This window comes from Biomphalaria glabrata, chromosome 9 (assembly GCF_947242115.1).
Source record: "Biomphalaria glabrata chromosome 9, xgBioGlab47.1, whole genome shotgun sequence".
NCBI classification, from domain to species: Eukaryota; Metazoa; Mollusca; class Gastropoda; family Planorbidae; genus Biomphalaria; species Biomphalaria glabrata.
The window spans coordinates 30680264-31256979 of NC_074719.1; the positions used below are offsets into that span (position 1 = coordinate 30680264).

The 576716-nt window shown below is 36.7% G+C and overlaps 8 protein-coding genes across 36 annotated transcripts; 4 read left to right on the forward strand and 4 right to left on the reverse strand.

Annotated features, from left to right (window-relative positions):
- The first annotated feature begins 955 nt into the window (after nucleotides 1-955).
- On the forward strand, nucleotides 956-50881 carry LOC106071085 (ADP-ribosylation factor-like protein 3). The gene is made up of 6 exons (XM_056040438.1): nucleotides 956-1128; nucleotides 33825-33968; nucleotides 38283-38399; nucleotides 44130-44180; nucleotides 44273-44458; nucleotides 49868-50881. The coding sequence occupies exons 1-6, from the start codon at nucleotides 1126-1128 to the stop codon at nucleotides 49913-49915; spliced, it is 549 nt and encodes a 182-aa protein (XP_055896413.1). The 5' UTR covers nucleotides 956-1125; the 3' UTR covers nucleotides 49916-50881.
- Nucleotides 50882-81082: 30201 nt separating this feature from the next.
- LOC106073466 (centriolin-like) lies at nucleotides 81083-357424 on the forward strand. 15 transcript variants are annotated; one of them, XM_056040843.1, is made up of 57 exons: nucleotides 81083-81194; nucleotides 85537-85668; nucleotides 87919-88048; nucleotides 99038-99168; nucleotides 99580-99852; nucleotides 99960-100146; nucleotides 115257-115342; nucleotides 118748-118855; nucleotides 123457-123588; nucleotides 125443-125671; nucleotides 125757-125926; nucleotides 128080-128217; nucleotides 128303-128456; nucleotides 157415-157635; nucleotides 162514-162678; nucleotides 167207-167341; nucleotides 177372-177503; nucleotides 182237-182365; nucleotides 182566-182643; nucleotides 188177-188350; nucleotides 197689-197799; nucleotides 202302-202449; nucleotides 204035-204148; nucleotides 206433-206614; nucleotides 207655-207855; nucleotides 212416-212737; nucleotides 213796-213957; nucleotides 214812-214878; nucleotides 229469-229770; nucleotides 238296-238454; nucleotides 239750-239862; nucleotides 239969-240034; nucleotides 241312-241380; nucleotides 241510-241664; nucleotides 243440-243617; nucleotides 243950-244156; nucleotides 246571-246635; nucleotides 246716-246842; nucleotides 247087-247119; nucleotides 247698-247862; nucleotides 251267-251542; nucleotides 255980-256197; nucleotides 257475-257632; nucleotides 260084-260157; nucleotides 260261-260449; nucleotides 263455-263553; nucleotides 264864-264917; nucleotides 265383-265484; nucleotides 267560-267629; nucleotides 279347-279447; nucleotides 279820-279903; nucleotides 292037-292174; nucleotides 322133-322273; nucleotides 333124-333234; nucleotides 343720-343785; nucleotides 354793-354877; nucleotides 354972-357424. In XM_056040843.1, exons 2-57 carry the CDS (start codon nucleotides 85636-85638, stop codon nucleotides 354986-354988), a joined length of 7734 nt encoding a protein of 2577 aa, XP_055896818.1. In that variant the 5' UTR covers nucleotides 81083-81194; nucleotides 85537-85635; the 3' UTR covers nucleotides 354989-357424. The 15 variants fall into 15 exon arrangements, with proteins under 15 accessions (XP_055896818.1, XP_055896817.1, XP_055896819.1 ...); XM_056040842.1 differs by lacking the exon at nucleotides 81083-81194 and adding an exon at nucleotides 83459-83528; XM_056040844.1 differs by lacking the exon at nucleotides 81083-81194 and adding an exon at nucleotides 83699-83818.
- A 9674-nt stretch (nucleotides 357425-367098) lies between these two features.
- On the forward strand, nucleotides 367099-389698 carry LOC106053323 (uncharacterized). Of its 4 annotated transcripts, none has more exons than XM_013208860.2 (3): nucleotides 367099-367264; nucleotides 375499-375730; nucleotides 387124-389698. In XM_013208860.2, the coding sequence occupies exons 2-3, from the start codon at nucleotides 375652-375654 to the stop codon at nucleotides 388833-388835; spliced, it is 1791 nt and encodes a 596-aa protein (XP_013064314.2). In that variant the 5' UTR covers nucleotides 367099-367264; nucleotides 375499-375651; the 3' UTR covers nucleotides 388836-389698. The 4 variants fall into 4 exon arrangements, with proteins under 4 accessions (XP_013064314.2, XP_055896120.1, XP_055896119.1 ...); XM_056040144.1 differs by lacking the exon at nucleotides 367099-367264 and adding an exon at nucleotides 367265-367397; XM_013208859.2 differs by lacking the exon at nucleotides 367099-367264 and adding an exon at nucleotides 372843-373075.
- Nucleotides 389699-394792: 5094 nt separating this feature from the next.
- Nucleotides 394793-422988, reverse strand: LOC106053322 (prostaglandin E2 receptor EP4 subtype-like). Of its 3 annotated transcripts, XM_056040148.1 has the most exons (7): nucleotides 422240-422338; nucleotides 419023-419217; nucleotides 415862-415988; nucleotides 413792-413974; nucleotides 403067-403929; nucleotides 395821-395913; nucleotides 394793-395451 (listed from the first exon to the last, which is right to left on the reverse strand). In XM_056040148.1, exons 3-7 carry the CDS (start codon nucleotides 415972-415974, stop codon nucleotides 395183-395185), a joined length of 1521 nt encoding a protein of 506 aa, XP_055896123.1. In that variant the 5' UTR covers nucleotides 415975-415988; nucleotides 419023-419217; nucleotides 422240-422338; the 3' UTR covers nucleotides 394793-395182. The 3 variants fall into 3 exon arrangements, with proteins under 3 accessions (XP_055896123.1, XP_055896122.1, XP_055896121.1); XM_056040147.1 differs by lacking the exons at nucleotides 419023-419217; nucleotides 422240-422338 and adding an exon at nucleotides 422500-422988; XM_056040146.1 differs by lacking the exon at nucleotides 419023-419217 and having other exon boundaries at nucleotides 422240-422988.
- Nucleotides 422989-424433: 1445 nt separating this feature from the next.
- Nucleotides 424434-464875, reverse strand: LOC106075099 (uncharacterized). Of its 2 annotated transcripts, none has more exons than XM_056040151.1 (9): nucleotides 464584-464875; nucleotides 452004-452188; nucleotides 450391-450559; nucleotides 449907-450072; nucleotides 448780-448971; nucleotides 443841-443973; nucleotides 430701-430861; nucleotides 430136-430258; nucleotides 424434-424875 (listed from the first exon to the last, which is right to left on the reverse strand). In XM_056040151.1, exons 2-9 carry the CDS (start codon nucleotides 452161-452163, stop codon nucleotides 424675-424677), a joined length of 1305 nt encoding a protein of 434 aa, XP_055896126.1. In that variant the 5' UTR covers nucleotides 452164-452188; nucleotides 464584-464875; the 3' UTR covers nucleotides 424434-424674. The 2 variants fall into 2 exon arrangements, with proteins under 2 accessions (XP_055896126.1, XP_055896125.1); XM_056040150.1 differs by having other exon boundaries at nucleotides 464694-464874.
- A 2819-nt stretch (nucleotides 464876-467694) lies between these two features.
- On the forward strand, nucleotides 467695-473534 carry LOC129928386 (uncharacterized). Its single transcript, XM_056042608.1, has 3 exons — nucleotides 467695-470001; nucleotides 470143-471324; nucleotides 472830-473534. Exons 1-3 carry the CDS (start codon nucleotides 467695-467697, stop codon nucleotides 473532-473534), a joined length of 4194 nt encoding a protein of 1397 aa, XP_055898583.1.
- Nucleotides 473535-476863: 3329 nt separating this feature from the next.
- On the reverse strand, nucleotides 476864-519697 carry LOC106056766 (ribonuclease 3-like). Of its 6 annotated transcripts, none has more exons than XM_056042564.1 (20): nucleotides 519597-519697; nucleotides 513568-513708; nucleotides 506433-508070; nucleotides 506115-506288; nucleotides 505323-505510; nucleotides 503877-504156; nucleotides 500435-500614; nucleotides 496014-496199; nucleotides 495577-495747; nucleotides 493921-494119; nucleotides 493067-493242; nucleotides 491998-492106; nucleotides 488877-489028; nucleotides 485253-485356; nucleotides 484656-484738; nucleotides 483913-484080; nucleotides 483429-483511; nucleotides 480101-480207; nucleotides 479863-480008; nucleotides 476864-477891 (listed from the first exon to the last, which is right to left on the reverse strand). In XM_056042564.1, the coding sequence occupies exons 2-20, from the start codon at nucleotides 513697-513699 to the stop codon at nucleotides 477755-477757; spliced, it is 4413 nt and encodes a 1470-aa protein (XP_055898539.1). In that variant the 5' UTR covers nucleotides 513700-513708; nucleotides 519597-519697; the 3' UTR covers nucleotides 476864-477754. The 6 variants fall into 6 exon arrangements, with proteins under 6 accessions (XP_055898539.1, XP_013069067.2, XP_055898540.1 ...); XM_013213613.2 differs by having other exon boundaries at nucleotides 519484-519667; XM_056042565.1 differs by lacking the exon at nucleotides 519597-519697 and adding an exon at nucleotides 516412-516566.
- A 6657-nt stretch (nucleotides 519698-526354) lies between these two features.
- LOC106078445 (rhomboid-related protein 2-like) lies at nucleotides 526355-561019 on the reverse strand. 4 transcript variants are annotated; one of them, XM_056042569.1, is made up of 11 exons: nucleotides 560876-561019; nucleotides 550602-550673; nucleotides 549536-549559; nucleotides 549233-549388; nucleotides 544145-544303; nucleotides 541364-541518; nucleotides 540415-540527; nucleotides 538627-538727; nucleotides 536726-536846; nucleotides 536484-536579; nucleotides 526355-528678 (listed from the first exon to the last, which is right to left on the reverse strand). In XM_056042569.1, the coding sequence occupies exons 1-11, from the start codon at nucleotides 560912-560914 to the stop codon at nucleotides 528512-528514; spliced, it is 1203 nt and encodes a 400-aa protein (XP_055898544.1). In that variant the 5' UTR covers nucleotides 560915-561019; the 3' UTR covers nucleotides 526355-528511. The 4 variants fall into 4 exon arrangements, with proteins under 4 accessions (XP_055898544.1, XP_055898545.1, XP_055898546.1 ...); XM_056042570.1 differs by lacking the exon at nucleotides 560876-561019 and adding an exon at nucleotides 560783-560824; XM_056042571.1 differs by lacking the exon at nucleotides 560876-561019 and adding an exon at nucleotides 560416-560632.
- Between the last annotated feature and the right edge of the window lie 15697 nt (nucleotides 561020-576716).

A 576716-nucleotide genomic window follows, 5' to 3' on the forward strand; every position in this document is an offset into this window, starting at 1 on the left:
TTACTATAATAGGCTCAAAGTTTTTATTTCTGGCTAGACTACTGTGGCATTCAAATTGTTTAGATTCTAAATCTAGAGCTACATAAAATTAAACTAACAATGTTGTATAAAAATTATATTCACGCGTTCGATTTGATTATAAAATACTAGATGAATTGATTTTTTTTTTTAATTTTCATCTTTTTGTTCACGCCGTTATTGATTATTCAAACGGAATAAATGCATGCTATTTGTAGAAAGAAAAACCCGAGCAAATCCTGGTAAAATTAAAGCTAGTATTTAAATATTATCAATATGTTTAGACCTATATTTATATGTTTGTCTTCTTTTTATTTTTTGTGGAGTTCGTAATTTATTTATTTATGGTGTAGGCCTACAATGTAACTAGCACAAGGCAAAATTCCAATAGTCAATAGGCCTAGATTTAACATTTAAATTAAGTTTAATAGAAAAATGAATATTAAAAAATACAAACATTGGTTTAAAACAACAAAGCTAACAACATTTAAATCTATACATATAATTATATGGATCTAGCTAGATCTAAATTTAAAGATCTAATAAATTTAGATATAATGGATCATTTCAAAAGACATAGATAAAGGAAGATAAAAACACAAAGAAATAACACATCAATCGTAAAGTAAAATAGTGGTTTAAAAAATTCAGAATAGACAATATTTAACAATTAAAAAAGAAGACAGAACAACAAGTCAAAATTAAAAGAAAATAGCATTGCTTTGAAATCACGGACGTAATGTTAATTTTCGGTATTTTTAAAGACACTATCTTGGGATTTCTTTGGAACATAAACAATAACAAAATAGTAACAAAGATGGCTGACCCGTGAAATCCTTCAGAATTACCCATAATTAGTATTTGGAGTTGAAGCACCAAACAGTAATATATAGGTTCGTGATATTAATATTTGACAACATCCTTCTTCAATTGATGACGTCACCCGTGGTTACAGAGAAGCGGAAGCCATATGTGATGTCTAGATTCTAGATCTAGGGCATAACGCTAAGTTTAAAGTAAATTAAACTTTAAAGTAATTACAATTAGTTAACCCTAAATAATTAATCTAGATCTATACCGATCTAGATTTTTAGATCTATAATAATAATGGTAAGTTATAGCATATCAGATATGTAGATCTATTATTAATATTTCCTTTGGCTTTTCTTTCTTTACTTTAGACTTTAGACAGACTCAGACACTTTTAGTACTTTTAACTTTAGTCACTGTAGTCTTTATCATCATTATGTTATGATTATGTTTTATGATTATCTTACAGCACTTAGTCTATGTGACTTACAACTAACAGTGACACTTACACAACTTAATTAGGACTTATCACTTAGACAACTACATTTTTCATCGAAATTCATTTTACTAAAACTTACTTACTTAATTTTAAGTTGACTTAATTTAAACTTGCCTTAAACTTAATAAATTAAATAACTAGAGTAGTTAACTGTTAATGCTAGTCTAGTAAATAAAGTAATGCTATTTGGACACCTATACTATAGGCTAGTATAGGCTAAAATTTAAAAGTTTGACTTTGACAGCCCCTTATATTTGGTTCGACAATGGTTCGACATAGAAAAGAAAATGAAGTATCAAAATCTTCTTTAGTTTAACTTAACTTTAAGGCTGTTTTCTAATTATGCATAAATACGAACAAAAAAAAAAAAAAAAAATGAACACGCTTATTCTATCAAAATTAGGTCACTGGGATAGTGACTTCTACACAGACGTTTAGACTTATTTTATGTTTGCATGATTAGATTTGTGTTGAATGTTTGTGTTTTTTGTTTATTAATTTAATACATTTCTTATACAGATGATGTTTTGTAGTATAATAAAGGTTAGGATAGCCATTCTTGCCTAAATAGCTGAATCCTCTATATTTCTCTCTATTCAATTCTAGATCTATCTAGTAGGTCTAGATCTAGGCATTTAACTTTATTCAATGTACCAAGCTCACTCGAAAGATTTGCCCATTTATTTTCTATAAAAAAACAACAACAAGCAAACAAATATAATATAAGATCATTAACATTGATGACCGAAACTGGCTGTTTGAAATAAATTTTGATTTAATTCAAACACCCTATTAATTTTTTTTTGTATGGAATCAAACATCTTGGCTTATGAATCAAATCAGCTCCAAAAACAGAATAAATATTGCCGGGCTCATTAGCATACACTTAGCCAATCAAAAAATATAGTCTTAATCCTAGGAAGAGGCAAAGTCATCCTGGTAACACGGGAAAAAACAACAACCTGACTTACCAATTTGAAATTCTTTTTTCTTACATAAAAAGATAGCTAAATGGAAGGAAATAGGGTTAGAATCATTGGAAAATGGACAAGCACATTATACAGTGTGCTAGTTTTATATTAAATATCAAAATAAAGATGTAATGACCGGATTAAATAAACTACTCTAATTCTTAAATCTAATGTTTCAATTAATGTTTGTTAAACTAACTTAAAGACATAAGTCACTTAATTTCTTAAGTCAAGTGCCTACTCCCTTATATTAAGTTTAAGGTTTAAGTTTAGGCAAGGTGACTAAGGCTAAGGACTAAGTTTTTAGTTTTTTTGTTTTTTTTTTTAAATAGATTTAAGTAATTTATTTATTCTGGACATTAAATGAATCTAAATAAAAAATTTATCTTTGAAAAAACAATTTTTCATTAGTACATCATTAAAATACGCAGAGTTGCCTACAAGTATGCATCTTGCGTATTTTGTACGCAAATGGACACAAAAATTATGTGAGTACGGCTTATCTTCTGAAAATACGCATTTCCTCATCTTAAGCAAAAATAAATTATAAAAAAAAGTAGTTCTTGCTAATCACAGTGATGGGAATTTTCCGAACATTTTTGGAATTCCAAAAATTTCATCTGATTTGATTTTCTAACAAAAAAATCCGAAATTTTTCCTCAACATTTTTTTTTGAGAAAAAAAAAAGTCAGAATTTTTTTTTATGAATAAAAAATCGTTTTTATTATTTTTCCGAATAATGCGAAATAAGATTTTGGTTTCTATTGAACATGTGCACATCCAGTCTTTTGACACATTTAACTCTTTTAGTGCGGCGTTACTCTCAGCGAGTAACTTTGCTAGCGCTGGTGAGTACGGTGTTAATCTCAGTGAGTAACTTGGTTTATAATATTTATTTCACTATTTTTTTTATGTTAAACTTTTTATTTCTCTTTTTTTTTTAACTTCCTGGATGTGGGAGTGATTGTTCTTTGTTTTGATAGTAAATTCAATGCAGTACCAACACTTAAAAAAAAACAAAAACGTTAATGGTTCCTCTTTTTTACTTTATTTCCCAAGACCTGAAAAATGTAAATAATACAATTTTTTAGTGCATTTGTTCATCTTTTATTAAATTTAAAGTGATCAAATGTGTTTAGTATTGTGATTTTTTAAATATTTATAGATTAAATGTTTAATTAAAAGGTTAAATCTTTCAGTATATTGATTTTTTTAATGAATTTTAAAAATATTTTCTTTTTCCGTATTCAGTTTAAAATTAATGAAAAACATTTTTGTTAGAAATTTTTTTTATTTTTTTTACTTTACTTTTGTAGCCCATTCATTTTCTTTTCAAATAAAATCAAATATGTTAGATTATTTAATAAAATAAAAAAGTTATAGTTTTAGTAACTCAACCCCCCTTGAAAATTTGTGTTATGTGCCGGAAAACTCCTTTTTTTTTCGATCAAAAAATTTCGCACTGAAAATTAAAGTTCTATTTTTAGAAAAATCTTGTGTTATCATATTGTCTTATAGACTAGACCTAAATCTAGACCTAGATCTAGTCCTTGAGTGAATAGAGTGGTTTGAATCAGTCAAGATAGATATATTCTAGTTATTTGAATACTTTTGATCTAGATTATCTAAAGCATAGAATCTAGACTTATATTTCAATGGGTGCTTGCCAGCTTTTGAAAAGTATCGGAGTTGAGAGAGTTGCCCTGCCGCTTACCAGGCTTATGTGCTTTGTCAGGCTTTGAATTTTTACTCTGTTGTTACGATGGCCCCTATCTAGATTTTTCTAATTTGAACCCTGCCTGCTGACTTCCATGAGTTCAAATAAATGACAAGTGGGCCTACTAGGTCTAGATCTTATAATAGTAGTTTAATTTTTATTTTTTTTAGTTACTAACTAAAAAGTTTAATTAAAATTTGTAAAACTTTTCAACATATGGTCAGGGTTGAAACGCACTCCTGTTTTCTGGTCATGTGATATCAATAACTTTTGATTATCAAAAAAAATGATGCAGTTAACAACTATTTAGACAGTCTGCATTTGAAGAGGGTAAAGTAAGATCCTGGTAGAAGTTATGGGAGTAAATATTTGCACTTGAAAGTAGCAGTATTATAAAATGTTAAACATTTTTTGCCAAAAGCCTCTATGCAGTATTATGAATGAGGTTGTTCCGAATTTTTTTGTGAGCCACGTGGAGGTGTTTAATTTCTGTTTCTAGTGGGAATCTGATTAGTGAGTTAGGTCAATATTTAGTGGTTTTAATCAATTCATTTGCGGCAAACAATATTTTTTTAACTGCAGGAACATCAAGTACACCCTTTTATTATTGAGATCTATTAAGTCTAAATCTACAGCTAGGCCTATATAGATCTAAAAGCATTAAGGTAACCAACTCTAGAAAAAAAATCTTAATCCACACCCTCTCTGACCATAAAGTAAATAGACTGTGTCCAACTGATTTTAAAAACCTGGTCAGCTAGACATACACATGACCACATGTAGGCCTAGTCAGGCCTAGTGTAATGTAGGCCTACGTGTACGTGTAGTCGATAATACTGTAAGACTACCCTGCATTAAGCGTTATGCAATAGTGTTTGCTTAATGTGGAGAGGTCAGACAAGAAAATAACACACTGGCGTGGCTAGTCAAGCATGTTCGTAGATACATCTTTATACTAAAATAGTTATACTCCCTCCTGCCCAGAAAGTAAATAGACAGTGTGTCCGACTGATTTTAACAACCTGGCCAGATAGACGTACACGTGTAGGCCTATATAGTGTACTGAGTGTGCAGTCCATAATGACAAGATCACCCAGTTTTTTTTTCCCTTGCGCGTTTAACGGTTATGCAATAGTGTTAGTTGTATTTTTAGTGGTCAGACAAGAAAATAGCACATCGGCATGGTTAGTCAAGCATGTATTTTACACTATAAAATAGTTACACAGGTCAAATGTTTTAAAAACTCCAACGATTTTGTTTCTATTTCTTTCGATACTAGATCTAAATTTGAAATTCTAAATATATGTTATTTAATGAGATTTAAACTTTACCAGTATATGTAAGATTTTCCGTTATATAATAAGTTAATATAATTTTTTTTAAAAAGAGTACCATTATTTTCTAAAGGTTTTAATTCAAGGCAAAAATACAATCACACATATATTATTTAGACATTTTATTTTATTGTGCATTAACATTTATGTAAGAAACATATTCTTTAATACTGATTTTATTATGGATAAATATTTCTACAATGTTAAAAGAATAAGATCGAATCGTAGGCATACAGTTGGATGATTATATCTATATAAGTCTGATGGAATATAAATTATAATAGATCTAGTAAATTAGTAATATATATTGGATCTAGAGTCAGTAGAGATCTAGATCCAAGCTATTAGATTTAAATTTAAGTAGATCTATATCTATAATGAGAAATATATACTAAAAGTTTTTTCTATATCTAACTAATAACTAATCATTACTAATGCTTTAAAAGCCCAGTGTAGTAAATCCACTTCTTGTAAACAACTTGTATCAGCATGAAAAAGAGTCACATTAGAAAGCCTCAATATGCCGTTTTATTGCTTGACATTCTCTTCCTCTAAGCATTGCTCCTCCTCTGGTTGTTCTCCCTTGTCTTGCTTAAGAACTCAGCAGAGATACAGCAGCTTTCTATCAATTGCTTTTCAAAGCATTTTTTTGGTGGACTTTATGTACAAAGTTTAATAAAAAAGTTTCTCCTGTACAAAATTGAATAATCAGTGAAGTGAACAGAAGTGTAGCTCATAATTTTGAAGTATTTCCAAAACTCAATCATGCTTTGATTTTCAAACTCTTTATAGTTATTTTGAGAGAAGTTGTTACAATAAAGCAGTTATCTATTATAGAATGCCCAGACTGTCTGGACCCAGATATAAAGCATCTGCAAAAAGCTTTCTCCTCTCATCTATATGTACAAACAATAGTGCCTTGCATGCATTTTGTGTGCATGTGTGCAGTCAAGCTTGTGCAGTGTAGTTATTATGTAATACAACATTATTAAAGAAATTTTAAATAAAATGATTCTACATAATTTTTTAAATTTCATCAACATCTTTTTTTTAAGTCGCGGCCACAGGCCAGTTCAAAAACTGGGGTGTGCAAAATTTCTTAAAATCTTTCCTAAGTCTGTTCCCATCACTGTAATCATATAAAGATCAATGCGTCAATGCCTGGAAATGGACTATTCTCATTAATCAACCACGGCCTAGATCCGTGGTCCCCAAACTTTTTTGTCTTGTAGACCCCTTGCCATGTTTTCTGGTTTTCGGTAGACCCCCTGCTAAACTTATATTCCATTTTGCAAATTCATAAATTCCATTATTTAAACTAATTTGTAACTGTATTGAGTCGAAGAGTGAAGATGTAATTTAAAGCTACAACATAAACTAGAGAGATATCTAAATTTTTATTGATAAAATTCGAATTTTAACCAATTAAAATAGTATTTAACACGCATTGTGGCATCAACAAACACATTAGAAATGGTGGTTTCTTTTTTTGCAGGTTTATGATCCATTGCTACGATATTATGTTTCGTATATGACTTTGTTTTTCTATGAAGTAGTCCTTCAAATATTAAATATTAATCAATTAATTAATTTGCCTTAAGTATCATCGTACACATTTTTGTCAAGAGTTGTTGCTCGTGCAGTTCTTGATCTTTCACGTCTGGCTTAAAGATTGGGTCCGCGGAACTGTTTTCATTAACAGGAGGGTTAGGCGAAGGCGAGTAACTGGATCCTAAACATGTAAGCTTCGAGCAGGTAGGATTCATTAGGCTTGGCTTGCAAATCACCTAGCAGGAAGGACTCATTAGCCTTGGCTTGCAAATCACCTAGCAGAAGGAAAACTGAATTCAAACCTCTGCTGCCTTGCAGCTATTGCCAAATATGAGAAAGGTTTCGTGGGTCAACCCTGAGGAAAAATAAGGAGCCCACGACCCTTAAGCAGTTTGCAGCACACAACGCTACACCCTGTCAGAGTCTGTGACGCCGCTGACCCGCTGTATTTGTTGTTTGCAAAGAATGACATAAGAAGCTTTTAATATTTTAACCACCGATGTGCCCTTGAATAATATTGTTGTTTAAAGAAATTCTTTAATAATATCAGATGTAGGGTTGTGTAAAACAGGTTTTTAAACTACAAGGGCTGGTAAAATCAATGTCTTATCATTAGTGTTTTCCGTATTAGGCTATAAGTAAAGAGATGTTATAAGACGTTCACAAACCACCCTCTTCTCTACATGATGTTGAAGAGAGATTTTTTTGGTCTATTCTGAAATTTATCTTTGAGTGTTCGAAAGTTTTTCAAATCTTTATCTATTTTGTCAGGGTGGCATTGTTTCAAATAAATCTCCAGCGTCATTACTTTCATATCGTCATAAAAAGGCACTTACACAACCGCTAGTTTGACAAGGAAGAAATGAATACCAATTTAAATAAATGTAAAATCTAAACATTGTTAAACATTAGTTAAATGTATACAAAATTAAGGTATTTAAAAAGTATTAAAATAAAATATTTTTTTTTATTTGAATAGCAGGATAAATTTGTATAACTAAGGTACAAATCATATATTAGTATTAGAAATAATTACATTAATGGGATGTGAAAATTAAAGTTACGACTTGCTTAAATAAAATCCACTGTCGTGGACCCCCGTGGACATCCCATAGACCCCTAATTTATTTTTTTACTTTCGTAGACCCCTTTGAAGTCTTCATAGACCCCTGGGGGTCTATATAGACCACTTTGGGAATCACTGGCCTAGATGTATCTAGATCTAGTTTTGCTTTATTTTTTCGCTCGCGCTGGCGCACAATTATTTAAAATGTTTACTAGATCTTACTAAATATAGCCTTTCAATGTGTCAGCTCATATGAAGTCTTCAAACTGATTGTTAATCCGATGATTCATTAGTTCTAATTCATCTATACTATACTGGATCTAGAATAAGTCTAGAATCTAGAACTAGAGATAATTTACAATGCCAGGCAGTGGCGTAGCTAGCAATGTGCAGGTGGTGCGGGCCGCACATGGCATCAAGTGTTGGGGGGCATCAAACTGAGGACAAACTTTCTCAGTAAAACTACATATTGTAATTACACTAATAAAAACAAATACATTCATTTGTTTTGGTAATTTGTTATGTCCTATATTCATTCTTAAATTAAATTAAATGTAATCTGTAGACCAGCTGGAATCAAATTTTACCAGATTTGTTTCTATCTCAGAAGGCAACTTTTAGACTTTTTTTTGAAGTCTTACATGACGTCACTTCATTGTTCACTGCACTGGTTATGGACAAGTTTGTAATGGTGTTTTTATTTTTCTAATCTACTAATTAGTAATTATCCAATCTTATTTGTGGACCAGTGGGGGAGGGGGTATCTGGGAGAAAGTTTTCCAACCGCTCATCAAACACAACCCTGCTAGAGTCGGGATTTGAACTCAAGCCCCCTTGTAAGGTGTCCAAGCCACGCGATTTTAGCCTCTCAGCCACACATCACTTTCTTGGAGGGAACTTAAAGTTTGTCTTTGACTAGGCAACAATATGAATTGGCTGTACAAAATCAAAGAATATCCTGGAGTGGAATTACTATCCAAGTACGATCCATTCCTGAGAGACTGAATACGTAAATGTCCCAACAAAATAAAAACAAGTGTATTGTAATATAAGTGCTCACGAAAACAAAAACAAAAAATCATACAGAAAGTTAAAAAGCAAATATTTCTCGATTATTTTCCACAGTACAACTAACATCTAAAATCTAGATTAAACTTTCTTGGTAGACGTATTGGTCACAAGAAGAAATTGCCTAGCGAAAAAGATGAAGATAGATTTTCTATCAACACACAAGAAAGAGCTACTGATGGAAATACCTTCCTTTGACTGTATTACTCTAGAAATAATAACCCCATAAGAACAATGTCATGTTAAATATGAATTTTAGTCGCCTTTATTGAATCCTCAAATGGCAATTAATCTCGATGGTTCTCCCAGCGACATAGACAAAAACGAATTTTGTCTGGGGTCTTCAGGTCATTATCACAGTTTCTCCAGAAGTCTCCAAACTTCCAAAACAAGAATCTATTGAGCTTTGGAGTTTTATAAAAAAAAAAATATGTCTGTCCCCGAATATTGCCATCTTGTTTCGCATTTTTTTTTCTACTGTTGTGGTAAGTGTGGCTACATGCAATCAAAGTTTTTCCAAACTTGCTTTGATGAACAATGACAATCAACAATGACGAATTTACGACTCACTAATATGGCAATTTCGTCAATTGAACGAATAGTGGGAAAAAAAACTGATTTCGATAAAATTATCGATAGTTTACCGGCGAGGAAAGCACGTGAGATTCACTTGTATTATCTTTTGTAAAATAATGAATACGCTTTATTTCGAAAAACACACTTTTCCCTGTTTGAAGGCTTTTTTTTGGAGGGCATCATGAGGGACTGCCGCACAGGGTATCTATAATAGAATTTACGTAAATCTAGATTTAGAGTTCAGATCAAGGTCTAGACCTTCTAGATGTGGATGTGTTTACTAGACTTAGATTTAGAACTAATCTGGATCAAAGTACATCTAGGCAAATTATAGATTTAGACTACTGACTAGGTCTAGATCTAGTAGCTCAAGGCTCTAGATATCTGTAACTAGATCTAGATCTACTCAAAAGCAGACATTTCTGACATCTTATAAAAGTAGGAGATTTGTCGATCTTCTTTCTTAACCTTTATGGAAACTAAAATAAAACAAGATTACAAAGAGAGTTTGTGTGATAAACAGAGGCGCCCCCGTCGGAGGTCTATTCGCAAGGAATAGTCAAGACGTGATTTAATTTTGATGGTCAAAAGTAATAATGTTTCAAAGATTCATTTTCCGTTGTAAAATTATTTTTAAAAAATGTTTTGCATGTTTCAGATGTTCTTCTAAGTTGATAATAATTAACTTATCGCTGGACGACGGACGATGGCACCGAGCAGTGTATGAACCCTGCCTGGTCGTGATGTTTGTGTGCTAGACAGTCGTTCGGATTTATCGATGGTCCCTGGTTTAAACCCTGCCCGTTCCCATCCCCCATCGTCCTGCGGGAGGTTTGGACTAGGAAGTAAACTATCTTCAACTCTGAAGGAACATCCGAAACATGTAAAACAAACAAACAAACAACCCGGGGCCGTCGAGATAATCAGTTCAGAACGTTAACCGCACGACCAGGCTTTGCTCTTAACTTAATAACAAACTGGTTACAAACTAATAGCCTGACGATTTTAGACCATCTTTCAGCATTGATTTGTAGGGCATAGATCTACATTTAAACGAAACTTCTGATTTAGCACTCTTAAGATATATATCTAAATTTTGAATAATTTGGATGTAATTTAGATAAGATTTATGTAAAATAAAAAAGCCTAGATAATCTATCAATAGACTGAATGCAACATTAAATTTAAAAATAGTAGATTAGTTTTAGTATATCATAAAATTGCAAAATAGATCTAGACTCTAGACATATGGAAATCAAAATCTACACTTTAAGTCTAGATCTAGATCTAGAAATTGAAATTCTAGATCTTGATCTAGTCTATATAATTCTTAACTAGACCTAGTCAAGTTATTATTGAATTGAGAAGTCATTTTATCTGAAAGTTGAAGAAGTATTATTAAAGAAGTTTTAAGGAAATACAGAGAGATGTTTCTTTCTTCACTTCATTGAGTTATCAAGTTTGATAATAATCCCCGGCAAGTGTGTTCGTCACTGTTCTGTTGTCACAGATTAATAATAAATTACTGTAGACGTTACTAATTAATAATGATAATAACGAGACTGTCTTGATCAAGGTAGACATATATAACTAACTTTTATTTCCGTCCGATTCTTTGCTTTCGCATCGTACCTCACTTTGCTTTTCCTCTGTCGTTCGTTGAGTAATGTCTCTGCATTTTCAGCTACCGATGGTTTCAATAGTTTGGGATCAGTTGGAATGATGTCCCTGAGTCTTCTACTCATCAGCAGTTGTGATGGCGAATAAAGCAGTCCGCTTATCGGAGTATTTCTATACTCGAGCATAGCGAGATATGGATCTTTCCCACTTTTGTATGCTTTGTTGAATATCTGCTTTACGATACCAACATACACCTCACTTTGTCCATTTGATTGAGGGTATCTGGGACTTGATGTTGTTATCTTGAAACCCCATTCAGAAGCAAACTCTCTATATTGATAGCTATTGAATGGCATATTGTCGCTCACTATTTCTTCTGGTATGCCATGTCTAGCAAAAATACCTTTCATTGCCCTGATAACACATTCTGCTGTTTTGTTCTCTAGTCGTTTTATTTCAGGATATTTGGAGAAATAGTCCACAACTAGCAAATAGTCATTGTTTCGCCATTCAAACAAATCTGTCGCAACCTTTTTCCATGGTCTGTCTGGTACAGCATGAGGTAGCATTTTTTCCTTCACATTATTTCTTTTGAACGTTGCACATGTTGCGCATTTCATTATTGTCGAAAAAATATCTTTAGACAATCCTGGCCAAAACACACTCTGTTTTGCCTTCGATCTGGTTTTCTCAAGACCAAAATGACCTATGTGCAACTTGTCGAGAATTTCATTTCTCATACTTGAAGGAATTATAATTCTGTTCTCATAAAACAATATTCCATTCTCTTCATGAATACTGTCTTTAAATGACCAATACACTTTCACTGTTTCATGAACTTGAGTTTTTATCTTTGGCCAACCTTCTCTGACATAATTCATTACAAGTTTTAATTTAGCATCAGATTCATTTTTCTTCTAATTTCAAGAATCTTCTGATCACTTCCCGGAAACTGTGCTGTTGCGCTATGAATTCTCATAACCATGTCATCATTTGAATTTGATTGTTCTTGACCATTGATGTACGCACGCGATAACGTATCAGCTATTTGCATTTTTGAACCTGGAGTGTAAGTTACTGTTAATTGATATCTCAACAGTCTTAACATCATCAACTGAAGTCTTGGTGAAATCTTATGTAAAGGCTTAGTCACAATAGTTTGCAAAGGTTTGTGATCTGATTGTACAGTCACAGTTCTTCCAAAAATATAATGGTGAAAATGTTCAGCTGCAAACACTATAGCTAACATTTCTTTTTCTATTTGTGCATATCTGCACTCTGTTTCTGTCAATGATCTTGACGTATACGCAACTGGTTTATCTTCTTGCATTAAACATGCTCCCAACCCTTTAGAAGAAGCGTCACACTGAATAGTAACTGGCTTTTCAGGGTTAAACAATTGCAGAACTGGAGCTTCACTAAGTGTTTTCTTTATTAGTTGAAAAGCATTTTCTTGCTCTGCATTCCACTGCCACAATACATCTTTCTTTAGCAATTCACGCAATGGACTGGTAATTGTTGACATGTTTGGAATGAAATTTGACAGAAAGTTCAACATCCCTAGCAGTCTTTGAATTCCTGTTCGATCTGTTGGTGCTGGCATCTCCATTATTGCTTTGATTTTAGCTGGATCTAGACGATTACCGTCTGCTCCAATTTGTCTTCCGAGATAATTAACACCAGAAAGTTTATATTGTATCTTGTTCTTGTTGAACTTTACATTGTTCTTTCTAGCTCTCTCCAGAACATTTTCAAAAATTTGATAATGTTCTTTTTCATCTTTTGCTGCAATCAGCATGTCATCTGACATGATATGTACACCTGGTATGTCTCCGAATACTTGATAAGCACGTTTCTGTAATACTTCACTAGCTGAGGATATACCAAAAGGCATTTTCAAGAATCTGTATCTTCCAAACGGAGTATTGAATGTACAAAAATAAGAGCTTGGTTCATCCAACTCAACTTGCCAATATGCATCCTTTTGATCAAGTATACTAAACACTTTTGCTGCTCCCAGTGAACTATTGATTTGATCAAATGTTGGTATAGTGAAATGTTCTCTCATTATATATTTGTTCAGTTCTCGGGGATCTAAACACAACCTCAAAGAGTTATCTTTCTTCTTTGCTATAACCAAGTTATGAACCCATTCTGTTGGTTCATCAACTTCTGTGATCACTCCATCTTGTTGCATTTGCGTGAGTTTTCTTTTTAATTCTTCATAGAGTGATGGTGCAACTCTGCGCGCACATTGAATAACTGGTTTTGCATCTGACTTCAGTTTAATGTGATACTTCATTCTGTATGTACCGAGTCCTTCGAATACTTGCTTATATTTTTTCATCAACACTTGTGGAACTTCATTTTCTTGCTTGACATCGTGTACTTCGACATTTCTCTTTGCCTCAATTAGTTTTAAAGCAATAGATGTCTTCAGTCCTAGTATAGGATTTATACTTTTCTTGATCACGTACAGATCATCTTTAACTTCTACATCGCCGACTTTAAATGTGACCGATGCAACTCCCTTCAGTTCTAATGCTTCATCCCCCAATGCTCGTAGGGTAGTATTTGAATTCTTTAACTGAGTATCAGTTTCGAAATTGTTCCACGTTGACTCTGATATCACATTAGCTTGTGCTCCTGTGTCAATCTTCATTTTGACTATTTTTCCCATAATATTGACATCAACCATCCAAACTTTGACATTGTTGTCAGTACCAATTGCCTCAAACCACAACTCATTTACTTGGCTTGACTGACTTTCATCTTCCAGTAAATCAACAGCCTTGAAGTGTTTCGACCGACATTTTACAGCGAAATGATTTCTTTTTTTACATTTTCGGCATGTCTGTCCGAATGCTGGGCAATTGTATTTTCTGTGAGATCCACCACAAGATCTGCAATCTCTAATGAAACTTGTGACATGATTCTTTGCCATATTTTCCTGTGAGGTTTTGACTGGCTTTCTATCTTCTGTCTTCTTTAATTTATTAGCAGCATCCACATGTAGTCCTTTCATATCTATCATTTGGTTCTGGGTATGCTCGTCAGCACGAATTATGCTTGCTGCCTTCTCTAAAGTTAAGTCTACATCTCTCAGAAGTCTCTCTCTCACTCGATCCGACTGTATGCCACATACCAATCGATCTCTGATGAGTTCATCTCGAAGGTTGTCAAACTTGCATTCTTTTGCCAAATTCTTTAATTCAGTGTAATACTGTTCAAACGTTTCTCCGTCTTTCTGCTTTCTTGAAAAGAATTTAAATCTGTCATACACAGTGTTGGACTTAGGCCAAAAATGATTCTGAAACCTTTCAATTACTTTGTCTACAGTCTCATCTTCACATACTTGAAAAGTATTGTACATGTCTCGAGCGGGTTCACCGATCAGGTGTAACAATAAAGCTTTCTTCACTGGCTCGGGCTTCGTATTTTTTTCAGTGGCAACCATAAACAGTTCAAAACTTTGTCTCCATTTTTTCCATCTTTCAGATAGATTACCGTCTAGTGACAACGGTTTAGGAGGATCGAATAATTCCATTATTCGTACAGATTCTAGATTCTATGTCTAGATTTAGATCTAACAACATGAACTAACGACGCCACAAATAAAATGTATTTAGCAATTTAGAAACCACTAGATCTAAATCTACCTGTTACCAGCACTTTAAAGCAATGTGACACTATATTTGACACCTAATCTAACACCAGATCTGACACAAGATCTGAAACCAAAACGGACACCATGTTCTGTAGTCACAGATTAATAATAAATTACTGTAGACGTTACTAATTAATAATGATAATAACGAGACTGTCTTGATTTTCAATAATCGTTTCTAGTAACTGACTTTCTTATTTTAAAATCCTGAACAACCTATTGTCGATACTTTTGAAAAAAAATCATTTGACATACATTTGTTTTAAGTTGAAAGTACGGAACGATTTGATATCGGTAATTAAACTATAGTAACGTATTGTCAAAGAATATAAGTGTAATGTAAGTCAATGATGTGATTTCAAACAATTATTTCACATAATTTTTTATATAACAATTTCAGGAACAACTTTATAGTTAATAAAATATAAGCCCGTGTGGAGATTTTTATTTAGTATTTATATTGCTATTTACATCAAAAAACTGGAACAACATTTGATTGATCAAGTGTTTTGCAACCTTTAAGCATGAAAATTAAATATAATATAAATTATAAGAGCAAACAGACATTCGTTGACATTTATTTGTTTTCACAAAACCATCCGGAACAATCTATTACAGATAGTTAAAACTTTAGAGATGTTTCTAAAGGAACATTAAAGGTTAAATCAGATTTTCAATGGGGTAGTTCCTGATCTCTTCTCAGTCACGTGGTTGCGTTGTTTACATTCATGACCTCATTGATTTCATTGTCATTGAAAAATGAAAATAGTCTAGATCTAGACATCTTTAAGTAATAAAAAATATGTTACAATAATTCACTAATTTTTATGATTATTTAGTAAGTCTACTAGATCTAGGCGGGCACTAAATCTAGATCTACATTTTATCATAGGAAGATATTGCCATGTATAAGACCACAGTCACGTGACTTTTTATAAAGTAGGTCAGAGATTCGGAACTACCTCATTACTTCTAGTATTGTTTTTTTTTAATCTAAACGTGACGGACAGACCGACCAACGGACAAAATGTACAAAAATAAGAGGTTTTTATCCTGATGGGGCACTAAACAAAAATAAATAAAATCTGTGTCACGATCATCAATGATGTGCTAGATGTCACGTTGAAAATTAACTTGATCTAAACTGCACAATCAATGATCGTGATTGCCGAGGATCTAGAAATCTTCAGTTGATAAGATGATCATTTAGAAGTTGCCAGTTGATAAGAGGATCATCTAGAAGTTGCTAGTCGATAAGACGATCTAAGTATATTATTATTATATTCAATGAAGAAACTTCTCGTCAAATGCAAATACTTTAATTCAAAACTTGGAAAAGCTATTCACAATAGTTACAATGATATACTGTGATTGAATAAAACATAAAATATATATTTCTACTAAATTAAATGATCTACACAATAATATGATCATGTCATCTTCCTTTGAGTTCCAACACGAGACTGGCGGTAATATCTAGAATCTTTCAGTCCTTTGGGCGTTTACCATGTGACTAATATCTCTTTGTCCTTCGTTAATCAATTGACCAATAAAATACAGATTATCGTACAATAATTAATATTTCTAACCAATCACATTTATTCCAAAACAGAAGGTTGCTGCATGCTTGGGCTTCCCTGAGCCAGCTGAAATCTTGCCGACAAGCCTTGACTAAATATAGACAAAGCGTGCGTGACAATCTGCTTATTTACATATTTCTAAGGAATTGGTTTTACATGTGGCATGATGCGACTTAACGCTACTGCACGAAAGTCGCTGCATAAAAGTCCATTTTAAAAAATATGCGTGATATTTACATACAAAGTGCATTATTAGCCTTTATAAACAAACATAAATGTTTTCTTTATATTTTAGCAATTAGTTGACCAGAAAAAAACACTGTTAACTATTATTTATATTTGTTGTTACCATTTCTTGTACATTTTATAAATATATTTGACTTAGTAATAATGAAAATACACAGAGACCGTTCATCTTTGTAGCATATTGTTACGTATTTCTGAATCTTCTGGCTAAATGTATTAGTAGGTACACAAATAAAAACACTGCAAAGAACTTGACGACTAAACTCTCAGCTTCATATAACTTTATTGACTATTAACTCTAACAATTTGTTACTGTAACATGTAGCGTAGAAGACTGTACAATATCCGTCAGTTTACAGTTAGCTATACTTCGTTGCAATTCATCTCTTCACTTCGTTGCAATTCATCTCTTCTCAACTTGCATCGAGCCGTATTCCACAGAACAGATCAACGACACACTTCCCAGTGTCGCTCCAGGTCTCCCAAAACTGAACCAAGTCGTACTCAAGTCTATCGAATCAGAGCCGCACACGTCTTACATCGACTGTACCGACTGTAACGGCTCAAGTCCACTGTAGTTCGCTGTATAGACTTTAACGACTGTAGTCCACTCCAGTTAACTCTACCCTAGTTAACTTGCATCGAGTCGTACACATCTCTCTTCTACTGTCTCGCACAGTAGAAAACAGTACCGACGACTCACTCACGACTGACTTTCACATTAACTCTCTGGCTTATATAGAGTCCCTAATCGCTTGTCCAAAGTTGCACAAACACGGCTAGTATCCAATGGAATAACACGTGAGGACACGTCACATCCTGTCTTTGTTTATACATGTAGATTCCAGAAAACATAGGCTGCAGTGTCATCTTGCTGGGGTCACAAGTTGTGACCTCTATCTGTCACTGGACGTTGCTAGTACCTTTTGGAATAACATGTAAGGACACGTCACATCCTGTCTCTGTTTATACATGTACATTCCAGGGAACACCCGCTGCTGTGTTATCTCGTCGGGGTCACACGTTAACCTCTTCCCGTCACTGGTCATTTGTAACAATATTATAACATTGCCTCCCTTACATTTACGTTATTGTTTTAGAATTGGTTTTGTTTTATTTTGAAAAGATCGCTTGTATAATGAATTTTATAAATTAAACGGTTTGCTTTTAGAAAACCAAAAGTAGCCGTTGCACCTAAACGTTTGAAGCCGCATCGCATGGTGAAATAATATTTTTCATATCTCTTCTAGTTTTCGAGATCTGAGTGTAACAGACATCTGTTTTTTTTTAAATAAAACAACTTCAAGCATCAAACCAAATTTAGTAGCTTTTTCTTACAACACCTATTCAGCAGACTCAATAGCCCAGTTTTTATGTTAGAAACAAGTTCAATGACTATCTGCCTGAATAAAATGTTTTAAATGTTTTTTATAAGTGATTGTAAAGGATGCCAATGCTTTCATTGCTAACTCTGCAAAGAATGGTCTGTTTGACAAGTCAAAAGCTTGCTGTCAGAGTCACTCAAACTTATCACAGCATTAATTATATTTTATCATTATTTATTTATTTTATTTTACTTATTTCCCCGTCCTATCCCCAATTTCTTCACCCGCCCCACCTTTCCCTCTTCGGGCTAGACTCGGTCCACCACCTTGGCGGCTTTTCGCTTATCATCCCTTGACCAGGGTAAAGATAAACACTCAGTCTCTTTGATCTTACCGGCTGGATGTCTGACAATCGCAGTTGACACCACCTTGGGTGGAATGCTAACCAATCTTCCCCCCCCCCCCTTTCCACATCTCTCTTTGATCAAAGAGATTACTCAAGTCAACACGCCTCTCGACGCTTTAAGGTGCGACTCCCATCTCAAGTCTAATTCACCCACCTGTAAGATAAATCTTAAGCCTAGGACATTTCCTGTTTCCGCCCACATTTTCCAGGCCTATATATAAGGTAGATTAAATCAAGCCAGACCCTCTCATTTCTCTATCGCTGTCAATCGAGTCTGGACTATATCATGTATTCTTACTCCTAGAGGAATACCGGTGGTAAGCCGAACTTAATCACAAGTTCCATCTTAATTACCTTGTGCATATTTCTCACTGGATTTTTATCATGTGTATTTTATTATTTCATTTACATTTAATTAGTGCATTGTGTATTTCTCACTGTCGTAAGTAGAAAACATAAATATGTCTTATGTATGTATTTAAGTATTGCATTAATCTATTAATGCTACGTTGCTCAATTGATCGTTGATGCAACCATGTATATATTTGTACATCTTATTTTATTTCCTTTATCTCAGCTGACCGCCTTGATAATTTTACTAGCGCACTAATACTGCGTCTAGAAAAGAGATACGAGTTATCTCCCCTGTAGTCATTTTACTTTAACGAGAGTTGCGCCCCTTGAACGGAAACCCTCTTCATTCAAGCGCGCTCCATTGTTCTCGGCCGACGGTCGTATGTAAACAAACCGTCATGGTCGCTGACCATCGACCATCCCCCCCCCCGTTTTTCTCTCTTGCAACTTGTGTTGTTTATTTGAGATTATTATTTCCCCTTTTATGTACATTTTTATATTGCTATTATCTGCCCTCTATTTTCCAAATCCCATTTGTCATCATCTCCCCATTGTGCTTTAAAGCAATTTTACCAATCTGACGAATGCACCTCAGTCGAGGGCATCGATAAGATGTATGAGAGACATGTCCTAACTTGTCTTTATTTATCCGCAGCCTCCCTCAGGTGTCTGCCTATTTGCTATTTGTTTGGATCATCTGCCTACTTATCTGCCTTTGTACTTAGTGCTATTCAGCACTGCACACTGGCCTATTTGCTATTGAGTATCATCTACTGCCTACGTGGATCTACTCAACTCTACTACTTGGCGCTATCGGATCTATTTGCCCGCCTATTCGACAGCCTACCTGTCAACTTATTAGGTGCGACGTCCCTTTAGACCCAGATCTGTGCGAGACGTCATAGCTACGCAAAACCCTCCGCAACTCACTGGACTTATCCTGTCAACTACGCTGCCCACGGTAGATCAGCTCTGCCCGCAGTACACTTGTGCCCACGGTAGCCGGCCACCCGCCCTACTGTGTCCACTACAGATATCAGAACTTTGGATTGAGACTCCACAAGGACTATATCACCGGCGTCCCTCCACCCGCTAGAGCGCCACCTCCAGTTGCAGAACCTCAAGCCAGGATCACAGCCAGCTGTGACATCAACAGGACAACCAGCTAAGTTCGGAATACAAAGTGACATACTCTCTTATTAAGTGCAAGAGTGATGATTAAACATAGTATTCACTAGAGATAGATTGAAACCCTCCCCCTTTTTATTCATTTATGTAAATGTTTATGTTAATAAATATTCTTCATTATTAACTTTGTATCTTTCTTTCATTGCTTGTTTCGTTGCGTGCCTGCTCCCGATTTATATGCTGACGTGTTGGTGTGTGATAGTTTCAAAAATAATCATCCCCTAGACATTAAACGCGCCCAACACACGTCACTTTCCCCAACCTGTCACAGTCTGAAAGAAGAAAATCTGACTTCTTTCAAATTGTAATAAAATATTTCCAGTATATGCATACCTCGTAAAGAAATTGTCCACACAAACCCAACTTGCGGCCGGCATTAAATGTAATTTAAATAATTAGGTAATACAGCAAACGAAAATTCTACAAGTTAGCAACACTGTTAATAAAACCAACACTCTCTACCATTCCCTGGCCATTACAAACACATACATGAATTAAACCACCACTTTTTACCATTCCCTGGCTACTTGGAACACAAGGTTGGTAAGGTCGCCAAATGTGATCTCTAAATTATTGGTCGTTTTTTACTTCTGCATTTCCGTTTTTTTTTTCGCCTAGATTTTGTGGTCATTACATCTTTATTTTGATATTTAATATGAAACAAGCATGCTGTACAATGTTCATGTCCATTTTGCAATCAGTCTGACCCAATTTCCTTCCATTTAGCTGTCTTTTATGTAAGAAAAAAGAATTTCAAATTTGTAAGTCGGGGTGTTGTTTTTTTCCCTATGTTACCCGGATGACTTGACCTCTTTCCAGGGTTAAGACTATATTTTTGGTTGTCTATACTAATGAGCCCACCAATATTTATCCTGTTTCTGGAGCTGATTTATTTGATTCATAAGACAAGCTGTTTGATTCCATGCAAAAAAAAAAAAAGGATGTTTGTATTAAATTACAATTTTCTTACCAAAATTTATTTTAAACAACCAGCTTTGGAAATCATGTTAATGATCTTATATTATATTATATTTGTTTGTTTGTTGTTGTTTTTTTAGATAATAAATGGGCAAATGTTTGGAGTGAGCTTAAACAGCACACTTTTTTTTCCTTGGCACAGTCTGCAAAAGAGCTTACAGCTCAGCAGCAATAAAGCTGGCTAGAAGAAGAAGAAGAGTGAAGTTAAATGCCTAGATCTAGACCTACTAGATAGATCGTCCATCGTGGTTCGATGATGACTACTTTGTCATCCAGGGGGCTGAGGGCTTTGCACTGGGGTTCTATGCCTCCTCGTGTGGCTGGTGAGACCTATGTGAGCCCGGAATGTTCGGCTGCACACTGGGCAAGTTATTCCAGCTGGAGCTAGTGTCGTGGGCCTTGCTTTTCTTCTGGCGTTTTTCTCCTGCCATTGTTGTTCTCCTGCCAGCGTTTTTCTCTTTTCCTCAGCAACCTGTGCTCAGCCAGTTTTTACAGCGCGACGCCATGATGCTCTGTCATGTGCCTTTGTCTCCGAGGTGGCTGGGTCTATGCTGAACGCCTTCAGAGAAGCTTTGATGGTTTCCCCGAAGCACTGTCTTTGACTACCTTGTGATCGCTTTCCTTCGCTTATTTGGCCATACATATATAGATAGGTATAGAATTATATAGAGAGTATATAGAGGATTCAGCTATTCAGGCGAAAATGGCCATCCTAGCCTGTACTAGACTACAAGTATTAGAAATTTATTAAATGAAGAAACAAAAAAAACACAAACATTTAACACACAATTAATCATGCAAACATAGAATCCTATACTCTTAAGCGAGCAATTCATGTATGTATGTATGTAGGCCTATATATATTTATAAATAATTTTTTTTTTCAAAAACGGCTCCAACCATTTTCTTTAAAATTTTAAGGTATGTGCATATTAGTGAGAAAAAAATTCTCAACTCATTGGCCACATCGGGATAACTCGAGGTCGACCGTTATATCGGTATGAAAATGCCTCATTATCGAAAAATTAATTTTGGCTAGAATGTTTTATGAATGAAAATTTTCCTTGACGTAAACGGGAAAAACACTGCTTACGTCACTAGGCTTACCGCAGTACACTAAAATATTTGTTTGCAAACAAGAGTTTTAAAGAATCAATAGACCTGATTAAACATTTTCGCACCATCTTATTGTAGATTGATATATTATAGAACTATGAAAGAAAAGTAATGAAATTAAATGTGCCTATGTATGATTAGTTATTGTGTTTTAAGTGCTTAATAAATTGTTTACACTTTAATTGCGTAGAGCGGTGTAGATACCTTTTACTTTGTTGTTTATTTTGCTGGTGACCTCCAGCTGTCTCGTTCTGAGGCCGCATGCAACCAGGTGCTCTTTTCTACGTCAGCTAAGGCAAGTTAGCGCCTAAGCTGGTCTTTTAAGCGTTTCGGTGTTACGTCGACCACTCTTTAGCTCACCAAAAAAAAAAGACTGCATTTGGCATACAGGATACTGCTCTGTCCAGCGTAACTGTCGGACTTAAAGAATTCCCTCTATACGAAGGCCGCGTAGAGATTTGCGTCACTTGATGTTTCGTACTAAAGCCATAATGAATATACTGTTACAAATGACGGTGATAGGTAGAGGTCAACGTATGACCCCGGCGAGATAACACAGCAGCGGGTGTTCTCTGGAATGTACATGTATCAACAAAGACATGATGTGACGTGTCCTTACGTGTTATTCCAGAAGGTACTAGCAATGTCCAGTGACAGATAGAGGTCACAACTTGTGACCCCGGCAAGATGACACTGCAGCCGATGTTTTCTGGAATCTACATGTATAAACAAAGATAGGATGTGACGTTTCCTCACGTGTTATTCCAGAGGATACTAGCCGTGTTTGTGCAACTTTGGACAAGCGATTAGGGACTCTTTATAAGCCAGAGAGTTAATGTGAAAGTCAGTCGTGAGTGAGTCGTCGGTACTGTTGTCTACTGTGCGAGACAGTAGAATAGAAATGTGTACGACTCGATGCAAGTTAACTAGGGTAGAGTTAACTGGAGTGGACTAGTGTCGTTAAAGTCTATACAGCGAACTACAGTGGACTTGAGCCGTTACAGTCGATACAGTCGATGTAAGACGTGTACGGCTCTGATGTGGTAGACTTGAGTACGACTTGGTTCAGCTTTGGGAGACCTGGAGCGACACTGGAAAGTGTGTCGTTGGTCTGTTCTGTGGAATACGGCTCGATGCAAGTTGAGAAGAGATGAATTGCAACGAAGTGAAGAGATGAATTGCAACGAAGTATAGCTAACTGTAAACTGACAGATATTGTACAGTCTTCTACGCTACATGTTACAGTAACGAATTGTTAGAGTTAATAGTCATTAAAGTTCTTTGCTGTGTTTTTTTAATTTGTGTGCTAACTAATACATCTAGCCAGAAGATTCAGAAATACGTAACAATACTAATTCCATAATTAAATGTCTGAACGTAACCATCTAAGAAGTTACACTGCAAAGACTTTCTTCCAAGCCAATAATAGTAGGCCTAAAATAATTTTACGCAAAAAAGGGATAATGGATTGCAAAACTATAAGTTGGACGTGAGCTGTGGTTTGTCTAGACTGTAAGAGGACTTAAGAGACTTTATATTTAATCGCCATGTACAATTACATTTAGAACTAACAGAACACTAAAGCAACTCTTCAGATTAGTAGTCTTTATCTGATCGTTCATTTTCGTAATTACAAAAATATTCCCAAAATGACTTCGGGCATATAACCTTTCTTAGGAAATTATTTAACCTAGCGAGGCTCGGCCACCTGATATTAAGTCTAAAAGTCAGTGTAGAAGTCACAATCCCATTGACCTAATTTAGGTAGAATAAGTGTATTCAAATTTTTATTTTTTGTGTTCGTATTTATGCATAGTTAGAAAACATCTTTATGATTTCATGTGAGGGGCACTACATGGCCTAAATTGTGCCGATGTGCCTAAACTCAAAATTCATCCATCCATCCCAGTGGCGCTACAGCCCATGTAGGGCTCTGGCCTGCTTCAACACATCCTTCCATTTAGATCTCTCCTGGGCCTTTCGTCTCCATGCCCTAACCCCAAGCTGTTGCAGATCTGCTTCCACATCATCAATCCATCGCATTCGGGGTCTGCCTTTGGGTCGCCTGCCTTTTGGTTATTAATATAGAATTAAAATATGAGTTTATTGATACCAAAATATAGAGACTGTTTGGAATTAATTTTGGTGTTTGGAATCAAATAAAGTGTGAAATTTTTTTTTGAATTAAATGAAGACACATGGCCTCTTTTACCTAAAATATAATAACAAAAAAAGGTTAGGGGTACAAATATAAGTAGTCATCCTTATTCTCCTTAAACTAAAGAAGATTTTGATACTTCATTTTCTTTTCTATGTCAAATCATTATCAATTAATGCGCTGTTAATGTCAAACTTTGAATTTTTAGCCTATTATATATATATATATATATATATATATATATATATATATATATATATATATATGTATGTTTGAATGTAGGTCTAGATCTAGTATTTTTTTTCGAGTGTATAAATATAAAATATATACATCTATATGTCTCTTTCTGTCTTGGGAGACAATGGATGCTCTAAAATGAGTCACTAGTTTTGGTTTCTTCTTGAGACTGGGCAGAATCTGGTGTCAATAATCAAGCCAAACTGGAGCAGCAGAGTTTGCCACAGTTCGCATGCACAGTCTGTCTCCCCCACAAAGAGCAATCTACAAACTTCCAACTAAGAACAGGACACACACCTTTGTTAAATTGCCATCTGAACAAAATATTTTCCACACAACTCCCCCTTTGTCGGCACTGCGCCCACCATTATGAAACCATAAACCATATCCTCTTTGAATGCCCCTTCCTAATCCACCTTAGACAGACCCTACTTCCACTACAGCCCAACATAACCAACAGCCTGTAAGACAGTGCTGAACAGCTGAAGAAAACAGCACACTATTTTCCCTTGGCACAGTCTGCAAAAGAGCTGACAGCTCAGCAGCAATAAAGCTGGCTAGAAGAAGAAGAAGTCTCCTTGCTGTCCAGTCTTGTCTGTCTCCTCCCACATTCTTCTTACTTTTGTTGATGCCTTTGGTTCTGATGTCTCGCTTGCAGACATCTCTACGGGTTAGTCTTGGGTGGCCCTTGGGTCTGACTCCCTCCATAAGCTCAGCAAATAGGATGTCTTTAGGGATTCTTTCATCTGGCATGCGGGTGACATGTCCCAGCTAGCTCTGTGTCAGAAGAGCATAGATGCTATGCATATTGGCCAGTTTCAAAATGTCCTGGTTGGAGACATGATCCCTCCAGGAGATGTACATTATGCTCGTGGGCAGGGTAAGTGAAAGTTATTTAATCTATGCCCTTGTCACATGTATGTATGTCAACCAGCTCTCACTACCTTAAAGAAGAGTGCTCACAACACAGGAATTGTAGACTAGGATTTTTGTTGACGTTGTCAATTTGGCATTTTCCCAGATGTGCTTGGAGAGTTTGCCATTGCTGGAGAAGCCTTTCCTATTCTTTTTGTCAGCTCTTTGTCTAAATCTAGGTTGCTGGCGATTGTTGATCTCAAGTAGGTGAAATCCTGCTCCACTGTCAGGGAGTGATTTCCAATATGCATCGCAGATATTTCTGCAACATCTTGTGACAGGATTTCTGTCTTGGAGAGGCTTATTGTAACTGTTGATAAGCAGCTGCCAAAACATTCACTAGCCTTTTTAATCCTTCTTGTGAATTACATGTAAGTGCAGCATCTTCTGCGAACAGCAGTTTCCTAATCAAAATATGCCATCTCTTTATTTTGGCTTTAAGAGGTTGGATCAAATGTTGATATATACTCCATCTTCTTGGAATTTTAAAGCGCTGGTGAGTACAGCTGAGAAAAAGATTATGAATTGTGTTGGAGCTAGAACAGATCCTTGTTTTATTTTCTCTGTGATGGTAAAATGTTTAAAGCTGTGACCCTAAAGGATGTTGAGGATTTTCTGAAGTTTATTTTTATATTCATATATGTCAAAATTTAAAATACTGCAATTGTTAGTGTGATGAGAGGTCTTAGTAGATTGTTTGATGAAACTCTAGGGGAAGTCTATTTTGTTTCACCTACTCACATAGGGAATAATGTAGAACTGGCAAACAGCAATTAACTATACGAACAGACTAATCAATTTTGTTGATTATAATTTAATTGATATACTATAGAAGAACGTTTGATAAATAAAATAATGGGATGAAATAATTGTACTAGTGTGCAAAGTAAAATTTCATCATAGATTACATTAGACTGAATGAGGATGTGTCATTATCGTCTTATCTACTTATATTTTTCGCTTTAAAATGATAAGCTTAATATTAGACTAAAGAACGCTGAACTCTATAATCAACACTAACACTAGATGCAGTACTCTTTAATCACACTAACGGTAGACATGTTACACACAATAATACAATTAGAGCTTTCTTACTAAGTGGAATAATTGTATAATATAACAACAAACGCATAAACAAAATGTCAGCAGAGTAGGTGCTGGCATGTTTTCTGGTGGAATTGGGTGTCTTTAACGCTGCAGGCACAAGAGCTTTGCTGTTGCTAGTTTAGCAGTAGAGTAGAGATAGATGGTGCTACTATGTTGATAGTATTTTTATCAACAACGGGGTGTGGAGAGGATAGACGATTAGAAACCTCCTAAAAGCATTGATTTGATGATACTAGTCATGATTCATTTTTAAATGGGATTGTTTTGATATGCAATGATTTATAGAGAAATGGAGAATGAGCATGGTACACTAAGGTTAAAGGGAAACTCTGAAGGTTTTTCAAATTTGAGTTATTGACATATTTATTTCTGCGCGAAAAGTTGTAATAGTAAACATTTTACCATTTTGTATTTAAATGCTTAGAAACATTTATATTTAATAAATTACTCAGTAAATTCTTGACATCTAAAAGAAAACGGGATTCTCTGAGATTTTGTTTTAAGGTATTTCAAACGTCACTAGTATATATATATATATATACTAGTATAAATAAATCTAAAAGCATTGGATAACCTACTCGAGAGAAAAAGTAACATTTATCTAAGTCTTTCCCTGTCCCAAGAAGTAAATAGATCGTGTGTCTGACTGATTCGAACAAACTGGTCAGTGTAAGGCTAGTCGAGACTACGTGAAGTCGGTCATGACAAGACAACCAAGCGATAGTGTTTGTTGTGTGTTGAGTAGTTTGGCGAGAAAATACACACTGCTGTGGTTAGTCGAGCATGGAAATCTACTTTTAATACGCATTTTTTTCTTTGCATACAAGATCCTAGATCTAACTGCATAGATGAAGATATATATACTAGGGATTAAGCTACAATGATTAAGGGTTGATACGATTAATCCAAACAATATTAATCCTATGAACCATAAGTTTACACTTGGGTATGAGGCATAATATAAATTATAATGAATAATAATAGGCATGCACATTAACTGTTTCACTTCCGCTCTTTGAGTTTAGAGTACATGGATTTAAGTTCTTAGATAGCATATAGATTCATGAAAAGTTATTAAGACTAAGACTTCTTTAATTGATCCTTATGGAAATTTGTTGTGATTACAAGGACTCTTTTCTCATAAAGACAACACAACAGAAACATACACATAAATACAACAGACACAACATAGAAAGTTCATTCAGCGACTACACACAGGCATCTTGGTCCTGATCATGTTTCCTGAACAACAAGTGGCGTTGATATAGTCTGACCGAATGAGGTACCAACGAGTTTTTCTATCGCTCTGTTCTTGTTTTGATTGACAGTAGTCGCCCACTTCGCGACGACCTGACATAGTTCTGATGGAGCGGGTGGCCGTTGTCTTCCAAGATTTATTCGATTTTTCTTAGACACTTTTGTTCAAAAAGTTCCTTTAAATATGGTAATGTTGTGAGTGTAATATTTGATGCCCTTTTTATGATGGTTTCTAGACGGCGCAACTAGTTAGATGAAGCGTTGCCTTGCCAACAAGTTATTCCGTATGTTAGTAGATTTTGTATAGTCGCGCCGTAAAAAGTATTTAGGATCTTCTTATTTAGTTTAAAGCTATTGAGTTTGTATAGAAAAAAAAGTCCCTGGGCTGTTTTCTTTTTCAGAGTTCCAAGATGGTCTTCCCATGAAAGATTGTTATTGTGACAAGGTGGATTAAGATTTGGCCGTTTTAGGAGTCTATGGGGTTTTATGATTTGAGAACCCACACTTGCACATATAATCTACAGGCACAGCGTTATAATGCAGGCAACAAATAATAAGATGTAAATTATGTACAGTTTATTTGCGGCCCCCGAAAGGGGAAAAGACGCTATTAGTTTTGTGTGAAATGTCTGTCCGTCCGTCCCGTTTAGTTCTCTTAAACTAGAAAAGATAGTGAAAATCCGACATCACAATATTTTAGACCATTCAAAGTTCTGATGCAACGGCTACTTTTTTTTTTCTGAAAGCGAAAAATCTAATTTTTTAAATCACTTATGCAAGCAGTTTTTTAAAGAGAAAATTTAATTAGTATGCATTATAAGTTAGACCTAATTTAAAACGAATAGTAATCTTGTAAATTGTATTTTCTTGGAACATTTTTCTTTTCGGAAATTTTTTCTTTTTTTTTGAGGATTCGAATAAGGGATTGAGCCTTTTCAAAACAATTACATCAATTATAAGACTTCAGTTAGGCCAGGAGAGGCGCGGTAGCTGAGCGGTAAAGCTCTTGGCTTCCGAACCGGGGGTCAACTTCGGAATCCTTGTGCGCCCCTCAGTTCACCCAGCTCTAATGGGTACCTGACATTAGTTGGGGAAAAGTAAAGGCGGTTGGTCGTTGTGCTGGCTACATGACACCCTCGTTAACCGTAGGCCACAAAAATAGATGAACTTTACATCATCTGCCCTATAGGCCACAAGGTCTGAAAGAGGAACTAGTTAGGCCAGGTTTACATCTAACTTTGCATTCACTTGCACCTATCCTTTGATCTGCTGGACCGTTGGGGCACTACATAAGATCTGTCAACCTTCTTTCTCCATTCTTATCTCTCATTAGTCTTTGATATAATTTCATTCGGATGTTCTTTCTGAAAATATTGAAGCCTGCCTGGGTGGACCACTTCGGGGGCCGATTTTGAGTTTGTGTTTCCACACAAACGGTCTTTGTAACCTTGTTATACAAAAGAAGATAATTAAGAGTTGAAATGCTGTACAGATGCTAGGATGGGATCTAGCGTATTTACATGTACAAGTCTATCGTCATTAGATTTGAGAACCAAGTGGTCTGAGTGTCATTAGGCTGCTTGCTTAGCTTTAGGTCCGATGCTGCGCTGATGAGACGAGTGTGGCAGGTGCTGACACTGTCTGCTGGTGGGCTGGCGTGGTGGATCCAGGCTCCGGGTGCAGCCCAACGATGTATAGCTCCATGGCTAAGCTGCGGCTACCATTCAGTCAAGCCAGTGACGAGTCTGTGGCTAGCGTTGTTGCTTGGACACTTATGACGATAAGTAAGACTGGTATCTGCAGATCTGGTGCAAATAAATCTGGTATCAGCGTTAGGTTGATGTTGCCTTTAAATGAAAGGACCAATCCAAAGTGAAATAAAGGGAACGAAAATAGTCTAGAGCTCAAACAAGAGATCGATGCGCTCCCTGTCAGCTCTTCAGCGTGAATGAGATCGGACGATGAAATCTTGTCCATATACACGTGGCGATTGGGAGCATAGTGCTGCAAAGGTGGTGTAGACTATCTGGCGTCTTTTGATAAAAGAATTCCCCGCTCGATCGAGACGAAAGTTTCCGGGAGATAGACATTGCGCGAAGGCGCGAGTTGAAAGTCCAGGTGGTCAGAGGATGTGAAGGGCCAGGTCAAGGGAGATTATACCTTGAGATTGGCTAGCGCTAGACGAACAGCGTTGCCCGAGGCGTTGAGTTGAATGGGCCCTTTGAAGTGACCAGCCGCTCCCGGAAAGGGGGGGGGGCTCAACGGATGTTTGCCAAAATAGATAGAGGGAGTGTACTTTTGTCTAGTCTAGTGTGGCACGTGGCACGGTGGGGATAATAAAAGGTGATGTCGGTGCCAAAGGGGGTGGGGTTGGATTGGAGGGGGTGGTGCCTGTGTTTTAAGCGCTTGATAGGCTAAATTAGTAAAATTGATGTTTATAGCGTGTAAATAAATTAATTAAATGCTTAGACCTGAGTGATACCTTGAGTGAGCTAAAACGGTTTATCACAGTTATTAATGATAACGCCTAGATATTGGCGAATTTCTCCTCATCATCCACTGAAAATCGTTCTCGTTTTGAGGAGCAGCCTGTTATTTTCTTTAATCCTTCCCAGCATGCTTTTGAGTTGTTAATTCCAAAGAAATTCTCAATTTTTTCTTTGTATGTTTTTTTTCCTTCAATTATTGCTTTTTTTAAGTGTATTTTTATCATTTTTAAACTCTTCGTTGCTTGTCTTATACTTTGTTTTCTTTTCAGTAATAAGGTGTTTGTTTTTTGTTTGGGTCATCCAGGGCTTATTGTTTCCATAGACTTGTATTGTTTTTGTTGGAATTGTTGACTCCTCGCAGAATAATAAATACGAGTTAACCGTTTCTGTTAGTTCATTTATGTCTTGACAGTTCTCAATGAAGATTTCCCAGTTAGTTTTCTCAATGCATCCTCGTAGTTTTTCTACAGCCTCTTTAGACCACATCTGGGCCGTTTTTATTATTCTCTTTGTAGTTTTAAGAGTAGGTTTGTAATTAGGTATAAGATGGATCAGCGTATGGTCAGATTCTCCAAGTGGGAACAAACTTTTACATTTGTAAGCCTGTTTAATGTTTACGTAGCATTAGTCGAGCGTTCTACCCTGTGTCAGCCGTCGGTGGTATGTACACAACAATAACACACACTTGTGTGAATTCTCTAGGCAAGTAGTAAGGCCTAAGTGGACACACAAGTTCAATGTTAGGGTCACAAATTTTATTCCGGATGTTCACATTCTTGGCATTGCAGTATTCCTTGTTTATATAGATTGCGAGTCCTCCTTTTGACTTCCCACTATTAATTGTTCTGTCTGCTCTATAAACGTAAAATTTATCGAGATCAACAGAAGAGTCGGGTATCGTGTCATTGAGCCAGGTTTCAGTGAAACACATTTAAGGAACACTCCCTAAATTGAAACAGATTATCACAGCAGCCTTTTAATTCTTCCATCTTATTTTGCAAAGACCTAACATTGCCTGTTACGATGGGTGGAAGCCTCTTTGTCCTCTTCTTCTACAATTAACTCGTATTCCTCCTCTACGTCCTCTCTTCTACGTTTTGCGCTAGGGATTTGTTCGGTTAAAGCCTTAGGCTCGTTATTAGGTTCCAAGATGGTAGGTGTGTTGTCCATACTGTCAAGCGTTTTACAAAAGAACTCCATTGAAATACACGTTTGTACACAAATATAAGTCCATATCAACATTATAATCCAAAAGACACAGTGCACATCCATTTAAACATTGGAGTAGTAACAAATTACATGAAATATTAACAGAAAAATTGAGAAAAAGAGTCCAGTATAATCAGGTCGCCTACCAGGGGGGTTCGAGTTTAAAAACCCCTACCAGGGGTTTTGAGTCTAAAACCCCCTACCAGGGGTTCTGAGTTTTAAACCCCCTACTTGGGTTTTTTGCAGTTAACTCCCCCTCTTCTATAAAACAAAACCAAAAAAAATGCAAACCAAAATCCCTAATTCCAAGAGCACAGTTAAGGGAGATTTTGATTTTAAACCCCCCTCCAAAATTTACGATAAACCCCCCTCTTCAATATAAAAAAAAAAGCTAATTACGCACTCAAAATGTTATGAGCGTAGCTAAATGGGGTTTGAAGGTAAAAAATACCTCTTTAATAATAAAAACAAAGCAAATTATACACTCAAAATGTTATGAGTGTAGTCAAAGGGGTTTTGAGTTTAAACTCCCCTCCAGAGGAGTTTGAAGCTAAAAAGTACCTCTTCAATATAAATAAAAGCAAATTACTCACTCTAAAATCTATAAGCGTAGCCAAAGGGGTTTTGAGTTTAAACCCCCGCCAGGGGGGTTTGAGGCTAAAAAATACATCTTCAGTTGAAGCAAAAAAGCAAACTACGCACTCAAAATGCTATGAGCGTTGCCAAAAGGGGTTTTGAGTTTAAACCCCCATTCAGATGGATTTGATGCTATAAAATACCTCTTCAATATAAAAAAAAAAAAAGCAAATTACACACTAAAATTATTTGAGCGTAGCCAATCCAATCGGGGGTTTTGAGTTTAAACCCCTCTTCTACAGATGGCGTTTTTTAAAAGTTAAAAACCCCTCCAGATGGTTTTGAGTTTAAGATCCCCCTTACAGAGCATTTTGAGGTGGAAAACTCCCAACAGATGATTTTGACGATAAAACTTCTCTTTTCGATATAAAATCCAAAGCAAACTACAGTCACTTAATTCCAAGAGCGTATTCAAGAGAGGTTACACATTTTTACCAGTGGCAGGGCTCCCTTAACAAACTGCAGTGAATAGTCATCTGTGGCTCATCAAAGATGGCTTAGACAGATTTTAGGAGTCAGTTATAGAGATCGGGTTTAAATCAAAGAAATCCTATGCCGAACTGGGAGTCGACCCTTTAGTAACATTGTGAGAGAGAGACGCTTGAGGTTTGCGGGACATGTTCTCCGACAAAATGAATTACGCAAAAGAAGAGTTGCAATGATATCCTGGTACAACTTGACGCCACTCATTCATTTAGGTCCTCATGGCAGGTGGGAAGAGGCTTCAGACATTACCAGTGACAGATTTTTATGGAAACAGCTTGACGTAAAAATGCTCCGAACGGCGTGGGAGGGTCTAAGTCAGTAAGAATAGCACATTAGGTTTTTGAAATAAAACTTTTTAATATCAGGAAAATGCACTGTAGATACCTCAGAATATGCATTTTGTTTGCTTTCAATACCAGAAATAGTGCTTGGCGGCGGGGCTTCGCCCCGCGCTGGGGGAGCTCCTAGCGCTCCCCCAGACCCCCTTGCTAGTAATGGCGGGGAATCTACAATTTTCCCACTAACTCCAGGAAGAACCTATTCTAGGGCACAATAAACGTCTTCTGAAGAATGAAGGGTCAGAATGCATTAAAGATTATGTACACACACACACATAAATACATTTTTTTTTTAATTTCGCGGAAACCCCCCCCCGAAAAAAAATCCTGGCTACGCCCATGAAAGGAATAGATAACTATTGTTTGAAATATTAGACAACTGTAGTTACATTAATAAAACAAGGTTACAAAGACAGTTTGTGTGGAAACACAAACTCAAAATCGGCCCCCTAAAGGGTCCATACAGGCAGGCTTCAATATTTTCAGAAAGAACATCCGAATGAAATTATATCAAAGACAAATGAGAGATAAGAATGGAGAAAGAAGGTTGACATATCTTACGTAGTGCCCCAACGGTCCAGCAGATCAAAGGATAGGTGCAAGTGAATGCAAAGTTAGATCTAAACCTGGCCTAACTAGTTCCCCTTTCAGACCTTGTGGTCTATAGGGCAGATGATGTAAAGTTCATCTGTTTTTGTGGTCTACGGTTAAAGAGGGTGTCATGTAGCCAGCACAACGACCAACCGCCTTTACTTTAAAACCCAACTAATGTCAGGAATGATTTATACGAGTTGACAAGTTATACATACACATGATTTATTTTACTGAAGTTAATTTTATTTTTCATCAATTACGATTTAAAAGATGAGTAGTCATTTGTTGTTTTTGTCTTTGTGATATAGGGTTTACTCTCATTGCTTCGAAAACTGAGATCAAATCCTGATTTGGAGCTTAGAATTCTGCTACTAGGACTTGACAATGCTGGGAAAACAACTTTACTAAAGGTTTTAGCTTCAGAAGATATAACACATATTACACCAACACAGGTATTTTATAATCCATTTATATTTACAAACTTATATTAAATCACTCTGTCTTTCTGTCTGGTAAAAAGTTTTAACACATTAGTTCTTTTATATCCATTCTTAGATCAAGTTGAAGTTTTGCACAATTATACATTGAATGTGAATAAAAAAAAAGTTAACCAATTAGGCGATTAATCACTTGCAATTTGATACAGACAGGGGAAATTAATTCTTAAGTATTCAGATATATGTTTAAATATTTGGGTTTTGTGCTCTTAGATAATTATACACATTATTTTCTCACACCCATTCTCAGATCAAGTTGGGACTTAAAACAATTATTTATTGTTACTAACAAAACATAAATCAATTACAAAATTAACCAATTATTGGTTATTAATTATTTTGTTTGATATCAAAAAGGGAAATAACATTTACAGTATTGAGATATATAGTTGTGAATGTGGAGTTCCTTTCCCTTTTATATAGGCTTGGTTTTATCAAAAGTATTGTCGTATTTTTCTTGTTATAATATTTTTTTTTCACTATATAACTAAGTGTGAGGATGCACAAAAAAAAAAAAGTAAAACTAATCAAAGGTGCTCTATACAGAATTAGAAAGTTGAAAAAAAGTGTGCTGAAGGGTCGATCAATGGGAAAATGCTTGAAAAGTTAAAGGTTGTCATTGCAATAAAAATATTTAAAAAAATGTGAAAGGGGTTGTGTGTGTGTGTGCAGCGGTTGAAATATAAACAATGGAAAGAAATTTGTACTTGACTGAAGTGGTGGTATAAGGTGATTAAATCTCCTTTATAGGTCATCGTCTGAGCCGTAGTGAACACAACATGAAAAAACTCTCCTCTAGCAGAGTGAAAAACATGTATATATGTAACCCGGACCAAGTAAAACAAAGGACAGGGTTACATACATACATGTTTTTCGTATTTTCTATACAGTCGTTTACCCCTGCAGCAGTAAATCTTTGTTTTTCTAGCAGAGTGATTATCATGTTGGCTTGAGAAGCCAGAGATGGCTAGAGCCATGAGTTCAATTTTGGGTCGTCCCCACCCCCTTTTTTTTTTTCTAAATGCTATTTTATTGTTAGTCTAGATATTTTCTTATTAATTATGTGTCTGCCACTAAGTTAATCTTTTCCTGCATTTGGTGTTGATTGTGGGAAAGAATTGCAATGTCATCTGTAAAGTCTAAATCCTCAAGATGATTCCACAATGTCCATTGTATTCCATTTCTGTGATTGTTGGTAAATGTTCTCATGATCCGATCATTAACAAGGAGGAAGAGAAATGGTGACAACAAACAGCTTTGTCTGACCCCTGTTTGCACTGGAAAACTTTTTGTTAGCTGTCCTTGGTGAACCACTCTACATGTCATACCCTCATACGGGTTTCTGACTATACTCACGATCTTTTCAGGGATACCATAATGCCGATGTAGCTTTCAGAGAGTAGCATGGTCTATGCTTTCTCGTAATCTACAAAACTAACAAGCAATAGGGAACTCCATTCCATCAAATGTTCTAATATGATTCATAGCGTAGCTATCTGGTCTGTGCACAATCTATTTTTTCTAAAAACCTGCCGTTCATCCCTCAGCTTAGGGTTTACTAGGTTCTTAATTCTTTCTAAAAGGACACGATTTTTTAAAAGACTTTTCCCCAGACTGAAAGAAACGTGATTCCACTGTAATTATTACAGTGCTGAGATTACCATTTTTGGGGAGTTTTCTTTCCATTCTGCCGGTATGTCCTCGTCTTCCATATCCTATCAAAAAGCTGGTAGAGCAGTTCTACTAAACATTCATGGTCTGCTTTCAAGGCTTCTGCTGGAATGTTATCAGTTATCAGGTTCTTTTTTTTTTACTTTTGTGATAGCCCTCTTAATTTCTTCTCTATTAGGCTTATCACAGTTTGTTGGAAGATCACAATGGTCTGGCTTATGTCAGGGTGATTCGGGGTGCTGGTCTATTCAATAAAATATTCCATCCATCTGTTCGACTGCTTTTGAAAGCTGTTTCAAGTTGCCTGAGTATGCTGAGTGTTCTGCATCCTTTGCAAGTTCCTCTATGTAATCCCTTTTTGTCCTTCTTTATACTGGATTTCACTGCTCTGTGTGCCTCTGCATAGTATTCTTGTGCCATTGCTTTAGTCGCTCTCTTTTTTGGCATTGTTGAGTATGGATTTCTTTTCTTTCCTGACGTTCATCCTTGAGATAGTTTCGGACGAGATTCACTCTTTGTGTGAATGTTTTACTTTTCTTAACTTCTCCTGGCACGATTTTAAACGGTTCTCTTTGACTTTCTCCCATCTATTTTGTACATTGTCTTTCTCTTCATTGATTTCTTGTAGTTCATATCTATTCCTTAGATCTAGTTTGAATTTCTCTCTTACCTTGGCATCCTTTAATAGTCTGACATTGTTTCTCATTCTCTTTGTTTGCTTGAAGTCTAGTAGTTCTTTAACTTGAGTTTAAGCTTAGCTATCACCAGGTTGTGGTCAGATGCGACATCTGCCCCCACCCACTAGTTTTCTAGCTAGGAGATATTCATCCAATCTTTTGTATTGTATGTTGATGACTTTTGTCATTTTTACCTTTGACAAAAACATGAATACTTAAGTAAAAAAAACTGTTAGCATGCAATTTTGTAATTTAAGGTGAATCCATCCAGACCCTGATTTATTTTTAGACAAAAACATCCCATATTATGGAACTAAAGAAGAAATGCCACAAGTCATTAAACATACTCAGAGTACTCAGCTATACGGACTGGGGAGCTGACAGAGATACATTGCTGCTGCTATATCGGAGTCTGATCCTATCCAAGTTAGACTATGGATCCATAATATATGGTGCAGCTAGGAAATCGTACCTAAAAATACTGGAGCTCATACAAAATGCCCTGCGGCTCTGTCTCGGCGCATTTCGAACATCACCAATCCCAGGTCTCCACATGGAGGCTGGAGAACTCCCCATGAACATAAGAATGAAAAAACTTGCAATGCAGTATATAGACAAGCTAAAATCCAACCCCACAAATCCTGCTTTCGACTCCATATTTAACCCTACAGTATAATCGAAGGCCTCGCGTCATACAGCCGTTGGGGCTTCGAATGAGAGAATCCATTCAAAATTTAACTCCACCCATTGACCAAGTCTCAAAATAGAAATCCCACAGAACCCTACTTGCTTGATGAATAAACCTTAATTAAAATGATCCCTTCTTAATTAAAAAAATAATTATACAGATCCAAACACACTACAAGTCCACTTTAGGGAACTGCAGGAGAGCTACGAGATTGTGGCACTATTTACGCTGCCGGATCCAAGATGGATCGAAATGTTGCATGTGCCTGCTCTTTTCAGAACAAATTATCTCTCGTAGACTCCCCGATGGATGCTCCATCTTTACGGCCGAGTTACATGCAAGCTTACTTGCACTGATGGCTGTAAAAGCATCAGAGGAGAAAATTCCTCATATGTCTGACTCAAAACTGCATTGCAAGATTCGGTGCTGATGAAGACTGACATTCCATTGGTACATAAAAGCCTAAAGCCTTTAGATCAAATAACATCTGGCCATAGGGATGTCACCTTCATCACTTCTCATGTGGGCATAGAGGGAAACAAAGCAGCAGACAGAGAAACAAATAGAGCCCTAAATCAAGCGGTGTCAGGAACCCAAATTCCCTGCTCAGACCCGAGACAGAGCATAGCCTTTGTGTTCCTACTCTTTAATAGTAATTAGGAGCAATAGCTTATTAACATGTATTACTAAGCTACAGAATTAAAATCAATGCTTTTAGAAACAGTTTATTTTTTTAAATTTTAAAAGTAATGTTAATAATAATAAATAGCATGAAATAAGTTTTTATTTTATGAATCATAATATGTATTCTTAGCTTTAAGTCTGATGGTTTAAAATTAGTTCAATTTATTAATAAGTGATCATTGTGATCATTTTCAATTATTACTATTTATATTTGTAATATACACTGATATACTGACCTAAGTAGTTTACCATTGCTGAACTTGACATTGCTGATTGGCAACATGATGTAAATAATTTTAGACATGAGGAAAGAGAGTAATACTGGAGTGTAAGGATCATTCTCAAGTGTCAAAAATGTGAAAAGTCTGGGATTTTTACTGTAATTACAATATTTGTTTTGATAATTATTTTAATTAATTTTAACTTAATGATTTTATTTTTACTCACACATGCAATATTTGTAATTTTTTTGTGTGTGATTATTGAAAGCAATGATTGCTTAATAAAAATATTACTTGTTTTATTTTTTATTGAAATATTTTTTTATAGGGATTTAATATCAAATCAGTGCAATCTAAAGGTTTCAAGTTGAACGTCTGGGATATTGGAGGACAACGAAAAATTAGGCCTTACTGGAAAAATTATTTTGAAAATACTGATCTCTTGGTAATTATAAAAAAGAAACTTTGATAATTGAATATTAGATTAACTCGATTTGTTTGATTAATACAAGTTTTTATAAAACTATGAAAATCTGATTGTTAAAATGCTTCAGCTACATTGTCATAAAAATGAGTTCAGATCTGTAAACAAAACTGTGGTGTCGTGACTTATAAGGCTTCTATCACATACACTATTAGTCATAGAAGGTTAAGTGAAGACATGTTTGGTTCACAACATTTTCCAGTGAATGACCCGGAAGTGATGTTATTTATTAGTAACGTGAATAAAGTATATACATTCGCATAATAAAATAATAATATACCACATCACCTTCCTCTTCTAAAAAAAAAAGATGGTAGCATTTAAATTGAACAACAAGAAGGTCGAGAAGAGAAGAAAAAAAAAAAGATCATATGACCGGACAGATAGTCAGGTCAGCATATATCTTAATAAAAAATAAGATACAAGTCAATTTATGTGATTGTTCTATTCGTTGTATCTATTTGGTTTTCGAACTTCTCTGCCACTTCTGGTAATGTAACCACATTGTGAAGTTGGGTTGTTGGGTTCAGGATATATGACTGTGGGTGTAGGGGAAGTATGTGTTGCCATTCTAGTAGGTGAGCATGGGTACTCAACTTGAGGTTGGGAGGATTCTTCATTGTTTCCTACTGGGTCCGGTAATGTAGCTTGGTCACTAAGACTGTCTTGAGAAGGTATTATAACAGTATCTGGTGTTGGAGTAGCACTAGCAAAATGTTCATTTCTTTCTGACACATTAGGAATCATTTTCTGGTAGATTTACCATTCTCTTGTCTTGGAGTGCTGACCAATTGATCGATATGTCTCCTCCATGTAATGCCTGGGTGTATTTCTACCGTATACATTAGAGGTCCTGTTTTTGACTTTATTACACCATATTGCCATTTTTCTTGATTCGTTCTGTAATCGGGTGCAAGAACACTGTCCCCAACTTGGAAGGAATTCTCTAAGCTTCACCTTGGAATAATTTTTCGTTAGTCTATTCTGAATGTCTATATTTGGCCTAAGTAAATCCAGACGAGATTGTAGTCTTCTTCCAAACATAAGGAATGCTGGACTCTCATTAGTTGTGGATTGTGGAGCATTTCTGTAAGCGAAAAGAAATCTAGAGATTTTCTGACTTAATGTGCCTGTATCATTTTTTGCAGCTTTCATAGCTATTTTGAATGATTTCACGAATCTTTCTGCAAGTCCATTGGTAGCCGGGTGAAAAGGTGCAGTTGGGATGTGCTTGATTCCATTTCTTTTGGTAAAGTCTTTAAATTCATTTGAAGTGAACGTAGAGCCATTGTCACTTGCAATGATGTTGGGTATTCCCAATCTTGAGAACGTTTCTGTGAGACAGTCGATTGTTGAAGATGATTTTGTAGAACTGACGGGTAATACTTCTGCCCATTTTGTATGAGCGTCTATCATTATTAAGAACATATTATTCATAAAAGGTCCAGCAAAGTCTATATGTATTCGTTCCCAGGGCCGCTATGGCCACTGCCATGGATGTAGTGGTGCTTTTGGAGGATCGTGCTGATGATAAGAACATCCTTCACATGATTTTGTGATAGATTATATGTCCTTATCTAATCCCGGCCACCACAAATACATTCGTGCGACATTTTTCATCTTGACAATGCCCAGATGGCCTATGTGTAGAGTGTCCAACAGTTGTGAGCGTAGCTTTTTGGGAATTATTATACGATAACCCCACAGTAAGCATCCTTGTTGGACCATTAGTTCATTACGCCTTGAGAAGAGTGGTTCGATGCCAGGTGATGTGAGTCTGGGCCAATTGCCTTGTGAGATGAAATTTAATACTTGTGCTATTTGTGGATTATGGCGAGATTCTTTAGCAATGATTGTTGCATTTAGCGGTATCGTTTCCATTAGTTCAGTGTAGAAGAGGTTATCTGCTATAAAGTTGTCTTCATTTACTGGGGTTGTAATGGGTAGTGGTAATCTGGAGAGTCCATCAGCATTTGCATGTGACTTGGACTTTCTAAATTCAATTGAGTTGTTAAATCCAGATAAGAATACAGCATACCTTTGTTGTCTAGCAGCTGACATAGCTGGAATACCTTTGGTTGGATTGAAAATGTGTTTCAGTGGCTCATGATCGGTAATGAGGGTGAAGTGTCTCCCACATAAGTAGATGAAGAATTTATTTACGGCCCAAACTATTGCTAGAGCTTCTTTATCCAGTTGAGAATAATTTTCTTCTGCTTTAGTGTTCTAGAGGCATACGCAATCGGTCTTTCGTCACCTGATTTGGTCACATGAGACAAAACTGCCCCTTTACCATATGGTGATGCATCACAAGCCAATCGAACTGGTAGATTTTGGTCATATCTTATGAGAACATAATCTGATGCGATCATTGTTTTTATTGTTTCGAAGGCCTTGGTGCAGCTTTCATCCCAAACGAATTTAACTTTGTCTTGTAGTAGATTGTAGAGTGGTTTAGCTATTTGTGCAATATTTTTGAGCCACTTATGGTAATAATTAACCATACCTTGAAAAGACCTCAGCTGTGACCTATTATTTGGAGTAGGTGCGTTCGTTACTGCTAATACTTTGTCATTGGTTTTCATTGTAATCCTTCTTTAGAAATTTTCATTCCACAGAAAATAATTTCATGTTTGAAGAAAGCACATTTTTCCAGATTTGACTTGAGACCATAATCCTTCAGTCTGCCGAGTAGACTTCTTAAATTTGCAAGATGTTATGTGTCATCTTTTCCTGTGATGATCATATCATCTTGATTGCATTGTACTCCTGGCAGTCCATTTAAGATAATATCCATTGTTCTTTGCCATATCTTAGGAGCTGATGTGATCTCAAAGACAAGTCTGTTGTACACATATAGGCCTTTGTGTGTATTGATGGTCGTTAAGGGTTTTGAAGCTTCATCTAGTTGAAGTGTAAGATATGCTTGTCGTATATCTATTTTTGAGAATTTGTCTCCTTTTTCTAAATTTGGAAGGATATCTTCTATTCTTGGTAGAGAATATTGTTCGACTTTTAAAACTGGGTTGATGGTTACCTTGAAGTCACCACATATCGAACATCTCTAGATGGTTTCATTATTGGTACTATTGGTGTTGCCCAACTGCTGTAATTCACTTTAGATAGAATTCCTTCATTCTCTAGTTTGTTCTATTCCTTTTCTACTTTTGCCTTGATAGCATAAGGGACGGGCCTTGTATTGCAGAATTCTGGTTTAGCATCATCTTTTATTGCTATGTTGGCATGCATGTTTCTGACGGTGCCTATTCCTTCTGAGAAGACCTCGAATTCTTTGATTAGACAATTTATATTTTTTTGTATACCAGATTCAGAGGATATTAACTGTTTGATGTCACTCCAGTTGATTTTCAGAGATCTTATCCATTCACGTCCTAGTATAGGATTGCTACCTTTACTCAATATGTTTCTTGGTTTCATGATGATTGTATACTATTTCGTTTGTTTTTCCCAGAGGGAGTATTTCTTCTCCTGTATAGGTTCTCAAGCGGACATTTGTGCATTCAAGTTTTGGGTTTCTTTTAAAGATTTTCTTATAATCTTCTATTGTTATTAATGATAGCCCAGAACCTGTGTCTCTTTCCATTTCTGTTTCAATTCTGTCAATATTAATTTTTATGCACATTTTGTTTGTTGACATGTTGAATATTTCTTCTTCTGTATCTTCTTGTACACTGTGTATCTTCCCTTCTCTTTTGCATGCTTTTTTTATATGACCTTGTTTGCCACACTTGAAACATGTGGCGCTGCGAAAGAAGCATCTTGCTCTTGTATGATTTGACTTGCCACAGGAGAGACACATAGTTCTGGTGTCCCCTTTATCTTCTTGTTTCGATGGAGATGAGTTGTAAGGTTCCTTTTGATCTCTTGTATAGAGATTATCGTTCATTCGTAGTTCAGCTTTTGCTGTGCTCTTTTTGGTTTGCATCCTGTGTAGAGATTGGGTTTGATTAGACTGAATCTGTTCCGCATCTCTCTTGGCAGTCTCCATGGCTGTAGCTATGTTGGTAGCTATCGATAAGGTTAGATTGGCTTGAGTCTTTTCTGAATGTTTACATCTTTTAGGCCACAAACAAATCTATTTCTAAGTGATTCTTGGAGAGCCGGGCCAAAATTACAATGTTCTGAAAGTGCCTTTATAGCAGTTATAAATTCATTGATTGTTTCGTTGTCTTCTTGAATTCTGTTGTGGAATTTTAATCTTTCCATAATCTCCAAATGGAGGAGTACTGTAATGATTGTTAAGCAACTTGCAAAGCTCTTCATATGATTTCGTGATGGGCAACTCTGGAGACGCCAATGACCTTAATGTAGCATAAGGTTTGGCCCCTTTGGAGGCTAGTAGTATGGCGGCCTTTTTCTCCGATGGAGTACTGTTTGCAATAAAGTAGGCATCTAGCCTTTCTTTATAATTTATAAAAGTTTCTGTACCTTCATTAAACGTGTCTGGCTTTCCCATCTTCGTCGTCAATTGTGGTGTCGTGACTTATAAGGCTTCTATCACATACGCTATTAGTCATAGAAGGTTAAGTGAAGACATGTTTGGTTCACAACATTTTCCAGTGAATGACCCGGAAGTGATGTTATTTATTAGCAACGTGAATAAACATAAGTATATACATTCGCATAATAAAATAATAATAATAATATACCACAAAAACATCATTCCTGTTAATATGATTCTGATAGTGTATCATTTTTTCTATAAACTACTTAGATTAGTCTCAAATAATTGGTTGAATGAGTTGACAGAAAATGAGATGGTAAAGATTTTGATGGAATAATTTTTTTTTTTGTTTACTATTTTTCAATTGAAAAAAGATATGCACTTTAGTAGTTAAGTTTAGTGGTTTTGAGGCTTTTTTTTTTACTCCATTAAAAATCTTCTTGGAAATAAGAATCTGGATGATTTAACAAATTCTTTTCATACATTGTTACAAAATAACTGTACATAAATTGTTATATCTGAAATGTATTACACAAGTTGAAACAAAATCAAATAAAATTAGTTAAAAAACACACTTTAAAAACTCAGGAAATATTATTATCTTTTATAATCTTTTATAAATTACTGGCATATATATTGTACAAATTCATGATCAAATTTTCATAATTAAGTTGATTGTGTATTTGTTATAAACAAAATCTACATGGGTTGTATAGAATCCTGTTAGGCATGGGTTGGATCTTAGCTGTTATTCCTATTACATGTTAACTATCTGGCTAAGATTTAATACACAAATAAGTTCCAATAGTAATTATAATTTCCCAATGTCACAAAACTATTCCCTTTTTAAAATTTGATCTGGGCTACAATTAACATCAACTCATCAACTTGTCTTAGACCATGACAATGTGCGAAAAACTATAACTTAAATTAATAGATTAGAGAATGATTTTTGCATTGATTCCTTTCCTTTTTAACATGTTATAAGGTTACAAGCTATGCTTTCAATAAAATTATTATAAAGTAAATTTTAAAAAGGTTTTAAAAGGTTACTTCACTAAATATGAAACCAAAATGAATTATAATAAAACCAAAGTGAAAATTGTATCTTCACTTTATATAAAGGTTAGCAAACGTTTTAAAATTTTTACTTCATATAAATGTTTCCTCTTTTTTTTTTTTTTTATTATTATTATTTTTTTTTTATTTATTTATTTTAATTTTAGATATATGTCATTGACAGTGCTGATCGCAAAAGATTTGAAGAAACAGGGGAGGTTAGTATGAGTAATATTCATAAAAACTCCATTTGTTTTGTTATAAAATGTTTTAACATATATTTCATAATGCCTTTATATCATGCCACCAGGAGTTAACAGAACTGTTAGAAGAAGAAAAATTAGCTGGAGTACCAGTTTTAATATTTGCTAATAAACAAGATTTACTTACATCAGCTAAGGCGAGTGAAATAGCTGAAGGATTGAACCTAAATTCAATAAGAGATAGAGAGTGGCAAATCCAAGCATGTTCTGCTGTGTCCGGTGAAGGAATAAAAGTATGTTTGATTTTTTTTGTCTTTTTTTTTTTGGTTTGCTTTAACATTGTTACTTCTTTGAATCATGCAAGCTTAAAATAATATTCTAGCATGATGCCTCTAAATTTAGATTTTTATAATAGTTTGTTTTTAATATTTATATAAAGATTACCATTTAATAATACTAGAACTGCATTATTAATTCTTACTATATGAAATTTGTTGTGAATACAATGCTTCTGTTATTCAATTAAAAATAAAAACATTCAACAAAAGAAAATGGACATCACACAAAGAGAAGCTCATTGAATGACTGCACACAGACCTCTTGATTTCTTGAGTAGCACTGATATAGTACAGCTGATTAAGGAATAAATGAGCTTTTGTGTTGTTTGGTTGTTATCTTAATAAAAACTGAAGTCTCCCTATTTTGTGACTTGACTGAACCAAAAAAAAAAACCCAAAAAAACAAGACTACTTATAGAGTTTGTGTTTTCACTCAAACTCAGGGCAGCCACATATGATATCACTAATCATTACAGTTTGTGGTTTCTTAATATACCTAATAGATTTTGTGTTTCCACTCAAACTCAAGGCAGACCCAAGCATACTACAAGAACTATGGAGATTGTGGCACCACTTACACTGACGGATCCAAAATGGATGGAAGGGTTGAATGTGCCTGCTCCTTTCAGAACAAAACAATCTCCCATAGACTCCCCAATGGATGCTCCATCTTTATGGCCGAATTACATGCAATCTCACTTGCACTGATGGCCGTAAAAGCATCAGACAGGAGGAAATTTCTTATATGCTCAGATTCCAAATCTGCATTGCAAGCTTTGGGTCTGATGAAGACAGACAATTCATTGATACACAAGAGCCTGAAGCTTTTAGACCAAATAACAGCTGACCATAGGGATGTCACCTTCATCTGGATCCCCTTCCATGCGGGCATAGAGGGAAACGAAAAGGAAGACAGAGAAGCACAGAGAGCCCTAAATCAAGCGGTGTCAGGAAACCAAATCCCCTGCTCAGACCTGAGACAGAGTATTGCCTCTGCCACCTATTGATAGTGGCAGGATCGGTGGGAGGCTGAGACCCACAACAAACTCAGACAGATTGTGGCGGATGTCAGGTGGCTGCCCACATCTTAGGGTCTGACAAGGCGGTGGAAGCACGACCTTGTCCATACTTAGGATTGGCCACACCTACATCACACACTCCTTTGTGCTGAAGAAAGAGGAGACCCCACTGCAATGGGTAAACTCTCGCCTACCCGTGGTCACCCCCACGGGAGTTTTGTTTTGCTATTCATTTAGCCTAACCACTTCCTCTAATGGTCGTTTCCATACGAGCGCCACATGAGGCAGAATAGCATGCTCGCGTAATGTCGACCCTGGGAAGGTACTGGGCTTTGTGCGGGAGGTGGGGTTGTTAGAGAAGGTTTGATTTGTCATACGGCAGGGAGATTGTGAACATGTAATATTTACAGCAGATTTTTATTGAATTAGTAAATTTTTACTTGCTTTTAATGATTTAACTGTGTGGAATTTAGCACTTATGATTTAAAGGGAGAGTAATCCTTGTATTATTAAAGTAAATATTTTGTAAGTCTTTTAAGTATTGTTTTAATTATTTTTTTTAAAAGAAAAAATTGATTATCTATTTCATTTTAAAAAGGGTTTGATTTCAGACGACAAAAATAACTGTTGCTCCTAAATGTAGCAATATACTAAATATCATGCAAAAAAATTTTCAATAGCTTTTCTAGTTTTTGAGATGTTAATGTAATAGATGGATAGACAGACTACACAAAACTGATAGCTACCCTACAGCAAAAAATGGAGAAAGAAAATAAAAGACCAAGTGAAGATTTTTATTACCAGCATCCATTATCGTCTTGTGTAGTTTAAAGCTTTTAATGTTTCCTCTCTAGCTCTGCAGTCATCGTCCAAAACTCACAGGCATATAAGAATGTGGCCATGATCAGGGAGCGCATCAGTATGATTTTGGTGCCGAGGGCTAAACCTTTGTCTTTCCATATTGTTTTAAGTTTTGAAAGGGCTGATGTGGACTGTAGTAATGTAGACTGTAATTCTGGCCAGTAGTTCAGGTTTCATTCCCTCATCTGAGACAATACAATAACTCCAAGCTGCTAACACTAGTCATCTTTTCACCTCCAATACTGATGCCCCTTTTAAAGCCCTGTTGGCTATTGTTCATAATTTCATTTTTTTGGGGCATTAATTTGCATACGATATGCTGCGAAAGTCTTGTCTATGCACATCACCAGGTCAACTAGTTCTTCTTCTGTCCCTGCTACTTAGTAATTCTTCTTCCTCCAATGCTTACAGTACCTTCATATATTTTGAGAGAGTCTTCCATTATCCTTTCAAGGAAGAAAAGAATTAGTGAGAGAAGCAGCCTTGTCTTACTCCAACAGTGGTTTTAAACTACTGTCACCACTATAAAATATAGTGTATTCCTTAGTTCTGAGAATGTCGGAGTTTTTCCACCTGATTTCCTGTAGTTCTACATGGGGTATCTTTAATTTTTTCAGCACGTCAGTGCACCTTTTTTTTCACCATCAAATCAATTAATTTCTATTTAGCAAATGAACAAGTAGTACTTCCAATGAATAACAGTTGTAAGGATAAGTTAATGTTGCAGTAGACTAGACCAGAATTATCAGGAAATTATGATTTCTAAAGAGCCGAATATTAGCCGATTTTTTACACCTTCAAATCAATTAACTTCTTCTAAGTAGCAACTTAAAAAATAGTGCTTCCACTCAAGTACAGTTGTAAGGATAAGCTATTATTTTAATAAACTAGAATAGGATAATCAGGAGTTAATGGCCGACCATGTACACTTAATTATAGGCTTGTAAGTCTTTGCATTGTAATCATAAAGAGGGGATAGTCTATTGCATGTTAGTCATAACTATTTGTTTTTATTTGCACAAAATTATTATTATATTCAGTTAAGGCCTAGAATATGTTAAATGTTTTTTTTTCCATCTGTCTTTCGATGGCGATATGATAAATGTAAACGTTTCTTTGAACAAGAGTAAAGAGAGGAGTCCTCTTGGTAAATGCATTTACGTTTTGCGAAGTTGCAGTCATTGTTAGCACTCTATAAAATAGGTTAAACACATCCACCAGTTTACGATGGCAGAGGATATAAGAAAGTTCTTCACACTGTAGTCCTCCGAGTCAAAATGTTGGTTCGGATCAACGGAGCACTGGCAGCAGCAAGAATATGAGCAGCAGCATCATGAATTAACTGCATCTGCAGTATTTTGGTAATGAAACTGCATATATCTCTGGCATTGAGCACATGTCTGGCGATCGTATCCGAGAAGACTTCAATGGTTTTGTCCCCGTTTTTTTTAGAGAGACGCACTGCATGTGTCTAAAGTCATTGTCAGCAAATACATTATGTACTGCGTATACATGGACAAACTACTTGACCCAGACTTCGATTTCTGCTCCATGATGGCAAGCATTCAAAGTGTGGCTCGTCTCACAAACTTAATTCTGTCATCAATGATATGAAGAACGTTTCAGATATAAGTAATGCTGTCAGAGTCATCAAGATGATTATCTGTTTTTTCAGTGACACACCCAAGCGAGAGCTTTGGTGTTAAATTTACCGAGACACGGTGGACTGAGAAGTACAAATCCATTCACGCCTTTTACTCACAACTTGGAGAAGATCTTTGATTGTTTGGCGGATTTTGAAATAAGGGATAAACATAACAAGCTGTACAGTAAACTCTGTTCACATGTTGTTGTTTTTATTTAATAAAACATTATTCACAGTCCACTTTATATCACATAGGGATTTGGGAGGGGGACCACGAATTATTATTTTTTTAATTCTGCGTAAAATGAAAGTTGAAACTTTGAACAATAGGTGGCAACTTGCACCCCACTGCAAAAAATTCTGAGGGCACCCCTGCTTCAGTGAGTGGGGCTATCACACCTGCTCTAAACAGGCTTACCACGTTACATGTTGCAATAAGTAATGTCCATTTCCAGGCATAGGTCGTTTTCCATTGTGATCTGACTGGTTTTTCATATGTGTTTTAGCTTTTGTAACAATATTTTTATATACCCCCTAACTGGGTTGTTAGCCCTGCCGCACAATCATCTGGGGGCCTGCCCTTTCAGATCTCTGGATAACTGCTTTTACTTTCGAAAAAAGTTTCCTAACCTTTGTGGATCCCTCAACTTCCTGCCCCTGGTATTTTATTTACCCTTTACCCGCCATATTTAGAGAGCATAACTAAAATTCTAGCATAAAGTGGAATAGACCTTGCTTTTAATGATTTAACTGTATGGAATTTAGCTCTTGTAAAGGAAAGTAATCCTTGAAGGATTACGGGCACAACATGGCCTAAATTGTTGACTTAATGTAATACTTTTATGTGATGCAGATTAGAATGAAAACATAAGAATTCAGGCTCTAAACTGATGAATTTAATTAGTCTGAATATATAAATAAAAACAAGATTACATAGAGAGTCCTGGTTATCACACAAACTCAGAGGCGACTCCTTAGGATCCATATTGGATTCGCATATTTGTAAGATATTCAAGACAATTTTATTTGATTGTCCAAAGTAATAAAATTTCAAAGATTCATTTGGGTTGTAAAAAATGTTTTTTTTGTAAAATGTTCCTTCAAATCTAATAAACCTACTGCTGGAGAGTCTTTACAATATCATAGCTGATGATGAACACAATGGAGGGCATCTCGGTGCCTCTTTAGGTGGCTGATTATCTAAGCCTGTAATGTTCAGTTAGTAAATTGGCATGCACTTTTCTTCGACCATAGGTATTATGGTGTTTTCAGTGATTCCTGCCTCACTGTGTTGTTTCATTGCTCTAGAATCCCAATGGCAGAGCCTATAATGAAAATTGTCAAGGATAAAGTGTCACTGAATGCTTTGCCCACCTAAGGCCTTCTTTCCATTTGTAAATTGTCTAAAAATGAGTCTTTTCTGGATGCAGGAGTCTTTCATGTCTTTTATGTGTAGCCTACATTTTGAAGACACCCTTTTTTAAGGACTTTTGTGTCTTGTTTCTGCCATTTTATATTTAGGATTTTTCAAAGGCAGGTTATGTAGAAACGAATCAGATTACTGGCAAGATAAATATAAACCAGGGCTAAATTATGGTATCTCACTATCAATGTCTGAAAGTCTGTTCCAATATAAAGTTTCAATTTATTAGACATCTGAGATAGATTTAAAAAAAAAGAAAATCTTAACAAAAAAAACTCAGTCTACACAGCCATTACCATTTATGTTGTTGATTTAAAATAGATATTTGTTGGAAATAGAATTATTTTCACCAAATACTTTAAATTAAATTTGACTTTTTTCCCTTAAGTAAGTATTAATGATTTTTTTTTCCTCAGGAAGGTGTAGAGTGGATGACCAAAACCTGCAATAACAGAAAAAAGTAAATATAACTTATAACACAATTCAACGTGATTGAGAAGTGCAAATAGTGTGCATTGAACTACAAGATTGTAAATACAAAAAAAAAATGTTCTTTTGAATGTGCTTCATTATACAATTCAACTATTGTTTATGTGATGCACGTTTTTTTACATGCAATATATGCATTTGTTAATAATGTTTTAAATAATTAGAGAAAAAAATAGGTTGCAGCTTAACTAGGTAAATTAAAATATAAATAAACAACCTTCATATTAATTTGGAAAGCCTGCGGTAAAACCTAATGCATTCATATGAACTTCAGAATCAGATTTAGTATTTTCCAAGCAAGAACAAATGACTTGCTGGGCAGGTAGTTGTATTTTTCGCAAATTATTTTTATTTATATTATTTTAAAAAATCTTCCTTGGCATTGGTATACATTCTCAATTGATAGTAAATCTCATTTCTCTGAAGACAAGTCTGAATCTACCCTGCAACTGGAAAATCATTTTGTTTCCGTCCACACATATAATTCATTTAGTCATTAAAGACATTTTTTTTTAGAGTTAGTCCTGACATTTTAAACCATATGTATTAGTCATTTGTTGAATCCAATGTCTATTTGTAAAATAAGTGTCTGCACATCACAAGCAGTTATTACAGTAAATTCTTCATATTAACTCAGTTTCACCAAAATATTTATTTAGGCCCTCACTGGGGGATTTGAAAAACAGTTTAAAAAAAGAACTAGAAGTATTAATATAGAAATGAATAACAACATCCTTCTAGGATCTTAATATGGAAAACATTCTAATGCTAAAACAAAATGTGATTATAATTTTTTTTATACATGAGAGAAAAAGAGAGATACAGATTAAGGTGAAAGTGCAACAGAATGTTAATTTCCTATGAAGCTGTAATAAATATATATTACATATCTCTTACAAATTTTGTGTAAGAATAATGCATTAAATTATACATTTTATTTATTGTTTTATTATGTTGTTATTTTATATATGAGGATGTGCTCCTGAAATACCGGTACTAGAACACTACTAAGTTTAGGTGCATTTTAAAAGAACATTCCAGATGCGAATATAATTGTGAATACATATTTATTTTGCTTTTAAAATGCGTTTAACTTATTATATGTAAAAAAAAACACATAACCAAGTTTTGCATAATAGAGACAATAAAAGTTAACCATTTTATGATGAAATTTACAATAACTTTTTTTTAAATGCACACTTTTAGTATGCCCTAATAGTTGGTTTCAATAAACATTGAAGGATTAAACAATAAATTTTCTGATGAGATGTCAATATCATTGTATTTTTAAAAGGAATCATGCCTACCATTATGTAATAGTGTATTAATTAATTAAAAAAGCACAATTAGTTTATAAATGTTGTTGAAAGTTCATATCAGGTGTGGAAAACGTTTACATTATTATTGTTTAAAGCTCAGCAATCATTTTGGTTATTAATATATATAAATTATATCGACTTTAAAAGCAGTATAAGACAAGTTAAACCCAGCTTTTGACTTCATTTTTACTATACCTTTATACAAGTCTCACATTCGGAGTGAGCAAAACCTGGAATCTCTGCCTGGTCGTGCGGATTGAGCGCTGGACTGTCGTTCGGATTTATCGACGGTCGAGGGTTCAAACCCTGCCCGCACCCATCCCCCGTCGTCCTGCGGGAGGTTTGGACTAGGAAGTAAACTATCTTCAACTCTGAAGGAACATCCGAAACATGTAAAACATTTTACAAACATCTCGTGTGTAGACACATTTCTTTATAACGCTTTTAACGATTTTCCCAGAAATTTTACAGTTGATAAATATCGTTGGTAAAAGAATTACTAGCTCGTTAGCCACTTGGAAAACTCTTTACTTTTACGCACGAATGGCAGCGTTGTGGGGTATACAAAAGTTATTTTACTCATAAACATAGCATAATGGAAACTAAGGACATACCGACGAGTCCTTACACGACTTTTAGGTAGCTGTGTGGTTGTGAAATATACATTGGAAAGCCTTATAAACCTATGCGGCAGAGAATCTTTATTATACCAGTAATCAATTTAGACAAGTAAATTAGCAACTAAGCTAATTTGCACTTGAGGAGGTATATAAGGGTACGGTTTGTACGATTTTGTTTTTACTTTTTTTTTGTAATCTGTGTGGGTTATACTCGCGAAAATACAGTTGGCTCCTTTTTTTTAAAGAAACATTCATTAGTAAAAGTAATATGTATGTTTTCTTGTTAAAACCTAGGCTTATCTCACCGTGGAACATATCCTCCTTGATTGCCCCAGATACCAGGATATTAGGTGGAAATATTCTAGAGCACACAACTTAAAAACCCTGTTTGATAATGTCGACCCTTGGAAGATACTGGGCTTTATCCAGGAGGTGGGGTTGTCTAGGAAGGTTTGATTTGTGATGGGGCGTAGAAATAGTGAATATATAATATTTAAAACAGTTTTTTTATAAAATTAATACATTTTTACTATTTTTATTATCTGAACTATGAATGGACCTTGTTTTTAATGTCTTGACTGTATAAAATTTAGCTCTCGAGATATGAAGGAGAATAACCCTTGAGCGATTATGGGCACGACATGGCCTAAATTGTGCCGATGTTCCCCAAAATATCTACAAGCGAAGGCCTAAAGTCATACATCCGTTATTTCTTTTAATGAGAGAATCCTTTCTAAAATGTTAACCTCACCCATTAACCAAATTTCAAAAACAGATATCCCACAAAACCCTCCTTGGCTTGTGAACACACCCAAAATACATCTCTATCCAACTTATTTAAAAAAAACACGGTTACAAAGACAGTTTGTGTGGAATGGAAACACTAACTCAAAATCTGCCCCCGAAGTGGTCCACCTAGGCAGGAAAAAAGGCAAGTTTCAATATTTTCAGAAGAATATCAGTATTAAATTATATCAGAAGTGGTCCACCCAGGCAGATAAAAAGGCAGATTTCAATATTTTCAGAAAGAATATCATAATTAAATTATATCAAAGGGAAATGACAGAGAAGAATGGAGAAAGATGGTTGACAGATCCTGTGTGGTGCCCCAAAGGTCCAGCAGACAAAGGGATAGGTGAAAGTGAATGCGAAGTTAGATGTGAACCTGGCCTAACTGATGTCTTATAGCGAGTATCTAATTGATCTAGTTGTTTTGTTAAGGGTCAATCTCTTATTCAAAGCCTCAAGACAAAAACATTTCCGTAAAAAAAATAAAAAATCCTTTAGTTTTGTGTTCCACGATGATGTAGAGTCCAGGTATGTCCAACATGGCGTTCGGGGGCATCATGCTGCCCGCGAACACTTTGCATGCGGCCCGCTTGGCCACCTAAAAAAAAATATCAAAGTAATTTTAAACTACTACTCTGGAAAATAAGAGATGACAAGCTACCGGTACTTGAAAAATAGTATTTGTTAAACTGAACAACGAGTGAGTCTGCAGTGAAAGCAAGCTAAAGCTACATTTTGTCAAACTTAATTGCAAGTTATAGCAAATCATTTAGTAAATGTGAAGGAGTGTGTAGTAATAGCTGCCGAAGTATTTGTCCAGAAAAGGTGAACGCATTTAAAGAAATAGCGTTAACTAGGAACACTGTGGCAGATAGAATAAATGACATGTCAGTCAGGTTGTGTGAACAAAATAAATGATTTTGAATTATTTTCATTGGCTCTCGATGAGTCAACGGATGTAGCATTTTTCATACTAGCAAGAATTTTCGTTGTTTGTATCTCCATTCTCATTTGATTCTGACAATGCTGCTGATAATGTGCAATTAGCAGTCAGATTCTTTGTTGAAATTGAAGTATATAGAATCGGCTGTGCCAAAATTGTACATTTTTTTACCCTGAACGTTACGTTGAATTGCGGCAATTTGCAGCCATAATTCTAGCTATGTTTGCAAGCACTGATCTTTTTTTCCATAATGAAAGCTACAAAAACACCTCATCGTTCGAGATTATCTGATCAAAATGTGTCATCAGTGATGAAAGTGTCATTGGGAAAAAAACTTCAACATGATATTAATAAACTTGTATCCCAGAAAAGATATCAAGCATCAGTGCTAAGAAAATAATTCATAGTAATTTTTAATTACCAAATGGCACTACAAATTTAGCTAACTAAGGGTCAGGTATGCCATTAATTATTGTATTCTATTATATTGTTTCTAATTTACATAAAACTAGTAGGCTGTTTTGTAACTGATTTTTTGCTGCGGCCCCGCAGGTCATAGTAAGATTTTTATGTGGCACATACACTGAGTTGAAATGCCCAACGTGTACGCTCTACAGTTCATGCGATAATATGAAAAACTACTTATAAATTGTTGTTTTAAATTATGTCCAACTTATTGACATAGTAAATAGATCTTTTAAAAAAAAGTTAACATTTTTTTTTTTTGTAAATGTAGTATTTAGTATGACAGAACTTACATAACTTAGCAGTACAATTGTAAAACAAAATATTTTATGACCAAAAAATCTAAAAACATTTGCATAAATGTGTTTAAAAATGGTAAATTGTAATCTCACTTACTAAAAAGCCTCCAGTGTCTGTTACTATTAATAGGGAATAGTTGTAAAAGTGGTGTATTTTTTAAATGAAAAAAAAAACTGCTTGCATAAGTGATTTAAAAAATTAGATTTTTCGCTTTCAGAAAATAAAAAAGTAGCCGTTGCATCAGAACTTTGAATGGTTTAAAATCTGAAATATTGTGATGTCGGACTTTCACTCTTTTCTAGTTTACGAGATCTAAACGGGACGGACAGACAGGCCACACATAACTAATAGCGTCTTTTCCCCTTTCGGGGGCCGCTAAAAAGGGTACTTTTATTTTTTTTTAAAACTTAACTACGTTTGGCGCCAGATATAATTTTAAGATAATTTAATAAGCACGTAGCTTTTATAACAATTTCACTCTGCTATAAATTGTGTGTATAGTGTGAATTCTAACACCGTCCAGCGAATTTTTTAATAAGGTGTTTGATTATTTCATGAATATATAATAAGTCAGATTCCTGAATGGTAATGACATGCTATCCCCTCCCCTTTAATTATATGTGAGTTCTGCTAAGAGCACTGGATGACATTTTTCAATTTCGTTCCAAAAAATATTTTAAAAAAATTGACATAAGTTTAATATCCGAACAAGCTAAGATACTCTTAAAAGATATAGTTTGAGAAATTGGGTTAGGGTTAGGTGTGATTTGGGTGACACATTTCCCCTTGACGCAGGTAAAGTCAAACAAAGACAAAACCAACACCGAGCACTGGTCGTTGGTGTCATGCATCTGACGTACATCTCATTCGGATTGGTCATCACCTATGACACCTATCCCGCCTTCTGGGCACAGTTCACACCTTGCATATACTTTTTCCTCCATCCCTTCCCTCTCTCGCGGGTAAGACGATAATCTGTTTCTAGCACTCCTCTGGACATCATTTCATTTTGATTTTGTTGGTAAATTAGTGCAATACCTTAAATAAAAATTTTAGAAAATAAAAATGTGCCTCTTAATAAACAGACATACACAAGCTAAAATGTTTATTAAAGAAAATGATGTGAAACACAAACACACATTTACACGCAGTAAAGTAAAGAAAAGTTTTGTTAGCGGATATAAAAAAATAATTACTCAAATTACTTATATATAATGTACACAAACTACTTTTTTTTTTCGCTTAAAAATGTGTTTAAAAATGTTTAATCAACAGATTTTTTCACTTTATCATACCAAGATAAACAAAGTAAAAATTCTAACCCCCCCCCCCTTTCCCGAAAAAAAGTCTTAATAACTTTGACTATTTCATGCACGCTTACTGTGAAGTATGAATGGCATCCTGGTCTTGTGTAATATTAGTGATTTAACAATAATTAAATAACAAACTTAAATACCAGAAAATACGGACAAAAATATATCTTGTTCTGTAAATGAAAAATACGTTCAACACAAACACACATAAAATATAGACATGTCTCATTCTTTTTAAAGAAATAATACAATAAACGTAAACAATGTGACCAAAACAATTGGCGCCAAAACGTCCCATGCGCCAAAACAACCTTCGCGCCAAAACGTCCTGCTTCGGGTCTCGTAGTATCATTGACTACACAGGTACAGTACACTAGGCCTATATGTGGACGTCTATCTGACCAGGTTGTTAAAATCATTTGGATACAGTTTATTTCCTTTTTGGCAGGGAGGGTGTGGGTTAAGATCCTAATGCTTTTAGATCTATATAGGCCTAACAGTGAGAAGTGTGTACTTGATGTTCTTGCAGTTAATACATTATTGTTTGCCGCACACTAACTGATTAATACCACTAAATATTGATTTTACACGCTTATCAGATTCCCACTATAAACAGAAGTTAAACACCACCACGTGACTCAGAAAAGATTCGGAACAACCCCATTCTTAAAATTGCATTGAAATTGCTTTTTGGTAAAAAAAATGTTTAACAACATTTTATAATACTGGTACTTTCAAGTGCAGATATTGACTCCCGTAACTGCTACCAGCATCTTACAGATGCATATTTTTTTGATAATCTAAGTTGTTGATATCACATGACCAGGGATGTGCGTTTCAACCGCTATCACGTGTTGAAAAGTTTAACAAAATTTAATTGAAATTTTTAGTTTGTAACTAAAAAAAAATTAATTAAACTACGATTTTAACTAAACTAGGCCTTTTTTTTAGTTAAACTAAAAGTTTCTAACTTTTTAGTTAACTTTTGCCCATCACTAGATCTAGTAATAAATGAATATTACGTCCGTTCATAGTCATGAGAACAACAACTACACGTTGCCTAAGCATAGACTCCGAGTCCGAAGATCAGTGAGGAATGCAGTATTTCCCGTGGCTGCGCAGTACCAGCTGTGACCTACATATTTTGCCCAACCAGGGCAAACATAACCATTGTCCGCAGGTGGTCAATTTAGATTTTCTTTTCGCTCTGCGTTTGTCCTCGGCAGCAGATTTTCTTTTGGTCTCAAATGTGTATCCCGCGGCCTTCGTGAGTGACCTCCAGCGGTCTCGTTCTGAGGCCGCATGCAACCAGGTGCTCTCTTCTATGTCAGCCAAGGAAAGTTGACGCCTAAGCTGGTCTTTGAAGTGTTTCCGTGGGGTGCGTCTGTTACGTCGACCACCTATTAGCTCACCAAAAAAAGACTCCCTTTGGCATACGTTCGTCTCCCATACGGGATACATACCCTGCCCAGCGCAACTGTCGGACCAAAAGATAACCCTAACCGTTCTTGTTTTAGTGTTAGTGTTAAGGGTTGGTTGTAGTAGTAGAATATTGTAGATCTAGACTAGTTTGATGTAGCGTGTTAGTGTAGATCTAGGTCTAGTGTAGTAGTTCAACTAGTTGTAGTGATTTAGTTAGATAGTTGGTTTGGTTAGTTTGTTGGTGTTTGGTAGTGGCGTAGATTTAGAGGGTTTTAGTTAGTTGCTGGGTTCAGTTGTAGTGGTTAGTGTATATATATATATATATATATATATATATATATATATATATATATATATATATATATATATATATATATATATATATATATATATATATATATATATATAATTATATTTTATTATTGATTTATTTTTATGTAAATAAAGTTTCACTTTGTCTTATTTAATTTCAAGTAAAGTTTCGTTTGTGCTTTCATTTAGTTTAAGTTAGTATAGTCTAGTTGTCTGGTTACTTAGGTGACTCTAGCCCCTTCGTCGTAGACTGAGGTGTCACAGATTGAGCTCACCCAGTAGCGCTAACATCTGCCTACTGTATAAAATTTAATGTTGAGCAGAGAAAAGGTCCTCTCTCGCGCCTCCTGACCTGCTCACATTTTTGGTGTCAAAAGTGGGATCTGTGCTTTTATTTTTTTTGATAGATTAGGTTTTCGTAGGAGTTAGGCATTGATAGGAAGTAGTGATAGTGAAAGTTTAGTTTTCCTTTGGCGTTTGCTAGAGTTTAGTAGGCTTTATTTTGTTGAGTAGTTACGTAGGATGGACAGCGAGGCAGCAGCAGCAGAAAGAATGCAGCCATCTCAGACAGTGATTGTGGTACCAAGGACAGAGATGAGTATCCGGCGCTTCCATGTCGATGGTCCTGCCAGGGAAGTTAAAGAGTTCCTTCAAACTGTTTAGAGAGCATGGAAGTCTCAACACATGGTACATCCAGAGGAAAAATGTGACTTCCTCTTTGCACATCTAGGTGAGGCAGTGAAGGCGGAACTTATGTGTCACCCTCAGGCGACAAGGGCATGTCCAGATGCCCTGGCACAAGTTCTACGCTCCACTTATGGAGAAAGGCGGAGCATCAACTGCCTTATTGGGCAGCTGTTCGGAATAAGCCAGCACCCGAATGAGTCTGTCTGCACCTACTCACACCGTCTCCTTCAAGCATTTGAGGCACTCACCGACAGGCAGAGAGCTCTATCTGAAACTCCCTTCAGCGAGTCTATACTGAGGGACCAGTTCGTAGAAAACCTCAGTGACAGGACCCTAAGAAGAGACCTGCGAGAGAGACTACACAATAGGCCAGAAACCGAATTTCTGGCGTTAAGAGACATGGCCATTAGGTGGGCACAGGATGAGGATGTCGCACCGCAAGTCAATCTCACATGCAGTGAGATAAAGATTGAAGGCCAGCTAGCTGCGCTTTCCAAACAAGTGGAGGAGCTGGCAGCCCAGATTGTACGTCTACAACTTTCAGGGCCAGAGAACTCTAGCTGTTCCCACTGCAACCACAATCAACCAGGTCAAGTTAGGGACATTCCGGTCCGACAGATTACATCACAACAGCGTGTGAAAACAAACCGTACTCTTAACCATAAGAGGCCAGCGACGAAGAACAGAAAATGTTACACGTGTGGCAAACCTGGCCATCTTGCTAGAAATTGCAGGCTGAAGAACAGGTTCCATCAAGGTCAGCAAGGGAAATCAGGGAACCGAGCTAATCATCACCACCAAGGTAACTGCTCTAAATGTGGTAGCCGGGACCACTTCACCCGGGCTTGCCCTAATATTACTGCAGCAGTGCGCAACATTCAGGCCGCCTCAGTGGAGCAACCACAGGCAGTACAACTGCAACTTGGCCCCAAGCCAACAGAATTGTCTATTGAGGTGCCACTGAATCCTAGGCGATCCAACACTGCAGTGGTCCACACAAGCCAACCCGCAGCGGTGTCAATGCATGCAGAAGTAGCCTCAGCTGACGCTACCCGAAACCATATGTCGAACAGAGAGTCAGAGGCCAGGGCAGAATGTTCATGCAGTATGAACCCTCATGTTATGTAATTACTGCGGTACCAAAGTATGCTTCTGGCTGATACATGGTAGAAGCAGAAGATGGCAGTACGAGAGGAGGAAATGAAGTTCGTTTCCTCGCCTTACTAGCATAATTCTTGCGTAATTTTTTTTTTGTTATGTTGATTGCATTTCTATTTATTAAGATGTATTAGTTTGTAGTAACTCTATGAGTAGGCCTACATGTTATCTACATGTGTTTTTTTTTTAAAGCTTAGTAGTTGCTGTACCTATTTGAGAATGTACAGAATCAAGAGTACTTTTTTGTCTTTTTAGCTGATGAAGTGTATTGTTTCTTTGCTTTTGTCTTTGGAAAGCAATGTAATTTAAGTAATGTCATGGAGCTGTAATATTTTTGTGTCAAATAGATTTTAGTGTGAATTGTCTTTGATGGTAGAATATGTCAGCAGTATGTATGTAATGCATTTTAAGTAATTTGTTATTATCTTGTTTTGCGGGAACGCAAAAGATTTAAGGCGGGATGAGTGTGAGCTTGCGCTCCCAGAGCTATTTTTATCTATCTCGCACTAACCTATATAAAAATATGCGGAAGTACAATTATAAAATCTGACACTAACCTATAAAAATAAAATATATAAAAATAACTCTAACCTTTACAACAAAAATACATATAAAAATAGCTCTGAGAGCGCAAGCTCACATTTAAATAACCAGAGCAGGATTTAAGGGAGGGCAGGCGGGGCTACATCCACGAGGAAATATATATATATCGGTATTTCGACGTCTCTGAAACTTTTAATTATCTTTTTTTTTTTCATTTTTAACGCTAACACTTTAAAACTTAGGTCGGCTGGCAACGCTGTCGTTAAGTGTCCGTGTTACGGTCGTAGCGCAGCACGGTGTGCATGAATAATGGTGCGAATTTGTGTAATGAATGGAAGGGATGTTAAAAAGGGGAAGCCGGGAGAAATGGACAGGAAGAGAAATGAAATGATCATGTTTACATAACTTGTTGTAATATTAAAGTATTTACATACTAAAACCTGAGGGTGTATTATTATTTCGAAGAGTCTTGTGTCGTAAGAAGCGGCGCCCAACGGAAAAGGCAAGACCTGCGTTATATCAGTATCTAATTCCTGTCTACTGAGGTATTACTATTACTACAAAGTGTAACAAAATCTATAGATCTCTAGAGATATTAAGATTGAGAGAGTGAGCGTCATCTAGACCTCTAAAACTACGTGCTAAACTCACTGGTAAACATAAACCTTTAGTTGAAACTTAACTAAAAACATTATTACTGAGGTAATAAATTGGCTTAACATTTAAATCTAGATTTATATCATTATAATTATTATGAAGGCCAATTCTCTACATTCACCAATGTGAAAACGTCAGGGATTACCCACTGTATTTGGATGTATTATGAATTTATTGTCAATAAAAAAAATCAGGTTAGTGGCTGCTGAAGTACATGTTCATTATTCTGGCTGGTCATAGTTCTCAACAATAACCTTTAACATTCAATCTTGATGGAAATTTGTACGATTATTAGCACTGCTGTGGGCAGCAATAGTGAACTTTGACTACGGTGGAGAACAGTGCCCATTTAGGACCAACGGATATACACTGACTACGGCATATAGACAAACAACGAAAGACACATATCACCGGCGGAGAATATACAAAAGTTTTGGAAGCTATACCAGCAGGAAGAAGAGTATTCCGGGATGTAGATAGCCTACATATTTGAATTCGAATGACAGTAAACGTTTGTTTCATTACATTACATTTAGATATGAACATTGTTGGGTCCAGGCATTAAGTATATGAGAATCAAATATATTTAATTGATATGGTCAGATAACTCTATAAAGAAAATTTACAAATGGCGGATAAAGCTGAGATAGTTGCTTTGAAAGAAGAAGGGAGACTATTGGAATTAGAAGGAGCAGAGCTGAGAAAATATGTACAAGAAAAATTAATAGAAAGGGAGAACCTAGCCATGGAAAAGGAAATAGAGAAAGAGAAGTTAGCCATGGAAAAAGAAAGAGAGAAAGAGAAGTTAGTCATGGAAAAAGAAAGAGAGAAAGAGAAGTTAGTCATGGAAAAAGAAAGAGAGAAAGAGAAGTTAGTCATGGAAAAGGAAATAGAGAAAGAGAAGTTAGTCATGGAAAAGGAAATAGAGAAAGAGAAGTTAGCCATGGAAAAAGAAAGAGAGAATGAGAAGTTAGTCATGGAAAAAGAAAGAGAATGAGAAGTTAACTATTGATAAAGAGAAATTAGCTATGGATAAAGAAATAGAGAAAGAGAAGTTGGCTATCAGTAAAGAGAAATTAGTTACGGATAAAGAAATTGAGAAAGAGAAGCTAGCTATGGAGAAAGAAAGGTTAGCCATAGAGAAAGAAAAGTTGGCAATAAAAAAAAGAAAAAGCTAAAGATGAAGGTACTGGAAAGAAAGATGACGTGTCTGGAAATAAATTGGCAAAATATAAAGGTATGTGATGTTGCTTGTTCAGGCTGTCTTGAGGTCAACTATGGATGACTGTTGAATTTCAACCAATTACTCTGCAAGCGTTTGGGTATTATTGTTCGGGTGTATTCCGTGTAGTTGATCAACAATCCAGACAAAACAAACACATCGGTTTTAACTAGTGAAGAGATGTAGTCAACGCTGATTAACAACTTCACATATATTTATTCTAATAAAAGGCCACAGTAAAAGTCTCTGTCACTAAACACGTCGTTACCCTATAGAATTATATCGCTAACTGATTTTCCGGTCTCTAACCCAACATATCCCAAACGTCACTAGTCCCGTTCAATATGCGTCTTCTATGGTGCGTCGCTAAATAACTAAACTATAAATAAGGTGTCTAACAGATTCCTCCCCCCCTTGAAAAAAAAATATGTCAATATTTTTCCACTACTGTCAAGTCTTACAAGGGCATTTTCAATTTAAGGGGAAGACAACAAACATAAAATCTTGACATCTTCATCTTGGCTTGACAGTTCCTCATGTTCATGTCAATGTTCATAACATTACACCGTTAATTCCAGAATCATCTTCATTAGTAAACAGTTCATCATGAAAGAAAATGTGGCATCTCATGGGCACGTCATACACATCTCACAAATGTTCTCCACTGGCAGTAATCTGACAAAATACAATATTTCAAAAACAATTATAGACTTTATTTCCACATTCAATAACCTTTTCCTTAATACCCTTTTATACGCTTTTGTCCATTTTTCTTTTATACTCACCCTTTTCCATCGAACTAACTTTCGTCAATGATATATGAAATGATTCACACAAAAAAAATATATATCCATACTTACTTTTAAATGCTTAACATCAAATTTACTTATCTCCCTTTTCCATAACATATAAATTGTGCCAATATATTAATATATATTACATAATCAATATAATCATAGTTTATTTACAAAATTATTTCATTTCAATGTCATTCTAGATAGTAGATCAGCTACAATATTCATAGATCCACTAATAGCTTTCACTTCAAATTTATATTCCTGTAGTGCCAAGAACCATCTATATACACGACTGTTTTTCATGCTCTTTTGCTGTATATACTGAATAGGTTTATGATCAGTTAATAATATGAATTTCCTTTCTATTAGATAACTCTCTAGCTTAGTAATTACCCATATTACAGCTAAGGCTTCTCATTCAATGACACTATATTTTTTTTCTGCCTCTGATAATTTTCTACTTACATATAATATAGGATGTAAGTTATCATAGTTCTGCATTAGACAACCACCAATAGCACTACCAGATGCATCAGTTGTGACATAAAATATTTTGTCTTTATCGGGTAGTCTTAATATTAATTCATGACTAAAAACATCTTTAATTCTGTCAATAGCTTTCACACATTCCTCATTACAGACTACTTTTTGAGGTTTTCCTTTTTTAAGTATTTCTGCTAAGTTCTTTATAAACTTTCTGTAATAATTTACTATTCCTAATATGCTTTTAATTTGTCTTTTTGTTGTAGGTATTACAATATTAAGTACTTTCTTTATGTTATCTTCAATAGGGCTAATCATGTTGTTATTTACTTTATGTCCTAAGAAAATTATTTCCTCCAATCCTATTTCTACTTTTTCTGCCTGAATTGTAAGTCCACTTTCTTTTATTATTTTGAACACTTCTTTTACTTCTACCAAATGTTCCTCCCAACTATTATTAAAAATACATATGTCATCCAAATAACAAATAACATTTTCTTTGTTTCCAATTATCATGTTCATCATTCTATTAAATGTGGCTGGTGCATTTATTAATCCAAAACTCATATAATTCCATTGAAAAATACCATATGGTGTTATAAATGCTGTGTAATGTTTTGCATTTTCTGTTAAAGGTATTTGCCAATAACCTTTAGTTAAATCCAATTTAGTAAAAAATTTTGCTCCATTTAATTTATGTAAAATATCCTCTATATTTGGCATTGGATATGGGTCAAATTCTGTGATGTTGTTAAGTTTTCTATAATCAATACATAACCGTATATCTCCATTATTCTTTTTGGCTATCACAATTGGTGAAGCATAAGGAGATGTTGATGGTTCAATTATACCTGATTCTAGTAAATTGTCTATTTCTTTTTTTACTTTGTCTTGTAAATGTAGCGGTATTCTATATGGCTTAAGCTTGATAGGTTTTGGGTCTGTTACTTTAATGTCATGTTTAATAATATTTGTTTTTCCTGGTATGCTGGTATTTCTTTGTATTCCTGTATTATTTTAGTTATATCTTTTGACTTTTCCTTAGTTAAATTATTAAGATTAATCTTTTGCCAAGTTTGATTCTCTTTTGTTTCTATTACAGGTATTTCCTTAATATCATTTTCATTGTGATTTTCATTTGTTATTATCATCAAGCATTCTTCTCTTTCTGAAAATGTATTTTCTATTTCCTCCTGAATGTTTTGTATCAACTCATCTTCTCTATCATGATACCGTTTCAAATTATTTATGTGATATGTTTTAATTTTCCCATTTATTTCAATTTGATAATTCACATCATTAATTTGTTTTATCACCTTAAATGGACCTTTCCATTGTTTACCAATTTTATTTTTTCAGGTCATTTATTAATATTAATACATTGTTTCCTACTTCTAGTGTTTTCAATTGTCTTTTCTTATTTATATTCTCATGAGCACTTTGTTTGTACTTCTTATTGTTGTTATATGCTTGAGTCCATATTTCTTTCAATTCTGTTGTGATTGTTGTTTCACTGTCATTATTTAATTTTTTCTCATTGTCTATTAGATTTTCTTTAAAAACATCTAATTCATCTCTGGGTTTTCTTCCATGTATTATTTCATATGGTGAAAATTGTGTTGCTTCATGGATGTTGTTTCTATGAGCAAATAGTACATAGTTAATGTAATGATCCCATTTGTTCTGATTATTCTGAATTATTTTTGTTAGTGATCTTTTTAGTGAACCACCATACCGTTCACATAAACCGTTACTCTCTGGGTGGTAAACTGAAGAGTATATGTGTTGTATATTATATTGTTTAGTCCATTTCTTAAATTGTTCTGACTTAAACTGAGATCCCTGATCACTCAATATAATTTTAGGTATACCATGTCTTGTAATTACTTTTTGAGTTATGGCATTAATGATATTTTCTGCACTTGTATTTGATAATGGGATTGCTTCTGGGTATCTACTAAACATGTCTATTACTGTTAGAATGTATTTATTATTATTTTCAGTTTGAATTAAAGGACCTATTAAATCAATAGATACTTTCTGAAATGGTTCTGTAGGTTCATCCATTTCTTGAATGGGTGCTTTATTCACTAAGCTTTTGTTAGATCTCTTTTGACATATGTCACATGAGTTTATGTATTTATTGATTGTTGCTTTCATTTTGGGCCAAAATACTTGTTTTGACAAATTCCTATAACATTTCTTTACTCCCCTATGTGCTGCTAAATTATTATCATGTGTCATGATTAAAACATCTTTCCAATATTTCTGTGGTAAGACAAGTTGTTTTATTTTTTTGTTATCATTACTTGTTTGTCTAAATAATATTTTATTCTCTATACAAAATTTCTCCATTGGATTATTATTGTTTTTATCTGATATTCTTGAATATATTTTCCCAATAATATTGTCATTCATTTGTTCTAATGCAAATGTGGGTGTTGTTTCTTTTTCACTTTGAGATATTTGTGTTTCAAGACTATTTTGTGTTTCATTTTCTATCTCTCTTTCCTTAACATCTGTATTTTCTATTTGTATTACATTACTGGTTTCTTTTTCTTCATCATTACTTATTACATTTATTGTATTTTCTTGTTTCTCATCTTGTTTATCCATTGATCTTGTTATTACCATACTTGTTATATTTTGTGTTTCTATGTATTCATGATTTTGTCTTATGTTTTTGTATTTGTTTTGCCAGTCTTCTAATTCTTTTCTTGAACATTCTTTAACTCCTTTTATGTTTCCTACTAACATATCATATCTCATTTCTGGTATTGCAATGCCATCACAATAACCAGTGAAAAATGGAGTTTCAATGTATACCCTTATAGCTTTAAATTCCATTATAGTGCCATCTGCTAATTCTACTTTCCTAGTAAACCCTTTATACCAATGAGGTTTGACAAATTTAGTTTTTACTGCCAAAGTGTTACAACCTGAATCCCTGATTAATTCCACCGGAATTCTATCTACAAACCCTGGGTACACTGCAAAATTGTTCCTATTTCCTTCCATGAAATATACCCTATCTGTACCTTTATTTTTGTATTCCCTATTGTAACTCCTATTTCTATAATTTCCCCTGTCATTCCTATCTCTACTCCTATATCTACTGTTATTTTGTTCATTGTATCTATTTCTACTTCCAGACCTACTATTCCCTCTTCTACAGTTAGCTGCTATATGACCTTTACCTTGACATTTAAAACAGGTTATTTCACTATATTTTCTATTTCCACTATTTGATCTGCTTCTATTTCTACTTCTATCAACATTTTCTTTGGTGTATCCTATTAAATCTACTTTGCTCTTATCCCTATCAGAAAATGGTTTATTTGGATAGGCATTTTTGTATACTCTCATTATCTCTGTTATTTCATCTATAGTTTTTGGGTTTCTTTCTCTAATAAAAGATTGTAATTGAGGATCACATTTATTTACAAAGTTGTCCACTAGAATAAAATTTTTTAATCCCTCATAAGAGTTTATCACTTTTTCTTATTTTACCCACTTATTGAAAAAATCCTTTTCCATATTAATAGTAGTTTGGGGTTCTATTCCTAATGATGGTATATTGTCAAAGTATTTCTTTCTGAAAGTTGTAGCATTATGACCATAGGCATTCGACAACTCTCTTTTCAAAACTTGATAGCTATCATCAATATGATGGTCATGATTTTGGCATATTGTTAGAGCTTGACCATGAACGAAGTCTATCAGTATTTCAGACCATTCTTCTTCTGGCATATTAAATGTAGACATTTTTGCCTCATATCTTTTCAGAAAATCACCAATGTCATCCTTCTGTTCATCAAAACTTTGTATCTTTCTCTTTAGCCATGTTTGTGAATTAGGGTTGTCTCTTTGTGTGGTAATATTATTTGAGTTATTTGTGTTATTTCCTTGTTCAGTTTGAGCTCTGGCTTGTGCTGCATCCAATCTCATCTTCTCCATTTTAGCTTCATGCTCTCTCTGCCTTTCTTGGTCCTCTTTTTGCTTCTCATATTCTTCCTTTCTGATCCTTTCTTGTCTCTCTATCTCTTGTCTTTTTTCTTCTTTCTGTCTGTCTATCTCTTGTCTTTGACGTTCTTCTTGTCTTTCTATCTCTTGTCTTTGACGTTCTTCTTGTCTTTCTATCTCTTGTCTTTGACGTTCCATTTCTTCCCTCACAACTTGCTGTACATAAGCTGCTAAATCCTTTCCTTTTAACTCCATGGCCTTTCCATCCTGCATAGCTGTTTCCTTAACCTCCTTAAGGTCCACATATGATGATGTAGCCATTGTATTTTATTTTCACCCAATTTTATATATTTTTACTTAGCCTATATTAGTTATGGCTATACTTTAAACCTATTTTATATTTAAGTTTTCACAAACTTTTATACAAGTTTTAAGTGTTATGTCTCTATAGATTCAGTAAATGTGTAAATCTAGTCTGAGTTATATTCAAATCTGTATATTAATATCACACAAATTTAAATCTAGTATATTATAGTATATATAATAGTACCATTTAGATCTACAGTTATCAAGAGCACTATGACTATTAGTATGAATAACTATGATCAATTTTAAAATTTGATGTGATTGAAGTGTCTATAGAGTACTCAGTAGACTCTAAGACTGTCTAGAGCAGTGGTTCCCAAACTTTTTTGTCCCGTAGACCCCTTGCCATGTTTTCTGGTTTTCGGTAGACCCCCTGCTCAACTTGCACATTTTTGCAAATTCATTAACATTTATTTTTTTTTCAAATTTCTAACTGTAGTGAGTTGAAAAGTGAAATGGTAATTTAAAACTACACAACTACGGATATTATGTTTCATATATGAATTAGTCGTTCTATGAAGTAGTCTTTCCTAACATTAAATATTAATTAATTAATTAATTAATTAATATGCCTAAAGTATCATTGTAAAAGGTTTCGCAAAGAGCAGTTGTTCGTGTATTTCTTGATCTTTCACGTGTGGCTCAAATAATGAATCTGCGGAACTGTTTTCATGAACAGGAGAAGGGTCGAAGGCGAGTAACTGGAGCCTAAACCAGTAAGCGTTGAGCAGGAAGGGCTCATTAACCTTGACTTGCTACCCACCGAACAGAAGGAAAACTTAACTCAAACCTCTGCTGCCTTGGTACTATACCCAAACATGGGAAAGGTCTCGTTGGTTAACCCAAGAAAATATTAGGAGACGGTGACTATTAGCGCCATGTATTCCTGGGCCGTCCCCTCTTTCTCTTTCCTTGGGGGTTTCAGGTTAGGGCTTGCCTTGTTATCTTGGATGCAGACTATCGAAGTGTGTGACCTATCCATCTCCAGCGTCTCTGAAAGATATCTACTTCAATGGGCTGCTGCTTTGTTCTTTGCCACAATTCCTCATTCGAGATCTTGTCTGGCCAGCGGATTATAAGAATCTTCTTCAGGCAGATATTGATGAATACCTGGATTTTTTTTCATGGTGGTGATGATGGTTCTTCAGGTCTCCGCAATTTGGAAGCAGATGCAAACCAGATGGGCAAGACGTGCGGACAGTTGGAGAGATTCGCCCAGAACCGAGATGCCTGGAGGAAGCTGGTTGGTGGCCTATGCCCAGAAGGGACTACAGGCATAGATGAGATGAGATGGTGACCATTAGACAGTTTGTAGCACACAGCGCTACACCTTGTCAGACCAAACTGTATTTATGTCTTTTGCAATGATTTACATAAGAAGCTTTTAATTTTATAACTCATGCCACCTTGAACTGTATTGTCGCTTAAAGAAATTCTTTTAATAATAACAGATGTAGGTTTATGTAAAACGGCTGGTAAAATCAATGTTGGACCTTTGCTGTTTTCTGTATTTTGCTTTAAGTAATGAAATCTTGTAATGAAATCTTGTAAGACTCTCACAAACCACCATCTTCTCTACATGATGTCGAACAGAGATTTTGTGGGTCTATTTTGAACTTTGAGTGTTCAAAAGTTTTTCACATCTTAATTTTTGTCAGGGTGGCATTGTCTCAAATGATCCTCCAGCGTAACTGGTTCATATCGTCATAAAAAAGTCACTTAGGCAACTGCTTGTTTGACAAGGAAGGAAGGAATCCCAATTTTAAATAATTAATGCTGTACTGTCTACATTTCTTTTCTTTTTTTTTTCTAAATATTAGTTACATGTAGACAAAATTAAGCTATTTAAATAAGTATTGAAATTGATTACAACAATTTTTGGTTTGAATAGCAGGATAAATATTGAAAGGATTAACGAAAGTACAAATCATATATTAGTGTATGAAATAATTACATTGATGGAATGTGAAAATTAAGTAACTCGACCTGCTTAAATGAAATCTGTTATCATAGACCCCCGTGGACATCTCATAGACCCCCAATTTATTTTTTCACTTTCGTAGACCCCTTGGAGGCCTTCGTAGACCCCTGGGGGTCTATATAGACCACTTTGGGAATCACTGGTCTAGTCTAGAGAGTAGAGTGTAGAGTAGATAGAAAGATCCAATCCAGAAATTATGGTTCTATTTAACCATATGAAATAAATATGTTTATACAATGTCAAATATATCTTTAACAAGATATATACACCTAGAATGTACTACCTTCATTCATCTTTCAATTCATATTAATATTCCAAATTAGAGTCTAAATGATTAAATGTACCAACGAGATGTACAAAAATTTGTGGATCTAAAATTAGCCAGACGACAATGTTTGACTACAATGCCAGTTTCGGCATTATTCTCATGGCAAAATCGTATTTGATTTTAACCGCTCAAACTAAAATGTATTTTAGTCTGATTCACAATAAAAGAATCCTACCTGTACTTTCTATCATTAAGTGAAAAAAAAATACAGATCTAATTAAATTAATAAAAATAAATAATATAAAATAATATATACAAATGAAATAATTAAATGAGACTATAGCTATGGGTTGGGATATGACAATATGGCACACATTGATAACGTCACGAAGTAACCAAGCAACAACGGATATGACGTTTACACAAACAAAACAATCACTATCCTAAACGTATAATATAGCTTTTCATCTAAATTACGTCTTCTACCCCGACGGGTTTTAAGGCGCACCACCTGATTTTACTACTCAGGCTAATTAACGTACCAAATTTAGACAAAATCTATTTCTAAAGGCAATCTAAACATATACTAATAAGAACAAGATTACAAAGAGAGTTTGTGTTACACAAACTCAGAGGCGGCCCCCGTCGAAGTCGGATCCCTGTCGGATCTGCATATTCGCAAATAATATTCAAGAGGTGATTTAATTTTGATGTAAAATGTTGTACACGTTTCGGATGTTCCTTCAGAGTTGAAGATAATTACTTCCTAGTCCAAACCTCCCGCAGGACGACGGGGGATGGGAGCGGGCAGGGTTTGAACCCTGGGCCATCCATAAATCTGAACGACAGTCCAGCGCGCAAACCGCACGACCAGGCAGCCATCCGATGGTCAAAAGTAATAATGTTTCAAAGATTCATTTGCCGTAAATTTAAATTTAAATTTAATAAAAAAAATAGTAGATTAGTTTTAGTATATTAAAACATTACAATATTGATCAAAACGTTTGGAAATGAAAATCTACACTTTTTTTTTACACTTTAAGTTTAGAAATTGAAATTCTACATCTTAATCTAGTCTATTTTAGTCTAAACTAGATCTAGAAATTCTAGATCTAGACTCTAAAATAATTTTAATTAGAATAGGCCTATAAATCCAGATCTAGATATACTGTAATAAAAATCTAGATCTAGTTTTAAAAATCTAGATTAGATCTAAATCAAGATATCATTCCTTTTTTAAACGCGAGTCACATAACGAGGCTTAATAAACATTACTATACCGAGTTCTTTTTTCATTTCATTTGAAGAATTAATTCCATATAACGTCAGAGGGAAAAAAAAAACACTACGTCACACGGCCTAGCTAGACTAAAAATCGCCTTCATCTATAAGAGCCATTTATCGAGTGTTCATAGACATTGGTGCACCGAGTGCGTTCTTTAAGCATTTCATTTAAAGAATTCATTCCATATGACGTCAAAGGAAAAAAAAAACACTACGTCACAAGGCCTAGCTAGACTAAAAATCACCTTTATCAACACGAGCCATTTCTCGAGTGTTCATAGACATTGGTGCACCGAGTGCGTTCTTTTAGCATTTCATTTAAAGAATTCATTCCATGTGACGTCAAAGGAAAAAAAAAACACTACGTCACACGGCTTAGTTAGACTAAAATATGTTTTCATTAATACAAGCAATTTTTTCGAGGGTTAATAGACATTGGTGCACCGAGTGCGTTCTTTTAACATTACATTTAAAGAGTCCATTCATATGACGTCAAAGAAAAAAAATTCCATTACCTCACAATAGGCTAGTACCGGTACCATAAAAACAAATGTCTTTATTTACACGAGATATTTAACGAGGGTTCATAGACATTGGTGCACTGAGTTCTAATAGATATTATTTAAAAAGGATCAAAGCCACATTGTTTTTGCGTTTTGTCTGTCAGTCGGTCTGTCCGTTATCTTGATATAAAAAAAAACAACTAAAAGTTATTAAAAATTGATTAACCTTTATTTTACGTTTCAAAACATCGCAATAATTTTTAGGTATGAACACAATTGAAAAGTTTATATAATAGATTGTTCCGGATGTTTGTATAAATAGTAAAAGAAAAAGAGAATTTCAGATAAATGTAATACCGTTAATTAAATTTTTTACATGGTCTCGTATAAAAATTAGATGTACTACAGCCACGTGGAGAGATTTTCATACCTTACTTTGGTGTTTGGATTCTGTTTTCCTTAAAAATCGGAACATAATATTAACGATAATTAGATTTTTTAATGTTTTAGGTAGAAAGTTAAATGTACTGTAAGAGAGTAGTGAGTTAAAATATTTTTCATAAAAATCCGTAAAAACATTATTTCGTAAATGAGAAGATTATTTGTTTCTTAATTAGAAGAGGGAGTTCAAACAATTATTTGGCGTTAGTAGATTTTTAAATAAATTCGGAAATTTCTGGCGACGATTTGTAAGAAACAAAATCCGGAACTTTCTTTATCGATTACAAAACTTCTATGTTATGTCTTACAAGAAAATTAAATGTCTAAAAAGTAATTTTCAGTAATCAATTCTAGTAAATTACTTTTTTTAAAAGCCTTATGCGATTTCAAACAATCATTAGGCATAATTCATGTTTTATAAAACAATATCCGGAACATTTTTACACTTAATGAAATATAAGTCAGTATAGAGATTATGATTTAGCATTAATATGCTATTTACATAAAAAACGGAACAACATATTATTGATAATGTGTTTTTGCAACGTTTAAGCATGGAAATTGAATGTAATATAAGTTAGAAGAGCAAACAAACATTTGTTGGCGTTGATTAGTTTTGCACAAAAAAAATCCGGAACAATCAATTTTAGATACTTAAAACTATTGAGATGTTATGGGAGGAACATTAAAGGGTAAATCAGATTTTCAATAGCTTTTAGAGTTCTAGTTTTTTAAATCTAATCGTGACGGACAGACCGACCAACAGACAAAACGCACAAAAATAAGCTTCTTTTATTCGGATGGGGGCACTAAACAAAAAATAAATAAAATCTGATTTTTAAAAAAAAGTTTAAGGAATTGGTTTAGCACCTGATCATGTTGCGACGTTACGCTACTGCACGAAAATCGCTGCATAAAAAGTCCATTTAAAAAAATGTGCGTGATATTTACATACAAAGTGCATTATTAGTCTTTATAAACAAACAGAAATGTTTTCTTTTAATTTTAGCAGCTAGTTGACCAGAAAAAACGTCTTTAACTATTATTTGTATTTGTTGTAAACATTTCCTGTACATTTTAAAAATATATTTGACTTAGTGATACTGAAAATACATAAAAATTGTCCATCTTTGTTAGCATATTGTAACATTGCCTCCCTTACATTTACGTAATTGTTTTAGAATTGGTGTATTTTTATGAAAAAATCGCTTGCATAATTAATTTTATAAATTAAACGGTTTGCTTTTAGAAAACCAAAAGTAGCCGTTGCACCTAAACTTTTCAAGCCGGATTTAATGATGAAATAATATTTTTCATATCTCTTCTAGTTTTTGAGATCTGAGTGTGACAGACGGACAGACGGACAGACGGACAGACGGACATTTTGCACAAACCTAATAGCGGCTTTTTCCCCTTACGGGGGCCGCTAAAAATGGCACTTAGCTTTTGATAAGAAAGATCCCCTTTGTTCGGATTCCCGAATATGAAAGATCACAACAAATTCCACTGCCTCTCTTCCAGTTCTGACTCTGTTCTCCGGTGCTACCAGTGGATACAATCCGTGTCGATTATCCCACGTAATGCCACAGATGTCTTGATATGCCACAGCAAAATGTTTCAGTTTCTTCGACGACTGTTGATGACCGTATGTGTAGTTCCGACGACTTTGTGTACACAGTTACTGACGAATAGGTTAACGGTTCTCCTGGCGACGACTTGATTTGCGTAGACGACTACTGACAAATAACAGTCTCTTGACGGCAACTTGATCTGGACGACTGATGAATAACGAATTTCTTGACGATGACTTGATCTGAGCTGACGATTAACGACCTTCTTGACGATGACTTGATCTGGGCTGACGATTAACGACTTTCTTGACGATGACTTGATCTGGGCTGACGAATAACGGTTCTCTAAAATAGTTCACTGCTTCTGCTGCTACTCTGGTAGTATGACGAAGTTTGCTGTTGTATGCTGCTTCACTAGACCAAAATGTCCAATGTAGACTAGGTGAGACCAAGGTCACCTCCGACGACGTTCCGTTATACGATTAACGGTTTTCAACAAAATTAAGTGGATGTAGCTGTTTCCACTACTTCAATATCAACAAGTCTAGATATGGTCTAGACCAACGTATAATAAATAGATCAATGTTCAGCAACGATAAATATGACTTCACTAACCTTCCAAAGGTTAAACGCAGTGACCGTTATAAAAGTGGCAAGCAACCGGTTCAATGAGCAAACTGCTCCACAAGAATCTCTCAAAGGGTAAGACGACAGAGCGATTTCTATTTAGTTAGCTACCAAACTTGTAGTACTCACAATACTTCTGACAGCGGGCAAACTGTCCTTCTCAAAACTGACGAGGTAAAACTTGATTCGACTATGTGGCTCCTACGACTGTTTTCTCAATCGAAGAAAAAATATGTCCAACAGGTTCACTGACAAACTCTCACCCGTTATGAATGAACGGTTCCTCTGGCTGTAGGCATACGAAGATCAGGCGTTGATAATATAAGTGTTGAGTAGACCAGACGTTGCGATAATTACTGTCCTGACGAAGGTCACCCTGAGTTAACGGCTCGTTGAACGTACGATCAAACAGGCGACGACTGCATGTAGATCTAGAACAAAGTCACTCTGCGATGATGCTGTGTTCAGCCGTACTCCAATGAAACTTTATATCTTCGAGTGCACGACCCTCACCCGAGTAAACGTTCAGCTTCGAGGTCCGGTTCAATGTTCGGCTTCGAGGTTCGGGTTCATCCGGGCTTCGGGCGTCGGGTTAATCCGGGGTCGCCACTGTGATGTTGCTTGTTCAGGCTGTCTTGAGGTCAACTATGGATGACTGTTGAATTTCAACCAATTACTCTGCAAGCGTTTGGGTATTATTGTTCGGGTGTATTCCGTGTAGTTGATCAACAATCCAGACAAAACAAACACATCGGTTTTAACTAGTGAAGAAATGTAGTCAACGCTGATGAACAACTTCACATATATTTATTCTAATAAAAGGCCACAGTAAAAGTCTCTGTCACTAAACACGTCGTTACCCTATAGAATTATATCGCTAACTGATTTTCCGGTCTCTAACCCAACATATCCCAAACGTCACTAGTCCCGTTCAATATGCGTCTTCTATGGTGCGTCGCTAAATAACTAAACTATAAATAAGGTGTCTAACAGGTACAATGTTTGATGAGAATAAAATAGACATAGATATTTTCTTAAAGAAGTTTGAAATTGAAATGAAAAAAATGGCTTTTCCTGAAGATAAATGGACATTTTTGTTATCGAAGTTATTTGCAGCAGAGGTACCGTCAAAGATTTTCATGAATCAGAATAATTATCGAATAGTAAAGGGGCTATTACTACGAACATTTGGAAAAACTGAGGCGTTTTATCGTCAACAATATGTTAATTGCACCATTGAAACCAACGAGGATCCCCAAACATTTTTAGACAAGATGAATAGCTACTTTGACAACTGGACAGAGTCATCGAAAATAGAGAAGACGTTTGATGGACTAAAAGTATTTCTTATGCTGGATAAAGTCATTTATGAGAGTCAGGACGAACTAAAAATATTCCTGTTGGAGAGAAAGCCAAAATCTGTAGATGAGATTGTAAAATTAATAAGGGCTTACAAAGTGGCACATCCTGAAAAAAAGTTAAACAGAGGTAGCGATATTGAAGAAATAGTAGCATTTAATAGAGCTAGAGAAACACAAGACAGTTATAGCAACAATAGAAGATTTAGATATGAAGGACAGAATAGGTTTAGAGGACAAGGAAGGAGCCAAATAGATAGTAGACAAGGCCAGTATAATAGCTATAGGGGGCTATATCAAGGAAACAGACAAGGAAGATATGACAGAGGAAGAAATAGAAGAGATCAAAGTTTGTCGTTGTTGTCGAGCTCAGGAAGTCTAGATTGTTTTCAAACATTTGTAGGAAATAAGGCTGCAAGAACGATAAGGGACACTGGAAGCACTATTGTTGGAATAAACCGGAAATTGGTCGAAGATCACGAATATACTGGAAAAAGCAAAGCATGTATTATGTTTGATGGTAAAACAGTTCGATTACCCGTGGCCCGAGTGAACATTAAAACACCGTATTATACAGGGATCGTAGAGGCATGTGTTATAGACCATGATCAAACTGATTTGATTATTGGCAATATACCAAACATAAAGAAGTGCACGGAAAATGAGATAGAAGATTGGAAAAATTGTTGTGGAATGGCCACTACTCGATATTGTAGTAAAGATGTGGATGAAGGAGATTTAGCAAAAATGTTCGAGTTATCAACTAAGGGAAAAGAGCAAGATGAAGAACAACATGAAAACACAGAAACAATTGAAATCAAAGACATAAGATTTAACAAAGAAAAATTTATCACAAAACAAAAAAATGATCCAGAGTTACGCCAACTAGCAAAGAAAGGAGGTAGAGGAGGAAGATTCTATGTAGAAAGAGGAACTCTTGTTAGAGAGATTGAATGGCATGGAAAAAAAAGTAATCCAGTTTGTGATACCCAGAGAATTCAGGCAGCTTGTAATGGAAAATGGACACGATATAGCACACACAGAACATCTGGGACTACTTCTTCTTCTTCTAGCCAGCTTTATTGCTGCTGAGCTGTGAGCTCTTTTGCAGACTGTGCCAAGGAAAAAAAGTGTGCTGTTTTATCTGGGACTACACAAAACGAAACAAAGAATATTTCAGAATTTTTATTGGCCATCAATTAATAAGGACATAAAAAGTTATGTGACTTCGTGCCAACTATGTTCTAGAAAAGGAGCAAGAAACATAAAAGCACCATTACAAAGGGTGGATGTACCAGATAGACAATTTAGTAAAATAGCGATTGATTTAATCGGTCCAATGCCAGTGGTATAAAAAGGGGTCACCGTTATATCCTGTGATAGACGTGTGCTCCAGATGGCCGGAAGCTATCCCACTCAAACGAATTGAAGCCAGAGACATAGTAGCCTACAAGCATTATATACGTTGTTTACAAGCTTTGGATTTCCTAAAGAAATATTGTCAGATAGGGGCACTCAATTCAACTGTCAATTGGCTACAACATTCTTGAACATGTTTGGGATCCAGCAAAGGTTTACAACCTCGTATTATCCACAGAGCACTTGTGAACGTTTTAATGTCAATCTAAAGAAAGCATTATATAAAGTAATGGATGATCACTGGCGGATCCAGAACTTTGGAGTGGAGGGGGCGATTTTTTTTCCAAACCCTAACCCTAACGCCCAGTAAACCCTAACCCTATGCATAAACGTGCGTAAAGCATATATATATAATATATAGCATATATATATAATATATATATATATATATATATATATATATATATATATATATATATATATATATCATGGGCGTAGCCAGGATTTTTTTTCGGGGGGGTTTGGGGGGGGGGATCTCCCCCCGCGAAAAAAAAATTATATGTATTTATGTGTGTGTGTGTACATAATCTTTATTACATTCTGACCCTTCATTCTTTCGGAAGACGTTTATTGTGCCCTAGAATAGGTTCTTCCATGAGTTAGTAGAAAAATTGTAGATTCCCCGACATTACTAGCAAAGGGATCTGGGGGAGCGCTAGGAGCTCCCCCCAGCGCGGGGCGAAGCCCCGCCGCCAAGCACTATTTATGGTATTGAAAGCCAACAAAATGCATATTCTGAGGTATCTACACTGCATTTTCCTGCTCTTAAAAAGTTTTATTTCAAAAACCTAATGTGCTATTCTTACTGACTTAGACCCTCCCACGCCGTTCGGAGCATTTGACGTCAAGCTGTTTCCATAAAAATCTGTCACTGGTAATGTCTGAAGCCTCTTCCCACCTACCATGAGGACCTCCATGAATGAGTGGCGTCAAGTTGTACTAGGATATCATTGCAACTCTTCTTATGCGTAATTCATTTTGTCGGAGAACATGTCCCGTAAACCTCATGCGTCGTTCTCTCACAATCTTACTAAGGGGTCGACTCCCAGTTCGGCATAGGATTTCCTTGATTTAGACCCGATTTCTATAACTGACTCCTAAAATCTGGCGGATCCAGAACTTTGGAGTGGAGGGGGCGATTTTTTTCCAAACCCTAACCCTAACGCCCAGTAACCCCTAACCCTATGCATAAACGTGCGTAAAGCATATATATATATACATGAATACGCTCTTGGAATTAAGTGACTGTAGTTTGCTTTAGATTTTATATCGAAAAGAGAAGTTTTATCGTCAAAATCTTCTGTTGGGGGTTTTCCACATCAAAATGCTCTGTAGGGGGATCTTAGACTCAAAACCATCTGGAGGGGTTTTAAACTTTAAAAAAAAGCCATCTGTAGAAGAAGGGTTTAAACTCAAAACCCCCGATTGGCTTGGCTACGCTCAAATAATTTTAGTGTGTTATTTACTTTTTTTTTTTTATATTGGAGATGTATTTTTAGCACCAAACCCCTCTGAATGGGGGTTTAAACTCAAAACCCATTTCGGCAACGCTCATAGCATTTTGAGTGCGTAATTTGCTTTTTTTCTTACACTGAAGATGTATTTTTTATCCTCAAACCCCCCTGGCGGGGGGTTTAAACTTAAAACCCCTTTGACTACGCTCATAGATTTTAGAGTGAGTAATTTTCTTTTATTTATATTGAAGAGGTACTTTTTAGCTTCAAACTCCACTGGAGGGGAGTTTAAACTCAAAACCCCTTAGACTACACTCATAACATTTTTAGTGTATAATTTGCTTTGTTTTTATTATTAAAGAGGTATTTTTTACCTTCAAACCCCGCTGAAGTGGGGTTTAAACTCAAAGCTGAGTCAAAACCCATTTAGCTACGCTCATAACATTTTGAGTGCGTAATTAGCTTTTTTTATATTAAAGAGGGGGTTTATCGTAAATTTTAGACGGGGTTTTAAAATCAAAATCTTCCTTAACTGTGCTCTTGGAATTTGGGGATTTTCGTTTGCATTTTTTTGTTTTGTTTTATAGAAGAGGGGGAGTTAACTGCAAAAACCCCAGGTAGGGGGTTTAAAACTCAAAACCCCTGGTAGGGGGTTTTAAACTCAAACCCCTAGTAGGGGTTTTTAAACTCGAACCCCTCTGGTAGGGGTTTTAAACTCGAACCCCCTGGTAGGGGTTTTTAAACTCGAACCCCCCTGGTAGGGGGTTTTAAACTCAAAACCCCTTTGGTTGTGCTGGGGCAAGTGATGGTTTAGTATTAAAATCTCACCTAAAATAAACAAAATCAAAGCAAAAAATCAATCACTAAATTCCGACTCCCCCCCCCCCCACTTCGGGGGGGATTTCATTTCGGGGGGGGGGGGTTCAAACCCCCCCCTGGCTACGCCCATGATATATATATATATATATATATATATATATATATATATATATATATATATATTCGATATATGAGAATAAAATAAGACTGTTTCTCAATCTTCGGCGAAAAAAAACAGAAAAAAAAAACAGTCATGTTGAGGCCTTTCTCTTGCAAGCTTGGGGGTCTGGGAGAGCGCTGTAAGCTTCCTCAGTGGGGTTCGACACCCAAAAGCGTTTTCTTGCATTTTTCACTGCAGAAACGCATTCTCCTGACATCTACAGCTATTTATTTATCATTGGGGTTCGGGGCGATGTCTCGACGCCAAAAGCGTTTTCTTGCACTTTTCACGGCTGAAACACATTCACCTGACATTACAGTTCATTACTTATTAGTGGGGTTCGGGGCGAAGCCCCGACTCCAAAAGCGTTTTCTTGCATTCTTCACTGCAGAAACGCATTCTCCTGACATCTACAGCTTATTATTCATCAGTGAGGTTCGGGGCGAAGCCTCGACGCTAAAAGCGTTTTCTGGCATTCTTCACTGCAGTAACGCATTCTCCTGACCTACAGCTCATTATTCATTCTATTATAAAGGACCTTTTGAATAATGTGGAAAAATATTCTAATATGAATTTATAGTCCTTTAAAACATTGCAAATACAACCGATTTGTTCTTTGAAAAGATAAGATACCCCACATATTTAGATTAAGGCTTTGAGGATCGCCGCCGAAAAAAAATAATTCGATTAATAATATTCAATAAAATTCAAGCATAAATTGTGAGTTATAGTACAAAATTTATTTAAAGAAAAATATGAGAGTAAAGGTTGGAAAAAGTCGACTAGGAAGAGATTATTTGGCTTTTGAACTCATCTCAACCGTGACTGTTATATTGAAAAGTTTCGTTTGAATTATAACTTTTCCAAAGCAAAGTCTTTCTTAAAATAGTTATGATAAATTCATGTGAAATAACATAAACTCTGTCTGAAAAGGGGGAAGATCGATAATATAATTTCTGCTAATGATTGCATTTTGCATTAAAGAATAGGGGTTGGTCGACTCGATATAAGAATTTACTTTATAGCATATATAAATTATATTAGTTGCCGGTTTTTTATTTTATTTTGTAATTTCTTACTATAATACCAAAAGAAAAAGTATTTGTTTGTCCGATTGGGGGAAGGTGATTGCATGTATCGCACTTCCACCTATTTATATTATATAGATATTCGACTAATTTTGTTCACATACTATGATTTCTCCATAAAAGTATGACCGCCCCCCCCCCCCACACAAAGGGTTTAGATGGGAAGGGCAGTAGAGGTATTCACCCTTCCAATCGGCCAACAGGCGAACGACATAATATAAAGACCGGTTAAAATACCAATAACAAGTTTTAATCATATAGATATTTAATTGATTCAGTTAGCAAGTTGTGATTTCTACAAATAAATAGGACCCCCCCCCCCACGCGAAAGTTTATGGTGGGGGGGCGGGGGCGGATTGATGCCATCGCCCCCTCCCGACCCTACCAAATCGGCCAAAATACTAGAAAGGGGGGGGGCGAAATAATCTAAAAATAGGTTGAAATATAAATAATTAGAATATATTATTAACATAAGAAATAAATTCGTATACAAATTGTGTGAATTCTATACTAAAATTCGTCCGAACCCCCCCCCCCCCCCGAACGGTCGGCCGATTGAGGGGGGGGGGGGCGATTGCCCCTACCGCCCCCCCCTGGATCCGCCAGTGTGGATGATAAACCCAAAGAGTGGGATATGGCAATACCGTCAATACTATTTGCATACAGGGAGATTCGTAATAAAACAACAGGGTTTTCACCATTTCAAATGATTTATGGAGGAAATCCAGGAGGTCCAATGACAATATTGAAAGATTTGATAATCCCACATGATCATGTAGTAACTAATGACAGTTATGATATTGTGGCAGAAACTAGAAATCAGGTTATAAAGGCATGTGAAGAAGCGGATAGACAGGTGCTAGAGAGAAATGAATTAATACGTTCCAGAGTGAATGAACATAGAAAAATTACGGAATTAGAGGTAGGACAAGATGTTTTGGTCTTACATAAGGATAACAATAATGCTTTGGGCACAAATTGGCTGGGACCATACAAAATAGCAAGGAAAATTAGCGATATGGATTATGAAATGACATTGATTCGATGTTAAATATATTTCATGTGGATTTGTTAAAAGAGTTTAGACCAAGACAAAGAAGTGAAGAAAGGAGTAAAGATGCAATGAGTGCCTATGTGAAGGAAGAAACGGAGACAGAGGAAAAGTTTAGATCAATAGAGACAGTGGCAACAGAAAGTAGGCAAACATGGAAGGATGTCGCGGTGAATGGAGTTTCTCTTGAAAGAGCTAAAAAAATCAAGGCACTAATTGAGGATTATAAGAATATTTTTACAGATTTACCCGGTAAAACAAGAATTATAGAACATGACATCAAGTTAACTGGCAAAGTTCCAAATAAACTGCCACAATATACGATTCCATTACACCATAGAGAAGCATTACAGAAGGAAATTGATGAGCTACTAACACTTGGAGTGATAGAACCATCTAGTTCACCATGTGCTGCACCAGTCGTGCTAGTTAAAAATAAGTGTGGCAACTTAAGATTGTGTGTGGATTATCGACAGTTGAATAAAGTCACAGAATTTGATCCATTTCCAATGCCACAAGCAGAAGAAATGTTTACTAAGCTAAAAAATGCAAAGATTTTTAGCACGTTGGATCTGTCTAGAGTCTAGAGGATACTGGCAAGTACCTCTAAAACAAGAAGCTAAACCTTTATCGGCATTTAAGACACCTTCGGGCATATATCAATGGAATGTGATGAGCTTTGGCTTGGTAAATTAACAGAATGATGGCCAAATTATTCAGCCATAGAAGAGACACAATTTGTTATTTAGATGATATATGCATTTTTAGTGAGCAATGGGATGAGCATATACAAAGCCTTGGAAAGGTTTTTAAAATTATCAAAGAAAACAATTTAACATTGAAACCAACAAAGATAAAAATTGGCCTCAGTGAAATTTCATTTTTGGGGTATAAGATTAAAAATGAGTACATTACACCACTGGAAGAAACAGTATATTGGACATTAAGGTACCAAAGACAAAGAAGCAATTAGAAGCCTTTTGGGTCTATGCAACTTTTATAGAAAATTTATCTCAAATTTTTCAGAAATAATTGAACCACTAACAAATCTAACAAAGAAAGGAAAACCTAACAATATAGTGTGACGGAAGAATATCAAGAAGCACTGGACATAATTAAAACTTTCTTTTCTGGGGCACCGATTTTGAAATTACCTGACCATACTAAGGAATTTATTTTGGTTACAGATGCATCAGCCATTGGAATAGGAGGCTGTCTAATGCAAAAATGGAATGGTGTCCCACATCCTGTTTTATATGTGAGTAGAAAACTGACAGCAGCTGAGTTGAAATATGCCACCATTGAAAAGGAAGGACTAGCTATTGTATGGTGCATAACAATGTGACACCCACCCTAATGACGCCACTGATAACAACACCTGTCTTTAGCACAGTCTTTTCATATCGGCTCTAGACTTGGGTGAAAATCTTCCTGATGCTGACAACCTTTTCAGTCTAGTCTCTAACAGTGCGCACCTTCTGCACTAGCTTAGATGGCGGTACGCATGGCAGGGTTATAATAATATACATAGTCTATGGCCTAAGCACTAATGCTAACACGCAGCCAGGCTCTGGTTACGATGAGAAACAATGGTCGCTGATCTACTACGTCACGAACCAGTTGGGGTCAAGGAGGTCACGCCCTACCGTCCTTTGACTCCCAGTGCCCTCAAATTTCACGAAATATCCCCCGTTGAAGACCACTGTTTTTATTTTTAAAGTTTATTCTTGGTTTGATGCCTTTCACCACTTGATGCCCCGTGCGTCCCGCAACACTCGAACATGGCTAACTACGCCTCTAGTTAAAAAAGTAAAGTCCCCCTTTCAGACCTTGAGATCTATGGGGGCAGATGATGTAAAGGTCATCTGTTTCTGTGACCCACGGTTTACGAGGGTGTCATGTGGCCAGCATAACGATCAACCGCCTTTACTTTTCCACAACTAATGTCAGGTAGGCTACCCGTTAGAGCTGGGTGGACTCAGAGGCGCCCAAATATCCCGGGACCTCGGTTCGGAAGCAAAGCGCTTTACCACTCAGCCACCGCGCCTCCAAACTTATACGCCTCTGCATTGTAAAAAAAAAAAAGATGGTAAATTATAAACCCCACCCGCACCTGCCAAAAAAAAAAAAGCGAAATATATAAAATAAAATTCTACTTCCGTATCTTGGCACGCCACTCAAATGCTAGCAACCGTTCTTGTCAAGGTATTTTAACTAGATCTAGAATCTAGATCTAATTGTATGATAGGCTGTATTGTAGACAGTAGTGGCATAGTAGATTTTGTTGCATGTTTGATCAGTTCAATAAATTCTTTTTTTTTTGTTCCAGACTAGACTCTATATATTATTATATAGATCTAGATCTAATATATATATATATTAGACTTCTATATTATTATTATATATATTTATACTTTATAGTTTATAGATAGATATATTCTAGCTAGATCTAGATTTTAGATCATGTAGATATCTAAGTAAAAGTTAAAAAACATGTACGGACATAACCATATCATTTACTTTAAACTTTAGATATCATATGATCATATGTTATACTATAGTTATAGATCTATATTAAATCTATATATTATTAATGGTATGTTTATGTATATTATATTATAGGAATATAGATTAATTATAAAATATACTACTACTGGTAGGACTAGATTCTAGATCTAGTAAAAGTACTAGATTTAACTAGATCTAGATCTATCAATTAAGTTTAGACTTACACTGACTTACAGACTTAGATATCTAGACTAAATCTAGAGTAGTTTATTTAATTCGGACATTATATGAATTCAAACACTCGCTGTTTTTGTGGTCATTACATCTTTATTTTGATATTTAATTTTTAATATGAAACTAGCGCGCTGTATAATGTGCTTGTCCATTTTCCAATGATTCTAACCCAATTTCCTTTTGGGCATTAGCTATCTTTTTATGTAAGAAAAAAGAATTTCAAATTTGTAAGTCAGGTTTTTTTTTTTTTCTATTTTACCAGGATGACTTTACCTCCTCTTCCTAGGGTTAAGACTATATTTTTTGATTGGCTAAGTCCGGCAATATTTATTCTGTTTTTGGAGCAAATTTATTTGATTCATAAGCTAAGATTGTTTATTCCATAAAAAAAAAAATAATAGGGTGTTTGAATAAAATTATGATTTTCTTACCAAAATTTATTTCAAACAGCCAGTTTTGGACATCAATGTTAATGATCTTATATTATATTTGTTTTTTTGTTGTTTTTTTATAGAGAATAAATGGACAAATGTATGGAGTGAGCTTAAATTGGTACATTGAATGAAGTTAAATGCCTAGATCTAGACCTACTTACCTACTAGATAGATCTAGATTTATATAGAGAGTAGAGAGAATATAGAGGATTCAGCTATTTAGGCAAGAATGGCTATCCTAACCTGTATTATCATCTGTATTAGAAATTAATTAATTTAATAAACAAAAAACACAAACATTCAACACACATCTAATCATGCAAACATAAAATAAGTGTAAAAGTCTGTGTAGAAGTCACTATCCCAGTAACCTAATTCTGGTAGAATAAGTGTATTCATATTTTTATTTTTTGTGTTTGTATTTATGCATAATTTGAAAACATCTTAATGATTTCATGTGAGGGGCTATGCCTGGGGATCTTAAGATTTAGTTAATGTTAATATAGAATTAAAATCTGAGTTTATTGATTGATAGAGACTGAAATAAATTATATATGGTGTCCGGAATCAAACTGGGTCAAATTTGTCTGAATTAAAAAAGAATCATTAGGCCAGCAATTTTTTTTTTACTGAATAGTTCTCTAAGTTTTTTCAATGCATATTTCTTCCATTTTTTGCATGACGAAAACTATATTTGTTGGGAACATCTATAACCAAATTGGCTCTCTAATTGCACATCAACTGCTATAGGTTGCTGCAATGCAGTTGGGGTTCACAAGCAGAAACAGAATAATGTTGATTACTTTCTAATACATTTCTTGGATATCTGACTTGTTCTCATTGCAATATCACTTAGACCTTGCCTATCACCCCTTGGAGTTTTGCTTTTAGCTGATTTTAGTTTGTCATTTTGCTTAATTATCTGAGCATTTTAAACCCACAAATTAAAAGACTGATACTATTAAATGTGCATTTTATTACATTTTAAATGTGTTTATTTAATAATACTTAAATTATTAAATAATTCTTTTTCAAAGGTAAAATAAAATGGATACAAAGAGACTATAACAGAACAGTTGGATCATACTATTTGCTCTTGCTCTACTATTTCTAGTGGTGGAAACATTGGGTTAAAAATGACTCACTCTGCAGAGGATATACATAAACAAGTAAATTTTATATCTATTATTTCTTAAATATGTATCTGTTCACTTCATCCTTATCACTTAATTTCCTGGTTCTCTTATCTCTTTATCAAATAATTTTGAATAATAAAGACTATGATTATTTGTGTGTACATATGTCAAAGGATATATTCTCATGTTGACAGCTAATGTGAATACTAAGTAACTAAATACACATTAGCACACATATGTAGGAATATGAATAGAAATATATAAACACATACAGATGATGACCCTATGTTACTTCAGTGTATCAAGGAGGTTTAGAAAAACTTTTATAGGTGATATGAATTCACTTCAAATGATTAGTGAAGTCAGCTTTGATTGGAATAAATAGAAAGATATCTCAAGGTTAAAATTGAAGCACCCATATTCTAAATTATGATGAAAGAAAGAATGACTGAAGAATAAAGATGAAGTGAAAGATCAGTTGTCAGCAACAAGATTATGATTCTTTTTATGCTACTTCTGCCACACTTTGGCTTTTTGTGATAATGTATTCCTAATTTAGGATATATCCTAACCCACTCTGCCTCATGTATTAATTCAGAGATAAACCACTTTATCACATGAGATTTTCATATTTATTAGAGAAAAAAAAGCTTAAAATTGTTGCCATATGATTAATAAAATTTAAACCAGGTAATCTCTAAATTTTATGCAATAAAATTAAATATGTTTACTTTAAACATAATACATTAACTATTCTCTCATAATTAGTCACAAGTTTGCAATCTGTGGAACTAAAATGAACAGAAAGAAGGGCAACAACGATTTAAAATTTAATCAAAATGGCATACAAAACTGATATTTTTCATTTACTTACAAGATCATGGTGTCGGAAAATATTTCAGGAAAATCTTGCAAAATATCATACCAATAAATGCCATTATGTAAGAACTAATACTTCTGTTAAATATCAAGAAAAAAAAAGATATAATCTGTATCTATACCACTAAAGATTCATTCAACTACATATTTTTTCATTATCTTTCCTTTGAGTTCCTCATGGAACAAAGGGCCTTAGTAAAAACACGCCACTCTTCACGGTCTCTAGCTAGTTTTTTAATGGCTCTTTCCTGTCCTCTCGGCTTTATCTAGTATACTGTGTCACCACGTTCTTTTAAGTCTTCCTCTATGTCTTGTTCCCTGGAGGTTCCACTCTAAGGCTTGTCTAGCTCTGTTATTGGTATCTTTTCTAAGGGTGTGACCAATCCATCTCCACTTCCTCTCTAAGATCTGCACCTCTATATTTTTCTGTCCACTCATCCCCACAGGTTGGTGCTTTCTATTTTGTCGCATCAGTGTATTTTTAGGATATTTCTCAGGCTTCTGTTGTTGAAGGTCTGTACTTTTTTTGTTGTTGCTTTAGTTGTTCTTCATGTTTCAGAACCATACGGTAGGACTGCCTTGACATTAGAGTTAAAAATTCTTATTTTAGTCTTGTTAGAGATGTGAGGGGATTTCTAGATTCGTTTTAGTTGTGTAAAAGTCTGACGCGCTAGATTTATATGAGGTTTAATGTTTTCACCTGATACACTGACTACATTCCCAAGGTATATAAAATTATCTACTTGGTCTATGGTCTGAGAATCCAGTACTATGTCTCCAATTTGTTTGTTGTTTACTTTAAGTACTATTGTTTTTGGTGGTTTTTTTTGAGGCCTACTCTTTTTCCTACTTCACTTAAAGCTGTAACCTTTTCTTGCATATCCTGTAGTCTGTAGTAGTCTGTGTGATAATAAGGCTATGTCATCAGCAAATTCCAGATCTTTTAGCTTTTGTGTGAAAGTCCATTAGATTCCTTTCCCTGAATTAGAGTAGGCTACCCAATCCAATACTAGAAGGAATAGGAGTGATGAAAGAAGACATCTCTGTTTGACTCCTGTTGTGACTGGAAATTCTAATGTGGGCTACTTGACAGGTGAAACCATCATAAAGGTTTTTAATTATTGTTATTACTTTATTTGGGATCACATAATGTCTCGATTACTGTCCAGATATATTCTCTGTCTATACTAATAAAGGCCTTTTCAAAGTTGACAAATGTTGCATAAAGAGGAGATAGCCATTCAACACATTGTTCTACAATTATTCTGAGCAACTACACATTTAGAGAGTAATAAATTTAGCCCTTGAAATGATTTAATTGATCAAAATGGAAAATTAAAATATTAATTTAATTCTCATTTGATATGTTTTAAATAATATATATATATATATTTTAAATTCAAGTTTCAAAGGGAGTTTACAGTTGGTGCATCTAAAGGACAGTCATCGTCAGGCATAAGAAGAGCCATTTCTCCAGGAGAAGTAAAAAAAAACACATTGATTTCACCTGTTAGACCCCACTCTCAAACATCAAGTTAAGTATAGGGCACAGTGGGGGTCATATAGTGTTTGTGTGTTATAACGTTACACTTTTATTTTTCTCAATACGATTTTAATTAAAAATTTTTTTTTTAGGAATGGTATAGTTGTTGGCATTTTATAGGATATCTTGTTAACAGGGTCTAACTTAAGCACAACATTTTAAGAGAGTTTTCTTAAAATAGCCAGTTCCCTTTTTTTTAGCGGCCCCCTAAAGGGGAAAAGACACTATTAGTTTTGTGTGAAATGTCTGTCCGTCCGCCCGTCCCGTTTAGATCTCACAAATTAGAAAAGATAGTGAAAATCCAACATCGTAATATTTTAGTCCATTCAAAGTTCTGATGCAACGGGTACTTTTTTCTTTTCTAAAAGAGAAAAATCTAATTTTTTAAATCATTTATGCAAGCAGTTTTTTCATAAAAATACACCACTTTTATTAATATTCACTATTAACAGTAACAAACACTGGAGGCTCTTTAGTAGGAAATAAGACTATTTACCATATTTTTAACACATTCATGCTAACAGTTTTTTATTTTTTGTCCCAAAATTATTTTTTTTACATTTTTATTGCTAAGTTAAGTAAGTTTTGTCATATTAACTACTACATTTACACGAAAAAAAATGTTTACTTTTTTTTAAAGAGAAAAAATCTATTTAGTGTGCATGTAAGTTGGACATAATTTAAAACAACAATTAATAAGTAATTTTTCATATTATTGCGTGAACTGCAACACACAGATGTAGTTATAGAACACTTAACTAAAGGAAAATTATTATTTTTTCTTTCTACGAAATGTTTTTTTCTTTTTGAGGGATTAGAGATTGACCATCTACAAAGCAATTAGATCAATTAGATATTCATTATAAGACATCAGTTAGGCCAGGTTCACATTAATCTTCACATTCACTTTTACCTATCCTTTGGTTTGCTGAATCGCTGGGGTGCCACACAAGATCTGTCAACACCTTCTTTCTCCATTTTTCTCTGTTATTTGTCTTTGATCGAATTTAATTCTGATATTTTTTCCGAAAATATTGACACCTGCCTTTTTATCTGCCTGGGTGGACCACTTCGGGGACCAATCTGTAGTTTGTGTTTCCACACAAACTGTCTTTGTAACCTTGTTTTTAATTGTGTAACATTTTTAAAGTTTTAGGCGTTTTTCACCCTACCATATCTTAAAGTATATAGAGTAAAGTGTGAAGTTCGCAAAGCCCCAATTTGTATAGAGGTTCGAACGGTTCACTTTTTATTGCTAAAACTTTTTTATTTGAATGTTTACCAAATTATTACTATATTGCTACTGTGCATATGCACCTATTTTATTCACTTCCGACACATACTATTTCCTTTTCCTTATAAAGGCTAAGTTCATGGTGAGGTCAAACTCAGGAGGTGTGGAAATATACTTTTTTACTACCCGGTAGTGAAGGAAATGGGTAATGGGCTTATGGCTATTTTTAAGTCTGATGGCTCATCAGCTTAAAGAGACTATTTGAAGTTGTGGAGGGTGGGAAATGGTGCAATGGATGTTGTTCTTGCACTGGAGTGAAAAGAAAATGACTTTATAGTGAAAATTAAATGACTTTATAGTGAAAATTAAATATTAAAACTTGATTTTAGATATATTTTCTTTGATCTGTTCGAACCTTCCATCAACCCATTCGAGCTTACTAACTGGGGAAAAATCCGATCGAGGTAAAGTACGCTTGGCGATACCTACCCTACACCTCTTTGACCTCATATTTAATTTTAACTAAGCCTATTGATACATTAAATCCGATCAATTTTTATAGAAAAAAGGACGAGGAATTCAGAGATACCATCATTTTTTTCATAGGTCAGACTGTAACGGTGCTATAAAAATCCAAACATGAAAATTGCTGCCAGCGGGCTTAATGCTTTCAAACTTCGCACTTTACTCTATATATCCTATTACAATAAAAACAGTACCCTTAGTATGGTTATTCTGTTGGTTAACAAATAAGAGTAATAATCCTTTATGGCTAACATTACCACACTGAATAATAGTGCTAACAGCTGTGATCATTTTATATCTTGTTTGTTTATTAGTAAAATGCATGGGGCGTATGTCAACTGAAGAAAATTTTTAAAAAATGTTCTATTGTATAGAAAAATGAACGAGCTTTTCAATGGTACCAATAACTAATTGATTAACATTGTTTTAATATAGTTAAATTTTAAAAATCTGAAAAATGTTTGAATTGCTTTACAATAAAAACACCTACTTGTTTTGTTATTGTCACCATTGAAAAACTTATTAATTTTTCCTTATGAGTGATACAAATTAAAGTGGAGGATTTACGGTTCATAAAAATGTATGTTTCAATATCTTTAATAAATAATTGTAAGTGTAGTAAATGTATAGAAAGTCATCACATTTAAGCTTTATTCATTGCTAATATCAACAAAATATGGAAACAAGTGGACTAAATTATATCTATTTACATTATTAAATATAGATGAGGTCTATAAGTGTATATAGGTACTTTGATAAAAATTTCAAGTTCAATTTATTGTAATGAAACTAATATAGAAAGATAGAGCTTTTTGAAGCGAGTTTATTGATACCTCATTTATGTTAATATGTTATACTATATCAACTTAGGGTACTCTGTCTGGCCAAAAGTTAATAAATGTTATTTCTCCAATCTCTGATTAGGCTGAAATTTTGCACAATTATTTCTTTTACCTGACAACAAAAGAATCAATAAAAAAAAATTAACCAATTAATTAATTTACTAATGGTAAAAATTATTTTGTTTGGTATCTCAAATAAGGGAAAGAAATTATAGACTACTTGACTGAAGTGGTATAAGCTGAATCAGTCTCCTATTTATAGATCTAGAATGTTGTCTGAGGCTTAGTGAACACAAAGATGAAATAGAAACAATAGATAACTTTAAAATCTTTCATTTTCATAGACTCTTTGCTAGTAGAGTACATGGTTACAGTGTTGGCTTGAGAAGGCTTTAGTCTACAAGTTTGAATTCAAGTTATTCCCTTTTTTTAAAGTAATAGGATCATAGCATATTGAGAAAGCTAACAGCATGAAATTGTGCTAAACAAAAACAATAGGAAAAAAAAATATTTCTAATAATACAGATTTATATATTATTATTAGTCTAGATCCAAATTTAATTACATGACTGATCCAAACTAATTGATGCACTTAATATAAGCTTTATTTTTTTTAAAGTATTTTTTAAAAATTTGATTGTTTTACTTTGCTAGCTCAGACAGGTCTAATAAAAGAAATTTAAACAAGAATTTTAAATATCTAGAAAGATTTGGATCTACATTTGTAGGCTTTTCTAGCTGCAATAAAAGATCATATTTTCTTTGATCAGACTTCTGATCTTGCCCAGAGCCCTATACCCATCTAAATTAGGATGTGGATTAATAAATAGAAGTAAAACATTTCCTAAACAAAGGGCCCCCATAGTTTTGTTAAAATATTGAAAGATATATAGAAATAGCCTACTTGCCATGAGTATGAACTTTATAACAGCATTCTAATCCATTTTTAATTTTATAAGAATCAACATATAAGATAATATTATGTAATCTTTGGTGTGTTTAGAGAGGTTTTGACTGATGTTTAGAATTTTGAGTAAGTTTTATGTAAACTTGATATTTTTTTTAAAGACATTTAATAATTTATACTAATTATTAATACCTTACTTGATAGTATTTTCAAATAGTAAATACAACAATGATAATCTTGGGACCTAATTATTATATATTATTTTTCAAAAAGTAGTTAAAGTTACATTATTATTATTATAGCTTTTATATAGCGCTATTTCTTTTTGTTAAAAACTTTTGAAAATGCACATTTTTGTGCTCTTTTATACCTCCCTTTTTAAAATGTGCTTATAAGTAAATAAAATCAAAACATTACTTGACAACTTTGAAACAAAAATTGAGGGTGTTCTCTGTGTTTACATTTATGTTTTTAATTTATTTCTGAGAGTCGTATAGTTTGTCTTTAAATGTCCTTCAGAAACACGAGTTTTAAAGGACATGAAAAAATTAGAAAAAATTATTTTCAATATGTGTAATTTTAACTTCCTTAATATTTGAATTATAGGCATAGAATCACAAGTTCTATCCAAATAAATTAAAAAATAAGCTACATGACTATCTTCTTATCTTATATAATACACACGTTACTTCAAAAAAGAAGATGATTATGTCCTATGCGTCATGCATTTAGTCATGCATATTAACCAATGACTTAAACTCTGCCAAGTCACTGGTTTTCCTGGCTAGCTCAGGCAACCCATTCCATGCTCTAATAGCACTAGGGAAGAAGGAGTATTTGTATAAATTTGTCCTAGCAAATGGGACGAGGAATGTGCCTTTATCTTTGTGTCTTTCAGAGTATTTTATTCAATTCTGTTTTTGTATTTTAAGATTATGGTTCAGTGTTTTATGTATAATTGCTACTTTACTTTTGAGTCTTCTGTCCTGAAGGCTTTCTAAATTTAGTGATTTTACTAAAGGTGTTACTCTAGTCAAATGTGAGTATTCGTTTGTTATGAATCTCACTGCTCTATTTTGTGTCTGTATCCAGTTTCTTAATGTTTTCTCGAGTTGATGGGTCCCAAACGGAGGATGCATATTCTATTATTGGCCTAACCAAGGTTAAATAACATTTTAGTTTTATGTTCTTATTTGATTTATAGAAATTTCTTTTAATAAATCCTAATGCTTTGTTTGATTTTTTTTTATAGTTTCATCAATATGTGGATTCCATGACAGTTTTTTATTTATTATAACACCTAGGTATTTTGCGTTTTTAGTCTGTGTTACTGGTTTGCCATGAATAAGATAAGTGGAATTAATTTGTTTTATTTTTTTTGTTACTCTTAACAACTGACATTTTTCTGGGTGGAAAGACATGCTCCAATTTGATTCCCATTTCTGTAATTCATCTGATTCTCTTTGTAAAATATCTGTGTCTTGTGTTGTTTTTATTGTTCTATATATTATGCAATCGTCTGCAAATAATCTGACTTTTGTTCCTGAAGTAATGCAATTTGGTAAATCATTTATGTAAATTAAAAATAGTAGTGGACCCAAGACTGTTCCTTGAGGTACACCTGAGTTTACTGTTATCTGTGTTGATTTAGAGCCATTTATTATTACAGTTTGTTCTCTCCCTATCAGAAAATCTTTAATCCACTGATGCAGTGGACCATTAATGCCAAAATATTTTATTTTTGTTCACTATTATCTAAACCAGGGGTGGGCAACCTTTTTGTATCGAGGGCCGCATTTTTCTAAATTTGGGAATGGCGGGCCGCATATGTATATACAACTTAGAAAGATACTCTAGCTAACTGTGTTGAATGGCTTTTAATTCATGTTTACACTGTATTATATTCACGTTTCTTTTTTTTTCACACTCCACGTTAAGGAATTACAACAGCTAGCAATTTTTTTAATCCATTTAAGATTTTTTTTTTTAATTGCTGTTGTCTTTTTATATTACAATAGCCCCACAATTATACAATTGTACTTAATGTGCAGTATTTTACTTTTTACACTCGTGCATAATGTTCCAGAACTGTGAAACTATCTTACTAGTTGTTACCCTTGTGACTGCTGTCAAGTTACAGTCAGTCAAAATCGACCAGTAATTAAACTTGTTTAGTTTCACCCCACCCAAAATATATTGCTTGTTCACTGGATGAGACAATATATGTTCTGGAAGTTAAATGTCACCAGAGAATGCTAACCATTTCCTTCAATGGTGCATACTACATCAAGAGACCCGAACAGGACTCTGGCCCCAAAGCCCTCCTATAGAACCAAAACTATTCGGAGAACTGCCTGATCTGGAAACCACTGCGCGGTTCATCTCAGATATAGTATTACTGATCTGAACCCTCCAACATGTAAAATGAGAATGAAGAATAAGAAGAACAGATGTATGTGTACCCAAATAGTGTGAACAGCAGCAACGTTTTTTAAAGTGTGGAAATACAGCTTCTGGAACCCATGAGACTCATGTGGAAGTGCTGACTGGAACTTCTCTTTGCTTGGAGTTATGTCCTATGGAGTTGAATCAGCTTCTGTGCTAAATGGTGAACTGATGGTATTGAAAACTGTTGCTTGAGGTTTTAAAATTATTTGTATAAATTTCACAATTAAGAAATAGTTTCACCTTTCAGCAAAGGAAAATGACAAAACCTGTTTTCTTTTGCTTGCTTATAGAAATGGGAAGGCCTTGTTTGAAAAGATTTAACATCCATTTACATTTCATATGCAAAACTCATTGGGCTGGAGATTATGAAAAATGAAATCTGTCTTCCACTCTTCATTAGAAATATTAATAACAAAGTCACAGTCAATGTCCTTCAAGTAACAGAACAATTTATTCCTTGAGATTTTATGTTGTTCTCGTTTAACTTGCCCATGCTTAGATAGCGGATATATTGGATTATTTTGTTCATAATCGGAACTACCTGTGGTTATTACCCATAGCTCTAATATGATTAATGAATTTGAATATAAAAGTACGTTACAATTTTATGCAGCTTTGTGCAAACTTTCCTGTTTAAAGTTTATGTTTGGGGCATGTTGGGGTATTAAAAAAAACAACTACTATTTTACGCAAAGATCGAGCTCCACCAGTTGTCACCCTTGCCATCTTGTTCCAAGCATACTCAACATTCAACACAGTTCTTCATAGCATTGAAAAAAAAACTGATCAGAGATTGCGTCTTAAATTGTGTGTATTGATGTATAGCGAATAAGCATAATCTTCGTTTACTTGAAACTTTTCATAATGACAGTTTCAATCATTTTTATTTATATTGTTTTTAATATATTTGCATTTTTATAAGCATATACTGTGGGCCCACCTGATTTCTTTAGGTGTCGGCGGGCCGCATAAAACACTCCGGCGGGCCGCAATTTGCCCACCCCTGAATTCTAAACCTTTTGAAAAATCATCAATTAGTCCTATTAGCTGTGTTTCACAGGATCTATATTTCCTACAGCCATGTTGGTATGATGCGAGGACATTATGTTTGTCTAAGTGGTTTATGATGTTGCTACATATTATGTGTTCTAGGATTTAACATGTGATGCTGGTAAGTGATACTGGTCTGTAGTTTCCTGGGTCAGATTTTTCTCCTTTTTTAAATAGGGGGGTGACATTAGCTTCTTTCCAGTCCTTTGGTACTCTGCCCTGGATAAGCGAAGCCTGAAAGAGTATTTTGAACACTGGGGCTAGCTCATTGATTAGTTCTTTGAGTAATCTAGCTGGAATACCATCAGGTCCAGACGCTTTATTTGGTTTGGTGTTGGCTAATAGTTTTTGGATTCCATTTTCTTGTACTACTATATCTTCTATGTTGTCTACTTGGTTCAAATTCAGTAATATGTCTTTGTCTCCTGGGGCTGAGAATGCTGATGCAAAGTATTTGTTTAGGATGTTTGCTTTAGTTTCATTATCATTATGTATTATGTTATGTTCATCTTTTAATGGCGCTATGCCTGTTCTTTCCATTTTCTTAGACTTAATGTATGACCATAGGTTTTTGTTGTTATCTTTAGATATTACATTGTTTATGTATTCACTCTGCAGCTGTCTGCTTACTTTTTGGGTTAAGTGTTTAATTTTTATATACTTTTTGTAAACTCTTTCTGCCTTAGTTTCTTTAAATTTTCTATATAGGTTTTCCTTCTGTTTACAAAGCTTCTTTAGTCTATTATTAAACCAGCATTTATTTATTTTGTTTGATATGTATTTAGTTGGTATATAATGCTTTTAAAATGGGTTTTAATGAAATTCCAGAGGTCATCGACTGGTTGGTTAATGTCTTTTTCTAATAAGAATGTTTGTTGAAAGTTTAATGCAGCTTGGTGTAGTTGTGTTAGGTTACATTTATTCCAGAGTAAGAAAAATCGGTTTTGGGTCCCTATTGGGAGAAAAATAGACAGAATGTAATGTCTAAAAAAATATATAATTTAGTTAAAAAGCGACTCATAATGGATAAAAAGTAGCTGTTTTATTGTCCTTTACAGCGTTGTTAGTTTAAATCAAATTAGACTTACAAATCCTCAGTGCATTTCAATAGAAATCAATGTTTGCAGTCTCTTCCCAACTGGTGTCTACTGCCCCGAGATCCTCTTGCTAAATCATACAAGTATACAGCATTTAAAGCATCCAGAAAGTATAGTCTGATGAGAAATATGCTACAAGTTCCATTTTATGTATGTCTTAATAATACATGTTTCACGTGACTAGGCAAACCCAGCTCCAATATGCATATTTTTTCACATCATAACAAACGATGGGGATGCCTACCATGATGTAGTGTGTCTCTGTCTGTGGCATTTTACGTCTCGAGAGACGATCTTTTCCCTTTGCAACTTCTTATGTGGCTAAAGAGGCCAATCCTTAATACACAGCTGCGGTTGCAGATTGGGCATATGAAATCACCAGGCGCAGTTTCATTTTCAGCCTTCTTTCTGCTTCTGTTGTGTATGGCATCTGCAATCCGAGACCCTTCTCTTATGCTCTCTCTCCGTGTGGATCTATCCAGTGCTACTTTTCCCCAGCTGCTAGTGTCGATTTTAAATAGCTTCATGTTGCGTTTGCATACATCTGTATACCGTAAAAGTGGGAGACCAGCGGTCAAAATAGGAAAGGTAGGGAGCATTTTCCAATGGCTTCAGCATATTTGGACAAGCCAAGCCATTGGACTTGAGACAAAAATACACCTTCTTAACACAATTGTCATCCCAACAGCAACATATGCATGTGAAACATGTAAGTCATCTTTCAAAATTGAGAAAAGACTAGATGTGGCTCTACAAAAATGGCTGAAACGGATTTTAGGAGTCAGTTACAATGATCGGGTCTTAAACAAGGAAATCCTTTTCCGAACTGGGAGTCTAATACAGTGAGGTTGTGTCGCATGAGGTTTGCAGGACATGTTTTCCGACTAAATGAACTATGCATACCAAGAGTTGTGATGACATGGAGGCCAGTACGAGGAAAGCGCAAACAGTGATGTTTGTATAACATGGTTCCACACTTTCATGGAGGACCTCAGAACAGTGGACACCAGGTGGGAGGAGGCTTCAGAAATTGCCAGTGACAGATCATTGTGGAGACAGTTTGCCGCCCAATGCACCGAACAGTACGGGAGGACCTAAGTAAGTAAGTAATAGACAAAGCCCTTGAAAAAAACAAAATGATTGGAATGGGAATTTTACTAAGAAGTTACTTAATAAACAAGGTTACAAAGTCAGTTTGTGTGGAAACACAAACTCAAAATCGGCCCTCGAATCTGTCTGCTATGGCAGGTAAAAATAGGCAAGTTTCAATATTTACAGAAAGAATATCAGAAACTATGAACTATAAACTATCAACAACTTCAACCCTACCTACGTCGATACAAAAAGAAGAGATGTGCTTGTGTCGAAGGTGTTGGCGATTATGTTTTATGTTAGTTTGACCAACACATGATATAGTTAAATCCAGTTTGACCAACACATGATATAGTTAAATTCTAGGTGACACTGAAAATCACAAATGAAGAAAGTAGAAACAGGATTAATACAGCTATTGGACCTCATGATGACCTGCTAACCACTGTCAAAAAACATAAATTCAAACTTATGGCCACATCATAAGGTCCTCAGGGCTTGCAAAGACCTTCCTTCAGGGAATAGTTCCAGGAAGAATATGAATAGGAAGACAGAGAAAGCGATGGAAAGACAACATAAAAAAATGGTCAATCCTGTCAGTGAATAAAATTTTACCAAAGGCAAAGGAAAGAAAGCAATGGAGAAAGACGGTTGACGGTGCTCCAACTGACTAAGGGATTGGAGAAGGTGAAGTTGAATATGAATCTGATTTAACTAATGTTATTGAATTATTATCTAATTGATCTTGTTGTTTTGTAAAGGGCCCATCTCTCATTCAAAGCCTCAACAAATAAAACTTTTTCCTTTAGTTCAGTTTTTCGGCTCTCTTGTGGGGCCACTACAGTGTATGTTTATAATATGAAACACAGCTTATTATTATTTGTTGTTTTAAATTATGTTTCATTTATATGCATACTAAATATATTTTTTTCCTCTTTAAAAAAACAAGTAGGTAGGTAGTTAGTATGACAGAAATTACTTATTTTATTTATACAATTTAAAAAAAAAATTTTTTTTTTACAAAAAATCTGAAACCTTTATCATAAATGTGTTAAAAATATGGTAAAACGTGACAACCTTTACTAAATAGTCTCCAGTGTTTTTTTTACTATTAATAGTGAATAGTTGTAAAAATGGTGTATTTTTTAAATCAACTGCTTGTATAGTTGTTTTAAAAAAATTAAATTTTTCGCTATCAGAAAAAAAAAAAGTTGCATCAAAGCTTTAGCCTAAAATATCATGATGCCAGATTTTCACTCTCTTTTCTAGTTGACGAGATCTAAACGGGACAGAAGGACAGACAGACCACACAAAACTAATAGCGGCTATTCCTCTTTCGGGGGATGCTAAAAATGGACAAAATATTTAACTATGAGTCATTAATATTTTTCTCTTGATGCTCATCTTTTGTACTAATGTGCTAATCCATCAATGGAGCCAGAGTCATCAATGAAGTCTGTGACCTATCATTAAGACTTACCTCCCCTGAAGTCTTTTATTAAAAAGTTTTTTTTTTTTAAAAATTAAAACTTCTTGAATAATTAATTTAAAAAAACAAAACAAAACTGTACACTTTCAGAAGATAAAAAGTAGCTGTAACACCAGATTAAAATATCCTGATATCAGATTTTCAATATCTATTCTAGTTTTTTTTTTGATCTAGTGAGACAAACAGACAGACAGAAAGACCACACAAAAATAATAGAGACTTTTCCCTATTAGGGGGCTGCTAAAAAGGAGAAAAAGCAACATTCTGCTTTGTTAAACTATTTTAATTTTATTTAGATCCTCTTCAGCAAGCAGGTGTTAGATACATTACTGAAGATCTAATCAGGAAGATTTCTAAGGAATCCAACTTGGATCTTGTTACATCCCTCAACTTAACATTATCTAAAGAGGGAGGAAAGAAAATCAAGGCAAGCTAAGAATTTTTTTTTAGTTATTATATGCTTCAGTATTACACATTTTTGACACAAAATCCTCTTTTATTAAACTATCATACATTTGTAACAACATATCACTATTATAGTTAATACTATAGAAACAATATTATGTTACATTATCCATAGAAGTAATATCCTCACCTAAATAGCTCAGTATTTAACAATATGGATGGCTGCCTGGTCGTGAGGTTTGCGCGCTGGACTGTCGTTCGGATTCATCGATGGTCGAGGGTTCAAATCCTGCCCGCTCCCATCCCTCGTCGTCCTGCGGGAGGTTTGGACTAGGAAGTAAACTATCTTCAACTCTGAAGGAACATCCGAAACATGTAAAACATTTTACAAAACAAACAATAATTTCTAAGTGACTTAAATTTTCTTTTTCAGTACATAGAAAATTTGGATCGACTGAGAAAGCTACAGACATTGAACTTAAGTTACAACATCATAGAGAAGATGGAAAATCTGGATAAACTTTTACGTCTTCAAGATCTAAATCTTTCAAATAATATGATCACAAAAATTGAAGGGATAGAAAATATGTCTTCTCTTCAGATATTAAATTTGAATGATAACCTGATAGAACACATTCCACAGTGGTTTTGTAAAAAACTGAAGGCCCTCAGAACTTTTAAAATAGCAAGGAATAAAATCAAATCGGTATGTTTTTTAGTTGTGAGTCTTTTATTTCAAAAGGTAGATGAATAGTAGCAAAGTTGTATGATTTTTATGTTGTGAAAAAAAATGATCTTGTCTTTACTTTAAAGCTTTCAGAAATTGCTAAATTGAAGCCATTGCCTGATTTAATACAACTAGATGTCACTGGCAATCATCTAATCTCACTGCCATATTATAGATTGTACATAATATTTCACCTGCGTACTGTTGAAACTCTTGATAGCCAGCATGTTCATGATAAAGAAAGGAAACAAGCTCAGGAAAGATTTTCCAACGGTAAGAAAGTTGATAAGTATTTACTTTAACTAATACTTTAAAAAAAAAAGTAGGTCAAATTTATTAAAAAATATGTGTAAAGTAACAAGAAATCAAAGAGTATAAACAAAGTCTTAATAAAAAAAAAACCTGAGTTGACACCATACTCCAGTTATGTGAAAAAGTTGATGCAAAAAATAAAAGTAGTTATTGAAAAGATCTATAATTTTATCCTAGCTATTACTAGATGACTCATATAAAATATATACTACTTAACATCTAAAATTTGTCATTATTCATATATATATATATATATATATATATACATACACACACACACATATATATATATATATATATATATATATATCATTCATTCATTGGTCCCTTCAGTTGTAGAACGACTATGGTTCATCTCGAACACTTTTTCATGTGGCTGTGGAGTGGCACTCCCGTCCACATATATTGCAGGTCAAGGTAGCTATATGCATTTATACATAGAGTCAGGGTTAACTGGGCGCTAGGGTTACATATTGGAAAAAAATCACCCCTCCCCAGTCAAAAGTTCTGGGTCCACTAGTGCCTTTTTGTAACTTTGTTTTGTTACAGAACTATAATTCAAAGCTCTGAAAAAAAAAATCGGAAGAGGATAGATACATTAGATAGGCCTAAACCAATTAGATTCTGCTCAAAATTGATTGTATTTTTAGGATTCAATTATAAATTGGTTGTTATATCCCTATATTATATACATCAGAAAATCCCAGATTGAGTAAAGGTTGGGAAAAGGCAACTAGGAAAAAAATATTTGGGTTCAGAACTCTTCTCTTATACTTAAAAATAATTGTTCATGAATTCAAAATTTTCAAAAACAAGGTATTTCTTTTAATAATTATGACAAATTCATGCGCAATTACATATTTGACTATTCTGTTCTATATATACATATAATAATATAATAATAATAAGGCCTCTCATAACTTTCTGAGGGACATTTGCCATCGATTCCTCCGATACGTGCCATTTATCACCAAATAGCAGGCTGTAGTGTTCTGTCCAGCGATTTAGTACGTCTGCCTTGCTAGTTAATAGGGTGGAACCATCGGAGGATCTTAGCGGCGCTGTAGTTTGATAAGTTGGGCCATAGGCACATCGTAGCGACTCATAGAAAGAGCGTGTGTCACCAGTGTCAGTATGTCTCTGCATGTTTACAGAAAGCTCAAGCCAACAATTATTTTTTAGTTCCCTGACCTATGCAGAGTGTGACAAGAAGCTTTATAAAGGGTTCTGGCTGCGTTGTCATTAGGGTTCGCAAGAACAGAGCGATTGTATTTGTGCTTATTCTTTAACAGTTCTTGAATTGTTGTATTGTTCTCATCAAACTAGTCTCTATTGGGTTTACTGCAGTATCCCACGACTTTGGCTGTCACTTCCTGAAGTATCATTTTTAGCTGGCTCCAGTTACTCACTGGATCATCGTCCTGGGGCTTTCAAAGATCAGCCTCGAGTAGTACACTGAAGCGCTCTCGTACGTCAGCGAGCCTATCAATATTTAGCACCTTTGCCCTAGGCAGGCCATCTTTTTTTACCATCTTGATGGTGATATTCAGCTTCGTCCGGACAAGACGATGGTCCGTGTAACAGTTATCACTCGGCATTACTCTAGTATGCACCACATCCATGTCATCACACTGTCTCACTATAATGTAATCCAACAGGTGCCAGTGCTTTGAGCCTGGGTGCATCCATGTGGTCTTGAAACGGCTTTTTTGTTGAAAAAAATTGTTGGTTATCGCAAGCTTTGCTTCATAGCAGAGTTCCAACAGGAGCCTGCCGTTATCGTTGCAGTTGCCAATGCCATGTCTACCTAGGACACCTGGCCAAGCGCTGTAGTCGTTTCCCACTCGAGCGTTGAAATCTCCCATGATAATAATATTGTCAGTAGTGTCCACCTTGCACAGGACTCTCCTCAGGTCATCGTAGAATCTTTCTTTGGTTTCAGGCTCTTCCTGCAGCGTGGGAGCGTAAGCACTGATAATAGTGACGTATCTGGAGCCATCTAACGGTAGTCTGAGCGACATCAGTCGGTCTGAGTGACCACAGGGATATCTAGTAGTTTCTTAGCAAGAGATTGTTTTACCATAAAGGCCACCCCCGATTGCCTGTGCTCCTCAGGGCCTAATCCGGACCAGTATAGGGTGTAGCCAGCCCCTCTTTCAGTTAGCGACCCCTGGATCGCCAAGCGTACCTCACTGAGAGCAGCTATGTCTACATCTAGCCGAGCCAACTCTAATGCAACCAGTGCAGACCACCGTTGAGGGCATTCACTTTTGTTGCTGTCCTGCAGTGTGGGACATTCCAGCAGGCGACTTTGAGATGTATCCTTTTATCGACTCGTTTGGGACTAGTCATTAGTGGGTTAATTACTGCATTGCCTCCAGCCTGCGCAGAGTATTTTTAAAGTGATAATTGTCTTGCGCAGACCAATACCACTTTTTAAACTAAATGCATTTAACAGTAGTACAGAAGTCTGAGACGGCTGTGAACAACAGATAGCCATAGGTGTTATATAAGAGTTTCCGTCTCCAAGACTGGCTGACTGTTTTCAAGGGAAGTTGATAATCGTCTGGCCAGGGCCAGTAGTGCTTTTAGACGCCTCCAGGAGTGAGTTGGCGGAATAAATCGCTCCTCCAGCCTACAAAAATCAGTGAATACCAAGCAATGGTACTCTCAATATCTGAGACATGGGTAATATACAGAAATAAACCAAGACATCAAGAACTTTCACCAAACACGTTTACGCTCCATCATAGAAATACTACAAACAGCGATGATATTGCGATTGTCAGTATGGACAATATAGAGGGACTTCTTATGGTCCGACTGTTACGCTGGAGATAGCATTATCCCATATTGGGAACGAACGTTTGCAAAAGGCAGACCTTTTTGTGAGCTGAAAGGTGGTAGACGTAACAGAGATGTCCCACAGAAACACTTCTAAGACCAGCTTAGGCACCAAATTGCTTTAGCTGACATAGAAGAGGATATCTGACTGCAGGTGGCTTCATAACGAGATAGCTGGGGATATTTTTTATAAAGGCCGCGGGATACACAAAAGAAAATCTACTGCCACGGACAGACGTAGATGGCAAAAAAAAAAAGAATCTAAATCGACCACCGGCATATAATGGTTATCTTTACTTTGGATGTGGCTGTTATGATAATTATATGCTGTATCGGTTGTCTTTCTTATGTTTACATGTGCTTGTATCTCGCCCGTAAGAATGTATTCACGAAGAGATGTGTGTTGTGTAGTCATTCAGTGTATTAAAGCCATACTAAGCGGACATGGTTTTCGACTCTGTTATCATTATGTCCATAACAATTTAATAACAATTTAATACACTGAATCAAAACTGTGAAATTTCGAAATGGATAGGATATTTTGACCAAAGAAGTTTGACATGGAGCCCACAGCACCCCAAGCAGCAGAGCATTGGCAGCACTAGTATGAAACTTTAAAAAAAACTTTGTATCAGTAGTATCTTTAGATAATCTTGATAGTAGGAAACTACTGATAAACTATATCTCTCCTGTTGTATACCAAATGATAATTGATAAAGAGACATTCGATGAAGCCATCCAGACTCTAAACGGCATCTACATACAACCAAAGAATGAGGTGTTTGCTAGGCTAGGTGTTTGCAAACAAGAGCAAGGTCAAACGATAGACGCCTACATGCAGAAATTAAGAATTGTATCCAAAGATTGCAACTTCAGAGCGGTGACTGCTGAACAACACAGAGAAGAGGCTATTAGAGATTCGTTTATCAATGGACTTGTGTCCAACAAAATTCGAAAACGTCTACTTGAAAAGACTGTTTTGAGTTTAAAGGACGCCTTCGAGGAGGCTCGCTTACTAGAACATGCTTATCAGCACTCATTACAATATGAATCATCACAGCCGGAAACTAATTGCGCGGCAACTTCTCTCACCAGTTCTTTGGCTACACCCTCGCCAAATGTAACGATTCCTCAGAGTGCAAGCAATTCACACGCACTTGAAGTAAATGCGTTAGCTAGCAAGTGTTACTTATGCGCGCGGCAGGATTAAACACCCCCGCTCTCAATGCCCTGAAAGGGAAGCGACATGCAATCAGTGCTTCAAAAAGGGTCATTTTCAAAGAGTATGCAAATCGAAATCTTCAACGTAGATGTGCAGCCTTTGAGTTTAAACAAATCTACGATACCCATTTTCATCAACAACGTGCAACTGAAAGCCCTAGTATACACTGGGAGCTGTGAAAGCTATATTTCGACGCACATTGCTAAGAAGCACAAATAGCAGACATGTTCCTCAGGCAACAGAATCTTTATGGCTTCCACCCATCTATCTCGAATCACTCAAGTACACATCTACACTAACATACGACTCAAAAATGAATGATACTCTACTAGACAACTTGTGCTCCGACGTCATTCTTGGACTTGACTTTATAAGTTTGCACCAAAATCTGTCAGAAACCATCGTTGTGCCTGAGTACTCTCTAGCCAGCGAGGGTAGAGGCTCCTAGCCCAGGGGTGGGCAACCTTTTTGTATCGAGGGTCGCATTAACAAAATTTTGGGAATGGGGGGCCGCATATATGTATATATATGGGTGTGTGTGTGTGTGTATACTTACAACTTAGAAAATTACGCTAGTTAACTGTATAATGTCTTTTAATTCATATTTATACTGTATCATACATTCACTTTTCCTTTTTTTCACATTCCAAATTGAGGAATTACTAGAGTTAGCAATTTATGAAACCAATTTAACATTTTTTTTTATTTGCTATTGTCTTTTCATATTACATTTCACCACAAATGTACAGTTGTACTTAATGTGAGGAATTTAACTATTTACACTCGTGCGTAATGTTCCTGAATTGTGGAACTAGCTTTCTAGTTGTTATACTTGTGACTGCTGTCAAATTATAATCATTCACCATCGACCTGTGATTACACTTGTTTATTTTCCACAAGAAAAATACTTGTTCACATATGTATGTGTACCAAAATAATATTAAAACTTAGCTGCAAAGTTTTTTTAAAGTGTGGAAATACAGCTTCTGGCACCCATTAAGCTACCGTGGAAGTTCTGACTTGAACTTCTCTTACAGGTTATAATTTGCATGGCGTTATGTTCTCTGGAGCTGAATCAGCTTCTGCACTAAATGGTGAGCTGATGGTATTGAAAACTGGTTCTTGACGTCTTAAAATTTGCCTTCATAAATTTAATAATTAAGGAATCCAAATAAGTTTGGTAATATTAGCCATTTCACTAGAAATATTTTCACCTTTCAACAAAGGAAAATGACAAAACCTATTTTCCCCTGCTGGCCTGGAGAAATTGGAAAGCCTTGTTTGAAAAATTTAACATGCATTACATAAGCAAGCAGCCCATTGCAATAGCTACCATGAAAAACATAAAATGTCTTCCTCTCTTCATTAGAAATATTAGTTTGAAAGTCACAGTCAATATCCTTCTAAGAATATGGACATTTCTACTTTGAGAATTTATATTCTTCTCATTACCTTGCCTATGCTAAGCCATCGGATGCATCGGAATATTTAGTTTATATATCTACAAGTACTTTTCTATACTGCCTGTGGTTATGACCGTAAGTCTAATGTTTTTGTTAACGTTTTTTCTTTGGCATAATATAATGAGAATTCATGTAGCTTTGTGCAAACTTTTCTGTTTAGAGTTTATGGTTGGGATATTCTTTAAAAAAAAAGTTTTTCTCAGTCAAAGATCGAGCTCCATCAGTTGTTATACTTGCCATCTTGTTCCAATCATACCCAACATTCAACACAGTTCTTCAAAGCATTGAAGAAATACTGGCCTGAGATTGTGTCTTTGACTTTATATAATGAGAGAGTTTCGATAATTTGTAGGGAAATTTAGAATTATTTTTAATAGATTAGCATTTTTATATGTATATACTGTGGGTACACATGATTTCTGTAGGTATTCGCGGGCCGCATAAAACACTTCAGCAAGCCGCATGTGGCCCGCGGGCCGTAATTTGCCCACCCCTGTCCTAGCCTATTTAGTAATCTGTCACCAAACTGTGGCTACAAAGTCTCGCATATACTCAATTCCAAATAGAAAGTTTATAGAGAAGGAAATTCAACAACTGATGAAGGATGAAATTATTGAAACATCTAAGTCTCCCTGGCGTGCACAAGTCCTAGTCACAATTACACTGAGAACTGACAGAACGAAAAAGCAACTCTTCGGATTGATAGTCTTTACGTTCATTTTCGTAATTACAACAATATTCCCAAAATGACTTCGGGTATATATCCTTCCTTAACAAATTATTCATCCGAGCGAGGCTTGGTCACCTGATATTATATATAAATATATATACATTTATACATACATATTTATATATAAATTTTTATTATTATTATTTTTTTATTAATAAATTACTTTGTGACAAAGTAAAATGGCGCATTTTTTCTTAATAGACTTAAATCATTGCAATCAATTTTCCAAAGAAACGTTTCCGTGGGGCACCTCTGTCACGCCGAACAATATGTTCGTCCCCCATACGGGATACGTGCCCTGCTCAGCCTGATTGTCGGACTATAAGAAGTTCATACCGGCTTTTGTCATCCATCCATCCATCCCAGTGGTGCTACAGCCTGCTTTTACAGATCCCTCCATTCAGATCTCTCCTGTGCCTTCCGTCTCCACGCCCTAACTCCAAGCTTTTTACCGAGGTTTATAGTTAAATACTGTCCCGTACCAAAACAAAGGAAATGGTCATAACACAGCTTCTCCACGCCTTACTTGCTCACACTGAACATGATATCTAGCTAGCGGTCAACGAGTTCGCGTACGCAGCAGCCTCTTTTGATTTAACTTCAACGTTTGAAAACAATGCGTCATTTGATGCCATGCATCCTAGATGTGTGAAAAGGTCTACCACGTTAAGGGGATGTCCATTTACGGGGATCTTTTGGGCTGAGTTTTATTGGGTGATTTCTGGAATATGACTTCTGTTTTTTTTTTTTTTGAGTTTTATAGATAAAACCAAAAAAAGTGGCAGCGTATGCGAATTCATTGACTGCTCCGACTTTTTTTTTGTCCAAAAATGGTTTGATGAAACCTTCTTTAGAATAGACCTACTAACGCGTTTTTTAAGTCTGCCATTTCATTTTATTAAAAGTAAAAAAAAAGTCCATGTTTTAACCTAGAGATATTGCATCACTCAAAGTTTCGTTCTAAAGACTTAATGAATATACTGATTGCAATATTAATGCCCGAACATAACCATTTGAGAAGTTACAGTGCAAAGACTTTTTTCCAAGCCAATAATAGCCCAACACTTGGCTGCCTGGTCATGCGGTTTGCGCGCTGGGCTGAAGTTCGGACTTATCGATGGTCCCGGGTTAAAACCCTGCCCGCTCCCATCCCCCGTCGTCCTGCGTGAGATTTGGACTAGGAAGTAAAATATCTTCAACTCTGAAGGAACATGGAAAACATTTTACAACATTAACTTTTAGGCAAAATATGCAATGTAAACGACTCGACGTGAGCTGCGATTTTCTAGACTGTATCTTATCTTATGAAATACAGACGTTACTTCAAAAAAAGAAGATGATTACGTCCTACGCGTGTTCTGTATGGGGACTTTCAATTCTTATTGCCATGTAGATTGACATTTAGAACTAAAAGAACACGAAAGCACCTTTTGGATTGGGAGTCTTTACAAAAATGTTTCCAAAATAAGTAAATATATTTCCTCAAATTATTTGACCGAGCGAGGCTCGGTCACCTGGCACTACTAGTAAATCTAGTAATGAAAGATGACAAAGGTCTAGCCCTAGCTAGAATCAACTACTAGCTTTTAAAAAAAAAAAGTATTTTATTAGACTTAGACTTGACTAGATAGGACTATATAGTCTCCAGATCTAGATACAATCTACGTTGTTTACACAATCATCAGAGAGAAGGAAAACACTATAGCTTCCGGCGGCCATATATATATTTGTTTACATGGGAACATCACAAATACATAGGACAACGTCTGCCTTGATACAGTCTCTTCCTAGTCTAGTCTCTAATAGTGCGCACCTTCTGTACTAGCTTGAATGGCGGTGTGCATGGCAAGGTTATAACATTGCCCCTTTCATAGCACTTTTCGTCCCTAAAAGAAACCGTGCATTGGGGGTTAGACAGTGCAGGTGGAGGTCGATCGATGGGAGCCACAGACGGCAGGGAGCCTGTTGCCCACGAAGCCATCTACAGTTCCCTGCGGCCGTCGCTTTCTATTCCTCCAGTCTGCACTTGAGACGATATCGTGGTCGCTGCTTCGACCTCATGACGATTGTCTCTGATGCCAGCCAGCTAACACAGGGGGAGTTAGTGAAGATCGGGGTTGCCAGACACTTAACACAAATGGAGGTTGTGGCGATTCCTGTAGTTCCAAGGGCCGTTGTTCTAAGGCGCCAAGTCAGCGGATCTTTTCCATGGACGTCTCGTGGCACAGTTGTAGGCCCACAGGTAGCCATGGTTTCAAACACAGTCATTCTCAGTCTCATCTGTAAAATATGCCCATGAAGCACCCTTATAATGTTCCATAAGCCACTTCATCAGTTTGCGATGGAATCCCCCATCGTTCAAGTCACTCTCACTGATGTAGGCAGAAGTACAAATGTCTGTTAAGTTCACAGCTTTTTGCTGGGTTTATTGGCATGGGTACTGTCCCGCAGGGTTCCGCATATACAGTTCTTGTCAATCGCCTGGATGCAGTTGCCAAGCTTCAAGCTCTCTCTTATGCCTCACCGTGGAACATATCCTAATTTATTGCCTCAGATACCAGGATGTCAAGGAGAAATTGTTTAGAGCACACAACTTAAAAACACTATTCGACAATGTCGACCCTGGGAAGGTACTGGGCTTTGTCCGGGAGGTGGGATTGTCTACGAAGATCTGATTTATGAACTGTGAACATATAATATTTACATAAGATTTTTACCAAATTATTAAATTTTTACTACCTTTACTATTTTAACTGTGAATAGACCTTGTTTTTAATGATTTAACTGTATAGAATTTAGCCCTTGTTATGTAAGGGGGGAGTGATCGTTAAAGGATTACGGGCACGACATGGGCTAAATTGTGCCTAAACTCAAAACTCAAACTGTTTCCTACATAGCTCACGCTCTATAACAAGAATTACCAAATGTTTCAAGCTATCTTGAGAATTGTTGACCTCTAGTAATTCTTGATTAGTTTGAGGCACGAGAAGCTTCTTTCACCAGAATACACAGTTACGACTAATGCATAATGCCGTTTTAATTTATCGCGCGTAGGATTGGCGTTTTCCATATTGAATGACATCCCAAAATGACAATTTTTGTCTACATATTCCGTATATTTTTGTATCTTTTGCAATTTCGGGAGATTTCTTGGAGCTCCTGGTAAATCGACAGGAAGGCGCGGGAAATCTGTTTTAAGTTATATAATGGTTTAATTTAATAATTTAATTTAATAATTTATACACCTTGAATTAGCGCGGGTCCTATGAAAGTGCGGGGCCCACTGCGGTCGCATAGGTTGCAGTGGCCTAGTCCGGCCCTGCACTAGAGCGGCGTATGCTACGCCGCCAGTCGACTATTTATTTAAATTCCAAAAGTACACTTCAAAACACGCAAAGATACTTCCATACTTGTCAGATTTACACAACGTTTAAGAAAAGACAACTGCTGATTTTTGTCATGGAAAAGAATGTACATAACGAGAGGAAGGAGTGGTTTATATTCTTCTCTTGTGTTTGCTTGGTAGAGAGAAGAAGTCGCTTTAAGCCTACAATCCAAATTGACAGTCCTGAACTTTGATATCTAAGTGATGGTGTTACACAAAGATGAACAGGAAATAACAAAATTAATGATTGAATTGGTCAGTCACTGCCTGAGATGTAAAACATTTGGTGTTGTAAGAAATGTGATCGCCATCTTAGCTAATCCTGACACACCTAAGTTTGCACATGTTGGGTCAAGAGACGCACTGGTCTGATCAAAGCCGCAGATGAACAAAATTTCTGAGTATACTATAACACACATCATCATATACCTAACACTTCAAAGGAGTCACCACATTTCAAAAACATTTTTTTTAGAGAATGAGATAAAATGTTAAAGTACTGTCTTTCTCTGCAAATATTTCATATCTTTAGATCTATTAATATAGAAGAAGATGGATGTCAGGTGGGTTTGCTGCTTACTTGACTAGGGTTGGATTTACTTGCATTGAGTTCCCGGGTTTCCCCCACCTGAACATTGTAAACCTGAACAAAAGTACTAGTCTATAAAACTGTGACTTGCTAAACATCAAATACATGTCAACCAACTGAACAGTTAATAACAATTGTTCAACACGAACAATAGTTAATAATAACGATAAGTTAATAATAACGATAAGTGAACTTACATTAGTTAACAACAAGAGCGTAAGTTTAACAATTTAATGAACAATTGAAATGTTATGATATGAATGATGAAATCTCAATGGTATTCACAAAAGCAAGTACACATAATCAAAATATTTACAATAGATATAGCACACCTAAAGCTCAGTGCCATAATTCAATCACGAAGCGAAGCTCACAACCCAATGCCATGGATGCACGGGCCATACCAAACCAAACCACTTTTAATCAGGCATGACTACGACCGAGTCCCAAGCCTGCGTCCCTAAACAAGAAAAATACGCATTCCTTGAGACCGCCATTTACAATATTATATTAATAACGATTTCAAAACTACAGATAAACAGGTGCCTTTAAGGTCCACAGCAGCAAGCTGAGATCTTCGCAGCAATCGTTGTCACGTTTCTCGTCTTGAAAGTCACATCCGCAACAGTCACAGACGGCGCTCCAATCCCCAGCGCTTCTATCACCACTGTTTGTGCAGCCATAGTCCTGACCAGGTAACTGCTCCGTTTGCAGTGAACTGCGACGGGTAATGTGGGATAAAGCGATCCTGGTATTTGAGTAGGTGCCTATCCGAGGATAAGTTACTACAAAACAGTACTCTAAGTCCCTCTCTACCTGAGGCCCAGATGGCCCGCTCTTAGTCAACCGGCTGGTCACGCTGAGCTACCAGCATAGGTCATGGACTGGAGGGCAGTGGCTGTATCGGAGTATAGCACCTGTGTAGCCCTGGCGGGCTTATTCTGGACATTCGAATGGCTCGTTTCCTTGTTGGACTCGATGGGGTGGTGTGGAGTACAGGTGTCGAACAAGCACAAATGTCTACAGTTGTGTTTAAATAAAATTCAAAATTGGGCTAATGAAAATGGCTTTACATTTTCAGACTCCAAAACTGTTAGCATACATTTTTTTTGTAATCTAAGGGGAATCCATCCAGATCCTTATTTATTTTTAGACAAAAAGAAGATCCCTGTTGTTAAAACTACTAAATTTTTAGGCCTTCAAAATTTAAGTTTCTCCCCCATATTATAGAACTAAAGAAGAAATGCCACAATACGGCAATACGGACTGGGGAGCTGACAGAGATACCTTGCTGCTGCTAAAGCGGAGTCTCATTCGCTCCAAGTTAGACTATGGAATCGTAATATATGGTGCAGTTAGGAAATCATACCTAAAAATATTGGATCCCATACAAAATGCCCTGCGGCTCTGTCTTGGTACATTTCGAACATCACCAATTCCAAGTCTCCACGTGGAGGCTAGAGAACTCCCTATGGACATCAGAATGAAAAAGCTTCCAATGCAGTATATAGTCATGTTAAAATCCAACCCCACGAACCCTGCTTTCGACTCCAAATTTAACCCAACATATGTAGAACTATACAATCGAAGACCTAACGTCATACAGCCGTTGGGCCTTCGAATGAGAGTATCCATTAAAAATAGAAATCCCTTGGCTGATGAATAAAACTAAATTAAATTTATCTTTTCTTAATTTTTAAAAAAGAAATATACACTACAAGTCCACTTTAGGGAACTGCAGGAGAGCTACAAGATTATGGCATCATTTACACTGAAGGATCCAAGAAAGGTCGCGTGTGCCCGCTCTTTTAAGAACAAAACTATCTCCCGTATACTCCCTGATGGATGCTAGATCTTTACGCCGAGTTACATGCAATCTCACTTGACTTTATGGCTGTAAAAGCATCAGACAGGAAAAAATTCCTAATATGCTCTGACTGCAAATCAGCATTGCAAGCTTTGGGGTGGATGAAGACTGACATTCCATTGGAACAGAAAAGCCTAGGAATGTCACCTTCATCTGGATCCCCTTCCATGTAAGCATAGAGGGAAACGAAACGGCAGAAAGAGAAACAAAGAGGGCCCTAAATCAAACAGTGCCAGGAACCCAAATTCCCTGCTCGGACCTGAGACAGAGTATAGCCTCTGCCACCAACTGAGAGTGGCAGGATCGGTGGGAGGTTTAAATCCACAAGCTAAGACGGGTTGTGGTGGATGTCAGGCGGCGGTCAACATCTAAATGTCCAACTTAGGATTGGCCACACCCATGGGCGCCCGTAGGGAGGTGCAAGGTCGTGCACCTGCACCCCCCTGGATTCTTAGTAGCCGAAATCTAGTATATTTTTTGCACCTTCAAATCCATTAACTTCTTGTAATTAGCAAATGTAGTGCTTCCCATGAAGTAGAGTTGTAAAGATAAGCTATTGTATTAGACTAATAACAATAATAATAATAATCTTTTTTATCGATAAGGAAATTATCTTACAATTTGTGCATTACACCACACAAAACTAGCCTAGGACCTCTCCATTGCTGGGGAAAAGCCTTGAGTGGTAAATTTAGGAGAGTTGGGCTGCCCACGTATCAACAATCGCCTCTTTTCCATACTGACTGTGACAGGTTAGCGAAAGTGACGTGTGTTTGGCTGGTTTAATGACTAGGGGATGATTATTTTTGAAAAATATCACACACCAACCTGTCAGCATATAAATCGGGAGCAGACACGCAACGAGACAAGCAATGAAAGAGAGATACAAAGTTAAAATATGAAGAATATTTATTTACATAAATATTTACATAGAAGAATAAAAAGGGGGAGGGTTCGCATCTATCTCTAGTCGATACTATATTTAATCATCACTCTTGCACTTAATAAGAGAGTATGTCACTTTGTCTTCTGAACTTAGCTGGTTGTCCTGTTAATGTTGCAGCTGGCTGTGTCCTGGCTTGAGGTTCTGCAGCTGGAGGTGGCGCTCTAGCGGGTAGAGGGACGCCGGTGATACAGTTCTTGTGGAGTCTCAATCCAAAGTTCTGATATCTGTAGTGGGCACAGTAGGGCGGGTGGCCGGCTACCGTGGGCACACGTGTACTGCGGGCAGAGCTGATATGCCGTGGGCAGTATAGTTAGCAGGATAAGTCCAGTGAGTTGCGGAGGGTTTGGCGTAGCTATGACGTCTCGCACAGACTCTGGGTCTATAGGGACGTCGTACCTAATAAGTTGACAGGTGGGCTGTTGAATAGGCAGGCAAGTAGAGCCGACTAGATCCAAAGGGTTGGGGTCAGGTTGATTGAGAGTTGCCGGAGAGAACTGTCTTCCTGCCTAAGGGGCAGACCGGATTTTCTGTTAGGGTTCCTAAATCGATGCAAGAGCTGGAACTTAAAGAAGACTCTCAGTTCCTCGCACGATAAGCGTTCATCGCCAGCTTGTCCATCGCGATGAGAAGCAATTCTTCAGTAAAGTTTTTTATGTTGTCTGTTCTAAAATATTTCCCTCTAATATCCTGATATCTGGGACCTTTTCGATAGCCATAGTCTACGTTTGCATTTTCTTTTAACCGTAGGGAGGCACGGACCGCATAGATAAACTTAACAACGTGTACAGTAAATGGTTTGTTCGCTTGTTTTTTGTTTTTTTTTATATTTCATGAAACAAGCATTTACACTGTTCTTAATATCACATACGGCAAGAAAAAATAAAGGGGGGGGATGCACTAGTATTTTTCTTTAATAATCTGCGTAACTAGAAAGTAATTTTTAAAATGTTCAAACTACGACTAAAGCCATGGGCCGCAACTTCCACCCCTCCCCCTTGCAAAAAAATATGCGGGCGCCCCTAGCCAAACCTACATCGCACACTCCTTTGTACTAAAGAGAGAAGAGCCCACACCCACACTGATTGAGTATTTTGACTCTTATTTCACCGTGGAACATATCCTGCTTGATTGTCCCAGATATCAGGATATTAGAGGGAAATATTTTAGAACAGACAACATAAAAACACTAATTGCGAAAATATTGTGCTTTATCCGGGAGGTCGGGTTTATTACTAAAATATAAGTTTAGATCTGACAAAGTACTTATAAATATACACATATTTATTAAAGGTTTTTTTTTAGATTATTAAAATTTTGACTATTTGAGTTGTGAGTCGATCTTATTTTTAATACCTCAGTTGTGTAACTCTTAGCACTTGAACCTATTTAGGGGATAAGCCAAAAGAAAAGTCTAAGATTGTATATATGACGAACTTATTTATTGTGTGTGGGAGGGAGGGCATGGGTTGGGGGGGGGGGGGCTAGAATGTATTCAAAAAAGCAAAGTTTTATAACCTTAGATAAAATAGGCATTGTCTGCACCAACACTTTAGTTAACACTTTCTTACAGATGTTACACTTTAGTGTTTAGCTATCATTCACAATCATTCACACACACACACACAAAAAGAAACGAAAATGTCTTAGGTTTATACTATGGACTTGAATAAGCTTTTTTTTTTAACAAATTATTTTCATCTATTTATCTTGAAATGTCTACATTTAAAAATATTCTAATTCACATGGCCTGTATAATGAATGATGGAATCATGTAATTTGTCCCGTAGAGTCAATGACTTATTGATATGATGTATCTTGAATATGTTTTTATGTCTACTATCTCTCTGTGTGTGTAAGATTTAACTGATATAGATAACTAGAATTAATTGAAAGATTTTCTAACTTGCAAATGCATACATTTTTCTCATATATATAAAATTCTTTAAAAACATTCATCACAGAAAAGTATTATTTTGTAATAGATTTACTAATTATAAATACTTTTTCTTTGTTATCATTCGGCAGATGAAGTAATACTATTAGAGAAAAAACTGGAAGAAGAAGAATTCAAATATAGACAACTGCAAGATTCACACAGCAAATCGTTGCAAGTCAGCCTTTTTTTTTAAGCAGAATTAATAATATATTTAAAATAAAAATTAATTGTTCATAAACAAGAAAAACATTTTTAAAATGTATTTTAAAAAACAACACACAATACCTCTATTATTAAACTTCCATTATAATAAAATAATTGAAAAGGAATAATTGTTTTTTAGGTTCAATTCGTGTATCGAACCCGTGGCACCGTTAGCTGCTAAAAAATATGCATATTCGGTCAGCGATAAAGGTATATATTATAATATACTTATATATTTGCGCGATTGGTATGTTCATTATATTGACATCTAGATCTAACACTAGACCTAAAGTTCTGATTTTGAAATCTTAAGATGTAGTCTAGATCTACTTCTAGATCTAGATTTTAGAATCTAGATGTGTATAAACTTCAATAAAATTGAAGCTACTTTAAATTCACTCATTTACCACATTTACGGTAATACGGCTGACTATGCCATGTTGGCTCTAGACCTAGATATAGTCTCCAGTCAAATTTACATTTATTTACTTTTTACTTTGAAAAATTATAACGGTCAAACTAGAGTTTTCCCCGAGTGGCCAAAGAGCTAGTAATTCTTTTATCAGCGATATACATCAACTGTTAGAGCTGTTTTTGAGCTCAGCTGTCCGCCCACCCACCCAGGTCCCATGAAGGAGTGACTTGAATAGAGGTATTGTAAACAAAATAATTAAATATACTTTTTATTTTATAACTTCAATTGTTTAAAACCTGTCACTAATTCTCTCATTTGGCGAGGCGCCAAAATAAAGAAATAATTTAGCTCTGTACCTAACTACAAGTAAGCACTTAACTCATTTGAAACAATCAGCAGTCAATTCAATTCTCGTCAATATTTTCTCTAGTTATTCATACCAATACGTTTTGATAAATTAGTACAAGATAATACTTCGATTTGTTTTCTTTTAAAAAAACCCATTGAATCTTATAGGTATGTAAAAAAATTGTGACAGATCTGTATGTGTGTAAACAAATTATTTTCTTTAGAATTTTGATTTGGGGTAAATATGGTCAAAAACAACAACAAAAAGTAACACTTTATATAAACATTTGTGAGAGGTCAATGGTATTGCAGGCCATTGCATTGAAAGATAAACATTTGTTCAGGTAAATTGATCAATAAGATGTGAGTCATTTATCAGATTGTGCTATAATAAATTTACTATTTAATAATGTTACAAAGATAGTTTGTGTGGAAACACAAACTCAAAATTGTCCACCGAAGTGGTCCGCTCAGGCAGGTACAAAAGGCAGGTTTCAATATTTCCAGAAAGAATATTAGAAACTATGAACTACAAACTATCAACAACTACAACCCTATCTCCGTCAGAAACTATGAACTACAAACTATCAACAACTACAACCCTATCTCCGTCAGAAACTAAGAACTACAAACTATTAGCAACTACAACCCCATCTCCGTCAGAAACTATGAACTACAAACTGTCAACAACTAGAACCCTATCTCCGTCAGAAACTAAGAACTACAAACTATCAGCAACTACAACCCCATCTCCGTCAGAAACTATGAACTACAAACTATCAACAAACTATCAACAACTACAACCCTATCTTTATCAGAAACTATGAACTACAAACTATCAACAACTACAACCCTATCTCTGTCAGAAACTATGAACTACAAACTATCAACAAATACAACCTTATCTCCGTCAGAAACTATGAACAACAAACTATTAACAACTAAAACCTTATCTCTGTCGATACAAAAAGAAGAGATGTGCGCATGTCGATAGTAGTGCCAATACTGTTGTATTGTTAGATCGACTAACGACTTGATATCATAGGATACAAAGATTTATTAATGTTATTATTATTACATTGGTAATATTCATAATTATTCAGTGAATAGATAGTTATGGAGATTTAGTTTAATGTGAACCTGGCCTAACTGATGTTATTTAATGATTATCTTATTAATTTAATTGTTTTGTAAATGGCCAATGTCTCATTCAGTCTCAAGATTTCTGAATTTGTGAACATGCACTATTTACATTAGATTTTTACCAAATATTTAAATTTTTACTACCTTTACTATTTTAACTGTGAATAGACCTTAATTTTAATTATATTACTGTATAGAATCTGGCCCTTGTTGTTTAGAGAGAGAGAGTAGTCCTTAAGGGACTGCAGGCACGACATGGCCTAAATTGTGCCGATGTGCCTCAAATCAACAAATCAAATCAAATCAAAACTTATCCCTTTGGTTAAAGTTTGATCATTTTAACTGTGAAGTGTACTGCACGTGTATTATATGAAGCAATAAACTGGACGGACGAAAAGAACAAAAGTAACAGTTGAATCATAACTTTAAAAGATTTAAATATCATGATACTAGTCGACCTACGGCGTAGCATACGCCGCTATTTAGCAGGGCCGGCCCAAGGCCACTGCTATCTATGCGACCACAGTGGGCCCCGCTCTTTCATAGGACCCGCGCTAATTCTAGGTGTAAATATTTAAATTAAACCATTTTATAACTTATAACAGATTTTCCGCGGCCTCACGATTTACCAGGAGCTCCTGGAAATCTCCCGAAATTGCAAAATATCCGGAAATAATTACAATCTTTTGATACAGATCTCCTGAAATATATAGACAAAAATTGTCATTTTGGGGTGTCATTCAATATGGAAAACGCCAATCCTACGAGTGATAAAAAAACGACCATATGCAATACTCGTAATTGTGGAATTTGGTGAAAGAAGCTTCTGTTGAGGTCAACAATTCTCGTAGATAGATTGAAACATTTGGTAATTCTTGGTAATTCTTCTTATTGAGCGTGATCTATGTAGGAAATATAATTTTTATGATATACTGTATGACTTCGCTACACGCAAGGCTCGTAAAGTAACTGTACGTAGTAAGGATTGAATAATGAATTTATTTTCTAATACAAACTCTTAATTTTCACTTAGGGCCTATTATCCGTATCCCTACCCAAACTGGCCCCGCGAAATCCGTTTCGCATAAGGCCCCACTATGGCTAAGTTCGGCCCTTTATTTAGTGACGGGTGAATACAGAGTAGATTGCTTCCTTGAGTGATCTTTCCTTTACGTCTTTATGGTCCTTATATATAAACTGTTGAGCCGTGAAGAGAATTATATATATATATATATATATATATATATATATATATATATATATATATATATATATATATATATATATATATATATACATGTATTGTATTTTCAAGATCTTTTCTAGTTTATGTGATCTAAACGGGACGGACGGACAGACCACACAAAACTAATGGCGGCTATTCCCCTTTCTCGGGCCGCTAAAAATGTGACAACAAAATAAAAATAATATTAAATAAAAGCTGATATTTAAAACTACATCTGCATTCAGGAAAAGTCTTTGCAAGAAACATCGCAGCATCAGTTGGAATCCAAAGAAAGAAATTTGCGAGACAAATTAAAACAATTAGAAGAAGAACTTGCTGCTAAGGATGAACTTGTAAGCTATTTGTTGTTTTGTTTTTAAATGTACACAACAATCTTGGATGTTGCTGATTTTGTTTGTAGTTGGATGTGCATTCGTACATATGCTTTTTAAAACATTATCCTCATTGTGAAATGAGTGTTAAGTAAGTTCTTCACTTGAGGTTGTAGCCTACTCACGATTTTTACTTATCCTTTAAAGTTAAACGATGAAGTTATTGCCATAGAGCATTTAGTATATTAAAAAAATTATTAATAAATACTCAAAAGATAGCATTGTTAAGCTTATTATTTTTAAAAGAAATAGCACTCCCCTACATTTAAAAAATGACTTTAAAAATGTTTAGTCCTCAAGCGTAATATTAGTAATTTGAATTCTAATATCAGTTTCTTGTATTTTACTGGTTGACTTTAGCGTTGATTTGTCGATGTGTAGATAATTATTCACTTGCGGGTGTGTGGAGTGGAGCTTGGACTGTTATCAACTTCCATACATAAGTTTACGACAAAACAACAAAAACCGATTTGAGCAGACATGTAGTTTAATAAACATATAGAATCAGGAATAGTAAATAATATCCAGCCATGTGTCGCTGGCCATACAAATAGTTATCACAGAATATATCCATGTATGAACACAATCTCTAAAATATATAATATATAAGTCCCAAATGAAAAAAAAAATCTCTTTACGTCCGCACTCTGGCAGAGCTGGAATAATTAAGTTAATAAACGAATAATATCTGTTGTACGAGTCCACTCTCAACTGAGCTAAAGTAGTAACTGCCTATATTACATTTCATTTCCTCTCTCTAAAATCAGAGGTTTCCCGTACGGGTTCTGGACACGGTTTTAGTGACCATCTGTCACTGCCATAATGAAGTTGTGATATTTCTGCACTCTGAAGTCATTACTACATAAAATAATCCCAGCTTTATACAAATAGGTTGTAGAAAAATGGAAATCTTTTAGCATGCTATTTGTTTGTGTTGTAGACTTGCAATGTCAGGGGTTGATCAACGTTGAATTACAGTTGAAATGATATTATCATGGGACTAATGCAAGAAAAATGCAGTGTTGAACCTGGACCTATAAGCTGGAGGATTTTGTGTAAGCTTGAATGCCCTCCAATGTGCCTATTCATTCTCGATAAAACTTTATTAGGGACAAAAAGGCCAAATGAAATACAGTAGTGACCGATATGATCACTAGAGAAGCACATCAAGCTTGTGTGCTTGTTTCAACTCTGTTTAATTTTTTTTGTCGTAATAGCATTACGTCAAGGGCCGGTCAGACGACAGTGTGGTAAACCTTCGACGCCTACTTTCCCGTACTGAAACAAAAGAGATGATCGTCACAGAGCTTCTCTATACCCATGATTGTAACCTACTTGCTCACACTGAACATGAGCTCGACATTAGCGAATTAGCCTTCGCTGCCCATTCTTTTGGTTTGACAATAAACTGTAAATTAGAAGTCATGTTTCAGAAGTCTCCCGATGAAATCTACTCAGCCCCACATATCACAATAAATGGCCACCCTCTCATCGGGGTAGATCACTGTAGATATCTGGGAAGCATGGTATCCAATGGCTTACAAGAGAACTTTATAACCGTCTTAAGTGGCGTAGATAGGTTCAGTGCAGCTGCTCATAGTGATGCCCTCCAAACAAACAAACAAAAAAGTTGTTTCTATTTTCCAAAATAATGTGTAAAAAAGTAAAGCTCCCTTTTCAGACGTTGCTCTCTCTAGGGAGATGATGTACAGGTCACATGTTTCTGTTGCGCACTGTTCACGATGGTGTCCTGTGCCCAACACAACCACAAAACACCTTTACTTTTTTCCCCTACTAATATGAGGTACTTTTCTTTTGCCCAACTAATGTCAGGGACCTATTTAGAGGTGGGTAGATTTAAAGGCACCCTAAAGATCCGGACATTAAAAATCCCAGTTTTCAAAAAAATTTGAATCCAGCCTCCGTAATAAAGATAAACTACTAAATAAACAAACTCAGTTCCCTCGAAAGGTGTGACCTCTAGAGAGTGTCAATACGCTGACATGAAACCTACGTCCATCGCATTTAACTTGTTGTCACCTGCCTATAAAAAAACTCAATGTGATGGACTAAACAAATAAAAGGGGTGGGAGTTGTTCATCTCTACCTTTGGAGATATACCCGCACAGCTAGACAGACGTCTGGTCAGCATGACGTAGTCAAGAAATGTAGCATTTTAACATGTTAACTAACCTACTCAAAGGTCAAGACAAATTGAAAAAAGTGTCAGCCATTGCTGCTCTGTATGTAAAGCGCATTTATGATGTAAAGTTTCATTTCTATTTATATTAAGTTATTAACACGCCTTGTCTTTATAATAAACGATGTTAGGTGCATATTCTTAATGGCTCTATTTTTGAGCACTTTATTTTGTTTTAATATAAACATTAATACATTCTACAACAGACCCTAATGGAACGAGGTCCACTTTATGCATATTAAATAGGTGTATTTTTTACTATCCGGTTTACTATCCGGTAGTGATATCCGACCGGAGCCGAATAGTACCGGATAGTAAAAAATGCCGGATATTCGGCAGAAGCCGGAGCCGGAGCGACTATCCGGTGCACCCCTAATTGCATCATTTTTCTACTTTGTTGGTCTTGACCTTTGAGTGGGTCGGTTAACATGTTATATTCATTAACTATGTCACGCTGACCTGAAATGTGTCTAGCTGTGCGGGTATATCTCCAGAGGTAGAGATGAAAAACTCCAACCCCTTTTTTATTGTTTGGTCCATCACATTGACTTCATTGACCATAAGTCAAATACGATGGACATTGTGTCCGCATATTGACACTTCTAGAGGTCACACGAGGGAACTGAGTTTGTTTATAATTAGTTTACATTGTAGTAAATTTTTATCAAGGGGCTGGACTTCAAGTCACACCTTTAAACGGCTAACCGGGTAAGGTTTATTTACTTGAAGAAACATTTCAAATAAGGAGCTGGTCTAAAAGCCACACCTCTACACGGGTACCCAGTTTGCTAGCTTGGAGATAAATCGCTATTAGGAGGCTGGGCAGTAGAAAACTCACTACACTAGTTACCATTTGTTAAACGAACCGCGAGATTTCATAGACCAGTAAACCAGTAACTAATTTTGATGTAGATAATAGTACAAAGCTCACATTTGTATATAATAGCGCAGGGATGGCCCAGCTATTTATTGCAGTGATGAGGTTACTGCCAGAAAGCTTAGTGTTGAGAATTTTATTTTATTTACTCTTTGCTTTTAATTTTTTATAGTTTATCGTGGCATTCTGGTTTATTCCAAGATATTTATAAAGGGAGGCAGAGTTTAGTTGATGCCTTCAAATGCAATGTTAGTGTTGGATGCCTTGCCTTTTTCTATGCGTATGATAATGTGTCACACATTTTGGACATTTAGTGTCAACCCTAAAACCCTTTGTACTGCCATGAAGCAATTTAGGGAGTGGGTTAATTGCTAGGCAAAACCAGACCTGGTATATACCCCCTCTTATGTGCACAGAACCTAGTTTATCAGGATTAAGGTATAGACTTATCTTCCAATTATCCATACAGACTTTCAGTTGTTTTATTCTTCGGTTGATTCTATGAATTTCGAGGGTTTTCAATAGCCAATCATGCGGAACTGAATCGAAAGCTTTTTTTGTAGTCGATGTAGCACATGTGTAAATTTATTTTTCTTCTATTAGCTTCACCGTTTGACTTCTTACATGGTCACATCGCTAACTTCACTAACTGACTCGCTAACTTCACCACTAGACATCTTACATGGTCACATCGCTAAATTCACTAACTGACTCGCTAACTTCACCACTAGACTTTTTACATGCTCACATCGCTAACTTCACTAACTGACTCGCTAACTTCACCACTAGACTTCTTACATGCTCACATCGCTAACTTCACCACTAGACTCACATACTACATACTCACATCGCTATCTTCACTAACTGACTCGCTAACTTCACCACTAGACTTCTTACATGGTCACATCGCTAACTTCAGTATCTGACTCGCTTACTTCATTACTAGACTTCTGAAATGGTCACATCGCTAACTTCACCACTAGACATCTTACATGGTCACATCGCTAACTTCACCACTAGACTTCTTACATGGTTACATCGCTAACTTCACTAACTGACTCACTAACTTCACCACTAGACTTCATACATTGTCACATCGCTTATTTCACCACTTAACTTCTTACATGGTCACATCGCTATTTTCACAACTAGACGTCTTACATGGTCACATCGCTATTTTCACAACTAGACTTCTTACATGGTCACATCACTAATTTCACCAACTGACTCGCTAACTTCACCACTAGACTTTTCACATTTCTAACTTTACTGGCGCCCAAATTGATCTATCAAGCATTTCCAGGAAGCAGCTCTGTTATGCTTGCGCTCTGCCCATTTGAGTTGACCAACACTAAACAGTCCCTCTACTCCTCTACACTATACATATTGGCATTTCAAAACATTTCAGTTTATTTATGATAGATAAAATTCAATTCAGTTTCTTGACTTTGAATTTTAAAAATATTTTTACTTCTTTTATTTTAGCTAAAAAGGAAAACTTCTGATTTGAATAAAGCCAGTCAAAAGCATTATCAACTTGAACAAGAATTAGCTTTCTATAAAATTGACTCCAAATTTGATACTCTCAAAGAAGCTCCAAACCTACATCTAGAAAGTGTAAGTAGTGTTTATAGTGAAGAACATTTATTATTCAAATAATTTATAGCGTGGGAGTAGCCAGGATTTTTTTGAGAGGGGTGGGGTGAATAGGGGATTTTTTCTCCCCTCCCTGCCAAAATATATATATATATATATATATGTATATATATATACCTTCATTTTTCAGAAGGAGTTTATTGTACCCTAGAATAGGTTCTTCCTGGAATTAGTAGAAAAATTTTAGACTTCTCTCCCTTGCCAGCAAGGGGGGTCTGGGGAGCGCCCCGAGCTCCTCCAGTGGGGTTTGAGGCAGAGCCCCGTCGCCAAGCACTATTTCCGGTATTGAAAGCCGACAAAATATATATTCTGAGGTATCTACAGTGCATTATCGTGGTATTAAAAACTTTTATTTTAAAAACCTAATGTGCTATTCTTACTTACTTACTATGGACTTGAAGATGACTTAAGTCCAATCCTCGCTTTAAAAAGCCGGCCGTATGCGTGACATGGGTGAGTTAGGTCAGTTGCAGATAGGCCTGCTTCTTCTCTCAGCTTTTTGTTGGTTCGTCGCTCTTTCGCTTTGGCCAATCTTCTTGCATCAAATCTTGAGACTCCAAGTCTCACAGCTTTACGCCATGATGAGCGATCGAGAGCTAGTGCTTCCCAGCCGGGAATGTCGATATCCCATTCCTTGAAGGAGTTCTTGAGAGTGTCTTTGTAGCGCTTGTATTGGCCTCCTTGAGAACGCTTTCCTGCACACAACTCCCTGTACGGAAGTCGCTTGGGAAGGCGATTGTCTGGCATGCGGACTACATGTCCCGCCCATCGAAGTTGGGACCTTTTTACTGTCGCATTGATACTGTGCATATTCGACAGCTTTAAGATTTCTGTGTCTTGTATGTGGTCGGACCAACGTACTTTATGGATACTCCTTAGACAGCGTAGTTGGAAGGAGTTTAGCTTGTTGGTGTGGCAGGAGTATAGGGTCCAGGACTCTGATGCATATAGGAGTGACGGTAGAACTACAGCACTGTAGACTTTCAGTTTTGTGGATATGCTGAGTCCTCTCCGTTGCCACACTTGTTCTTGAAGTCTGCCAAAAGCAGCACTGGCACAAGCAACACGGAAGTCAACCTTATCATCTAGATTGGCATTTGCTGATATGGTGCTTCCCAGATAGACATGCGTTTTGACATTTGCTAATTACTGGCCATCTTTGAAAATGTCTGGTTCTATGATTTATTTGGAGGAGGTTGGTGCAGCACTTCTGTCTTTTTTTACATTTATGGTGAGGCCGAAATTTTTGCAGGCATTAGCGAAGAGGGACAGGCTCTTTGGAAGGTCTTATTGCTTGCGGCATTTAGGGCATAGTCATCTGCGAATAGCAGGTCTCTGATGCAGTCGTAGTTTACCTTGGTCCTTGCCTTGAGTCTCTGAGCATTGAATAAACTTGCATCAGTGCGATATCGTATGCTTTCTGTGCGAAAGGCATCTTTCAGCATGGCGGTGAACATTATGCTGAAAAACTTTGGAGCCAGCACACAGCCCTGCTTCACTCCATTTAAGACAGAAAAAGGCTTGGGGTAGTCTCCGTTGTCTTGGACTCTTGTTTGCATGTTCTTTCTATTTACAAAATTTCTGAAGCACAATGCTCAATAAAAAAAATGATTAAAAAACAAACAAATATTTTTTTAGATTTTTTTTTGTTTCAAGTTCCAGAAATGTTTAACTGCTTCTCGTGTATTTTTCACTAGGATATTCCTTCTTTAATAGCTGCGTAACATTTATTTGTTCATATTCTGGTATTGTATACAGAAATTTTTTTTGAATTACCTACAGTAGTGGTTTACTTAATTTTTTTTCTTTTTGTAGGCTGATGAAAGCTCTGATTTTCAAGAAAGCCCATATATAGGCCGTGCTCGCTTTAGGGTCAATAAGTATGCCCAAGAAACTGATATATCTGTAAGACCACAGAAAGCTCACATGATAAATATTGGTAAATCTTTTAGTGATAATCAAGCATTCCAACACTCACAAGAAGAGCATACCAAAACAGATGTTGAAAAAGAATTAAATAAAAAGCAAAAAGAACTACAGAAAAGTAAGATTTTTTAAATATTGTGTATAAAATCTGCTTACACTGTAATTATTTCTTGGTACATTGAAACTATATTTCATTTATGTAGCTGAAGAAAAGCTGAAAGCCTTGCAGTCTGACCAGTGGAAAACAGAGAGTATGTTAAGGAATGCCACAACAGCATTGAAAAAAATAGCAACTGACCGATTTACTCCAGAATCATTTCAAGTTGATAATAAATATAAACTACCTCAAATTTTGACTAAGAAGATGCAAAAGGTAAAATGTGCTATTGGTCTTTGAAATGTTATATAAGTTGGAAAACATGCACATTTGTTTTCTTAAGTGAATTCCTTTCAATATTAGATCTAAATGTTTAAAATTAGTATACATTTATAGAAGTTACTCCTTTTTATAAACATTAATAATAATTATTAAAAAACATTACATTTTATATAATTAAATAGGTTAAATCAAAGTATTTCTAAAATAAAAGGTTAGTTTTAGCCTAGTGAGTTGCTTACACTCTCTTTAGTGCAGTAATTCTCTAGCTCTGTGGTTTGTGACCCCTTTAAGGCAGGGGTCAGCAAACTAGTAATCCAAAAGAGTCATATTTTACAATTTACATATTACAACATTTAAGGCGATTTGCGTGGATTAAAAACACATACAGCATTACCCCCATCTGCATCACCATAGTGTTTATAATAATATATATATATATATATATAATAAGGCTTGTCTTCGAGTCAGAAGATTGGTGAAGAATTCAGTATTTCCCGTGGCTGAGTAGCCCCAGCTGTGACCTACATATTTTGCTACAACCAGAGCAAACATAATCATTGTCTGTAGGTGGTCGATTTAGATTTTCTTTCGCCGTCTGCGTCTGTCCTCGGCAGTGGATTTTCTTTTGGTCTCAAATGTGTATCCTGCCACCGTAAATCCATGCTGGAGCGCAAGCATCTTTGGTGAAAGTGCAGAATTAGTCTTAGTTGCTTTCTGTATATGAGAGAACCACTGCGTGGTAGACGTTCACGTTCGCCAAATTCTCGCCAAAAGCGCTACTGGCCCTGGCGTCATTTGATACTATGCTACTCAGATATGTGAAGTGGTCTACCACGTTAAGGGGCTGTCTGTTTACGGTGATCTTTGGGGCTGAGTAGGTTATATTGGGTGACTTCTGCAACATGACTTCTGTTTTCCTGAGGTTTATAGATAAAGTGTAAGAGGTGGCAGCGTTTGCAAATTCATTGACCGCGTTCTGGAGATCATGTTCATTGTGAGCTAGCAGGGCGCAATCATCGGCATAGTGAAGCTCTATTATGACTATCTCCTTTGTTTTTGTATGGGATAGTAGACGTCGAAGACTGAATACATTGCCATCTGAACGAAACCTGATGTAGACACCTTCGTGCAATCGCTGCCTCATTTGACCCAGCATTACGAGAAAGAAGATTGCGAATAGAGTAGGAGCAAGTACACAGCCCTGCTTCACGCCATTTTCTATTGGGAAGTGATCAGACAGGTCACCATTGTGTCTAATCTAGCCTTTTTGTCCCACGTGAAGCTGCTTGAGAATGGATAGGAACGTAGGTGGGCATCCTAGTCTGGCCAAAATCCTCCACAAACCATTGTGACTGACCGTGTCGAAAGCCTTGGCGAGGCCCATAAAGGCAGCGTACAACTTTAGGTTCGTCCACTAAAGAGTGGGTTAGCCGGTCGAGCAAGACTGGAGCAAAGATCTTTCCTGCTGCCTCGATAAAAACTGTCACTCTTTTTATATAGGGATAAGATTACGGAATCTTGAAGTTCAGATGAGACCACGCACTTCTCCCAGCATAGAGCGAACAAGTCTGTTAGCCTCAAGGTTAGGGCGACACCACCCAATTTAAATATTTAAACCGGAAGTCCACCAGAGCCAGGTTCTTTGTGTTTTTTGAATTGCTGTTTCAACTTTCCTCAAATGTCGGTGAGTCGTAGTGCTCCTCTCTCATAATTTTCTGAGGGACATTTGCCAGCAAGTCACCAAATAGCAGGCTGTAGTGTTCCGTCCAGCGATTGAGTACGTCTGCCTTGCTAGTTAATAGGGTGGAACCATCGGAGGATCTTAGCGGCGCTGTAGTTTGATAAGTTGGGCCATAGGCACATCGTAGCGACTCATAGAAAGAGCGTGTGTCACCAGTGTCAGCCACCAATTATTTTTTAGTTCCTTGATCTTTGTCTGTAGAGTGTGACAAGAAGCTTTACAGAGAGCTCAGGCCGCGTTGTCATTAGGCATATATATATATATATATATATATATATATATATATATATATATATATATATATATATATATATATATATATGGCATTAGCTAACTAGGCTAGCTTAGAGTAAATATAAATAGTCACATTTAATAGATTAAAAAAATAATTTTTGCATTTTAAAAGGTCAATGAACTGAGAGATACTGCTACTCAAATGGAGTCTGAAATTGACAGAACACAGGCAATCTTGGTCAAAAATACAAACGGACTACAGAAATTGAAATCTCAGCTGGCTGCAATGGATATTAACAGTCCTCTACATGTAAATATAAATGTTGATGAATGTAAAAAAAATCTAAATCAGAGGCATTGACTAGTCTTATAGAAAACTTTTTTTTTTTTTTCAGGCATCAAAAGAAAAAGATATTGTAGAAAAAGAATCACAAGTCAACAGGATGAAGGAAAAAATGAACAAACTTCAGCAAGAGCTTGAAAATTCAAAAAATGCACTTGCACAAGAAACAGCTGATATAAAGAATTTAGAAGAGGCATTGTCTACCGGTACATTTAAAATTTCATTCTGTCATTTCTTTGCATGCATCATCATTTGCTTGTAATCACTTTTTTTCATCTTGCTATCTTATTAGTTTCTTCTTGTACAGTATATCAATTGAACAATCATCCATCTTTTCTGCATATTTAATATGCATTCCATTTTTACATTGGTTTTGCAAATCCATCTATAAAATGTACCAAATTGTAACGAAAATTGTCTAATCATGATAAATTTATAAATATATATATTTACAAAGACCTTGATTCATCTCTAATTCTGATTTGCTAAAAACTTGCTTACATTGTCACTCAAGTTACTCACAGCATTAATTATAATTATTTATTTCACTTAAATTATTTCCCTTTCCTATATTTAAACACCAAATCCCACTCGTTGCTCTGTTTGCTTGACTGAATGCACCACATTGGCGAACAGGTTATCACGCTTCTTGGCTTTTCTCTCTTGGTGCAGGTAAAGACAAACACAGTCCTAGTACTGGCGCTGGTCATGGGTGCCAGGTGTCTGGTGGACATCGTTGACATAACCAAGCACACCCACCCCATCCGCACTTCCCACAATCTTTAATCTTTCAAATCCCCCCCCCCCCCCCCTGTCTATTCCTGCATCCTTATAAACCCGCCTGATTGAAAATCTCCTCATTTCGTCATTTCTCCAGCTAACAGACAGACGAGCAATACGTTCTTTCCATTTTTCTATTTCTAATTGGAATACCTGGTGTGGTAAGCTGAACTTGATCCCAGTTCCTTAAGTTTCTTATTCATTACTTTGTGTTATAAATATGTGTATGTTTATTTTTTGATGGACCTATGCAAGTTGGATTTACTTTATTTGATTCATTATTCAATCAGGCTTGTATTACATTATTGGTTAAACCATTATGTTCAAATCACATTTTGGCATAATGCACCTTGTATTTATTGATGTCAGTGTCATGTGACAAATAACCTAGTTCGTCTACCTAACGCGCTTCAGAGCCAATAACTCATGTCCTCCAATCTAGATCTGGGCCTCGGCTGCCTGACACGCGCTCCAGAGCCAATAACTCATGTCCTCCAATCTAGATCTGGGCCTCGGCTGCCTGACATGCGCTCCAGAGCAAATAACTCATGTCCTCCAATCTAGATCTGGGCCTCGGCTGCCTGACACGCGCTCCAGAGCCAATAACTTGTCCTCCAATCTAGATATGGGCGTAAGTTGTCTGTGTGACAGGTGGGAAAATGTGATGTGTGTTTGGCGCGTTTATTGTCTAGGGGATGATTATTTTTAAAGCTATCACACACCAACCTATCAGCATATGAATCGGGAGCAGACACGCAACGAGACAAGCAATGAAAGATAGATACAAAAGTTAAAAATAAAGAATATTTATTTACATAAATATACATATAAGAATGAAAAGGGGGAGGGTTTGCATCTATCTCTAAATAATATTAGACTCAATCATAACTCTTGCACCTAATAAGAGAGTATGTCACTTTGTCCTCTGACTTAGCTGGTTTTCCTGTTGATGTCGCAGCTGGCTGTGTCCTGGCTTGAGGTTCTGCAGCTGGAGGTGGCGCTCTAGCGGATAGAGGGACGCCGGTGATATAGTTCTTGTGGAGTTTCAATCCCAAAATCTAATATCTGTAGTGGGCACAGTAGGGCGGGTGGCCGGCTACCGTGGGCACAAGTGTACTGCGGGCAGAGCTGATCTGCCGTGGGCAGCGTAGTTGATAGGATAAGTCCAGTGAGTTGCAGAGGGTTGGCGTAGCTATGACGTCTCCCACAGATCTGAATCTATAGGGACGTCGCACCTAATAGCTTGACAGGTGGGCTGTCGAATAGGCGGGCAATGCCGATAGCGCCAAGTGGTAGAGTTGAGTAGATCTCAGTAGGCAAGTGCAGTGCCGAATAGCACTAAACACAGATGCAGGTAAATAGATCGTTGATCCAATGAATAAATAGGCAGACACCTGAGGGAGGCTGCGGATAAATAAAGACAAGTTAGGACATGTCTCTCATGCATCTTATCGATGCCCTCGACTGAGGTGCATTCGTCAGATTGGTAAAATTGCTTTAGAGCACAATAAGGAGATGATGACAAATGGTATGGGGGAAAAATAGATGGCTGATAGTAGCAATATAAAAATGTACATAAAAGGGAAAATAATAATATAAAAATGTGCGTAGAATGGGAGATAATAATCTCCAATAAACAACACAGGTGGATAGAGAAAGAGAGGGGGGGGGGAAATGGGCGGTGGCCAGCGACCCAGATGATTGTTTACATATGACCGTGGGTCGAGAACAATGGAGCGCGCTTGAATGGAGAGGGTGTCCGTTCAAGCGGCGCAACTCTCGTTAGAGTAAAATGAGTAAAGAGGAGCTAATTCATAACTCTTTTCTAGACGCAGTATTAGTGCGCTAGTAAAATTATCAAGGCGGTCAACCGAGATAAAGGAAATAAAATAAGGTGTACAAATATATACATGGTTGCATCAATGATCAATTGAGCAACGTAGCATTAATAGATTAATGCAATACAAAATAAATACATAGGACATGTTTATGTTCTCTACTTACGCCAGTGAGAAATACACAATGCACTAATTAAATATAAGTGAAATAATCAAATACACATGATAATATCCAATGGAAATAGCACAAAAGTAATTAAGATGGAACTTGTGATTAAGTTCGGCTTACCACCAGGCATTCCTTTAGGAGGGAGAATAAATGAAGTAGTCCAGACTCGATAGCTCAGCGATAGAATGAGAATGAAGGAGAGTCTGGCTGGATTTAATTTACCTTATATACAAAGGCCTGGAAATGCGAGCGGAAACAGGAAATGTCCTAGGCTAAGAATTATCTTACACGTGGGTGAATTAGACTTAAGATGGGAGCGTCGAGAGGCACTTTGACTCGAGTAATCTCCTAGATCAAAGAGAGACGTAGGAGAAAAGGGGGGGGGGAGGAGTGACTTGCATTCCACACAAGGTGGTGTCCACTGCGGCTGTCAGACATCCTGCCGATGAGATCAAAGAGTCTGGGTGTATCTTTGCCCCGGTCAAGGGAAGATAAATCGAAAGACGTGGCCTAACTATCTCCAATGTGGTCAACTAAGTCTAGCCTGGAGGGGAAAAGGTTGCGTGGGTGAAGAATTTGGGGGTAGGATGGGGAAATAATTAAAATAAAATAAATAAATAAGGAAAAATAATAATTAATGCTGTGATAAATTTGAGTGACTCTGACAGCGAGTTTTTGACTTGTCACAGTCTGACACGCGCTTCAGAGCCAATAACTCATGTCCTCCAATCTAGATCTGGGCCTCGGCTGCCTGACACGCGCTTCAGAGCCAATAACTCATGTCCTCCAATCTAGATCTGGGCCTAAGCTGTCTGACACGCGCTCCAGAGCCAATAACTTGTCCTCCAATCTAGATATGGACGTAAGTTGTCTGACATGCGCTTCAGAGCCAATAACTCATGTCCTCCAATCTAGATCTGGGCCTCGGCTGCCTGACACATGCTCCAGAGCCAATAACTCATGTCCGCCAATCTAGATCTGGGCCTAAGTTGCCTGACACGCACTCCAGAGCCAATAACTCATGTCCTCCAATCTAGATCTGGGCCTCGGCTGTCTGACACGCGCTTCAGAGCCAATAACTCATGTCCTCCAATCTAGATCTGGGCCTCGGCTGCCTGACACGCGCTTCAGAGCCAATAACTCATGTCCTCCAATCTAGATCTGGGCCTAAGCTGTCTGACACGCGCTCCAGAGTCAATAACTTGTCCTCCAATCTAGATATGGGCGTAAGTTGTCTGACATGCGCTTCAGAGCCAATAACTCATGTCCTCCAATCTAGATCTGGGCCTCGGCTGTCTGACACGCGCTTCAGAGCCAATAACTCATGTCCTCCAATCTAGATCTGGGCCTCGGCTGCCTGACACATGCTCCAGAGCCAATAACTCATGTCCTCCAATCTAGATCTGGGCCTAAGCTGTCTGACACGCGCTCCAGAGCCAATAACTCATGTCCGCCAATCTAGATCTGGACCTAAGTTGTCTGACACGCGCTCCAGAGCCAATAACTCATGTCCTCCAATCTAGATCTGGGACTAAGTTGTCTGACACGCGCTCCAGAGCCAATAACTCATGTCCTCCAATCTAGATCTGGGCCTAAGTTGTCTGACACGCGCTCCAGAGCCAATAACTTATGTCCTCCAATCTAGATCTGGGCCTAAGTTGCCTGACACGCACTCCAGAGCCAATAACTCATGTCCTCCAATCTAGATCTGGGCCTCGGCTGCCTGACACATGCTCCAGAGCCAATAACTCATGTCCGCCAATCTAGATCTGGGCCTAAGTTGCCTGACACGCACTCCAGAGCCAATAACTCATGTCCTCCAATCTAGATCTGGGCCTCGGCTGTCTGACACGCGCTTCAGAGCCAATAACTCATGTCCTCCAATCTAGATCTGGGCCTAAGCTGTCTGACACGCGCTCCAGAGTCAATAACTTGTCCTCCAATCTAGATATGGGCGTAAGTTGTCTGACATGCGCTTCAGAGCCAATAACTCATGTCCTCCAATCTAGATCTGGGCCTCGGCTGTCTGACACGCGCTTCAGAGCCAATAACTCATGTCCTCCAATCTAGATCTGGGCCTCGGCTGCCTGACACATGCTCCAGAGCCAATAACTCATGTCCTCCAATCTAGATCTGGGCCTAAGTTGCCTGACACGCACTCCAGAGCCAATAACTCATGTCCTCCAATCTAGATCTGGGCCTCGGCTGCCTGACACATGCTCCAGAGCCAATAACTCATGTCCGCCAATCTAGATCTGGGCCTAAGTTGCCTGACACGCACTCCAGAGCCAATAACTCATGTCCTCCAATCTAGATCTGGGCCTCGGCTGTCTGACACGCGCTTCAGAGCCAATAACTCATGTCCTCCAATCTAGATCTGGGCCTAAGCTGTCTGACACGCGCTCCAGAGTCAATAACTTGTCCTCCAATCTAGATATGGGCGTAAGTTGTCTGACATGCGCTTCAGAGCCAATAACTCATGTCCTCCAATCTAGATCTGGGCCTCGGCTGTCTGACACGCGCTTCAGAGCCAATAACTCATGTCCTCCAATCTAGATCTGGGCCTCGGCTGCCTGACACATGCTCCAGAGCCAATAACTCATGTCCTCCAATCTAGATCTGGGCCTAAGCTGTCTGACACGCGCTTCAGAGCCAATAACTCATGTCCTCCAATCTAGATCTGGGCCTAAGCTGTCTGACACGCGCTTCAGAGCCAATAACTTATCCTCCAATCTAGATATGGGCGTAAGTTGCCTGACACGCACTTCAGAGCAAATAACTCATGTCCTCCAATCTAGATCTGGGCGTCGGCTGCCTGACACATGCTCCAGAGCCAATAACTCATGTCCGCCAATCTAGATCTGGGCCTAAGTTGTCTGACACGCGCTCCAGAGCCAATAACTCATGTCCTCCAATCTAGATCTGGGACTAAGTTGTCTGACACGCGCTCCAGAGCCAATAACTCATGTCCTCCAATCTAGATCTGGGCCTAAGTTGTCTGACACGCGCTCCAGAGCCAATAACTTATGTCCTCCAATCTAGATCTGGGCCTAAGTTGCCTGACACGCACTCCAGAGCCAATAACTCATGTCCTCCAATCTAGATCTGGGCCTCGGCTGCCTGACACATGCTCCAGAGCCAATAACTCATGTCCGCCAATCTAGATCTGGGCCTAAGTTGCCTGACACGCACTCCAGAGCCAATAACTCATGTCCTCCAATCTAGATCTGGGCCTCGGCTGTCTGACACGCGCTTCAGAGCCAATAACTCATGTCCTCCAATCTAGATCTGGGCCTAAGCTGTCTGACACGCACTCCAGAGCCAATAACTCATGTCCTCCAATCTAGATCTGGGCCTCGGCTGCCTGACACATGCTTCAGAGCCAATAACTCATGTCCTCCAATCTAGATCTGGGCCTAAGTTGCCTGACACATGCTCCAGAGCCAATAACTCATGTCCGCCAATCTAGATCTGGGCCTAAGTTGTCTGACACGCGCTCCAGAGCCAATAACTTATGTCCTCCAATCTAGATCTGGCCCGAAAAAAAAAATTCGAAAAATAATATTAAAAAAAAGCTCGTTGTTTAATAGGCATGTTTGTAAATTTCGGAAGTGGGATGAGAAATTACTCTAATTTTTTTTTAATTTTTAGGATTCATGTATATATTGTGAGTTATAGTCTCAAAATTTTTTATACAATAGAAAATTATACAAAAAGAAAAAAGTATTGGTTTTGTCCGAAGGGCGAAAGGCGATTACATGTATCGCCCTTACCATCAGGTACAACCCTTTTTGATTTTATTTTAACTAATGATAAAATCTGAAATCAAAGTCTGTTCGCGACATAATATACAAATGGGTTAAAACATCAGTAATCAGTATGTACCTCATCTATACTATAAAGTAGAAAGTAAGGCGTATGTATGTATGTTACGAATAGAAATAAAAACAGCTTGACCAATCTTGATAAAACTTGGCAGAAATGTTCCTTGGGTACTAACTTAGACCGTAGTGTATGTATTGTAGCCCTAAAACAAACTTAAGACCCTCAAAACAAAAATTGACCAACTCTATTAAAGCTATAGTATTTTACAATGTTGACATGAGAAAAGATTGAAAGGATTTAGATCTAGATCTACTTTTAAGTACACTTTGCGCATATAGTTTTTTACTTTGACACATGAAAATACAAAATATAGTCTATTGATTTCATTATTAAATAACATTAACCTTTAAATTTGTGTTTCAAAAACATTTTTACATAAATTCGTTCGTTATATCTGCGAATTTAGATCTCCTGACGCACTTTCTTTCATTAGACATTACCGAAATGTTACGAAACTCTCTTTTCCTAGGTCTAAAACAATATTACAGCTATTAAACACATGAACATACTAATTATACTGCATTCATTTCATATTTTAATCAAATTAACATTTTTTTCATACATTCGTTTGCTAGAGCTGTGAAGCCGTGTTCTAATAGTTACATTCATTCGCGTAATCTAATAGAAAAGGTCACGCATGACCGAAATGTTACGAAACTTTTCCTAGGTCTAAAACACTATTTCAGCTCTTAGATGATAGAACTTCTCTTAGCAAAGATAGGTTTATAATTAAACAGATGAACATACTAATTACAGTTCATTCATTTCATATTTTAATCAAATTTACATTCAATTTTTTTTTTCTAAATGATATTTAAATACATTCGTTCGTCATTAGTGCAACTCTATTCTTGATATCGCATGCTTCTAAATATAGATCCAATGTTTTCATTAAAAAATTGGATTCATGTCAATTAGCTATTTTTAGCTCCCTAACCCTAACCCTAACCCCGCCCCCCCCCCCCTCAATGGGGCGTCCCGAGACATGACATTAAACTGCGCTCCTCTTTCCTCAGCACTTTTGGAGCTCAAAAGTGCCCTACTTCTTTTCTTTCATTGTGTCTGCCTCCTCTTTTCCTCAGTCTGCCTTCATTGATCATCACTCTGTCTCCTTATCTCTAAAATCTCACTACGTCCTAGACCAGTCCGTTTGCCGTGGACTGCGACGGGTAAGGGTGGATAAAGAGATCCTGGTGTTTGAGTGGTAGCTATCTGAGGATAAACCACCACAACACAATACTATGGCTCCAAGTTCCCCTAGACCTGAGGCCCAGATGGCCCGCTCTGGGTCAATCGGCTGGTCATGCCGAGCTACCAGCATAGGTCGAAGGAGGGCGGTGGCTGGAGGGTCAATCAGGGAGCTGCTGTATCGGACACATGACCGATGCAGCAGCTGACAGAGTATAGCACCTTTATAGCCCTGGCGGGCTCATTCTGGACTTCCGAATGGCCCGTCCCCTTTTTGGACTCGATGGCGGGTGGGGAGCACAGGTGCCGAATTACTACTTACGTACATGGACAAAAAAAACACAAAACTACTTGCCCCAGACCTATGTCTGGGCAAGAAACGTCGAATTGATGATAAAAAAGAGGAGGTCTCAAAAAGCTGTGCCACCTGGGCCCTGGCCATCATTTCTGGTGGTCAGGTGCACAGACGAGGGGAAAAGCCTGACAAAGTTGAGCCCTTTTATTATCTATAAGGGACTCAAGTCAGTAGTGGGAGAGCCCAAGAGTGTGTCTAAGCTACATAAGTCGATGGAACTTCTAGTAGAAGTAGATAACAAGATACACCGTGATCTCCAAGTGGAAGTCATGCCACACAAGAGTCTGAACACCAGCATAGGTGTAATCAGCTCTAGGGACCTACTGGAATGTTCCGAGAAGGAAATAGTGGAGGGCATTGAAGGAGTCACCCATGCCCGGCGCATTACCAGGCGCAGGGATGGTGAGGAGGTGAGGAGGTCAAAACCGCCACTATTATCCTCACATTCGGAACTAGGACATCGCCAGAGTATGTGAAGGCAGGATACCTACGAGTGAGGCCCTACATACCTAACCCCATGAGGTGCTTCAAGTGCCAGGGTTATGGACACGGCGCGACAGTCTGCAAGAGGAACACTGTGTGTGCCAGATGTGCTGGAGAGGGTCATGAGGACAAGGGCTGCACAGCCCAGTTCAAATGCCCAAACTGTCACGCTGGCCACTCAGCCTACTCCAAGGACTGACCTGTGTGGAAATAGGAGGTTGCCGTGCAGGAGTACAAGGCAAGAAATGGATGTACCTTCAGCCAGGCGAAATTGGCCCTACCCAAGGGCTTATTCGGCTTGACAAAGACTTACGCCCAGGCTGTTGCTAAGATAGGAAGATCCATAGCCACACAGACGGACACATTGACCCCACCACCCCCTCCTCCTCCTCCAACTCAGAAGAAAACACCGCCAAAGAACACACCTCCGAAGAGACAAGAAAGCCCTGATGTCATGCTAAAGAATAGGTTCTCTGTGCTCGCTGATGAGAGCATGGAGACTGAGCAGCAAGTCAAAACCAACACTCCGGGAGAACCCGGAGACATCATGTCTGACACAGGTTCTCCTCAGAGAACCCAGCCAGACACCCCAACCTCTACCGAATTAGAGGTTGACCAACTCCCTAAGGGGAGAAATCAAAGCGGAGAGGATGCCCGAGGTGAGAGAGGAGGAAATAACCTCCTCTCAAACCAGAAGAACCTCCCCTCTCCAGAGAGAAAGACTTCCCACAAAAGGGGGTTGTCCTCCTCTCCATCCAAACCCAAGAATAAAAATACCAAGGTCACTGGAATAAAGGGAAACTCCTCCGGGGGCCTCCCAAGGCCAAATAGCTCCAAGTAGGTAATTTAGAATAAGCCATGGATTCCAGAATTGTACAGTGTAATTGTAGAGGCCTCAATGCCAATTATGAGGAAATGCAGCTACTGACGGATTCTGAGACTCCTGTAGCTGTCTGCTTACAGGAAACATTTCTGAAAGATCGCATCAGTTTCCGAAGCTACATTGCTTACAGCAAGAATGTTGAGGATGCAGAGAGAGCATCAGGTGGAGTCTGTATCCTTGTGAAGGACATCATTCCCCATGAGAGGGTAGAACTACAGACCACACTACAGGCCGTAGCAGCTATGATAACTCTACACAGGTTATCACTTGCTGCAGCCTGTATCTACCACCAGTCGCTCCATTAAAACCAACAGACATGGAGGACCTATTGAAACAACTCCCTCGGCCTTGGAGATTTCCATGCCCATAACACTATGTGGGGCTCCAACAACACTGACACAAGAGGTCGTATGCTGGAGGATATCTTCCTCCAACATGATTTATGCATACTTAATGATGCATCACGGATCTACTTGCACCCAGGAACTGGATCTCTCACGTGCATTGACCTCACCGTATGCGTCTCCGGACTACTGGACGATTTTAAATGGTCACAGTGATCACTTCCCAATCATCATTACTAACAATCTCCCCTCATTGGGACGACCTCAGCGGTGGAAACTGAACAAGGCCGATTAGGAACAATTCCAAAAAAGATGCTCCGAGGATATCACAGAAAATATCCTCGATGAACAGAACCCAGCTGATATTTTTGCTACCAAGCTACTTGACATTGCCCGGAAATCCAAAACGGCCTAGCAAACCATGGTTTGATACAGCTTGCAAAAGTGCTATTGGCGATAGGAAAAAACGACTGGCTGCATTTATAAAGAATCCTTCCCAGGAAAACCTAAAGCTATCCAGGATAGCTAGAGCAAAGGCTAGACAAACCATACGGTCAGCCAAAAGGAATTCCTGGAGAAAGTTTGTCGGCAGTCTTGATGCCAAAACTTCTGCTAGGGCGGTTTGGAAGGCAGTAAGGCGAATCAAAGGGAAAGAATCAAATGCAATAGGGCATTTGAAAAACCAAGGACGAACTGTCACGTCCCCCAGAGAAATAGCTGACTGCCTTGCATCCTCAATAGCAGAAAAGTCATCCACTGCACACTACACGCCAGAATTCCAAAAAGTCAAAACCAGGGAGGAAAGACACCCCATTGATTTCAGGTCAGAGGACAATGAAGACTACAACAAACCGTTCTCGCTTGAGGAACTGAGGGACTCGCTGGACAAGTCACATGACACAGCGCCTGGAGAAGATGAAATCCATTACCAGTTCCTCAAGTACCTTCCCGAACCCTCATTGGCAGTCCTGCTAGGGGTCTATAATTGTGTGTGGCAAACAGGCGCTTTCCCAAACAGCTGGAGGAAAGCCACAGTTATACCGATACCTAAACCGGGAAGAGACGGCTCTGACCCAGCTATCTATCGACCAATAGCACTAACAAGCTGCATCTGCAAAACCATGGAAAGAATGATTAACAGTAGGCTGGTCTGGTACCTGGAGGGGAATAAAGTAATCTCCAACTACCAGTGCGGATTCCGGCATGGGCGGACAACAACTGACCACCTGGTAAGGCTGGAAGCTTATATTAGAAATGCATTACTCAGAAGAGAACATCTAGTAGCTGTATTCTTCGACATAGAAAAGACACAACCTGGAAACATGGTATTCTACGTGACCTGGAGCTTCTGACACTTATGACCAGGAAATGGGTTTTCCCCAGGGCAGCATTCTGTCAGTCACCCTGTTCAGCATTAAAATAAACAGCATCATAAATGCTCTGTCCCCTGGCATAGAGTGCTCTTTGTATGTTGATGACTTTGTCATTTTTACTTATGGGAAAAACATGAACACCTTAGAAAGAAAATTACAGTTATGTTTAAACAAAATTCAAAATTGGGCAAACGATAATGGTTTTAAATCAGTTAGTATGCATTTTTGTAATTTAAGGGGACTCCACCCAGACCCTGAACTATTTATACACAAAAAGAAGATCCCTTTCGTGAAAACTACAAAATTTTTAGGCCTCACCCTAGATTCCAAATTTAATTTTCTCCCCCACATTAAGGAACTTAAGAAGAAATGCCAAAAGTCATTAAACATACTAAGAGTACTCAGCCATACGGACTGGGGAGCTGACAGAGATACCTTGCTGCTGCTATATCGGAGTCTTATCCGATCCAAGCTAGACTACGGATCCATAATATATGGAGCAGCAAGGAAGTCTTATCTAAAAATACTGGAACCAATACAAAATGCTGCCCTGCGTCTCTGTCTCGGCGCGTTTCGTACATCACCTATTCCAAGTCTCCATGTGGAGGCTGGAGAACTCCCCATGGATATAAGAATGAAAAAGCTTGCAATGCAGTATACAGTCAAGCTAAAATCCAACCCCACGAACCCTGCTTTCGACTCAATATTTAACCCCACAGAGGTAGAATCATACAATCGAAGACCTAACGTCATACTATTTTAACTGTGAATAGACCTTGATTTTAATGATAGAACTGTATAGAATTTAGCCCTTGTTATGTAGAGAGAGAGTAGTATTTAAGGGACTGCAGGCACGACATGGCCTAAATTGTGCCGATGTGCCTAAAATCAAATCAAATCAAACCCCTCAAAGGGCTTAGATGGGAAGGACAGTAGATGTATTCGCCCCCCCCCCCCAACCAATTGGAAAACAGGGGAACGACATAATATAAAGATCGGTTAAAATAGTAACAAGTTTTAATTATATAGATATTTAATTGATTCTGTTAAGCTGTAATTTTTACAAATAAATTGGACCGCCCCCCCCCACACTAGAAAGTTTATTGTGGGGGGGGGGGCGGGATTGATACCATCGCCACCTCACCATCCCAACATACTTAAAAGGGGGTTGGGGCGAAATAATCTAAAAATAGTTTGGAATATAAATAAATTCGTATACAAATTGTGTGATTTCTTTAATAAAATTCGTCGGGGAGGGGGTCGGCCGAGTGGGGGGCGACCGCCCCTACCCCCCCCCCCCCCTTGGATCCGCCAGTGGGCCTAAGTTTCCTGACACGCGCTTCAAAGCCAATAACTCATGTCCTCCAATCTAGACTACCTTCTTACGTACCTATAGTTGTAATTGAAAACTCACCAGCTTGTATTTAAATAGTTCACTACTAGCCTGGACTTAATTGTCCAATATCTTCTTGACATGTTTACTACTGCTTATTGGCGGGTAAACAATGACATGTAACTACTTGTGTTCACCACTCTCGCCAGAGAGCATTTTATTATGTCTATCAAATATACTTTTGAATTGAACTCATTTGTAAACATGCTTCCTGTATCATCGACCATTTGAGTTTCTCCACTCTTAGTGTTGTTAACTATTTCTTACAATGTATTCTAGAAACAGTCTCTGTTATGGTTTGCTTGTATCATATGTTTACCCTTAGATCCCATGTAACTCATTGTACACTTTCCATAAAAACAACTTGTAACGTTGACTGAGAACCTCCCCCTCCCCCGCCCCTTCCGATCCTGTATTTGTTCTTCGCCCTTTTACATTTATCACCTTCTTCAACACGATGATTAATAGACTTGTAGATATGTTTCTTCTGCACCCTGTGTAGCAAACTGAAACACTAATTAATTGGATAACCCCTCTTGACTACACCTACATTTTATATATAATTCTTATTGCTTCCCTCGCTGATGTTAAATTGAGATTGTTTTCTCCACTGTTTATATTTAGTATGTTATTAGAAATCCCTTTAAACTATTTTATTTTGTCATCATCTCCCCTGTTTGTACTCAAAAGCAATGTTATCAATCTGACGAATGCACCTCAGTTGATGGTATTGATGCACTAGAGATGTGTCCTAACTTGTGTATGTTTTATTCGCAGCCTCTCTCAGCTTGTTATCCTACTCGCAACTACGTAAACGCTTATGTGCACACCTATGTGATACTACTTAGCACTACTGTTGATACAACTGCCCACGGTAGATCATTCCTGCCTGAATTATTTATTGTTTTCACGTTAGCCTGCCACCCGCACTACTGTGCCCACAACCGACCTCATTGACATTGGATTAACACTCCAACGCCAACACTGAGTTGACGGCAACCCTCTACCCGCTAGAGTGTCATCCCTAGCTGCAAGCTCTCTACCACAGCCAGCCGATAGGATTAAGTTTAATGAAAGACAAAGTGACACACACTGTCTCTCTAATTAGACGTGTGCTGAGTGATGCTGAAACATTCTGATTAAGAGATAAGAAGCTTCCCCCCCCCCCGCATTTTCATTAATTTTTGTATAAATAAATACCAGTGTACATTTTAATATTTGTATCTTATTCTATTGTCTGTTTGTTGCGTGCCTGTTACCGATTTATCTGGTGAACCAGCATATTGCACACTCACTTAAACAAGGATGCCCTAGACCCGGGGTCGGCAACCTGCGGATCGCGAGCCACATTCGGCTCTTTGGATGTGAAGCTGCGGCTATTTGTTCCATAAGCAAATATTATATTTTATTTACACATTTTTTAAAAATAGTTCTGAATCTTTAAACGAAGATAAGGCGCCGATTCGATCTTTCAGCCACTTGTACTCGCTTTTCACCACACACCTCGTCTCCCATTACACGCATCGTCACTTTTATCAATCTGACGGAAGCTCTGGAATGACGCCGTCTTCGGATGTTTCTATGTAGGTTTTAATTCGCTTTGACGCAAGACGAATTGACATCTTAACCACGGCGTATAGTTTGTTGTTTCAAGTAGATGTGTTAAAAGCGAATAATCTTCTCATAGTTAAAATTAATCTACAAATATTGATATTCCAGCAAGCTTTGCGTAGCACTAGGAATTGCACGAAAAGGCAAACCATTTACAGATGATGAGCATGTCAAAGACTGCTTCCTACGTGCATCTGAAGAACTGTTTCGTGATTTCAAAAATAAACCAGAGATCTTGAAAAAAAAAGCAAACATTTGCCAGTAACCGCTAAAACAGTACAAGATAGAATAGCTAAAATGTCTTCAAATGTAAAATATTTGCTGGTGGAAGATATTTAACTTTCTTCTGTCTTATCGTTTGCTATGGATGAGTCTTGCGACATAAAGACACGGCACAAGTTGCCCCTTTTGTCAGGTATATGTCTTCCTAAGGTCCAAAAGAAGAACTTCTAGGTTTGCTACCGCTCTCATGACAAAGTAAGGGGACGATAGAGCGAATGTCATGCCATACCCTGAAGACAATAAGATTGATTTAAATAAAATCATTTCAATGTCAACTGATGGAGCCAGAAGTTAAACAGGAAACAAGTAAAAGGGCAACAAAGATTTGTCGTAGCAAAATAAACAATTAAATTCTTACGATTTACTGAATAATGCACCAAGAAGCGCTTTGTGCCCAAAATGATTCCGACCGAAATAGATGAGGTCATGAATTTGGTAATCAAGATTGTTAACAGCATCTTGTCAAAAGCAGTCAGTCACTTAAACGAAATGGATACTCATTATCCTGACGTCCTTCTTCCCAACAAGTGCTATGACTTTCCAAAGGTAAGTTGGATGAAACGTTTTGCTTTCTGCTTGAATGAAATAAATACATTTCTAAAGAAAAAGGCATTAATCACATAGAATTAGAGAACGACAAATAGTTGCAAACATTTTACTTTATGATCGATATAACAGAGAACTTAAATGAGCTGAATCTAAAACTGCAGGAAAAAGAAATCCCAGTCTATGTTTTGGTAGAATTGGTTTGTTTTGAAGAAAAATTAATTCTTTTTGCAAAAGATATTCAGAGCGGTAAATTACTTCATTTTGAATGTCTAAAGCAGTATCGCGATAAAATCAGTGCAACTTTTGACACGAATTATTTCAGCACAGTTATGAAAAAAATCAAAGATAAATTTCTTGATAGATTTGAGCGTTCCTAGTATACCATCTAAACACAAAAAGTAACGAAATCCACATTGATACATTGGTAATTGATACTAAATCTCTAGACATGCAATTGATCGATTTAAAAAGTAAAGGTTTGTGGGGTGGAAAACTTACAGAGTTGAAAAGCAAGTTGGAAGTGTTAAAGGTCCAGAAATGTATGTACGTAACGCAATAAAAGTGGACAGCTTTAAAAGGAATGCCGCGAGTTGATTCGGCGCATGGAATAATCTTCCAGAATGCTACAGTGAAGTGAAGAGGTTGGTATTTGGAGTGCTGACTATCTTGGATCGACATATGGTGCGATAAAGCGTTCTCTTGCATGAATAGAATTGAGAGTAAAGTAAGAAGCAAACTAACAATTGAATATTAAGATATAAAATATTAAAAACAAGTTAACGTATGAGCCAAAAGTATCCAAATTTTCTATTACCGTACAAGGGTGCATTGCAATTATGATTCATCTTCTTCATTGTTTGTTATTGAAGTTAATGTTGTAAGTAAATGCTGTCACGTGTTTATTATGTTTATTTGATTTGATGATCTTGATGATATAAACTTGTGACATATGCAGGTCCGGAGGTGCCTTGATTATAGTTCAGACACTTCAATAATCAATGAAGTAACAAAGTGCTGATATGATTTTCTTGAGTTTTAATTAATGTAAACTTGAAACAATAAATGTATGTACAAAATATATAAAACAGATACACGATTCAGTGAAAATGATCAATAAAATGAGTAACTATTTACTTTAAAACTAGCGATTTTTAAGTCTAACTTTCTAGCTCTCTCTCTCGTCTCAAGCTACTCCTCCTTCTATATCTTTCCTTAGAATAAAGAACCATGACATCTCAATACCCATCCTTGACTCCTTGACTCGTTTACATTTAATTTTCCTTTTAATTGTTTTTGTAATTTAACCTACGTTAATTATGTTTCCCTACTGTAGCCTTGAACTAAGTTTTAATCGGCGTCTTTCTGGCATTTAAGCGTGGGTACGCTGACCTGATTTGAGATAGGTACAATGTCCTCATTTTGTGAATAATGAGGTGTCACTAGGGGCGTGACAAATGCTTATTTTCTTTAATTTGTACCGAAATAAAAATAATTATCTAATAATCTAATAATATGTATGTATATAACATTTGTTGTATATGAATTTTTTATTTTCATTAAAAAAAAAATCATTATGCGAGAACTATTTATAGATGGCAAGAAAAACTTTGTGGCTCTTTAAAAACTTAGAAGTTTTGTAAATTGTATTTTTTGGCTCTTCCGACTCAAAAGGTTGCCGACCCTTGTCCTAGACTCTAGACACCAAAAAAAAAGCCACATATACAAGCAATACACGCAGGTCATCACACCACTTGCCGAGGACGAGAAAAAAACGAAAACTGCCTATTATTTTCCGAGTGCCAATGAAAACTAAGCACTTTCATGATCGAAACCGCAGTGATTAAATTTACCAAAAACGATTCTTTATTCGGAATTTCGAGCCAATATATTTTTGAAAGATGACATATCGATAAGTACCTTTTTTCTCCTATTTTTTTTTAAACATTACTTTAAACTCTTTTTTTGCTAACATTTCTCCTCGCGAAACTTGCTTTTGTAGCTTGCATCAAGTACAGTATATAGAGAAATAAAGTCAAATAGATTCTTGCATCAAGTGCACAATATAGAGTAATAAACTTCAATAGATTATTGCATCATGCGCATAATATAGAGTAATAAATTTCAATAGGTTCTTGCATCAAGTGCACAACATAAACTTCAATATATATTTTTATCATTGCAGTATATAAAGTAATATACTTCAATAAATTGTTGTGTAATATACAATATATCTCTAAAAAAGGTGGTGCAAAAGTAAGTATACAATAATAAAAATAGAGATAACACTTATTTATTTACTACATTTATTATATTGAAAGAATAAAAAGAAACGATTAAAAATATATACTTTTAAAAATAAGCATAGTTAATGCTTTAATTGAAAGGAATTATTTATGCGAAATTGGTTTGTTTTTAGAATAAATGTAAATATATACGTGTTTCCTCTTGTTTTGTTTTTATCACTTGTGCACCCCTTGGTACATTTAGGCTATAAGGACCCTGATTCACTCATCACTAATTCTCCTACTTGCTATGAACAAAAAAATACTAAAATTTAACTTGTTATCACTAAACATCAGTCTAGTCTATAACAAGTAAGATATTTTTGTGATTTATGATAAAAATCACAGTGGTTAAAGTTACCATAAACGATTCTTTATGGGCATTTTTTACCCAATTTGTTTTTGTAAGACGACTTAATACGAAATTTGCACTTTTTTTTAATAGCTAAAAAACGTCTACTTCCTGTTCGCCTCAGCTTATAGGCCTAATTCTAATTCTAGACACTAGTCGACCGGCGGCGTAACCTTAGGCCACTGCAACCTATGCGACCGCAGTGGGCCCTGCACGTTTATAGGACCCGCGCTAATTTTAGGTGTATAAATTATTAAATTAAACCATTTTATAACTTATAACAGATTTCCCGCGGCCTCCTGTCGATTTAACAGCAGGTCCTGGAAATATCCTGAAATTGCAAAATCCGTTTCGCATAGGGTTCTACTATTTAGTGACGCCCCTCTTTTTTTTTCGCCTCTTATATTACCTAGGATAACGCCCTCCGTCCGAGTTGTAAAAATAAAAGAGTGATCTTTCCATGGTGTCCAAACTCTTGAGCGTGCTCTGTTGCATCGATAGTTACTACAGAGTAGATTACCGCCCCCCCCCCTCTTTTTTTTTAACGTGAGGTAGAAATAAAAAAAAAAGTGTGATATTTCTTGGTTACTACGGTCCGGCCCTGCTACTTTGTGACGCCCCCCTCTTGTTTTCGCGTGGACTATCCGCAGAAATAAGAGAGTGATCTTTCCTTTACTTCTTCTCGTTTAAACTGTTGAGGGATACGCCGGATGGCATGTCTTAGGCCACTGCAACCTATGCGACCGCAGTGGGCCCCCAGTTCCAAAGGATCCGTACTTTCATAGGACCCGCTCTAATTCATGGTGTATACATTTTTAATTAAACCATTTTATAACTTAAAACAGATTTCCTGTCGATTTATCAGTAACTCCCGGAATTCTACCGAAATCGCAAAATATACGAAAAAGTCATTAAAATGTACGGAAATATATAAAAAAAAATTGTCATACAATACAATACAAACTCTTTGTGACAAGTCAAAAACTCGCTGTCAGAGTCACTCAAATTTATCACAGCATTAATTATTATTTTTCATTATTTATTTATTTTATTTTAATTATTTCCCCATCCTACCCCTAAATTATTCACCCGCCACACCTTTTCCGCTCCAGGCTAGACTTAGTTGACCACATTGGAGATAGTTAAGGCGCGTCCTTTCATTTATCTTCCCTTGACCGGGGCAAAGATACACGCAGACTCTTTTATCTTATCGGCAGGATGTCTGACAGCCGCAGTGGACACCACCTTGTGTGGAATGCAAGTCACTCCTCCCCCCCCCCCTTTCTCCTATGTCTCTCTTTGATCTAGGAGACCACGAGGACAAACACGCCCATTGACCTCCCAATGTGCGAATCCGATCTCTTGTCGGACTTCACCCACGTGTAAGATAATTCTAAGCCTAGGACATTTCCTGTTTCCGCTCACATTTTCCAGGCCTTTGTATATAAGGTAAATTAAATCAAGTCAGACTCTCTCTTTCTCATTCGAGCTGAGCTATCGAGTCTGGACTGCTTCATTTATTCTCACTCCTAGAGGAATACCTGGTGGTAAGCCGAACTTAATCACAAGTTCCATCTTAATTACTTTTGTGCTATTTCCATTGGATATTATGTGTATTTTATTATTCACTTATATTTAATTAGTGCATTGTGTATTTCTCACTGGCGTAAGTAGTTAACATAGACATGTCCTATGTATGTATTTATGAATTGCATTAATCTATTAATGCTACGTTGCTCAACCATGTATATATTTGTACATCTTATTTTATTTCCTTTATCTCGGTTGGCCGCCTTGATAATTTTACTAGCGCACTGATACTGCGTCTAGTAAAGAGATATGAATTACCCCCCCCCCACTGTAATGAATTATCTCCCTTGTAGTCATTTCACTCTAACGAGAGTTGCGCCGCTTGAACGGACACCCTCTCCATTCAAGCGCTCTCCATTGTTCTCGACCTACTGTCATATGTAAACAAATCGTCTGGGTCGCTGACCACCGCCCATTTCCCCCCCCCCCCACTCTTTCACTATCCACCTGTGTTGTTTATTTAAGATTATTATTTCCCCTTCTATGTACATTTTTATATTATTTCTTTCCCTTCTATGTACATTTCTATATTGCTACTATCTGCCGTCTATTTTCCAAATCCCCTTTGTCATCATCTCCCCTTTGTGCTCTAAAGCAATTTTACCAATCTGACGAATGCACCTCAGTCGAGGGCATCGATAAGATGTATGAGAGACATGTCCTAACTTGTCTTTATTTATCCGCAGCCTCCCTCAGGTGTCTGCCTATTTACTTGCTATCGAGAATCACCTATTTATTGGATCAACGATCTATTTACCTGCCTATTTATCTATTGGATTAATCACCTATTGCCTATTTATGTGCTTAGTGCTATTCAGCACTGCACTTGCCTACTGAGATCTACTCAACTCTACCACTTGGCGCTATCGGCATTGCCCGCCTATTCGACAGCCCACCTGTCAAGCTATTAGGTGCGACGTCCCTATAGATTCAGATCTGTGTGAGACATCATAGCTACGCCAACCCTCTGCAACTCACTGGACATATCCTGTCAACTACGCTGCCCACGGCAGATCCGCTCTGCCCGCAGTAACCTTGTGCCCACGGTAGCCGGCCACCCGCCCTACTGTGCCCACTACAGATATTAGATTTTGGGGATTGAGACTCCACAAGAACTATATCACCGGCGTCCCTCTATCCGCTAGAGCGCCACCTCCAGCTGCAGAACCTCAAGCCAGGAACACAGCCAGCTGCGACATCAACAGGACAACCAGCTAAGTCAGAGGACAAAGTGACATACTCTTTTATTAGGTGCCAGAGTGATGATTAAATCTAGTATTATTTAGAGATAGATGCAAACCCTCCCCTTTTTATTCTTATATGTATATTTATGTAAATAAATATTCTTTTTTAACTTTTGTATCTATCTTTCATTGCTTTGTCTCGTTGCGTGTCTGCTCCCGATTCATATGCTGATAGGTTGGTGTGTGATAGCTTTAAAAATAATCATCCCCTAGACATTAAACGCGCTAAACACACGTCACATTTCCCCATCTGTCACACTCTTAAATTTCACTTATTATCCGCTTCCCCACCCAAACTTGGCTCCGCGAAATCGGTTTCGCATAGGGTCCCACAATGATTAAGTCCGGCCCTGCTATTTACATATAGTAGATTATTTAGATTAGTTCCTAGTCCAAAACCTCCCGCAAGACAAAGGGGGATGGGAGCGAGCAGGGTTTGATACATTTAAACGACAGTCAAGCGCGCAGCCAGTCGTCCGTAGCGTGAATACTACTCTTGTTTTCTCGTGGACAGAAATACTTCTTACTACTCGACAAACTCTTGAGGGAAGAAGAGAATTATATATATAGATTACTTTTTTTTTTAAACATATGGATGCAGTCAAGAATTCTTTAGCATCTGAAGTACTATTTATTACTAGTCGACCGGCGGCATAGCATACGCCGCTATTTTGCAGGGTCGGTCAAGGTGTATACATTATTAAATTAAACCATTTTATAACTTAAAACAGATTTCCCTCGCACTCCTGTCGATTTACCAGGAGCTCATGGAAATCTCCCGAAATTGCAAAATATACGAAAAAGTCCTTAAAATATACGGCAATACATAGAAAAAAATTGTCAAATTGGGGTGTCATTCAATATGGAAAACGTCAATCCTAGGCGCTATTAATAAAAACGGCATTATGCATTAGCCGTAATTGTGTAATCATGTGAAAGAAGCTTCTCGCGCCTAAAACTAATGAAGAATTACTTGAGGTCAACAATTCTCAAAGATAGATTGAAACATTTGGTAATTCTTGCTATTGAGCGGGATCTATGTGGGAAACAGAATTATTATGATATACTGTATGACTTTGCTACACGCAAGGCTCGTAAAGTAATTCTGTACGCAGTAAAGAATGAATAAAATGCATAGACGAATTTATTTTCTAATACAGACTCTTAAATTTCACTTATTATCCGCTTCCCTAACCAAACTTGGCCCCACGAAATCCGTTTCGAATAGGCCCCACAATGCTTTAAGTCCGGCCCTGCTATTTAGTGTTTGTAAAATGTTTTACATGTTTCGGATGTTCATTCAGAGTTGTCGATAGTTTACTTCCTAATCCAAACCTCCCGCATGGGATGGGAGCGGGCAGGGTTTGACAGTCCAGCGTGCAGCCATCCGTAGCGAGCTGTGAAAACGTGTTCCCCCCCCCCCTCTTTTTTTTTCATGAGCCGTGCTTTTTGCCCCTTGGTTGCTATTTTGTGACTACGCGTGTTCTACACCCCCCCCCCTCTCCTTCTTTTTTTTCTCGTGGACTATTCCCAGAGTGATCTTCCCATTTACTTTACGTCCGATCTGATTAGGGAAGAAAAGAATTATAAATAAAGATAACTATTTTCTGTTAGAAAGAACATCTGTAATTTATAATAAAAGATAAGATTTTGATGGACATGAATTATAGATTTTGAACTAAAAATCCAATAAATTCTCACGGTAAAAACGAGATATTTACTTTTTTTTTTGGGGGGGGGGGGGGGCTATTTATTTATTTTTGCAAAATAGCAACATAAAGCATATCAAATTTTTCAAAATTGATTTGAGAAGCCTAAGAATATTTTGTAACTAGGACTTTTTTTTTTAGGGAAAGCTGGGTTCTATTACTAATTTATTATCAAGCATTCAGCTTAGGTTTCGCTGGCAAACGAATAGATAAAGATTAATAAGAATAACTTGGCCCCGGAAACGGCTACTAAAATTCGATACATTTAGTCGATCGAGTCGATAGTCTGGAGCGCGTAGGCCTACTAAACGTTGTGCCAAATAAACATATCATAGGAGGAAAGGGAAAGGGAGTGGAGAAAAGTGATAATAGAATTCAATGTCTAATATTAGGCCTGTGGAAACGGAGCGATAGAAATTTGAGCGTTCAAATTGAACGTAACAGATAGGCTACTACAATTTACCTAACAAAACGAATCAATAAACAAAAATACTCAATTAGTCAATTAATTATTGGTAATTAATTCTTTTGTTTGATATCGAATAAGGGAAATAACTTGTATATTATTGTTAGATATAGTTTTAATGACGGAGTTCTTACCCTTTAGATAAGTTGGTTTTTTTTAAAGGATTTTTAGCAGGGGAAAAGACGCTTTTAGTTTTGTGTGGCCTATCTGTCCGTCCGTCAGTCCCGTTTAGATTTCAGAAACTAGAAGAGAAAATGAAAATGGGACATCCTGATATTTTAGATCATTCAAAGTTCTGATGCATCGGCCACTTTATTTTCCGAAAGTGAACCGTCTAATTTTTAAAATTATCTATGCAAGCAGATAAAAAACAACTTTTAAATGAAAAATTTCAGGGGAGGTAAGTCTTTTGAAAAGGTCACAGACTTCTTCATAAATCAAGCTTCATTCATAGATTCGCGCATTGGTACAAAAATCGCATATAAGGTCACAATAGAAGAAGTATCAATGTATTATTATAAAATATATTTTCCATTTATTGACTAGCTCATTGAATGAAATACTGATTGAAATGTTGTTTTTAAAAAGAATTTTAATACGAACTTCGTTTGAATTGTAAGTTTAAAAAAAAACGAACTATTTTTATAGCGCGCAGTTTTCACATATCCTCATTAGGCTATACACTTGACAACAATCTAAATTAGACCAAATTACTAAATAGAGGCCAGACATAGATCTAGATTTAGATTTAATTGTATTAAACATTTTGAACAAAATTTACATTTATAATCCATTAAGAAGATAGTTTATCTTTTTATAGCTTAAGGGGTGCAAATATACTTATTACGTAAGCAGTAGTATCACAAATTCACACTAAGAAGTGAATCGGATGAATAAGTGCACTATAACCCAGTAGTATGGCACTGTATGGCATTACTACTAATCCTGATCATAATATTGACCTAGATCTAGCTCTAGTAGATCTTGATTCTATTTCTAGATTTCAAGATCTAGTCTAGATTAGGCTACTAAAGGTTCTGGATCTTTATCTAGAGTCTATTTAGGCTAGACCTAAACCTAGTCTAGATCTAGCTTCTAGATCTAGCTTCTAGAGATCCAGCTTCTAGATCTAATCTAGATGCTACATAGATCGAGATCTAGATTCTAGTTCTATATTGAGATCTAGTTTAGATCAAGAGTCTAGATCCAGATCTAAACTAGATCTAGAACTAGTGACGAAATCTAGATGTTGTCTAGATCTAGATCTTCTTATCTTATCTTATATGATACAGACGTTACTTCAAAAAAGAAGTTGATTACGTCCTACGCGTCATGCATTTAGTCATGCATGTTAACCAATGACTTAAATTCAGCCAAGTCACTGGTTTTCCTGGCTAGCTCAGGCAACCCATTCCATGCTCTAATAGCACTAGGGAAGAAGGAGTGTTTGTACAAATTTGTCCTAGCATATGGGACGAGGAATGTGCCTTTATCTTTGTGTCTTTCAGAGTATTTTATTAAATTTTGTTTTTGTATTTGAAGATTATGGTTCAGTGTTTTATGTATGATTGCTACTTTACTTTTGAGCCTTCTGTCCTGAAGGCTTTCTAAATTTAGTGATTTTACTAAAGGTGTTACTCTAGTTAAATGTGAATATTCGTTTGTTATGAATCTCACTGCTCTATTTTGTGTCTGTTCCAGTTTTTTTAATGTTTTCTTGAGTTGAGGGGTCCCAAACGGAGGATGCATATTCTATTATTGGCCTAACCAAGGTTAAAAAACATTTTAGTTTTATGTTCTTATTTGATTTATAGAAATTTCTTTTAATAAATCCTAATGCTTTGTTTGATTTTTTTGTAGTTTCATCAATATGTGGATTCCATGACAGTTTTTCATTTATTATAACACCTAGGTATTTTGCGTTTTTAGTCTGTGTTACTGGTTTGCCATGAATAAGATAAGTGGAATTAATTTGTTTTAGTTTTTTTGTTACTCTTAACAACTGACATTTTTCTGGGTGGAAAGACATGCTCCAATTTGATTCCCATTTCTGTAATTCATCTAATTCTCTTTGTAAAATATCTGTGTCCTGTGTTGTTTTTATTGTTCTATATATTATGCAATCGTCTGCAAATAATCTGACTTTTGTTCCTGAAGTAATGCAATTTGGTAAATCATTTATGTAAATTAAAAATAGTAGTGGACCCAATACTGTTCCTTGTGGTACACCTGAGTTTACTGTTATCGGTGTTGATTTAGAGCCATTTATTATTACAGATTTAATATATATATATAGCCTATTCTATATTCTGAAGTAAATAGAGCGATTTTGGTCAGGATTAGTAGGCCTACTAATGGGTAATAGTGTATTAGCCTGCTATGCTGTTCGCATGGCAAACCTGTTACGTTGTGCGGGCTAATTTTTTTATTTATTACTACGTCTACTCCAATATATTAATCGAAATTGTCGGGAAGAAGTAGGTATCTTGGACCAGAGGCGTCATTATTTGCGGTCCGCACCGGTCGACATTTTTGGGGTGATAACTAAGCTGGAAAAATTATAACTTGGCAAAAGCAGACACATTAAAAAAGATAATAATAAAATCTCCAGATATATCTTGGGAGCAATGACGTCCGCACCAGTCGACGCAAATTTGGGGGTGACAACCAAGTTGGCAAAATTATAACTTGGTAAAAGCAGACACATGGGAAAAGATAATAATAAAATCTCTAGATATATGCCCAAATATGCCTAGACACATCTAGATGGTAGTTTAAGTGTAAATGATACAGTACAACGTCATACCATTTCTGTCTTAAAGTATAACAAAAGAAACCTGTTAATATGATGTTAAGTCTGTTTATAATTTTAATTCAATATTATTGTAAAATTTGCAATAACATTTGAATAAATGTAATAAACATTGGGATTTTACATTTGAGTAAAAATCAATAGAAGTAGGCAATCAGCTCACAGTATTGGTCAGCAAAAAAAAAAAAAAAAAACAGCAATAGTGTTCATTGGGACATATTTCAAGATAGTTGATGGGGAGGGGTGACACCCTGAGCTACCGCACTAGGTGCCACCGACACTGTATCGGGAGGTTTCCATGCTGATCTTAGGTGATCACTTAACGCTACTCTACTTATTCCAGAAGAGTTAGAAGAGTCTTATCAAAGACTACATGTTGCACTGTTTGATTTTATGTGAAAAATAACGCCAAATTTTTAAAATTTCTTTAAGTAGGCCTGAACACTGACCTGCAACGTCACAGGTCTGTACGACGTGGCAACGACCTATTGGTCTAAACTGCCTACATGTTGTGACGTTGAAGTTCGATGTTCAGGCCTTCTATAACGATTGGTCTCGACCAAACGCCTTCTTATGTTCTATAAAACTGACCTGGGGGGGGGGGGGTTCCATTTCAAGGATTGTTCCAAAATAGCGTCGCTGTCTGATCTGTGCATGATCTCTCCTTTCGAAAGCTGGCTTGTTAGTCACATAGATGTGGATCTACGGCATTTTTTATTCGATTTAGCAGTAATGCTTTTGGACGCCTGCAGCACTGCCTACAAAAATCAATGTCTACCAAGCAGTGGTTCTCTCGACCCTTCTATATGCATCTGAGACATTGGAACTATACAGAAAACAACTAAGACTTCTTGAACGCTTTCACCAAAGATGCTGCGTTCCATCTAGGACGGTGGGAAGACGCACTACAATCGGCCATGTCCTTGCGAACGCCGGTATGGACAGTATAGAGGGACTTCTTATGGTCCGACAGCTACGTTGGACAGGGCACGTATCCCGTATGAACGACGAGTGTATGCTAAAAGCCAGTCCTTTTTGGTGAGCTGAAAGGTGGTCGACGGAACAGAGTGCCCACGTAGACGCTTTTAAGGCCAGCTTTGACGCCAACTTGCTTTAACTGACAAGAGAGCACCTGGCGGCAGGTAGCTTCGGAGCGAGACAGTTGGAGGTCACTTACAAAGGCTGCACATCAGAAGCCAAAAGAGAATTCACTGCTGATGGATTAGGGGTCTCAACATATCTCTATCCTGATTATTATTCCCCATTATTTTAGTGTTCACGTTTAGTTTATGATATTTGTCTCTCTCTTCTTATCTCTCGCTTCTCTTTCTTTTCTATTTTTTTTCTCTCTCTCTGTATATATATATATTCATACATACATACATACATACCTCTTACTTTCTACTTTATAAAGTAGAAAGTAAGAGGTATGTATGTATGTATGTATGAATGTTACAAATATAAATCAAAACCGCTTGACCAATCTTGATAAAACTTGGCAGAAATGTTCCTTGGGTACTAACTTAGACCGTAGTGTATGTATTGTACCCCTAAAACAAACTTAAGAACATAAAAAAAAAAGTTGACCAACTCTATTTTATGGATCTAGGTTTTGTTTACAATGTTAACATGTGAAAAGATCGAAAGGATTTAGATCTAGATCTATTTTTAAGAACTACACTTTGCGCATATATTTTTTAACTTTGACTAATGAAAATACAAAAGAAGGTCCATTGATTTCATTATTTAATAAAATTAACCTTCAAATGTGTGTTTCAAAATCATTTTTTACATAAATTCTTTCCGAATATCTGCGAATATAGAATTCATGATGTACATCCTTCCATTATACCGTTATTACGGCGTAATGTTACACATCTTTCCATTCCTAGGTATAAAACTCTAATTCAACTCTAAGATGATATAACTTCTCTTCGCAAATATAGTTTTATACTTTAACTCATAAACATTCTAATTATAGTCCATTCATTTCATATTTTAATTAAATTAATATTCAAATTTATTTTTCTATAGCATTTTTACATGAGTGCAACTCTATTCTTAATATCGCGTAAGTGTAGGTCAATTAGCTATTTTTAGCTCCATTCATAATATTTTTTAGCGGCCCCGAAAGGGGAAAAGACGCTATTAGTTTTGTGTGAAATGTCTGTCCGTCCGTCCCGTTTAGATCTCGTAAACTAGAAAAGATATTGAAAATCCGACTTCACAATATTTTAGACCATTCAAAGTTCTGATGCAACGGCTACTTTTTTTTTCCTGAAAGCGAAAATTCTAGTTTTTAAAATCAGTTGTGCAAGCAGCTTTTAAAAGAGAAAAAGCTAATTAGTATGCATTATAAGTTAGACCTAATTTAAAAGGAATAGTAATCTTATAAATTTCATTTTCGTGAACATTTTTTTTATACAGCGGAAATTTTTTTTTTTTTTTTTTGAGGATTCAAATATGAGATTGAGCCTTTTCAAAACAATTACATTATTTATTCCGAACCGAGGGTCCCGGGTTTGAATCCTGGTGAAGACTGGGATTTTCAACTTCTGAGTCTACCCAGCTCTAATGGGTACCTGACATTAGTTGGGGAAAAGTAAATGCGGTTGATCGTTGTGCTGGCTACATGACACCCTCGTTAACCGTAGGCCACAAAAACAGATGAACTTTACATCATCTGCCCTATAGACCACAAGGTCTGAAAGGGAAACTAGTTAGGCCAGGTTCACATCTAACTTTACATTCACTTTCACCTATCCTTTGATCTGCTGGACCGTTGGGGCACTACACAATATCTGTTAACCTTTTTTCTCCATTCTTATCTCTCATTTGTCTTTGATATAATTTCATTCGGATGTTCTTTCTGAAAATATTGAAGCCTACCTGGGAGGACCACTGGTCGTGCGGTTTGCGCGCTGGACTGTCGTTCGGATTTATCGACGGTCGAAAGTTCAAACCCTGCCTGCTCCCATCCCCCGTCGTCCAGAGGGAGGTTTGGACTAGGAAGTAAACTATCTTCAAAGCTGAAGGATTATCCGAATTATGTAAAACATTTTACTTCGGGGGCCGATTTTGAGTTTGTGTTTCCACACAAACTGTCTTTTGTAACCTTGTTATTCATGAATTCATGCATTCGCTTTACTTATAAAATTATTATTTTCTTGAATTGTCTCTAATGTACTATATCAGTGACTATATCAGCAATACGCAAGTTAAGACACGCGGGCAGCGGGTAATATCTGTCTAGTCTATAGAAAGTAGAAAGTAAGGCGTATGTATGTATGTGCCGAATAGAAATCAAAACCGTTTGACCAATCTTGATAAAATTTGGCAGAAATGTTCCTTGGGTACTAACTTAGACCGTAGTGTATGTATTGTAGCCCTAAAACAAACTTAAGACCCTAAAAAAAATGTTGACCAACTCTATGAAATCATTATAACTTCATCGATCTAGGCCATGTTTACATCATACACTGACAATAGATATGCAAAGTATGATATAATTTTTATTAAAGGTCTATTTATTTTAACTTTTTTTATTCAATGGCCTTCATTGATTTTTCTTTTTAGATCAAAATGAAAAAAATGTGGAAATACACCATGAACTAGATGATATTATAACTGGACTGACTGTCTATTTGGAAAATGTGAAAAGTGAAAGTCAAAACTACAAACAAGAAGCTCAAATGTTGATCCAAGAAAAGAATAGCATGAAAGACAAGATACAACACATGGAAAGTGATATTGTAAAGCTGGAAATAGAAACTAAAAACTCAAAGATAATGCAGAGGGTAACTATAAGAGTTTTAAAGAATGTTTTTTTTAGTATTACTGCATGGACTTTCACATTTTATTAATATATCAGATACTTCAAAATATTAATTATTATTGCCTTATAAAAATGAAGAGACTCATTTGTAGAATTTCAGTTTCTTAATGACGTTAGAACCAGAGCATCGATGCTAATAGGATCACTGACTTCGAGTGCTTCATCTTCATCGTACATTATTTTGGTATAGAGTTCAGCACATTATAAACGATAATCCTGTTTATCAACGACCCGGGTCATTTTCACGACATTCTTTTGTTGTCCAAACGTGACCAACAACATATAGCAAGATTTGTTTTGGGGTGGGGGTGGGATGGGGGTGGGGGTGTGAATCAGCTGCCAACTACAAATAAGAATTTCTTTTACATATGTAGCTATATATAATTTTAAAACAAAACATTTTTTTTATTGAGTTGAAAAAACATTTTATAAAATATTTGATAATTTGTGCGAGTGAAATGTGTTAACCGTGTAAAAAAAAAAAGAGCATTGTAGTTCTAAATATACAATTTCTATGGCTAAAGTTTTTTATATGCAAAGTAATTGTTTTAGATCTAGATCTATATCCAGATTTATTAAATACCAATAGAATTATCTATTTCTTACGTTTTTATTTAGGTTCTATTATGTCCCCCCCCCGCCCCCATATTTTTCCAAATATTAAAATATAAACTAGTAAATTACAGTGATCAAATTATAGAAATCAATTTAATTAAGAAAATGAATAATATAAGATATAAAGTGGATGTAAATGTACGAAATATTAGATTTAATTGAATAAAGAAAAATTAAACAATAACAAAATTAGAGAATGAACACATTGTTAACCAATAATAATATTTATTTTTCCATAGGCCTAATTATAATCTATAAAATAGATTTAAAAAAATAAATTCTTATCTTATAGATTACAGACATTACTTCAAAAAAAAAAAAAAAAAGAAGAAGATATCTTCTCATTTCTAGTGTCAATCTAGTCATGCATGCTAATCAATAATGTTTCATCCATAGATTCTCTATGTTTTGCGTGTGTGTGTGTATCGCTGTCGTTTGGGTCTATGACGCTGTCTTGATCTTTTACTACAGAATGATTTTCAACTCCATCTATATATATAATTATCTTCGTCGCTCAAGAGTTTGGACGAGAAGAAGAAGTAAAGGAAAGATCACTCTCTTATTTCTGCGGATTGTCACCTCACGAAAAAGCATGACGGTGGGGGGAGAGAACAAGTATCCACCGGTCAATATGGATGGCTGCCTGGTCGTGCGGTTTGCGCGCTGGACTGTCGTTTGGATTTATCGATAGTCCCGGGTTCAAACCCTGCCCGCTCCCATCCCCCTTCGTCCTGCGAGAGGTTTGGACTAGGGATTAAACTATCGTCAACTCTGAAGGAACATCCGAAACATGTAAAACATTTTACAAGCAAAAATTTTACAAACACTAAATAGCAGCGCCGGACTTAACCATTGTGACCAAGAAGTTATGGAAAGAGAACAAATAATCTACTATGTATATTTACAGGTCACTAAGTATTAGGGCCGGGCTTAACAATTGTGGGGACCTATGCAAAACGGATTTCGCGGGGCCAAGTTTGGGTAGGGAAGCGGATAATAAGTGAAAGTCTAAAGCAGTTTTGGCCAAATATTTGTTTCATGGATAATAATAAACTGGGGCATGTCATAACACAAACTGTAAATCAACTGTAACAACTGTACAAGTAATGTTTGTTCTAATCTTCAAGAAAGGTAAAGACACGACTTACGTGGAATCCTACAGACCCATTTCACTAACCTCTACAGAAGGCAAAATAGCCGAACGGATGTTTAATTAACGAGCGACTTGTTTGGTGTTTTCAAAGTGCCGGTATCCTTGCGCTAGAGCTTTAGGGAAGGCTTGAATCCGTTAGGGTCCTGTAGGGAATCGGCGCCGAAGGCGCCATTATCCCGTTGATTGTTGGAAAGGCTTTTATCCAACTAACAGGCTTAGACCGGGAGTTCTTCACCCCAAGTCCTGACTGAGGGCCCCCAGCACTTTGCTTGCAGCTTTACTTCGTTCTTTTATCCTCATGAAATGTAGCTGCAAGATTTTCATTTTGTACTTTACGTCAGAGACTTTGTCCAAGAGGGCGATGCTAAATGCGCACGAAAGCTATTAAAGGGGCAACTCGCGATTTCCCACATCCTTATTAGTTAGGCAATGGATTGAAAAGAAGTGCATTAAATTGTGGTCTTTCTTACACATAGCGGCCAATTTGTCAAAGCATGCTGGACTTTCCGCTGACCGGGTAACTATTAAACAATTTAATGCGTGCCCTACGTGGAGGAGATTGCCCACCCCACAAATAAACATGAACCTTGTAGATTAGGACAAAGCCACCAAGAAGAATATATCACCAGCCATACTCCGAAACATATTAAAGTCTTACCTATCAGATGGCATCTACTGCTACACCTAAGGGTCGGTAATGAAGCACCCCACTACATCCGGGTGGACAGGACTGACCCAGACAAGCTCGCTACATGCTGTTTGCTGAATGCTCTCTGAACATTGACCTTACAGGAATAACTAGGGCGTTCGAGTCTTAATGTCCAACAAAGAAACTAGCGCGACTACTGTCATGCTGGTCACGGACTCCAGTCTCCTCGCCATGGGGGAGAGTCGCCCGCGATAGGTGAGGCAGTCGGTGCTGCAGATAGCATCCACCGATTTATTGGAGCTGTTGTTTTTATGCAGTGGATGCCCTTGCAATGCGGTGTGATGTCAGTGAGGCGGCAGACGTCCTCGCTAGAAAGGGTGCGTTGGCAGATACGAAGCACCAAACACGTTTCATCAGGCAACCGTACAAATGCGAGCGCTCAGTTATGAGAAGGCACGTGGTGTCTGGCAACATATGCGTCACGCAGATAGCGACGTTCAGTGATGGCGGGGTAGAGGAAGTCAGACTGTTCCCAATTGGAATTTATCTTAAGTGCTAAGATCCTGTCACTATCAAAACACTACACACCAACCAATCAACCAACCACAGCAAACCAGCCAACCAACCAACCACAGCAAACCAACCAACAAATTGGGGTTGTTCTGTTAAAGTCTTGGCTCGTTAAGTCAACACAGGTAATGCAAATACAGTGACCTGTCGTACGGCATTGACTTAACAAATGTTTATTGTGATGATATATGCAATGATCAATGAATATTGATTAACATAAGCAAACTAAACAACATTTTTTAGTTAAGCATTCAAATATACAAAGGGATTCATAAAGTAACAGAGTTACAATTAAGCACACATAATTCCTAACATACCCAACGGGTAGTGCCTACACTGACCACAACCAATACAGCTCCATGTATTACATAGATCTAGATAAACGTTCTGCACTCGAGTCCACAACCCAGAGTCCAAAGACCGAGTCCCTACTGAAGACAAACATTAACTCTCCACAGAACTAAAATGTCGAACCGATAACGAGTAGCTAGCTATAAATTAAAAATTAGTATTAACCTTACCGATAAAGGGAAAAGAACAAAACAGTCCCACGCCAAAAAAGGAAACGCACAGCGGAACAAAGGCGCAGAAAGCAAGGACGTAACAGATCGTACTTTGGCAATGAAGACTTCCTGTGCTCAATCGTCAATAAATGCGCAAAAAGTATACAATGAAAAAAAAACAACTTGAAATTCGCATGACAGTGAGGTTGAACTTTGATCTCTGCTATAACTTGCGCAAACAAGATAATAATTACCCATGGGCGTAGCAAGGGGCCCCCAAATGAATTCCCCCCAGTGGCTGGGCTCCATTAATAAAGTGCAGTGAATAGTCATCTGCCGAAAGTGAAAAAGACTAAATGTGGCTCAACATAGATGGTTAAGACGAATTTTAGAAGTCAGCTATAGAGATCTGGTCTCAATCAAGAAAATCCTATGCCGAACTGGGAGTCAACCCCTTAGTAAGGTTGTGACAGAGCGTCCCATGAGGTTTGCGGGACATGTTCTCCGACAAAATGAATTACGCATACCCAGAGTTGCGATGACATGGAAGCCATTACGAGAAAAACGCAAACAGGGACATCCTAGTACAACTTGGCACCACACTTTCATGGAGGTCCTCAGAGCAGTTGGGAAGAGGCTTCAGACATTGCCAGCGACAGATTTTTGTAGAAACAGCTTTCCGCGCGGGAGGATCTAAGTCAGTAAGAATTGCACATTAGGTTTTTGAAATAAATTTTTTAAATAGAAGGATAATGCATGTAGATACCTCAGAATATGCATTTCGTTGATTTTCAGTACCGGAAATAGTGCTTGGCGGCGGGGCTTTGCACCGCGAAGTTAGAGCTCTTAGCGCTCCCCCAGACACCCTGGGTACTATATATATATATATATAATTTTGTTTTGGCATCGGGGAGGTGTCCTGAAAAAAATCCTGGCTACGCCCATGAATTACCCTTTTATGTTTATCAAAATACATAATTATTTTACGCATTAAGCAAAAGGTCAACTCAAATGGCTTTTTTAAGGTACATAAACATTTTTGATTCATGGAAAAATGCTTATTATATTCTCTTGTCATGTAGGTTTTATCAATGTATATTCTCTAGAAACAAAAACAGTGAGTTATTTATGTTTACATTACTAAGGTTATTGTTTAAAAAAAGAAATGTTATAAATGTTAAAAATATTTTCAAAAATATTTTCTGCATTGATAACCATTTCTTGATACCAAATACTTTAGTAAATTTAAATTTGTCTTTTTTTAAAGTCACTGACAGGCGTCAAAAATAAAATGTATGTCAATCTCAGAAAGAATTATCTTGTAGTAAGTTTTAGTGTCTATGTTTGCAGAGACTTGGTGAGTTAGAAGATTCACTGCATAGAACAGAAGAAGCAAAAGCAGATGCAGAACTTAGAAGCAGTAAAAATCAGGAATTACAAAATAGACTTGACAGGGCTGAGAATGAAGCCAAACAACTAAAACAGATTATAAAAGAAAATCAAATTAAAATGGAGGTAACGTATCTATCATAGTCCACCCAACTCTAATGGGTACCTGACTTTAGTTTAGGAAAAGTAAAAGAGGTTGGTCGTTGTACTGACCACATGACACCCTGCTCATTAACTGTTAGACCTTAACATCATCTGCCTTTTTAATTATAAAAGCTAATTCTAGGTAAAAATGTGTAAATAAATATTTACCTATATTCTATATGTAATTTAAAATAGCCCTTGAAGAAAAAACAACAACTATTAATAAATTACAATTAAATGCATATTTTCTTTCATTAATATGAATGATTTTGAATAAGCTGTTAAACAAAGATCATTACATGAGTCCCAATTCAGAGGCAGCCACTGTCATATTGCTCTTCCAATTTTACTTTCTCAATATTTGTTTGTGAATTATAAATTGTAACTAGCAGAAACAAGTAAAGGCCTACATTTTAGATATTGAGCCTTTTTTTTTTACTACGGTATTATAAAACAATTCAAGTAGAATTTATTTTTCTTATCAAGAATTTATCCTGATTCATTCACTTTTTGGCCCCCATAAAAAAGTCAGCATCTCCATTTTAACTGCATACAGTCACAGTCTTGGTTGAGGAATGGTTCATTGTTCAACGATTGTGTAGCACTACCCTGTATTGAATCAATTTGGCCCCAGAATTCTATCCATTTGTTGGTCCGACTTGTTCAGCATCTGTTCCTTCAGGACTTTCAATAATTCCTCCATGTTCGGTTCTACTTCAAATCAGTTCGTGTCTGTAGACTCACGTGCCGTTAGAGTTTACTTGTCTCCAAGCTCTTGTTTCAATTCGTTCAATTCGAATTGGTCAAACAGTTTCGAAGATGCCACTTTTGGCCCTTTTGCTACGACTCTTTATCTGGCTATGTTAACACTAGACAACATGACACTACTGCTAACTCAAAAGAGTTAAGCGTGATACACTTTACTGGGTGTAATAATAATAAATAATAATAATAATAAGGCTTGTCTTCGAATCCGAAGAATAATGAGGAATGCAGTATTTCCCGTGGTTTTGCCACATCTAGCTAAGGCATAACAATTGTCCGCCGGTGGTCGATTTAGATGTTCTTTTCGCCGTCTACGTCTGTCCTCGCCTGCGGATTTTATTTTGGTCTCAAATGTGTATCCCGCGGCCTTTGTAAGCGACCTTCAGCTGTCTCGTTCTGAAGCCGCCTGCAACGAATATTTAATGCCAGTTAAAGCAAGTTTGCGTCAAAGCTGGATACGTGCCTACCCAGCGTAACTGTCAGACCATAAGAGGTTTCTCTATACCAGCGATTCTCAACCTTTTTAGTTCCGCGACCCCTTTTACAATTTCTCACTATGTGCCGACCCCTAAAGTTATTTGTGTTGTCGCTAATGTTACAGAGATCCATTTTCATGGATTGTTTCATTATAAAAATATAATCTACAATAACATGATGGCGTATTACTGCGTAATAAACGGATATCCTTTTTAATAACGTGAAAACAAATCTGCAATGGCGCAACGTTACATTTTGCCGCGCCGTTTAGTGGACTGTCAATGAAACTGCTGTGAGGATTAAAATGTCCGAAATTATTTTGATTCATTTTTTTTTTAATCATTTATCCTCGAATGTCAATGATAGTAAACAGAATAGTAACTACCAATGGAATTTTTTTTATTACAGTGTCAAGTTTCTTTTTAAACAAAAAAAGTATGTTTTCTATGGGTCTTAGGCGACCCCTGGAAAATCGTCATTCCACCCGAAATGGGTCGCGAACCACAGGTTGAGTGAGAATCCTTGCTCTATACTGTCTATGCTGCGTTCGCTAGTAAGGTCTTGCCACCGTATGTCCATAATGGAGCGCAAGCATCTTTGGTGAAAACATTCAAGTAGTCTTAGTTGCTTTCTGAATAATAACCAGTTCTCAGATCCATATTGAAGGGCTGAGAGAACCACTGCTTGGTAGACATTGATTTTTGTAGGCAGGCGAAGCGATTTATTCCGCCAAACTCTCGCCATGAAAGCCCCAAAAGCACTTCCGGCCCTGGCCAGATGGTTATCAACTTCCCTTTGAAAGCGATTTGATACTATCATTCCTAGATATGTGAAGTGGTCTACCACGTTAAGGGGCTGTCAGTTTACTGTGATCATTAGGGCTGAGTAGGTTTTATTGAATGCCTTCTGGAACATGAGTTCTGCTTTTCCCGAGGTTTATAAATAAACCGGAAGAGGTGGCAGTGTATGTAAATTCGTTGACCGCGATCTGGAGATCATGTTAATTGTAAACTAGCAGGGCGCAAGCATCGGCATAGAGAAGCTCTGTTATGACCATTTCTTTTGTTTTGTAGACGTCGAAGATTGAACACATTGTCTTCTGAGAGAAACCTGACGTAGATACCTTCGTGCAATCGCTGCTTCATTTGACCCAGCATTGTGCCTATTTGTCCCAATTGCAAGCCTAAGCTATCATAATGGGCGCTCTATCTTTTGCAAATTGGCGCTATTGGTGCCCATTAAGTGTCAATAGAGGCTACCTCAATCGTGCCCATATTGGCTCAAAAAAAGATAAAATCACTACCAGATTTTTTTAGGGATTTCCAGAATTGTTCTATAATGGAGCCCACACTAGCTCCAATGGTTTAATAACTAAAAATTTATTTGGGGTTAAATTAGGGAGAAGTTTTATTGTACCATTATTGATCCGATACTGCATCCAATGGTTTAGTTATTAACTATTATTGGTTTTCAATTAGGGACAACCTTTATTGTACCATTATCGTTCTGATGCTTGCCTCTATGGTTTAGTAATGACATTTTCTTGAGGCTTTATTATGCTCTGTTCTTGTTCCTCAATGGTTAAATTCATTAACAATATTAGGGATTAATTAAGGTAACCCTTATTGGGCCATTTTTGTTCTAATGCAGCCAAAATGGCTTAGCAATAACATTTTTTATTGAGATTAAAATATAATGTAAAATGTTTCTGTAAGGACTTTTTTGTAATATAGTAAAAAAAATTCATTTGCTAAGTCTGTTTCTAATTTTAATAACCATTGATGTATCTTTTGCATGTAATAACTTTTGATAAAATGTCATAACTAATGAAATGTTACAGTTGCATAGCTCTCAATGAATGTAAATAATTTGTTTATTGTATTAGGGTTCAACACTAGAAAACACCAATGATATCTTTCATGGAAAATATTTTTGGAAACATTTTTTGGGGAGGAGACACCTCGGCTGACCGCATCAGGTCATTGCCAATACATGATGGACACTCTAAACTTTCTGATATTTCTCAAGGGATGTGTCACTTTTTATTTAGCAACAACTCAGTCACAGGAACTGAGGACAATCGCATACTTTATTGAAAACTCGCGTCTGGCTCAAGAAAAACTGGACGCCCCAGCCTCCGTTACGTGGATGTAATAAAATGGGACTTCAAAACAGTGAACATTTATACTGACCATTGGAAAGACATAGCCCTAGACCGCACTAGATTGAGAGAGATGGTGACCAAGAAAGCTATGCACAGGGAAAAAAACATAAGCCTCAGCTCTGGAAGAAAAGCATGCCATAAAAGAGATGGCCGGCTCCACTACCACTAAAGCGAACAGGAGTGTCTCTCCATAATAGGGCTGCACTGTCACTCTGTTCTAGGAGATGAACCATAGTCCTTACGAGATGAACCATAGTCCTTACGATATGAACCTTAGTCCTTAAGAAATGAACCATAGTCCTTACGAGATGAACCATAGTGCTTACGAGATGAACCAAAGTCCTTAAGAGATGAACCAAAGTCCTTAAGAGTTGAACCAAAGTCCTTAAGAGATGAACCATAGCCCTTACGGGATGAACCATAGTCCTTAAGAGATAAACCATAGTCCTTACGGGATGAACCATAGTCCTTAAGAGATGAACCATAGTCCTTACGAGATTAACCATAGTCCTTAAGAGATGAACCATGGCCCTTACAACTGAAGGAGGCCAAAAAATAATACCACAAGACAGCAGAAGTATGAAATCACAGAACACCTTTCCTAGAGAAACTCAACTTACTAAGCGAGCTCCATCTTTCACCCCTTCACCTTTCAGTAGGTACAGTCTCTTCTGCTTAACGAGCTGGCACTGTGAGAGGCTTTTTGAAATGCACACCTTCAGGAGAATTGGAACTTATCCGAATCTATATCACTGACCCTGACAAACTGAAGGAAAATTTACAAAGTCAATCAATCCATTAATTGTATTAATACTTAAATAGCTACTAATAAAAGTCAAGATAAACAAGATTAAAATAAACACCAAACGTATGTGAGTGAAGATCTTACACTGAAAGCTATCACTTTCAATGTACACACATCTTTGTGGATGTTAATGGGTTAGCCTATATTGATGTAGATGGATTTAGGAAACTATATACTTACAAAACTTCTCTCCTAGCTAATTTAGTGGCATTCAGTATAAACCATAGAATAATTTTAGAATTTAAAGCATATATTAAGTAAATAAAAAAAAACGATAATATATGTATACAAATGTACAGGCTGACAGAAAGCTGATGCAAAACCAACTTAAAATGGAAAGAGAAAGAGCAGATAAAATGACACAGAAAATTCAAGATGTTAAGCAACAAAAATTAGAAACTAAAAATATTTTATCACAGCTAGAGTCCGCCAAGGTAAATATATTTTCTCAATTATAGCAGATACTTATGTTATAGAATATTTAAGGAAAAATTACAAAAAATGTCTTTTATCAAGGGCCCTTTTATTATCTGCTTCACTAAAAATTACGAATTTTGATTAAAATCTGTTGGTCTTGTACTATTTATACTAATAATAATTAAAAAAAATCTTTATTATCCATATGGAACTTTTTCTTACAATATGTACATTACACAAAACAAAACACCAGTTTCACTCAAACATAATATTTAAAATGCTTATATCTGATAGTGGAATTGTGTTTAAGGGTTTGATTTCCAGGGGAAATAAGGAATTTTTGAGTCTGTTTTTTTTTTAAATTGTAATTGGTGTTGCGTATCTCCTTTGTGATGGCAAATCTCAAAATCCTGCGGGGTTATTTTAATTTAAAAAATCTTTTGGATTTAGACCAGCTTAGGCACCAACTTACTTTAACTGACAAAGAGGAGGGTATCTGACTGCAGACAGCTTCAGAATTAGATAGCTGGAGAGTTTGTATAAAGGCCGCTGGATACCCAAAAGAAAATCCACTGCCAAGGACAGACGTAGACGGCGAAAAGAGAATCTAAATCGACCACCGGCATATAATTATCAAGGCTTTGTATAAAGGCATCAAGGAAACCTGCTTCAGAAGAATGACATTTTATACTAAACATTTTGTTCCATTAAAAAAAAAAGATTGAATGTTCGAAATAAAAAAAAAGAATTCCATTTATAACAATTTTAACCATTTAATTAATAAATACCGCGAATTAATAGACGTCAGATTAATACATGAAAACAATGAATGGACAAGCTCCACCCCCACCCATAAATTTCAGGTTTCGTGGCTGTCGTGATTTTCTCGGATCCTAGCGAAGTAGTCTCCTGTCGGACAGTGTCCAGTGCGAAATCGTGCCAAAATTGCCTGATCCTTTCTGTCTAGCTGCCACGATTCGTCCTTTCTGTTTGGGCGTTTGAGAACTCTCCAGACTTCCCGTCCCATGCTACAGTGATACCAGCTTTCGTGCCACTTGGATTTGATCCCTTCACAAATCATCGCTTTTGCACTCACGTATTTTTGAGGCTCTTCTGGTGGGGCTAAAAGTGTTCCTAGCTTCGCCAACTGTCAACCCTCTCGTTTCCTCTGATTCCACAGTAGCTGGGTAGGCCACGTCTCTAAACTCTCGAGAGCTTGCAGGCAGGAAAGTGAGTCATTTAGGAGGATTACATTAGCCGATGCCACAGTTCCTTCCTCAATAAGCTCAATGTGCTCTAGGGTGCTTTTGATTCCTTCCATTTCTGCAACATAGTTGCTTTCTCCTGCACATGTACCTACCAGTTCGTCGCTTTCTGTAGCACCGGGAAACTGACTACCGCTCCATAGCTTGAAATCGTTCTGCCTTGGACTTCTTTCGTTGATCCGTCCGTATAAACCTTGATGGTATCTTTCGGGTGTTGGGCTATGGTTTCTCTCGCAGTGCTATTTAGTAGGTTAAGTGCACATTTCTTGTTTACATTTGGGTCAATCAGTGTTTTCCGCACCTCCGGCAGCTCGGGAACTTTTGCCGGATGGAAAGACCCCGTAAGAGCGAGAGCAGCTCTTTCTCTGTGTGTGTTGGGGGGGGGGGGCTAGCTCTTGGAAGAGACCCAATGCAGTCTGCATAAAGGATGTCCTTTTAAGCCGACTCCCTACCCACCCATTCGTCGACTAGGCTTCTGATTGGGCAGCTGTCCTCCAGCCATTTGTATTTTTCGTACTCTAAAAAACGGCTCGCTCCCTCCGCAAAGCCAGTGGGGGGATACCCGCCATGATTTCCCCAGCGGCAATAGTTGTCCGAAATGTACCACAGATTGCTTGGTTCTGCACAGAGCCCGCTAGAGACATTTGCGAGGCGTAAACTTGTGCTAAGAGGCTTTGCTCGATCTGCGACTTTACCGCACCGATGTAGAGCGTCCGCGCAAGCTTGCCTTGGCGCTTTTTGACGTTGCCGAGGCTTTTTGTCGTACTTTTTGCACATGATCAGACATAACCAGCCTAGAGTTCAGGGTACCTCCCAAATACCTGGGTCGTGGGTCAGATTGGAGCGTGGTCCCATCGATTTTTACATTTATGGGATCTTGGTGGATGTCTTTTCCCAAAGTGAATAGGGTCTGGACCGTCTTGGAACAGTTTATTTTATTTTCCTCATTCGGGTGTAGCATGAAAATGTGACAAGGTCACGTTGAATTTCCGCCGTGAGAGCTGCGGCGGATCTCCCAGTCTGCCAGATTAGTAGGTCGTCAGCGAGCAGAGATTGTCACATCAATCGTTCTGTAAGATCGTTTATGTAGACTAAGAACAACGTAGATGATAATGACGAGCCCTTGGATAAACCGTGTTCAAGTTTTCTCTGCGTGACATGCCCGCGATACGAGTGTCAAATTAAAATGACATGTTTGTTAATTAAATACTATTTGGCATTCTCAATACATTAAATTAGGAACATTAGAAAGAAGTTAAAAGAAGAAGAAGTTAAATTAGAAGTAAAAACTATTCGTTTAGAGAAAAGATATGAATATTCTTCTGTTTGATTTAAATGGTTTAAAATTGTGATACTGGTGACTCCCGTCACCTTTATGAACAAACCACCCAATGCAGTTGAAAAACGTTTCATATCAGAATTTAATGTGATCTCGTATATAACGATTGTGTAATATACTAAATCAACTCATAACGTTAGAAACAAGACTTTATTTCAATAAAACACGATATGCACACACAATAGCACAGTACAGACTGGGCATGATAAACAGACTACGATTACAAGCACGGATAACACAGAAGTTTAGTAAACAATTACTCTATGTTTTATATTCAATTATAAATTTAATAGGTCACGTATTCTTTTTCTCAGCAAAATTTTGATAGCTTTGTATAATTAACATAGTCCAGTTATATTGTTTCATTTTTATTTAGATTTTAAATTATTACAACATAAATCCAAATTTTATCATAAATTTTACATTTATATTTAAACTTTTCTGCTTCGACTTTTATTTCTGAAAAAGGATTTGATAAACCTACTTTAGAATATTCACTGCATACCATTTTATTTAGATTTTAAATTATTAAAACATAAATCAAAATTTTATTATAAATTTTACATTTATATTTCAACTTTTCTGCTTCGACTTTTATTTCTGAAAAAGGATTTGATAAACCTACTTTAGAATACTCACTGCATACCAACATGGCTTTAAGAAATATAGGTCATGTGAAACTCAACTAATAGGACTAATAGAGGATTTTTCAAAGGGATTAAATAATGAGCACATAGACACAGTTTTTTTTTTAGACTTTCTAAGGCATTTCGCAAAAGTTCATCACCATAGCTTGCTTAGAAAATGTAAATACTTTGGAATGAATGGTTTATTACATCAATGAATTCATGCTCTAATAATAAAAGGCGCAAACTCAACAGCAAAATTAATGTCAAAGTGGGTTTTACGGGTTTATCTAGTGGTTCAATACAATAAAACAAATAAATACCACTAATCTTATTCATGGTAAATCAGTTACATAGATTAAGAAATCAAAATATCTAGGAGTAATAATAAATGAATAGATGTCATGGCATCTCAATATTGATCTCCTAATAAAATACTCAGACACAAAAATAAAGGCACATTCCTTGTTCAATATGCTAGGACAAATAATAGAATATGCATCCACTTTTTGGGACCCATCAACTCAAGAAAATATAAAGAAACTAGAACAAACGCAAAAGAGAGCGGTGAGATAACAAATGAATATTCAAATTTCATTACAGTAACAACATTAATAAAATCACTAAACTTAGAGACAGTTGAGGACAGAAGAATAAAAAGTAAAGTACAGTAGCTATAGTACATAAAACACTGGACCATAATTTACAAGTAACAAGGTTACAAAGACAGTTTGTGTGGAAACACAAACTCAAAATCGGCCCCCGAAGTGGTCCACCCAGGCATGAAAAAAGGCAGGTTTCAAGATTTTCAGAAAGAATATCATAATGAAATTCTATCAAAGGCAAATGACAGTGAAGAATAGAGAAAAAAGGTTGACAGATCCTGTGTGGTGCCCCAAAGTTCCAGCAGACCAGGATAGGTGAATGTGAAGTTAGATGTGAACCTGGCCTAACTGATGTTTTATAATGAGTATCTAATTGATCCAACTGTTTTGTAAAGGGTCAGTCAAGCAAAAACATTTCCGTAAAAATTCCTTGGCTCCGTCCCGCATGCTGGCAGTTCACACGATAATATGAAAAACTACTTATTATTTGTTGTTTTAAATTATGTTCAACTTATTTGCATAGTAAATAGATTTTTTCTCTTTAAAAAAAAATTAACATTTCTTTTGTAATTATAATATTTAGAATGACAGAACTTACATAACTTAGCAATACAATTGTAAAAAATATTATTTTTTTATCAAAAATCTAAAACCATTTGCATAAATGTGTTTACAAAATGGTAAATTGCAATCTCCCTTACTAAAAAGCCTCCAGTGTTTGTTACTATTAATAGTTAATAGTTGTAAAAAAGGTGTATTTTAATGAAAAAACTGCTTGCATAAGTAATTTAAAAAATTAGATTTTTCGCTATCAGAAAAGAAAAAAGTAGCCATTGCATCAGAACTTTGAATGCTCTAAAATATCATGATGTCCGATTTTCATTTTCTCTTTTAGTTTCTGAGATCCAAACGGGACGGACGAATGGATGGACAGACGGACAGTCAGGCCACACAAAACTAATAGTGTCTTTTCCCCTTTCGGGGACCGCTAAAAAAACAAAACCTAATAAAATACTCAAATTTGATTAGAGTAACATCATTAATAAAATCACTAAACTTAGAGACACTTCAGGACAGAAGAATAAAAAGTAAAGTAGCTATAATACATAAAATACTGAACCATGTTTTACAGATAGAAAAATAAAACCTAATTAAATACTCAGACACAAAGATAGAGACACATTTCTTATTACATATGGTAGGACAAATTCGGATAATGGCTCTTTCTTCTCTAGTGCAATTATAGAATGGAATTTAGTGTAGGCTGGGTGTTTCCTCAGGCTTTTTAAAATATATAAATATATAGTCCCCGCATTTTAAGGGAGTTTTCGGTCTTGGCAATTTTCTCCAATGCTGACATAAAAGGAAACATCTAGGTCTGAAGACTGTAACCGGAATATCCATGGGACAAGGTGGGGTTGGCCAATGGTCCATTCTCCGCCATCCATAGAGCTCTCCAAATGGAACTTTTCTGCAGTAGAAAGCTTAAAGTGGACTGTGCCCTGAGTATGCTCTGTGGAATCGTCACATCCTGGATCCAGGCCCCTTCACGCACTAGCGGATCCAGAACTTTGGAGTGGGGGGGGGCGATTTTTTTCCAAACCCTAACCCTAACGCCCAGTAAACGCTAACCCTATACATAAACGTGCGTACAGCACACACACACACACATATATATATATATATATATATAAGAATAAATAAGCAATATTTCTCAGTATTTTCATGCATTCTTCACTGCAGAAACGCATTCTCCTGACATCTACAGCTCTTTATCCATCAGTGGAGTTCGGGGCGAAGCCCCGACGCCAAAAAGCGTTTTCTTGCATTTTTCACTGCAGAAACGCCTGCTCCTGACATCTACAGCACACTATTCATCAGTGAGTTTCGGGGCGTAGCCCCGACGCATAAAGCGTTTTCATGCATTCTTCACTGAAGAAACGCATTCTCCTGACATCCACAGCTCATTATTAATCAGTGGAGTTCGGGGCGAAGCCCCGACGCCAAAAAGCGTTTTCTTGCATTTTTCACTGCAGAAACGCCTGCTTCTGACATCTACAGCTCTTTATCAATCAGTGGAGTTCGGGGCGATGCCCCGACGCCAAAAGCGTTTTCTTGCATTTTTCACTGCAGAAACGCCTGCTCCTGACAACTACAGCTCAGTGATTTTCGGGGCGTAGCCCCGACGCATAAAGCGTTTTCATGCATTCTTCACTGAAGAAACGCATTCTCCTGACATCTACAGCTCATTATTAATCAGTGGAGTTCGGGGCGAAGCTCCGACGCCAAAAAGCGTTTTCTTGCATTTTTCACTGCAGAAACGCCTGCTCCTGACATCTACAGCTCACTATTCATCAGTGAGTTTCGGGGCGTAGCCCCGACGCAGAAAGCGTTTTCATGCATTCTTCGCTGAAGAAACGCATTCTCCTTACCTAAAGCTCATCATTATTCATCCTATTAAAAAAGGTCTAATTTGAATGTATACGCCCTTAATACATTGCAAATTAATCCGATTTGTTCCTTGAAAAGATCAGATACCCCACATATTTAGATTAAGGCTTTGAGGATCGAAAAAAAAATTCGATAAACAATATTCAATAAAATTCAAGCATAAATTGTGAGTTATAGTCCCAAATTTAACTAGAAAAATATTAGATTGAGTAAAGGTTGAAAAAAGGCTACTCATCTCAATCGTGACTCTTATACTGAAAATTTTTGCTTGAATTCTAACTTTTCCAAAGCAAAGTCTTTCTTAAAATAATTATGATAAATTCATGTGAAATCACATAAACTCTGTCTGGAAATGGGAGGGGCGGTAGAATGAAAACGATTTATCCTCGCTCCTTTTTATAATTTCTGCTAATGATTGCATTTGGCATTAAAGAATAAGGGTGGGGCCACTCGATACGAGAATTTAATTTATAGCATATATAAATTATATTAGTGGCTGATTTTTTTTTTTTACATTTTGTAATTTCTTAACTATAATACAAAAAGAAAAATTATTGCTTCGTCCGATGAGGGAAAGGAGATGGCATGTATCGCCCCTCCCACCTTTTTCCTTTTATATTTACTAATCATAAAATTTGAGATTAGAGTGTGGTGCGACATAATATACAAATGGTTTCACATATCAATTATGTAGAAATTCAACTATTTTTATTCACAAACTATGATTTCTCCATAAAAATATGACCGCCCCCCCCACTCAGAGGGCTAGAGCGGGGAGGGCAGTACATGCAATCGCCCCCCCCCTTACCCCACCGAATCGGCCAAGATACCTGAAGGAGAGCGACTTAATATCAAATTTATATATTAATGCAACTAATCTTGCTCACAAACTATGATTTCTCCATAAAAGTAGGACCGCCCCCCCCCCCCCACTCAAAGGGTTTAGGTGGGAAGGGCAGTAGAGGTTTCGCCCCCCCACACACACACACACCAATCGGACAACAGGGGAACGACATAATATAAAGATCGGTTAAAATATCAATAACAAGTTTTAATCATAATTGATTCTTTTGGCAAGCTGTGATTTCTACAAATAAATTGGACCGCCTCCCCCACTCAAAAGTTTATGGTGGGGGGGGGGGGGCGGATTGATGCTATCGCCCCCTCCCGACCCCACCTAATCGGCCAACATGCTAGAAGGGGGGGAGCGAAATAATCTAAAAATAGTTTGAAATATAAATAACTAGTATTAACATAAGTAATAAATTCGTATACAAATTGTGTGACTTCTATACTAAAATTCGTCCGCCCGCGGGGGGGAGGGGGGGGGGTCGGCCGAGTGGGGGGGGCGATCGCCCCTGCCGCCCCCCCCCCCCCCTGGATCCGCCAGTGCCTTCACGATATCACATTCACCAGATTTAGAAAAAAAAACACTTCATGATGGGTTTATGTCTAGTATTAGGATGTAGTGAGACAAGGACCTCTGTCTGGTGTAGTGCAATCCAGACCTCTGTCAAAAAGCACCTAGAGGGGGGGGGGGGGGGGAGGACCTCATTTCGGTCAATAAGGCACTTTATGCAGACGACCTTTTAATTTGGACTACAGAGAAATATCCAGTGCTGACTAGATCCAAACTAAATAGAGCCCTCACAACTATCTCCACATATTCAAAATTATGGAAAATGGAAATAAGCAAAGAAAAGTCAGTTTATTCAATCTTTAGCCACAGCAACAAAACAGCAAAAAGAAACTACATCCTAAAAATAGACTCTCAGCCAATAAATAAAGAAGAAAATCCAACATATCTTGGTGTAAAACTAGACCAAAGACTGTCTCTAAAACACTTTATGGCAGATTTAAAAGAAAAGGCATCACAAAGATTAAACATAATAAAACACCTAGCAGGAACATCATGGGGAGCTGAAAAGAAAACCTTAAGACAGTTATACACTGGATATGTCAGATTTGTAATGGATAACTGTCTCTCCATACAAGTAGCTGCCAACAAAACCTATCAATCATCATTAGATACAATCCAAAACCAAGCCTTGCGGTTAATTAGTGGAGGTATGAGAACTACTCCCACAGCAGCCTGTGAAATAGACTCCAATATTGAACCTCTTAAGTTAAGGCGCAACAGAGAAGCATTAGAAGCTATTGAGAGATACAGAAGGTTGGAGGACGATCATCCAAATAAATTACTAACACAGAGAAATAGGAAAAACAACCAAAAAAAGCAAAGGACTCTGATCCAACTTACTGACGAACTAGCCCTAAAACACCACCTACCCAATAACAGAGAAAAAATTACCAGGTTTTCAAACATTAAACTACAAACAACCAACCATCAAAACACATTTACTAAATAACACCTTAACAAAAGAATCAAATCCACTGGAGCTCAAAGTAGGCACGCTTGAAACAATCGAAAGCTATCAAAAATCAGCTATCCATATTTATACAGACGGATCGGCTTTCAAAGCTACCATCAATGCTGGTCTTGGTGCCTTCCTGGTCTTCCCTAAAAATAAACACTTTGAGATAAGCGCACCCTGTGGTGATTACTGCTCAAACTACCAAGCCGAAATTGAGGCAATTACCATAGCACTCCAGACAGTGGAAAACAAATTATATGAAGGAGTGCAACCACCATCAGATATTGTTGTCTTTACAGACTCCCAATCTACTCTGCACCACTTAACAGCAGCACCTTAAACAGCCCAAGAGAGTTGACAACACTCATTGTGATAATCCACCAGATGATATCAAAATTAAATATCAATATTAAACTACAGTGGATCCCTGGACACATTGGCATCATGGGAAATGAAAAGGCAGATAAGCTATCAAAGGCAGGTTCATCTATGGAACAACCAGATAGGCCTGTTAACTACCTCACCCTAAGGTCAATGTTAGTCAACAATCACAAAGAGGAGTGGCTCAACCAATGGGCATCAGGAAACACAGGCAGAGCCATGTACAGAGAAATGACTACGCCTAACAAACTGGACAGTATTAACTTCCTCCCCCGCAAAGAACAATCTACAATCTTCCAACTAAGAACAGGACACACACCACTATTAAATTACCACCTGAACAAAATAAACTCCACACAACTACCCCTTTGCAGACATTGCGCCCACCCCTTTGAAACTGTAAACCATATCCTCTTTGAATGCCCCTCCCTAATCCACCTTAAGCAGACCCTACTTCCACTACAGCCCAACATAACCAACACCCTGTACTGCAGTGCTGAACAACTGAAGAAAACAGCACACTTTTTTTCCTTGGCACAGTCTGCAAAAGAGCTCACAGCTCAGCAGCAATAAAGCTGGCTAGAAGAAGAAGAAGAAGAATAGAATGGAATGGGTTGCCTGAATTAGCCTTGACTAACATGTATGACTAGACTGAACTATGAAATGCATAGGATGTAATTATCTTCTTTTATTGAAGTAATGTCTGTTATCTATAAAATAAGATAATTACTTTAAAAAAGAAAAGGGTTTGCATATATAAGACCAAAGGTAATCCTTGTACTTAATCGAAGCACCATAAAGGTAATATAGAAATCTGATTTTCAATATAATTCATTCAAAATAGTTTTCTTACTTTAGAATTCAGTCCAAATAAGTTGCTTATCCATTTTCAGGTCAGATTAGCTAGATTTGAAAGTATTTCAATACTTAACTTCCAAGCACTTAAGAAAAACAACCAAACAGAAAAAAAAAAATTAGTGAAAACATTTTTTGTTCATCTTCTAGGCACTAAATGCTGGCTTGAAAGACCAAGTGGAAGAATTTAAACAGATACAACAAACAGAGGAGAGTAGCTTCAGACCAAGTGAACTTAAGAGCAAACTAACCAAATTTACTCATGAATTTAAAACCAATAAGGTATTTAAAAGAAAAAATGAATAAAACTAATTTTTAAAAAATATATATATTGTACAACTTTAAAACTTATGCGACTTACATTATTTTTTGTTAGTTTTGATTGAACTAGGTAGGCTACAAGAGTATCTAAAAATGATTTCTCATAAAGTGTTAAAAAAGGTCATTTACAAAATAAAAAGAGAAGTTCTCATTGAGAACCTGTTTCCTATGAAGAAGGAAGTGTAAAGTTTTTAAACTAACTAATGGTTGTGAGTTTAAGCTGAATAGCAGATTGATTAACTAACTATTTTTAATTACTTTTTGGAAAACACTAACCATAGATAAACACCAAAACCTTAAGAACATAAATGAGCTTTTCATAGAAACTTTACACAACCTAAGTTTAGATCAAATCATTAAAAAGCCAACTAGATTAAACAACACATTAGATCTCTTCTTAACCAACAGACCTGGATTAGTAGTTGATTATGACATTATCCCTGGTCTATCAGACCATGAGATCATAAAAATACATAGTCAGATAAAAGCAGTAGCCAATACAAAAAAGAAAAATCTTACTCTGGAATAAATTTAACCTAACACAACTACACCAAGCTGCATTAAACTTTCAACAAACATTCTTATTAGAAAAAGACATTAACCAACCAGTCAATGACCTCTGGAATTTCATTAAAAACCATCTTAAAAGCATTATAGAAAATCATATAACCACTAAATACACTTCAAACAAAATAAATATAGACTAAAGAAGCTTTGTAAACAGAAGGAAAACCTATATAGAAAATTTAAAGAAACTAATGCAGAAAGAGTTTACAAAAAGTATATAAAAATTAAAACCTAACCCTTTAGGAAATATAGATCATGTGAAACACAACTAATAGGACTAATTGATGACTTTTCAAAAGGTTTAGATAATAGTGAACAAATAGATGCTATCTTCCTAGATTTTATCCAAGGCTTTTGACAAAGTTCACCACCATAGTTTGCTTAAATTAAAATATTTCAGCATTAATGGTCCATTGCATCAGTGGATTAAAGATTTTCTGATAGGGAGAGAACAAACTGTAATAATAAATGGCTCTAAATCAACACCGATAACAGTAAACTCAGGTGTACCTCAAAGAACAGTCTTAGGTCCACTACTATTTTTAATTTATATAAATGATTTACCAAATTGCATTACTTCAGGAACAAAAGTCAGATTATTTGCAGACGATTGCAAAATATAGAACAATAAAAACAACACAAGACACAGATATTTTACAAAGAGAATTTGATGAATTACAGAAATGGGAATCAAATTGGAGCATGTCTTTCCACCCAGAAAAATATCAGTTGTTAAGAGTAACATAAAAACTAAAACAAATTAATTCCACTTATCTTATTCATGGCAAACCAGTAACACAGACTAAAAATGCAAAATACCTAGATAATAAAAGAAAAACTGTCATGGAATCCACATATTGATGAAACTATCAAAAAATAAAACAAAGCATTAGGGTTTATTAAAAGAAATTTCTATAAATCAAATAAGAACATAAAACTAAAATGTTATTTAACCTTGGTTAGGCCAATAATAGAATATGCATCCTCCGTTTGGGACCCCTCAACTCAAGAAAACATTAAAAAACTGGAACAGACACAAAATAGAGCAGTGAGATTCATAACAAACGAATATTCACATTTAACTAGAGTAACACCTTTAGTAAAATCACTAAATTTAGAAAGCCTTCAGGACAGAAGGCTCAAAAGTAAAGTAGCAATCATACATAAAACACTGAACCATAATCTTCAAATACAAAAACAAAATTTAATAAAATACTCTGAAAGACACAAAGATAAAGGCACATTCCTCGTCCCATATGCTAGGACAAATTTGTACAAACACTCCTTCTTCCCTAGTGCTATTAGAGCATGGAATGGGTTGCCTGAGCTAGCCAGGAAAACCAGTGACTTGACAGAATTTAAGTCATTGGTTAATATGCATGACTAAATGCTTGACACGTAAGATGTAATCATCTTCTTTTTTGAAGTAACATCTGTATTATATAAGATAAGATAAGAATTGAAACTAGCAAAATATAAAAAATCCTTTTCAAAAAAAAGCTTATCTAAGGGAAAGAACATACTAACAACTATATCTCTTGATAATTTAGAAGTTATTTCCTTTATTCAAATCAAACAAAGCAATTAATTGACTAATTGGTTAATTTTTTAGTTGATTCATAATTGTTTAAGGTCTCAACATGATCCGAGAATGTGAGTGGGAGAAATAATGTGTTCAATTATCTAAGGGGATGAAATCCTACATATTTAGCAATATCTATGTATACTGAAGGATTAATTTCCCTTGTTGGTATTAAACAAAATAATTAATTACCAGTAATACTGGTTTATACCTTTACCTATCCCTTGGTCGGTTGGACCATTGGGGCAACATGCAAGATTTGTCGACCACCTTTCTCCATTCCTCTATGTCTTAGAACCTTTTTTAATGGCAGGCCGTCCTTTCTTTTATGTTGTCTTACCATCGCCTTGTTTGTCTGCCTCTTCTTCTTTTTCCTGGTACTGTTCCCTGAAGGAAGGTCTTTGCAAGCCCCCGAAGACCTTGTAATATTGCCATAGATTTTTAGCTTGCTTTTTTTATGATAGTTAGCAGGTCATCGTGGGGTCCAAATGCTGTAATAACCCTGTCTCTAATCTCTTATGATGCATTCTTTAAATGTGATACCTAGGATCCTTCTGTAGCATCTCAATTCTATTGCTAGGATCCTCCTCTCTAGCTCTGCAATCAGTGTCCTAGACTCGCAAGCATATAAGAATGTGGCTATGACCAGATAGCGCATCAGTCTGTTTTTGGGTGTCGAGGGCTATACCTCTGTCTTTCCATATTAAGTTTTGAAATTGCTGCTGTGGACTGTGCTATTCAGGCCATTAGTTTAGGTTTTGTTACCTCATCTGAGACAATAGCTCTGAGGTATTTGAAACTACTGACACTACTCAACTTTTAACCTCCAATACTGGTGCCCCTTTTAAAGCCCTATTTGCTATTGGTCAGAATTTGTTTTATTTTGGCATTTATTTGCATACTATATGCTGCAGAAGTATTATTTATGTGCATTACCAAGTCAGCTAGTTCTTCTTCTTACCCTGCTAGGCCATCTATGTCATCTGTGAAGCTCAAGTTAGTAATTTTTATTCCTCCAATGCATACAGTACCTTCATAGCCATAACTATTAATTTTTTTAATTGATTCATGTCTTGTCTATGCCAACGAATAATTGTGCAAAGTTTCAACTTGATCCGAGAATGGGTGTGAGAGAAATAACGCATCCAAAAATTTTACCAAACAGACAGACAAAGTCAGTTGATATAAGTTTTATAATTATTAAATGTCACTCTCAACTGAATATAGTATTTAGTAAACATATTTAGCCAGGTTAAAATAATGGATGGGTGTTCTTTGGCATTACTTCAGAAGTCAAGACTTTGAACATTGTTTAAAGGAAGGGTCCAGAATAATGGTAGTATTTAGAAATGTCTTTATGCTAGATAAAAGAAATTTAAGGCAAGATGTCGTTATTCAATGTTTTAGCAACATTTATCACAATTCATTGTAAATTTATTGGAGGTACATTGTAGATCACTGTTTCTAATAAATGAGTCATATAGTCTGTCAAGCTGCATAATGTATTGCAGTATGTATAATAAGAGTATCTGATTCTATTTGATGTTAACTTACTAATCATTGAATTATATTTATTTTCTGCAATTTCTGTGTTACTTCAGTGTATTACAAAGAGCTTGCAAATGTGTGCTTGGATTGAGAGACAGTAATGACGTAAATGGGGGCATGGTGGCTGAGTGGTAAATCACTTGGCTTTCCAAGAAACTTTGGTTTGAATCTCAGTGAAGACTGGGATTTTGAATTTTAGGATTTTTAGGATGCCCTTGAGTGCACCCAATTCTAAAATTATCTGGGGAAACTTTCATTAATTGTTGGCCATAGAAACAGATGACCTTTTACATTATCTGCCCTAAAGATTGCAAGGTCTAAAATGGGTACTTTACTTTACTAATAACTTGAATAATTAATATCACAACTCTCAAATAAACAACACAACATGTATTTTATCATTTATAAATATTCATTGCTAATACCTTCTCCATGCTATTTTGTAGATATGGGTAGCTGTTTAAATGTAAAGGCTTTTTTAAGAGAATTCAATAAAGAAATATAATTCTAAGAGAATATTTGGATAGAAATCCAAATTTGTTCAGTTAAACACAAATGGTTCTAAATTTAATCATGACATTAGAAACCAATGTCTTTAAGTTTAGTGGGTCTCAACATTTCAGTTACATTGCTAAATTCTCATATAAATTTTTTAAACTAGTTTCTATTGAACCTGTCTAAAGTTTTTGAAAGGAATTATTTATTGTAGGATGTCTCATACACCATCAAAACAATTTGTTTAGTTCATTGCTTATTTACCTTTTCACCATATTAACTATACAAGCAGTACTTTTTAATCTCTTTGAAGTATTTGTATAATAAGAACTATACATACATGACATATTTATTTGTAAAAGAAGATATTAAAGAAAGTATTAAAAGTATAAATGAGATTTTCATGAGTTATTTTCATTTTTATGTATGAATTAATGCATTTTAGCACATTAAAAATTTACTAATTTTAATTCTTGAAATTTCTTTTTATCATATGGTATAGAATCTCATCCAGCCAGAGAGTAAAAATGATGTCCTAGGATTGGCTTTCCAAGAAGTTCAAAAACATGCACAAGAACAGATGAATTCTAGCATAATGGAAATAGAAAAATTAAAGAAATATAATGAAAAAGTAAAAAAAAAAAATAATTAAAGCTCTCCAAATTTACATCATCATCATCATCATCTTCATCATCTTTTATACACATGTATATTTTTTTCATTTTACTTATTTATGGATATCTGAATCATTTAAATATTTCTTTTTTTTTTTTCTTAAAATAAATTATATATATATTTTTTTTGTTTTTTTGTTTTTAACTTTCTTAACAGATTGAAGAAGAGAATAAAAAACTTGTGAGTGAATTAAATCTGCTCAAAAATAATTTAGAAAAGGATAAAAGTAAAAAGGTAAAATTTCTTATGATTGTTATAATAGTCTTTATGAAGGTCAAATAACACAACTGCAATTAGGCCTTTGGGAAGACTGCGCACTATAGCCATGTTCGGCAGATATTGTTGAAGATGAAAACTCCAAAATAAAAGATAAGGCTATCTTTTGTTCAAAATGGTCATAGAGTTTTGTGCCACTGTGTACCTCATTTAATGTAAAGAGTGGTATTGAATTGCTCAAGCCAATTATCTCTTTAAAAATACTAAGTGTAGGCTGTAGGCAATGCATTATTTATACAACTAGCATGCAAAATGACCACCACTTCTAACCACACTTTAATATGGCTCTGAGTCCTGGTTGCTTTATAGGAATTTTTAAGCTTCCAAAAATGCCTTCGTTCCATAAAATTCAAGATGATTTCACCAATAAGTATGTTCTTTAACTGCTGCTTTGGACATATATCCCAGATGATTGTCTGCCAAAGGCGGGTAACAGTGTTCCCCCGGAAGGGCTATAAATATCATTTTGCTCTCACTGAAAAAGACAGCTGAATTGCATTCACGAATGTGGCAGAACACACATATGAGACTTAAGAAAGGTAACCGTTTTTTTCCCCCAACTGTAATCAGGTTCCCAATTAATTTGGTGGACTCAGGGCGCCCTTGGATCAAGTTGAAATTTTACACAATTATTCATTGTAGCCTACTTAACAAAACATGAATCAGTAACAAAAAACAACAAAGGTTAACAGATCTTGTGTAGTGCCCCAGCGGTGCAGCAGACCAAAGGATAGGTGAAAGTGAATGTGAAGTTAAATGTGAACCTGGCTTAACTGATGACTTATAATGAATATCTAATTGATCTAATTGTTTTGTAAAGGGTCAATCTCTTATTCCTCAAGAAAAAAACATTTCCGTAAAAAAAAATTTTTTTTTTTCCTTTGGTTAAGTGCTCTACTGTAGAAATGTGGTACTACAGTTCACGCGATAATATGAAAAACTAAGCTACTTATTTATTGTTGTTTTATATTATGTCCAACTTATATGCATACTAAATCTTATCTTCTTATCTTATATAATACAGATGTTACTTCAAAAAAGAAGGTGATTACATCCTACGCGTCATGCATTTAGTCATGCACATTAACCAATGACTTAAATTCTGCCAAGTCACTGGTTTTCCTGGCTAGTTCAGGCAACCCATTCCATGCTCCAATAGCACTAGGCAAGAAGGAGTATTTGTACAAATTTGTCCTAGCATATGGGACGAGGAATGTGCCTTTATCTTTGTGTCTTTCAGAGTATTTTATTAAATTTTGTTTTTGTATTTGAAGATTATGGTTCAGTGTTTTATGTATGATTGCTACTTTACTTTTGAACCTTCTGTCCTGAAGGCTTTCTAAATTTAGTGATTTTACTAAAGGTGTTACTCTAGTCAAATGTGAATATTCGTTTGTTATGAATCTCACTGCTCTATTTTGTGTCTATTCCAGTTTGTTAATGTTTTCTTGAGTTGAGGGGTCCCAAACGGAGGATGCATATTCTATTATTGGCCTAACCAAGGTTAAATAACATTTTAGTTTTATGTTCTTATTTGATTTATAGAAATTTCTTTTAATAAACCCTAATACTTTGTTTTATTTTTTGATAGTTTCATCAATATGTGGATTCCATGACAGTTTTTCTTTTATTATCTAGGTATTTTGCATTTTTAGTCTGTGTTACTGGTTTGCCATGAATAAGATAAGTGGAATTAATTTGTTTTAGTTTTTTTGTTACTCTTAACAACTGACATTTTGTGGAAAGACATGCTCCAATTTGATTCCTATTTCTGTAATTCATCAAATTCTCTTTGTAAAATATCTGTGTCTTGTGTTGTTTTTATTGTTCTATATATTATGCAATCGTCTGCAAATAATCTGACTTTTGTTCCTGAAGTAATGCAATTTGGTAAATCATTTATGTAAATTAAAAATAGTAGTGGACCTAAGACTGTTCCTTGATGTACACCTGAGTTTACTGTTATCGGTGTTGATTTAGAGCCATTTATTATTACAGTTTGTTCTCTCCCTATCAGAAAATCTTTAATTCACTGATGCAGTGGATCATTAATGCCGAAATATTTTAATTTTTTAAGCAAACTTTGGTGGTGAACTTTGTCAAAAGCCTTAGAAAAATCTAGTAAGATAGCATCTATTTGTTCACTATTATCTAAACCTTTTGAAAAATCATCAATTAGTCCTATTAGCTGTGTTTCACAGGATCTATATTTCCTACAGCCATGTTGGTATGATGCGAGGACATTATGTTTGTCTAAGTGGTTTATGATGTTGCTACATATTATGTGTTCTAGGATTTTACATGTGATGCTGGTAAGTGATACTGGTCTGTAGTTTCCTGGGTCAGATTTTTCTCCTTTTTTAAATAGTCGGGTGACATTAGCTTCTTTCCAGTCCTTTGGTACTCTGCCCTGGTTAAGTGAAGCCTGAAAGAGTATTTTGAACGCTGGGGCTAGCTCATTGCTTAGTTCTTTGAGTAATCTAGCTGGAATACCATCAGGTCCAGACGCTTTATTTGGTTTGGTGTTGGCTAATAGTTTTTGAATTCCATTTTCTTGTACTACTATATCTTCTATGTTGTCTACTTGGTTCAAATTCAGTAATATGTCTTTGTCTCCTGGGGCTGAGAATGCTGATGCAAAGTTTTTGTTTAGGATGTTTGCTTTAGTTTCATTATCATTATGTATTATGTTATGTTCATCTTTTAATGGCGCTATGCCTGTTGTTTCCATTTTCTTAGACTTAATGTATGACCATAGGTTTTTGTTGTTATCTTTAGATATTACATTGTTTATGTATTCATTCTGCAGCTGTCTGCTTACTTTTTGGGTTAAGTGTTTAATTTTTATATACTTTTTGTAAACTCTTTCTGCCTTAGTTTCTTTAAATTTTCTATGTATGTTTTCCTTCTGTTTACATAGGTTCTTTAGTCTATTATTAAGCCAGCATTTATTTATTTTGTTTGATGTGTATTTAGTTGGTATATGATTTTCTATAAAGATGGTTTTTAATGAAATTCCAGAGGTCATTGACTGGTTGGTTAATGTCTTTTTCTAATAAGAATGTTTGTTGAAAGTTTAATGCAGCTTGGTGTAGTTGTGTTAGGTTACATTTATTCCAGAGTAAGATTTTTCTTTTGGGTTTTGTATTAGCTACTGATTTTATCTGACTGTGTATTTTTATGATCTCATGGTCTGATAGACCAGGGATAATATCATAATCAACTACTAATCCAGGTCTGTTGGTTAAGAAGAGATCTAATGTGTTGTTTAATCTAGTTGGCTTTTTAATGATTTGATCTAAACTTAGGTTTTGTAAAGTTTCTATGAAAAGCTCATTTATGTCCTTAAGGTTTTGGTGTTTATCTATGGTTAGTGTTTTCCAATTTATATCAGGTAGGTTGAAATCACCCATAATCCAAAAAAACTGCATTTGTATTTGTCTCTTTAAGTGCAGTAATCTGATTACATAGTTCCTGCATGTATTCTAAAATAGAATTTGGTGGTCTGTAAATGCTGCCTATTATTAGGGATGCTGAGATGGTATTAATTTTACAAAATGTTGATTCTATATTTTTGAGTTAGGTAAGGTAATTTCTTCTGCTATAAGAGTGTTTTTTATTGCTAAAAGAACTCCTCAATGATTATCAGCCCTATCTTTTCTAAAAATTTCATAATTACTATTGAAAATTTCTGCATTATAAATTTCAGGATGTAGCCAAGTTTCTGTTCCTGCAATTATTAACTAGAAAAATATCAGATTGAGTTAAGGTTGTAAAAAGGCGACTAGGAAAAGATTATTTGGGTTTAGAACTTTTTAATATTCGAACTCGACTTAGAAGACATCAGCAAAATTTTTCTAAATCAATAATGCCTTACATTAGGAAATTCTCAAACGCGATAGTCTTTTCAAAACCAGATATATAAATTATATTAGTGACAGATTTTTTTTAAATTCTGTAATTTCTTAACTATAATACAAAAGAAAAAGTATTGGTTTGTCCCATGGGGGAAAGGAGATTGCATGTATTGCCCCTCCCACCATTTTCCTTTTATATTTACTAATCATAAAATTTGAGATTAGAGTGTGGTGCAACATAATATATAAACGTGTTCACATATCAATATGTAGTTTATATTATATAGATATTCAAAAAATTTTGTTCACAAATTATGATTCCTCCATAAAAATAGGACCACCCCCCACTCAGAGGGCTAGAGCAGGGAGGGCAGTACATGCAATCGCCCCCCCCTTACCCCTCCGAATCGGCCCAGATACCAGAAGGGGAGAGACATAATATAAAATTCATATATCAATTCAACTAATTTTGTTCCCATACTATGATTTCTCCATAAAAGTATGACCCCACACACACACACACACACTCAAAGGGTTTAGGTGGGAAGGAGAGTAGAGGTATTTGCCCCCCCCCCCCCATCGTCCAACAGGGGAACGACATAATATAAAGATCGGTTAAAATATCAATAACAAGTTTTAATTATATAGATATTTAATTCATTCTGTTAGCAAGCTGTGATTTCTACAAATAAATTGGACCGCCCCCCCCCATCAAAAGTTTATGGTTGGGGGGGGGGGCGATTTTGATGCCCCACCAAATCGGCCAACATACTAGAGGGGGGGGAGGGGCGAATTAATCTAAAAATAGTTTGAAATATAAATAATTAGTATATATTATTAACATAAGTAATAAATTCATATACAAAGGGGGGGGGGGTCGGCCGAGTGGGGGGAGGGGGCGATCGCCCCTACTGCATTGTTATAAACCTGGTGGTGGCACAGATGGGGATACGTGCTGCCAATTGTACAATATCGGCTGTTATTTATTGACATTAAACTATTACGTTATTTTGGAGCCCTGAGTTGTCAAGTTCTTTCAGTTGGTGGTGTATGGTGCAGTTTGCAGAGAGCCTGGATAGTGAGATTCGTATAAATATATATATAAGAATTGCTCAATTAAGAGTATAGGATAAGTGTATCAGATTCTATCAGGTATTATTTTTTGTACAGTTTTCTAGGAATGTTAATATTTCATTGTTGTGACTTCTTTGATTTGTCTTTGTTTTTCATGTTTCAGCTTGCTATTTGAAAATTTGCCTCATTACCTTTTTTTTTAAAGGTTTATTTATGACCATACTTAAAACTGAATATCCATTTATACATTGCTAGGCCTTTTGTGTGTGTGTGTGTGTGTGTGCTCTGTTAGTGTTGCTCATTGTTTATGAACTTTGCTGTTTAAAGTACTTTAGGACTTTTTAACTTCTTTAATAACTTTCTATTTTTAGGGCTTTAATGGAACTAGACCTACTTAATGCTCACTTAATTTTTTTGCTAATCTGTGAATGTTCAAAGTAAAACATTTTAAAATGAAACATGCTGTATAACAACTAGTGAATTTATATCTTGAATGTTCTTTAAGAAAGATTTTTTCTCGGAAGATATTTTAAAAACTACACATTTTCCCATTTGTTCAGAAGGGAGGAAATCCAGTGTCGATAGTTTACAGACCAGATCCAGAGTCAGAGAGTGGTGGAGATAAAGCGTCCTCACTAAATTCAGATGAGAAACAATTGTTTGATGAGCTTCAACAAGAATTACTGGAGTTGAAAAGATTCATGAGGCTACATGAAAGTCATCTTTCTAAAAAGGTATTTTGGCATGTTGTACATTTCTGCATACAGTAACTGATCAATTTTTTAAATTTTTATATACGAAATTGTTTTTAAAGCTTAAATAATTGCAAAAAAATGATAATATCATTAACCAAATGAAAATAATTTTAAAAAACAATGAAAGGACAACTATTCCAATAGATTATAAAGGTGAATAGGATGAATTTAAATAAATAAAATAAAGGATAATACAATTATATTTCATTGGACTTTATATATAGTGAATGGCAAAGTTAACTAAGAATCCTTTAGTATTACTAAAAAAATAATAAAGGCCAAAGTTTAATGAGAAAAAAGTTTAGTTAAAATTGAAGTTTATTTTTTTTGTTTTAGTTACAAACTAAAAAGTTCTATTAAAAATTTAAATTTTACAATACTTGGTATTCTGATATCAACAACTTTATTATCAAACAAGCAAAATAAAAAAAATCTATTCTTTAAAAAAAAAAAGCTTATTTAAAGGGAAAAACTCCATCCTTAAAACTATATCTACCAATAATGTACAATTTATTTTCCCTTATTCAATATCAAACAAAATAATTCATTACCAATAATTAATTGACTAATTGAGAATTTGTGTTTATTGATTCATGTATTATTATGTACAATAAATAACTGTTTAAAGTATCAACTTAATTGGAGAATGCATGAGGGAGAAAGAGCGTTAACAATTATTTAAGGGGACTAAACCCAACTAATTTAGCCATATCTGTGAATACTGAAGGATCAGTTTCCATTGTTACTATTCAACTAATCACATAATTATCAGTAATTAATTGTCTAATCATTTAACTATTTTTTTATTTATTCATGTCTTGTCTATTTCCATGAATAATTGATCTGTGAATGGGTGTGGGAGAAATAACATATACACACTTTTTACCAGAAAGACTGACAGACAGACAGACAGCGTGAGCTTTCTAAAAAAGATGCAGTCATGCCTAACAATTATTTTGTCACATTTTTCATTTGAAGAAGGACTGATAGAAGTGATAAACGCAGTATATATTATCTGCCCTTGAACATAGGAAATATAGGATTATTAGCAAATTTTCTTAACACTTTTGCTAAAAGCCATAGTGAAGCTTCTCCATAAAGTCATAAATTAGTTTGTTCCATCTTTCTTCCAAGTCACATTGCATATGTATTTAATTTCTTTTAGTTTATAGTGAGAATAGCGTTTTAGGTCAATATTAAGTGGTTTTAATCAATTCTTTAGCGGCAAATAATAATTTATTAACTACAGGAACATCAAGTACAATACACCCTTTTTATAGCTTAAATATTATATAAATGTTGCAGAAGAAACGTATGATATTCCAGTCATAATCTTTAAGCCTGTTATTGAGATCTAGATCTAAAGGCCTATTACATAGATCTAATTACACAATTAGGATTACCAACTATAGAAAAAAATTTTTTTTCATCCACACTCCCTGCTCAAATAGTAAATCTAATGTTAGTCTGACTGTTATTAACAACCTTGTCAGATAGACATAACACATGAAGGCCCAGGGATAGTGTACTGTGTAGTTGATAACAACCACCACACGTTTTTTTTTCCATGCATGTTACAAAATATTATTTATTGTATGTTAAATGGTCAAGCAAGAAAATAACAATTCACATGATTAGTCAAGCATTCAGATCTATCGTTACACCAGCTAAAAAAAATAATTAAATTATGGCTTTTATATAGCGCTACTTTCATACTTATAGCATGCTCAGAGCGCTTTGGTCCAATCTCATTTGTGGACCAGTGTGGGGAATTAAGGGGTATCTAGGAGAAGGTTTTTCCATGCTGCCTTTAGACGCTCAGTAAACACAACTCTGCCCGAGTCGGGTGTCGAACCTCAAGCCAAGCCAAGTTCAAGCTCACTTAGCCTCTCGACCATGCTACACAGGTCAAATGGTTCGTAACACTCCAGCAATTATTTTTTTTTGTTCTATTTCTGGATCTAAATGAAAAAATCTAGATCTATTTCTATTATGAGATTTTAAACTTTAATGTAAGGTTTTTCGTTAGACCTATAGAATTAAAAAAGTAGCATTCTTTTCTAAAGGTTTTAGTTAAGGAAAAAATACACAGACACACATTTATTTAATGATTGAAGCATCTTTATTTTTCTCCCTCTGTCTGTCTGGTAAAAGTTTTGTACAGTTATTTATCCAACACCCAATCTCTTATTTCTTTTACCTGACAAAACAAGAATCAATTTTAAAAAATTAACCTATTAGTTAAATAGCTATTGATAATTAATTATTTTGTTGGTATTGTGAACAAGGGAAAGAAATTATACTTGACTGAAAATAAATGTGGCCCCTCATACCAGCCCACCCATACTAAAAAAATTGCCCACCCCTGGTCTAGCTAGACTACCAAACAAACCAAACCAAAAAAAAAAAAAAAAAATACGGATAGTTTTTAAAAGTTTATTATTTTTAAGGTTACGTTTGACTAATTTTTTAAATTGGTGATAAAACTTTTAGTTAAAATACTTTATTTAGTTGAAACTTATTTTAGTTTAACTTTTTACTAATTTTATATCAACTTACTCTGTCTGTTTGTCTGACTGTTCGTCTGTTTGGTAAGAAGTTTGTACCTTATTTCTCCATCACCCTATTTTGGATAAGGTTTAAATTTTGCACAATTATTTCTTGTAGCTGACAAAAAAATAACCAATTTAAAAAAACTAACAATTAGTTTATTAACCATTTGTAATTAATTATTTTGTTTAGTATCAATCAAGGGAGATTCTAGTTGACAGATGTGGTCCTATATGTTGAATTAGTCCCCTTTATACTCTGTGTAGAGAATTAGTTTGAAACCTTTTATTTTTATAAGCACTTCACTGGCACAGTGGTTAGTGTATTGTTCTGAGGCAGCTTGTGCCATCGAGTTCAAATTAAAGTCGTACAATTTAAAAAAAAAATTAATACTAGTCGACCGGCGGCGTATCATGCGCCGCTATTTTACAGGGCCGGTCTTAGGCCGTAATTGTGTAATCTGGTGAAAGAAGCTTCTCGCGCCTCAAATTAATGAATAATTACTTGAGGTCAACAATTCTCAAAGATAGATTGAAACATTTGGTAATTCTTGCTATTGAGCAGGATCTATGTAGGAAACAGAATTATTTTGATATTGCAGGGCCGGCCTAAGGCCAGTGCAACCTATGCGACCGCAGTGGGCCCGCACTTTCCTAGAATTTGCTCTAATTCAAGGTGTATAAATTATTAAATTAAACCATTTTATAACTTAAAACAAATTTCCCGCGCCCTCCTGTCGATATACCAGGAGCTCCTGGAAATCTCCCGAAATCGCAAAATGTACAAAAAAGTCATCAAAATGTACTTAAATATTTACACAAAAATTGTCATTTTGGGGTGTCATTCAATATGGAAATCGCCAATCTTACGCGCGGCATTATGTATCAGCCGTAATTGTGTAATAAAAATTCTGTTTCCTACATAGATCACGCTCGACAGCAAGAATCACCAACTGTTTCAATCTATCTTCGAGATTGTTGACCTCAAGTAATTCTTCATTAGTTTGAGGCGTGAGAAGCTTCTTTCACCAGATTCCACAATAGGCCTAATAGGTATTGCATAATGCCTTTTCTTTATTTCTTTATCATCGCGCGTAGGATCGGCGTTTTCCATTTTGAATGACACCCCAAAATGACAATTTTTTATCTATATATTTCAGGAGATTTTTAATTATTTTTTTTTTTGAGTTTTCAAAAGATTTTAATAATTTTATTAGCAGTGCCGTATCATGTATGTATATATATATATATATATATATATATATATATATATATATATATATATCATGTATACATATATCATGTATATATATATACCATAAACTCATCACACATTCGTCTCTTTCTAACCCTGTTACGATAACTATACATTATGTCCGCCTCTAAGCTGTGGGCCTTATTGGCTACAAAACATAGAACATTACGTAGCTACATTACGTAAGTACATTATATGCTGTATTATCAATTGTTCTGCATTAACAGAAGCAAATAAAAGGGAAAACACTCGCGCACTACCAATATTATGTTTCCTCTCTCACTCTGAAAATTGAAGCCAATTGGACGTTCTATAAGAACAAAGTGTGCTATAAGAGCTATATACAGTGGTCCCTACACTTTCACAGACCCGACTTTTGTGGAAGGGCTATACCACGGGTTTTCAAAAAATTAAAAAATAATACTCCCGCTTTTTTTTTTTAACACGGTAACACTCAGGGGCGTAGCTAGGGATTTGGGGGCCCGGGGGGATTGACCTTTTTGGGGGCCCCTTGCATTTTGACTTTCGAAATCATGACATGAGATAATGTACTTATTAAATATATAACCCTACAATCCAATTGGTACAGTATATCAATAAAATTAACACGTCGTGCTTTCTGTGCAGCCAAGGTCAAAGGTCATCTATAACATCATCTACATCAATAGTGTCTAGTATTTGTGACTCCACTGACATTAAAGCCAAACCTTTCTTGCGTAATTGTGCTCCTGAGATAGTTTTTGATTAACTTGAGCTTTGAGCATTATCTTTCACAAGACGCAATGGAAGTGGCCTGAGTTAGCAGTATTCGAATGGATGTTGCAAGGTTTGAGCACACATCATTACCATTTGAAGCCAGCTTCAAATGGCGATCGTGGCAATGGATTGTTGATGAGAAATGCTCGTGCATCAATGACATCATTGAACAAGTTTTTCATTAGCGTGTCATCATTCCTAGACTCCAACAGGTGTCTTGGTTCAAGAACAAGTTTTTCATTAGCGTGTCATCATCCCTAGACTCCAACAGGTGTCCTGGTTCAAGAACAAGTTTTTCATTAGCGTGTCATCATCCCTAGACTCCAACAGGTGTCCTGGTTCAAGAAGAAACCCAAAGGTGTCCACATGGTTTTCCAGCCTTTGGAATCTGTCATTCATCTCCATATGAAGTCTGTCCAGTACTTCTGTCACAACACGTTTGAATTTCAGTTCTATTGACAGTCCTATATCAAAACTCAACTCCCATCAAGTCTTTTCTTTCTTCTGGTGGTTTTGATTACAGGAAATCCATAGCATTCTCTACCTTCTTTTGCTCTTTCGATGGATTGTATGATCAGTTTCGTGAGCAAAAAGCATGAAAGGGTTTTAATTTCTTCAGCAGCTTTCCGTATGGGCAGTCCAGACTTTTGTAGTTTCTTCTGAACTATATTGATTTGGCGCAGGAGATTTGACCAGAGTTCCAGAAAAGCAAAAAGTCTTAACTTTCCACTGCATGAAGAAGATTCTGTGCGCAGTTTCTAATGTCTATTCTTTCAGTTGTTGATTCAGAAAATTTCTCCAACAGCTTGATGATTTTGTCGAGATGCAAGGAAACTGACGACTAGCTTCTTCTCTTGCGGACCACCTTGTATTAGTATTTTTCTCCTTTGTTAAACTTCCGGCTCCAGCTTATTTCAGTTTGGAAAAAAAAAAAGTGAACAATTCATGTACAATTTTAAAACAAAAGGTGACAATTGCTGGATCTTTTTCAAAAGAATGACGAGCTGCCAGGTTGAGAGAGTGATTATCACAGTTCAGAAATGTTGCCTTTGGAATTTGGTCTAAGAGACGTTTCTGTAGGCCAGACAGACGGCCACACATTGTGGCTGCGTTATCATAGGTCTGACCTCTGCATAGATCAAAGTCCAGTCCAATGTCTTTAAGAGTTGGATGGCTGCCTGGTCGTGCGGTTTGCACGCTGGACTGTCGTTCAGATTTATCGATGGTTCCGGGTTCAAACCCTGCCCTCTCCCATCCCCCGTCGACCAGCGGGAGGTTTAGACTAGGAAGTAATTATCTTCAACTCTGAAGGAACATCCGAAACATGTAAAACATTTTACAAACATAGTTCTCAGAACAAGTTCTGAAATCATAATGTTGTTCATCAAATTTCAAAATTTCAAAGTAACCAATGAATGACTCTTTTATTTTGAAATTATCAACATGCAAGTAACAAACTATTTGTTCTTGATGAGAAACATTTTGAGTGGAATCAAGTATCAGAGAAAAGTAACAAACTTGCTTGACTTTCCCAACAATTAATTCCCTAACTTTATTGCTCATCAGGTTAATGAACTCATTTTGAATTTCTGGTGACAAATGTGTCTTCCCATATTCAATTTTATGTAAGCGGTGTTTCGTAACTTCATCAAATTCTGTAAGAAATTTCAAAGACGCCAGGAAGTTGCCAGGATCGGGTGAATTCAGTTTTTCGTTGTGACCATGTAACCTTGAGTTTGTTTTTGCTAAGTACCCGGTACTTTAACGCTTCAGAATATCTCTCCAATACAATTTTTTTTTTGCGCATTAAACATATGTGACAGCTCATCTGGTTTTACCTTAGGGTTTTCTTCTTCTAACTTCCTCTTTAGAAGCGCTTGTCTGTGGTGGACTCCTTATCATGTTCTTTCAGTCCCTCATGTTTTTTCCATTTGGCGAAACCAACTCCAGGTTAGCTCAATGCACTAGATGTCTTTTCTGATGCCTCAGAAAACATGGTACGCATGCAAAACAAAACTGACATACCAAGTGTAGATAGAAGAGGAGCCAAGATCGGTTGTTAATATCTCCTGTTGGAAGCTTTCTAGTGAACCATGACGTCAAACTTCGTGATTTATTTTGGGTAAACCCTACAGGAAAAAAATACCGTTTACCTTCGTTTTGGAAAAATAAACTACCCTTTAATAGAATTTTTGCTCGCAGTTCCTCGGATAAAATTCCAGTCTAAATATATCCGAGGTCTTTGTACTTAATTAAAGCTTCTTCCACTTCCAGAGAAAGGGATTTCGGAAGACCATCAATTGACTCACCATCTCTATCACTTACTTCAGATGTTTTCTCATACTGTAGTTAAAGGTATTCCCCTGGAGTCTCTTCAGCACTACTTCTCTCGTCAAGAGACATTTTCACTTTTTGGACTTCTGTATCTTTGTATGAATCATCTGAATAGTGATACTTTTCTTCGACACATTCAGGGTCTCGGAAAGTGTTAATACTTTGTGTGGAATACGTACAACAGAGGCACTAACTTATGTAACAACGTGAATAGCCAGATTATATGACAGTGACGTAATATTTCATTTATTTAAAAACAAATTTGGGACACTCAAGAGTGGACACGGGGGATCTTCAAATTCTCCCCCCTCCTCCCCCACCCTAGCTACGCTACTGGTAATACTGGTTTACAGATTACCCACGTCCGCACGATGTCTATGCTCAGTAACCGATTGGAAAAAAAAACAACTTAATACGTCATCGCCAAACTTTCTGGAAGACGATTGGCCCAAATAACTGTACAAGCACATCAACTGATTCAATACAGCTAGGTTACAGTACCAAATAAGGAATCCTTCTCATAAACCAATTCTTTTTATACTGTAATGTGACATAAGAGTACTGTAAAAATTACTAAACATTTAATGAGTTTTTAAAAGGAACAACATGTAAAAGTTATTAATGAAATCGGAAATGGTTAACTAGAGGTTTTAAGTGTTTGGGGATGTCCTGTGATACTGTTCATATCCGAAAATAGTGTATGTATATTAAATTTAATACCACGAAAATCGCGTGCGGTCTTAGAACGTATCACCAGCAAAAGGAAACAAAAAAAAAAAAAAAAAAAAAACACTGTATATTTGTTTATTAATTTTCATTTTTTTAAAATCATTTTTCAAAAGTTGCATTTATGTTACTATAAGTGCTATAAATGACTTTGACTCTTTCATATGCCATTTTCATAATTCAAAGAGTAGTTCAAACTTGATCACTACGCAGTTTCCTAGTAAAATCTGTTTGGGCGTCGATGTTTAAAATACGAAATACGATTTGGATTTTTTGCTTCCACCTATGTGTTTTCATTGTGAACTGTTAAACGAGGATAGCCTCTTAGAATCGGCAGGTTATTAGATGCAGTCTTTACCGAAACTGAACGGTATTTCGAAACCAAAGATATTTGTTGGGAGCTTAAATTGGTATCATAAAGATACTGTGAAAATATTGAGTAACTAGTCTTTAGTTTATGAGAACAGATATAGCTTTCGAAGTTGGTGACAATATCGCGGGGCCCCCTCAGGCCCCACTTGCCACCCCCTAAGGCCGCTATTGACTTCAATACTTAAATACATAAGACACGTCTGTCTTCCTTAAATTACATGGCGTCTACTGCCTCTTGACCATGTGAATAACACCCCAACCGAGATTTTCTTCCCATAATGCCACTGCGGCCCCTTGATTTCCCCGTGTAACATCCTACTCTCCATAAACAAGTGAATCTCGTGCTCCACAACCAATAAACGCCACTAACTATCAAACAATGATGTGACAGCCACTTTAAAAAAACAACACATCTTGCAAAAAATTGTTTGGTTAAAACATTTTGATACTTCTTTACATCTAAACAAATCATGTCATTTTCATACTCTCTGTGTCTACTAACTTTTGCATCCTTCAGTCGCAAGATGACTATCATCTCATAGAAAAAAGATGAAAGTCTGGGCATTAGCTATGGTAGGAATGATGTTGCCCACATAGCATTTCTTCCCTTTCCATACTGCTGATGTATCCAAAGGAATGGCAAGTGCTGATTCCGTTGCAGATCAGCAGTATCGCAGGCCCTGCCGGAATGTTGCACTGTGTGCTGCAAAACGCATAAGGGTTGCCGGCTCATAATTTTTCCTCGCACGACGTGGCCTAAATTTGTGCCAAGGTGTCAAAAACTAAAAAAAAAATTTCCTCAAGGTTGACTCCCAAAGCCTTTCCCATGTTTGGGTATATAGGCAAGGCAGCAGAAGTTTTAATTCAGAATTTTCCATCTAAGTGGTAACCCTACCTACCCGAAGCTCATTGGTTGAAGCTCCAGTTAATCGTCTACTAATACATTGTTTAAAATCACAATGCTTCATTTAGTGATGTTCTTTTAAACTGGGCGTATTATAGATGGACACAGACTTACAGGATGTCACGTGTCAGTATTATATAATCTGGTGAGCTTCATAGGTCCTTCTTGTTTTAGTTTTTCTTTCATTGTTGTAGATGATCTCTTCGGCATTCTATTAAACCACTAATATTAAGCTGATCCCATTAAATTTGATAAAATAAGATTTAACTAATTTTAAACATATTAATAAATCGTGTTTTGTACAAAGACTATTATCTTTCTTTGTGGTACAAGTAGTAATGTAGCAATGTAGCCTTACTTTGTCATACATACTTAGAATGTATGTATTAACTTATGTAATACTATTCCTCTTTGTATCCAGGTTTTAGAAGCTGAAACTGAAGCTCATCACTGGAAAGATGAAATGAATCAGAAAGAAAAACATTTTGAATCAGAAATTGAAGAATATAGGCAACTGGCAGAGCTAATGAGGGTAATTAAAGCATTAAATATTAAATTAGTTGTATTATATATAAATTCAGAACACATTATATTGGTGTCTTTACACTCTTATATCAATTCATTCTGTCATTCTTGTAAAAAGTTTGTACAGGTTTTTTCTCCGATCTTGGATCAAGCTGAAATTTTGCACAATTATTTATTTTACCTAGCAAAAAAAAAAAAAAAAAAAAGCAAGAATTAAAAAAAAAAAATTAGTTAATTAACTATTGGTAATTAATTATTTTGTTTGGTATCAAACAAGGGAAAGAAATTGTACTTGACTGATCTGGTGTTTAAAGTTGAATTAGTCCTTGTTATTGTCACAAGACGCTAGCAGTGTGCTGGCGCCTGCTTTAACTGGTCGTGGTCTAGGGCGATTCTGGAGGCCCGACTGTTGACGCTGGAACCGTGTATGCTATTAATCTTTCGTGGCTTTAGCTGGTCACGATTTAGGTGTTTGTCTTTATAATTAACATATAAACACTAAACACCAGAATAATAGTTAGAAACACGTAGGCGTATAACTTTATTGACATACAATATAGAATCTTCCAAATAAAACGTTTACATACAGGTACATCAACAAAACTGGCAACTAAACTAAGATCTCTAAATGACTGTGAACGTTAGATTCCAATATAGTATTGAAGTACAATATTAGGAAAACAAGCAGAAGCAGGAAATGCGACCGTCCGCTCTACAAAACCCACGCCAACTGCCCCTTTGTCCCCAAAAATCCCCAGGTCACCCTCCCTCGTTGTAGACCAGGTCAACATTCCTTAGCCAGGCCCATAGTGGACTGTTGTTGTTCTGCTACACACACACAAACGGGTGTGGGCTCACAGCGGTTTGTGACAGTTATACTTTGTAGAGAGAAATAGGTTGCCACTTTAAAGTTCGAAACTAATAATAGATAACTATAAAATCTATTTTCATAAGCATTTCACTGGCACAGTGGTTAGTGTATAAGCTTGCGAAAGCTTGATGAGGCTTAAGCCCTCGTGTTCCCATTCAGGTCTTTCAACGTATTTTTTTTTATTAAATGCATTTAAAAATGATCACAATAACATTCTGACAGATACCCCCTTTTTTCTAATCTCACCCCTTTCTCAAATGGTCTAGACTAAAGATAAGATCATAGCGTATTGAGAAAGCTAAAAGCATGAAATTGCGATAAACAAAAACAATTTGGAAAAAAACATTTCTAATAATAATAATAATACTTTTATTTATAAGCGCTGTTAACAATCAAAATGTAGGCTCAAGACGCTGTTATAACATTACAAACACAAACATAAGAGCTAAAATGACAAACTAATCTAAAAAAGTTTTAAACAGGTAGGTCTTAATGTTCTTCTTGAAAGTTGAGTAGCATGTTGTCTGTTTGAGATTGATGGGTAGTGAGTTCCAAACCTTTGGTTCGTGCACTGAAAAAGCCCGCCGAGCGTAGCTTGTGAGGGAGAAATGTGGCACCACTAGAAGCGTTGAGTCCATTGAGCGCGGGGCTCTCTGAGGTACATATGGAGTGATCAGTTCGCTAAGGTATAAGGGCATTTCATTGTTATATATAGGCTACACTGATAACAAAGTGTGGCCACCTTGTAGTCGATTCTTGCTTTCACGGGAAGCCAATGGAGCGTGCGCAAGAGCGTAGTAGCAGAATCTCGTCTTGTTTTTCTAAGGACTATTTGAGCGGCGTTGTTCTGTATATGTTGCTGCTTGGCTATTTTGTCATCGGGTATACCTGCTAGCACGGCGCTGCAGTAGTCAAGGCGGGAGAGTATTGTTGTAAACCTGGTGGTGACACAGATGGGGGTGGTGCTGTGTGTTTTTGGCCTATCCAAATCGCCACAGTCCAGCGCAGGAAGAGCGGTCAACTGTGACCAGTGACAGTACACGCCAGTTCGGCAACGACCTGTGTGTAAATATTACGCACGCAAGTCACGGCGATTGTGATCATTCTGAGTGGTCAAGAACGTTCCATCCGATTCTAGAAGGCCAGTAGAGACACTATATAAGAGCGAGTGTGTCAGAAAGACTGGACTTCACGTTACCTCGCAATGTGACCAGTAGGCCTACGAGGCGAGAACCAGCACGGAGTGTGAAGTCAGGCGGAGCAAGACTAGGTTTTTGTAAAGATAGTGTAATATTGTTGCCAACTGTACAGTGTTGTAATGTATTTGAAATTAAATTGCTACTGTTACTTTGGAGCCCTGAGTTGTGAGGTTCTTTGTGTCGTGTGGTGCAGTGTGAAGAGAGCCTGGATAGTAGAGGAGAGATCGTAACAGTATGAATGCCACAGCTAGCTTTTTTTGTTAACTCCGTTGTCAAATATGGTCGGATCTGGCCTAATCTGCGTAGCTGCAGATAAAGACCATTGCAGAGTTGATTTACTTATGGGTCGAAAGATAGTGTTGAGTCGAAGAAAACTCCAAGAATCAGCACTACATGGACATAAGGAACCTGGCAGTTCGTGATAAAAAGAGAATCTGTGCCTTTGACTTATGATACGTTGTTCCGAGTGCCAATCTTAATTATTTCTGTCTTGTCTTCGTTCATTTTGAGTTTATTCTCAACCTTCCAATCGCTCACCCTTGCAACGGTACCACTGATTTTCTCTGCCAAATGCGACATCTCTGAGGGTACTGAGGAATCGTATAACTAATTATTGATTTTAGGAAAAACAAAGACCATATTGCAGAAATTTAGATAAATAACCAAACCATAGAACAAGTACAAGAATATAAATATCTAGGTACAACTATCAACAACAAACTAATATGTAATTAGCTCTGTCAAAACATATACAAGAAAATTCACCAGCGACTCTTCTATCTCAGAAAGCTAAGAAAATTTAACATAGACAAAACAATCAAACTTTTCTACACAGCAACTATCAGCAGTCTAATCAACTTTGCCATCACCTGCTGGTATGGTAATACTTCACTGGCACAAATACATAGACTTAATAGGCTAATTTTAAAAAAGCATCGTATATCACTCAAATACAGCTACTATCTCTTGAAGAGCTTTTTCAAGAAAGATGCATTTTCAAAACACTCACGATTCTTAAGGACAACCTGCACCCATTAAACCACTGTTACATAAGATCTGAACGAAGTGGTCGTCTCCTTCCCATTAGGACTAAAACAGAAAGATTTAAAAACTCCTTTATCCCACTATTGGTCAGAGAGTTACAAGATCAGCTGTCGTCATCGAGAAGTACATAGAAGTCTAATTCATAAAGCGCTGGTTGTGAATGTGTATGTGTTTCGTGAGTGAATGTTGTTCGAATTTTTCATCCATATTGTTTTTGTAAAGTAGTTACGCTAAGGTTGTCAATTGTAGTCAACCTGAATTTCCATTTGATTGGATCAATAAAATTATCTTATCTAACTGTGAGTCATCGGCAAGAAATGGTACAAGATGCCGGTTGGCCGTATGATACCGCTGAGTGGGTATGTATGCATAGTGAACAGTACTGGGCCTAGAACTGATGCCAGTGGTACTCCGTACTTCAATATTACACTTGTTGATTCTTTCCCGTTGACAACGACACTTTGGTAGGATCCAAGCCACTTTAGGACGATTCCTACTAAACCAAAAGTGGCAGAGAATCTGGCCATCATTATTTCATGGTCTAGCATATCAAAGGCTGCGGACAAGTCCAGCATGGAAAGTGGCATATGTCGGAATTGTGAAGTAAGTTGTTTAGTACCCTGACCTCTGCTGTCTCTGTGCTACGGCACTTCCTGTATGCAGATGGAAATTCTTCCAAGAGACGGTACTGTTCAAGATGAGAAAGAATTTGCGCTAACACGATGCGCTCCAGAAGCTTTGACAGGAAGGGAAGATTTGATACCGGGCGATAGTTTTTTAGACATTCCGGGTCAAGACTGGATTTCTTTAATAAGGGCACGACAAGTGCATGCTTAAATTGCTTTGGTACAAACAGATTTATTATTGTCCAAACTAATTGATACAACTACACTTTTAGCTTTGCTTTTTTTTAAAAGAACTTTTATATTTTTCATCTTTTATTTATCTAGATTTTTTAATTTTTATTGAGACTTATATACAAGAAATTTTTTTATAACCTTAGGGAGTATAGTATGCTCAACACTGAGCCCCCCCTGCCCTAAAAAGAAAAAAAACACCCTTTGAATCATTAGAATTATCTGGACCCTTATTGTTGCACAGGATCATGCCAAGATTTTCTATTTCTGCTTTGACTGCCGTTTTTAAGGGTTTATACCCTCTATTTTATTATGCAAGTAATATTTTAATTAGCATTAGTTAATTCCAAAAGGCCTATTTAATTCATCAGATAAAACAATATTTTGACATATTCCATTTTTAGTCATGTATTGTTTTAGTTGTTTACTTGAAATCAGTTTATCTATATACTTCTACTATGTTTAAATAAATATTTATAAATTCAATAAATGTAAATAAAAAAAAACTAAGTAATGAAAATATCTTATTTCTATATAGGAAAAGCAGGAAGCCAGAATTCAAGTAATAGCTCAAGATTTAGACCAAGCTCAATTTGTGGCTGATGCTTTACAATCTTTGCTGGAAACTAAAGAAAAAGCACTTAGTGAAGAGTTTAGCACTTCTGGGATAAAAAACCAGATGATATGTAAATTAAAAATTAGACTTTTAGACATGTCTTCTATATGCATTTCAAAATGTTTTTTTTTCTTTTGATAACAAATAGAAACTCTCATCAATGAAATATAAGTTAGAAAAGTAAACAAGATAATAATTTATTTAACTGGCACAATAAATCCATTCACAGCTGACTATACCATTTGGGTTCTAACTATCTATTGTATGCTGTAATTAATAATGTAGGCCTATCTATTTTAAGTTTTTTTTCTCAGGGACAATAACATTTTTGTCTTCTTTTTGTATAATAATGTGATTATTCCACTTAGTTTGTCCCTGAGATTCCTAGCCTGTATTCTCTATAATTCTGATGAACTCTAGTGTAGTCCCTTTAAGATTTGATTGAATTTCCCAGTTCTCTTTTTATTTGGATAAAACAAATCAAAGCAACTTGATAAACCAGTTACACAGACTCAAAATATCTAGGTGTTATAATAAATGAAAAATTATCTTGGAATTAAGAAAATTATTAAGAAATCAAGCATTAAGGCTTATTAAAAAATGAAGTAATCCAACAAGCACTAAAATGCTATCTTACCTTGGTTGCACCTATATGTCAGTGGCATCACTAGGGGGTTGTGCTCCGCACAGAAGGACACCCAAAAAACACAAGGATGCTCAGAGGACAAGCTTATTACAAACTTGCTTGATCCACTGTGGCTTTTTCTTAAGCTGTGGGGGGAACCCCATGGAGGGAGGTGTTCAATATCCCAATCAATTGGGAAGGGGCAAAGCTGTTTAAATATGTTACAAGGGTACAATTTAAAATGTATATTTTCACTGTAGTTATCAATCAACATGTACCTCCAGTATCCCTCGCATAATAGTATTGGCCAATGCTTCTTTGTTAGACTTAAATTTAGCAACTTTTTTACCAAGATGAATAGTGAACTTAGATTCCAAGATAATACTTCATTATGGGGATGTCCCACTCTGTTATACTTTAACATTGACATGGGAAGAATTGCATTGAAGATGCCAGACACCAACCCTAATAATGCCACTGGAATATACATGCTTTTTTGGGGGGACCCTCAACTCAAGAAAACAAAGAAACTAGTACATAAGTAAAAAAAAATTAGTGAAAATGTAAATTCACATTTGACTACAGTAACATCATTAGTAAAATAATAAACTTAAACTGGCTTCAGGGAAAAAGACTAAAAAGGAAAGTAGAAATAATACATAAAACATGGAATCATAACTTACAAAAAAACACAACCTAATTAAATACTCTGAGAGACACAAAGATAGAGGAACATTTCTTACTCCATATGCTATGACTAATGTGTGCAAGACTTCCTTCTTTCCTACTGTCAATAAAGCATTGAATCAACTAAGGAAATTAATGACTTTGTAAACATTAGGTCTTTATTTAACATGATAGACTAAATTAATACATTTATACTTGTAGGACATAATTATCTTCTTTTTTGAATTTATACGATAATATCTTTTTTGGTTTCTTGGATATTAATCTATTTGCATCTTAGATATTATTGTTTAAACTGCAATCTTTGATTATTGTTGATTTCAACTTTTGTTCTTTCAAACAGCTGCTCAAGAGGAAGAGCTGGTCAAACTTTATGATATTCTCGAAAAACAAAGAGATGAAATAGAAAATTTGAATCAAATGCTAGATCATCTAGCACAACAGGGACCTGATGGAGGTGAGTAATCATGGCTATTTTTATCTTTGTTTTTTTTTTTTAAAGTAAATTGGTATGTAATGTCTGTTGTACCAATGGAATCCATGAGTCATATGTGATTGATTCTTTAGGACAAAACCTTTTTATTTGTAACTTCCAAATTATTTATTTTTGCAATTTCACTTTGTTATTGCAATGCCTCAAGTATTTCTTATCTTGCATGCACTAGAAAATAATTCTTTACTTCCTTGCCTTAAAAATGAAGCCTATCTTGCATGATCAGACAAAGTTGCTATCTGCAAGGGATTAATATTAGGTTGGAACAAGAATTAGGTGGGGACAACATTTTTAGAAACTTTTTCATTAGCCAAGCTTTCAGATCAAAGGAAAATGTAGAAGATACTTTTGGCCTAAATGGAGAGATTAGCAAGCTTGTTTTAGAAAAAATATATCTAGCATAAATCAAATTACATTACTACACATTTAGATGGCATAGTTATTGAAATGGACGGCTGCATGGCCATGTGGTATGTGCGTTAGACATTCAGTTGTCTTGATGGTCCAGGGTTCATACCATGCATGCTGCCATTCCCATTTGAACTAAGGAACTAGATTATCTTCAACTCTGAAGCAACATCCGAAACATAAGACAACAATAAGGCTACATCTGTTAATCATTTTCATAGAAAATGAAAAAGCATATTTACATTATGTAGTGTTACCAGACATATGTCCTCCTTTTGTGGCTCTTTTTCTTGTTTATGGACCTAAAGTGTGGCAATTTCCCATTTTTGTTTACTTCTATTATATATTATCTATCAATTAAATTCAAACTCACCCATAATTAACAAGCTCCTTCATGATCAGGTCGGGGTTCATACATTCAAGACAGGTCAAAGGATACCAGTTACTCAGAGATAATCTTTTTCATTTTGCATTCTCAGGCTTAATGCTAATGTTGAAAGAATGTTTTATCTGACTCAGGAGCTGTGGACTAAAGAAAATGAAGTTCCACCTGTATGTGTACATGAAAGCTAATAAATTACTGCTAAAATCACATCTTGGAAATATGATGCTTGATATAGTAGTTTTTTTTTTCCTTTTTTTGGGCATGCATATATCTGGTAACTTTAAGATTGCATGACCTCTTGTGTCATTATGCATTCCTGATAAATAGTGAATAAAATTATGGAACCTTATTGAGGAGTCAGATTTTGAAAAATATTTTTTCCACTATTCATATGTTCCAACATCTACTGAGCTGGTCATGCACACACACACATATTGTTAAGAGGTGGGTTGAAACAATAAAAAAAATAAGAAATCTACTATTCCCCTGTTGCTGCTATCACTCTGATTGCAGGCTTCTTGCTAAAGCACAATCCAGTTGTAATGAGTCAATAATTCTGGTAAAAGAAATATTTTACAATACTCTAAATCAAATTTACACACAAACACAAAAAGAAAAACAATCCTTAATCTCTCAATTGAGAAAATCAAAACTAATGTCCCTTAATACACTAATACACTTACTGAGGTCATTTACACCCTCCAGCATAAAATCAAATCATGCTAATTCTCACATGAAAACAAGCAAAATATAAAAAAAATCCTTTAAAAAATACAACTTATTTCCCATATTTGATATCAAAACAAAAAAATTAATTACCAATAATTAATTGGCTTATTGGGTATTTAAAAAAAATACATTTATGTTTTGTTAGGTATAATAAATAAATGTTTAAAGGAGAATTTGTGAGGGAGAAATAGCGTTAAAAATCATTTAGTTGGGCTAAACTCAACAAATTTAGCCATATCTATGAATACTGAAGGATTAGTTTCCCTTGTTGGTATCAAACAAAATAATTAACTACCAGTAATAATGGACTAATTGGTTACTTTTAAAAAAAAATGTATTCATGTCTTTGTCTATGCCAATGAATAGGCCTATATGTGTGAAGCTTCAACTTGATCCAAGAATGGGTGTGGGAGAAATAACATGTACACACATTCTATCAGACAGATAGAAAGCAGACAGACAGACAGATCGAGTTGATATAAGCTTTGTAAAAAAATGATTAGTCAGGGGGAGGTAACATGTTTACATGCTAAATGGAAGCCCTTTTAAAAAATCAGCATCTAACTTATTAGCATCATAGATGAAGGTGGTGGAAAATAGGCGTTTGAAAGCATTGACAAAGTAATTGCCACCTTTATGGACCTGGATTGTGAATTTTATTAAAATCTTTTTCTTTCAAATCTTCATATAGTTTATATGTGTTTTTGGAAAAAATTTGCTCCTCAGTTGGGATTGGATTTGATGATGAATTGTGGCATATACGTCAAGAAGTGAACAACTTGAAGGAGACCTTAGCTATGCAGTCTGCTTATGTTCAGGCTATGCCCAGTGTTGGTCACATTGAAGTGCAAACCAATAGTCAAGATGCTAGTGATAACCATCCTAGAAATGAAACACATATTTTCATGGCAAGTTTTCATTTCCTTTTACCTATATCAAATTTGTTTGATGGCTGGGCCTATTGAAAAAAAGGGGCAAAATTAAAATGGTTCTTAGAAGTCTTTTCTTGCAGTTTCAAAAATTCTTCTTTGTTGTTCATTTTAGTCTCTTTTCAAAAATATTTTCAAAAAGTTGTATGTGTAATCATTATCTTTTCTTAATAGAGTAAATACTGAAATGTGTTCTCATGGCTAACAAGGTAACAAGTAGATGGGAAAAAAAGGACTAACAGTCCTTGAAAAATCTCTTAAAATGTTTTTATATCACTGATTGGTTTGAAAAGACGTGACTATATCACTGATTTGTTAGGTTTTCTTTCAGTCATTTTCTTTGAAGGGACATCACTAATTTATGATAAATTCCTTTTTGTTGTCAATATTTTAATTAGGAAATAGTTAAATGACTGTTTATTATTTGATTGTTATCTTGACACAATTGAACTATTATATGGTTGTTTTTTACTTTTTTGCTTTTATTTTGTATAATAAAAGGTTTTGTTCAATAAATTTAATGAAAAAGTTCATTTTTTAAAAACTTAATTGTTATAGCAGTTTTGAAAATCATTGCAGATTTTAGAATATGAAGAGCCACATTAGTTTTCACATTAAAAAAGTCTATGAAATTTGCATTAAGTTTAAGATGTACTTGTTAAAATTTAAATTTTTAATTTGCTACTACAGATTAACAATTGAATAGTTATAATTTAAGATATGTTTTTCTTATCCTTCTGCTATATTAAATTTTTTTTGACCAACTGCCAGAATAAATATTTATGAATGCAGTTTTTTTTTTTACTTCAAAGAAAGTCATTTTACCCATTTTGTATTCTTAACAAGATACCCTGATTTGGAAACCACTATTCTGTCATTACTAGTAGTAATTAAAATATCAATTTTAAGCCTGTTGATAACTATAATACATTTTAATCAGTCAGTAATATGAGGCAATCTTCTGTTGCTAAAAAATGTTTACTTACACTTTGCTATTACATAAAATGTCAATCTTCAAGCCCAGGAACATAGCAAAAACAAATGGCACTAGAAAATTGTCTAGAAGTCAACCTGCCAGTGTAGCTTCTACTCACCACTCCTCTTTGAAACCACATTCTGGTGCCAGTACCACAACATATAGTGGTAGAACATATGATACTTCAAAACAAATATATGCTCCTCTTGGAACAGCATCAGTACCATCTTTTTCATTTCCTCAGGTATGTATGATAATTTATAGCTCTCCATGTAGTAACAATATTACTCATACATTTATATATATATATATGTATGTATGTGTATATATATGTGTGTGTGTGTATGTATGTATATGTGTATATATGTGTAGTGATAAATCTATGTAAGGCTATTGGACGATGACAGTTCTTTATCTATATGACATCACATAATAACAAGGTCTATCTTATGCACAGTTCCTTCATAAGCTCTTAGACTAAGTTGAACTCTGTTGTCTATCTAATGTCAACCTTTCTTCTCAGTCTAATCTCTAACAGTCCACATGCTAGAGCGCACTTCTGCACTAATTTGGATGGGGGTATGCAAGGCAGAGTTATAACAATATATATGTGTATATATATATATATATATATATATCATTTTAAAAATGAGATTAACTTATTATAGTGATGTGATGTAATGATTTAAGAGTCTTATACCCTTCTTTCATGTTGATGTTGTGGCATTTCATATCATAATTTCCTAGACCTTGATCTAGTGAGCACTAGTACTAAAGTGTAATGCTTACCCGTTGTTTGAATGGATTACATGGCATAGTTTAAATTAAGAATTTCATCCTATACTCTTAAGCGAGTTATAATATTCTTGTATGTATGTATTGGAAAATGCTTAATTGACCACAGCATCCAGATTCCTAGTCTACAGTGCCTGTGTTGTGAGCACTCTTCTTTATGGCAGTGAGAGCTGGTCAATATACATGTTCCAAGAGCACATATTGAATAGTTTCCACCTGCGCTCCGGAGTGCATGGAGAAAGGCTGTGTGTGCTAGTGCGATTGACGCCGATAGCAAAAGAAATGAAGCGTCCTTAGTCAAGAGAAAGAAGAAGACAGCTCCCCCCCCAGCCAAATATATATATATATATACACCGGTATGTGCATGTCTGTGTTTGTACACAGGGCTGGCCTTAGGCTACTGCAATCTTTGCCGCCGCAGTGGGCCTCTGCACTTTCATAGGCCCCGCGCTAATTCTAGGTATAAACTCTTGAATTAAACCATTATAACTTAAAACAGGGTTGCTGCGTCAAAATCGAAAAAGTCATGGAGATCTCCTGAAATTGTAGAAATCTCCTGAAAAATAGACAAACTTGTAACTTTGGAGGTGTTAATTAATTTGGAAAACGCCAATCCTACGTGTGATAAAAAAGGCCTTGTCAGTTGTCAAGCACTATTTCTGGTATTTAAACTAAAGGATATACACATTCTGAGGTATCAACAGTGCAATATCCTGCAATTAAAAAATTTTAGTTCAAAAAACCTAATCTGCTGTTCTTACTTAGGACTAAGATCCTCCCGCGCTGTTCGGTGCATTGGGCGGCAAGCTGTCTCCACAAAAATCTATCACTGGCAATGACTGGAGCCTCTTCCCACCTGGTGTCCACTGTTCTGAGGTTCTCCATGAATGTGTGGTGCCAAGTTATAGTAGGACGTCCCTGTTTGCGCTTTCTTCATAATGGCCTCCATGTCATCGCAACTCTTGGTATGCGTAATTCATTTTGTCGGAGAATGTGTCCTGCAAACCTCATGCGACGCTCTTTCACAACCTTACTAAGGGGTCGGCATAGGATTTCTTTGATTGAGACCCGATCTCTATAAATCCGTCTTATCCATCTTTGTTAAACCATATTTAGTCTTTTTTTTAATTTCGGCATATAACTTCCATGCTATTCACTTTATTAATGGAACCCAGCGACTGGTAAAAATGTGTAACCTCTCTTGGCTACGCCCTTGGAATTTGGTGACTGTAGTTTGCTTTAGATTTTATATCAAAAAGGGAAGTTTTATTGTCAAAACCATCAGTTGGGGGGGGGGGGGGGGGTTAAACTAAACAATCTCTTGAGTTTTTTTTTTAAACAAACTCAAAACCACTTTAGCTACGCTCGTAGAATTTGATGATTGTAGTTTGCTTTTGAATATTATTGAAGAGAGGGTTTCCAACCTCAAAACTATCTGTTGGGGGATTTTAAACTCAAGACCATCTGAAGGGGTTTTAAACTTAAAGCCCTTCTGGAGGAGGGGGGTTTAAACTCAAAACCGTTTTGGCTACGCTCGTAGAATTTTGAGAATATAATTTGCTTTTTTTTATATTGAAGAGGTGATTTTTAGCTTCAAACCCCGCTGGATTGGTTTTTTAAACACAAAACCCCTCTTGGCTACGCTTATAGAATCTTGTAGGCCTAACTGTTGTATGCTTTAGTCTTATATTGAAGAGGGGGTTTTATCTAAAAAATATTTTGGAGGGGTTTTTGAAATCAAAATCCCCCTTAGCTATGCTCTTGTAATTTGGGAATAGTCGACGATTTGAAAGTTAATGTATGTCGATTTCTTTTTCAAAACAAAATCCGGAACATTCTTTACCGATTAAAAAAATTGTGTTATGTTTCAGCAAGAAAATTAAATCTAAAATAAGTCTAACAAACCTAATAGCGTCTTTTCCCCTTACGGGGGCCACTAAAAAGTGTTTTTCAATAATCGTTTCTAATACATTACTTTCTTATTTTAAAATCCTGAACAACCTATTTTCGATATTTTTGAAAAAAAATTCATTTGACATACATTTGTTTTAAGTTGAAAATACGGAACGATTGGATATCGATAATTAAACTATAGTGACGTATTGTCAAAGAATATAAGTGTAATGTAAGTTAGTGATGTGATTTCAAACAATCAGTTCACATAATTTTATATATAACAATTTCAGGAACAACTTTATAGTTAATGAAATATAAGTCAGCATAGAGATTTTCATTTAGCATTTATATGCCATTTACATTAAAAAAAACGGAACAATTGATCAAGTGTTTTCAATATTTAAGCAATGAAATTGAATATAATATAAATTAGAAGAGCAAACAGACACTCGTTGACATTGATTTGTTTTCACAAAACCATCCGGAACAATCTATTATAGATACTTAAAACTATAGAGATGTTTCAGAAGGAACATTAATGGTTAAATCAGATTTTCAATTTCATTAAGTGTCATTGTTGTTTTTTTTTAATCTAAACGTGACGGACAGACCGACCAACAGACAAACGCACAAAAATAAGCGGCTTTTATCTTGATGGCCCCACTAAACAAAAAATAAATAAAATCTGATTATTTAAAAAGTTTTAAGGAATTAGTTTAGCAACATATCACGCCGCGGCGTTACGGCACTGCACGAAAGTCGCTGCATAAAATGTCCATTTAAAAAAATGTGCGTGATATTTACATACAAAGTGCATTCTTAGCCTTTATAAACAAACATAAATGTTTTCTTTTAATTTTAGCAGCTAGTTGACCAGAAAAAACACCTTTAACTAATATTTATATTTGTTGTGAACATTTCTTGTACATTTTATAAATATATTTGACTTAGTGATACGAAAATACACAAAAAATTGTAATTCTTCGTTAACGTATTGTAACATTGCCTCCCTTACATTTACGTAATTGTTTTAGAATTGGTGTATTTTTATGAAAAAATCGCTTGCATAATTAATTTTATAAATTAAATCTTCTAACGATAACTCTAAACTGACATCATTAACTGAGAAGTTTTAGTATTAAACCTAATTAAATTAAAGCCCAATTTTGAAATTTTATCAAAGCAGCCCACTAATAGGCATTTATTTTTTGGTTTGTAAATTCATGTAATAGCTATTACATTTTATTTAGCTTCATTTTGAATTATTTCTTAATAAATATACACAGGGCTTAGAAATAAGTGAGAAAAAAATACACATTTGACGTTGATGAATTTTGAAAAATGCATTATTAGCTGAGCAGGGGGTCTACCAAAAACTGGAAAACATGGTAAGGGGCCTATGAGACAAAAAAGATTGGGAACCACTGGACTTTAGATAATAAAATGTTATAAATCACAGACGTTCCTCCAAAAAAAAAAAGATTATTATCAGTACTAACCAAGCTTGTCTGGTAAAAAGCTATCAATATTGAACAATGCACTGCAAACAATGAACAAATAGCGATAACTAGTAACCAATGAACCTAATATCTTCCTCGTTTTCTTGTTCTAGTATCCCAAAGAAATGTTGTAGATGATAAGCTCTATACTTGACCCATCTTTCACAGTTTCTTTGTCTAGTATCACAAAGCAATGTTCTAGATGATAAGCTCTATACTTGACCCATCTTTCACAGTTTCTTTGTATAGTATCACAAAGCAATGTTCTAGATGATAAGCTCTAGTCTTGACCCATTATTCACATTTTCAGTGAAATAGTTGTTTCCCTGTTGATCCGCGCATTTGTTTGCAAATGTCTTCAAGGTCTTCCTGATGTTTCATTGACTAAAGTCTACCTCATACTCGACCTGGCTGAACACACTATTAAGCGTGACAATGACATTGACATTAATAGAGGAACATTGACAAGACTGACGAAAGCATAAATTTGAATTTTGCTCCGAGACTTTTTATGGCCGTATAACATTGTCATATTTAAATTTGCTAAAGTGTATATGAACATGAGATTTATGGTATGATTGTATAACCTTCCATTATGATCAACATTATTCCAGAACATTTCTATTAAAGACTCACACAAATATATACAAGAACATCTTGGCACTGAAAGGAAGGAATCTAAGGATTGGCATGTAGCTAAATCCTCCCTAAACAGACAAAGTACACCAACTGGCAATCAACCATCAAACCTGGGTAGACAAAGTACACCAATTGGCGATCAACCATCAAACCTGGGTAGACAAAGTACACCAATTGGCAATCAACCATCAAACCAGGGTAGGCAAAGTATGCTCACTTTCAGCCAAACGTCCTCCCATGACAGACAAAATACACAAGTTGATAGCCAACCTTTACCACTGAAGCCTCTAGAAATGGGTAAAAGTTTTGTTGACTTTTTATTTCTTTAAGATAGGGTGGTTTTGTTTACATTTTCATATTCTCTATCTTAAACTCTAATTTTATGTTTTCCTATTGAATCAAATGAATATTTCATTTCAGATTTAATAGGTATTGACATTTGTTTGAGAGATGTATTAACCATTGGTCAAATAAAAGGCGCAATCTACATCTCCTATCCTGTGGACATTTCGACAAAAAAAATTAATTTTTAATTCTATCTCCATGTTGCATCTCCAGGTTATCTTGAAGGGCACTCCATTTCTTTTAAAGCTACATTTCAATACATGTCACACTTTTAAAACTCCATTCTAATACATGTCACACTTTTAAAACTCCATTCTAATACATGTCACACTTTTAAAACTCCATTCTAATACATGTCACACTTTCTTCTCTTGATTTCCAATCAAATAAGTTGAGAGTGTTCTTCCAATAGGCTGGTGTTGAAGCAGCTCCTCGTGAATACTTGGATTTTTTGTTGGTCAAACTGTAGTTTTTCTCTGCTCATCCATTTCAACTGACTGGAAATTCATTTTAAAAATAAAATGTTAATGCTCAAGACATCTCCGAAGGCCCAGATAACATTAAAATCAATAAAGTACCTACTTCTTACATCTCCATCTGTTCTCTTACATTATTACATGTCAAGCTCAGACTACTTTCAAGAAACGTTCACATAGTCATAATGGTTGCCTATTAGTGCATTAGGTATCCAAAAACAGAGTCAGGATGTAGATATCATCATGGTAAACATTCTGACAATATTCAGATGATAAATTTGTGTATTGAATAGTAAAAAAAAACCCAGTAAAAAGTAAAAACCCAATGGTATTAAGGTATGTTCTGTTAAAAAGTTGTTTAAATCTATCTTACACTTACCAATTTGAGACCCATGTAATGTTACACTCGTCCCTTGTGAGCTGAAATAATAAGAAAGAGTTTCAATGCAATATTTCAAAAATAATTATTAAATTGTGATTCATTGAAATAAACTTTGAACTCCTTACTAATATCATGTATTTAACATTCTAAAGCATCTCCCAATGTTCCAGTACTACAAACAGATGTTAGAAAGGAGTTGACTACTGAATCACTTGCTTATCAACCAATTTTCCAGTCTAATCTAGCAACACCAGTAACAATACCTTCTAATTCAGAAGATGCATCTGGCAATGTTCCAAGTTATCTACCTGGAGGTAACATTATATTTTATATGTGTTGATAGAAGTCATTTCTTAAATTAGTGCTAATTATTACAAAAAAAAAAAAAAAAACAGGGGGCGACATATTCTAAAAATAAGTTAAAATATAAATAATAGTATATTTTATTAATATAAGTAAAGAGTTCGTATACAAATTTTGGGATTTCTCTACTAAATTTCGCCTGAACTCCCCTTTGGGGATAGATCGATCACCTTTACCACCCCCTTCCCTGGATCCGCCAGTGATTGGCAGTGTATTGTTATTGTTTACACGTCACAGTTAACACCTGAACTCCCCTTTGGGGATAGGTTGATCACCTTTACTACCCCCCCTCCCTGGATCCGCCAGTGATTGGCAATGTATTGTTATTGTTTACATGTCACAGTTAACGCAATGAGCTTGTTAGAAGTTTTTTTAGAAAGTCATTCATGTTGTAGAATGAAAGCCATCCCCTGCCCCACCATAACTAGTCCAGTTTCTATGTCTAATCGTCTGTAAGTAATCGACTACTATCCATTCAGGCAACAGCTGAATGAAACAAAAACTCATTTTGTTCCGTACTCTGTGAGACTGTTGCTCGTTGATCATGAACATTATCAAGATGTCTGCATGCTGGTGTTACTTACTTAAGTCTCTCTTGGCGTATCACGTTTTTTTATTTTGTATATGTCACTTTTCATTAGGATGAATAAGCACTCAAATCTCTGAGTTTTGACAACCCTTCCCTCGTCATGATTTTCCACAATGGCCTCTTGCATCTGCGATCATAATGAGCTTGTCTTTTTTCCTTGTTAGTTTAAGCAGTAAGTTGTACTAAAAGTTTTTTCCTCAAAAATATTTTAAATAGGTCGAACATTCTCTCCTCAAAAACAAGTTGATGGAGCACCATTCAACCAAAGACCAGTCACATTTATGTAAGTATTTTACAGACATTATATATACAAAGTTACTAACAAAGACTTCTTCATTCTAATTATAAAAATGCTTCAGCTTTTCATCTTTAGCTTAAGCCTCTCTACATAGCGAGTGTTTGTGTATTATATTATGTCATGAGATTATTGAACTGCAGTGGCGTACTGAGGGGTCCAGTTGCAAAGGCAACAAGGCATGTTGAGTTTCTTATAGTGTACGTCAGTGATTCTCAAATCTTTTACTTTTGGTGCCCACTAGACGAAATAAATCGTACTCGCCACCCTTAGCCATCTGGGGTCTTGGTGTGTTTTGTATAGAAGAAAAGGTTATTTTGGGATATACTCGTGGAGGCACATCAGGTTCCAGCTAGCAGGAGGATCTGGGGGAGCGCTTCCTCAGCTACGTTTTCTGCATTCTACTTCTCCCTTCAATTAAGTAATGCCAAGTTAGAAAAACTTCCTTGTCCCATTGAAGCTTTTAAAGGTTAATATGAATTTTAGTTAATATTTTATGCAGTTTTTTTTTACACCAATTCTACACCTACTACGCTACAGCGTCTTGGGGACCCGTCTTTCTCTCGTTAGGCCACTGTCGAAATGAATTACAATATTATTATTCTATGCAATACATGTGTATATGTTTAGATATTAAGTATTGATTTTATAATAATTTATGACTATTTAGTCTTTCTTGTAATGACAGAAGTTGTCTTACAAACCGCTGCCCGCTCCCATACCCCATCGTCCTGTGGGAAGTTTGGACTAGGAAGTAAACTATCTTCAACTCGGAAGGAACATCCGAAACATGTAAAACAAACAAACAAACAACCCGGGGCCGTCGAGATAATCAATTTAGTACGACGTCAGACAAGCGATTTTAGATAATCTTTCAGCATTGATATATCTTGCTTGTACTTCGATGTCTCAGCACGGCTATCAACATAGCTATTGGCATTTTCATTTAAACGGAACTAGAATAATGATGTAGATCTACATAAACTAAACTTCTGATTTAGCACTCTTAAGATCTACATCTACTTGATCTAGATCTAATTAACAGTAGCACCAGGGACCAAGTTTTTAAATGAGAGAAAGTAGTGAATTAAATGCGACGAAAATAAGGGACTGCGCCTACCAAGGCTCGAACCAGTGGCCCTGGAAACGACAACACCGCCTAGCGATAACGCACTAAGCGAACCTAACCTCTAGACCATCGGAATGTCCAAAAAAACATTCTTCTGGTCCAGAGTCATTTCGCTCGTATGCAAATTACCACCCCAGTGGTCAATGGTCACATGCCCTAGCTAGCTCCTCCGATGGTCTAGTGAAAAGAGAAATCTAGATAAATATAATACCATTAATTAGATTTTTGGAATGGTCTCGTATGAAAATTAGATGTACCATAATCTTGGGGAGAGATTTTTATACCCTATTTTGGTGTTAGGAAGTTTTTTCCTTAAAAGTCGGAACGTAATATTAACGATAATTAGATTTTAAAACGTTTCGCTAGAAAATTAAATGTAATGCACAACAGAAGTGAGATTTTACATAAAAAGAGTTCGATTGTCTGTCATAAAAATCCGGAAGAACCGGTATTCGTAAATGAGAAGAAGATTATTTGTTTTATTTATTAGAATAGGGATTTCAAACAGTTATTTGTCTAAGTAGATTTTTCATATAAAATTCGGAACAATTTCGGCGACGATTTGTAAGAAAATTTAAGTAATGTTGGTTGATTTCTTTTTCAAAACCAAATCCGGAACATTCTTTACAGATAAAAAAAACTTCTGTTATGTTTCAGCAATAAAATTCAATGTAAAGTAAGTCTAAAAAGTGTTTTTCAATAATTGTTTCTAATACATTACTTTCTTACTAATTTAAAATCCTGAACAACCTATTGTCGATATTTTTGAAAAAAGAAAGTCATTTGACATAAATTTGTTTTAAGTTGAAAATACAGAACAATTTGATATCGATAAATAAACTATAGTGACGTACTGTCAAACAATATAAGTGTAATATTAGACTATTATGCAATTTCAAACAATCATTGGACATAATTTATTTTTATAAAACAATATCCGGAACAACATTATAGTTAATGAAATATAAGTCAGTATAGAGATTTTCATTTAGCATTTATATGCAATTTACATTAAAAAACCGGAACAACTTATTAATGATCATGTTTTTTTTGCAACATTTAAGCATGAAAATTAAATTTAATCTAAGAAGAGGAAACAAACATTCGTTGGCATTGATTTGTTTTTCACAAAAACATCCGGAACAATCTATTATAGATACTTAAAACTATTGCAATGTTTCGGAAGGAACATTAAAGGTCAAATCAGATTTTCAATAACGTTTATAGTGTTTTTTTTTTGTTTTTTTTTTTATATAAACGTGACGGACAGACCGACCAACAAACAAAACGCACAAAAATAAGCGGCTTTTATCCGAATGGGGGCACTAAACAAAAAATAAATAAAATCTGATTATTAATTTTTTTTAAGGAATTCATATCATGCCGCGGGGTTACGCTACTGAACGAAAATCGCTGCATAAAAAAAGTCCATTTAAAAAAATGTGCGTGATATTTACTGTTAGACACCTTATTTATATAGGTTAGTTATTTTAGTTATTTAGCGACGCACCATAGTAGACGCATATTGAACGGGACTAGTGACGTTTGGGATATGTTGGGTTAGAGACCGGAAAATCAGTTAGCGTTAGAACATTCCAGGGTAACGACGTGTTTAGTGACAGAGACTTCTACTGTGGCCTTTTATCATAATAAATATATATTAACTTGTTCATCATCGTTGACTACATCTCTTCACCTGTTACAATCGATGTGCCAGTTCTTGTTTGTGTTGTTGGTCAACTACACGTAATACACCCGAACAATTACACCCAAACGATTGCAGAGTAATTGGTTGACTTCAAGACAGCCTGAACTAGCAACATCACAGTGGCGACCCCCGACGCCCGAAGTCTGAACATCGAACCGGACCTCGAAGCAGAACGTTTACTCAGGTGAGGGTCGTGCACTCGAAGATAAGATTTCATCGGAGTACGGCTGAACACAGCAGCATCGCAGAGTGACTTTGTTTTAGATCTACATGCAGTCGTCGCCTGTTTGATCGCACGTTCAACGAGCCGTTAACTCAGGGTGACCTTCGTCAGGACAGTAATCATCGTAACGTCTGGTCTACTTAACCAGTATATTATCAAAGCCTGATCTTCATATGCTGAATCGACCTACAACCAGAGAAACCGTTCATTCATAACGGGTGAGAGATCGTTAGTGAACCTGTTGGACATATTTTTTCTTCGTCATAGGAGCCACATCGAGTATCAAGTTTTACCTCGTCAGTTTCGAGAAGGACAGTTTGCCCGCTGTCAGAAGTATTGTGAGTACTACAAGTTTGGTAGCTAACTAAATCGAAATCGCTCTGTCGTCTTACCCTTGGAGAGATTCTTGTGGAGCAGTTTGCTCATTGAACCGGTTGCTTGCCACGTTTATAACGGTCACTGTGTTTAACCTTTGGAAGGTTAGTGAAGTAATCTTTATCATTACTGAACATTGATATATCTAGTATTCGTCGGTCTAGACCATACCTAGACTTGTTAGCAGTGAAGTTGTGGAAACAGCTACATCCACTTAATTTCGTTGAAAACCGTTAATCGTATAACGGAACGTCGTCGGAGGTGACCTTGGTTTCACCTAGTCTACATTGGACAGTTTGGTCTAGTGAAGCAACGTACAACAGCAAACTTCGTCGTACTACCAGAGTAGCAGCAGAAGCAGTGAACTATTTTAGAGAACCGTTATTCGTCAGCCCAGATCAAGTCATCGTCAAGAAAGTCGTTATTCGTCAGCCCAGATCAAGTCATCGTCAATAAAGCCGTTATTCGTCAGCCCAGATCAAGTCATCGTCAAGAAATTCGTTATTCGTCAGTCGTCCAGATCAAGTTGTCGTCAAGAGACTGTTATTTGTCAGTAATCATCTACACAAGTCAAGTCATCGCTAGAAGAACCGTTAACCTATTCGTCAGTAACTGTGTATACAAAGTCGTCGGAACTACACATACGGTCATCAACAGTCGTCAAAGAAACTGGAACATTTTGCTGTGGCATATCAGGACATCTGTGGCATTACGTGGGATACTGGTAGCACCGGAGAACAGAGTCAGAACTGGAAGAGAGGCAGTGGAATTTGTTGTGATCTAGCATATTCGGGAGTCCGAACAAAGGGATCTTTCTTATCAAAAGCTAAGTGCCATTTTTCTTATTAGTATATGTTTAGATTGCCCTTAGAAATAGATTTTGTCTAAATTTGGTACGTTAGCCTGAGTAAAATCAGGTGGTGCGCCTTAAAACCCGTCGGGGTAGAAGACGTAATTTAGATGAAAAGCTATATTATACGTTTAGGGTTGTAATTTGTTTTGTTTGTGCAAACGTCATATCCGTTGTTGCCTGGTTACTTCGTGACGTTATCATTGTGTGCCATATTGTCACATCCCAACCCATAGCGATAGTCTCATTTAATTATTTCATTTGTGTATATTATTTTAAATTATTTATTTTTATTAATTTAATTAGATCTGTATTTTTTTTTCACTTAATGATAGAAAGTGCGGGTAGGATTCTTTCATTGTGAATCAGACTAAAATAATTTTAGTTTGAGCGGTTAAAATCAATTATGATTTTGCCATGAGAATAATGCCGAAACTGGCTATGTAGTCAAACACTATCGTCTGGCTAAATTTAGATCTGCAAATTGTTGTACATCTCTTTGGTACAATTTAATTATCTAGACTCTACTTTGAAATATTATTAAGTTGAAGATGAATGAAGGTAGTACATTCTAGATATATATATCTTGTTGAAGATATATTTGACACTGTATACACATATTTGTTTCGCATGGTGAAATAGAACCATAATCTACTCTAGATCTAGACTCTAGACAGTCTTTGAATTTACTCTAAACACTTCACTGTGACTTCAGTCATACCAGATTTTGAAATTGATCATAGTTATTCATACTAGATCTAAAAGTCATAGTGCTCTTGATAACTATAGATCTAAATGGTAATATTATACATACTATAATATACTAGATTTAAATTTGTGTGTAATACTGGACCTAATATACAGATTTGAATATAACCATAATAACTCAGACTAGATTTATACATTTACTAAATCTATAGATAGAGACATATCATTTAAAATTTGTATAAAAGTGTGGAAAAACTTAAATATAAAATAAGTTTAAAGTATAGCCATAACTAATATAGGCCAAGTAAAAATATATATAAAATATAAAACACAATGGCTACATCATCATATGTGGACCTTAAGGAGGTTAAGGAAACAGCTATGCAGGATGGAAAGGCCATGGAGTTAAAAGGAAAGGACTTAGCAGCTTATGTACAGCAAGTTGTGAAGGAAGAAACGGAACGTCAAAGACAAGAGATAGAAAGACAAGAAGAACGTCAAAGACAAGAGATAGAAAGACAAGAAGAACGTCAAAGACAAGAGATAGAGAGACAAGATAGGATCAGAAAGGAAGAATATGAGAAGCAAAAAGAGGACCGAGAACATGAAGCTAAAATGGAGAAGATGAGATTGGATGCAGCACAAGCCAGAGCCCAAACTGAACAAGGAAATAACACTAATAACTCAAATAATTATACCACTCAAAGAGACAACCCTAATTCACAAACATGGCTAAAGAGAAAAATACAAAGTTTTGATGAACAGAAGGATGACATTGGTGATTTCCTGAAAAGATATGAGGCAAAAATGTCTACATTTAATATGCCTGAAGAAGAATGGTCTGAAATACTGATAGACTTTGTTCATGGTCAAGCTCTAACAATATGCCAAAATCATGACCATCATATTGATGATAGCTATCAGGTTTTAAAAAGAGAGTTATTAAATGCATATGGTCATAATGCTACAACTTTTAGAAAGAAATACTTTGACAATATACCATCATTAGGAATAGAACCCCAAACTACCATTAATATGGAAAAGGATTTTTTCAATAAGTGGGTAAAATTAGAAAAAGTGAATAACTCTTATGAAGGATTAAAAAATTTTATTCTAGTGGACAACTTTGTAAATAAATGTGATCCTCAATTACAATCTTTTATTAGAGAAAGAAACCCAAAAACTATAGATGAAATAACAGAGATAATGAGAGTATACAAAAATGCCTATCCAAATAAACCATTTTCTGATAGGGATAAGAGCAAAGTAGATTTAATAGGATACACCAAAGAAAATGTTGATAGAAGTAGAAATAGAAACAGATCAAATAGTGGAAATAGAAAATATAGTGAAATAACCTGTTTTAAATGTCAAGGAAAAGGTCATATAGCAGCTAACTGTAGAAGAGGGAATAGTAGGTCTGGAAGTAGAAATAGATACAATGAACAAAATAACAGTAGATATAGGAGTAGAGATAGGAATGACAGGGGAAATTATAGAAATAGGAGTTACAGTAGGGAATACAAAAATAAAGGTACAGATAGGATATATTTCATGGAAGGAAATAGGAACAATTTTGCAGTGTACCCAGGGTTTGTAGATAGAATTCCGGTGGAATTAATCAGGGATTCAGGTTGTAACACCTTGGCAGTAAAAACTAAATTTGTCAAACCTCATTGGTATAAAGGGTTTACTAGGAAAGTAGAATTAGCAGATGGCACTGTAAGGGAATTTAAAGCTATAAGGGTATACATTGAAACCCCATTTTTCACTGGTTATTGTGATGGCATTGCAATACCAGAAATGAGATATGATATGTTAGTAGGAAACATAAAAGGAGTTAAAGAATGTTCAAGAAAAGAATTAGAAGACTGGCAAAACAAATACAAAAACATAAGACAAAATCATGAAAACATAGAAACACAAAATATAACAAGTATGATAATAACAAGATCAATGGATAAAAAAGATGAGAAACAGGAAAATACAATAAATGTAATAAGTAATGATAAAGAAAAAGAAACCAGTAATGTAATACAAATAGAAAATACAGATGTTAAGGAAAGAGAGATAGAAAATGAAACACAAAATAGTCTTGAAACACAAATATTTCAAAGTGAAAAAGAAACAACACCCACATTTGCATTAGAACAAATGAATGACAATATTATTGGGAAAATTTATTCGAGAATATCAGATAAAAACAATAATAATCCAATGGAGAAATTTTGCATAGAGAATAAAATATTGTTTAGACAAACAAGTAATGATAATAAGAAAATAAAACAACTTGTCTTACCACAGAAATATTGGAAAGATGTTTTAATCATGACACATGATAATAATTTAGCAGCACATAGGGGAGTAAAGAAATGTTATAGGAATTTGTCAAAACAAGTATTTTGGCCCAAAATGAAAGCAACAATCAACAAATACATAAACTCATGTGACATATGTCAAAAGAGATCGAACAAAAGTCTAGTGAATAAAGCACCTATTCAAGAAATGGATGAACCTACAGCACCATTTCAGAAAGTATCTATTGATTTAATAGGTCCTTTAATTCAAACTGAAAATAATAACAAATACATTCTAACAGTAATAGACATGTTTAGTAGATACCCAGAGGCAATCCCATTATCAAATACAAGTGCAGAAAATATCATTAATGCCATAACTCAAAAAGTAATTACAAGACATGGTATACCTAAAATTATATTGAGTGATCAGGGATCTCAGTTTAAGTCAGAACAATTTAAGAAATGGACTAAACAATACAATATACAACACATATACTCTTCGGTTTACCACCCGGAGAGTAACGGTTTATGTGAACGATATGGTGGATCATTAAAAAGATCACTAACAAAGATAATTCAGAATAATCAGAACAAGTGGGATCATTACATTAACTATGTACTATTTGCTCATAGAAACAACATCCATGAAGCAACACAATTTTCACCATATGAAATAATACATGGAAGAAAACCCAGAGATGAATTAGATGTTTTTAAAGAAAATCTAATAGACAATGAGAATAAATTAAATAATGACAGTGAAACAACAATCACAACAGAATTGAAAGAAATATGGACTCAAGCATATAACAACAATAAGAAGTACAAACAAAGTGCTCATGAGAATCTAAATAAGAAAAGACAATTGAAAACACTAGAAGTAGGAAACAATGTATTAATATTGATAAATGACCTGAAAAATAAAATTGGTAAACAATGGAAAGGTCCATTTAAGGTGATAAAACAAATTAATGATGTGAATTATCAAATTGAAATAAATGGGAAAATTAAAACATATCACATAAATAATTTGAAACTGTATCATGATAGAGAAGATGAGTTAATACAAAACATTCAGGAGGAAATAGAAAATAAATTTTCAGAAAGAGAAGAATGCTTGATGATAATAACAAATGAAAATCACAATGAAAATGATATTAAGGAAATACCTGTAATAGAAACAAAAGAGAATCAAACTTGGCAAAAGATTAATCTTAATAATCTAACTAAGGAAAAGTCAAAAGACATAACTAAAATAATACAGGAATACAAAGAAATTTTTTCCAGCATACCAGGAAAAACAAATATTATTAAACATGACATTAAAGTAACAGACACAAAACCTATCAAGCTTAAGCCATATAGAATACCGTTACATTTACAAGACAAAGTAAAGAAAGAAATAGACAATTTACTAGAATCAGGTATAATTGAGCCATCAACATCTCCTTATGCTTCACCAATTGTGATAGCCAAAAAGAAGAATGGAGATATAAGGTTATGTATTGATTATAGGAAACTTAACAACATCACAGAATTTGACCCATATCCAATGCCAAATATAGAGGATATTTTACATAAATTAAATGGAGCAAAATTTTTTACTAAATTGGATTTAACTAAAGGTTATTGGCAAATACCTTTAACAGAAAATGCAAAACCTTACACAGCATTTGTAACACCATATGGTATTTTTCAATGGAATTATATGAGTTTTGGATTAGTAAATGCACCTGCCACATTTAATAGAATGATGAACATGATAATTGGAAACAAAGAAAATGTTATTTGCTATTTGGATGACATATGTATTTTTAATAATAGTTGGGAGGAACATTTGGTAGATGTAAAAGAAGTATTCAAAATAATAAAAGAAAGTGGACTTACAATTCAAGCAGAAAAAGTAGAAATAGGATTGGAGGAAATAATTTTCTTAGGACATAAAATAAATAACAACATGATTAGCCCTATTGAAGATAACATAAAGAAAGTACTTAATATTGAAATACCTACAACAAAAAGACAAATTAAAAGCATATTGGGAATAGTAAATTATTACAGAAAGTTTATAAAAAACTTAGCAGAAATAGTGAATCCACTAAATGACTTACTTAAAAAAGGAAAACCTCAAAAAGTAGTTTGTAATGAGGAATGTGTGAAAGCTATTGACAGAATTAAAGATGTTTTTAGTCATGAACTAATATTAAGACTACCTGATAAAGACAAAATATTTTATGTCACAACTGATGCATCTGGTAATGCTATTGGTGGTTGTTTAATGCAGAACTATGATAACTTACATCCTATATTATATGTAAGTAGAAAATTGTCAGAGGCAGAGAAAAAATATAGTGTCATTGAAAGAGAAGCCTTAGCTGTAATATGGGTAATTACTAAGCTAGAGAGTTATCTAATAGGAAGGAAATTCATATTATTAACTGATCATAAACCTATTCAATATATACAGCAAAAGAGCATGAAAAACAGTCGTGTTTATAGATGGTTCTTAGCACTACAGGAGTATAAATTTGAAGTGAAAGCTATTAGTGGATCTGTGAATATTGTAGCTGATTTATTGTCTAGAATGACATTGAAGTGAAACAATTTTGTAAATAAACTATGATTATATTGAGTATGTAATATATATTAATATATTGACACCATTTATATGTTATGGAAAAGGGAGATAAGTAAATTTGATGTTAAGCATTTAAAAGTAAGTATGGATATTTTTTTTTGTGTGAATCATTTCATATATCATTGACGAAAGTTAGTTCTATGGAAAAGGGTGAGTATAAAAGAAAAATGGACAAAAGCGTATAAAAGGGTGGTAAGAAAAAATGTATTGAATGTGTAAATAAAGTTTGTAATTGTTTTTTGAAATATTGTATTTTATCAGATTACTGCCAGTGAAGAACATTTGAGATGTGTAGGACATGCCCATAGGATGTCACATTTTCCTCTATGATGAACTGTGTACTAAGGAGGATGATTCTGGAATGTTATGAACTGTTATGAACATTGACATTGAATATGAAGAACTGTCAAGTCAAGATGAAAATGTCAAGATGAAGATGTCAAGATGAAGATGTCAAGATTTTATGTTTGTGGTCTTCCCCTTAAATTGAAAATGCCCTTGTAAGACTTGACAGTAGTGGAAAAATATTGACATATTTTTTTTTCAAGGGGGGGAGGAATCTGTTAGACACCTTATTTATATAGGTTAGTTATTTTAGTTATTTAGCGACGCACCATAGTAGACGCATATTGAACGGGACTAGTGACGTTTGGGATATGTTGGGTTAGAGACCGGAAAATCAGTTAGCGTTAGAACATTCCAGGGTAACGACGTGTTTAGTGACAGAGACTTCTACTGTGGCCTTTTATCATAATAAATATATATTAACTTGTTCATCATCGTTGACTACATCTCTTCACCTGTTACAATCGATGTGCCAGTTCTTGTTTGTGTTGTTGGTCAACTACACGTAATACACCCGAACAATTACACCCAAACGATTGCAGAGTAATTGGTTGACTTCAAGACAGCCTGAACTAGCAACATCACATTACATACAAAGTGCATTCTTAGCCTTTATAAACAAACATAAATGTTTTCTTTTAATTTTAGCAGCTAGTTGACCAGAAAAAAACACCTTTAACTAATATTTATATTTGTTGTGAACATTTCTTGTACATTTTATAAATATATTTGACTTAGTGATACGAAAATACACAAAAAATTATAATTCTTCGTTAACGTATTGTAACATTGCCTCCCTTACATTTACGTAATTGTTTTAGAATTGGTGTATTTTTATGAAAAAATCGCTTGCATAATTAATTTTATTAATTAAACGGTTTGCTTTTAAAAAACCAAATGTAGCCGTTGCACCGGCATATGCTTGGAAGCCAGTCAGTGACCGCATCATTACAGCTCGACTCCAAACAAAGCAAATCAAAGTCACTACCATCCAAGCTTATGCCCCTACAGAGGATGCAGAAGATACCATCAAAGATCATTTCTATAATCAACTACAAACCACTCTTGATGAAACACCTACTCACGACCTAATTCTACTGATGGGAGACTTTAACGCCAAAATCAATCCCAACCGAACTGGCTTTGAATATGTAATGGGACCATATGGCTCTGCAGAAAACATCAGTGATAATGGCGAGCGCTTGATTTCTCTCTGTGCATCCAACAGCCTTTCAATTGGAAACACATATTTTAAGCACAAACAAATACACAAAAAAACATGGCGATCACCAAATGGAGAAACCTTCAACGAGATAGATTACATTTGCATCTCCAAACGATGAAGGTCATCTCTGTTAGACGTGCGGACCCGCAGAGGAGCTGATATCGGCTCAGACCACTACCTTGTCAGTGGCAAATGTAAACTCCGATTGAAACGCCAACCAAAACGAGCCACACGACCCCGCCCATTTAATGTAGAGAAGCTTAAAGACGGCAACACTGCAGCACAGTTCCAATTGAAACTAACGAACCACTTTGAGGCTCTTGCAGATATATTGACCCTTGAAGAAGAGTGGGCCAACTTCAAAGATACCACTATTGGGTGCGCGGAATAAGTTATCGGAAGGAGGCGAGGTTCATACAAGGAACGGTGGATACAAGACAGAACATGGAAATTGATAGATGAGAGGAAAGAGGCCAAACGTAGGCGAGATCAGAAAAATGAAACACAGGATCGCAGCCTAGCGGAAGAAGCCTATAGGGAAGCAGATCTGAAAGTAAAGAGAAACTGTCGGCAAGATAAACAGGACTGGATTGAGCAAAGGGACAAGAGGCACAAGCAGCTGCAAGCAGAAATGACACAAAAACCCTCCATCGTATTGTCCGAGATCTCACTGGAGCAAAGAGTGGACATGGGGCACCAATAAAAGACAAGCAAGGCAAAACTTTGTTAACGAAAGAAGAACAGGATGCATGATGGGTAGAGCACTTTAAAGAGACCCTTAACCAACTGTCGCCATACCTAACTTACATATTCAAGGACCCCTCTTCAGACAATGATCTCAAGGTCAAGACAGACCCAATAACTGCTGAGGAGGTTACCATGGCCATTGCAGTGCTAAAGAATAACAAAGCACCAGGATTAGACATGATATCAGCAGAAATGCTAAAATATGGGGGACAGTGCATTGTTAACAGAATGACTGATCTCTTAAATCTCTGTTGGCGAACTTCAAAAGTCCCAGAGGACTGGCAAAAGGGAGTGATTGTAAAGCTTCCAAAAAAGGGCAACTTGGCAGACTGCAACAACTGGAGGGGCATTACTCTCCTCTCTGTCCCAGGCAAAGTTTTCAGCACTGTTTTGTTGAGACGGCTTCAACAGTCTGTAGATGAAAGGCTCAGAGAAGAACAAGCAGGTTTCCGAAGAGGCAGATCATGTACAGAGCAGATTTTCGTTTTACGAAATATCATAGAACAAAGTCTTGAGTACCAACAACGGCTAACGATCAGTTTCGTGGACTTCAAAAAAGCGTTTGATAGTGTCCACCGAGAATCACTATGGAAAATAGTTAGAGAATACGGTATCCCAGAAAAATTCGTCCAGATCCTACGACACCTTTACAGTCAGTCTAGTTGCTGCATTAAAACAGAAGAGGGAACAACAGAGTTTTTTACAATCGAGACAGGTGTGAGACAGGGGTGCATCTTATCTCCCTTCCTTTTCCTCCTAGCCATCGACTACATAATGAGGAGAGCAATGAACCAGACTGCCTTTGGTATTCCATGGCATGAACAACTCCGATTGACGGACTTGGACTTTGCTGATGATGTTGCACTACTCGGGGCTACAAATAAATGCAATCAAGAAATGACGGAGAGCCTAGACAGAGAGGCACCCAAAATCGGCCACGGCATAAACTTGGATAAGACTAAAATTATGCGAGTGGGATATAAGGCAAAGGGTGTCCCCGTCAGACTTGGCGAGTCAAAGCTTGAAGAGCTGGACAGGTTCACGTACCTTGGCAGCATAATAACAAATGATGGAGATGCTTACCATGATGTAGCGTGCCGAATCGGAAAGGCAGGGAGCATTTTCCAAAGGCTGCAGCCTATTTGGACTAGCCAAGCCATTGGACTCGAGACAAAAATACACCTTCTCAACACAATCGTCATTCCAACTGCTACATATGCATGTGATACGTGGAAGTCATCTGTCAAAATTGAGAAAAGACTAAATGTGGCTCAACAGAGATGGCTGAGACGGATTTTGGGAGTCAGTTACACAGACCGGATCTCAAACAAGGAAATCCTATGCCGAACTGGGAGTCGAACACTTAGTGAGGTTGTGACTGAGCGTCGCATGAGGTTTGCGGGACATGTTCTACGTCAAAATGAATTACGCACACCAAGAGTTGCGATAACATGGAAGCCAAAACGAGGAAAGCGCAAACAGGGATGTCCTCGTATTACCTGGCGACACACCTTCATGGAGGACCTCAGAACAGTGGACACCAGGTGGGAGGAGGCTTCAGACATTACCAGTGACAGATCATTATGGAGACAGCTTGCCGCCCAATGCGCCGAACGGCGCGGGAGGACCTAAGTCTAAGTCGTTGCACCTAAACTTTTCAAGCCGCATTGCATGGTGAAATAGTTTTGATATTTTCTAATAAAATATTGAATTTGATACTAAAATGATTGATACAATGACAGACACGACACTGACGTATGTGTAGATCTGTAGATCTAATATAGTACTAAAATGATAGTACCAGGCTTATAAATTATCGTATTTTGCCACATCCAGCGCAGGCATAACCAAATGTCCGCCGCTGATTGATTTACATTTTCTTTTCGCCGTCTGCGTCTGTCCTCGGCAGCGGATTTTCTTTTGGTCTCAAATGTGTATCCCGCGGCCTTTGTGAGTGACCTCCAGCTGTCTTGTTCTGAGGCCGCATGCAACTAGGTGCTCTCTTCTATGTCAGCTAAGGCAAGTTGGCGCATAAGCTGGTCTTTAAAGCGTTTCCGTGGGGCACGTTTCCCGTATAGGAGACGAACGTATGCCAAAAGCAGTCTTTTTTTGGTGAGCTAAAAGGTGGTCGACGTAACCTTCAAAATACAAAACACTAGAACTGCCTTCACTACGCTATAAAGCCTCTTTGTTTTTATTTTGATGTAGATTCTGCCAATCGTCTAGCTATTTATAAAAAAAATTTTAGATAGTTATTTCTGCATAAACTATTTGAAACGTCTTGCCCACTATTCATGATCTTTCTACTCATTCTGTTTTTAATCTAACAGAACAAATCAAGCAGAAGTACGTCATCCACAAAGTCAAGTTGAACCCAGAGAACGGCCCCAGAGTGCTCCATCCATTGATGTGTTTACACATAATGATGTCTATCCTGATGAATATCCCCAGGCATTATTAGTAGGAGGTACAATGCCAACAATTCCGTCAGTGTTACTACCGAGTGGCATGGATGGACACCAAACATTACGCACCACATCAGGCTCTATTCCTGTACAAGTTGGAGCTGGAGCTTATCATCCACAGCATTTATTTACTCCGACTCGGCAAACAAGGTCAAGGCCAGTTTTAGGTAAACATCCACTGAACAAACTAAATCATTACCCGTTATTTACAATACACTTTTTGTTATATAAGCCGCATTCCTAGGCGATTACTTTTGCACTACTTAAAAAGACATAAATCTCAACCATTACGTGTTATTATGACTTCCGTCAGTAACATCGGTCCATATGTAGGCCTACTCCTGGTAAACATGATAAACACAAATGTACTCCTGGTAAACACATATGTACTCATGATAAACATGTGTACTCCTGGTTAACACTTATATACTCATGGTAAACACATTCTATTTATTCTACTCCAATTGTTCAAATTGAACACTTTTATTTTAAACCTTTACAAACAGCAAATACTCTTAAAGGCCTACCACACAATGAGATAGTTTTAGTTTGCTTGCTATTAGACTACTTCTATTAGACTACTTCTATTCTATACTTGGAGGCGTGGTGTCTGAGCAGTAAAGCATTTGGTTTCCAAACCGGGGGTCCTTGGTTCGAATCCTGGTGAAGACTGGGATTTTTAATTTCAGTATCTTTGTGCGCCTCTGAGTCCACCCACCCATAGTTGGGGAAAAGTTAAGGCGGTTGGTCGTTGTGCTGGCCACATGACACCCTCTTTAACTGTAGGCCACAGAAACAGATTACCTTTACATCATCTGCTCTATAAACCACAAGGTCTGAAAGGGAAACTTTACTTTTTTTTAAATTTTATACTCACCACCTTCATTATCTACCTCGTAGGAGTGCTGAAATTTCATCACTCTTCACGATGGGTAGCTGTTGGCAGAATATCAAGAGATGGCCGGTCCATTCTTTCAAGGTATATATATATATATATATATGGGTAGCCAAGCTAAGTGAGGTTTTGAGTTTAAAACCCCCTGCTCCAGAGGGATTTAAAAAAAAAGTTTTGAGTTTTATATCCCTCTACAAAGAGTTTTGAGTTTGAAAGCCTCTCTCTTCAAAATTATTCTAAAGCAAACTACAGTGACCAATTTCTATGAGAGTAGCTAAGGGGTTTTGAATTAAAAAACAACAACTCCAGAGATTTTTTAATTTACCCCCCCCCCCCCACAAACAGATAAATTTGGCGATAAAACTTCCCTTTTCGATATAAAATCTAAAGCAAACTACAATCACATAATTCCAAGAGCGTAGCCAAGAGATGTTAAACATTTCAACCAATGATTGGGCTGCAGTGAATAGTCATCTGCCGAAATTGAAAAAACCAAATGTGGCTCAACAAAGATGGCTAAGAGGGATTTTAGGAGTCAGTTATAGAGATAGGTAATAATGTAATAATGCAGTGGGTACCGAGTCACATAGGTGTGACTGGCAACACTGTTGCAGACTCTTTGGCACACCAGGGAGGGCAAATTCCACCCACTGAACAGGCTGTAAGTTTCCATCATGCTCTGGCTATAATTAAAAAAACAAATAGAAGTGCTGGGACTATTCCCAAAAAGCCCGTGGAGGCACCCTGACCGCACTTCCCCGTGGTGGAGGCTGTCCGGCCTGAGCAAGCTATTATAGCACAGTGCAGGACAGGATATTGTCCTGTTGGCTCATATTTCTCACGGCCTGAGCAAGCTATTATAGCACAGTGCAGGACAGGATATTGTCCTGTTGGCTCATATTTCTCACGGTTATGGCCAAATTTTGATTCACGGTGCCCCCACTGCGGGGAGGAAGAGGAAACCGTGCCTCATATTCTGTTTGACTGCCCCAGACTTACTGATCTCCGTCTCGACAGGTCTGGGAAACCAAAAATTCTTGACCTGTATGGGGACATTTATGCACTACGCAAGACAGCAGGGTTTCTGTCCAGGGCTTTTGCAAGAGAGGATTTGAGCCTCTCAAGCCCTCACTCAAATGGAGTTTGAAGATGATGATAGAGATAGGGTCTCAATCAAGGAAATCCTATGCCGAAATGGGAGTCGACCCCTTAGTAAGGTTGTGACAGAGCGTCGCATGAGGTTTGCGGGACATGTTCTCCGACATGGAGGCCATTACGAGAAAAGTGCAAACAGGGACATCCTAGTACAATTTGGCGCCACACTTTAATGCAGGTCCTCAGAGCAGGTGGGAAGAGGCTTCAGACATTGCCATGACAGATTTTTGTGGAAGCAGCTTGCCGCCCAATGCATTGAACGACGCGGTAGGATCAACACATGAGGTTTTTGAAATAACTTTAATAGCAGGTTAATGTACTGTAGATACCTCAGAATGTGCATTTTTTTGGTTTTCAATACCAGAAATAGTGCTTGGCGGCGGGGCTCCGCCCAGAGTCCTTGCTAACAATGGAGGAAAGTATACAATTTTTCCACTAATTCAAGGAAGAACTTATTCTAGGGTAAAATAAACGTCTTCCGATAGAAGGAAGGGTCAGAATGTAATAAAGATTTATTGTGCACACACACACACACACGCACGCACTGACGCACGCACACACACATATATTTCTATATATTTACGGGGGGGGGGGGGTTTCCCCCGAAAAAAAACCTGACTACCCCCATTATATATAAGGGGGTGGGGGGAGTAATCTACTCTGTAGTAACTATCGTGGCGACAGAGCACGCTCAAGAGTTTGGGCACCATGGAAAGATCACTCTTTTATTTTTGCAACTCGGACGGAGGGAGTTATCCTAGGTAATTTAAGAGGCGAAAAAAAAAAGAGAGGCGGCCGGGGGGGGGGGTAGTATTCATCCGTCACTAAATAGACTTAACCATTGTAGAGCCCTATACGAAACGGATTTCGCGGGGCTCAGTTTGGGTAGGGATATGGATAATAAGTGAAATTTAAGAGTTTGTATTAGAAAATAAATTAGTCTTTGCATTTTATTCATTCTTTACTACGTACAGAAATACTTTACGAGCCTTGCGTGTAGCGAAGTCATACAGTACATCATAAAAATTCTATTTCCTACATAGATCACGCTCAATAGCAAGAATTACCAAATTCTTTCTACGAGAATTGTTGATCTTAAGTAATTCTTCATTATTTTAAGGCGAGGGAAGCTTCTTTCACTAGATTCCACAATTGCGGGTATTGCATAATGCCGTTTTTTCGCGCGTAGGATTGGCGTTTCCCATATTGAATGACGCTCCATTAATAAAGTGCAGTAGATAGCCATCTTCCTAAATTGAAAAAGACTAAATGTGGCTCAACAAAGATGGCATAGACGGATTTTAGGACTTAGTTATAGAGATCGGGCCTCAATCAAGGAAATGCTATGCCGAACTGGGAGTCGACTCCTTGTTAAGGTTGTGATAGAGCGTCGCATGAGGTTTGCGGGACAAGTATTCCGACAAAATGAATTACGCATAATAAGAGTTGCAATGACATGGAGGCCATTATGAGGAAATCGCAAACAGGAACATCCTAGTACAACTTCACGCCATACTTTCATAGAGGTCCTCAGAGCAGGTGTGAAGAGACTTCAGACATTGCCAGCGACAGATTTTTGTGGAAACAGCTTGCCACTCAATGAGCCGAACGGCGCGGGAGGATCTAAGTCAGTAAGAATAGCACGGGTTTTGAAATAAAACTTTTTAATAGCAGAATATTGCACAGTAGATATCTCAGAATATGCATTTTTTAGGTTTTCAATACCAGAAATAGTGCTTGGCGGCGGGGCTTCGCCCCGCGCTGGAGGGATCCCAGACCCCATTACTGGTGCGGGCGGGAAGTCTACAAATTTTCCACTAACAAGAAAAACGTATTCAATGGTATAATAAACGTCTTCTGAAAGAATGAAGAGTCAGATTGTAATAAAAATTAATTATATATATACACACACAAATGTACATATATATATATATAGCGCTGGGGGGGGGGAGGAGAAAAAAATCCCCCCAAAACCCCCCCCCCCCCCCCAAGAAAAAAATTCCTGGCTACGCCCATGATATATATATATATATATCTATATATAATTATCTTCTTCCCTCAACAGTTTTGACGAGAAGGAAAGAAAAGATCACTCTCTTATTTCTGCGGATAGTCACCCCACGAAAAAACAAGAGTAGTATTCACACTACGGATGGCTGCCTGCGCACTAGACTGTCGTTTAAATTTATCAAACCCTGCCCACTCCCATCCCCCTTTGTCCTGCGGGAGGTTTGGACTAGAAAAGTAAACTATCTTCAACTCTGAAGGAACATCCGAAACATGTAAAACATTTAACAAACAAACATTTTACAAACACTAAATAGCAGCGCCGAACTTAACTATTGTGACCGAGAAGTCATGGAAAGAGATTAACTTAAGTAATCTACTATGTAAATATATATATACATATGTAAATAGCAGGGCCGGACTTAACCATTGTGTATTGGGGGGGGGGGGGGCTATGCGAAACGGATTTCGCGGGGTCAAGTTTGGGTAGGGAAGCGGATAATAAGTGAAATTTAAGAGTTTGTATTAGAAAATAAATTCGTCTATGCATTTTATTCATTCTTTACTACGTACAGAATTACTTTACGAGCCTTGCGTGTAGCAAAGTCATACAGTAGGCCTATATCATAATAATTCTGTTTCCTACATAGATCACGCTCAATAACAAGAATTACCAAATGTTTCAATCTATCTTTGAGAATTGTTGACCTCAAGTAATTTTTCATTAGTCTGAGGCGCGAGAAGTTTCTTTCACCAAATAACACAATTACGACTGATGCATAATGCTGCGAGTAAGATTGGCGTTTTCCATATTGAAAAACACCCCAAAATGACAATTTTTGTGAAAATATTTCCGTATATTTTAATGACTTTTTTCGTATATTTTGCGATTTCAGGAGATTTCCAGCAGCTCCTGGTAAATCGATAGGAGGGCTCGGAAAATCTGTTTTAAGTTATAAAATGGTTTAATTTAATAATTTATACACCTTGAATTAGAGCGGGTCCTATGAAAGTGCGGGTCCAATAAAAGTGCGGGGCTCACTGCGGTCGCATAGGTTGCAGTGGCCCAAGGCCGGCCCTACAAAAATAGCGGCGTACTAGTATATATATAATTCTCTTCTTCCCTTAACAGTTTAAACGAGAAGAAGTAAAGGAAAGATTACTCTCTTATTTCTGAGGATAGTAAAGGAAAGATCACTCTCTTATTTCTGAGGATAGTCACCCCACGAGAACACAGTGTTCACACTTACGGATGACTGCCTGCGCGCTGGACTGTCGTTTAAATTTATCAAACCCTGCCCGCTCCCATCCTTCTTTTTCCTGCGGAAGGTTTGGTCTACGAAGCAAACTTTCTTCAACTCTGAAGGAACATCCAAAACATTGTAAAACATTTTACAAACAAACATTTTACAAACACTAAATAGCAGCGCCGGACTTAACCATTGTGACCAAGAAGTCATGGAAAGAGATTAAGTAATCTACTATGTATATATTTATATATATATGTGTGTGTAAATAGCAGTGCCGGACCTAACCATTGTGGAGCCCTATGCGAAACGGATTTCGCGGGGCCAAGTTTGGGTAGGGAAGCGGATAATAAGTGAAATTTAAGAGTTTGTATCACGCTCAATAACAAGAATTACCAAAAGTTGCAATCTATCTTTGAGAATTGGTGACCTCAAGTAATTCTTCATTAGTTTGAGGCGCGAGAAGTTTTTTTCACCAGATTACATAATTATGGCTGATGCATAATTCCGCGCGTGGCATTGGCGTTTTCCATATTGAATGACACCCCAAAATGACAATTTTTATTAATGTATTTCCGTATATTTTAAGGACTTTTTCATATATTTCATAATTTCGGGAGATTCCCAGGAGCTTAAGTAATTCTTCATTAGTTTATGGCGAGGGAAGCTTCTTTCACTAGATTCCACAATTGCGGGTATTGCATAATGCCGTTTTTTCGCGCGTAGGATTGGCGTTTCCCATATTGAATGACACCCCAAAATGACAATTTTCGTCTATATAATTCATAAGATTGGTACGAGTTTTCAAAAGATTTTAATAATTTTCGGATATTTCCAGGACTTTTTCGTATATTTTGCAATTTCAGGAGATTTTCAGGACCTCCTGTTAAATCGACAGAAGGGCGCGGGAAATCTGTTTTAATTTATAATATGGTTTAATTTAAAAATTTATACACCTAGAACTAGCGCGGGTCTTGTGAAAGTGCGAATCCTATGAAAGTGCGGGGCCCAATGCGGTCGCATAGGTTGCAGTGGCCGGCCCTGCAAAATAGCGGCGTATGCTACGCCGCCGGTCGACTAGTATTATATATTATTATAAGTGTGGTGGTGACAGAGAGAAATTAAAAATCACCACTGGTCGAGCGATCAACCGTGTTGACGACGCGTCAGAAAAGGTCTGCGTTATGAATACTACTCATGCTATTCAAGCGTGGTATGGTAATGTGATCTTCCAGATTTAACAGCAGTTCTCAACCTTCTTAGCTCGGCGACCTCTAATATGATTTCCCACAAGACGGCGCCCACTTAATCGTAAAATTTATTTCATTCATAGACCTAGGTAGGCCCTAAATGTGATTTTGCTAATGGTATATAATCATAAAATCAAATTATAAATGTATATATATCTGACATCCATGATGTATTTACAAAACAAAAGCTTTATATAATTGTATTTGTGTAAAATAAATGTGTGCTTAAATTATACACGTTATGTATACCATCTATGGTACAAATGTGCTTGTTACAACACTGAAGAAAGAAATCGTATGACAAAAAAAAATCCCAATGATAACTAGACTAAATACCGAAATTTCTGATGGACTTAGGCGACCACTGTCAAATGGTCATTCGACCCCCAAAGGGGTCACGACCCACAGCTGATACCCAAAATAGTTGGTATATGTGTATGTTGCAGGAACACGTTTTCAACCTTCCATAATACTGCCCTCATGACAACACTCCCCCAACCCTAGCCCTCGAAGTCTGTAAGTCCCTTTATTATAACTATAAATCAACACAACATACTGAAAATATTACAAAAAGAATGAGAAGAATTACAGAAATGGGAATCAAATCGGAGCATGTCTTTCCACCCAGAAAATGTTTTTTTTAAGAGTAAAAAAACAACAACATAGCACTAGGATTTATTAAAAGATTTTTTTTTTCAAATCAACAGGAACATTACACTAAATTGCTATTTAACCTTAGGCCAGTACTAGAATATGCATCCTCTATTTGGGATCCCCTCAACTGACTGGATTAGCACCCATGTCGCGAAGTGGTTCAATGGTGTGAAGGGGCTCAATGAACCCGGGCCCACCCACAGCCTATGGCGTAACAACCATGGCATGAAGGGGTTCATTGTGTTTGAGCCCATAACTCATGACCAGTTGGGGCCCACAAGAACACTTGAGATGACACCAAAGTGAAAATAAAATTGTACTTTTGTGAACACCAATTTCAAAAAAGGCGCTTGATTCTGTTAAGAAGTTGCACAAACATTGACTTGTAGATCGTCATAACTAAATCAAACATAGTATCATTATTACTTATACAAAAAAGGTACGATCCTTGCACTGGCATTGGAATATCTTTTGATCAATGTACCAATACTTTCAGATTACTTAATTTTTGTCACACACTCAATTTGTCGTATTGTGGGGGTGTGGACTCACCGAGATATTCCTGAACCCGGGTCCATGAGTGCCTATTGCTACGCTACTGCCTTAACTCATGAAAACATAATGAAACTAGAACAAACGCAAAATAGAGCAGTGAAATTTATAACAAACGAACATTCACATTTGATTAGAGTAAAACCATTAGTAAAATTACTAAATTTAGAAACACTTCAGGACAGAAGAATGAAAGTAAATAATACATAAAACACTGAATCGTAATTTATAAATAGAAAAAGCAAAACCTAATAAAATACTCAGAAAGACACAAATCCTCAAATTGGCAGGAGGAGTCCCAGAAACAAGAAAATTGTATACAATTAAAAATAAATGATTTTAATAATAATCAACTCGCCCTTCTTTACTGTGTACTATGTCTATTACGTGCTATTCTATGACGACATAAATCAAAGATTTGAAGACATTCTTCACTAGGATATTCCTGATATTGATTTCAATGGACCTCATTCACCAATCCTAAACAAACAACATTTAGCCCCTTTATAATATTGATAAAACAATGAAAATTACGCATCACGTTACAGCCTTTATGGATTGCGTAATTTGTATGGAATATATAGAGAACCACGTGGCAAAATGTTGTTTTTTTTACGATTGGTGAATGAGCTCCATTGTATATCATGCATTATGGATTTTTGTACAGAAGTTGTTGACTGCTCTCCCGTCTTTTTATTTGATACAACATGGATTCAGTGTCGTAATGAGCATCATCACAAATCAAAGTTATTTATTGAATAGACAAATCTGAGATACAGGAAATTTGAGAAAAGGCGACTAAGGAAAAAAAGTTTGGACATCTCATTCGTTCCATTGAAACATTTTCTTATGAATTTTAAATTTTACTAAATAAAGTTTTACTTTAAATTATTTGCGAAAAATTAATGTCAGAAAATATCATATCATCATAGGTGAAGCATCACTATCACCATCGCCAGCTGGTAAAAATCATGGTGTTGATCGTACAGTGGTTACATTAACGCCATTAGCCTCAGATACTCCAGCTTTTAGTGAGTCATCTACTGCTGCTTACATTGACCAGTCTTCTACTCTAGCACAAGGTCCTGTTAGTAAGTAGACTTACAGTTTCTTCCGTTTCATAAATCTAGATGGTTGGTAGGTGAATAGGCCAATCTAAAATGTGCGGGCTTATTTGAAAGAACCTTAGTAGAAACTAATTTATAGCATGTAATTAAACGATAAAGGAAAAAAAGAAAAGTTACAAAAAGAGTTTGTGTTTCATATAAACTCAGACGCAGCTACCAAAGTGTCCACCTATGGGTCTGCGTTAACTAATATAATATAAGCCATTGCCAAAGTAAGTAAGTGACTATACATTGTAGGAAGGTGAAGACCTACCTCGTGAGTACGCTATGGCTTCACCACGGCATGGAGAAGCAATGGCTAAGGAAGCCGTGATTCTAAAAAAAAAAAACGGATGTGATAAATGATGGTCTCATTGGTTTTAGTCAAGAGCCTATCTCATATTGCTAGCCTCTGAAATAAATCCTTCCCTTTTATTAAGAATCTAATAAATCCATACAAGAAATGACGGACAGCCTAGATAGAGAGGCATCCAAATTTGGCCTCCGCATAAACTTGGTTGAGACTAAAATTTAGCAAGTGGGATATAAGGCAAAGGGTGCCCCCGTCAGAATTGGCGAGTCAACGCTTGAAAAGTTGGACAAGTTCACGTACCTTGGCAGCATCACAACAAATGATGGAGATGCTTACCATGATCTGGCTTGTCGAAAAGGAAAGGCAGGGAACATTTTCCAAAGGCTGCAGCCTATTTGGACAAGCCAAGCCATGGGACTTGATACAAAAATACACCTTCATAATACAATCGTCATTCCAACAGCAACATATGCATGTGAGAATGGAAGTCATCTGCCAAAATTGAGGAAAGACTAAATGTGGCTCAACAAAAATGGCTGAGACAGATTTTGGGAGTCAGTTATACAGATCAGGTCTCAAACAAGGAAATCCTATGCCGAATTGGGAGTCGAACACTTAGTGAGGTTGTGACAGAGCATCACATGAGGTTTTCGGGACATGTTCTCCGACAAAATGAACTACGCATACCAAGAGTTGCGATGACATGGAGGCCAATACGTGGAAAGAGCAAACAGGGATGTCCTCGTATAACTTGGTGCCACACTTTCATGGAGAACCTCAGAACATTGGACACCAGGTGGGAAGAGGCTCCAGACATTGCCAGTGATAGATTATTATGGAGACAGCTTGCCGCCTAATATGCCAAACGGCGCGGGAGGACCTAACTAACTAACTAATAGGCAATGGCTGGTGTTATTTACTAGTGTTGCCTAAAACAACTCTTTATTAAACCTTTTTTTTTTTTCAGGATCTTATCAAATGGACAATCATCCTAAAAGTATTTTAAAAGAAAGGTCAATACATCAAACCATCCCAGAAGACAGCCATTTGTTTTGTAATGTACCAGAACATCATGAATTGGTATAACTTGAATTAATTTCTTTTTTTTTTCTTTTTAAACAAGTTATAAAATTATTGATTTTACAAAGATAAATAGATTGAAATTATGTATTTTTATTTTGTTTAGGAAGATTATATTGTAGAACTACAAGAAAGAAAAAGACTACTTGAGCTAAGGATAGAGAAAAAAGAGGTACCAACTTTTAATTAAAAATAATATAAAAAGAATTTGTGTGAAAACACTAATTCAGAGACGGTCTCCAATCTGTCTGCCATGGGTCGCTGTTTGCTAAGTGATGCAAGCAGAAAGACAGGTTTAGATATTTTCAGCACTGTTTGTAAAATGTTTTACATGTTTCGGATGTTCCTTCATAGTTGAAGATAATTACTTCCTAGTCCAAACCTCCCGCAGGACGACGGGGGATGGGAGCGGGCAGGGTTTGAACCCGGGACCATCGATAAATAACTAATAACCAACAAACACAATTCTACATACCTCCATACATATTGAGGGTTTGGCAAAGACAAAGGCGTAGCTAGCTATGTGCAGGTTGTGTGGCCTGCACGGGGCATCAAGTGGTGAGGGCATCAAACTAAGGATAAACGTTCTCAGTAAACAAAAAATACATTATACCTACATGAACAAACTCAAACTAATATATTTGAAATGTTAATTACAAGTTTAATCATTTTCTAACTTGTTTAATCTCCTATGTTCTTTCTTAAATGAAACATAAGCTGTTGACCAGTCTGAATCAAATTTACTAGATTTTTAAAAATCTCTTAATTAAGGTTTTTAAATTCACGCGTTCGCTTTTTTATAACATTATTATTTTGTTTGATTGTTTCCAAAACACTTTCAGTGACAATATTGATAATGATATGCAAATTAAGACCCGTGGGTCAAGGGTAATATATGGCTAGTACAAATTCGTTGGGAAAAAAGTCTTTTAGTTGTTTTATTTCGTTATTTTTTTTCGGGGGGTGGGTGGCATAATGAGGAGCTGCTGCACGGGGCATCATATAACCTAGCTACGCCACAGGGCAAAGAGTACATCTCTCATTCTTGGGATCTGAAAGAGATCCTTCCTTTTTGTCAAGAAACAGTTTAAAAAGGGCCTTAGATTTGAGGTACCCGATAACTATATTATAATAATAATAATAATAATAATCTTTATTGTCCGTAGGTAATTTGTCTTACAATTTGTGCATACACCAAACAAAAAACATTATAACTATAAGAAACCAAAATGTACATTAACACCAGACTCACTCATAATTTACATGTGACAAAGTTTATATCAGATTGTTCTTATTTGATTGCCAGGGGAACAAAAGAGTGTTTGTGTCTGTTTGTCTTTGCCATCGGTGTCTTGTATTTCTTTTGTGATGGTAAAATATATATACTAGCCGAATATGACAAAACTATTCATCTGTACTTAAGTTTAAGTTTTTAATATTTTTCTTCAGAATCAAAGAGACAATGCCAAATTTCACAAGGAAAGAAACTCTGTTAAGCAGCTTTTGAATGAACTAGAGGTATAGCCATGATTTGCTTTAGTTTTATTTTCAAATATTTTTTATTTTTGTGTTTAGATTACCAGAACTATTATTTACTTTGAAAGATAAACGTTTTTATGCGTTTAAAAAAGAAAATATTTCTTTAAGGATCGTCGTGAAGAGTTAGAAGGCCTTGACCTTGCTATTGAAAGGCAAACCAAAAGTGTAAGAGAAATGAAGAGGGAAGAAACAGATTTAAGGAGGGAAAGAAAAGAAGCACACAGTCAACTCGACTTCTTAAGGAAACACAATGATCACAAGAGGTAAGTTCAGTGGGTACATTTCCTTTTTTCAGACTTTGTTCTATGTAGGGCGACAGACCATGTAAATTTTAGTGTGTATCAGGTCTGATTTCAGGATTGAATAACAGTAGATAAATGTCTTGTGGAAAGTATACCAAGTGAAGGGCTGAAGTTAACAAATTAACAGTTTCATACAGGATCAATGTGTACAATGATATCTAAGGGTCAAAATGCTTGTGCAGTACAGGATCAATGTGTACAATGATATCTAAGGGTCAAAATGCTTGTGCAGTACAGGATCAATGTGTACAATGATATCTAAGGGTCAAAATGCTTGTGCAGTAATTAACAGGAATTTATTATGTACAATCTATAGTATCCCTTACATTTATAGAGAAATAGTCAAATACAAGAGACTCCGGACCTTAAGGTGCCATGCCGTCAGCTGACACACACTAGGTAACAACAGCTTATCATGATCACGGGCCTGACATTGATGGATAATTGGCAAGATTCCAGCCAAAAGCTCATTATAAAATGGAGTCTCAATAAACTAACCTTTCTGTGAAAGCTGCACCTCTCATTTTAAAGATTTCTGCCTGAAGATCATCTGACCAGGTGCTTTGTGTTTTGCAGTCTCAACTTCATTAAATGTTGCAAAATCATCAATTTCCACTTTAAATATTTTCTGTGGAATTCTGCCAGAGACTTCTGTCCATCATGTAATGCTAGTTAACAAGTCAAGGCATTGGTCTCAAATGTTGGACTATAGGCAGCTTGGAGTGACTCAAAGTAACAGCGTGTGTCACCAGCATCCGCATATCAATTTTCTCTGGCTGGGATTAATTATTTAGATTTATTAAAAAATTTTCTGACCTTTTGTCTGCATTTGTCTACACAAGGCTCTGTACAAAGACCTGATTGCTATGTGGTAGAGAGTCACAAACAGAATAGTGAGTAATTTTTTCAATTAGCAGTTCTTTGATTTCTTTGTACTCGTCAAACAATTTTAATAGGTTTACTGCAGTTCCAAAAGGCCTAGATTGTGGAACATCTTTTTTCAGTAGAGATGATAGAAAATTCTTAAGCAATTGCACGCGGATCAAAAAAAAAGTCAAATGAAGTACGATGGTAAACACCCAATAGCTACCTTGAGGAAGACATATCATGACACTATAAGGCGTACTTGTAAGCAGTTGTAAATAAATTGAGTGCAATGACAATATTACCTCAAAAGGCCTACCCACATACATGAAGGTAGATATTATTTTGTCATACTCAATTTAAGGGAAGGGACCCATATTGAATCCGTGTCCACGAGCACCTTCCTATGCCACTGACCAAAGACCAACATACAAACTTCAGATAGGACTGGGGGTGAAGTCACCCAGTACACACATGTCCGCTGGGACATATGCTTCTCTATTGTGAAAGGAATAATGCGGATGCACCCAATTTCACAAATGAACTTTCGACAAATCTTGGTTGGTGCCCTAACATCCAACAGACTAAGGGATAGGTGAAGGTCAATCTCATAATAAAGAAAGTCCTTGCTGTTAACAATATGTTACAATGCAGTAAAAACGTCATGCATTTCCACATGTAGTACAACTTGACTAGAGCTATAATGGCAAGATGTTTTGGCTTGAGACACAGCTTTGGTAGAACTATTAAAGCCAGATTTTTGGTTCAGCCCTATTGTGTTTCCACCTGTTGCAACAACTTCAAAGGCTTTGATTTTAGCTAACTTTAATGTCTGCACTAAATTATTTTAAACTATCTTTATTTTTGTTTAGGCGACACCTGATAGAAAAACAACAGTTTGAGGATACAATAGAAAGATCAAAATTACTCTATTTGATGGATGAATTAAAATGTGTTGAAAGATCCTTGGCTAAAAGAAATGGACAACTTAGAGACACTGAAAGAAAACTGAAAGAATGTAACATAGATTTGAAACATGCTAAAGAACAGGTATTCTTGTAATAATAGGTGTTCTATCTACAATGCAGTTATGTAGCCTGAATATTTAAAGTTTTGATATTTTAAGTTAGGAAATATACCTATATTTTTTATGAGGTTTATTAAACATTAGGCCCTACTTTGAAAAATATCCTATTTTATTGATCTTTTTTTAAAAACATTTCTATACAAGGATTTCTAAACGTATGTTTTGACAATATTCTAATTTTAGCTTGTAATTCATCTGAATCTATAATGTGTTAACCACTGGACATCATTTTTTTTTAAGTTTCAGTTTTGAATATATATTTGAACCAAAGCTCTATTATGACATTTGATTTCAGAAAAAAGAAACTTTAAGACAATATGATGTTGTAACAAATAATATGCATGAGACTCTCAACGAACAACAAGAAATAGAGAAACGATCTAATGATTTGGCTGTGGAGTTAGTCAAAGCAACTGAACAATTAACTAATTTAAAAGCAGACATCATGGGTCTTGAGAGAAGAAAGTACAAACAGGATAAATTGCTAAGAGAAATCAATGATGTAAGTATATTCTGAATTTGTGAAACATTTAGTCAACAAGTTTTGTATAAAATCCAATTTTCTTCAGAATGCACATGCATGATATACAAAGATGAATAAGATTTAATATTCCATATGGCCAGACTGTATACTTAGTCATAAGCATTATATATATATCTATCTATATATATATATATATATATATATCTATATATATATATATATCTATATATCTATATATATATATATCTATATATATCTATATCTATATATATATACACGTGTATATACACAGGTATATATATATATATATGTAATCAAAATTCTTGGCCCAAGCTGACTGACTGACTCATCACTAATTCTTCCATCTGAGGTGGACAACAAACATTTACCTATTACTTACCTTGTACATAGAACAACTAAGCCATTTTCACAATCCATACCACAGCGGTTTAATTTACCAATTTTTTTCCCCATTTTCTACCCAATGATTTTTTTAAGGCCTAAATATAAAAAAGTACAAGATGTAACTTTATGTAAACACTATTTAAACTCTTATTGCTGTGTAGTCACTTGTCACTTCATTTGCTAGTGTAAACATTTATAAACATTATGTCATTCAAAACTCGGGCAATTGTTATGGAAAATAATTCTACTTCCCAAGTCATTAGAGTAATGTAATGTTGAGAGCTGGTACCTAAGTATCCACCTGTGAATTGATGGCAGCAGCTTTCAAGTATTTCCTAGTGAACAATACTTTTGGGGAAGAAGGAATGCCTGTGAATAGTCTCCCATTTTGTGGTGAGAATTTGAGCATTTTGATGTTTGGGGTGGGAGAGAAGTAATACTAGAATTTAGAGACCAAAAGTAAGTATGTTAAAAAAACACATTTTAAAGCAGGCAGCTCCCAATCAAGGTGACATTGTATGGACCAGAAGAGGAAGAGCGGGAAATTTTATTGAAATTAAAAAAAAAAAAAAAGTGAAGGGGGGTGTGGACAAAATATGATGTGAGTGTTTTGATTTGCAGAATACAATAAAAAAAACAACATCTAAAATCATAGAGACTACCAAATACTTCGATAAGAACTTAAAAGTAGAATATCTGAGGGGGGGGGCTAAATACAATAACATTTTAAAGATTCAAATTGCCTTTTTATAGGTGGGTAGTTAACTAAAGCTAATGTGCCCCTCCTGATTGATATTTCCTTTTTACTAGAGATCACAGAATATGAAAAAGCGCATATGTGTAGACAGATTTCCAAAACTAAGAAATGTGAAGTTATTTGAACTTTGTAACCAATACAGCAGTACTCTCCACTCGATGTATTCAAAGAAAACTGTTTGGAATTATTGGATGGATTCACACTTTATGTTACTGCAAGCTGTCTAAAGAGAACTTTCTCCTGATTTTTTTCGTCAGAGTTGACTTTCATAGCCTTTCTTAAGAATGGGAATAGTCCCAAGGCAGCAGACGTTGGATTCAGATTTCTTCCTTCTAGGTAGCTAGCCAACCAAAATAAAATGAGTGTGTCTAATGTTCGTTAAGTGTAAATCTAAAACTGACAAAGTATCGTGTGAAGGATAAAATGTAAGAGTTTTTAAATTATGAATAGTGTCACAGTCTCGGTTGACATTGCCTGCTATATGTTCACCTCGGTCATGAGGGTGAAAAGACACGTGAAACACCTGATATAGAAACAGGAAGTAGAATGGCTAAATTGACTCTTAGTCGGTAGTAACCTTAAGGGTCGAGAGAGTGGTCACTGACAGTCGTTGTATCTTTTAGTCACTTGAAGAGAGTAGTAACTTTTAAGCAGTCAAAGTCAGTAGTATCTTTTGGTCTGTTGCGGACAGTAGGAACTTAAGTTGAGAGTAGTCACTTGAAGTCAGTAAGACAGTACACATATTTTGATAGCTATTTTGCATTTGGAGCTGGATATTATTATTGTTTATTGTTACCAGCTGTGGTGCAGACGTGATTTAATAAGTAAAGTTATATATATATATATATATCTATTTCTGAGGACTTAGTATATTGGCTATATTTGATACCGCTGTTATGCTGATGTAGTTATATTGCAACTGGATATTTTGGTGTAACAAGTGCAGTACATTATTAATATTATTGAATAAACGTCATATTGTCTGCTCAAGATTGACTTTGTATACTATTCAAGTTTGTTACATACTAAATAGACAGCATTCTTCAACTATACACAAAAAGCTTGTTACAAATAGACACAACATCAACTGAACATGCTTTCTTTAAAAGACTTTTAAGACTTTTAGAATTTACTGAAAGGGTTTTACATTATACCAGTATTTCTAAAAATTTTACTAGTGATCCCCACCAGCACAACCCCACCAAGACCCTAAATATTTACGCCCACTTAGTCAGCTAAAAGGTTTTGTTTTTTTCCTTTATATTGACAGATTATTGCCAAAAAAGATGGAGAATTTAACGAACTGGACACTAAAGTGAAGACAGCATCAGACAAGTGAGCTCTTTGTTTCTAGTTGAAGGATGACATCAAAACAAAATATAAACGTTCATCTAAAATAATGTTTTGTTTCTTAGATTACAAAGACTTCAAGCTGATTGTCTTATTAACACTGAACGTGAAAGAGCAATGGTTCAAAGTCTGCATGATAGTGAAGAAGTATTAACCAAAAGGCGCTCAGAAATTAAAAAACTAAAAGATCAGGTAAGAAATTATACATTTTATTAATTAGTATTTCTTTTGACTTTACAATGTGTGCTAGAAATAGTCTCCTATTGATATTCTGTGTTTAAATCTAGCTGTGTTGGACTCCAACATAACTGGCATGGACCCTACCTAATTCATTTTTCCCTTGATCATTTTCTCTCATGTGTAAACATATTTTTAAAAAATTGTATTCGATCTAATTATAAATGTTGTTAGATGATGTTGTACATTTTTTTATCAGCAAGTCAGAATTGCATCAGGAACCACTCAAAAGGTATTTCACTTACACTTAATGATTTTTCAGGATGCCAACATTTGATTATGTTTGCTTTTTGGTTTGTCATGGAGTTCAAACATATAATCAATCTATTGCTGGATTACTACAAAAAAAAAGACAACATTATAATTTATTATTGATATACTTTTTTTTGTATTGAAGTGTACATTATATTTTACTCTTTTCCTACGTTTACAAACATGTGTGCATAAGACTCTTGACTTTACATACCCAATATGTACATCTAAACGTAAACAAATATACAAATGAATTAATTTTACAGAATGTGTTCAAATAACAACTGCTTGTAAACAAATATTTATTAGACACATAGATATTTTAGTTTGTTTTTCAACTTACTAACATATGCCATAAGACTTTTAGCTATATCATTATGATATATAAATAAACCTAATCAGAAATATTCATGTTGAAGAATCAATGATTCTTTCATTTATTTGATTTACAAAATATATCAGATAAAAAAATGTTAAATCAAAAAATGTTCTTAGGATTTTAACTAGTAGTAAATTCATTGAAACAATAGAGATCCTGTTTAAAATTGTGTATTTTAGGTTCAGCAAAGCAAGCAAGAACTTGAAAGATTGGATCAGGAAATAGGCAGGAAAAAGACTGATCTTCAGATTCTACAAGAAACTCATGAAAGGAAAGAACAAGAACTTACTAATGTTTTACATGAAGCAGAGTCAGAAATAGCATCAAAACACAGAATGATTAAAGTAGTCAAAAATGTTTTTCTTTATCAAACACATTTACTTAAGTATACATTCTAGGCTTGATATTTAACAAATTTTTATTTTTTTTAAGTTTCAAAAGTGTTAAAATATGCACTTACTGAGAAATTATTCTTAATGATAGGGTATAACATGACTGCATCATACCACCAATTTGATATATAACTTTTTATATAACTGACCTCTCTTTTAACATGCCCAACACTCCTCCTATCCCCTGTACCACAGTCTGTAAGCAAAACAAAGTCCCTGACTGAAATGTAATTGCCTGAACAAGATATTGTAAGCAAGTGCAGGTTGAGCCATTGTCCCATCTGTTTGTTTTACATAGGCCAGGCTCAACTTTGATTCATGATGCCCTCTTTGTTAAGGATTCTCTGTCTCTTAAGCATGTCCCAGACTTACAGGATTCCAATTCAGCAAGTTGGAAAGCCACTCTTTTATGTGTTTAATTAAAGCACTCATTAAAACTACAGACTTTCTTTGCATAGCTATTTAAAAGGATGATTTAAGTCACTTAAGCCCTTATTTAAAGGAATGTGATGATGAAAAAAGGTATTTTGACAGTGAGCCACAGAAACAGATCACCTTTACTACACCATCGCAAGGTTGAAAAAAAAACTTATTTTTTAAATAAAAATTGCAAAGTTATTACCCTTTTTTTGTCTAAAAAAAGTCTGCATCCAAAACCCCCCCTCCCCCCCCCCCAAAAAAAAAAAACCAACAACGATAGTGTAAAAAAAATAATTGTTTTAAATGAGTAATATAAAAAAAGAGATGACAGTTTATGTCAAAAAAAAACTAAATTGTCTTCCAAGAACTAGTTGCACTTCCATTCATAAAAATCAACATGAGACCATAACATTCAGACATTTAAAAAATAAAATGAAGATCTTTGTCCAAACTTATGTTGTACTATTTCTACAATAACAGATACTCTCGATATCATAACCTATCAAATAACACAAACTGCTTTTCTAATCTTATTTTCAAAATTTTTTGTTCCTGGACCATTGATCTTATTTTTCTGTTTTAGATTATTGTGCTTGTTTTTCTGTTCTAAATCATTGCTCTTGTTTTTTTTCCTTTCTGGATCATTGCACATGTTTTTGTGTTCTAGATCATTGCCTTTGTTTTTCTGTTCTGGATCATTGTGCTTGCTTTTCTGTTCTGGATCATTGCACATGTTTTTCTGTTCCAAATCATTATGCTTGTTTTTCTGTTCTAGATTATTGCAGTTTTTCTGTTCTAAATTATTGCACTTGTTTTTCTGTTCTAGATCATTGTGCTTTTTTGTTTTTTTTCCTTTCTGAATCATGCACATGTTTCTCAGTTCTAGAGTATTGCACATTTTTCTATTCTAGTTTATTGCACTAGTTTTTCTGTTATAAATCATTGTGCTTATTTGTTTTCCATTCTGGATCATCTCACATGTTTTTCTGTTCTAGATTATTGTTTTTGTTTTTCTGTTCTTGATCATTGCACATGTTTTTCTGTTACAATCATTGCGCTTGTTTATTTTCTTTCTGGATCCTTGCATTTGTTCTTCTGTTCTAGATCAATGTGCTTGTTTTTCTTTACTACATCATTACACGTTTTTCTGTTTTGGATCATTGCGTTTGTTTTTTAACTCCTCAATTATTGTTATGATTTTATTTTGGAGAGTAGTATTGTTATGTGACACATTCGAGCTGAGAGGTGCCTCTATACTTTTATTTCAACAAACCAAAAATACTTGAGCTTAATGCTTTTAACTTCAACTCAAGAGAACAAGTCATCTAGTGATGAACAAATTTACATTGTGCAAACAGAATACTAACTTGACTGAATAGTTTCCTACAATAAATGAATCACAGTGAAGATACCTGGAAGACAGAGGCACATGACAGAGCATCATGGCGTCACACTGTGAAAACTGGCGCACAGGTTGCTGAGGAAAAAAGAACAATGCTGGCAGGAGAAAAACGCCAGAAAAGAAAAGCAAGGCCCACGACACTAGCTCCAGCTGGAATAACCTGCCCAGTGTGCGGCCGAACAATCCGGGCTCACATAGGTCTCACCAGCCACATGAGGAGGCATAAAACCCCAGTGCATAGCCCTCAGTCCCCTGGATGACAAAGTGGTCATCATCGAACCACGATGGACGAACTATATATCTATAACAGAATAATGACTTCTGAAAAATGACCACTGAACAATGATCTTGATAATAGATTTGCTTTATTCTATAGTCTCGTACAAAGACTTTTCTGGATTGTTTACATAATTATAAGTCATTTATTAAATCTTCTTAACCTTTTTATTTTTTTCTAAGATGCTAAGCATTAGAAAAGTACTCTTGTTTACATGAATTCAAGGTCTGGCATCAACTGTTTTTATTTTTTTCTTACACATACACAATGTGACCTAATAACCTAGTCACCTCTCACTGTATTAACTCACTCTGTCTTTCTATCTGGTAAAAATATTGTACACATTATTTCTCCCACACCTAATCTTGGATCAAGTTGAAATTTTTAAATATTATTTCTTGTACATGACAAAACAAGAATTTAAAAAAAAATTAACCAATTAGTTTATTGAGAATCTGTTATTTATTATTTTGCTTGGTATCGAACAAAGGAAAGAAATTATACTGACAGATGTGGTGGTATACTTTGACTTAGTCTCCTTTTTTTAAAGCGATCAGGGTAACATTTACATAGATATCCCCCTTCTCTACCCCTTCCAACTGGTCAAGACAAGTGATAGGATAATAGCCATTGAGAAAGCTGCATGAAGCTGCACTTAACAAAAGCAATTGGTAAAAACATTTCTAAGCGCACAGATTTATTATTGTTAGTCTAGATCATTAATGAACGGCCTGTGTGCCAACTCCGGCCAGCAGTAACAATTAATCGGACCCTCCACATGTTTATAAAAATGATAATAAAAAACATTTTCCATCATAAAGTAAAAATTCAAGCCTTAAAAAGTTGGTGAAACTTAACAGTCATAGTAATGTCAATTTTTTAGTTAAATGTAATGCATCTTCTGATTTTAAATTTGCAAAAACAAAATTTGGGTAAATGTTAAATGTTCTTCAAACAAGTGACTGTTGGATGTCTGCATCTTTTGATTTCACTGTGCAATTCTAAAATGTCTCATATAAAAAATCTAAGGATAGTGTAGGTAGAAGTAGCCTTCTTTGTCATCAATATTCAAATAAAAACTAAGTGTCAAATAAACTACCTGTAATTCAAATCAAATGATCAGAATATTAAAGATGCCCAATGTTATTTTATAGATATCAGTTTGCTTATTTCATTATCTATAAAATAAATAATTACGGTATGCCAAAATGAAATATTAATTACAGGTCTCATCTTAACTAATTTGATTTATTACAGGATTGTCGTGATGATGTAGAGAATTTAAATATTCAAAAACAAGATTTAAATGCTCATATCAAGACCAAAAAACTGGAGCTACAACAGATAAAAGAAGAAATTGAGCAAGAAGAGGAAGTGCTGCAGAGACTGTTCAATAATGTCACTAAAAATAAAGCAGAATTGAAGCATACACTAGAAATGCAAACAATTGAACAAACTGAGCTGGAAAATATAAAAGTGCAACAAGCCCAGAAATTATCTGAACTAGATCGGACTCAGAGAGCTTTACAAGAAGTAAGTATTAACAGGATCCACTGATTAATTTATGCTTTTTTATTCAATATTATTTTAAAAGATTTTATATCTACATTAGTGAGTGGATTTTAAACTGTTTGCAAAGAGTGCTGGTGGCTAGTCTGGGTGTCTCATAACATTGACAATAAATTTATTATAGAAGTACACACCGGCTATGTCATTGATGTCATTGATAGGGTTCTTCCTATGCTTTTATATCGTTTATCCCCTCCTTTTTCTTTAAATTTCAATTAGGCCTATATATAGATATATAACCCTAACCCTATATGTATTATGGCTAAATTTGTTGGATTTAGTCGCCTTAAATAATTTAAATTCTCCTCACACATTCTCCAATCAAGTTGATACTTTAAACAATTCTTTATTGTACCTTACAAAACATGGCTCAATTTTTTCTTCCCCTTTTGATAAGCTTTGTTTTTTTTATGCTTTTTTTATATTTTGCTTGTTAGAAACTCATTTTGAAATTGAGCTTAATAATCAACTGAGTGAAAATAAAAAGGAATAATGTTTAAAATAATTCTAGTAAGGTAATTTCTCATTTAAATTTTTGCTATTTGGTTGGTTTTATTGACTTTAAGTCTCATCCAGATAAAAAGAAAAAGAAAATAGAATTACATTACCAATGAAAAGTTTTTTTTCCCAATAAATACTGTTGTAACCCTGCCTTGCACCAGTGCTTGAGGTGCGCACTAGGGCACTGTTGAACGTAAACAGGAAGACACTAGAATAGAGAGAAGAACAGTGCATCAGGGATTGTGAAGAGTCTGAATGTTTGTGAAACTAAGAGGCCAACTTTTGTGCTGCCTGAAGGTTGTAGTAGGGACCTGGAGCGAAGCGGGGAAGGCTGTAGTTGGTCCACATTAGGGTTAAGTAGCAAAGACTCTGAGGAAGCTGAAGGATGTTATGTGTTTACCCTAGTGAATAAACACAACTATTTATTTCCTGTTAGTGTTAAACTGTGTTGAGTTGCATGCCTTTTCGTTGAGTGCCTACCCTAGAGTTGCAACAATACTATTGGAAGTAAATGTCGGACATGGAGGTTTTTAAATACTTTTGTTACAAAGCTTATATCAACTCACTCTGTCTATTTGCCTATCTGGTAAAAAGTTTGAACATATTTTTTCTCCCATTTCCCATTCTCGTATCAGTTGAAACTTTGCACAATTATTCAATTACCTGACAAGACATCAAAAAAAGTTAACGAATTCGTTAATTAATTATTAATGATCATTTATTTTGTTGATATTGAAATAAGGGGAATAACTGCTACTTAATGAGAGACGTGGATGTATATATAGATTTAATTCCCTTATTACGTTTTGACACATTTTTCTCTCACTTCCCATTCTTCACTCACCAGTAATTAGTATTTTTTATTTAGACATGAAAATCATTTTTTACACAATTTTTTCTTACTCTATAAAATTGTCACTGCTTTACCTCAGCTACCCTATATAGGGCCAATATAGGCGAAAGTAAACTGTGTCTCTCTATCATCATCATCATCATCAAACTCCATTAGAGTGAGGGCTTGAGAGGCTCAAATCCTCTCTTGCAAAAGTCCTGGACAGAAACCCTGCTGTCTTGCGTAGTGCATAAATGTCGCCATACAGGTCGAGAATTTTGGGTTTCCCAGACCTGTCGAGACGGAGATCAGCAAGTCTGGGGCAGTCAAACAGAATATAAGGCACGGTTTCCTCTTCTTCCCTGCAGCGGGGGCACCGTGAATCAAAATTTGGCCATAGCCGCGAGAAATATGAGCCAACAGGACAGTGGCCTGTCCTGCACTGTGCTATAATAGCTTGATCAGGCCTGGACAGCCTCCACCACGGGGAAGTGCGGTCAGGGCGCCCCATGCGCTCCCAGACTCCACGGGCTTTTTGGGACTTGTCCCAGCACTCAAACCACTATTCCATTTCTGTTTTTTGTTTTATAGCCAGGGCTTGATGAAAGCTTACAGCCTGATCAGTGGGTGGAATTTGCCCTCCCTGGTGGGCCAAAGAGTCTGCAATTGTGTTGCCAGTCACACCTATGTGACTCGGTACCCACTGCATTATGACAGGGGTGCCATAGCATTGTTTAATGTTATGTGAAGCCATGATGACAGTGTTGATATTGGGGGGCCATGGTCCGGGGCTTTGCAAAGCCTGTAGTACAGATTTTGAGTCAGTGACTACAACAATCTGTGTTGCCCTCAAATGTCCCTCGCCGAGTTGAGAGTCAATGACTTTTAAGGCTTCACAGACTGCCATGGTCTCCGCATCAAAACTGCAAATACTACCACATGGTCCAAAGATTTTGACTGTGTAAGAGCCAAGAAAGTCGATGTAGGCTCCATAGCCTGCTCTTCCAGAATCTATTGATGCCGACCCGTCAGTGTATGCAAAAATAGCACTGGGCTTGAAGGTATTAATGGTCTCCAGAGCTAGGATTTGAAGGTCGTTAGATGAACGGCTTAGATTAGTGGCATTAGGGTCTACTAATTTCAAGCGAATGTCTGGGGTCGTTGGGCGACACCAAGGGGGAAGGGGATGAAAGCGTTGAATGTTTTGTCGGTTGGTGGAGAGGCCAGCTTCATCAGATAGTCTAGTGGCATGATGCATAAAAGACTGCATCTGGATACGTCTTCTGCATCTCCAACCATCCACTAGTTTTCTAGCTGGGAGGTATTCATCCAGCCTTTTATACCGCTCATAGCAGGTCAGTACTGACCTTTCCCTCCTAAGGTTTAGTGCAGTGCCCGCCGACCTCCTCGTGGTGTCCCCTGGTAACTGGAGTAAGTCCACCCTTTGCTCTCAGGGTGGTCTGAAAAAGGCTAACGTTGCGGGAGCCCCAACTTTCCTAGCAGGCTCTCATGCTCTCCTGGTGCAGAGTTCTGTTGGTGAGGTCTGGGTAATGCTAAGCTCTGATCGACTTAACCCCTGCACGCTCGTCTGGTGTAGGGATTTGTGTCTGTCGGGGCTTTAGCTAATGCTGAACTGATCAGCCGCCGCCCTGGAGACTAGTGTCTCTCTATCAACAGTGTGTTCTTGTCCAACTTTGAATGGTGTGCTAGTGTGCACCATAAGCTTCTGTGCAAGCAATTATTACAGTATCATATAACCTTCTATTTTAAAAAGAAAGAAAAAGGATATTGATACTTAAGACAATGGATGCACCCAGATGTTTTGTTTTTCCTAAATCGTGCAGAATCTGCTGTTTGGCAAACTTTACCTCAGTTTGTTCAACTTGGTTATAGACAGGACAACTTGTTTCTTCTTTCTCTCATCTAAGATTGCATGTCCTTTTGCTTTCTGCAAGGGTCGTACCACCACTCACAGTCTCTGTTGTCTGAATCCAATCTTTGGCAATATCTTCCAACACACATTCATTGATCTCTGTAGTCTTAAGATCCGCGTGCAATCATCTCTTTTAATCTTGGTCATTCCTTGGGTCTGACTCCCTTGGCCAGCTCAGCATAAAGGTTGACATGTTAAAGGAATATTCAATGTATCCATTGAGCTGAGACACTGTGTGTATTGGCCGATTTCAAAACTTCTTGATTGGAGACATGATCCTCCAGGAATGAACATTATGCGTCACAAGGAGTGCACGTTTAAACTGTTTACTCTATCATATAACCATCTTTTTTACGAGGTACGAAAAAGGACCCTTTAATAGTCTACACAAATTTTATTTGTTCATCATTATAATTTATCCCTTGACTTCGGGAGCACAGGTAAAATCTAATCAGAAGACATGTACTTTGGTGTATCAAGAGGTAGGATTAACTACCTTATCCAGCTATTTTTTGGAAATAGTTTTGTTTATAATCCATGATAACAATCTTAAAGAAAATAACATTTCAATTACTATTATAAACATTACATTATAAATTCAATATTTTTAGATAGTTTAATTAACAAAAACAACATGTTTTTTTTTACAAAGACAAAGCTTATATTAAGTGTAATTGTATCAATTAGTATGGATCAGTCATTTAATTGCGCTGATGACAGACTTATACATAATATATATGTGCAAAATATCAAATGCATAAAAAATTTTCACTAAGGGTTCAAGAGTTCTCAAGGGGACTTATTAAACTTATGCCACCTTATCTGTCAAGTATGATTTCTTTACCATGTTCACCAAACAAAATAATCAATTACCAATAGTTAATAACTAATTGGTTAATTTTTTTTTTGTGTTGTCAGGTAAAATGGAATGATTGTGCAAAATTTCAGCTTAATCATAGAGTGGGTGTGGTTGAAATAACATTCAAATTTTTTGCCAGACATAAAGACAGAGTGAGTTTAAATAAGCTTTGCGAAAAGGATATAAATACAACATGTGAAATGCTTCCTTGAAAATGTCTTTATTCTTTTGTAATTATTAAGTAAAAAAATATTTATTTCCATTTACTTTTCTAAGGAAAAACATGATCTTGAACAACTAACAGCTGAAGCATCAAGAAAGTCTGCAGATTTAGAAAGGCTGAAACAAGCTGTAGAAAGAGACCGTTTGGAGGTAGATCAACTAAACAATGAAAAACATACTTTGGATGATCGATTACTTGTTTTGACCAGAGAGAGGGATATCTTACATGAAAATTGCAAGAGCTTAGATGAAAACCTAAAGGCCATGAAAAGGTTCACACTTTGTAGTTTTTGTAACTCATTTTGACTTATGTAACTTTGATTTGTTAAAGATCATCATAAGCATTCTTCCCCTTCACCTATCCCTTAGTCTGTTGGACCATTGGGGCACCACACAAAATCTGTTGTCTGTCATTCTCCATTCATCTTTTGTCTTCTGCCTTGCCCGTCCATTTTATATTGTCTTCCAATCACTTTGCATATCTTATGCTGTGGAAGTTTTTTCTATTCTTATCACCAAGTCAGCTAATTTTTCTTCTGTCACTGCCAGACCATATATGTCTTCCACAAATTGCAAGTTAGTAATTCTTCTTCCTCCAATGCTTACACAACCTTCATAACCCTTGAGAGAATCTTCCATTATCCTTTTAAGGAAGATACTGAAAAGAGTTGGTGAAAGTAAGTAGCCTTGTCTCACTCCAACTGTGGCTTTGGTGAAAATAGGCGAAAAGGGAAAATAAACCAGATTTGACAACATTACTGGTGAACTTCTAAAGGCTGGAGGAGAAATCATGATAAACATACTTTTTAAGATTTGCAACAAGATTCTGCAGTAAGGAGAATGGCTCAAGTTATAGACCCAATCACTCATCATCACAAAGAAAGGCAGTTTACAACTTTGTCCAAACCACCATACCATCAGCCTCATAATAATCCTAGGAAAGTCCTGTTAAAAGTTATATTAAACAGGCTAAAACCGATAGCAGACAAGGTGAGAAATACCTCCAACGCCAAGAGAATCTTTTCCATATCTTTATTGGTTTCAAGAAAACTTTCAACAGAGTATGGGAAAGTACCAATTAACTAAAACAGAAAAAAAGTAATCCAGAATCTCTGTCAGCAGGCCACTAGTGCAGTATACTTCAACTGGTTTAAAAGCACAGATGAAGTGATACAAGGCTGCCTACTTTCACCATCTTTAGTATTAAGTGCCTCATATTTGGTTATTATTAAATTTTAATTACCCAAACTACTGTGTTTAAATATATAGAGATAAATCAATGTCTAACTTCTAGTTCTATTAATTATTTAATTTGTAGTCATCCTCTTATTGACACAGTTAGAATATAGCTAACATAAATTGGAAAAACTTCTGTTTTTTTTTTTTTACACTTAGATATGTAGTTATTTCTCTTTATACCTTTGAATTTTGAGACTAATTGTTAATTGTTAATTTGCAAAATACTATTTTCATTATATTCTTACATTTGTAATAAATATAAATTACAAAATGATTAAAAATATTTCTTTTTTTTTTTTCGACTAATTAGGAATCAAATAATCATGCAAGAAAAAATCACTTTAGCTAATAGCAGAACTGAAATGGTTGAAGCTGAAATGAGAATGAAAGAAAGAGAAATGGAGAATGTTGAAAGTCAAAATCAGGCTGTGGAGAAAGAAGTGCAGGCAATCAAAATGACTTTAATTGGTAATTGTAAAATTAGAGGTTTTTGTTAGAGATTAGCAGAAAATAAGTTCAGTTGTAGGCCTATAGTGCATTCTGAAATTCAATTGCATTATAAATTCAATTCAATAGAAACCTACATCGCATTAGAAATTCAATTCAGTAGTAGGCTTACATTGCATTCTGACATCATATCAGTAGTAGGCTTACATTGCATTCTGACATCATATCAGTAGTAGGCTTACATTGCATTCTGACATCATATCAGTAGTAGGCCTACATTGCATTCTGACATCATATCAGTAGTAGGCCTACATTGCATTCTGACATCATATCAGTAGTAGGCCTACATTGCATTCTGACATCATATCAGTAGTAGGCTTACATTGCATTCTGACATCATATCAGTAGTAGGCCTACATTGCATTCTGACATCATATCAGTAGTAGGCCTACATTGCATTCTGACATCATATCAGTAGTAGGCCTACATTGCATTCTGACATCATATCAGTAGTAGGCCTACATTGCATTCTGACATCATATCAGTAGTAGGCCTACATTGCATTCTGACATCATATCAGTAGTAGGCTTACATTGCATTCTGACATCATATCAGTAGTAGGCTTACATTGCATTCTGACATCATATCAGTAGTAAGCTTACATTGCATTCTGACATCATATCAGTAGTAGGCCTACATTGCATTCTGACATCATATCAGTAGTAGGCTTACATTGCATTCTGACATATCAGTAGTAGGCTTACATTGCATTCTGACATCATATCAGTAGTAGGCCTACATTGCATTCTGACATCATATCAGTAGTAGGCCTACATTGCATTCTGACATCATATCAGTAGTAGGCCTACATTGCATTCTGACATCATATCAGTAGTAGGCCTACATTGCATTCTGACATCATATCAGTAGTAGGCCTACATTGCATTCTGACATCATATCAGTAGTAGGCCTACATTGCATTCTGACATCATATCAGTAGTAGGCCTACATTGCATTCTGACATCATATCAGTAGTAGGCCTACATTGCATTCTGACATCATATCAGTAGTAGGCCTACATTGCATTCTGACATCATATCAGTAGTAGGCTTACATTGCATTCTGACATCATATCAGTAGTAGGCTTACATTGCATTCTGACATCATATCAGTAGTAGGCTTACATTGCATTCTGACATCATATCAGTAGTAGGCCTACATTGCATTCTGACATCATATCAGTAGTAGGCTTACATTGCATTCTGACATATCAGTAGTAGGCTTACATTGCATTCTGACATCATATCAGTAGTAGGCCTACATTGCATTCTGACATCATATCAGTAGTAGGCCTACATTGCATTCTGACATCATATCAGTAGTAGGCTTACATTGCATTCTGACATCATATCAGTAGTAGGCTTACATTGCATTCTGACATCATATCAGTAGTAGGCTTACATTGCATTCTGACATCATATCAGTAGTAGGCCTACATTGCATTCTGACATCATATCAGTAGTAGGCTTACATTGCATTCTGACATATCAGTAGTAGGCTTACATTGCATTCTGACATCATATCAGTAGTAGGCCTACATTGCATTCTGACATCATATCAGTAGTAGGCCTACATTGCATTCTGACATCATATCAGTAGTAGGCCTACATTGCATTCTGACATCATATCAGTAGTAGGCCTACATTGCATTCTGACATCATATCAGTAGTAGGCCTACATTGCATTCTGACATCATATCAGTAGTAGGCCTACATTGCATTCTGACATCATATCAGTAGTAGGCCTACATTGCATTCTGACATCATATCAGTAGTAGGCCTACATTGCATTCTGACATCATATCAGTAGTAGGCCTACATTGCATTCTGACATCATATCAGTAGTAGGCTTACATTGCATTCTGACATCATATCAGTAGTAGGCCTACATTGCATTTTGAAATCAGTTCAGTAGTAGGCCTACAGTGCATTTCGGTACTAATTGTCCAATAAGAAGAAGGCGTTTAGATCCCACAGTAACATAGGTCTATGCTGATATTATTTAAAAAATAACAATAGTCTTTTTACTGATAATTTCATACATTATTTTGACTAAATGTATAATCTAATTTAATAATTACTAATTAGATATGTAAAAAAGTTCCAGGATTAAACCAGGCTCTTTATGATCTGCAATTCATTTCTGATAGTATACTTCACTTAAGTATAATATGGTTTACAGAAGGCAAAATTATTTTGACATATTTCATAAAAAATTTTCAAAATTATTTCTTTAGAAATATTTAAAATTAAATCATATAAGATACTACATAGCATTTATTAATTTTTAATGTCTCTTGAATATTCTTATTATGTGTAAAAAAATATTTTGAACAATGTATTAAAATATTCTTTGTATTTATTTTCCATTGCATTAATTGATTTTCTTAAAAACACCTGTTTTAAATTTTAGAAAAGAAACAAGAGTTACAGATATTCCAAGATAAAATTCAAGAAGCAGAAGACGAACTCAAAGTCATAGACAGGGTACTAAAGATATATTTGAGATATTTTAAATATAAAGTGAAACACAAACCTCTATCCTTTTCACAAACATCATAAGTTTATTTTATTTGGTTTTCCAATTTAGGATGTGAGAACCATGTCTCACCACAGAGATGAAGCAAAGCTAGAGCTAGATCATCTAAATCATCAAATTCATCTAAGTCATATTAATCTTGAGGAGCACATGAAACAGGAGAAGACTAAATACAATGAGTTACAAGAATTACTCAGAACACTTGCTGACAGAGAGAAAGAACACCATGACATTTGTATGGTAGGATAGTGATGATTGGTTTAGTTTTTTGTATATATGCTGTTCTATTTTCAGTCCAATCACTGGACAATTCGGCATTCACAAACTTTTGTGGAAAAAATGGAATGCTTCACTCACAATCCTTTACCTTTTAAAACAAAAAGATTGAATGAATTATTTAGTTGGCATCTGCCAACAAGTCCTCATGATTCAAGGAGAGTTACCAATTCTTTTGTCTTTCAATGGGTCATAAAGAAGGTTATTGCCCTTGCGAAATGCTTTTGAAGCACGTCATGCTATGTTAATGTCTATAAGATGTTCACTCATTGACTGCTACACACTGTGATCGTTAGTCTGACCTACAACACTCTCACTCTCTCTTCTTTTGTTAAAACCTTCTTAAGACCTTACCCGACAGCGACGAATGATTTGACCTTCTTATGAGAAACGAGTTCTATGGGGCGTCAGATGGTCATTTGACTTGCCAAGCCATGTCTCTCTAGCCTAATTTCATGTCTCCTTTTTTTACGTCTATCTCTCTCTCCAGTAATGTCACATTTACTATACACCGCATTCATTGACCTTGAGAAGAAAACTTCCTGGTACGATTCGCAAGTTCCAGTGCGCTATTGGGGTGACACCCAAGTGGTGAAAATGCACTTTTCCAAAATGTAACTTTTAGAAATGTTTCTCACAGTTTAGTATCAACATGTTCCAAACCTTCTTAATTTATTTTGACGCCTCTTGACAACTCTGAGTGACCTAAAGGCGCTCCCCCAGACATTTTATCTGACCAGTTGAGTGGCGAACGTAATTTTTTAAATAGTAAAATGTTGAGAAACACACTTAATGCCCAATGCGTGCCATTCGACGTATAAGGCTGCAAGCTCTCTCCACAGAAATGAGTCTAAGGCGACTGTCACAGCCATTTCCCAGCTACTACCCACGAAATTCAGGACTTCTAAAAAGGTGTGACGCCATGATTGACGTGGACAGCCATGCTTTTGCGTTCCTCTTTTCGGCTTTCATGTTAAGGCGGACTTTGCCAAACGTGTTTCGTCTTGCCTAATGCTATGTCTCACAATTGGCGTCAGTTTCTACTTCCCTTAGACAACGATGCCTGTGCTGGAAAAGATTTCTCTATTGTTAACATTATCTCGATATGTTATTCTATGATCCTTCTCAGCCATCACAGCTCAGCCACTTTTCAATCTTCCACGTCTCGAAGCGTAAGTGGCCGTTAGAACAATGATTGTATTTAGTAGGTGGATTTTAATCTCCAGGCTAATTGATTAGTTTGTTCAGATAGACTGTACTTTTTGAAAGACGGCTCCTGCTTTCCAATCAGACATGCAACACCATTATATGCATCTCAATCGGTTGAGATAACTCTGCCTAAATAGGTTAACTTTTTTATTTGTTCAAAATCTGTATGACCTATGTTGTAACCTGCACCCAATATGCATAACTTTGAGGACGTCTTTATCCGTCATATCGTGCATACAATTAATTGTATTTCAAAGTAGGCCTAGTGCTATGTCGTCTGCAAAATCCAAGTCTGCAAAATCCAAATCGGTTTGGTTTACTCCATGGGAATCCGAATGCAGCCTGCTTTATGTATTCCTACATTATCGATGGCTACAAGAAAGAGAAATGGCGATAAGATACACCCTAATCTCATATCCGTCTCAATGATGAAGAATTCCACCTTCTGTTATGACACAACAGCTTGATTTGCTTTAGACATGTTACCGAATCTGAACAAATGGTTGAGAAATGTTTTATTCTCTTGATTTTTTTCAGAGTTATTCCGATGGACGCTATCAAACTTTTTTTTCTGTTCTGTGCTTGATTTGCCTTTTCGGAAGCAGCTGAGAAACACTAGTATAATTTAAAACCTTTTCCTTAAGGAGTTCTTAAATAATATATGTTTTATTCGATGTTTCAATAATTGTACATTTTAATCTATGTAATAACTTCAAAGTTAAATGTTATTTAACGTCAAAGCAACGACATTTTAAAACGGAACCGAAAACCATTTTTCGTGTGTAACCAAACAAAATTAAAAAAAAAAAAAATGGTTTTTAATTTTTTTTTAAGGGGAGATTATTTTTTTCTTGGGGGGGGGGGGGGGGGTTGACACCCAAGCTTACAGCACCGGGTGACACCGACCCTAGTGACGCCACTGGTAAGTGGTACGATCCAAACATCACTTTTGTAAATACGTATATAAGTATTTATTTTTAGACTCGACTAAGAAGAGAAACATCATGATTGAAGAAATTAAGGAAAGTAGCAGTTCATGAAAAGGTAGATGAAGATATGAAGGTAGAAACCTCTCCTTTTACAGAAGATTTTATTACAGATGATCCTGATATAAGACCTGAAGGGTCTCATACTCAACCACAACCGTCACTGTCTCATGCACAGCCACACCCATCACTGTCTCATGCACAGCCACACCTATCACTGTCTCATGCACAGCCACACCCATCACTGTCTCATGCACAGCCACACCCATCACTGTCTCATGCACAGCCACACCCATCACTGTCTCATGCACAGCCACACCCATCACTGTCTCATGCACAGCCACACCCATCACTGTCTCATGTCAAGTTCTTCCGTGTTCTCTCGTGTGTTCCAAAATGTAAACAATTATTAGGTTACAAACAAAGAATACAGATTGCCTTGATTCCAACTTTAGCAGACAAATGACAGGTACAATAGTTACTGTCCCTGACCGGACGAAGCTCCAAATATTTCATATTCAAGTTTCCTGAGGACGATTAATGAAAAAAAATGCAACTTTACGAAAAGTATATTGATCGATACAAAAACTTCAAAATTAAACTTGCTGCCTGTAAATGAATTCTAGTTTTGGTATTTCTGTTAAACTATCTTGTCTAGCAATGAAAGGTCTATGCATGTATTCACAGACAGTTGTCTCCTAGTGTTTGTAGTTTCAGAGCGACTGCACAGATTTTCGAATCACATTCTCATCAAATCTTTCATGGGTCTAACAGCAACACGATGAGCACACCAGCGAGTTGTTCATAGGAAACTCTAGCCTTCATTCAAATATCCCATCGATTGGTAAAAGCGGCAAAGAAAAACGAAAAGATGTATGTTAGAAGCATTTTATGATTAAGAATTTAGACCACAAAGCTTAAGTAAACGGTGTACACATCCATTCAAGTTTCCTTTCTGTTCTTCATTAATACTGCCTGCACTCCGTCATGAATGTTTCACATTGTAGCTTCATTACCATGTCCCTGAGCTCAGCATATCAATATGTTAAGCCCATCTCTTTCCAGACGTTTTAAATGATCAGAACTGATACCATTAGCTATTTTGGACCACTTCAAGTGGAATATCCTACAACATATCAGTCATTCGAACATTGCCATTACAACTTCAGAGATCTATGTTAGGTGTGCTGTAATACAAGATACCAGAGTACCTCGCAGCATTTATGTCTCTGATAAGTATATCCCTTTAAGTGGTTTGCTAAAACATTTATAAACTCACTGAGTTTTGGTTCAAGGTTGGAAAGTCACTTTTGTTTTTTGCTTCGCTCCCTTGCAATCTTATAAGCTATTATATCACTACTAGCTCATATTCGGATAACATTTTCACAATCCCAAGAAAAAATTCCATTATTCAATGAAAAGTCTTCTTCAATTCGCCACCAACTACCAACTTTTGCTTGGCTAGAAACAATGCAATACCAAACAATCTATAAGTACAAGATGTTCTTCTGTTTTTCCCATCTCTACGTCAATCATAGCAATGACTTCCCTGTCAATTTTGTTTTTTTTGTAGCCAAAGTCCGGCTATTAAATTGTTCCGAATTTGAAAGCATGATAAATATTCTTCTCGCAAGTTTCTCGTAGTGGTCATGTCGACTATCTATCAAACAAGAAAATCTTGCTATTGTTTTTTTCCCCATTAAGAATAAGTTTATTCAACCATTCCTAGGCTTTATGATCTAGCTTCTGTCACATTTTCAGTTGGTATTTTTTATTTTCGTTTCCACTCGGGTGTCACCCCCTATCGGGCGCCACTGATACAACTAACTCTGGACGAAAGACCTCTTTCATAGGCCAAGATTATGAGATACGCTTTTTACCAATCTCTTTGGAATTTGTAAATTTGTTCAATTAGTTTCAGTTTTGATTGTGATTCCTTCGTTACTATTAGCAATGTTTGTTTTTTGTAACTTTAGATAGATAGATAGATATTTATATTGCTATTGCTTTTACAAAAACGAAATAACTATTTTAAACTATTATATAATCCTAAACAAATGTAAAACCATGTTCAAGAGAAAAGCCTATAAATTGTCTTCATGTATTCTTTATCCTTTACTAGCTCTCATTGCTATTGACTCTCACGAGAAAGACATTTTTTGTTATTCAATTTTTTTTTAAAGATTTTAAACAAATCAAAGTATGAAGTTGAAATGGAAGAGACTCATTTGAAAAAGGTACGTTTGTGACTTCATTTTAAATCTCTCTTTCTCTCTCTCTTTGGCGCGTAACTCGCAATTTTATAGATCATTTTCAGAGCAGGCATTTAGGGTACAGTCGTCAGCAAACAGCTGGTCCCTGATTACTGCTGATTTTGTTTTTGATTTTGCCTTGAGTCGCCTATGGTTGAATAGGCCTCCGTCAAATCTATACGATCTATTTATCCCGATATTATGTCTATTTGTGAATACATCTGTCAGCAGAGCAGAGAACATAATACTGAACAGTGTGGGTACACAAATACTAGTTCATAATTCTTATAGTTCACATTTCTTGGATGATCCTAGGACCAGGGAATGAAATGACCCAGGAACTAAACCCTAACCACACAGCACGAGTACTCATTCTGTACACAAATGTTGCCTCCCTTTGAAGTCAAGGCTGCTTTAATAGTAGTAAAAGTTTTATTTTTATATTTTCAGATGGTGAGCAGTTCCAACACAGAGTTAATGCTAGTGAAAGATGAAATCAGAGTTAAAAATGAAGAGTTAACTTTTTTAAAAAGTGAATTTTCTCAACTTCAGGTGATTTTTATATCTTAGTTGTCATGTAAAGTAGACTATTTATATTCATATATATATGTTTAAATTAAAATACTTGTTAGTTATTGTGACAGGTGGGGAAATGTGACGTGTGTTTGGCGCGTTTAATGTCTAGGGGATGATTATTTTTAAAGCTATCACACCCCAACCTATCAGCATATGAATCGGGAGCAGACACGCAACGAGACAAAGCAATGAAAGATAGATACAAAAGTTAAAATAAAAGAATATTTATTTACATAAATATACATATAAGAATAAAAAGGGGGAGGGTTTGCATCTATCTCTAAGGGATACTATGTTTAATCATCACTCTTGCATTTGATAAGAGAGTATGTCACTTTGTCCTCTGACTTAGCTGGTCTTCCTGTTGATGTCGCAGCTGGCTGTGTCCTGGCTTGAGGTTCTGCAGCTGGAGGTGGCGCTCTAGCGGATAGAGGGACGCCGGTGATATAGTTCTTGTGGAGTCTCAATCCCAAAAATCTAATATCTGTAGTGGGCACAGTAGGGCGGGTGGCCGGCTACCGTGGGCACAAGGTTACTGCGGGCAGAGCTGATCTGCCGTGGGCAGCGTAGTTGACAGGATATGTCCAGTGAGTTGCAGAGGGTTGGCGTAGCTATGACGTCTCACACAGATCTGGGTCTATAGGGACGTCGCACCTAATAGCTTGACAGGTGGGCTGTCGAATAGGCGGGCAATGCCGATAGCGCCAAATAGTAGAGTTGAGTAGATCTCAGTAGGCAAAAGCAGTGCTGAATAGCACTAAGCACAGATGCAGGTAAATAGATCGTTGATCCAATAAATAAATAGGCAGTAGGTGATTCTCGATAGCAAATAGATAGGCAGACACCTGAGGGAGGCTGCGGATAAATAAATACAAGTTAGGACATGTCTCTCATACATCTTATCGATGCCCTCGACTGAGGTGCATTCGTCAGATTGGTGAAATTGCTTTAGAGCACAATGAGGAGATGATGACAAATGGGATTTGGAAAATAGATGGCAGATAGTAGCATTATATAAATGTACATAAAAGGGGAAATACTAATATAAAAATGTACATAGAAGGGGAAATAATAATCTGAAATAAACAACACAGGTGGATAGAGAAAGAAAAAGGGGGGGGGGTGAATTGGGCGGTGGTCGGCGACCAAGACGGTTTGTTTACATATGACCGTAGGTCGAGAACAATGGAGCGCGCTTGAATGGAGAGGGTGTCCGTTCAAGAGGCGCAACTCTCGTTAGAGTGAAATGGCTACAGGGGAGATAATTCAATACAGGGGATAATTCATAACTCTTTTCTAGACGCAGTATTAGTGCGCTAGTAAAATTATCAAGGCGGTCAACCGAGATAAAGGAAATAAAATAAGATGTACAAATATATACAAGGTTGCATCAACGATCAATTGAGCAACGTAGCATTAATAGATTAATGCAATTCATAAATAAATACATAGGACATGTTTATGTTTTCTACTTACGCCAGTGAGAAATACACAATGAACTAATTAAATATAAATGAACTAAGCAAAATACACATGATAATATCCAATGGAAATAGCACAAAAGTAATTAAGATGGGATTCGCACATTGGGAGGTCAATGGGCGTGTTTGTCCTCTTGGTCTCCTAGATCAAAGGGAGACATAGGAGAAAAGGGGGGGGGGAGTGACAAGGTGGTGTCCACTGCGGCTGTCAGACAATCTGCCGATAAGATCAAAAGAGATTGTGTGTCTACCTTTCCCCGATCAAGGGCAGATAAATGAAAGGACGCGCCTTAGCTATCTCCAAGGTGGTCAACTAAGTCTAGCCTGGAGCGGAAAAGGTGTGGCGGGTGAATAATTTAGGGGTAGGATGGAGAAATAATTAAAATAAAATAAATAAATAATGAAAAATACTAATTAATGCTGTGATAATTTTGAGTGACTCTGACAGCGAGTTTTTGACTTGTCACAGTTATTCGTGATTTATTATATAGTTCTTGTTAAGCCATGATTAGTTATATAATATATGTTGTTAATGTCATGATTTGTTATCAGCAACCCTTCAATTTGCAGAGCACTATGGATGAATTGCAAACGATTAAAGAGAAATGTACTGATTTGAATAAAACGTGTCAAGGATTAGGTAAATGTCAATAGAATTCACAATAATCTACATATACTCCTATTCTCTAACAGCTTTTATATTCTACTCACACACACACCTACACACACAAACATTTAAATAAATAATTTATATTTTTCCTTTTCTTTTGGTACGCTTTTCTTTCAATGCATTTTCGCTGTCCATAGCTTTCTAAGTCAACTCTAAAGCACAAGATGATGATGATAGATACATAGTGGATGGAGGAGTGTTGACGGTAAATAGATTCACCCCCTCTCCCCTTCAACCGTAACCCTTATAATGTGCTTGTTGGGAGGGGGGTCGTACGTTTTGAAACAAGAGTTGAGGCGGTAAAAATATTGAGGATTTTCCTAAAAAATTGACAGTTGCTTCATATCGTTGGGAAACCAATTAGTAGCTAGTTGGCCACATTGGGAAAACTCGAGTTTGAATGTTATAATTTTTCAAAGTAAAAAAAGAAATTTAAATTGGGCAATAGAACGAGAAATATTTATCTGGAACGGACTATACGTCTTTGGGTATTTCCGCATGTCAACATTTATCCAAGAGATGAATAATAAATTAATGTTCATGAACATTCTGTGCAAAGTCACTATCTAAAATCCTATCATTGGATTACGGGCTTCATCTCCCACCCCGAAATGTAATTTCGTGACTGATTTTTAGCTTTCACCTTGTTTATTTAGGTGAGTTTTTAATGTTAAACCATCAATTGCCCCAGCGCAGTAAAAAAAAATCACCCTCCGCGTTTAAAAAACCCTCTTCTATAAAAAATAAAGCAAACGACAGTCACCAAATTCCATGAGCGTTGCCAATGGGGATTTTGCGTTTAAAACCCCTTCCAAATGTATTTTTACGATAAAACCCCTCTCTTCAATATAATTGTCACCGTGTTGTTTTAGATATTATGAATGTGGCTGTGGTTATCAATGTAGGCGTGGTGGTGACATTGGGTTCTTGTTACAAATCACAGAATAATGAAATGACGCTGGGTGTAGCAGACACAATAAGTTTAATATAACACCACATAGTGAATACACCATACAATTCGACCCAGGAATGGTCAGTATTAATCCAACAGTAATATACGAATATCACAACTTAGTACTTATTCTATAACCAACTACTTCAAACATCTAACTCTACTGCTTATATCTTAAGTGACTCAATACAAGTGCTTGCTACAAGATCTCTATGTGGACTGACTGCCTTTAACTCTCTGGTTCACCTAAGGTCAAAAGTGTTCACCTTAGTGCAACATGGGTTGTGAATAAGATTCACAATATGGAATTAACATACACAATACAGAATTAGGGTTTCTACTCTATGGCACCAACTTTGAGGTGGTGACATTACCTATCACCCCCCTTTTGAAAAAAATTTTGAAGAAAATTTTTTTCAGCTTGACAACATAATTATCATAAGTAGGATCAATTGGAATTCTTGTAAGGCAATTCAAATAATTCTCTGAGTCAAATACTTAACATCCCAAATAATTCTTTACATGTAGTTCTAATATATACATCAATATTCAAATGTGTTCAATATTTACAAGTCTTTTTCATAATAATATGTGCAAAGTGTGACGAAAATTTCAATGACAATCTCCTATGTCACAATGTGAAAAATTAATACAAGTTTTTATTTACAATATCTATTTATAAAAAAAAATCTTTGACACTAAGAAATGTTAGAAGTCTGGTTTTTTAACACCAATAGTACAATATGTACAAATCATGTAGAAAATGTTACAAGTAAGTCTCAATATGTAAGTGATAAGTATAGAAAAATTCAAAATATATGTGTCAAAATTCAAGATCAAATTGATTAATGATCATTGTTACCAATTCAATGTATCTGTTTACTTCAATATGGGGTTTGATATCTCCATAAAAAATTGTTGTGCATTAATATTACACAAGTAAATATGTATAATTCAAGTATCAAAATATTTGCTCAAAAAGTATGAACATCAAATCAAAATAAATATCTTTCATAGTGCTTGTTGCATGCACCTTATGTTTCAATTAAGTATTTCTCCATATGACAGTTCAAATAATTTGTAGCTAGTAATGGCAAAAGTTTAATGTTACATTGTTTATCAAATAATTATTGTGTACAAAGTTCAAAAAAATCTTTGTCAAAAAAAAGCTTCAACCGAGAAATTGTGTCAGTTGTGATACAATCTTTGAGGTTACATTAATTTGTTCAAGCATATACATACAAGCATAACATCATAATGGTTTAGTTGTATTTATTTTAATCTGTTGTGAAAAAAAATGTGTAAGTCCAATTTAAAAGAATAATATCAAGTGTCTCTTTCAGTACTTGAAATATCAAAAAGTTTGTACAACAATCTTCTTGTTTACATCAATACAAAAAAATATAGTCCATAAGAATAGTTTGACAAAAATGTTTTCAAAAAAATACAAGTGTATGTCAATATTTCATTACACTAATTGACATTGAATAAATAAGTTACATTATGAATCAATCTCCTTTTTCAATAGTATTGAAAAATGTGACTAAGTTATATAATTGTGATAAATGACATAGTAAAAAAAATTCCAATCTTGTTTACAATAGCTGTAGAAAAAAATTTTGTCCAAGTTGTTCTCAATACAATGAGAAAAAATAATGTTTACATTGCATGGAAAAAATTAAGCTAGGTACTGAATAAGTTTGGAAAAAATTCAATGTTTGTTTACATTGTTGAGTACAAAAATGTTATTCTTGTTGACAAAAGAATGTGAAAAAAATTGTTGGTTACAATGTAGTAATCAAATTCCAAAGTTTGTTTACAAATAGAGTTTAAAAAAAATGAAGTCTTAGTTCTAGTTCAATGTTTACAAATAGTACTCAATGTTTACAAAATAATGCTCAATGTTCACAGAATAATGCTCAATGTTTACCAGATGCGATGTATTAAGTCAACAACACTGATGTTAATTGTGAGTCCCTTAATTGGTGTTCCATATATTTTATGTAATAACTCTTTGTAATGGCCAAAGTTTTTTATTTGTACCCACATTGACTCTCCAAGTTCTGGATGTTTCCAAACTTTTTTATATCCAAAATCACAAGTTATATCTTGTACTATTTGAAAAATTTCTTTCTGAAAATCAGAATCAGACAGGTCATAAAACCATATTGTTTTATGTATTACTGGCTTTTGATGCACTTTAACTTTTGGATAAGATCCAATAATTACTGGACTGATAGTATTTTCAAGTACTACAACTTTTATTTTCCCTTTTATAAATGGTGATTTGATTTCAGCAATGGCAGTTTTACATTCTATCTTTCTAGAGTTTGGTAAGGTTACAATGGCTATATCATTCAAATAATCTTCTTTTTCTACTAAATTGGGCTCTACAAAAGTGATTGTGGATTCTTCATCAACTATGCATACAACATCCTGGTAATTGACTTCTAGATCATATACTTCTATCTGTTTGCTGTTTTTAAATGTCAAGGCTAATATTTCTTCTGTTATTATTACTTTAGGTGAGCTAGTGTTAATGTCATTTTGTATTTCTTGTTTTTCAGCTTTATCTTTATCATCTATTTGTATTTCATCTGTTTGTATTTCACTATCATTTGTTTGTGTGTTAATTGTTTGGCAATCTTTATTTAGTTTAGATGCTTCTGTTAGCAAATGAGTTTGACATTCTACATCTATTTTATTTGTATTTGTAATTGACAGATTATGTTTAGTTGCTTCATGTATACTGACATTGTTGAAATCATGTGAATTAGTAGTTGATGCTAACTCAATATTTTCTTGATTCACACTATTAGCCCATTTTACTAAGGCTTCTTCTGATAGTTCAACTATATTCTCTATGTTCCCTATAATTAGTTCTTCAGCTGGGTTGTTCATTACTATGGCTTTGTATTGACCAGTGAACCATGGTGATTCAATGAAAACTAATGCTGTTTCACATACTTCCCATAAGTCTTTATTCCCATAAGTCAGTGTGACCTTTTCTTCAAGTATTTGTTCAGGTTTTACTAGTGATTTCTTCACAATGATTGAGGTGCAGCCGCTGTCACGTAATGCATATACCTTAATGCCATCCACATAGGCAGGATACACTTTTAATTTGGCTAATTTTGTCTGTATATATGCTGCTGTTTCATATTCTATTGGTCTTTCAGTTGCTACAGCTGCTATATTTTGTCTAGTGTAATTGTTATTGTGGTAAGTATGTTGTCTATCTTGAAATTGATCTCTTCTTGACATTCTGTTGTTTTGCCATCTTCTGTTTGTTTGATATGGTCTAGTGTTAGTTGGACTGTAGCTTTGCCATGTTCTTCTGTTATATTGTTGTTGATAGGATCTATTATAGTTAGGACTGAAGCTCTGGAAAGTTCTGTTATCTCTTCCATATTTATGGTTTCTATTTACATATTGCTGTTTTTCTGATGCCATTCTCTTTCTGCACTCTGCTTTGGTGTGACCCAATATGCCACAGAAAAAACATTGTATGCTCTTGGCATATTTAAATTTATTTGTAGTTCTTTGATGGTTTTCTGTCACTGTTGCAGCTACATTGTACAATTCCCTTTTGTCTATGGTGATGTTTGGGTTTGAGTCTTTGTATGTTGTTAAGTTTGATATCAATTCAGCTTCATTTTTTATTTTTCTCTCCTTCAGGAATGAGAATGCTGCATCTGTAACATTTATTCTCAATGAGAAAGAAATCTAAGATCTGTTTGGGGTTATCTAAGTTACAGTTTGCGAGTTGTAGCCACTTTGTCATGTTCTGGCGCATGTCATGTATTGTTCTTTTTAAATCTGCATTCTTGGCTAGTTTTATTTCCCTAAAAAGTTTTCGATAGTGCTCCTCTGTTTTGCCAAAATGTTCAATAAGTCTTTGTTTTACTGTGTTGTAGTCTTTTCTTTGCTCCATAGTTAGTGTGTCGATGATGTTTAGTGGTTCACCTCTTAGGTTAGCTAGCAGTTGTTGAGCCATTTGTGCACTATTCATATTTGCTGTTTGACAGATGTATTCAAATTGTATTATGAAATTTTCCAATGTGTCTTCTTTTGGATCAAAGTTCCTAAATTTGCTGTGATACTGATGGTGAGATGAAGTTTGACTTGCTGAATTGTCTTTATTTTCTTTTGCTAGCTTGGCCATTTTTTCTTCATGTTCTTTTAATTTTATTTCATGTTGGCGTTCTTTTTCCTTCTCTAAGTTTTCTTGTTCTTTCTCTCTCAGTCTTCTTTCATGTAGCCTTTCTTCCCGTTGCTTGTCTTTTTCTACTCTAATTCTATCTATTTCAATTTTAATGAATGCAGCTCTATCATCTTCTTTTAACTTTAGTTTATCCACTATCTCTATTAGTTTTTCATACTCAGCCATTTTCAAAGATTCAAATTAGTAATATAGTTAATTAATAGATATGTGTACACTAGGTAGTTGTAAATGAATATTGTACGATAAATAATTATTATTGCTCAAATAGCAATTACAGATAATAGTAGATATATATTTTGTGCGAAACAATTGAGGTTATGAGGTATCTTAAATTATTCTTGGTACTTTGTCTAGTTCATAATGTAATACTTTACTGATCAATTATGTGATTATGTATTTTTAGTATCTCCACTTGCAATAAATACTTCACAATCATGTGAGCCTTATTAGTCTGATAAATAGTGATCAATGTATCAATAGTATCAAAATAGTTGAATGTGTTTGAAGAGTATATACAATATAAATCTTGTCAATCTCAAATCAAAGTATATCCCATAGTGTATCAAGTGTGTAGTGTAGTGTTGATAATAATAAAAAATAGGTTGAAATAAGAAGTAAAATAAATATATATATTAATAAGTAATTAGACAAACATAAATACACTATAGATACTAAACAGTCTGCTTTAAAGAGACATTACAAGATAGTAGAAATAGTAGACAAAAGAATTACAATGAGAAATAACTATGACGCAAAAGAAAATTCAACAAATGTAAACAAGACAATACAAGAGTTTAACAATATGATAGATACTTCACGAAATACAAACTTGACTAGTACAGCTATACGATCAAGTATTTACTTTATCTAAAGAGTCCCTACCAATACCTGGATGCTGAATTAGAAAAAAATATAAATGCTTAGACTCAATAGATAATTAAATTTAGTCCCTAAAGGTCAGATGTATATATAAATACAAATGTAAACAATGAAAAAAATTGTGGTGTAGTTCAAGAGAACTAATCAATACTGATAATACTAAGGGTAATTAAAGTTACTTCCCTTAAATATTCACTTGATGCTTGACTTGTACATAAAGTTCCGGTGATGCTCCACATAAAATATGTCCACAGTACAGTTCATAAGTAATCCACTTGTTAAATCCGCAGCACAACGGTACAGTTCATAAGTAATTCACTTGCTAAATCCACAGCACAATGGTACAGTTCATAAGTAATCCACTTGTTAAATCCACAGTACAATGGTACAGTTCATAAGTAATCCACTTGTTAAATCCACAGTACAACGGTACAGTTCATAAGTAATCGACTTGCTAAATCCACAGCACAATGGTACAGTTCATACGTAATCCATTTTCATACAGTTGCTGAAACAAATATAAATAACTAAAAATGACCATAAGTAGTGACGACAAGAGAGGTCTAAGAGTGAGAGCGCTCTCTTATTAACTGTGCTGTTAGACAGCGACAATATGAGTGTGTCATTAGAATTATGACGAGCACTCGATGTAGATGATTCTTGAATATGTCAGCTACCTCGACTGACCATATATCAGCTGTCTTCAAACGATGACTTGAATGACTTGTAGTACTAGATTTTCACCCACACCGGTTGTAGTATCACGGTTGTCTAGTTTCACCCACACAAGCTGTAGTATCCAGGTTGTCTCAGCATATCATGTTTGATCTCTTTTGCTTAGGATGTTAAAGTAACTTTGAACAATGCTGTGCTCCTAAAGCTATCTCAACTGGTGTAAAAGTACAACCACATAAATCAGGCTTCCAGATAAATGACACTTAGGACAGTAGTCAACTGGAAAATATGTCGAAGTTGAAAATACAGCTCAGACATGAACAGTTCAAATTGTTCAGTTCATCACAGATGAAAAAAAAATAGCTCGCTAGCGGCGGCTAACGGTAACTGTGTCATGGCAGGTCAATATGACATGTAGTAGTAGGTCTAGATACCAAGTGTGTAGTCAAAAAAATTGAATAAATTCTGGATTAGTTGCAATTCATGTAAAGTTCAATCTTGAAGTACAAGTTAAAATAGTAGGCACAGTTAGCTTTCAATTTCAGCTCTGTTTTCTGTTAGTAGTGTTAGACTAGCTGAAGATAATAATGTCACTCTTGGATCACGTGAATCTCACTTGAAAAATTGTGTGCTGGTCTCAATAAATGTAGATCTAGGTCATCTCTATAATGTTGAATGTGTCGCTGAACGACCAAATGAGAAAAATAGTAGAGTCTATAATAATCAGGTCTTAACTTTCTTGCTCGTTGAGTGGCGTCATGATTTGTGTAAACAAATATTTTTTAGAGTTACTTTTTCATGTGTTAACTAAATAGTTCACTTGCCAACTTAAAAAATATCCGTATAAATGTTACTGTAAGTAACTGTAGTATTAAAATACTTCTGACAGCAATAGAAAAAAATTCTTGACTTGTTCCTCTGGTGCTCATAAATCCTTTAAGTTAGCAGTTCTGACTTCTGACATCATAAATGTTTGCTGGTACTTCTGACACTATAAATGTTGTTTTCTGACACTTCTGACACCAAAAAATGTCACTGAATGCCTTGCACTTCTGACACCATAAATGTCACTGAGTTATTTTATATGTTATGAATGTGGCTGTGGTTATCAATGTAGGCGTGGTGGTGACATTGGGTTCTTGTTACAAATCACAGAATAATGAAATGACGCTGGGTGTAGCAGACACAATAAGTTTAATATAACACCACATAGTGAATACACCATACAATTCGACCCAGGAATGGTCAGTATTAATCCAACAGTAATATACGAATATCACAACTTAGTACTTATTCTATAACCAACTACTTCAAACATCTAACTCTACTGCTTATATCTTAAGTGACTCAATACAAGTGCTTGCTACAAGATCTCTATGTGGACTGACTGCCTTTAACTCTCTGGTTCACCTAAGGTCAAAAGTGTTCACCTTAGTGCAACATGGGTTGTGAATAAGATTCACAATATGGAATTAACATACACAATACAGAATTAGGGTTTCTACTCTATGGCACCAACTTTGAGGTGGTGACAATAATACTAAAGCATACTTGTCTTATCTCATACAATACAAAAAAAAAAAAAGATGATTACTTCCTACTCGTCATGCATACTAACCAATGACCTAAATTCTGCCAAGTCACTCGTTTTCCTGGCTAGCTCAGGCAACCCGTTCCATGCTCTAATAGGGCTAGGGAAGAAGGAGCATCTATCTAGTAAAGATCACTCTTATATTTCTGCGGATAGTCCACGAGAAAACAAGAGTAGTATTCATACTACGGATGACTGACTGCGCGCTTGACTGTTCGCTCCCATCCCCATTTGTCCTGAGGGAGGTTTGGTTGGACTAGGAACTAATCTAAGTAATCTACTATGTATATGTAAATAGCAGGGCCGGACTTAACCATTGTGGGCCCTATGCGAAACGGATTTCGCGTGGCCAAGTTTGGGTAGGGAAGCGGATAACAAGTGAAATTTAAAAGTTTGTATTAGAAAATAAATTCGTCTATGCATTTTATTCATTCTTTACTACGTACAGATTTACTTTACGAGCCTTGCGTGTAGCAAAGTCATACAGTACATCATAATAATTCTGTTTCCTACATAGATCCCGCTCAATAGCAAGAATTACCAAATGTTTCAATCTATCTTTGAGAATTGTTGACCTCAAGTAATTCTTCATTAGTTTGAGGCGCGAGAAGCTTCTTTCACCTCCGATGAAGTCCAGTAGGGAATCGGCGCCGACAGGCGCCGTTCATTCCGTTGGTAGTTAGAAAGGCTTTTATCCAACCACCAGGCCTGGACATTGGGATTCTTCATCCCATGTCCTGTCTGAGGGCACCCAGCGGTAGACGGCCATATCGATTGACTGGGCCAGACCGGGCCGTGCCGCGTACACAGCGCACCGTCCCCGATGCTTCGTCACCTGCTATAAGTGTCAAGGACAGTGCTAACTGCGGGGAGCTTGTCTCATATTGCTATAATGTTACCGCCATTGTTCCGTGCGAGGGTCGCCAATCCAGCAATCCGGAACTGATGACGACACCCTTTGTGGAAAGGCGTGGCGGACTTTTTGGACTAGGTTGTAGGTTACTTGTTCCATCCCCACCCCGAGTGAGATAAAAAAAAAAAAAAAAGCTCACCCAGGGAGACCTACTAGAAGGCCTGGTTTGCTACTCGTTCTTAGCCTATCCAGATCCACCCCTGGACGTTTCCACCGGAGGGCCACGCTGAGGCGACGGGTAGCTGGAATATCCTCCGGGTTTCTTTCACCAGATTACACAATTACGGCTAATGCATAATGCCGCGCGTAAGATTGTCGTTTTCCATATTGAATGACACCCTAAAATGACAATTTTTGTGTATATATTTCCGTATATTTTAAGGACTTTTTCGTATATTTTACGATTTCGGGAGAGGTGCTCCTGGTAAATCGACAGTAGGGCGCGGGAAAATCTGTTTTAAGTTATAAAATGGTTTAATCTAATAATGTATACACCTTGATATAGAGCGAATCCTATGAAAGTGCGGGCCCACTGCGGTCGCATAGTTTGCAGTGGCCTAAGGCCGGCCCTGCAATATCATAATTCTGTTTCCTACATAGATCCCGCTCAATAGCAAGAATTACCAAATGTTTCAATCTATCTTTGAGAATTGTTGACCTCAAGTAATTCTTCATTAGTTTGAGGCGCGAGAAGCTTCTTTCACCTGATTACACAATTACTGCTAATGCATAATGCCGTTTTTATTAATCGCGCGTAAGATTGGCGTTTTCCATATTGAATGACACCCCAAAATGACATTTTTTTTCTATATATTTCCGTATATTTTAAGGACTTTTTCGTATATTTTGCAATTTCGGGCGATTTCCAGGAGTTCTTGGTAAATCGACAGGAGGGCGCGGGAAATCTGTTTTAAGTTATAAAATGGTTTAATTAAATAATTTATACATCTTGAATAAGCGCGGGTCCATGAAAGTGCGGATCCTTCGGTAGCATAGGTTGCAGTGGCCTAATACCGGCCCTCAAAATAGCAGCGTATGCTATCTGTCTATCTATCTATATAATTCTCTTCTTCCCTAAACAGGTCAAACAAGAAGTAAAGGAAAGATCACTCTCTTATTTCTGCGGATAGTCACCCCACGAAATAACAAGAGGGGGAGAACATTCACACATCGCTACGGATGGCTGCGCGCTGGGCTGTCAAACCCCACCCGCTCCCATCCCCTTTCGTCTTGCGGGAGGTTTGGATTAAAAAGTAAACTATCTTCAACTCTGAAGGAACATCCAAAACATGTAAAACATTTTACAAACAAACATTTTACAAACACTAAATAGCAAGGCATTGTGAGGTCCTATTCGAAACGGATTTCGCGGGGACAAGTTTGGGTAGGGAAGCGGACAATAAGTGAAATTTAAGAGTTTGTATTAGAAAATAAATTCGTCTTTGCATTTTATTCATTCTTTACTATGTACAGAATTACTTTACGAGCCTTGCGTATAGCAATGTCATAATAATTCTGTTTCCTGCATAGATCCCGCTCAATAGCCAGAATTACCAAATGTTTCAATCTATTGAGAATTGTTGACCTCCTGGTAAATCGACATGAGGGCGCGGGAAATCTGTTTTAAGTTAAAAAATTGTTTAATTTAATAATTTATACACCTTGAATTAGCGCAGGTCCTATGAAAGTGCGGATCCTTTGAAAGTGGGGGCCCACTGCGGTCGCATAGGTTGCAGTGGCCTAAGACCGGCTATGCAAAATAGCGGCGTATGCTACGGCGCCGGTCGACTAGTATATATATAATTCTCTTCTTCGCTCAAGAGTTTGGACGAGAAGAAGAAGTACGGGAACGATCACTCTTGTATTTCTGCGGATAGAGTTATCCCACGAACTTTAGGGGCCTTGCGTGTAGCGAAGTCACACAGTATATCATAAAAATTCTATTTCCTTTATCGCGCTTAGGATTGGCATTTTTCTTATTGAATGACACCCCAAAATGACAATTTTTGTCTAGATCTAGATCTATATATTTCAGGAGATTCGCATTAGTTTTCTAAAGATTTTAATAATTTCCGGATATTTCCAGGATTTTTTCGTATATTTAGCAATTTCGGGAGATTTCCAGGAGCTCCTGGCGAATTAGAAGGACGCTAGAAATCTGTTATAAGTTATACAATGCTATAATTTAATAATTTATACACCTAGAATTATCGCGGGTCCTATGAAATATGCGGGCCCACTGCGTGTCTGCGTTTGTTTGAAGAGGGGAGAGGTCTTATCAAATGGGGCGTTCTAATTCAAGTCAAAGGTGTAAAAAAAAGGTGGATTACAGTGCACATATCCTAGGAACAAATCAATTTGCATAGCCGGTGTGTAATGCTATTAGATAGATATTCAAAATATATCAAATATAGAATTATTAACTTTTTCATTTCGTTGTTTACTGAAACAGAAGAAAATGTGAGAATGCAAACGAATGAAACCAGTGATTTAACGCGAGCTCTTACAGTTTCTAATCAAGAGATAGAGGAGCTTCAGGAAGAGAACTCACAAGTAAGAAGAGTGACACGAACATAATCGTAGACTATATATAAGGCAATATGGTCATGTATTTGGGGGGAGTGTGATTGTGTGAATTACTTGACCAATATAATTAAATCTTTTCTTTCTTCATTTTGAATAACAGCCTTTACCAATGATTAAATTTCGTGTTCAATGAGTCATGTAGCTATTCATTATCATACCTGAACGTTACTTATAATCATACGAATACTCAGCAATTGTTGAAACAATTTTGAAAATGTTGCTTGTTATTTTTTGTTGTTGTTATTTTAAAGTCTTTTTTGTGTGTATTTTAATAATTTGGTGCATTTGTATGTTTTGTATTTAAGATCGGTGCTTGTCTAATTAATGTTTGTTCAATAGATTAGAGAGAAATTAATAAAAGAGAGAGTAGAATTTGAGAATACTTTGAAAGATCTTCATGGAAATCTTGAGTTGACAAAACAGGTAAATAACATATTAAAGATATGAAAGTATTTCCATTGTAGTTTTTCTTTCAAATCATTGACTACTTCTTCGTGACTTTCTGCCCCACAACTGTTTCTCTTTCTTCTGCTACTTAGTCTCAAAGATAACCTCCCCACCACCCAAGTGATCCACACACACACAAAAACAACAAAGATAACATTTAACAATCTATATCTTCAACTAGTAAGGTCTAGACAACTGCAAGTTTGTGAAGGCGCACGGTGGTAGAAAAAACTTGACTGCTTATTGGACTTGATTTAAAATAATATTTAAAATTGTATTTTCTAATATTTTATTTTAAATAAATATACTTACATCTTTGTAATCGAACTTTGAATGACACCAAATGTAACCTAACGTTGAATGACACCAAATGTAACCGAACTTTGAATGACACCAAATGTAACCTAACGTTGAATGACACCAAATGTAACCGAACTTTGAATGACACCAAATGTAACCTAACGTTGAATGACACCAAATGTAACCTAACGTTGAATGACACCAAATGTAACCGAACTTTGAATGACACCAAATGTAACCTAACGTTGAATGACACCAAATGTAACCTAACGTTGAATGACACCAAATGTAACCAAACGTTTGTTTATCTCTTTACTTCCTTCTGACACTCAAACGTAACCCAAGTCAGAATAGAATAATAAATGAAGATATAAATGAAGAGTCAGGATGCCTAATCACGGACATGCACAAAGTTTATGGCATAACAAAAATGAAATACAGGCACAACGAAACAAGTCAATATTTCAAAGATTCAATTCTCCATTGAGTTCTAAGTTTTAAATAACTCAAATAACTATCTCAATCTCAAGTAAGTGGATCACATTTGTAGTCCTACTAGGAATGAACTGAACTACGACCCTAGGTGCCCGCGATGCCCCCGGTGTCTCCAATTCTTTTTGAATGCCCAAGACTTCCTGATCTCTTGTCTCGACAGGTCTGGGACACCACAAATTCTCAAATTCTGTATGGTGACATACATGCACTACGCAAAACAGCAAGGTTTCTACCTGAGCTTTTGCAAGAGATTTTAACCTCTCAAGCCCTCACTCTAATTAAGTTTGATGATATTAATGAGAACTAAATCTCAACTAAATAGATCACACTTGTATTAGAAATTAACTGAACTACAAACTAAATAGATCACACTTGTACGTTTTCTTTTTGTTTATTTTTATTAACATAGATCTAAAAATACTACACTTAAGGCCAAAAAAGCAACATTATTATTGTATGTTTTTAAAAAACCTTCTTCTTCCTCGTTCTCATTGATATATTGAAGCGTTCAGATGACTAGACCAATACATTAGATGAACTGCACAGGGGTTTCCAAATTAGGGAGCTCCCCAAAAAGTTTTCTATCTATTGGCATGTTTTGGGGCCAGTTTCTTGTACGGGCCTCAGGGTTAGGGAGAGAGCAGTTTTGAAGGACATGGTCATCGTTCACTGGCGACACTCCACATGGGCAGATTTCACTGGTTCCAATTTTGAGTTTCCGGTACATTTGTTGTCTCACTGTTGTGTCCGGTCCTGAGTCGAAAGATTAGACGTTGATCTTGTCAGGATAGCTTATAATAGACATCACCTTTCTTGTGATTCAGATGAGAGCTTGCCCATTTCTCATTTATTTTATTTACTATTAGTTTCTTCAATTCTTCTGGATAGGAGTACAATGTTTAATTGTGAGTTTGTTCTCCCACACTTGGCGAGTGTGTCAGCCTTCTCATTTCCTTCTAGTTCTATATGTGCTGTATCCATTGAATAACAGGTTTTTTTTTTGCTGTTGTTGTTGAGCTTTATAAGTGCTTTCCTGAGTTGTTTTATATAAGAGGAATCGTTTTTTTCCAGGCTTTGGAGGATTGTTTTCACATCGGTTAGACCGTTAGAAAGACAATCTGACTGTGTGGGGTACGTGGATGATTTGCTAGCATGGAAGCAGCTAGTGCTAGTGTTTCCCTTTCTGCTCTGTGGCTGTCAGAGATCTCTCCAGTTGTAATGGATTTTTCTAGTTTTTTCCATCGGGCCATTTGATGAGTATTCCAAATATATGTATAAATAAAATACATTACGTAACGGGGAGGGTTAAGCTTAAAATCCTCCCTTCTGGAGAATTTGAGATAAAATCCCCCGCTTCAATAAAACAAAAAAAAAAAGCAAATTACAGTTACCAAAATTCATGAGCGTAACCAAAAAGGATTTTGGGGTTACCCTCACCCTCCAATACAATAATTAAAGCAAAATTATAGTTACCATTTTCTACCAGTCACTGGACTCCATTAATTAAGTGCAGTGAATTAATAATTGGTTTTTGAATTTTTAGCGGAAGAGTAGTAGTATAATATAATGTAGATGCCTCAGAATATGCATTTTTTAAGCTTAAAATACCGGAAATAACGTTAGGATCCGGGGCTCCCCCCGACTTCGCCGGGGAAGCTCGCAGCGCTCCCCCAGACTCCCTAGCTGTCAATGGCGGTGTGTACTGTCTTTCCATTAGCTAAAGGAAGAGTCTATTCTAAGGCAAAAAACGACCGAAAGAATGTGAGGTCAGAATGAAGTACGCTTTCTTTTTGTTTATTTTTATTAACATAGATCTTAAAATACTACACTTAAGGCCAAAAAAGCAACACTATTATTGTATATTACATACACACACACGCATATATATATATATATATATATATATATATATATATATATATATATATATATATATATATATATATATATATATATATATATATATATATATTGCTGTAAATCTAAGGCAAGCACTCAACGAAAGGCATGAGGTAATAATAGCCGAGGTATTTATTTACAGCTAGTATAAACAAACAGGCATAGACTTCAGCTATCAAGTCCCAGAGTGTCTTTTCTTAAGTTCCACCACTCCTTTTCTATCTAAATACTAGTGCAGACCACCGACACACTTCCCAGTGCCGCCCTAGGTCTTCAATACAGTTCACAGAGAGCACAAAGGACGGCTCTTAAGCCAAGAGAGCTCAGACTCCCAAAACTTTATCCAGATCTACAACAGTCCTTCCTCCTAGTATCAGTATGTCGTATACTGCTTGTGTTGAATGGTGCTCTGATGCGCACCTTCACTGTGGATCGGGAGCGGAGTTGAAACCAATACACACACATATATATATATTGCGGCAGGGGGAAATCCTGCTTACGCCCATGATATGACATGCCATTTGTGGGCCGGTTAATATGGTAATGCCCAGGCCGATTTTGATACACAGTCCGCCCCAGGTTGCAACGTTACATAAAAAGTAGAATTGTATTATTAAGAACATTAAATGTAGAAAATAACAAAGGAAAATTATTGTTTGTAATACTGATACATACAGTTTTGTGATTTGTGAAGATATTGTTCTCTCTTTCGCTCAATTACTCTTTCTCGCTCTCTCTCTCTCTCTCTCTCTCTCTCTAAATATATATATATATATATATATATATATATATATATATATATATATATATATATATATATATTAGGGGTGCACCGGATAGTCGCTCCGGCTCCGGCTTCTGCCGAATATCCGGCATTTTTTACTATCCGGTGCTATTCGGCTCCGGTCGGATATCACTACCGGATAGTAAACCGGATAGTAAAAAATACACCTATTTAATATGCATAAAGTGGACCTCGTTCCATTAATGTCTGTTGTAGAATGTATTAATGTTTATATTAAAACAAAATAATGTGCTTAAAAATAGAGTCATTATGAACATCGTTTATTATAAAGACAAGGCGTGTTAATAACTTAACAAAAATAGAAATGAAACTTTACATCATAAATGTTCTTTACATGCAGAGCAGCAATGGCTGACACTTTTTTCAATTTGTCTTGACCTTTGAGTAGGTTAGTTAACATGTTAAAATGCTAAATTCCTTCACTACGTCATGCTGACCAGACGTCTGTCTAGCTGTGCGGGTATATCTCCAGAGGTAGAGATGAACAACTCCCACCCCTTTTATTTGTTTAGTCCATCACATTGTTTTTTTTTTCATAGGCAGGTGACCACAAGTTGAATACGATGGACGTAGGTTTAATGTCAGCGTATGGACACCTTCTAGAGGTCACACCTTTCGAGGGAACTGAGTTGGTTTATTCAATAGTTATTCTTTATTACCGGGGCTGGAGTCCGGCTGGACTACCATAGCCACACCTCTCATGTAACTAGGACTAGGTATATCCAGATGAACAACTCCCTCCCCCTTTTATTTGTTTAGTTCATCACATTCAGTTCATTGATTGACAGGTGACCCCAAGTCAGGTACGATGGACGTAAGCCCTCCTTAGAGGTCACACGAGGGAACTATGTTTGTTTACTTAGTAGTTAATCTTAATTGGGGGGGGGGACTGGACTGGATCCGGAAAAAGAGTTTGCTTATTTGGAGAAAAATCTTAATCACGTGGTTGGGCTAGAGGCCACACCTTTTCAAGTGTGCCGAATTACTTGAACATAAATCTAAATTAGTAAGCTGGACAAAAATCACACGCACCTAAACGAGTGACCTTTAGCTACACAGAACACAAACCGCGAGATTATATAGCCCAGTAAGCCAGTAACTAATTATTTTGTAGAAGACACGACCAGGGCTATCTTTAAATGGAGAGCTAAACACCCCCTACTCTTTATTTTATTTCTTTGGTCCTTGACACCCAATTTATTGATAGACATTGACCATTTGTAAGCCAGAATGAAAAAACACAACGTGCTAACAAAGGATATTACACTGTCAATAAATATTACGGTTAAATAATTTTTCTAACGTGTTAACTTGAATATTACTCCTTCAGTTAAGTGTCTTGATTTGATAACATATTCTTAATAATTTGTGACAGTCAATTAACTCCTTGTTATTACTATTTTTGTTTACTTAAGATGTGTACTTAGCCACTGTGTATCAGGCGAGGACGACTTTTACACACCTGACATCCATAGGCTTACTATCGTTCCCTTTTGTAACAGTTACTGAAACTACGAATAAAATAATTAATAAGTAATAATTAAGGAAGATGTTCTTTGCATTTAATATTTCTTACGTACGTTCTTTGCACAATAAAATAAAACAAAGATGTGCATGTTTGCGTGTGTGTATTTTTTTGCCTTGTATTAAAATCATTAGAAAGAAAGCTAATTTCATTGTTTAATGCTTTTGACTTAATAAATAACGGAAAACCTTACACAGTACATTTTAAAATCGCATAAAATAAATTGAATAATAGTACCGCAGTTAGATCTAGAAAACAAAGAAACAATATGCTGGAGCGTAAAAAAACAACAACAACCCTTGACCTCTAACTAGTGGACGGTATAATTTATCTATATGCTTGACTGACCATGCCAATGTGTTATGTTTTTTGACTGACACCCAACTCTATTGTGTGCGTATGCTCAAGGAAAAAACAATGCTTGATGGTTAACACAAACAACTATACACACTACACTAGGACTACATGTGTAGGCTCACTAGGTATATTTGACCAGGGTGTTGTTCTGAAATTCATGAACACATACATCCGACCACTATACAAGGCAGATTGCACTTTACTTATGAGAGATTTACATTAGTAACTAGTTAAATATATACTAACATATTTTACATTGACCTTCCTACACACATCCTTTACAGTTGGTGGCATCGTACATACACACAGACACACTCATGCTACACATATTTTTAGAAATACTGTTAAGCTTGAATAAATCAATCAGTAACAGAGTTTAAAACAATAACGTATATAAAAGGAAAAAAAATAAAACCAACCAATATAGGTATGTTATTTAACAGTTTCGTAAAATGTTCAGCAACACAAGCTATTAACAAGACACTTAGGTATCCGGCTCCGGCACCGTCCCCGGCCGAATATCAAATTTTACTATCCGGTCATATCCGGCCCCGGCCGGATACCAAAAAGTACTATCCGGTGCACCCCTAATATATATATATATATATATATATATATATTGTTACGAATCTCACTATCCAGGCTCTCTGCAAACTGCACCTTACACCACCAACTTAAAGAACTTGACAACTCAGGGCTCCAAAGCAACGTAACACTTTAATAGTTGAATAATTAACAGCCAAATACTGTACAATTGGCAACACGTACACTGTACAAATATCTCTCCGATAACACCGTTCCGCCGTATCAACTCTTGCACTGGCCTCTCCGACTCGTTCCGGGCTTGCACTGGGTTCAACAGTTCAGGACTGACTTCACACACTAGGCTCGTTGTGTCGGACTCGATCACAGACCAAGATCAAGACGCCGTTCGCCTTAACTGTACTTGATAGTACTCCGCACTGAACCGTCGTAATGCTCCGTACAGAACCACACCGTTGAACTGTGCTGTAGTCAACCGGACTGTAGTGAACCGGGCTCTGAACCCCTGCCGTGAACCTCCTTTCTGAACCTTGCTGTATTGAGCCCCTTTTTTCAACCGTCTTGACTGCGACACCTCCGCTCTTTATATAGGGTCCCTACTGCCCTTCTCGAACCGGACAGAACGCCGCTCGACGTTTCTAGGTGGTCAGATGACTACAACTTTCGTGACGCTCCTGAGCTCTGTTCACGACGTCGATCCTTCCCGAACCGCCGTGTTGACACTCGTCTCGGCTGACAGTCGTAACTCGTCACGGTTGACCGCTCGTCTAGCGCTGGCCTGGGGCGATTTGCGTCGGCTGACTACACACACACCACTACCCCCATTTGTGCCACCACCAGGTTTATAACAATGCCCCTTCCTTAGATCTGTCCGTCCCGGACAGAATCAACATCATGACATTGGCTGTAAAGTTTCATCGCTGCAGGCGGGGGTCGATCAGTGGCAGTTGGCTTGCCTCTTGAGCTTGATGGAGCCATCCATGTTGCAGTCAGCTTCCTTCTTCTCCTCCAGTTGGCCTTCACCTGTTTGCCTCGACGTCGTGCTTTCATCGCCACCCAGGTTGAATTTAGTAAACGTTTTCTTCTTTTCCTCCAGTTAGCCTTCATCTGGTTGCATTGATGTCGTGAGCGCATCGTCATCCATGTTGCACTCAGGAAAAGTCGCCTTCTTCTTCTTCTCCGCCAGTTGGTCTTCATGTGGCTGCAGTTATTTCTTGGTTGAATCACCATGCACGTTGGACTACGCAAACGCCACCTTCTTCTTTTCCTCCAGTTGATCGTCCTCTTGTTGCAGTGACGTTTTGGTTGCATCGCTCTCTTGTCTGTCGGTACTGAGGACAGCCACTTGACACATGGAGAGGTATAGGATGTAAGGGCAGGGATTGCCAAGATTGTTGACCAAAGAGGTGGCTTTATAGGGCTTTGCGAAGAAGGACTGGGATGGGCTTCAAATCCACAGAACAGGGAATTGTGGGACAGGTCATCATCTTCAGCCTTGTCTGGGGGGCATGCTTGTGGGGCAGGTTGGTAACACCCCTCGTGCAAAGGTCCCTCGTCTTCGGCTTCAGGCTCCATTTGGCTTTCTTCACCACCATCAGGACCTCTCTCTCTCGTCTCAGTATCGGGCCAATTGCCTGTTGGTTTCAGACCTGGTCGATGACTTTCATCGTGCGAATGTCCATCAACTTCAACGTCAAGCTTCCTTGGATTCTTTTCACCACCATCAGGACTTTCCTCTCCAGTCTTGGCAGCCTGACCAACGTCTGTTGGGTGCCGATCTGGCTGGTATCTTCCGACTTGCAATTGTCTCTCAACGACTTCATCAAGTATCATTGGGTTCTCATGATCACTACCAGGGCTTCTCTCGCTGATCTTAGCATCTGGACGAACGTCTGTAGAGTCCAAGCCTCGTCGGTAGCTTTCATCATGTAAACGTCCCTCAGCAACAGGCTTGTAGGCAAACTCAGCGTTCTCTTGATCTGTCTCTTTCGGCTCCACAAGTCTGTACTCCTTGTTTTCGGATTCACAGGCAGCACCACATTCATCAGCATTGCCGTTGTCACTGCATATTTCTTCAAAGCTTTGGGTGGGTAGTAGTTCATTGTTTAACGATGGCGCAGCTCCTTTATCTTTCAAGTCTCTTTGGTCGTACAGGCTTTCTTCCACCACGTTCATCGTTTTCACCACGGGGCTCGTCACTTCCTTCACTGAGGTACCCATCTCTTTAATCTCTCTACAGAAGTCCTCGGTGCACTTCTTCAGTGTCACACTCATAGCCCGAATACCGTCTTGTAAAGAGTTCATGAACTCTCCAAAATCTGGTGCGACTTCAAACAGATACGTGTCTGGATCTTCCTCTTCTTCAGCTATGCATTCTCGGAGGCGTGCTTGTAAGGTTTCTTTATTTCCGCTCGTTTTCAGATCTCGATCACGGAGTTCTTGCTTCAGTTCTCTAAATTCAAGTTCGTACAGCAGTTTCAGACGAGCCATAGTAGATCCGATCCAATCCGATTCCGATTCTATCCCACTTCTGACACCAGTTGTTACGAATCTCACTATCCAGGCTCTCTGCAAACTGCACCTTACACCACCAACTTAAAGAACTTGACAACTCAGGGCTCCAAAGCAACATAACACTTTAATAGTCGAATAATTAACAGCCAAATACTGTACAATTGGCAACATGTACTCTGTACAAATATCTCTCCGATAACACCGTTCCGCCGTATCAACTCTTGCACTGGCCTCTCCGACTCGTTCCGGGCTTGCACTGGGTTCAACAGTTCAGGACTGACTTCACACACTAGGCTCGTTGTGTCGGACTCGATCACAGACCAAGATCAAGACGCCGTTCGCCTCAACTGTACTTGATAGTACTCCGCACTGAACCGTCGTAATGCTCCGTACAGAACCACACCGCTGAACTGTGCTGTAGTCAACCGGACTGTAGTGAACCGGGCTCTGAACCCCTGCCGTGAACCTCCTTTCTGAACCTTGCTGTATTGAGCCCCTTTTTTCAACCGTCTTGACTGCGACATCTCCGCTCTTTATATAGGGTCCCTACTGGCCTTCTCGAACCGGACAGAACGCCGCTCGACGTTTCTAGGTGGTCAGATGACTACAACTTTCGTGACGCTCCTGAGCTCTGTTCACGACGTCGATCCTTCCCGAACCGCCGTGTTGACACTCGTCTCGGCTGACAGTCGTAACTCGTCACGGTTGACCGCTCGTCTAGCGCTGGCCTGGGGCGATTTGCGTCGGCTGACTACACACACACCACTACCCCCGTTTGTGCCACCACCAGGTTTATAACAATATATATATAACAATATATATATATATATATATATATATATATATATATATATATTAAATTATTAAATATGCAATAGATTTTTTTTTCATAAAAATACACCAATTTTAAAACAATACATAAATGTGAAGGAGATTTAGTTTACAATATGTTAACAAAGAAGGATTTTGTTTGTGTATTTTCAGTATCATTTAGTGACTTTAGTCAAATATATTTATAAAATGTACAAGAAATATTCACAACAAATATAAAAATTAGTTACCTGTAGTTTTTTTCTGGAACATTAGCTACTAAAATTAAAAGAAAACATTTATGTTTGCTTATAAAGGCTAAGAATGCACTTTGTATGTAAATGTTACGCACATTTTTTAAAATGTACCGCTTATTTAGCGACCTTCGTGAGGTAGCGTGACGACCGCGGTCACATATACCTAAATTAGTTCCCTCAAAAGGTTTTAAATCATCCGGATTTTTAAAAAAAATAAATAGCATATAAACGGTAAATGAAATCTCTAAACTGGCATATTAGTTTGGTGTAGTCTGTTTGTAGTCTGTCCGTCATCTTTAATTTTCCTTCCAAAATATCGAAAAAAAAGTTTCGTTGGTAAGTTGTTCCGCATTTTGTTTCTTAACATGCAAATGTCAAAAGGTCGAAAAAATCTAACTATCGTTAACAGGTATTTTTGGAATTTTTTTTTTTACTAAAAAACATTGATGAAATTGACACGTAATTTTAATTTAATTTTCATTCCAAGGGGCCTAAAAATCTCATTATCGACAATTGATTATTTCATTATTTTTTTAATTTAAAAACATAGGCCTATTAGCGTTAATCGACTTTTTGAAATCGATTTTTTGCCAAAGCGGCGAAAAATTTTGTTATCGATAATAGTGTGACGAAATACGTCCCCTTCAATCCTAAACTGACCAGTGCAGAACTACCACCCCCTTAACCACTAGTTTAGCATTGTACAAATATCTTGTTACACCGATTTTAGATCTGATCACCCACTATAGGCCACAAACACACATCCCAAGTTACGCCCCAAACGCACTCACACGGCCATTAAGTCCATAGATATTAAAATTTGGTGTCTACATACATCACTTTGGGTTGAAACTCCTAACGTCCATTGCTATTGAAATCGTTCCTGTCCACCAAGGCATTGGACGATGGTCAAGCCTGATAAGCGTTACGTTGTTCCACTGTCTTCCTCCCTTGTCTCCCCCCCCCCTTCCAAGGTCGCGGGATAAAGAAGAACAGGTGGACAAGTTCTAAGGAAACCATTGGTCCAAGTTAACTATCCTAATTCAGAAAACTTGATCACCATTGGATCCGGCACGACTCTAACACACCACGTGGGTCTCGGGTACCTATGAAGGCTGGAGACGAAAGTCACAGATTATTGTAACACTATATCAGACTCGACGAAAAGTCAGAAGACTCTCAAGTCAACAACTTTGTTTGGGAACTTGTATTAGGCAAAGTGGCCTCCTACACCAGGGCTGGCGTGTTAGTTGCCCGAAGGGAGATCCCAGCAGCTCTCCACACATTGCCGTTGAGTGTGAGTCACTCTTCACCCTCGAACAGAACTGAAGACATTCCAGACTAAAGTCACCTTCCCTGCTTTGTGAGTGCAAGTTAGCTGGTCCCTTGAAGTCTCTCTCTATGACGTTTCAGAAAGTACACAAGTTAGCTAGTCTCTTGAAGTCTCTCTCTATAACGATCGAGAAGTACACAAGTTAGCTAGTCTCTTGAAGTCTCTCTCTATAACAATCGAGAAAGTACACAAGTTAGCTAGTCTCTTGAAGTCTCTCTCTATAACGATCGAGAAGTACACAAGTTAGCTAGTCTCTTGAAGTCTCTCTCTATGACGTTTCAGAAAGTACACAAGTTAGCTAGTCTCTTGAAGTCTCTCTCGCTATAACAATTGAGAAAGTACACAAGTTAACTGGTCTCTTGAAGTCTCTCTCGCTACAACAATTGAGAAAGTACACAAGTTAACTGGTCTCTTGAAGTCTCTCTCGCTATAACAATTGAGAAAGTACACAAGTTAGCTAGTCTCTTGAAGTCTCTCTCTATAACGATCGAGAAGTACACAAGTTAGCTAGTCTCTTGAAGTCTCTTTCTATAACAATTGAGAAAGTACACAAGTTAGCTAGTCTCTTGAAGTCTCTCTCTATAACAATTGAGAAAGTACACAAGTTAACTGGTCTCTTGAAGTCTCTCTCTCTATAACAATTGAGAAAGTACACAAGTTAACTGGTCTCTTGAAGTCTCTCTCGCTATAACAATTGAGAAAGTACACAAGTTAACTGGTCTCTTGAAGTCTCTCTCGCTATAACAATTGAGAAAGTACACAAGTTAGCTAGTCTCTTGAAGTCTCTCTCTCTATAACGATCGAGAAGTACACAAGTTAGCTAGTCTCTTGAAGTCTCTTTCTATAACAATTGAGAAAGTACACAAGTTAGCTAGTCTCTTGAAGTCTCTTTCTATAACAATTGAGAAAGTACACAAGTTAGCTAGTCTCTTGAAGTCTCTCTCTATAACGTTTGAGAAAGTACACAAGTTAGCTAGTCTCTTGAAGTCTCTCTCTATAACAATTGAGAAAGTACACAAGTTAGCTAGTCTCTTGAAGTCTCTTTATAACAATTGAGAAAGTACACAAGTTAGCTAGTCCCTTGAAGTCTCTGTATATAACATTAAGGGAGAAAAAAAATTCTGGAAACAATAGAGAAAGTAAAGGAAAAAATCCTATTATTAGCCGCCATGTTGCACAAGTGTTATATTATTAGCTTCCCCCCCCCCCTCCCCCGTGTTTCACAAGTTTGATGGATAATGTAAAAATTTTGTTTTTCTATCTATGACTAGGAAATTAAAAATGTTGAACAACGCTCATCAAATCAAGTTGCTCAACTTCAGACGCTAGCTGAAAAGCATTTTAATCGAGCTAACCTTCTTGAAAGCGAGTTAACTCAAGCCAAGAAAGAGCTTTACTTAGGCAAACAAGTAAGATGAAGTGCTCGAGACAATGTCTTTTTACCCTAGTTGTTATTTGTTGTAGCATACTGAATCTCAAGTTTGATTGAATAGAAGAAAGTTTAAATTAAACCTTGCTTGCCCTCTTATAAAATTAGAAATATTGCATTTAGTTAGTGAATTAAGTATTAAAATTAACGCAATTTTTAAAAACTGACATCAAATGCTGCAAAGACTTTTAAAAGCCTCATTTCTCTTGAGACATCAATATTAGAGATTCAATTAGACTTGGTTGAATTCCTCACGAATCTCTGAACACAATTATGGGCAGTTATTGACAAACTTCTATTCTGGAGCGTTGCCACAGTTAATGACAATGTTTCTGTTTCAACTTTTTTCCTATCTCGCCTCATGTCATTTCCCTCTAGGAGAGGTTCATACCAGCACACAGTCTGTCTCCATGTTGTCCCGAGTTGCATCCACATACGTTCATTGATGTCTCTAGGCGAGGTTCATACCAGCACACAGTCTGTCTCCATGTTGTCCCGAGTTGCACCCACATACATTCATTGATGTGTCTAGGCGAGGTTCATACCAGCACACAGTCTGTCTCCATGTTGTCCCGAGTTGCATCCACATACGTTCATTGATGTCTCTAGGCGAGGTTCATACCAGCACACAGTCTGTCTCCATGTTGTCCCGAGTTGCACCCACATACGTTCATTGATGTCTCTAGGCGAGGTTCATGCCAGCACACAGTCTGTCTCCATGTTGTCCCGAGTTGCATCCACATACGTTCATTGATGTCTCTAGGCGAGGTTCATACCAGCACACAGTCTGTCTCCATGTTGTCCGAGTTGCACCCACATACTTTAATTGATGTCTCTAGGCGAGGTTCATACCAGCACACAGTCTGTCTCCATGCTGTCCGAGTTGCACCTACATACGTTCATTGATGTCTCTAGGCGAGGTTCATACCAGCACACAGTCTGTCTCCATGCTGCCCGAGTTGCATCCACATACGTTCATTGATGTCTCTAGGCGAGGTTCATACCAGCACACAGTCTGTCTCCATGTTGCACCCACATACGTTCATTGATGTCTCTAGGCGAGGTTCATACCAGCACACAGTCTGTCTCCATGTTGCACCCACATACGTTCATTGATGTCTCTAGGCGAGGTTCATACCAGCACACAGTCTGTCTCCATGCTGTCCGAGTTGCACCTACATACGTTCATTGATGTCTCTAGGCGAGGTTCATACCAGCACACAGTCTGTCTCCATGTTGTCCCGAGTTGCATCCACATACGTTCATTGATGTCTCTAGGCGAGGTTCATACCAGCACACAGTCTGTCTCCATGCTGTCCGAGTTGCACCTACATACGTTCATTGATGTCTCTAGGCGAGGTTCATACCAGCACACAGTCTGACTCCATGCTGCCCGAGTTGCATCCACATACGTTCATTGATGTCTCTAGGCGAGTTTCATACCAGCACACAGTCTGTCTCCATGTTGCACCCACATACGTTCATTGATGTCTCTAGGCGAGGTTCATACCAGCACACAGTCTGTCTCCATGTTGCACCCACATACGTTCATTGATGTCTCTAGGCGAGGTTCATACCAGCACACAGTCTGTCTCCATGCTGTCCGAGTTGCACCCACATACGTTCATTGATGTCTCTAGGCGATGTTCATACCAGCACACAGTCTGTCTCCATGTTGCACCCACATACGTTCATTGATGTCTCTAGGCGAGGTTCATACCAGCACACAGTCTGTCTCCATGCTGTCCGAGTTGCATCCACATACGTTCATTGATGTCTCTAGGCGAGGTTCATACCAGCACACAGTCTGTCTCCATATTGTCCGAGTTGCACCCACATACGTTCATTGATGTCTCTAGGCGAGGTTCATGCCAGCACACAGTCTGTCTCCATGTTGTCCCGAGTTGCATCCACATACGTTCATTGATGTCTCTAGGCGAGGTTCATACCAGCACACAGTCTGTCTCCATGTTGTCCGAGTTGCACCCACATACTTTAATTGATGTCTCTAGGCGAGGTTCATACCAGCACACAGTCTGTCTCCATGCTGTCCGAGTTGCACCTACATACGTTCATTGATGTCTCTAGGCGAGGTTCATACCAGCACACAGTCTGTCTCCATGCTGCCCGAGTTGCATCCACATACGTTCATTGATGTCTCTAGGCGAGGTTCATACCAGCACACAGTCTGTCTCCATGTTGCACCCACATACGTTCATTGATGTCTCTAGGCGAGGTTCATACCAGCACACAGTCTGTCTCCATGTTGCACCCACATACGTTCATTGATGTCTCTAGGCGAGGTTCATACCAGCACACAGTCTGTCTCCATGCTGTCCGAGTTGCACCTACATACGTTCATTGATGTCTCTAGGCGAGGTTCATACCAGCACACAGTCTGTCTCCATGTTGTCCCGAGATGCATCCACATACGTTCATTGATGTCTCTAGGCGAGGTTCATACCAGCACACAGTCTGTCTCCATGTTGTCCCGAGTTGCACCCACATACATTCATTGATGTCTCTAGGCGAGGTTCATACCAGCACACAGTCTGTCTCCATGTTGTCCCGAGTTGCATCCACATACGTTCATTGATGTCTCTAGGCGAGGTTCATACCAGCACACAGTCTGTCTCCATGTTGTCCCGAGTTGCACCCACATACGTTCATTGATGTCTCTAGGCGAGGTTCATGCCAGCACACAGTCTGTCTCCATGTTGTCCCGAGTTGCATCCACATACGTTCATTGATGTCTCTAGGCGAGGTTCATACCAGCACACAGTCTGTCTCCATGCTGTCCGAGTTGCACCCACATACGTTCATTGATGTCTCTAGGCGATGTTCATACCAGCACACAGTCTGTCTCCATGTTGCACCCACATACGTTCATTGATGTCTCTAGGCGAGGTTCATACCAGCACACAGTCTGTCTCCATGCTGTCCGAGTTGCATCCACATACGTTCATTGATGTCTCTAGGCGAGGTTCATACCAGCACACAGTCTGTCTCCATATTGTCCGAGTTGCACCCACATACGTTCATTGATGTCTCTAGGCGAGGTTCATGCCAGCACACAGTCTGTCTCCATGTTGTCCCGAGTTGCATCCACATACGTTCATTGATGTCTCTAGGCGAGGTTCATACCAGCACACAGTCTGTCTCCATGTTGTCCGAGTTGCACCCACATACTTTAATTGATGTCTCTAGGCGAGGTTCATACCAGCACACAGTCTGTCTCCATGCTGTCCGAGTTGCACCTACATACGTTCATTGATGTCTCTAGGCGAGGTTCATACCAGCACACAGTCTGTCTCCATGCTGCCCGAGTTGCATCCACATACGTTCATTGATGTCTCTAGGCGAGGTTCATACCAGCACACAGTCTGTCTCCATGTTGCACCCACATACGTTCATTGATGTCTCTAGGCGAGGTTCATACCAGCACACAGTCTGTCTCCATGTTGCACCCACATACGTTCATTGATGTCTCTAGGCGAGGTTCATACCAGCACACAGTCTGTCTCCATGCTGTCCGAGTTGCACCTACATACGTTCATTGATGTCTCTAGGCGAGGTTCATACCAGCACACAGTCTGTCTCCATGTTGTCCCGAGATGCATCCACATACGTTCATTGATGTCTCTAGGCGAGGTTCATACCAGCACACAGTCTGTCTCCATGTTGTCCCGAGTTGCACCCACATACATTCATTGATGTCTCTAGGCGAGGTTCATACCAGCACACAGTCTGTCTCCATGTTGTCCCGAGTTGCATCCACATACGTTCATTGATGTCTCTAGGCGAGGTTCATACCAGCACACAGTCTGTCTCCATGTTGTCCCGAGTTGCACCCACATACGTTCATTGATGTCTCTAGGCGAGGTTCATGCCAGCACACAGTCTGTCTCCATGTTGTCCCGAGTTGCATCCACATACGTTCATTGATGTCTCTAGGCGAGGTTCATACCAGCACACAGTCTGTCTCCATGTTGTCCGAGTTGCACCCACATACTTTAATTGATGTCTCTAGGCGAGGTTCATACCAGCACACAGTCTGTCTCCATGCTGTCCGAGTTGCACCTACATACGTTCATTGATGTCTCTAGGCGAGGTTCATACCAGCACACAGTCTGTCTCCATGTTGCACCCACATACGTTCTTTGATGTCTCTAGGCGAGGTTCATACCAGCACACAGTCTGTCTCCATGCTGTCCGAGTTGCACCCACATACGTTCATTGATGTCCCTAGGCGAGGTTCATACCAGCACACAGTCTGTCTCCATGTTGCACCTACATACGTTCATTGATGTCTCTAGGCGAGGTTCATACCAGCACACAGTCTGTCTCCATGCTGTCCGAGTTGCACCCACATACGTTCATTGATGTCTCTAGGCGAGGTTCATACCAGCACACAGTCTGTTTCCATGTTGCACCTACATACGTTTATTGATGTCTCTAGGCGAGGTTCATACCAGCACACAGTCTGTCTCCATGTTGTCCGAGTTGCATCCACATACGTTCATTGATGTCTCTAGGCGAGGTTCATACCAGCACACAGTCTGTCTCCATGTTGCACCCACATACGTTTATTGATGTCTCTAGGCGAGGTTTATACCAGCACACAGCCTGTCTCCATGCTGTCCGAGTTGCACCCACATACGTTCATTGATGTCTCTAGGCGAGGTTCATACCAGCACACAGTCTGTCTCCATGTTGTCCGAGTTGCACCCACATACGTTCATTGATGTCTCTAGGCGAGGTTCATACCAGCACACAGTCTGTCTCCATGTTGCACCCACATACGTTTATTGATGTCTCTAGGCGAGGTTTATACCAGCACACAGCCTGTCTCCATGCTGTCCGAGTTGCACCCACATACGTTCATTGATGTCTCTAGGCGAGGTTCATACCAGCACACAGTCTGTCTCCATGTTGTCCGAGTTGCATCCACATACGTTCATTGATGTCTCTAGGCGAGGTTCATACCAGCACACAGTCTGTCTCCATGTTGCACCCACATACGTTCATTGATGTCTCTAGGCGAGGTTCATACCAGCACACAGTCTGTCTCCATGCTGCCCGAGTTGCACCCACATACGTTCATTGATGTCTCTAGGCGAGGTTCATACCAGCACACAGTCTGTCTCCATGTTGCACCTACATACGTTCATTGATGTCTCTAGGCGAGGTTCATACCAGCACACAGTCTGTCTCCATGCTGTCCGAGTTGCACCCACATACGTTCATTGATGTCCCTAGGCGAGGTTCATACCAGCACACAGTCTGTCTCCATGTTGCACCCACATACGTTCATTGATGTCTCTAGGCGAGGTTCATACCAGCACACAGTCTGTCTCTATGCTGTCCGAGTTGCACCCACATACGTTCATTGATGTCTCTAGGCGAGGTTCATACCAGCACACAGTCTGTCTCCATGTTGCACCCTCATACGTACATTGATGTCTCTATGCGAGGTTCATACCAGCACACAATCCGTCTCCATGCTGCCAGAGCTGCACCCACATACATTCATTGATGTCTATAGTCCTGAGAACTTTCTAGCAAACTTCTTGGGCTTCCTCTCTCCTTGTCTCTGCAAGATCAACGCAAAGAGTGTCCTCGGAAATTCTACCAGCTGTCATGTGGGTGACATGTCAGAGCCAACGTAATCTTTTTTGTATTAATAGAGTATAGTTACTGTCACTGGCGGATCGGGGGGGGGGGGGTAGGGGCGATATTTTTAGTCCCGCTTCCCGACCCTAACCCTTAGAGTGGATGGGGGCATCGAATGTTTTCGTAAAAAATCGTATTTTATAGATTATTTGAATATCTATATACGCTACTTGTTGATATTTAAACCCATTACCACAGTCTAATCTCAAATTAAATCATTAGTTAATATAAATGAAAGAGGATGGTCGGTACCAGGTGGGAACGTGGGAGGGGCAATAGATGCAATCCCCCCCCCCCCCAACACACACACACCGGACAGACCTATAATTTTCTTTTGCATTTTAGTAAAGGAATTACACATTGTTTCCAAAAAATCTGTCACTAATATAATTTGGCTATAGATTAAATTCTTATATTGAGTTGCTCCACCCCCTAGTCTCTAATGTCCAATGAAACTCTTACATGATTTCACCTTTTTCACTTTACCGTCCCCTCCCTTTTCCGATGAAAAGATGACTGTTACAACATAATGGTCAAATATGGCGACAGAGTCGATGTAATTGCTGAGTCTATGTAATTGCGCATGAATTTGTCAAAAACATTTAAAGAAAGACTTTGTTTTGGAAAATTTTGAATTCATGAGAAACCTTTAATTAAGTACTGTACTAACAACTGAGATGAGTTCTGAACCCAAATATTTTTTTTCCTATTCGCCTTTTTCCAACCTGTACTCAATCTGAGATTTTTCTATTGTGTAACTAACTGTAGGACTATCTTATCTTATCTTATACAATACAGACGTTACTTCAAAAAAGAAGTATGTTCTTTCCCTTAGATAAGCTTTTTTTTTAAAAGGATTTTTTATATTTTGCTAGTTTCAATTCTTATGTTATCTTATATAATACAGATGTTACTTCAAAAAAGAAGATGATTACATCCTACGCGTCATGCATTTAGTCATGCATATTAACCAATGACTTAAATTCTGCCAAGTCACTGGTTTTCCTGGCTAGCTCAGGCAACCCATTCCATGCTCTAATAGCACTAGGGAAGAAGGAGTATTTGTACAAATTTGTCCTAGCATATGGGACGAGGAATGTGCCTTTATCTTTGTGTCTTTCAGAGTATTTTATTAAATTTGGTTTTTGTATTTGAAGATTATGGTTCAGTGTTTTATGTATGATTGCTACTTTACTTTTGAGTCTTCTGTCCTGAAGGCTTTCTAAATTTAGTGATTTTACTAAAGGTGTTACTCTAGTCAAATGTGAATATTCGTTTGTTATGAATCTCACTGCTCTATTTTGTGTCTGTTCCAGTTTCTTAATGTTTTCTTGAGTTGAGGGGCCCCAAACGGAGGATGCATATTCTATTATTGGCCTAACCAAGGTTAAATAACATTTTAGTTTTATGTTCTTATTTGATTTATAGAAATTTCTTTTAATAAATCCTAATGCTTTGTTTGATTTTTTTGTAGTTTCATCAATATGTGGATTCCATGACAGTTTTTCATTTATTATAACACCTAGGTATTTTGCGTTTTTAGTCTGTGTTACTGGTTTGCCATGAATAAGATAAGTGGAATAAATTTGTTTTAGTTTTTTGTTACTCTTAACAACTGACATTTTCTGAGTGGAAAGACATGCTCCAATTTGATTCCCATTTCTGTAATTCATCTAATTCTCTTTGTAAAATATCTGTGTCTTGTTGTTTTTATTGTTTTATATATTATGCAATCGTCTGCAAATAATCTGACTTTTGTTCCTGAAGGAATGCAATTTGGTAAATCATTTATGTAAATTAAAAATAGTAGTGGACCCAAGACTATTCCTTGAGGTACACCTGAGTTTACTGTTATCTGTGTTGATTTAGAGCCATTTATTATTACAGTTTGTTCTCTCCCTATCAGAAAATCTTTAATCCACTGATGCGGTGGACCATTAATGCCGAAATATTTTAATTTTTTAAGCAAACTATGGTGGTAAACTTTGTCAAAAGCCTTAGAAAAATCTAGTAAGATAGCATCTATTTGTTCACTATTATCTAAACCTTTTGAAAAATCATCAATTAGTCCTATTAGTTGTGTTTCACATGATCTATATTTCCCAAAACCATGTTGGTATGGTGTGAGGACATTATGTTTGTCTAAGTGGTTTATGATGTTGCTACATATTATGTGTTCTAGGATTTTACATGTGATGCTGGTAAGTGATACTGGTCTGTAGTTTCCTGGGTCAGATTTTTCTCCTTTTTTAAATAGTGGGGTGACATTAGCTTCTTTCCAGTCCTTTGGTATTCTGCCCTGGTTAAGTGAAGCCTGAAAGAGTATTTTGAACAATGGGGCTAGCTCATTGCTTAGTTCTTTGAGTAATCTAGCTGGAATACCATCAGGTCCAGACGCTTTATTTGGTTTGGTGTTGGCTAATAGCTTTTGAATTCCATTTTCTTGTACTACTATATCTTCTATGTTGTCTACTTGGTTCAAATTCAGTAATATGTCTTTGTCTCCTGGGGCTGAGAATGCTGATGCAAAGTATTTGTTTAGGATGTTTGCTTTAGTTTCATTATCATTATGTATTATGTTTGTGACAGGTGGGGAAATGTGACGTGTGTTTTGCGCGTTTAATGTCTAGGGGATGATTATTTTTAAAGCTATCACACACCAACCTATCAGCATATGAATCGGGAGCAGACACGCAACGAGACAAAGCAATGAAAGATAGATACAAAAGTTTAAAATGAAGAATATTTATTTACATAAATATACATATAAGAATAAAAAAGGGGGAGGGTTTGCTTCTATCTCTAAATAATACTAGATTTAATCATCACTCTTGCATTTAATAAGAGAGTATGTCACTTCGTCCTCTGACTTAGCTGGTTGTCCTGTTGATGTCGCAGCTGGCTGTGTCCTGGCTTGAGGTTCTGCAGCTGGAGGTGGCGCTCCAGCGGATAGAGGGACGCCGGTGATATAGTTCTTATGGAGTCTCAATCCCAAGCTCTAGTATCTGTAGTGGGCACAGTAGGGCGGGTGGCCGGCTACCGTGGGCACAAGGTTACTGCGGGCAGAGCTGATCTGCCGTGGGCAGCGTAGTTGACAGGATATGTCCAGTGAGTTGCAGAGGGTTGGCGTAGCTATGACGTCTCACACAGACCTGAGTCTATAGGGACGTCGCACCTAATAGCTCGGCAGGTGGGCTGTCGAATAGGCGGCGCAATGCCGATAGCGCCAAGTAATAGAGTTGAGTAGATCTCAGTAGGCAAAGGCAATGCTGAATAGCGCTAAGCACACACATAGGCAGGTCAGTGAGCCAGTGCAGTGCTGAATAGCACTAAGCACAAAGATAGTAGGTGATTCTTGATATCAAACAAATAGGCAGGTAAATAGATCGTTGATCCAATAAATGAATAGGCAGACACCTGAGGGAGGCACCAGGTATTCCTCTAGGAGGGAGAATAAATGATATAGTCCAGACTCGATAGCTCAGCCCGAATGAGAAAGAGAGAGTCTGACTTGATTTAATTCACCTTATATACAAAGGCCTGGAAAATGTGGGCGGAAACAGGAAATGTCCTAGGCTTAGAATTATCTTACACGTGGGTGAATTTGACTCGAGGTAGGAGTCGCACATTGGAATATCACGCGGTGTGTTGACCAGGGTAATCTCTTAGATCAAAGAGAGAAGTGGGAGAAGGGGGGGGGTGACTTGCATTCCACACAAGGTGGTGTCATCTGCGCCCGTCAGACATCCGGCCGGTACGATCAAAGAGAACGTGTCTATCTTTGCCCCGGTCAAGGGAAGATAAGTCGAAAGACGCGGCCTAGCTATCTCCAAGGTGGTCAACTAAGTCTAGCCTGGAGGGGAAAAGGTGGCCGGGTGGAGAATTTGGGGGTAGGATGGGGAAATAATTAAAATAAAATAAATAAATAAGGAAAAATAATAATTAATGCTGTGATAAAATTGAGTGACTCTGACAGCGAGTTTTTGACTTGTCACAATGTTATGTTCATCTTTTAGTGGCGCTATGCCTGTTGTTTCCATTTTCTTAGACTTAATGTATGACCATAGGTATTTGTTGTTATCTTTAGATATTACATTGTTAATGTATTCACTCTGCAGCTGTCTGCTTACTTTTTGGGTTAAGTGTTTAATTTTTATATACTTTTTGTAAACTCTTTCTGCATTACTTTCTTTAAATTTTCTTTATAGGTTTTCCTTCTGTTTACAAAGGTTCTTTAGTCTATTATTAAGCCAGCATTTATTTATTTTGTTTGATGTGTATTTAGTTGGTATATGATTTTCTATAATGCTTTTAAGATGGTTTTTAATGAAATTCCAGAGGTCATCGACTGCTTGGTTAATGTCTTTTTCTAATAAGAATGTTTGTTGAAAGTTTAATGCAGCTTGGTGTAGTTGTGTTAGGTTACATTTATTCCAGAGTAAGATTTTTCTTTTGGGTTTTGTATTGGCTACTTCTTTTATCTGACTGTGTATTTTTATGATCTCATGGTCTGATAGACCAGGGATAATATCATAATCAACTACTAATCCAAGTCTGTTGGTTAAGAAGAGATCTAATGTGTTGTTTAATCTAGTTGGCTTTTTAATGATTTGATCTAAACTTAGGTTGTGTAAAGTTTCTATGAAAAGCTCATTTATGTCCTTAAGGTTTTGGTGTTTATCTATGGTTAGTGTTTTCTAATTTATATCAGGTAGGTTGAAATCGCCCATAATCCAAAAAAACTGCATTTTTATTTGTCTCTTTAAGTGTAGTAATCTGATTAGGCTACATAGTTCCTGCATGTATTCTAAACTAGAATTTGGTGGTCTGTAAATGCTGCCTATTGTTAGAGATGTTGAGGTGGTATTAATTTTACAAAATGTTGCTTCTATATTTTTTGAGTTAGGTAAGGTAATTTCTTCTGCTATAAGAGTGTTTTTTATTGCTAAAAGAACTCCTCCATGATTATCAGCCCTATCTTTTCTAAAAATTTCATAATTACTATTGAAAATTTCTGCATTATAAATTTCAGGATGTAGCCAAGTTTCTGTTCCTGAAATTATAACTCACAATTTATACATGAATCGTGAAAAAAATATTAGAGTAGAATATAACTGTCTACTTAATTTCTCCTCTCATTTCCGTTTTTTTTTGTTCAGTGCTTTGAATTATAGTTCTATAATAAAACGAAGTTAGAACTTGGGGAATTAAACAAAATTTAATAATTTAGAAATGAACGGCTTTTTTCAAATAGGATTCTTCGAAAATTATTTTTTTCGGCGGCGATCGTTAAAACCCTAATCTAAATCAACTTTCTCAATATGTCGAGTGTCTTTTATTTTCTAGGAGCAAATCGGTTTTAGTTGTAAATATAGTTAGTGCCTCTAAATTCATATTAGAATTTTTTTTAAAGTAAAAAAATTAGTCAAAAGGTCTTTAAAAAAAACATTTTTCGAGCGTCGAAAAGGTCGAAGACAGCGTTGAATTATCTCTCTGTTGGTGTCTTATTCTGACCAAAACTGGCATAATACAAGAGGTCTCGCTGAACATGACTAAACGATAAATACGCCTAAAAAATACTTACGTTAATTGTGTCTCGATTGACAGTCACACTTCAATATCGGCCCTTTCCCTCGCGAAACTTTATTTTACTTAATTTGACCTGCTCTTTTTTATTAGGAAGAATAATGAGCTATAGATGTCAGGAGAATGCGTTTCTGCAGTTAAGAATGCAAATAAATGCTTGGAGTGGGTCTCCGCCCCGAACCCCACTGGGGAAACTTACAATGCTCACCCAGACCACATAGTTGTCTTATGAAGAGCCATCAACGTAATCTTTTTGTTCTTTTTTTTTTTACGAATGTTGAGAAACACTGCACTAATTATAATACGGACCCCTTTTTTTCTCTGATATATGTGTATATAGATATATGCTGTGTATGTGCGTTTATGCATAGAATTAGGGTTTGCTGGGCGTTAGGTTTGGGGAAAAAAATCACCCACCCCCCTCAGAAGTTAGTGGATAGCTGTATGCTTATTAAAAACAACATTTGTATAATAAACATTTATTTTCACTATATGGTTATAGTAAAAATCCCCCCCCCAAAAAAAAAAGTTTTAAGAAAAGGTTTTGACTAGTTCATGAATAAAGATCTCTAACTTTAAGATAAGTAAGTGTCTTACCCTACCCGAGGTCACAATATTAACAAGCTCCATTTATAATTTTAATTATTTGAATATTAAGTTGTAGTTACCATGGATGAAATAATAAAATGTTTGTGTGAACAACAAATTTCGTAGATATTCTTGACAGGATTCATTGGAACTCACTCCGTCTTTCTGAGAGGAATCTTTGATACGTTTTTCTTCCACTTCCGGTTATTAGAGCAAGTTGAAACCTTTCATTGTCGATAACAACAAATGAACCAATTTAAAAAAAAACTATTATTTTATTATTTAGTCCTAATTAATTAATTTGTTATATATATAGAGAATGCAATAAGGTTATGGAGGGTATGGGGAGATAAGTCTCTGGTAGAGGACTTAGTCGTTTGCTTGCCGTCTTGTATGTGGTTTCAACAAGCGAGGACGAAATAATACTAGAGTTTACAATAGAGTTTACAATAGAGTTGACAATAGAGTTGTCTTGAACGTTTGAAAACGTACTGAAGCCTCGTCTCTTTTCAACAAACCCTACCTGACTTTTATTAACATCCATTGTGACAGACCGACTCGTGGTTTCACCAGAAACTCTACAGCCTACTTAACCATAATCCGACTTACTTTTCTCATTATTCCCTTAGAAACACACATTATATACACTCCATTACCTCCATTAATTGAAAGCAGAAGAATTGGCATGATACTTCCTCTTCCAATTGTAAAACAAATGGATTACGAGAGCATCGTGATGTACGAGATGCTCAGTAGGATCATCAGTGGTGACATACGAGATGCTCTATAGCAGTGGTCTTCAACGGGGGCGATATCGCCCCCTAGGGGGCGTTTTCGAGATTTTAGGGGGCGCTGAGAGCCAAAGGGGCGGTAGTGGGTGCTGGGCACAAAATGGGGCGGTAAGGGGGCGCTGGGCATAAAGGCGGAAAGAAGAAACTAAAGGTGCTCTGAAACAAAACAAATTTAAAATTCTTCAACATTAAAGCTGGGAAACTAAATATAGACAAATTAAAGTTAACTTGCTTCTAATTTAAGAACAGAAACAGCGTTAGAAATTGAGTTCGGGAATCCCATTTTCTATTTATAAATTCTTACTCTTTTGCTTATACTGAAGAGTATTTATTGTCCTTGGAACTCGGGCGTATAAACGTTTACGATTTGATAAACAAAGTAGGTGATACGCCTTTTAGATTATAGTTTATTTTATCTACACATATTAATATATTGATATGTAAATGTTAATTGCAAAAAACATTAAAGGTAACATTTAATAGAATAATTTAACTTTTTTTTAAAACAAAAAACATTGATAAAATGTTGTTACGAAAACTCACTGGTATGTCATGTAATATTTCCTTGAGATTTAGTGAATTTTCAGATGAGGTTATGAAACCAAGTCGGCTTCACGATCATATAGCGATATCCAAAAATAATTTAAGAATATTCATGAACAATTATAAAAATCTACAATTAAAACAATTATAAAAACAAAAAACGGCAAAGCAGGATATGTTTTAATGGCTTCTTAGAAAAATGCATAGCTTTTAAAAATTCTTATGATATTGTTGAAAAATTGATCAAAACTAAATTTATTTTAAAACATATGTAACACAAAAAGACTTTTTTTTCTGTTAGAGATGAAATATTATTTCAAAATTGTCTAGTTATGTAGCTTATGGGGACATATAGGAAACCATCAGTGGTTGGACGCTACAATGACTTCATAGGTATCATAGAATAAAGAACAAATCTATTCACTATTCACCTTGTGAGTTATGATACACTAGAAAAGTTTAGCCCGAAATTTCATTTCTAATTGAATCTAATTATAAAACTTTAAATACAATACCAACCCACGCCGAAAATAAGCGCATCTTTAAATAGTTTTGTGAAACAAATGATGAAAAAGGTGTTAGACTTGTTGTAAACTGAAGTTCGCTGGATTTCGAAAGGGGTTTGTAAACGGGAAGATTCAACAGTTGCCGATGACTTAAAGCAGGCTAAAAAAAAATTGTTTTACATGGTAGGCATCTAACACAAATGAATGAAACGAACCTCCGACTGCTAGGAAAGAGATTGACTTTTATTGATAATCTCAATTTCTCTTTTATCGAGATATTAAATCTATTTTAAAGAGTTTTACACTCTCACATAACTTGTTTGTTGACAAATGAATTACTGCCCAAGGACACCGATATATATGCAATTCACATAACAATGGTCTATGAAGAAATTAAGATTCGCTTCTAAAATAAAAAAAAAATATATATAAATGACAATTATTAAACATCTGTTACTGACGTTCAAATTGAGTTGCATGAAAAAAATAGATTTACAAAACTATGTCTTCAGTAAAAAGAATGTAAACATAGGAGGCACACAGTGGCGTAGGAGGGGTGGACATTTGAAAATCATTTAAAAGGGGGGGGGGCAAATAAGTCCTTTTTTAATTAATCAAATTAAATATTACGCAAAACGCAGCGGCCCCCAAAGATGTCAAGCCCCTTGGCCCACAAACGATGGAAATTCTTAGCTACGCCCCTGGAGGCACAACAGAGATGTGGCTGCATTGAAATGTTTCAGTAAAATCCCAAAACTGTGGTCAAAATTGGAATGATGTTTTAGCTTTTCAGTAAACATATATGGTTAATCTAGATTTAGTGCGTAACAAAGTTAATGAATAAGCAAAGAAATAGACTGGATGTAGCTAATAGAGGAGACCTTCGCCTTGCCTTGGCTAACTTAAAGCTTGAAATTTTTAATATTGTCGGACTGCAGGAGGCACAAGGTTACCATTAGCTTAATATCATTTTGTAGTGAATTAAGCAATAATAATATTTATATTAAAAAATAAAACTAAATTTACAATTAAACCTAAAAACAGTAGGCCCTAATATTCAAAAATTTAAACGGAAACTATTCTTAGGATTAAAGAAGAAAGTCTTTACAATTAATTTTTGTGTGCAATCCCTGTAAATTATTTGACATAATTTTTGCATAATGATAATATTGGCTGTTTTCGCCTTTGATTCCGAAGATTACGGCTGAGTCCAGTGTTTCACATAACTACGCAAACCCAACTGCGACTTACATATTTTCCGAATTTTATGCAAAGCCGTTTGTCACAGCTTTCCTATTATATTTATAATAATAACTCGATAGCATCTACCTTAGGTCTCGATACGTCTAGGTGTCCCTGGTTCAGTTCTAGTTAACGAAATAAAACAATGAAACCTCTAGATCAAACACATAAACTTTAATCAGCTTTACTGCATATCACACACGCTGGTCTCTGTCTAACAACCAACACACTTCCGGTCATTCGCGCAGAATGTAAAAATAGATTATACATACATACACACATTTATCCATGACACCGTTGTATGCTGGCTTTTCTTTGAGTATCAAATGTTTGTCCCGCAGTTTTTGTAAGAGCTCTCGAACTGTTTCTCTCAGAGGCTATCTGCTGCCAGAGAATGCTGCCTGAATAAATCTTTATAGTGCTCACGGGGGAGGGGGCACCTCTGTAACTAAGTCCTCCTCAAAGCTCGTCAGTCATAGGCCAAGGAGTTCACAACAATCGCCTTTGGCATGCGGTCGTCTCCCAAGCAGGATAAGTGTTATTGACAGCATAAACATTAATAGATAAATGATATTTTGTTCAAATTTGCCTTCTCACGCTTCTTTATAACTGTTTTTCTTAGAGGGGGGCGCTGGCGGATTTTTTTAAAGAAAAACTTCGACAAGGGGGCGGTAGGCAAAAAAAGGTTGAAGACCACTGCTCTATAGGATCATCAGTGGTGCCATACGAGATGCTCAGTAGGATCATCAGTGGTGACATACAAGATGCTCAGTAGGATCATCAGTGGTGCCATACGAGATGCTCTGTAGGATCATCCGTGGTGCCATACGAGATGCTCTGTAGGATCATCAGTGGTGCCATACAAGATGCTCAGTATGATCATCAGTGGTGCCATACGAGATGCTCAGTAGGATCATCAGTGGTGCCATACAAGATGCTCAGTAGGATCATCAGTGGTGCCATACGAGATGCTCTGTAGGATCATCAGTGGTGACATACGAGATGCTCTGTAGGATCATCAGTGGTGCCATACGAGATGCTCAGTAGGATCATCAGTGGTGCCATACGAGATGCTCAGTAGGATCATCAGTGGTGCCATACGAGATGCTTAGTAGGATCATCAGTGGTGCCATACGAGATGCTCTGTAGGATCATCAGTGGTGCCATACGAGATGCTCTGTAGGATCATCAGTGGTGATATACGAGATGCTCTGTAGGATCATCAGTGGTGCCATACGAGATGCTCTGTAGGATCATCAGTGGTGCCATACGAGATGCTTAGTAGGATCATCAGTGGTGCCATACGAGATGCTCTGTAGGATCATCAGTGGTGCCATACGAGATGCTCTGTAGGATCATCAGTGGTGATATACGAGATGCTCTGTAGGATCATCAGTGGTGCCATACGAGATGCTCTGTAGGATCATCAGTGGTGCCATACGAGATGCTCTGTAGGATCATCAGTGGTGCCATACGAGATGCTCTGTAGGATCATCAGTGGTGACATACAAGATGCTCTGTAGGATCATCAGTGGTGCCATACGAGATGCTCTGTAGGATCATCAGTGGTGCCATACGAGATGCTCTGTAGGATCATCAGTGGTGACATACGAGATGCTCAGTAGGATCAACAGTGGTGCCATACGAGATGCTCAGTAGGATCATCAGTGGTGCCATACGAGATGCTCTGTAGGATCATCAGTGGTGCCATACGAGATGCTCAGTAGGATCATCAGTGGTGACATAAAAGATGCTCAGTAGGATCATCAGTGGTGCCATACGATATGCTCAGTAGGATCATCAGTGGTGCCATACGAGATACTCTGTAGAATCATCAGTGGTGCCATACGAGATGCTCAGTAGGATCATCAGTGGTGACATACAAGATGCTCAGTAGGATCATCAGTGGTGCCATACGAGATGCTCTGTAGGATCATCAGTGGTGACATACGAGATGCTCTGTAGGATCATCAGTGGTGCCATACGAGATGCTCAGTAGGATCATCAGTGGTGCCATACGAGATGCTCAGTAGGATCATCAGTGGTGCCATACGAGATGCTTAGTAGGATCATCAGTGGTGCCATACGAGATGCTCTGTAGGATCATCAGTGGTGCCATACGAGATGCTCTGTAGGATCATCAGTGGTGATATACGAGATGCTCTGTAGGATCATCAGTGGTGCCATACAAGATGCTCAGTAGGATCATCAGTGGTGCCATACGAGATGCTCTGTAGGATCATCAGTGGTGCCATACGAGTTGCTAAGTAGGATCATCAGTGGTGCCATACGAGATGCTCTGTAGGATCATCAGTGGAGCCATACGAGATGCTCTGTAGGATCATCAGTGGTGACATACGAGATGCTCTGTAGGATCATCAGTGGTGACATACAAGATGCTCTGTAGGATCATCAGTGGTGACATACGAGATGCTCTGTAGGATCACCAGTGGTGACATACGAGATGCTCTGTAGGATCATCAGTGGTGCCATACGAGATGCTCTGTAGGATCATCAGTGGTGACATACGAGATACTCTGTAGGATAGAAGATAGACTGCAACAATTAAAAATGGATAATATCATCACGTTAAATTAGATGGTCGTTGGGTAACATTGGGTTCATAATAGCTCATATTATAATGATATATATTGTAGGCATTATCAGGATGAATACTTGCACGTTCATATCTCCCTCGTAAATGAGGAAATAACGCTTGATGTAGGAGATAATTTGCTGTTCGGAAATATCAACCTGATTGTGTTTCGTGATTTGATGCAATTACCACCAGTAAGAAGCTCTTAGATTTTCAACCAACCAATACCTATGTTTCCAGCAACACATCTATAGTTATTGTACACGTCAATAAGCTGGAAGTATTGAATGCTCTAATAATTCTAGAAATGGAATAATGACTATTGACTAAGGTCATTAAAAACAAGGTTACAAAGACAGTTTGTGTGGAAATACAAACTCAAAATCGGCCCCGAAGTGATCCACAAAGAGTCTTCACCAGGATTTGAACACGGGACTTCCGGTTCCAAGTGCTTTACCCCTCAGCCACATCATCTCTATATATTCATTTAGCGTACACTTTTTTTTAAAATAATAATTATTTACCTTACCATACATTCAAAATTAATAACATGTTACATGTAATAAAGAGAAACTAAAAAAGATTTATTCTTCTTACAAAATTAGATAAATTGGCAACACGAAAAAAAATAATTCTTGACCTACTTTAGGTGGTGAGCTAGATAGAAATGACTTGACAGACTTGGACAAGACTTTCCCCTGGCAAATAAAAATTAATATCTAGATTGCCATTTGTCATACAAACTAGATCTAGACCTAGTTCTAGATTTAGAACTCGATCTTGAATCTAGATTTAGAACTCGATCTTGAATCTAGATTTAGATCTAGAACTAGATCTAGAATCTTGATATACAATCTAGATCAAGACTAGAATTCGTATGACTTTACAAGTTTAATTTTATAAAATTACTAGACCTAGGCCAATTTTATGATCAGGAATAGTATAGGCCTTTTGGTACCGAGTAGGGGGTGTAGGCCTACTATTCTGTTTGAATCCGATTCACTTCTTAATGGGATACTACTGTTTACATAATAAATAAATCTGCACCCCTAAGCTGTCAGAAGATAAGTTATTGCCTTAATAATTAAAATTTTGTTCAAATTACATTATAAATATATCTAATTCTGGGCTCTATTTAGTCTTATTTAGACTGTCAAGTGTATAATGAGGATATGTCAAAACTGCGCGCTATAAAACAGTTTTTTTTTTAACTTACAACTAAAGCGAAGATCTTATAAAATTATTTCTTAAAAACAACATTTCAATGAGTATTTTATGCCAAGAGTTAGTTATAAATGGTAAATATTTTTTATAATAATAAATTAATACTTTTTCCATTGTGACCTTAGATGCAAATTTTTTGTACCAGTGCGCGAATCTATGAATGAGGCTTGGGTTATTATGAAAATGTCCTTCTTAAAAAACTTATCTTCCCTGAAGTTTTTCATATAACAGTGGTGTATTGTTTTAAAAATCTGCTTGCATAGATAATTTTTAAAATTAAATGGTTCACTTTTGCAAAGTAGCCGTTGCATCAGAACTTTGAATGATCTAAAATATTATGATGTCCGATTTTAATTTTCTCTTCTAGTTTCTGAGATCTAAACGGGACGGACAGACAGACAGAACACACAAAACTAATAGCCTCTTTCCCCTTTCGGAGGCCGCTAAAAAAGGGATTGGTATAAATGGCGAGTTTTCCATTGAGCATGAACATTTATCAATGTGGCAACGATGACATTTATAAAGGGTATTGTCGTGCGCAGCTGAAGGTGATTTAATTTAAATCGATTAATTATTAAAGTGAATTAATTTTGGTGTCGTTAGGTCTAGGGCTTTTCTAACGACATTGTATACCAGCGCGCAGGTTGGAAAATAGAACTTGCAGGTAGCGTACAATTATGACATAAGAATTATTAGTGTAAGAGTTAAAAGAGTTAAAAGGTAAAAAGGGAAGGGAATAACAAGGAGGGGGAGAATGATAGGTACAAAAGAAAGATAATTGAAATAATAAAATCATCCTTTTGATAGCTGATTCTAGGACAGGGGTCGGCAACCTTTTGAGTCGGAAGAGCCAAAAATTACAATTTACAAAATTTCAAAGTTTAAAAAGAGCCACAATTTTTTTCTTGCCAACTAGTACTCACACAAAAAAAATTTTATTGGGAAAAAAAATTCATATAGAAGTAGTGTTTTTCACAACAAATCATATATATTTATATATACAGCTCCTCCTTCGTAATCGAAGATGAGCCCATTTCTCATTTCCTATGGACTCGAAGATGACTGTAAAGTCCAATCCTCACTTTAAAAAGCCGGCTTTACGTGGCATGGGTAGGTTTGGTCAGTTGCAGTAGGCCTGCTTATTCTCTCAGCTTTTTCTTGGTTCGGCGCTCTTTCACTCTTGCCACTCTTCTTGCTTCAAATCTTGAGACTCCGAGACTCACAGCTTCATGCCATGAGGAGCGATTGAGAGCTAGTGCTTCCCAGCCATGAAAGTTGATATCGCATTCCTTGAAGGAGCTCTTGAGAGTGTCTTTATAGCGCTTGTATTGACCTCCCTGGGAGCGCTTTCATGCACACAACTCCCCGTACAGAAGTCGTTTGGGAAGGCGATTGTCTGGCATGCTAACCACATGTCTCGCCCATCGAAGTTGGAACCTTTTCACTGTCGCCATGTTGGACAGCTTTAAGATTTCTGTGTCTGGTATATGGTCGGACCAACGCACATTATGGATACTCCTTAGTCAGCGTAGGTGGAAGGAGTTTAATTTTTTGGTGTGGCGGAATATAGGATCCAGGACTCTGATGTAAATAAGAGTGACGGGAGAACCACAGCACTGTAGACTTTCAGTTTTGTGGATATGCTGAGTCCTCTCCGTTGCCACACTTGTCCTTGAAGTTTGCCAAAAGCATCACTGGCACGTGCAATACGGAAGTCTACCTCATCATCTAGGTTGGCGTTTGCTGTTAAAGTGCTTTCCAGATAGACAAACGTTTTGACACATCAGATAATATAAATATGGCATTATTAGATAATACTTTTTTTGTCGGTAACAACTAAAGAAGTAAAAATTTACTTACAACTTTAAATAGTACTTCAATAACAAACGATTGAGCAAACCAATTCAATGGGAGCGTTTGCCTTGCATGGTTTTAGAAAGTTAGAATACATTTGGCTCATAACTTGTTTTTAGTTTCAAATACGACTCTAAATTTTCATTTGTAATTTGGCTTCTTACTTTACTGTTAATTGTAATCATACAAGAGAACGCTTGCTTGCACATAATATATCGATCCAAAGATAGTCAGCAATCCAAATGCCAACTTTTTCACCTCACTGTAGCCATCTGGAATATTATTTCATGCTTCGAATCAACTCGCGGCATTCCTTTTAAATCTGTCCAATTTTGTTGCGTTACGTACATACATTTCTGGACTTCTAAATTGCTTTTCAACTCTGTAAATTTTTCACCCCACAAAGCTTCACTTTTTTAGATCCATTACCGGTAATTGAATTTCTAGAGATTCAGTATCAATTCCAAATTCGTAGATTTGAATTTCGTTACTTTTGCGTTGAGATGATGTACTAGAAATGCTAGAAAGGTTTTGTTGGTTTTAAACTGCTCAAATCTGTCAAGAAATTCATCTTTGATTTTTGTATAAGTGCTGAAGTAATTCGTGTCAAAAGTTGCATTGGTTTTATAACGATACTACTTTAGACATTCAAAATGAAGTAATTGACCGCTCTGAATTTCTTCTGCAAAAAGAATTCATTTTTTTTACAAAACAAATCAATTCTTTTACCAAAACATAGGCTGGGTTTCCCTTTCCTTGCAGTTTTAGATTCAGCTCATTTCATTTCTCTGTTATATCGATCATAAAGTAAAATTTTTGCAACTATTTGTCGTTCTGTAATTCGATGTGATAAATGCCTTTTTCATTTAGAAATGTATTTATTTCTCTCAAGCACAAAGCAAAACGTTTCATCAACTTAAATTTGGAAAGTCATAGCAATTTTTTTTGGTGGGGGGAGGTGGGGGGAAGAAGGAGGTCGGAATAATTAGTCTCCATTTCGTTTAAGAATTCTTTAAAATGACGATGGTAGAGTGCTTTTGACAAAATGCTGTTAATAATCTTGATTACCAAAATTCGATAAAATAAATAATATTTGCTTGTTTAACTAAAGAGCCACAGCTTCACTTCCAAAGAGCCGCATGTGGCTCGCGAGCCGCAGGTTGCCGACCCCGGTTCTAGGATATGAGTGCCCTATTGTTTGTAAGACTTGGCTTGTCTTCATATTCCATAGTTTAGTTGCTATCCTGTCAGATGGTTAGCCTTCTGCTGTGGTGCTGTAGACGATATAAAGGCTGTTTGGGCTGAGAACTGACTCCAGGTGTATACTCAGTGTTCGCTAGCATTCGCTGACGTAAACAGGAATTGGAACAAAGAACTGGAATCGGTATCAGGATGAGAAATGTGCAAGGAACAAGCGTTCAGGTGCAGTGACATGAATATCTCATGAAATACAGACGTTACTACAAAAAAGAAGATGGTTACATTCTACGCTTGGTGCTAGGTCAATCTAGTCATGCATGTTAATCAATGACTTACATTTTACCAAGTGATTGATTTTCCTGGCTGACTTGGACAACCTATCTCATGCTCTAATAGCACTAGGGAAGAAGGAGCATTTGGAACAAGGAATGTAACTTTTATCTTTGTGTCTTTCTGAGTACTTTATTAGGTTTTGGTTTTGTATTTGAAGTTCATGGTTCAGTGTTTTATGTATAATTGCTACTTTACTTTAAGTCTTCTGTCCTGAAGAGTTTCCAAATTTAATGACTTTACTAAAGGTGTTACTCCAGTCAAATGTGAATATTCGTTTGTTATGAATCTCACTGCTCTATTTTGTGTATGCTCCAGTTTCTTAATGTTTTCTTGAGTTGTGGGGTCGCAACACTGGCGGATCCAGGGGGTGGCGGTAGGGGCGATCGCCCCCCCCCCCCCCACTCGGCCGACCCCCCCCCCCGAAGGGGGGGTGGGCGGACGAACTTTAGTATAGGATTCACACAATTTGTATACGAATTTATTACTTATGTTAAAAATATATACTAATTATTTATATTTCAACCTATTTTTAGATTATTTCGCGCCCCCCCTCTAGTATGTTGGCCGATTTGGTGGTGTCGGGAGGGGGCGATGGTATCAATCCCGCCCCCCCCTACACTTTCGAGTGGGGGGGCGGTCCAATTTATTGGTAGAAATCACAGCCTGCTAACAAATCAATTAAATATCTATATTCTTGTGACTTGTTATTGATATTTTAACCGATCTTTATATTATGTTGTTCCCTGTTTGCCGATTGGTGGGGGGGGGGGACGAATACCTCTTCTGCCCTTCCCACCTAAACCCTTTGAGTGAGGGGGGGGGCGGTCCGTTTTTATGGAGAAATCATAGTTTGTGAACAAAATTAGTTGAATTAATATATAAATTTTATATTATGTCGCTCCCTTTCTGGTATTTTGGCCGATTCGGTGGGGTAAGGGGGGGGCGATTGCATGTACTGCCCTCCCCACTCTAGTCCTCTGAGTGCTGGGGGGGGGGCGGTCCGATTTTTGTGGAGAATCATGTTTTGTGAATACAATTAGTTGAATATCTATATAATATAAACTACATATTGATATGTGACCCATTGTAAATATGTCGTACCACACTCTAATCTCAAATTGTATCATTAGTAAATTTAAATGAAAAAGGGTTGTACCAGGTGGGAGGGGCGATACATGCAATCGCATTTCCCCCATCGGACAAATCAATACTTTTTCTTTTTGTATTATAGTTAAGAAATTACAAAATTAAAAAAAATCTGTCACTAATATAATTTATATATACTATAAATTAAATTCTTATATCGAGTCGCCCCATACCTATTCTTTAATGCCAAATGCAATCTTTAGCAGAAATTAGTAAAGGAGCGAGGATTAATCGTTTTCACTCTACCGCCATTCCCATTTCCAGACAGAGTTTTTGTAATTTCACATGAAGTTATCATAAGTATTTTAAGAAAGACTTTGCATTGGAAAAGTTAGAATTCAAACGAAATTTTTCAGTATAAGAGTCATGATTGAGATGAGTTCTAAACTCAAATAACATTTTCATAGTCACCTTTTCCCAACCTTTACTCAATCTGATATTTTTCTAGCTAAATAAATTTGGGACTATAACTCACAATTTATACCAGAGTTTTCTTGAATACTATTTATCGAATAAGTTTTTTTTTGGCGGCGATCCTCAAAGCATAAATCTAAATACGTGGGGTATCCTATCTTTTCAAGGAACAAATCGGTTTTATTTGCAATGTATTATGGGCCTATAAATTCAAATTAGAATATTTTTCAAGTACAACATTATTCGAAAGGTCGTTTATTAATAGTATGAATAATGAGCTTCAGGTCAGGAGAATGCGTTTCTGCAGTGAAGAATGCAAGAAAACACTTTTGGCGTCGGGGCTTCGCCCCAAACTTCATTTATTGGTAATGAGTTGTAGATGTCAGGAGAATGCGTTTCTGCAGAGAAGAATGCAAGAAAACGCTTTTGGCGTCGGGGCTTCGCCCCAAACTTCATTTATTGGTAATGAGTTGTAGATGTCAGGAGAATGCGTTTCTGCAGAGAAGAATGCAAGAAAACGCTTTTGGCGTCGGGGCTTCGCCCCAAACTTCATTTATTGGTAATGAGTTGTAGATATCAGAAGAATGCGTTTCTGCAGTGAAAAAAGCAAGAAAACGCTTTTGGCGTCGGGGCTTCGCCCCGAACTACATTGTGAAGAATGAGCTGTACTTGTCAGGAGAATGCGTTTCTGCAGTGAAAAAAGCAAGAAAACGCTTATGGCGTCGGGGCTTCGCCCCGAACTTCACCAGAGAACCTTATAGCGCTGCCCCAGTTGTTTTGTTTTTCGCCGAAGGTTGAGAAATGCTGCTTTTTTTTTATTCTCATATTTATATATATATATATATATACATATATATGTGTGTGTGTGTGTGCGCGTGTGTGTGTGTGTGTGCACGTTTATGCGTAGGGTTAGGGTTTACTGGGCGTTAGGGTTAGGGTTTGGTAAAAAATCGCCCCCCCCCACTCCAAAGTTCTGGATCCGCTAGTGGGTCGCAAACAGAGGATGTTCCATATTCTATTATTGGCCTAACCAAGGTCAAATAACATTTCAGTTTTATGTTCTTATTTGATTTATAGAAATTTCGTGTAATAAACCCTAATGCTTTGTTTGATTTTCTCAATAGTTTCATCAATATGGGGATTCCATGACACTTTTTCGTTTATAATAGCTCCTAGGTATTTTGCGTTTTTAGTCTGTGTTACTGGTTTATCATGAATTAGATAAGTGGAATAAATTTGTTTTAGTTTTTTGTTACTCTTAATAACTGACATTTTTCTGGGTGGAAATACATATTGTAATAACTGAAGGGAGGCAACTCAACAAGACAAAGACGTTTATTTACACGGAGACATGACAAACACAAAGGGGCATCTGCCTTGAGTACAGCATCTCCATATTGGCTCTCTACTTGGGCGGAAATCGTTTGCCACCTATGTCAACATCCGACTTGTTTAGTCACAGATAGTGCGCACCTTCTTTCTGCACTATCTTGGATGGCGGTGTGCATGGCAAGGTTATAACATTGCCCCCTTCTTAGCACTTTTCGTCCCGAAAAGAAACAGTGTAGTAGAGGTTTGACAGTTCAGGTGGAGGTCTATCCGTGGGATTCACAGGCGGCAGGGAGCGTGTTCCTCACGAAGGCATCCGCACTGTTTTTCTCTGGTGCCGCTTTCTCTTTCTCCAGTTGACCAGGCTGTTGTTGCGACGATGACGTGGCCGTTTGACACACAAAGAGATAGTGTCGAGCACTGTTTTCTTCAGCACGTTAATCGGACACGCTGTCTCAGCAGACCTTCCCGACAGACGCCTCTCAAGGGAGCTGCAGGTTCACATGCAGCCACGTTGCAAACAAAGTCCAGTGCACCGAAGTCATCCTCAGATAACAGTCTCACGTCCAGAATATAGGTCTCTTCAGGTTCAAGTGGAAAATGTCTTCCTCTTGACAGCTCAGATTTAGAGTGGTTTGATTGACATTCATCTATGCCAATGTCGATGATGATGGTAGAAGTACATATGCCCTGTTGGTGGTTTTCTTGGCATCTAAATTCTATGTGTGATGCGCCACACGTACAGTTCATGGTAAACTTCTGGATGCAGTTGTCAAGCTTCGAATTTCCCTCGTGAGCACCGACAGATTGGCAGAGGTCTTTAAGGTCCATAGCAACAGGCTTGAACGCAGACCCAACGTTGTCTTGATCTGTCCGGCTCATTGAGGTACTTGTAACAGGTACAACAGGAACAAACGCTTCAGGCACGAAACAGTCTTCAGTTTCTTCATTTGTCTCTTTCCCTTCGCTTCGGTACATCTCGTTGAGATCATCACAGCAATCGTTGTCACGTTTCTCGTCTTGAAAGTCACAACCACAAGACTTGCCCACAACACAGACACAGACGGCGCTCCAATTCCCAGCGTCTCCGTCACCACTGTTTGTGCAGCCACAGTCTTGACCACGCAACTTCTTTACCAACGAGTCTACAGGCAACTGCTCCTTTACCAACGAGTCTACTTGAGACACCATTTTATCAACATTTTTCCCCATACTGTTAATTTGTTCACACATTGCATCAATACCTTCATTTATCTTGCCATTAAGCTCATAAATCTCCGGTTCAATTTCAAATAGGTAGGTCTCCGGATCTTCGTCTTCATCAATTAGGGCTTGCCGGAGACGAGCTGTAAGCGCCTCCTTGCTACCACAACGCTTCAGGCGTCTGTAACGAAGTTCCTGCCTTAGTTCTTTAACTAAAAGCTGGTCTAGTTGTTTCAAAGATGCCATTGTGCTAGAATCCTACCTCCTCTCGTTGAGTCGCCTATAATCCCACTTCTGACACCAATGTAATAACTGGAGTGAGGCAACTCAACGAGACAAAGACGTTTATTTACACGGAGACATGACAAACACAAAGGGGCATCTGCCTTGATCACAGCATCTCCATATTCGCTCTCTCCTTGGGCGGAAATCGTTTGTCACCTATGTCAACATCCTTCCTAGTCTAGTGTCTAATAGTGCGCACCTTCTTTCTGCACTATCTTGGATGGCGGTGTGCATGGCAAGGTTATAACAATAAATTGGATTTCCATTTCTGTAATTCATCTAATTCTCTTTGTAAAAATTCTGTATCTTGTATTGTTTTTATTGTTCTGCAAATAATGTCCCTTTTGTTCCTGAACTAATGCAGCTTGGTAAATCATTTATGTAAATTAAAAATAGTAGTGGACCTAAGACTGTTCCTTGAGGTATAAATCTAATTGCTACAAATTATTTTAATTTTATGTAGATCTAGTTCTAGAATATAAGAAATATGGATGCCATAGTAGCCTAATCACTCAATGACTAGAAGCACTTTGAATTCATGTTGATCTGCATCCAACGAAATCTGAACTATAAAGACTTATAAGGATTGGTCTTATAAAGTTTAAGACATTTATTCAAATTAGATTCATTTGTTTAAATTAGGTCAAATGTTCATGAAACATTCCTGATCTGATTAAGAGTGAATTTAAGGACACAATCGTCTTATTAATTAAGTATTCTATGTTATTAATATCCTTCATTATAGAGCCTCATCTTGTCACGTCATTGTGTACCTACACTGTGCATGTAAGGTGTGCGCGACGTATGAATGATGCTTTTAAAATGTAAGTCAAGACGGCTTAAGGTCACATTTTGCAGCTAAAACAAACGAGTTTATGTAAAAAATGTTTTTTTGAAACACAAATTTGAAGGTTAATTTGATTAAAAAATGAAATGAATAGATATATTTTATATATTCACTAGACATATATTACCCTCGGCCCGCGGGTCTTAATTTGCGTATCACTGTCGATAGAGTCACTGAGAGTATTTGTAAACAATTAAACGAAAAGAGTGAATGTAAAAATAGTATGAATCCATTTTTTCAAATAAAAACATTTGCTTTGTAGGCCAACATATATTTGATTAAAATATGAAATGAATAGACTTTATTATTGTAAATGATGTTAAATGGTGTAATGTTGAAGAATGCAAATGTCGTGAAATGCTGGGTTCTTGCTTCCTGGAGTACTCTTAACACGTGACAATTATATACACTACAAACTGACTTAAGTCCGTTTCAGTAGACAGATATAACGTTTATTTTACAACATAATAATACTGCACTCCTTGTTAGTGCTAGAAGTCAAGAAATAATAAATAAAAATCCTATCCGCATAACAGCGGCATCAAATATATCCAATACGTTAAACTCTGTAGATTACAAATCACGTCCGCATCTCAGCGGGTAACACTGTGCAGAAATATAGATTAACTAATACATGTCTCAAAAAGACCACTGGCAACAATTGCCCACAAGTTACTTTCTAACTGAAATTACTACAGACTTGTCTAAGTCGCTACTGTCCGTTGCGGACTGAAATATTACTTGACCACCCGGTCTAAAGAATACCACTTGACTTGACTGACTTGACTGAACTCAAAGTCAACTTTATTCATTCTACTTCCTGTTTTCTACATCAGGAATTCCACGTGTCTTTTAAACTCTTAACATGACGTGAACATTAAATCAGGCAATGTCAACTGAGACTGTGACAATTATATATGTTCATGTGTTAAAGTATAGAGTAGACCTATCATCTTGAATTAGATCTTGAGTTAGAGATAGATTTAGATCTAGACTAATCTAGTTTCCCTTTAATTTAAATATTGGCTTGAATAGAGAGTTCGTTCTGCGCATGCGTGAACTTTTTTGTTAGATGTACGCGATTAATGAATGGAGCTATTATAATGTTTTTAGGCCTATTGTGAGTATGTCAACATAGCGAACGAGTGTTTTTCAAAATGCTTTAGAAAAACAAATTTCGATGTTAATTTGATTAAAATATGAAATGAATGGACTATAATTAGTATGTTCATATGTTAAAGTATAAAACTATCTTTGCGAAGAGAAGTTCTATCATCTTAGAGTTGAATTAGAGTTTTAGACCTAGGAATAGAGAGATGTGTAACCTTTCGGGTAATGTCTAATGAAAGAATGTACGTCAGGAATTCTAAATTCGCAGATATAAGGAAAGAATTTATGTAAAAATGCTTTTGAAACACAAATTTGAAGCTTAATTTTATTAAATAATGAAATCAATAGACTATAATTTGAAATTTTCATGTGTCAAAGTAAAAAAACTATATGTGCAAAGTGTAATTCTTTTTAAATTAGATCTAGATCTAAATCCTTTTGATCTTTTCTCATGTCAACATGGTAAGTATAGCCTAGATCCATCAAATAGCATACTTTCATAGAGTTGGGCAACTTTTTTTTGAGGGTTTTTAGTTTGTTTAAGGGCTACTATACATACGTCACGGTCCCAGTTAGCACCCAAGAAACATTTGTGCAAAGTTTCATCAAGATTGGTCGAATTGTTTTGATTTCTATTCGGCACATACAATCATACGCCTTACATTCTACTTTATAGTATAGGTACGTAAAAACTATCTTTGCAAATAATAGATCTAGATTTAGCCTTCGCTAGAGGTTCTGTCCTGCCCATGCGTGACCTTTCGATAGTGTCTAATGTAAGAAACGCTTGGTATGATGAATGGTTATTAAATGTACGTCAAGATAGATAAAGTCGCAGCATTAGGGAACGAAATTTAAATTTGAAGGTTAGTTTGATAAAATGATTAAATGAATGGACTATATTTAGCATGTTCATGTGTTAAAATAAAAAACTATGCGAAGTGTAGATCCTAGAATTAGATCTAACATTTAGCCTTCGCGAGATTTTCTGCTTTGCGCACGCGTGACCTTTCGGTATTGTTTCTTGTAAGCATTGCTATATGACCTAGTCCTAGATCCATGAAAATGTAATACTTTTATAGAGTTGGGCATCTTTTTTTTTTTTTAGGGTCTTCAGTTTGTTCTATGGCTACTTTACATATCTTAGTTTTCCCGTTAGTATCCAAGAAACATTTATGTTACGTTTTATCAAAATTGGTCAAACGGTTTTGCTTTTCATGCGCGATAAACATGCATACATACATACATACATATATACAATCATACATACACACATCATACACACATCCATATATATATATATATATATATATATGGCTCCTTTTGTCTCGAAAGGCAATGGATGCGCCCAAATGAGTCATACATACATACATACATATGCCTTACTTTCTACTTTATATTATAGATTTATTTCACGTTATTTTTATGATTTACTTTTTAAAAAAAAACAACGCTATATTTATTTCAGTCAGACAATAAGGAGAATGTAACTGATGTATTCGTTGTACCTAGTGATAGCAATCAAGTGACAAACAAATACCAAAATGATGATCATTTAATGAAAGATTCTTTGAGGAAGAGGCTAACAGAAGAACAAGAATATTTTAGGGTAATCAGTAAAGCTTAATATCTATTCATTTGATTGTTTCAATTGATGTTTATAGTTTTAAACAAATATAGCTAAATTTTTGCTTGCTATGCCCTTTGAAATTATGTCTAGTTTTTAATTTAACATATTAATTGTGCAGAGATACAAAGTTGAATACAGATGACCTAACGTTTATTGTTTGATCTTGGAATCAGTGCAAGGATGCTATTCATTTACTGTGTCCGCTGAACAAAAAACTTTGTTTAAGGAAACCTCAGCGTTTGCGCTATTCAATTTTAGCTTTATCATCATAGGAATCTTTGGGCCCTAGGCCTCTTCTCTTTGCATCTTTTGTGGGCTTTCTTTGCCCCTTTTTTGGGCTTTACTGTCACTTTTGTGGGCCTCTTTTTTAGTAGAATGCAGCAAGGGTTCCTAAAGAAAGAACAGGGTTAATGTCATAATAATTTTTTTTCTTTCCTTTAACAATGTTTGATTGCCTCCCTTGAGACCCGGAACTTTCTCATCGTCAAGGTGACAATCATGTCTGGAAGAGTCAGAATTCGGGGAGTCTCTGCCTGCGACAACTTCTCTATTTTAGTCATAGGGGTCTGTTAGAGTCGTACTGGTAATATTTTATTTTTTAGAGAGAAAATCCTACTGAAACTTATTAATTCGACGTATGTTATGTTAATGACAGTGGCAATATCTTAGTTGCATTTAATATAAATACAAGGATTGTGTAACAACATGAAGCTAGGAACAAGATGTAAGAGCATTTTCTTACAAAACATAATTACAGAATCAATAAACTTTGGCATAATACTGGAATGAATTGTCAATAAGTTAACAACATTGGTAGTACAGAGCAGGAAGCACTGCACTCAGTGCCAACTCCTCAAGGGTGACAAGAATGAAGATCTCCTTAAGTAGTTTTTGGGTCCTTTTTCTGAGCCTTAATGTGAGAATGGAGTTTCTTGTTTATGTCTGAGTTTTTCCATCATTTTATTCAAGTTTGTAGTGGTGTGAGTTCCTTCCTTGTTGAGTTCACTAGCGGAGGGAGACTCATCAAGGTGGCTTGGTTGTTGAAAGTGTCTCAACTTTCCCCTGTCACAGGATGCTAGATGCGGATCGTATGAGTAGATAGATCTACGTAGACTGTATGAGTCAGAAGGGAAAGGCGTGTTCAGAGCGTAGCCCTAGTGCTGTTTTTGTTTTGTTTTGTGTGTGTGTGTGTGTGAATGTCTGCTATTTTATATACATTTACATATTTTTCTTTGTTAAAAAAAAACAGCACCAAAAAAACAACAACAATTAATCTTCACTCAATGACCTTTCTTTTAGTTCTTGCTGTGTAAAAAAAACAACGTATTACCTGTTATTTCCTTGAAGATTAACAATCACACATACAATGTGGTCACACAGGCAATGATTGACTAACATCTCCCTATTTGACTATATTTTTCTTGAATTTGATATTTCATAACATTTGAATCATTTGTTCATTAAACATTTTATTTCTTTACATTTAAACATTTGGGTTCCATTGTTATCTTTCATTTGTGTGCATCCGACCCATTCGCTCTACAGAGAAGGTGTCATAGTGACGACCTATTAAATGCGAACCCTGGGATATTAATAGGGATAATGCCGCACCAAAAATCTTAATTCCCAGGTTGTCACATGTGACATTTACAACAAAGATCGATGCATTAATGATACTTAAGGCAACAAAAAGTGGGCGTTGGAACTTGAGTTCGCCCTGCCATTCCCCCTACCATTCGGTTTACAAGTGGTACACTTCTCTGGTACACTTCTCTGGTACACTTCTCTGGTGCTATCACTTGTATGTACTTATCAGGTGCCGTCAGTGATTACAAGTAGATCTATCAAGTCAATAAAAGCAACAATCCTGCCACTCAATTCATGATACTCACTGCTGTAGAACGTTTTAGCGCCAACAACTATGTTTCAGAAAGTGTGCACTGTTAGCTCTTTCTCTGCACTCTTAGGCGGAAGTCGTTTGCACAAGACTTGTGGTTTGTCTCTGCCGTGAATAGTAATCTAAGTATAGTTCTTGAGTTAAATTTACATATTTTTTTTAATTGAAAAATTATAACGGTCAAACAAGAGTTACAACGAGCTAGTAATTCTTTTCTCAGCACTATACATCAACTGTTAAATTTCTAGAAAAATTGTTAGAGCCGTTTTTGAGATCGTCCAGGTTTCGCCCTCCATGAAGATATGACTTGAATAGAGGTATTGTAAGAAGCCGAATAAAAACATGAGTATACATATCAGTGTAAACAGAAAAGAACGTTTTAAAGCTAGAAGAATCAATAGTATTTTCAACACATGCTGATAAGATTAAGAATAGTATAAAAAATTAAAAGGAAAGAATCCTAGAGAATATTGGCGTTTTCTTAAGGAAAAAAAGATTTATATTAATAACGAGAATATCGACCTTTTTTAAATCTCGAAATGAACCTTTAAAAAGTGCTAGTTAGTTATGCTTATTACCATACATAGAGATATGTAGATCATATCCAATACAATTGTTATAATTATTATTTATAATGTTTTAATTACTTACATCATTATTACTTTTCTTTAGTTTTCATTTTGAGATTGTTATTTGTAGACTATTATTATTTGTAATGTTTGTTTTTGTGGCACTTGTGCTTTGTGGCAAAACAAATAAAATTGTTAAATTATTGTCGGGTGAACCAATATCGAGTTAACCATTTATCGTGAACGAATAGTAGGTGAATCAGATGTCATTGAACCATTGGTCCAGCTCTCTCTCTATATAGTTACATATTTTATAACCTCATCTTGACAAATAGTAGAACTGTATACGTATACATACACGTGCTACTGAAGAGAACTACATTATTATTTCCGTTGCTTATTATGGCATCTTATATTTATCGCATGCTAGATGTACATCTACCAGCTCAAAAGCTTTATTTATTAGGACATTCTCCACTATAAAGTCAATCAAATATGACAAAGATCCTTCCTGCTACTGTAAAATAAAGCAAAGTTCCCCTTTCAGGCCATGTGATCTACAGGGCAGATGATGTAAAGGTCATCTGTTTTTGTGGTCTACGGTAAACGAGGGTGTCATGTGGCCAGCACAACGACCAACCCTAACTAATGTCAGGTACCCATTAGAGCTGGGTTGACTAATAGGCGCCCAAAGATCCCGACATTAAAAATCCCAGTCTTCACCAGGATTGGAACCCGAGACCCCGGTTCGGAAGCCAAGCGCTTTACCACTCAGCCACCGCGCCTCCCTTCCTGCTACTGACAGAAACATAATTCATCAATAGTTGAAGCTTGTCAAGTTACCCTTTTGTATATGTATATAATAACAACATCGTGAAGGTCAGAAGAAACAACGCATTTTTCCCGACATAGAGTGAACAGATCTATTAGAATTTCTATTAGGTCAACATCTCCCATTTTAAAGACTTGGAAGCATGGAGGGAGCAGAACCTGGACCAAAACATTGCATTTGTGGATCTACATAAGGCTTTTGATACGATCAGTTGCGATGATTTATGGAAGATTTTGTCCTAGCTCGGATACCGCCCAAGGTTTCTATCAACTAGTTTCATGAGGGACAAAAAGGCCAAATTGTGTCTTGTGAGTTAACTTAACACTTCTGCGCGATGGTCTCTCAGCTGGTCTGATCTCTAACTCGTAGAGAGATTATACTAGCTCATGCGAGGTCACCGGCAGTAGCGCTACAAATGTTTGAAAAGACAGGTTCTAGGTGCTGTTCTGAAGATGGGTGTCAGGACTGAGTTCTGGTCAGCCTGGGTCTCCTGTTTACTGTAGAGGAGAAGGGGGGCAATCCAGGTTGTTGGTTTCAAAACTGTTATTGTTTTGGGTTGTTTTTATTTGGTGAGATGTTTTGAAAAAACATAATGTAACTCATGATAAGGGGGTGTTTTTTGTTCCTAGTGCAGGACGGTTGGTTTTTTGGATATATAGTCTAAGTGTAGAGACTCTAACTATTTTTGCTGTATGAGAGTGAAAATAATGGAATTAAAGATGTTTATATGTCGGTAAAGTGGCATTCTGAATCTTATTTTATCGTTGTATGTGTCATTATGATATTATCCAGGACTTGGGTACATTTAGCATGAAAATGAGTCTTTTGACATTTTGGGGGCCTGTCCAAAACAACTACATGCGATGGATGCATCAATCTCCAGTGAAGTATCTGCTGTATCCAGACAGCATATATCTCTGAGTACTGCAACCTGAAGTATCTACTGCACCCAGACAACGCATATCTCTGAGTACTGCAACCTGAAGTATCTACTGCACCCAGACAACGCATATCTCTGAGTACAGTAACCTGAAGTATCTGCTGCACCCAGACAACGCATATCTCTGAGTACAGTAACCTGAAGTATCTGCTGCACCCAGACAACGCATATCTCTGAGTACAGTAACCTGAAGTATCTGCTGCACCCAGACAACGCATATCTCTGAGTACAGTAACCTGAAGTATCTGCTGCACCCAGACAACGCATATCTCTGAGTACAGTAACCTGAAGTATCTGCTGCACCCAGACAGCGCATATCTGAGTACAGTAACCTGAAGTATCTGCTGCACCCAGACAGAGCATATCTCCAAGTGTGTACTAATGAAAGAGTTCAAGTCCATAAGGAGCGGAAACTCGTCGTCTGTATTTTAGGCTGTTACTATCTAATAATAATGATTTAACATGCCGAATGTGTTCACTATTAGCAAGTAATAGTAGCACCCCTTCGTACGTCTAAACATAAGTGTATATGCATGGCCAATTTCGTTCCTTATAATTGGATTACCAATACGCTCATTCCTTAGATTATACTGAAGAAGCTGCTGCTGGATCTCATACTTATATGAATTTAACTTTTGTGGTACATTCTATTTGGATTATACTGAAGAAGCTACTGCTGGATATAATACTTATATGAATTTAACTTTTGTGATACATTCCAAGTACCGATACCGCGCGTAGGTATAAAGCCATGTTGGGATTACCTGTTGGATTATCTACCTGAAATAGACTAAGAGAAATCACATTAGTGGATAACCTTGGACAATTGTCTTTAACCTGTTGGAGTACCAGTTGAACAACATAAGTAGGAACAGAGGTATTAGTATTATTTTAATTTTGCTTTAATTTTTTTTGTATGTATATCATTTTGTGAGGTAATATTGTAATAAAGGACACTGCTCTAGGAAAATGTCAGAGTTTATACCTCGTCCATTTGAGGAGATAGTAGCCCAGGCTCAGATGTTGGGGTTTAAGGGCAAAACGTTAAAGAAATTTATAGAGGCCCAACAGAAAATTGACTCAGATAGACTGACAAGGGAAGCGGAGGAGAGAAGACATATAAGAGAGATGGAGGACAAACAACTAGCAAGACAACATGAAATGGATAAGAAAGACATGACAGTTAACGACAACCCACAACAGAATAAACAGTTAGACAAAAACCTAAAATGCATGACAGACAACGAGGACTTGTTATTCTACTTAGAACTGTTCGAAACGACTGCTACTGCTAACGACATACCCAAGACAAGATGGCCACTTGTCCTCACTCACAAGTTAAATGAAAAACTAAAATTGTTTATGATACAAACAAAACTGATACATAACACTGACTATGATTTTGTTAAGGGGGAGCTCCTAAAACAAGCCCAACTCACAGAAGAAGCCTGTCGAACACTGTGGCATGAACTTTCCCCAAAGACGGATGATATGAAAGATTTTTATGTCCATTTGAAAAGGACATTTGACAACTGGCTTAAAACATCACAAACCCCCATGACAGTAGACGGTATAATTGACCTTATAATGAGAGACAGACTTTACAGTGTGCTATCTTCTGAGGCCCTGAAAGATATTTTGCTACGAAAGCCTACTTCAGCCCAAGAGGTCTTAGACTGTATTGATCAATTTAGAGATGCCACGAAAGGCTCCACACATATTGTAAAGGGAAGTAACAAAGTAACTAGTAACGATATCCCATATGTAGCTTTTGGTGCCACTGGTCAATCTAACAGTCGTCGCCCGAATAATATAAACACAGAGGGTACACAAGTGATATGCTATAGATGTGGAAAGGGCGGACACATTGCTCGATGGTGTCGGGTAAAGATAAATGAGAATAGAGGGCCAACACAGCAATGACTAAGAGTATTACCAGAAAGGGGGCAACAAGTGGGATTATTTGCATGTCACACTGATACATATAATTTTCTAGATTATAAAGATAAATCAGTTGGTGGATTGAAAATAGTTGAGGGATTTTTAGGAGATCGAAGGGTATCTGTCCTACGAGATACAGGGGCGAGCATAATTGGGGTCCGAGAAAGTTTGATAGAAGAAAGTCAGAAGATAGATGGGTTTTTCACTTTAAAATTAATAGATGGACAAACTTTTCAGTATCCACTTGCTTGGATAGACATTGATACTCCATTTTTAAAAGGAGTCTTTGTAGCGGCCATGTTCAAGGACCCAATAGCAGATATTATTATTGGAAATGTTGATCAGGCTAAAGCATTTTTATATGGGAATGCTGTTACTAGGGCCATGGCGAAAGCAGAAGACAATAGGGTCAAATCGGAAGATAATGACAGGATTGGTCTAAGTAAGTGGATGGAATTGGACAGTGATTTTAGAGAGGATCAAAGAAATGATAGTTCGTTAGTTAGATTATGGGAAAAGGCGAAAGCAGGAACGGTCGAAGATAAGAAAAAGGGATTGGTATCATTTATAGTGGAAGAAGGTCTACTTTACAAAGAATTTGAGAGAAAAGATACCCCTGGGGTAATAGAACGACAACTTGTAATCCCTACGAATAGACGTGAACTAATATTAGAAATAGCACACTCTACACCTTTAGCTGGACATATGTCTATAAATAGAACCAGATATCGGGTATATTCGCATTTCTTTTGGCCTGGGGTAGATAAAGATATAAAAACATACATTAAATGTTGTGACCTTTGTCAAAGAGGTAGACACCCAGGAAAAGCTGGAAAGGTAGAACTAGGGCGCATGAATATTATTTCCACTCCATTTGCTAAAGTTGCTATTGATATCATCGGACCACTCCAAATGACAGATCGGAAGAATAGATTCATTTTAACGTTGGTTGATTTGGCAACAAGATGGCCGGAAGCTGTACCACTACCTAATACAACAACACCAGTAGTAATAGAAGCTCTAAGTGCTATTTTTACTAGAATAGGATTCCCGGAACAGATACTCTCTGACAATGGATCTCAATTCAGATCCGAATTATACAAAGAAATATGTCAGTTTTTTAAAATAAAGATTGTTAAATCAACACCATTTCACGCCATGTCAAATGGGGGCGTAGAACGCTTTAACGGGACTTTGAAGTGCATGCTGAGAAAGACGGCCGAAGCAGAACCTAAGAATTGGGATAGAGCTATAAACGCACTTCTGTTTGCGTACAGAGAGGTACCAAATGAGTCTACTAACATTTCCCCTTATGAAATGTTGTATGGAAGGAAAGTCAGGGGGCCTATGTCAATTCTAAAAGATCTTTTTACTAATCAACAGGTAGAACCAGAAATAAAGAATGTGTTTGACTATTTATTAGACCTAAAAAGTAGGCTGGCTGTGGCTTGTCAAATAGCTCAGAATAATAGCTCAAAACGTAAGGAAAATTATAAAAGGTATTATGATAGAAATAGCAAAGAAAAAGATATTCAAACAGGTGATTCTGTGCTTTTACTGAAACCACAGAGACAGAATAAGTTAGCCTTGCACTGGGAGGGGCCTTATAAAGTAGAAAAAAGAATTAACAAGTTTAATGTAAAAATAAAGAAAGGCAATCGAGTAAAAATCCTTCATGTTAACAGATTAGTAAAATATCATGAAAAAAACAACACGGAATGTACGGGTAAGGAAAATAGTGATCTACAACTCTCGGGAAGTGCGTCTCATGTCTTGTATGGGGGTCAAGGGGAAGAATTATTACATGCGTGCATAGCGTCCCTTGTAACCGACCAGGAAGATGATAACCAAGAGGATGAAGTTACTGAGTTACCTACTCTTGAGAGTACAAATTCCAGGGAACATATTAGTATCAATACTGAATTAACCGAATTCCAAAGAGAACAGATTCAGACGCTAGTTGAGAAGTATAAAGATATAATTACTGATATACCGGGTAAAGCGAAGGTTAAATCATTCAACATTGAGCTCACAACAGAAAAGCCTATTACACTGAGGCCATACGCAGTTCCTATTCATATGAGAGATGTCTTAGACAAGGAGATAGAGAACATGATTCAAATGGACATTATTGAAGAGTCTCAATCGCCCTATGCATTTCCTGTCGTTTTGGTTAAGAAAAAAGATTCAACAGTACGTACTTGCATAGATTTTCGGAAATTAAACGCGGTTACCAAATTTGACGCGGAGGCTATTCCAGACCAAGAAGATCTTTTCCTACAACTTAATAGTGCCAAATTTTTTACAAAGATAGATCTAACAAAAGGCTTCTGGCAAATACCAATAGAAGAGAATAGTAGGAAGTACACTGCATTCAGGGTACCAAGTGGTCACTTTCAATTTAAATATCTACCGTTTGGTCTGATTAATTCTCCTAGTTTTTTTAATCGGACTATTAGGACCATTCTTAAAGGACTGGAAAATGTTGTGTTTTATTTTGATGACATTTGTGTATTCGGGCATGACTGGTCATCACACTTAATAGCACTAGAGAAAGTGTTGTCCAGGCTAAAAGAATATGGGTTTACTATCAAGCCAAGCAAACTTGAAATCGCGTATCCTAAAATAACTTTCTTGGGTAATATTGTAGGTGAAGGAAACATATACCCAGAACCCAATAACAGAGACAAGGTATTAAATATAAAAGCACCAAAAACGAAAAAAGAGGTTCGATGTTTGCTAGGTATTGCTAATTTTTATAGCAGATTTATACCAGCGTTCGCGGAAATAGTATTTCCAATTACTGGATTGTTAAAAAAAGGGACACCGACGAGGGTCAATTGGACTCCAGAATGTGACCGGGCATTAAGAAAAATTCAAATGTGCATGACACGGGATCCTATACTGAAATTACCAGACGTTAATAGACCATTTATTGTGCAAACAGACGCGTCGGACATAGCCATATCATGTTGCCTTTTGCAGGAAGTAAAAGGAATATTCCATCCTGTTAAGTTCTTGAGCAGAAAACTGTTGCCCAGAGAACAACGGTATTCTGTAATAGAGAGAGAATGCCTTGCCATTGTTTGGGGGGTGCAACGCTTGTCCAGATATTTATATGGCGCTAAATTCACAATTCAGTGTGACCATAGACCACTGGCCTTTTTGAAGAGCGCAACATATGGGAATAATAGAATTTGTCGTTGGGCTCTATTATTACAATCATTTAACTTTAATGTAGAACATCTAAAGGGCAAACTAAATGTAATTGCTGACTTTCTATCTAGACTAACAGAATAGACCAACATGACATTGATTACAGATAACTGACATTTAATATTTATTCATTTCAAAGTTATTTGTTTGCTAGGATTGGGGATATGTAATTAACCGCCTTCTACAAAAGGTAGAATATATGTTTGCACAATATTTTTTGTTTACATGTTGATATGTATATATATATATATATATAAATATAATTATAATTGCTTAGTATGTTGTATATAACATTTACATTTCGGAAAATATGCTTGTTCACTGACTATTTTTTTTGTTTACATATAATTATTATTGCCTAGCAGGTTGTGTATAGTATTGACATTTCATGTGGATACATCTTTTTTTTTTTTGTGGGTTTTTTTTTTTACAAACTGTAGGCTATGTTTTAGTACCAAGATTACTTTTATTTGCATGTTGATATATGTACGTTTGGAAAATCTCTTTATCGGAAGTTTGTCTGTTTTAAACGAACCCAGAAACAGACAAAAATTAGAGGGGGGAGAAATGTCAGGACTGAGTTCTGGTCAGCCTGGGTCTCCTGTTTACTGTAGAGGAGAAGGGGGGCAATCCAGGTTGTTGGTTTCAAAACTGTTATTGTTTTGGGTTGTTTTTATTTGGTGAGATGTTTTGAAAAAACATAATGTAACTCATGATAAGGGGGTGTTTTTTGTTCCTAGTGCAGGACGGTTGGTTTTTTGGATATATAGTCTAAGTGTAGAGACTCTAACTATTTTTGCTGTATGAGAGTGAAAATAATGGAATTAAAGATGTTTATATGTCGGTAAAGTGGCATTCTGAATCTTATTTTATCGTTGTATGTGTCATTATGATATTATCCAGGACTTGGGTACATTTAGCATGAAAATGAGTCTTTGACAGTTGAATGAAAAGGGCAGATAAAGATAGGACAACTGTTGTCTTAGATAGATTGGGAATCAATGACATTTAATGAATTTCGCGCTCGAAGCAGAAGCGGAGATGTGAAGGGGGTGGGCGGAGTTTTCTGAGTCTACGACAAAGAATATGACGTATGGGCGTCCACTGAGTTCACTACAGCGCCTCTTTGACATCTGGAATTACAGACGATGATTGTCCTCATGTCCTAGTGTGGCTGAACTCTAGATATTTTACAAATTGTCACATTCTGTTCCTTTTGAAATCATATTGCATAAGTATTATTTGTATCCTAATTGACAGGCAAGTTGCAACATCGTAATGACTGTAATTGATGAAATTATTTATCTTGATGACCGAACACTCAAACTTAAGTCTTCATCTATTCAAATATGTACTAATTTGGGTTATTTTAATTCATATTTTCTATGTATCATTGATCTTTTAAAAATAAAGAATTAAGTCTCCTTTTTTCAGTTTCAGTTAAAACAACAAATTTTGCGCCATTCTGAAACAATGGAATCAGCTAGAATAAAATCTGAAGAAACAATTGAATGTCTTAGAAATAAGCTAAATACATTACAACAGGTAAGTTCTATTTTTTGTCTCTTGAAATCAATGAGAGTATTACCTTCTGTACAGCGTAAACTTGAAATGATTTTAAAATCAATCTTTGTGAATGCTACACTGTAGGACACATTGAACTAATGTTCGTGAATAGTACACTGCAGGACACATTGAACAAATGTTTGTGAATAGGACACTGCAGGACACATTGAACTAATGCTTGTGAATAGTACACTGCAGGACACATTGAACTAATGTTTGTGAATAGTACACTGCAGGACACATTGAACTAATGTTTGCTTGAATAAGACTGGCGTGCTGGTAGTTTACAAAAAGGAATTTGGCGCGTAAAAGATTCATTTTGTTGTGTGTATTTCGGGTTAGACTTTATTATCATCGGCCTCCTTCAGTCGTAGAACGAATATTTTTCATCTCGCACACTTCCTCTTGTGGATGTGGAGCCCTATTTTGGAGAGACACTCCAAAATATCGCAGGTTAAGGTGGCTTTTGTTTCGGTGGTAGAGGAGCTGGCCATTTTTGGCATTGTCCGTTTTTCTTCCAGGGCTGAGGCCCATGTTCTTTCGCTATCCATAGCTTTCTTGGTCACTGTCTCTCTCCATCTGGTGCGGTCTAGAGCTATGTCTTCCCAATAGTCAGTATTGATGTTCACTGATTTGAGGTCCCGTTTTATTACATCTATGTAACGGAGGTGGAAGCGACCAGTTTTTATTGAGCTTGTCGCGAGTTGTCCATAGAGGATGGCTTTCGGGATGCGTTTGTCCTCTATCCGACGAACATGTCCTAACCAGCGCAAGCGGCATTGTCTAAGGGCTGTAAAGATGCTGGGAATACCTGTTCGTGAAAGAATCTCAGTATTGCACACTTTTTTCTTTCCAAGTGATTTTCAAGATCCTACGGAGACATCGCAAATGGAATGAGTTCAGTTTTCTCTCTTGCTTTGCGTAGGTGGTCCATGATTCACTACCATACAGTAGTGTACTCATAACGCATGCCTTGCAGAAATCCATTTTGGTCACTGTAGTGAGCTTCTGGTTTTCCCAAACTCTTGACCTGAGTCTAGCGAAGGTCGAGGTAGCCTTCTCTATGCGTTTTTTTATCTCCTCTTCGAGAGACAGGTCATCTTGAATTGTGGATCCCAGATAGCAGAATTTACGGCATCCAGCTTATCGTCTATGAGGATGGAGGGTGGTGCTGTAGCAGGTGGTCCCATAACATTTGTTTTCTTTGTGTTAATAGTTAAGCCATACTCCTTACAGGCCTGAGAGAAGCGGGACATTAGTAACTGAAGTTCCTCTTGTGAGTGTGCCACCACCGCTGCGTCGTCTGCGAAGAGCATATCTCTTTCTGGATTTCAGTTTTGGCCCTCAGTCTGGCAACATTTAGAAGTTTGCCGTTGAACGAATCTGGAATGAAGATATATGCCTTCGGTGGATTTGTCAAACGCGTGGTGGATTAGCATTGAGAAGAGTGGTTGGGGCCAGGACATAGGTTCCTCAAGGTTGTTAACGCCGGAAGTGGTAATTGTCTTAAGCCCATCATTACCTATAAAATGCTTCCAATGGCATGCGTCTCAAATAGCCTCTGACAACCAGTCCAACTCCTGGCCTTCACGAGTGGTTCAGATACTGACCCTGGCGGAACCGTTACCGTTACCATAGACTTTATATAGCGACAAGAACGTCGTCATCAAAACAAAGACTAGGATTACTTATGTCCTAAAAAGTTCAAATGTTTGTGTATTTAGAGACAGTCAAAGTTTGCTTATGAAGAAGTTTTTGTACTGTCATTTGGTTAGCGACAGTGACGACATAGACGGATTTCTTTCCATAAATGGTTGACTCGTCAACACTCTTGTTTGTCTCATTTGATAGTTGGCCTATTGTCTGTGTTCAGTTAGTGTATTGGAATTAGTTGATTCCCCACCCCCTCTCCGTTCAGGTTATCTGGAATTAGTTGTTACCTCCCCCTGTGTTCAGTTGGCTAGCTGAAATTAGTTGTGTTTAACTCCCCCTGTGTTCAGTTGTTTAGCTGAAATTAGTTGTGTTTAACTCCCCCTGTGTTCAGTTGTTTAGCTGGAATTAGTTGTGTATAACTCCCCCTGTGTTCAATTGGTTAGCTGGAATTAGTTGTGTTTAACTCCCCCTGTGTTCAGTTGGTTAGCTGAAATTAGTTGTGTTTAACTCCCCCTGTGTTCAGTTGGTTAGCTGAAATTAGTTGTTACCCCCCCCCCTGTGTTCAGTTGGTTAGCTGGAATTAGTTGTGTTTAACTCCCCCTGTGTTCAGTTGGTTAGCTGGAATTAGTTGTGTTTAACTCCCCCTGTGTTCAGTTGGTTAGCTGGAATTAGTTGTGTTTAACTCCCCCTATGTTCAGTTGGTTAGCTGGAATTAGTTGTTACCTCCCCATGTGTTCAGTTGGTTAGCTGGAATTAGTTGTTACCTCCCCATGTGTTCAGTTGGTTAGCTGGAATTAGTTGTTACCTCCCCATGTGTTCAGTTGGTTAGCTGGAATTAGTTGTGTTTACCTACCCCTGTGTTCAGCCGTCCCGAGACATGACGTTAAACTGCGCTCCTCTTTCCTTAGCACTTTTGGAGCTCAAAAGTGCCCTACTTCTTTTCTATCATTGTGTCTGCCTCCTCTTTTCCTAAGTCTGCCTTCATTGATCATCACACTGTCTCCTTAACTTTAAATTCTCACTACGTCCTAGACCAGTCCGTTTGCCGTGGACTGCGACGGGTAAGGGGGGATAAAGAGATCCTGGTGTTTAAGTGGTGGCTATCTGAGGATAAACCACAACAACACAATACTTTGGCTCCAAGTTCCCCTAGACCTGAGACCCAGATGGCCCGCTCTGGGTCAACCGGCTGGTCATGCCGAGCTACCAGCATAGGTCGTCGACCTATGCTGGAGGGCGGTGGCTGGAGGGTCAATCAGGGAGCTGCTGTATCGGACACATGTCCGATGTAGCAGCTGACTGAGTATAGCACCTGTGTAGCCCTGGCGGGCTCATTCTGGACATCCGAATGGCCCGTCCCCTTGTTGGACTCGATGGCGGGTGGGGAGCACAGGTGCCGAATTAACCAAAATATATATGGACAAAAAAACACACACAAAACTACTTGCCCCAGACCTATGTCTGGGCAAGAAACGTCGAATTGACGATAAAAAAGAGGAGGTCCCAAAAAGCTGTGCCACCTGGCCATCATTTCTGGTGGTTAGATGCACAGAGGAGGGAAAAAGCCTGACAAAGTTGAGCCCTTTTATTATCTATAAGGGACTCAAGTCAGTAGTGGGAGAGCCCAAGAGTGTGTCTAAGCTACACAAAACAATGGAACTCCTTGTAGAAGTAGACAGCAAGACACACTCTGATGGGCTTTTAAGATGCAGAAGACTCTGTGATCTCCAAGTGGAAGTCATGCCACACAAGAGTCTGAACACCAGCTCTAGGGACCTACTGGAATGTTCCGAGAAGGAAATAGTGGAGGGCATTGAAGGAGTCACCCATGCCCGGCGCATTACCAGGCGCAGGGAGGGTGAGGAGGTCAAAACCGCCACTATTATCCTCACATTCGGAACTAAGACACCGCCAGAGTATGTGAAGGCAGGATACCTACGAGTTCCAGTGAGGCCCTACATACCTAACCCCATGAGGTGCTTCAAGTGCCAGGGTTATGGACACGGCGCGGCAGTCTGTAAGAGGAACACTGTGTGTGCCAGATGTGCTGGAGAGGGTCATGAGGACAAGGGCTGCACAGCCCAGTTCAAATGCCCAAACTGTCAAGCTGGCCACTCAGCCTACTCCAAGGACTGCCCTGTGTGGAAACAGGAGGTTGCCGTGCAGGAGTACAAGGCAAGAAACGGATGTACCTTTAGCCAGGCGAAATCGGCTGTACTGGCCCTACCCAAGGGCCAATTCGGCTTGACAAAGACCTACGCCCAGGCTGTTGCTAAGAAAGGAAGATCCATAGCCACACAGACGGACACATTGACCCCACCACCCCTCCTCCTCCCCCAACTCAGAAGAAAACACCGCCAAAGAACACACCTCTGAAGAAACAAGAAAGCCCTGTTGTCATGCTAAAGAACAGGTTCTCTGTGCTCGCTGATGAGAGCATGGAGACTGAGCAGCATGTCAAAACCAATACTCCGGGAGAACCCGGAGACATCATGTCTGACACAGGTTCTCCTCAGAGAACCCAGCCAGACACCCCAACCTCTACTGAGTTAGAGGTTGACCAACTCCCTAAGGGGAGAAATCAAAGCGGAGAGGATGCCCGAGGTGAGAGAGGAGGAAATAACCTCCGCTCTAACCAGAGGGATCTCCCCTCTCCAGAGAGAAAGACTTCCCCCAAAAGGGGGTTGTCCTCCTCTCCATCCAAACCCAAGAATAAAAATACCAAGGTCACTGGAATAAAGGGAAACCCCTCCGGGGGCCTCCCAAGGCCAAATAGCTCCAAGTAGGTCATCTAGAATAAGCCATGGATTCCAGAATTGTACAGTGGAATTGTAGAGGCCTCAAGGCCAATTACGAGGAAATGCAGCTACTGATGGACTCTGAGACTCCTGTAGCTGTCTGCTTACAGGAAACATTTCTGAAAGATTGCATCAGCTTCCGAAGCTACCGTGCTTACACCAAGAATGTTGAGGATGCAGAGAGAGCATCAGGTGGAGTCTGTATCCTTGTGAAGGATAGCATCCCCCATGAGAGGGTAGAACTACAGACCACACTACAGGCCGTAGCAGCTAGGATAACCCTTCACAAGGTTATCACTTGCTGCAGCCTGTATCTACCACCAGGCGCTCCATTAAACCGAACAGACATGGAGGACCTATTGAAACAACTCCCCCGGCCTTATTTAATCCTTGGGGATTTCAATGCCCATAACACCATGTGGGGATCCAACAATACCGACACAAGAGGTCGTATGCTGGAGGATATCTTCCTCCAAAATGATTTATGCATACTTAATGATGCATCACCGACCTACTTGCACCCAGGAACTGGATCATTCACATGCATTGACCTCACCGTATGCGTCCCCGGACTTATGGACGATTTTAAATGGTCAGTTAGCAATGATCTACGGGTAAGTGATCACTTCCCAATCATCATTACTAACAATCTCCCTTCATTGGGACGACCTCAGCGGTGGAAACTGAATAAGGCCGATTGGGAACAATTCCAAAAAAGATGCTCTGAGGATATCACAGAAAATATCCTCCATGAACAGAACCCAGCTGATACCTTTGCTAGCAAGCTACTAAGTATAGCCAGGAAAGTTGTACCCCTAACCTCTGCAAATCCAAAACGGCCTAGCAAACCATGGTTTGATACAGCTTGCAAAAGTGCTATTGGTGATAGGAAAAAACGACTGGCTGCATTTATAAAGAAATCCTTCCCAGGAAAACCTAAAGCTATTCAGGATAGCTAGAGCAAAGGCTAGACAAACCATACGGTCAGCCAAAAGGAATTCCTGGAGAAGTTTTGTCGGCAGTCTGGATGCCAAAACTTCTGCTAGAGCGGTTTGGAAGGCAGTAAGGCGAATCAAAGGGAAAGAATCAAATGCAATAGGGCATTTGAAAAACCAAGGACGAACTGTCACGTCCCCCAGAGAAATAGCTGACTGCCTTGCATCCTCAATAGCAGAAAAATCATCCACTGCACACTACACGCCAGAGTTCCAAAAAGTCAAAACCAGGGAGGAAAGACACCCCATTGATTTCAGGTCAGAGAACAATGAAGACTACAACAAACCGTTCTCGCTTGAGGAACTGAGGGAATCGCTGGACAAGTCACATGACACAGCGCCTGGAGAAGACGAAATCCATTACCAGTTCCTCAAGCACCTTCCCGAACCCTCATTGGCAGTCCTGCTAGGGGTCTATAACTGTGTGTGGCAAACAGGCGCTTTCCCAAACAGCTGGAGGAAAGCCACAGTTATACCGATACCTAAACCGGGAAGAGACGGCTCTGACCCAGCTAACTATCGACCAATAGCACTAACAAGCTGCATCTGCAAAACCATGGAAAGAATGATTAACAGTAGGCTGGTGTGGTACCTGGAAAGGAATAAAGTGATCTCAAACTACCAGTGCGGATTCCGGCAGGGGCGGACAACAACTGACCACCTGGTAAGGCTGGAAGCTTATATTAGAAATGCATTACTCAGAAGAGAACATCTAGTAGCTGTATTCTTCGATATAGAAAAGGCCTATGACACAACCTGGAAACATGGCATTCTACGTGACCTGGCGCTTATGGGGCTTAAGGGACACCTACCCCGTTTTGTGGAGGAATTCCTGAAAGATCGAAAATTTCAGGTTCGAGTGGGCAACTCCGCTTCTGACACTCATGACCAGGAAATGGGTGTACCCCAGGGCAGCATTCTGTCAGTCACCCTGTTCAACATTAAAATAAATAGCATCATAAATGCGCTGTCCCCTGGCATAGAGTGCTCTTTGTATGTTGATGACTTTGTCATTCTTACTTATGGGAAAAACATGAACACCTTAGAAAGGAAATTACAGTTATGTTTAAACAAAATTCAGGGTTGGGCAAACTATAATGGTTTCAAATTCTCAGACTCCAAAACAGTTAGTATGCATTTTTGTAATCTAAGGGGACTCCACCCAGACCCTGAACTATTTATACACAAAAAGAAGATCCCTGTCGTGAAAACTACAAAATTTTTAGGCCTCACCTTAGATTCCAAATTTAATTTTCTCCCCCACATTAAGGAACTTAAGAAGAAATGCCAAAAGTCATTAAACATACTAAGAGTACTCAGCCATACGGACTGGGGAGCTGACAGAGATACCTTGCTGCTGCTCTATCGGAGTCTAATTCGATCCAAGCTAGACTACGGATCCATAATATATGGAGCAGCAAGGAAGTCGTACCTAAAAATACTGGAACCAATACAAAATGCTGCCCTGCGTCTCTGTCTCGGTGCGTTTCGTACATCACCTATCCCAAGTCTCCATGGATATAAGAATGAAAAAGCTTGCAATGCAGTATATAGTCAAGCTAAAATCCAACCCCACGAACCCTGCTTTTGACTCCATATTTAACCCCACAGAGGTAGAATTATACAATCGAAGGCCTAACGTCATACAGCCGTTGGGCCTTCGAATGAGAGAACCCATCCAAAATTTAACCCCACCCATTTACCAAATCTCTAAAATAGAAACCCCTCAGAATCCTCCTTGGCTAATGAATAAACCCAAATTAAATTTATCAATCCTTAATTTCAAAAAAGAAAATACAGACCCAAGCATACTACAAGTCCACTTTAGGGAACTGCAGGAGAGCTACGGATATTGTGGCACCATCTACACAGACGGATCCAAAATGGAGGGAAAGGTCGCGTGTGCCTGCTCCTTTCGGAACAAAACAATCTCCCGTAGACTCACCGATGGCTGCTCCATCTTTACGGCCGAATTGCACGCAATATTCCTTGCACTTATGGCCGTAAAAGCATCAGAAAGGAGGAAATTTATAATCTGCTTCGACTCCAAATCTGCATTGCAAGCTTTGGGGCGGATGAAGACTGACATCCCATTGGTACATAAGAGCCTGAAGCTGTTGGACCTAATAACAGCCGACCGTAGGGATGTCACCTTCATCTGGGTCCCCTCCCATGTTGGCATTGAGGGAAACGAAGCCGCAGACAGAGAAGCAAAGAGAGCCCTAAATCATGCGGTGTCAGGAACCCAAATTCCCTACTCGGACCTGAGACAAAGTATTGCCTCTGCCACCTATCGAGAGTGGCAGGACCGATGAGAGGCTGAGACTCACAGTAAACTCAGGCAGATTGTGGCGGATGTCAGGTGGCGGCCCACATCTAAGGGTCTGACAAGGCGTGGTAGCACAACCATGTCCAGACTTAGGATTGGCCACACCTACATCACGCACTCTTTTGTACTGAAGAGAGAGGAGCCCCCACTTTGCGAGTACTGTGACTCTCGCCTCACCGTGGAACATATCCTCGTTGATTGCCCCAGATACCAGGATGTCAGGGCGAAATATTTTAGAGCCACTAATCTAAAAACACTATTTAATAATGTCGACCCTGGGAAGGTACTGGGCTTTATTCGGGAAGTGGGGCTATCTACGAAAATCTGATTTCTGAATTTGTGAACATGCACTATTTACATTAGATTTTTACCAAATATTTAAATTTTTACTACCTTTACTATTTTAACTGTGAATAGACCTTGATTTTAATTATATGACTGTATAGAATCTGGCCCTTGTTATTTAGAGAGAGAGTAGTCCTTAAGGGACTGCAGGCACGACAGGGCCTAAATTGTGCCGATGTGCCTCAAATCCAAAATCCTGTGTTCAGTTGGCTAGCTGAAATAAGTTGTGTTTACCTCCCCCTGTGTTCAGTTGGTTAGCTGGAATTAGTTGTTACCTCCCCCTGTGTTCAGTTGGCTAGCTGGAATTAGTTGTGTTTACCTCCCCCTGTGTTCAGTTGGCTAGCTGAAATTAGTTGTGTTTTACTCCCCCTGTGTTCGGTTGGCTAGCTGAAATTAGTTGTGTTTACCTCCCCCTATGTTCAGTTGGTTAGCTGGAATTAGTTGTGTTTAACTCCCCCTGTGATCAGTTGGTTAGCTGAAATTAGTTGTGTTTACCTCCCCCTATGTTCAGTTGGTTAGCTGGAATTAGTTGTTACCTCCCTCTGTGTTCCGTTGGTTAGCTGGAGTTAGTTTTTACCTTCTCCTGTGTTCAGTTGGTTAGCTGGAATTAGTTACCTCCCCCTGTGTTCAGTTCACAGGGAGATATAAATATACACTGGAAAAAGGAAGTAACTTCATGTAACTTGAAAACATGTATATCTATTGTATTCGGATTTCCGAATTCTGAAAAATTGAAAAATCGCATTATCTTCAGTCTTAGAGATTAAACAAAACTCATAGAAATAAATAAAGTACACAAAATTGCAAGTCACAAATTTTGGTTTCATAAAACTCTTTTATCGGCCAGTCTATATTTACTTATGTCTATGGTTCAGTTGGTTAGCTGGAATTAGTTGTTACCTCCCCTTGTGTTTAGTTGGCTAGTCAACACGCTACTCAAGACTTAACGATGAGATATTCAACAGTGCACATTACATGATATTTTACCTTTACTCAGTTGTCATAGAACTATGAAATATTAGGCAGTACCAATTAATCACATAGCATTCTTGTACATCATAAGCTTTGTCAAAAATACACCATACACCAAACTTATACACTATAAACTAGCTTTGTCATCATATTCTTAAAACACGATTAAGTATCTTTAGACACAAGTTATCTTTATAATCATGAGCTAGCAGCTAGCTGTACCACACTGTCTGAAAGCAACAGACATTCCTTAGTATGAATCAATGCGACACGGCTAGAGAAGACCTACTATAGATTTATTCAATTACGTTTCTTTTAGTCTATTATATAACAAATGGTATACTGAATAGAAAGGCTTATTTTTTTACTATTAATTAACAAACTATGGACTCAAAGTCGTTGTTAGCAAAGCTCGAAGAACCCAATGGTAGCTGGTTGAACATTGAAAAAAAGAAAGGACCCATTGAACCTAAAAATCTTATTTAAAAAAAATATGGCAGCTCTACTTCAAAGTACAAACAGTGTTTTCGTGTTTTTAACCATGAAATCCTTCCTCCTTAATCAATGACACCAAGAAACAGAGAATAAAAGTAAATATCATGGGGCAGAGGGTAAGTTTCCCAACCCTCCCTCTCAAATAGAATATTTCATTCATTCATCTGTTTTCCTACCAGTCGAGTTCCGTTAATAAATTGCCATGAATAGCCGTGAAAATCAGATTTGATATTTCACACACAGTATTGTATTATCTTGAAGAGTAACATGATATTGCGCTAAAGACAACTGAAAATGCTTATCTGTATGCTTATATGTAGGAAAACAAAGGACGCCTGCGCATCCGTTTCTCTCTCTCATATATATTTTGACAACGCTTATATCAACTCACTATGTCTGTCTGCCTATCTGTCTGGCCAAAAGTTTGTACACGTTATTTCTCCGACACTCAATCTCGGATCAAGCTGAAATTGTGCACTATTATTTCTTTTACCTGACAACACAAGAATTAATTTTAAAAAACACCAATTAATTAATTAATTATTGGTAATAATTTACTTTGTTTAGTATCTCAAATAAGAGAAAGAAATAGTATCTGACTGAAGGGGTGGTATAAGCCGAATTAGTCCTCTTTCCAATGGAAAGAAATAGTACTTGAATGAAGAGGTGGTATAAGCTGAATTAGTCCCGCTATTACTATTACTTGGATGATCCAAACTAATTGATGCAATTAATATTAGCTTTATTTTTTAAGTATTTTTTGTGTATTTATTTATTTATTGGTCACAACTTAAAAAAAAAAGAGTGTCAAAATTGTCTTTTTTGCAAAGTTTACATTGATCTTGCATTTAATTTCTCTGTAACTTTTTTCCCCAAGATTTTGTTTGAAAGCAACCCAACTAAAAGGCCATGGTCTGAGGAAGTCAGAAAAGATCCCTCTTATGTAAGTGTCATTATTCTTATCGTTATGCATTTAAAAGATAACTCTAAGTTTAATTAAAAATGTGTGTATGTGTTACCCGAAATGTCAGATCTCGAACTTGCCGGCCATTTCTTTTAATAACCGATGTTTGAAGCCAATATTCGATGTACTTGAAAATAAAAATGTTTTTTTTTTTTGGGAGGCGGCCACTTCGCTTAATCCTGTGAAATCCCTGTCCAACACCCAGATGTTCTGTAGACTGCTATGTAATATTGATTGGCTTTGCAGTGAAGATAATTTTCAGTTTGTCTGCTGCGTTTTTTAAGTGAATGTCCTGCCTCTGTCACATCTGTGACTACTTTTTATTATTCTGAGAGTGGGTTTCATTGTGAGTAGTAATCCTCTGCTCGTTCCAAGTAGAAAGTTTTGTAGAAGCCGTTTTGGCGCAGTGGTGGTTTTGGCGCCGGACCATTAGGTGCTTACTGTTTTACACAAATTAAACGTGTTCATTTATTAGGTCTTCAAAAATAAATGATACCTCTCAAAAATCTCTATGTTTTATAGGTATGCTTGTGTTTAACTGCATTTAAAAAAAAAAAAACATGTATTTTGTCAATAAGATTTGGTTTAGTTTAGTTGTGTGGGTTTTAATAGTGATGAAACAATGTTGGAAAAAAATCGATGCATTTTTTAACACAAAAAATGGTTTACTTAATTTATGTATCTACAACTAAATAGAAAATACTAATAATACAAATGTATACATGTGCGTTTCACACACTCGCCTATTGTGGGGGAGGGAACCTGTCAATATCGTGGTCTCATGTAGAAATCTGACCTATCATAGTGCGCTATATGTTTAGTCGAAACTTGTATCAAAACTTTTTTCTTAAGGCTAGGAGAAAATATATAGAGTATAGCATAGAGAACATAAAAGTTTTTCAAAATTATTATTGTGAGAACTTCTAGCGCAAAACCGTCCGCGCCCAAACGGCTGCGACAAACGTTACTAGAATCTAAGTATAGTTTTCTCTATGCATGTATTTCTGTTAGAAGGTAGATCATACTGCAAGTATAACAAGAAAAACATAAAAAATACTTTAAAAAAAAGACAATACCTTCTTTTTATAACTTATACAGAGATTATTTGCTAGTACCAAGTGACTGACCCTCCCGCGGTGGAATAATTGTTTGTGTGTGTTTGTTAGTTCTAAATGTAATTTGCCATTAGAATAGAAAGTATCAAGTCTCCCAACAGTGTAGAACAACCACAGCTCAGGTCGTGTCGTTTTACATTGCATCTTTAGCGTCAAACTATTGGCCTACTATAGGCAAGGAAGAAAGTCTTTGCAGTGTAGCTTCTCAAATGATTACGTTCAGACATTTAATATTGCAATTAGTATATTCATTATGGCTTTAGTACGAAACATCAAGTGATGCAAAGTCTCTACGTTGTAGGGTAAAACATGCACTTTGTAACAAACTAAAATGACGCATTGTTTTCCAAAGAGACTTAAAACATAAGTATTCTAAAGAATCGTTTCTGTTACATCGACCACCTTTCAGTTCAATAAAAAAGATTGCCATTGGCATATGTTCGACTCCCATACGGAATACATACCCTGGCGGAGTGATTTATTCCGCCAAATTCTCGCCTGGGGGCGTCCAAAAGCACAACTTGCACTGATGAGAGGCTTATCAACCTCCCTTAAAAGCAATGCGTCATTTCATACTATGATTCCCATATTTGTGAAAACGTTAGAGCAGTTTTTGAAATAATATATATATATATATGATCTTTATTATCCATGAGGAGATGTCTTACAATTTGTGCAAAACAAAATATTACTATACAAAACCAAAATATACATTCATAACAGACTCTCTCATAATATACATGTGAAATGTTTATATCAGATAGTTAATTTTATTTTTATTTTAATGGTGTGATTGCCAGAGGGACAAAAGAGTGTTTGTGTCCGTTTTTCTTTGCTATCGGTATATATATATATATATATATATATATATATATATATATACATATATATATATATATATATATTGTTACGTATTTCTGAATCTTCTGGCTAGATGTATTAGTTGGCACACAAATAAAAACACAGCAAAGAACTTGACGACTAAACTTTCAGTTTTATCTAACTTTATTGAATAATAACTATAACAATTCGTCACTGTAACATGTAGCGTATACGTCTTACATCGACTGTATCGACTGTAACGGCTCAAGTCCACTGTCTCGCACAGTAGACCACAGTAACGATGACTGTCCTCCTCTTTTCACATGAACTCTCTGGTTTATATACAGTCCCTAATCGTTTGTCCATTATTGCAAAAACACTTCTAGTATCCTCTGGAACAACATGGGAGGAAACATCGCATCCTGTCGTTGTTTATACATGTCGATTCCAGAGGACACCTACTGTCACTGTTCATTTGTCCCAATGCCCCCCTTCGTAAATCTGTTCGTCCCCTGGAACAACACGTGAGGCACGTCACATCCTGTCTTTGTTTTCACGCATAGATTCCAGATAACACCTGTGTCATCTCGCTGGGGTCACACATAGTGACCTCTACCTGTCACTGTTCATTCGTAACACTGCTCCTTCTTAGATCTGTTCGTCCCGAACAGATTCTATTTCACCACGGTACTGATGGAGTCGCTCAACGTGGACAACCTTCAGCTTGGACCGTGGACTTTTCTGTATCCGATAGACCACGTCGTTTATTCTTTTTACGACACGGTATGCACCTTCCCAGTCTCTTTGGAGTTTCGGGGATCTGCTTTTCGTCTCTGTGGGTTATAGAGCCACACTAGATCATTCTCATGGAACCCCGACGTATTGGCCCGTTTGTCATACCTCGTTTTCATCAGGTCACTGTTGGTCTTGATGTTTCTGCGGGCCAATACATGAGCATTCTCCAATCGTCTTCGGAGATTGGTGACATATTCAGTTGAAGACACTGGCGTATCTCTCGGAATCCCAAATAACAGGTCACATGGTAGACGAAGCTCACGACCAAATAACATCTTCGCTGGGGTATATCCTGTGGTGCTATGAACGGATCCTCTGTATGACATGAGGAACATGGGGATATGAGTGTCCCAGCCGTCTTGTCGGTCATCAGTAACCTTAGACAGATGTTGTTCTAGGGTTCTGTTGAATCGCTCCACCATCCCATCAGATTGCGGATGGAGAGCTGTCGTGTGAGTCTTTTCGATGCCAAGTGTCTTGCACATCTCCTGGAAAACTGGACTCGAAGTTCCTGCCCTGGTCAGAGTGCAACTCATTAGGTACACCAAAGCGACTGATCCAGTTATCCACGAGTGTTTCGGCCACTGTGATAGCTTCTTGATTTGGTATGGCATAAGCTTCTGGCCATTTGCTGAAATAGTCCATGACTACCAAGATGTATTTGTTTCCTTTCTTGGTTTCAGGAAATGGGCCTGCTACATCTATTGCGATCCTCTCGAATGGAACACCAACATTATACTGTTGCAAAAGACCCCTAGTTTTGCGTCGAGGGCCTTTTGCTGCCGCACATATGTCGCACCTTCGACACCATTCCTCTACATCCTCTCTATATCTGAACCAGTAGAACCGCTGACGAACCTTTTCCAGAGTCTTATTGACACCAAGATGAGATCCGCTAGCGCCATTATGCATCTCTTTCAGTACTTCAGCAACTCTCACCTTCGGTAACATCAGCTGAAGGCGATTGGATGTTCCATCAGCAGATTCCCAAACTCTTTTGATGACACCATTGACCACCGTCATCGAGTCCCACTGAGCCCAGTACGCCTTGGTGGCTACCCCCTTCTCAGAGATGTCTTTCCAATCTGGCCGTTGTCCATCTTCTTTCCATAGAAGAATGGGAGCCAGATCTTCATCTTGCATTTGGTCCTCTCGAATCCTTTTATCACACCAGGGTCCGGAAACATCTACTCCGAGCCGATGACAATTGACAGCTACCTCCTTTTCTTCAGCCTTCTTGCAGTGCTTACATTCTGATTTGCAGGGTCGTCGAGACAGTGCATCAGCATTTTGGTGAATTTGCCCTTTTCGGTGCTTAGTTTCAAATTCATAGGTTTGAAGACGTTCGATCCACCTTGCCACCTGACCTTCAGGGCTCTTAAACGAAAGCAACAATTGCAGAGCTGCGTGATCTGACCTTAAGATAAATTTCTGCCCGTATAGGTACTTGTGGAAATGTTTTATTGCATCCACAACAGCCAGCAATTCACGTCTCGTCACACAGTAGTTCCTTTCAGCTCTCGATAGGCTTCGACTGAAGTATGCGATGACTCGTTCAGTTTCATCCACCTTTTGGGACAAGACTGCGCCTATTCCAGTGTTGCTTGCATCTGTGTCGAGTATGAATGTCTTCCCTGGAATGGGGTAGGCCAATACTGGTGATGAGGATAGTGTGTTTTTCAGCCTCTCGAAAGCTTCTTGACATTCAGATGTCCAAATAAATGGGCTCTTTTGTTCTGTCAGTTGATGAAGGACCTTACAGATGTTTGAGAAATTTGGCACGAAACGTCGGTAGTATGTACAGAGTCCCAAGAAACTTCTCAGCTCATGGATATCAATTGGCGTAGGCCATCGTTTCACTGCCTCAACTTTGTCAGGGTCAGTGCTGACTCCGTCATTTGACACAATGTGACCAAGGTACTTAACGTTTTTCCTGAATAACGAACACTTCTTTGGGCTGAGTCTCATTCCCGCACTTCTTATCCGTTGAAATACTTCCTTCAGATTTACAAGGTGCTCTTCAAACGTTTTGCCAATTACAATAATGTCATCAAGGTAAACTAGGCATGTGGTCCAATGAAGTCCTCGTAAAACCCTCTCCATCAATCGTTCAAAGGTGGCTGGTGCGTTGCAGAGACCGAATGGCATCACAGTAAATTGCCAGAGGCCGTTGCCAGCAGAGAAGGCGGTTTTCTCTCTATCATTGGGGTGCATTTCAACTTGCCAATACCCACTCTTTAGGTCGAGAGTAGAAAATACCTGGGACCCTGCAAGCGTGTCCAAAGTATCGTCGATTCTAGGAAGTGGATAACTATCTTTATGTGTGACTTCATTCATAGCTCTGTAATCTACACAAAATCGCATAGATCCATCCTTCTTCTTTACTAAGACAATAGGCGAACACCAAGGACTATTTGAGGGCTCAATGATTCCTTGCTGCGTCATTCCCTCTATCATGTCCATAGCTTCTTCTTGCTTTGCTAGCGGCAAGCGACGAGGTGGCTGTCGAATCGGTCTGGTGTTTCCAGTGTCTATTCGATGTTGTACCATGTTTGTCCGTCCGCAGTCTGCTTCATCAGATGGCAGAATATCTGCAAACTCCATAATCAACTGTTCTGCTTTGCTGTACTGCTCATCTGATAAATTCACTTTCATTTCTGTGAGGAGCTTGGTAATTTGTGGATTGAAAGGTTTGGTGGAATTAACGATCGTGATATCATTATTACAGTTTCTGATCAGGTCAAGAGTATTACATATTGCGATGGGGCTGTCTTTCTTTAGATGTCTCTCCTGTAGGCCGAGGTTCATGATTCTGACGGGCACCTTTTGATCTTTTCCGACAAGGACCAATGTTTTTCCTACTGCCATTCCGCTATTGTCATTTTCAATGCCTTCCACTATCGCCGTCATCGTTGCAGTTTGACCATGCTCTAACTTTCCCCAGATAATTGCTTCAGACTGAGCTGGCAGACTTGTATCTTCTGTTAAAAGGATTCTTCTTATTTGACCATTCTCTTCATCTTCATCCCCGAGCAAGGGAATCTCAACATCACCACATTTCAAAGTACCACCTCCGATGTTCAGAGAGAATTCACATTTCTGCATTAAATCGAGCCCAATAATACAGTCATCCGTAATGTTAGCGATCAGAAATTCATGTATAAATGACTGATGCCCGAGCTCAAAGTTTATATTTGTCAGTCCATGTATAGGCATCATCTCTCCACTGGCCGTCTTCAAGGAGTAAGAGTTCACTCTCTTGATTTCGTTCTTTTTAACAATGTCTGGACGAATGACTGAACGTGAGGCACCAGTATCTAGAAGAAAACGGTAATTTCGAGATCCAATTCTACCTTTGATGTACATACTTTTATTCTTCCCTAACACAGCGACTGGAATTATAGTTGCAGGGGCTGTGATGTTCTTGATCGCCGATTTTTGCCCCATAAAACCGGCGAAAGTTAGTTTCCCTGGTAGACATGAGCACCTGACCTTGCATCTGTCTCCGGTCTGTGCTGATACTCTGTTTGTCGGGGAAATCTTCTCGTGCAGTTCCTTTGTAGATGGCCAGGTTCTCCACAATTCCAACAACGTACACTGGTTCTATTCTGTCCTTCATGCTTCTTATTTGGTCTGCGTTCTTCTAGCACTTCAGTTACCCTTCTGAGAAGTTGTGTAAGATCTTCTTCTTGGACTTCCAGCATACGCCCATGATGGATATTCTTAGAGGCGTCTTTGGCGGCTTCATAGGAGAGGGCGTAGACCAGAGCTTCGCTGGATTTGCGCTTACCACTGATTCTTATTGCCTTCTTCAGTTCTGGATCTCGAATAGCATCAATGAATGCATCAGTGATAACGACGTCCAGAAAGTCTTGAGCTGCTGTCGGATATGCCAAATGAGCAAGACGTTCTATGTCCGCCTCTAGCTCTTGCAAGGTTTCACCGGAGCGTTGTTGTCGGGTTTTCAACTGAACTCTATAAACTTCTTGTAAAATGTCGTCTCCGTAACGGAGCTCCATAGCCTTAACAATGGCAGCGTAGTCTTGTTGATTTGTTATTGACTGGAGCAGTTCTGCTGCCTTCCCTCTTAAAGCTAACACCAGAGCAGTCGCTTTCTCTTCTTCAGTATTCCAGTTATTAACCTTGGCCGCTGCCTCAAACTGTCTTTTGTAAACAGTCCATGAGATGGATCCATCAAACACAGGCGGCTTTATCTTCCCAGAGATTTCGGGCACTATTGTTTTTGTTCTAGTACCCCGTTCCTTACTCAGTTGTTCTTGGACATGAGTCCTTATCTCTTCCATTTCTTTTTCCACAGTGTTGACTCTCTGGTCAATCTTCTCGTTCATAGAGCTCATCTGTTCATTTACTTTTTCATTCATGGCGTTTATTTTCTTGAGGCTCTCCTTCATTAAGTCCATCTGGCCCTGCATGTTACTCAGGATCTCTGTCATATCTGGGTTTAATTCAAATATGTATTCATCTGGATCTTGATCTTCTTCAATAAGGGCCTGTCTTAGGCGTTCTGTTAGTGTTTCTTTGTTACCGTTGAGCTGCAGACCTCTCTCGCGAAGTTCTTGCCTTAATTCTTTGACCAACAGCTGGTTAAGTAGTTTCTTCGAAGACATTTCAGCCAGAAAGTATCCCACTTCTGACACCAATTGTTACGTATTTCTGAATCTTCTGGCTAGATGTATTAGTTGGCACACAAATAAAAACACAGCAAAGAACTTGACGACTAAACTTTCAGTTTTATCTAACTTTATTGAATAATAACTATAACAATTCGTCACTGTAACATGTAGCGTATACGTCTTACATCGACTGTATCGACTGTAACGGCTCAAGTCCACTGTCTCGCACAGTAGACCACAGTAACGATGACTGTCCTCCTCTTTTCACATGAACTCTCTGGTTTATATACAGTCCCTAATCGTTTGTCCATTATTGCAAAAACACTTCTAGTATCCTCTGGAACAACATGGGAGGAAACATCACATCCTGTCGTTGTTTATACATGTCGATTCCAGAGGACACCTACTGTCACTGTTCATTTGTCACAATGCCCCCCTTCGTAAATCTGTTCGTCCCCTGAAACAACACGTGAGGCACGTCACATCCTGTCTTTGTTTTCACGCATAGATTCCAGATAACACTCGGTGCTGTGTCATCTCGCCGGGGTCACACATAGTGACCTCTACCTGTCACTGTTCATTCGTAAAATATATATATTGTTACGACCCTATTGGCGGCGCAAAAGGGTTAACTATAGGCTCAGCTGACACACACGTGAATCACTCAGGTCAGCGGGGCCATGGACAAGGGACAGTACTACGATTACACGATTACACGCAAATATGACCAATGTTATGGTCATGTGATCGAAAGCCTGCGTGTACGAGGACACAGTGTGTAAGAAAGCGGCAGTTCAAGACCGGAGAGCGTCGAGACCGGGACTGTTAGTCGGCTATGAAGTCGGTCCTGGTCGAGTCCTCATGTGTTGATGTACAAGTCCAGAAAGAGAGACAGTAGAGTTTTGTACGGTGATGTACAGAGTGACATTTTTGTTGTTGATGTGTTTGATGCCAATTGTCTAGTATTGGCTGTTATCTACTTATTCAATCATTATTAAAGTACCCGATATTGTGGAGCTCTTGTTGTCAAGTTCTTGATGTGTTGTGTTGAGTTTTAGCAGTGGTTACGGAAGGCCTGAGTAGGAAGAGAGATCGTAACACTGGTGTCAGAAGTGGGATTTCCTATGGCTTCTGTAAAACTGCTAGATGAACTGAATCTGAAAGAACTGAAACAAGAGCTGAAATGGCGAGGACTGAAGTACTACGAAAGGAACAACGAAACTCTTAAAGAACGTCTCCGGCAAGCCCTAGTGGATGAAGAGGAAGATCCGAACACGTACCTCTTTGAACTCAAACCCGATGTTGTAGAGCTCTTAATCACCTTTCAAGAGCAGATGTTGGCTGGCTTTCAGAATGTGATCAATGGTGACTCGCAGAAAGAAACAGGTGAAGAAACAAGAGAAGAGACCGAGACCAATAGTTCAACCAACGCTTTTGCTACAGACGTCCATGACGTGAGTGCCTCCATCAGCCAGATAGAACAAGACAACGTCGTGTCTTACCTTAAGCCTGTAGCTGAGGACATTAAAGACATCTGTCAATCTGTCAGTGCTGATGAGAGGAACTCGAATCCTGGTGGCTGCACCCAGCTGTTTGGCAAGAACTTTGTGTGTCGAGCTTTGCAGGGAGAACGCCAACTCCAAGGAACCCATCGGCAAGGTCTGCACCCAGCAGACGTTTGTCCAGCTGACGAGATTAGAGTGAGAAGCCCTGGTGATGGTGAAGTAAGTGAACTGGAGCCTGATGCTGAAGATGAGGGACCTTCGCAAGTGGAGCGCTGCCAACTTGCTCCACTAGTTTGCCCTCCGGGCAAGCCTGAAGATGATGTTAGCCACAATGTCCCCTCCTGTGAACCTGAAACCCAAACCCCAAGTCTTTCTCTTCAAAGCCCTATGAAGAGACCTGTTAGACCAACGATCTTGGTGACCCCAGTCCTGACATCTTATCCCTCCCCATGTGCTGGCTGGCTGCCTTCAGTAGTGAGCGACCAAAGAAGGCGATGGTTGCTGAATCCAAAGTGCATGGCGATGCAACCACGACGTCTGTGCAACCAGGTGAAGGTCAACTGGAGCAGAAGGAGAAAGAGACATACGCTGACTACAACACATATGGCTCCATCGAGATGGCAATATAAGCCCATTGTCGCCCCCACCGATAGACCTCCTCCTGCATCGATTCACCTCCACTGCCCATGTCGTGTGCTAGATTTTGTCCGGGACGGACAAATCTGAGAAGGGGGCAGTGTTACGACCCTATTGGCGGCGCAAAAGGGTTAACTATAGGCTCAGCTGACACACACGTGAATCACTCAGGTCAGCGGGACCATGGACAAGGGACAGTACTACGATTACACGATTACACGCAAATATGACCAATGTTATGGTCATGTGATCGAAAGCCTGCGTGTACGAGGACACAGTGTGTAAGAAAGCGGCAGTTCAAGACCGGAGAGCGTCGAGACCGGGACTGTTAGTCGGCCATGAAGTCGGTCCTGGTCGAGTCCTCATGTGTTGATGTACAAGTCCAGAAAGAGAGACAGTAGAGTTTTGTACGGTGATGTACAGAGTGACATTTTTGTTGTTGATGTGTTTGATGCCAATTGTCTAGTATTGGCTGTTATCTACTTATTCAATCATTATTAAAGTACCCGATATTGTGGAGCTCTTGTTGTCAAGTTCTTGATGTGTTGTGTTGAGTTTTAGCAGTGGTTACGGAAGGCCTGAGTAGGAAGAGAGATCGTAACAATATATAGGTCTGTGCATTGATCATTATCGGATAAGAATTTGTTTCCTTTTTCCAGTCTAGGTATAATATAAATATTTATAGGTCTGTGGAATAGGGCCTACGAGCGGAAATTCCCTAAGATGTATAATCCGTTCAAAATTAATATTTTATAGTTCTCTAGCCAAAATTAAATTAATTTCTTTTTATTCTTTAAAAATTTTAACTGTCAAACTAGAGTTTACCCCACTGTGGCCAACGAGCTACTAATTCTTTTCTGAGTGATATACATTAATGTTAAATTTTTAGGAAAATCGTTAGAGCCGTTTTTGAGATATGTGTCCAGGTTGAACCCTCCATGAAGGTGTGACTTGAATCGAGACCAATTGTTATAGAAGGCCTCAACACTGGCCTACGACTTCGCAACCTGTGGACAGTGGAGACCAATAGCTCGTTGCCACGTCGTACAAAATCTGAGAAGTGGCAGACAGCTATTGGGACGTCGCAGGTCAGTGTTGAGGCCTACCATAAGTAGGTCAGTGTTGAGGCCTACCATAAGTAGGTCAGTGTTGAGGCCTACCATAAGTAGGTCAGTGTTGAGGCCTACCATAAGTAGGTCAGTGTTGAGGCCTACCATAAGTAGGTCAGTGTTGAGGCCTACCATAAGTAGGTCAGTGTTGAGGCCTACCATAAGTAGGTCAGTGTTGAGGCCTACCCTAACGGTTGGTCTCACTTGCATAGAAATAGTGTCAAAAAAAAACACACACACACAAAATCTGCCTATGACAATTTTGGCCGATCATCCCTAGCCTGTCAATGTAAACCGATTATGGCCAGTTCGTAAATAGGTGTCAAACAATTGTAATAAAACATATTTAATATCTGTTTATGTTTTGCAGCTGAAAAAAAGAAATAATCAAAACATCAACACAATGACTAGACGAACAAGATCTTCAGAGAATATTTCTTTGGCAGACATCGACTGTAAGTACTTGAAGCTTGCTTACTAATATTCATGATCGTCAAATAGAATGGAAAAGATTTGTTCTAATTTACATTGTCTTCTTTTTCTTTACAGACCATTCACACTTTTAGCCCCAAACTAAAGTCAGACTGAACTACAGGTTTTGTCTTTAAAAAGTCAGACTGAACTACAGGTTTTGTCTTTAAAGATGTTTACAAATATTTTTTTTTTGTTAATATAGATGTGAATCAAATCATTTTTTTAAAGATGTTAAGTACATTTTCTTTGTTTATTTATGAAATATGTCAACTACATTTGTTTGTTTGCTGAAGATGTTATCTACATTTTTTGTTTGTTTGTAAAAGATGTCAACAACAAGTAGGGAACTGTTCGACTACACTGTATTTCGTTAAGTCTACGAATAGCTACTAAAATATGTCTTCATGTCTCTTTTCACTACTCCACAGTCTTCAGAACTGCTGTCTTTATCTCTGTCTCTAAACTACTGTCTTTATCTCTGTCTCTAAACTATTGTCTTTATCTCTGTCTCTTAACCCTTTTTTTTCAACTGCCTTCACGACACTTACACAATTCACTAGAGCTATTAACTTCTACACGCCAGGCTACTACAAATTGAAATGTCTCAAAAGTTCAATGTAGAATTTTTCAAATTTCACGTTGATTTTGAATTGAAAATATATATTATAGTAGTGCCTTAATTCGTAATGGAAGAAAACAGTGAGTTGGTTTGATTATAACCAGTTTGAAGTACAAATGAATTAGGGAAATAACTAATTAATATGAATGTCCAAAAACTTTACCTGACTTCATATTGTAATCAAATATGAGCTTATTAAAATCTGTATTGATGTTTGTATTGGAGATTTATTTAGAGGATCGCGAATTGAAGAGCTTGACGATGCCATTCAGCCATTCCGTTTTGCACTTGGGAAATATTCCTATTGTAAGTGATAGGAACCGCACTGGTCAATAGAAAAGTAATTTAATGTAGTCCGTGTTGGCGCTTACAACAAAGTGCACAGTAACAAACATATAGGAAAGGTTGTACAAACCCAGACGGCAGATCGTACTGTCAGTTTCTGATAGAGGGGGGAAAAGAGAGGTGTTAGCCAACCCAGGCTAAGCCACACGACGCAATGCACTATCAATAGCAGAGTTTTTAAGGATCAATGAACGCTCCAGTGGTTCAGAAAGAACCCATTATTCTAAGATGGGTACATGAGCCCATCTCTCTTATTCCCTGCCACCTATCTCATGCCCATACCAACTAGTGAAGCGAAGAAAAAGTTTGGATTAAAAAGGTTCGCTTAATTGAAGTCTAGTTTTTACAAAACTTATATCACTCTGTCTGTCAGGTAAACATTTTGTACACGTTAGTTATTTCTTTCACACCTAATTTCGAAACAAGCTAAAATTTAGCAGAATTAATTCTTTTACCCGATTAAATAAGAATCAATAAAAAAAAATAAACAATAAGTTAATTAACTACTTGTCTATTAGTACTTTATTATTTTCTTTGAGATCGAACAAGAAAAGAAATTGTACTTCACTGATGTGTTGAATAAGTCCCCTTTGTTATAGGAGGCCGCTTTGAACTTTGAAACAGTGCTTGGTGTATTGGCCTAAGGAGGCTTGATCCCTCGAGTTCTAATGCAGGTCGTTACACTTTAGAAAAAAAAAAAAAATTTACGAGATACCTCTTTTCTTCGCCAACCCTTTCCCATCTGGTTCAGATATGTGATAAGACGATAGTGTATTAGAAGCTAAAAGTATGAAATTGCGCTAAATAAAAATAATTGTTAAAAATATTTAGAGTCGCACATATTTAGTACTGTTAGTATAGATCTCTATTACCATTTTCTTTTACATGACATGACTGATCCGAACTAATTGATACAACTACGCTTTATATAAGCTTTGTTTTAAAGTATTTTTGTTTTTATTTCTGTTATGCTATCCCACTTATACTTATAATTAGAGTATTATATGAGTGAATTCAAGGGCTTCAGAAGCTTATTAATTAGTGTATGTTAGTATATTTAATATCCCCCATATAGAGCCTCATGTAGCCTGTCCAATCATAATGTATTTACATAGCGTTGTGCACGACACAAGAATGGGATTATTAAAATGTAGGCTATGTTAACACGGCAGCTATAGCGAACGAATGTATGTAAAAATGCTTTAGGAACACAAAATTTGAAGGTTAATTTGATTAAAATATTAAATGAATTTTGTATGTTCATGTGTATAAAGTAGATCTATCATCTTTGAATTAGATCTAGAGAACTATATTTTGTATTTTCATGTGTCAAAGTAAAAAACTATCTTTGCAAATTGTAGTTCTTAAAATTAGATCTAGATCCTTTCGATCTTGTCTCATGTAAACATGGCTATATGATCCTAGATTCATGAAATAGTAATACTTTCATAGAGTTGGGCAACTTTTTTTTATCTATGTTTCTACACAAATTATCTTTGTAACCTTGTTTTTTTTATATATTTTAATAAAACTTTCTATATGAATAAAATAATTTACTTATTTATACCCATTTTATTAACATTTTAAAAGTGTGACAGAAGTATCTGTGTTAAAAATCAACTTAACATTATCAGGATAGAGGATATATTAAAAAAAAACACGCTATCTATAAAATGTATTTTTTTAAAAAGTTCACGAGAGATTAGGGACACGGACATTTAAAGTATGATGTTCTATCTACCGAGTCTTTTGTTTGTTGTTTTTGTTTTTTTTTACTTTGACATTGCTCATTCAAGCGCTTAAAAACGGAAGTATCATTAGACATCAAATATATAGGCAGGACAACATAAGAGTTTTATCGAGACCAATCATTAGAGAAGGCATTAACAGTGACCTAAAACGTCACAACCTGAGGTTTGTTTAGAACAGGGCTGGGCAAATTACGACCCGCGGGCCACATGCGGCCCGGCGGAGTGTTTTATGCGGCCCGCCGACACCTACAGAAATCAGGTGTGCCCACAGTATATACAGATTAAAAAGCAAATATATTAAAAATAATATCTATATAAATTATTGAAACTGTCTCATTATAAAAAGTTTCAAGTAAACGAAGATTATGCTAATTGGTTAACTTCAATTCACTCAATACAAGACAATCTCTGATCAGTATTTATTCAATGCTATGAAGAACTGTGTTGAATGTTGGGTATGCTTGAAAATAGTTGGCAAGTGTAACAACTGATGGAGCTCGATCTTTGATAGGGAAAAATAGTTTGTTTTCTTTTTTGTTTTTTTATTTACAAAATCCCAACCATAAACTCTAAACAGGAAAGTTTGCACAAAGCTGCATAAAATTTCGAGTACATCATTGATGACAATAAAGTAGTAATCAACCTTATTAGAGCTAGGGGTGTTAATCACAGGTATTTCCCATTTATTAACAAAATGATCCAATGTATCTGCTATCTTAGCATGGGCAAGGCAAATGAGAACAATAAAAAATCCCAGTCACAAGGATAACAACTAGTAAGCTAGTTCTACAGTTCTGGAACATTATGCACGAGTGTAAAGAGTAAAATACTGCACAAGTGCAACTTTGTCAGAATATTTCAATGTAAAATGACAACAGCAATTTGAAAAAAAAAATCTTTAATTGGTTTCAAAAATTGCTAACTCTTGTTGTAATTCCTTAACGTGGAGTGTGGAAAAAAAAGAAACGTGAATATAATAAAGTGTAAATATGAATTAAAGACATTCTATACAGTTAGCTAGAGTATCTCTCTAAGTTGTATATACATATGCGGCCCGCCATTCCCAATTTTTTTAAAATGCGGCCCTCGATACAAAAAGGTTGCCCACCCCTGGTTTAGAACAATAGCTTCTTGCCACGTAACAGGTCTGTATGACGTAGCAACGGCATATTAATTTGGAAGCCCTTTGATATCCTCCAATAAATGAAATAATGTAATGGAAGGAATGAGGCAAGAGTGCAGTATATTTGCTACACAAAAAGACCTTAAAATTATCCCTTTTATTATAACTAACTTTATTTTTAAAAATATATAACACAATGATTTCTAATTATAACAAACTACATTTTAGTTTACATACTGGTAACTAAAAAGTAATTTAACTGTTATTTAATACAAAGAACAAACTTGACCACCATTTTATTAGTTCACACACATTCTCTTTCACTTCTTATGCCTTTTGTGGGCACTAATAAACACTATAGTCACGTAGCATAAAGCAGCCTTGCATTAAGTTTATTTTTAGTTTTCTGTAAGCGTCTACAGAGCTAGGTCATTGTTGACGGGTTCTTGGAACAAGCATGCTTTCAGAAGTGGGTAAGTTATTCCATAAAAGGAGCAAAGTGGATTGTTTCTAATTGATTGTTGCTCAATCTAGTTTGTGGTAGATGATCAACAAGTCTTTGAAAGGACGCGGGCAAAGTCAGTTGTAGTTATACACTTGAACGACGACAGTAAAACTTGTTTGATTCTAGTGTACAGTTTGTCTAGTTTAGTCAAGTGATTCTTAGTTCCAGAATTAAAGCTTTGCATTTATTGTTTATAAACTTTCATTGTTTAAATTGATAGTTTACAACTTCAATATCAGTAAATGTTTAAAATAGAAATCTACGCTAAATTATAACATCAGAAACGCATTGTCTGATCAACACAATCTTATCATAACATCAAGACATCTTCACATCTAGCACTCCAATACAAATGATCGTTACAACTATTCACAATGCTTTCTATTGAAGTATTCTCCTAGAATAAAAAATAGACAAATACAAAAAAAATATTTTCTAAGAGGCACGTGAAATGTAAAAATAACATTTTTTGTTCTCTGCGTCATAACTAGGAGGTGCAGTATATATATAATTCCTATTTCGTGGTCAAAGATGAGCACATTTCTCCTTTCCTATGGACTCGAAGATGACTGTAAAGTCCAATCCTCGCTTTAAAAAGCCGGCCGCATACGTGGCATGGGTAGGCTAGGTCAGTTTCAGATAGGTCTGCTTCTTCTCTCAGCTTTTCGTTTGTTCGGCGCTCTTTCACCCTGGCCACTCTTCTTGCTTCAAATCTTGAGACTCCGAGACTCACAGCTTCAAGCCATGAAGAGCGATCGATAGCTAGTGCTTCCCAGCGGTGAATTTCGCTATCGCATTCCTTGAAGGAGCTATTGAGAGTGTCTTTATAGCGCTTGTATTGACCTCCTTGGGAGCGCTTTCCTGCACACAGAAGTCGTTTGGGAAGGTGATTGTCTGGCATACGGAATGCATGTCCCGCCCATCGAAGTTGGGACCTTTTTACTTTCGCATTGATACTGTTCATGTTGGACAGCTTTAAGATTTCTGTGTCTGCTATGTTGTCGGACCAACGCACCTTATGGATACTCCTTAGACAGCGTAGGTGAAAGGAGTTTAACTGTTTGATATGGCGGGAATATAAAGTCCAGCACTCTGAGTGACGGGAGAACTACAGCACTGTAGACTTTCAGTTTTGTGGATATGCTGAGTTCTCTCCGTTCTTGAAGTCTGGCACGCGCAACACGGAAGTCAACCTCATCATCTACATTAGCGTTCGCTGATATAGTGCTTCCCAGATATACACACTTTTTGACGTTTGCTAATTTCTGGCCATCAATAAGAATGTCTGGTTTAGTGACATTAATTTTGGAGGAGGTTGGTGCAGCACTTGTGTCTTTTTTACATTTATGGTGAGGCCACAATTTATGTTGACTTTGGCGAAGAGGGACAGGCTCTTAATATAACTAAATCTAAAAATTTGAAGCAATGAAACGACAGCCATGATTATTGAGCTAGTCAGTGACTTAGCAGAATTTAGGTCATTGGTTAATATGCATGACATTGACTAAATGCATGACGCGTAGGAAGTAATCATCTTCTTTTTTGAAGTAACGTTTGTAATATAATAGTGTTGATTTGATTTGATTTTAGGCACATCGGCACAATTTAGGCCATGTCGTGCCTGCAGTCCCTTAAGGACTACTCTCTCTCTCTACACAACAAGGGCTAAATTCTATACAGTTAAATCATTAAAATCAAGGTCTCTTCACAGTTAAAATAGTAAAGGTGCAAAAATTTAATAATTTGGTAAAAATCTAATGTAAATAGTACATGTTCACAAATTCATAAATCAGATCTTCGTAGACAACCCCACTTCCCGGATAAAGCCCAGTACCTTCCCAGGGTCGACATTGTCGAATAGTGTTTTTAAGTTAATGGCTCTAAAATATTTCTCCCTGACATCCTGGTATCTGAGGCAGTCAATGAGGATATGTTCCACGGTGAGGCGAGAGTCACAATACTCACAAAGTGGGGGCTCCTCTTTCTTCAGCACAAAAGAGTGCGTGATGTAGGTGTGGCCAATCCTAAGTCTGGACATGGTCGTGCTATCACGCCTTGTCAGACCCTTAGATGTGGGCCGCCACCCAACATCCGCCACAATCTGCTTGAGTTTGTTGTGAGTCTCAGCCTCCCATCGGTCCTGCCACTCTCGATAGGTGGCAGAGGCAATACTTTGTCTCAGGTCCAAGCAGGGAATTTGGGTTCCTGACACCGCTTGATTTAGGGCTCTCTTTGCTTCTCTGTCTGCGGTTTCGCTTCCCTCTATGACCACATGGGAGGGGATCCAGATGAAGGTGACATCCCTATGGTCAGCTGATATTTGGTCCAACAGCTTTAGGCACTTATGTACCAATGGAATGTCAGTCTTCATACGCCCCAGAGCTTGCAATGCAGATTTGGAGTCAGAGCAGATTATAAATTTCCTCCTTTCTGATGCTTTGACGGCCATAAGTGCGAGCGATAGTGCATGCAATTCGGCCGTAAAGATGGAGCATCCATCAGGAAGTCTACGGGAGTTCCCTAAAGTGGACTTGTAATATGCTTGAGTCTGTATTTTCTTTCTTGAAATTAAGTAGGGATAAATTTAATTTGGGTTTATTCATTAGCCAATTCTGTGGGGTTTCTATTTTAGAAATTTGGTCAAAGGGTGGGGTTTAATTTTGGATGGATTCTCTCATTCGAAGTCCCAACGGCGCAGCATTTTGTATTGGTTCCAGTATTTTTAGATAAGACTTCCTTGCTGCTCCATATATTATGGATCCGTAGTCCAATTTTTATCGGATTAGACGATCGAATTAGACTCTGATATAGCAGCAGCAAGGTATCTCTGTCAGCCCCCCATTCTGTATGGCTGAGTACTCTCAGTATGTTTAATGACCTTTGGCATTTTTTCCCAAGTTCCGTAATGTGGGTGAGAAAATTAAATTTGGAATCTTGGGCGAGGCCTAAAAATTTTGTAGTTTTTACAACAGGGATCTTTTTTTTTGTGTATGAATAATTCAGGATCTGGGTGTGGTCCCCTTAAATTACAAAAATGCATGCTAACTGTTCAGCTTTAGGAGACCTGGAGCGACACTGGGAAGTGTGTCGTTGGTCTGTTCTGTGGAATAAGGCTCGATGCAAGTTGACAAGAGATGAATTGCAACGAAGTGAAGAGATGAATTGCAACGAAGTATAGCTAACTGTAAACTAACAGATATTGTACAGCCTTCTACGCTACATGTTACAGTGACGAATTGTTAGAGTTAATAGTCAAAAAAGTTATATGAAACTGAAAGTTGAGTCGTCAAGTTCATTGTAGTGTTTTTATTGGTGTGCCTACTAGTACATCTAGCCAGAAGATACAGAAATACTTAACAATATATATATATATATATATATATATATATTTCTGTGGCATTTTGCGTCTCGAGAGACCATCTTTTCCTTTTGCAACTTCTTATGTGGCTAAAGAGGCCAATCCTTGATACACAGCTGCGGTTGCACATTGGGCATATGAAATCACCAGGCGCAATTGCATTTACAGCCTTCTTTCTGCTTCTGTTGTGTGTGGCATCTGCAATCCGAGACCCTTCTCTTATGCTCTCTCTCTCCGTGTGGATCTATCCAGTGCTACTTTTTCCCAGCTGCTAGTGTCGATTTTAAATACCTTCATGTCGCGTTTGCATACATCTGTATACCGTAAAAGTGGGCGACCAGCGGCTCTCCTGCCTTCAATAAGATCGCCATACTGGATGTCTTGTGGAAGTCGACCTACTGGCATTCTGCGAACGTGGCTAAGCCAGCCAAGGCGTCTGCTGCTGATAACAGAGGGGATGTCATGGCACCCTGCTCTTCGTAGCACTTCCTCATTGGTTATCTTATTTTGACACCTTATTTTAAAGATCCGCCTTAGGCATCGGAGGTGGAAGATATTCAGCTTTTTTTTCCTGCCATGAGTAGGTTGACTATATTTCATTTCCGTATAGCAAAGTGCTCATCACACAGATCCGGTAGACTAAGGCTTTAGTACTGTTAGTCAGCAATATGTTGTCCCACACTCTTTTCTGCAACCGTGATATGGTGATTTGGCTATTCTATTGTTGATATCTTTATTTAGTAGAGCATCGTTTGATAGAACTTCGATCTTGTAGTTTGTTTTTTATTTTAAAAGCTGAAGATCATGCGACTTTCCAAAGTTTCTAAAAGCACTTGAAACAGAAATAGCCTGTTCTTAAGTTTCAGGAAATAAATTCCATCTTCCAGTCTATATATTTGATGTCTATATCTTATGATCTTCGCATCGAATTCACCAAGAAATTAGAGTAAGCTTTTAAAAACTTCCTTTGACTGACGTAGAAAACACCTGGATGTTCATACGTGATGCTATGTACCAAACATCGTCACTGGTCTTTGGGAGACAAAACAAAGAAAAATGAAGACTGGTTTGAAGCAAGTCTGCCAGAAGTGGAAACTGCCACTAGAAACAAGAGTAGTCTTGCTAAACTACAAGAAGGAGCCCACTCCAAGCAACTTACAAGCGCCCAGGTCTACACGAAACAATGCCCAAAGAACACCAAGAAATGCGCTAACAAACACAGGCAGGACCTTATGTGAAAACATCTAATCTTGTGCCGACTGTGGTAACATCAGAGGACTATACGAGGGCATGAAAATCGCCTTTGGACCTCACACCAGCAAGTGTGCCCCTCTCAAGTCAAAGATGGCTCAATCATCAGTGATCGTGCACTACAAAACTTTGCCAGATTGAAAATGCCATCTCACTAAATGCTTTGTCTAACTTACCACCACTTTCAGTTTTTGAGCGAATTAGACCATTCGGAGTGATCGTCTCACCAACCAGGACATTTTAAAATGGGCCAATATGCACAGCATCTATGCTCTCCTTCAACAGAGAAGACTACGCTGGCTTGGTCATGTCACTCTCATGCCAAATGGTAGAATCCTAAAGACATCCAATACGCTGAGCTTGCAAAGGGAGTCAGACCCAGGGGCCGCCCAAGACTAACCTACAGAGATGACTGCAAGCGAGACATGAGAGCCACGGGCATCGACCAAACTATGTGGGAGGAGATAGCCCAAGACTGGACAGCATGAAGACAGACGGTACGTTCTGGTACGAGCTTCGCCGAATGCAAAACAAACGAAGCTGCGTCAGCCAAGAGAAAGAAAACGAAATCTGCCCTGTCAGTTAGCCCTAGGACAGATGCATATACATGCACGAATTGTGGCAAACTCTGCCGCTCCAGAATTGGCTCAATCAATCACTCCAGATTGTGCCCCATCTCAAGACGTAGCCAAAGCCAGTGACTCATCTGGGCGCATCCATTGTCTTCTACTTTTATTTCGGCTTCATCAAAATATATTGGGTCGAAATTGCGAAAAAGAATTATTTTTTTTTTAAATTAAACCGCTGCGGTTTGAATCGTGAAAATATCTTAGTTGTCGTAGGTCAAAGGTCACTGAAGCTTTACTCACACAGGCCATATATTGTTTATTTCCATGGACACTTTTTTTTTTCTTTCTTACTAATATCAAAATAATAAAATAATCGCCCACCCAAAAACACTCACTTCTGGTCTGTGAATTCTACATACCCATTTTCTCTCCCTTTTTCGTAGACCAAATAACAGGTTACATTTTTTTTAAAGTTGTCATCCACGGCAAGTGGAAGAACCAGAGAATAGTTAACTTTTAGAAATATATATTTTGGACTGGCTGTTAATATATATATATAGAGAGAGAGTTGTTCTTAGTTCCTCTTGTCAAAGTGTAAGCACGTTATTTACAGTTTTGAGCAGACTAGAAATACAAAAAAAAAAAAAATAGAACATTACAAAACTCTCGTTCAAGCACATAGTAGCTGCAACATGGGCGTAGCCAGGATTTTTTTCGGGGGGGGGGGGTTTCGGGGGGGATCCGCCGCAAAAAAATTATATATATATACATATAAGTTTGTATAAATGTGTGTGTGTACATAATTCATCTCTATTACATTCTGACCCTTCATTCGTTTATTGTGCCCAAGAATAGGTTCTTCCTGGAGTTAGTGAAAAAATTATAGACTCCTCGTCCCTGTCAGCAAGAGGTCTGGGGGAGCACTGAGCACTTAGAGCCTCCCCCATCGCGGTGCGGAGCCCCGCCGCCAAGCACTATTTCTGGTATTGAAAGCCAACTAAATGCATATTCTGAGGTACCTACAGTGCATTATTTTGCTATTAAAAAGTTTTATTTCAAAAACCTAATGTGCTATTCTTACTGACTTAGACCCTCCCGTGCCGTTCGGCGCATTTGCTGGCAAGCTGTTTCCAAAAAAATCTGTCACTGGCAATGTCTGAAGCCTCTTCCCACCTGCTCTGAGGACCTCCATGAAAGTGTAGTGCCAAGTTGTACTAGGATGTCATCGCAACTCTTATTATGTGTAATTCTTTTTGTCGGAGAATCTGTCCCACAAACCTAAGGCGACGCTCTGTCACAACCTTACTAAGGGGTCGACTCCAACTTCGGCGAAGGTTTTCCTTGATTTAGACCCGATCTCTATAACTGACTTCTAAAATCCGTCTTAGCCATCTTTGTAGAGCCACATTTAGTGCTTTTCAATTTCATTGCACTTTACTAATGGAGCCCAGCCACTGGTAGACATGTGTAACTTCTCTTGACTACGATTTTGGAATTAGATGACTATTTTGCTTTAGATGTTATATCGAAAAGGGAAGTTTTATTTTCAAAATCATCCACATTTAGCTACGGTCATAGAATTTGGTGACTGTAGTTTGCTTTAGAAATAATATTGAAGAGAGAGGATTTCAACATTAAAACGCTCTGTAGGGGGATTTTAAAATCAAAACTATCTTGAGGGGTTTTAAACTTTAAAAAAGCCATCAGGAGGAGAGAGGTTGAAACTCAAAAACCCCATTGGCTTGGCTACGCTCATAGCATTTTTAATGGAGAAATTTGATTTTTTTTTATTTTGAAGATTTATTTTTTAGCTTCAAACCCATCTGAAGAGGGGTTTAAACTCAAAACCCCTTTGGCTACGCTCATACAATTTTGAGTGTGTAATTTGCTTTTTTTTTTATATTGATGAGGTATTTTTAGCTTCAAACCCAGCTGAAGAGGCGTTTAAACTCAAAACCCCTTTGGCTACGCTCATACAATTTTGAGTGTGTAATTTGCTTTTGTATGTTGAAGAGGGGTTTATCGTAAATTTTGGAAAGGGGTTTAAAATCAAAATCTTTCTTAGGTGTGCTCTTGGAATTTTGGGATTGTAGTTTGCATTTTTGTTTTGTTTTATAGAAGAGGGGGATTTAAATGCAAAATCCCTTTGTAGGGGGTTTCAAATTCAAAAACCCCTGGTAGAGGGTTTTAAACTTAAAAACAATGGTAGGGGGTTTCAAACTCAAAACCCCTGGTAGGGGGTTTTAAACTTAAAGCCCCCTGGTAGGGGTTTCCAAACTCAAAACCCCCTGATAAGGGGTTTTAAACTCAAAACTCCTTGGTAGGGGTTTCAAGCTCAAAACCCCTCTAAACCCCCTGGTAGGTAGTTTCCAACTCAAAACCCCCTGGTAGGGGTTTTTAAACTCAAAATCCCCTTGGCTGTGCTAGGGCAAGTGATGGTTTAGTATTAAAATTTCACCTAAAATAAACAAAATTAAAGCAAAAGATCAGTCACTAAACTCAGACACCCCCCTCCGGTGGGGGGGGATTTCATTTCGGGGGGGGGGGGGGGTTGGGGTTCAACCCCCCCCCTACCCTGGCTACGCCCATGAGCTGCACCTTGGTATATTATCACACAATTGTAAAACTAATTGTCAAAGATAAGAAATGTAGAGATGAATTGCCCGTACGAACTCCATCTCTCTCATGGGCATGCTAGTCTAACACAATGGTAGGACGGTCTCACCGTGGCTGCGTGACACACATTCGTCCAAGACAAAGCTGTAACAGAAATCAATAGTCACTGAGTCACACACTATTCTGACAGTATCGTGTTCGCTAGTACGACGTGGTGATGTTACAGCTACAGTGAGTTAACATTCTTTCATCTTGAGTCTTTTCATTATAGTGCATTATTTAGTCTTATCTTTAGTTTTATCTTTAAACGACATTAGTTAATGGATTAATTTCAATCAGGTGTCTTAATCTATGTACTTTAAAGGTAATTAAAAATGTGTCACTAAAGCAAATAGCTCGTCTACACTATGCTCTGTTTGTACGCTGTGTGTAAGGCTTACGAAACACGTTCAAACCCATTAGAAAACAATAAAGAGACAAAGTCTTACAAAGGAGGACAGAAAATAAGAACCAGACAGACAGAACTTGAAAAACTAGGCTTACAAAGTATTTAAATTTTTTTTAAAAAGTACACCAGAGGCTGTAAAATTGCTCAGACAAAATGACTTTTTATTCTCATATATCATTCAGGTAAAACAAAAGATGGGTAGAACTCCATGCCCAACAATAGTACTTAGTGTACTGAGTAGGAAAAACGTTGTTTTACTGGATAATGTTATTCTTATTTTTTAAGATGAGAGTTAAAGTCAAGACCTAAAATGAGAAACCATCTATTAAACATCATTACTTTTTTTTCTAACATCGCCCACAGAGTTAATTATAAAGTTCAGCGTCAAGACGAGTAACATTATTGTGCAGGGATACTAGCTCTATTGTTATTGTCGAAATCTGTGTCCATAATTCAGATTCAAAACGAATAGCACTTCACCTTTGTTTGACATGAGAAATGAACATGTTTTCTCCACGTCCTAACAAAACTGTTTGATTTTCTAAAAAGAATATGTGATCAATACAAATACGACTTGTAAGTGGTCACATTTTTTTTTTCCCCTTTCATACAACACAAAACATCATTTTTATAAAATAAAATGACCTAGCACTATAAAGTTGTATACAGCATAACAAACTCCACACTTTAAACAACAGAACTAAATTCTTTAGATTACTGGCAAATAGAAATATTATTCCAAGAACTTTATATTATCAATAAAATACTTTAAATCAACATTTCACGCTTTTGGTCAGGCAACAGGCAATCCTATAGAATGCTGGATTTCGCACTTTGCCGTTAACATAAAATCTCCTCCTTTTGTGTGTATGTGTGTGTGTGTTTTTGTTGAACATTGAACTAAGTCAGGGGTCGGCAACCTTCTGAGTCGGAAGAACCAAAAATTACAATTTACAAAATTCCAACGTTTTGAAAGAGCCACAAACATTTTTTTCTTCCCAACAATAAATACTACTCGCATTAATTATAATAAAGTTTTTTGAAAAAAATATCTATTTATCTTTGTACAAATAGTGTTTTACACAACAAATTAGATTATATATAACTATAATATATATATATATATATATATATATTAGATAATGTTACGAGCTCATTAGACTCTTAATTATGTAAAACAAACTGTTGGGAAAATCATTAATAACATATCAATAGTAACATAGTTTACATGATTCCATCTTGGATTCTCCTCTCCCTCTAACCCTTTCAACACGTATTCGCACCATTCCATATTCACGCTATGCTGGCACGTAACAGATAATTAACTATAATTTAAGTAAAAATTTAAACTATAAAAAACATTTATGTACAACAATAACTTGTACTTCAATAACAAATATTTGAGCAAACAAATTCGATGGTAAATATGGCTTTGCATGGTTTAGAAAGTTTAGATAAATTTGGCTCATAGCTTGTTTTTAGTTTCAAACACGACTCAAAATTTTTATTTGTTGGTTGGCTTCTTTACTTTTAATTATATTCATGCAAGAGAACGCTTGCTCGCACGAATATACGGATCCGACCATAGTCAGCCTTCCAAATGCCAACTTTTTCTTCTGACTGTAGGAATCTGGAAGACTATTCTATGCGTCGAATATAAGTGCCTAATCTCGCGGCATTTCTTTTACAGCTGTACACCTTTGTTGCGTTACATGCATTTCTAGACCTTCAACCCTTCCAACCTGATTTTGAACTCTGTATACTAAACGCTACACAAATCTTTACTTTTTAAATCGATCAATAGCATGTCTAGAGATCCAGTATCAATTCCAAATGGTTAGATGTGGATTTCGGTACTATTAGACCGATCTGAATAATTTCTGCAAAAATAATAAATTAAAAAAAAACGAATTCTTCTACCAAAACATAGACTGGGTATCCCTTTCCTTGCAGTTTTAGATTCAGCTCATTTAATGTCACTGCTATATACACCATAAAGTAAAATGCTTGCTCTAATTCGGGGTGATTAATGGCTTTATCATTTAGGAATGCATTAAATTCATTCCAGCACAAATTAAAACGTTTCAGCACCTTACCTTTAGAAAGCCATCGCACTTTATTGTAAAGAAGGAGGATGGAATACGATGTCTACATTTCGTTCAGAATTCTTGAAACTGACGATGGTAGAGTGCTTTTGGCAAGAAGCTGTTCAAAATCTTGATTACCAAATCCATGATGGAAATATTTCTGCCGAAATGTTTGGACGCAAAGCGCTTCTTATTATGCAGTGAAACGTAAACATTTGAGGGTTTATTTTGCGCCAAAGAATCGTACTTGCCCCTTTATTTATTTCCTGCCATACCTCTGGCTCCATCAGTTGCTATTGAAACGATTTATTTATATCGATTATATTGTCTTTTCACACGCCATTAGCCGTATCTTTTCCTCAAGTTTGTCACGAGAGCGGTAGCAATCCTAGAAGTTTTTCTTTTGGAACTTGGTAAGACATATCAATCTGGCAAAAAAGCCAACTTTTGCCGTGTCTTTTATGCCGCAAGACTCATCCATATCAAGTGATAAGGCGGAAGAAATTTGAAGATCTTCCACCTGCAAATATGTTACATTTCAAGACATGGGGGAGGGGTGCGCTGAAAAGCGAGTACAAGTGGCTGAGAGATAGAATCAGTGCCTAATACTCGTTAATCGAATCATAACGATTTTTTTTCGATAAAATAAATAGGATTTGCGGCAGTCTAACACCCTAAAATCCGCATTTGGCTCGCGAGCCGCAGGTTGCCGACCCCTGAACTAAGTGATGGTTATACGACAAAAAAGATTGTCGATTCTATTTTAAAATTTCGTTGTCGATTGCAATTGATCAAGTTATTACAGAGGATACTGTTTGGTTTGTAACGACAAATGAAATAATGAAAACATTAGTAAATACATTTCAAAAAACAACAACTCCCGAATGAGTTTTAGTAAATCACATAAAATATTATTATCAAAGACATAATGGCTGCAATGTACATAAGAATTTTATTTGCACGCCGGAGATAACATGAACTGATCAGATTGAACATTGAACCAGGCTTAGTAAGAAGACGCCAAAAGAACTTGGGACAAAAAGTCTGTTGTAGTTGCCATGGAGTTAGGGTTATAAATTCCTAAGTAAAAAAATATTAATCGTTTTGATATTAATTCACAAAGCCGATTTAACCGATATACTCGCTAAAATGGTCGAATTTCCCAGAGCTTTTTTGACGTCTTCTGCTGACAAAAACAGACATACTGCAAGATGTTTGGCTAAACATGTAGATAATCTGATACACTAACGGTGACGTAGCCCCTCCATTGTCACTCCCACTCCTCCCCGTCAACGCACTTATTTTATTTGACTTACTTTTACATGTCTTTGAAGGACGGAATGCGTTTGTGCATCTAAAAATGCCAAAAATAAAAACAAAACGCAAAAAAAACAACAACTCACGCTGGGTCGCTGTATTTGAACCTACTTTAATGACTGACTCCAACTTAGATAACATTGCCAGCCCCTTAAACAAATCTTACTTAAATAACATTTCCAACATCTCAAGCAAGACTCAACGTCAATATGGTTTGGTTTGCAAGATGTCCTTCCATTTGTTTCTTCTATACTTTAGTTATAGCATTTACTTCCCGAGACATTTTTTTTTAAATTCAAAGTTTGGTACCTATATAAGTTTTCCATCTTACCAAGCCTGCTTAAATTTTCTGACATTTGATCGGTATGTCACCGTGTGTGCAATGTCCAGCGTGCTGTTTACAAAAAAAGTATTAGTACGGTAGCTTCTTGTGATGCCCTAAAAAAAAAAGGAAATCTAAAAGTAAAATTTTTTCCCCCCAAAATAGTGTGTATTCATCATGGGCGTAGCCAGGGGGGGGGGGGGTTGGGGTTCAACCCCCCCCTTCCCCCCCCCCCCCCCGAAATGAAATCTTCCCCCCCCCCCACCGGAGGGGGGGTGAATCGGAATTTAGTGACTGATTTTTTGCTTTGATTTTGTTTATTTTAGGTGAGATTTTAATACTAAACCATCACTTGCCCCAGCACAACCAAAGGGGTTTTGAGTTTAAACCCCCCTACCAGGGGGTTTTGAGTTTAAAACCCCCTACCAGGGGGGTTCGAGTTTAAAAACCCCTACCAGAGGGTTTTGAGTTTTAAACCCCCTACCTGGGGTTTTTGCAGTTAACTCTCCCTCTTCTATAAAACAAAAAAAAAATGCAAACGAAAATCCCCTAATTCCAAGAGCACAGTTAAGGAACATTTTGATTTTAAACCCCACTCTAAAATTTACGATAAACCCCCCTTCAACATAAAAAAAAAGCTAATTACGCACTCAAAATGTTATGAGCGTAGCTAAATGGGTTTTGACTCAGTTTGAGTTTAAATCCTACTTCAGCGGGGTTTGAAGGTAAAAAATACCTCTTTAATAATAAAAAACAAAGCAAATTATACACTCAAAATGTTAGGAGTGTAGTCAAAGGGGTTTTGAGTTTAAACTCCCCTTAAGTGGAGTTTGAAGCTAAAAAGTACCTCTTTAATATAAATAAAAGCAAATTACTTACTCTAAAATCTTTAAGCGTAGCCAAAGGGGTTTTGAGTTTAAACCCCCCGCCAGGGGGGTTTGAGGCTAAAAAATACATCTTCAGTGTTAGAAAAAAGCAAATTAAGCACTCAAAATGCTATGAGCGTTGCCAAAAGGGGGTTTGAGCTTAAACCCCCATTCAGAGGGGTTTGATGCTAAAAATACCTCTTCAATATAAAAAAAGCAAATTACACACTAAAATTATTTGAGCGTAGCCAATCCAATCGGGGGTTTTGAGTTTAAACCCCTCTTCTACAGATGGCTTTTTTTAAAAAGTTTAAAGCCCACCAGATGGTTTTGAGTTTAAATCCCCCTACAGAGAATTTTGAGGTGGAAAACCCCCAACAGATGATTTTGACGATAAAACTTCTCTTTTCGATATAAAATCTAAAGCAAACTACAGTCACTTAATTTCAAGAGCGTATTCAAGAGAGGTTACACATTTTTACCAGTGGCAGGGCTCCATTAATACCGAACCATACACAAGATAATATTATTGGTTGACATCATATAGAACTAGGTCTGGCCAAGTGGCCAAATAGGTCAAAACTAGTGACTATATATATGACTGACCTCAAACACCGGAGGATGTTACCCTTATATGTGTATTTATGTTTAGATATATATTTGTGTATATTGCACTCCAGACTGAGGAGGGTGGGTGTGGGTTTCTTTTGTTTGTTTTCCATATGTAGTCTCCCTTGCTCCAGTGTGTTCACGTGTTTTTCTCCCTGTTATTGTGATAGCGTGTTGGCAGTCTTCTGTTTGTCTTCTTGATCATAGTAATATAATGAAGTTGTATTTTAAACATCTGTGTTTGTAATTAAATGTTAAGTGATAATATAACATTCACAATACTCTCTTATTTATAATATGGCGCAATAACTTTTCAACTGTTAGCCGTTTATGATTGCCATTACTAGATCTTGATCTAGTTTTACTAGTCGAAATTTCAATTTGCTAAACCAAGTAGGTATTAATTTTGTTTTAAAATGTTTTGTAAAATGTTTTTACATATTTCGGATGTTTCTTCAGAGTTGATGATAATTTACTTCCTAGTCCAAACCTCCAGCAGGACGACGGGGGAAAGGAGCGGGCAGGGTTTGAACCCGGGACCATCGGTAAATCCGAACGACAGTCCAGCGCGTAAATCGCACGACCAGGCAAAACCTCTCCTTTTGGCGGCATGTGCACTTGCAATAAAATGGCCGCATTTATATTATAATATAACTCAAGCAAGCTACTGACAAAATACAATACCCTTTTTAGACTGAGTTTACAATGCACATCTAAAATACAATGTCCACACTGATAAATCAGTACACAAAAGATCTATATCTTTACAAAAGACCCAACTGTGTTTAGAATAAAAACATATCTAGATTTTGTATCATCTACTATAATGGTCTATACTGCTACAAACTGAAACTCTCATGAACACAACAACTTGTTAGTGTTTGAAAATAATCTTAGAATCCATTAGATTAAAAACGTGGCTTACCTTATCTACTTAAAAGATATATCTTAGTCAATAATGAATTAAAATAGATACTCATAAACATTTAATAAGCACACAAAAATAAATCTATATCTAGATTATTCTAGATGCTAACACAGATGAGACTTTTTAAAGAGGAAGTCACAAGAGAGTTTTAAAAATAACGTCACGTGACCTATGAAAAAATAAAATGTCGGACTTAAATACAAATGAAACGAGACAATCTAAACACATAATATTTTTATCAATGGGGCATACCCATTTCGTGGCCATAAATTATTGGCGCCAACTTAACATAGGCAGTACTTTCGGTCAGGTTCTCTTCGCATGTCCCGCCACTGCTTCTTAGGTAGGTCGGTGTGCTGCTCTGGCTTCCGCTAACAAACGATACGGTTTGAACGGTTCCATACTCTGGTTCCTCTGCAACGAATACGTTGATGCGGACTTTTAGCTTCAAGTTTGCTAAATAGTTCAATAGTCTACAATGAGACTGGTACAAGTCTTGAGAGAGATCAACTAAAAATACAACCAATCAGGTTGAAGACACGATGCTCAGGCAGTGGGGTAAATATCAACCGAAGTACTGGCTTAGTAAACAAGTGTCCTGAATATCGAAATATCAACCGAAGTACTGGCTTAGTAAACAAGTGTCCTGAATATCGAAATATCAACCGATGTACTGGCTTAGTAAACAAGTGTCCTAAATATCGAAATATCAACCGATATACTGGCTTAGTAAACAAGTGTCCTGAATATCGAATTATCAACCGATATACTGGCTTAGTAAACAAGTGTCCTGAATATCGAAATATCAACCGATGCTAAAGATTATTCTTGACGGCTTTAGCTTTTATGAACGTAGAGATTTAGCTTGACGACACTCGACGGTTCCCTTTGTTATTATTAAACTTAACTTCTTAATCGACATTCAGTATCTGCGTCGACTAACTTCTAATGCTGGCCTTTCGCCTGTGTTATGTGATTTATTTATTTGAGTGCTACCTCCGTTTGGTTTATCTGCAGTAGACAAAGCGCCTAACTGCAGACAGCTTCCATTAGATCAAATAACAGAAACTTAATACGCCCAATACGTTGATCTTTCTAGCGTTGAGCAGGTTCTTTCTAGCATCGGTTAGCGTCGATCTTCGTCGGGGTTGCCAAATGTTGACAATGATAATGTTGACGAAGAAGTTGAATGTGTTCTTGCGAGTTCTAATTGTATTCAATTGAGTTATTATACAAACACTCATCAAACATTACCAGTACAACAAATTGAAGGATACTGCTTGCTTAAAACTTCCAATACTTTACTATTGGGCTTAGTCCGATGTCGCTTAGTCTTTGGTGATGAAAACACGTCTTGCTCTAAGCAGTATCAAAGTAGAGTCTTCCGTTAGTTCTGTCTCCTAATGTAATATTTTTAATCTACCGTCACGTCACTACAGAAAGTCCTGATTATCGCTAACTTCTACTCGTCATCCTATTTTAATTACTACAGAAGGGAAGAGAGGCTTGAGTGAAGAAGGAAAGAAAAGATGCTAAAATTCATAAGCTAAAAGTATATTGGGGGGGGGGGGGGGCGTTTAAATGTGGCTATTTTATTGGAAGTGCAAAAGGAGAGGTTTTCGGTCAAAAAAAAAAAGAAATTAACATTATATAGACTAGAAACAAATCAGCGGGTATAGCCATTGGGTAATGCTAGCATATAAGGAACAAACAAACTCAGATTTTTAGTAGGCCTGCGACAAAAAGACGTTAGCTCTGCGGAACAAAGTATTTACAAAATTATTTAGGTAAAGTAAAGAATAAGGATAATAATTAGAAGAGAATGTTTGCATAGAAACTTAAAACACTTGGAAGTAAACTTTGTTTCTTGTCTAAATCTCACACTTAGACCCAGCTTGGCCGAACTGGATTGAAAATTAAATCAACCATCTTGAATGTGTCTTCTTCATGCGTGCTATCAACCAAGATTTACTGATTCTGATTGTGTCTTCTTCATGCATGCTATCAACCAAGATTTACTGATTCTGATTGTGTCTTCTTCATGCATGCTATCAACCAAGATTTACTGATTCTGATACTCTGGACACTCTTTGGGTTGTCAACAACATACACACAAGCAGGTTAGTTGGTACATAGTTTGTTTTCTTTTGATCACACACACACTAACTATTCGAAAGGAAACACATGGACACTATTTGACGTTGTCCACTTGTATTGCAGACTTTTCTTTTCGTCTGCGACCTAGATGCTTCCTTTCTTGTCACATTTTCGTCATAATTCTTTTTGTCTAATTACAGTATCATTTAGTGATGGGCAAAAGTGAACTAAAAAGTTGGAAACTTAATTTAACTAAAAAAACAAATTAAGGCCGATGTTTAACTAGAAAAAAAATAATTTAGTTAAAATCGTAGTTGAATAAATTTTGTAAAGTTACCAACTCTAAAGTTAAATTAAAATTTCTAAAACTTTTCAACATTGTAGCTGTTGAAACGCACAATCCTCGATTCTGGTCATGTGATATCAACAACTATGATTATCAAAATAATGATGCAACTAACAACGATTTTGTTTGCCTTTGAAGAGGGTAAAGTAAGATGCTGGTAGAAGTTATGGGAGTCAATATCTGCACTTGAAAGTAGTAGTACATGGGCGTAGCCAGGATTTTTTTTCGGGGGGTGGGGTTGTGGGGATTTCCCCCCCCCCCCGCGTTTGTATGGATGGATGTGTGTGTGTGTATGTACATAATTAATCTCTATTACATTCTGACCCTTCATTCTTTTGGAAGAGAGTTTATTGTGCCCTTGAATAGGTTCTTCCTGGATTTAGTGAAAAAATTGTAGAATTCTCGCCCTTGCTAGCAAGGGGTCTGGGGGAGCGCTGAGAGCTCCCCTAGCACTATTTCTGGTATTGAAAGCCAACTAAATGCATTTTCTGAGGTACCTACAGTGCATTATTTTGCTATTTAAAAGTTTTATTTCAAAAACCTAATGTGCTATTCTTACTGACTTAAACCCTCCAGCGCCGTTCGGCGCATTAGCTGGCAAGCTGTTTCCACAAAAATCTGTCACTGGCAATGTCTGAAGCCTCTTCCCACCTGCTCGGAGGACCTCCATGAAAGTGTAGTGCCAAGTTGTACTAGGATGTCATCGCAACTCTTATTATGTGTAATTCTTTTTGTCGGAGAATCTGTCCCACAAACCTAAGGCGACGCTCTGTCACAACCTTACTAAGGGGTCGACTCCAACTTCGGCGAAGGTTTTCCTTGATTTAGACCCGATCTCTATAACTGACTTCTAAAATCCGTCTTAGCCATCTTTGTAGAGCCACATTTAGTACTTTTCAATTTCATTGCACTTTATTAATGGAGCCCAGCCACTGGTAGACATGTGTAACTTCTCTTGACTACAATCTTGGAATTTGGTGACTATTTTGCTTTAGATTTTATATCGAAAAAGGAAGTTTTATCGTAAAAAATCATCTGTTGGGGGTTTTAAACTAAAAAATCTATGGAGTTTTTTTTGTTCAATTCAAAACCCCATTTAGCTGCGGTCATAGAATTTGGTGACTGTAGTTTGCTTTAAAATAATATTGAAGAGAGGTTTTCAACTCAAAACGCTCTGTAGTGGAATTTTAAACTCAAAACCATGTGGAGGGGTTTTAAACTTTAAAAAAAAAGCCATCTGTAGGAGGGGGATTTAAACTCCAAACCCCTCATTAGCTTAGCTACGCTCAGAAAATTTTGGTGTGTAATTTTTAGCGGCCCCCGAAAGGGGAAAAGACGCTATTAGTTTTGTGCGAAATGTCTGTCCGTCTGTCCCATTTAGATCTCGTAAAGTAGAAAAGATATTGAAAATCCAACATCACAATATTTTAGACCATTCAAAGTTCTGATGCGACGGCTACTTTTTTTTTCTGAAAGAGAAAAATTTAATTTTTAAAATCACTTATGCATGCAGCTTTTTAACGAGAAAAAGCTAAGTAGTATGCATTATAAGTTAGACCTAATTTAAAACGAATAGTAATTTTGTAAACTGCATTTTCTTAAATTATATTCCTAGCAGTGACTACACTGTATAATTTATTTTCTGAGAACTCGAATAAGAGATTGAGTCTTTTCAAAACAATTACATCAATTATAGGACTTTAGGAGAGGCGCGGTAGCTGAGCGGTAATGCGCCTGGCTTCCGAACCGGGGTCCCGGGTTCGAATCCTGGTGAAGACTGGGATTTTCAACTTCGGAATCCTTGGGCGCCTCTGAGTCCACCCAGACCTGACATTAGTTGGGGAAAAGTAAAGGCGGTTGGTCGTTGTGCTGGCTACATGACACCCTCGTTAACCGTAGGCCACAAAAGCAGATGAACTTTACATCATCTGCCCTATAGACCACAAGGTCTGAAAGGGGAACTAGTTAGGCCAGGTTCACATCTAACTTTGCATTCACTTGCACCTATCCTTTGATGTGCTGGACCGTTGGGGCACTACATAAGATCTGTCAACCTTCTTTCTCCATTCTTATCTCTCATTTGTCTTTGATATAATTTCATCGGAGGTTCTTTCTGAAAATATTGAAGCCTGCCTGTGTGGACCACTTCGGGGGCCGATTTTGAGTTTGTGTTTCCACACAAACTGTCTTTGTAACCTTGTTTTTTTTATATAGAAGAGGTATTTTTTAGCATCGAAACCCTCTGAAGGAGGATTAAAACTCCAATCCCCCTTTGGCTACGCTCATAGCATTTTGAGTGCGTAATTTGCTTTTTTTTTTTAATATTCAAGAGGTATTTTTCAACTTCAAACCCTGCTGGCAGGGGGTTTTAAACTCAAAACCCTTTTGGCTACGCTCATAGATTTTATAGTGTGTAATTTGCTTTTTTTTATATTGAAGAGGTACTTTTTAGCTTCAAACCCCAACTGGAGAGGGGGGGGGGTTAAACTCAAAACCCCTTTGGCTACGCTCATAGAATTTTGAGTGTGTGATTTGCTTTTTTTATATTGAGAGGGGGTCTATCGTAATTTTTTGGAGTAAGTTTTAAAGTCAAAATCTTTCCTAGCTGTTTTCTTGAAATTTGGGGATTGTCGTTTGCATTTTTTTTAGTTTTGTTTATAGAAGAGGGGGATTTAACTGCAAAACCCCTGGTGGGGGGTTTTAAACTCAAAACCCCCCCTGGTAGAGTTTTTTTTTTATCTCAAAACCTCCTGATAGGGTTTTTTTTAAACTCAAAACCCCCTCGGCTATGCTGTGGTAAGTGATGATTTAGTATTAAAATCTCACCTAAAATCCTATACTCTTAAGCGAGCAATTCTTGTATGTATGTATATATCCTATACTCTTAAGCGAGCAATTCTTGTATGTATGTATGTATGTATGTATGTATATATATTTATATTTATATATATATATAAATTTTATTTCGAAAACGGCTCTAACGATTTTCTTTAAAAGTTCACGGTATGTGCATAATAGTGAGAAAAAAATTCTCAACTCATTGGCCACATCGGGAAAACTCGAGGTCGACCGTTATATTGGTTTGAAAATGCCTCATTATCGAAAAATTAATTTTGGCTAGAATGTTTTATGAATGAAATTTTCTATATGACGTCAATGGGAAAAAAACGTGACACCGCTTACGTCACTAGGCTCACAGCAGTACACTAAGACATTTCTTCGCAAACAAGAAAAAGTTTTAATGATTCAATTGGCGTAATTAAACATTTGCGCACCATCTTATTGTACATTGATCCATTATGAAACTATGGAAGAAAAATAATGAAATTAAATATCTTAATGTATAATTAGTTATTGTGTTTTAAAGGATTTATAAATTGTTTACACTTTAATTCCGTACACCTGTAGGTAGCTTTTACTTTGTTATTATTTTGCTGGTGAATTATTGCAATGTGTTTAAGCTTCGAAGTCTACTGTACAATACCAAAACATAGGAAATTGTCATAACACAGCTTATCTATGCCTTACTTGCACAACCAGGGCCGGCCCTAATATTTGCGGGGCCCTATGTGAAATGGATTGCGCGCGGACCAGTAAGGGTAGGGATAAGTGAAAATAAAACTTTGTATTAGAAAGTAAATTCGTATTTGCATTACATTTTTATTAAATGAAAGCTGACGATGCCGTTTTTATATATCACGCGTAGGACTGGCGTTTACCATATTGATTGACACCCCAAAATGACAATTTTGTCTTTTTCTTATGAGTTTCAGATTTCCAGGAGCTCCTTGAAAACAAGGAGACCACGGGAACTCTATTATAAATTATAATGGTTTAATTTAATAATTTACACCTAGAATTAGCGCGGGGCTTATGAACCTTCAGGGCCCACTGCGGCAGCATAGGCCTAAGGATGGCCCTGATGATATCCAGCTCGCGGTCAACGGTTAACAAGTAAACCTCAGTAAAGAATGTTCCAGAAGTCACCCAATAAAACATACTCAGCCCAAAGATCACCGCACATAGACATCTTAAAATCTTAAAATCCGACAGTCACGCTTTGCGTGGCACTTATTCCGCATGGGGGACGAACATATTTTGACAATCTTTTTTTTAGTAAGCTGAAAGGTTGTCGGAGTAGCAGAGATGTCTCACAATAACGCTTCTTTACAATACTAATGTGATGTTTTTAAGTCTCTTAGAAAAGAAATGCGCGATTTTACTTTGTTACTAGGTGCACGTTTTACACTATAACGTAGAGATTTTGCATCCTTTGGTGATTCTTACTAAAGCCATAATATTAGTGAGAAATGCAGTATTTCCCGTGGCTGCGCAGCCCCAGCTGTGACCTACATATTTTGCCACATCCAGGGCAAGCATAACCATTGTCCGCAGGTGGTCGATTTAGATTTTCTTTTCGCCGTCTGCGTTTGTCCTCGGCAGCAGATTTTCTTTTGGTCTCAAATGTGTATCACCGCGGCCTTCGTAAGTGACCTCCAGCTGTCTCGTTCGGAGGCCGCATACAACCAGGTGCTTTCTTCTATGTCAGCCAAGGAAAGTTGACGCCTAAGTTGGTATTTGAAGCGTTTCCGTGGGGCGCCTCTGTTACGTTTACCATTTTTTAGCTCACCAAAAAAAGACTGCCTTTGGCATACGTTCGTCTCCAATACGGGATACGTGCCATACCCAGTGCAACTGTCGGACCATAATAAGTCCCTCTATACTGTCCATACCGGCGTTGGCAAGGACATCGCTGTTTGTAGTGCGGTCCTGCCACCGTATGTCCATGATGGAGCGCAAGCATCTTTTGTGAAAGCACTCAAGAATTCTTAGTTGTTTTCTGTAAAGTGTCCATGTCTTAGAGCCATAATGAATATATTAATTGCAATATTAAATGTCAGAAAGTAACCATTTTAGAAGTTACACTGCAAAGACTTTATTCCAAGCCTATAACAGACCAATAGTTTTACCCGAAAGAAGCAATGTAAAACGTTAAGACGTGAGCTGTGGTTTTCTATAGGCGTATTGTTGGGGGGACTTTCTATTCTAAACGCCATGTACATTTACATTGAGAACTGACAGAACGAAAAAAAACTCTTCGGATTGATAGTCTTTACCCGATCGTTCATTTTCGTAATTACAACAATATTCCCAAAATGACTTCGGGTATATATCCTTCCTTAACAAATTATTCACCCGAGCGAGGCTCGGTCACCTGATATTATTTATATATATATATATATATATATATATATATAAATTTTATTTCAAAAACGGCTCTAACGATTTTCTTTAAAATTTTAAGGTATGTGCATATTAGTGAGAAAAAAATTCTCAACTCATTGGCCACATCGGGAAAACTCGAGGTCGACCGTTATATCGGTTTGAAAATGCCTCATTATCGAAAAATTAATTTTGGCTAGAATGTTTTATGAATGAAAATTTTCCATGACGTAAACGGGAAAAACGCTGCTTACGTCACTAGGCTTACCGCAGTATACTAAAATATTTCGTTGCAAACAAGAACGAGTTCTAAAAGATCAATAGACCTAATTAAACATTTGCGCACCATCTTACTGTAGATTGATTTATTATAGAACCATGAAAGAAAAGTAATGAAATTAAATGTGCCGATATATGATTAGTTATAGTGTTTTAAGTGCTTAATAAGTTGTTTACACTTTAATTGTGTAGAGCGGTGTAGATACCTTTTACTTTGTTGTTTATTTTGCTGGTGACCTCCAGCTGACCAAAAAAGACTGCCTTTGGCATGCGTTCGTCTGAGATTCGTCTCCCATACAGGATACTGCTCTGTCCAGCGTAACTGTCGGACTTAAAGAATTCCCTCTATACAAAGGCCGCGGATACACATTTGAGACCAAAAGAAAATTTGCTGCCGAGGACAGACGCAGACGCTAAAAGAAAATCTTAATCGAGCACCGCGGACAATGGTTATGCTTGCCCTGGATGTGGCAAGATATGTAGGTCACAGCTGCAATCCTCATTAATTTTCGGACTCTAAGACAAGCCTTATTATTATTATTATTTTGCTGGTGAATTATTACCATGTGTTCATGCTTCGGTGTCTACTGTCCTGTACCAAAACAAAGGAAATGGTCATAACACAACTTCTCTACGCCTTACTTGCTCACACTAAACATGATATCCATCTAGCGGTCAACGAATTTGCGTACACTGCAGCCTCTTTTGATTTAACTATAAACCTCGGTAAAAAGCTTTGAGTTAGGGCCAGGAGAGATCTGAATGGATGGATATGTAAAAGCAGGCCATAGCACCACTAGGATAGATGGATGGCAAAAGCCGGTATGAACTTCCTATAGTCCAACAGTCAGGCTGGGCAGGGCACGTATCCCGTATGGGTAACGAGCATATTGTTTGGCGTAACAGAGGTGCCCCACGGAAACGTTTCTTTAGAAAACTAATGCCATGATTTAAGTCTAATAAGAAAAAATTCGCCATTTTACTTTGTCACTAAGTGCATGTTTTACCCTATAACGTAGAGAAGTAACACTGCGAAGACTTTCTTCCAAGCCAATAATAGTAGGCCTACAATAGTTTTACGCAAAAGATGGATTGTAAAACTATAAGACGGACGTGAGCTGTAGTTTGTCTAGACTGTAGGAGGACTTAAAAGACTTTAAATTTAATCGACATGTACAATTAGGCCTACAATTAGAACTAACAGAATACTAAAACAACTCCTCAGATTAGTAGTCTTTATCCGATCGTTCATTTTCGTAATTACAAGAATATTCCCAAAATGACTTCGGGTATATATTTAAGAGAGCGAGGTTCGGCCACCTGGTACAAAAATATTCTCAAAATGACTTCGGGCATATATCCTTCCTTAACAAATTATTCATCCGAGCGAGGCTCGGTCACCTGATATTAAACAAAATGAAAGTAAAAAATCAGTCACTGAATTCCCGCAGGGGGGGGATTTCATTTCGGGGGGGGGGGGGTGAACCCAAAAACCCTCCCCTGGCTACGCCCATGAGTATTATTAATTTTTTTTTAATTTAGTTTAACCATATCTTATCTTATCTTATATAATACAGACTTTACTTCAAAAAAAAAAAATGATTACGTCGTACGCGTCATGCATTTAGTCATGCATATTAACCAATGACCTAAATTTCCTGGCTAGCTCAGGCAACCCATTCCGTGCTCTAATAGCACTAGGGAAGAAGGAGCATTTGTACACATTTTTCCTAGCATATAGAACGAGGGATGTGCCTTTATCTTTGTGTCTTTCTGAGTATTTTATTAAATTGTTCTTTGTATTTGAAGATAATGGTTCAGTATTTTATGTATAATTGCTACTTTACTTTTTCAAGTCTACTATCCTGAAGGTTGTCTAAATTTAGTGATTTTACTAAAGTCAAATGTGAATATTCGTTTGTTATGAATCTCACTGCTCTATTTTGTGTCTGTTCCAGTTTCTTAATGTTTTCTTGAGTTGAGGGGTCCCAAACTTAGGATGCATATTCTATTATTGGCCTAACCAAGGTTAAATAACATTTTAGTTTTATGTTCTTATTTGATTTATAGAAATTTATTTTAATAAACTCTAATGCTTTGTTTGATTTTTTGATAGTTTCATCAATATGTGGATTCCATGACAGTTTTTCATTTGTTATAACACCTAGGTATTTTGCATTTTTAGTCTGTGTTACTGGTTTACCGTGAATAAGATAAGTGGAATTAAGTTTGAATTTTGTTTTAGTTTTTTTTTTTTACTCTTAACAACTGACATTTTTCTGGGTGGAAAGACATGCTCCAATTTGATTCCCATTTCTGTAATTCATCTAATTCTCTTTGTAAAATATCTGTGTCTTGTTGTTTTTATTGTTTTATATATTATGCAATCGTCTGCAAATAATCTAACTTTTGTTCCTGAAGTAATGCAATTTGGTAAATCATTTATGTAAATTAAAAATAGTAGTGAACCCAAGACTGTTCCTTGAGGTACACCTGAGTTTACTGTTACTGGTGTTGATTTAGAGCCATTTATTATTACAGTTTGTTCTCTCCCAATCAGAAAATCTTTAATCCACTGATGCAATGGACCATCAATGCCAAATATTTTAATTTTTTAAGCAAATTATGGTGGGGAACTTTGCCAAAAGCCTTGGAAAAATCTAGTAAGATAGCATCTATTTCATCACTATCATTGAATCATATTTTGAAATTCATGATAAACTTTTAGTTGAACTACTTTATTTTAGTTGAAACTTTATTTTAGTTGAAACTTTATTTTAGTTGAAACTTTGTTTTAGTTTATCTTTTAAATTTAGTTTAGTTCACATCATTAAGTATCATTGGTTTTTTTTTATTGTTCTATAAATTATACAATCGTCTGCAAATTATCTGACTTAACTAGCTCCTTAACTAATGCAATTTGTTAAATCATTTATGTAAATTGTGGGTCTAAGAGTGCTCCTTAAGGTACACCTGAGTTTATTGCTATTGGTGTTGATTTAAAGCCATTTATTATTACAGTTTGTTCTTATCCTATCTTCGAGATCTCCAAAAAGGTTCGAGATAAATCCCTTTTATGAACCTTTGACCCTGGAAAGGATTTTATCCCGTGGTCAGGATAAGGAATGCGCTCTTCTACCGACCCCTCTGTCTGAAGACCCCATAAACTAGAACAGAGTTTCCAAAACTTTTGACCATGTGTACCCCTTTTATAATTTTTATAATGCGAGGCCGCAGGCCGAGCCCACGAGGGGAGACTTATAATGTATTGAGCTCTGTGGAAGGGCCATCACCACCCGTATGACCCCTTGCTGGGGAACGGTGCCATGGATGCGGACTGGGTAGTAAGTTGAAGCAAGTTGGTGCTTAAGCTGCTCTTCAAAACGTTTCTATGAGGCACCTCTGTTTCATCGACCAACTTTCAACTCACCAAAAAGGACTGCTTTAGGCATACGTTCGTCCCCTATACGGAATACGTGCCCTGCCCAGCGTATCTGTCGGACTATAAGAAGTCCCTCTATACTTTCCATACCATAAAGACATCGTTGTTTGTATTGCGGTCTTGCCACCATGTGTCCAAGATGGAGCGCAAGCATCTTTGGTGAAAGCGTTCAAGTAGTCTTAGTTGCTTTCTGTATAGTACCCATATCTCATATCCATATAGAAAGGTCGAGAGAACCACTGCTTGGTTTGCAATTTATTCCACCAATCTCTCGCCTGAAGGCATCCAAAATGCACTACTGGCCCTGGCTGGCCGGAAGGCTATCAACTTCCCTTGAAAGCGATGAGTCATTTGACAATACGCTTCCTAGATTTGGTATACCACGTTAAAGGGGTGTCCATTTACGGTGATCGTTGGGTGACTTCTGGAACATGACTTCTGTTTTCCTGAGGTTTATAGATAAACCAAAAAGAGATCATGTTCGTTGTGAGCTAATAGGGCACAATCATCGGCATAGTAGACACATTTCGCTTTAAGTGAAACTTGTCATATAAGCCTTCGTGCGATCGCTGCCTCATCTGACCCAGCTTTAAAAAAAAAAGAATTATATTTCTGTCTTGCAACTGAACATCATTTACATCAATATCCCAATTAACAATGTATCTTATGCATGACAATACTTCAATTACATGTCAATGTGTGTGTTTAAACCTGAATATATCAAGAATTCAATTCGATTATTTGATACTATGCCATTGCAGTAAGAAAAAGAAGAAAAAGCCTAAAAAAGGGAGAGAATGTCTTTTTTTTTTTGTATTACGTTTGATAACTGTAAGTAAATAGGAATAATTACAAGTTATATACTAATAAGATATATATTTGAATACTTATTTCAACTTTCCACTTAAACTTAAGGCTTAATTTATAGACGTAGATAACCAGAAAGATCAGAATTGAATAATAATGATAATAATAATAATTTGACCTAGAAATGAAGTGTAGATTTAGATGAATATAAACTTATTTGATTAGGTAACGTTAAGGCTAGCCACAGACCTTATATATTTTACTGAATATGGAGATCTCTAACACTACACAAGAATGTCCTGTACAGCTTCATAAAGCTGAAACAAGGCGTTGTTTTGAAAAGTAGTTCTAAGAAGTCAAGTTTTTCTTTCAACCCTAACCTATGTAATAGAACATCGAATATAAAAGCACTCTCGTCTCATAATTATAATTTTGCAATTTTTAGAAAGATCTAGATAATCAATCTATTTAAATATACAATTTAACATCATAAGATAATTAAAATCAATACTTTAATTATTTCGATCTAGATCTAGGATTTTCGAAACATAATCTCAATGGAAACTAACACGATATGGCTTTATATCATAGAGTTGCGTAAATATATAGTTCTTTGATTAATATTAATAATAGCTCATTCTGTTTAAAATTCGCAAAATAATATTGCATTATTTCTAAACCAAACTACAGAAAAGATTTTCTTACATTTGGGGCGACTTCCCTAACAGTTTGAAAAATAGTTACGTACCTAATAATCTGTATATTTAGGTGATCTGACCATTATCGGATAAGAATTAGTTTCCTTTTTCATTCTAGGTTTAATATATATTGGTCTGTGGTTAGGGTTAGGGTTCATGCTTTCCAAATTGTTCTCACGGTAAAATGAAAAGAAGAACGTATAGAGCTCACAAAATAAACTGAAAACAAACATCCATTTAGTCATGTGAGCCAACTCGTCATGTTGGCCCTTAGAATTCAGTCACATGAGACGGCTGTTTCAAAGCGCCGTAACGGCCCTGTCGACTTTCGACACGGCGTAATGTGAAAGTTCATGTGCCCATTTTCAGTAGTATGTTTTTTCCCGTCACGTCAAAAAAAAAAAAAAACACACACAAAAAACCACACCGGGTTAGGGTTAGGGTGAGGTATATCAATACAAAGTGAAAACAATTCGTCCTCAACACAAAAGTCGAGGCAGAAGTTGGTCTTATAAAGCTAAGGTGTTCTCCACCGGTGACATTAACCAAAAATATTCAATATTAATATATTGTCATGAAATTATTTGTATTATATTACATTATTTTAAACTATCTTTACAGTGCGTCCATTAACATGTGAACAGATTAATTGTCAAAATAAAAATGCATGTCAAGTGAAGCTCATCAATGGTACCCAAGTGTCCAATGCCACATGTAAGTGTCAAGGTCAGTGGACAGGTTACGAATGTGAATTGAAACTGCACCTGTCCCTATTGCAATTAACGCAGGACTTAGTGACATTCCATGTTGAAGCAAAACATTGGCTTTCTGCCGAGAAACCAAAATGGGATGAAAACAGTCATGTCCAGTTCCTCAGCATCACGGACTTAGCAATATCAATACAAAGTGGAAACACTTCGGATCAATGTTTAGTCTTACATCAGCGTCACCTAGACAACACCATCCAACTGTACGGTTTAAAGAAGAATGAACATTATTTTGTGTGTATATCAAGTAGTCCATTAGATTCCTGCACTGTGCTGGGTCAAGGGCATGAACTAAGTAACTGTGTCTATTTTGAATACATACCAAACGATGCGAACGAGTCCAATGTTGCTTCTATAATTGTATGTACGGTGATGGCTGCTTTTATTTTTGCAAGTATTGTTTATATTGTCACAAATAAATGTAATATGCTTTGTTACTATTTATTTCATCCAATGTGTCACAACTGCAGGAAGAATAAGAAACTTTCGGTGAATAAATTGATTGACAGTCCAGGAGAAGAAATATTAATGCCGCCTGACTTTTCCCTAGAACTGCTTTCCCATCAGTGGTTCGTAGATCAAGAAGATAACTCAGATTTTATTAGATCAGAAACAATGCAAAGTACTCAAACACTGGACTCAACAATTTCGTTTAGTCACTCAACTTGTCAGGATCAAATCAGTGGTGTTTCTTCCATTAGTTTTGACAAAACCTATTCTAAAGAAACTAGTTCAGCAGAAAATCTGAAAAAAAGACATCACTATGGAGAACAAGAAATGCAACATTTAAAACATTTAATAAAAAATCAATTTTCCTCAGATAATTGGCTGACAGTTCCTCTAAACAATTCACATCAATTCACCTCTTGGCAGGACTGTTTACTTGCTCACAGTCAAGAATCTGAATTGTCTCCCGCCTATTTGTCCCAAACTTTACCTCGAACTACAAAACTATTAAAAAGACCTTCAACATTAACATTGCCTTTAAATACATTTCTTCAAGAAGATGGTTATGGTTCAAACATTATATCACCTCATGGTCCTATCACAAAAATGATGTCACCTTTTAAACTTGACAATCGTCTAGATTATTTTGATCACAATTCTAAGATGGTTCGACGTTTCAAAAGAAATCAACGTAGCAGTGACGATGATGAATTTGAAAATCTCCAGTCTCCGTTAGCACTGGATCGCATCAAGGCATCCAAGCAGAAATCACTATCCAGTAGGAGTTGTTCAGCAAGCTGTAGATCATGGCCTAAGTTAAGTTCCTTTTCAATATTCGTTGATCATCCTTCAGACTATTGGATCCCACCATTCTCACATTTGAACTTGAATCACGAGGAAGATGTCACATCATTAACATCTGCAGATTTGTGCTCAGATTTGAATTCTGGAAGTCTGAGCTCTAAAGATTCTATATTGTCTTATGAAGGGGACAGTAGTAACCTTGTTACACCATTTCAAGTTGAATCTGATTCTGATGATACTTATACAGATATAGAATCTATGAACTGTTCGGTAGAAACGCTTAATGCATCATCCTTTATTAATTCAATTGTTTAGACCGTGTGTGGTATTTATACATTTCAGAAGCGAATTCGATTTACTTTAGAGTAAACATGTGTTTTTAAGATGTACAATATGTATTGAAAGTTTAGTGTTTGTTATTTGTAATCAGACTACATTAATTAACCTTACATTTGTTAATGTTTGTGCCCATTTAAATTCTTTAAGTATTTTTTAGATCTTGATTTCAAATATTATAAGTGAAAATAAAGACAAATTTATATCTGACCGTTATGTAGGCTACGTAACTCTTTTTCAAGCTGTTAGGGAATTCGCCATGAATCTTAGAAAGTCGCTCTTCTGTCATAGAAAAGTTTAGAAATCCCATATTGCTGATTTTAAATAGAATGGGCTATTAATCACATAACTATATATTTACGCAACTCTTTGATTGAAAGCTATTTCCTGTTAGTTACCATAGAGACAGTGGCGTCACTAGGTGTTGGGTGGGGTGGGGTCCTCACCTTTAGGGGAGTGACACCAATGTGAAAAAAAAATAAAAATTGAAATAACTAACATTTAGAAAAAGCAAATTGTTAGTGACTAAATATTGGAACGTGTTATTCACAATTAATATGTATATAATATATGTACATTTCATTTTAAATTTTGGCTAAACACATTTTAATTTTTTTAATGAAATTCGAACAAAATTTCCATAACAATACATCATACTTTATATCACAGACAAAACTTGAAAGCTTACTATCAGTTGTAAACAAGCTGAATGAACATTGTTTTATTTTACCGCTCAACCAAATCTGTATAACATTTACTTCATTTATGTGGTCAACATGCTTGACTAATATTTTGTACAAATTTGAAGGTTAAAATTTTATTAAATGATTAAATCAGTGGACTATGTTTTGTATTTTAATGAGTCAAAGTAAAAAACTATCTTTGCAAAGTGTAGATCTTAACATTAGATCTAGATCCTTTCGATCTTGTCTAATGTAAACATGGTTCTATGACCTAGATCCATGAAATAGTAATACTTTCATAGATTTATGCATCTTTTTTTTTTTTTTGAGGTCTTTAGCTTGTTCTAAAACTAGTTTACAAACGTTACTGTTCCAGTTAGTACCCACGGAATATTTCTGTCACGTTTTATCTAGATTGGTCAAACGGTTTTGATTTCTATGCGGGTTAAATAAATACATACATACATACATACATACGCCTTACTTTATGGTTTATATTATAGATATATAGGTCTGTGATTTAGACATAGTCGAAATAAAGAAGAACGTTCTTTGAGGTAGATCCAGATGTTGGCGAGCTGCTGAACACCATGCAGGACCTGTTAATAGAACTAAGCGACAAATAAGTACTTTTCAGGATTCGATGAATGATTAGATGGACAAACTGATGCATCAAGCGCAAGGCCAGATCGAACCTTTGAGAGAGAGAATTCTAACATTTTTTGTCCACCAACTTTTCTCATTCATAACTATGGCTGTACTGGTAGTTTTAAAAACATGTGCTGATCTTAACAAGAAGCACACAGATGAACAGAAGCAGTAAAAAAATAATAGAAGTCTGCCATGCGACTGAAACTTTTGCTGTACCAGCTATTTGTACCACAACGACCCGGACAGATCTAGACAACTTTGGACCCGCTTCCGAGCCTGTAACTTTGGACCTTAAAGACCTCTGTCCACTGGCGGAACCAGGGGGGGGGCGGAAGGGACGATCACCCCCCACCCCCGAAGGGAGGGGAGGGACGAATTTTAGTAAAGAAATCACACAATTTGTATACGAATTTATTAGTTATGCTAGTTATGTTAAAAAAAAATATATTAATTATTTATATTTCAACCTATTTTTAGATTATTTTGTTCCCCCCTCTACTATGTAGACCGATTTGGTGGATGGGGAGGTGGCGATGGCATCAATCCCGCCCCCCCCCCCAACCATAAACTTTCGAGTGGGGGGCGGTCCAGTTTTTTTTTTTAAATCACAGCTTGTTAACAGAATCAATTAAATATCTATATAATTCAATCTTGTGATTGATATTTTAACTTATTTTTATATTATGTCGTTACCCCGTTATCCGATAGGGTGGGGAGGGGGGCGAATACATCTACTGCCCTGCCACTTAAACCCTTTGATAGGGGGGGGGGGGCGGTCCTATTTTTTTTTTTTAGAAAACATAGTTTTTGAACAAAATTAGTTGAATTACTATATAATTTTTATATTATGTCGCTAAACTTCTGGTATCTTGGCCAATTTGATGAGGTGGCGGGGGTTGATTGCTTCTACTGCCCTCCCCACTCTAGCCCTCTGAGTGTGGGGGTGGTGGTCCTATTCTTATGGAGAAATCATAGTTTTTGAACAAAATTAGTTGAATATCTATATAATATAAGCTACATATTGACGCTTTAACCCATTTGTATATTATGTTGCATACACACTCTGATCTCAAATTTTATCATTAGTAAATATAAAATTGAAAAAGGGTTGTACCAGGTGGGAGGGGCGATACATGCAATCGTCCTCCACCCATCGAACAAACCAATACTTTTTAGTTTTTGTAAGAGATTACAAAATTTAAAAAAAAATGTCGCCAATACAATTTATATATGCTATAAATTAAATTCTTTTATCGAGTCACCCCACTATGCTATCATTAGCAGAAATTATAAAAAGGAGCGAGGATTAATCGTTTTTACTCTACCTCCCCCTCCCTTTCCAGACGAAAACATGACGTTTTAAAACAGAAAAGTCAAATATGGCGACAGAGTTTATGTAATTGTAAACGAATTTATCTTAGTTATTTTAAGAAAGACAAATATTATTTTCCTAGTCATCTTTTTCAACCTTTACTCATACTGATATTTTTCTGTTGTATAAAAAAATTTCGGACAATAACTCACAATTTATGCTTGAATCCTAAAAATGCAAAAAAAATTTGAGTAAAATCGAATAGGTTCACTTAATTTCTCCTTCCACTTCCGAAATGTTTTTTTTAAAGCTTTGAATTATAATTCTGTAACAAAACAAAGTTACAAATATGCCTGTTGAACAAAATGTATCACTTACAAATGAGCTTTTTTTTTTTTAACATTATTTTTCGAATAAATGTTTTTTTTCGGTGGAGTTCCTCAAAGTCTTAATCTAAATCTCTGAAGTATCTTATCTTTTCAAGAACAAATTGGTTGTATTTGCGATGTAGTAAGAGCCTGTAAAATCATTATTCAAAGTAAAACATTATTCAAAAGGTCCTATCTTAGTAGGATGAATAATGAGCTGTAGATGTCAGGAGAATGCGTTTCTGAAGTGAAGGATGCAAGAAAACGAGTTTGGCGTCGAGGCTTCGCCCCAATCCCCACTGGAGGAGCTTACAGCGCTCCCCCAGACCTTCTAGCTGTCTAGAGAAAGGCCTAAACATAGCTGTTTTTTTTTTTTTTTTTTTTTTTCGAATAATTTTTTTCGGCGGCGATCCTCAAAGCCTTATTCTAAATATGTGGGGTATCTTATTTTTTTCAAGGAACAAATCGGTTGTATTTGCAATGTAGTAAGGGCCTATAAATGCATATTAGAATATTTTTCAAGTAAAACATTATTCAAAAGATCCTTTTTTGAATAGGATGAATAATGAGCTGTAGATGTCAGGAGAATGCGTTCCTGCAGTGAAGGATGCAAGAAAACGATTTTGGCGTCGAGGCTTCGCCCCAATCTCCACTGGGGGAGCTTACAGCGCTCCCCCAGGCCCCCTAGCTTTTTTATATTTTTTTTCGCCGAAGGTTGAGAAATACTGCTTTTTTTTAACATCCCAATAATCGCCCCCTTCCACTCCAAAGTTCTGGATCCGCTAGTGCCTCTGTCTATCTGCCAGTGCTTACGAAAGGAACTCGAATTTGGATTACTGCATTCAGGCGTGAAACCAGAACTATACATGTGGTGCTTTACGAAGAGAATGCAAATGTCAAGAAACCCACCTACAGGGTCTGAAACCAGTGGAGACTTCGATACTTCTGTTTTCGCTAGCGAGAGTAACATGAACGATGGTGAACGAATTTCAGCTGGACTCGGTTCAGCAATTAATGTACTTTTACACATGGACCATTGCAAGGATACTTCATAGGCATATCTTAGTGACACGGCTGAGAATGTTTGAAACCATGACTACGTGTGGGTCTACAAGTATGACGCGGGATGTCATCGAGAAGGTCTGCTGAAGCGGCGTGCAGGACCAACTGCCCTGATGACAAGTACAGGTATAGCCACTACTTCTAAACGTTTCAAAAGGCGAACATCAGCGACAACGGTCCTGAAGAAATGGAAGCAACGATCATGACATTGTCTTGTGCAAGTTTTCTTGTACACTTAGTCTCTATGTGCTTAAACTTTGCTGGGAGTCAAACTTTGGAAGGTAACAAAACGTTTTTTGCAATATAGCCAGACGTTGGATAGTGTAAGGTGAAGTGTTGTTGCAGGGTAGGGGAGGTAAGAAACCATCCATCCATGAAAATATTAGAGCGTGTATATCGGCTCGCAAGGCAGGGCGGGAAGGAGTAAGTGATGCATGAAATTCACGACCAAAAGTATGTGGGAAGGGGCGTTATAAAGCGTGCCGTTCCAAACTAAGCCTAAATGTATGTGGGACAGCATTAAGAAAACGAGAGAGAACGGGCCTTTCCAATATTCAACGTGAGAGATGCTAGAATTCACGGGCTAAGAAAGTGTGTTAGATGGAACATAAAAAAAGCGGCCCGTTATATTGGAAGCGCAAAAAAAAATGCACATAAGTTCCGGCCAATAACAAAATATAGCCTGGGAACAAATGAGCGGGCCGCTGGGTAATGCTAGTAAGGTATATCTTATAGACCTATCGATTCCATGACCGACGGTCGTGAGGTCAGCACAGGACCAACCACCTTTACTTTCCACAACTAATGTCAGGTGTTCATTCGAGTTGGTGGACTGAGGGATGTTCTAACAATCCCGCAGCTAAATCTTCGGTTCGGAGGCAAACGCTTTACCACTAAGCCAGGCAGGTTTCAATACTTTCAGAAAGAATATCAGTTAAAAATTCTATTAAAGGAAAATGACAGAAGAATGGAGAAGGAAGGTTGACAGATCTTGTGTGGTGCCCTAACGGTCCAGCAGTCCAAGGAATAGGTGAAAGTGAAGTTGGATGTGAACCTGACCTAACTGATTGTCATATAATGATTATCTAATTGATCTAAAAATTTTGTAAATTGTTTTTGTCAATTTCTTATTCAAGGAAAAAAAATTACCGTAAAAAAAATATTCCTTTATTTGAGTGTCCTATAGTTCAATGGGGGCATTTCCAGTTCACGTGATAATATGAAGAAACTACTTATTAATTGCTGTTTTAAATTATTTCCAACTTATATGCATACTAAATAGATTTTTTTTTCTCTTTAAGAAAAAGTAAACATTTTTTATGTAAATGTAGTAGTTAGTATAACAGAACTTACTTAACTTAGCAATACAAATGTAAAAAAATAATTTTTGACAAAAAATCTAAAACAGTTTGCATAAATTTGTTAAAAATATGGCAAATAGTTATCACCCTTACTAAAGAGCCTACCGGGTTTGTTACTATTAATAGTGAATAGTTGTAAAAGTGGTGTATTTTTAAGAAAAAACTGCTGGCATAAGTGATTTAAAACATTAGATTTTTCGCTTTCAGAAAAAAAGTAGCCGTTGCATCAGAACTTTGAATGGTCTAAAATATTATGATGTCTGATTTTCACTATCTTTTCTAGTTTACGAGATATAAACGGGACGGACAGATAGACATTCCACACAAAACTAATAGCGTTTTCCCCTTTCGGGGGCCGCTAAAAAGCAACATTGGAACTGAGCGACATCTTCAAGTTTCACTAAAATCCTATATTCCTTTTTAACAAAAATGTACATTTCAACATGTGCTTTCTACAATGTGCATTCTTAGTTTCTTAAAACAAAAATAGAAACAAGCATTGTTTTCAAAATGGTTTATTTGTAATGCAAATTTAAAAAAAGGTCTGCATATTAATTTTTAAAATAAAAAGGTTCGTTTTCAAAAGTCCATAAGCAGTCAAACAATAGTATACCAATAGCTATTCCTGATATTTGACATGTAAACATGACAGTCTAACAGATAACCAAACAAACCCAAAAAAAGCTAAAGAATGGAAATTTATTTATATTTGGTAATTCATTTCCTTTATAAGTTATAAAAAGTGAACCATTATTTATATATTTATGTATGTAGGGTCTACGATCTAAGTATGATCTAAGCAAAAAAAGGGCATATGGTCTAGGTCAAAAAGAGTCTATGTTCTACCCAGAAGGGTCTATGGCCTAGCTTGATGATTTATAGACTGAAGTCACGTTCTCTGTCTGCATGTCTTCTTGAGAATGTACTTGCATTCAGAGAAGAAGTTTTTGGAAAAGAAGCTGTATATGATAGGGTTGGAGGCACTGTTAATAAAATAAGATCTTATCAGCAAATTATGTAGCATCACTCCAGTGTCTCCATATTGACTTAGCCAATCAATGTTCAGGGTTTTGAAAATCATCAATAGTAGGTGTGGCAGGAAAGAGAAAATATAAATCAATGTAATGACAAACAACATCAGAGTGGTTCTTCTTGTACCTAAACAAAAAAAAAAAGATATGATTTGATTTGATTGTGATTTAAACAACAACATAACAACATAACAACATATCCAAACTGCGTTATAAAACATAGGGACAAACCTACACAACGAGAAGAAGCTTTAGAATTCCAAATTTCTATTTTAAAAAACAACACTTTATTAGTCTTTTTTTTTCAAATCGAGGATTGTTAAAAGATGACAAACTCGAGATTGTGAAATAAAATCTGTTGGAATCATAAAGTGAATCTAAAGAACATTTCATCCCATCCAAAGTAGTCAAAGCCATTTAGTAATCTAAACATTCATGTTTTTAAATTGTGTCAATTATATTATTAGCACCGTTACGTAAAGTATCAGACACTTGCCTGCACTATCCGAGTTAATGCTGAGTTTCTTGATGTCTCCCAGACTTTTAATTGATAGCCTCATGGACCATCTTCTGTTAGGCAATAGTTTCTCTATTCAGAAATAAATAGTTAAAAAAAAATAAACATGAATGCCTTATTACTTTTCAGGTAACGTTAAATACACACATTTATTTTATGTACCAGTGGTACTGCAAGGTACTAATATATATCATATGACTTTAGCTCGAGCTTATAAGTGTTTGGAGTGTACATATTTGTTACTAAGCTAAAAAAAAGTCTACAATAAGGGTACCAGTATAAGTCAGACTAGGGTAGAGATTTTACATATACTTTATCAGGCTTAATACTTAATCAAGGTAGAATTCCTAGATACTGGAGAGAAGCTAATGTGACACCACTATTTTAAAAAAAAAGATAAATCTGATCTAGAAAACCTAAAAACCGTTATCATTCACCTGCATCATATGTAAAATACTAGAACAGATAATATGTAGCAACATCCTAAACTATTCGATAACATTATAAACTCCATATCAACATGACTTTAGAAATTGTTGGTCATGTGAAATATTGCTAATAGATGACTTTTCAAAGGGCTTAGATAATCAACATTCGATAATGTTCACCACCATAGCTTGCTTAAACAATATACCTTTATAGAGAACAAAAACAAAACAAGCAAATACAAAAAAAAAACTTAAAAAAAAAACAAAGCTTATGTGAGCTTGCGCTCCCAGAGCTATATTTTTATGTATTCTATTTTTTATAGGCTAGTGCCAAATTTATTATTTGTACTTTCGCTTTTTGTGTAGGTTAGGGTGAGGTGTATAAAAAGTGATGCCACGCTGTTTTAAAACAGTTGAGTGGACAGTTGACCAGTGTACAGTCAGTACAGCATCTTTGTCTGTGTGACGAGAGGTCTTGGTGATCTTAAATGATAGTAATTGTTTTCAATATTTTTATTTCTGCACCTGGGACGGCCGGTAAGTGTATAACTATTTTATATTTTCTTTTACTAGATCTATGTCACACTATGTGTAAATATGCTAGATATATCTTAATTTAGTTTTATTTTCTAGTAGGCAGTTTATGTTTTGAGCATGTTAATTTAAAGATGGCGGCGTCCATCAGTCCTGCTTTTAGTTTTCTAGATCTAATAGAATATATGATTTTATGTATTGCAGGCTAATATTACAGCTGCTATTGAGTATTACACTGCTGTTTTAACTGCTGAATATAGCTGCTGGAATACATGCTGCTATTACTCTGCTGTGCTATTATAACTGATATTACTATGTTGTTCTGTACTAGATCTAGTTTAGTATTGCCTTAGTCAAGGCTTAGTGGCTTAGTTATAGTCCGTTTCTGTTCTTAGTGAATACTAATAGTAAGGTACTAAGACTAACTAAGGTGTTCTTGTTTTAGTGTTATGGGTTATGGAGATTTGGGGTTGCAGTAGTAGGATATTGTAGATCTAGACTAGTTTATTGTAGTGTGTTTGTGTAGATCTAGGTCTAGTGTAGTAGTTCGTTTGATCAGTTTGTGTTAGATAGTTGGTTTGGTTAGTTTGTTTGTGTTTGTAGTAGTGTAAGTTTAGTAGCAGGGGGTTAGTATCAGTTATAGTGGTTAGTGTATATATTATTTTATTATTGATTTATTTTGTATATGTAAATAAAATTCCGTTTTGTTTATTTATCCTAAACTAAAGTTTCGTTATCTTGCTTTCCTTTAGTTTAGGTTAGTATAGTTAGTTGTCTGGTTACTTAGGCGACTCTAGCCCCTTGGTCACCATACCGAGGTGCACAGATTGAGCCCACCCAGTAGCGCTAACATCTACCTACTGTTGGTCAATTTTAATGTTGAGCAGTCAGAACATAGGTCTCCCAATCGCGCCTGCCTGACCTGCTCACACTTATATTAAGTGTACCAATTAGTTTGGATTTATCATGTAATTAAATCTACTATATATATATGTTTCCACTCAATGACATACCGAATAGATCACGAGATCTCTTAAACCATCCTACGTATTCGCCTCAAAGTTTGTACACAGGTTCATTTACCTCCTAGGTGCTCACTTTTTGACCTGACAGCCGCAATTCGCAACGCAAGCTCCATCAAAAACTTTTTTTCTTTCATTTTTTAATTTTCCAAAAAGGTCGCAGCACAGACATATATATATTACATTATATCTAGACTGGACATGGAGATCTTTTAACACTACAAAAAAATTCGCGGGTTTTTTCTTTTAAAGTTGTTGTTTTGTAAAGTCTTTCTTTTTTAACCCAAACCTATGTGGCATATAATGTAGTGTTATTATTATTATTTTGCATTTTATAGATACATAATCTAAAAAGATATCAATCTATGTATATAAGATGACTAATATCTTTTTTTTTCTTTTTACCAAAGTCTTTTTATTTCAAGTTCCTTCCTTCTCAGTTCCTTTTAAAAAGAGTCTAAAAAAAAAAACACTGCATGATTTTTTTTTATTTAGATGTTGTTGTTTTTTTGACAATAACTCTTTGAAGCGTTTCGGGGTACCAAAGTAAATTGTAAATTTTGCAAAAAGCTGTGCCTACCTCTTAATAATTGCTTACTAAGAAATTGTTTAGTAAGCTTTTCATAAATCGATATAACTGAGGAAATTCATTTCACTTTTTTGTTTTGATATTTCTAAAAAAATGGCATTAGAGTTTGTATTCGGTTTATTTCGATAGATCTAGAGTATTTTTCCTTTTTTTTTTTAGACAGAGAAGAGAGAGAGAGTGGCGTAGATAGAGATTTGGGGACCCGAGGGGCTTGACCTCTTTAGGGGGCCCCTGCATTTTTTGAAATTCGACAACATGACATGAGATAATAGGAGTAATATTTAATGTGAAAAATAATTTCGGACACTCATTTGGGGCCCCTATCAAGTGGGGGCCGGGGGAATTTTCACATTTGGACCCACCTCCACTCCCGCCACAGCTTCGCCACTGCGATTACAATTACAATTCATAAAACCAAATAGATATTTCTTTTTATTCAAGAGAACAAAATACCAAGAGAAATGTCGAAAGGGGAACGGGAATATGTACGAAACACGAATTGTTTAAAATTGTGTTGGGTGAGAGGGGGGGGGGATAAGTAAAAAAGTTACTAAAATCAATGGGCCCAGAATGTGAGAGCATGTACGTTTCGAGGGCGTATTATGAAGTGGGTCTTTCCAAATCAAGTTTGTGTGGGAGAAATTAAGATGCGAAGTTAAAAAACAAAGTTGGGGGTCTAGAGAAAGAGAGAGAGAGAGTAGGCCGTGACATTTTAACGTAACAGATACTTTAATTCACGGGCTAGAAATATATGGTCGTTAGATTGATCGTTAAAATGTGGCCCATTTATTCTAATTCGAAAAAAAAAAAAGAAAGGAAATGGGTGTTCCGGTCTTCAGACAGCTATCATTATAAGTAAATAGTTAATAAATAACCTAGATGAAGCCACGCTAGTTAATTTAATGACTAAATTATGATATAAAATGACCTAGAACTATTATCATTAATTAATTATTAATTAGGACTATAATAAAATAGAACATAAGCTCAAAATGTGTAAGATAAACCCACGCTAATTAATTTTATTACTCAATCATAATATAGGCTACAATGAGGCTTTGATTTGATTTCCAAGCATTTTTAAGACCAGAAGATGTTTATCGAATCATGAAAACAGCATAGATGTCTTTTTATAATATACGAAAACAAAAAAAAAATGAACAAAGCCGTGAAACAGGCACCCTTCAGTTTCGAAGCATGTGACTGGTGAGTTTGGCTGCACACCGGGTAGGTTATTCCATGCTGCAGACATGGTCTGCTAAACGCACCTGACACTGCATCATTAGGCACAAAACAACAGTGCAAAGCCCTTAGCCCCCTGTATAACGAAAGTGGTTATCATCGAACTATACATAGTGTTATAAACCTGGTGGTGGCACAGATGGGGGTAGTGGTGTGTGTGTAGTCAGCCGACGCAAATCGCCCCAGGCCAGCGCTAGACGAGCGGTCAACCGTGACGAGTTACGACGATCGGCCGAGACGAGTGTCAACAAGAGAGTTCGGGAAGGATCGCCGACGTGAACAGAGCTCAGGGGCGTCACGAGAGTTGTAGTCATCTGACCACCTAGAAACGTCGAGCGGCGTTCTGTCCGGTTCGAGAAGGCCAGTAGGGACCCTATATAAGAGCGGAGGTGACGCAGTCAAGACGGTTCAGAAAGCGGGTTCACGACAGGAGTTCAGAACACGGTCGACTACAGCACAGTTCAACGGTGTGGTTCTGTACGGAGCATTACGACGGTTCAGTGCGGAGTACTGTCAAGTACAGTTGAGACGAACGGCGTCTTGATCTTGGTCTGTGATCGAGTCCGACACAACGAGCCTAGTGTGTGAAGTCAGTCTCGAACTGTTGAACCCAGTGCAAGCCCGGAACGAGACGGAAAGGCCAGTGCAATACTTGATACGGCGGAACGGTGTTATCGGAGAGATATTTGTTATCGCAGAGCTATTTGTACTGTTCTACGTGCTGCCAATTGTACAGTATTGGCTGTTATTTATGGACATTAAACCTTTACGTTATTTTGGAGCCCTGACTTGTCAAGTTCTTTAAGTTGGTGGTGTATGGTGCAGTTTGCAGAGAGCCTGGATAGTGAGATTCGTAACAACTGGTGTCAGAAGTGGGATCGGATCGGAATCGGATTGGATCGGATCTACTATGGCTCGTCTGAAACTGCTGTACGAACTTGATTTTAGAGAACTGAAGCAAGAACTCCGTGGACGAAGGCTGAAGGTATATGGAAACAAGGAAACTTTACAAGCACGCCTCCGAGAAGACATGTTGGAAGAAAAAGAAGATCCGGACACATATCTTTTTGAAGTCGAACCTAACTTGCTGGAACAGCTCGCCCGTAGCATGCAGCAACTGACCACCAGTACCAGTATCATGCAAGAACAGATGACAGCTATGCAGGGACAGATGGCAGCTATGCAAGAAGAGATCACCTCAAACAGCAAGCCAGATCAAGTGAATGTTTGCTCCGCGTCCAAGCATGTTGCTGAGAAACGTTTGCAAGTTGAAAGTGGCCTACGAAGGTTGGACCCTACTGACGCCTGCCCAGATTCTAAGACCAGCGAGAGAAGCCCTGATGGTGACCATAGGAACCCAATGAAATCTGACGAAGCTGTTGAGGGACATCTACAAGCTGAGAAATACGAGCCAGGTCCGGACCCAACAGACGTTGGTCTAGTTACCAAGACTGGAGATGAAAGTCTTGATGGCTGTCAAGAGAACCCAAGGAAGCCTGACGTTGGTCCAGCTGCTAAGACTGGAGAGGAAAGTCCTGATGGTGGTCAAGAGAATCCAAGGCAGCCTGACGTTGATGGACATTTGCAAGACGAAAGTCATCGACAAGGTCTGAAACCAACAAGCGATTGGCCCGATACTGAGACGAGAGAGAGAGGTCCTGATGAGGGTGAAGAAAGCCGAATGGAGCCTGAGGCCGAAGATGAAGTGAAGTGTTACCAACCTGCCCCACAAGCATGCCCTCCAGACAAGGCTGAAGATGATGACCTGTCCCACAATTCCCTGTCCTGTGGATTTGAAGCCCATCCCAGTCCTTCTTCGCAAAGCCCTATGAAGCCACCTCTTTGGTCAACAATCTTGGTAATCCCTGCCCTTACATCCTATGCCTCTCCATGTGTCAAGTGGCTGTCCTCAGTACCGACAGACAAGAGAGCGATGCAACTACAACGTCACTGCAACAAGAAGACCATCAACTGGAGGAAAAGAAGAAGGCGGCGTTTGCGTAGTCCAACGTGCATGGTGATTCAACCAAGAAATAACTGCAGCCACATGAAGACCAACTGGCGGAGAAGAAGAAAAAGGCGACTTTTCCTGAGTGCAACATGGATGACGATGCGATCACGACGTCGATACACCCAGATGAAGGCTAACTGGAGGAGAAGAAAACGTCTTCTGAATTCCACGTGGATGGCAATGAAAGCACGACGGCGGGGCAACCAGGTCAAGGCAAACTGGCGAAGAAGAAGGAAGCTGACTGCAACATGGATGACTCCGTCAAGCTCAAGAGGCAAGCCAACTGCCACCGATCGACCCCCACCTACAGCGATGAAACTTCACAGCCAATGCCATGATGTTGATTCTGTCCGGGACGGACAGATCTAAGGAGGGGGCAGTGTTATAAACCTGGTGGTGGCACAGATGGGGGTAGTGGTGTGTGTGTAGTCAGCCGACGCAAATCGCCCCAGGCCAGCGCTAGACGAGCGGTCAACCGTGACGAGTTACGACGATCGGCCGAGACGAGTGTCAACAAGAGAGTTCGGGAAGGATCGCCGACGTGAACAGAGCTCAGGGGCGTCACGAGAGTTGTAGTCATCTGACCACCTAGAAACGTCGAGCGGCGTTCTGTCCGGTTCGAGAAGGCCAGTAGGGACCCTATATAAGAGCGGAGGTGACGCAGTCAAGACGGTTCAGAAAGCGGGTTCACGACAGGAGTTCAGAACACGGTCGACTACAGCACAGTTCAACGGTGTGGTTCTGTACGGAGCATTACGACGGTTCAGTGCGGAGTACTGTCAAGTACAGTTGAGACGAACGGCGTCTTGATCTTGGTCTGTGATCGAGTCCGACACAACGAGCCTAGTGTGTGAAGTCAGTCTCGAACTGTTGAACCCAGTGCAAGCCCGGAACGAGACGGAGAGGCCAGTGCAATACTTGATACGGCGGAACGGTGTTATCGGAGAGATATTTGTTATCGCAGAGCTATTTGTACTGTTCTACGTGCTGCCAATTGTACAGTATTGGCTGTTATTTATGGACATTAAACCTTTACGTTATTTTGGAGCCCTGACTTGTCAAGTTCTTTAAGTTGGTGGTGTATGGTGCAGTTTGCAGAGATCCTGGATAGTGAGATTCGTAACAATAGAAATAAGAGATGAATGCATTAGCATTGTCGGAACGATGTCCACACAGAAGTTCACTATTCTTCACGCAGCTGCTGTATCCAAAGGAACAGCAAGTGCCAATACAGTTTGGGATCAGTGGCGTACCAAGCTCAAATGCACTCTGTGCTGCAAACTGCCCAATGTTTGCCGGCTCCTGATTTTTCCTCAGGGTTGACTCCCAAAATAATGAGAAAAAGAAGAAGAAGAAGACCCCCAAGCCTTTCCAATGTTCTATAAGTCTCTATACTTACTTGAATTCTGACTGTGGCATTTTCTCGTTTTAGAATTGATCGTTTTTGTTGGTAATGTTTCAGTTTCAGGTGAGTTTTGATCAACCTTACTTTGTTGTACACTAGACAATTGAACATCTTGAGACTCATACGGGTTTTTCCTACTTTCTAGTTTTGCGTCAATAGTTGGGTTGTGTTGCGTTGGTTGTTCACTTGAACCAGTAAGAAGCCAACGGTTTGGGTTGTTCAACTCTTCAATTGGTGTAGATGGGGGAGAGAAGTCTTTAAAAACCCAATTAATATTATGATCATCTTCTATCCTGAAATGCTTAGGTAAGCTTTGCCTTCTTAAACATTCCACCTGGTCCACCAAAGTCAACCTAATTGTGGGCTTTATTAACAGAGTTGTCTGGCAGGAGATGGGTCTCTCAGTGTTGACATCATCTAAGCTGTACACTTTGGGCTTTACTGAAGAATAATAGGCTTTGTTTAAAAACAAATCCTTATCTGAATTAGAACGGTGGCAGATGATATTTTTAGCTGATTGAAGCAGAACATGTTTATGTATTTCTTCCTTAAAGTTGAAATCAAAAGAAGACTTTGTCTTATTGTCATCACAACTTCTCGTATTTTTGACTTTCAACTCCTCAGAACTATCTGGAGGTGAGTTTGGTGTCAGAGATGGAGAGGAGCAATAAGAAAAGCTCCAAATTTTTCTCTTGCGGTTTTGTATTTCACCAGATCTACGACGCTGACGTCCCTGGGCATGTTGAAAAATTCGCCTGGCCACAATACTGTAGAGAACTATGAGGATAATAGCACCAACCAAAAACAGAAACATTTGTAGACCATTGTAGAGTAATGGTATTGTTGTATTTTTAAAGCTGAAATAGAGAAAAATGTTTATAATTAAATTGAGATTAAAATCAAGATATAAATGCAAATGCAGCTAGAGGATTAATGAATACTAAGTTTTGCAAAGGACGGTCACGGTGTGTTGTAGACCAATTTGAGTTGAGCTTGCTTACAGTGTCACTCAATTTGATCACAAATTATTAATTTAATGCCTAGGTCCAATTTGAACACCAAGCCCTACAGTACTACTCTTCATGCAGCTGCTGTATCCAAAGGAACAGCAAGCGCCATCACATTGGAAAACAACTTTATCCTGCACCTTCTCTTATTTCCCCTTCTCTTAGCACAAATGTCAAACCACATTTGCTACTCACCAGTTTGCCCATGTCTATCAACCTTGTTGACCTTATCACTAGCGCGAGACGATCTGGGCTCCTTTCATTTTGCGAGGCAGCCAGAATGTCTCTTTCCCCTTTGTCTAGACCCTGAGCACACATCACGCTTAACCACTGGCCAAGTGTTCTTAATACCTCATTGGCTAATAAGTGGAAAGCGCTAGTCTTGACCGGGTGGCACATTGTCTATCTGGACCTATCACGTGATCTATCACATGCTTTCCTCCCAATCCCTATTTTCGGACAAGCGGCATTTAAGTCTCAAACTTCTTCAATCACGAACAGTCGCTCCATTTCAGCCAGAACGTTGAGGGGCGTTCAATCATTCATTGTACTGCCTTACTTCGTCTTCTATTCATTTGGACCTATGTTCACTGCTGGGCTTTAGTCATTTGGAATTACCTTATTACATTTGTATCTAGTATGTGTATTTCTCACTGTCGTAAGGAAGAAAATTAATAATTTCATGTGTACGGGGGATTTGAGTTTTGAGTTTCTGTATTGAATTAGCGTATGTCCACCATGTGTTGACATTATTATTTCTATATTGCTGAATTGATCCTTGGCGCAACCTTGTATATATTTATACATTTTATTTTACTTCATTCGATCTCGGCTGATCGCCTTGACGATTTTTCTAACGCACTAACGTTTTTCTTACAAGAGACTAGTAAATTATCCCCCGTCCATTTTTCTTAGACAGGAATTGCGCCCCTTGAACGGGCACTCTCTTCATTTAAGTCTCATTCCATGCCGAAGGCTATATGTAAAAAATGGCGTCATTGTTCTTGTTTATGTTTACCCCTACACACACACACACACACTTTTGTATTATGATCATTCCCCTTGTATTGATCTAATTTCATTGGCCTACATTTTTTTGTAAATGTGATTCTCTGATTGACGGCTTATACCCGGCCAATGCCCTTTTATATCATGGGTGTTTTTATTTCAGCCTGATTGCGACTAAAGACACCGACTGGTTCCTGTTTCGTGGAATTCCTATCTGCTATTGGATCCGAATCTTTGATTCCTCCCAGCTACGATATCTGAAGTCCCGTTAGCCCTCCTGGATCAATACAACGACTTCCAGAACTCACGTTCCTGCTGAACCCACCTTGGCATTGGCGAACACTGAGTACTAAGTTCTACATCTGAAGTCAATTCTCAGCACCCGCAGCCTGCCTAATCATCGTTGAATTTGCCCCACCCCCGCTGTGTCACTCCCACTTGTAACAGCGGCTGGGATATTACTAATTCAACTGCAGTATTTCGGCTGGAGCTGGTACCTCCCAAGCTGATGCTCATGCTAGCAGACTAAAACAGTCTACAGCACCAAGGCAGAGAGATAAGCTCCTGAGACAACGACCAAATCCAAAGACCTAAGAGCTAAGTCATACAAACAATAAAGCTTACACATACTTGTACAGTCAGCAGTCAATAGGATGATTTAAACATCTCATTTCTCTGTACTTCTAGGTATGTTTCTTTAGGATGTTTGATTATACTCCTCACCTTTGTAATCCCTCCTCCTTTTATCTTTAATTTCATTACCTGTGTGTTCTGTTTCCAACCTGTAACGCACGCTGGTCTATGGTGACGTTAGAAACCCCTAGACTTAACGTCACTAAAACTAAATTATTTTAATAACTACTTGATTTAAATTTCATACACATCCCAGACTCGCATGACAATGGGGGAGGCCCCATGTGGCGCGTGACAATATTTATAACTTTTCTTTTTTTATAGGCAGAAGAATTGTTTCAATGTTCAACTTGATCCGACACTGGGTGTGGGAGAAATAACGTGTACAATTATCTGAAAGAACACAACTTGACATATTTAGCAGTAGTTGTGAATAATGAAGGATTAATTTACTATGTTGATATGAAACAAATAATAACCAGTTATTAATTGACTAATTTGCTTGTTTTTAATTGATTAATGTATTGTCTACGAATAATTGTGTAAAGTTTCAACTTGATCAGTGAAAGGGAGTGGAAGAAATTTGACCAAACAGACAGAGTGAGTTGATGGAAGCTTCGTAAAAAGGACAACGAAGACTAATGTTATGGAAAAGTACTCTTTAGGTGTTAGAAATCTTTAGAAAAATATGAAGAGGTAGCGCTACGAAGCTACATGCGATAACGAGAGAGAAGAACAATGACATGAATCATGCCGCTGAGTAAAGTAGGAAAGTAGCCCTTTCAGACCTGGACGATCTATGGGGAAGAAGGTCACCCTTTTTGTGCCCCACGGTTAACGAGCGGCCTGACATGATGCCAGTTGCGGTAGCTCTTCATGATACCCTAAAAAAAATAAAAAAAAACTTTTTTTTTTCAACTAACGTGTATTCATTGTTAGAGTATTGTTACGACGCAAACAACAACAACAAATAAAAAGACAACAAATAAATCTTACGTGCTTTCTTCCTAACATATCTATCAATAATTTATATCGAAATAACCACCTGGCACCGTTTTCTTGTGGTTCTTCACTACCCCTAGATCTGAGCACACGCTTTTGACTCAGATAAGACTGACTTCAGTGATGTCCTCTTTAGAATGTAAAAATGTCTTTAAACGTAAATGCTTTTAGTGTAAATGCGTAGTGTTGAATTGACAATCCTTTTTTTTTCAAGTGTACTTGACACGTGTCGTGAAGAGTTCCATTTTTTGTAAAAGATTGGGGCGTGGTGTACAAGTAGTGTAGCACGTAACTTCCTAACTGAAAGGTCCCTGGTTTGAATCTCGGTTAAGACAATTATTTTTAATTCCGAGATGTTTTAGGACAGCCCTGAGTCTTAAACCTGACTTAAGTTGTGTTGGCTAAATGAAACCCTCGTTAACCGTCGGCCATAGAAATAGATGACCTTTACAGAATCTGCCCTGTAGATCGCAAGGTCTGAAAGAGGTACTTATTTATACTTGCTGATCATTTATTTACGTTAATACAGGGGTCCAATACCCAATGTAGGTAAGAAATTATGCTTGCAAATAAATATCCGCCTGCTTTAGATCTACTGAAGAATTCTGATCTGTACTTGTCAATGCATCTAGAGTTTGTATAACTTTTGAAAATGTTGATAATGCCATCGCAATGCCTGATTCTGCTTTTAGAGAAAAATGAATGATGCCCAGGAGTCTCTTTTAGAGTCTCTTCAATAATACAAAACAAACATTTTCTCTGTCGCCTTTTGGCATTCGTTCGAACAACCAAACAAAGCTTCCCTGACTTAACTTTGGCTGATTCTTGATGCACTAGCGGATCCAGAACTTTGGAGTGGTGGGGGCGATTTTTTTCCAAACCCTATCCCTAACGCTAAACCCTTACCCTATGATAAACGTGCGTACAGCACACACACACACACACACACACACATATATATATATATATATATATATATATATATATATATATATATATATATATATATATATATATATATTAGGGGTGCAACGGATAGTACTTTTTGATATCCGGCCGGAGCCGGATATAACCGGATAGTAAAATTAGATATTCGGCCGGAGCCGGATACCTACTTGACTCAAACAGCTCGTTTTACTGAAGTTTTTGCAAATCTTCTATATAACATACCTATATTCATATTATTTTGTTATTTACTTTCTTACTTTAAACTCTATCACTGATTGATAAATTAAAATTAACAGCATTTTTTTTACAGATATGCTTATCATAAACTAATCTTTGTAACATGAGATGGTGTGTGTGTGTATGTATGAGGCCGCTAATTGTAAAGTAGAATGTGGGATAACTCATGTAGAATATATAAACTTATATGTAACTAAGGTAAAGGTAAAGTTCAATCTTGGTTTTATAGCGTAAATCTCTCTTAAGTACAATCTAAGTTGTATAGTGGGTAGTCCAATAAATCCAGGCTTCTCAACTACTTGGTAAGGTTCCATGTCAGTTGCAATCATCTTTGCTATGGTCAAGTGAATGCGTTTAGCATTATCACTATTAATATCCCACAATTTAGCTTTGTCTAAGACCTCTTTAATCCCTGGTTGCTGCTTGTGTGTGAGGCTTGACGAATCACTGGAGCTCGTAGACGTACTGGCACAGGCAGTGATATAACTTAATGCTGATTTAAATGCAGTCATTTCGTTGAATAAGTCTGGGTGTTTCGAGCGTAGATGACTAATCATAGTGCTGGTTGAGAAGTCTTTAGGTTTGCCTGGTTTACCACGTGACAGTACTATTTTACAAGCATTGCAAACTGCTTTAGAGTTGTCCATTGTTTTGACATTAAAGTAACGCCATATAAGTGATGACGTTTTATCAGCCATTATTATTGCTATTTAATTTACTAAATGCCCTTGCAAGCCACTTTTATCCCCGTGGCTTGTGTAACAAAATACTTGTAGGGGTGTGTCCTGTAGTTCAGCGCTCTAATTGACATTTCTCTTCAAGTAAACAAACTTAGTGTCATCATCTAGTGACCTCTAGACAATGTCAATATGTCTTAACAATTTGGTTTGTGGTCCAGACCCTTGATTGACAACCTATCTCATAATAAACAAACTCATACCAGATTAACCTTATAGAGATTTGGCTTGTAGTCCCGCCCCTAATAGAAATTCTACTCCAAGTAAACAAACTCAGTTCCCTCATAAGATGTGACCTCTAGACAGTGTCAACACGTTGACATCTGGCTTAATGTGGTCAGTTGCCTATCTGTGAACTCAATGTTATGGACTAAACAAACAAAAGGAGGTGGGGGTTGCTCATTTCTACATCTGGAGATATACCCACACATCTAGACAGATTATCAGTGTGACGTAGTTAAGGAATATTACGTGTTTACAAGTCCACTCAAAGGTCAAGACAAGCTTTTAAAATGTGCCAGACATCGCTGCTAAGTATGTAATACGAATTTATAATGTAAAGTCTAGTCTACCCCCCCCCCCCAATAACAAACCTAGTTCCCTCGAGTGACCTCTAGAGAGTGCTTACGTCCATCGTATCTGACTTGGGGTCACCTGTCAATCAATGAACTCAATGTGATGGGCTAAACAAATAAAAGGGGGAGGGAGTTGTTCATCTGGAAATTTACCTGGTTACCTTAGAGGTGTGGCTATGGTAGTCCAGCCCCCCCCCCAATAAAGATTAACTACTAAGTAAACAAACTCAGTTCCCTCGAAAGGTGTGACCACTAGAGAGTGTCAATACGCTGACATTAAACCTACGTCCATCGTATTTAACTTGTGATACCCGCCTATAAAAAACTCAATGTGATGGACTAAACAAATAAAAGGGGGTGGGAGTTGTTCATCTCTACCTCTGGGGATATACCAGCACAGCTAGACAGACGTCTGGTCAGCATGACGTAGTCAAGGAATGTAGCATTTTAACATGTTAACTAACCTACTCAAAGGTCAAGACAAATTGAAAAAAGTGCCAGCCATTGCTGCTCTGTATGTAAAGCGCATTTATGATGTAAAGTTTCATCTCTATTTATATTAAGTTATTAACACGCCTTGTCTTTATAATAAACGATGTTTGGTGCATATTCATAATGGCTCTATTTTTAAGCACATTATTTTGTTTTCATATAAACATTAATACATTCTATAACAGACAGTAATGGAACGAGGTCCACTTTATGCATATTAAATTATGTACTTTTTACTATCCGGTTTATTATCCGGTAGTGATATCCGACCGGAGCCGAATAGCACCGGATAGTAAAAAATGCCGGATATTCGGCAGAAGCCGGAGCCGGAGGGACTATCCGGTGCACCCCTAATATATATATATATATATATATATATATGTATATATATATATATATATATATATATATATATATATATATATATATATATATATATATATATATATATATATATATGAGAATAAATAAAAAACAGTATTTCTCAACCTTCGGCGAAAAACAAAATAACTGGGGCAGCGCTATAAGGTTCACTAGAACGGGTTCGGGGCAAAGACCCGACGACAAAAGCGTTTTCTTGCTTTTTTCGCTGCAGAAACGTGTTCTCCTTACATCTACAGCTCATTATTCATCAGTTGGGCTCGGGGCGAAGCCATAAAAATAGGACCGCCCCCCCCCCACTCAGAGGGATAGTGTGGGGAGGACAGTGGTTGCAATAGCCCCCTTTCCCTTTACCCCACCGAATCAGCCAAGATACTTCAAGGGGAGCGACATAATATAAAATGTAAATATTAATTCAACTAATTTTGTTTACAAACTATGGTTTCTTCATAAAAGTAGGACCGACCCCCCCCCCCCCCACACTCAAAGGGTTTACGTGGGAAGGGCAGTAGAAGTATCCCCCCCCCCCCCCAATCGTCAAACAGGGAACGACATAATATAAAGATCGGTTAAAATATCAATAACAAGTTTTAATCATATAGATATTTCAATGATTCTGTTAGCAAGCTGTGATTTCTACAAATATATTGGACCGCCCCCCTCACACTCGAAAGTGTATTGGGGGGGGGGGGATAGATACCATCGCCCCCTCCCGACCCCACCAAATCGTCCAACATACTAGAGGGGGGGGGGCGAAATAATCTAAAAATAGATTTAAATATAAATAATTGGTATATATTTAACATAAGTAATAATTTCGTATATAAACTGTGTGAATTCTATACTAAAATTCGTCCAACATACTAGAGGGGGGGGGGGCGCGAAATAATCTAAAAATAGGTTTAAATATAAATAATTAGTATATATATTTAACATAAGTAATAATTTCGTATACAAACTGTGTGAATTCTATACTAAAATTCGTCCAACATACTAGAGGGGGGGGGGCGCGAAATAATCTAAAAATAGGTTGAAATATAAATAATTAGTATATATATTTAACATAAGTAATAATTTCGTATATAAACTGTGTGAATTCTATACTAAAATTCGTCCGCCCCCCCCTTCTTGGGGGGGGGGGCGGTTGGCCGAGTTGGGGGGGGGGCGATCGCCAGTGTTTTGATGTCTATGGATATGGACTATCCATATGCTAAACTGATAAGTTTATTCGACCATCGTCTGTAATATCTACAGGCCAATCCCCATTGTCGTTAGGTCTGGAGTATATTTTCCTGTGGGTTTTTTTTTACTGAACATCTCCAGGAAATAAAAATGTAATACATACTCGGGGTAATTTTGTTGCTCCGTGCGGCCTCCGCCACCCGCATGTGGCAGGCTACAACATGAATTCTGCTACCTGGAATCCACAATTCAAAAGGACATGTCTTTAGAAGTGAAAATAAAACAAAAACCGCTTAGGGAAATCTTGGTCGACCTTCGCTAGAATCAGACCAAGAGTTTAGGGAAACAGAAAGCTCAGCACAATGATCAAAATGGAGATGTAACTAGGCAAGTGTTTTGAGTACACTTCTGTACGACAGTGAGTCAGAGACTAGTTTTGCAAATCTGAAGGATATTGAAAATCACATGGCAAGAAAGAGTGTGTAAAACTGAAATACTTGCTAGAAAAGGTCTTCCCAGCATCTTTACAATCCTGAGACAACGGTGCCAGCGTTGGCTTGGTCATGTCCGCCGGATGGAGGACAATCGTAACCCCAAAGTCATCCTTTATGGTCAACTTGCGACTAGCTCAAGAAAAACTGGTCTTCCCCACCTACGATATGAGGATGCAATCAAAAGGGACCTCGAAGCAGTGGACATTAATGCTGGGAAGATATAACCCAAGAACGCACTGTGTGGAGAACGATGGTAATCAAGAATGCTACGGACAGCGAAAAAATATTGGTCTCCACTCTGAAAGAAAAACATGCCAAACAAAAATAGGCTGGCTCTTCTACCACCAAAGCGAATGTCATTTTAAACTGTGATACAATTGGACGGAATGTCTCTCGACACTATGGCTCCACAGTCACATGAAAAAGTGTTTACGAGATAAGCCATAGTCGTTCTACGACTGAAGGAGGTTAACATCATGTAGACAGCACAACGATCAATTCTCTTTCCTTTTGCCGACTAATGTCAAGGTAAAACTCTAGACATTTAAATCTCATTGGGATTCGAACCCGAGATCCATTGGTTCCGAAGTCAATTTCTTTATTACTGCTGAGAATTTTGCCTCAGTTTCAATGACCAAGATGTCATAAGTGTACGAACAAATGTACTATCATCACAGCACCCAATCTCTCTCTCCGATCGCTCTCCTCCAATCTCTCTCCTCCAATCTCTCTCTTCCTATCTCTCTCTCTCCAATCTTTCTCTCTCCAATCTCTCTCTTCCAATCTTTCTCTCTCCAATCTCTCTCTTCCAATCTCTCTCCTCCAATCTCTCTCTTCCAATCTCTCTCCTCCAATCTCTCTCCTCCAACCAATCTCCGAAGTCAATTTCTTTATTACTGCTGAGAATTTTGCCTCAGTTTCAATGACCAAGATGTCATAAGTGTACGAACAAATGTACTATCATCACAGCACCCAATCTCTCTCTCCGATCGCTCTCCTCCAATCTCTCTCCTCCAATCTCTCTCTTTCAATCTCTCTCCTCCAATCTCTCTTCTGCAATCTCTCTCTTCCAATCTCTCTCTTCCTATCTCTCTCTCTCCAATCTTTCTCTCTCCAATCTCTCTCTTCCAATCTCTCTCCTCCAATCTCTCTCTTCCAATCTCTCTCCTCCAATCTCTCTCTCCAATCTCTCTCCTCCAACCAATCTCCAATATGTATGGATAGTCAGCTACATATTATGTACAAATTACAAAGACAAATGAAGAGATTATAAATTGCCTTAATAATGGACCTGCTACAGACTGTCAAAAAAAAAACAACTTTAACTCTACAGCCATATCGCAAGGACCTCATTTTTTAAATGTTAAATATGCTAACCGATGTATCATAGTATTTTTATAGCTCTGGTGGTGCTGCGGAGAGGGGTAGTAATGTGTGTCGCCCCAGGCTAGAGCTAGACGAGCTGTCCAACGTGACAAGTGGAGACGGTCAACAGCGATAACTGATAAAGTTTCAAGAAACGTCTTTCGCGGGGCCAAGTTTGGGTAGGGAAGCGGATAATAAGTGAAATTTAAGAGTTTGTATTAGAAAATAAATTCGTCTTTGCATTTTATTCATTCTTTACTACGTACAGAATTACTTTACGAGCATTGCGTGTAGCGAAGTCATACAGTATATCATAATAATTGTTTCCTACATAGATCACGCTCACGTATATTTTAAGGACTTTTTCGTATATTTTGCAATTTCCGGGAGCTTCTGGTAAATCGAAAGGAGGGCACGGGAAATGTGTTTTAAGTTATAAAATGGTTTAATTTAATAATTTATACACCTTGAATTAGCGCGGATCCTATGAAAGTGCGGATCCTTTGAAAGTGGGGGCCCACTGCGGTCGCATAGGTTGCAGTGGCCTAAGACCGGCCGTGCAAAATAGCGGCATATGCTACGCCGCCGGTCGACTAGTTATAATATATTATACCTATGAAATTCAATAAGCTAATATTAAAAACAGTGTTGAACTTACTTATCACTAACTGAACAGTCAGATCCCTTAATGTAAGAGATATTAGTTGGCACAGTCATGGCTCCAAAAATAACCGCTGTTGGCAAGGCCAATACAATTGCTAAGGCACTGCAAACAGTCATGATGTAGAGAGCAGACTTTGGAGATATCTGCTTGCCCAGTGGATAACATATTCGTTTATATCTGGCAAAACATTCAATTTATGTTTTGTATTTATAAAGTATAAAATTATATGATATTTATTTCGACAGTTGTTTATTTTTATGCTATATAAAAAGGGCATGCATTCCTTTTAATTCTATACTAATAATGAAACACTGCCAAAAGTATAGAACGAGAAGTCTGATCAAGATAATGCTAAGAATAATTCTCAACAGAATCAAGAGAAAAGCTGAGATCTTTTCCGAAAAGTGGGTAGAAGCGCTGTTGAATAGACTTAAATGAAAAATGCCTTCAATCCCACAAGAAACTGCTCTATAACTTAATTGACCGCTATAACATAGCTAATTGGACCATAATAGTTTGGCACAAAATATAAATTCATTAAAGGGACTTCACTTAAAATTATCACTTTAACTATAACTGATTGAAAAGCATGGTTGATGATTCAATATACACATATTTTTCAAACATTTTAACAATACGTTTTTTGTATACTTAAAAAGAACAAAGTTTGTATTAACTGTAATTGTAGGAATTAGTTTGAATCAGTCATGTCATTAACTTTGTCATAGATCTAGAATAACAATGCGATTACACGTATTTTTACCAAATGTTTTTGTTTAGCGTAATTTTATGCTTTTAGCTTTCTCACTACGGCGACTACGCTATTATTCTATCACATGTCTGGACCAGTTGGTATCTGGGTGATCGCATTTTAAATGCATTTATTAAAAAAAAGATTTTAAAAAAGAGCAACGGCCTGAATTAAAACTCGATAGCTAAAGCATCCTTAAGTCAATGCACTAACCACTGTGCTAGGGGTGTGCTTATGAAAATAGAAGGTTTTATAGTTATCTCTTGTAAGTTTTAAACTTTTATCTCTACAAAGTATAAAGGAGACTAATTGAATTGTCAAGAACAATTTCTTTCCCTTGTTCGAGATACCAAATGGCACCAATAATTATTAACTAATTTGTTAATTTTGTTTTTGTCAGGTACAAGAAAAAATTGTGCAAAAGTTTAGCTTGATCCAAGATTGAGTGTGTTGGAGAAATAATGTGTTCACACTTTGTATCAGACTGAGAGAGTGGATATAAACTTTTTAAAAACAAATGCAGAAAAGGGGAGGAGCAATTGTGATATCGTTCAGGTGACGTCTGCTTTTCAGTACAGCCTTGTTTTATCTTGTTGATAAGATGAGCAGTTGGTATGAAAATCAGTGCAGCAAAAAAAAAACATAATAGTAGTTTGTGGTGGAGATACTACGAGATGAATGGCCAAACATTAGATGAAGTTGACTCATTTATATAGTAAATACCTAGGATCAAACATAAAAAGAGGTGGAGGATCAATAAAAGAAATAAAAACCCTATAAGTTTGGGATCCTCTACCATAAGCAAACTGTGGACAATCTGGAAGAGTGACATCAACTTCCCCAGTCAAATTAAAAATGTATTCTTCAATGGTTGTGAAGTTGGACACTGAACACTGAGGCTGAAAAACAAATTCAAGCTTTTGAGAGTAAATGCAATAGAAACGTACTGGGTATCATATACCAGGAAAGAAGACATATGAGTTTGCATTGTTACAAGTAAACATTGTGGCTGGCAAAAAGGAGAAACTCACTAAGCAGGTTTTGTTATATTGTAAAACATGACTCACTGTCCAAAGTCATCTTTTAAGGCACGAAGAAAGAGTCGTCCAATGAAAAACTTGCTGGGCCACGTAAAAGAATGGACCGGCCTCTCTCTTGATGTCCTGCTAAGAACAGCTGCTGACCGGAAAAAATGTGGAGGGCTTTGGCTACGCGAGCTATCACAACGAAAGTCAAGGGACAGATGATGAAATGCGTTTTAATCTAGTAGGTCAATGTTTCCGTCACACATTTACAAGTTATAGAAACTGTACCTATCGATAGCAACAACTATCAAAATGCTTCCAGACACCATTGTACAAAACAAGTTGACGGTTCTGACTATCTGGCACAATGGATTGGAGCCAAAAGTGTAGTTGTTAGTCATGTCTATAATCTCCCCTGAAAATAGAAATCATGCAAAGACCAGAAATTTAATTTAATATCACTATATTCTGAGGCTTGTAACGTTTAGGAGAAATGGCTACTTATTGTCTTCCTTAAGCAGACCTTTTTTAAAATTTAATTATGCAAGCCGTAATTCATAAACGAATAAATACAAAACAATCTATATATATATAATTCTCTTCATGGCTCAAGAGTTTGGACACGCAAACAAGAAGTAAAGGAAAGATTACTCTTTTATTTCTGCAAGTCGGACGAACTAGAGTTACGCCAGGAAAAAAAAAGAGGGGTGGGGGAGAACAAGTAGTATTCACTCGTCACTAGATAGCAGGGCCGGACCGTTGTAACCAAGAAAGATCACTCTTTTTTTTTTATTTCTACCTCACGTAGCGGCAAAAAAAAAAAAAGGGGGGGGGGAGAACAAGTAATCTACTCTGTATTCACCCGTCACTAAAAAGCAGGCCGGACTCAACCGTTGTGGGGCCCAATTCGAAACGGATTTCGCGGGGCAAAGTTTGGGTAGGGATACGGATAATAATTTAAGAGTTTGTATTAGAAAATAAATTCGCCTTTGCATTTTATTCATTCTTTACTACGTACAGAACTACTTTACGAGCCTTGCGTGTAGTGAGGTCATACAGTATATCATACAAATTTCATTTCCTAAATAGATACGCTCAATAGCAAGAATTACCAAATGTTTCAATCTATCTACGAGAATTGTTGACCTCAAGTAATTCTTCATTAGTTTGAGGCGCGAGAAGCTTCTTTCACCAGATTACACAATTACGGCATAATGCATAATGCCGTTTTTTTTTTATCGCGCGAAGGATTGACGTTTTCCATATTAAATGACACCCCAAAATGACAATTTTTGTATATATATTTCATGAGATTTGTATGAGTTATCAAAAGTTTTTAATAATTTCCGAAGTTTTCCACGAATTTTTCATATATTTTGCAATTTCAGGAGATTTTCAGGAGCTGCTGGCAAATCAGGCGGCCGCGGGAAATCTGTAATAAGTTATAAAATGGTTTAATTAAATAATTTACTCCTAGAATTAGCGCGAGTCTTATGAAAGTGTGGGGCCCATTGCGGTCGCATAGGTTGCAGTGGCCTATGGCCGGCCATGCAAAATAGCGGCGTATCTTACGCCGTGGGTTGACTACATATAATAATAATAATACTAAGGCTAGTCTTCAAGTCCGAAGATTAGTGAGGTATGCAGTATTTCCCGTGGGTGCGCAGTCCAAGTTGTGACCTACATATTTTGCCACATCCATGGCAAACATAACCATTGTCCACAGGTGGTCGATTTAGATTTTCTTTTCGCCGTCTGCGTTTGTCCTCGGCAGCAGATTTTCTTTTGGTCTCAAATGTGTATCCCGCGGCCTTCGTGAGTGACCTCCAGCTGTCTCGTTCTAAGGCCGCATGCAACCAGGTGCTCTCTTCTATGTCAGCCAAAGCAAGTTGGCGCCTAAGCTGGTCTTTGAAGTGTTTCCGTGGTACGCCTCTGTTACGTCGACCACCTTTTAGCTCACCAAAAAAGACTGCCATTTGGCATACGTTCGTCTCCCATACGTGATACGTGCCCTACCCAGCCTCTCTGTCGGACCAAAAGAAGTCCCTCTATACTGTATATACCGCCTTTGTTTTTTGTATGGGATAGTAGACGTCGAAGATTGAACACAATGCCGTCAGATCGAAACCGGATATAGATGCCTTCGTGCAATCGCTGACTCATTTGACCCAGCATTATGCCAAAGAAGATAGCGAATAGAGTAGGAGCAAGTGCACAGCCCTGCTTCACGACATTTTCTATTGGGAAGTGATCAGAAAGGGCACCATTGTGTCTGATCTGGCCTCTTTGTCCCACGTGAAACTGCTTGAGAATGGATAGGAACGTAGATGGGCATCCCAGTTTGGCCAAAATCCTCCACAAACCATCGCGACTGACCGTGTCGAAAGCCTTGGTTACACAAAGGCAGCATATAGGTTTAAGTTCTGCTCTTTGCATTTTCCTTATCATTTTCGCAGAACAAATATCATGTCAGATGTACCTCTACCAGCTCTGAAACCACATTGGCTTTCAGATAAGACCTCGTCCACTAAAGAGTGGGTTAGTTGGTCAAGCAACAATATATATAACAAGTAATCTATTCTGTATTCACCCGTCACTAAATAGCAGGGCCGGACTTAAACATTGTGGGGCCTTATGCGAAACGGAATTCGCGGGGCCCAGTTTGGGTAGGGATACGGATTATAAGTGAAAATTAAGAGTTTATATTAGAAAATACATTCGTCTTTGCATTTTATTCATCCTTTACTACGTACAGAATTACTTTACGAGCCTTTCGTCTGGCGAAGTCATACAGTATATCATAAAAATTCTATTTCCTACATAGATCACGCTCAATAGCAAGATTACCAAATGTTTCAATCTATCTACGAGAATTGTTGAACTATAAAGTAATTCTTCGTTAGTTTGAGGCGCGAGAAGCTTCATTCACCAGATTCCAAAATTACGGGATAATGCATAATGCCGTTTTTTTAACGCGTGTAGGATTAAATGACACCCCAAAATTTTTATTTTCCATATTGAATGACAATTTTTGCCTATATATTTCAGGAGATTTGTATGAGTTTTCTAAAGATATTAATAATTTCCGGATATTTCCAGAGTTTTTCGTAGGCCTAAATTTTGCAATTTCAGGAGATTTCCAGGAGGTCCTGATAAATCGACAGGAGGCCGCGGGAAATCAGTTATAAGTTATACAATGGATTAATTTAATAATTTATACACCTAGAATTAGCGCGGGTCCTATGAAAGTGCGGGTCCCACTGCGGTCGCATAAGTGCGGAGCTCACTGCGGTCACCTAAGGCCGGCCCTGCTAAATAGCGGCGTATACTACGCCGCCGGTCGACTAGTACATATAAAAATATATAGTATGGTATATCAGATACGTTCACAATACGAAAGGGAATTTCTTTTTCGTTGCTTAAATTTTGTATTAGCTCTGTATACTCACTGGGACTCCAATGTTGACGCTCTCTTTCTCACGCTGGCAGTATTTTTCTGACGGGATACAAACAGGACCTTTGTCCTTAGGTTGTGAGTGATCGCAGGCTTTAATGGAACATTTTGTTTAGAGGGAGGGAGGATTGGTGGTGGTAGATTGCGCTGAAAAATGTCTGTCTGTCTTCCGAGACATATGAATCTAGATCTAAATATGAGACATATGAATCTAGATCTAAATATGAGACATATGAATCTAGATCTAAATATGAGACATATGAATTTAGATCTAAATATGAGACATGAGTCACATGAATCTAGATCTAAATATGAGAGTAGGAATCTAGATCTAAATATGAGACATATGAATCTAGATCTAAATATGAGACATATGAATCTAGATCTAAATATGAGACATATGAACCTAGACCTAAATAAGAGACATATGAATCTAGATCTAAACTTTGTTTTTGTACACTTCAGTTTTTAAGGACTTTCATTTTGTTACTTTTTCCTCTACTTCAATAGGCCTACTACTTGGTTAGCTAAATCGGTAGAACATCACACTTTAGATATGAAGGTCAGTAGTTCAAGTCTCTAATCGCACGATATATTTTATTTACTTTCATATATTTTTTAAATTCTGTTTTTCACACTATTTAATTTTTGTTATTGTGTGGGTGGGGGTGGGGTGGGGGTGCAAACAAAATAATTAATTATCAATAGTTAATTAACAAATTGGTTCTTTTTTTTTAGTGCTTTAGTTGTCAGGTAATATAAATAATTGTGCAAAACTTCATCCAAGATTGGGTAATGAAGAAATCACGTGTACACACTTTGACCAGACAGACCAAGTGAGTTGATATAGGTTTTGTAAAAAGGGGAGGGGGTCCATGGGCGCATCTAGGATTTTTTTTCAAGGGGGGGGGGAGTAGTGGTGGGATTCCCCCCCTCTCAAAATATATATATATATATATGTGTGTGTGTGTACATAATTAATCTTTATTACATTCGGACCCTTCATTCTTTCGGAAGACGTTTATTGTGCCCTAGAATAGGTTCTTCCTGGAGCTAGTTGAAAAATTGTAGACTCCCCAGCCATTTCTAGTCAGGTGGTCTGGGGGGAGCGCTAGGAGCTTTCCCAGCGCGGGGCGGAGCCAAGCACTATTTCCGGTATTGAAAATTAACAAAATGCATATTCTGAGGTATCTACAGTGCATTATCCTGCTATTTAAAAGTTTTATTTCAAAAATCGTATGTGCTATTCTTACTGACTTAGATTATCCAGCGTCGCTCGGCGCATTGGGCGGCAAGCTGCTTCCACAAAAATCTGTCACTGGTAATGTCTGACGCCACTTATTATGCTTAATTCATTTTGTCGGAGAACATGTCCCTCAAACCTCATGCGACGCTCTGTCACAACCTTACTAAGGGGTCGAATACTTGTTCGGCATAGGATTTCATTGATTGAGACCCGATCTCTATAACTGACTCCTAAAATCCGTCTTAGCCATCTTTGTTGAGCCACATTTGTTGTTTTCAAATTTCGGCAGACTATTCACTGCACTTTATTAATGGAGCCCAGCCACTGGTAGAAATGTTTAGCCTCTCTTGGCTACGCTCTTAGAATTAGGTGACTGTAGTTTGCTTTGGATTTTATATCGAAAAGGGAAGTTTTATCGTCAAAATCATTTTTTGGAGGGTTTTAAACTGAAAATCTGGGGGAGTTTGTTTTTTTAAATTCAAAACCCCCATAGCTACGCTCATAGAATTTTGTGACTGTAGCTTGCTTTAGAACAAAATTGAAAGGAAAGGTTTTCAACCTCAAAAACATCAGGAGGGGTTTTAAACTTTAGAAAAAAGCCCTCTGAAGGAGGGATTTAAACTCAAAACCACTCTTGGCTTGGCTAGGCTCATGGCATTTTGAGTGTGTAATTTGCTTTTTTTTTTATTGAAGAGGTATTTTTTAGCTTCAAACCCCGCTGAAGGGGGGTTTTAAACACAAAACCCCTCTTTGCTACACTCATAAAATCTGGTGGCTGATGTTTGGATAGTCTTATATTGAAGAGGGGGGGGGGGGGTTATCGTAACTTTCGGAGGGGGTTTTTAAAAATTAGTTTTCCTTAGCTATGCTCTTAAAATTCGGGGATTTTCGTTTGCATTCTTTTTTTTTTTGTTTGGTTTTGTTTTATAGTTTATAGAAGAGTGGTTTTGACTGCAAAACCCCCTATTAGGGGGTTTTAAACTTAAAACCCACTTGGTTGCGCTTGGGCAAGTGATGGTTTAGTATTAAAATCATAGCTAAAATAAACAGAATCAAAGCAAAAAATCAGTCACTAAATTTCGACCCTTCCCCTGCGGGGGGGGGGGGTGTTGAACCCCAACACCCCTCCCCTGGCTACGCCCATGAGGGGTCCATGGCAAAATAGTAAGCAATATATATCAATATATATGTGTGTGTGTGTGATAGATAAATTAGAATGTTATAAGTATGTATGTATTTATGTATGTCCCGAATAGAAATCAAAATGGTTTGGCCAATCTTGATAAAACTTGGCACAAATATTCTTTAGATCTAAGGCGCAGACTGTAGTGTATGTTTTATGTCTTTGCAACAACCGGAGGGTCCTAAAAATAAAATACCTAACTTTATCTCTATTAATATTTAACAAATCGGAAAACCCGTTTTCACAAAACTTTAAATTAGATACCACTAGGTCAGCTAAAATATAGTGGAACTTGGCCCTAGATACACAAACTATGTCTCATGGCCCATATCCAGCTATGTATATATAAGAAAGTAATATACGAAAGGCTGTTCGTTTTTCGCAAGATCTTGTCATAAAACATAAATGTGGTATTGAATATATTAGTACAAATGCGCTTTTGTTTTTCATTAATTATGCAGAAACATATTGACCTTTTAAAAACAGTGAAAAAGGCAGTTCATGTTATTCAAATTGTTGTAACAATAGAATGCACAATTCAGTCATATTGCGTGTGATTTTTTTAAACTCATTATGTTAATACGATTAATCCACATGGGCTGTTAATATCTGTTAAAATCATTTTGTCAACTTTGTTATAATAGAGTATTTTTTATTGCAAGGCTACAAGGTATTAATTTATTTAAAAATTATTAAAATCCAACATTCCAAAGTGAATGTATATATTCTTTCTTTAAATATAATAACAGTAATTAATAGTGAGAAAGCAAAATCATTGGTTACCAGGAATGGCCAATGAACAGCTGAGTAAGTCAAATATTGCTAGTCCTTGAATATATCTCGTGATGGTTCCTGTTTTCATTCGTCTACAATATACATACAGAACTAGTCCATTTCCAATGATGCCAATAACCATAAAAACAGCCAGAACAATTATAGCAGGTAATATCAGTGCAGTAAAGGTCAAGTTTAGCTCATGGAGGTATTCATCGCTGTCCATGTAATGACTGGTGTTGCTGAGGTTCATTCTCTATAGAGCTTACCTTCAATCTGAGCTTTTCAAAAGAATAGAGCTACCAATTCTCGCAACACAATATTGGAATGATTTTCAATGGCCACTATAGAGGATTGCCCAGAAGATGTTGCTACCTGTAAAACATGCCAGTTACACATACTGTCATAAATAATAACAAAGTTGCTAAAAATAGCGCTCAAATAAACAACTATTGAGGCAAACTGTACAACCACAGATCATAACTAAAGATCCTCATCTGAAACACTTAAATATGTTTACATCTTGGCTGAAGAAAGCTAAATTAATCCCCAGTTTCAACTTGACTAGTTGTTTACATGACATTCTTTACAGACATACCTACAATAGACTTTCACCCTCCACTTAAGCTGTATCCAGTGACACTCTGCACTTCTAAACACTTCAAATCAACTTCAGTGACACTGTTGACAACACACTTAGACAACTTTAGTGCTATTTTGAGTAAGATCTAGTACAAACTAAATAGCTACAAAATAAAGTCTTTAAATGAATTTATATAAAGTGTATAAAATTTAGTATTACTTTCTAGCAACTAAATATGAAATATAGTTTGATTTTGCTATGATTTTTTAATTCATTTACCGATATATACTGTATACTAAGTACTTGAAAGTTAACTAGACAATCTCAATGTGGTAAACCCCTGCAACAATTTGGACACTTCGAAAGTGTCTAACAGAGTTAGGTAGAAGCAGTGATTGGGAAATGTACCTACATCCCAACAAAATAGTCAATGATTTTATAATATACTAACTATGAGTTTGCTCGCTTTTGGTCGTTTTTGTTTTGTACAAAGCTTATATCAACTCACTCACTCAAAGCTTATATCAACTCACTGGTCAAAAGTTTGTACACGCTATTTCTCCGACATCCAATCTCGGATCAAGCTGAAATTTCGCACAATTATTTTTTTAAAACTGACAACACAAAAATCAATAAAATAAAACCCAATTAGATAATTAACTATTGGTAAGAAATTATTTTGTTTGATATATCAAACAAGGGAATGAAATTGTACTTGACTGAATTAGTCCCTTTTATAGATCGTCGTCTGAGGCTTAGTGAACACAAACATGAAATAGATACAATAGATAACTAGCTTTTTCAACCATGTTTGTTAGCAGAGTGGTTACCACGTTGGCTTGAGAAGACTGAGAAGGCTTTAGCCCACAATTCGAATTCAAGTCGTTCCCCTTTTGAAAAAAATACACTTAAAATGCGATCACCCACATACCCCCTTCTTTCTCCCCTTACCTCTTTCCAACTGGTCCAGACAAATGATAGGATCAAAGGGTATTGATAAAACTAAAAGCATGATATTGTGCTAAACAAAAACAATTGGTAAAAAAAAATATTTCTAATCTAGATCTATACAGAACAACATACAGAACAAGGCCGCTCGAATAGTCCTTAAAAAAACTAGACAAGATTCTGCTACTACGCTCTTGCGCATGCTCCATTGGCTTCCCGTGAAAGCGAGAATCGATTACAAGGTCGCCACACTTTGTCATCAGTGTATATATAACAACGAGATGCCCTTGTACCTTAGCGAACTGATTACTCCATATGTCCCCCAGAGAGCCCTGCGCTCAATGGACTCAACGCTTTTAGTAGTGCTACGTTTCTCCCTCAAAGCTACGGTCTGCGGGCTTTTTCAGTTCACGGACCAAAGGCTTAGAACTCACTCCCCATTGATCTCAGACAGACAACATGCTACACCACTTTTAAGAAGAACATTAAGACCTATCTGTTTAAAACTTTTTTAGATTAACTGTCATTTTAGCTCTCTTGTTTTTGTTTGTAATGTTGTTACAGCGCCTTGAGCCTACATTTTGTTTGTTTATTTTAATTTATTTTCCAATTAACCAAAAAAAAAATGTGTATAATCTGGAATGTAATCAGTCAGCAAACACAGAGAATCTATTCTTTGATACAAAATGTATTTTAATTTGTAAACATTTGTAAATATCATTCTAATCATAGAAGTGAGAAACACAATAAATGATTTTCAATGTTTGATGTTTTCTAAACTAAACTCTGCACTCTACACTAATGATACGCAATGATACTATTGAAGCAAACATTCTTTTATAAAAGTGTATTTCAACCATACGGTTTCTTACATACTAACTAAAACCGAGAAAATTGATACAGAAATATTCAGTTAGAACTCTTCATGTAGATGATTCACTGTTTCACTTTCCCAATAGTTTTCTACATCTTTATAAATATCATTTAGAAAAAAGACCACTTTGTCTAGAGTTGTAGCTGGTAGATTCTGTATGTCTCTTAATGTCAACTGAGATTCCTCCTCACCGGATGTCAGCATATCAAACATTCTTCTAGCATCAGGAATGTCATCCATCTGGAATACATACACTTTCTTAAGTTAGGTCTCAATAGAGTTTATTCATTAGTAAATTCAACTTATTGTAACACTATAGTTATCCTAATACAAATAGAAATCGTGTCTATAGGAAGGAAATAGTGATCCTGTCAAAAGAAGGTGGAATCAAAGTATTTTACATTTATTAGTTACAGAAGTTTAGTTTGAAAATGTATAAAGAACGCCGCCAATGGAAGGCTACGATGAGATCGGAAATCATTGTAAATAACAATTGTTATTCAAAGCATTGTCTCTGTATATCGGTCTGCATGGGCGTAGCCAGGATTTTTTTTCGGGGGGGGGGGGGTGGATTTTTTTCTCCCCCCCCCCAGGCCCCCTCCCAACCCCACCCCCCGCGAATTTTTTTTTATATGTATTTATGTGTGTGTGCCTACATGATCTTTATTACATTCTGACCCTTCATTCTTTCGGAAGACGATTAATGTGCCCCAGAATAGGTTCTTCCATGAGTTAGTGGAAAAATTGTAGATTCCCCGCCATGACTAGCAATGGGGTCTGGGGGAGCGCTAGGAGCTCCCCCAGCGCGGGGCGAAGCCCCGCCGCCAAGCACTATTTCTGATATTGAAAGCCAACAAAATGCATATTCTGAGGTATCAACAGTGCATTTTCCTGCTATTAAAAATTTCTATTTTAAAATCCTAATGTGCTATTCTTACTGACTTAGATCCTCCCGCGCCGTTCGGCGCATTTGCCGTCAAGGTGTTTCCATAAAATTGTAGACTCCCCGACATTACTAGCAAGGGGGTCTGGGGGAGCGCTTGGAGCTCCCCAGCGCGGGGCGAAGCCCCGCCGCCAAGCACTATTTCTGGTATTGAAAGCCAACAAAATGCATATTCTGAGGCATCTACACTGCATTTTCCTGCTATTAAAAAGTTTTATTTTTAAAACCTAATGTGCTATTCTTACTGACTTAGACCCTCCCGCGCGTTCGGCGCATTTGCCGTCAAGCTGTTTCCATAAAAATCTGTCACTGGTAATGTCTGAAGCCTCTTCCCACCTGCCATGAGGACCTCCATGAATGAGTGGCGTCAAGTTGTACTAGGATATCATTGCAACTCTTCTTATGCGTAATTCATTTTGTCAGAGAACATGTCCCGCAAACCTCATGCGTCGCTCTCTCACAATCTTACTAAGGGGTCGACTACCAGTTCGGCATAGGATTTCCTTGATTTAGACCCGATCTCTATAACTGACTCCTAAAATCTGTCTTAGCCATCTTTGTTGAGCCACATTTAGTGTTTTTCAATTTCGCCAGATGACTATTCACTGCAGTTTATTAATGGAGCCCTGCCACTGGTAAAAATGTGTAACCTCTCTTGAATACGCTCTTGGAATTAAGTGACTGTAGTTTGCTTTAGATTTTATATCGAAAAGAGAAGTTTTATCGTCAAAATAATCTGTTGGGGCTTTTCCACCTCAAAATGCTCTGTAGCGGGATCTTAAACTCAAAACCATCTGGAGGGGTTTTAAACTTTAAAAAAAAGCCATCTGTAAAAGAGGGGTTTAAACTCAAAACCCCCGATTGGATTGGCTACGCTGAAATAATTTTAGCGTGTAATTTGCTTTTTTTTTATATTGAAGAGGTATTTTTAACATCAAACCCCTCTGAATGGGGTTTAAACTCAAAACGCTCATAGCATTTTGAGTGCGTAATTTGCTTTTTTTCTTACACTGATGTATTTTTTAGCCTCAAAACCCCTTTGGCTACGCTCATAGATTTAAGAGTGAGTAATTTGCTTTTATTTATATTGAAGAGGTACTTTTTAGCTTCAAACTCCACTGGAGGGGAGTTTAAACTCAAAACTCCCTTTGATTACACTCATAACATTTTGAGTGTATAATTTGCTTTGTTTTTAATATTAAAGAGGTATTTTTTACCTTCAAACCCCGCTGAAGTGGGATTTAAACTCAAAACTGAGTCAAAACCCATTTAGCTACGCTCATAACATTTTGAGTGCGTAATTAGTTTTTTTTATGTTGATTTTAGAGGGGGTTTTAAAATCAAAATCTTTCTTAACTGTGCTCTTGGAATTAGGGGATTTTCGTTTGCATTTTTGTTTTGTTTTGTTTTTTAGAAGAGGGGGAGTTAACTGCAAAAACCCTAGGTAGGGGGTTTAAACCTCATAACCCCTGGTAGGGATTTTTAAACTCAAACCCCCTGGTAGGTGTTTTTAAACTCGAACCCCTCTGGTAGGGGTTTTAAACTAGAACCCCCCCCCCCATGGAAGAGGTTTTTAAAACTCGAACCCCCCCTGGTAGGGGGTTTTAAACTCAAAACCTCCTGGTAGGGGGTTTTAAACTCAAAACCCCTTTGGTTGTGGTGGGGTAAGTGAAGGTTTAGTATTAAAATCTCACCAAAAATAAACAAAATCAAAGCAAAAAATCAATCACTAAATTCCGATTCCCCCCCTGGGGGGGGGTTGAACCCCCAACCCCCCCCCTGGCTACGCCCATGTCGGTCTGTATATACTACTGTCTATTTAAATGTATATATGTATGTGAGTATGTAGATCAAGATATTGAACTACCTATAAATGATAGATCTATAGCATGGTCTACAGAGGACCTCAAATGTAATCAAATATGTTTTGTACGATAAAATCGAATTTAAAAAATGCATGAATAAACCCCGACAAAGTTAAAGGTATAGCCTTCAAACTAGTGAACACTTCATACTATAATTAACCCTAAAACTAGTAAACACTCCATACTCTACAACCCTTTTTCCTTTTATATTTACTAATGATAAAATTTGAGATTAGAATGTGTATGCGACATAATATACAAATGGGTTCACATATCAATACGTAGTTTATATTATATAGATATTCAATTAATTTTGTTCATAAACTATTATTTCTCCATAAAAGTAGGACCGACCCCCCACTCAAAGGGTTTAGGTGGGAAGGACAGTTTATGTCCCCCCACTCGAAAGTTCATGGTTTGGGGGGGGGGGGGCGGGATTAATGTTATTTCCACCTCCCCACCCCACCAAATCGTCCAACATACAAGAACGGGGGGGGGGCCAATAATCTATCGCCCCTTCCGCCCCCCCCCCCCCGTATCCGCCAGTGGTATAACAGTATTATTTTGTTTAAGTGTTTTTACTACACTATTTCACCGATTACAGTGTCAGTACATAAGTTAAGACCCGCTGGCCGAGGGTAATATATGGCTAGTGCTAAATAAAATAATTAAAAAAAAATAATATTTTTTTATAACAAGTTAATTAAATTATTTTTTTCAACAAATTATTTATTTTTTTTTGTAAAAACCAAAGAGTTTTTTGAGGGGTAACATTTAAACTCTATTGTTATAAACCACCAACGCTTTTTTTAAGAAACCTATTTGAGAGACAAGTCTGGAAAATCAAATCGAGACACTCTGTGATTGCTTATTGCTGTTAAAGAAATATCAGTTTAGAATTTATCAAATCATTACATAATTTTACATATATTGTATGAAATAGTATTGCTTGTCATATTATGTTATTCTTTACAAGTCCATTTAAGGCGATGTTCTTGATCATTCGCCTAGTTTTTTTTTTTTGCAATTGTATCCGACAAAAACGACAAACTAGATTCGAGAACCAATGATCTGGCAACACAATGTATAAACAAAATGATAGCCAAGAAGCTTGTTCCATTATTATGGGGGCAATCAAATATTATAAAACTCATACAAGCCACTAGGAAATAATTTTTTTTTAAATGTTAATTTTATAATTAGTGATGTCAATTAAGATATATATCCTTAAGTCAACATTTGAAAATTTTGGTTCTCTCTCTAAGTTAAAAAGTAGTCTATTCAAAAAGAAGAATTAGTCATGCGAGTGTCAGTGACTTCCAGCCTTACGAGTCCGCATGGACAGTAGGTCCGAAAGGAGTTTCAGCTTAGTTTTAGCGCTTAAACAGATATAGGTTGTTTTTTTGTTAGTTGCTCTTCAATTGCATTTTTTACAATTCCTTTTATCAGCTAGAAAATTCTTCATTGGTAGAAAAGTTGGGTGGACACTAGACATGGATTACGAAAACGGCAGTGAAAAAATACTAGTGAATTGGCCACACGCGCATTCAAGCAGCTATTTCTTATTTTAGGAAAAAAGAAAGAAAATATTTTTAAAATAAACATTTGTATTTATGCATTTTAGACTAAAGCCTTTTGGGGAAATACCGAAAATTAAATACGAAAGTTGATTAGAAAGCTTGCTAGTTTTGGCTAATTGCAGCGTAAGACGGCGAGTCTATTAAAACAGTTTCTTAGCGAAGACATATACGGTAACAAAAAAAAGTGTGTACGAAATTTAACGCGAATCCATTCGGCGGTTTATATAGGCCCTTTGATAAATCAGTTAATCTATCAATCAGTACATCACTGATATTTTGCGTTTATATATTTTATTTATTAAGATTTTCATAGTAGTTATGCTGAGGTGGACTACTGAAGTCAAACTGAATTTCTATTTGTTTGGATCAATAAAATAATCTTATTTTATGTCATCCTACTGATACGGTGTGTTTATTGAAAGTGTCAATCGGACATATTTAGTGAAAGTGTCAGTTTTATATATTTAATGAAAGTATCAATTATATGTAGTGAAAATGTCAGTTGGATATATCTACTGAAAATGTCAGTTTGATATATTTGGTGAAAGTGTCAATTGTATATAAGTAGTGAAAGTGTCAGTTGGATGTATTTAGTTAAAGTGTGAATCGAATATATATTTCATAGTGTCAACTGTTTAGAATCGAAAATTAATTGTGTAATTTTGCAATTATTGCAATAGGATGTTAAGTGATTGTTTGTTTCTAAAGAGAATTAAGATAATGTAGAATATTAAGCTTAATATTAAATAATATAGATACAGTTTTATATATGCATGAGTGGAAACTCAACTGGCATTTTATTTCGTCACTTTCTGACCAATAGTTTTCACTAACAACAACAAATGTATTCAAATCACAATGCAAGTGTCCATTTGAAGTATTTAGCGATAGTAATACTAATAGTATCAACTAGAAACAAAAATACAATAGAGCGTGCAATGTGAAAGCGCGCAATATTCTTTTTGTATATTTCAAATTCTTCCTAAATATTTGACACATCTCCATGCTTGTTCCAAAAAGTATACAGATAGAGATTGGGACCAAATAAGAGACGTCAATAGTTCATACGTAAGAGGGGGGGGGGGTTCAGGTGAAAAGTTGAAAAGCTTTACCTGTCCAAAAACTTGATTATAAAAGTGTGCAAATTTATCCACTGTGAGTACATCTGAGGATCCCATCAAAATCAATAGAAGCTCTTTGACTGACGCTGCATCCCATTGAGTTTGACTAAGTCTCTGTAATGGGCAAAACAACTTTGTGTACACTCTTACAACAACTTAATAAATAAACAGATACAAATAGGTAATAGTCCATTAGGCCAAGGGAAACTTTCATTCTGGAAGCAACCAGCTGTGGTATGGTGTCAGGATTTGTGTAACTCAGGGACCTTAACCAAACCGCCAGTCCCTGTAATGTTATTGACTTAACCAGACATAGTTGTATCACCAGTTAATCACTAAAACCCCACCTCGCATGTTGACAGTGTACTTAACTAACACAAGTTAACCACACAGACCCAACTCTTATAGGTTTCTATTGACAATTTACTTAACTAACACAAGTTAACCACACAGACCCAACTCTTATAGGTTTCTATTGACAATTTACTTAACTAACACAAGTTAACCACACAGACCCAACTCTTATAGGTTTCTATTGACAATTTACTTAACTTACAAGTTTGCCGTTTTCATAAGATAGAAGAAAATCAGCATCCGACAAAGGAACAAAATCTTCTTCAATTAGGGTACAGCCAGTGTCATCGAAAGCTTTTAGTGTAGAAAACTCAATGGTTAAAGATATGCTTCTTCCATGAGATCGCACTTGGTGTATATAGCCTAGGATAGAAGAGAAAACGTTTATAATTCAAGAACAAAGCTTCATAGATATGAGTAACATTTTGTTAGAACTATATACTGCGTGAATACATTACACTAGTTTGTTGGTCACACTCTGCCCGTCCATAAGTTAGAAACATTTGTAACAATCCGTTTTGTCTAGTTCAACTGTTTGGATGATAAGATTTCTGACAACCCGCCCCTTCTTTCCCTCAAAAAAACACAAAAAAACACCTCATAATATGGCGAGAGTCAAAAACTAAATAGACCAAATGCATTGTCTCCGATGTTACTTAGTATGTCATGAAATACAATCACTTTTATATCTGGACATTAAAGCAACTCACAGATTAAATGTGGAGAGTAGACTACTTTATACATCGTATGGTCAAGAATAAAGCTTTGCACTCCCACAGTAAGCTACCTAATTGACAGTAAAGTAGCTAGAGTATTTGATGCGCTAACTCTTTTTCATACTCAACACAAATGGAAATAAAACACCAAACAATTTGTTCCAAACAATACGTGTTATAGACCTCATTGTTGTTCCAACTTTTATTTGTGACACTCTTATACAAAACAATCAAACACAAAGGTTAAATGGACCATAAACAATTTTTTGTTCGCAATTTCCGCCAATGTTTCAAGACAAGAACAAAGCGGTACAGAACTTAATCGGTCATACTATATCAACGCCACCCGTTGATAAGGAAACATGAAAAAGACTAAGATGCCTTATCTTATCTTATATAATACAGACGTTACTTCAAAAAAGAAGATGATTACGTCCTACGCGTCATGCATTTAGTCATACATATTAACCAATGACTTAAATTCTGCCAAGTCACTGGTTTTCCTGGCTAGCTCAGGCAACCCATTCCATGCTCTAATAGCACTAGGGAAGAAGGAGTATTTGTACAAATTTGTCCTAGCATATGGGACGAGGAATGTGCCTTTATCTTTGTGTCTTTCAGAGTATTTTATTAAATTTTGTTTTTGTATTTGAAGATTATGGTTCAGTGTTTTATGTATGATTGCTACTTTACTTTTGAGCCTTCTGTCCTGCAGGCTTTCTAAATTTAGTGATTTTACTAAAGGTGTTACTCTAGTCAAATGTGAATATTCGTTTGTTATGAATCTCACTGCTCTATTTTGTGTCTGTTCCAGTTTCTTAATGTTTTCTTGAGCTGACGGGTCCCAAACGGAGGATGCATATTCTATTATTGGCCTAACCAAGATTAAATAACATTTTAGTTTTATGTTCTTATTTGATGTATAGAAATTTCTTTTAATAAATCCTAATGCTTTGTTTGATTTTTTTGTAGTTTCATCAATATGTGGATTCCATGACAGTTTTTCATTTATTATAACACCTAGGTATTTTGCGTTTTTAGTCTGTGTTTCTGGTTTGCCATGAATAAGATAAGTGTGTAGTCGCTGAATGAACTCTTTATGTTGTGTCTATTCTATTTATGTGTATGTTTCTGTTGTGTTGTCTTTATATGAGAAATGTTTCTAACTTATAGACGGGCAGAGTGTGACTATCATAAATATATAAGTACTAGACATATGTTACCCGCGACCCGCGGGTCTTTATTTGCGCATTACTGTCGATATAGTCACTGAGAGTGTTTTGTAAACAATTAAACGAAATAATAATGTAATAAGTAAAGCGAATGTGTCAATGTAAAAATGGTGTGAATGAAGCTATCAAATCAAAATAGCTAATAGGCTTAAATCTATTTTTTTTTTCAAATTAAAACATTTCATTGTAGGCCTACATATATTTGATTAAAAATTGAGATGAATAGACTTAATTTTGTATGTTCATGTGTTAAAGTAAAAAGTAGATCTTGAGGTAGACATAGATCTAAATCTACACTAATCTAGTTGCCTTTTATAGAGTTCATACTGTGTTGCGCATGCGTGACCTTTTTTCATGAATGAATATTAGGCCTATCTCAACACGGCTACGCAGCTTTATTTAGTGAACAGCGAACGAATGTATTAAAAATGCTTTAGAAAAACAAATTTTAATGCTAATTTGATTAAAATATGAAATGAATGGACAATAATTAGTATGTTTATGTGTTAAAGCATAAAACTATCTTTGCGAAAAGAAGTTGTATCATCTTAGAGTTCAATAAGAGTTTTAGACCTAGGCCTAGGAATAGACTCAGTAGAGAGATGTGTTAATCACTGTTAATGTGTAACCATTTGGTAATGTCTAATGAAAGGATGTTCGCCAGACATTACCCGCGGCCTGCGGGTCTAAGTTTGTGTTTACTAATCTAGTGGATTGGATTTAGATGTATGTTAAACTTAACTAATGATCCTTTCAAGTTTTTTCTCTTTCGCTACGAAAATAAAATTAGGTTTGCGAAAATGGGATTACCCGAAGCCGATACATTCATATCTATTAAAAACGAAAAGAGCGATAGCTTTGTAAAATGAATGGGATTATAAAGTGAACAATTAAACGAAATAATTTTTAGTACGCGATTCATGAATGAATATAGATCTAGGCCTATCTCAACTCGGCTTCGCAGCTTTCGTAAACGAATGTAGCTATAGAAAACCAAATTTGAATATTTATTTGATCAAAATATGAAATGAATGGACTTTAATTAATATGTTTATGTGTTAAAGTATAAAACTATCTGTGCGAAGAGAAGTTTTATCATCTTAGAGTTGAATTAGAGTTTTAGATCTAGGGATGGGATTATAAAGTAAACAATTAAACGAATTAATTTTTAGTACGCGATTCATTACGGTATTGTCTAATAAAAGAATGTTTGTCAGGAAATATGCAGTCACAGATATAACGAACTAATTAATTCAAAAAATTCTTTTGAAACACAAAATTGAAGGTTAATTTTATTATATAATAAAATCAATGGATATTCTTTTCTATTTTCATGTGTCAAAGTAATAAACTATCTGCGCAAAGTGTATTTCTTAAAATTAGATCTAGGTCTAAATCCTTTCGATCTTTTCTATGTCAACATTGTAGACATGGCCTAGATCCATAAAATACTATAGCTGTAATAGAGTCGGACAACTTTATTTTTTTTTAGGGTCTTAAGTTTGTTTTAGGGCTACAATACATACACTAAGGTCTAAGTTGGTACCCAAGAAACATTCCTGCCAAGTTTTATCAAGATTGGTCAAGCGGTTTTGATGTCTATAAGTAACATACATACACCTCACATTCTACTTTATAGTATAAGATAGGCTTATACTTCCTTCCGTTCTAAAACACTCTATGAACTCTGTGTATAAACTTCAAGAGCACTCCTTGGCACGAAACTTGCATTAACAGACATTGTTGAAAACAAACATTTTTTGTCATATGAAACCGATATTGAGTACGTGCTTTTGTGTGCCAAGAAAAAAAATGTCTATTTATTCAAGGGAAGAGTTGGGGAGGGGAGAAATGTGATACACGAATTTACAGGCCGGTCCAATTCAACGTAATAGACACTAGAATTTAAAGGCCGGTCCAATTCAACGCAATAGTGTTAAGTTATGTATTTAGAGTAATTTTTAGCGGCCCCCGAAAGGGGAAAAGATGCTATTAGTTTTGTGTGAAATGTCTGTCCGTCCGTCCCGTTTAGATCTTGTAAACTAGAAAAGATAGTGAAAATCCGACATCACAATATTTTAGACCATTCAAAGTCCTGATGTAACGGCTACTTTTTTCTTTCCTAAAAGCAAAAAAATCTAATTTTTTTAAATCACTTATGCGAGCTGTCTTTTTTTCATAAAAATACACCACTTTTACAACTATTAACTATTAAACACTTAAACGCTTGAGGCTTTTTACGAAAGGAGACCACCGTCTTTCATATTTTTAACACATTTATGCAAACGGTTGTAGATTTTTTGTCAAAAATTTTTATTTTTATATTTTTATTGTTAAGTTCTGTTATACTAAGTACTATATTTACACAAACAAATGTTTATTATTTTTTTTAAAGAGAAAAAATCTATTTAGTATGCATTAGAAGTTAGACATCATTTAAGTTAAATATAAAACTTGTAAACTGCATTTTCTGCCACCTTTCTTTTTAATTTTAATTTATATTTTTTTTTGTACGGAAATGTATTGTTTTCTTGAGGATTCGAAAAAGAGATTGAGCCTTTCCAAAATAATTAGATCAATTATAAGACTTCAGTTAGGCCAGGTTCACATCTAACTTTACATTCACTTTCACCTATCTTTTGATCTGTTGGACCGCTGGGGCACTACACAGGATCTGTCAACCTTCTTTTTCCATTCTTATCTGTCATTTGTCTTTGAAATAATTTCATTCGGATGTTCTTTCTGAAAATTTTGAAGCCTGCCTGGGTGGACCACTTCGGGGGCCGATTTTGAGTTTGTGTTTCCACACAAACTGTCTTTGTAACCTTGTTAGACTAAAAGAGTAGATAGAGCTAGACAGGAAATACGACATGTTGAGAGACGCTAGAGAGAAAGAACAATAGAGACGTTTAGAAAGAAAACTTGACGACCATTTTCCCTTGTAAATAAACGTTTTAAATGTTTGCTAAGTGTTATTCAGTGATTTGAAGAGCGTCTGGAAAGCCGAGCAGCTGTGTGAATTCGCATGAGATAGAATAGTTTTGATTGGAGAATAACAGCTGGCGGATTTTTGGCGACAACGACGATGGCCCAACGTTAGCTGACGGTAGCCCAACTTCAACTTGAACTTGGCCGATGTGATCGACTTTGGGCTTGGCCGACTTTGGAACGTCTATGAAGGTAGATCTATAGAAGAATTATTGATTATAGAAGAATTACTAAGGTTTGAGCGAAAGGTTTCTCCGCCCATCAACTGCAGATCGTATTCGTGGACTGACAGCTAGACTACAGATTATTGCAACTGTATCGAAGTATCTATATAGAAGATTTATTTTGGGATCGCCTTGCCCTATGTTCAAAGATAGCGTATAGGAGCTTCAACCGGCCGTTTCGTCGTTGGAAGAATCTGTAGTGCAACGTGGTAATAGATCTGGAGCAGATAGAGATCTAAGTACTTTTGAGTTGCTGGCCTTAACGTTAGAGAGGACTGGGATAGAGATCTAAGTACTTTTGAGTACTCCGTTGCTGGTCTCAACGTTAGAGAGGACTGTGATAGAGATCTAAGTACTTTTGAGTACTCCATTGCTGGTCTCAACGTTAGAGAGGACTGTGATAGAGATCTAAGTACTTTTGAGTACTCCATTGCTGGTCTCAACGTTAGAGAGGACTGTGATAGAGATCTAAGTACTTTTGAGTACTCCATTGCTGGTCTCAACGTTAGAGAGGACTGTGATAGAGATCTAAGTACTTTTGAGTACTCCATTGCTGGTCTCAACGTTAGAGAGGACTGTGATAGAGATCTAAGTACTTTTGAGTACTCCATTGCTGGTCTCAACGTTAGAGAGGACTGTGATAGAGATCTAAGTACTTTTGAGTACTCCATTGCTGGTCTCAACGTTAGAGAGGACTGTGATAGAGATCTAAGTACTTTTGAGTACTCCATTGCTGGTCTCAACGTTAGAGAGGACTGTGATAGAGATCTAAGTACTTTTGAGTACTCCATTGCTGGTCTCAACGTTAGAGAGGACTGTGATATTGCTGAACATTTTTTTTTGTTTGGAGAATGACAGCCGTTATTCTCCCGCACATCTCTTGCTGACTTTGCTGAGTGACCTGGAGACAAGTGACCAGAGGAAGTGAATGATTGGCTGAGATTGTGTTAGTGACCTGGAGACAAGTGACCAGAGGGAGTGAATGATTGGCTGAGATTGTGTTAGTGACCTGGAGACAAGTGACCAGAGGAAGTGAATGATTGGCTGAGATTGTGTTAGTGACCTGGAGACAAGTGACCAGAGGAAGTGAATGATTGGCTGAGATTGTGTTAGTGACCTGGAGACAAGTGACCAGAGGAAGTGAATGATTGGCTGAGATTGTGTTAGTGACCTGGAGACAAGTGACCAGAGGAAGTGAATGATTGGCTGAGATTGTGTTAGTGACCTGGAGAAAAGTGACCAGAGGGAGTGAATGATTGGCTGAGATTGTGTTAGTGACCTGGAGACAAGTGACCAGAGGAAGTGAATGATTGGCTGAGATTGTGTTAGTGACCTGGAGACAAGTGACCAGAGGAAGTGAATGATTGGCTGAGATTGTGTTAGTGACCTGGAGAAAAGTGACCAGAGGAAGGAACCACTGAACTTGCTAGAACAGTGGTCGCGAGCAAAGCTACTCTGCCTCATCATGGCGCTCGTGAGGAAACGACCATTAGAGGAAGTGGTTAGGCTAAATGGGTAGCAACACAAGACTCCCGTGGGGATGCCCACGGGTCGACGAGAGTCAACCTATTGCACGACGCAGAGTTGTAAAAGAGTTCCCACAAACCTGTCACAAATCCATGCAACGTTCCTCAAGGGACGGCTGCATAAATGGCGAGTCCTTCACGGTTAGCTTGGTATAACAAAGGAAAACGGCGCTCCTGGTGCCCACGGCCATGCTCAGGTTGGATATTCAAGTTATTGAATTTATTGAGAAAGTCAGATCTTATTGAGTAGAATGGCTCCTAATGTAATCACAGAGCTGGGAGGAGCTAAGGAAGAGAATTACAGTAAAAGGGAAAGAATTGCGGGATTATGTGGAGCAGAGAATAAAAAACGAAAGGGATAGACAGGATAAATTAAGAAGGGAAGAAGTAGAAAAAAGGGATAAGGAAATAGAGCGACAGGATAAGATAGCCAGGGAAGAGGCGGACAGGCAGCTTCAGTTGGCTATGGAAAAAAATGCGCTTGAAGGCAGAGGTAGCAAATCCAAACCTAAGCCTCAGTAATAGGGGAAGTCAAGGGAACCAGTTTTGGTTGAAGAAAAAGTTTCCGGCCTTTGGAGAAGAGAAAGATGACATTAATGACTTTTTAAAGAGGTTTGAATCCAAACTATATAGTTTTAAGGTGAATGAGGCCGAATGGTAGGAAATACTGTTAGATTTCATTCATGGTCTGCCAGAACCATAATCACAGACAACCAAATAGTTACAAAGTTCTGAAAAGAGAATTATTAAATAATGGTATATGTTGTAGCTGATGGGAATTTTGTTCTTTTCTTTGTCCCATGACAGTCTAGACTCTAGAGCGTGTGGCGATGTCAGTACTTACAAGGCAGATACCAGATGACAAGATGGACTGTTGAAACTAAAGACCATGATACGTATAAACTTACAATAAACTGTGTTTCAGGAACTGAACTATTTGAAGATATAATGAAGAAAAGGATCAAAAGAAATGAACTGTGTAGTGAAACTTTCAAGTCCAACTCTTGACTATTCTGAAGATTCACCATAAATCTGCCTTGATGTATGTTGTGCTCCTGTGTCCCCATAACATGTTGTGGTGTGTTAAAAAGCCCTAATGCAATTGTAATGGACGGTGACTTAGACGGAAAAAAAGGGATTTTTTTTCTTCAGATAGAGTGGAGGGAAGTTGTTATGATATGTATTTAGAGTAATTTTGAGTATTAATCTTGAGACCAAAAGAGTAGATAGAACTAGACAAGAAATACGACATGCTGAGAGAAAGAACAATAGAGACGCTTCGAGAGAAGACTCGACGACCATTTTCCCTTTAAATGTTTGCTAAGTGTTATTCAGTGATTTGAAGAGCGTCTGGAAAGCCGAGCAGCTGTGTGAACTCGCATGAGATAGAATAGTTTTGATTGGAGCATAACAATAGACACTAGAATTTACAGGCCAGTCCAATTCAACATAATAGATATTAGAATTTGCTTTTCTAAGGAATGGATGGGGGAGCGTTTCATTGTGGGCCTTTATTTCATTACTGTTATCATTAAGGGGTCCATGGCAAAGTAAACAATATATAATCTGTAAACAAATCAATGGGTGTAGCGGGGGGGGGGGCAATGTCATAATCTTTTAAGAAATACTATCTAGTAATAAATACACATTGTTTTGAATAAAAAATGTGATCCATAACACTTTTTCTTTTATTTAAAGACATGGAAAGAAGCTGTTAAGACAGAAATAATATACTTGCTACTTTACCAAGGCAGACATAAGACTAAGACTAAGACTAAGACTGCTTTATTGATCCTTACGGAAATTTGTTGTGATAACAAGGACTCGTTTCTCATATAAAGACAACACAACAGAAAAATACACAACAACATAAAGAGTTCATTCAGCGACTACACACAGGTATCTTGGTGCATACGATTTCATGTTCCCTGATCAATGAGTGGCGGTGATAGAGTCTGACCGAGTGAGGTACGAACGAGTTTTTGTACCGCTCCGTTCTTGTTTTGATTGACAGAAGTCGCCCACTTCGCGACGACCTGGCGTAGTTCTGATGGAGCGGGTGGCCGTTGTCTTCCAAGTTTTTTTCGATTTTTCTTAGGCACGTTTGTTCAAAAAGTTCCTTTAAATGTGGTAATGTTGTGAGTGTAATTTTTGATGCTTTTTTAATGATGTTTTCTAGACGTTGCAACAGTTTAGATGAGGCGTTGCCTTGCCAACAAGTTATTCCGTATGTTAGCAGATTTTGTACTGTCGCGCCGTAAAATGTCTCAAGGATCTTCTTGTTTAATTTAAAACTGTTGAGTTTGTATAGAAAAAAGAGTCGCTGGGCTGTTTTCTTTGTCAGATTTCCAAGGTGGTCTTCCCATGAAAGCTTGTTGTTGATAATAACGCCTAGATATTTATATGCCTTTACTTGTTCTATAGATGTAGTGTTTATTTGCAGTTCACGTATAGTTTTTTTTTTTTTTTATAGGCCTACACTTGCTACTTTACCAGGGCAGACATAATATAGGCCTACACTTGCTACTTTACCAGGGCAGACATAATATAGGCCTACACTTGCTACTTTACCAGGGCAGACATAATATAGGCCTACACTTGCTACTTTACCAGGGCAGACATAATATAGGCCTACACTTGCTACTTTACCAGGGCAGACATAATATAGGCCTACACTTGCTACTTTACCAGGGCAGACATAATATAGGCCTACACTTGCTACTTTACCAGGGCAGACATACTATAGGCCTACACTTGCTACTTTACTAGGGCAGACATAATATAGGCCTACACTTGCTACTTTACCAGGGCAGACATACTATAGGCCTACACTTGCTACTTTACCAGGGCAGACATAATATAGGCCTACACTTGCTACTTTACCAAGGCAGACATAATATAGGCCTACACTTGCTACTTTACCAGGGCAGACATAATATAGGCCTACACTTGCTACTTTACCAGGGCAGACATAATATAGGCCTACACTTGCTACTTTACCAGGGCAGACATACTATGCCTACACTTGCTACTTTACCAGGGCAGACATAATATAGGCCTACACTTGCTACTTTACCAGGGCAGACATACTATGCCTACACTTGCTACTTTACCAGGACAGACATACTATGCCTACACTTGCCACTTTACCAGGGCAGACATAATATAGGCCTACACTTGCTACTTTACCAGGACAGACATACTATGCCTACACTTGCTACTTTACCAGGGCAGACATAATATAGGCCTACACTTGCTACTTTACCAGGAAAGACATCTCTACCTACTCTTGCTAAGACTGCTTTATTGATCCTTATGGAAATTTGTATATAAAGACACAACAGAAACATACACATAACTAGAATAGACACAATATAAAGAGTTCAATCAGCGACTACACACAGGCATCTTAGTCCTTGCCAACAAGTTATTCCGTATGTTAGCAGATTTTGCATAGTCGCGCCTTAAATTATCTAAGATTTTGTTAATTAGTTTAAAGCTATTGAGTTTGTATTTGAAAAATAGTCGCTGGGCTGTTTTCTTTGTCAGAGTTCCAAGCGCTCGTTATCAATGATGATGCCTAGATATTTATATGACTTTACTTGTTGTATCGATGTAGTCTTTATCTGGAGTTCGTGTATCATCTGTTTTTTAGCGGCCCCCGTAAGGGGAAAAAGCCGCTATTAGGTTTGTGCAAAATGTCCGTCTGTCCGTCTGTCACACTCAGATCTCGAAAACTAGAAGAGATATGAAAAATATTATTTCATCATTAAATCCGGCTTGAAAAGTTTAGGTGCAACGGCTACTTTTGGTTTTCTAAAAGCAAACCGTTTAATTTATAAAATTAATTATGCAAGCGATTTTTTCATAAAAATACACCAATTCTAAAACAATTACGTAAATGTAAGGGAGGCAATGTTACAATATGCTAACAAAGAAGGACAATTTTTGTGTATTTTCAGTATCACTAAGTCAAATATATTTTTAAAATGTACAGGAAATGTTTACAACAAATACAAATAATAGTTAAAGACGTTTTTTCTGGTCAACTAGCTGCTAAAATTAAAAGAAAACATTTCTGTTTGTTTATAAAGGCTAATAATGCACTTTGTATGTAAATATCACGCACATTTTTTTAAATGGACTTTTTATGCAGCGATTTTCGTGCAGTAGCGTAACGTCGCAACATGATCAGGTGCTAAACCAATTCCTTAAACTTTTTTTAAAAATCCGATTTTATTTATTTTTTGTTTAGTGCCCCCATCCGAATAAAAGAAGCTTATTTTTGTGCGTTTTGTCTGTTGGTCGGTCTGTCCGTCACGATTAGATTTAAAAAACTCTAAAAGCTATTGGAAATCTGATTTACCCTTTAATGTTCCTCCCATAACATCTCAATAGTTTTAAGTATCTAAAATTGATTGTTCCGGATTTTTTTGTGCAAAACTAATCAACGCCAACAAATGTTTGTTTGCTCTTCTAACTTATATTACATTCAATTTCCATGCTTAAACGTTGCAAAAACACATTATCAATAATATGTTGTTCCGTTTTTTATGTAAATAGCATATTAATGCTAAATCATAATCTCTAATATACTGACTTATATTTCATTAAGTGTAAAAATGTTCCGGATATTGTTTTATAAAACATGAATTATACTTTTTAGACATTTAATTTTCTTGTAAAACATAACATAGAAGTTTTGTAATCGATAAAGAAAGTTCCGGATTTTGTTTCTTACAAATCGTCGCCAGAAATTTCTGAATTTATTTAAAAATCTACTAACGCCAAATAATTGTTTGAACTCCCTCTTCTAATTAATAAACAAATAATCTTCTCATTTACGAAATAATGTTTTTACGGATTTTTATGAAAAATATTTTAACTCACTACTCTCTTACAGTACATTTAACTTTCTACCTAAAACATTAAAAAATCTAATTATCGTTAATATTATGTTCCGATTTTTAAGGAAAACAGAATCCAAACACCAAAGTAAGGTATGAAAATCTCTCCACGTGGCTGTAGTACATCTAATTTTTATACGAGACCATCCAAAAAATTTAATTAACGGTATTACATTTATCTGAAATTCTCTTTTTCTTTTACTATTTATACAAACATCCGGAACAATCTATTATATAAACTTTTCAATTGTGTTCATACCTAAAAATTATTGCGATGTTTTGAAACGTAAAATAAAGGTTAATCAATTTTTAATAACTTTTAGTTGTTTTTTTTTATATCAAGATAACGGACAGACCGACTGACAGACAAAACGCAAAAACAATGTGGCTTTGATCCTTTTTAAATAATATCTATTAGAACTCAGTGCACCAATGTCTATGAACCCTCGTTAAATATCTCGTGTAAATAAAGACATTTTTTTTTTTATGGTACCGGTACTAGCCTATTGTGAGGTAATGGAATTTTTTTTCTTTGACGTCATATGAATGGACTCTTTAAATGTAATGTTAAAAGAACGCACTCGGTGCACCAATGTCTATTAACCCTCGAAAAAATTGCTTGTATTAATGAAAACATATTTTAGTCTAACTAAGCCGTGTGACGTAGTGTTTTTTTTTCCTTTGACGTCACATGGAATGAATTCTTTAAATGAAATGCTAAAAGAACGCACTCGGTGCACCAATGTCTATGAACACTCGAGAAATGGCTCGTGTTGATAAAGGTGATTTTTAGTCTAGCTAGGCCTTGTGACGTAGTGTTTTTTTTTTCCCTCTGACGTTATATGGAATTAATTCTTCAAATGAAATGAAAAAAGAACTCGGTATAGTAATGTTTATTAAGCCTCGTTATGTGACTCGCGTTTAAAAAAGGAATGATATCTTGATTTAGATCTAATCTAGATTTTTTAAACTAGATCTAGATTTTTATTACAGTATATCTAGATCTGGATTTATATTCTAATTAAAATTATTTTAGAGTCTAGATCTAGAATTTCTAGATCTAGTTTAGACTAAAATAGACTAGATTAAGATGTAGAATTTCAATTTCTAAACTTAAAGTGTAAAAAAAAAAGTGTAGATTTTCATTTCCAAACGTTTTGATCAATATTGTAATGTTTTAATATACTAAAACTAATCTACTATTTTTTTATTAAATTTAAATTTAAATTTACGGCAAATGAATCTTTGAAACATTATTACTTTTGACCATCGGATGGCTGCCTGGTCGTGCGGTTTGCGCGCTGGACTGTCGTTCAGATTTATGGATGGCCCAGGGTTCAAACCCTGCCCGCTCCCATCCCCCGTCGTCCTGCGGGAGGTTTGGACTAGGAAGTAATTATCTTCAACTCTGAAGGAACATCCGAAACGTGTAAAACATTTTACATCAAAATTAAATCACCTCTAGAATATTATTTGCGAATATGCAGATCGGACAGGGATCCGACTTCGACGGGGGCCGCCTCTGAGTTTGTGTAACACAAACTCTCTTTGTAATCTTGTTCTTTCTGAAATCTATTACAAGTTCTTTAGTTTTTGTGACTTTCAGTTCTAGAAAGTGCACCATTTTGTACACTGTGAACTCTAGAGTCACGGAAAGGACTGAACAAGAAGAAGAGAAACAAATGATTGTCATTGTATTTCTCCACTAAGAAATGTCTATTCGATCAACGTTTTAAACATTTGCCTTACCTGCTGGCACAAATATACAATCCCCAGGATATAAGGTAGCCCAGGTCCAGGGAACTCGTCCGATTGTTTTCAGTTTGAATGTATTGATGATTTCAGTATTGATGTCGGAATGACCTCCCATTGATCCAGGGTACTAGTGCGAAAAAAATATTTGAATGACTGAATGTAAAGTAATTGCTATTTAAAACAAAAATTCTTACTAATTGTAATCTAGTTGGTCTCGACGCGACTCATGGAAATGAGATGAATGCCTGGACATTAGCTGTGGTCGGAACGATGTTGCCCACACATCAGTTCCCCACTCTCCAAGCAGCTGATGTATCCAAAGGAACGGCAAGTGTCGTTACAGTTTAAGGGTCAGCGGCGTTGCAGGCTCTGCCAGGGTGCAGCCCTGAGAGCTGCAAGCTGCCTAAGGGTCGCCTGCTCCTGATTTTTCCTCAGGATTAATTCCCGGAGCCTTTCCTATGATTGAGTATAGCAGAACGAGGATAACGAGCCCCTCCTGCCCACTGGCGGTCCGGGGGGGGGGGGGGTCGGCAGGGTGGGCGGACATTTTAGTAAAGAAATCTAACAATTTGTATTCGAATTTATTAGTTATGTTAATACTAAAAACTAATTATGTATATGTCAACCTATTTTTAGATTATTTCGCCCCCCTCTAGTATGTTGGCCGATTTAGTGGGATGGGGAGGTGACGATGGCATCAATTCCGCCCCCCCCAACCATAATTTTTCGAGTGGGAAGGGCGGTCCGATTTATATGTAGAAATTACAGCTTGTTAACAGAATCAAAAAACTTTTATTGATATTTTAACCGATCTTTATATTATTTCCTTCCCCTGTTAGCTGATTAGATGGGGGGGGGGGGCGAATACATCTACTGCCCTTCCCACCTAAGCCCTTTGAGTGGGGGGGGCTGCTTTTATTTAGAAATCATAGTTTGTGAACAAAATTAGTTGAATTAAGAGATACAAGACACCGATGGCAAAGACAAACAGACACAAACACTCTTTTGTTCCCCTGGCAATCAAATCATTAAATAAGAACAATCTGATAGAAACTTTGACACATGTAAATTATGAGTGAGTCTGGTGTGAATGTACACTTTGGTTTCTTATAGTTATAATGTTTTTTGTTTGGTGTAATGCACAAATTGTAAGACAAATTTCCATACGGACAATAAAGATTATTATTATTATTATTATTATTATTATATAATTTTTATATTATATCGCTACACTTCTGGTATCTTAGCCGATTCGGTAAGGTGGGGGGGGGCGATTGCTTCTACTGCTCTCTGAGTTGGGAGGGGGCGGTCCTATTTTTATGGAGAAATCATAGTTTGTGAACACAATTAGTTGAATACCTATATAATGTAAACTACATATTGATGTTTTAGCCCATTTGTATACTATGTCGCACACAGACTCTGATTTAAAATTTTATCCCTAGTAAATATAACATGAAAAGGATTTTACCAGGTGGGAGGGGCGATACATGGAATCGTCTTCCGCCTATCGGACAAACCAATACTTTTTCTTTTTGTATTTTAGTTCAGAAATTGAAAAAAAAAAATATATATATTTAATCTGTCACTAATATACTTTGTATACGCTATAAATTAAATTCTCATATCGAGTCACCCTACCCTCTATTCTTTAATGCCAAATGCAATCATTAGCAGACATTATAAAAAGGAGCGATGATTAACGTTTTCATTCTACAGCTCTCTCCCCTTTCCAGACGAAAACAACATAGTCAAATATGTCGACAGAGTTTATGTAATAGCACACGAATTTATCTTAGTTTATTTAAAGAAAGACTTAGTTTTGCAAATTTAGAATTCATACCAAACTTTTCATTATAAGAGTAACAATTGAGATAATTCTAAACCCAAATATTATTTTCCTAGTCACCTCTTTCCAACCTTTACTCAAACTGATATTTTTTGTTGTATAAAAAATTTTGAGATTATAACCCACAATATATGTGTATATCCTAAAAATGCAAAAAAAAATTAGAGTAGAATCTAATTGGCCCACTTAATTTCTCCTCCCACTTCCGAATTTTTTGTCTAGAGCTTTGGATTGTGGTTTTGTAACAAAACAAAGTTACATACAGGCCTATTGAACAAAATTTGTCACATACAAATGAGCTTTTGTCAAAAATATTATTTTTTGAATATTTTTTTTCGGCGGCGATCCTCAAAGTCTTAATCTAAATATATGGGGTATCTTATTTTTTTCAAGGAACAAATCGGTTGTATTTGCAATGTGGTAAGGGTCTGTAAATTCATATTAGATTATTCTTCAAGTAAAACATTATTCAAAAGGTCCTTTTTTAATAGGATGAATAATGAGCTGTAGTTGTCAGGAGAATGCGTTTCTGCAGTGAGGAATGCAAGAAAACGCTTTGGCATTGGGGCTTCGCCCCGGATTTTTACTGGGGGAGGTTACAGCGCTCCCCTAGACCACCTAGCTGTCAAGAGAAAGGCCTCAATATTTTTTTCGCCACTGCTTTTTTAAAATTTAAATTATATATATATTTGATTGTCGGGAAAATAAATATTACTTTTTTGATTGTCGGGAAAATAAATATTACTTTTCTTGTATTTTAACGTATATTACTAATTTATTAGTAGTCAAAAGTTAGGCAATCAATCACTGAGTACCGGCAACTAATCACTGAGTACTGGCACCTATTTGTTTACAAAAAAAGCTCTGTGGTATATATATATATATACACGTGCGTTTATACTTAGGGTTAGGGTTTACTGGGCTTAAGGCTAGGAAACAAAATCGCCCCCCCCCCCACCCCCACTCCACCGGATCCGCTAGTGCTCATGCCCGAAGCTTACTGGTTTAGGTGTCAATATCTGAGCCACACGTGAAGGCCAGGTGTTAGACTGGTTGTCAGAGGCTATCTGAGACGCATGCCATTAGGAAGCATTTTATAGGTAGTGGTGTGTCTATATCCATTACCACTTAGTGCAGGTTACAAATGTACGTGACAGCCATATTTTCTATTCAATATTTGTTTCTTCCCAAGAAGTCGACATGTTGAAGTTGATACCGCGGTCTGGACTTCCATACGTTCAACAAAATTCAATATTTCCTCTCATAATTTACCTAGTAATTTACTTAGTGCTGTCATGTGTACATCAAACATTGTTTAGTGCTGTCAGGTGTACATCAAACATTGTTTAGTGCTGTCATGTGTACATCAGACATTGTTTAGTGCTGTCATGTGTACATCAGACATTGTTTAGTGCTGTCATGTGTACATCAAACATTGTTTAGTGCTGTCATGTGTACATCAAACATTGTTTAGTGCTACTATGTAACATGTGTACATCAAACATTGTTTAGTGCTGTCATGTGTACATCAAACATTGTTTAGTGCTGTCATGTGTACATCAAACATTGTTTAGTGCTGTCATGTGTACATCAGACATTGTTTAGTGCTACTATGTAACATGTGTACATCAAACATTGTTTAGTGCTACTATGTAACATGTGTACATCAGACATTGTTTAGTGCTACTATGTAACATGTGTACATCAGACATTGTTTAGTGCTTCTATGTAACATGTGTACATCAAACATTGTTTAGTGCTACTATGTAACATGTGTACATCAGACATTGTTTAGTACTACTATGTAACATGTGTACATCAAACATTGTTTAGTGCTACTATGTAACATGTGTACATCAGACATTGTTTAGTGCTACTATGTAACATGTGTACATCAAACATTGTTTAGTGCTACTATGTAACATGTGTACATCAAACATTGTTTAGTGCTACTATGTAACATATGTACATCAGACATTGTTTAGTGCTACCATGTAACATGTGTACATCAGACATTGTTTAGTGCTGCCTTGTAATATATATACACCAGACATTGTTTAGTGCTACCATGTAACATGTGTACATCAGACATTGTTTAGTTCTACCATGTAACATGTGTACATCAGACATTGTTTAGCGCTACTATGTAACATGTGTACATCAGACATTGTTTAGCGCTACTATGTAACATGTGTACATCAGACATTGTTTAGCGCTACTATGTAACATGTGTACATCAGACATTGTTTAGCGCTACTATGTAACATGTGTACATCAGACATTGTTTAGCGCTACTATGTAACATGTGTACATCAGACATTGTTTAGCGCTACTATGTAACATGTGTACATCAAACATTGTTTAGTGCTACTATGTAACATGTGTACATCAAACATTGTTTAGTGCTACCATGTAACATGTGTACATCAAACATTGTTTAGCGCTACCATGTAACATGTGTACATCAGACATTGTTTAGTGCTACTATGTAACATGTGTACATCAGACATTGTTTAGTGCTACCATGTAACATGTGTACATCAGACATTGTTTAGTGCTACTATGTAACATGTGTACATCAGACATTGTTTAGCGCTACTATGTAACATGTGTACATCAGACATTGTTTAGTGCTACTATGTAACATGTGTACATCAGACATTGTTTAGTGCTACTATGTAACATGTGTACATCAGACATTGTTTAGTGCTACTATGTAACATGTGTACATCAGACATTGTTTAGTGCTACTATGTAACATGTGTACATCAGACATTGTTTAGTGCTACTATGTAACATGTGTACATCAGACATTGTTTAGCGCTACTATGTAACATGTGTACATCAGACATTGTTTAGTGCTACTATGTAACATGTGTACATCAGACATTGTTTAGTGCTACTATGTAACATGTGTACATCAGACATTGTTTAGTGCTACTATGTAACATGTGTACATCAGACATTGTTTAGTGCTACCATGTAACATGTGTACATCATGCATTGTTTTCGCACTTAGTTTATCCTATGTATTAACAACTATTTCTGCCTTGTCTAACTTTGTGCATTGCTTCATCAACTTACATCATCTTCGAATTCCAAATGTTTCTTGTGCCATCCTTCGATGAGGATAAAATCTCGTCTGCCAAATAAAACACAATGTACCAGGTGCTCCTCGTGGCTGTGAATTCTACTGGAGGTACCACCACTTGACATCCACAGTTGTGCAGAGATCAGTCGTTCAGCTATAGTACCACAACGAACACATTTGGGAAGCTTCATAGAGAGAGAAATCAAAACAGTTTAGTACCATTTCTTTATCTAGAGGAATGAACAGTGTCATTATTAAATGCCTGTCTCTGAAAAACTTGTTAGAGATTGACTCTCTTTGATTTTAGGACATACCTCCCGACCTCATGCTTATAAATTAAAAAAGTAAAAAAAAAAAACAAGGTTAAAACGACAGTTTATGTGGAAACACAAACTCAAAATCCGCCCAGGAAGTGGCCTACCCACGCAGCTAAAAAGGCAGGTATTAATATTTTCAGAAAGAACATCAGAATTAAATTCTATCAAAGACAAATGACAGAAGAATGGAGAAAGAAGGTTGATAGATCTTGTGTGGTGCCCCAGACAGACATTTCACACAAAACTAATAGAGTCTTTTCCCCTTTCGGGGGCTGCTAAAAAAAAAAAGAAAAAAATGCACGAAAATTTGTCTGTACTAATATGGGTTATTTGAAAATGGCTCTAACGATTTCCTTGAAAGTTTCTTAGGTCGGGGAAACAAACAAAAAAACTACCGGGTTGACAACAGGGTGAAGACTATTGGCCAGTTATAATTTTTTAACAATTTTCAATAATTTTTCAAAATCTTAAAAATAAATTTTAATTGAAATGAATTCGGCATAGCGGGAATTTCCGCACTCTATGTAAAGTATCATTGAACACATCGTCTCATGTAGAAATCATGAGCTAGACTGTTCTTAGAAGAACTGGATTGTGTCAATCTCATTGGATAGACTCCTTGTAATAATGAAGTATTAGAAGAAACAAAATAGAAGGAGCATTCTGGAATATCATGTGACAATAGCCTCATGAAATCATTTAGCTTTCATTCAGACATATTATCTCACAAAAACACCATGTAATCTTTCGGTTTCTTCTCATTTTGACTTAATTCCAATTAATTTCCTAAAAAAAAACATTACCGGTAATTCTTGCATCATTTCTCTTGGTATGACCGTTGACAAATACCATTCTTCATACATATAGTCATAGAGAAACTTTTTCAGCTTCATCACTTGTTGTGTTGTTTCAATTTTTTCTCTTTTTCTGACAGTTTGTGCATGGACGGAAACATTCACATTGGCATATCTGAGGGGAGAGAATACACTTGTGAGAACAAAGTTTGTCTACCATGAAATAGAAACACATCTCATGATTGGGTTGGAAATTTTTGATTTACTTTTATGCAAATTAAAACCGTGCACTTTTTTCTTTTGATTTCAAACGTAATTTTTGAATCTAGAAATAGATTTCTTACTTGTTTACATTTGAAAGTGGTTTATTTACTCTTAATTACATTAATTGAATTTTTTTTTACTGATTCAGAGATGTCATATTTATTATTGAATATTTGCGTTCATAGCGACGGTCGACTGTAATAGATACTGCTTCTCTAGCAAAAAGTACTTCTCTGTTAGATATTTGTCATCCTGCCATTGGGTAAACACTGGGGCATCACTCACGGCATTCCTAAACACAGCAGGTTTATTCGCACTCACGTAGCTTTCATAAAACTCTTTTGTACTCGGCATTTCAGATTCTTCATGCACTGGTCCGTCTGGTCTTCTTTGCCACCCTAAAACATGTACACACTAAACTCATGAACATTTAATAATCAACATATGATAATAATAAGACATTTAAAACACTAACTTAGACCTAAGATCAGAGATAGGAACAAAATGCATCTTATTAAACTAAAATAACATGGAAGACAAAAATATTGAATAGAAAATGTATCGCCTACTCAATCCATTTACTGAGGTCCCCAGGCGCCATTCGGCGCGTAGAGGGGCAAGCACTCTCCACAGAGATTAGTCACCATTTTATTCAGGGGACAAGTGCCCTTGAAAGAAAGAACTTCTCTGTTGGTGACATCCTCTCTCTCTCTCTCTCTCTCTCTCTCTGTCTGTTATTCCTAGGATCCTTCTCAGAACCATTACTGTTAAGCTACGTTTAATCTCTTTTCAACCTTTATGGAGGACTTCTACATCTTTTCAACCTTTATGGAGGACTTCTACATCTTTTCAACCTTTATGGAGGACTTCTACATCTTGCAAGTGTGGCCGTCAGATCTTGGTCTTCAGGCTAATTGATTTGTTTGCGTAGTTTCTGGAAGACAACTCCTGCTTTCTTTATCCGATATGCAACCTCGTGATGTGGATGTGCATGGTCATCACGTGGGATAACGCTGAATAAATAGGTCAACTGTAGGTCAACTGTAGCTATATCTGTTCAAGCTCTGGATGTTGACGAGGGGACATGTAGCCAATACGCATAAAACATTGGATACCGAATGCAGTCTGATTGATGACATATTCGATGACTTATCTCACCCCCGTCTTGATGTTGAAAAAATTAACATAAAAATGAATATAATGATCTGCTAATTTACATTAATAGTTATTCGTAGTTAATGAAATGTCTATCCATTAAAATTTAACCATTATGGCCTCTATTTTAAACAATCACAAGTCAATAAAAAAGTATTGTAATAAATCTAAGGCAAGCACTCAGCATAAGGAATGCACAATTGCAATAGAGACATTACAAACTATCAGGACACAGATTTCTGTCTCCCTAGTTTCACTTAGCCGGAATCAGCTGTCTCTGTTTGCTAAGCATGGTAATCCATCATTTGTATTGTACAGTGCGCCGGTGCGCACGGAAGGCGTCGGCGCAGGAACAGAGCTTAGACATATTAGTTATTACATTTATTCAATCATTTTAGCTTCGTAAAAATCATTAAAATGGAGTTATATTTCAAAATTACAACATTTCTATCTGCATTTAGACACTAAAACGGTACAAGTTGATTTAGAATGAACATCTAACAAAAAAAAAAAGTTGGTTTACCTTCCAAAATACAACCGTTTAAATAGCACAACCTAATGAATCTTCTATTAAAACCCACTAGAGAGTACTACATACTTTTTGTCGCTTATGTAAAGTGTTTACATTGAAAACATTTCACTCTTTAAATAGAGAGGATAATTGAACAAATGAACTCCTGTACAAACCTAGTGGCCTTAGATGACCCTCAGGTAAAGATGGGGTTTGACGATAAACTGGACCTGGAAACTGAGCATCCATTGATTGATCTTTTACAAAACCGATTTTCGCTTCCACTATAGACATGACCATTTCCAACAGTAAATAAACTTTAATCCAAGACTTCATGGTAGCAGAAACAAGTGCCAGAAACCTGCAGAAGTAGTTACAGGAAACAAAAATGAAAGGAGGATTTTTTTCATGAAAAGCTTATTTTGGCTAAAGCAGTCTGTTTCTCTCAGTCAAATTGTCCTTGTATAACAAAATGTTTCATGAGCTTTATAGACAGAATTTTAATGTAGTTCAAATTTAAGTATATTTATGTAAGTATATTTATGTAAGTATATTTATTTAAGTATATTTATTTAAGTATATTTATTTAAGTATATTTATTTAAGTATATTTATGTAAGTATATTTATGTAACAACAAAAAAACGAAAAAAAAGTGAAAAATGAATAAACTTGAATATTTTTTTGTTGAACATTATTATTGTTATTATTATTGATAACAATTTTACAAAAACCTATTATAGTTTCACTCACAGACCTATATATATTATGTCTAGACTCATGGGCGTAGCCAGAATATTTTGTATTTTTATATATATATATATATGTATGTGTGTGCGTGTATGTACATAATCTTTATTACATTCTGACCCTTCATTTTTTAGGGAAGACGCTTATTGTGCCCTAGAATAGGTTCTTCCTGGAGTTAGTGGAAAAATTGTAGATTCCTCGCCCTTGCCAGCAAGGGGGTCTGGGAGAGCACCGCCAATGACTATTTCTGGTATTGAAAGCCAACAAAATGCATATTCTGAGGTATCTACAGTGCATTTTCCTGCTATTAAAAACTTTTATTTCAGAAACCTAATGTGCTATTCTTACTCACTTAAACCCTCCCGCGCCGTTCAGCGCATTTGCCGTCAAGCTGTTTCCACAAAAATCTGTCACTGGTAATGTCTGAAGCTTCTTCCCACCTGCTCTGAGGACCTCCATGAATGTGTGGCGCTAGATTGTACTTAATAGGGTGTCATCGCAACTCTTATTATGTGTAATTCATTTTGTTGGAGAACATGTCCCACAATTCTCATGCGACGCTCTGTCACAATCTTACTAAGGGGTCGACTCCCAGTTCGGCATAGGATTTCCTTGATTTAGACCCGATCCCTATAACTGACTCCTAAAATCTGTCTTAGCCATCTTTGTTGAGCCACATTTAGTGTTTTTACAATTTCGCAGATGACTATTCACTGCTCTTAATTAATGGAGCCCCGCTACTGGTAGAAATATGTAATCTCTCTTGAATACGCTCTTGGAAGTGACTGTAGTTTGCTTTAGATGTTATATCGAAAAGAGAAGTTTTATCGTCAAAATCATCTGTTGGGGGTTTTAAACTAAAAAAATCTCTCGAGTTGTTTTTTTTTTAATTCAGAAGCCCATTTAGCTACGGTCATCGAATTTGCTTTAGAATAATATTGAAGATAGAGGTTTTCCACCTCAAAACGCTCTGTAAGAGGATTTTAAACTCAAATCCATCAGCTGGAGAGGCTTTAAACTCAAAACCCCAATTGGTTTGACTACGCTAAAATAATTTTAGTGTGTAATTTGCTTTTTTTATATTGAAGAAGTATTTTTTTAGCATCAAACCCCTCTGAAGGGGGGTTTAAACTCAAAACCCCTTTTGGCAAAGCTCATAGCATTTTCAGTGCGTAATTTGCTTTTTTTTTTACATTGAAGATGTATTTTTTAATTTCAAACCCCGCTGGCGGGGGTTTTATACTCAAAACCCCTTTAGCTACGCTCATAGATTTTAGAGTGTGTAATATGCTTTTTTTTATATTGAAAAGGTATTTTTTAGCTTCAAAATCCGCTGGAGGGGAGTTTAAACTCAAAACCCCTTTGACTACATTCATAGAATTTTGAGCATATAATTCACTTTCTTTTGATATTAAAGAGGTATTTTTTACCTTCAAACCCCGCTGAAGGGGGGTTTAAACTCAAAACTTTTGAGTGCGCAATTAGCTTTTTTTCTATATTGAAGAGGTATTTTTTAGCTTCAAACACTACTGAAGAGGGGTGGGGGTTAACTCAAAACCCCTTCAAAATATTGAGTGTGTAATTTTCGTTTTTTTTTATATTGAAGAGGTGGTTTATCGTAAATTTTGGAGGGGGTTTTATAATCAAAATCTTCCTTAACTGTGCTCTTGGAATTTGGGGATTGTCGTTTGCATTTTTTTTTTGGTTTTGTTTTATAGAAGAGGGGGATTTAACTGCTGAAACCCCTGGAAGGGGGTTTTAAGCTCAAAACCCCCTAGTTTTGTTTAATCTCTAAGAAAGAAGATCATGCAATTTTTCATAATTCGGAAATCCGAATACAATAGATATACATGTTTTCAAGTTACATGAAGTTACTCCCTTTCTCCAGTCTATATTTATATATCTCTATGACTCTAGGGGGGTTGTGTGCCATTTGTCTGTAGGATGACAGAGAAAAAGGACATTCAATTTGAGGTGATCCGAGTTAGGAGTAGGAGAAACAGCCTAAAAAGAAAAGGAGGGACGTCCCGGCCATAATAAACATTATAAAAGCTTAGACAAATGAGCGGGCGTAGCCGGTGTGTAATGCTAGTGTGTATATAATAAATAAATTTTTTTTTTTTGCCTCCTTCAGTCGTAGAACTACTATGGTTCATCTCGCACACTTCCTCATGTGGCTGTGGAGCCCTATTTGGGAGAGACACTCCCGTCCACAAATAGCGCAGGTTAAGGTGGCTGTGGCTTCGGTAGTAGAGGAGCTGGCCATTTTTCATATAGTACGTTTTTCTTCCTGAGCTGAGACCCATGTTCTTTCACTGTACATAGTTTTCTTGATCACTGCCTCTCTCCATCTGGTGCGGTCTAGAGCTATGTCTTCCCAATGGCCAGTATTGATGTTCCCTGATTTGAGATCCCGTTTTATTACATCTATGTAACGAAGGTGGGGGCGAACAGTTTTTCTTGACCCAGTCGCGAGTTGTCCGTAGAGGATGACTTTCGGGATGTGATTGTCATCCATCAGGCGAACATGTCCAAGCCAGCGCAAACGGCGTTGTCGTAGGGCTGTAAAGATGCTGGGAATGCCTGTTCGCGCAAGGAACTCAGTATTGCACACTTTTTCTTTTCATGTGATTTTACGGAGACATCGCAAATGGAATGAGTTAAGTTTTCTCTCTTGCTTTGTGTAGGTGGTACATGATTCACTGCCATAAAGCAGTGTACTCATAAAGCATGCCTTTTAGACTTACATTTTGGTCACTGTATTGACTGTAGTAATATATATATATATTTGACTTGATATTGCAACTAAACATTTTCTCCCTAACAGAACGCTTGTTTTATCAGCTGAGTTAAGATAGATGTGTCTTCTATTGTGTCACATTTATCAGTTGCTGCTTGGTTTATGTAAATATCTGATTTGAAGTAATAGTAGAAATGAAAATCAGACATTCTCATGACACACTTGTGCAGACATTCTCATGACACACTTGTGCAGACATTTCTAGCATGAGAATGGGCTCTAAGTGTTTCACAGTACTTAACTGTGTTTATTTCAAGAGTAATTTTGTAACGAGAGGTGCCTACCATTTATTAAATACTCGTGTGAAAGCTAAAAGTCTCGGGTTTGATTCCTGGAATAGATTATGACTTTTCTACGTGACATAATGTTGATTTAGCTGGTTAATTCGTCTTCGTATTTTCGAGTTGAATCCGATGAACCAAATTTAATAAAAAACGTTTGTTGGGGAATAACTGTTTGGGTGAAGAATTCACAGACTTATGAAATAAGAAAGGTTTCTTGAAATCATAAAGACATTGAACACACAATATTCAGCACACTACAGTTTTATGTCTAGAATTATGCAACATGAAACTTGAAACGTATTGTCTTCACTTGTACATTTCCATTTATTTCATTTATAATCAACTCACTATGTCGGTTTGTCTGTCTGGTATAAATTCTGTATATAAATTTTCTCCCATTTCCCATTTTCAGATCAAGTTGAAACATTCCACAACTATTCATTGCTACTAACAAAATATTAATATATCAGGAAATCAACAATTAGATAAATAAATAGGGATAATAAATTAATTTTGTTTGATATCGAAACAGGGAAATGAAGCTTACATTATTGAGATATTTGGCTATAAATGTGAATTTCTTCCCCTTATATAAGCTTTGTTTTTTTAAGTATCTATCTATCTATCTATCTATCTATCTATATATATATATATATATCTATATATATATATATATTGTTACGAATCTCACTATCCAGGCTCTCTGCAAACTGCACCTTACACCACCAACTTAAAGAACTTGACAACTCAGGGCTCCAAAGTAACGTAACACTTTAATAGTTGAATAAATAACAGCCAACACTGTACAATTGGCAACACGTACACTGTACAAATATCTCTCCGATAACACCGTACCGCCGTATCAAACTCTTGCACTGGCCTCTCCGTCTCGTTCCGGGCTTGCGCTGGGTTCAACAGTTCAGGACTGACTTCACACACTAGGCTCGTTGTGTCGGACTCGATCACAGACCAAGATCAAGACGCCAGTCGTCTCAACTGTACTTGACAGTACTCCGCACTGAACCGTCGTAATGCTCCGTACAGAACCACACCGCTGAACTGTGCTGTGGTCGACCGGACTGTAGTGGACCTTCTGTCGTGAACCTCCTTTCTGAACCTTGCTGTATTGAGCCCATTTTCTCGACCGTCTTGACTGCGACACCTCCTCTCTTATATAGGGTCCCTACTGGCCTTCTCGAACCGGACAGAACGCCGCTCGACGTTTCCAGGTGGTCAGATGACTACAACTCTCGTGACGCTCCTGAGCTCTGTTCACGACATCGATCCTTCCCGAACCGCCGTCGATCCTTCCCGAACCGCCGTGTTGACACTCGTCTCGGCTGACCGCTCGTCTAGCGCTGGCCTGGGGCGATTTGCGTCGGCTGACTACACACACACCACTACCCCTCTCTGTGCCACCACCAGGTTTATAACAATATATATAATTCTCTTCATGGCTCAAGAGTTTGGACACCAAGTAATGGAAAGATCACTCTTTTTTTTCTGCAAGTTGGACGGACTAGAGTTACCCCACTTAATTTTAGATGTGAAAAGAAAAGAGGGGGGGGGGAACAAGTAGTATTTACCCGTCACTAAATAGCAGGGCCGGACTTAACCATTGTGACCAAGAAGTCATAAAAGAGAATAAGTACTCTACTCTGTATTCACCTGCATCTAAATAGCAGGGCCGGACTTAACTATTATGGGGCCCAATGCGAAACTGATTTCGCGGGGCCCAGTTTGGGTAGGGATACGGATAATAAGTGAAAAATAAGAGTTTCTATTAGAAAATATATTCGTATTTGCATTTTATTCATTCTTTACTACCCACAGAATTACTACACGAGCCTTGTGTGTAGCGAAGCCATACAGTATATCATAAGAACTCCTACATAGAATTTCCTACATAGATCACGCTCAATATTTAGAATTACCAAATGTTTCAATCTATCTACGAGAATCGTTGACCTCAAGTAATTTTTCATCAGTTTGAGGCGCGAGAAGCTTCTTTCACTAGATTCCACAATTATAGGTATTGCATAATGCCTTTTTTTTTCGCCGTAGTATTGGCGTTTTCGATATTGAATGACACCCCAAATTATAATTTTCGTCTATATATTTCAGATTTGTATGACTTTTCAAAAGATTTTAATAATTTCCGGATATTTCCAGGACTTTTTCGTACATTTTGTAATTTCAGGATATTTCCAGGAAAGTCTGTTATAAGTTATAAAATGGTTTAATTTAATAATTTCTACACCTAGAATTAGGGCGGGTCCTATGAAAGTGCGGGGCCCACTGCGGTCACATAGGTTGCAGTGGCCGAGACCGGCTCTGCTAAATACCGGCGTATGCTACGCCGGATGTCGACTAGTTTTTTTTATATTTTGCTGAAATGTAACGACCCCTCCCAGACACACACATATATACAAACTATACTTCTTGATAGTTTGACCTGACACACACATATATACAAACTATACTTCTTGATAGTTTGACCAGACACACACATATATACAAACTATAATTCTTGATAGTTTGACCAGACACACACATATATACAAACTATACTTCTTGATAGTTTGACCTGACACACACATATATACAAACTATACTTCTTGATAGTTTGACCAGACACACACATATATACAAACTATACTTCTTGATAGTTTGACCTGACACACACATATATACAAACTATACTTCTTGATAGTTTGACCTGACACACACATATATACAAACTATACTTCTTGATAGTTTGACCTGACACACACATATATACAAACTATACTTCTTGATAGTTTGACCTGACACACACATATATACAAACTATACTTCTTGATAGTTTGACCTGACACACACATATATACAAACTATACTTCTTGATAGTTTGACCTGACATAAACATATATACAAACTATACTTCTTGATAGTTTGACCAGACACACACATATATACAAACTATACTTCTTGATAGTTTGACCTGACACACACATATATACAAACTATACTTCTTGATAGTTTGACCTGACACACACATATATACAAACTATACTTCTTGATAGTTTGACCAGACACACACATATATACAAACTATACTTCTTGATAGTTTGACCAGACACACACATATATACAAACTATACTTCTTGATAGTTTGACCTGACACACACATATATACAAACTATACTTCTTGATAGTTTGACCAGACACACACATATATACAAACTATACTTCTTGATAGTTTGACCTGACACACACATATATACAAACTATACTTCTTGATAGTTTGACCTGACACACACATATATACAAACTATACTTCTTGATAGTTTGACCAGACACACACATATATACAAACTATACTTCTTGATAGTTTGACCTGACACACACATATATACAAACTATACTTCTTGATAGTTTGACCTGACACACACATATAACCAAACTATACTTCTTGATAGTTTGACCTGACACACACATATATACAAACTATACTTCTTGATAGTTTGACCAGACACACACATATATACAAACTATACTTCTTGATAGTTTGACCTGACACACACATATATACAAACTATACTTCTTGATAGTTTGACCTGACACACACATATATACAAACTATACTTCTTGATAGTTTGACCTGAACCTTTTTATTATAATAATTCTTTTTATTCCGTAGTCATTAAAATGTATCACCTAACCATTTTGTAGCCTCCTCCTACTCTCACCCCCTGACCACACATTTTTTTGGCCCTTAAATTCTAGATGTCGCACCTCTAGAAACCTTTTTTTTTTTTTGCATCCTTCAATTGTTAGTCAAGCACTAAACACTGAATACGTTAGTCTTAGACACTGAACACGTTAGTCTTAGACACTGAACACGTTAGTCTTAGACACTAAACACGTTAGTCTTAGACACTGAATACGTTAGTCTTAGACACTGAACACGTTAGTCTTAGACACTGAACACGTTAGTCTTAGACACTGAATACGTTAGTCTTAGACACTGAACACGTTAGTCTTAGACACTGAACACGTTAGTCTTAGACACTAAGCACGTTAGTCTTAGACACTAAACACGTTAGTCTTAGACACTGAACACGTCAGTCTTAGACACTGAACACGTTAGTCTTAGACACTAAGCACGTTAGTCTTAGACACTAAACACGTTAGTCTTAGACACTGAACACGTCAGTCTTAGACACTGAACACGTTAGTCTTAGACACTAAACACGTCAGTCTTAGACACTGAACACGTCAGTCTTAGACACTGAACACGTTAGTCTTAGACACTAAACACGTTAGTCTAAGACACTGAACACGTTAGTCTTAGACACTGAACACGTTAGTCTTAGACACTGAATACGTTAGTCTTAGACACTGAACACGTTAGTCTTAGACACTAAACACGTTAGTCTTAGACATTAAACATCATTAGTTACAGGCCTAAAAGTGGCAGTTTCCAAAGGCCGTAAGCCCCTCTACCCCGCCCCAGACAAATGTTATATATAATAATATATATATATATATATATATATATATATATATATATATATATATATATATATATATATATATATATATATATATTGGCCCCTGAATTAAAAAAAGATGGAAGAAAGCTTTAAGCTATTTTCTTGAATGCCCATTTTTTACTTATGAATATTCGTTGTATCTCGCCATTTATAGATTGACACGCCTGACAGCACACGTAGCAGCTGTCCAGGAGTATGAGAACTTAACTGGTCACATAGAGATTAAATAAGTCCAGATTTTTCGAAGAGCTCGAATAGATGTCAACAAATGTAAAACTACTTAGTAAAAGATGGAAGGGTGAAGGAAAGACGAATGATGTAAACAATCTAGAAACGTCACTGTACCTTACGTTGGACGTAAAGCTAGCTATCGAGGTCATTGTTTAATGGTAGGTCTATGCAGGGCTTTTTTTTTGTGACGGTACGCACCGGTACGGCGTACCGGCACCTTTTTGAAAAAAAATATTTTTTTTCTTGTATTTTAACGTATATTATTAATTTTTAGTAGTTAAAAGTTAGGCAATCAACTACTGAGTACCGGCACCTATTTTTCAACAACAACAAAAAAAAAGACTGGGTCTATGTCATTATGTGATAGCTGATTCTTAATCACCAGCATCTTCACTTTGAAACAATACTACTCTCAAAATCAAATCGTCACCTAATCAAAACTATAGACACTCAAATTTATTTTTCCAGTTAGTTCTAGTCTATAAGAGTATTAGAAATATTTTTTTAAAAAATAAAATGACTCCTTGATACAAGATTTTTTTTAGATAGTCAAACATCAAAAGTAACTTAGTTGAACAAAAGTAACTTAGTTGAACAAAAGTAACTTAGTTGAACAAAAGTAACTTAGTTGAACAAAAGTAACTTAGTTGAACAAACGTAACTTAGTTGAACAAAAGTAACTTAGTTGAACAAAAGTAACTTAGTTGAACAAAAGTAACTTAGTTGAACAAAAGTAACTTAGTTGAACAAAAGTAACTTAGTTGAACAAAAGTAACTTAGTTGAACAAAAGTAACTTAGTTGAACAAAAGTAACTTAGTTGAACAAAAGTAACTTAGTTGAACCGGTCAGCTACTAGAGAGGCAAAACACATAGTCACCGACAAGTTCAACACACGTAGTCACCGATAACACACATAGTCACCAACAACGCCCATGGCTACGGGCTAATCTTACTAACTACACCATTACAGTTCTAACAATACACTCTTTCTAAAGCCCCTCAACACATTTTTTTCCAAATGGGGTTGGGGGGAGAGGAATCGCCATACCAATATTTGCAACAAAGCGAGGAGTAGGCCTATCTGCATGTACGATTTAGGGTCGAGTATTCAGATGTAATCAATGAGAATAACGAATTCATTCATATTCTGTTATTTACTTAGTAAAGCCAAGAGAGGACCCGAAACTTATGAAATGAATAAAAGGGTTGTCGAAAATATATATATATATATAAAAAATAAAAAGTTGAGACAGCTTGTATGGCCAGAATTGGTACTCCAGACGGGTGTGTGGCAGTAGAAGTAGGCTACACGAGAGGTGTGTGTGGCAGTAGAAGTACCTGAGAGGTGTGTTTTGTAGATAGTGTTTAGTAGACTAAAAAACTAAAAAAAAGAGCCTTCATCTCAGCCGCAAAAAATTGGCTAGAAGAAAAGTATTCTTGAAAAAATGACTGGTACTACTATGAATGTGAATGTCTGGTCAAAAGTTTGTACACGTTATTTCTCCGACACACTATCTCGGATCAAGCTGAAATTTCGCACAATTTTTTCTTTTACCTGACTCAGGCCAAGAGTTTGGGAAAACCAGAAGCTCACTACAGTGACCAAAATGGAAGTCTACAAGGCATGCGTTATGAGTACACTGCTGTATGGCAGTGAATCATGGACCACCTACGCAAAGCAAGAGAGAAAACTAAACTCATTCCATTTGCGATGTCTCCGTAGGGTCTTAAGAATCACATGGAAAGAAAAAGTGTGCAATACTGAGATCCTTGTGCGAACAGGCATTCCCAGCATCTTTACAGCCCTCCGACAACGGCGCTTGCGCTGGCTTGGACATGTTCGCCGGATGGAGGACAATCACATCCCGAAAGTCATCCTCTACGGACAACTCGCGACTGGGTCAAGAAAAACTGTTCGCCCCCACCTTCGTTACATAGATGTAATAAAACGGGATCTCAAATCAGGGAACATCAATACTGGCCATTGGGAAGACATAGCTCTAGACCGCACCAGATGGAGAAAGACAGTGACCAAGAAAACTATGTACAGTGAAAGAACATGGGTCTCAGCTCAGGAAGAAAAACGTACTATATGAAAAATGGCCAGCTCCTCTACTACCGAAGCCACAGCCACCTTAACCTGTGATATTTGTGGACGGGAGTGTCTCTCCAAAATAGGGCTCCACAGCCACATGAGGAAGTGTGCGAGATGAACCATAGTAGTTCTACAACTGAATGAGGCCAACTAAATATATATATTGTTTCGGGAATAAGGGAAAAGTTTTACTTAGTGACAAGTGACGTAACAGATCTTTAAAAAACAAGAACGCTCTAAGTGACGCTATAAACAAGACGCTTTGTGTAGAACATTAGGAATAACCAGTAATAGATATAACCAGTAATAGATATAACCAGTAATAGATATAACCAGTAATAGATATACGGCTTGACTCAAAGACATTCGACGGATGCCTTCTTACGTATTAGAAGTGTTTATTGTTTAACACTAGCGTCGACTCCATTTATCGATTGTTGACCTTTCGTCGGTGTTCATGTTTAGCATTAAGTTCGGTGTTACCTCATTGGATTTGTTCCTATTTCAAGTACTCATCACCGCGGAAGAGCACAACACCTGTATGGAGGACGAACATATGCCAAAGGCAATTTTTTTTTAGTGTGCTGAAAGGTGGTCGTGGGAGTCTGAGAGTTGGGATATTTTATCTCTAAGGGCTCGATATAAGTTTAAAAGTATTTAAAGGCTGGATGTATATTCTACATCTTCAACTGATGAAATACAAATGGGTGTGTGTACTAAACTGCGAACTGTTCTACGAAAGCAGAAAGCTTTTAAAAAATACAAAAACAACATACAATCATAGACTAACAAGAACCACATACAATCATAGACTAACAAGAGCCACATACAATCATAGACTAACAAGAGCCACATACAATCATAGACTAACAAGAACCACATACAATCATAGACTAACAAGAACCACATACAATCATAGACTAACAAGAACCACATACAATCATAGACTAACAAGAACCACATACAATCATAGACTAACAAGAACCACATACAATCATAGACTAACAAGAGCCACATACAATCATAGACTAACAAGAACCACATACAATCATAGACTAACAAGAACCACATACAATCATAGACTAACAAGAACCACATACAATCATAGACTAACAAGAACCACATACAATCATAGACTAACAAGAACCACATACAATCATAGACTAACAAGAACCACATACAATTGTACACAAAGAGTTTCCACTTGAAAATACACGAACAAGATTCACAATTCGATTATATACAAAAAGAACCAGAATTCAATCATCAAAAATGATAAGAATTGCAATAGACCTCATTCACCAATTGTAAACAAACAACATTTAGCCACGTGGTTCTCTATCTCTTCTATACAAATTACGTAATTCACACAGGCTGTCACGTGACAGTTTTTTTTTCATTGTTTTATCAATGTTATCACGTGGCTAAATGTTGTTTGTTTACTATTTGTGAATGAGGTCCATTCAATCATACACGTAATACAAATTACTACACACAGGCTGTCACGTGGCAGTTTTTTTCGTTGTTTTATCAATATTATCACGTGGCTAAATGTTGTTTGTTTACGATTGGTGAATGAGGTCCATTCAATCATACACCAAGAAGACCCACGAACAGAATGCTGAAATAATGGGGATGACAAAATGTTGATAAGATTTGTGTTCTTTTCTTTGACTACAGATACTCTGAAGAACGGACGTAGTCTAGAGACAAAGAGTTAAACATGAGATTAAGTACAACACTATCTGTTCACCCGATGAGCAGTGTGGCAAGCTTATGGCATAGTAGTTCGATTATAGTGTACTAGTCAACCGGCAGGACCGACCTTAGGCCACTGCAACCTATGCGACCGCAGTGGGCCCCGCACTTTTATAGGACCCGCGCTAATTTTAGGCGTATAAATTATTAAATAATAATAAAAGGATTTATGGATTTATGACAGCGCAAAATCTGCATATTATATATATATATATATATATATATATATATATATATATATATATATATGTGTGTGTGTGTGTGTGTGTGAAAATGGGAAATAAGAATAGGGTGGACCTACCTAAGAAGATATTTCAAACCACATATATGCCTCTAGTTGAACACAAGAAAATGTTTCAAATGTGTTATTGAGAGAAAGAAGTCGTGTAAAAAAGAAACTACTGTACTTACACGGAGACTGGTGTGTATATGGATTTGATCCACGTATATTGAGACTAATCACACGCGTTTCTTAAGTCACAGAAGTTTCGCTGTTCCATTGATTAAACTGGCGACATATGGCAGTGTATTGTAAACCTCAATTTCTGCTGCACTTTTTCCCCCTATATTCTTATTCACTTTAAAATTTTAAAAACTTTGGTCTTTTTGTATGAGGAATGGGCAATGTGTCAAGAGAACAGAGATAAAGTGAGTGAGAGAGAGAGGGGGGGGGGGAAGTCAACACAATAACAAATCATGTATCATGGACTTCGGAGGAAATAATACTTATACACATGGAGAGAGATACCGATATCCTACATTTAGAGGTTTGCAGAAGCATAGGTAGGCCTAGATTTGCTTCTACCATGACCATGGAGAAAAGGAAAGGGGTTATATCAAATAATATATGGGAATGATGGAACTGGGTCAAGGGTTAACGTCTACACGAATGTCCAGCGACTCAGCAGCAAACTACTCAAAACGTAGGGGCCATTCTAGTAGCGTATTGTCGGCATTTAACATTTTAAAATTTCTACAAAAAATACTAAAACTTGAGTAATATATATCTCTCTATTTTTTTTTATTTTTTTTTTGCATATTACATTTTAATAGTGTACTGTTCTCATTATAAAAAAAAAACACATTAAAAATACTTAAAAAAAACAAAGCTTATAAGAAGTGTAATTGTATCAATTAATCTGGACCAGTCGTAATTAAATTTGTAATCGATCTAGACCAATAACAAAAAATATGTGCGATAAGAAATAATTTTACCAATTGTTTTTGTTAAGCGTTATTCATGCTTTTAGCTTTTTCAATACGCTATGATCCTATCACTTACCTGGGCCAGTTGGGAAAATGGATTGGGGGGGGGGGAGAGAAAAAGATATCTGGGTGAATTTTACCGTAATCGCTTATTAAATTTTTTTTTTAAAAGGGGACACGACATGAAATCGAACTCATGTCTCTAGCCGATTTTCCAACCACTTTGCTATTTAGGTGCTTATATAAAAGATTTTATAGTAATCTATTTTTTGTTTCTAATTTACTTTCAAGCTTGGACCTATAAATGGGACTAATTCAGCCTCTAGCCTACCACTTCATTCAAGTACAATTTCTTTCCCTCGTGTGACGATACGAAACTTGCATGCAAAAGTTCATTTGAGTTTTTCCCAGCAAATCGTGAGAAACTTTATTTTTAACTTAAAACAATTATTTTCCTGTCCACCCACAGCTAATTTCTTGTAGGATTTATCCCCCCTCGCTCGTTTCTCACGGGACGAATCTCCACGCAAAACATTAACTAGCTTCTCGAGGGCTAACTTTTAATTATTGACCGCTGGACAGATGACCAGCACACTATGAAGTCGCTGCACCCGCGCTACACGCCGCGCCCTAATAACTTTTCACACCTACCCCCCCCCCCCCCCCCCGCAGGATACACATCGCTCTAAGAATAGCATTGATTTCGGGCTGGACAGATACATATTCGCTTAAGACTTTACTCTCACGGTAGGCAACGAATATTGACCATAAATCTGACCTGACGCCTGACATCTCCGGTACATCGATACATGTGAGAAAATCGGCTAGCTTTCTTCCCCACCCGTTAAACGAAAAGTCCCATCTATATAGAGAGAGAGACCAAAGCATTCCAAATTAGGCCCGCTAGGATTCATACAGTCTCCTCTGTTAGGAAGTTTAGTTGTGAGATTTCATTAGGGACAAACGGCCTGGTTGCTACCCCTGATTGCTACCCCTGATTGCTACCCCTGGTTGCTACACCCGACTGCTATAACTACCAGATCTCCATAGAAAGCTGTAACCGGAGCAGACCACACCAGATACCACCCCCCCCCCAATTACATACCTGTTAGCAAGATGGCATTGCCTACTGTTCTTGGCCCTATCATATTGCCCAGTGTCCACAGTGCCCTATACTGCCCAGTATCATCTGCCCAGTGCCCGGTCCAAACTGTCCACTGCCCAATAGCTATTGCCTAATGCCGACAGATCAGAGCAACCTTCGCAACAGAAGATAAACTGGTGTTGAGTTAGCACGGCTCTCTACGAGCTAGAGATCACAGCTGAGAGATCGTCCAACTTAGTCTGCAGCACCAACCCTCTCTACTGCTAAACAGGCAGCGGCCTCACCCTAGAGCCAGCTTGCCTACAGCTTAGAGACTATCCCGAGCCGACGTCCTAAGACAGAGCCGGATGACTCATCCTTCTGAGTGCCAGTCCTACGACCGCCAGAAGACGACCCAAGGGCTAGCAGCTAAGAAAAATAAGTAGCCAGACATAGGAACATTCTTCTCCTCCAATCACTCAATAATTAGCAATCCATGATGAGCAGTTATTTGAGATATTAGCACCTTCATTTCATTTCTTAATTATAATTTTATTTGATCATTTATCTTTTGTAATCTTTCATTTATTAAATTATATTTATTTATAAACTTATAATATTGGTCTGTTCTTACTGTTAGTTGCGGTGTGCCTGTACAAAATCTTATATGTGAGCGGGATAAAATTAATAAAATTTCCCCTAGACTTAAATAAACATGCCAAATATTAACTAATTAACATCTCGTCACATATTAGTGGGGTCTTGTCACGGGATCTGTTACTAGAATCCTATATTAGACAGGCACAGGCATACAGCAGTAGAACTTTCCAAAAGCTAATATAGTTAACTTTATTTATCTTAAAGTAACGGATTGCAAACTGAGTGAAGAGTGTTGCTAGAGTCTTTATTTTATATCTATTTTACTTTAGATGTTATCACATATTAACTTAGTTTAATATATTATTTGTGGTTATTTTAAGTTGCATCACTGTGCTTAATATTATATTATTATTACGGGCAACGTGGTTGTTTCGTACGGGCTTCACATAACGCTCTTACTTCAATAATATCCCTCCTTTTAGTCTTAATAGTCTCCCATTTTATTTCTCTCATACATAAATAATGGCCAGCAATACAAGGTCCAAGACCGACTCTGACAAAAAACTGAAAATACAGGACTTGACAGAGACTGAGCACGAGTTAGCCAAAGAAAAAGAAAAACTACAACTCGAGCACGAGAAACTTAAAAATGAGCTGGAGTTAGCTAGAGATAGAGAGAAGTATGAGCATGAGTTAGCCATGGAGCGGGAGAGACAGGCAACTGAGAGAGCTAAAATAGCTCAAGAGAATGAGACGGCTCGCACAGTCGCTGATTCTCAGCCTGCTAGCCCAGCTTCCAGCCAAGGGTCCTCAAATAGCTCACCCAACATCCCCTTCGAGCCCTTCGATGAGAAGAGCGAAAGTGTTGAAGTTTATTTAACACGATTCGAAGAGGTGGCACGCTATTATAGCTTGCCCAAGGATAGGTGGTGTTTTAGATTAGCTCAATGCCTTAGAGGCAAAGCTTATGAGGCTTACACAAAGCTCCCCTCCTACCAACGGGAGGACTTTGAAGCCCTAAAAGAGGCACTATTGGTTCAATTTGAGCTAACCTCTGATTCATACCATAAGAAGTTTCGAGGGTCCCGCCTTGAGCGCAAAGAAACGTATGTCAATCTTTGCGACAGGCTGGACAAATACCTCAGAAAATGGCTAGCCCTAAGCAAAATGCCCGAAACGTTTGAAGGTCTCAGAAACCTTATTCTGGCTGAGCAGCTTCGAGACTGCCTAACGCAGGAAACTCGAATATATGTCAATGAGCAACAGGTGATTGACCCTTCTGACATTGCAATTGCTGCAGACCGATATTTAGCTGCCAGACGTGACACTAAGACAAAGACGGAAGACTCAAAGCCCCAAGCAAGCACAAATAGAGCTAACTCCCACCAAGGGAAAAACAATCCACCCAACCACAAAAACAACCAGGCCGTTCATCCTCGCCCCAATACCCCGAACCCTGCTAATTATAGATCTTCTCACCCGCCTCCTAAACAATGGTGTAATTTCCATAAAATTAACTCGCACGACACTAAAGACTGTCGGAGCCGAGGTAAGCTCACCCATACTCTAAATAGTATACGCAATCCTGCACCGAGTGATGCTGAAGCCCTCGTCTTGGCCGCAGTAAGCGCTCAGTCAGGTGAGTCTCCTCATCCCCCAAGTGTCGAAAAGGCGCTGGTCAACGGGAGAGATGTGACTTGTCTCAACGACACAGGTTGCTTGGTGGAAGCTGTAGTTCGGGAGTCATTGGTAAGCCCAAGTGACTACATCGAGGAGACTACCCAAATCCAAACAGTTGATTTGGAGAGTCCGCCCAAGACTCTACCTATGGCTCTCATAAATGTAGAGTCAAAATATGTCCGCGGTCGCATCAAAGCGATTGTGATGAAATCCCCAGCCTATGATCTCATATTAGGCTGCCGATACGTGTTTCTAGGAACACCACCATACCCCAGCGTCTCTGCACCTGTTCTCACCAGATCACAGGTACAAGTGGAAGAATCTGACTCCCTCAAAGTCAATACCATTCCCACTGAGATTAGGGAAGCTCAGAAGCAAGACCCCTCGCTTCAAAAATATCTTAGGTTCGCCCAAGAAGGTGAACCCGCCCTTGGCAAGGTACAATTCTTCTTTAAAACAGGGCTACTATATCGACGAGGTAAAGAACCAGATGCCTGCAACCAGCTGGTTGTGCCCAAACCATACAGGGAGCAGGTTATGCAAACAGGTCATACCTCCTCTTTAAGTGCCCATCAAGGTCAGAGCTCGACCCTCAACAGGATCCGATTCCATTACTTCTGGCCTGGCATGACCGAAAACATCAAACGATATGTCGCCTCATGTCCACAGTGCCAAAAGTTGTCACCAAAGAATCGCATTCCGCCCGTTCCTCTGGGAAAAACCCCTTTGATCGAAACTCCGTTTAAACGAGTATCTGTGGACATACTTGGTCCTCTACCCCGCACGAAGAAAAGAAACGCCTACATTCTTTGTGTCATATGTCAAGCATCAAGATGGCCAGAGGCCGCCCCTTTGTCAAGCATAGACTCTAAACATGTGGCTGAAGCTCTGTTCAATATGTTCACTCGGATAGGCTTTCCCGAAGAGATATTAACAGACAATGGTTCTCAGTTCACAGGGAAGTTAATGAAGGAGGTGTATGCTCTCTTTAATGCAAAACATCTCCGGTCTTCGGTATACCACCCCCAAGCAAATGGTCTTGTAGAACGGTTCAATCACACTTTGGTAACGATGCTTAAACGCCTCATCGATGATAAACCAGAAGAGTGGGACACTTACCTACCTGCTGCTTTATTCGCATACCGAGAGGTACCTCACGCCAGTCTAGGGTATTCGCCATACCAGATCATCTTTGGATCTCATCCCCGTGGCCCACTAGAAATCCTAAAACAAACTTGGACCAAAGATCAACTCAACGATGAAGTCTAAACGGTGTCCAAATATGTGAAGGACCTCCAAGAAAGGCTACAAGACATACGGTCCCTGGCTAGAAGCAACCTCATCAAGGCACGTAAGAGACAAGAGAAATACTACAACAGGAGGGCTAAAGAACGGTCACTCAACGTCGGAGATAAGGTTCTCTTGTTACTGCCCAAGAACTCAAACAAGTTACAGATTTGTTGGCAAGGCCCATTCGATGTGCTGAAAAAGGTATCGCCCACTAACTACGTCATTAAAGTCGGTCGCAAGGAGAAGTCTTATCACGTGAACCTCCTCAAGCACTACTTAGAGAGGCCTTCACAAACGGACCCTCCCCGAAACTTGATGGCTATAGCGGTGGCAGAGGATGTGAAAGAACCCAAAGACCTAGTGGAGTACCCCCTCCATGCAGTGGAGACACACGAGAACGTCACCATTAGTCCACAGCTAGACGCCGAGCAAACGGCCGAGGTCAAATCTATGCTGGGGGAGTTCCATGACGTCTTGTCGGATAAGCCTGGCAGAACATCGCTTGAGCGGTTTTCGATGAAGCTGTTAAGTGCTGACCCCATTAAAGTAAAGGCCTACCCTTTACCTCATGCAAAAGCTGAGGTCATCAAACAAGAGGTGGAAGAGCTTCTAAAAGCTGGAATTATAGCGCCTTCGGTCTCTCCATACAACGCTCCAGTGGTGCTAGTTCGGAAGCCAGATGGAGGCCATCGCATGTGCATTGATTTTCGACGCCTCAATGCAGTGGCTGAATTCCAAGCGGAGCCTCTTCCAGACCCAGCCACAATTTTTGCCAACTTAAGTCACGCTAGGTATTTTAGCAAATTTGACTTAAGCCGAGGATACTATCAAATAGAAGTTGAGCCAGAATGCAGACCTTTGCTAGCTTTTAGCACCCCACAAGGGCACTATGAATTTCAAACGGTCCCCTTTGGTCTGAATAACTCGTCTAGCGTGTTCACGCGCATGATGAGAAAGCTATTAGCTCCCATCGAAAGTCCAGGCATCCAAAATTTCATAGATGATATTCTGATCGCCACGGAGACCTGGTCCGAACACATAGCTCTCATCTCCTCCCTCTTGCTAAGGCTCCGCGAGACGGGTCTAACTGCTCGGCCCTCCAAATGTCTCATAGGTTTCACAAGACTCAAGTTCTTAGGCCATGTCATTCAAGAAAACCAGCTCATGCCAGACGAAGAAAAGGTTGCTCAATTACTCGAGGCTCCCAGGCCCTATCATATTGCCCAGTGTCCACAGTGCCCTATACTGCCCAGTATCATCTGCCCAGTGCCCGGTCCAAACTGTCCACTGCCCAATAGCTATTGCCTAATGCCGACAGATCAGAGCAACCTTCGCAACAGAAGATAAACTGGTGTTGAGTTAGCACGGCTCTCTACGAGCTAGAGATCACAGCTGAGAGATCCTCCAACTTAGTCTGCAGTACCAACCCTCTCTACTGCTAAACAGGCAGCGGCCTCACCCTAGAGCCAGCTTGTCTACAGCATAGAGACTATCCCGAGCCGACGTCCTAAGACAGAGCCGGATGACTCATCCTTCTGAGTGCCAGTCCTACGACCGCCAGAAGACGACCCAAGGGCTAGCAGCTAAGAAAAATAAGTAGCCAGACATAGGAACATTCTTCTCCTCCAATCACTCAATAATTAGCAATCCATGATGAGCAGTTATTTGAGATATTAGCACCTTCATTTCATTTCTTAATTATAATTTTATTTGATCATTTATCTTTTGTAATCTTTCATTTATAAAATTATATTTATTTATAAACTTATAATATTGGTCTGTTCTTACTGTTAGTTGCGGTGTGCCTGTACAAAATCTTATATGTGAGCGGGATAAAATTAATAAAATTTCCCCTAGACTTAAATAAACATGCCAAATATTAACTAATTAACATCTCGTCACACCTCGTTCGAGATACTAAACAAAATAATTCATTACCAATAGTTAATTCACTAATTGGTTAATTTTTCTTGTATTGATTCTTGTGTTATCTAAAAAGAAATTGACCCCTTATTATCATGTAGGCCTACATATTGTGTAAAAGATTCTGTGTTGACTTAATGTATAAACACCCTAACCCTAGTCTTTCATCTCAAGTCACCGCGACCTATTTTTTACAGTAGGCCTCATAGTAGGCCTGAACAATGACCTGTGACGTAGCAACCTGTGGTAAGTGGAGACCAATAGCTCGTTAACGAAATTCTCAAAACTAATAAAAGTATTCAATTTCTCGTATACTGTAATGAATATGTTCTGTAGTGACTCTATGGTTGCGCACCAGCGCACGAGGATGGACTAAATGAATGGGGAGAGAGGAAGAGGAAGTACGAGAAGATTGGGATGGCCTTGTTTTTGGTGATTTATGTTGATTAAACTTTGTATTGACTTTGTTCCCATACCTCGTTGAGTTGCCTCCTTTAAATGTTATAACATTGCTGTAGAATTGGGATTATAGGCGACTCAAAGAACGTGAGGTAAGTTAGTAATGGCTTCCCCTATTATGAAACAACTAGACCAACTCTTGATTAAAGAACTAAAACAAGAGCTTCGGTATCGAGGTCTAAAGCTTGGTGGTAGCAAGGAGACAAGGTCGTCTCCGGCAAGCCCTGATTGAGGAAGAAGAAGACCCGGACAGTTATCAATTCGAAGTAGGGCCAGTTATGACTGAACTCCTATGTAATATGCAGGAAAAGATGGAACTCCTAGGTAAGACGCAGGAAAAGATGGATACACTTGTTATAGGGATTAGAACCATGCAGGATAAAATAGACACACTAGATTCAGGGATCAGGACTGAATTGGTATCGGTTAACCAGAAAATAACCACGATGGAGGTCACGATGAACCAGAGAGTCGATGTGGTAGAAAAAGACATAGAAGAACTGAAAGTTCAAGTTAGAGAAGGGCTCAGCAAGGCGCCGGTGAGTAATACAGGATCAATGTTACCCGAAGGGCTTGTAAAGATGAATACAGGATCAATGTTACCCGAAGGGCTTGTAAAGATGAAACCCCCTGTGTTTGACGGGTCCGTCTCCTGGTCAGTCTACAGAAGACAGTTTGAGGCATCTGCTAAGGTCAACAAATGGGGCAGCGAGGAGGAGAAAGCGACCGCTCTAGTACTGGCCCTTAGAGGAAAGGCTTCCGAAGTACTCCAATCCATTCCAAACCAGCAGGATTATGCTGCTCTCGTCCAGGCTATGGAGCTTCGATACGGGGACGAGCACTTACAGGAAGTTTATAAGGTCCAGCTGAAGACCAGACAACAGCGGGTCAGTGAAACCCTACAAGAGCTAAAGACGGACATTGAACGACTTGCCCATCTGGCATACCCCACAGCAGCACAGGAGTTCCTCGAAGTAATCGTCACTGATGCCTACTGTTACGAAAGGTAATACACACAAGAAAACCCGGACAGATCTCAACGGGAAACGACCTAGGCCTGGAAAAGGACATGATTTTTGTTTTACGACATGGAACGTGCTAAGTCTTTATAGAGCAGGTGCGCTAGCCCAACTTACTGAAGTGTTAAAGAAATATAGGATACCCCTTGCAGCCCTACAGGAAATCAGGTGGAAAGACTCGGACATTTTCAGAACCAAGGAGTATACTATATTTTATAGTGGTGGAAGCACTAACAACTTAGGTACAGGTTTTGCTGTTAAAAAGGAAATGGTAGGTAATGTCATTGGATTTAAACCTGTAAGTGATAGACTCTGCTCACTACGTTTGAAAGGAAAATTCTTCAACATATCATTTATCAATGTTCATGCCCCTACTGAAGATACAGATGATAACACAAAAGAAGCCTTCTATGATGGACTGGAAAGAATTTATGATGAAGCGCCAAAGCATGACATCAAAATAGTCCTAGGAGATTTCAATGCAAAAATTGGAAAGGAACCAGCATTCAGACCAATAATTGGCAAAGAAAGTTTACATGAAGAGACCAACAATAATGGCATAAGTTTAGTGGATTTTGCATCAGGAAAAGGAATGTCTATCAGCAGCACAAAATTCCAACATAAGAATATTCACAAGGTAACCTGGATCTCACCTGATGGCAACACCCAGAATCAAATAGATCATATACTCATAGATAAGAGACATGGATCAGACATACTAGATGTAAGAAGTTTCAGAGGAGCTAATGCTGACTCAGACCACCTACTAGTAAAAGCTAAATTTAGACAAAGAATAATTACCATACACAATTACCAAAGAAAGAGAGCACAGCAATATGATAGTCAAAAACTCACAAAGGATCCACTTGTTGCAGAAACTTATAGAATGGCACTCCAAACACAACTGACAACATTAGAAAAGGACTGCGAAAATAACATAAATGAGCATTGGGAAATAATAAAGCATGCTATCAAAAGAACAGCAGAAGAGGTAGTTAGATTTAAACAAAAGAACGAGAAAATAGGGTGGTATGTTGATGAATGCAGACAAACTATAGAAGAGAAGAACAATGCCCGAATGATAATGCTACAGAGAGAAACCAGGAACACTAGACAGCAATACAATGAAGCAAGAAGAAGGGCCACAAAAGTTTTAAGAAAGAAAAAACGGGAATGGGAAAAGTCCAAGATCACTAAAATTGAGAAACTAGCAAAGGAGGGAGACATGAGAGGAATGTAAGGAAAATTAAAGATGAAAAGAACGGATTTCAAGCTAGATCACACATGTGTGAGAACAAAGATGGTCAGCTTATTACAGAAAACAGCAGGGTCATTGAGAGATGGGCTGAATACTTTGAGGAGATCCTAAATACCACTGAAGATGGAGACAATGGAGAATATGAACTGCCGCATGGGGGACCAGATCCCTTAGTGAACCCTCCAACACTCATTGAAACATCAGAAATAATTAGGACCATGAAGAATCACAAAGCACCAGGAGAGGACCAAATCACAGCAGAACTAATTAAATATGGAGGGAAAGACTTACATTCCCAAATACACAGACTAATATCAAGAATTTGGGAAGAAGAAGTAATACCAACAGAATGGGAAACGGCTCTTATAACCCCAATACACAAAAAAGGATCCAAGTTAAAGTGCTGTAATTACAGAGGAATCTCTCTACTAAATGTGACTTATAAGATACTGTCTAGGCTTATAACTAAGAGACTTGGAAAATATTCAGAAGAAATCTTAGGTGAATACCAATGTGGTTTCAGACCCAACAAATCCACAACCGACCACATCTTCACACTAAGATGTATACTAGAAAAATGCCATGAATACAACATACCAATCCACCAACTCTTTATAGACTATAAAATGGCTTATGGCAGTATCAGAAGGAAATACCTATATGACACACTACAGGATTTTGGAATACCCAATAAGCTGACAAGACTTATACATATGACTTTAAACAACTCAAAAAGCAAAGTCATAATACAAGGAGAACACTCACGGAAATTTAGGATTAAACGAGGATTAAGACAAGGAGACGCACTTTCCTGCATGCTTTTCAATTTAACACTGGAGAGAGTTATAAGAAATATACACATAAACACAAGGGGAACTATTACTAACTACTTCAGGAGAGAAAACATGGGTCCACAACCAACAGGGACGATATACAGCCAACCTCTACAATACCTTGCTTATGCCGATGACATTGCCTTATTGGGTAAAGAAACCTCTGACATCGCTAGAGCCTTCATACAACTAGAAGAAGCATCTCGACCAGCAGGACTTGAGGTCAATGACAGTAAAACCAAGTACATCACAAGAGACAATCAAACAGAGGGACAAAATATCAAAATCAAAGACCACGAATTTGAAAACGTCCAAACTTTCAAATATCTAGGAAGTACTATTAATTTCAAAAATGACCTACTAACAGAAATAAAGGAAAGAATAGCAGCAGGCAACAGGGCATTTTATAGCACCCACCATCTACTTAAGAGCAAAATGATTTCAAGTAAAACCAAGAAAATAATATACAAAACTATAATAAGACCAGCAGCAATGTATGGAAGTGAGACCTGGACACTGACAAAGACATCTGAAAATTTACTTAACACTTGGGAAAGAAAAATCCTTAGGAAAATCTATGGTGCCATACTGGATGAAACAGGGTGGAGGACACGCACTAACCATGAGTTATATCAATTATATGAAGACCCACCAATAGTGAACGAAATAAAAAAAAACAGACTATGTTGGGCAGGTCACCTTGAAAGAATGTCAGACAACAGAGGGGCGAAAATCGTATACAGGCAAAAACCAAAAGGCAGGCGACCCAAAGGCAGACCCCGAATGCGATGGATTGATGACGTGGAAGCAGATCTGAAGCAGCTTGGGGTTAGGGCGTGGAGACGAAAGGCCCAGGAGAGATCTGAATGGAAGGATGTGTTAAAGCAGGCCAGAGCCCTCCATGGGCTGTAGCGCCACTGGGATGGATGGATGGATGGGTAAAAACTATGATATTAAGTAGCGGGTAAAATCTCTGATATTAAGTAGCGGGTAAAAACTATTTTTGTACTTTAGGCCAATGCCTGCCTCGGGCAGACGACATGGTTCCAAAAAGGAAAACATGTCCTCTTTCCGGACGTCTGGTACCCTATGTTTGTCAGTGTGCAAAATGTCCATGTAGCGGGATTTCAATTTATTTGTTCAACTCTTGACTGCATACAAAGAGACATTGGAGTCGAGTGCAGTCATTCTGATGAAGTTGTAATCAAAATAAAAAGATGTGTTCAAAATAAAATTGCGTAAATCAAATTTTATTTTCAAATGATTTTATTTTCCAAAAAATCTTACCTGTCAATTAGGTAATTATTTTTTCCACAAAGATGTACATTCTTTTTTTTCTTCTTTTAGATAACTTTTTGCTGCTGAGCTGTAAAAGCTCTTTAGCAGACTATGCCAAGAAAAAAGTGTGCTGTTCACAAAGATGTACATAAACTGTCAAATTTCTAGAAAAAGTCATTTTCAAAATACCTGTCCAGTGTCCACCCACCACTAAAGATATTGTAAACAGATAGGAGAAATTATAAAAACATATGTTATGGTCTGTACGTAGCATGAGTATCAGAAAAAAACTTTGAACATTTTGTTTGGCCATAAAATAAGAAATGCTTTGAAAATAGAATTGAAATGGATCAATATGAAGGTGTTACATTGAACTATGAGAGAAAACATTCAAGTTTTATTTCTGTCACTTACACATGTTTTTATAAATAAAATATTAAATTAACATACTGATATAATATGACACATTACATTCAAATATAGACATATACATTGACAAGTTCAATTAATATCCAACACGATTCATGATATAAAAAAACTATGTTACAAGAAATAGTTAACAAGAAAATTCTGAAAGCTATAAATTATAAACCAATTACATGTTTTGTTTTTACACCCTTTTGGATTTAATTTTTTTTTTTTTTTTTTTTAGAAAAGAGACAAGTTGGCCCATTCCCGGTACCCCACACAGAACAGAAGAAGTGACAAAAACCAACATTGGACTTGAATATGTTACAGGAGCCTCAGAAACCCATCAGATTAAAGGCATACAACACTTTTAAATGTAGACATACTGCTTACAAAACAACAAATTGGCTCCTGTGTGACAAAACAAAAAGGATTTATTTTTTATCTCTCTGCTTCTGTTTATATTTGTTCATTTTTCTCCTATCATTTGCCATTTCATCATCACTGGGTCTTTCCCCTTTCTTCATACGTTCTAAGAATCTACGTTGATGTTGTAAGATGGGAAATAATTCTGCAAAGAAAACAAAAACAAACATTGTTTAACATTTATAAAGTGTTTAAACAATAACTGGACACCTAATTATTTATGTTCAGAACCACCTGACCAACAAATCACATATAACAAGTGCATACAATAGCTAAAGGTAGAGAAAGAGGATTGATAGGAGAGTTGGGGAGTTAGATTTCATCTGAGTCAAATATTTAGATTTTCTTGCTTCTACCCAGCAGCATACCAGGCTTCTGTCCAGATGACTTTGTCTAGAGATTAGTATTTATTTCAAAACAAGTGTGCATGTGTTTTCATTTCCCTCATTCAAGAGGCTAGGCTAGTATCTGTCTACTGTATTTTTTATCACTTGCTTCCTTGATGGTAGATAACATAGTAATCAGGTTGTACCCAAGGTCAAACTGGTTTCTTTGGATTGGACACTAAACAACAAGATGTCATTCTGTTGTTGCACTGTCATTATTAAAATACTTGTTTGACCCCCTTAAGATTCAGTTATTTAATTCGTGTACAGATAAGGTGTAAGTGTGTGTATATATATATATATATATTTATATATATATATATATAGTTCATACATCATGTTCGATGATAACCACTTTCTCATATTCATCATCCAGTGGGCTGAGGGCTTTGCACTGTTTTATGCCTCCTTATGTGGTTGGTTTAAGTATAAAATGATTATGACATATACATAACTCCAAAACTTTTTGAACAACTATCAATATGTGATGTAAACTGAAGTACAACTGTCAACAAATCCTTAACTTTATTTTGAAGAAAAAGTCATTCTATAGCAAAAAACTTTAAAGTGATATTAAACTAATAAAACTTAAATTATTAAAGAATTATTTTTTAAAATGCTACATGTTTAAATGTAAAATGATTGAAAAATCATATGTGCGATTGATATCAGATTCTTGCTCAGGAGCCTACATGACAACAAACCAATAACAAATGTTCTTTACAAGGAATGAAACGAAAAGAAAAACTTGATCATTGAGATCATAAAACCTCCTAAAATCTTTTTTTCTTTAAAGAAATCAAAGCTTTTTTACGGAAAAGCGTCTCAAGGTCAGAATCTATTTCTTGGCACAAATTCACAGAATAACCAAAGGGTAGCTCTAGATGTATCATTGATTAATTATTTTTTCAGCATGATTGAATTTCATGAGCAAAGTCTCTCATATCATTCTTTTTGATGTTGATGTTTGCATTCCATGTCTTTATTGCTTTCAAGAAAGCTTTCGACAGAGTATGGCATAGGGCACTGTGGGCATGTGGGCAACATTGGAAAAATAAAGTAAAAAAAAAGAAGTAAAGTTTCCTTTCAGACCTTGTGGTCTATAGGGCAGATCATGTAATGTTCATCTGTTTCTGTGGCCTACAGTTAACGAGGGTGTCATGTGGCCAGCACAACAACCAACCTCCTTTACTTTTCCCCAACTAATGTCAGGTACCCATTAGAGCTGGGTGGATTCAGAGGGGCCCGAAGATCCCAAAATTAAAAATCCCAGTCCTCCCCAGGATTCGAGCCCCGGTCCCCGGATCGGAAGCCAAGCACTTTACTGCTCAGCCTCCACGCCTCCAATGGAAAAGTACCACATAAAAAAAAACATAATAAAAGTAATCAATCTGAATCATAATATATTCCCTAGATCCAGTAAGTGAGTTTTCATTAATTTTATAATCCAAAATTCAAACAACTCTTGTTCCATTTAACATTTGTTTATTTTATAATAAAAGGATTTTCATTTCTATATAATTGTAGACCAAATATAACATTTTCTGACAAACAAAAAACTTATTCATAGCATCATAATAGCCAAGTAAATAATTCTATCAGAAAATGGAAAATAATTATGGGCATTTATATACCCTAACCCTAAAGGTAATAATAATTAAAACTTGAAACAGATGCTGGGAAAATTAAACTATGCAAAAAATAAAATAATGCGTTTAACTACGACCCACCTGCACGCTTCTTTAAAGCCTGCGTGGCTGCAGCCATTTCTGCCTGCTGAATGCTGTGACCAGTCCCTCGAGCAAGGCGTTTGCCTCGAAAATAAACGGCAACCACATATTTGCGGGTGTTAGTGGGACCAATAGATTCAATTACTCTGTTGAAACATAAGAAATGAAACAGTAACTTTATTAGTAAACATAATGCTACGCAGACGAATACAATTTAAACAATATTTTATAAACTCACTTATAGACTGGAATATCAGGTTCGCCTCCACCAACTTCTCTAAGGGTCAAACAACACTGCTGAAGTTGAGACTTTGGGTCATTCCAATCTTGATTCATAATGAAATCCTGTCAAACACACATAATGTTTTTTGTTTGGTGTAATGCACAAATTGTAAGACAAATTTCCTTACGGATAATAAGATTATTATTATTATTATTATTATAAATAAAGTAGAAAATTTAATTAAGTAGCACAACTTACATATATAATACAAATGTTTTAAACAGACTTTCTTTTTATTCAAAGTAATCAGCATTAAGAATAATTTATTAAAAACTCATGTAGAAAACAAGTAACATAAAATAAAGTTTTTTTTAAAGACAATTTCTCCTTTATGAAGCCGAAGACATTTTGTAAGACTGATTACTTTGCTTTTAAAAACTAAAGAATGATAGATTTTAAAAAAAAAGATAATTTTTACCCTGCCCTAATCCCCCCCCCCCCCCCCCCCCAGAGAAAAATCCTGGCTACGCTTATGTATAAATCTACTAAGAGTGTTTAAAATTCTAGTTCAGTGATGGTAACAATAATAGATGGTGGTCTCCTAGTTAGAAATATGGTATAAAAGATTCAAGTTTGGTGATAAAATTGAGAAGACTAAATGTGGCTCAACAAAAATGTCTAAGACAGATTTTAGGAGTCAGTTATAGAGACCGGGTCTCAAACAAGGAAATCCTATGCCAAAGTGGGAGTCAACCACTTAGTCGCCTTGAGGTTTGTAGGACATGTGCTCCGACAAAATGAGCATATCAAGAGTTGCAATGACAGGAGGAAAGCGCAAACAGGGGTGTCCTCGTATAATCTGGTGCAACACTTTCATGAAGGACCTCAGAGCAAAGGACACCTGGTAATAGAAGCTTCAGACATAGCTAGTGACAGATATTTGTGGAGACAGCTTGCCGCCCAATGCACAGAATAGCACAGGAGAGTCTAAGTAAGATATAGATCCAGATGTACAAACATAAAAACAGTATATTCTAGACAGATTTCTACATAAGACACTGCACTAAATCTTCCTGAACAACTCTTTAGGTAATATAATCAGAAATTTTCACTGATGTGTGTACAAGGATAACGATTGCCTAAAATTTCTAGATCAAATTTCATTTTAAGATAATAATATTTATAAAAACTATAACAATCAAAGCAGAGTTTTCCCTGAGTGGTCTATTGGCTATTAATTTTTCATCCAAAGATATACATACACCATCAAATTTCTAGAAGTCTAGGTTCCAAATTTTTTTATTCCTAAACCATTAAAATTTAAAGCTGATAAGAGGAATTGTAAAAAAAAAAAAAAGTCAAGGTTCCTTACAAGCTATGTTTATGTTAAATTTTTTTTAGATGTTAGACTCTTAATCTTAGGTTAATATTAGAATATGCATCCTCTGTTTAGGAACCCTCAAGAAAACAAAGAAACTAGAATATATACAAAATAGAGCAGTAAGATTTATAACAAATGAGTATTCCACCAATTTAGAGACACTTCCGGACAGAAGACTAAAAAGTAAAGTAGCAATAATACATAAAATACTGAAAAATAATTTACAAATAAAAAAACAAAGCCTAATAAAATACTCAGAAAGACACAAAGATAGAGGCACATTTCTTATTCCATATATTAGGACAAATTCGTACAAGTGCTCCTTCTTCCCTATTGCCATTAGAGAATGGAATGGGTTGCCTGGGTCAGACAGGAAAACAAACAACTTAGTAGAATTAAGGTGATTAAAATGCATGACTAGATCGACACATGAAATGCTTCAGGCGTAATTATCTTCTCTTTTGAAGTAACATCTGTAATCTATAAGATAAGATCTAAAAATCAGTGCAAAATTTAAGATGAAACAAGGTTACAAAGATAGTTTGTGTGAAAACACAAACTCAAAATAGGCCCCCAAAGTGGTCCACTCAGGCAGGTAAAAAGACAGTTAGTTACAATATTTTTCAATAAGATTATCAGAAGCTGTGAACTGCAAAAAAAAATATCAACGACCACAACCATATTTCCACCACTGCAAAAGAGACATGTACATATGGAAAGTGTTGGCTATGATATTGTATTCTTAGGCCAACTATCAACATGATACCACAGTATAGGGAGATTTATTATGTGATAACATTGTTAATATTCACATGTATTAAATGTATTAAATGAATTCATTGTCATGAAGATATGGTTCAACATGAACCTGGCCTAACTTCTGTTATTGACTATCTAATTAATGGTTTTCTCATTCAAGGAAGAAATTTTTCCCTTTGGTTAAAAGTATATTTGTATGTACATTGTATATAATGCACTCCACATTTATAATATGAAATACTGCTTATTAAATATTGTTTGACATTATATTTGACTTGTACACATACTAAACATATTCCTTCATAATTATGAACAACAGAGATCTGTATTAGGGTGGAGTAAGCTTTCTGAAACAATTAATTCTTACCATTGTGAATCTAATTTTTAAATCAAAAGTAAGAACTTCATTCTAAATGTAAGTAGCTTATATATTTTTAAGAATTAAAAAAACAAACAAAAAAAAAACGGTTAGCATAAATTAAACGGTTTGCTTTTAGAAAACAAAAAAGTAGCTGTTGCAACAGAACTTTATAATATCTAAAATACTGTAACAAATCTAGGGCAAACACTCAATGAAGGATCAAGGTGAAAAGATGAGTGATGACATGTGATAAAAGATGTGAGATAATCACAGTAAACATAAATGACAGTTTTGGCTATCAAGTCTTGTAGCTCTGGCCTACTGGGTTCACTGTTGCTGCCACTGCCTTCCATTAACATTCAATGCTGCCTATGTCTTTATGTTCCTACAGAGTTCACTATTTTGCCACTAACACAGGGTCTCAGAACGTGCCACTCTCTAGCTTCTTGTCTCAAGAATGATAGTCTACTTAAACTAACAGGAACGACCCTTTCCACAGTTTCCTTAGAAGACTTCTTCCAGATCCGACAACCAACACTACTTCTCACCTTCTAATGATCCCTTCCACTACTCTGGAAGTTTTAACCTATCTCTAGTTATGTTTTTCCAACTACTTAGCCAGAATCAACAGTCAACCATCTTGTCTCTACTTGTGTTCATCACCAGTGTAGGAGCAGAGATATAACAATATCATGATATTGGATTTTCAATATCTTTTCTAGTTTCTGTGATCTAAACCAGATAGACAGACAGACCAGACACAACTAATAGCTGCTTTTCTCCCTTTAAGGGGCTGCTAAAAAAAATCAAGATTAATTTTGTTAGTAAATTAAAATTCTTACCTTAAGTCTTGGAAAAAAGCAAACATTACAAAAAGCAGTGCAATAATCTAAATCTTTATCCACAAAGAGAGCACCAACAAAAGCTGTTGAAAGTTTTTATTCTGTTAAAATCTAAAATTCTAAGTATAAATCATGTATGTGTATGTAAACATATACATTTATAACTATAAACTCAAAGACATATTTAAGACTTAATTTAGAATTCTATTACTATTGTGACCACTTCATGTTAACTAGTTTTTATGTATATAACTGAAAAAAAGGAAAGAAGTTAATAATTATGTTGCAGGTACTTTGTCAATCTAACCAGAAAAGATAGTCTTTGATGTCTAAAACACAACATCAAGATGATTTATTGCTGTTTTTCATCTATTTCATGATTTTTTACAGTTCGTTACTTTGAAACAATTAATAGCAATAGTGGAAACAAAAATTGCACTGAACTTCACATCAAAATAAAATGCAACAAATTTTTCCAACTTACACTCAAGAATATCTGCTCGTTGTTTAGTTTTCATATCCACTCCATCACTAATTGCATTTTCATTGTAAATAACATATTCAGACATTCCCAAGTCATCATAAACAAGACCTTGCGTGCGACTATTTACTAGAGATGATCTTAACAGAGACAAATGACCTTCATGATGTTCTGTAAAAAAAAAAATAATCAGTACCAAACTATAATAATTATCAGTTGGCTTACTATTCACTATTCATTCTGACCATTGTGAAGCTGATTAATCTATGTTAAGCTAATAATAAAGGTATTTTCTTTGATACTTTGAAGTATAACTAAGAGTGAAGTATTTTATGAGAATAGAAAGACCCAGATGTGAACTATATCTTTGGGCCTCAAGAATATAAGCCAGAGTATTCAGATGCTCTTGTCAGAAGCTCTTGTAGAAGCCAGGTGCTGCCAGGTGTTTTACTTTTTTGCCTGAATCTGATGTTTGATTTTTTTTTTTAAAGTGTCTGGGAAGTAGACTGTGATGCTTCATCAGTTGTGACAAAATATAAAGGTCACCATATACTGACATACTTTGTAAAAATATATTGGTACTTACTTCTTTTTTAAACAAATGTACTTGTACTTACTTATGTGATATTTGTGAAGTAAGTCACTATGTTAACTTTATCTATACAAATATATATACTTACCAGGGTAATGTTTATAACTGAGCTATACAATGTTGAGTAATATTGTGTTGTAATGCTAGTGCTTACCAGGGTAATGCTTGTAAAGATATTCAGATGCAACCAGCTGTAAAACTGTATCACCAAGAAATTCCAAGCGCTGATTATGTCCCCTAAAATACAATAAAGTATCCTAACATTAATTGTTATTGTTGAAGTCATATCTAAACAATGATCCCTCCTTTTAAAGAGTGATGGAAGTAATAATGGTGTATGTATTAATTTAAGTATTGTAAAGCTATATTATTTATACCCGAGCTCTCACTTTTATGCTACATGAACCTAGGTATTGTACTGTACAAACACACATTAGACAAAATACAGTAATAATAGAACAATAAATTAACAAATCTCTCTCTCTCTTTCTACAGAGTCAATCAGGTCAAAAATATTTGCTGGTATGATTGTATAAATGATTTTTTTTAAATAGTCAAAGCTTTTAAACACAGCACAGTAATCTGCAATATACAAATTTTTACAGCATTTTAGAAACTGTGATATGTACAAAATGTATTCTTAAAGCAACATGTTAAAACTATTTACATTTTTTAGCAAGTTTAGAAAAGATTATTTTGATGATGGAAAAAAATATATTTGTATTCAGCAGTAAAAAAAACAACAACTTACATAGTTAATGGATTAACTCCAATATTTCTGTGGGTAAAAGCTTTTGCCAAAAGTCTGATATGATTAAATCTTATTCCAATTGATTCTTCAAACTTCTCTAATTTCTAAAAGTAAAAAAAAAAAATTGAAAAAAATATACAAATGATCATTATGTGTTATGACATGATTAGGAATTAGTTATTTGTTTCGGGAATAGGGGTAAAGTTTTACTTAGTGACAAGTGACGTGACAGATAGTTAAAAAACAAGAACGCTCTATTCGAGACTAAAAACACCACATCTTTTGAAGATACAGACGGCTGATAACAAAGGACATTGGACGGATCCCTTTTTTCAGTATTAAAAGTGTTTATTTTGTTAACACTCGTGTCGACTACCTAATTTGATTGTTTCGGCCTTACGCCAGTGTTTACTGAGTTGGTAAAGGTTACCTCCTTTTTACTTCATTGTTTAGAGGGAAAGGTTGGATAGGAGAATAGATAGACCTAAAGCGGGTGAAAGAAACCTTAGCAATGTGACATGTTTTAACTGTCAGGAAAAGGGACACATGGCATACCAGTGTAGGAAACACAATGGTAATGGAGCTGGCAATAGGAATGCACAGAGTAAGAGTAGCACTAGTGACAGGGGAGGTAATCAAGGAAATTGTAGACAGGAGAGGGATAATTGGCCACCTGATAGGGTTAATTTTGTAAGGAGCATCCAAGACAGGGATCGTGATAGTGGACATAGTGAACCAGATGAAGAAATTAACTACGTTGATTGTGGGGAAGATAGATTTAAATTATATCCGGGCATGATAAATAATGAACAGCTAAATGTGATCCAGGACACAGCTAGTAGTACATTCGCGATTAGAAGGGGATTAGTTAAATCTAACAATTATTTAGGCTATACCCAATCAGTCAGATTGGCAAACGGCGCAGTTAAGAAGTTCGAAGCATGCAAAGTGTTCCTTCGATCTCCATTGTATACAGGGTATTGTGAAGGGGTAGCCATGCCAAGGTTATCGAGAGATGTTTTACTTGGAAATGTAGCAGGTGTCAGAGCCGCTACTGACAAACAGGTTAGAAGTTGGAAAAGCAGGTTTGGCAACATGAGGCGAAACAAACCTAGAAAGGACAGAATTTGTTTTAACTGCCATAAACCTGGGCACATTGCTAGAGACTGTTGGAGTAGGGCAGAACAGTCTGAACAGAAGATTGCGAGATCGGATAGGAGGCGCAGGTCTGTATCTGATAGTGATGATAGAAGAGATGACTGTGGTAGCGGTAATCGCAAGTCATACCTCCTTTAACCTCCATTTATAAGGTGACGATGTAGTTATATCACAAAAAAGTAAGCTTTATAATTATTTTTTTTCGTTGTGGAGCATGATCATACATCAGTAAAGAGTTAGGTCGTGTGGGGACAAGTAAGTGGAGAGAGGAAATTAAAAACACTTGTAAATGCCCGAAAGAATGTTAGGTGTATAGCTGAAGAATGAGTAGTGATAACTGTAAATTTATTGTACTAGGTGAAATGTCTGTTCCGACGTGTGAGGGAAAACGGAACCACTGGAACATGACGATATGTTAAGCTAGACACACGTATGGTGTCAATGCAAACGAACTATGTCGACAGGCACCTGCGGGACACCACATTGGACAGTACCACCTTGTTACACCTGAGAGAAATATGTGGTCAGATCAACTTGAGTTTGGGACAATGATGAAGAAGTTGAAACCGTAAGCAAGACTCAAGTTGTGTTGTCTTTTATGTTTCCCTTCATTTTGGCCCTTGAACAATGTAAGACTAAGATAGTAGATAAAAAATTGACAGGCAATTTTTTTTAGCGAGAGGGGGAGGAGTTGTTATGACATGATTAGGAATTAGTTATTTGTTTCGGGAATAGGGGTAAAGTTTTACTTAGTGACAAGTGACGTGACAGATAGTTAAAAAACAAGAACGCTCTATTCGAGACTAAAAACACCACATCTTTTGAAGATACAGTAGGCTAATAACGAAGGACATTGGACGGATCCCTTTTTTCAGTATTAGAAGTGTTTATTTTGTTAACACTCGTGTTGACTACCTAATTAGATTGTTTCGGCGTTTTGCCAGTGTTTACTGAGTTGGTAAAGGTTACCTCCTTTTTACTTCATTGTTTGGATTTGACACGGCGGAAGAGCCATAACAATGACCTACCTAAATAGTCTGAAATTATTTTTCAAAGTTGCATAGAATTAGGTTTTTGTGTATATGCTAGGCAATGCCCCATTTTTCTTTATTTCATCATTATAGATCCAGTCATGCCCCTAATAAACAGTCAATGTAATTTTCTTAATCTGTTGTATCCCATTGAAATAAAATACCCCTTCCCCACCTCATTAATGTTATAAAAATATTTATTCCCCCCTTTACCCCTAAAAAAAAAAATTATTCTGACAATTCTTTTACATCTTAATTAAAAAAGGGCATGTGGATTCTAGGAGCCCTTTAGAATGCAACACTTCTACCTAGTTTGTCTTTTATTTAAAAAGCTTATATGAACTCACTCTGTCTGTCTGGTAAAAAGTTTGTACACATTACTTTTCAGATCAAGCTGAAATGTTTGCCAAAATTTTACCTGACAACACAAGAATCAATTCAAAAAAATTAAATAATTAGTTAACTATTGGTAATTAATTATTTTGTTTGGTATCTGAAAAAGGGAAAGAAATATTACTTGATTGAAGTGGTGGTATAAACTGAATTAGTCCCTTTTATAAGTCGAAGGTCTAAATTGAAACAAACAATATATAACTATACAATCTTCTCTAGTCATAATTATCTCACTAGCAGAGTGGTTAGCATGTCGCCTGAGGAGGCATGAGCCACGAGTTCAAAATCAGGTCACTTCCCTTTTTTTTATGAATGCTTTTAAAAATCAATTACAGTAAAATCCACCCAGATATCCCTTTCTAAAAAATTCCAAAGTTCAAAATCTTCAACGAGATTCAAACCCAGGACCCTAGGTTCAGAAGCCAAGCGCTTAACCACTCAGCCACCGAGCCCCCTAAACTATATTGGCGTTTTCATTTTAAAATATTTCTCATCAATGATTATGATTCATGGACTAAACATAAAAGGAGTAGGAGGTGTTTAGCTCTCCATTTAAAGATAGCCCTGGTCAGTGTCGTTTATGCTAATATACACAAATCTGAGCCTTGTACTTTTATCTACATCTAAATTAGTCACTGGCTTACTGTGCTATGAAATATAAAAATATACTTGTCGTTTGTGTAGCAAAAAGTCAATAGTGTAGGTGTGTGTTTTATAGTCCAGCCTCCTATTTGAGATCTCTAAGTAAGCAAACTCATTACCTGGCTACCCGTGTAGAGGTGTGGCTTAAAGTCCAGCCAACTATTTAAGATCTATCTCCAAATATTATAAAATTGGTTAAAATCTATTTATCATATCACTAATTATATTTAAAAAAGCCCAATTTCTATTCTACCATCTTAAGTAATTTCAAAATAGACTCAAATTATTCCTTGGAATTTAGTATTAAGACATGACTTATATAACCAATAGCACCTTAAATGACCTGTAAAATACAATGTAATTAAGACATGACCTTTATAACCAATAGTATCTAATTGACCTGTAAAATTGGACTGGATTTCACCCATCTTCGATCCCCACCAGGTTCTTGCTGTTGTAGAACATGTTTAGGAAGATCATTCCATGTGTGAAGCAAAATCTCATCATCATCAAATAAAGCTTTGGAGAAAATTCTGTCCACAACATCTATACCTAATCAAAGAATAAATGGTAGAACAATTACAGAATAGTAGTGAAGTCCTTTCAGAGTATATTTATTTAACACAGTGGAGAGTCACTAAGAAGGTGCTTCACATGACACCCACCAGGGGGTGACTAAGTGTAAAAAATGTTTATAAACAACTAATATATAGTTTATAGAGCCTTTTTTTTTTCTGCTACAAACAATTTTGGTTGAAATTCAAACAATATCTCCAAATCGTTACAACCTATTTTTTTTTATTGGAGATCTGGATATTCTAATGGTTAGTTCCCTTGGCACTGCATTGCTAGGCGGAATCGTGGAGTTGTCGTATCGGAGGGTCACTGATTCAGAAATAGTTAGTGCAGTCACTTATTTTGTTAGATTTAATTCAGTCACATAAAAAATTTGGTGCTGGTATATGTAATATGTTTACATCCTTCATCATTTCAGCCCTTAGCTTCACATTTGTATTTAGGTTTACAGCCTCATTTCTTCCTACTCACTGAGGCTTCTATATGTAATGTATTTATATTGTCCGATTGTAACATAAGGTGAAAATAGAGCAATGGTTTGTTTGATATATGCTGTGTCGGTTCTATTAAAATTGTTTGTGAGTACAGGTGTGGCAAAGTGAGGATGGGCATGTGACTCTTGACCTCAGGGTGGATGCTTGCCAATACTACAGATCAGAAAGATCTGGATGGTCTAATGATTAGTTTGCTTGGCTGTGTGGATACTAGAGTTGGATGGTTACTGATTCATGCACTGGACAGTGCAGTCCCTTATTTAAATCACCATTTTCTCTCATTAAAAATGTGGTCCCAAGTGCTGCCTTTATATATGTAATATGTATGCTTCATCTGGACAAGTGCCAGGATCCCTTGAATTGCAAATAGAAATCATCAAGAGTTGACAAAAGAACGATCCTATAAGATAAATCTTAATGGGGATGATTTAATCAATTAATAGCTGGAAATTGTATTGATATTGTTGCTGAAAAATTTTAAAGAAATTAAATACAAAACAAGGTTACAAAGACAGTTTGTGTGGAAACACAAACTCAAAATCGGCCCCCTGACAGGCTTTCAATATTTTCAGAAAGAACATCCGAATGAAATTATATCAAAGACGAATGAGAGATAAGAATGGAGAAAGAAGGTTGACAGATCTTGTGTAGTGCCCAAATGGTCCAGCAGATCAAAGGAGTGGTGAAAGTGAATGTAAAGTTAGATGTGAACCTGGCCTAACTCGTTCCCCTTTCAGACCTTGTGGTCTATAGGGCAGGTTATTAAATAGATTTTTTCTCTTTAAAAAAATAGTAAACATTTGTTTGTATGTAAATATATTATTTAGTATAACAGAACTTACATTACTTAACAATACAAATATAAAAACAAAAATTTTTGACAAAAAATCTACAACCGTTTGCATAAATGTGTTAAATATGTGATGAACTGTAGTCTCCTCTAATAAAAAGCCTCAAGTGTTTAATAGTTAATAGTTGTAAAAGTGGTGTATTTTTATGAAAAAACTGCTTGCATAAGTGATTTTAAAAATTAGATTTTTCGCTTTCAGAAAAGAAAAAAGTAGCCGTTGCATCAGAACTTTGAATGGTCTAAAATATTGTGATGTTGGATTTTCACTATCTTTTCTAGTTTACCAAATCTAAACGGGACGGACGTACGGACAGACAGACAGACATTTCACACAAAACTAATAGCGTCTTTTCCCCTTTTGGGGGCTGCTAAAAATCCAATTGATGACTTAATTTGGTAAGTGGTGAAAATACATTCCAAAATCAGAAAATTATGAAAAATATTCACCAGGCTTTTTTGAAAAAAGGGAAAACATTGGCATTAAATAGATGAAAACCTTGAATTAAAACAGAAAAATAATTTTAGAGGCATGTAAAATTAGGAGAAGAAATTGAAAGCTGGATAGCAGTTCTTCTCTAAACTCTTATTCACTATTGTACATTTTATTTTTCATCTTTTAAAGTTACAATCTTTATTTACAGTGTACTACATAAAGAAGCAAAAAAAAACCAACAAAAAACAACATTGCAGTTACATTTTAGTTGGTGAAAAACATCTCAAAGAACTTAATAAAAATTGTCTGAAATACATTAATTTAGTTCAAGGTTGTTTGCAATAAAAAATTATTAGGACATTTTGACTTGAAAATTAAGTATATTTTGATATTATATTATATTATCAAAAACTTTAATTGAAATTTTTCGTAGATATTAATAAGAACTCTAACGAGATACAAGCTTGCAGATTTCTGTAACATATCTTGGTCCAGCATCACAAATTAAAGTTTGGGATCAGATATATTTTTAAGTGATAATCCTAACTTAATTTAAAATTATACTTATGGCTAAAATGTCTCAATTAGATAAGAGCATTAAGAAAGTTCAAGATTTACTACTCTTGATGAAGTTCAGATTTGAAAAGAGAATGCTTTAAAAATCTACTCTATATTTTTTACTGCTTATACTGACTTTAAAAAAATACTTTTTAAAAAAAGACAACACCTCTTTTATGAGATTGTTTTTCTCTTAAAAATTAATGAATGTTAGATTAAAAAAACAATGGAAGAACTTTTTTTACTTCCTGAGAAAAAATTCCTGGTTAAGGGAATGTATAGATCTTCAACACTTTATAATATTCTAATGATAGACCTTTCAATCTAGACTTAGAAGACGATTTCCAGAACATTAATTAACCAATGTTGGATCTAGTCCTCACACCAAATTTACATTTATTTTTTTTCACTTTGAAAAATTACAACAGTCAAATGAGTTTACCCCATGTGGCCGATAGCTAGTAATTCTTTTCTGTGATATACATCAACTGTTAAGTTTCTAGGAAAATTGGTAGAAGTAATTTTTGAGAAAGTTCCTCTTAGATTTAATGACATGGGCATGGATGTTCTAGCATCATCTAGTGCTAACTAATAATTGATTTTAACTAACCTCCATCTAAAAATAGGGCTCCCATGATAGCTTCACAACAATTAGCCATAGCATGTTGAAGATCTGATTCATGACAGAGGTCAGGTCCATGTACATACAGCATAAAGTCCTGGAAATAGCAATATATTAAAATATGATATTACAACTCTCCATCTTTTCTAATCTGAGTCACCTTGATTGTTATCTATTAATTTGTTAAGAAAAACCACTTGCCCCACCTTCCACTCATCACATTTCATGTTTGCAACTAATTAAGAATAATAATCATAAGAAAACAATAGAAAAAAGAATACTTTAAAAAAAAAAACACCAAAGTTTATCTATGCTGAAATAACGGCTAATAACTGCCATTTGTCTGAAAATTACAGGGTTTTGCTCCCTTTCTGTTATATTAAACAAAATGATTAATTAGTACTAAATGATTAACTAACTAGTTAATTTTTGGATTGATTCATGTATTGTTATCGACTATAAACAATTATGCAAAATTTTAACTTGATCCGAGAATGGGAAGTGGGAGAAAAAAACACATTAAAATGTAATTAGGGGACTAAATCCATATATATATATATATATATATATATTTATTTATTATTTTGTTTAATTTTGAAATAAGGGGAATAAAACTACTTAATGATATATATATATCATTAAGTAGTTTTATTCCCCTTATTTCAAAATTAAACAAAATAATTAATCACCAAATTATTGTTTATTTTTTTATTGATTCATGTCTTGTCAGGTTCTATGAATAATTGTTTTAACTTGATCTTAGAATGGCAAATGGGAGAAAAAACATGTTCTGACTTTTTAATAGACAGACAAGAGTGAGTTCATCTTATAGTCAAAATATAATTTCTCCAATCATGTATATAATCATAGGTTTTTATCCAACAGCCTTTATGGACCAAATTCAACAGAACTAAAAAAAAAAACAACAACTCAGCATTCAATGTCTAGCATTAGCAACCATAAATGTAAAGATACTTACAGAAATAATTAAAATTTTAATGTTAGTTGTACTGACCTCAACACACTGTTCTTTTAGAAATATTGAAACATTATTTACCTGGAGTTTAAGCTTTTTAGCTAGTACAGCAAGGTGCTGGTTTTGTACAAGAGCCATTCTATAAGTTGTCAAGCCCCCTTCCTCAAGCCAAGGAAACATGTAAAATAGATGAACACTGGTCAAAAATTCGATAACTGCATCTCCTAGGAACTCAAGTCTTTCATTGTGAGGAATTTCTGAAATGAAGATAATAATAATGTCAGAGGATTGAGGGAAGAATGCAGCATTTCATGTGACCCAGCATATAGTTTGACATATCTTACAACTATGAAAATTAAAAAGTTTTGCTAATAAATCCATAAAACTTCATAATTAAGTTGTCAAGCCCCCTTCCTCAAGCCAAGGAAACATGTAAAATAGATGAACACTGGTCAAAAATTCGATAACTGCATCTCCTAGAAACTCAAGTCTTTCATTGTGAGGAATTTCTGAATGTATTCATCATCCTCTACAGTCTAATGTTTTAGGTCTTTCACCACCATCTTCAATTTATGTCTATCAGTTCTTCTTTCAAGTCTTACACTTCATGCTTTGTAGGTCAGTTCTCACACCATCTATTCTCTAGTCTAATCCTTGATTTGCATTTAATTCATTTCTCTTTAAAAAAAAAAGTAAAGTTCCCCTTTCTGACCTTGTGATCTATAGGGCAGATAATGTCCGGGTCATCTGTTTCTGTGGCCATGGTTAATAAGGTTGTTATGTGGCCAGCACAATGACCAATCACCTTCATTTCCCAAACTAATGTGAGGTACCTATTAGAGCTGGGTGGACTTATGATCCTGAAATTGTCATAAATTGTCTGCCTTATTTCTAAATTGCAGGAATTTAAAAGCAACTATACTACTAATACTAACCTGAAACAGTTTCTTCTTGTTTCCCTAAGCGAGACATGATGTCAACTAATATACAGATTCCTCTCTTACGAGTGTTTTGATAATGTATTCTGCGATCCCCATATTCCACCTGTCGCATGCCACAATTGGTGAGTGAGTTACGTGTGTGATCAGGATTGGTTCCATAGTTTGTGCGGTAAGAAGTGTGAGTCAGGGAAAGCTAAATAGGATTGTATAAAAAATTATTTGTATTCTTTCTATAATTATCTGACTCAAATTACAAAAAAAAAACAACAACATTACTAATTATTATTTCCCTTGTTTCTATTATTTACAAATAAGACATTAATTATTATTTCACAATATCTGCCTCATTTTCAAATATGATATGATCTAAAATTCTTATATAAATATATATAGATAGATATGAAATACCACTTATTTACTCATTCATTGATTCACTGATCATCAAGAAAGTTATCTAACTCCCTGACTCATTTTCAAGCATGAAATTATTTATAATTCTTACCAATTATGTAATATATATATAATATATATATGCAAAAGTATGTCCAACACCACCAGGGTGGAAACATTCGAACTACTAACCCCTCCATTTTTATATTTTTTAGGTCCAAAGTACAGGTCATAGCACAGGTCAAAGATATATCAATAAACAGTATATTTTAGATTATTATGTTAAAAGCTTTTTGAAAGTCCAAGACTCAACTATTTATAAAATATTATTTAATTGAGAATTCTTTTGTTTTTCTAGCATTAAGTATAGGCTGGGGTTTTCCTCAGGCTTTTTTTTTATATAATCCCCACATTTTAAAGAAGTTTTCTGTCGTGACATGCTGCTCCAATACTGACATAAAAGAACAACTGGGTCTAACTGGAACTAGAATATCCATAGGACAAGGTCCATCCATACAGCTCTCAAAATAAAATTTTACAGTAGAAAAATGGACTGTGCCCTGGCTATGCCATGTGGAATCATCACATCCTGGATCCAGGCCCCTTCACGCTATCACATTCACCAATTAGATAAAAATTTCATGATGGGTTTTAATCTAATAGTAGAGCTGAGTGAGACATAGACCTCCATCTGAAGTAGTATAATACAGACATCCGTCAAAAAAGCACCTAGAGAGGGGGAAGGCCCACTATTATTCAACATAGTCAAATGCAAGTGAAAGGTAGTGGTGTTATTATTACCTTTGGTCATTTCTGAGACCCTGATACCCACATGAGGGAGCATCGCTATATAGGTTGTATAATTAAGGCTGACGTGTCCCATCAAAACGAAGTTAAACTGCTTTTAAGGTACCAGTGTTCCGCCTTTCATTCCTTCTCCTGTCAGTTTGTAAGAACTGGTTCCGATGGATTTATGAGAAAATCACAAATAAAGGTCAGAAGCTGGATTTCACTGTCAAGAGGCATTTATCAAGCCTTGGGAGCATTTCTTGGAAAGTGGGAGCTTATACCCGATTTCATCCCCGGCATTCACAGTCCTTGGAACCCCATTGAGAATTATAGATTCCAGTAAAGTTTAAATTCTTGTTGGGATTTAAATCATAATTTAGGATAGGATAGCTACATTTGTCTAAACATAGAACCAGACCAGCTGAAAACAAAGCCAAACTTAGACAAAATATTGAACCTAAGCTCAAATACCTGAAGCAGATTTCTATCAACAAACTTGTAGTCTATGGAATTCTCTAGTACATCCAGACAAATGTGGAAACGCAAATGGCTCATCAATACAGGAATCATCAGAGCATGCTGACAGAGGTCTGACCGTAGACCAGTGCATAAAAACCCTTTGCTACTTAGTTCAATAGTAACCTGAGATAATTTTAATAATAATACTATATTATATTAAGAATTGCATTAAATCACTCAACAATAATTAAAAAAACTACTATTTACAGCAATAATTTTAAAGATTAATTTAAAACATAATCAAATGTAACTTTAAAATAATTATTTATGAATAATAGAAAATAATTTTATTCTATTAAAATTGATATATAAAAATACAACTAAGAAATAAATACTAAGTACTGATACTGTCCTAGAGTATAAAATATTTAATATTACAAGTAACCTACTTCTCTCTTCATTGTCTTCTTCATTCTAATTTCTCTGAGTTTCTCTTCTTGCTCTTTTAACTTCATTTTATCTGCTGCTAGAATTTTAGGTTTGCTGTTCAACAAATGTCGAAATTTCACATACTGCTTCCATGCTTTTCTATAAACTGGATCTCCTGCATAGCTAAGTTGAGCTGGTCTATAACCCTAAAAAGAGAAAAATAATTCATAAAATAATATTGATTTAAATAATGTTGGTAAAAGCTTTAAAAAAAAACAAAAAAACTATTGACTGATAATTTACAAAAGTATTGTGTACAGTATTTTTCTGTGTGTTTAATATAGTCTACAGTACTCTACAAATACTTTGACACTTTGCATGCCATAATCTATTTAACTAGACACAGTAAAAGACAATGCCTAATGATGTATATAAGTGATCCAGTCTAAGATTAAACTATTTTATTTCATAGTATATTTTGTAGAAGGCAACATTCTTCTACAAACAGTACCATAACTATAATTGCTTGTCCATAGTAAATGTAAAAAGTAAAGTTCCCCTTTCAGACCTCGTAGTCTATAGGGCTGTCCATAGGAAGAATACAACTCCATCAGTGTTCAGCATAAAAGTTGGTAAGTCAATGTCATTTTTGTAGAAGGGGATTGAAAAAAATGGTAATTTAAAGGGAAACTCTGCGAATCCAATAGCCTTTCAATTGGAAACACATATTTTAAGCACAAACAAATACACAAAAAAACATGGCGATCACCAAATGGAGAAACCTTCAATGAGATAGATTACATTTGCATCTCCAAACGATGGAGGTCATCTCTGTTAGACGTGCGGACCCGCAGAGGAGCTGATATCGGCTCAGACCACTACCTTGTTAGTGGCAAATGTAAGCTCCGATTGAAACGCCAACCAAAACGAGCCACACGACCCCGCCCATTTAATGTAGAGAAGCTTAAAGACGGCAATACTGCAGCACAGTTCCAATTGAAACTAACGAACCGCTTTGAGGCTCTTGCAGATATATTGACCCTTGAAGAAGAGTGGGCCAACTTCAAAGATACCACTATTGGGTGCGTGGAAGAAGTTATCGGAAGGAGGAGAGGTTCATACAAGGAACGGTGGATACAAGACAGAACATGGAAATTGATTGATGAGAGGAAAGAGGCCAAATTAGACGAGATCAGAAAAATGAAACACAGGATCGCAGCCTAGCGGAAGAAGCCTATAGGGAAGCAGATCTGAAAGTAAAGAGAAGCTGTCGGCAAGATAAACGGGACTGGATTGAGCAGAAAGGACAAGAGGCACAAGCAGCTGCAAGCAGAAATGACACAAAAACCCTCCATCGTATTGTCCGAGATCTCTCTGGAGCAAAGAGTGGACATGGGGCACTGATAAAAGACAAGCAAGGCAAAACTTTGTTAACGAAAGAAGAACAGGATGCAAGATGGGTAGAGCACTTTAAACAGACCCTTAACCAACTGTCGCCAGACCTAACTTACATATTCAAGGACCCCTCTCCAGACAATGATCTCAAGGTCAAGACAGACCCAATAACTGCTGAGGAGGTTACCATGGCCAAAGAATAACAAAGCACCAGGACTAGACATGATATCAGCAGAAATGCTAAAATATGGGGGACAGTGCATTGTTAACAGAATGACTGATCTCTTAAATCTCTGTTGGCGAACTTTAAAAGTCCCAGAGGACTGGCAAAAGGGAGTGATTGTAAAGCTTCCAAAAAAGGGCAACTTGGCAGACTGCAACAACTGGAGGGGCATTACTCTCCTCTCTGTCCCAGGCAAAGTTTTCAGCACTGTTTTGTTGAGACGGCTTCAACAGTCTGTAGATGAAAGGCTCAGAGAAGAACAAGCAGGTTTCCGAAGAGGCAGATCATGTACAGAGCAGATTTTCGTTTTACGAAATATCATAGAACAAAGTCTTGAGTACCAACAACGGCTAACGATCAGTTTTGTAGACTTTAAGAAAGCGTTTGATAGTGTCCACAGAGAATCACTATGGAAAATAGTTAGAGAATATGGCATCCCAGAAAAATTCATCCAGATTCTACGACACCTCTACAGTCAGTCTAGTTGCTGCATTAAAACAGAAGAGTTTTTTACAATCGAGACAGGTGTGAGACAGGGGTGCATCTTATCTCCCTTCCTTTTCCTCCTAGCCATCGACTACATAATGAGGAGAGCAATGAACCAGACTGCCTTTGGTATTCCATGGCATGAACAACTCCGACTGACGGACTTGGACTTTGCTGATGATGTTGCACTACTTGGGGCTACAAATAAATGCATACAAAAAATGACAGAGAGCCTACATGAAGAAGCACCCAAAATTGGCCTCTGCATAAACTTAGATAAGACCAAAATTTTGCGAGTGGGATATAGGGCAAAGGGTGCCCCCATCAGACCTGGCGAGTCAAAGCTTGAAGAGCTGGACAAGTTCACGTACCTTGGCAGCATCATAACAAATGATGGAGATGCTTACCATGATGTAGCGTGCCAAATAGGAAAGGCAGGGAGCATTTTCCAAAGGCTGCAGCCTATTTGGACTAGCCAAGCCATTGGACTCGAGACAAAAATACACCTTCTCAACACAATCGTCATTCCAACTGCTACATATGCATGTGAGACGTGGAAGTCATCTGTCAAAATTGAGAAAAGACTAAATGTGGCTCAACAGAGATGGCTGAGACGGATTTTGGGAGTCAGTTACACAGATCGGGTCTCAAACAAGAAAATCTTTTGCAGAACTGGGAGTCGAACACTTAGTGAGGTTGTGACAGTGCGTCGCATGAGGTTTGCGGGACATGTTCTACGTCAAAATGAATTACGCACACCAAGAGTTGCGATAACATGGAAGCCAAAACGAGGAAAGCGCAAACAGGGACGTCCTCGTATTACCTGGCGACACACCTTCATGGAGGACCTCAGAACAGTGGACACCAGGTGGGAGGAGGCTTCAGACATTGCCAGTGACAGATCATTATGGAGACAGCTTGCCGCCCAATGCGCCAAATGGCGCGGGAGGACCTAAGTCTAAGTCTAAGTAATCAAGCTGTTACAATTATTTAAAATAGGTAAATTTTGACAATGGTTAATGGAGTAATCCTTAAGAGGACACATCCTCAGTTGTAAATGACATGATCAGTCAAGTTTTGTTTAGTTCTGTTGTAATACCCACAATAATTTTCTTTTGGTTTTCACTTTGATTTGGTGTGAGTTCATTTCTGTAATAAGAAGGGAATGAATATAAAATAACAATAAGACTTGTCTAGATTAATGAGGAATGCAGTATTTCTTCTGGCTATGCAGCACCAGGTGCAACCTACATACTTTGCCACATCCAGCACAGACATAAGCATTGTCTGCCGGTGGTCCATTTAGATTTTGTTTTCTATGTCCACTTCTGTCATTGGCAGAGGATTTTTTTTTTGGTCTCAAATGTGTAATCTGTGACCTTTGAAAGTGAGCTCCAGCTGTCTTGTTCCAAAGCCGCCTGCAGGAAGGTGCCCTCTTCTATGTCAGTTAAAGCAAATTACGTTGACCAACTTTCAGCTCACCAAAAAGGACTGCTGTTGGCATATATTCTTGCCCTGCCCAGCATAGCTGTCAGACCAAAAAAAGTTCATCTAAACTGTCCATACTGGCACTCACAAGGATATATAGTGCGGTCTTGCCAATATAAGTACATACATGATGGAGTGCAAGCATCTTTGGTGAAAGCATTCAAGAAATCTTAGTTGCTTTTGTATGGTACCCATGTCTCAGATCCATATAGAAGGGTCGAGGGAACCACTGATTGGTAAACGCTGATTTTTGTAGGCAGGTGGAGTGATTTATTCCACCAAACTCTTACCTGGAAGCTTCCAAAAGCACTATTGGCCCTGGCCAGATGGTTATCAACTTCCTTTGAAAGCGATGCATCACTATGCTTCCTAGATAAGAGGCCATGGCAGTCTGTGAAGCCTTAAAAGTCATCAACTCGGCGAGGGACACTTGAGGGCAACACAGATTGTTGTGGTTACTGACTCAAAACCTGTACTACAGGCTTTGCAAAGCTCAGAACCATGGCCCCCCCATACTAACACTGTCATCATGGCTTCACAAAACATAAAGCAACCCTATGGCACCTCTGTAATAATGCAGTTGGTACCAAGTCAAATATGTGTCACCAGCAACACCGTTGCAGACTCCTTGGCCACCAGGTAGGGCAAACACCACCCATGGAGCAGGCTGAGAGTTTTCATCTTTCTCTGGCTATAATCCATAAAATAGAAATGGAAAAGTGGTTTGAGTGCTGGGACATATCCCAAAAAAAACCGCGGAGTCTGGCAGTGCATGAGGTGCCCTGATAGCACTCTTAAAATAGAAAAGAACAAGTATACATTGAATTTAGTACATTATAACCAATTTACCTGATGAATTATGAGTGGATATTTAAGACTTCCATCTTCCTCCAATATCTGTGACTCATTGTGTTTCTCAGTGTTTTTCTTCTCTTTTTCAGAATCATTGTCTAGGTTTTGTTTCAAAGGATTACCTTGTAGTGTTAGGACCTTTCTATCTAACTGATCAATTCTGATTGAGCTTGGTTTCTGTCAGAAAATAATTTGTAAATAAAATCAGTATTCTAACAACAAAAACTGTTGTAACAAAATTCAAAGAAAACAGCACACAAATCTTTGAATAGTATAATCATTTACTTTTCAGTTCCATTTCACTTCTAAAACAAATCATTGTACTAGGAGATCTAAGCTAGTCTGCTAGTATAGAGGTAGTAGTCAAAAACTAACATTTAAAAGGTTCTGAGTGGGTTTTTCAAATCCATTGAAAACAAATAGGTCACTCAAAGTGATCCATTCCATTGAAAACAAATAGGTCAATCAAAGGGATCCATTCCATTGAAAACAAATAGGTCAATCAAAGGGATCCATTCCATTGAAAACAAATAGGTCAATCAAAGTGATCCATTCCATTGAAAACAAATAGGTCAATCAAAGTGATCCATTCCATTGAAAACAAATAGGTCACTCAAAGTGATCCATTCCATTGAAAACAAATAGGTCACTCAAAGTGATCCATCCCATTGAAAACAAATAGGTCAATCAGTGATCCATCCCATTGAAAACAAATAGGTCAATCAGTGATCCATCCCATTGAAAACAAATAGGTCAATCAGTGATCCATCCCATTGAAAACAAATAGGTCAATCAGTGATCCATCCCATTGAAAACAAATAGGTCAATCAGTGATCCATCCCATTGAAAACAAATAGGTCAATCAGTGATCCATTCCATTGAAAACAAATAGGTCAATCAGTGATCCATCCCATTGAAAACAAATAGGTCAATCAGTGATCCATTCCATTGAAAACAAATAGGTCACTCAAAGTGATCCATTCCATTGAAAACAAATAGGTCAATCAGTGATCCATCCCATTGAAAACAAATAGGTCAATCAGTGATCCATCCCATTGAAACCAAATAGGTCAATCAGTGATCCATCCCATTGAAAACAAATAGGTCAATCAGTGATCCATTCCATTGAAAACAAATAGGTCAATCAGTGATCCATTCCATTGAAAACAAATAGGTCAATCAGTGATCCATCCCATTGAAAACAAATAGGTCAATCAGTGATCCATCCCATTGAAAACAAATAGGTCAATCAGTGATCCATCCCATTGAAAACAAATAGGTCAATCAGTGATCCATCCCATTGAAAACAAATAGGTCAATCAGTGATCCATCCCATTGAAAACAAATAGGTCAATCAGTGATCCATCCCATTGAAAACAAATAGGTCAATCAAAGGGATCCATTCCATTGAAAACAAATAGGTCAATCAAAGTGATCCATTCCATTGAAAACAAATAGGTCAATCAAAGGGATCCATTCCATTGAAAACAAATAGGTCAATCAAAGTGATCCATTCCATCGATAACAAATAGGTCAATCAAAGTGATCCATTCCATTGAAAACAAATAGGTCAATCAAAGTGATCCATTCCATTGAAAACAAATAGGTCAATCAAAGTGATCCATTCCATTGAAAACAAATAGGTCAATCAAAGTGATCCATTCCATTGAAAACAAATAGGTCACTCAAAGTGATCCATTCCATTGAAAACAAATAGGTCACTCAAAGTGATCCATCCCATTGAAAACAAATAGGTCAATCAGTGATCCATCCCATTGAAAACAAATAGGTCAATCAGTGATCCATCCCATTGAAAACAAATAGGTCAATCAGTGATCCATCCCATTGAAAACAAATAGGTCAATTAGTGATCCATCCCATTGAAAACAAATAGGTCAATCAGTGATCCATCCCATTGAAAACAAATAGGTCAATCAGTGATCCATTCCATTGAAAACAAATAGGTCAATCAGTGATCCATCCCATTGAAAACAAATAGGTCAATCAGTGATCCATTCCATTGAAAACAAATAGGTCACTCAAAGTGATCCATTCCATTGAAAACAAATAGGTCAATCAGTGATCCATCCCATTGAAAACAAATAGGTCAATCAGTGATCCATCCCATTGAAAACAAATAGGTCACTCAGTGATCCATCCCATTGAAAACAAATAGGTCAATCAAAGGGATCCATTCCATTGAAAACAAATAGGTCAATCAAAGTGATCCATTCCATTGATAACAAATAGGTCAATCAAAGTGATCCATTCCATTGAAAACAAATAGGTCAATCAAAGTGATCCATTCCATTGAAAACAAATAGGTCAATCAAAGTGATCCATCCCATTGAAAACAAATAGGTCAATCAGTGATCCATCCCATTGAAAACAAATAGGTCAATCAGTGATCCATCCCATTGAAAACAAATAGGTCACTCAAAGTGATCCATCCCATTGAAAACAAATAGGTCAATCAGTGATCCATTCCATTGAAAACAAATAGGTCACTCAAAGTGATATTTTCATTGAAGTTGACAAGATTGCACTTCTACAGTAATGTAATCAAAAAGTGTCATAAACAAAGAAAAATGTTTACCCCATTCCAATTACACCCCCGACACACACACTAAATCCTGGTTACTCCTAAGAGTATAAAAGATGGCTGCCTAGTCGTGCGGTTTGCATGCTGGACTGTCATTCAGATTTATCGATGGTCTCGGGTTCAAACCCTGCCTGCTCCCATCCCCATTGTCCTGCGGGAGGATTGGACTAGGAAGTAAACTATCTTCAACTCTGAAGGAACATCCGAAACATGCAAAACATTTTACAATATTTTACAGATTTAGTTCAGTGACATAGATTCAGAGTTGGAAGCATTAAAAAATGATAGTCTAGACTATCCATCGACAGCTGTTAACCTGAGTGATTTGCCTGAGTTCACGTGTGTCAGCTGAACCTACAGTTAACCCAATTGTGCCACCAATTTATCGAAACAGTCTGGATCCAGCTGACTGCACCTTCTATGGCTTCAGCAGGTGTTGAAGATTCTTTTGGTGATGAGTTGCCTTAGTTTAGCTGTGTTGCTATGCTGTACAGTTTAGTGTCTAAGTCTTCAAACCTGCTGTTCATGGATATGAATAATGTTCATTTCATTGTTATTAATCCTGTGTCCTTGTCCTCATGCTGCAGAATGCCTCCAGAACATGGACAATGAAGCTGCAGCTGCACTTACTTCACAAGTTAGTAGAATAACAGCCAACTATCTAATCTTGCAATGATATCTGGCTGGAGCAGAATACAGCAGGATAGTGAAAAACTGCCAGAAATCCACTCATTTCCAGTGCAACCCTAATATATATACTATATTATATAGTGTAATAAGACCAAACAGAAGAGAGGATGTTACTAAAATGGGGGTGAAAAAGTTGATGAGACTTACCATGCCTGGATTTGTGACTATCATTCCTCTCAAATTGTCCACCATTGTGTGCCATTCACTTTCTCCACTCTCCATAATTTCATTCACTCTTGATTCATCCACAAGAGGAATTGCAGATTTCAGTAAAAAATTTAAAACTGTATTCATAGACAAAACTTCTTTACATCCTGAGTCTGGCAGAGTTCGACAAAACCTTGGCATGAAGTGAAAGCGATTACATCCACCTTTCTGTCCAGTCCAATCCATATCAAATAAATCCAGAATCTCAGTGAAAATAAATCTTTACACAGAAACAACAGAAATGTTCTAAGTTTTATTTTTATTTGTCTATCTACATATTAACATAAAAACAAAGCTTATATTAAGCGTAATTGTATCAATTACTTTGAATCAGTCATTTAATTAAATTTATAACATCTAGACTAACAATAATAAATTAGCGAGATAACAAATATTTTTACCAATTGTTTTTGTATAGCGACAAAGGGTGTATCTGGGTGATCGCTTTTAAAAATGCATTTATATATATATAAAAAAAAGGTTAAAGACCTGAATTCGAACTCAATAGCTAAAGCCTCCTCAAGTCAACACACTAACCACTATGTCAGCTATTCGCTTATGAAAATACTAGGTTTTATAGTTATTTATTGTTAGCTTCAAACTTTAAAGCAGCAACCTACAAAATATAAAGGGGGTAATTCAACTTATACCACCACATCACTTGAGTACTATTTCTTTCCTTTGTTTGAGATACGAAACAAAATAATCTCCAATAGTTAATTAACTAATGGGTTACTTTTTAAAAAATTGATTCTTATTTTGTTAGGTAAAAGAAATCATTGTGCAAAATTTCAACTTGTCCCGAGATTGGGTGTGGTAGAAATAAAGCATACCAAAGTTTTACCAGACAGATGGAGTAAGCTTTGTAAAAAAAAAACAACTATATTTCATACTTTATGAGGGTTAATAATTATCCACTCTAGGCCTCAGACATAGGTGAGATTGTTAATATATTTTTATGTTTGTTATGTTACTATAACATAACATAACCTGGCAAGCCCTAACCTGGAACACCAAGGAAAGAGGAAGAGGGGACGGCCCACAAATACATGGCGCCGCAATTTGAAAGCCAATGCCAAGCAGATGGCCAAGACATGTGGACAGTTGGAGAGATGTCTGGAGGAAGCTGATTGGTGACCTATGCCCCAGAAGGCAGAGCTACAATGAGATGTTACTATAGCAAATTGAGCCTCTATTATGTTTATTTTCAGCCCTATATAAATTAAATTACTATTAAAACTTGCCCTACAGAATTATGAATCTAAAAGAACAAACTTTTCCATGTTTAAGACTTTAAGATAATAAATTTGCGAACAATAACTGTAAGGTTAATAAATCAAAGCCCCGCTTCCCTCTATGATGTAGTCTGTGAAAACATGAACAAACCTGTTGAACAAATTTAGACTACGTATTGTAAAGTTTTCAGGTGCTGCCTCTGGAATGAAGTGAATGGTATACTCAATATTAAACCTTAGAAGTTTACATGCTGGAATGTTCTCCAACTTTACATGGCTAAACATGGAGAAACCTTCAAAAATGTATTCATGATTATCATGGTTGATTAAAGTAGGAACCTGGATGTAAAAAAGAAATGAAATTGAGCAATGAACAAAATGCAGACAACAGTTTCTATCATTATAAATACATATCAAAATACATTTTTTATCATTTCAAGTAGAAGTGCTCATTACAGTTTCTAACAATAATTTAGCCTTTCGCAAATCAATGGCAATAAATAAACTTTGTTATTATTGACAAAATAACACATAAAGCACAGGATAGATCAGAATGGAGAGATGTGCTAAAGCAGGTCAGGGCCCTCCATGGGCTGTAGCACCACAGGAATGGATTACTGACAAAGTACTTGTAGAGTATTCTTTACATTTATTGGTCATGCAGCAGCTCAGAATCACTACTGAATATATCGCAACAATTACACTATTAAAAGCGTTTGTATTATTCAAAGGATACCAAATGTAAATGTTTAGATGTTTAGTAAGTTTGACCTTGCAGACCTCTAGTCTAAATTGAGCCTTCCATCAATGACAATTTAAGTCAATCTGATAAATTAGTTGATATAAGAGTTTGATGTTACACAGCTATTTTTAAGTAAGCCTTTCAATAAACAAAACAAATAAACAAAATTATTTAAATATATATTTATAAGTAATTAAAAACCTTGGTAAGAAAGTTAGTATAAGGAGACATTGTCAGACGATAGTGATAGAGACGATGAATATTATTGCTTTCCTCATCACACAATTCCAGTGGCATTTCCCCAGGATAGATATCATGACGAATTCCAGATTGCCTTGATTTAATGCTACATCTACAAAGTGGTCCATCATTGGCCTAGAGTTAAATAGAAATGATAATTGTATAGCAACGAATATTAATATTTATATGTGTTTTTTTCAAAGATAGTTATTTAATTTTTTTTTAAATTTAATTTTTTATGTTTTAGAGTAGCTGTTCAGGTTTGTGAATCGTACTAACCTGACCTTTAATATTAAACCAAAGTTCTGGATGCAGACTGTTGGGAAATTTTTTTCTCCTGTCCCATTCTTCCATAATCTGACTTACTGCACCTTCATCATCATCATCATCATCATCATCATCTTCAGAAGAAGAGCTGTCACAGGATGATGACTTGTGGCCTGAACAATGATGATGATGGTGATGTGTACTACAAGGAGGAAGTAACTCTTCTATATTAGGTGTTCTCTTTTCAGATCTTTTAACAATATCTTCTTCAAATCTATTTTCTAGTTCAACCATACGAGAAGTGGCTTCCATATTTCCTGTTTCAGGATTCTTAAAAAAATACAAATCAGCAGGGCAACTTCGAGTAAAATAACCAACTGGTTCAGACTCTAAATTTTCGGCTAAGTCACTTTCAATCTTTCTTTTTTTGCTAGGACTTAACTTGTCCATGTCATTATTATCTAGATGCTCACTACATAGCAAATCTTGTCTATACTGGCTCAAATGTTTATGTATAGTGCCCAAATCTTGTTCATATGTTAAAGATGGACTACGGCTACGCTTGGAAACTTTACAGCTTTGACTGGATGAGCTTGATGAGTGTGTCCTAAGCTTCCTCTCTCTGATAGGGCTTCTAGAAAATCTAGAAGATTTGCTCCTACTGGAAACTGTCTTTCTCTCATTCCTACTAGAAAATGTATTTTTCTCTCTATCTTGATTTCTATCATTTCTGTAAGTATAAGAATTTCTTCTTCCATCTTTTAAATTCAGTTTTTCAGTCTCTCTGTAAGACTCTTTTCTAGGGTTGTACTTTGATGAGTCTGCGTGGTCAATATGTTTTCTGACAGAAATATGTTTTTTTTCATCTCTTGACCTTGATATTTCATCACGTTTCTCTCTATATTGACTCTTTCTGTCATCATTTTTTGAAGAACTATTGAAACCCAAAGTTGTATATCCACTTTTGCTAACTTTATTTTTTACAGAGTTATTTAAATTATCTTCAAGTTCTACAGCAACTTCATCATGTTTCTTTTGTCCATGAGATAATTGATAAGTTCCAATCCTATGGGATGATTCATGTTTTGAACCAGAATTATATCTTGGACTGAGATCAGCAGGTACCTTATTATTATCATATTTCTGACTAGGAAAAGTCATTCTTGAATTATTTGTTCTCACTTTTTCATATCCTGAATTTAATTTTGAAGCAAAGTTGTGTTTATGTGCTGTGTAGTGTTGCATAGGAGCTTGAAAGTCAGGATTGCTTTGTCCACTTGAGAATTTGTTACAACTTCCAAAGGGTACAGAAGTCTGAACATTCATTGAGGGAGGAGGCTGATGGGTTGGAATAAAATGACAAGGATTGTTACCCAGTACAGAATGACTGGGAAAAGTCTGAGTTAAAACTCCATTGGAATTAAAGTTAGTTGGAGTTGGTGAACTGAGCATAGTAGGGAAACATTCTGCATTATTGGATGCAGCTCTTATAAACGGATTATTTGAATGGACTGGATTTGTGAACTGATTGAATTGAGATTGTTGAGGGTTCTGATGCCAAGGTCTCACATGTTTCTGACTATTAAAAGGAAGAGGATTTCTAAGACCATTCTGAACAGATTGATGTCCTAATATTCTTTCACTGTTGAACTGAAAAATAAATAAATACAAAATTAATACAGATCTCTCTTGAACATAAAATACAATATCTCATTGACTAATTCTATCTACTAACAGCTATTTTTCCTGACTATATCTTTACAATAACTTACCACTTATCATATTTGTTATTGCCCTGAAATTGAATTGCCCAAAAGCAAAGTACTTTTTTTTCTTACATTTATTCTTTTAATTGCTTATTATTATGTTTCCATTTACTTTTTACTAAACTTATATCAACTCCCTCTGTCTGTCTGTCTTATCAGTCTGTATGGTGAAAAGTTTGTAGACATTATTTCTCCCACACCCAATCTTGGATTCAAATTGAAAATTTGCACAATCATTTCTAGCACCTGACAAAACAAGAATCAATTTAAAAAATTGACCAACTAGTTAATTAACAATTGGTAATTAATATTTTTTTTTGGTATTGAACAAGGAAAAGAAATTAAACTGATGTACTGGAATAAGTTGAATTAGTCTTTGTACTTTGTGTAGAGAATTAGGTGTATAAAAATAAAAAAAGATAAATATAAAACTTCTATTTTAACAAGCACTTCACTGACACAGGGTAATAGGAATCATCATGTCTAAAAAAGCAGCTTCAGCACTGATTGCTTGGAAGTCATTCAGTGCCGCATCATTACAGCTCCACTCCAAATAAACCAAATCAAAATCACTATCATCCAAGTATATGCCCCAACAGAGGATGCAGAAGATACCATCAAAGATGATTTCTATAATCAACTTCAAACCACACTTGATGAAACACCCACTCATGACCCAATTCTACTGATGGGAGACTTTAACGCCAAAATCAATCCCAACCGAATTGGCTTTGAATACGTAATGGGACCATATGGCTCTGCAGAAAACATCAGTGATAATGGCGAGCGCTTGATTTCTCTCTGTGCATCCAACAGCCTTTCAATTGGAAACACATATTTTAAGCACAAACAAATACACAAAAAACATGGTGATCACTAAATGGAGAAACCTTCAACGAGATAGATTACATTTGCATCTCCAAACAATGGAGGTCAACTCTATTAGACATGCGGACCCGCAGAGGAGCGGATATTAGCTCAGACCACAACCTTATCAGTGGCAAATGTAAGCTTCGACTGAAACGCCAATCAAAACGAGCCACACGACCCCGCCCATTTAATGTAGACAAGCTTAAACGGCAATATTGCAGCACAGTTCCAATTGAAACTAAAGAACCGCTTCGAGGCTCTTGCAGATATACTGACCCTTGAAGAATAGTGGGCCAACTTTAAAGAGACCACTATTGAGTGCGCAGAAGAAGTTATCGGAAGGAGGAGAGGTTCATACAAGGAACGATGGATACAAGACAGAACATGGAAATTGATCGATGAGAGGAAAGAGGCCAAACGTAGATGAGATCAGAAAAATGAAACACAGGATCGCAGCCTAGCGAAAGAAGCCTATAGGGAAGCAGATCTGAAAGTAAAGAGAAGCTGTCGGCGAGATAAACGGGACTGGATTGAACAGAAGGGTCAAAAGGCACAAGCAGCTGCAAGCAGAAATGACACAAAAACTCTCCATTGTATTGTCCAAGATCTCACTGGAGCAAAGAGTGGACATGGAGCACTGATAAAAGACCAGCAAGGCAAAACTTTGCTGACAAAAGAAGAACAGGATGCAAGATGGGTGGAGCACTTTAAAGAGACCCTTAACCAACCATCGCCAGACCTGACTTACACATTCAAGGACCCCTCTCTGGACAATGATCTCAAGATCAGGACAATGATCTCAAGATCAAGACAGACCCAATAACTGCTGAGAAGGTTACCATGGCCATTGCAGTGCTAAAGAACAACAAAGCACCAGGGCTTGACATGGTGTCAGCAGAAATGCTTAAACATGGTGGACAGTGCATTGTTAACAGAATGACTGATTTCTTAAATCTCTGTTGGTGAACTTCAAAAGTCCCTGAGGATTGTAAAGCTTCCAAAAAAGGGCAACTTGGCAGACTGCAACAACTGGAGGGGCATTACTCTCCTCTCTGTCCCAGGCAAAGTTTTCAGCACTGTTTTGTTGAGGCGGCTTCAACAGTCTGTAAATGAGAGACTCAGAGAAGAACAAGCAGGCTTCCGAAGAGGCAGATCATGTGCAGAACAGATCTTCGCTCTACGAAATATAGAACAAAGTCTACAAAATATAGAACAAAGTCTTGAGTACCAACAACGGCTAACGATCAGTTTTGTAGACTTTAAGAAAGCGTTTGATAGTGTCCACAGAGAATCACTATGGAAAATAGTTAGAGAATATGGCATCCCAGAAAAATTCATCCAGATTCTACGACACCTCTACAGTCAGTCTAGTTGCTGCATTAAAACAGAAGAGTTTTTTACAATCGAGACAGGTGTGAGACAGGGGTGCATCTTATCTCCCTTCCTTTTCCTCCTAGCCATCAACTACACAATGAGGAGAACAATGAACCAGACTGCCTTTGGTATTCCATGGCGTGAACAAAATCAAATTACGGACTTGGACTTTGCTGATGACGTTGCACTACTCAGGGCTACAAATAAAGGCATACAAAAAATGACAGAGAGCCTACATGAAGAAGCACCCAAAATTGGCCTCCGCATAAACTTAGATAAGACCAAAATTTTGTGAGTGGGATATAGGGCAAAGGGTGCCCCCATCAGACCTGGCGAGTCAAAGCTTGAAGAGCTAGACAAGTTCACATACCTTGGCAGCATCATAACAAATTATGGGGATGCCTACCATGATGTAGCATGCCAAATAGGAAAGGCAGGGAGCATTTTCCAAAGGCTGCAGCCTATTTGGACAAGCCAAGCAATTGGGCTCGAGACAAAAGTACACCTACTCAACACAATTGTCATCCCAACTGCAACATATGTATGTGAGACATGGAAGTCATCTGTCAAAATTGAGAAAAGGCTAAATGTGGCTCAACAAAAATGGCTGAGACGGATTTTGGTGGGAGTCAGTTACACAGATCAGGTCTCAAACAAGAAAATCTTTTGCAGAACTGGGAGTCGAACACTTAGTGAGGTTGTGACAGAGCGTCGCATGAGGTTTGCGGGACATGTTCTACAACAAAATGAACTACGTATACCAAGAGTTGCGATGACAAGGAGGGAAATACGAGGAAAGCGCAAACAGGGATGTCCTCATATTACTTGGCACCACACCTTCATGGAGGACCTCAGAACAGTGGACACCAGGTGGGAGGAGGCTTCAGACATAGCCAATGACAGATCTTTATGGAGACAGCTTGCTGCCCAATGCACCAAACGGCACGGGAGGACCTAAGTCTAAGTCTCATTTAAGTAAAGTCACTGACACAGTGATTAGTGTATTGGCTTGAGAAGGTCAGAGCCCCCCAGTTCAAATTCAAGTTGTACAACTTTTTTATTTTCTTGTATAAAATGCATTTAAAAAGCCATCATGGTAAAATTCACCCAGATACCTCCTTCTTTCTTACCACCCCCTCCTGAACAGGTCCAGACAAGTGACAGGATAATAGCTCATTGAGAAAGCAAATAGCATGAAATTATGCTATACAAAAACAAATGCTAAAAATATTTCTAATTGCAAAGATTTATTATTGTTAGTCTAGATCTTACAAATTTAATCCAAACTAATTGATACAATTACGTTTAATAAAAGCTTTTTTTAAAGTATTATAATCTTTTCTTATTCTAATTAAAAACACAAAGTTAAGCATGCATTGACATCTTTAATGGAAAACAGAGAAATAGAGAGAGTCAGAGACCACAAACATGTACAACTAATTCCACATTTTTCCAAATTCTTTGATTTTATAAAGTGCAATTGTTTTATTCAACACTGTTATGGCTTTAAACAACAAATTTAAACAAGAAAAATATAAAAAATACTTTTTATAACAAGACAATACCTCCTATATACAAGTATAGAGCATTTATTTTCCTTTTAATAACTAATGAATGTTAGATTTTTTTTAAAAATTGAAAATCCCCCATCTAGAGGAAAAATTCTGGTTAAGCAAATGTATAAATCTACTAGACTTTATAATATTCTAAAGATTGTACTTAAGATCTAGAATCTATATATATAAATTCTCTTCTTACCTCAACAGTTTGGACCAGCAAGATGTAAAGGAAAGATCACTATCTTATTTCTGCGGATGGTAACCCCACGAAAAAAACAGGGGGGGGGGGGGAAAGAGAACAAGTGGGTATTCACACGTCACGACGGATGGCTGCGCGCTGGACTGTCAAACCCTGCCCGCTCCAATTCCCCCTTCATCCTGCGGGAGGTTTGGACTAAGAAGTAAACTATCTTCAACTCTGAAGGAACATGTAAAACATTTTACAAACACTAAATAGCAGCGCCGGACTTAACCATTGTGACCAAGAAGTCATGGAAAGAGAACAAGTAATCTACTATTATATTAACATTAACCCTTCACTAAATAGCAGGGCAGGACTTAAGCATTGTGACCAAGAAGTCATGGAAAGAGAACAAGTAATCTACTATTATATTAACATTAACCCTTCACTAAATAGCAGGGCAGGACTTAAGCATTGTGGGGCCCTATGCAAAACGGATTTCGCAGGGCCAAGTTTGGGTAGGGAAGCAGACAATAAGTGAAATTTAAGAGTTTGTATTAGAAAATAAATTCGTTTATGCATTTTATTCATTCTTTACTACGTACAGAATTACTTTACGAGCCTTGCGTGTAGCAAAGTCATACAGTATATCATGATAAATCTGTTTTCTATATAGATCACGCTTAATAGCAAGAATTACCAAATGTTTCAATCTATCTTTAAGAATTGTTGACCTCAAGTAATTCTTCATTAGTTTGAGGTGCGAGAAGCTTCTTTCACCAGATAACACAATTACGGCTAATACATAATGCCGTTTTTATTTATTGCGGGTAGGATTGGCATTCTCCATTTTGAATGACACCCCAAAATGACAATTTTTGTCTATATATTTCCGTATATTTTGTAATTTCAGGCGATTTCCAGGAGCTCCTGGTAAATCGACAAGAGGGCGCGGGAAATCTGTTTTAAAAAGTTATAAAATGGTTACATTTAATAATTTATACACCTTGAATTAGCGGGGGTCCTATGAAAGTGCAGGGCCCACTGTGGTCATGTAGGTTTTTGTGGCCTAAAGCCGTCCCTGCAAAATAGCGGCATATGCTACGCCACGGTCGAAGATAATGTGCAAAATTTTCCTGAGCATTAATTTTTAAACTCTCTAGGGCCTACATAAAGCCTGTTTAAGATAAAGATTTTCTAGTTCTCTAGCCAAATTTTTCAGGTTCCACTCAGAAAGTGTGACTTGAATATAGAGGTATTGTAAAAAATATATTGTGGGCAGTTTTAGTGCAATAGTGGATGTGAAAAGTGTTTCCTTATTCGCAAGACATGGCAAGGAGGAACTGGAGTGAGTGAAAAAGAAAACAAAAACTTAAGCAGGAAATATATACACAAACCTGATTGGATGTCCTAAACTGCTGCTGTTGCTGTTGTAGCATTAAATTGTTAATGATAGTTTGTGGTTGTTGTTGTTGTTGTTGATGAGGAAAAGTGTACCTTGATGTTTGGAAACTCTGGTTTCTATTCATCTTCTAGTTCTAAGAAAATAAAATTACCATTTATATAAGTAAAATAGCTTCGATAATCTTCTAGTAAATATATATATGTGTTACAACATTTTTAAAGACATTTTATAGTACATCTTTTAAAAGGAAACCCCTCTATGGTGTCCCTCACAAGCGCTATAAAAATCAACTCAGAAGTCATTTCACCCTTACTGGCATAGAGGAAAGTAGCTGGCAACAAATGACAGAGAGACATTTGGAGAGCTCTCAAAAAGTCTGTGGCACACACATTTGAGAGAGAGAGAGAGAGAGAGAGAGAGAGAGAGTATATGAGGCAATAGACTATAAATAGATATATATTGCAGACGTGAATCTTTTAATACAATCTTCTAAATAATTTTTAATTAACACAGCTACATATAATTTATTATCAATTACATAGTAGTAGTTTACTAGTGAAGTGTTCAGCAACAGTGCTCAGTGTCCAATGAAAGGGAAAGCACAAGCGTTCAGCGTAGGAGAATGAAGTGGCCCAATTTATTTTAAAATAAAATCTTGACTATGAGTGGTAATACATACTAGCTAATAAAGACATAGATCTAGGAACACAGCTATTTTTTATTGTCCATTACTACATTAGTTGAAGAAAAAGAATCTACTTTCAGTTTGTTTTTTTGTAAGTTGAACCTTCATCACATAAAATAATAAAATACAAATTTGATCTAGTTCCCGAAAGTCGGTGTTCAGGTATAAGAATCTACAATAGATCTAGAATCTAGACTAGACTCGAGTCTATAGTGACTATAGACTAGTATAGAGTCTATATTATTATTTATATATAAAATTATATAGACAGAGAAAAACTAGGGGCCTTCGATGGGAAGTTTTACCAACTAGTACTACTTACTAGATATACTTCTATTCTAACTCTACGACTCTAGTACTCACTCAGTCACTGCCACTGAGATCTATAGTAGATTCTTATACCTGAACACCGACTTACGGGAACTAGGTCAAATTTTTTTTTTTTTTTTTTATTTGGTGACGGTTTAACTTACAAAAAAACTGAAAGCAGATTCTTATTCTGCAACTAAAGGACTATAAAAATAGCTGTATTCCTTTGTATTACCACTCATAGTCAAGATTTTATTTTAAAATAAAGTGGGTCACTTCATGCTCCTATATTGAACGCAGTTTTTGGGCTTTCTCCTCAATTGGACAGTGAGCACCGTCATTGTACACCACTATGTAATTGCTAATAAATTATATCTGTGTTACTTATTTTTTTTTAGATTGTATTAAAAGAAGTAGATTCACTTTTGCAATATGTATTTATAGTCTATTTCCTCATATACTCTCTCTCTGTCTCTCTCTCTCTAACTCTATAATATTATAGAATATAGATCTATATAGAATATATATATCGTTTATAGTTTATTATTTATATACCTATGTAATCTATGTAATATATATCGTTTATAGTTTATTATTTATATACCTATGTAATCTATGTGTAGAAACAGACAGAAATAAATCTATATAGATTATATATCGATAAATTAATTATTATAATTTAATAAATAAGACTAGGCTACATTGGCTACATGTATTTCCTCTGTCTTTCTTTTAATTGCTATCCAAGGACCCTCTTCTTGTTTTCATAAGTTGGATGTTCGTTTTGTGACACATTAACACCCCCCTCCCTCCCAAAGATGCTTATAATTCTTTTCATGACTCTCTCCCCCTTCCCTCCACTGCCTGTTGGATAGTTTGTGACACTACAAGCTGAGTGTATACTTCTCCTCACTGCCAGTTCATCTGGAGTGATAACCTGCAGTGGGCATGGTCTCTGGCTTCAAATTAGCAGCCCGCACTTTTTCTTTCGTTCATAAATTATATATTATAGACATCTCGATCTAGGTCAAGCTTATTCATTGAAAAAATCATAGATTTATTAATCCCAATAATATTTCTTATTACGATTTTGCTGTGTCCAATGAAGGAGAATGAGCTGAATTCATTATTATTCGTTGTACACCCCCTTATTAAATTTTATTTAACAGCTAACGGTATAAATGTGATTGGAATGTCTTTCTAAAGATGTTTGGAAGCTTATTTTGATATGCCCATCAGCCTACGATCAAACAGGCTCATAATATAGCCTTCATCCCTTATATGGGTATGAATTGCCGGGGGAGGTTAAAACAACAGCTTTACATACATGGTTACCGAGAATCTAAAAAACTGCCATCTGCTTTGGAAAAACGGAACAAAATTACCGGAACTTATCTAAAATTGGACATGCGCAGTCCCGAAACGTTGATTTTTGCTCCAAACATAAAAACAAATGAATTACAAACAAAAAAAGCGACCCGTTCATTGAAGGAGAATTTGATGGGGTGTCCAAAATATAAGAAGCTACTATAGATCTAGTCTAGTCATCTACTGATCTAGTCACTAGATCTAGTGACTCTAATCATAAATCAACTCTAATGAAGTGTACTAGTTAGTTATTTTAGATCTACAACAGTACAATTATTTTAGGTGTAGAATATTCTAGAATTTAAAGAATTTGATGTAGTCTAGATGTAATTTACTAATTACTAATAATTACTAAGACTAAGGCCTAAATCTAGATCTAGATCTCATTCTATAGTAGCCTTTACTATCATGCTATGATTTTAACATATTTTAAAAAATCTTTTTCCTTTTCTTAGAAACAGGTTGGTATATTACCACTGTTAGATCTAGACTCTAGATCTAGTCTCTAGTAGTAGTGATGGCTGCTTGGTCGTGCGGTTTGATTGCTGGACTGTCGTTCGGATTTATCGACGGTCGAGAGTTCAAACCCAGCCCGCTCCCATCCCCCGTCGTCCTGCGGGAGGTTTGGACTAGGAAGTAAACTATCTTCAACTCTGAAGGAACATCCGAAACATATAGTATACAACACCATTTTACAAACAAACATGTGACATGTCTGAAGACCACTCTAACTCTAATAGATTAGTACTAGATCTAGACCTAGATTCTAGATCTAGTAACTAAACTAGAATTTACTAGATCTAGCTAGATTTTTCTAGATTAGTTACTAGTACTAGATCATCAGTAGATGTAGTTACTAGAGTAACTTACATCTATCGAACACCTTCGTTTTAAGGTACTTATCGAACACCCCATTGTATTTTTTAAAATTCTCCTTTATTTCGATGATTATAAAGAATCTAGTCCATTCTTATTGTGCATCGTCCATTTCTTGATAGTTAAGTTATAATTAGTTTCATTTTCACCCGAGGATCATTTTTTTACTTATATTCAAAGTGCGTTGGTAATATTGGTATAAAAATTTCACATTTTTTGACCTCTTGGGAAGAGTGGAGTGAGTCTCGGGTTAAGGGTATTTTTTAATGCTAATGACGCTTCAGCTAAAAAAAAACTATATAATACGCTTCTAATTAGGCTGAGAAATATTTACAACTATTTATTTGAAAGTGTCCTTTGCTACCTAAACATGAAAATTGAGGTTTAAAAAGGGGGTGTTCGATAATAGCAGTTTTTATATAAGCAATCTTAGCTTCGTAAGATATCGAACGCCATTTTAATGTTAAAAATAAACATCAAAGGGATATAACCCAAAGAAGACAAAATATTTAAATTATATATTTTTTAATTGTTATTTTTTTAAATAATGTAATGCAAAGTACAGATATAAATTAATCATATGTTACAATTTGTATCAGCTATTTGTGGTTTACCGTAAATGTGCTATATTTTTTTAAGTAAATAGATTTACATCGATATGCACTAATTGTACCCATTTTAAAAGCTTGATTTTATGACACATATATTATATATTATAGCTTGATGCCAATGGCATCCACGGCGAACCACAAGAAGAAATAGAGTGGAATGTATTCAGTTGAAAAAAAAAAAAAAGTATTCAGTTGTGGAATGTATTCAGTTGTTTCTTTTTCAGATGCCCCATTCTATTAACTTCTGAATTTGCCCGATTCTATTAACTTCTGAATTATGTGTTATAAATACCAATACCTAGCGCATGTACTTGATGTGAAGAGATATTAATAAAACGAACGGGCAAAGGGGGAGGTATAGAATGCAGATATGGTATTTTGAAATAAAAATGTCTTGGGCAGGTAAAAAAAAAAAGGTCGGGGGGTGGGGGAGAGAAACAGTCAAGACACTGTATCCAGAGATCATCAATAATTGATCGACCATTAGAATGTGACGTCAGCCTCAAATACATAGAGTCAGTTGTGCTCCTCGATCTAGACGTGTGGCGCCGAGTCTATAAAATATTTGCCATAAAGTATGATAAAGCTCATAATGCGCTACAAAGACACTCCTTTGAAACATCACAAATACACAAAATAATAACAATAACGCATTTAACCACTCTCCTATTCTGCCTACACCCCCTTACCCGCGCTTCCACTCTCCAACATTCACACTTTTTCAGTGCAAAGTAACAACGTAAATTTCAAGACTCAATCCAAACGCAGCCACCAGACTAACACACAACAAAAAAAAAAGGTCAGTGACAGCCCAACACACAGGTGTAAACCAGGCCATCAACACAGCCCCAAAACATTGTTCAAGTTGTAAGAACAATGTTGAGGGGAAAGGGGGAGGAGCCATCAGTCGAGAACCTACGGTCAAGCCGCTAATTAGGTCACAAACACTAGGCATGATAGATACGTAGTATATATAGATATGTTGTTTGTGCGTGTGTGTGACAAATACTAAGCGTGCTCTAAAATACGTTGTTGTTTTTTTTGGTTAACCAGGTGGTTTAGGGAGGGCGGATTTATCTACATCTATAGGTAACACAGCTTGCAAGCTACCATAGCTTTTCAGCACCCCCCCCCCCTCCCCGCCCAGATCGAAAAATATCTAGCACTGACTTTTGGGCTGTTACATACACTGAGCGTGCTAGATCGGCGGCTAGTTACGTAGGGCCGCGTACCGTATGTTTCGTTTTTAGGTCAACCAATTAAACTGTTGTGTCCTGCAATGACTTGGGGAGGGCGCGATTATCTATTGGCTACCAAATTTAAAGCTTATTAGGCTCTCCCTCAAATAAATAATATCTGGATTTAATTTATTAATGGCCTTATGTCTCAAAATAGCTTAGACCTAAATAAGTACTACGGTAATGCGTTACTGGGCTTAGCACCGTCAGTTTCTAAGCAGAGCTGATCAGTGATTAAGATTCCTTCGATGTGGACCATTTGAAAATGACTAAAAATCTGTCTTTCTTGACATGGCGTAAAAAGAAAATGATATAAATAAAAAAAAATATAGATTATAACACTTTTGAAACACCATACTTTTCACAAAATTTTAAGATTATAACACTTTTAAAACACCATACTTCTCGTGTGTTCGATAAGTTCTTAATATGTTCGATAAGATAAGATAAAGCTAAAAAAGTGTTCGATAATTTAAGCTTTTGAAATCATCAACCTGACCCATTTTAACATCAAATATAAGTTTAACTATGAGTAGTAATAGAATAAAACATGTCTACTTTTTAAGAAAAATGGATGAGGAGTTCACAGATACAATCAGTTTTTTTCTAGGTCTAATTTTTACGGAGATACACAAATTCAAACATAAAAAATGTCGGCGAATGAGCTTAACTTGTTCGATAAACGTAAGTTACTGTAGTAACTAGTAGATTATCATCATCATTCATCATGATATATCTGATTCTGATATAGTATTTTAGTAATATACTAATAATTTAGTCTAATATAGTCTTATAAGACATAATCTAATTATAAGTTATACTTTATTAGTTTATAGGCTATTGACAGTGAGTAGATCTAGGTGACTTTCGCGATCCGGTTCTTGCTGTGATCCTACTGAAGAATTAGAGCCAAACTATCTAGTTACATTAATACCAAATTTTATTCAGTTCAATGATCTTTTATAATGGATTTGACGCCATATTGTTTATAAAAATATTTATCGGAACTCTCCATCTCAGAAGTTTAAAAAAAAGAAAGAGATAGTACTCAAGAATCTAGATTCATTATGAGGCGTAGCTAGCAATGTGCGGGTGGTGCGGGACGCACGGGGTATCATGTGGTGAGGGGCAAACTTTCTTAGTAAAGAGAAAACGTTGTACTTACATGAACAAACACAAACTATTGTATTTGATATGTAAACTTAACATTTATTTTTGTGCTACTTTTAATTTGCTATGGTCTTTCTTTAAATAACTATAAGCTGTTGACCAGCTTGAATCAAATTTACTAGATTTAAAAAAAAAAATTTTAATGGAATTTTTTGAATCTTTCAAAGCAACTCACTTTACTGGTCATTTTGAAAAGAACTGCTTCTTGACTTGTAGCCCCAAACTGCTGGTAGACAACTAAATCACCACGTACCACTAGCGGATGAAGAGCTTTAGAAGGGGGGGGGGGTGGCAATTTTTTTTTCAAACCCTAACCCAGTAAACCCTAATCCTGTGTATATATCCTATATATATTATGGGCGTAGCCAGGATTTGGGGGAATTTTTTCTCCCCCCCCCCCCCTCCGCGAATTTTTAAAAATATGTATGTATGTGTGTGTGTGTACATAATCTTTATTACATTCTCACCCTTCATTCTTTTGGAAGACGTTTATTGTGCCCTACAATAGGTTCTTCCTGGAGTTTGTGGAAAAATTGTAGACTCCCCGACAATGTCAGCAAGGGGGTCTGGGGGAGCTGCGCGGCCGGAGCCCCGCCGCCAAGCACTATTTCTGGTATTGAAAGCCAACAAAATGCATATTCTGAGGTATCTACAGTGCATTTTCCTGCTATTAAAAACTTTTATTTCAGAAACCTAATGTGCTATTCTTACTGACTTAAACCCTCCCGCGCCGTTCAGCGCATTTGCCGTCAAGCTGTCTCCACACAAATCTGTCACTGGTAATGTCTGAAGCTTCTTCCCACCTGCTCTGAGGACCTCCATGAATGTGTGGCGCTAGATTGTACTTAATAGGATGTCATCGCAACTCTTATTATGCGTAATTCATTTTGTTGGAGAACATGTCCCACAATTCTCATGCGACGCTCTGTCACAATCTTACTAAGGGGTCGACTCCCAGTTCGGCATAGGATTTCCTTGATTTAGACCCGATCTCTATAACTGACTCCTAAAATCTGTCTTAGCCATCTTTGTTGAGCCACATTTAGTGTTTTTACAATTTCGCAGATGACTATTCACTGCTCTTAATTAATGGAGCCCCGCTACTGGTAGAAATGTGTAATCTCTCTTGAATACGCTCTTGGAAGTGACTGCGGTAGTTTGCTTTAGATGTTATATCGAAAAGAGAAGTTTTATCGTCAAAATCATCTGTTGGGGGCCCATTTAGCTACGGTCATCGAATTTGCTTTAGAATAATATTGAAGATAGAGGTTGTCCACCTCAAAACGCCCTGTAAGAGGATTTTAAACTCAAATCCATCAGCTGGAGAAGGGTTTAAACTCAAAACCCAAATTGGCTTGACTACGCTAAAATAATTTTAGTATGTAATTTGCTTTTTTTTTTACATTGAAGATGTATTTTTTAACTTCAAACCCCGCTACGCTCATAGATTTTAGAGTGTGTAATATGCTTTTTTTTATATTGAAAAGGTATTTTTTAGCTTCAAAATCCGCTGGAGGGGAGTTTAAACTCAAAATCCCTTTGACTACATTCATAGAATTTTGAGCATATAATTCACTTTCTTTTGATATTAAAGAGGTATTTTTTTACCTTCAAACCCCGCTGAAGGGGGGTTTAAACTCAAAACTTAGTCAAAACTCATTTAGCTACGCTCATAACATTTTGAGTGCGCAATTAGCTTTTTTTTATATTGAAGAGGTATTTTTTAGCTTCAAACACTACTGAAGAGGGGGGGGGGGACTCAAAACCCCTTCAAAATATTGAGTGTGTAATTTGCGTTTTTTATATTGAAGAGGTGGTTTATCGTAAATTTTGGAGGGGGTTTTATAATCAAAATCTTCCTTAACTGTGCTCTTGGAATTTGGGGATCGTCGTTTGCATTTTTTTTTTTTTTGGATTTTGTTTTATAGAAGAGGGGGATTTAACTGCTGAAACCCCTGGAAGGGGATTTTAAGCTCAAAACCCCCTAGTTTTGTTTAATCTCTAAGAAAGAAGATCATGCAATTTTTCATAATTCGGAAATCCGAATACAATAGATATACATGTTTTCAAGTTACATGAAGTTACTCCCTTTTTCCAGTCTATATTTATATATCTCTATGACTCTAGGGGGGTTGTGTGCCATTTGTCTGTAGGATGACAGAGAAAAAGGACATTCAATTTGAGGTGATCCGAGTTAGGAGTAGGAGAAACAGCCTAAAAAGAAAAGGAGGGACGTTCCGGCCATAATAAACATTATAAAAGCTTAGACAAAAGCTTATAAAAGCTTAGACAAATGAGCGGGCGTAGCCGGTGTGTAATGCTAGTGTGTATATAATATATAAATATTTTTTTGTTGGCCTCCTTCAGTCGTAGAACGACTATGGTTCATCTCGCGCACTGTTGGACCGTTGGGGCACCAAGCAAGATTTGTCGACCGTCTTTCTCCATTCCTCCCTGTCTTTTGCCTTGTTTAAAACCTCTATCAATGGTAGGCCTGTCCATTCTTTTATGTTGTCCTCCCATCGCTTTCTCTGTCCGCCTCTTCTTCTTTTTCCTGGTACTGTTTCCTGAAGGAAGGTCTTTGCGAGCCCAGTGGATTTTGAAATACGGCCATATATTTTAAGCTTGCGTTTCTTTACAATAGTTAGCAGGTCACCATGGGGTCCGATCGCTGCAGTAACCCTGTCTCTAATCTCTTGGTTTGTGATGCGGTCTTTGAAAGTGATGCCTAGGATCCTTCTGTGGCATCTCAATTCCATTGCTAGGATCCTCCTCTCTAGCTCTTCAGTCAGCGTCCAAGACTCGCAAGCATATAAAAATGTGGCCATGACCAGGGAATGCATTAATCTGATTTTGGTGCCGAAGGCCAAGCCACTGTCTTTCCAAATTATTTACAGTTTTGAAAGAGCTGCTGTGGACTGTGTTATTCGGGCCAGTAGTTCGGGTTTTGTTCCCTCATCTGAGACAATAGCTCCGAGGTATTTGAAGCTGTTAACACTAGTCAGCTTTTCACCTCCAATACTGATGCCTCTTTTAAATCCCTGTTAGCTATTGGTCATAATTTGTGTTTTTTTTCGGCAATGCGCGTCACCAGGTCAGCTAGTTCTTCTTCTGTCCCTGCTAGGCCATCAATGTCATCTGCGAAGCGCAAGTTATTGATTCTTCTTCCTCCAATGCTAACAGTACCGTCATAGCCCTCGAGAGCATTTTCCATTATCCTTTCAAGGAAGATATTTAAGAATGTTGGTGAAAGTGGGCAGGCTTGTCTTACTCCAATTGTGGTTTTGAACCAGTCCCCAATATTATTGTTGAAGTACACCGCACTGGTGGCATCCTTGTAGAGGTTCTGAATAACTTTGATTATGTTTTTATTGATATTGTACTTTTCAATTGTCGGCCAGAATGCCCCGTGCCATACTCGATCGGAAGCTTTCTTGAAATCAATAAAGACTTGGAAAAGATTATCTTGGTGTTGGAGATATTTTTCATAGAGTATTCTGAGGTTTAGGATTTGTTCTGTTGTGCTGCGACCTTGTTTAATAACCGCTTGTTCTTCTGATATGATGTTATCTGCTATCGGTTTTAGCCGGTTTAATATAATTTTTAACAGTACTTTGCAAATACAACCGATTTGTTCTTTGAAAAGATAAATCACAGATTTAAATTAAGGCTTTGTGATTTCTACAAATAAATTGGACCCATCCCGACTCAAAGTTTATGGTTGGGGGGGGGGGGGGGAAGGGCGGGATTGTTGCTATCGCCCCATTTCCAACCACCAAAATACTAGAAAAAAGGGGGGGGGGGTTAATAATCTAAAAATAAGGTTGAAATTAGTATATACTATTAACATAAGTGATAAATTCGTATACAAATTGTGTGATTTCTTTACTAAAATTCAAAATTCGTCTGGCCGAGTGGGGGGGGGGGGTCGCCCCCCCTGGATCCGCCAGTACCACGTACAGGGGCGGACTGGGCGTCAAATCGGTTGAAAGTTTCATTATGAAAAGGCTATGTTTAAAAAAGAAGTCAATTCAATTACATTTTTCGATATACTGGACCATCTATACATCTTTTCTCAACTTCAACTCACCGCTGAGACGTCTTCACCAAAATAACCAGAGCTAGCCTTAAAGGCTTGGTTAAAATCTTCTGGAGCACCAGAGGTGAATCTGCCAATATGACCATATGGATAATGTTTTAAAATTGTAAATACTCTTGACTAGTACATATGAAAATTCTTCTATTTAATCTGAAGCATTGCAGGTGGATTGTTAGTTGCTATGAAGTATTATTATTTTGGCTTTTGGTCCATGATTCCCATGAAAAAAATGACATGCAAGTCTACCTTCAAAAATAAGGATTTAATGGAAAACATTTTTTAAAATCTTAACTTGTAGTGGGGACAACATTGCTGAAGTTGAAAGCATGTGCTCAAATCTGGGAATTAGTGCAGAGCTTCTAAGACGTATGGGCCAAGCGAAAAAGATGAAGATTCTGTATTACTACTATTAACAGACAAGAAAAAGGAGGAAATTTCTTCCTTGGTGGGGATAGTTCAAGAAATAATTACTCGATATGAAAAATATCATGATATGGTAGATAATATAAATGTTTGTCGCGATCCTAACTATTGAATTCTCAGATCGAAATAAATCTTGATAATGCTCATAGCAACATCCACAACACACAAATTTCATCTGGAACTAAGGAGGATTAAACAGTTTATTGCAGTTTCTTCAGAAGCCTTGAGTTAAAAAAAATATTGGCTAGATGATTGACTCCTGAATATTGTCTTGATTCGCATATTTCTGACAAGCATGGCTCTATGCAAACGAAGTTTTTATAGACTTAAGTTGACCAAGAATTAATTATGATCCAACAATGAAAAATTTTTGATTCACTAATTTGGCAACTTTATCTATTAAACAAGGGCTGAAGGAAAAAATAGATTTCAATAAAATTATTTCTAGCTTTGCCAGTAAGATTTATTTGCCTTATCTTTTTGTTAAATTAATCTTTTTTTTTTTCTAATTAGCAATACTTTAGTTAAATACACATTAGTTTGGGAAAAACTGTCTTTTTGCTGTTTTATTTCATTTTCTTCTTTGTTTGGAGAGGGGGAATCATTATGAGCTGTCAGAATGGGCATCATATACCCTAGCTAAGCCACTGAACTAATTAATTATGACTAAATTAAATAATTGGTTAATTTAGTAATTGATTTGTGTGTTGTGCAAAATTTCACTCGATCCAAGAATGAGAAGTGGAAGAAATAATGTGTAAAAGATTCCACCCAGAGTGAGTTAATTAATACAAGCTTTGTAAAAAAAAACAACAAGACATTTGTTTCCTTGTCTATGTATAATGCTTTTAAAAATGCAATTTAGTGCATTTCAAAAACAACCCAAAAAAATAAAGTTAAAAACCAAAGACAATACTTTGTCATACATTTGAAAAACAAAATTTATTTAAATATGGCGTTAAGTAAAGTTCTCCTTTTAAATATGGAGTACTAATGAAATAGTGTATTCTCCTAGTATTATCAACAAGTAACCTATTTAGTTTTTAGCTGGTAAGACATTCTGATGGGTCAACACAAATAAATGTTAGCTTAAAGACTTTCCATGTTATAATATTCAAGTGTACTGTACTTCAAAAATGTATTTGTTTTTAAATTCTCAACAAATAATGTGGCTTTTTTTTTTTTAAAGGTATAGTCACAAATAATCCATTAATTTTATTGACTTAATTGTAACCAAATCATTTAGTATCAGTAGACTATATTAAGTTATTTATGTCTTTATAATAAATTAAATTGTTATAACAACAACTGAGTTTGAGAATATTTGTATAACTAATTTGGTATACAAATTTGTTCAAGTATAATCAGAGCACACCTCAGCTAATCAAAATGTTAAGACCAAATATATATTTTAAAAAATACAAATAAGTTTAAAAACCATATGAAATATACAAAAAGCCTCACATAATTAAAATAGTTATCAAAAAGAGTATACGTTTATACATTACCCTTACAAAATAAAAGAAAGGCAATGTCATACAATGTTAACATCCAAGAACTAGAAAGCCAGTCATAAAATAAACAAAGAACACAATTGTAATAAAGTTAGTTAAGCGTATAACTTTTACAAAGATCTTATAAAATATCCAATAATAAACAAGAATATCAAATTGAAACACAAAAAAAAAATGCTAACAATATAAAAACTAAGCAAGAAAAACAAAACTTTAATGTTCATAAAATTTATTATAAGTAAATCTGAGACATATATTGTCAGCATAAAAAAAAGAAAACAGAATATAGCTTTAAAAAAAAAAACTTCATGGATTCTATATTGATATTGTGAGGTATATATAATATAAATGAGCTATTGAGCAAGGGAAACAAAATGCTTAATTTAAATAAGTATTTAATTTACTAATACATGTAGAGGTTAGTCCATAGGCACATAAAAAATATTAGTACTACTAAGTCCAAGTATTTTAGAAATCTTGGGCCTATTTTATTTATTACCTGATACATTGAAAAACAAAAAAATTGTGTTTCAAATTTGCACCCAAGTTTATAAGGCACACTTTATTTTTATCAGCATAGCTTTGTAAAGATGTTAGCTAGGCATTGAATTTCCAAATATGAAAATAATTGGGTGGATTAAAGTTACAAAATAAAAAACAACAACAATCTACTGGTTTGGTCAAGAAGCAGGGCAAGGCAAGACCGAATAACATAGTGCACCACTAAATGTATTTAGAGAGACAGTCTGGAGGGTGATCCCTTTCCTGTCAAATACTTTCTTAAGATAGTCTCTTATGTATAATAGGTTTATAAAGCTTTTGAGAAGCACAACCATACATGTTGAGTTCATTTGTAGTCAGAAGGTAATGAAAGAATAAATTGATTTGTACAATTCTGTCAAATACATTCAAAATGCACTTTCTGTAGTTCAGTGTTTTCTCAACTTTTTTGCCCACTTTAGCCAGCTTTGAAGTCTTGGAAATGCTAAGCACAATGCATTTTCTACATTCAGACCCACAGAAATACAATTTTCTAGTGTCTACAGCACAGACTTTACTATAGTTGCAAGAGTGCAGGTAAAAACGGGTTGAGATAGGTTAATAAAAAAAGCATGAGAGACATACTATGACATGTCATGGGCTGTGAGACCCACGTTGCACTATGACATATGTTATGGGCTGTGAGACCCACATTGCACTATGACATATGTCATGGGCTAGATCATCTAAGATCAACTATCTGTTAAGCAAGACATCTTGAATTGGGGTTGTTTTTTGGTCACCCAAAAATGATTTTGTAGAAATGTTTTGTTGGAAGAAATACAGGTAGAATCACATTGGTGGATGTATTGAAATATTTTTTGCAAAGAACATTTGAAGTCAATCTTGTTGCATACAAATCTTGCAAAAATTATAAAAAGGTCCAAGCTTGAAGAGGAAATATAGTCTTTAAATAGAATTTTTTAAAATTGTTGTTAATAATTTTGTTTTTATTTGATCTATATTGATATCAAGAATTGCTGTTGTAGTTGACCCATAGTAGCTTTTAATATTATCATTATCTTCATGGCTAAGATTTTTTTTTCTATAAGAGTGCAAAGCTGAAAGGCAAATATAAAAAAAATGTCAAGATAATTTTTTAGTTTGTGTCCAGTCAGTTCAAAGAAACCCTTTCCCAGGTATTAATATTTGTTGTTTCTTTTGATCATTTTTTAAAATGTCACAAATGATGTCTGATTCTGTTCCTACCAGGCTATGTTGTATGCAATTAGCAGGTTTGCAAGTGTTCTGCTGCTAATACAAATATTTCCTTCATAGCCTTACAGTGTGATTTTGAAAATTTCTCCTATTTTGTAGCCAGGTAAAGTTTATGCATGATATATCTGATATAGTCTAGCACTATGTATAAAGTATGCTAATGAACTTAATATGATTTTATAATGATATTGCACTAACCATGATTTTTTTAATAAAGGTTGTATAAATGCTATTTTTATTTCTATTTTCTAAATTTTAAACCAGTACAAATTATCTATTATTATTGTTTTTTTATAAATGATGACTTTACAAAGGTAAACTTCATTTCTTTAACCAGAGCAATGAGCTAAAAATAAATAAGTGCACACCTGCTTCAAATTAAAAAGGTCTATAAAAAATAGTCTTGAGTAAAAAGTACAAAATACATTTTCAAAATATTGCTGCTAACAAAAGCAGTACTTTCAAAAGTTGCATCAATGAGATTTGAAATGATATATAGAATTATACAATTAAAAAAAAACACAGATTAAAATATGTATTTATAGTAATTGACAAATAAAATTATGAACCTAAAATAAAAGAATTTTTTAAAGAATCAATATGTAGTGAACAAGAAAATGTCAAAGTCAAAATTTAGAATTAGCCTATCTGTATTTTAATTTGAAACAAATTAAATTTTGTTTATAAATATATGTCATGATGTTGAAGTACAAAAAGAAACGTTTCAAATATTACAGATGAAGGTTATATATATTAAAAACAAAAACAAATGTTAAAGGCTATATGCTTGCAAAATTTAAAATATTGAAATTGAGTATAGAATATATAGCTTATGAAATGATAAATTTGTAAAGTAAAAAATTTCTAAGAAATGTAACAAATTAGTTATGCTAAAGCAGTCCAGTCAGTGGGAGGATATCCTTCATAAAGTGCATTAAACAGACAACAAAAAGCTACAAAGGCCAAATAAATAGCTAGAGTTACCCAGCCTAGAGCTTTCTCCCATGTTAGGGTGTTGACATTTTTCAAAATCACAATGCCTAGCATCACACCTATGCACAAAATAAAAGAAACAAAAAATAAATACATTAATAGAACAAATTTGAAAATAAATACAAACATTAAAATACTAATATTCATAAATACTAATGTAAAAACAAAAAGAATCTAAAAAGAGTTTGTGTTATCAGACAACAAGTGCCACCCATGGGTCAACATTGCAGGTGGACAGGTTTCAACATTTTCAGCATAAATAAGAGAAACTAGGAACTAAAAGCTACCAAAAACCATAATCCTACATCCTTCATACAAAATATTTTGAAAGAATGAATGCCTACAATCACTCATATCCAATGCAAAAGTCCTGCTTGTCGACTGTCTGAATATGGCCAGCATGAACATTGCATGATTTTATACAGATGAGATATTTAAGTCAGCATTGGAGTCCTGGTGAGTGTGTACTATGTTTAATTCACATTAACCACTGCCAATTACATCTTCTTTCATGTTAAATTAATAGCAACACCTGGTGCGGGTTTCTCCCTCTCATTGTGGCACCCACATGGAATAGTTTATATGAAGAAATAGATATACAAACGGAACCATAACCTCCAGTTTGCTGAGGTACCATGTGCAATGTAAGTGGTATAGAAGAATGAAGGATTCACTATTGCTAGTTCCTTCCACCATGCCATGGTACTCTAAATGAGCTGCATTGTACAATGCCTCCCCTTAGCATGGGAAGCTGGGCGATGGCTCAGAACCCAAAAAAATAAACATGATTAAATGATCATATAGTTGATGGGGCGGGGGCTTCTGACCTCTTGAAAAATCCATACCTTGGTCAAATCAAAGGGCTTTTGACATGACTATATTAATACAAAGGCAGTCAGTGCAATGTACCACAAATAAAGAAATGTGTAAAGCTACTATGCATACAATATTCATTTTTATTTTTTGTTAACAAAATGAAACATTTCTTATAAAAAAAAATGGTTTACATATTCAACTTTAAAAACAAAATTGTACAAAACTTTTAGAAGATAAAAGTAACCCTTGCACCAGAAAATTGCAAGCTGAAAAATTTCATAAAATTTGATTTTTCATAATTTCATACAAAATAATAGTAATTTTCTCCTTTTAGAGGCCCTTAAGAAACTCCTATACCTGTTAGCCTCAGGAAAAAAAATCTACATTAAATATTGATAATGAAATTACCTTGCAAATCCCTAAGGCCAGTGAAACATCTAGAAATGTCTGAAATAGATGAATTAAACTAGGGTTCTATCTAGGCAATTATCCTACCAAAATTGCGTGAAGTCTATGGAACCAGGACAGTGTAGAAATATCCTCATTACAGATCTAGTCATGCATGTTAATCAATGACTTAAACTCTGTCAAGTCACTGGTTTTCATGGCTGACTAAGGCAACCCATTCCAAGCTCTAATAGCATTAGGGAAGAAGGAATATTTGTACAAATTTGTCCTAGTGTCACGTAGTTCGGACAAGTGTCTTTTGCTTTCTCCTAACTCTATTTAGGTTTTTTTCCTCTAGTCGTAATACTTGTACGGGGCGAGAGTGCCTTGCATTTTTGTTTTAAACTGTTTTTGCTCCATCACAAAGTCCTGTGACATATATTGGTCATTCTTTGTCAGGAGGCAGTTCACTCTCTGAATTTGGTTGAAATGGACGGTGTGTTGGTCCGTAACTGTAAAAGATTATTAGTCTGTACTAGTTCCTTGGACTTATTATTCAGTAGAATTTTTGGACCCCTGTTTTGGGTGAGTTACTTTGTGTGATATCTCTTATTGTACATTGTATGAGGTTGTCACTATTTCTAGTTTTAGAGTAGAAGTTGAGTTTTGTGTTTATTTCATTTATAGGGTGCCAGTGTTGGAGTTGTAGGTACTGAGCTTGATCCTATGCCAGTGTGGGCTTTGCTTGTCATCTTAGAAATATATATATACTACAGTCTTGAGTGTTATTGTCAGATTGGCGATCATCAAGCATTGAGTGTCAGGCCGTTATGCATCATTGTTATCAGTTTGGATCAGCTGAGGTTTAACTTTATTATTGCCGATGTTGGCAGTATTATGACGTCAGTTGGTAGCAGTAGCAAGGTGCTTATGTGAATTATTGATTAATATCTATCTATATATATTTTATATATATATCTATTATCCATTTTTATCATTCTCAGTGTATATATACATATATCAGTATCATACAATTAAATTCATTTTTTTTTGTTATTTAAACTATCCACATAGTTGGTTACTCTATGTATGACTGTGTATGAATGATGTTCTTGTCAGGTTGAACACTGGGTCCTTAATTGTGTACAGCAAGTTAACAACACAAATAACTCCTAAACCTGACACCCAGCATGTGTCTTTCTGAGTATTTTATTATTTTGTGTCTGTTTTACTTTCATAATATTTTCTTGAGTTGAGGGGTCCCAAACAGAGTATGCATATTCTATTATTGACCTAACCAACAGTACCGTAAATAACATTTTAGTTTAAGGTTCTTATTTGATTTGTAGAAATTTCTTTTAGTAATTTCAATATAATTTTTTATTTATTTTAACACCTAGCTATTTTGAGTTTTTAGACTGTAACTGATTACCATGAATAAGATAAATGGTATTTATTTGTTTTAGTTTTCTTTTTGTGTTACTCTTTGACAATTTTCTGGGTGAAAAGACATGCTTCAATTTGATTCCCATTTCAGAAATTCATCTAATTCTCTATCTAAAATTTCTGTATCTTGAGCTGTTTTTATTGTTCTATACATTATGCAATAGTCTGCAAGTAATCTGACTTTTGTTCCTGAACTAATGCAATTTGGTAAATCATTTTTGTAAATTAGAAAAAGTAGTGGACCTAAGACTGTTTCTTGAGGTACACCTGAGTTTACTATTATTGGTGTTGATTTAGAGTCATTTATTATTACAGTTTGTCTTTAAAAAATCTAATGAGATAGCATATATTTGCTCATTCTTATATAAGCCTTTTGAAAAATCATCCATTAGACCTATTAGTTGTCTTTCACATGATGTTTACCTTTACCTTTTAACCTATCCCTTAGTCTGTTGGACCGTTGGGGCACCAAGCAAGACTTGTCGACCATCTTTCTCTATTCCTCCATGTCTTTTGCCTTGTTTAGAACCTCTTTCAATGGCTCATTCTTTTGTGTTGTCCTCTGTCTGCCTCTTCTTCTTTTTCCTGGTACTATTCCCTGAAGGAAGGTCTTTGCGAGCTCTGAAGATCTTGTAATATGGCCATAGATTTTAAGCTTGCATTTTTTTACTATAGTTAGCAGGTCATCATGGGGTCTGATCGCTGCAGTAACCTTGTGGACATATTTTGGGTCAGACAACTTTTTCCCTTTAAGCTCCTGTCGCTTGTCACAGAGTTGGAGTATATCCTCTGTTACCCAGGGTTTTTGGATAGGCAGAGCTTCCCTAGTATTTCCAGGGCTGTGTCTGTGACTGCTGTGTTTAGCATATTGACTTGTGTGTCGATATCCTGGTCGTTGGAGTCCAAGATATTGAGGGCTGCAAAGCATCCTCCTACTTGTGCCTCAAATATGGCAGCTACTTGAGGATCTTTCAGCTTATCCAGGTCAAATTTAATCAAAGTCATGGTCACATGATCTATATTTCCTAAAACCATGTTGGTAGGGAGTAAGAAAATTATGTTTTTCTAAATGGTTTATGATGTTGCTACACTATAGTAACATATTATGTGTTCTAGGATTTTACATGTGATGCTGGTTAGTAATATTGGTCAGTAGTTTCCTGGGTCAGATTTTTCTTTTTTAAATAGGGCAGTGATGTACACTTCTTTCCAGTCTCTTGGTACTCTACCCTGATTAAGAGATGCCTTAAAAGTATTTAAAACACTAGTGATAGCTCATTGCTTAATTCTTTGAGTAATCTAGCGAGCATACCAACAGGTCCAGATGCTTTAATTGGGTTTTATGTTCACTAATAGTTTCTGAATCCTCTTTTCTTGTCAACTAGGTTCAAATTCTCCTGGGGCTGAGAATTCTGACACAAAGTATTTATTTAGGATTTTAACTTTAGTTTCATTATCAATATGTGTTAAGTTATCTTCTCCGTTTAATGGTGCTACTCCTGTTGTTTCCATTTTCTTAGACTTAATGTACGACCATAGATTTTTACTGTTATCATTAAATATTACAATGTTTATGTATTCACTCTGCCCCTGTCTGCTTACTTTTTGGGTTAGGTGTTTAAATTTAGTTGGTATCCGTTAGATTGTCTAAGAGCTGAGCCGAAGGCTCTTCGAGCTCTAAGTTTGAAAAGAAACCTGTCTGAGCGTCAAACAGTAAAAAACAAACAAACCTGTGTGAACCACAGTTCTGTCTGGAAGAGACTCAAATCAATGCCTAAATAAAGCATTGTTATTTCCGATGCATCTGGCCCTGAGCGCATGGGCTAGACATAGCCGAAGGCCGAGTGCACCGAGGACCTCCGCCATTTTCCTATGTTGTACCAAGCTAACCGTGGAGGACTTGCCATTAGTGTTAACGGTCCCTTGAGGAACAGCACATGGATTATTGACAGGGCTGTGAGAGCTCTCTTTCAGCTCCGCTCCGTGCAATGGGTAAACTCTCGCCTACCTGTGGACACCCCAACGGGAGTTTTGTTTTGCTATTCATTTAACCTAGTTACCCCCTCAAGTAACCGTTTCCACCCGAGTGTCCCGTTGAGGCAGAACAGCGTACCCGGGTTAGTTGGTATATGATTTTCTATAATGTTTTTAAGATGGCTTTTAATGAAATTCCAGAGGTCATCAACTGATTGGTTAATGTCTTTTTCTTGCTAAGAATGTTTGTTGAATGTTTAATGGTGTAATTGTGTTAGGTTGCATTTGCATGTTAAACATGGCCAAATCTAAAAAAGAAATGTAGACAGTACATCATTGATTATATGAAATTTGGCTTCATTCCTTCCTTGTTGAACAAAAAAAAAAGGTCTATGTGTCTTTTATGCAGCAAGTTTTAAGTAATGACACAATGAAACCTATAGCAATAGACCAAGAGTGGACAAAATGATAATTGTTTGCGTCTTAGAATATCTTTACTTAATAGCAAAATTAGGAAAACCACACGCTATATGCAAAAAATGTATTTAGCCATCCATTAGTTTAGAACAGTGGTCTTCAACCTTTATTAACCTGCCCCCCCCTTTTCATATTTTTTCTTTTAAAAAATCCGCCAGCGCCCCCTCTAAGAAAAACGCTTATAAAGAAGCATGAGAAGGCAAATTTAAACAAAATGTCATTTATTATTAATTTTTATGCTGTTAATAACACTTATCCTGCATGCCAAAGGCGATCATCTTTTATGAGCCTAGAGTAGGACAGAGTTACAGAGGTGCCCCCCTGTAAGTGCTATAAAAGATCCACTAAGTTGCCATTTCGCCCTCACTGGCATAGAGGAAAGTACCTGGCAGCAGATGGCCTCTGAGAGAAACAGTTCGAGAGCTCTCACAAAAGCTGCGGGACAAACATTTGAGGCTCAAAGAAAAGCCATTATTGAAGACAGGGACAAAAAATGGAAAGAAAACTTAAATAGGCCGTCAGCAGACAACAGTCGGCACAAAATTCGGGAAAATATGCAGGTCGCAACTGGGTTTGCGTAGTTATGTGAAACACTGCACTCAGCTTTAATCTACGGAAAAATTTTTTTAGTTTGAGGAAATTTTTTATTTGTTTTGTTTCAGTGCATCTTTAGTACTTCTTTCCCCCTTTATGCCCAGCGCCCCCTTACCATCCCCTATTGTGACCATCGCACCCCAATTTCATGAAAACGCCCCACTGGTTTAGAAGTTTTAAAAACATAACTTTTATCATAAAAAAAATTCCTGTAAGCAACAATATAGTTCAAAGGTGTATTGGTGAAATAAGACGTTGAAAGCTCTAATGTAATTATTTTCTAACAACATATTTCTCTATATAGCTGGTGGAATAAACCTTGACTGGTAATGAAGCTTTATTAATGCAATTTTTGTTTTATTATCACATGAAACACAACTAATAGGACTAATTTGAGGTGACAATGGAAAAATATAATGAAATCAAAACAAAGTTATCCAAAACCTCTATAAACAGGCCACTAGTGTACCAACAACAATATCTTCCATGAAAGGAGAATGGAAGATGCTCATGAGAGATACGTAGGTTCTGTATGCATTGGAAGAAGAAAATTTACTAACGCGCAAAAGTTAGCAAAAAGCTGAAAGAGTCAGTAGTTTTTAATACTTTGGTGCTATTGTCTCAGATGAAGGAACCAAACCTGAACTACTGGTCAGTTTACAGCAGTACTTGCAAATCTCAAAACAATCTGGACAGACAAAGGCATTACCCTTGACACTAATAATGGCCACATTCTTATATATATGTGAATCTTGGACCTAGCAATGGAGCTAAGATGCTACAGAAAGATCCGAAGTGTAACAAAGACCCCTTCATGAATGAAGAGATTAGAAACAGGATTTATACAGCCATTGGACCCCATGATGACCTGCTAACCACTGTCAAAAAACATAAACTCAAACTCTTTGGCCACATCACAAGGTCCTTAGGGCTCACAAAGACCTTCCTTTATGGAACAGTACCAGGAAAAAGAAGAAGAAAAGGAAGACAGAGAAAGACAACATCAAAAAATGGACAGGCTTGTCATTGAATGAAATGCTATCCCAAGCCAAGTACAGATAGGAATGAATAAAGCTGGTTGACATCTTGTGTGGTTCCCCAACAGTTCAACGGACTAAGGGATAGGTGAAGTTGGCTGATAAATCATTATGGAGTTCCACATAAGTTCAATACCATCATTAAACAGTTGAACAAAATTTAACTTTCTGATGCAAATTTCACATGTAACTAAAAAAACAACAACTGGGGTATAAATGTTTATTTTGTGTACTATCGTATAAATTTTTTGCACTAATAATGTAGTTATTTGTAATGCACAATTGTAAAACAAATTTCCCCATGGATAATAACAATTATTATCATGTCAAGTAATAAACAATAATAAGCTTACTAATCCTTTCTAGTTAGAATAGGAGTAATAAAAGGATGTATGCTTTTGTTCTTGATATTTTTGTAGGTGATTGATTAGGTCATGAGACAATCTCTGGCAACAAAAATGATATACAATGGAACCTAACATAACATCTGGAAGACCTGGATTTTGCTCACAACATTAAGTAAAGAATAATGCTCAGACCCGAGTTCATAGGAAAGGGCAGCCCTATGCTCCTCTGGGGGTTAAACAGGAATAAGTAAAGTAAGCCTCTAAAATACCTGCCCCTCAGGCAAACTATCTTACAGTCTGCAGTCCAAGGATTCCAGCTCTCAAAGCCTCAATGTGACACCTCTGTGGAAACCTCTAGTAGTGGAACTAGATAGGTCAATAACAGAGATCTGGCAACTCAGTCCAAGCCTGCTATGCTGTTCCACAAGGGAGCTGTCAAAAGAGAGCAATAGGAGTGGTAGCCCTTACAATGTTATTGTGGCGGTTACAGAATAGGAATATGAAGAAGTTCCTTGTAGTTAGTGCTGCATTTTAGTCACATATAGTGAAAGGGACCCATACCAGAGCACAGTGATATGTATATGGTATGACCTATTAATGGTCACTACCATTGTGGAACCTTCAGACAGGACTTGAGGAAAAGAGCTCCCAGTCCAAGCCAACCCGTTGAATAAAACCTTTTCAAGCAGTCATAAGGATAATGATGACTTAAGCGCCAATGCCCTGCTGTACTTTTTAACTAGACTACATTTTGTAGTATCTAAGTTTAAGATTACATTTACTAACCAGCAAGGAAGCCGCCTAAATGTGCAGTAACACCAATTTTATTTGCTGCAGGTTCAGTAACACGTCGATAAATAGCAACAGATAAGTCAGGAACAACTGAAAAATGTTTTTGAAAAAAAAAAAAAATTTTTTAAAGACTTGAAATGAAAACTAAGATGGAATATGAAAGAAAAAAGATTTGATACATATATATGTATATAAAAAATGCATACATGAATACAAATATATAAAATGCTACCTACCCAAGAGAAGAATAATGGCTAGTCTTACTGGCGCACTTAACAAAATACGACCAATCCCAAAACAAACATTATCTTGCATCTCGTTTGGATCCAAGCATTTATAGTTCATCTCTTTCCAATTCTTTAGAAAAAACAAAAGTTAACAAATTTAATGTGTAGCAATATTTACTATACACCATAGTGCAGACCATAGTTTAATAGAGTCAAGCAATTACGTCATATATTTTGAAATGAGGTTGTTTCCATTATTTCGAATTATTGAAATATCTTTTTTTTTCATGTGAGAAATTTTAAAACAAGAAAAATTGAGTATTTAGGAAAAAAAAGCAATATATGAACTTGAATAAAAAAAAGAAGTGAAGTGAAATTGCAATAGATGCATTGATAGTATTGGTAAAGTTAACTTCAAAGCTCTAAATCAAACCAGAAATGCCTTAAAGAAAAGGACAGGAAACAAAATAATAAATAATAATAATTATAACTTTTATATAGCACTACTTTCATGCTTATAGCATGCTCAGAGCGCTATGGTGCTTTAAGTGCTCAGTAAACACTGACTCTGCTCGAATCACAGGTAGCCAAGACAGGCCAAGTTCAAGCGTATTTAGCCATTCAACCATGCTTCCCACCAAATTTCACTAAGGACAGCTTAAACCCCCAAATAGAAATTACATGTTTTAATAATAAAAAATGCTTTTTTAATATGTGCGTGCAAATAAGGAGAAAATAAATAATTTTTCTTTATATCTTATCAACTTTTTGAGAAAAAAAATTGGAAATGGGGGAGGGGGGGGGGGGGGCTATTTTTAGCTAAAATGATGAAAAAAATTGTTAATTTTCATGTCAAGATTTCTTGAAAACTACTAAGGATAGTAAAATAAATTCAATAGTTCAATAAAACTTCAGCTGTTGATTATTCAATACTATTAGAAGATTGTGAAGCAGAATTAACCATATTCATTGAATAGAAAAAAAAGTTACAGCTCTAAATATGGGTTGTGGCCCTTTATTTCAAGTTTTTATAAGGGGGTAGGCATAGAAAAAAATTAATTACTTTAAAAGTTTGAAATCTTTAGTATTTATTCTGCTTCACTTTCATAATTGTATAAACAACATTATTTGTGCCAAGTTTCAAGGCAAAATATTAATAAATGGTGGGAAGCGTGGTCGAGAGGCTAAGTGCGCTTGACCTTAGCTTGTCTTGGCTACCTAGAAGGGGGCTCGAGGTTCGACACCCGACTCGGGCAGAGTTGCGTTTACTGAGCGCCTAAAGGCAGCACGGAAAACCAACTCCTAGATACCCCCTCCCCCCCACCGGTCCACAAATGAGATTGGACCAAAGCGCTCTGAGCATGCTATAAGCATGAAAGTAGCGCTATATAAAAGCTATAATAATAATAATAATAATAATAATAAATAATTTTTTTATCACGCCATCTCTGAACAAAAAACTATGAAAATGGTTTATTGGAGAAAACAGCAAAAAACGACAACCTCTTTGGTAAAAACTAAAGTTAGTGTACAAAATATAAAAAAATATTTAAAATACTTCCACTTTGAATTAGGACATGTTGTATACACCAAATTGTTTAGAAATGAATGCTGTATTATATTCAGTTATAAAAACCCCCCCGATAATTTTGAACCATAGGGGGGGTTTAAGCTGTCCTTAAATAAAGCTAAAATGAATGTTGTGCAGCCACAACCAAGAATTAAGAATTATGTGACATTGATTATTAAAGCTTGAAAAATAATTTAGCAATGAAATTTGTAATTAACATAGAGGATACTGTGTAAATAAAGAAATTTTTCAGTGATAAGCTGAAGCAATTAGCGAATTAATGAATCATCTGTACAAACAATAATTATTTAAATAATTTTTTGAAAAGTGAAATACATACTATGACAATGGCTGCTACATGAGCTCCAAGTATAGCGTAGACACCGCCACTAGCACCAACCAAACTAACATTATGATCACTGATGGAATGGGCTAAACCACCTGAAGAAAGTGGGTACATATAATACAAATGTTTTTAACTCCCACCTGAAGAAAGTGGGTACATATAATACAAATGTTTTTAACTCCTTTTTTACTTCTTAAGCTCAAACACTGTATAAAATTGTATTAAATGGCTCCCAGTTATTTCATCCCCTGGTCATTCATCCTCTGATTTTTTTTTCAATCAATTAATAATTTTAAAAATTATAAAATCGGAAATGTTTCTTATATTTATAAATGACAAAAAAAGCCAACACATTAAATAATAAATATAAAAATAAAAATTTAACTTCTATAGTTCATTTAGAAATTGTTTTTGTGTTAATGTAAATCTATAAGAGGCTACTGATCGTAAATTCAGAAGAAAAGAAATAAATGCGAAAAAATCAGTTTATGACCAATAGCCAACAGGGCTTTAAAAGGGACATCAGTATTGTAGTGAAAAGTGGACAAGTGTCAGTAGTTTTAAATACCTCAGAGCTATCATCTCAGATGAGGGAACCAAACCTGAACTACTGACCAGAAATGCACAGTACACAGCAACACTTGCAAAACTCAAAACAACGTTTAAAGATAAACACATAGTACTGGACACCAAAATCAGAATGATTCACTCCCTGGTCATGGCCACATTCTTATATGCTTGCGAGTCTTGCATGCTAGAGCTGAATATAAGGATCCTAGCAATGGAGTTGAAATGCTAAGTATCACATTTAACGACTACATCACAAACCAAGAGATTGAGACAGGGTTATTACAGCAATTGGACCCCATAATGACTTACTAACAAAGACCTTCATTCAGGGAACAGTTCCAGCACAAAGAAGAAGAGGCAGACAGAAAAAGCAATGGGAAGACAACAAAAAAGAATAGATGGGCCGGTCACTGAAAGAGGTTTTATCCAAGGCAAAACAAAGAGAGGATGGAGAAAGATTGTTTACAAAAATTTTGTGTTGCCCCAATGGTCCAACAGACTAAGGGATAGGTGAAGGTGTAACAAGATGATCCATCGATTCGTATAATGTTTGTAAATACCTTGGCCAATGTTGCACATGTCCTTAGTGCAGCCTATAAGTCTTGTACAACTGACTATTCTAACGTAGACCATCTAGCAATGATGGCATGAGAACTGATTGGAGGTCATGATGCTAACCTTTACAGCCTTGTTCAGACAACACTGCCAATTACATCCTTTTATTTATTCCATGTGAATAAAGCTGTAGCATAGTTGTCCCCATTGCTGCACTTTCTACAACCATGTGCATATGTGTGCTTGAAGTAGGATAACAGTTCTGGCATCTGATCATGTTGTGGCATAGACAAGGCAAGTATTTCATGCGGCATGCCCATATTCAGAAAATGTCATGCCATTCACTTAAATCGAATAAAAGCAATACATACACATCCATCTTTACAATAAACCTACTCATTTACAGATATTATTAGGTTTCTCCATTAGAATGAAGAGGTGAGGGGGAACACTATAAAAACATGTCAAAAAAATCAACAAGCACTATAAATAAATAAGATTTATATATTAGATTAAATGGGTGCTTAAATTCTAAGCCCTAAAAGCTACATTATAGAATGACTGAGGAAAAAATATTTATTTGGAGATGAAAATTCCGGGGATAAAATGACCAACGATGAAGTGACTGGGAATTAAGTTACAGAGGATGAAACAAACCTGCAATAACCCCCAATAGATACACCAGACCAACTCTCCACCATTTGTGTACTATTTCTAAAGTTGTACCAAATAACAGCTGAAACCCAATATTGGATATTATATGCAGATACCTGAGGAAAAAAAGAAAATCCACTGTAGAATACCACAAATAGACACAATAAGGGATCAAAGATTTAGGATGAATGCAGTGTTTTTAATGGCTTTGCAGACTCCTGTGTGACTGTTACATTTATAGGCACTGAATAGGTGACCTAACCTTAAAACTTATTTTCAGCAAAAAAATAAATAAATAAAAAAATTAGAAACTAGAGTTACAGGAATCATTGGTAAGTAGGAACAAAAATTCCTTATAATGTCATGTGCTCAAGAAATGACTAATAGATAATAAATTAGATCAGAAGAATCTATTAAGAAAAATCTTGGAGACAATAGACATTACTTAGTGTATCAAGGAATTTATTTTGTTCAGTTGTTCCTTATGGTTCCTATTGCTAGTTTGACTTAATAAATATATTTGTTATACTATGATTCAAATATATGATTATTTTTGTAGAATTTATTAATTAAAGGTATTTTAAATTTCTATTTCTAAATGTTAATGCACTTCATTTGTTTTTGAGTTTTGTTGTCTTTACAAGAAGATAAAGAATCAGCAAGACCTACTAGACTATCATCACAACTGGAAATATACACAATCCAAGCATAATACATCACTATCATGACAATGACCCACATAATTTATTACATCTGAAGCAAAGGAAGTCTGCTAAGAGTCAAAATATATATATATTTTTTTAAGTGAGATTTGCTTTAAAGGTAATTTAAGGACATTTTCAGCATTTTTCAAAACTATGGACAATTTAAGTTTTAAAAAAATGTTAAAACTTTGGAACATTTATAAATTTAAATAAAAAAATTAAAAGATAACTGTGTTTTAATGCAATACCCTTGATGCATCAGCATGTACGTCAGAAAGCGCCAAGCTTCATAACGTCTAGTAGGTTTGTATACCAAAGGACTGTAAAGAGCTACCCCAGTTGTTGATGTGGTCTCAATGTTGTTTTTTTTTAAATCAAATACATAAACAATGAATACTGCAATCTGTAATCAGAAATCATTCAGAAATTCAAATTAAAATGTTCTACAGATTTATTTCAACTGCTTCTTAAGTTTCTAATAATAATAATAAAAATAATCAATGTTATTATCACTAAGTATGATGATGTTGATATGCAATATCAACTCTGCAATGGCCAGTCCCAAGCCCAGTTGAAAAAGGAGGAGTTTTGGGCATGGGGCTAGCAACCCGACCCTACAAAACCTCAATTGCTACAGAAATGACATTTATCCTACATACACACAGAAGAAGGAACAACAGAATCCTTTTACATTGAAACAGATGTGAGACAAGAGTGCATCTTGTCTCCCTTCCTCTTCCTCCAAGCAATTGACTATTTAATAAGGAGAGTAGTGTCTTCATTTTCCCATAACAAGATCAAATAAAATGACGGACTTGGACTTCGGTGAAGACATTGCACTACTATTACAAAAAAATGACAAAAAGCCTAGATAGAAAGGCACCCAAAATTGGCCTTAGTATAAACTTGGTTAAAACTAAAATTATGTGAGTAGGATATAAAGCAATGGCTGCCCCCATCAAACTACTTGGTCAGTCTATGATTGAGCAATAATTTTTTCATGCCTAGGCAGCATCTTAAAGCAAGCAATGGGGATGCTGATCATGAAAGGAAAGGCAAAGGCCATTTTCTAAAGGTTATGGTCTATTTGGATGAGCCAAGCTATTGATCTTGAGAAAAAAAATACACCTATTAAACACAATCCTCATCCCAATGGGGACATGTGAGACATGAAAAATCATCTGCAAAAAAAGAAGGCTAAATGTGGCTCAGCAAAAGTGGTTAGGACAGATTTTAGGAAACAGAGATCTGGTCACAAAGTAATCTTAGGCTGAACAAACACTTGACCACTTAACTGTCTCTTTCAGTGCCACATTACTCTCAGGGAGTAACTTTGCTGGCGCTGGTGAGTGTGGCATTACTCTCAGCGAGTAACTTGGTATTTAATATTTATTTCACTATCTTTTAAAGTTAAACTTTTTATTTATCTTTTTTTTTTACACCAATGATTTTCAATCCGATAGTTCTTGTTGCTCCTTCACAAAATTCGCTGATGATGCGGCTCTTCTTGCACTGCTCTCAGAGAGCTCAGACGTAAATGAGTATTTCAAAGAAATATTGAAAAATACTGTAAAGATAATTTTTTATTATTAAATGTAAAAAAAACCAAAGAAATGATAATCGATTCTCGTAGGGACAAGAAGGAAAATGATATTGTTTCTGTAGCTGGAGAGACTATTGAAATTGTGCAAACCTTTAAATACCTTGGTACTATCCTAGACAATAAACTAAATTTTACTGCAAATACTGATTATATCAGCAAAAAAGGGCAGCAAAGATTACGACTACTAAGAAAACTGTCCTCGTTTAATGTTAGCGAAAAGGCCTTGGCTATGTTTTATCACGCTCACATCTGCAATATTTTAAGTTTCAATATCACTGCCTGGTATGGCAATCTGAGCATTAAAAATAAAAATAAACTTTACAGAATCCTAAATGCTGCTGGTAAAATCATTGGCAAAAAACAAACCCCATTTGGGCAGTTGTTTGAGACAAACATCTATAAAAAAAGCTAACAAGATCCTCGAAATAAAGAATCACCCTTTGTGTCAGGATTTTGTGATTTTACCATCACAGAAGAGATACAAGACACCGATAGCAAAGACAAACAGACACAAACACTCTTTTGTTCCCCTGGCAATCAAATCATTAAATAAGAACAAATCTGGTATAAACTTTGTCACATGTAAATTATGAGTGAGTCTGGTGTGAATGTACACTTTGGTTTCTTATAGTTATAATGTTTTTTGTTTGGTGTAATGCACAAATTGTAAGACAAATTTCCATACGGATAATAAAGATTATTATTATTATTATATTATTATTATTCTTTGTTTTGTTTGTAAATTGGATGCAGGAACAACATATTTTTTTTTTAAAGACAAAATTGTGTTAGTGTTTTCTCTTATTTAGTTCATTTTGCAAGACGCCTTAAAAAATGTAAATAATACAATTTCTTAGTGCATTTGTTAATCCTTTAAAATATTTGAAGTGATGAAATGTGTTTAGCTATGTTATTTTTCAATATTTATGGATTAAATGAATAATTAAAAATTTAAATCGATTTTTTAAATTAATTATTTATATATTTCCTTTTTCTGTGCTCAGTTTAAACTTAATAAAAATAAATATTTTAGGATAATTATTTTCTAGATAATATTTTTGTAGCCAATTTATTTTCCTTTAAAATAAAATAAAATATGTTACAATTACATAATAAAATAAAAAAGTTATGTTAGTTTTAGTAACACTACCCTCTCTTGCAAATTTTTTTCGGCCCAGAAAACTCCATTTTTTCAGGGCAGTGGACACCATTAGGGAAAATGCAGTAGACATAGTTTGTGACTGATTTCTATGGATACAGCATGCAACCCTAGGGGCCCAACAGTGCAGGATTCTAAGTCTAAGTAAGATGCAACAACAACAAAATAATAACAAGTTAATAGCCAAAATAGAATTATGGAATTTTTAGGCACTAGATTTAAAGTATTTCATTAGCCTGGTTCTGTTACCGATAAATAAAACAATACCTCAACAGCACTAATTAAAGGAATGAAGATTGGTGGAGGACAGCAGTTGTAATTGGCTATAAAGTCTTCCCGTTCTCTCCTGGGAATAAGGGAGGCAATGGCTGTTCTCATCATACGCGGAAACAATTTTCGTTCTTCCTTTGTAAGATCCTCAGTCATCTGTTCAAAGTATGTTTGCAATAAAATTTTAACAGAAAAAATATAACTAATTGAAATAAGGTGCAATTTGTACAAATTGAATAAATATTTAAACAACTTTTAAATTAAAATGTTAATAGTCTCTAGGTGCAGGTATGGGTAAACATTTTCTATGCAGGGTGACAGAAACCTAATATCTATTAGGTATAGCATACTTAAATAACAATTAACAACTTATGAAAATATAAAGGTAAATGTAAAGGTTCCGCACATACACATTTAATCCTATAATTTTAAACAAGCCATTCTTGCTATTCAAACACCCAAAGGCTAAAACTTCAAAGTTTGACTTTGACAGCGCATTATTGGATAATGGTTTGACATAGAAAAGAAAATGAAGTATCAAAATCTTCTTTATTTTAAGGAGAATAAGGATGACTACTTATAATTGTACTCCTAACCTATAATTGTTATTATATTTAAGGTCAAAAAGGTGATTTTGTGACACTTTATTTGATTCCAAACACCAAAATTTATTTCAGTCTCTATATTTTGCCATTTAGAAACTCAGATTTTAATTCTATATTAATATTAACTAAATTTTAAGATCCCCAAGCATAGCCCCTCACATGAAATCAAAAAGATGAACACAAAAAATAAAAATTTGAACACACTTATTCTACCAAAATTAGGTCACTGGGATAGTGACTTCTACACCGACTTTAAGACTTATTTTATGTTTGAATGATTAGATGTGTGTTACATGTTTGTGTTTTTACACATGATCTTTTGTAGTATAGTACAGGCTAGGATGGCCATTCTTGCCTAAAGCCCTAAATAGCTGAATCCTCTATACTACTTTATATAAATCTAGATCTATCTAGTAGGTCTAGATCTAGGCATTTAACTTCATTCAATGTACCAAGCTCACTCCAAACATTTGCCTATTTATTCTCTTAAATAAAAAAAAATATATATATAATATAAGATCATTAATTTTGATGTCCAAAACTGGCTGTTTGAAATAAACTTTGGTTAGAAAATCGTAATTTAATACAAACACCCTATTAATTTTTTTTGTATGGAATCAAACAACTTGGCTTATGAATCAAATAAATCAGCTCCAAAAACAGAATAAATATTGCCGGCCTCATCAGCATAGACTTAGCCAACCAAAAAATATAGTCATCCTGAAACAACCTGATTTACAAATTTGAAATTTTTTTCTTACAAAAAAAGACAGCTAAATGGAAGGGAATTGGGTCAGAATCCTTGGAAAATGGACATGCACATTATACAGCGTGCTAATTTCATATTATATATTAAAAATAAAGATTTAATGATTACAAAAAACAGTGAGTCGTACGGATTCATGAAATGTCCAGAATAAATAAGTTACTCTCTCTCTCTCTCTCTCTCTATATATATATATATATATAATTTTATTTCTAAAATGGTTCTAACAATGTTCTTTAAAATTTCAAGGTAATGAGCAAAAATTCTTAAATACTTAAATTGAGAATATCCTATTTATAACGCAACTTTCATGCTTAAAGCATGCTCAGAGCATTATGGTCCAATCTTCAGTGTGAACCATTAGAAGGAGGGGGGGGTTATCTGTGAGCAGGTTTCCATGATACCTTTAGGTGCTCAGCAAACAACTCTGAGTAGGGATTGGAACTAGGCTCTTGTCACTCAGCCACACATCCCACACCTTATACCATATAGCATTATTATTACAATTGAGTTTGACCCCATAGCAGAATTAAATGTCTGAATGTAACCATTTGAAAAATTACACTGGAAAGACTTTCTTCAAAGCCAATTTTTTAACACAAAAGCTACAATGTTACTAGACAAGAGCAACGGTTTGTCCAGACTGTAGGGGCACTAAGATGCATGTACTCCATGTACTATAACATTTAGAGCTAAAAGAACATATAAGCAATCCTTAGAAAAATGTTTCCATTTATGAGTTCAGATAAATATCAACTTTCCTTGACTTATCATTCAATTAAGCGAGGCTCGGTCACCAGGTACATTCACATAAGACTAAAACAGCTCCTAATTAAAAATTCACAATTCATTATTGGTTAAATAAATATTCAAAGACATATTGTGTCTTTCATGATTATTGTAAACAAGAACTTAATTTTGTCATTTATTTTATTTACTTTTAGCTTTCATCCCAGGGTGGAGATTCATTATGATGTATCATGGATTCCAGGGTTATTTTTCAAGTTGGTCTTTCTTTTTTAGGTCCAGAGACTCCTGTGTGAAATTAGTTCTTTTGAGACGGTTTTTAGTGCCAGTTTTGTGGATTTTAGCTTTGAGTGGGTGCCTGTTTGAGGTTTCCAATTTAGTGAATTGGGAAAGGATTTTTATTTCTCTTCTTTCAACAATTGACCAGGGCAGCGGTTTCCTCCATAGCTCTTATGGGTGTTGTTTTGATTGCTCTTGGCATCATCCTTAGACCAATGTTTTGAACCTTGTCTATTTTTCTTAGGTTGGTTTAGGCTGCTGAGCCCCATACTGTGGCACCATATTCTATAACAGGTCTTACATAACTGGTATCAGTCTTTTTCAGGATGTTATGGTTAGCTTCCCAATCTGTGCCAACTATTTTTTTCATAAGAGATAGTCTCTGGCTGCCTTTAGTCTGTGTTTTTTCTATTTGGTTTTTCCAGTTTAATCTCAGGTCATAGGTGACTTCAAGATATGTAGGGCTGTCATTTTTTTCTAAAGATTCCTTATCTAATGTTAATTTTATTGTTTGTTGTTTTGTTGACAGAGAGAAGATGGTATATGTTGTCTTTTTTGTGTTGATAGACATGCCCCAGTCTTTGAACCATTTATTGAGTTTATTGAGAGCATCTTGTAGTCGAAATTTTGATGTTCCTACAAATTCTTCTGTGCTAATTAAGGCAAGGTCATCTGCATACATGCTGCTTTTAATTTTCTTGATAGGTTTTGATTTAGATCGTTTATGAATATTAGGAAAAGTGTTGGGGATAGGATTCCTCCTTGGGGGGACGCCATTTTTTATACCCACCGTGTGACTCCTTTGCCCTAGCATGCAAACTAAAGCTTTTCAATTATTTAGATATTCCTTTATCCAGTTGTTCTTTCAGTGGGATATGTGATGGTGGATTAGCTTGAGTAAGAGACATTGTTCCCAGACTTTGTCAAATGCTTGATTTCTTTTCTTGAAAGCTGTCTTCTATTTCTTGTGTGATGAAGGCGATTTGATCCTCTGTTGATCTTCCTTTTTTTAAAGTTAGCCTGGGCTTCAGCGAGTAGTTTATTTGACTCAAAGATCCAAGTGAGTCTATTATTCACCAGGGCTTTGTGGGTTTCATCTAGTTCCTTCATTTTAATGTTTGTGGTCATTCCAAAGGAGTAAGCTGGTTTGTTATCTTTATTTTTTTCTTGGATTTCAGAGTTTACATCTTTATTTCTACTTTCATTCATTTGTATTTGCCCTACACTTTGGAAATACTTTATGAATTCATTAGCTGCTTATTGGCTTTTCGGGGGTTTATTGTAACCATAAGAGTTGTTCTGTTTTCATCCTGGTTGAGACATTAAGCTATACACCAGAGCTTATGGCCGTTTCTATCTATCTACATTTAGTAGATCTGTTTTTTCATGCCAGCTTTCCCTCATAGCAGAAATGTAATTTTACCTGAAAACTGCGTTAACTGCTTTTAGTTTTATGTTATTTTCTATACATGGGTATCTTGCTAGATAAGGAATTCTGAAAAGTGTTACCTAGGTTGCCACACTCAAAGCCTTGTTGGTGAAGAAACCTCTCTCCACAGATGCTTGCTCATGTGAAAGTAATAGGATCTTTTGAACAAGTTTCCAAAGCCTAAAAATGTCCAACTCCTAACTTACAAGACAAAAAACTTTTATCCAACCTGTCTACTACCCTGCAAAAATTTTGATTTATTTTGGCCTCTGAAAGGAATCCCTGACATTCTAATAGAATTGCAACACAGTCACAATGCTGAATGTGATTGCTAGTATAAAATATATCTAAAATTTGTTAAAATTGATAATACTTTTGTCAGTGTCCCTTTAGACAATATCAGAGATCTAATTAAGCAATTTTCTAACAAATTTATATGTTGGTGAATCGTTTCATTTTGTATCCAGGACAAATAATTTGCTAAAAGTTGTGGCATTATCTACAACATTTTCCTTCATAAGACATTTCATTTTTTTTTGTCTTTTAACCATACTCTAACAGTGTCACAAGACTTTATCCCTGGATTGAAATCTAGTTTAAAACTTAAGCTGGCAGTTTGATTTTTTTTTGTCTTGATTTTAAAACAATTTACTATACTGTAAAAATTTCAGCTTTTTAATTTTTCCAGGAAAAAGTTTGCATAAAATTCAGCATTTCTTTCCCAGGAAAAAGGTTATTTAATGTATGATTTTGAGGATTATTTTGGATAAAACAAAAATTCCATGCATTTTCTGTGATGTGTCAATTCTGGTTAACATGGAGGTTTTACGTTAGTTATAGTAACACTACCCTCTCATGCAGAAATTGCAATTCAAAGACCTTATCTTGCTCACTTCTGTTTTTTATTATTTCCTTTAGATTTAATTATATTGTTTAAACTTAAAACATAATGAAATTTCTTGATGCATTACAACTCTGATTAAAGATTTGGAAGATTCATACTTGATGTAGTAAATGACTAAGGTTTTAGTAGCAAACAAAAAGTTATTTTTGTTGTGTGGTGTTAATAATTTTGCAAAAAATTGAGAATTCTTTTCATTATAATAATTTTTAACTTTAATTAATTTATAAAAATAATAGAGACTAACTTCTTTTGTAAACCTATAAGAGTAATGATGAGATAATCTAATAATAATAGTTCTTTAATGTCAGTTGTAGTAAATAAATTTTAAAAAGCTAATTAAATAGCTAAACCAAACCATTCTCGAAAATTCTCTGTATGTAACATGTTGATCAGCATCTCTATCAGCCCTCTGTAGTAAATAATTCATTCGCTCTACTGGTATATGCTCCATAAGTGCTCTTTCGTTAATTTCAACACGAAGTTCACCAAGAGGTATACCATTTCTGCCATACTGAAATAGTAAAAAATTATTCTAAAAACAAAATACATTTCTAATTGCATTTCAACACTATTCTTAATCATCAAAATTAAACAAGTATGAAACGACCAAAATAAAATTATTAAAAAAAAAAAATGTAATTTGATAAGAATTACTTACTCTATCAAAAATAGATTTGAAGTTCTGGGGAAAAAAATATTAAATATCATTTAAAACATATACTTAATTTTTTTTACATATAAATGTTGTTTTTTGTTCTTTCCTAACTGAAAAGTACATCCCATATGATAGCAGGAAAAGATAATAACTGGATGTGATGATTCCATGATTCCCAGTGCAGAGTTCACTTTTAACTATCTTATTGCAGATAATTTCCTTTTCGAGAGCTCTGTGCCTGGCAAAGAATAGATCACTGGTTAACCCCATCTTGTCCCATGGATATTTCAGTCACAGCTAGATGTTCTTTTTACTTCAGCACCGGAGCAACATACATGACAGTATACTTCTTTAAATTATTAAAATAACAGGATGATAAAAAAGCATGACGAAACCGTAAGGCAACACTAAATATCATGGGCTGGTCAGGTCAAGACTTTCTGTTATGTTTAAGTAAAAAAAAAGTAAAGTTCCCCTGTCAGACCGTGCAATCTATGGGGCAGATAATGTGAAGGTCCCATGGTCAACAAGGGTGTCTTGTGGCCAGCACAACAACCAACCACCTTTACTTTTCCCAACTAAAATCAGGTACCCTATAGAGCTGGGTGGACTCAGAGGCGTTCTAATGATCCCGAAATTAAAAGTGAAACAAAATAAAATAATTAACTTGAAATTGAACATTTTGCATACTTTTTTAATACTCTATATATTTTTATAATTTATATTATCTCATTTTGAAAGATATAAAAATAATATCATGAACATTATTATGTATCAAAGCATGTAATCTTTTAATATAGATTTTTTTTAGTTTACATTTTTAGAAAATATGTTTGTAAATATTTAGCTAAAACATTGAAGTATAAAACTGGCAAGAAGAAAATACCTCCAATATTCTAAATCAATTATCATCTTTGTTCTTTTATTAAAAAAAAAAAAAAAGACCAACCAATGAAATAAAACTAAATTTTATAAAACTGCAGGTAAGTGAAGTACCAAACAAAATTGTTGTTGTTTTTTTTTCTATTATAAAAAAAAAAAAAAAAAAAAAAAAAAAAAGAATACACACATCATCAAGCTCTTGTTGTAGCTGCCGAAGTGCAACTTCTTCTTCGGCTTTCATTTTCGTAATAATTGTTTGCTGCAAATAAAAAATATTTTTTTTAAAACTATTATTTAGATCTATAAAATAACTTTATTTATTTACTAATACTGGAGCGAAAGAAACAATAACTTGTATTAGTTGATCAAAAAATATAAATAAGCTTTATATTTATAAGTAGTTTCTCACAATTCAATGATTCAATAAAAAAATAAACTAATTTTTTTAAATTTTAAAATTCATTCCCCCCTACTGTTCACTGTATAAATGCTTTAATTGACTAATGGTTCACTGAAACTTGGTTTTTAAAAAATATTCACTATTAACTGAAGGTTATGACTTTCATTATTATTGTATAATACTTTTTTATATAAAGTTTAGAGTGAAGTTGGTAAGTTTTTTTTAAAAATAGATTTTATTAATACACTTTGCCATGTCTGTCTGTCTGTTTGGCAAAAGGTGTGTACCGTACATGTTATTTCTCCCACACCTATTCTCGGATCAAGTTGAAACTTCACACAATTATTCATTGGCATAGACAAAGCATGAGTCAATACATTTTTAAAAAGTAACTACTTAGTCATTTAATTACTGATAACTAATTATTTTGTTTGATACCAACAAGAGAAACTTATACTTCAGTATTCACAGACATGGTTAAATTTGTAGGGTTTAGTCCCCTTAAAAAAATATAAAAGCTTTCTCCCTCAGGCATTCTCCAATCAAGTTGAAACTTTAAACAATTATTTATTGTAACATACAAAACGTGAATCATTAAACCAAAATACCCAATTAGTCAATTAATTATTGGTAATTAATTATTTTGTGAGTTTGAGTTTTTGGCACATCAGCACAATTTAGGCCATGTTGTGCCCGTAATCCTTCAAAGGTTTACTCTCCCTTCATATCACCAGACTAAATTCCATACAGTTAAATCATTAAAAGCAAGGTCTGTTCACAGTTAAAATAGTAAAGTTAGTAAAATTTTAATAATTTAGTAAAAATCTTTTGTAAATATTATATGTTCACAATTTCACAAATCAAATCTTCGTAGACAACTCCACCTCCTGAACAAAGCCCAGTACCTTCCCAGGGTCAACACTATCGAATAGTGTTCCCCCTTAGATGTGGGATGCCACCTGACATCGCTTGATTAAGGGCTATCTTTGCTTCTCTGTCTGTGGTTTCGTTTCCCTCTATGCCCACATGGGAGGGGATCCAGATGAAGGTGAGATCCCTATGGTCAGCTGTTATTTGGTCCAAAAGCGTTAGGCTCTTATGTACCAATGGAATGTCAGTCTTCATCCGTCCCAAAGCTTGCAATGCAGATTTGGAGTCAGAGCATATATGATAAATTTTCTCCTTTCTGATGCTTTGACAGCCATTAGTGCAAGCGATAATGCTTGTAATTAGGCCGTAAAGATCGGGGAGTCTACGGGAGATTAATTTGTTCCGAAAGGAGCAGGCACACGCAACCTTTCCATCCATTTTGGATCCGTCAGTGTAAATGGTGCCACAATCTCTATAGCTCACCTGCAGTTCAATAATGTGGACTTATGCTTGGGTCTGTATTTTCTTTTTTGCAATTAAGGAGGGATAAATTTAATTTGGGTTTATTCATCAACCAAGGAGGGTTCTGTGGGATTTCTATTTTGGAGATTTGATCGATGGGTATGGTTAAATTTTGGATGGGTTCTCTCATTTGAAGGCCCAACGGCTGTATGATGTTAGGCCTTCGATTGTATAGTTCTACATCTGTAGGGTTAAATATGGAGTCGAACGCAGGGTTCGTGGGGTTGGATTTTAGCTTGACTATATACTGCATTGCAAGCTTTTTCATTCTTATGTCCATGGGGAGTTCTCCAGCCTTCACATGGAGACTTGGGATTGGTGATGTACGAAACGCGCAGAGACAGAGAAACAGGGCAGCATTTTGTATGGGTTCCAGTATTTTTAGATAAGATTTCCTAGCTACTCCATATATTATGGATCCATAGTCCAACTTGGATCAGATTAGACTCTGATATAGCAGCAGCAAGGTGTCTCTGTCAGCTCCCCAGTCCATATGGCTGAGTACTCTAAGTATGTTTAATGACTTTTGGCATTTCTTCTTCAGTTCCTTAATGTGGGGGAGAAAATAAAATTTGGAATCTAGGGTGAGGCCTAAAAATTTTGTAGTTTTCAGAACAGGGATCTTCTTTTTGTCTAAAAATAGATCAGGGTCTGGGTGGATTCCAAATTACAAAAATGCATGCTCATTGTTTTGGAATCTGAAAATTTAAAACCATTGTCGTTTACACAATTTTGAATTTTATTTATTTAAAACATAATTGTAATTTTCTTTCTCAAGTATTCATGTTTTTGCCAAGTGTAAAAATGACAAAATCATCAACATAAAGAGAGCACTCTATGCCAGGGGACAGAGCCTTTATAATACTGTTTATTTTTATGTTAAACAGGGTTACTGGGAGAATGCTGCCCTGGGGTACACCCATTTCCTGGTCATAAGTGTCAGAAGCGGAGTTTCCCACTTGAACCTGAAATTTTCGGACCTTTAGGAATTCCCTCACAAAGCAGGGAAGGTGTCCATTAAGCCCCATAAGCTCAGGTCACGTAGAATGCCTATACTCGTTTGAGACTCACTGTTAATCAATGCCAAAATATTTTAATTTTTTAAGCAAACTATGGTGGTGAACTTTGTCAAAAGCCTTGGAAAAATCTAGTAAGATAGTATCTATTTGCTCACAATCATCTAAACCAGGGGTTCTCAACCTGTGGATCGCGACCCCCTTGGGGGTCGAATGACAAAATGCCAGAGGTCGCCTAAGGCTAATTAGGATTTCGGTTTTTCGACTGTCCATTCTAACGAGTTGTAACAAACATATTTGAACCAAAGTTGGTTTTCAAAATATTTCTAATGACTAAACAAAAGACACTACTCTCATCGCTTTTGAAATGATTGTTAATTAAACGTCAATAAAATAAATTAGAAGTGGGGGTGACATATATAAGAACACGGACATGTTGCTAGAGGACACAGAGGTTTTTTTTAGTTGTGTAAAATCATTGCTGGAAGGTACACATGTTTTTCTATTGGTTGTTCCCTTTTTTTTTTAGTTTAAATATATTTGGTATTCGAAGAGAGACGTAGCAGATGTTTTAATTGTCGAAGTATAAATATTTGAAATTAATGATCATCATACGTGCAGCGTAGTGACATCGCGGGATCAAATTATTTTTATTTGTTGAAGATTTCAGCACATCGTGAAGTAATTGAAGTACTACGCAACCATTTTTAAGTCCTTGTTATTGAAGGTAATATATTAAGGAGCAACTCCTAACAATGGACCTCAACCGAAACAACGTAAAGAAAAGACAATATAATGTTGATTTTCGACGGTTTTACTTCCTTAGTTCCATTAGGAATTGAGAAACCCCAATGCGTCATTTGTAACGAAGTTCTATCTGCCAAATCTTTGAAGTGAAACAAACTGAAACGTCAGTAAGATGGCAAGCATCCAGGTTTTTCTGACAAGGACATCCAATATTTTAGTTTAAAAGCTGACGGACTCAAGAAAGCTTGACTTGACTCAGGTGGCAAGTATCATAATCAAAACTAAGCAGCCGTTGAAGCTTCTTATTTGGTTGCTCTCAGAATTGCTAGAGCTATGAAACATCACACCATTGCAGAGGACTTAATATTGCCAGTGGCCAAAGATATTGTTCGAGTTATGATCGGAGCCGAATTCGTTAATAAATTGAGTGCAATTTCTTTATCTAATGACACTGTTCACAGAAGAATAGTTAACATGTCTGCAGATATTATTGATCAGGTAATACAGGAAATGATATCTTCTCTGCTTCCAATATTTAGAATCCACAGACGTTGAAAGTTGTTCACAATTACTAGTATACGTGAGGTATATACATTATGGCAATTTTAAAGAGGAATTTCTATTTTGCAACCCACTTGAAACGACTACTACAGCACGTGATGTATTTGACAAAGTTAATTCATATTTTAGAAAAGTATAAGATCTCTTGGGAAAATATTTGTGGTGTCTGCACAGATGGTGCTCCAAGTATGCTTGGATGTCGGTCTGGATTTCAACGTTTGCTACAGAATGAGTCACCAAAAGTGATCGGAACTCACTGTATGATAATCTAAGCAACGAAGATGCTGCCACAAGAATGACAAAAAGTAATGGAAAACGTTGTTAGTTCTGTTAATTATGTGAAATCCAGTGCTTTGAACAGTTGATTGTTCTCAAAACTTTGTAATGATTTTGACGCATCCAACAATGTTCTGCTATTTCACACTGAAGTGAGATGGTTGTCGAGAGGCAAAGTTCTTAAATGTGTTTTTGAGCTTCATGAAGAACTAAAACTGTTTTTTTCAACAGAAGGAAAAAACCCAGTTGGCAGCACTTTATAGCGATGAAAGTGAACTACAGAAAATAGCTTACCTGGTTGACATCTTTACCATCTTAAATGAGTCAAATTTATCACTGCAAGGGTCAAATGCAACATGTCTTGATTTGTCTGAAAAGATCTGATCTTTTCAAATGAAACTTCAACTTAGGCAAACAAAATTGGACGAAAATAAAATGTATATGTTGCCAACATTATCTGTGTTCTATGAAGAAAACGACATTGAATCTGACAGAAGGAAGAAATTTAATAATTTCAGTGAAAGAACATTTGCACATGCTTGGGAAGGAAATTTCATCCTACTTTCCAAATCTACCAGACATCCCATTTGCACTTGGCCAGAAGTCCATTCACAGTCAAAGTTGAAGATGTTCCGGAGACATCATAGGAAGAGTTTATTGACCTCATCAATAGCGATGCCGCTAAAAATTATTTCTCTTTAATGTCAATTACACAGTTTCGGATTAAATGTTTGCAGTCCTTTCCCATTCTGTCTGAGATTGTATTGCGAATGCTTCTTCAATTTCCAACAACATATCATTGTGAAACAGGGTTTTCCAGCTTGTTAGTTATTAAGTCAAAATTCAGAAGTAAACTTGATGCAGAAGATGACATTCGTTGTGCTCTTTCAAAGACTTTCCCCAGAATTCCTAGTCTAGTGAAACAAAAATAAGATTAACCTTCTCACTAAATTTGGCGTGTTTGTAAATACTGTCGAAACAATATTTCTGTAACAATGTAGTTTACTGTATTAAAAACTGTACTCCATACTTCGCCATATTTATCAAATCGTCATGCAAAATGTATATTGTGAATATGTAATAGATAAGTTAATAAATGCAATTCTGGATAATAAACTTTAAAAAATCTTAATTATATAAGCACAATTACAAAAATTTTTATATATATATGTATATATATATGTATATATAAATAAATATAGACATAGATCTAAATCTACACTAATCTAGAGTTAAAAATTGGCTTTTATAGAGTTCATTCTGTGTTGCGCATGCATGACCTTTTTTTCATGAATGAATATAGGCTACGCAGCTTTAGCGAACAGCGAACGAATGTATTAAAAATGCTTAAGAAAAACAAATTTGAATGTTAATTTGATTTAAATATGAAATGAATGGACAATAATTAGTATGTTTATGTGTTAAAGCATAAAACTATCTTTGCGAAAAAAAGTTTTATCATCTTAGAGTTCAATAAGAGTTTTAGACCTAGGCCTAGGAATAGACTAAGTAGAGAGATGTGTTAATGTGTAACCATTTGGTAATGTCTAATGAAAGAATGTTCGCCAGGAAATCTGTAGTCACAGATATCAGGAACTAATTTATGTAAAAAATGCTTTTGAAACACAAAATTGAAGGTTAATTTTATTATATAATGAAATCAATGAATCTTCTTTTGTATTTTCATGTGTCAAAAGTAAAAAAAATCTGCGCAAAGTGTATTTCTTAAAATTAGATCTCTAGGTCTAAATCCTTTCAATCTTTTTTTATGTCAACATTGTTAACCATGGCCTAGATCCATAAATACTATCTATATAGCTTTAATAGAGTTGGACAACTTTTTTTTTTATTTGAGGGTCTTAAGTTTGTTTTAGGGCTACAATACATACACTACGGTCTAAGTTGGTACCCAAGAAACATTCCTGCCAAGTTTTATCAAGATTGGTCAACGGTTTTGATGTCTATAAGTCACATACATACACCTCACATTCTACATTTATAGTATATATATATATATATATATATATATATAATAATATATATATAATGATTAATTACGACTTTTTGCCATTAGCAAACTCACATTTATCTGTTTAAACGGAAAAAAAATTTACTGTTGGGGTCGCCGCCTTGTGAAAAATTATATAAGGGGGTCGCGGAACTAAAAAGGTTGAGAACCATTGATCTAAACCTTTTGAAAAATCATCAATTAGTCCAATTAGTTGTGTTTCACATGATCTATATTTCCTAAAGCCATGTTGGTATGGAGTAAGGATATTATGTTTGTTCTAGGATTTTACATGTGATGCTGCTAAGTGATGTATTATACTAGTCTGTAGTTTCCTGGTTCAGATTTTTCTCCTTTTTTAAATATGGGGGTGACATTAGATTCTTTCCAGTCCCTTGGTACTCTGCTCTGGTTAAGAGATGCCTGAAAAAGTATTTTGAACACTCAACACTGCATGGTGCTAGCTCATTGATTAGTAGGCCTACTTTGAGTAATCTAGCTGAAATACCATCAGGTCCAGATGCTTAAACTTTATTCGGTGTTGATGTTTGCTAATACTAATAGTTTTTGGATTCCCTAATAATATTTTATAATTACTAGATCTAGACCAGTGTTTCTCAAACTGTGTGCTACGGCACACTAGTGTGCCGCCGAAGATTTGCAGGTGTGCCGCGGGAGTTTTCAGAACGCCACACGTGCAGCGTTACACAGGTCTGCCTAATATTAAATTTTTATTTTACGTTGCGACGACATCCCCACTTGCAACGACCAGCAATAGTAGTGGAGCGCTCCATAATGTCGGAAACGGGTGTTAGCTATTCAGGTTATGGAATTGTCCACTATACATATATTATTATAATGACTCAAATTTAGGCCACCTTAGCAGACGCACAGCAGTTCTTGAATTGGTAACGATAATAATAAGCGATGTGTTTCTTGTAAATTGTTTAGTTGTATGCTAATAATAACAAATTATCACTAAGCCCTATTCATTGTTATCCATGGAGAAATACGTCAGCAAGAATGAAACTGCGAAAGCAAGGAACCAAACGAAGGTACAAAGAAGATTACATCGGATATGGTTTCATATCTTCGGGAACTGAAGATTCTCGATTGCCATTCTGTCCAATCTGCAATGCAACTCTGAGGCGCTTGTTCCAAGCCAATTGAAGAGACACTTGGAAACAAAACATCCAGCTGTAAAAGCGCAACTGAAGGAATACTTAGAAAACATCAGGGCTCAACAAAGTAAACAAGCTAAGAAACTTACGAACTACCTAGAGCTGCCAGAAATGGATTAATTGCAAGTTATAAGGTTGCTCAGTTAATAGGAAAACGCAAGAAAGCACACACAGAGGCTGAATCAGCCATTGCACCAGCTTTAGCAATAGTTGTTGAAACTATCCTTGGACCCGATGCCGCCGAAAAAGTTAAAAAAGTTCCTTTGTCAAATGGTACTATCTTGCGCAGAATTGAAGACTTATCGTCAGATTTACGAGATCAAATCTGCGAACACTTCGACGTGACTGACGATAAAGTGTCTCTCCTATGGTCTCTTCAAGTTGATGAATCCACTAACGTTAGCGGCAAAGCCCAGCTGCTAGCTTTTATTCGGTTCATAAAGGATGAAACATGTGTCAACGAATTAATATTTTGCAAAGACTTACCAACTACGACCAAAGGCGAAGATATTTTCAAAGTGGTGAACGAAAACATTAATGCTATTGAAACTACAGTGGAAAACTGTGTCAGCGTTTGCACCGATGGCTGTCCTTCCATGCAGGGAAATAGTAAGGGATTCGTCACTCTTGTGCGTCAAGAAAATCCAAATGTATTAGTTGTTCACTGCATGATCCACAGAGATGCTCTTGCCTTCAAATCTTTGCCGAAAGATTTGATGTCTGTTCTGGATCAAGAGATTGAAGTTGTAAACTTCATCAAATCTCGACCGCTTGCATCCCGACTTTTCTCAGAGCTTTGTGAAGCAATGGATTCAGACTACAAATGTCTCCTGTATTACACCAACGTTCGTTGGTTCTCCAGGGGAAAAGTGTTAAAGCGTGTCGTCCAACTCAAGGATGTGCTGATTTCATTCTTGGAGGCTGAAAAAAAGGACTTGACTAGATCTGGTGGGTTTAATGTGACATTTCTCTCTGATTTATTTGACAAATTAAATTCATTGAATTTAAGTCTTCAAGAACCATCGGAAATCATCATCACTGCATCCTCAAAACTGAAGTCATGTGGTGAAAAATTGTCTTTGTGGCAAAGTAAGATCTCGAAAGGTGTCTTCGACTGCTTTCCTACTTACAATGAATGTGCTTCAAATAAAGAAATCACTTCCGAAATTCTGGACACTTTGAAACACCTGCAGTCAACATTGAAGCATTACTTTCCAAGAGTTGGAAGCAATGAATATGGATGGGTCAGCTCTCCATTTGGAAACAATGAAGCTACAAATCTGACAACTGAAGAAGAAGAGCAGCTCATTGATTTAAAAAACGATGCAGTTCTTAAGTTAAGTTTTGCCGAGAAAGCCTGGATGTGTTTTGGATTCAATCAACAAGTTATATCCTGCAATCAGTTTAAAAGCAATCAAAATAATTCTTCCATTTGCATCTTCATGGTTTTGTGAGTTTGAATTTTCAGCACTGACTGAAATCAAGTCTAAGAAAAGAGAGAGATTTCTTACAATAGACGATGAAATGCGAGTTTGTTTGTCGACTTTGGAGCCTAGATTAGATCGTTATTTGCTCTCAAAAACAGGCACACCATTCACATTAAATGTAATACTTAAAAACAGGTTAAATCTTTTATTCTTTTTATTATAAAACAACTGTTGCTTTTCTTGGTGTGCGGCGACCTTTTTGTAGTTTGTTTACTGTGCCGGCAGACAAAAAAGTTTGAGAAACACTGATCTAGACCCTAGATCTAGAGAATCTGTCTACAGTCTACACTACAGTAATACACTGTAGACAGTATATTATAGAATTTCCATTTAGACTAGTCTAGACTCTAGTCTAGATTCTAGATATTAAGTATAATTAACTAGATCTAGTATCATCTAGTCTAGTTACTAAACTAGATCTAGAATTAGAATCTAGATCTAAATCACATTCTAATATAATTTAATATTAGTTATTAGTTTAGATCTAGATTCTATTTCTATTATGGACATGGATTCTAGGTCTAAATCATCTACTTACTACTATAATAATCTAGCTCTAGCCTTATAGTTATACTAGATCTAGATCTATACTATAACTACTATATATAATTATAATATAGAGTATATAGAATCTAGCAGATAATATAGATTATAATTATAATCTTAGCTAGGGCTAGATTCTAGATCTATTATTAGATCTAGTTAGTCTCCAAGTCTCTTCTCTTGTTTTGTAGACTAGACTAGAACTAGTAACTAGATAGATCTAGACTCAATATTATTATTTTAGTATCTACTAGACTAGACATTATCTACCTTCTGAGACACTAGACTCTAGTAGATCTAGAATCTAGATCTCTATTGAGACTCTATCTAGATCTAGTATCTAGATATGACTAGAGTCTAGTCTAGTAATAATAAAATAATCGCAATTACCAATTATTGAATGTCTTCGATTCCGAACTAGCCTAAGGACAATATCATGAATATGGGTAATTTTCGTCTTGCGAACAAGTTTGAAGTTAAAAGCGCTGCTGCCGCAATTTTACGTTTCTTTTTTTCTATAAACTTGTCATCCATTAGTCAATAAAAATAGATCTATTCTACATAGACATAAATAAATATAGACTGGAAGTAGAGTCTAGTAAGTTATTTTTATTTGGGGAGAGTCAAATATTTTTTATGTATTATATCTTTGTAAAAAAGAAATGAGCTATAAATTCTAGGAAGTATATTTCAGCCAATATATAACTATGATCTTTAGTTTTGAAAGTACAAAATTTATATATTCCCAATATTTTACCTCTACATACAATGGCAGGTATGACATGTATACACCTTATTATTACAAGGTGGATATAGTAAATGCACAAATTTAAAAATGTTTTATCCTTACTATGTCATTCAAAGCTACACACACTCTATTGAGATGCATAAACAAGACACTAGCCACAAAACCCCACTATAGAACAAGGTTACGATTATTTGTCGAGAGCTGCCATAACTGGAAACCACTGCGCAGGTCATCGCAGATATAGTACTATTCCTCTAAACCAGTGATGCCCAAAATACGGCACGCGGGCCACATCCGGCCCGCGAAGTGGTTCTATCCGGTCCGCCAAAACGTCGGCACAAAGTGTAGAAAAATCCACTGTCCAAAAAAAAATAATTGTTAAATATCTTTCCTAACGTAACGTAGAGTAAATGGATTGGTACCGATAGTAAGCCAACATATTTAATTTATAAAGAAAGATTGTCTCTTTTTAAAGAACATAGCATTAAACAGCTTTATGAAATCAAACTAATAAATAAGGTGGCAATTTTGTTTCAGACTCGATTATTAGATTACAAATAGAGTGGAGGATTGCTGAGAATATTTACCTAAAAGAAAAGAAAATGAGCCGACTGTTGCACTGACGAGTCTATCGATATATCTGATACCGCTCAAAATCTTGGCATTTATTCGCATGGGATCACCAGTGTCGAAACACTGTCAAAAAAGTTTCAACCATCAAAGAAAACCCTTTTACCTTGAAGAAATTAGTGGTAGTGACACTGTTAGTGCCACAAGTTTGGTGATTTGATTTGATTGATTTTTGATTTGAGGCACATCGGCACAATTTAGGCCATGTCGTGCCTGCAGTCTCTTAAGGACTACTCTCTCTCTCTAAACAACAAGGGCCAGATTCTATACAGTCATATAATTAAAATCAAGGTCAATTCACAGTTAAAATAGTAAAGGTAGTAAAAATTTAAATATTTGGTAAAAATCTAATGTAAATAGTGCATGTTCACAAATTCATAAATCAGATCTTCGTAGATAGCCCCACTTCCCGGATAAAGCCCAGTACCTTACCAGGGTAGACATTATCAAATAGTGTTTTTAAATTAGTGGCTCTAAAATATTTCGCCCTGACATCCTGGTATCTGGGGCAATCAACGAGGATATGTTCCACGGTGAGGCGAGAGTCACAGTACTCACAAAGTGGGGGCTCCTCTCTCTTCAGTACAAAAGAGTGCGTGATGTAGGTGTGGCCAATCTTAAGTCTGGACATGGTCGTGCTACCACGCCTTGTCAGACCCTTAGATGTGGGCCGCCACCTGACATCCGCCACAATCTGCCTGAGTTTACTGTGAGTCTCAGCCTCCCATTGGTTCTGCCTCTCTCGATAGGTGGCAGAGGCAATACTTCGTCTCAGGTCCGAGTAGGGAATTTGGGTTCCTGACACCGCATGATTTAGGGCTCTCTTAGCTTCTCTGTCTGCGGCTTCGTTTCCCTCAATGCCAACATGGGAGGGGACCCAGATGAAGGTGACATCCCTACGGTCGGCTGTTATTTGGTTCAACAGCTTCAGGCTCTTATGTACCAATGGGATGTCAGTCTTCATCCGCCCCAAAGCTTGCAATGCAGATTTGGAGTCGGAGCAGATTATACATTTCCTACTTTCTGATGCTTTAACGGCCATAAGTGCAAGCAATATTACGTGCAATTTGTCCGTAAAGATGGAGCAGCCATCGGGGAGTCTACGGGAGATTGTTTTGTTCCGAAAGGAGCAGGCACACGCGACCTTTCCATCCATTTTGGATCCGTCTGTGTAGATGGTGCCACAATCTCCGTAGCTCTCCTGCAGTTCCCTAAAGTGGACTTGTAGTATGCTTGGGTCTGTATTTTCTTTTTTGAAATTAAGGAGGGATAAATTTAATTTGGGTTTATTCATTAGCCAAGGAGGATTCTGAGGGGTTTCTATTTTAGAGATTTGGTCAATGGGTGGGGTTAAATTTTGGATGGGTTCTCTCATTCGAAGGCCCAACGGCTGTATGACGTTAGGCCTTCGATTGTATAATTCTACCTCTGTGGGGTTAAATATGGAGTCAAAAGCAGGGTTAGTGGGGTTGGATTTTAGTTTGACTATATACTGCATTGCAAGCTTTTTCATTCTTATATCCATGGGGAGTTCTCCAGCCTCCACATGGAGACTTGGGATAGGTGATGTACGAAACGCGCCGAGACAGAGACGCAGGGCAGCATTTTGTATTGGTTCCAGTATTTTTAGGTACGACTTCCTTGCTGCTCCATATATTATGGATCCGTAGTCTAGCTTGGATCGAATTAGACTCCGATAAAGCAGCAGCAAGGTATCTCTGTCAGCTCCCCAGTCCGTATGGCTGAGTACTCTTAGTACGTTTAATGACTTTTGGCATTTCTTCTTAAGTTCCTTAATGTGGGGGAGAAAATTAAATTTGGAATCTAAGGTGAGGCCTAAAAATTTTGTAGTCTTCACGACAGGGATCTTCTTTTTGTGTATAAATAGTTCAGGGTCTGGGTGGAGTTCCCTTAGATTACAAAAATGCATACTAACTGTTTTGGAGTCTGAAAATTTGAAACCATTATAGTTTGCCCAACCCTGAATTTTGTTTAAACATAACTGTAATTTTCTTTCTAAGGTGTTCATGTTTTTCCCATAAGTAAAAATGACAAAGTCATCAACATACAAAGAGCACTCTATGCCAGGGAACAGCGCATTTATGATGCTATTTATTTTAATGTTGAACAGGGTGACTGACAGGATGCTGCCCTGGGGTACACCCATTTCCTGGTCATGAGTGTCAGAAGCGGAGTTGCCCACTCGAACCTGAAATTTTCGATCTTTCAGGAATTCCTCCACAAAACGGGGGAGGTGTCCCTTAAGCCCCATAAGCGCCAGGTCACGTAGAATGCTATGTTTCCAGGTTGTGTCATATGCCTTTTCTATATCGAAGAATACAGCTACTAGATGTTCTCTTCTGAGTAATGCATTTCTAATATAAGCTTCCAGCCTTACCAGGTGGTCAGTTGTTGTCCGCCCCTGCCGGAATCCGCACTGGTAGTTTGAGATCACTTTATTCCTTTCCAGGTACCAGACCAGCCTACTGTTAATCATTCTTTCCATGGTTTTGCAGATGCAGCTTGTTAGTGCTAATGGTCGATAGTTAGCTGGGTCAGAGCCGTCTCTTCCCGGTTTAGGTATCGGTATAACTGTGGCTTTCCTCCAGCTGTTTGGGAAAGCGCCTGTTTGCCACACACAGTTATAGACCCCTAGCAGGACTGCCAATGAGGGTTCGGGAAGGTGCTTGAGGAACTGGTAATGGATTTCGTCTTCTCCAGGCGCTGTGTCATGTGACTTGTCCAGCGATTCCCTCAGTTCCTCAAGCGAGAACGGTTTGTTGTAGTCTTCATTGTTCTCTGACCTGAAATCAATAGGGTGTCTTTCCTCCCTGGTTTTGACTTTTTGGAACTCTGGCGTGTAGTGTGCAGTGGATGATTTTTCTGTTATTGAGGATGCAAGGCAGTCAGCTATTTCTCTGGGGGACGTGACAGTTCGTCCTTGGTTTTTCAAATGCCCTATTGCATTTGATTCTTTCCCTTTGATTCGCCTTACTGCCTTCCAAACCGCTCTAGCAAAAGTTTTGGCATCCAGACTGCCGACAAAACTTCTCCAGGAATTCCTTTTGGCTGACCGTATGGTTTGTCTAGCCTTTGCTCTAGCTATCCTGAATAGCTTTAGGTTTTCCTGGGAAGGATTCTTTATAAATGCAGCCAGTCGTTTTTTCCTATCGCCAATAGCACTTTTGCAAGCTGTATCAAACCATGGTTTGCTAGGCCGTTTTGGATTTGCAGAGGTTAGGGGTACAACTTTCCTGACTATACTTAGTAGCTTGCTAGCAAAGGTATCAGCTGGGTTCTGTTCATGGAGGATATTTTCTGTGATATCCTCGGAGCATCTTTTTTGGAATTGTTCCCAATCGGCCTTATTCAGTTTCCACCGCTGAGGTCGTCCCAATGAAGGGAGATTGTTAGTAATGATGATTGGGAAGTGATCAATTCCCAGTAAATCATTGCTAACTGACCATTTAAAATCGTCCAGAAGTCCGGGGACGCATACGGTGAGGTCAATGCATGTGAGTGATCCAGTTCCTGGGTGCAAGTAGGTCGGTGATGCATCATTAAGTATGCATAAATCATGTTGGAGGAAGATATCCTCCAGCATACGACCTCTTGTGTCGGTATTGTTGGATCCCCACATGGTGTTATGGGCATTGAAATCCCCAAGGATTAAATAAGGCCGGGGGAGTTGTTTCAATAGGTCCTCCATGTCTGTTGGGTTTAATGGAGCGCCTGGTGGTAGATACAGGCTGCAAGTGATAACCTTGTGAAGGGTTATCCTAGCTGCTACGGCCTATAGTGTGGTCTGTAGTTCTACCCTCTCATGGGGGATGCTATCCTTCACAAGGATACAGACTCCACCTGATGCTCTCTCTGCATCCTCAACATTCTTGCTGTAAGCACGGTAGCTTCGGAAGCTGATGCAATCTTTCAGAAATGTTTCCTGTAAGCAGACAGTTACAGGAGTCTCAGAGTCCATCAGTAGCTTCATTTCCTCGTAATTGGCCTTGAGGCCTCTACAGTTCCACTGTACAATTCTGGAGTCCATGGCTTATTCTAGATGACCTACTTGGAGCTATTTGGCATTGGGAGGCCCCCGGAGGGGTTTCCCTTTATTCCAGTGACCTTGGTATTTTTATTCTTGGGTTTGGATGGAGAGGAGGACAACCCCCTTTTGGGGGAAGTCTTTCTCTCTGGAGAGGGGAGATCCCTCTGGTTAGAGCGGAGGTTATTTCCTCCTCTCTCACCTCGGGCATCCTCTCCGCTTTGATTTCTCCCCTTAGGGAGTTGGTCAACCTCTAATTCGGTAGAGGTTGGGGTGTCTGGCTGGGTTCTCTGAGGAGAACTTGTGTCAGACATGATGTCTCCGGGTTCTCCCGGAGTATTAGTTTTGACATGCTGCTCAGTCTCCATGCTCTCATCAGTGAGCACAGAGAACCTGTTCTTTAGCATGACAACAGGGCTTTCTTGTTTCTTCAGAGGTGTGTTCTTTGGTGGTGTTTTCTTCTGAGTTGGAGGAGGAGGAGAGGGTGGTGGGGTCAATGTGTCCGTCTGTGTGGCTATGGATCTTCCTATCTTAGCAACAGCCTGGGCGTAGGTCTTTGTCAAGCCGAATTGGCCCTTGGGTAGGGCCAGTACAGCCGATTTCGCCTGGCTGAAGGTACATCCATTTCTTGCCTTGTACTCCTGCACGGCAACCTCCTGTTTCCACACAGGGCAGTCCTTGGAGTAGGCTGAGTGGCCAGTTTGACAGTTTGGGCATTTGAACTGGGCTGTGCAGCCCTTGTCCTCATGACCCTCTCCAGCATATCTGGCACACACAGTGTTCCTCTTGCAGACTGCCGCGCCGTGTCCATAACCCTGGCACTTGAAGCACCTCATGGGGTTAGGTATGTAGGGCCTCACTGGAACTCGTAGGTATCCTGCCTTCACATACTCTGGCGGTGTCCTAGTTCCGAAAGTGAGGATAATAGTGGCGGTTTTGACCTCCTCACCATCCCTGCGCCTGGTAATGCGCCGGGCATGGGTGATTCCTTCAATGCCCTCCACTATTTCCTTCTCGGAACATTCCAGTAGGTCCCTAGAGCTGATTACACCTCTGCTGGTGTTCAGACTGTTGTGTGGCATGACTTCCACTTGGAGATCACAGAGTCTTCTGCATCTTAAAAGCCCATCAGAGTGTGTCTTGCCATCTACTTCTACAAGAAGTTCCATTGATTTGTGTAGCTTAGACACACTCTTGGGCTCTCCCACTACTGACTTGAGTCCCTTATAGATAAGGAAAGGGCTCAGCTTTGTCAGACTTTTCCCCTCCTCTGTGCACCTGACCACCAAAAATGATGGCCAGGTAGTACAGCTTTTTGTGGCCTCCTCCTTTTTTGCCTCAATACGGCGTCTCTTGCCCAGACTTAAATCTGGGGCAAGTAGTTTATTGGGGGGTTTTTTTGTCCATATATATTCTTGTTAATTCGGCACCTGTGCTCCCCACCCGCCATCGAGTCCAACAAGGGGACGGGCCATTCGGAAGTCCAGAATGAGCCCGCCAGGGCTACACAGGTGCTATACTCAGTCAGCTGCTGCATCGGACATGTGTCCGATACAGCAGCTCCCTGATTGACCCTACAGCCACCGCCCTTCGACCTATGCTGGTAGCTCGGCATGACCAGCCGATTGACCCAGAGCGGGCCATCTGGGCCTCAGGTCTAGGGGAACTTGGAGCCAAAGTATTGTGTTGTTGTGGTTTATCCTCAGATAGCCACCACTCAAACACCAGGATCTCTTTATCCCCCCTTACCCGTCGCAGTCCACGGCAAACAGACTGGTCTAGGACGTAGTGAGATATTTAGAGATAAGGAGACAGAGTGATGATCAATGAAGGCAGACTGAGGAAAAGAGGAGGCAGACACAATAATAGAAAGAAGTAGGGCACTTTTGAGCTTCAAAAGTGCTAAGGAAAGAGGAGCGCAGTTTAACGTCATGTCTCGGGACGGGTCACAAGTTTGGTTGACAGCAATAGTTTCTAGAAGTCAAATGGAACCGAGCCTCTGTGGTTTCGATTAATTATTCACCAACAAAATCTCTTTGGCAAGATGTTCAGTCTGGGCCATGTGATGATTATCCTGTTCAGATTGAACAATATTCGTCGTTTCTAAAATCCATCTCCGGCCAATGTGTCAATTGCCCAGTGCTGCAATTGAAATTGATTGACTTACAAAACTAGACATCCTTGCATGATACATTTAAGTGATGCAGACAGTTAGTTGATTTCTACTTCGTGTTTCTTGCATAAACTTTTCTAAATCTCCGAAAACAAGCGTTAGGGATTATCACGATAATTACAAGCACTTATTAGTGAGAACAAACGTTTTCAGTGATGAATCGTGCGAAACCGATGTTATGTAATCGTATCGTATCATTGAAGAATAGCTAGAATTCTAGATTCAGTTCTTTAACTTGGCGTCTCATCTATGTAGTCTGATATTTAAAAGTAATTAAGGATAAACTTCTCATCTCATGAATTAATGTAAATACTAGTGTTACGTGCGCATGTTAGTGTAAATGTGAAATGGTGCGAATGCGTGTTGAAAGGAGAGGCGAACCAAAATGGAGAGATAGAAACGAAATAGTGTTCTAGTGTTCATGGACATTAAATGAGTTACAAACGATGACGTTGTTGTTTTAGTGTTAATGTACTGTTCAATGAGTCTCATCATAGAAAGGAACGTAAAGTGGCGCCCAACGTAAAGGTAAAACCTACGTATAAGTCATTTATACACAGTTGATCTCCTGTCAACAGACAGTAGAGATATTATAGTCTAGATCTGGCGACAGGATACTATTCAATTTGATTAGTAGTAATAGAAAATGGCGGACAAGGAGGGGGTAGCAGCGTTGAAAGAAGGGAGGTTATTGGAGCTTGAAGGGGCAGAACTAAGAAAATACGTACAAGAAAGGTTGATGGAGAGGGAGAGATTAGCGATGTAAAGAGAAAAAGAAAAGGAGAGATTAGCGATGGAAAGAGAAAAAGAAAAGGAGAGATTAGACATGGAGGACAAAAGAGAAAACGAAAAGTTAGCTATGAAGGAAAAGAAAGAAAACGAAAAGTTAGCTATGAAGGAAAAGAAAGAAAACGAAAAGTTAGCTATGAAGGAAAAGAAAGAAAATGAAAAGTTAGCTATGAAGGAAAAGAAAGAAAACGAAAAAGCTATGAAGGAAAAGAAAGAAAATGAAAAGTTAGCTATGAAGGAAAAGAAAGAAAATGAAAAGTTAGCTATGAAGGAAAAGAAAGAAAATGAAAAGTTAGCTATGAAGGAAAAGAAAGAAAACGAAAAGTTAGCTATGAAGGAAAAGAAAGAAAACGAAAAGTTAGCTATGAAGGAAAAGAAAGAAAATGAAAAGTTAGCTATGAAGGAAAAGAAAGAAAACGAAAAAGCTATGAAGGAAAAGAAAGAAAATGAAAAGTTAGCTATGAAGGAAAAGAAAGAAAATGAAAAGTTAGATATGAAGGAAAAGAAAGAAAACGAAAAAGCTATGAAGGAAAAGAAAGAAAATGAAAAGTTAGCTATGAAGGAAAAGAAAGAAAATGAAAAGTTAGCTATGAAGGAAAAGAAAGAAAATGAAAAGTTAGCTATGAAGGAAAAGAAAGAAAACGAAAAGTTAGCTATGAAGGAAAAGAAAGAAAATGAAAAGTTAGCTATGAAGGAAAAGAAAGAAAACGAAAAGATAGCCATTGAAAGGGAAAAGAAAAATGAATTAGTTGCCATTGAAAGAGAAAGATTGGCGTTTGAAAAAGAGACGGCGGAGAAAAAGTTGAAAACAGGCAAAGGAAAAGAGAGTGATAAAAGAAAGAGTGACACTACATGGAATAAACTGGCAAAATATAAAGGTTTGATATTCAACGAAGACAAAATGGACATTGACATTTTCCTGAAAAGGTTCGAAATAGAAATTAGAGAACTGGAATACCCTGAAGACAAATCGACATTCTCATTGTCTAGATCATTTACAGCGGAGGTGCCGTCAAAAATATGTATGAACCAGGGTAACTATAGTGTTGTGAAAGAACAACTACTTCGAACTTTTGGGAAAACAGAGGCTTTCTATCGCCAACAGTTTGTCAATTGTGAATTAGAACCAGAGGATGACCCGCAGACATTCCTGGACAGAATGAGCAGCCATTTCGATAACTGGATAGAAACCGCTGAGGTAGAAAAAACCTTTGACAGTCTAAAGACATTTCTCATGCTGGACAAAGTGATTTACGAGAGTCAGGAGGAATTAAAAATATTTCTGTTGGAGAGGAAACCGAAATCCATAGAAGACATAGTAAGACTGATAAGGGCTTATAAAGTGGCACATCCCGAGAAGAAATTATCTAGAGGCAGTGATATAGAAGAAATAGTTGCCTTTAACAGAACATGTGAGACACAGAATAACTCTCACAGAACAAGGGAGACACAGGATAGACAGTATAGACGTGGTACATATGAAAGACAATATGATAGCCGCAACGGAAGATATCAAGGAAACAGACAGGAAAGAAAGGACTGGGAGAAAGGTAGAATAGAGCAAGGCTTATCATTATCATCTGATACTGGAACATTGGAGATTTTTCAGACATTCGTAGGGAACAAGGCAGCCAAGACCATCAGGGATACAGGGAGCACTATTATTGGAGTGAATAAGAATTTATTGGAAGACTATGAATATACAGGCGAATCTAGGAAGTGTGTTATGTTTAATGGGAATATTGTACAATTACCGATTGCTAAAGTTAGTATAGACACACGGTATGTTAAGGGGACAGTAGAAGCTTGTGTTGTAGAGCAGGGTGAGATTTAATTATTGGGAACATTCATGGAGTGAAAATATGTTCAGAAAGGGAGATTGAGAATTGGAAGAAATATTATGGGATAAAGTCTACTCGAGGTAAAAAGGGGGATGTGGAAGAAGACATAAGATCCCATATATCAGATGACATGGGTAGCAGAGAGCACGAGAAGAAAGAGTTAACAGATAAGGTAGAAATCAATGCAATTGGAATGGGTCCAAATCAACGTAAAGTAAGGCAATCAGTGGTACAGGGAAAGCGATATAAACCCACATACAGACGTATACATCCATACATCTTATGCTTTAATTGTGGGAGAAGGGGACACATTAGGAGACAGTGTCTACAGTTAAGCAGAGTTAAGGAATTAAGGTACAATGGTGGGGAGGTGTATATGAGAAAAGAGAGAGATAGTAACAGGGTAGTAAACAGTACAGCTAGCTCATTATGTAGTGGGATCACAATGGGACACCATTGCAAAGGAGGGAAGCGGAAAAGATGGCATATCAATAATGTTAGAATTATATAGATATGATTAGGAAAGGTGGGAATGATGGACACTAATTATTGTTCTATTCTACAATGAATAAATATATGTGTAATAAATTTGATATTGTTACATATTCATGTAGGTTAATACTACTTATAGAAGTTTAGTAAAGGCTACATAGGAAATGTAAAAGAGTATAAGTAGTGGGAAGTAGATACGTAGGTTTTGCACAAATTATTTTTTTTTGTATGATTTTGTTTGATTATAGTTATTATATTCAAATTACATTTGTAAGAAAATTATCGAAATGGTGTGGTAGAAACGACAAGACTAGAATCATTATATAGGCCTGATACTTCTAAGAGGTAAATAGCATTGGGTTAAATCTATGGTATTAGGAGTCTTGTGAGTCAGATTGTTGGGAGTACAATATGCATGGAGCAAGGTGGACTTTGTTTGTGAACTATTTGATTGCGGCTGGAATGAGGGTGTTTTGTACAGGCATGAAATTATGAGTGGGGAGTTGTATGAATGAAATGTAATACAATTTTGTTTAGCAAATCATTGATAGATATATGTTAACAGAAGTTGTTTCAATTGCTCATAATAACAGTTATTAATGTGATGAATATAATTGTTAAGTTTTCATAAAATTGTATTGGTATTAACATGACATTGTGTATGATTTTGTTTGGTTATTACATTATGGTTCTGTATGTTACAGAGAATTTAGAATTTTTTAAAGCTTGGAATAGTCTGATAATGTATTCAGTAATTTGTATTTTGGACGTTCGATGTACATCGAACTTGTTGAACAGGGGGGGGGGGGGGGTGTTACGTGCGCATGTTAGTGTAAATGTGAAATGGTGCGAATGCGTGTTGAAAGGAGAGGAGAACCAAAATGGAGAAATAGAAACGAAATAGTGTTTTAGTGTTCATGGACATTAAATGAGTTCTAAACGATGACGTTGTTGTTTTAGTGTTAATGTACTGTTCAAAGAGTCTCATCCTAGAAAGGAACGTAACAACTAGATTCACGGGTTTCTAATTAAAATTGGTTTATTGTATATTTCCCCCCTTTGTCTTCATGTGCCCCGCGACACAAGTGTAGGATATTAAAATGGCCGACTGTCCGAATAAGGTTGAGCATCACTGCTCTAAACCCTCCAATGAAAAAGAAAAAAACATTTAACAAGAATTTAGCATTTTATATGTTCTTTTGTATGACAGTTGTTAGGTAGATTAACAGTATCTGTTTTGTCACTCACACACTCATTTATATTTTTAATTAAAAGGTGTATACCGGTACCAAAAACTATTTGACTTTTTATACTAGGCTTCATCAATAAATTTATGGAATAAAAAATCTATTTCTGTTTCTAGATTGACAATGTCAAACTTACAACATCAAATACTTGTGAAGATGGCCCTAATGCTAAAGGCATTCTTAAGGAAGCTCTACAAAAAGGTAAAACTGATGTCGTATAATTCATCAAATTTTTTTTGAAAAGGCTCAATCTCTTATTCGTATCATCCAAAAAAAAAAAAAAAAAAATTTCCGCAATAAAAAAAAGTTAACAAAAATGAAGTTTACAAGATTACTATTCTTTTTAAATTAGGTCTAACTTGTAATGCATACTAATTAGCTTTTTCTCTTAAAAAAAAAACTGCTTGCATAACTGATTTTAAAAATTAGATTTTTCGCTGTCAGAAAAAAAAAAGTAGCCGTTGCATCAGAACTTTGAATGGTCTAAAATATTGTGATGTCGGATTTTCAATATCTTTTCTAGTTTACGAGATCTAAACGGGACGGACGGACAGACATTTCGCACAAAACTAATAGCGTCTTTTCCCTATTCGGGGGCCGCTATAATATACAATTAAAAAGTGGATGCAAAACTATTATCTAACTTAAATCCTTATAAAGTTTCTAGACCTTATAGGTTTGCACCTATATACCCCATAAAAATCCCGTGATAAAAACAATTCACAAACCAACTAATAAAATAAACAAACACACACACAATCTTACACCCCCCCCCCCCGCTCTTGACATGGGCCAACTTCAGAGATACCACTATTGAGTGCGCGGAATTTAAGTCATTGGTTAATATGCATGACGCGTAGGACGTAATCATCTTCTTTTTTGAAGTAACGTCTGTATTATATAAGATAAGATATTTTATTATTGATTTATTTTTGTATGTAAATAAAGTTTCTTTTTGTTTTATTTATCGTAAACTAAAGTTTGTTATCTTGTTTTCATTTAGTTAAGTTAGTATAGTTGGCTGTCTGGTTACTTAGGTGACTCTAGCCCCTTGGTCACCATACCGAGGTGCACAGATTTGAGCCCACCCAGTAGCGCAAGCATCTGCCTACTGTTGGTAAATTTTAATGTTGAGCATTAAGAATAGGTCCTCTCCCACTCGCGCCTGTCTGACCTGCTCATATATATATATATATATATATATATATATATATATATATATATATATATATATATATATATATATATATACACACACACACACACACATACTATAAAACAGGGCACAATAAACGTCTTCCAAAAAAATTAAGGGTCAGAATGTAATAGAGATTAATTATGTACACACACACAAATCCATCCATGTAAAACATTTTTGTTCGGGCCGGGGGGAGGGGGGGGGGAGAAAAAAATTCCTGGCTACGCTCATGGTGACGCTACATATTATGTTTTCTAGTATTATACATGTGATGCTGGTGAATGATGCTGGTTTGTAGTTTCTTGGATCAGATTTATCTCCTTGTTGAAATAAAAGGAGTGACATATAGCTTTGTTCCAGTCACTTGGTAACTCCAAGCAAACCAAATCAAAATCACTACCATCCAAGAATATGCCCCTATAGAGGATGCCGAAGATACCATCAAAGATAATTTCTAAAATCAACTTCAAACCACACTTGATGAAACACCCAGCCATGACCTAATTCTACTGATGGGAGACTTTAACGCCAAAATCAATCCCAACCAAACTGGCTTTGAATACGTAATTGGACCATATGGCTCTGCAGAAAACATCAGTGATAGTGGCGAGCACTTGATTTTTCTCTGCGCTTGCAACAGCCTTTCAATTGGAAATACATATTTTAAGCATAAAAAAATACACACAAAAAAACAACAACATGGCGATCAACAAATGGAGAAACCTTCAACGAGATACTTTACATTTGCATCTCAAAATGATGGAGGCCATCTCTATTAGACGCGCGGACCTGCAGTGGAGCGGATATTAGCTCAGACCACTACCTTGTCAGTTTCAAATATAAGCTCCGACTGAAACGCCAACCAAAACGAGCCACACGACCCCGCCCATTTAATGTAGACAAGCACAAGTGGCTGGGCTCCATTAAAAAAAGTCATCTGCCGAAATTGAAAAAAAGACTAAAGAGGGCTAAGACGGATTTTAGGAGTCAGTTATAGATATCGGGGCTCAGTCAAGGAAATCCTAGGCCGAACTGGAAGTCGACCGCTTAGTAAAGTTATGACTGAGCGTCGCATGAGGTTTGCGGGACATGTTCTCCAACAAAATGAATTACACATAATAAGAGTTGCGATGACATGGAGGCTATTACGAAGAAAGCGCAAACAGGGACATCCTAGTACAACTTGGCGCTACACTTTCATGGAGGTCCTCAGAGCAGGTGGAAAGAGGCTTCAGACATTGCCAGTGAGAGAAATTTGTGGAAGCAGCTAGCCAGCCAATGCGCCTAACGGCGCGGGAGGATCTAAGTTAGTAAGAAAAGCAGATTAGGTTTTTGAAATAAAACTTTTTAATAGCAGGATAATGCACAGTAGATACCTCAGAATATTCTCACAGCTCTCACCCAGACTTCCTTGCTGGCAAACCTATTCTAGGCTACAATAAACGTCTTCCGAAGGAATGAAGGGTAAGTATATAATAAAGATTAATTATGTAGGCCTACATACACACACACACACACACACAATTCGTACCGGCTTTTTTGAATGTGGGGAGAATTATTTTTTTTTACAAAAAAAAAAGCACAATATATATATATATATATATATATATATATATATATATATATATATATATATATATATATATATATATATATATATATATATATATATATATATATATATATATATATATATATATATATATATTGTAATAATTTAAGTGAGGCAACTCAACGAGACAAAGACGTTTATTTACACAGAGACATGACAAACACAAAGGGGCATCTGCCTTGAGCACAGCATCTCCATATTGGCTCTCTCCTTGGGCGGAAATCCTTTTCTCTCTCATGTCAACATTCGACTTGTTTAGTCACAGATAGTGCGCACCTTCTTTCTGCACTATCTTGGATGGCGGTGCGCATGGCAAAGTCATAACATTGCCCCCGTCTTAGCACTTTTCGTCCCGAAAAGAAACACTGCAGCTGAGGTTTGACAGTTCAGGTGGAGGTCGATCAGTGGGAGCCACAGGCGGCAGGGAGCGTGTTCCCCACGAAGCCATCCGCATAGTTTTCCTCCAGTGCCGCTTTCTCTTTCTCCAGTTGACCAGGCTGTTGTTGCGACGATGACGTGGCCGTTTGACACACAAAGAGATAGTGTCGGGCACTGTTTTCTTCAGCACAGCCGTTGATCGGACACGCTGTCTCAGCAGACCTTCCCAAGGGGATTGCAGGCTCACATGCAGCAACGTTGCAAACAAAGTCCAATGCGCCGCAGTCACCCTCACCCAACAGTCTCACATCCAGGAGATAGGTCTCTTCAAGTTCAAGTTTCGAATGTCTTCCTCTTGACAGCTCAGATTTAGCCTGGGCTGACTGACATTCGTCTATGCCAATGTCGATGATGATGGCAGAAGTACACATACCTTGTTTGTAGTTTTCTAGGCATCCACATTCCCTGTGTGATGCGTCGCACGTACAGCTCATGCTAAACTTCTGGATGCAGTTGTCGAGCTTCAAATTTCCTTCGTAGGCACCGGCAGATAGGCAGAGGTCTTTAAAGTCCATAGCAACAGGCTTGGACGCAGACCCAACGTTGTCCTGATCTGTCCGGCTCATTGAGATACTGGTAACAGGTCCAACAGGAACAAACGCTTCAGGCACATAACAGACTTCAGTTTCTTCATTTGTCTCTTTCCGTTCGATTCGGTACATCCCGTTGAGATCATCACAGCAATCGTTGTCACGTTTCTCGTCTTGAAAGTCACAACCACAAGACTTGCTCACAACACAGACGGCGCTCCAATCCCCAGCGTCTCCGTCACCACTGTTTGTGCAGCCACAGTCTTGACCACGCAACTTCTTTACCAACGAGTCTACAGGCAACTGCTCCTTTACCAACTCTACTCCTTCTTTCACTTGAGACACAATTTTATCTACCTTGTTCCCCATACTGTTAATTTGTTCACACATTGCATCAATACCTTCATTTATCTTGCCAATAAGCTCATAAATCTCCGGTTCAATTTCAAATAGGTAGGTCTCCGGATCTTCGTCTTCATCAATTAGGGCTTGCCTAAGACGAGCTGTAAGCACCTCCTTGCTACCACCAAGCTTCAGGCGTCTGTAACGAAGTTCCTGCCTTAGCTTTTTAACTAAGAGTTGGTCTAGTTGTTTCAAAGATGCCATTGTGCTAGAATCCTACCTCCTCTCGTTGAGTCGCCTATAATCCAACTTCTGACACCAATTGTAATAACTTAAGTGAGGCAACTCAACGAGACAAAGACGTTTATTTACATGGAGACATGACAAACACAAAGGGGCATCTGTCTTAAGCACAGCATCTCCATATTGGCTCTCTACTTGGGCGGAAATCCTTTTCTCTCTCATGTCAACATCCGACTTGTTTAGTCACATATAGTGCGCACCTTCTTTCTGCACTATCTTGGATGGCGATGCGCATGGCAATGTCATAACAATATATATATATATATATATATATATATATATATATATATATATATATATATA

Coding starts and splice junctions, on each gene's coding strand:
- LOC106071085 (XM_056040438.1), top strand. Junction 33,969..38,282: donor CACATATTACACCAACACAG/GTATTTTATAAT, acceptor ATTTTTTTATAG/GGATTTAATATCAAATCAGT. Junction 44,459..49,867: donor TGTCCGGTGAAGGAATAAAA/GTATGTTTGATT, acceptor TTTTTTCCTCAG/GAAGGTGTAGAGTGGATGAC.
- LOC106073466 (XM_056040843.1), top strand. CDS start 85,636: ATGACTCACTCTGCAGAGGATATACATAAACAA. Junction 246,843..247,086: donor TTAAAAAACTAAAAGATCAG/GTAAGAAATTAT, acceptor TTTTTTTATCAG/CAAGTCAGAATTGCATCAGG. Junction 260,158..260,260: donor AACTCAAAGTCATAGACAGG/GTACTAAAGATA, acceptor TTTCCAATTTAG/GATGTGAGAACCATGTCTCA.
- LOC106053323 (XM_013208860.2), top strand. CDS start 375,652: ATGCATGCTATCAACCAAGATTTACTGATTCTGATACTCTGGACACTC. Junction 375,731..387,123: donor AACAACATACACACAAGCAG/GTTAGTTGGTAC, acceptor CTATCTTTACAG/TGCGTCCATTAACATGTGAA.
- LOC106053322 (XM_056040146.1), bottom strand. CDS start 422,483: ATGAACCTCAGCAACACCAGTCATTACATGGACAGCGATGAATACCTC. Junction 403,930..413,791: donor GACTGTTCAGTTAGTGATAA/GTAAGTTCAACA, acceptor TCTCTATTTCAG/CTTTAAAAATACAACAATAC. Junction 395,914..403,066: donor ATGCCACAGTCAGAATTCAA/GTAAGTATAGAG, acceptor ATTTCTGAATAG/AGAAACTATTGCCTAACAGA.
- LOC106075099 (XM_056040151.1), bottom strand. CDS start 452,163: ATGAAGTCTTGGATTAAAGTTTATTTACTGTTGGAAATGGTCATGTCT. Junction 450,073..450,390: donor GACAAATATCTAACAGAGAA/GTACTTTTTGCT, acceptor CTCTCCCCTCAG/ATATGCCAATGTGAATGTTT. Junction 443,974..448,779: donor ATTTGGAATTCGAAGATGAT/GTAAGTTGATGA, acceptor TTTTCGCACTAG/TACCCTGGATCAATGGGAGG.
- LOC129928386 (XM_056042608.1), top strand. CDS start 467,695: ATGGCCAGCAATACAAGGTCCAAGACCGACTCTGACAAAAAACTGAAA. Junction 470,002..470,142: donor CTTTATTCGCATACCGAGAG/GTACCTCACGCC, acceptor AAATATGTGAAG/GACCTCCAAGAAAGGCTACA. Junction 471,325..472,829: donor TCATGCCAGACGAAGAAAAG/GTTGCTCAATTA, acceptor TGTAATATGCAG/GAAAAGATGGAACTCCTAGG.
- LOC106056766 (XM_056042564.1), bottom strand. CDS start 513,699: ATGAATAGAAACCAGAGTTTCCAAACATCAAGGTACACTTTTCCTCAT. Junction 508,071..513,567: donor AGTTTAGGACATCCAATCAG/GTTTGTGTATAT, acceptor TTTATTTTTCAG/TTCAACAGTGAAAGAATATT. Junction 504,157..505,322: donor AGTCTAAATTTGTTCAACAG/GTTTGTTCATGT, acceptor TTCTGTGTAAAG/ATTTATTTTCACTGAGATTC.
- LOC106078445 (XM_056042569.1), bottom strand. CDS start 560,914: ATGCATCTCAATAGAGTGTGTGTAGCTTTGAATGACATA. Junction 550,674..560,875: donor GTGTAGCTTTGAATGACATA/GTAAGGATAAAA, acceptor TTTTATTTGCAG/CAAACAATTATTACGAAAAT. Junction 549,389..549,535: donor TCAAATCTATTTTTGATAGA/GTAAGTAATTCT, acceptor TTACTATTTCAG/TATGGCAGAAATGGTATACC.